The sequence below is a fragment of the Haliotis asinina genome, chromosome 7, assembly GCF_037392515.1.
Source record: "Haliotis asinina isolate JCU_RB_2024 chromosome 7, JCU_Hal_asi_v2, whole genome shotgun sequence".
Taxonomy (NCBI): Eukaryota; Metazoa; Mollusca; class Gastropoda; order Lepetellida; family Haliotidae; genus Haliotis; species Haliotis asinina.
The window spans coordinates 31710490-32269687 of record NC_090286.1 but is presented as its reverse complement, the minus strand read 5'-3'; the positions used below and the strand labels follow the sequence as shown (position 1 = coordinate 32269687).

The 559198-nt window shown below is 39.4% G+C and overlaps 17 protein-coding genes across 27 annotated transcripts; 8 read left to right on the top strand and 9 right to left on the bottom strand.

Annotated features, from left to right (window-relative positions):
• Positions 1 to 22922: 22922 nt before the first annotated feature.
• Positions 22923 to 34394, top strand: LOC137291953 (beta-1,4-galactosyltransferase galt-1-like). The gene is made up of 2 exons (XM_067823507.1): positions 22923 to 23352; positions 33503 to 34394. The coding sequence occupies exons 1-2, from the start codon at positions 22931 to 22933 to the stop codon at positions 34392 to 34394; spliced, it is 1314 nt and encodes a 437-aa protein (XP_067679608.1). The 5' UTR covers positions 22923 to 22930.
• Positions 34395 to 40840: 6446 nt separating this feature from the next.
• On the bottom strand, positions 40841 to 44924 carry LOC137291648 (uncharacterized). Its single transcript, XM_067823064.1, has 4 exons — positions 44592 to 44924; positions 44015 to 44116; positions 42770 to 42826; positions 40841 to 41127 (listed from the first exon to the last, which is right to left on the bottom strand). The coding sequence occupies exons 1-4, from the start codon at positions 44901 to 44903 to the stop codon at positions 41023 to 41025; spliced, it is 576 nt and encodes a 191-aa protein (XP_067679165.1). The 5' UTR covers positions 44904 to 44924; the 3' UTR covers positions 40841 to 41022.
• A 1209-nt stretch (positions 44925 to 46133) lies between these two features.
• LOC137290999 (alpha-ketoglutarate-dependent dioxygenase alkB homolog 7, mitochondrial-like) lies at positions 46134 to 51471 on the bottom strand. Its single transcript, XM_067822234.1, has 5 exons — positions 51435 to 51471; positions 49935 to 50283; positions 49535 to 49708; positions 48967 to 49091; positions 46134 to 46963 (listed from the first exon to the last, which is right to left on the bottom strand). Exons 2-5 carry the CDS (start codon positions 50253 to 50255, stop codon positions 46822 to 46824), a joined length of 762 nt encoding a protein of 253 aa, XP_067678335.1. The 5' UTR covers positions 50256 to 50283; positions 51435 to 51471; the 3' UTR covers positions 46134 to 46821.
• A 247-nt stretch (positions 51472 to 51718) lies between these two features.
• LOC137291608 (cilia- and flagella-associated protein 57-like) lies at positions 51719 to 65401 on the top strand. Of its 2 annotated transcripts, XM_067822997.1 has the most exons (21): positions 51719 to 51811; positions 52096 to 52147; positions 52266 to 52763; positions 53479 to 53726; positions 53948 to 54110; positions 54292 to 54444; positions 55609 to 55748; positions 56088 to 56253; positions 57230 to 57556; positions 57963 to 58136; positions 58629 to 58790; positions 59545 to 59700; positions 60020 to 60113; positions 60258 to 60448; positions 60577 to 60750; positions 60989 to 61147; positions 61305 to 61448; positions 61580 to 61696; positions 62455 to 62586; positions 63318 to 63461; positions 64435 to 65401. In XM_067822997.1, the coding sequence occupies exons 3-21, from the start codon at positions 52293 to 52295 to the stop codon at positions 64747 to 64749; spliced, it is 3630 nt and encodes a 1209-aa protein (XP_067679098.1). In that variant the 5' UTR covers positions 51719 to 51811; positions 52096 to 52147; positions 52266 to 52292; the 3' UTR covers positions 64750 to 65401. The 2 variants fall into 2 exon arrangements, with proteins under 2 accessions (XP_067679098.1, XP_067679097.1); XM_067822996.1 differs by lacking the exon at positions 52096 to 52147.
• A 2154-nt stretch (positions 65402 to 67555) lies between these two features.
• LOC137291647 (very-long-chain enoyl-CoA reductase-like) lies at positions 67556 to 78534 on the bottom strand. Its single transcript, XM_067823063.1, has 12 exons — positions 78459 to 78534; positions 77959 to 78009; positions 76450 to 76501; positions 75663 to 75707; positions 74758 to 74861; positions 73965 to 74077; positions 73506 to 73611; positions 72635 to 72707; positions 71859 to 71902; positions 70272 to 70329; positions 69245 to 69379; positions 67556 to 68068 (listed from the first exon to the last, which is right to left on the bottom strand). Exons 1-12 carry the CDS (start codon positions 78468 to 78470, stop codon positions 67941 to 67943), a joined length of 921 nt encoding a protein of 306 aa, XP_067679164.1. The 5' UTR covers positions 78471 to 78534; the 3' UTR covers positions 67556 to 67940.
• A 10743-nt stretch (positions 78535 to 89277) lies between these two features.
• On the bottom strand, positions 89278 to 89911 carry LOC137291740 (dynein light chain Tctex-type protein 2B-like). Its single transcript, XM_067823237.1, has one exon. The coding sequence runs from the start codon at positions 89887 to 89889 to the stop codon at positions 89278 to 89280; it is 612 nt and encodes a 203-aa protein (XP_067679338.1). The 5' UTR covers positions 89890 to 89911.
• A 6819-nt stretch (positions 89912 to 96730) lies between these two features.
• Positions 96731 to 97354, bottom strand: LOC137291851 (dynein light chain Tctex-type 5-like). Its single transcript, XM_067823397.1, has one exon. The coding sequence runs from the start codon at positions 97352 to 97354 to the stop codon at positions 96731 to 96733; it is 624 nt and encodes a 207-aa protein (XP_067679498.1).
• Positions 97355 to 111541: 14187 nt separating this feature from the next.
• LOC137291952 (dynein light chain Tctex-type 5-like) lies at positions 111542 to 114015 on the bottom strand. Its single transcript, XM_067823506.1, has 2 exons — positions 113671 to 114015; positions 111542 to 111773 (listed from the first exon to the last, which is right to left on the bottom strand). The coding sequence occupies exons 1-2, from the start codon at positions 114013 to 114015 to the stop codon at positions 111558 to 111560; spliced, it is 561 nt and encodes a 186-aa protein (XP_067679607.1). The 3' UTR covers positions 111542 to 111557.
• A 1997-nt stretch (positions 114016 to 116012) lies between these two features.
• LOC137290500 (alpha-N-acetylglucosaminidase-like) lies at positions 116013 to 130750 on the top strand. The gene is made up of 23 exons (XM_067821479.1): positions 116013 to 116146; positions 116739 to 116784; positions 117245 to 117402; positions 117782 to 117960; positions 118328 to 118475; positions 118857 to 118927; positions 119141 to 119302; positions 119670 to 119735; positions 120422 to 120485; positions 121006 to 121076; positions 121672 to 121746; positions 122019 to 122100; positions 122588 to 122737; positions 123247 to 123389; positions 123718 to 123790; positions 125420 to 125491; positions 126415 to 126509; positions 126777 to 126881; positions 127472 to 127655; positions 128079 to 128122; positions 128234 to 128291; positions 128628 to 128727; positions 130532 to 130750. Exons 1-23 carry the CDS (start codon positions 116132 to 116134, stop codon positions 130681 to 130683), a joined length of 2313 nt encoding a protein of 770 aa, XP_067677580.1. The 5' UTR covers positions 116013 to 116131; the 3' UTR covers positions 130684 to 130750.
• Positions 130751 to 132495: 1745 nt separating this feature from the next.
• On the top strand, positions 132496 to 150158 carry LOC137290379 (alpha-N-acetylglucosaminidase-like). Its single transcript, XM_067821274.1, has 23 exons — positions 132496 to 132605; positions 133766 to 133811; positions 134461 to 134618; positions 134769 to 134947; positions 135355 to 135502; positions 136016 to 136086; positions 138265 to 138426; positions 139548 to 139613; positions 140013 to 140076; positions 140698 to 140768; positions 141270 to 141344; positions 141870 to 141951; positions 142213 to 142362; positions 142901 to 143043; positions 143306 to 143378; positions 144071 to 144142; positions 144963 to 145057; positions 145604 to 145708; positions 146188 to 146371; positions 146847 to 146890; positions 147106 to 147163; positions 148900 to 148999; positions 149932 to 150158. Exons 1-23 carry the CDS (start codon positions 132591 to 132593, stop codon positions 150081 to 150083), a joined length of 2313 nt encoding a protein of 770 aa, XP_067677375.1. The 5' UTR covers positions 132496 to 132590; the 3' UTR covers positions 150084 to 150158.
• Positions 150159 to 151184: 1026 nt separating this feature from the next.
• On the top strand, positions 151185 to 183931 carry LOC137290378 (alpha-N-acetylglucosaminidase-like). 5 transcript variants are annotated; one of them, XM_067821270.1, is made up of 24 exons: positions 151185 to 151309; positions 153763 to 153808; positions 154324 to 154481; positions 154995 to 155179; positions 155448 to 155595; positions 156206 to 156276; positions 156581 to 156742; positions 158234 to 158299; positions 159019 to 159082; positions 159665 to 159735; positions 161716 to 161790; positions 162741 to 162822; positions 163513 to 163662; positions 164310 to 164452; positions 166735 to 166807; positions 168411 to 168497; positions 171487 to 171573; positions 172779 to 172870; positions 173764 to 173868; positions 174095 to 174278; positions 176049 to 176092; positions 176406 to 176463; positions 176694 to 176793; positions 182195 to 183931. In XM_067821270.1, exons 1-24 carry the CDS (start codon positions 151295 to 151297, stop codon positions 182344 to 182346), a joined length of 2418 nt encoding a protein of 805 aa, XP_067677371.1. In that variant the 5' UTR covers positions 151185 to 151294; the 3' UTR covers positions 182347 to 183931. The 5 variants fall into 5 exon arrangements, with proteins under 5 accessions (XP_067677371.1, XP_067677372.1, XP_067677373.1 ...); XM_067821269.1 differs by lacking the exon at positions 171487 to 171573 and adding an exon at positions 169922 to 170017 and having other exon boundaries at positions 151200 to 151309; XM_067821271.1 differs by lacking the exons at positions 168411 to 168497; positions 171487 to 171573 and adding an exon at positions 169922 to 170017.
• A 14939-nt stretch (positions 183932 to 198870) lies between these two features.
• LOC137291646 (microtubule-associated serine/threonine-protein kinase 2-like) lies at positions 198871 to 386614 on the bottom strand. Of its 5 annotated transcripts, none has more exons than XM_067823062.1 (29): positions 386579 to 386614; positions 331256 to 331367; positions 295491 to 295689; positions 288622 to 288710; positions 268659 to 268687; positions 257020 to 257096; positions 232388 to 232460; positions 231480 to 231561; positions 227644 to 227831; positions 223939 to 223959; positions 220023 to 220098; positions 218632 to 218841; positions 217968 to 218066; positions 217128 to 217254; positions 216512 to 216582; positions 215972 to 216060; positions 215338 to 215512; positions 214585 to 214676; positions 214098 to 214178; positions 213210 to 213280; positions 212420 to 212536; positions 211987 to 212097; positions 211269 to 211496; positions 210684 to 210835; positions 208994 to 209235; positions 208334 to 208494; positions 207289 to 207450; positions 206490 to 206707; positions 198871 to 205836 (listed from the first exon to the last, which is right to left on the bottom strand). In XM_067823062.1, exons 1-29 carry the CDS (start codon positions 386608 to 386610, stop codon positions 204886 to 204888), a joined length of 4335 nt encoding a protein of 1444 aa, XP_067679163.1. In that variant the 5' UTR covers positions 386611 to 386614; the 3' UTR covers positions 198871 to 204885. The 5 variants fall into 5 exon arrangements, with proteins under 5 accessions (XP_067679163.1, XP_067679159.1, XP_067679161.1 ...); XM_067823058.1 differs by lacking the exon at positions 386579 to 386614 and adding an exon at positions 380457 to 382357; XM_067823060.1 differs by lacking the exon at positions 386579 to 386614 and adding an exon at positions 380457 to 382357 and having other exon boundaries at positions 207304 to 207450.
• A 3570-nt stretch (positions 386615 to 390184) lies between these two features.
• LOC137290233 (uncharacterized) lies at positions 390185 to 394827 on the top strand. The gene is made up of 5 exons (XM_067820987.1): positions 390185 to 390226; positions 391189 to 391439; positions 392789 to 392927; positions 393705 to 393865; positions 394576 to 394827. The coding sequence occupies exons 1-5, from the start codon at positions 390189 to 390191 to the stop codon at positions 394785 to 394787; spliced, it is 801 nt and encodes a 266-aa protein (XP_067677088.1). The 5' UTR covers positions 390185 to 390188; the 3' UTR covers positions 394788 to 394827.
• A 1519-nt stretch (positions 394828 to 396346) lies between these two features.
• Positions 396347 to 420796, bottom strand: LOC137291509 (phospholipid phosphatase 1-like). Its single transcript, XM_067822871.1, has 6 exons — positions 420561 to 420796; positions 406400 to 406551; positions 405069 to 405292; positions 404255 to 404375; positions 401442 to 401618; positions 396347 to 398137 (listed from the first exon to the last, which is right to left on the bottom strand). Exons 1-6 carry the CDS (start codon positions 420664 to 420666, stop codon positions 397958 to 397960), a joined length of 960 nt encoding a protein of 319 aa, XP_067678972.1. The 5' UTR covers positions 420667 to 420796; the 3' UTR covers positions 396347 to 397957.
• Positions 420797 to 438542: 17746 nt separating this feature from the next.
• On the top strand, positions 438543 to 446797 carry LOC137290564 (U2 small nuclear ribonucleoprotein A'-like). Its single transcript, XM_067821599.1, has 8 exons — positions 438543 to 438765; positions 440223 to 440263; positions 441423 to 441529; positions 442394 to 442519; positions 443257 to 443359; positions 443541 to 443711; positions 444742 to 444850; positions 445632 to 446797. The coding sequence occupies exons 1-8, from the start codon at positions 438684 to 438686 to the stop codon at positions 445664 to 445666; spliced, it is 774 nt and encodes a 257-aa protein (XP_067677700.1). The 5' UTR covers positions 438543 to 438683; the 3' UTR covers positions 445667 to 446797.
• A 2538-nt stretch (positions 446798 to 449335) lies between these two features.
• LOC137290770 (ceramide glucosyltransferase-like) lies at positions 449336 to 508877 on the bottom strand. The gene is made up of 9 exons (XM_067821886.1): positions 508761 to 508877; positions 504809 to 504947; positions 469936 to 470038; positions 463234 to 463335; positions 461340 to 461452; positions 460733 to 460911; positions 457815 to 457901; positions 454988 to 455177; positions 449336 to 454735 (listed from the first exon to the last, which is right to left on the bottom strand). Exons 1-9 carry the CDS (start codon positions 508856 to 508858, stop codon positions 454547 to 454549), a joined length of 1200 nt encoding a protein of 399 aa, XP_067677987.1. The 5' UTR covers positions 508859 to 508877; the 3' UTR covers positions 449336 to 454546.
• A 13815-nt stretch (positions 508878 to 522692) lies between these two features.
• Positions 522693 to 553237, top strand: LOC137291044 (kinesin-like protein KIF2A). 2 transcript variants are annotated; one of them, XM_067822313.1, is made up of 23 exons: positions 522713 to 522862; positions 526260 to 526354; positions 526943 to 527023; positions 528060 to 528083; positions 534264 to 534321; positions 535382 to 535498; positions 536437 to 536584; positions 537332 to 537435; positions 539535 to 539697; positions 540359 to 540449; positions 540702 to 540768; positions 541333 to 541421; positions 544271 to 544413; positions 545069 to 545143; positions 545313 to 545359; positions 545607 to 545695; positions 546475 to 546585; positions 546822 to 546889; positions 547404 to 547530; positions 548182 to 548283; positions 548730 to 548802; positions 548998 to 549060; positions 549289 to 549454. In XM_067822313.1, the coding sequence occupies exons 1-23, from the start codon at positions 522808 to 522810 to the stop codon at positions 549369 to 549371; spliced, it is 2073 nt and encodes a 690-aa protein (XP_067678414.1). In that variant the 5' UTR covers positions 522713 to 522807; the 3' UTR covers positions 549372 to 549454. The 2 variants fall into 2 exon arrangements, with proteins under 2 accessions (XP_067678415.1, XP_067678414.1); XM_067822314.1 differs by lacking the exon at positions 528060 to 528083 and having other exon boundaries at positions 522693 to 522862; positions 549289 to 553237.
• The last annotated feature ends 5961 nt before the right edge of the window (positions 553238 to 559198 follow it).

Below are 559198 nucleotides of genomic sequence, written 5' to 3'. Positions count from 1 at the left end.
CATTAACAAAATGTTAACAGAAACTGTCACACTGCCCTCAAAAGTAAAGTGTAAAACTGTCACAAAGCGTTCTTAAACACCTTTCCAGTTTTGTGAAATAAGATCAACAAGGAAGAAAGAAATTATGGAACTATAACCCTCAAGCATCAATGTCGAATCAGATCAGATCGGCGATGTCATATTTTTCAGACACCTCAAATGCACCCTAACATTTTGTTTTAGATTATGGAACTATCACTATTACTTGCAAACACATTTCACATGATAGTATATTCCCCTCATATGAATTAAAGATGTATGTGAAAGATGTATTTGAAGTAATAACTAGAAACACTCGAACAACGGCCTGTAGTATTTCAATGGCAGATCAGAGCGGATCGGCGATATGTCACATTCTTCACACACCTCAAATTCACCCTAACATTCTTTTTCAGATTATGAAACTATTACTATCACTATTACTTGCAAACACATTTCACCTGATAGTATATTCCCCTCATATGAATTAAAGGTGTATGTGAAAGATGTTTTTGAGGAAGTAATTAGGAATACTCAAACAATGGCGGATCAGAACAGATCAGCGAAATGTCACATTTTCCACACACCTCAGTTACACCCTAACAATTTTTTAGGTCATAAAACTGTCACTATTACTTGCAAATACCTTTCAACTAAAAGTATGTTGTCCTTCTAAAAATTAAACGAATGCGTGAAAGAAGTTTTTATCGGCACAATTTAGTCTATCTTCGTGGTGAATCGAATAGAAGCCAGTGAGCTATAACATACCGACTTAAAACGTTACTACAAATCTACTGTCCTGATACGGACACTAATACCAATTGTTTGACTTAAACTGAAGAGACAAAATAGTTAACCTATCTTCTACATGTAGAATTTCAGTTGTTACAACACTCAACGAACTTAATCAGCTGTTGAAAGTAAACATGGCTCAATCTTAAATACTACGCTGCCACCATATTGGCTACACTGGTTACGTAATGACCCGAGCCATACGTTCCGCGGCTTTTCGAGGAGTTTCTTCTCCCCCTCTGTATAGGCACCCTGGTTTCACCGAGTCTACTTAAAATAACACTATATATGACACTGTAAAGTTGTATATACTGCACATGTAGATCAATTAGATGGCATGTGACGTTTGAACAATGTATAGAGAAGATAGCACAGATCCCAAGGAACAAACAGCAACTAACACTGCACGTGATAAAATGTATATCATGTTCAGGTGAGGACATCCTTCAACCTCCGTTCAGCGGAAAATATCCCGTGACTGGATAGTTTACTAGAAAGGAGAGACATAGAATGTTTTTCACTCACGGCCGTATCGAAAAGTTCAGCAAATGAAAGTTGTTCAGTATTTTTTTTTTTTATCATTTTCCTAAAATGAGTGCCTTATCTTGTCAAAGGCGTTAAAGTCCGACATAACAGTAAGATATCGCTTATGACAGTAGTCTCTGCGATATGATGTGGTAATGTTGATGGTATTTTGTCATGTAACTATTGGTCTGTAAATAATATACGTCCTTTTGCTTTTGTATTTCGTTTGAATGTTGGTCTTGTCTTATTTCCTTTTTCGGTGCGCAATTAGCGGGAAGGAAGTGTCCATTTCAACATTCTTAAATTAACGTTGGTATACATGTACGTTTTTCCCCTGTACAAAAATGATTATTAAATGTTTACAATATTGCAACAACAAAAAAAACAACAACAAAAAAAACAAGTACAATTGGGCCAGCTGTGCTCACGTCTTTTTATTGTCATCATTTCCAACATGGTACAATATCAAATTCTCGAACACAAACAACACACTGCGAAAAACAATCGGCTCTTGCTGCATAATATGTATTTTAGAAGTACATTTGAAAATGGTCAAATGTAACTGAAACCCGAAACGTAAAACCAGAGATAAAAATCTCTTTGAGAAAAAACAGCTCTGGAACCGTGTTCCTATAGTGCAACACTACCTATTCTACTAGAGGGTTTACAGTCGTAGACACGTACAATACATTGTCGGAAAATATATGAGCAGTTCAACATACACAAAATGAAGCCAACTGTTTACAGTGGTAGACGCGCAAAATACATTGTCATTAAATATATGAATAGTTGAATGTGCACATAATACAGCCAGCGAACAAACACGTATGTGCGGTATTCCGACTCTCCTACCCATGGATAAGTTATGAACTATGAAAACACTGCATAGTCCAGTTATGTTGCTCATACAAAATACAGCGATCCTTTCCTTTCCGTACATCTGGGACACATAGATCACACACAACAGAGTATCTACATATACATGTATGTACATGGTCGGATATGGATGCAGCTACAACTCCAAGAGCTGGGGAGCGCATACATCTTCATCCTGGATCGAGCCTCTGCCCTCTTTAAAGGGTAACGCGCCTTCTAGCTCCTTTGCAAGAAGAACTCAGTAACCGTTTGGCGAGATGATCACGAAAGAGGGAGGGGCACAGCACGCACATGCAGACGTTCATGTCTGAAAAGTCAAGAATAAGCGTCACGAAGTAAACTGCTCACTAATGAACAGGTGTCACAACTGAAGGTAAATACTATTTCACATCGATTGTCAATACGTTGATTGTAATAAGAAAAGCGAAGCCTCGAGAAAAACAAGATTTAACCTGACACCTAAACAAGTTGTAACATGTACATGACATCATGGAAAACAAAGAATTTTTTATGCTTTCTTCAAAAGATTGTTGCAAAGACATGCCTACCCGGTCCTCTGTTGGCTTCATAGCAGTTGTCCTGTCTTCAGAAGAGTCATTGTTCCACTTCTGTCCATGGAATGTCTTCTTGGCAGTCGTCCTGCCTCTGGGGACTTCAGAGTTCAATTCCGTACCCAGGACGATGGTGTGCACGATCCTAATAGTGAAGGTAAAAATATTTCACATCATTGATACCTACTACACAGTTTATGCCTATAGCTTAAAAACAGTTTAAGTTTTTAAGGTAAAAATATTTCACATAATTGATACTTAATACAGTTTATGAATGCAAAACATATGCCTTCATGTTACAAACATTAGCTGAAAGTCTGAAGAACAAGTTGCCCTTGACGTCAATGATGAACAAGAATGAACAGGGATGCATTTTGTTTCCTTGAGATTATTGGAAAAAAAACACTTGCTGCAAAAACTTACCTGAGTAGGCCACGGTCCTGCTAATACTGGTAACGAATATTTTACATCATTCATACTTACCACACAGATTATGAGTGCATGAGTGTACTTTTACGCCGCTTTTAGCAACAGTCCACCAATACCACGGTGGGGAACACCAAACATAGCATTACTCACCACGTTACCTCCTAGAAGACTCGTCCCAACTCTATGCTTGTTATGTGCGAAAATATGACAAACCAATCTGACCGCAGGGAGGGGGGGGGGGGGGGGGGTCATTAAGTTATTAATATATTTTTAAGCTAATTCAGTTAAGATTCTACCTGGTGTATAACAAGGTGGCAAGGTTACACGAACGTTCAGTTTAAGAAATATTTTAAAACCATTTTGGAATTTTTGCTTTGGGATCTAATGTAGCATTTCTTTTAAATAATTGACACCCTAGATTTTATTTGCATATTCAATAAAACAAATCCTATTTGTAATTATTAAAATCTTTTCAGAAATATAGGGTGAACACTTGGAAATAAGTACGTCAGAATATGTCTTTAACAAAAGTTTTTCCTTGTTTTAAAAGTATCAAGGAGGTTTAATTCTTTGAAATAAATAAAAACAAAACAGCAATACAGTGCGAGTTCTTTGGTGATATTAAGTACCATTGGAATCAAACAGGAATAGTTATCGTTCCTGTTTGAAGCAGTTCCTGTGTTCCTACGCCAAGATGAAATCCTTAGGGAGGACACGAGTCGCTATTCGGCTCGTCCTGGAATAACACGAGTTGGTCACGAATGCCCCTCTGGAAGGAATACATCCTGGCATAAGAACTACCTGGCGTTGACTGTACAGTTGCCATGACGTTTCATGGTGTTGTGACAGCTGTTACGGTGTGAGGTGATTTTCAAACTGAAACACAAATCTTCACTCACAGGTTCATACAAGTCACAGAAGTATATTGGTTGAGGTTTACTCAAACATCAATGAGGAATCTAAATTATTGTTTCGTACACTGGTCAAACACCGTGCTACTAGAATCGTCAACCCTGCGTAAGCTTTCCTCATAGTGAACATGCACTGTCTGAGGTTGAGGTGCCGGGGTCGAGCCCACCTGCGACCCGGTGAACAAGCCTTGGAGTCGACTTTGTGTGCAGACTCGTTCAGTGCTGTCACAATTCCAGGTGTACATTACACAACCATGTGCACTATAGTTTTGCAAACAATGCATGTGTACCTGGGGATTTTTTTTAAATAACTCTCCATTCAATGATCCAAGAGATCTCAAACTTTGCAAGGGGATGTTTTGTCAGACAACCTGAGTTGTTCAACATGAACCACGAAACCCATTAGTGAGAATCATCCTTCAGGTTAACATCTTTAAAGTTGTAATGTTAATGTTATATTTTGTTTATTCAGTGCCTAAGTGGAAATCCATTTAAAGAACACACAAAAGTATATTTACACTAAATCATTAATCGGACCACCTATGGTTAGAACTCAAATTTTAAAGCCCCGTTTAATCTGACAAAAGCACACACAATCATGCACTCATGAAGACAAAGGTGTTGTGTTTTGATGTCGTTCACATTCCAAATTAACCAATGCATTTCTAATAGCCTTAAGCATATAGATACGTAATATTTATATTTTCATGATAATTTTATGTGAAATGAGTGTTTCATGTTACACTGTAAGTCGTTGGAATTAGTGATGTTGTAGCCGGGCTAGTACCACATATGACAGGAGGGCCAGTTTTGGGGCAGAGTTCTTTATTTTTCACAGCTGAATAATTCCCACACAAGGGAGAGATTAATCCTGTAACATTACATTTACATACAATGAAATGTTTATACCTTACATGAAATTAATGCAATTAACCATTTAGAGAACATAGAAAAATAGATGATAACACACGGGGCCAGTGACAACTATTATAATTACTAGAAAATAGCATTACAGATAATTAAAATACACATAATTACCAGCTATTGGGCTGAATTAATTGTCGGATGCTCCTCAGACGCCTACTCAGGACATCTAAACACAATAGTATCAGTATAAACTCTGTGCCACACTGTATTACAAAAAATACATCTCAAAAACAATACAAATTGGTTTACAGAAATACATCATATTGGAAAGTATTTTATCTCAAACATTCCATAGCCTTTAACAATACTTTAAAATACCATCAACCAACTGAAATATTTTTTGTCATGTTTATTCTTAACAAAATACTTTACAACACATAACACTAACCTTACATTTCCTCAAGACCATGCGTCTCCTGACGTGAGTTAGCCAGAATGAAAATATTGAACCACTTGCCTTGTATGAAAAGCATGGGCATACCCTTGCAGCCAATGAGAAGTTCTTCATCAACTTTAAACCAATCAGTGCAGTCTATACAAGGTATGAACTGTGACCTATCCTTACACAGGTGGCGAGGCTACCCATGGATGTTCCTGAGGTTCCTATCATTTTGAAATTAATATTTTAAAACTTATAATTAAAACAAAACACCCAAAACAATGCCAACATAAAAACACCGTATTTTTCACCCTGTTACACTTCCCCTGTTGGAGAAATGACGTCCTCGTCATTTGAACTGACCTATATACAATTAACTGCCTGAAATAACTGCAACAATAGCCTGCTGCACGTGAACTGGAACAGAATCAAACACCTTCACTGGCTAAATTCCTGAGCACCATAACTTTGTCGAATCAATCCTGTCTCGCTAGTCCACGAGATGACAAAATCACCGCTGGTAAACCACTGAGGTGACTTCCGTTCCCGTTTTGATCGTCTCAAGGACTGTTCCTCTGGTGCTGCTTGTTCCATGATAGATTCATCTTGTTCTACCTGTTCAACCCCCTGACCATGATTAACTACAGCACTATTGTCAGTTTTGTGGGATACCAACAGGTTGACCAACATTATCATCTATGGTGATTGCCAAAGGTTCATCCTCAGGAACACGTCCAGGAACACCTTCAGGATTTTCCACTGAAATCAACGAGGCTAATTGCTTTGTGTTTACGTGGTTTGGGAACAGGTAGTTCTTGACTAATTGCTGGTTTAAAGAGTGATCGAATGGGAACCAAATGATTTCTGGGCAATGTTGTCTTCCTCCTAACTCCATCCTCCCTTTTAACTACAAAAACTGATATGTCAGTATTTGGCTGTTCACCACATATACCTGATCCTACCACTTGTCCGAAATCTCTTGTTTTCTCTCAAACGCAAGCATTTTCACCAGACCACGATCACCAACACTGATCAGATAAATGATGTGCCTGTTCCAGACGCTGTCTCAGAGATTCTACATATTTGATGAGTTTTGGATTTCTGTCCTTGATCCAATCCGAAAGAAACATCCACATGAAGTCTCGAATGTTGTCCAAATAGCAGAAAGTGGGGAGAATATCCTGTTGACTCATGTCGTGTACAATTATAAGCATGCACTAAAGCATGCACTAAAGAATGCACATGAGATTTCCAATCTGCTTTCTGACCCGGATCTAAGGTTCCCAACATGTTCAGCAAAGTCCTGTTGAATCTCTCAGAGACCGTTACCCGTTGGGCGATATTCTGTTGTATGAGACTTTTCCATTCCTGTTATCTGGCAGTTCTTTGATTATTTTACTATCACAATTTGCTTCTTGATCACTATATATTCTTTTTGGTACCCCACAGTGAACAATGAAGTGATTAAACACATCTGCAGTTTTTTGCTGCCATATTTCTTGTTGGAACTGCTTGAGCAAATTTGGTAAAATGATCGGTGATAACCAGTATGTGTTGGAATCCACCTTTTGCTAATTCGAGACAAAAAAAATCCATGCACACCAATTCCATGGGTTCAGATGTTTTCACGCTAACTAAAGGAGCTCTACCAGTACATTCTTTGAAAATCCAGGCCAACAGAAGCGACCCTGAATTAAACAAACTGTTCGATCTCTACCGATATGACCCACGCTACCATGTAACTGTTCCAAACTTTGTTCCCTGTAATCGAGTGGAAGAACAAGTTGAAGAATAATCTCATCTCTTTTGCAACGTCTCTACAGAACTTCAAACAAAAATTATCAAATATCTTCATGAAACTTCTGTTCTGACGTTTGATTGCAGTCATTCCAGCCGACTTTGCTTTCCGTCAATCACGACCAGTCATATGCATCGGGCTGGTACTAGCTGCTTCAGGCCACCTAGATTGTATCGCCTATTTCAGCACGGCTCCCTTGTGGGCTGCATTCGCCGCCTTACACGCGCATGCTGCATGTTGTTGGATAGCGTTACCCTGGTGCCTCACGGAAAATTTTCCCGTTTTTGTGGCAAGTTTATACCCGACCATTTAAGGTTTCTATGATTTTAGGCTGTCTGATTTTCTTTCACAGAAATTTCGGTGGAAGACTTTTCTTCCACCCAGCCTCCGGTGGAAGTCGCTTGCGCCATTTTGGAAGCCTTTTACTTTTTGGCATGTCTATGCATGTTATGCATCGTTGGAAACCCAAGGAAACACTCTCCAAAAAATGGAAACGTGGATCTAATGCTGCCCCTGGTAACCAGTCCAGATTGAATCTCCGACATGGTTTGTGTCATTTTATTGAACTTCAATTCTATATCACAGCAATTATCGTGCCACCATCATCCGGTCATGATGTAATGGCAACCACTCTTACGGGTCACCCCTGAAAATGCGTTAGAAAGCCATTTAAAGCGTGTTTCAGACAATGTATAAAACGCACACGTTGCCCATTTAGTGGTGGAGCTATATAAGTATTATATATGTTATATATTATATGGGCATTCGAGTCTCGTCTGAGTCAGGTAATGCGAGTCATTATGTAATTGCACGTGGCGGCTAAAGTAGTCAGGGATCTGGCGAGCGTCTCCCGTCAGCTATTATTTGAACATCCTTAACCAAAATGAAAGATTTAAAATGCATCAGAAAGCCCTTGAAAGTGCGGCTCTGCCCAGGTATAATGTGAACTCAAGTCAAGTCGTATCAGGCGATGCGCGTCATTATGTAATGGCATTTGTGCCCGTGGTGGATGATCTGGTGCGCATCTTTTGTCAGCTGTTATTTCAATATCAGCCATCTGAAATCAAAGGTGTAAAATGCGTCGGTAATACCTTGAAGATGTGGATCTGCCAAGGTATAATGTGCGTTCGAACATACGTATCATTATATAACGACGCGCATCAAATAGACAAGCTGGCGCCCTGCTCTGACAGCTATAACTTATCACAAAGGTCGCCTCTGTCTGGCCACTTAATCACTCTGCTGCATTCGCAACTCCATAAGCTTATCATTATGTTTCTTAACTTCTGTCAGATCTGATTGTATATACATGTACGTCTCTAGCTTCCTGTACACTTAATTATTACTTGATTACTTGATCAGCAAATGTAATTTCGTCACCTGTCTTGCCCTCTTATGGTTATAATCACTTAGCTTGGGTCACCTCCTTTTGACATGTCGCTACTTGGTGATTTTAAATCTCCTCGCCCCACTGACTTCAACCTTGTGCATAAAATGCTTGAATTTCTTTGGCATTGGAATTCACACCTTTTGGCATGCTCATGCCTCTCCAAATGGACATCATGCATGGAATGGAGATGGGCAATTTACAGTTTCCTCCTCCCCCTTAGAAACATCCGGCTTGGCCACGTGGACTTTATCTAAACCATAAGTTAGATTCCTAGCTGCGAAGCTACATTGACCTCAGAGGAAAGAAACAGAAGACAAGCACCAAGAAGGCAAGTCGCTGTCAGCCCTCTCACAGGGACTGTTCCCGACCAGCCATGGAAGGGAACACCTTCTTAGTGACCGCTCAGGTCCATAGTAGACACGAAGGTGAAGCGAAGGAGAGGAAGGGAGCGGCCGTGTCCACTCCCCAAAGAGATAGGAGGAGGGAGAGGAAGCGAGGGAGAGCTCGCTGTTACAAAAAAGGGAATAGCCATGACTATTCCCAACAAAGCAGGGGAAGCAGCCGTGCCTGCTCCCAGAGAGGCGAATGGCCGTAATGGGGAAATGCCGCCCCCTAGCCAGGACTCGATCCCCACGGAGATCGAGCCCGAGAGCCAACCCAGCTCTCGGGGCCAGCATACACGCACAGGGGTAGCCGTGACTACCCCACCAAATGTCGAAATGGACTGAGTCCGATAACGAGGGAATGCCCAGCCCTCAGGGGGGAATGCCCAACCCCATCAGATAGCTCTGATCTGAAAAACGGAGAACTTGCCCAGCTCCGTCCCGGGAAGACAAAGCTACATTTTAGCCCAGAAACCGAAAAACCCAAAAAGAGAAAGTTTGCCACGGCAAACTTCTCATACGCGCAAGCCGCGATGAAACTGCCTGAAGGGGAAATCAGTTTTAGCGGGCTTAGCTTGTCTGAACGGGAGCAGATCAATAGGCTTTGGATCAGGAATTCTAAGAGATCCAAGGAAAATGCTAAGCAAACCAAAGCCCTGGCTAAGGTTAACCCTCCAAAACAGCTGGCGCGGGAGAGGCTAGTCTACTGTAAAGACAAGAACCTCGCCCTCACCCTCACCAGCAGGGTCTCAGCCCAAGCACATAAGGAGCTTAGTACGTCCGTCTCTATCCGCCAAATCAATAAAGCCAACAGGGGATACGTTGTTAGCGGCAACAACGTAAATGAATCTTTAAGCCTCCCCAACAAAATCCTTGGTGAAACTGTAATATGGAAAATGCCAGGGTGGGTCTCACACACTAGATGCGCAGTGCATCTTGATAAAAAGATAGTGACCAGCAGCTAATCGACCCAACCCAGCGCGATCATATTATCAGTGACATGTACAGGATTAAAAGCCAAGGAAAAAACACAAGAGTAGTTATACTCACCGTAATTGGCACACAGGTACCAGAGACGATAAAAGTGGCAGGTAAGGTAGTGGCAACACTACCCTACCTTAAGCGACCCAAGCAGTGTGTGAAGTGCCTGTGCTATGGACATGTCAAAGCAAATTGCCCCAATGAGGCAAAATGCAGGACATGTTCCAAGCCGGAGAGTGTCTGCAAGGGCAACTGCTCACTGTTGCAGGAACTGCAAAGGCACTCAGCCCTCTCGAACTTCTGCAGGAGCAGGCAGACAAAAAGGAAAAGTCTAAACACGGGGACTTTACCAAAACAAAAGCACTCACAAGCTGTCAAGGGGTGCGGTAAGGAGGGAAATGTGGATAAGTCAACCGCCAAGCCACAAAATCGTAACGACACTGCGGCAACCAGTGTCAAGGGTGAGGGTAAAACAAAACCCAAGCGGAGAAGGCCAAGAGTGAAAAGGGGCAAAAAAGGCCAAACAAAAGTGGCTATCCTACGGGCAATCTGCTACCCAATTCAAACTGCAGGTCAACAAGCTTAATTAAATAGCTTGAGAACAATACTGTCATCATGTACTTGAAAATCTTGCAATGGAATGCCAACGGCCTGAGGTCAAACGGCCACGAACTCACAGCAATAGGCACTGTCACCCCATGTTATACTAATTCAAGAAGCGAAACTGGGGAAGAGATCAAAAATTAACATGCCTGGTTTCAAACAATACCGCAAAGATAAAACGGGGCGTACAGGTGGTGGACTGGTTACTTTTGTCGCCAACAATTGTACATCTAGTGCGGTCGTGTCAGAAGTGGGAAGCCTTGAAACCCAAGTCATCTCGGTCACGTTGGCAACCAGCAAAAGATGGCTCCCGTGCCGTCCCATGGTGGAATGAGGAAACAGCCAAAGCTAGACGCATTAAGAAAAAGGCTCTAAATAGGTTAAAAAAGGGACAAACTGCCGTAGGACAAGTTCGAGAAGCCAGGAAAAAAGTTAAAGATCTCATCGATCAGGACAGAACTGACTCGTGGCAAAAGTTCTGTGTGTCACTTAACCACAAAACAAACAGTAAACAAGTCTGGCAAAAGATGCATGCTATCAGAGGGAAAAGCAAGTCCGCTTGCAATTCCAAGATAACAGGGGCTACCATCCATACCGGATAAAGCCAGTATCTTAGCCACCCACTTTGCCTCTGTCAGAAGTAGCAACAACTTCTCTGAAGAGTTTACAAAGAAGCCACCGCCACGGCTCAGCCCCCAGGCGAACAACACGCCTACAATCACTGCTTCAGTGTGGAGGAGTTCAGAACTGCTATACACCACAAAAAGGTACTCGTCCCGGAGAGGACATGGTCAGCTATGAGATGCTAAAAAGGTTGCCGGACGGCGTAGCCAAAGTCGTCGTACAATTGTACAATCGGATATGGGATAAGAGGGAGGTACCTGCAGCATGGAAACATACAGTAGTCATACCTCTACTCAAACCAGGGAAGGAGAAGGCGTCCGCCAACTCGTATCGTCCGGTATCCCTAACATCAAACTTGTGCAAAAGTATGGAGGCAATGATTAACATACGCTTAAAGCACCAACTGGAAACTAACGGACACCTACCTCATGACTATATCTATCTATTGTATAAGCAATTTATTTCTTAATTTGTCCAACAGTGACATCCAGACCCTCTTCTGTAACGCCCAGTTACTCCCCCTAAAGTAAGTGTCCCCGCAACATATAGTATGCCGTCCACAAACGTATCGATCGTTTGTCAAAAGTGTAAAACATATTACAAAGGCGTTGCGCATTTAAACCACTGTTATCCTGATAGCTCCACTCCTGGTCTACACGCCATACACGCCCAAAATCGCCGCCGTAGCGAGTCCTATACTGCTACACAGCTTGTGGCACATACAGAGTAGACAAAAATCAAATCCCTGATTACATCAGGGTACTTAAACACTTTGGGCACACAATTCCAGGAGAGGACGCACCTGCAGCCTCTCCTTCAACGAATAATCCAATGCCGAGTACCAGTGCTGGTTTAACTGGTTTAACTACCAGAAGTGGTACTCGGTATAATTACAAACAAAATACAGCCAGGGCTAATCTAACACTGGCTTATACGATAGGTTCCCTGAAAGTGAGCCCACACTTTCAGGGTTTTATCAATATTTAACCAATGTTCTTTCTATCACATCCAAAAGTATGTTTTCCCAAATAGTAATATGGCTTGCATCAACTTTGATATATTTGAGCCCGTAGATGATATTCATTATTTTAACACGGTCCTTTCACAAAATGGGGTTTCTGCAGATGCTATTAAAATTACATGTCAGCTGTCAAATCCTTGCTCAGTTACTGTCCAACATTTGTTAAAATGTCACCAAGGGTTTTCGGTAGGTTTACAAGTGGTACACATAGTTCATATACAGGTGTCAGTAGCCAGTAAATCTGTTACAGAATTCAGAGATGAAACCAAACAACCGCCACCCATTTCCGTTGTTCAAAAGGGGTACACTGATCCTGCAACCAGACATGAGGTGAGGGACATCCTGGACCGGACCGAGGCAGATCAACTTCCATCTGATGACGATCAGCGCCTGGTGATACGGTACTTGTCTTGTGGGATAATTCAACTTGGACATGCTCAAAGACCGTCAGTGACGTCGTGTATGAAGTTGGCTGATTTCAACAAGGCACGGCGTGTTGCCGGGAGGAACCAATTTCTTTCATGGACCACAAGACGTCTATGAGCTTCCTGGTCACCCTAAGCTTGTGTAAAGAGGACAACGACATGTTCAGGGATTACTGCCAATATGTACGTGGTGACATGCCTGACGATGCTCAACAGGAAAAATCGCCTTTCTTCAGGAGATTGGACGGCACTGAAGTGGAAAACATGTGCCTCCAGTTGGTCCGCTATCAGAGGACAAGAGGTTTCCTTAAAACCAACCTGGAAAACGAACGTAGGACATTTACGGCCACGGATGTTCGGAAAGCTTTGGAGTGGCAAGGCAGCATCCCAATGACTGTAAGTCCATAACCTAATGTCAAGTTCGACCCATTAGGTTTATACAGCAGTAGTAAAGGGGTTCGCTGTTCCAACTTGCTGTTGTGGGAATGGTGCAGGAAAAGCAAAATGGCAATGTTAAAAGAGCAACCTTCACGTGGTGAGTGATAGGTTAATAAAAATTGCTCTTAAAATGTCCGTTCTGCTCTATGTAAGTCTTTTCCGTGCACTTCTAATGATGTGTAACATGCCCATGTGCACGGGCATGTAAAAGTGCAGACGCCTGCGTATCATGCCGCACGTCCTGTGCGCCGCCAACACTATCAGCGCATGTTTCGCTGGCTAATAATTTCTTATGTCTACATGCCTGGTGCGATTTTAAAAATCTTATATTCATTTGAAAGAGCATTTCAATGCGCTTCTGGTGGTGAATGGCATGTGGAACGTTGAGCACAGGTGCTAGGCATGCCCGTATAGTAATGCCGCATGTTATTTTCGTATCAACGGCACTGTAAGCGGAAGTTAAGTTCGTTGATAATTTTTATATCTTTTTTGCGATCCTAAATGCCCATAATGCATATAAATGTTCTTTCAATTCCTCTTCTAACGAAGTATAACATGAACATATTCAATGCTTTCTGGAGACGCCACACAAGTTCGTATATACCGCCGCTTTTTGCGTCGGCGGCCTTTCACTGGCGCATTTGCTCATGTATTGCCTTATTGCGTCTTTTTTTGCTTCTAACTGCAGTATTCTGGTCTGCAGCATACAGTTTTTGCTACCATACAGTTATCATTAGAAAGCTCCTCTGTCGGTGGCAACGATGGTGTAAGATTTCATCTATTCTGAAAATTAAAATGTATATTGCACATTTGTTCGAAAAAGTCGTTTTTGCTGTACTTTAGTGGAAAATACTATATAACTTCTTTTCTAAATGTCAGATGTCAAAATGGTTGGATTGGCAGAAAGCCTTTTCAATGGCGTAGGTACATGCAAAATTTCGTTTCTCTTTTCAAATAAAATGTTTATAAACTTATTAAACTGTGTACTACCCTCAGGTGAAAGTTTAACTATCCAACGTAAGGGCGTAGTTTTTTATATAAGGGGAACCCGAGCCAGCTTGGCCACTGCTCGGAAAATGACTACGTTCCCCGGGCACGGCGATGTGGAAACTGCGACTCTGACCTCTACGTCTGTCCACGGAGGATGGAAATATGGAAGGCCCAAGGTTGAGCATAGGGGGATAATTCCGACTTCCACCATGATCAAGTACTTGGTTGACGTGGTGGTTAGCGTGGGTAACGGCGCGCGATGTTGCTCATACTATTCATCATTCGTTCTATCGAAGACGCTCGATCTACAAGCTGCCATGGTGTAGCAGAACTGAAACATATCGAGTCTTGACAGGGGGCATAATGGCGAGTTTGCTGGAAGCAGAACGAAATGTTGTTGCATAGGAGGTGGGGGGCGACCCCGAGAGGTAAGGCGATGATGGTGAAAGGGTAGCTGGCGCAGGCAAACCGGTTCGAGTCTTGATTCGCCCGTAAACAAGTGCATACGCCGGTGATTTGTGCCTAGTAGCAGGCGATGACTCAGCCACGAAGCAGGCCAAGACGCTGGTGTTGCACAGAGGTTGAGGGGGCGACTTCGAGAGGAGAGGCTAAAAGGCGATTTGGTGGTAATTGTGCATGATTCAAGCCATGACCTGCGCACTTTTTGAAGCTCCTGTTTCAAAGCCAGTCCACTTTACCATTCTGTGGCATAGCTTCGTGCGGCGACTTGTTCAAGTCTGTCCCCCTCCACATGGCATCCTCACTACCGTGCGTGGGATTGGAGGGGGAACCGTCGCTCGGGTGAAAGCAGAGGTGGCTGCCCTTGATGCAGCTTTTCAGGGCATTGTTTTCTTTCACGTGGGAGAGAACGACGTGTCGACCTCAACTGATCCTCGGAACCTGGTGGAGGACTTGCTGGATCTTCTGGACTACCTTCGGTGGAAACGGCCAGGCTCCAGGGCAGTGATAGGGAGTCTGTTTCCGGGGGTAAAACCAAGGAACATGACGGTCTCTGCCTACAAGTGGAAGGCGGAGGAGATGGTGCGACGCCGTCTGGATGCCACCCTATGGAAACACAGCCAGCACATGAGGATGGGACCTGCACTGCTAGTGAAGGATGGTGTCCACTTGACATCAAAAGCTAATGGGCAGTTCCGACTTTCAATTCGTACGTGTATGTAGGTATGTTTAAACCCTCACTCGCTCACTCCTTGTGATATCAGTGAGTGATTTGGGTTTTACTCCGCACTCGGCAATATTCCGGCCATATGGCAGCGGTCTGTAAATAATCGAGTCTGGACCAGACAATCCAGTGATCAACAACACGAGCATCGATCTGTGCAATTGGGAACCGATGACATGTGTCAACCAAGTCAGCAAACCTGACCACCCGATCCCGTTAGTCGCCTCTTACGACAAGCAGAGTGACCTTTTATGGCAAGCATGGGTTGCTGAAGGCCTATTGTACCCCGGGACTTTCACGGGTCCTTGTGATATCAAATCTGAGCTGTTTTGATCCCGCCGCACGCACGGGCCTTGGCTTTGGGTGGTTTTAAGGGTAGGGAAACGTGACGGTAGCCACATGTGTCGCACATGACGCGAAAGTCAAGACACGGCTTCCGACGCATGACAAAGACAAACCCCTGGGGTCGATGTACGAAACATGACAAGTGTCTACAGCGTAAAAAAATGCCGTAAATTGGGATAAATCGGGCTTAAAAGCGCCCGGCGTCGAACACGGTAAAGACTAGTCACTTCTGATGGTACCACCACATAGCCATGGGGGATCAGTTTTACGTCGATGTGCAACATGTGAGAAGGATGTGAACATTCAACGTTCGAGTGACGTTCAAAGGATGCTCGCCGAGTAAGGCTTTTTTTCTTGGTAAAATTACATGTCTATAACATAACAAAATGGGCGTGCACGCCCAACCAGGTGCCTCATGTCGACACCGTGATAACCTCAGGTGCTTCATGCACGCGGCCACATTGTCATGTAAGATATGCGTGCAGTGTGTTTCTTTCTCCCGTGGGGAGACAACTGGTGAACGCAGGATGCATAGATCAAACCCTTGTGATATGAAATCTGAGCTGTTCTGGCTTCCGTCATACGCATGGCGCGTAGCTTTTCGTGACGTTAACGTGACGTGCAAGCCAAGACACAGTGCTTCCGATCCAGAGTATATTCGGTTGGAATTTGTTCCATTTCGTTTATCCTCCAGGGACTCTGGCACCTTTGACACAGCATCGGCATCCATATTTGACTTTCCTGACCTGTATGTAATACTGAAATCGTAAGCCGCCAGTGCAGCCACCCACCTGTGACCAGTGGCGTCCAGTTTAGCGCTGGTCAGAACATAAGTGAGGGGATTGTTGCCTTTAAGTACTTCAAACAAGTAATCACGATGCTTTTCAGTGACTGCCCACTTCAAACACAGAAACTCTACTTTGTGTGCTGGATAGCAAACCATCCACTCTTCCATCAGCCTCTGATGTTGCTGGTGAATTGCATAGACCAAACGGAAGCCGGTTATACTCATAATCCCAATGGACCCACTGTAAATGCTGTGCATTCCTTGTGCTCTTCAGCAATCTCTGCTTGGTAATATCCAGACTTCATATCAAGTTTGCTGAAGCTATTTCATGACAAACAATTGAGGGTATCTTGAATACGAAGCAATGCATAAGAATCTTTGACAGAACGATTGTTCATGTCTCGGCAATCTGTGCACATCCTTAATCTCCCGTCTTTGCGCCTACACAAGACTATATTGGATGACCATGGACTCCTTGACTTTCTGATCACCCCACAAGCTACAACCATTAGATGAGACCTAACTTCCTCAAACATCAGCAAAGTTGTTCATCAGATTTGTACCTGACCTAATCTCTTCAGGGGAAAGTTCTAGTTCCATCTGAATACCCTCGGGAACGGGAGCACTAATAGAATTAACTTGTTCCTGTTGCACAGTGTGGACTTGATCTGAATTTACTTGACTGCTTTCTATCGTAACTGGTTGTATCTCACAAAGGAATGCCTTGGGTGGAATGACAACAGTCCTGGTAGTAACATTGTTAACGCCCACTTAACTGTATCCTTATGATCACAGTCATACATGAAGATGGTTGGTTCAATGTCCAGATCAGAAGAAATGATTGACTTGCGTGTAGCCTGAATCAAAGCACAAGTCTGGGTATAGCTCAAGCGTTTATCTATGTATCCCTCTAACACCACAATACTGTTTGGAGGAATAATAGGTCGTGTAGCTGCATTCTTGATAAGTCTTGATCTGAAGTTGCTTTTGAGCAATTCCTTCTCCCTGATAACAATAGTCCTGAATGTCAAGTACCAAGGCGTATCCATCTTTGCACACTGAAGAATCTATCACCAATTGTGCTATGACATCTGTCAAGCAAAGGCTTCACAATGTCAGTAACAAGCAAAACAGGAACTGACAGATTGTATCTACTGTTGGGCACGACTAGCAGCAAACAAGTCACAGGTTCTTCATCACCGACACCATGCACAACTATGTCCACAGCTACATACCCTAAGTATTGCAAAGTTAAACCATCTGCGTATTCAATATCCAAGAGATCCATTAAAGGCTCCAATGAAAGATGCGAACAATGCTTGTCATAAAGGTCTTCACTCAGACACAGTAGATTCATATCCAACAATGTCATTGTACCAACACCATTAACTGTAATCTTTGACTCCATAGGTTCTCCTAGCAAGCCTGATGAAACACTACTATGGAACTTTTCCTACTGCTAGGATCTACCAGCGGATCCCTTCTTGTTTAAACCTCGTCCTCGCATGTGGTCTGTGATAACTCTACATCCTATTTGAATGTGACCATACTGTCCACAACGATGGCGCTTGATACCTGAAGTATGATCCTCTGCCCTATCAAACCTCTGAGATAAATCTGGGTTAAAGTCATCTCTGCCTCTACCATTATAGCCACCTCTACATAAACCATATCTGTTCGGAGTAGAAAGGTACTCTCAGTGACTTGACCTCTGCCGCTAACTGTTGCACCATTCCTTCCAACTTGGTGGTTGTTTGAGACGCATCAGCACTGACAGCCGACTTAACAGCTTTCAACGTTGGTTCAACTATCCTTTGAGACTCTTCAAAACGGCGAACAGCAGCACGCAAATCATCAAACGACTTGACAGTGTCAAACTTGTGACTGGATGCATCTTTTAAATCCTGTCGTAATCCTTCCCAGCATGCAGTGCACAAAGTACTATTCTGATCACAAGTCAAAGGACTCGAGCAACCTACCAACCTCGCATCTCCAAACTTTATAGATAACTTCACCACGACCGACTATCATGAAAGTAGAAATCTTATGTGGATAAGCTATGTGAACTGAATGAGCAACAGGTACAGAAGGACCTGAAACTAATGAGGACGCTGCTTTAGATCCCCTTTGAGATGCTACATACTCAATGATCCACTGTTTGAATACCTTTGGGTTATCAGCCTTTGCTTGATACCCATTTCCTTTATCGTTTAAGCCAACACCAGGATTTCTTCATCTGAAGAAGCCATGTTCAAGATACCAGCAAAAATATAACGAACTAGAATAGCTATCACAACATTCATCACATATTTATCCTATACACTATACAGATTACATCATCTAACTTAACCTCTAAATATAAATAAGACACCTTTCCTACCGATGCCCTAACCTAACACATGCCTGTCTCTGCCCACAAACTTGCAAAAATTCACAGGACATGACAGTTACATTACTGAAGTAATCACAACATCTGCCCTGAAAATAAGGCATTAATGCTAAAACATTCAAGTGTAGATCTATATGTATCATATGTATGCTTAAAATGTTAAATATGACAAATTCAAATAATATGTAAATATCACAGCATAGCATACATGTGACAGTAGCACGATCGTGGTAACTAGTGGTCGCACTAAAAATGTAGTGTCACAACGATGATGATGGCCGGCAACAACTGTTCAGATCACATATCACATGTATCACAGTTCAAGTTTACATCACAGGTATGAATGAAATCTCCAACCTTACATCTCGGTGTGTCTTGAACTTGGTCTTGATCTGTCCAGGGCGTTCTGATTAAGCACCAAGCGATTCTTACATCAAAGTTCCTCACTGGTTGCTCCATTGTAACCTCGCTAGACCCACATGACAGGAGGGCCAACTTTGGGACAGAGTTCTTTATTTTCACAGCTGAATAATTCCCACACAAGGAAGAGATTAATCCTGTAACATTACATTTAAATACAACTAAATGTTTACACCTTACATGAAATTAATACAATTAACCATTTAAAGAACATTATAGGAAACTACATGATAACGCACGGGGCCAGTGACAGCTATTATAATTACTGGAAAATAGCATTGCAGATATAACAATTAAAATACACATAATTACCAGCTATTGGGCTGAATTAATTGTCGGATGCTCCTCAGGCGCCTACTCAGGACATCTAAACACAATAATATCAGTATAAACGCTGTGCCACACTGTATTACAAAAATATATCTCAAATACAATACAAATTGGTTTACTGAAATACATCATACTGGAAAGTATTTTATCTCAAACATTCCATAGCCTTTAACAATACTTTAAAATACCATCAACCAACTGAAATATTTTTGTCATGTTTATCCTTAATAAAATACTTTACAACACATAACACTAACCTTACATTTCCTCAAGACCACGTGTCTCCTAACGTGAGTTGTCAGCCAGAATGAAAATATTGAACCACTTGCCTTGCATGAAAAGCATGGGCATACCCTTGCAGCCAATGAGAAGTTCTTCATCAACTTTAAGCCAATCAGTGCAGTCTATACAAGGTATGAACTGTGACCTACCCTTACACAGGTGGCGAGGCTATCCATGGGTGCTCCTGAGGTCCCTAACATTTTGAAATTAATATTTTAAAATTTATAATTAAAACAAAATACCCAAAACAATGCCAACATAAAAATACAGTATTTTTCACCCTGTTACAATGTCATTGTTAAACAATTTATATTTCTTTGAGTATATCTGGCTGGATACTATTATTATCTGTAAATATAATTACAGAATTTAACTTTATCAAGTTCACTCCATTCTTCCACAGAGGAGTCATCTGTGTCCAGACGAATGACAACTGGATTAACTGTTTGTTCCTTCAAGCCACCTTTGAGCCAGTACTCTTTCACCACCTTCTTGACATGTTCAACACATGCATGCTAGTGTGCAATGTACGTGTCACATGCAGCAGAGTTGCCAATGTGCTTGACACCATTCAACTTGAATGATTGATTTTTCCGGGCCACTGTACTTTTAAGGTCTCCCCAGATAAGTTCGACTGGGTTGAGATCACATTGGTACGTTGGTCATCTCAAGACCTTATGTAGCATGTTGTCAGTGATATATGTTGGTGGAGGTTTTTTGTTTTAATCAAAGAATACAACTGTGGTTTAGTGGCCTTACTTGTAAATTGTATATTGTTATTTGTTAGCCATTGCTGCATATCTGACTTCTTTGTATTGGAAGTTGGGCACCCATTGTTTGGATCTCGAACACTGTGATAGGGAGCATTGTCCATGACAAGATTTGTCAGGCAGAATTGACAACAACTGTTCCTCAACATACTGTGTGAAAATCTTTGAGTTCATTTCTGTATGATAGTCCCTACCATCCGTGCTCTTAGACCTAAATACCAGATCACACGCAGGTTGGAATCCACGGTGGGAACCAGCATGAAGAAAGATTAAACGTTCACCTTTGCATGTTGGTATTTTCCTACCATCAGTGGGTAGCCACTGTCTGGCAGCAGTATGGTTTACATTGACCCAGGTCTCATCCTGATATATAGGTTCGAACCCATCCTCTCTTGGCTGCGTGATGTCTAGCAAATAGCCGACGAATGACAGCTCTTATGACCCTGAGGCCGAGGGGCAGCTTTGGCGACTGTCACATTTTGTTGCGCGTATACTACATGTTATACAACAACACAGACTTTCTCTTCAAGCACCTCGTTAGGATCTAGATTACATTTCCTTGAGCACAATGAGATTAGGAAAATACGCCGAATTTTCACACTAAGGTCGAGGTCCTGTAACGCTTTTGTTTCACCTGGGTGATTTCAGTCGCGTGGCCATGCTGACGAGCGTTGGGCGTATTTTGTTGTTGTCTCGAGGAGTGTGCATCGATATGCGAACAGTTTTAAACAAATTGAATGTATGTTTCAGTTTCATTCATCACATCACATCACATCACATCACATCACATCAGATCACATCACTCCAAAAGTGTCCATGACGAGAACACTTGCACTAGATTTTGATCATACATACAAATGATTGCAAGTTATATCAGACACCGTCACTGAATACTTAGAATTCCCGAAGAATTATTTTGTCCATTCATGTCCGTAATCAGAAAAAGACCACAAATGGAATATAAGTAATGAAGATTGAGCAGGTATGTTTCCTGTCGTATGTTTCCATTTCACAAACAGATAAAGTGGATTTAAACGTCTCAACGTTCAAGTCATCGAAATGTACACAGACTTGTTAAGGAGTTTGCACACCAAATATCAAAATAACAAGAAATTGCTAAATTTGGTATCATTTTGTAGAAAATGATTCCCAAATCTAATTATATAATAAGAATAGCAAGTCTCCGTGGCATTTGTGGAACAAGTGGCGCCCTTTGTGGCACTGTCTGTAACAAGTAAATGTGTTAATAGAAATCATCTTAAAAGTAAATTATGTACTTATATTATTCAGTGTGTGTTTATTTCATAAAGATATTTCAGTATTGAAATGAAATAAAGCAGAAAGATAATTTTTCAGGGTAGTATGTAGTATCTGACACATTGATTTACTTTTTAAAAAGCCAGGAATTTAAAGAAAATATTGATCCATCGATGGAATGTTTATAATAACGCTATTTTTTATAAAATGAATATTTATATATCAAATTCTTACAAGATAAATATTCAAAGCTACAAAACATGTTACCAGACGGTATCAACATCACAGGGACTTGTATCGCTTAGAAACAGCATTCGAAAGACATATAGGTGTATAGACCTTCCCTAGTACTATATAAAAGGAAAAGGATGTAACGAAGAAACCGCCCCCTCCTCGATCAAAGTTACATGTCCCCACGTAAAATACTTTTTAGGTCCCGTCGAGGCCCACGGATCGAAAAGCCAGATGATTTACTGTTTACAGTTCACAGATTAATCAAATCACTGTCTACACTTCACAGATTCGTCCAAACAGTCTACATTTCATAGATTAATTAGGACACTGTCTACATTTCACAGATTAATTAAGACACCGTCCACATTTCACAGATTAATCAAGACAAAAATACATTTCCCAGATTAATCGAATCACTGTCTACACTTCACAGATTATTCAAAACACTACCTACAGTTCACAGGCTAATGTAATGGAATCACTGTCTACATTTCCCAGATTAATCGAATCACTGTCTACACTTCAAAGATTATTCAAAACACTACCTACAGTTCACAGGCTAATGTAATGGAATCACTGTCTACATTTCACAGATTAATCAAGACACTGTCTACAGTTCACAGATTCATCAGGACACTGTCTACAGTTCACAGATTAATCGAGATACTGTATACATTTCACAGATCTGGAAGAAGCGGAAAGAATCAATCTCCGTGCCCCATGAATCACTATGAAAGTCAAATCCAGAAGATCTCCAATGTATCCAGTCACGATATAAAACACCCCACAGAGTTAGAGCTCCGCCCACTGACCATTATTATATTACTGCGTTCCAAGGTTCAACAGTAGTATTTGACTCAGGCTTAGGTAAAATGGAGTTTAGTTCACCGTTTAAATCAATCTGGGTTCTCTTTGCAATAATTCTTTCTATCAGTATAATCATGAACGTTCTCTATTTCTTCCAAGAAGATATCAAAATTGCGGACATCGTCTCGAATCATCTCCGTTTCTCAAGTCACAACAAAACCACATTTGAACCATGTGCAAATGCAACTTCTCCACGAATACAGTCAGTTACTCAAAGTTGGCAGCCAGTTGGAAATAGGAGTGACGTCTTCGTTTTTTCAGCATATTTCAACAAAGAAAAGAAGGCCGTGCAGATCGTTGGGATAGCCCTTCTTAATATAAAGGTGGACTGTATTTGCACCTTCACAACGTCAGCAACAGCAGCAGATGAAGATAGAAAACCAGTGCGAGGGCTGCTGGAAATAGTACCTGAACACCACTCTAGAAGGTACACAATCATTTGTATTTTGTATCTATGCACACATTCTAGCTCATTTACCCCCAGTTGACAGTCGTCGCTCGGATGCAGAAAAGGAAAAGGCTCAATATGATGGGGACCATTTGATTTGTATAAAGAAAATAAAACTGTTGTGTAATGGGATTGAAAATGTTTGTTTCTGGAAACACTAAATGTTGCACTCCTGTTTCACAAGAAAACTATTGTTCGAAAGATAATATGCGCACCGTTTTACAAATCGACCCCAGTGGTACGTACGACTGTGCTAGCCCATGTTCAAGCAAGGACGCTGCGATCACATCAGCACGAGCATGACTTTGTTATTGTTATTGTCTTTATAGATGATTGTTTTTATCCAGTATTTTCTTGAAAACAATTATGGGACACTAATCCCATCTGAGATGATATGTAGGACTCACGTCATCCTTTCCTTTGCCCATCCGATCACCCGTGACGGTATGCATATCATAGTGGTCCTTAGGTACTGTAACAGGCTGTACTGCACTGTAATGGGGAAGCTGATGCTTCTATCACGGTCTAACCATTTGATGACTGTAGTTAGATGAGAGATTCCAAAAATTCTGTATTTTGGTTTTGGCTTTGTTAAACAGTTAACCACTTAATAGTTAATGCTACACAACAGTTAAAGTGCATCATTTGTAATTTACCCCTCCTGTTGACTGGTGGAAGGAGTGACTTGAACGTTAACATTGCGTGTGGCACTGTTTCAGCAATACAGCGAAGAGGTCAAATTGTAACTGCAAAGTCATAGTAAAGATGAAGGTCTTTTAAATATGTGTTTCAACATTTACATTTGGAACTCAATCACCCTAAGTTTAATAACCAGCAATTAGGTTTATTTATATATATTCACAATATAAGTTGAATAATCAGACGCTCGTGGAATCCTAACAGGGAGATCATCGCGTTATCACCCTCACAAGAAATTAGTCAAAGTCAACTAAAGCGCAATAAGGCGTAGTGCCATTGAATACCTCTAGGTTGTTACACGCTACATACTTCCAACCTCGTACATGCCGTTAGATACTGCATTCATCTAGGTTGCTACATGATACACACTTCCAGCCTCTTACATGTCGATGTTGTATAGCTCTAGCCTGTTAGATACTGCATTCATCTAGGTTGCTACATAATACACACTTCCAGCCTCTTACATGTCGATGTCGTATAGCTCTAGCCTGTTAGATACTGCATTCATCTAGGTTGCTACATGATACACACATCCAGCCTCTTACATGTCGATGTCGTATAGCTCTAGCCTGTTAGATACTGCATTCATCTAGGTTGCTACATGATACACACTTCCAGCCTCATACATGTCGATGTCGTATAGCTCTAGCCTGTTAGATACTGCATTCATCTAGGTTGCTACATGATACACACTTCCAGCCTCATACATGTCGATGTCGTATAGCTCTAGCCTGTTAGATACTGCATTCATCTAGGTTGTTACATGATACACACTTCCAGCCTCTTACATGTCGATGTCGTATAGCTCTAGCCTGTTAGATACTGCATACCTCTAAGGCTGTAACATGCTACATAATTCCAGCCTCGTACATGCCTTAAAGGTCCAGAACGTTAACTGTACAAATTTCATTACCTATGCTGTCAAAAAAGATGATAACAATGTCCCGACACAGACACATTAAGACAGACGCTTAGTGTCTTAAATCGTTCTACGTCGTCACCATCGCGCTAAGCGTCTCCGTTATCTAAAACTATTCACTTGGTTGTATAGACAGTACCTTCTTCCAAACTTGTCTAAAATTCCATGCGAGTTATACATGTTTGAAAATACAACATTTTTGTAAAAAGTATATTTAAAACAGCAATCTTACATGATGTCTACATGCTTTATGTAAAACAGCAATATTGCATGATGTCTATATGCTTTATGTAAAACAGCAATATTGCATGATGTCTACATGCTTTATGTAAATCAGCAATATTGCATGATGTCTATATGCTTTATGTAAAACAGCAATCTTACATGATGTCTACATGCTTTATGTAAAACAGCAATATTGCATGATGTCTATATGCTTTATGTAAAACAGCAATCTTACATGATGTCTACATGCTTTATGTAAATCAGCAATATTGCATGATGTCTACATGCTTTATGTAAAACAGCAATCTTACATGATGTCTACATGCTTTATGTAAATCAGCAATATTGCATGATGTCTATATGCTTTATGTAAAACAGCAATCTTACATGATGTCTACATGCTTTATGTAAAACAGCAATATTGCATGATGTCTATATGCTTTATGTAAAACAGCAATCTTACATGATGTCTACATGCTTTATGTAAAACAGCAATATTACATGATGTCTACATGCTTTATGTAAATCAGCAATATTGCATGATGTCTACATGCTTTATGTAAATCAGCAATATTACATGATGTCTACATGCTTTATGTAAAACAGCAATATTACATGATGTCTACATGCTTTATGTAAATCAGCAATATTGCATGATGTCTACATGCTTTATGTAAATCAGCAATATTACATGATGTCTACATGCTTTATGTAAAACAGCAATATTGCATGATGTCTACATGCTTTATGTAAATCAGCAATATTACATGATGTCTACATGCTTTATGTAAATCAGCAATATTGCATGATGTCTACATGCTTTATGTAAATCAGCAATATTGCATGATGTCTACATGCTTTATGTAAATCAGCAATATTACATGATGTCTACATGCTTTATGTAAATCAGCAATATTACATGATGTCTACATGCTTTATGTAAATCAGCAATATTACATGATGTCTACATGCTTTATGTAAAACAGCAATATTGCATGATGTCTACATGCTTTATGTAAATCAGCAATATTACATGATGTCTACATGCTTTATGTAAATCAGCAATATTGCATGATGTCTACATGCTTTATGTAAAACAGCAATATTGCATGATGTCTACATGCTTTATGTAAATCAGCAATATTACATGATGTCTACATGCTTTATGTAAATCAGCAATATTACATGATGTCTACATGCTTTATGTAAATCAGCAATATTGCATGATGTCTACATGCTTTATGTAAATCAGCAATATTACATGATGTCTACATGCTTTATGTAAATCAGCAATATTGCATGATGTCTACATGCTTTATGTAAATCAGCAATATTACATGATGTCTACATGCTTTATGTAAATCAGCAATATTGCATGATGTCTACATGCTTTATGTAAATCAGCAATATTACATGATGTCTATATGCTTTATGTAAAACAGCAATATTGCATGATGTCTACATGCTTTATGTAAAACAGCAATCTTACATGATGTCTACATGCTTTATGTAAATCAGCAATATTACATGATGTCTACATGCTTTATGTAAATCAGCAATCTTACATGATGTCTACATGCTTTATGTAAATCAGCAATATTACATGATGTCTACATGCTTTATGTAAATCAGCAATATTACATGATGTCTACATGCTTTATGTAAATCAGCAATATTACATGATGTCTACATGCTTTATGTAAATCAGCAATATTACATGATGTCTACATGCTTTATGTAAATCAGCAATATTACATGATGTCTACATGCTTTATGTAAATCAGCAATATTACATGATGTCTACATGCTTTATGTAAATCAGCAATATTACATGATGTCTACATGCTTTATGTAAATCAGCAATATTACATGATGTCTACATGCTTTATGTAAATCAGCAATATTACATAAAGCATACTTTACACAATATCAACGATGCCAAATATGTCGAAGATACACTTGGATTGTCATTATAATTACACCACATAACAGAAACGTACTAAATGTATAATTCTATTCTTCCATATGCCATTCTGTTTTCAATGTGAAATATTACGACTTTGTTTTCCGAGTTATATTTTACACTGGCGATCATTTGTACATTGCAAAAGATACGAAACAGTGATCAGAGATGCGTATTAGCATCTTACACATCCCTCATATCAATATGCCTCTGAAACACAGTATTTCCAATACATTCCTTTTGTAATAGGTGATGTAATTTCCGATTCTTTTTGAAACTTACTTGGGTTCGAAATACTAATATTTCCATAGGTGGGGAAGCTTTCATAATTTTCTAAATTTTCAAATGTCTTCATGGCTTTGAAAACTTATACAAAATTCAGGATATCAAGGGTATGTATTTGAACATTTTTTATATGGTCATGTTTAAACAAATGACGACAGAAAAACTGGGTCCACATTGTGTTATTCACATATGCTGACGCCTTTGAAATCGTGGCTCATGCTGAGGGGCTGGGTAAGCAAACATTGCTATGCAAGCGGACAGACTTCCATTAGGTCACGAACATATCACTTCCCTGTGAGTGGGAGAAAGGGGCTACAGATGTTACAGGCTTACATGTTGTCATTCGCAATGAGGCTGATAGTTTTTTAGGCTATGCAATATGTCATTACTCTCTCTTGGTTTATAGGGTGTTAACTAACAACATTACTGCATTCAGTCGCTAACAAAACATCTGTAAAATACTTATAATCGGAACCTGCATAAAACTGCATTACTCACAGGTACTCCTCACACAGTGTTGTTGTTATTGATTCAGTATATTAAGAAGGCTGTGTGGAGTACTTGACGTATCAACGCATTAAGGCCTTGAACAGATGCCTCCCATCTTTCCTCTATTTCCACTTCCCCGAGGATAATTTGAGCAAATCATCATGCTAATTAAAAGATCGGGCGAGCAGTTGCACGTACAAGGTACTTGCATTAACCTTTCCATATTCCATAAAATCAAGCATATATTCACTGTCATAAATAAAAAGCTGTCACTGGGACACGTCTTACCATCTTACCAACAAGTGAAGAGGCAAAGCAGCCCAGAAACATTGTGTTGTACATAATAATTTAAAGAAATTTTAAATCCATACAATGCAGAAAACACAGAGATAATGGTACAAACTAACACTAGATCACTTAATTCGTTACTTCTGTGTTAGTGAGTAAATAATCAATTTATCCTGCATAGATGGATTTCATCTTGAATAGCCCCAGCCCATACAAATGCAGCAAACACTCGCATATTACAGGATCCTGGCACGATATATCAAGCTTCCTCTGAAAATTAAAAAAAACAACCCAAAACAACCCCCCCCCCCCCCCCCCCAAAAAAAAAAAAGAAAAAAAAAGAAAAAAGAAAAACCTAACATTACAAAAATATATTACTCCGTGTATACTGAATTAGCCCCAGTGAGCTCTGAGATAGAGAACCAGATAGAGTCTAGACAGGCTTCATTTTGGACTATAGCGTTACAGGGAGTTTGGAGTATGAGACGGACAGCTGCCATGTGTAAGTCCCAGCCATACAGAGTAAATGTGGTCCTTACAAGAGGTAAACGCATTAAAAAACAAGAGAATATCTCATAGAAATATTAGTATTTGTATTTCGGAAAATAAATACACTGTATATAGATCTGGGCAAGCAGAAGGTGTCCTTCATTTAAACATGCTCTGCTGATCACAGCCTGTTGCCTCATAATATCGTCTGGAACAGTACACTTGACTACAGCCGACTTGGAAATGTTCATCTAGCGAGGTGTGTCAATATTTTAAAACCGATGATGTATTGTCGACGTTCATCAGCTGATGAAGATAGTGATTCACGTGAGCCATGATGCGCTAACTATTGTCAGTTCATTAGCGTTCTGCTTAGAGGACATATTGATATTAGGAAACGAAAGTTGGTCTTTTAGTATGCACATAGTCGATGTCACCCACTACCGTCAGTATGCATAGGCGATTTCAAGGTCTTCCGTGCAAAATCTATTTTTAAAGCTTCTGCCAACGTTTATGCCAACTTCTGCATTGACTAACTAAATGCAGCTTCACAACGATCCCTCTGAAGTACGATCGACTTATGCACCAGCTGATATTGGCGACATACATTGTGTAGTCAGCAGTAGCATTTGGAATCATCTACAATAGGGTTTGGAAGGGTCCAAATTTTGAACCCGCGTACCTTTCATTACCCTACCCGGATACCCGGTATGTGCATTCCTGACATCAAATATATTCGTCAGCTCAGAGGCTAAAATTTCAAATTTTTCAATATCTTAACCATGTGTCACCATAAGGAAGTGACTGTAAAATACGTGTAAATCTTCAAAGATAATGCACCCTTTTATTCATGGAAAAGTTTTTAACATATTACATTGTTTAATCTATTAGTCACACGAGCACAACGGGTCTGGGTTTTGAGACGGGTACACGGGTATCCAGGTTTCCTATCCCAGCCCGACCACAATCCATATCATGAAACTGACAATGCATATATTCATTAATCGGTCCCACAGGTTCACAGATGTGTCAGGTCAAAACTGATCATCGGCAACTGTTGTGTGGGAACATATAGATGTGGTCAGGTGGTCGTTCTCACCTACCTGTCTGATGTGTGCCATCGTATCCCACTTGCTAAGATCGATGCTCATAGTGTTATGACCGTGTCATGTGCAACCCTCTGTTTATCATTACATATTACTAACACTGAGGCCTTCATATTTTTATGAACGTAAGAGTAAAGAAAGATGTTCATATGAATATAATCTGGGAATATCTTTTCGATGTCCATTAAAGTAGGTACGTAATGTTTTGTATTTAAAGCAATACGTTTCTGTCGTCACAGAACTTCATTAAATATTCTTCTGTGATAATGTTGCAAATACGTTTAGGCTAATTTGTGCTGTGGACACTCTTCAACTTCATATCTGTGCATGAAAAGGGCAATGTACAGGGAGGTGTAGCTGTTAGAGTTTGAACCTTTTGTGTACTTCAACATGTTGCTGTCCCGGTGATCTCTATATTGTTGACTAATATACTATGCCTATTGAAGCACTGAATACGGATTCATACGAGAAAATTTTGCTTGCGTTATGTTGAGAACACTCACTCACCATTCTTTGATGTACAACAAAGGAATAACAGGAATAACAGAATTATACATTTGGGAGCTTTAGACTTTCGTGTAACTGGAATATTTTACATTTCTCCAAACAACAAAGTTTCTCTCTTTTAAGATCTTTTAAGATCGAACGAATCGATTTCTACAGAAATAACATACCTCCGTGTTACAGAATTCCAAACCCTCTTTTGTCGCATTTTAAAAACAAATATATAATTTGAAAGATATCACTTTCCGCTAAACACATACATGTTTCCCGATTTTAGATTCAGAAAAGGTAATCACCAATTACAGTCAGTTTGAGACAAATTGATAGCGATGAATTGCAATCTAACACAAACACTTAGTCTAATAGACAAAAGAATCAAGTCAACGCGGATTGGAATAAGAACAATAAACCAACTCTTGAAAAAAACTTGTTGCAAAAATTTAAAAGTTGGTTAAGAAGTTGTCATCATGTATTTGTGCCTATGCCCGGTTTGTTACAAGGGAACACTGGCAAGTAAAGGAACTTCAAGAAAAGCAGTGGATTAAAACTTAATGTAAACATAATCATGGATGGATGGTCAATCGATCATCACTCTTGACAGATAGATAGCATTAAAATACGGCTTGACCCTGGTGTTCTCACGTAGGAATTATATGTCACATGTTAAGAGCATTATATATAAACTACTACTAAAATAAAAAAAGAAGAAACGCATATGTAGTATTTTTCCATTTAACCTTTCGAATTTGAATCATTGATGTCTGTGTAATCAGCTTATCTGTGGTGAACGCTGTCTGCAAACATTTCCGAGTTTGAATCCATTGTCATTGAAGACAACTCGCCAAAACGCACCAAAATCTGTTTTCCTCAATAAATGCACTAAACTGTGAACGGGAAGAAATTCATGAGTTTCCTCTTGCACGCACATACCATGCACCATTTCCAGTAAAAGTCGGGGTTTTTCAATGCTCTTGCAACAGTTGACAATCTTAAATTTGGTGTTAAAGTTATGCCTAGGCTTACTGAGGCTCAGCGCAACATTGCGATCGGTCATGTGGCGGCTGGGAAGTCTCAGTCTGCGATTGCAAGGCAACTGAATGTGTCACAGAGTACCATTTGCGGAACAGGTTCACCTTCACCACAGCATCACCAACAACATCGGTAGTGTCACGACTCAGAACAATTTCTCATCCATGAGGCTGGTATTCGTTCCAGAAGACATTTGCGAGGACCTGTCCTTACACGTCAACATCAGCAACAACGATGAAAGTGCTGTTGGCGACATCTCATGGCCATTGCAAAGGTGGAGTACTGTTATCTTCAGTGAAGAGTCGCGTTACATGCTGCGACGTTCCAGCAGGTGTATATCGACGTCGTAACGAGCGCTACTTTGCAAAGTGTGTACAGGATGTGGACAGATTTGGAGGTGGAAGTGTCATGGTTTGGGCTGTTATCTCATACAGTGGCAGGACAGATCTCATTCAGGTCCAGGGCAATTTGACAGCTCGACGTTACCGTGATGAAGTCATCAGACCTAATGACCTTCCTTTCATGAACCGCCAGAACGTCATTTCTCATGATAACGCTCGGCCGCATACAGCAAGAATAACCAGGGATTTCCTTACCCAGAACAACGTTCTGGCTCTTGATTGGCCCTCACGATCACCGGATCTTAACCTTATTGAACATTTGTTTGTGGGACAAATTGGATAGTCGTGTGCGACAGCGTGACCCTCAGCCACAGACTTTACCTGCTCTGTTGTGGCCTTCAGGGCAAAACAATATGAGAATAATTATGGACAAGGTAAATCCCTGTGTCGACAGCAGCAGAAATTCAGCATCACCAAACTGTTACAAATGTTATATTTGGGATTGCACTTTTTAGTGAAGTACATATTCTAGTGCTTTTTGAGTTGCTTCCCATCCGGGATTCGAACCCACACCCTCTGAGTCAGGTACCTATTGTGCCAGTTAAACTGAGATCAGTATCTTCCCTCGTAACATTTGCGGTCCAGCTAAAACCTAATGTCTTTCTGGCTCCCTACTAGCGTCTCCTCTTTCTCTGCAAAGCACCACTGAACAGGTCTGGTTGGACATTAGGCGCTGAAACAAATGCAATATTATTGACAGTATTGTCCTGGTAGGTGTATATACATATATGAAGTAGTGTTCTTTAAACAGAGCAGAGAAGCCTGTTGGGTATACACTGCAGAATATCCCATGCAAATAAGTGTTTAATAAAACTGTGTCTAAGTTTGGTATCCATTTGATACTTGTCAGCTTGGAGTCGTACATCTGCAAATCTCAATGTGAATTTCCAAATATGTGAAGTTAATTCCCAGAAAGGAGAACGGTTAGAAATACTCGAACTTAGGAAGCACTGAAATATGAATTGGATCTGCCTTTGCAGACTTAAAATTTGTTTCTTGGGGATAATCATTTTGACCGGTTTGACTTGAGTTCGACGCTACTCCGCTCCGCGAAGCACAGCTACCGTCGGTATTTACTGACAAGTATTTGGTTAATGTAAGCAACTTGACAGATGAGGCTTTCGGTCCAGATCATAATATAGGCAGTAAAACATCACTTAAATTACTATAGGGATCTGAGGTAACGAAAAACATGATAACAAACTTCGTCAATATGTAACATTTAACACGAATTACAACCATATATGCTTATTCACCATTTCAGTTATATTTTTTGTTCTACTAGACTTTGGGTTCCGTCTAGAAAACAGAATGTGTGCCTGTTCTCGCTAACAAGGCCGGGCGCAGTAAACGGCTGTATACATACTTTGGACCAGCCCACCAGTGACTCGGTTTAAAACACATGTGACTCAAAGTATGACTTCACAGAAATTAGTAGCAATGATCGGAACAATCGTATTTGAAACCGTTTTCTTTATAAGAAATAATACACAGTGGTCAAGTGTAACAAGTTATATACTTAACAGCAAAAGAACAGCAACTGTTTTTGTCAAGGTCTTAAATAGAAGTCATGAATACTAACTCTTACTTTTATCAGATTTCATGCTTTCGAAACTTGCACTTCTTTTGCTGTTCAGTATATTTGGATCACTGTTTCTCAGTACAGTACAGATTCTAATACCTTTCTGGTGTGAATACCATCAGAGTAAACATTTTCTGTTTTGATTTTCAGGTATAGCGCTATGGTCATCCGATGTCCGGTCCCTGAGCACATTTGGCCAGTTTCAGTCAATGTAACTGTTGAAAATGCGACAGCGTCTCTGAATATAACTTACGCTTCTTCCGAAAGATACAACTTTACCGTGTGTGTTCCGACTTTATTCGGTCCTTTCAAAAACCCGAAGTCCATTATTGAAATGGTGGAGCTGGATCTGCTACTCGGGGCAGATAGGTTTATATTTTACAATGAATCTATCACCCCTTTGGTAAATACGGTCTTAGAACACTACACGAAAAAGGGAATTGTGAAAGTTATACCGTGGAATTTACCTGTACGTGATATCCACTATCATGGGCAGTTAGCTTCAATACAAGATTGCCTTTATGCCAATAAAAAGAAAAGTAAATTTCTCATTTTGAAGGATTTAGACGAATTTATTGTTCCACACAAACATAAGAACTGGCACGAGCTCTTGCAGAGTGTACATGACAGCAAACACACTAACGCCAGTGCTTACCTTTTTCGGAATGCCTTCTTTAACCTTGACTTTGGTGTAGACGTAAACGGATACGAGAGAAAGTCAGACTCTCAATTGCTGCATCTGGTAAGTATGCTATATGTGTGGCGTGACAAGTCATTTCTTCCCGCCAGACAGAGAAGCAAGATGATCGTTCTTCCTGACAGAGTTGAAATATTAGGGATTCATTTTATCTGGAAATCAGTCAAAGGATTCAAAGAAGTCACCATTGATCCCAACGTTGCGTTTCTACACCATTACCGACAGTGGGGAATCTCTAAAAATACAGTAAAAGACGAATATATGCGTAAATTTGCCGATCCACTTATACAGAACGTCAATAAAACACTCTCATTAATTGGATTGTGTAACACAACCGGCATCTGAACATCCGCTCGCTGCACATTTGTTGACTATGTGAGTGAGTGAGTGAGTGAGTGAATATTGTTTCACGCCGCCTTTAGCAATAGCCCAGCAATATTCCGACGGGACACACCAGCAATGAGCTACACATATTTTGTCCATGTGGTGCATCGAAACCGGACCTTCGGCGTTACAGCGAATGCTTTAACCTCAGACCCACCCGCCCTGCTCACTATCGCGGCATTTTAATGTTAAGGCTGCTGCAGATTTTTATGGATAGCAACCTCTTCCTTCATTGTAACCAGGTCTGTACGTACGTACATGGTTTACTTTGAAATGTTATAGCTTATGTTCATAATATTCTGAACGTCCAAAACATAAATCATGCAAGTTTAACGAAGTTTCCTTTTTCATATGCTACCCTTTTTATTAGAAAATTCATGAAAAGGCGTCACTGCCCTTATGAAATTTGTAACGTCATTTTGTAGAGATTTTATTTGATTCCATTTCAAGTTGCATGTACAGGTGGAAGGATGACATGTGTTGGCATGTACATCATCAAGTACAAATCTGTACACACATGTGAGGGTGTTCATATATAGACTGATAGAGGTTAGGTGAAAATATCATTACTGTAGTGGGCATAGTCAGACTATCGTATCTTAATGTTACCATTTCCTAGTAAAGCGACTACGTTTGTTGTATCATCACCAGCTGACTTCATTTTCAGTAGTTCTTTTTTGTATAAACTTCACTGAAGGCTCCCTATGAAAAGTACCTGTTAAACTGATCCGTGAAGGTCCAGGGTAGAATAGGCCTCAGCAACCCATGCTTGCCATAGAAGGCGACTATGCTTGTCGCAAGAGGCGACTTGCGGGATCGGGTGGTCATCCTCGCTGACTTAGTTGACACATGTCATCGATTCCCAATCGAGGAGCTCGATGTTCATGCTGTTGATCACTGGATTGTCTGGTCCAGACTCGATTATTTAAAGGCTGCTGCCACATAGCTGGAATATTGCTGCGTGTGGCATAACACAAAACTCACTCACTCTTTGTTAAACTACAGATCCTGATTTGGTGTGGTGTGGTGTAACCTATTTAAAAGTGAATGGGTAAGTGAATGAGTCTGACTTTATGTCGCTTTTCGCAGTATTCCAGCAATATCACGACATGGGGAATCAAACCCGTGTCTTCGACCTGACAAATGAACGCTTTAACCATTAGGCTACTCCACCGCTCGCAACATATAATGAATGTTTAAGCTTTACATGTCAAAGGATGCATTAAGGGACTGACAGCAATGTTCTTTCTGTCTCTCAGATACCAGAGAATATTTGAAATATGAGCCGAACCCCAGTCTTAAGGATTTTTCTAGGCTCTGATTGGATTTGTTTTGTACATAAATATACCTTTGAAATATTTTAAGAACGATAACTCTATTTCCGGGACTAAATGTACAAAATTTCAGCCCTGGAAATGTAGAGGATGCCATAGGACATAGTCTTCATCTCGTCAAGAGTGATAGTTTGACAGACTGATTGCTGTTTAAAGTCGCACTCAGAAATATTAGAGATTTGGCAGTGGTCTGTAAATAATCGAGTCAGGGCAAACCAGTGACCAACATCATTAGCATCTATCTACGCAACCGGGATACGTTGAGAAGTTTCAACCAAGATCCCGTTAGTCGCTTCTTATGACTTATGGCTGTTGTAGACCAATTCTAAACTGGCTCTTCACAGGTCTTTGAGTGATAGAAGCGAAAATCAACTACAAATCAAATACAAAATCAACTGCGACTGTGGCGAAGCATGTAGGTGAAACCTCCCGGCCCATAAACATCAGAATTAAAGAACACTTATCATCTACCACCAAATCAGATCGGAAATCTGCTATATCCGACCACATCATCAAATGTCCCAATCACAGGATAATTTGGGACAATGTAGAAATATTATCCAAAAACCATAAGGACTTCACCCAAAGAAAACTGGCAGAAGCAGTTCAAATCAATCAAAAGAGATCAGGGATATCTCATCCCACCTGCATACAATGAACTGATAAAAATAACAGATTAGAGCTCACCAGCTACCATTACTAATTACCCTATCAGCCATGTATACTTAGTTACACCTACAGCCACCATTGGCTTCCTCTTATTGTCACACCATTACTACCATCCATTGTTGTTGTTGTTAATCCCCCTTTGATTCATACCTACATGTTGTTATTGCTTTATCCCTGTCCATGTATATAAGTCTGTTCTGTGATGTATTACTCCACTCTTGCTTGACAACGGTATAAGGATCCATACCGAAAAGTTGCATCATATTTAATAAAGAAGTTGCTATCTTACCCTTTTCTTACTCTCCAGCTCCTAATAATGCCATCCCGGGGTAGAATAGGCCTTCAGCAACCCATGCTTGCCATAAAAGGTGGCTATGCTTGTCGTAAGAGGCCACAAACAGGATCGGGTAGTCAGGCTCGCTGACTTGGTTGACACATGTCATCGGTTCCCAATTGCTCAGATCGATGCTCATGTTGTTGATCACTGGATTGTCTGGTCCAGACTCGATTATTTACAGACCGCCGCCATATAGCTGTAATATTGCTGAGTGCGGCGTAAAACTCAACTCACTCACTCACTCACTCACTCCTAATAATGCCAATCAAACAAATGAGAAGCAAGTGCGACAGGGTATGAAGGTTTGTAAACGTTTCACTAGCAAGACCGACTAATACGTTTTACTTGTTGATCTTAACACCTGACGAGTTAAGATTTTGTTTCTTGTATCACGCCGCACTCATCAATATCCCAATATGCTGTACAACGGCGGTCTGTAAATAGTCGTGTCTGGGTGAGTGAGTGAGTTTAGTTTTACGCCGCTTTTTAGCAATATTCCAGCAATATCACGGCGGGGGACACCAGAAAATGGGCTTCACACATTGTACCCATATGGGGAATCGAACCCGGGTCTTCGGCGTGACGAGCGAACGCTTTAACCATTAGGCTACCCCACCGCCCCAGTCGTGTCTGGGCCAGACAAACTAGTGACTGATGTATTGTTCACAATGCTTAGTTTACTGTTTTACCGCAGCCCTCAGTTGTATTCCAGCTCCATGGTAAAGGTATGTACAAAATCGAGCCTGGACCAGATAATCCAGTGATCAACAGCATGAGCACCAATACGCACAACTGGGATACGATGACAGGCATCAGACATTTCGGATCCGTATCCCGCCTCTTACAAGCATGGGTTGGTGAAGACTCATTCATTCTTAAAGACGAAAACAACTAGTGCAACTGTGTCATGCTTGACGACCCTAATCGAATCTAGATGGGTGGGTGCGTGGGTTTAGTTTTACGCCGCTTTTAGCAATATTCCAGCAATATCACGGTAGGGGACACCAGAAAATAGGCTTCACATATTGTACCGATGTCGGGAATCGAACCCGGGGCTTCGGCGTGACGAGCGAATAATCGAATCTAGAACCTCCTGATGTGTGTAGTCAAGCACAGTATCCATTAGACAACAGAATTCGGACTCGTAGAGGATGCGCGGTTCATTGCTGAGTACCATACTCAACGCGAATATTTCCTAAACATATATTTTACGAACCTTTCACATTTAGTTTTACGCCACACTCAGCAATATTACAGATATAAGGTCAGCAATATCACAGATATATGGTGGTGGTCTGTAAATAATCAACCCTGGACCAGACAATCCAATGAACAACAGCATGAGCATCGACCCACGCAATTGGGATATGATGACGCGTTTCAGCCAAGTCAGCGAGCCTGACCACCTTGTCCCGTTACGACAAATGAGGGTTACTGAAGATTAATTCTATGACTTCTGAAGATCAGTGCTTCATGTATAGCCCAGAGCGAGTTGCGCTACAAAGAGAGAAATGACTTGAGAGTCTGCCTTGTCCTCCCATTAAGCAGACAGGCAGTTCGCAGATACCTTCGTGCAACATTTACGGTTCAATGAACGGATAAGCTATTAGCTGTTACCTACACATTATAATGAAATAGTCACCCTAGGTCACCCTACTCAGATCACAAAACTGTGGATTGTTCCATTATACCAGTAGGTGTTACCCTAAGTAACCTTCCTGTTCAGTGTCTGTCAAATGGGTGTCTGTCAATTGGGGACCCGTGAAGGTCCCGGGGTAGAATAGGCCTTCAGCAACCCATGCTTGCCTTAAAAGGTGACTATGCTTGTCGTAAGAGGCGACTAACGGGATCGGGTGGTCAGACTAGCTGACTTGGTTGACACATGTCATCGGTTCCCCATTGCGCAGATCGATGCTCATGTTGTCGATCACTGGATTGTCTGGTCCAGACTCGATTATTTACAGACCGTCGCCATATAGCTGGAATATTGCTAAGTGCGACGTAAAACTAAACTCACTCACTCACTCACTGTCAATTGGGAGATAACCCGAGTCGTGCTATATGTTGTGCGACTCTGTTTGCGTTGCGCTACAGTTTGTCTGTGACGAAACAAATAGTAATATATACACATTCATGTGTTATGTATCTTTCTATGTATGTACGAAAATGCTACACGTTGTTGTACATGCTTTGGAAATTAAATTACGCGTATTAAAATGTTAAATAACATACAATTTAAAAAACTACAATTTGTACGCAGTCTGAGAAGAATATCAAAAAACAACATCAACCGGAAAGTATGGTCACCATGACAACGCCACCAATCGGGTTATCACAGTTTTTAGCACTGATTGTTTTGACTGTATGGGCCACCACTGACGACCCCTTCAGTACCAAGTGTGGGCCTTGTGTTGGCCCCTTCTCTTACTGGCAATCAAGCGTGGCGCTCTTAGCCATTCGTCACCACTCGAACCCTTCCATAAGCTCACGTGTTGGTCACAAAAGACTACCAGTATCGGAATCAGATGGCAGAGCTGCCATTCCTCATGGCGTGCTTGCATCAATTCCAGCAGATTTTGAACAGGAGTATCTCCATCTCGAACTTTGCATTCAAGATAGTAGCAATGATGCTCGAAGGGGTTCGTATTAGACTAACAACTAGTCTCTGAAATGAACATATTTACTGAAAAAAGTTCATAGTTAAAATAAATAATAATATAAAGAAATGGAGTCCTGAGACTTTCCTCATTTTTAGAAGCTAATAGAATCTAGACTTGCCACATTGTCTAGACTTGCTTTCCTGGATATACTTGCTTCAGGGTCTGTGCGACAGACTTGGGTTCGTATGGGCCTGTGGTTATAATACGATGGCGTGGTTCTGCTCGAGAACGATAAGGTCCAGGGTTGTCATCCTTGAAAACTGGACGACTGGCAGTGGGAAGGTTGTAAGAATGTTGCGGTATCCAATACGTCTTGCTGATAACACTGACCTTTGAGTGTCCCAAGTAAAGTGTTGAGACCCAACTTGCAGCCAAACGTAAACCTACACGGAGTCACTAACAAAGGATTCAGCAGCATTTATCATCTCCAGCCGATAAGCCTCAAAACGACATCTCCATAAACTACGTGTAGAAGATAACGATCCCGCGCCATGTGCTCTATGGTAACGGGGTGTTTTTGCAGCTTTCTACACGTTCCTGTCGTGAAGAAGCATCCTCCTTATGATGGTGGGAAACACGAAGTTCAGCACAGGGGATTCGAGTCCCGAATCTGCATCTTTTGTTCACATTCAGGATTCGAATCATAAGGAGGATGCTTCTTCTACAAGGGCTCTGAAGCCTAATCCAAAGAGCATCAAAGAAATGCATAGTAAGAGTTCATTCGAATTCCGAATGCTGTGCGGAACCTGCAAAAATTCAGATTCAGGATTTGAATCAGTTTCTATCTGCATGTTGTTTCTGATGGCCATGTGCTTACGAATAATAGCCGTGAGGCAAATGTTCAAGTTAGCATCGATTTTGTAGCTGGACGTCATATGTCATGCATGCCAACACTTTCATCTGTAGTTTCTGATGGTCTACATTCAGCCAGGTCCTGGAAAGTGTTAATTTTAGTACTCTCATCAGTTTAAACTGATGTGTGCATGCTGCTATTATGAAATATATACCCCCAGTGTACTTGGAACCCTCAAAGGTTTACTTCGGTTTTGTATATTGTTATTAATGGTTCTTCCCTCATGGGGGTTGTGGGGTAGTCTGATGGTTGAAACGTGCGTGTCATGAAGAAGACCCAGGTTCACTCCCCATCATGGGAACAAGGTGTGAAGCCAATTTCTGGTGTCACCTGCCATGATGTTGCTGGAATACAGCTGATGAAACCAAGTTCACTCATTCATGATGTCAGCTTTATGTGGCGGTTAAGTTGACAGTGGTCATGGCATTTACAGTCTTCAGCATGACAAGCAACCTTAACCAGTAGGCTACCCACTGGCCCCTCTCTCCTTATTAAAGCTACAGACCATCACAGTGTTGTAAGCACAACACGTTGATATCAACAAGCTGATCCACTGTCTGTAGCAAGGTTTATTCCAGGTATATATACAGTCATGTATTGCGAAGTCAGTCTTCATCAGCTCGAAATTCTCCTGCCTCACCAGAAGTTAAATTCAAAAGATTATCTGCTGCTAAACACTGACATTCTTGTTAACACACACACAATAATGTCTACATGAGTCTTTCAAATCTATACTTCATGGAACACGACTTGTCTTTCCATCCAAAAGTACATTCCTGGACTTGAAGCCTCGCTCACAGAAATCACTTGGGGAGTTTTTCTCAGGAGGAGGTGGTTGGTCCTTTAAAAACAATGACATAAAACGAAGTTGACATACCATAGCATGATCATAAAATGCTCAGGGTGAGAGTGAATGGGTTTTATACAGTTGTCCGCAATGCTATGCTAAAAAAGATACTAAATGGAAAAGTCATATCACTGAGAAAGGTTTAAGGCCATTTTCAGTAATATGCACAGGACTCACATCCAGAATGAAACACTACTCTTCATTAGTCCACCAATAACTTTAATTACTTTAAGGACTGGCCTGTCCTATCATGCCACACGACACACAATTGTTGTCTGCTGTTTAAAAAGTTGCACTTAGCAATATATGGCAGCAGCCTGTCAATATTCAACCCAGTGATCAATATCATGATCACGGATCTACGCAACTGGGACATGAAGAATTGTGTAAACCAAGTCGGTGAGTCTGACCACCCTATACTGTTAGGTGCCTCTTACAACAAGCATGGGTAAGAGCAATGCTAACCCAAATCACAGTCAAACTGTACGGCTAATGGGTTGCGCAGCAGAGAGAAAATGACAAGTTTTATTACCTGCGAGCAAAGGTTGGCAACATACATTCCTCGATTTGGTCCAACAAATATTTTTTTATGTCAAAATAAAATATCGCCACCATCAAAGGTACACACCCATTTCTTCATTGGTAGCAACGGAGTGGCTACTGGTTCAACGGAGTGAAGGAACAGGAGGGCATCCTTCCATATGGAATACTTACAGTTACCTCCCCTGCCTCATTCACCAAAAATGCCAGAAGTCTTTCTTTATGTAGAATAAGTGTTACAAAAATCCTAACAACAGCAAATGACAGAAAAGACAAATAAACTCCAACAGGTACATGATAAAAATAGGCATTATGGTATTTCATTTTTATTACTGCTTATTCTTGTTCCGTCACTCCATTAAACCGGAAGCTGGCAGGGTTAATGGAGGCGAAGAACAATCGAAATACCACAAGTGGCACTTCATTATGTTCATATGTTGAATAAAGCATAGTTCATGTGAGTAATTATTAAATAAGAGGTTGGAAATCTGAGAGCAAAACCAAGTGAGGAAATGGGAGTGTACCTTTGATGGTAGCGAAATTTTATTTTGACATGAAAAATATTTTTTGTTCAGAAGTGATGAAAGTACGTTGCGAACCTTTGCTCACTTCGCTCGTATATAAGAAGACTTGTCATATTCTAGATACTTCACAACACCATTTGCACTACAGTTTGCCTGGGCCTGAATCTTCATGGAAACATGTGATCATCACCATGTTTACACTAAATTACCACCACGTCACCATCAAACACAAAAGAGGGTTTTGATGGTGAGTATGATTACTGCACAGTGAGCTGAGCTTATGTTGTTCTGGACTTATGTTGGTTCTACAGCCATGATAAAGGTCCCTGGTTCATGGTTTAAACTTGAACATGATGAATACTCATTTCTGACTCAGAGAAAACCAGACCTTGTCATAATTTAGCACTAGGCCAGGGAACAACATGTAGGACACTTTTTGATATTATGTGGTTTAGGACTCAGCCACCCACCTTCCCCTCTCTAGTAAGGTTCTCCATCTACTAGATATTGCCAATATCAGCAGGGTTGCCGGGCATAACAGCGTGACACTAGACACAGACACATTTACTTACACCAAAGACTGCTGGTTTGTTAGTGTAGATGTGGAAACCTGTCACTCTAGTCCAATCCTGAAAAAATAAGACAGATATAGAAGTTCAAAATTCATAAAAGATGAAACAGATATTGACATTAATTTTCAAGTGTTTTAGAACAAAATTGACGCAAATTAAACAATAAAAGTTCTGACAATAAGCGCTAAAATCAGATTACAAATTACTTGAATGTTCCCTAAACTGAAATAGCTTGATATTGTTTGTTTTTATTTCAGCTGAAGTGCCCTGGCACCAATCAATGCTGCAGGTCCTATTATCATTGCTGTTGTTAATTCTTACAATGTATCAATGATCTTGTTAGTGGTTACCATGTTTACATGGCACTAATTTCTCATGTGCCAAATGTATCTTTGTCACAATAAACAATGGATATGCAAACAAACTTTGCCTTTAAATGACGCCTTAGGTTTGTTGATGATTCATAAATATCAATATGTATTGTATTGTCTTAAACAGTTAAATGTCCAGCTTTATGGCAATGTTACTAGATTATTTTTCTAGGCAGTCTGTAAATAATCGAGTGTGGTCAGTGGATCAAACAATCCAGTGATCAACAGCATGAGCATCAGTCTGCGCAAATGGGAATTGATGACATGTGTCAACCAAATCAGAGAGTCTGACCACCTGATCAAGTTAGTTGCCTCTTACGACAAGCATAGTCGCCTTTTATGGCAAGCATGGGCTGCTAAAGGCCTATTTTACCCCGAGCCTTCACGGGTCAGCATATGAGTGGGTCACGGAGTGAGCTTAGTTGCAAAACGCTTTTAGCAAGATTCCAGCAATATCACTGCAAGGGACACCAAAAATGGGATTCACACATTGTACGCATGAACACTGAAGGGAACTGGAGTGATGAGCAAATGCTTTCACCACTGGGCTATCCCACAGAACCTACAGCTGGCATATGTCTTGGTGGCAGACAGCTATTTCTATCACTTGATTCTCCTAAAGGATGCAGTGGTTGTATAGAAAGCCTGTGTCACCATCACTGCAGGATAGACTGTAAGCTACATGTGATAATAGAAATGCAGAAATAGTATGTTGCAAACTGTGCTGTCATTATTGAAATATAATGAAGATTAGCAGCCACAGCTCTGTCATTGTCAACACTTGACCAAGGGTCAGAACAACTGATGACTAACATGGCCAAAGGATTTGGGTTCCAGGGATGGTTTCCACGGTTACAGAGAGTTTTGGTCTTACATTTGGATGGTACTTCAGTTGATAGTAAGAAACCAATATGATGCTGTAGAAGATCAAGGTCCGTGGAACAACCAGTCTTGCCAATGTTGCAGGAAATTCACCCTGCAAACACAAAATATAACTATGACCCTTAGTATACTTCATGGGAGGACCGCAATGAATAACATGTCAACATCATGTTTTGAAAAAAAGGACCTGGATTACAATATTAAACATGTTCTTGAAAAGAGAGGCATAATCCATCAGTGCGTCACTGACTGGTTGTAGAGATAAAGATAGTTTATTTGCTATTAGCAGCTATAAAATGAATAGCTACTTGGGCAGTGTATACTGACACCAAGAGGGCTAAGAATGAATTAAACCAAACACCTTCTGTCATATAACATTTTTCACTGCTTCAGTCAAATTATTTTACTTTTGAATAAGGATTCTTTTGAGGGGTTTAGTGACTTTATCCAATATGGCAGGTTTACACCAAAGCAGAAAAGTCCTTTACTCACAACTAATCAAAATATGGAGGTCAAATATTATCAAAACACGTTCGTCCCACACGTAGAAATAACCTTAAAGTTCCTACCATTACTGGTTTTAAAGCACCAAATATCGCATTCCATGGTGCGTTATACATCCTCTTGAAAACATTCTTCGGTTTAATTTCCTCGACAATTCTTGGCTCACGGGAAGAAAGCTCTTGGTCTTTCACCCACTGACGCCGAAGCGCTCGATCAGATTCAGACATGCCATCTCCGCTCAATCTTTGACGGTCGTAAGGGAGAGGCTCGATGGAGAAAGGCGGGTACTGACTGCCTCTGTAAAAATTATGCCTTTTCAGGCGTAAATCCCTTTGCCATGCCTTTTCAGGCACTGGGTCGACTGGTTTGTCCGCCATCTCAGCGATGGTGATGACCTTGAAGACAAGGGAGTTAATTTGTAATACAAGACATTATCTGCCCCTTGATCACAAATGTAATAATTTTATGTGCGGTTTATTAGGTTTGTTTATGAAAGTCGTCGATTATTTATGCAAGTAAAATGTATTCACGGCAAATATCATCCGTGATGATCGTGTCATAAACAGACTATGTTTTGGGACTGTTTATAATGAAGAGACCATATATCAATATTTTTTTATAAACGTTTTAACTTTGAAATACCAGTGCTAGATGATTCATGACATGATATGACTGACTGACACCCTTTACAATCTCTAGAGAATCATTTTGGCATGTTTTGTTTAGAATTTGACTATTACGAATATGTATGGTAGGTATAATACTGTATGGCTGCATGAAGTTCCTTAATATTAAGGAATTTGACTTTGAAGTTCAACTTTCTAAAAATAAAAGAAGAGGCAAAACGTCAAATATTACTACTAATACGCATAACACCTGCTGCTTTGTTTGTAAAGTTCAAATGCCATTTTAGAAATTGTTTGTGTTGTTTAACACTTAGCTTTATTCCAACAGATATTGTCGGTCGACATGTTCTATACACTATTTAACTCTGACAACTGCATAGTCAACACATTGTCCATGGAAACTCCTCATAATGGCATCTTGTTCATGGTAGACTGTCTTTGATATTTTTGTCTTACCAATGAGCATCAGAAGGGTGATTTGCACAACAGATACTTCTTTTCTTGTACAATCTAGTGTGACTATCTGCTTGCATTTGTATGCACAATCTAATACCTAACAAATACCTGCACTATCTTTGGATATTTTTAAAAGTACTTTTGGGTTGACATAAATATGTAAATAAGTTTATCTGTAAAGCACATGCTTATAATTGTGGGCAACCCATCCAAACATCACCGAGACAAGCATGGCACCATAAAGATTTACCTCCTTTTTCAGTGCATCCTGTACATGTTACTTTCACTCACTTCAGTGAGTGTGTGAGTGAGTGAGTTTAGCTTTATGCTGCTTCTACCAACTTCAGTGAATGCACAGCACATTTATATGGTGGATAATATAACATATACCGACTCAATAACTATCATTGGTTCAGTTGTGAGAAAACTCACATATCAATATTGAAATATATAACACTATATCAGCCATATTCTTTACATATCATAACAATTTATTGAACAGTAAAATATAAACAGGATAACAAATGATATCAAAACATTTTATTAAAAGCATTTCATTAAATTGAATATCTTGGAAGCCATAATTTCAATAACAATCCTTTTTGTAAGTACTTCCAGTTTATCAAAGTCAAAAACATCCATGATGATTATAGAACGAGAAGACATTAATCCATACATACAGGCATTACACACATTTATGTTACAAACATGTTCTTTGAACAGTCTGTAATAAATTGAAACACAATATTTTCCAACTGGAGAATGGTTTTGTGAAAGGCAGTTGTGCTACTGGCAATATATACCCTGATTACATATGCAGTCACTTTAATCAGTGGACACACATGTTCAGACTTGATTGAAACTGTTCTCAATCACTCCCCCAACCTTGATGAAAGTTTGCTTGTTTGTTGTTTAATGTCGCACTCAGCAACATTCCAGTTATGGTGGCAGTCTGTAAACAATCGAATCTGGACCAAACAATCAAGTGAAAGAAATAGGACAAATTGTATGGATAACAACTTCTTTATTGTGTGATAGCGACGTTTCGGTGCAGATTCTTGTACCGTTGTCATGCTATCACACAATAAAGAAGTTGTTATCCATACAATTTGTCCTATTTGTACACCTCAACTTCTAAAATGCCACTCAAACAAGCAAGTGAAAGAAAGCACTTTGGGTTATCTAGTATGTTGCACATGCAAGATGTGGTTCATCAGCTGTCACTAGTATGTTCTGGCAGAGGTTCATTCCTGCAGATGATGGACATTCTCCTGTCTCTTGGAATCACCTGGCCCCGGAACACGGATTGACATTCCGGGAGAACTTCATGGGTGTAGTCATATCTGGCCGCATCTCTGTCGAGAGATATGACAGTTATTTCCTAGTACATACAAAAGTATTATCGATACAATACACATTAAACTGTTTGAGAGGCATTCTAGAAGTTGCTGAGATAAAGATGACAAGAATTTTTTATGGATGATCAACTTCTTTATTGCAGGGTAGCGACGTTTCGGTATAGATTCTTATACCGTTTTCAAGCGTGTGGGGAATGGCAGGGGGAGTACAATATATATACAGCAGAGATGAGCATGTGATGACAATACAACAATAACAGGATTAACAATAACTATTTGAGGTAACAATACATTAGAGAAGTGTTGAGGTAAGCTGATAAAGGACTGAAGCCAGCGGGTGAGTTGACAGAAGCCAGAGTGAGATGAGTGGATTAATTGGTGGAAGCCAGGGTGAGTTGAGTGGACAAATTGAGACTGGGGGCCAGAGTGGGTTGATTAATTAGTGTTAATGATGCAGTTCCTACCGTTGGCCATACGCATCTCACTACCATACACCGGCAAAACATCACACCACATCAGTCGCCTACTCAAGCAACAAGCAGGCATTGACACCTACTTTACAACAGGAACACCCCTCAAAACAATCATTAAGGCCAACGGTAGGAAACACAGTACACAACAACAACACCCTAAAGGCGTCATCTACAACATCAGCTGCAGCTGCGGCAGCAACTACATTGGGGAAACATCCAGACCACTCAACATACGCATCAAAGAACACAAAACCTCCACAAACAAAGGTGACACAAAATCAGCCATTTCGGAACACATCACCAAATTTCCTGACCACAACATCAACTGGGACACTGTCACAACACTTGCTAGCAACAAACATGACTTCAAACAACGCAAACTTGCTGAAGCAGTACAAATCCGCAGACACAACCCAACAATCAACAGGGATCAAGGCGTCTTTGTCTCTCCGGCATTCAACTGCATCATTAACACTAATTAATCAACCCACTCTGGCCCCCAGTCTCAATTTGTCCACTCAACTCACCCTGGCTTCCACCAATTAATCCACTCATCTCACTCTGGCTTCTGTCAACTCACCCGCTGGCTTCAGTCCTTTATCAGCTTACCTCAACACTTCTCTAATGTATTGTTATCTCAAATAGTTATTGTTAATCCTGTTATTGTTGTATTGTCATCACATGCTCATCTCTGCTGTATATATATTGTACTCCCCCTGCCATTCCCCACACGCTTGAAAACGGTATAAGAATCTATACCGAAACGTCGCTACCCTGCAATAAAGAAGTTGATCATCCATAAAAAATTCTTGTCATCTTCACAATACACATTTCTTTCAAAACAACACTTTGTACAAAGCACCCACATGGTTGCCATGTCCCGCTTAGCTGACACTGACAGTACGTCATATCTGTTGATATTCTGAACTACTCGTTTGCACACTTCTACAAAGTGGACCTGTGAAGATCTGGGTGAGAAATGATCTTCAGTAACCCATGCATATTGAAAGAGGTGGATGGGATGGTCAGGCTTGAATCATACCCCAACTGCATAGGTCGATGCTGTTAATCACTGGATTATCTGGCACAGACTCCATCATTTACAGACTGCTGCCATATAGGTGTAATATTGCTGAGTGTGGCATGAATCTAAACTCACTCACTTTTACAAAGTGACATTTGCACTACAATAATATAACAGCCACACTCACACACTGACCTACACCTGTCATTGTGCAAAGACAGTTTTCTGAACGTCCGGGGTAGAATAGGCCTTTAGCAATCCAGGCTTGCTATAAAAGGCGACTATGCATGTCGCAAGAGGCGACTAATGGAATCTAGTGGTCAGGCTCACTGACTTAGTTGACACGTCATCGGTTCCCTATGGCACAGATTGATGCTCATGTTGTTGATCACTGTATTGTCTAGTCCAGACTTAATTATTTACAGACTGTCGCCGTATAGCTGAAATATTGCTTAGTGTGGGGTAAAACTCTACACACTCACTCACTATTGTACATGACTTACTTCATTATGTAGAGTGATCTCTGTCTGAGGAGGATGTTGGCAAATTTGTCCTTGTCCTTCTCATGTACCAGTTTCATCACAGCCGATGACAGCAGACACAAGCCAGCAATTGTGTTGCCACAAAACTGCAATGGACAATCTGCTGTGTTAGTGTCAATCTTAAAATAAACTGACAATTAACATTCGAACAATACTGTCACTGGCCTAGTTTTATGTTAATCAATTATTTAATCTATTTAATATCCAACAAGTGAGGGATCAATACTACAGATGAACGTAGATACAAACTTCTAGAGAATCAGTATGTAATATATGTTGCCCAATGGAAACATACAAGGAAACATTACAAATCAACAGTGAATTCTTGTTGACATGATGTTTTATGTTTAATGTTAATCTACAGATGACAATAATTCAAGCACACATAAGATGCAAAAGTGAATCACAGTAGTCTGAGGTACTATTTCTGGGGTTAAGTCCCTGAATCACTCCAGAATTTGCTGTTTGTAGGTATCTAATAGAAACTGAAGAAATGGTTCATGATGAAAGTGGTGTTATTTCATCTCACCTTGACAGCATCTACATGTGGTTTTATGTAGCCTTCTTTGGAGATGTCCAGAACATGAATGTAGGCTAGTTGAGGGGTACCAGGTGGGAAGGATAACTCTTTCACTCGCTGTAAGATTGTCATGTTCCTCTCATTCCAGTTTCGCCGTTCCGTCTCACGGTAACCATGGATTGCCTGAAATGTAGTCAAACAAGCATGCCATGAAGCACTTCTCATTTTGTTTCATCTGTTTTCAAGGAACTGCACTTCTATATGACTCCATATTTTGAAGGAAAAAAATACCAGCAAAAGTTGCGTGGTCCACTATTACCGGTAACCAAGAAACCCACTTGGCAACAGTCACCTGGATTGTATCCTCATAATGACCCAAAATATTATTGTGTCATAATCAATTAGTCACATCGTCCCAGTGATCTTGTTCATAACGAAGACGTTTCATATAGGGTTCTACTTCATTAAGCAGACATTTCTCCTCCTCTTCGGACAGGAAGTTTTCATGGATGATCATATCCCTGGACAGGATGTCTTCAGTGGCAGCATCGCTAGCATCCAGGTATCGATGGAAAGGTTTTGTTTCTTCTGCTACTGTGGACCTGTTCCTGATGTTGTAGTGTGATGTCTGTGAGCCATATGCTGCTAGGTGTTGTCTCGACTTACACCATGACCTCAGAACTGACTTGGGTAAAGCACATCTGACAGCAGGTGACACAAAGGCTGACATTTTGACTTGTTCCAGTCAGACACTGATTCTGAAATATAGGTACACATATGAGTGAGTGAGTTTAGTTTTACGCCGCACTCAGCAATATTACAGCTATATGGCGGCGGTCTGTATATAATCGAGTCTGGACCAGACAATCCAGTGACCAACAACATGAGCATCGATCTGCGCAATTGGGAACCGATGACATGCGTCAACCAAGTCAGCGAGCCTAACCACCCGATCCCGTTAGTCGCCTCTTACGACAAGCTGAGTCGCCTTTTATGGCAAGCTTGGGTTGCTGAAGGCCTATTCTACCCCAGGACCTTCACAGGTCTAAACATATTAAATCATATACATTCACAACAGGTTCCTCTCAGATCATATTTCACAGTGATGCACTGATGTGTTCTGTGTGAGAAGAAAGTCTGGGAAAATGTACAGGTAATGCAATAAATGAGAAAAACAGACACACAGTGTATTTGTTACTTGACTCTCTTACTTAAGGATGGGGATATCTACCGTCATGAGAACTTGATCCACTGCCTAGACGACCCCCGGCTCTTTCTTTAAATATTTATGATAAATATAAGAAACTATTTTCATGTGACCAGAGACCACATAATAGATTACTATATTGTATCTGATGTGACATTCAATTGTAGTTTTTGAACAATGAAATCAGTGGCCTTTTGCGGAGATGTCATTATGTCACTTACGCCTGCGCCCAAATTTCTGGCTGTTTATTGATATACTAAACCTGGTTGTTACACTTTAAATGAAATTTATCCAAACAGTCTTGCTAATGATCAAAATATGCGAGGATTGTTTGAATACAGCATTTTGTAACATACCCTTGCTACTTCAGTGTCAGCTTTATGTATGAACATAATTCGCATTTTATTGATTGTGACATTTGTTTGGAGGTGTTTGCTTATTTATTTAGGTATCGTATTAATTACATATCTACGGATGACACGTCTGCCGATTTGACTAAATCTGCATTGTACATAGATCATACTAAATGCTGCAGCACCACTTTCAAGAGCGCTGACCCGTCCGTACCATTAACTAAAACACGTCGACCCATTAATCCGGGATCTTCAACACATGTTGACCCAATTCAATTTTATAAACAAAGCAAATGCAAAAACCACACTGTGCGGTGTAAAAGACCATTTCAGATTGTAAGAACCTTACTTAAATCGTCTGCTGCCTGATCATCGCGCACATGTCACAACCCGGAAGTAAATGATATTTGAGTAATCCTTGAATAACATGTTATTAGGGAAAGGTAGTCACTAATGAACCAGTTAAGACAATCATTTACTATTTATTTCAATGATGTCAATATATAACTACCTTATTGTTAGTGAACAAAGTCTCATCATTGTGCTAAATGAGAATAAAAAGCTTTATAGTTTTATATGTACAATTAATACTCCCTGATATCCATACATTTCCGGTGCGCTATGAAGCACTGCGCAGTTACTCGTGGCAACGGATGTCAACGATTGTTGATGCAGTTCTTCAACTGCAGTTGGTTGTTTTGGGATTTTAACAAGATAACCATAGCGGTAGGTGTTGCGTTTAAGAAAATAACACAAAGAATACCATTTGCTCTCACAGAGAATACTGTCATCGATGAAACAGTTTATATTTCTCATTTGATATGTGTTTCGTTTGTAGCATGTAGTAGTTTGTAGCACCTTAGCCACATATATTTATTGTTGAACCGCGTTTAAACTTGAGACACTAGCCAGTAACTGTTTCCCGGATTTAGGGTTTACATGTTTGAAATTAGATGCATAATGACTGATATTTTCAGACCAATATCACTTATGTACCTTTGCCTATTTAGGTTAAAGGGTAGATTGCAGTAAAAGGATAGCTGTTCACCAACTTGGAACTGGGTATGTAAGCTTGTGCATAACTCTTCATCATGTTGCTGTAATTTGCAAATATTTTTTCAATACAAACTAATTATTCATGAAATGATGAAGTACAGCTTGTGTTTTGGTTTTGTTACAGCTTTGAAAAAACCCATAAACATCCAAAATGTCGATAGCCATCGCACAGGCTAGACACATCTTTGGCTTGAAGCCAGGTGTGACAGGAAACATATGCTACCATGATGAGCAGACTATTGTATATCCCTCTGGATCCAACTGTATCCTGTACAACACGGACCAAAAGGTACAGAAATTCATTCCGGGAACAGACAAGTCCGAGGGAATGACAGCTCTTGCTGTCAGCCCAAACAGAAGGTATGTTGCGATTGCAGAAAAGGGAGAGAAACCAACCATCACAATATATGATCTCCATTCTCTGAGGAAGAAAAAGGTACTGACATCTCCAGATGTTCAGTCTGGGGAGTATGTCAGTTTGGCATTCTCTCCTGATTCCAAGTACCTGGTAGCTCAAGGTGGGAAGCCTGACTGGACTCTGTTGTACTGGACATGGGAGAAGTCTAAAGTGATGGCCACAGCTAAAACATCCAATCCACAAAATACAGCTGATGTGTACCAGGTGAGACTTTTTAATACCTCGTGAATATAAGTGCAGGTTTCTCGTTATTAAATCAATGCATAGATATGTATTACATTGAATACGGTATACTTGTTTGTGCATAACTCTTTTGGAAAACTAACTATCAATATATTGGTATTCTTCATGAATGAAACTGTTACTGAATCCACTTGACATGACAGTCATGTACAGTACAGTACTGTTTTGTGAATTAAGCATGCAGCATTATTTCTCATCCGTTGAAGATATCACTGTTTAATATATATATACAATGTTATTAGACATTGTGAAATAACATCTTGTGATACTGTGGACGTATGACGTGATAATGGTTTACAGTAATGATGTCACAATGCTGATACCTCTGTCACAATGGTACATATATTTGACCTTGCTTGACTCATGGAAAGATGAGAGTCATCACACTGTTCGCAGTTTCTATCAGTTTATGTTGGAGAGTAAGACACAGAATAATATTACGTGCTAAACTCACTTCTGTGATATATTAAAGATTTAATATCATTTGATAAAAAAAATGAATAAATTTAATAAAAATGACATTACACAGAAATTTTTTTAGCATCCTCTATTTATATGTAAAGGGTTTATATGTAAACTTACTAAGTGTGCAAATAGAAGAATTAATTGATGCCAATATGTGATCAAGTATAACACAAGAAGGGTTTATAACCAAGGCAATTTTACTGTTGATCAGGTGAGCTTCAACCCTCAAGACAACACACAGCTGTGTGTCATTGGCAATGGAATCTTCCGTCATTTTCGCTACAGTGAGGGCAACCTCAAGCCCTTCCCCTTCCAGAAGATGGAACCCCAGAACTTCCTGTGTCATGCCTGGGTGTCAGAAGAGAGGGTGGTGGTTGGCACTGACACCGGCCGACTCCTGTTGTTTGAGGCTGGAGAACTGAAGAATGAGTTCAATGCTGGAGCTCTTAAGGAGGAAAAGTAAGTTCAACCCAACATCATTCTACCTGTTTTAGTATCACCTTAAATGTGGAAAGCCTTGATCTTTATCTTGTTTATGGAAAGAGTTTATGCACTTACTCACTCTTGATTTTGCATTAATCCAAGATTTGTTTGTTTGTTGTTTAATGTCTCACTCACAGCAGTATGGTGGTGGCCTGTAAATAATTTTGTCAACCAATGACATCTTTGACTTTTTACAGGAAAGATAGTCTAGATGATGGCAGCCAGCCAAGTGGCCCACCTCAGATCTCTGCCATTGTGGCCTACTCCAAGGGTTATGCTTGTGCTTGTGGACCTGGCCTTGTTCATCTTTTCGAAAAGACTGATGACAAGGATTTCTTCAAGAAGACCAGGGACATCAAGGTATCAATTTCTATCTCTACATTTACTTCAGACAGTTTTGTTGAAGCTTGAGTATTTCCAACAGTAACTTGAAAGATTAATTTATATAAACACATGAGAGGAATCACTGCTTGTTGAACAGATAGAATATTTACTGTGTATATGTTACATTGTTTACATTTATACCATGGGAATTTTTCAGATTCCGGCTGACCCTAACAGCTCCGACCCTACAAAGTCACAGCAACAGATCATCAAATGTCTGACCGTTAGTCCATCTGAGGAGACACTTGTGGCTAGTACAGATCTCAGCCAGCTGTACTACCTCACCCTCTCAAGTGCTGATCTCGGCAAGGTAACTCACTTGTCATTATATTGTACCCTGCCTTCAGCTTTGTGTACACTTTCTGAAATACTGTTTATTCAGATCCTTTAGACTGAAATTAAGCATGTTTGTCGTTTAACACAGCACTCAGCATTATCCCACCTATATGCCAGTGGTCTGTGAATAATTGAGTCTGGACCTAACAATCTTGTGACTGACAGCATAAGCATCAGTCTACCATTTTTTTAGTATGATGACTTTTTATGTATGATTTGTCAACCAAATCAGCAAGTATGACCACCCAGTGCCATTCGCTGACTCTTTTCAAAAGCATGGGTTGCTTGTTGTGATGTATATGAAAAATTGTAGTGCCCTATGATCCACTTTAATTGACTTCATTTTGAGTATTCAAAATATGATTGATGATACATATTTCAGTATGAAATTGAAATTATTCATGTTTACATGTTCTTTATTCTGACAAACTTATATCTTAATTTGTTTTCTGCTGTACTCGTTTGCTAAAATTTATCCTTGTGTCTTTGTAATACTGTATTGTACAATACAATTGTCTAATTCACACTAGGATTGATTTCCATGTTTGAAAGAGTACCTGTAATCAGCATAAAGTACAGTACTCAGCTGTTGATTATGCTTCATTTAGTTGAAAATCGTTCCTTATCCTGACTCATGCTGTATGCTTATCTCCCGCTCCTTTTGAACAATTATGTGTAAACTTGAATCCCTTTGCTCCCTGAAGAAAAATCACTCACCCAGTGGGTTACCTCCCTTCTCCCATCAAGGTGTCCCATATGACCTGAACACTGGCATGTTCTTGTCACTCTCTTCTTCATCGTCCAAGCAGACAGATGGGCAGCTTAGTCTACATTGGTTCCCTTTTACAGTTTCAGATCCTTTTCTATTTAGGACTATATCCAAAGTGATTTGTTCTACATGGCATATGATTCCTACAAATTCTTGGTAATACCAGCGTCTATAGTCTTACAATGGAACTTGCTTGTCTCCAACAACGTAGATCTATGAATGATTTGATCTAAAGGGCTTTGAGACAAAGTTTCCATGTGAAACAAAAGTATCACATAACAAGCTTAATGACATGAAACTCCCAGTACTTTAGTTTGTGCCATCAGATTGTGAGGAAACGTGGTTGACACGCTGATTTTTGTTACCCAGGGAGACCAAGCAACATTTGAGGTGCTGGCCCAGAGCTTCCACTACAGCCAGATCATGGGACTGGATGTCTGTATAAGGAAACCCCTTATTGCCACCGCCTCCCTTGACAGATCCGTCCGAATCTGGAACTACGAGACATGGTCAGTCATACAGAATTGTTAAATGAGCATCTGATCAAGTTTTCTTCATCAGTGCACCACTACTGTGTTGCATTTGAAGAGGGAAAGACATTTGGCTCAGTGGATTTGCTTTTTTATACAAATGGAAGTAACTTTTAAAATCAGTACTATTTAATCTGGACAGGTTTTGAAAATGTACAAAATTGTTGCTTTCATCGTCAGAAAATTGAAACTGTAATTAGGCTGATGAATTCTGCCTTTATCTTTTTAATAATGCTCCAGGTAGATGCATAAAAACCAATTGAGGCGATGATTATATGAATAAATTCTAAATCATCAGTCTGGTCCTCATCTTTACAGTAACCTGGAGCTGTACAAAGAGTTTGCGGAGGAGGCATTCAGCATTGCACTGCACCCATCGGGCCTATACATCCTGGTTGGCTTCAGTGACAAGCTTCGTCTCATGAACCTTCTCATCGATGACATCAGGACGTTCAAGGAGTTCACTGTCAGAGGATGTAGAGAGGTGGGTCTGTCTCATGAGACTATAGACTGATCACATTTGTTGTGACAGTCCAGTCAGCATGAACATCAGTCTACACAAATGGGATTCGATGATGTGTCAACCAAGACAGCAAATCTGACCATCCTATCCCATTGGTTGTCTTTTACGACAAGCATTGGTTGTTGAAGACCAATTCTAACACTTGACTCCCTCTTAAGTCACTTAAATGAACCTGACATTGACAAACATGGATGAGTTAAATGGGTTTTAGTCTTGACCTTGCTATTTGTGTCCTAGTTTGTTAGACTATACCTTCTTAATTTGAAACCCAAAATTCAGAATATGAAGAAGAAATAAGAAGAAACATTCCTTGTCATTACATAGATCTAATTCCCAGGTTGTGTTTCACAGTGTGATTGAATAGTACGGCTGCCCTAAATATTAGTTAAAGCATGAGAATTACCATCATCTTAGTGCTACAGTGACTGGATAATACTTATACTAATGATAATTATCATACCAACATCAATATCCTTTCATAAAATTCCTTCAGTATGCTTCAGGTTAAATGAGGCTTCAAATTTCATTCACTTAAAGCTCATTGACTGTATTAACATCAGACTGTCTCAGTGTTCAAAATAATTGCCAAATTTTGCAAGCCATTCAGAAAGCTATGACTGAAAGTTACTTGCCTGCAGAATACTTCACTGCTCCAACATTGGGATGTAGAGACGGGTTTGGAGAGAATGATATATTAACAAAATGATCCCATGAAACTTCACTAGCCAGTCGGGCAAGTGATTGTGGAGATTTACTGGCCCAACTGGATAGTTACTAACCACAGGCTAGCAGACCAGTAACTATTTTGCACACTGTCTGTACAGATCATAAAAACACTGTATTTCACTTGTTTTCCTCTCTCCAGTAAACTTGCTTTAAACTCTTTTCTTTTAATGCCTATTTTCATTCATCATGGGTGAAACTACTTTTTCTTCAGTGTGCATTCAGCAATGGCGGCCATTTGTTTGCTGCTGTCCATGGCAACGTCATTCAGATTTACTCTACCACAACGTTCGAGAATGTTTCCAACCTGAAGGGTCATAACGGCAAAGTGCGGTCCATTGTGTGGAGTTTCGATGATGCTAAGATCGTCTCCTGTGGCATGGACGGTGCTGTATATGAATGGGATCCCTACAGCGGCAAGCGTCTGGCCGAGAGCGTCCTCAAGTCATGCAGTTACACAGGCGTAGCTGTCAACAATGATGGCAAGACAACATTTGCTGTAGGATCAGACAAAAGCCTCAAAGAGATAGCTGATTCTTCTGTGAGTACATTTTCTTCAGAGACATTCTCACTTTGAACATTTAGTCAGTGCAATAATTACTCAAACCTGTATGTAACTGTTCTCAACAGCTCTATCCCTTAGCAAAGGTTAGAATTCAAGAAACAAAATGATTATTTACTGGTAGAATGATGTGAATTATTGTAAAAGTTGATAACAGGTTTAAAATGATTTAAAACAAATTTGATATTTACCTGAGTCTTGTCTTCCTTTAAAGGTAGCCATTCATCACTCTTTTCAAGTACTGCTTAATCCCAAAAAGTTGCTAACAGCATTTCTTCCAACAAGTCCTCAAGGAGTTTCCCAAATGGTTTTGTATGTTCTACGTTATTTTCAATTTTGTTTGTCATGTTTCTGTAGAGTTTCAAAATGAGATATTTCTGATTAGATTCTCCGTGAAGTCCCATCTGGTGAAATGACCATGACGAATGTTGCCCTGTCTCACTCTGGCCGGATGCTGTTCACCGGTACTCAGCGGGGAACGTTGTGGTCGATGAAGTTCCCACTTACCATTCCAGGGGAGTGGCAAGAACACCAAGGTCACAGTGCCGCTATCACCAAGGTAGGCGTAACCTTAGTTTGGTTGGTTGGCTGGTTGTATAACACCTCACTCAGAATTATTCCCGCTATGTGGTAGTGATGAGACTGCAAATAATAAATAATAATAAAGCTAATGTCTCTTCACATTTGGCTTCGTATGATGTCCTTTTTAGAAACCACAGATTATTGTAAAATATATATGATGATACATTAAAATGTTTACTTACTTGCCTGATTCACTTTTAAATCATTTCAGTACCCTTTTGTGTTACTATAAGGATTACTGCCAGCTGTACAACTTCACTGGAAGAGACTGTATTAAGATTCAGGCTCCAGACTCTTGTTAAGCTTGTAAACTACCCTTGGGTAATGGTTTTGTGAATGTTTGTTGAAATAGTGGACATTGTATTCTGTGCATTCTAGTTTGGGCTCCATACTGACAGGTGGGCATGCATGGAAACTGAGCAGCATATATTGTGGGTGTGATTGTTCACAATCATTGATGCTTTTTCAGATGAAGATCACATTTGATGACCAGTTCCTGATCACAGTGTCAGAGGATGCTACCATCATCCTATGGAAGATCCAGGACAAAGAAGGGCGGGGCCTCAAGAGAGACAAAGAAGTGGGCTGGGCCGAAGAGATTCTCATCACAAAGAGTGACCTTGAGGAGAAGGTGAAGCTTCTATGTCAAAATCATTGCAATGCCTGTGTATCTCCCAGTGTTAAATATCATTGGAGGCATGGCTTGGAATAATAAGTATACCATTTAAAAAAATCAGGGATACTGGATTTGCAAGACTGATAAAATAGTCAAATGATGAAGTCAAGGAGGAAAAGAGATAATGAAGAGAAATTAAGATAAAATGTTACCATTTATTCCATTCCTTTGGAAATGTTTCATCTGTGTGGATATATATTAATTTTTGTCATATGCATGTGAATTGGCTAGTGTCATATGCTCGCATAATGGAATATCCACACTTTTTTTAATGGCATATAAAAAATGCCAGTTATCATGATGGTAAGAAAAAACATATGGAAGAACTTGTAAAGAAGAAGTAATGTTTCTGTAATGCCACAACATGGTATCAATAGACATCAGCTACCCCTGTTCACCCAATATAATGATACTTATCTTACCAACAACATCAACAACAGGGTAGAATGCTTGGGTTGTGTTTGTGTTTAAGATTTGTATCATACTCATGTTTTAAGATTTCTATCATATACTGAACAGCAAAAGAAATGCAATTTTAAAAAAATGAAATTTCATAAAAGTGAACGTTCATGTTTATATCGTCTATTTAAACACATGACAAAAAGCCAGGATTGCGTTTCTTTTGCTGTTCAGTATACTTTTGACTGCATGTACACAATAGCAGTTTCAGGTTGTCTTTGTTTTAGAGCATTGTTGTTATTGTTTCCAGAACTCCAACATGAGTGAGCTGAAGACACGTGTGGAGGAGCTGAAGATGGAGAACGAGTATCAGCTCCGTCTGAAGGACATGAACTATAATGAGAAGATGAAGGAACTGACAGAGAAATTCATCCAGGAGATGGAGTCACTAAAAACCAAGAACCAGGTCAGTGAGTCAAGGGCATCTCCTCCAGCACTTCTGATGAGAAATGAATCTACTTCTCAGACTTCTTACAGATATACTGAGGAAACCCACTCCGTCCATTTCCTCAGTTATGCAACCTTGAACATTTAGAACAGAAGGAATGATGCAACTGACCTTGAAAGTTTTGTCCTTGGGACCAACAGTTTATTTAAAAAAATCAGTTGAGGGGTATAATATAACTTAACCTACAGGACTTAATTAGAATGTTTATTTACAACTAATAAATTGTTTAATAATACTGATCAGAGACTGTTGTTCAACATGGGATTTTGCTGTGCAGGTTTTGAAAACAGACAAGGATAAAGAGGAGGCCAAGCATGAAGAGGAGATGTCCGAGCTGATGGAGAAACATGCAAAGGAGTTGCAGGATCTTGGTGAGTGTAGAATTTCGTCAGTTTCATATCACTGATCAAATAGTTTCAATGGTGTTTCTTGAATGACCTCCATTATCTTCAAAACATCCACGCACAACCGGTTTTGTGGTATTTTTAACATTTAGTCCCTCTCTGTTGCTGCAGAGTCTGCCAACAACCAGAAGCTAATGCTTGAGTATGAGAAGTTCCAGGAACAGCAGGCCAAGATGATGAAGATGCAGGAGGACTATGAGCGGCAGCTACAGGAGATGGAGGAGAGCAAGGAGCATGCTTTGGAGGAGTTGACCGAGTACTATGAGACAAAGCTACAGGAGGCCACCAACAAGCTGGAACAGGTCAGTCACAGAGCACATAGAGAACAGTGTTTTGGGATTTGAGATACTGTTTTGCCTGTTTGGTAATGCTATTAATGTGCTGATTATGAGGTGTTTTTAATGAACAGCATTCATGATTGATTGAATAGGCCAATGATGAGTCTCGCCAGCTGAGTCGTGAGTATGAGGAGACCAAGCGTCAGATTGAGGAGGATGCTGACAGAGAGATTCTTGACATGAAGAACAAGTATGAGAGAAAGCTGCGGGATGAGAAGGAGGCTAACATGAAGCTCAAGGGAGAGTCAGGCATCATGAAGAAGAAGGTAAGCAACCATCGTTTTCTGAATTCAAATTTGTATGCATGCATATCATCAAGTTAGGAGACATCAGAATTTGAAATTTATGAAATGGATGGAGATGGCACATTATGATTTAAATGATTCTAATCACAGCTTTGTGCAATATCTTCCATATAGCAACAGCCTGTAAATACAGAGCTGATAGAGTTCATCTGTAAGGGAAAATTATCCAATGAATGAATAAATGTGTTTATCTGTTTAGTTCACCAGCCTGCAGAAGGAGATTGACGACCACAAGGAAGAGATCAAGAAGTTCCAGGCAGAGACCAACAAGCTGAACAACATCATCCGCAACCTGGAGAAGGACATCCAGGGCCTGAAAAAGGAGATCCAGGAGAGAGACGACACCATTCAGGATAAGGTCAGTCTCTGTGTCTTCTGTGTCTGTGACTCTTCTTGAAAATGGAACACTGTGATCAATAATGACTGCTCGGTCAAACTCAGTGACAGAAACTATTGAAGGAGAAAAGATTTTAAAACTAACTTTAATCTGTTTCCTGTATCTGTGTGTGTTGTAGGAAAAGCGTATATATGATCTAAAGAAGAAGAACCAAGAGTTGGAGAAGTTCAAGTTTGTTCTGGACTACAAGATCAAGGAGCTGAAGAAGCAGATTGAGCCCCGAGAAAATGACATCAAGAACATGAAGGAACAGATCCAGGAGGTGGGTGATGAAGAAAATTTCATCTCTTGGTAGTTCTTCATCTTAACCTGAGACAGAAACTTAAAATGTTATTCATACTTGGGTATTACGCGTCTTGTTACTGGGATAACAGGCTCATATTCTTCTCCCAGATGGAGAGTGAGCTGGAGAGGTTCCACAAGCAGAACACGCAACTGGAACTGAATATCACTGAGCTGAGACAGAAGCTGAAGGCCACAGACAAAGAGATGCACCAGGAGAGACAGAAGGTATGAGGGATGCGGTAGTGCCTTAAGATTGGGGCGAGGGTCAGAAGGATTTGAGGTACATTAAGGGTGGGGTCAGTTTTGGAAGGATTTTTGTGCCTTGAGGGTGGGGTGAGGGTTGGACGGAGTTATGGTGCCTTGATGGGTGGGGTGAGGGTTGGATGGATTTGTGGTGCATTGAGGGTGGGGTGAGAGTTGGATGGATTTGTGGTGCCTTGATTGGTGGGGTGATGGTGGGAAAGATTTGTGGTGCCTTGATGGATGGGGTGAGGTTGGAAGGGTATATGGTGCCCCTAAGGGTGGTGTGAGGGCTGGAAGGATTTCTGTGCCATGAGAGTGGGGTGAGGGCCGCTAGGATTTGTGGTGCCTAATGAGGGGTGAGGTGAGGGATGGTATTCTATGGGGGAACTTAGGGATGAGTTTTGGAAGTATATGGGTAGGCAGAGCATGCCCTGGCTTAAGGCTGTGGGAAGGAATATATGTGGTGCACTGAGTGATGAGGCAAGAAATAGGATGTCGTATCTTGAGTGTTAAGTTGATATGAAGCTGATTAGCTGGGAGATAGTATAGTAAAGTAATGGTATTGGGTAAAACAGACACACTACAATTATTGAAAGGCTTTATTGCTAAAAAGAGACACATTTGATTTGAAGATATTTGTCAACATTCTCATCTGAAGCTTGTAAATGGGATGTCATGGCTGTGGTATTCAAAATGGCACAATAGAAGTATATTTGAAGAAAGCTTGTTTGTTGTACTAGGTGCGTGATGTTGAGGCCATCGTTCGCCGCTTCAAGACCGACCTCCACAACTGTGTGGGCTACATCCAGGACCCCAAGATGCTGAAGGAGAGCATCAAGGCCCTATACCAGAAACACGTCCAGGAAGACATTGTGAGTACATGTACTACATATCATGTGCCAGAGAGGTTACGACTGGGACCCACCAAACTGTACTCCCCTCTGTATATTGGAAATTGTTTTACAGACATTACAAAATGTAGGTAGATACATGCATAAAACAATCTTATCATGCATAAGCTGGCATTAACAATAGTTTTATATTTATTCAAACATATGGAAGTCAAATGGAATAATTGCATCTTCAGAAAGAAATGGAAACTTTAGTAACATGTAGAGGCGCCATAGTCAAAGGGAATATCATTAGACAGTGTGTCATGTGACTAACCCTGGGCCCAGGTATTCCTGTGAGTACCAGGGCCTACATTTTCGAAGCCCTCTAACTGCTAATAGTTGTAAGATATTGTTGGCACTTACGACTATTATATCGCTAAAAGAGCTTGGAAAATCTTGGCCCTTGTCCCTACTCAGTATCCATCCAACACCATGTAGTGCCAATAACTACGTAGTTTGGGGACTTATACAATAGCTGAGCTCCCCAGAGGACTTTAGAGAAAAGCCATTATACTTTTGAATTATACTTCATGTCAGGGTCTAGTTAAAGATACAGGCAATGCATGGATAATAAAGACAGATATTTATCACAGTTGTGCAGTTATTACAGATTGCATCATCTGTGTAATAAAACAACAATGTTTGAGATGGCGTCATGCCAGTGGTAAGAGTAAAGCCCCTATCTAATGTTGTTTGTCCATCCTGTATAGACGGAGTCGGCCAGTGTGGATGCGGACATCCAGAAGGAGTACAGCAGACAGAGAGAGCACCTGGAGAGATCCGTTGCCTCACTCCGCAAGAAGCTGGAGAAGGATTCCGAGATCCACAAAGCAGACAATGTCAGGATCATGCAGGTACGTACAAATATCTTAAATACTTGCACAGAATTTTGCCTTACAACCATCATAGTTTGTTTGGAACTCTTCGAAGATGGCACAGGTTGCAGAGGCAACAAAGGCAACACAACTCATTGGTTGAGTAGGATGCATCTGTTTTCCATTTTTCCCATTTTCAAATTGAAGCCATTTGTGATTGAGTATGCCCTTAAGTATTTAAATCTGCAGAGTTGCTACTTGCCTATTTAGGCTGAAGGATCAAATTCCACTTTGGTTTCTATTATAATCCATGGTCTGTCAGTACCAAACTTGTGCTTGTGACTTCATCCTAAGTGGCAAATGTCTCTACCCTGCAACACCAGGGGATTCCACATTCAGTACAGGACACATATAACTGAAAAATTGTTCAAAGGTGTATAAAACACTATTCACATAAGAGTATGACTCTTACCTGAAGTTCCATGCTATTGGCTGCTGAAACACAGCCATCTTTGTGGCAGATTTCAGGAGTAGGCTCCCAGGTAGTACCCTATGAGCGTAGCACAGACTGACCAAACAAAACAAAGATTCTGTTGGTTGGTTATTGTTTAACACTGCACTGAGCATTATCCAAGCTATATGGCAGCAGTATGAAATAATCAAGTCTGGACCTGATGATCCAGTGATCAACAGCATGAGCATCGACATACATAATTGGGAAATGATGACTTGTGTTAGCCAAGCCGCATCTGACCAGCCAGTCCCATTAGTCACCTCACAGAACAATCATGGGTTGGTGAATACCAATTCTAACTCAGTTCTTTGCGGGTCACAAGGATTCAGTATAGTGTGTGTGGTCTGTGTATTTCTCATATCAGTTGCTGCTCATGGTCTCTCGCATTCCACAGTGATATTTCCACAATGTTGCTGCGTTAAACAACATTCAGTCAATTTCATCAGTCTGCACCTTCCGCAATTTCAATGGATCCTTGCATCTGTGATTTCTTTTCAGGAAAATGTGTCCCTCATCAAAGAAATCAATGACTTGAGGCGAGAGCTGAAGATAGCGCGCACAAGCATCCACGACCTTGAAGCAGCTCTTGGCCTTCACAGCAAAAACAACAAGAAGGCAGATACTGCTACCCTTGCCCAGATCACTGCCAAAAACCCTAGTGCACTCATGGTGACAGATCTGGAAGAAAAAATGAAGATTATCGAAATGCAGAGATTTGAGATCAAGCGATTAAGAAATGAAATGAGTGAAATTGAAATGGGATCACGACCGCCATCAGGCACCAAATTACAACCAATAACAGGGGCTGTGTGATAAAATATTGAAAAGGCTGTGATATTTTAAATGTAACATATCATAACAGTTGTAAATACATGTAGCAACCAAAGTATCTTTATCGTTTCAATGAAAATATTGTTTTGTGACAAATAAAATGTGAATTTCACATCTTTACAGAAACAAATATATACAATGAAGTCAGTTGAATATTTTGGACAGTTTTTAATTGTTTTATTCTGTTTTGTTCTTTTTGATTTATTACCTGTGTCAAGGTCTCCTGTTTGCATTGATAAACTGGTACAAATCCAACATCTGCAACTTTCTTATTGAAAAATATTTCTCCACCATTTTATTGGAGTCTGTAAGGATTTTTACATGAAGGTAAACAATGGCTGTGATATAGTATTTATATTTGTGATTCATTGGTGTCAGTATCCCATTTCCTGCCATGAAATGAATGTATTAAACATATTGAAGTATGTGTTTTGGTCACAAGCTGGTGGTTTATATATTAGCAGTGTTTTTCCCAAAACTTCTGAAACATTTGTTTTATGAAAAGTATTGAAATAGGAATTTACATATATGAAGTTGTCCGTCCATGTACATTCACTTTGAATGATGTATTACTGACAAGTTATACACATTTATGATACACATCAGCATTGTGAAATAAAGCATTGAATAGTCATGTAGTCATTATAGTCTTGTTAACATAAAAAATCCTTGTTTTGTTTTTCAAACAAGAAGATTTTCATCCCATGCAAAGTCCTCAGAGTTGCTACAGAGTTGTGTGTGTGACTTTATTTAAAGCTACATCCAGCAGGATTCCAGCTAAACGAATTTGAGTCGGACAATCCAGTGGTTGATATTGTGAACAACTATCCACACTTTCGAGGTATAATGACATGCAGTGTATCAAGTTGCTGAATCTGACCATCCAACCACCCAATAAACGAGTGAGTGTAATTTTTTGCCACATTCAGCAATATTCCAGCTACATAGTGGCGGTCTGTACATAATCGAGTCTGGACCAGACAATCCCATTACTTGCCCTTTACAACAAACATAGTTACCTTTTGTGGCAAAAATGGGTTGCTGAAGACTTAATCTACCCCAGATCCTCACAGGTCACCCAGTGAACTTATCTGCCTTATGTGGCTGGTGTTGAAGCTGACCATCCAACTACCCAATAAACTAAACTGCCTCTAGAGACTGGTGTAGGTTGCTGGGGGATCTGTCCTTACCAAGGCCCCATTCCACAAAGCTACCATAGCGCTGTGACAGTAACTCCCATACTTTAACATAGAGTTACAACTGCCATAGCACTATGATAGCTTTGAGGAACAATGCCCTGGTCTCCAATGGAGAATAGGGTACATACATCTTGAACAGCACCATTATATCAAGTACATATATATAGTTGGATTACATTTTTAGATAACTGAGCATCATGTGATCCTAATGAGTGAGTGAGTGAGTGAGTTATTTTATTTCTAAGCCACTTCTAGCAATATACTAGCAACATGACAGAGGGGAGCACACCAGAAATGGGCTTGACACAATGTATTTGTGTGAGGAACTGAACCTGGGTCTTTTGCTCACACTTTAACCACTAGGCTACCCTACACCCCCCCGATCCAAATGACAGACAGCATCAAAGTCTTTAACGTCAGTGCAAAAAGTTCCAAAGCTGAGCTTTGAGAGGGTCCTGACCAATAAAAACATGTGAAAGTTCTATGCCACAGTTAAATGGCACAGCTCAAGAAGTACCTACTGGTAAAAATATATTAAGTGTAACACTTAATATTTCAAAGCCACATATTGCCAGACTGGTGCTGACAAGCCCTAATAACATCTATTTTCATAAACTTATATCAAAATGCAGTGAATGTAACAGAGTTAATGGCCCCAATTGTGTTCCGGGTATGGAATTATTACTCTTTTCTAAATGTCACCCACATATGCTACAGTGCTCAGATCCAGTGTTATTGTTCCAGGCTTTGTTTGACAAATATAGTAATCGGCATATCATTTAGTCAGATCATAGGGTTTGGGATGGCCACCTCTGGCTGTCACATAGTTTAAGAAATACAGTTCGCTCTACCACCATGTATAGTGTAATAAAGCACACTTTTGCCCTGAACTAATATATCATTAAAGCACTGGGACGCTTTAGTTAAAGCACGAGGAACCAGTGATCAACAACATGAGCATCGATCTGCGTCAGCAAGTCTGACCACCCGATCACATTAGTTGTCTCTTATGACAAGCATAGTCGCCCTTTTTGGCAAGCATGGGTTGCTGAAGGCCTATTCTACCCCGGGACCTTCACGGGTGCTGTCATATGGTCAGACCATGGAGTTTGGAATGGCCAAAAAGTTGGCTTTTATAAGTAACATGTCACAATTGTTCTTGCAATAACTGAGAAAACAATGGATGTTTTTAGTGAAGGGAGACCAAGTTCTATGGATAGTCAACTTCATTATTGCAATGGGTGCGGTGTTTTGGTGTATGTACTAACACTGTTATCGAGCAAATGCCTTTCAAAGAAGGGATGTCTTTAGCGTCTGAAAACCCATAAAACAAGGATATATCTAAGTAAAATCTTAAAATCCAATTTCAATACATCTAATAGTTGATTAAGGTGTGTTTGTTGTTAAACACGGCAGTATATTGTCAAGTATTCACACAGACATCTGAAAATAATCAAGTCTGGTTCAGACAGACTGGTGACTGGCATGATGAGCTCAGATTGCCAGGGACCTTTTCACCACAGGGTCAAAGGTTATAACAACATTTTACCTACATCACAGTCTTCATAGGGCCCCAAAAGACAAGAGAATTTGTGCCAAAGACAGAGGGATTTTATTTCACAACACAAAATATACAAAGTAAAAATGAAGTCAGGATTATGACACTTCTAAAATGAAACAAACATGGACAAGGCCTGATTTCATCTAGAAATCTCGCCACATCTGTTGATCGACATAAACAAAGATATGCTCTAACATCACACTCTCAAGACATAAAAATTCAACACTACATTCTGTTATTAAGATGTATATCTAACATTAACAAAACATCATAAGAAGTGTTATACAGAGAAATATTATAATTTTGCAGAGAAGTCTGTACAGATATCCAGAAAGGACTGACTCCAGCCCTTGATCCTTGTTAGTGATAACATATGCTTGTGATAAATGTGCAATGAAAGTTGAGCTGTTGATCTACAGAAGGAAGGGGAGAATGGGTTTTCTGCCCCTTGGATAGTCCTTGAACTCCTTACGATAATTTCGATGTTTGCCAAATGCCCACGCTGTCATTTGGCCGAAGCCAGCCAGGGTGAACAGACCCACTGAAATTACAAAACACTCCTGTATTGTCATACATGACTATCACTCAGCAGCATGAATATCGGTGATGTTATCTTCCATAATTATCTATGGTTAGCATTAGTGAACATTTCATTTACACTTCACATTGACTGGTTACATAAATTAAAACAGCAGTTGACATATCAGAAGTACATTGTCCCAAATAATTTGAGTTTGATGGGATGAGTACTTAAGTTGTTTGGGCTTTTGATTCTAAAAATGCAGTCGAGTTAAAAATTCAACTGTTTCAAATTACCGAACTCAGTTTCAAAATTTGAGCTGTAACTAAAGTTTGTTTTGAGGAAATGGCGCCTGCTCATTTTATCCGTTGTTAGAAAGCTACATAAATCATTCCATGATATGAAGGATAAGTGATGTCCTCTATAATTGTAAAGTATGCTGGAGTGATATATTGATTTCAGTTCATGTTGTGAAATGCATTTGCTGCGCTTACTCAAATTTGAGTAAAAACTCTATCTCAAGTTACAACTCAGACTCAAGTTTGTTTAGAGAAATCAGGTCCTGATATCTCTGCCTGTGGACTGGGAAGATGTAACTGTTTGTTTGTGAAATGCCACACTCAGCAATATTCCAGCTATATGGCTGATGTATGTGAATGACAGAGCCTGGACCAGACAATCTAGGCATCAACATCATGAGCATCGTTCCACGCGATTGGGAGACAATAGTAGGTGTCAACCAAGCCTGATCGCTTGATTGTTACACATCTTACTTTACCTTTGGGTAAGGGCATTATATAGATTTAAGTTTTCTAATTATCACACATTATTGAGAGCTGAATGACAAGACACTGAGCACAGACAGGTCATCTCGCTACTTCTTCTAAATAGAAAGTATTGCAGCCAAGAGAGCAGACACTATGTCATGAGGAGAAACACTATGACATGAGGAGAAATATGGCATGGGGAGAAACACTATGCCAAGCGAAGAAATGCTATGTCAAGAGGAGAAACAAGGAGAAACACATCATGAGGAGAAACACTATGTCATGAGGAGAAACACTGTGTCAAGAAGAGAAACACTATGGCATGAGCAGAAACACTGTGTCAAGAGGAGAAACACTATGTCATGAGGAGAAACACTATGTCAAGAGGAGAAACCCTACACAATGGTATGTCAGTGAGTGTATCACCTACCTGGCAAACACTGGGTCATGACAGTAAAGCTGACCCAGGCCAACGCCTCATAAGTGTAATTGGGACATGACACAAGGGTAAACAACCATGTAAATGGATTGGCTGATGGATACGGAATCCTTCTCACTTTGGACCCTGGAATAAGAATGCACATTCAAACTTTTAACAGCGAGACAAGGTCCCATGTCATAAATCGATAACAGCTTTACCAGCTATCATAACTACAGTATTTCCTCAATTAAGCGACAAGTCTCTATTAAGTGCCAGGTCTCCATTAAGTGCCGGGCCACTAATAAGCACCGCGGATAAAGCAGTGCTTTAAGAAATAAGTACCGAGCCTCTATTAAGTGACGGGTACAGAACTTTTTTTGTATTCTCCTTTGGTCTAGAAAAAAACACATTTAGGAATCTTCCTTTAAATCATAACTTCCTGTCATATATCAGTGGTCAATCAGTATCCCTATTTTTAAAAATACAGGGTACCGGTATTTTAATAAGCGCTGGGTATCTAATACACGCCAGGTCTGGAGGTGCATTGAAAAAATAAGCACCTGGGCACTTATTAGAGGAAATATGGCATACACTGCATTATCTTGCCTCACACGTAAATGTTGTTTTCTGACTGGCTGAGCACTCTTCTGTTATTTTCAATGTACCACTCACAAGCGAGTAACATTTTCTATGTACTCCTCTGGGAATGCCGAACTCATTTTGGTACTTAATGGTAGAAATTCTCTATCTTGAATAACATTGAGTCACGTATGATGTACGGAAATTTCCAATGTTTTGTGAAAGCAAATCTATGGAAGGGTGATAACTCTAAATCCGTTTGTCTTGTCATCTGTAAAATCTAGCAATGGCTACAAAAGATATGTACTTGTGCCTCAAACAATTCAAAATTGACATTGAATTTCAGGCTCAGAGGGTCATCGATGGTACATTGAGGGTACATCAACCCACGTCCCCCTTGTGATGAGGGGGATACTGGCACAGCTAAGGGAGTTAAGCTACCGTGACAAACACTAACCTGCAGGACGGAGGTTCCTGAGGGCAAGGTGGATTGACAGGTTGCCCAGCTCAGCAAACTGAAGAATAAAACAAGAAATCTGTACAGACAGGTTCTCCATCATCAGATCATACTCTATTGTCCTCCGTCATCAGATCATACTTTATTGTTCAGCATAACAGAAATGACATTTTTGCCAACTGCAGGGATGAACCTAGAACATGTCTTTGATGGGCCAATGCCCCACCTGCTTAAATTTGGGGGGCCCAAAATGTGTGATAGGAGGGTCCAAGTACACAACCAGGTTAATTTCATGTGGGCCCCTTTAGATTTGAGTGTTTGAAGTTTTCAGCTAAATGTATTTACTTAATTTACAGGTTAATAAACTGTTTTGATAGGAACATAATTGTTTTTTCTGAGACATAATCATTCACGATCACGAAAAAAATCCGAGTGAGTGAGTGAATTGAGTTTTACACCGCACTCAGCAATATTCCAGCTATATGGTCGATAAATAATTGAGTCTGGACCAGTGATCAACGACATGAGCACCGATCTGTGCACTTGGGAACCACTGCCCAATCACAAAAGTCGAATTTTACAACATGCATAGTCGCCTTTTATGGCAAGCATGGGTTGCTGAAGGCCTATTTTACCCCAGGACCTTTACAGGTCATGAAATCTGAAACCAAAAGTTACCAAATAAAAGATATTTAGAAACACAAACTTTCTTTGGTTGAACTTATTACAAGGGCATGTGAAATAAAACTAACTCACATAAGAGTCTTTTGCCCGAATACCGTGAACAATAACAATATTTATTGCATTATATTTACTAAGGTTGCACTTGCATTTCTTCAATGCAGTGTTTTTAAACATTTTGTGTCCACATGAAGCAACACAAATATCCGTCAGTGTCATTTCATATTTTGTTGGTGAAACGCATCATAGATTTATCCTTACAACTGATACGATTATTGTAGAGAGATCGCACTATCCAAACACTTTTAATGACTAACTGTGCTTTAGCCAGGACTTGGATTGCATTTGGTTCAATATTTCTTTGAGTTCTTGCCAAACTGACCTGAAATCAAACAAGTCTTAATGGTGTTACATCCAGAAACATGGCAGTCAACCTAGAATGATGGCCAATAACATTCAGACTCTAAAAGATTAAGATGCAATGAAACAACTGATAAAGTGAAAGTCAGATGCAATGTTTTTCATCATTCTGAAGCCTACCGAAGCGATGTTCTAAAAGCATTTTGTTCAGAATAATATTGTTGTTCTTCAGAGTAATATTGGTGACAACATTTTTGTTTTCAATAACCCATAACAATACTGTCAGACATTTCTACCAATATCATGTTTAGTTCGGAACAAAGGCATAGTCTCAACACTGGGTCCGCCTTTTATTAAAACTTTAAATGAATAAATTTAGTTTTATGCACTTTTAACAATAATCCATCAAAATTCACAGACGAGAACACCAGAAATGAGCTTCGTGCATTGTACATACGTGGGAAATCGAACCTGGGTCTTTGGTGTGATAAGCAAATGCTTTAACCACTAGGCTACCCCATCACTCCTTCAGTATAAAATACTTACGACAAATGCTGCGAGTGATCCATAGATCTGCAGGTTTCCAAATGCTGGGAAATACAGAGAAAAGCAAAAAAATACAACTCAGTGAATTTAAAAAACACCCCTCCTTCATTAGATGTTTCTAAAACCATGACGCATTGACTACAATGAAATGAAGGAACTGGGTTTGCATTTCAATTTTGTGACCATAATGTACTAAAAAACTCTGTATGTCAGTGAGTGAGCTTGAAAAGTTTGCCCAAATGCTGATCAAGCGAATCCTTCTTCCTTATTAATTTAGTATGCACTGCTTGTTACAAGGCATACAATAACATAATAACTTCTCACAGATTGGTTTAGATATTGTTGAAGGAAGGCATAACACAGCCATGGACTTATTAAAATGATTACGGCAATCACTAATTCATCAAAATGTGTATAATCTTATGAGAGAATAAAATAACGAGTGAGTGTGTTTTGTTTTAAGCTACACTCAGCAATATTGCAGGGGTCTATAAATAATCGAGTCTGGACCAGACAATCCACTGATCAACAGCATGAGCATCGATCTGCGCAACTGAGCTGATGACATGAGTCAACAAAGTCAGCGAGCCTGACCAACCAATCCTGTTAGTAGCTTCTTACGACAAGCATAGTCACTTTTTGGGGTAAGCATTGGTCTATCCCAGATCTTAACATGTCACATGAAGCAATGAATATAAGATCCTGATGCAAAATGTTTGATAAATATAGTGACTTTTATTTTAATTTTACCAGTCCCTAGTTATTTATTCACTGACCTGCAGGTGTGTAGAGAGGGTGGTTCACGAAGTAAGCAACAAACACTGCAAAGCCCCAGTAGTACATGGAATTCTGAAAAGCATATCACAAAAGTCACAAATACAAGTTAATAAAAAAAGCTAATACATGAATTTTCCAAATAATTTCTTGTTTTTTGCAAACCACTCTTGCTGATAAGCAAATTTAGCAGAACTAGTTATAAAGCCATAGTTCTCAACTTCAGAAAATAAAAAATACTCTCAAACGTTTTATTTCAAGAATCACCTTTTGCGATTATGATTCTCTGACCTTTACAAATTTTCAATCTTGTAACACTCAGTCATCATAAATGATAAATGATAAATAATATATAGGTAAATGTCATAAAACTCTTCAGTTTAACAAGTTTGTATGTGTCTGTCTAAAGATGGTGAGTCTGGAACACTACAGCTCTGGCCCTGATAAATAATTTCTGTCATTGGGTATTTTGTGCTTGATGTTTAACACCACACTCAGCAATATTTCAGCTAAATGGAGGCAGTGTTTAAATAATCAAGTCTGGACCAGAGAATTCTGTGATCAATAGCATGAACATAGATCTGCATAATATGGATATGATGACATGTGTCAACCAAGTCAGCGAGTCTGACCACCCTATCCCTTTAGTCGCGTCTTGTGACAAAAACGGGTTACTCAAGACCAATTATAATTTGGATCTCTAAGAGTGTTACACATATTGCTGTACCATGTTTATTCACTAAAGTAAACATAATTTTCATTTATGTTCAAGGGGACTGGTATTTTGTGGTTAATTCTCAAACTTGATCCCTAAAACACTTACTTCCCTGTCAAAATTTGCAGTCCATATCTGTACAGAAACACATGACTCACCTTGAAGATGTTAAAGATGGGCATGGTGGCATGTGAGAACCTGTGCACAAAGACTGTCTCAAAGAGCCGCTTGGCATAATGGAATGTCCAACAAGCTGCAGCAATACTGTAAATACATAAACAAGCAGACGTCTCAGACAGGCTGGATCACTAATTTGAAAGCTGAAGCACTCGCTCTCTTTCACACATGCATGGCTGATTGTGATGCAATTCTGTGCACAGCAAATCCCCTATATGATTTTGCAATGTCTAATTTCATGTGAATGAGTGACTTTTTTACACCGCTTTTAGAAATATTACACCAATATCACAATTGGGGACACCAGAAATGGGCTTGACACAGAGTACACATGTGGGGATTTGAAATTGGGTCGTGGAGTGATGAGCGAATACCTTTACTGCCAGCCTACCCCACCACAGATGTAAGCATGATGTGTGCTACTTCATAACTGCACTTACTCCACAACAAATGCCTTTGGTTGTAGTGCAGCCTCAGCTCCATAGATGATAGCAGGTCGTGAGTAGAACCCGAGGTAGATAGCAAGTGGTCCAGCATACTCTGTCAAAAATACCTGGATAAAATACTGACATGAGTGAACATCAAGTTTGGACAACATAAACCAGGAGTTTACAAGAACAAGGGCAGGATCTGCTGACAAAGAATCAGGAAGGTCACACAATGTGTCAAACTGTTTCCAATTTTCATATCCTCATTGTTCAACCAATCATTGCATGGAAACAAGAAGCAACCCTTGAGATCGTAGAATTCCCATTTAAATAAGTTCTTGAGTGAGCGAGTGGGTTTAGTCTTATGCCACTTGGAGCAATATTCCAGCAATATCAGGGCAGGGGACACCAGAAATGGGCATCACACATAGTAGGCATGTTAGGAATCAAACCCATGTATTTGGCATGATGAACTAAAGATTGAAAAACAGTCCCCACTGCCTCTCTCACCTTAAATTTGAGGTACTAGAAACACCTCTACACACCAAAGATCACTAAGACTGTCGTCAAATGGCCTAGTCTTAAAAATAGAATGAACTTCATTGGGCAAAATCTATACAATTTATCCTAGATAGAAAGACCATACAAACTGCCTCATACAGAAGACAATCTGTTCACTCCTAAGGCAAAGGCACATCTATGAAAAGAAAGACAAGACCAGTCCTTCAAAAAAAAGGGTCTCCACTCATATCTGTGAAACAGGCAACCTCACACAATGTGATAAAATGTTTTCTCATTCACTTACGGTAGTCCAGCCTACTTGAGGCCCTAAGTCTTTGAAGAATAGTTCTCCACTGCTTTTCATGCCAAGACTCTCCAGAGTTTGGTCATCTTTTAATGATTTGCCCCCTGGAATGAAAACAGTTCCACTCAAGTTTGTTTGTTGTTTTATGCCGCATTCAGCAATAATCCAGCTATTTGGTGGTGAGCTGTGAATAATCAGGTCAACAGCATGAACATCAATCAACACAACTGGGAAATGATTGCAGGTGTCAACCAAGTCAGCAAGTCTGACAACCCAATCCTGTAAATTGCCTTTTATGACAAGCATGGGTCACTGAAGATAAATTATACCCTGAATCTCCAAGGGTGTTGTTACACTTATAGCTGTATCATGATTGCTCACTAAACTAAACATAACATTCATTTACCATAAAAAATATGGTAACAGGGCTCCAGATAAGGGTGTATAAAAAAATATGCATGATACGGTAGGATAAACATCAGAAATATAGCAGTTACGCACCACAGCAATGGTCTATGGTCTTAGAATCATTTACAGATGTATTTATCAGAAAAAGTATTGCTTTATTGTTTATTGACCTGTTTACACAAGAGTAACAATGTTATGGTGCAAATATGAAACAAAACACAAGATTACTTACACGCCGTTAACTTCCATTCAGTACTCAACTTTTCCTAGTATTCTTATATTGAAAAAATACAGCATACATACTCCTCATGTTGAAAAATTATCTGGAGCCCTTTGGTAGTCATTCATACAAGAAATGAAAGCAATATTTATTCATGTCCAACACTTTCACATCACACAATAGCATATGCAGAAACTGTGAACAAAGATTTTACAACCACATTCTTCAAGAGATCAAGTCTTGATTATTTTATCAACCACAGTAATGCACTACTCACGCGGTTCAGTACGAAATGACTGCCGTTCCGGGTAATACTTTGATCCTGTTAAAGAAAAAACAGTTCTAGTTTTCCGATGATGTACTAAATACTGAAACAGGAAGAGATATGATAATACCTAAGGAATGGAAACAAGGTTAAACGTGCAATGTGCAACTTACAGAGGATAATTAACACTTTTTTCTCATAACATAATGTCCAGGTTATAATTGTTTATCAAAACCTTCATTGCACACAACTATAGTCTGTTTGGGTCAAAATGATACAGATGAATCACAACGAATCCAAAACGGTTCACCATCAAACACAAATTTGTATGCAAAATATAATGAAAACATCAAACCAAATTTGAAAACCAAGTTTCATAACATTTGTCTCCAAAATAGAAAAGTTACTCAACAAACTATAATTATTTAGTTTTGACTTTCTGTGAAGTTTTACAAGGGTAAGGTAGACCATTACAGGACCATCCTCATGGTTGGGAAGCAGTTTAGGATGTCAATTTAGGTGTTGTATCAAAAATCTTCCGGAGTGGAATCTGAGGGGAAATTCCTGATTCATTTTCACTCTTCTCAGATTGTACACTAATGATGACAGGTTGAATGGTGGCATCAACTAAACCACTTTTTATCCAGTACCAATCTCTATTTCTTTTGTAACTTTCTGCATGCAGTTTTGCCAGATTATTTTACTTATGGCGCTACGATTCAGCTATGATACAAAATGGAATAGAATTACATGGGTATCGCAGGAAAACACCATAAAGCATCTGATGACCTGTACTTACTGATTCTCTCAAAGGCTCTCTTCACATCAGCAATAGTGGAAGTCGGAGAGAGCTGGATAATATACAAACAGTTTCATGTTCATAATTACATTACAAAAACATAACCTGAGTGAGTACTGTTTTGAGTCGCTTTTAACAATATTCCTGCTATATCTGCGAGGGACACCAGAAATTGGCTTCACATATTGTGCCCATGTGGGGAATCCAAACTGGGCTTTCGGTGTGACAAGCAAAAAGCTTTAACCACTAGGTTACCCTACTGCCCCAAACACAACCCGCACTAATTTCAAGTAAACTCGTAATTATGAAACAGGCCAAGTCTCTTTAGAAAAATAAACACACAGTATTAAATGTTGCCGTCATTTGCGCCAGCAATTCTTTTCAGCCTGTGTAACAAAGGTAACCATGGACATAACAATGGGGTAAATGTGGCAATATGCATTAATATTATGGCAATATGTGTTACTAATATGGCAATATGCATTAATATTATGGCAATATGTGTTACTAATATGGCAATATGCATTAATATTATGGCAGTATGTCTTACTAATATGGAAGTATGCATTAATATTATTGCAATATGTGTTACTAATATGGCAATATGTGTTACTAATATGGCAATATGGATTAATAATACGGATATATGTGTTACTAATATGGCAAAATGGATTAATAATATCACCCAGTCACAGCTTAATATATATGCAACTTACTTGCAGTATAACATATATATGTACTACTTGTACTAGTATCTTAATGTACTAGTACTTTAACTTAATGTACATACACTACTCACAGTATAACATATCTACCCCACACGCAGGTTAACATAAATACCCCACTTACAGTTTAAGATATATATTTTAATCACAGTTTAACTAACATAACCCACTCATTGTTTACATATGGATATCCTACTCTTAGCATATCATATATAACCATCTGGTTGTTTAACATGCATACCCCACTCACACACAGTATAACATATATATACCCTACTTGCCCACTCTCAGTGTAACACATATACCCTAAGGCAGTAGAACATACATATCCAACTTGGAGTTTGACATAAATGCCCCACTCACAGTTTGACATATATACCACAATTTCAGTTTAAAATATATATCCCACTCATTGTTTAACATAAAACAAGCTTGCAGTTTAAGATTTATACAGGCACCTAAATCACAGTATAACACTTATTCTTATTCCGACACATAATATTAATAAAGACTCCAAACCAGCCATTCCTTGTCTTATCACCCCTTATTCCCAAGCATCTGGTGGTCTAATGTAACAAAAACCTGCAATTTTTAATGCTTTAGGGTATGACATGGAATGGGATAGAACCATGGATGTTCTGTCCTTTGGACAGATGCTCCATCCACTAAGCCAAGAGGGTCGTCCCAGTAACCAATGTTGATAAACCATGGATAAAAACCTGGGAAGAAGTGGGACTGAAACCCAGGACATTCCGGCCTGGCTAACTCTAACATTTCAACTTACCGTAGCAATTGTTGCTAAGACATTTGATGTCTTGGCATCGGTAACCCGGATCTGAAATCACAATTTTAAAATGAATGACTGAGAAAGGTTTTACGCCGCTTTAGCAATATTCCAGCAGGGTCATGTCTTGACTGTATAGCCTACGACTGCATCGCGGCTCTCGGCTAGAATACGGTCAGCGTGGGGATGAGGTAGTAGTTTTCGTTTAAAAGTTGCCGTCATGTCGTTGTCAAACATCTACACTGATCAGCGACTGGAGATTCATAGGAATACATACATTGTCAGTCGTAGGAGCAAATCAATGTATGATTGTGATATTACTGATAATGAACTTTGCACTTTGAGTCAGTAAGATAAAACCCGATATACATTAAAGATACCGTATTTAATTTCATTTCATCCTCTGGAAAATAACATAAACCGTTTCAAAGAAGAGATACAACATTGTTAGGACTAAGCTTCGTCTATTATTGGCACAAAACACATCTAAACATGCCCACCTCGTACACCATGTTGATAGTAACAGCCCACACCGGTCGAATGATCGTGTTTTAGAGTTACCTGCCCCTTAGTACACGGCGCTTCCAGCGTTCAGCACACGTGTGTTAAATTATCAATTATCGGTTCTATATTGATCATTTTATTCACTGTGCAATTTCAATAAAGTTTTAAAAAAAGAAATGCTGAACTCTCTATTACAGAACATACTTCACTTTTATGACAGACTGGATATTAATATTATTATTTTATGAACTTCCGCCTTTATAGCTAATTAAGTTGTTTTATGGTTTTGCCGAATCTCGGATAATTCGTACTATTTACGTACTTTTCTTCAATTTCTACACGAAGGTGTTTTGTTTTGTTTTTTATTTTACTTTTTTTTTCTTTTACCATTTGTTTAGTATGTAAGTTCATGCTATCAAATGCTTGAACAGCTTGAGGGATTTGGTACCGTTCGTAAGGGGCAGATGGGAGGCATCAGTTTTGTTCTATTCTAGTGTTGGGGGTAGTCATAATTTTGTACCTGGCTAAGTCGGGAGGGGGGGGGGGGTATGGGGAGGGGGGCTGTTGTTGAGGTGGGTTTGTCGTCATTCACCTTTGTGCTTCTCTATACATATAAAATGTAATCATTATCCCCTCAATCATTAATGTTGCACACGTTCTCATCGTCCTCATGTCTGTGTTTAATAATTGTGAACTGAAAAAAGCATGGTGCCAGATTTAATTAGCATGTTTCCGGACTGTTTGAATAATCAATCGTGAGTGTGCATACGAGGGCAATGTGCAAACAGACACAATATACGTGGTGGGCTAAATTGACTGCCCCTCGTTAAGGACCTCGTCAGATGATACTGGTGCACTATTTTATTTCAGAATAACCATATTGATAGGCATATGGCATTTTTATTAAACACCTGTGTGGATATAAATTGGTTTACGACGGCCATGACTTCTTGCATTTAAATTGGTTGGTTGTAACCTACATCACGGTGGCGGGAGCTGTCCCTGTTCGCGAGACTTTCGAGTCCGTTCATGCGCGTGTTTAATGGTTTTGGTTAATTTCTAAAATAATATTTTCACTTGACTACATTTAGCAACGAAACTATCATCAAAACAAAAACCACCCGTGTAATTTGGCAGATGTTATAGCAATGTTAGGGACAAGTGTACTCGTTGATGGAGACAAGAAGAAGTCTATGATCAACAGCAGCAACAGCACTGCATACAACGACAGCAACAGTACAAACACATGCCTTTCGAGACTTAACGACAACGTCAAAACTAATCGCACATCTTGAGTAGTGGGTGAGTGCGTTTAAGTTTGCGCCGCACTCAGAATCCTTCCAACCGTATGGTGGTGGTCTGAAAATATTCTGCTTTGGACCAGACTATCCGGTGATGAACATCGCGAGTATCGATCTAGGCAATTGAGAAACGATCACAAGTATTAGTTAGTGTCGTTAGTCACCTCTTATAGCAATCATCTGTTCCTGAAATCCGAGTCTTAACGAGCCACACTCTCGTAAGGCACGAAACACCAAGCCGATCTTCAGCTGATCTGAAATACAGAGAAATGCAGTGAGAAATATGATTATATTTCATAAATTATATCTAATGACGTGATGTGGCAACATCGACGCCAACACTGTTGGTAGGCGGGCTTACAGATATAAATCAACAGAGCTTATCTCACTCACACGCACGCACGCACGCACGCACGCGCGCACACCATCACCCTCTGGGTCCGCCTATGCAGTGTTAGATTTGGGTGAAATTTTGAATGGGTCCAAATTGATGAAAATAATGTTTCTGGACCCCCTCCAATGTTAAATAAATGGGCAGATGTAAAATAGAGGGGGTCCTCACTGAATTTGTTGAGTCAAAACACTCCGAAACCCTCTCCTGAGCCAACACTGAATATGGTATATTTAATATGTACTGCTGTATTACTGTGTGTATAAATATAACGTCTTATGTATTATCACCTTATGTTTGTAATCGAGCATAGTCCTCAGGGAAACATCAGTCATTGTCAACGAATGGTCTTGACTAATACCCATGAAGCGGATAAAGGGAGGTAAGCCTTGACGTCCTGCGTCCCTTCGGTAATTTCGATTGAGGCCTGTGCATTGGGAACATTCACAAATCGTTCTCAATGTAAAAACACTCCTGTCATATGCATATAATGATTTCTAGTGTTAGGTGACTGCAGCATGTTTAACAGCGGTACCAAGTCGTGATATGTAGATAATTCAAAATTATTTGTCGTGTATGGCATTCTAAATGGCATTGCGTATTCACATTTGTCGTAGCCTGTTTTCAAGTAGTTATTAACAAACTATTGCTTTATGTTTGAAAACAAACTTTGCATTCTTATTCTTTCAAAACATGTTTTAAGATAACTAGTCATCATTTTCGATCTCTGTCCACTACACCAGTGATGTGATCAATTTATGGATAAAAGCAAAGAGTATCTCTGTGTTAGCTACTGCTGTGTCCAGGGATACGGTGCGGTAGTATATGTTTAAAGCGTTTGCTTGTCACGCCGAGGACCCGGGGTCGATATGGGTACAATGATGAAGCCCATTTCTGGTGTCCCTCGCTCTGAATTTGCTTGAATATAGCTAAAAGCGACGTAAACTCAAACTCACTCATTCACGTGATATTGCCGGAACTCTGCGTAAGGGACGTAAAGCTAATATTAAAGTCATCACAACAATAAAAAAAATACAATTCAAACACAATATGAAAAATTAAAGATATAATTACACCAAGAAATCAGAACTTTTGACAGTACTGATATATCATGGCTTTAACGTTGTTCAACGATTATATCCTGAGTTAGGGGTGTACTAACACGCTTACGTCATTATGACGACACGTACGCTATACCTATAGAAACTGAGATACACCTATGTCTGCATGACATGTAATGTACTGAGACCATTAATGTGGCTGTAAAACATCACAGTTAAGGTGCAGTGCAGTGCTAATGGGTACAAGATGTTAGGCTAAAGTAGCACCAAATGCATATAATTACAGAGATTCTGTGACATTGTAAAGACACGTGAGAACAGGGATAACAGCATTATGTATATATCAGTGGATAATACCAGCATGATTCTAGAAGACACGCGTAGACGTCTAACGTTTAAGAACACAATTGTCATATGTTGCAGACAGGAGACATACATTGGACATAGGAGGCTAGCAGTATCACAAGTAGTAGAATGTTTATTCTGTTATTTATATTAGGTGCGGGGTTGGACCAGATCGTTTCTTTCCCCGTTGATAAACGAGATTGAATGGTGAAATTCTAAATCCCAGAATGGACATGGGCATGTAATCACATTAGTATGGTAAGGTATTCAAATCACGTCGTGTCGACTGCTGATTCTCCTTATAGTAGGCCCAACCGTCGTCCTAAAACAATATAGAAATAAACAAATATACGTACTTACATTCAAACCATATGTTGATATGAAAATGCCTTGCCAATATGTCAAATGACTGAATTCGCTTAAAACACGAGGGAAGTTGGCCGCAATGTACTGACACACGTTTCAGTGGGTTTTTTAAAGTTAAAGAACGCAAGGCTTTTATATATTTCATTTGTGTCAAAAATACATTTTCAAAGTATGGAATACGTTCTAGTGAAACAAGGAATTTTAAGGAAATCCACCTTTGTGTTATACAATCTTCGCGGAATCTCTGACTGATCAAGTTACATAAATATTATCAAAACCTGGCAACTCTAATACATCGGGATGTGTTCCGTTCATTGGGGTCGATTTAAATCACTTCTCTGGTAGAGAGAAACACGAATTAGTGCCGACACACACACACATATGACGTAGTATGGCGTAAAGCGAAATCAACTAGATTGCTTGTTTTCCGTATTGTATTCCTCACTAGAAACTAAAACAATAGTGTATATGTCATTATGTTCGTTTATTTTAGCACTAATCTGAAAAACATAAGTTATACTCTAAAGGCAACAGTGAACACTGCATTGTGATGTTTGGTCCTCCTTTGGCAAAATATAAAACAAAAACCAAAATACAATTTCATCAACTGAAACTTCCAGGTGCAATCTTTTATGCAACTGAACACGACTGTCTCAATGTGTTGGCAAAATAAGTTAATATAAAGAGAAATAAATTCATGGACAATATCGGGCGTACAGGTGTATATTTGAGTAAACATGGGAGCAGAGGCGGAGGAAACTGCGACCAATATTTGCAGTCCACTGCCGTGCACACCCTCGGATGCCTCGGATGTCTAGCCCTGCGGTTCCGTACATTCTTCCCCATTATCTTATGGTGACGACGATGATGATGATACCACTTACGCGATTCAGTAAAGGTGACTAGGCTCTGTGTTAACCCAAACGTGCTGACGAAACTTCGGCAACACATTCGTAACTACTCGTCTCTTTCCGTGACCCTACAAGACATCCAGCTTGCCGGAATGAGACGAGTGGTTACGAATGGAAGACTTCTACCCCTTTCGTACGTCACTATCGGCAAGAATCGCTAAACTATACAACGTACAATTTAAACATACACTTTGAGCTAAAGGGTGAACTACTTTCAACACTGAAACATGTATGCAAGGGGAATAACCGTATTGCTGTTTTGCCAACGGGATGTAGGATATTCTAGCAATCATGTTTGGAAATTCTGAGTTATGTTTCCTTCATAATAGTACTAGAATATTTTTATCCCCATACAGGTTTGCGCTTGGACAGGAACAGTCGTAAACATGGCCATGAGAGGGGTACGAGACGCCATCCGGCTTGCCGGAATGACACGAGATATTACGAATGTCCTGCAACAATGAGGTGATGTCACAATACCGAATAGTGAATATTTGGTTTTGGGTTAACACGGAAGCGGATTCCAGTTATCATTTTCAATTATGCACTCATGTATTTCTCTGTCGTTGTCCCCATTTTTTCATGATGTCGATATCAGTTGCGCTATTCAGTAAATGTGACTAAAAATAGAACAGCATGTTTCGCATAGTGCGCTGAAGAAACTTCTGTAACAAAAACGTCACCTTACAATACCGAATAGTGATAATTTTGAAACAGGTTTCAGTTTTCACCGTCACTTATGCGCGAATGTATTTCTCGGTCTCTGCATGGCACAAGTAAGGTCAAACCAGTGTGTTTGTTTCTTTTGAAGTAGTTTATTTGTTTCCACATCAGACAGAAGCGAACACCGTTATGTGACTCCATAGGATTATCTTTGACACTTACAGATTATATGGTTCTAAACTGTTCATTGACGTGTGTTGATATATTTTGATACTCACGGTTGTAATGGTTTTAACGTGCGCCAGGTACATCACTCGGAAGGAATCGAAAGCTAAATAGCATTCGGAATCGTTCGGGTACGAAACCTATTCGAGTTCAAAAGGTATGTGCGAATGTCCACTTTCGCGATTTTTTAAGCTGTGTTCTGATTGGTCAATATCAACGGTTACCAGATGCGACCTCTCATAAGGTTTTGTTAGACCAGGGAGACTACATATAGAGGGTGTTGTAGAATACCCCTGTTTAGACTTAGCAGTGGAGTGTAACGAAAAGTACTGAGGCTAAGTTTACTTAGAATAAATTCAAATATAACCTTTGCTTTATGCAATGTTTTTGTTTGTTTGTTTGTTTGTTTGTTTTGTTTTTGTTTGTATTTTGTCGTTTTAAAATTTTTTTTCGAGCCTTTCTTTCAGTGAAATAGCAACACACATATACTCGACAGCATAAGAAACATAAGCTCATAAAAGTATGCTTTCATGTTATTGTCTTTTGTTTTAAAACTTGACAAGAAGCCAGAGTTGCGTTTCTTTTGCCGTTCAGTATGTGTATGCACTATCAACCTGTCTTTGAACTCGCGGCACCGTATAATTACACCCAGTAAACCCGGTACCCCTGTGACACGGGAACACATCTAAAAGTACCCCAGGGACAAATACCAGTCCTCATATGGCACTTCAGTGTCAGCTCAGACAGTTTAGTGACTGATGACACTTTAAAATGGCCTCTCCTTACAAGATACAGTCAACACACACACACACACAGGTCAAACGGTCGTCACTCAGATATGAATTAAGTCCCTTTCAGATTGGTGTTTCTCTGTGAGCTGCTGGTATCCTTGGTGTCGATGTATTCACAGGTACTGTAGACTAGGGTCGGGCTATTGTGATCTATGCATGCTCACACCATACCAGGATTAACCCAGTGCAACTGTTGCCCCGTCAGGTTTCAGTGTTATTTTTCTCTACCGTGTTATATTAGGGCAATGTGGTGTATATATATATATATATACTATATATACTATATATACTATATATACTACGCAGATAATGTCAATTTCCATAACTACCTGAACACATGATATATAAATTTTATCAAAATTTAATATACTGAAACATTTGAGAGAGTGAGTTTTAGAAATATTCCAGAACATCACGGCGCGATACGCTAGAAATGGGCTTCACGCATTGTAACAGCATGAACCCTGCCCCACAATTGTGGGCAAATTAGGAAGAAAAAATTAAGCAAACAGAGCAATGTATGGATTCGAATCTCATATGCTATGTTTAAAGGAAGTTAAACATAAAAGCACATCTTTTCTGATTTTGAGTCAAGTTTAATTATTCTTTTTCAAGACTTTTACTGTATATTATTGCTTTCTAGTTCTAAACAAGTAAATTTCGTAAAACCAATTTCTTTGACTTGAGTTCACATGTGAAATAACATGCATATACTGGCTATGTTCTTTATGTAGTGTTATTATCAGTGAAGATCCAGGCTAGGATGATATATTATACCTAAACTGGCAGTAACCATCTTTTTAAATTTATTTTATTTTGGAGAACGATCAGCTCGTTACCAACAATATGTCATGTAAACAAAATAGCGTCAGCCTCTTGATTGGCTTTTTATATCAATAAAACATTTTCGGACAAGCTTAAATCTGGTATAAAACGGTTTATGTGCAAACAATTCAATTCAACTAAATAACACATGGCACATACAGTGTGTACAAATAAATGCCACTACCTTTAATCTGTATGTGTTATACCAATGGCAATATAGCAATATATTCAACTCTCCGTTTCTACGGAGATGAAAAGCATACATTATACATTACATTTCGCTATCAGAGAACACAAGCAGTTTTTGGGTACCACATGACCTACTGAAGAATGAAGCTTGACTTGAAATCTCGTTCAAGGTTTACGGAAATCCTATTTTCAAATAAAGGGTTAGTACCACACTGATTTTGACAGCTTATGCAAATACACACATGGTCGATTTGTTTGTAGATTCACAATCACCCTGATGTATTGATCTGCTGGCGGCAACAATAGAGGTCTAAAACTGAATTCGACATACAGATACATTCGAGATATCCCAGGAACAACCGGTAAATAATGCCGCAGTATATCAGAGTTCAGAGAAAGACGCAATAAAACTTGGATAATTGTTTATTCAAAGGTAGTAATCAAACCCTTGGTACAATGTATGTATATAGAATCGATTCCACAAGAGAGTGTTGTTGTATATACAATAGACACACCACACAATAGCACTGGACAAAACAAGCAACAGTACGCACATGTATATCACAGAAAAGGCAATTATCGCAGCTCTGTAAACACTCAACACAGGCTACATTAAGCACATTATTAACTCGGAAATCTAGTAACTGATGATTTTTATGTTTAAAGGGGACATGTAGGCAGTTCACAGCCTGGCAAATTTTAGTCAAGCGATTCATACGTCAGTGGTTTGACTGATAACCATGGTGACACAAATTACTTGCGCACGTATGAACCCAGCAAATAAACATTTCCGTCATGAAAACGATAGATATTTCTCTGTTTCATTTTCGTCCCGACAGGCAACGTTGAAGGCCATTATTAAAATAGGCAAAATGTTGTGAAGCGCGGTCCCCCATAACGCATGCGTGGACATACTCCGTGGATTGTTTATGTTTATGTTTATGATTATGAAAACACGCGCTAAGCAAAAAACATACACAGGGATATAGAGCACTCAGGTCACATTAATGGAAATATACGCCAGTAAATATATCGCCTCACTTACTAAAATTAATGACCATGGTGAAATCTACGATCCCGGGAAAGGGAGATGGGTTGATACACCTTATTTACATAGCCTGAAATGATTGGTGGTTAAGATTGATGGGGCTGAATAATGTAGACATGATACATATCAATAACATAACAGTACACGTTCTTTAGTCGCACCGAGTAAGTGAAAGTGAGATACAAGTCGGGTTTGCACTATTTCAGTAGATTTGCTCCAAGGCGGTACTGACTGCTGACCCTATACGTGGTTAGTAATTCTATATTTCAAAAAGCTAAGTCTACATGAGTTGGCAACACAGTCTATTATTTATTATTTTTCAGAAATTATCATTTAAACTATTTTTAATTTTTACCATAGAAACTCTTGCAAGTCTACGTATTCCAGCAATATCATGGGATTCCAACATGGGAGTCGAACTAGAATGTGGGAAGCTTTACATTGCCACTACATCACCCTTAGTCTTGTCTAGCGATAACTTTATATGTTTCACATTGTTTAATTTCTCCTAGGAATGTGCCTTCAGTCACTATCGCTATACATAAGCTTCACTCATTGTACCCATATGGGGAATCGAACTCTAGTCTTCGGCGTGATGAGTGAATGCTTTAACCACTAGGCTACCCCACACCCCCTAATATTCCAGCAAATATCACTATAAATGGGCTTCACAAGGTAGCCATGGAGAGCTGATTTCAAGCACTGCTTAATCCCCAAACATACAATGATGTTGTTTCCAGAAACGGAATGGGACGGCGAAGTAGTTCGATCACGTGATTGTTAGGACTTCCAGTCTTTGGGTACCGATCGTTGACACCCTTTAAAATAGTTGCACGTTAATGAAGACGGGTGTGGACTTAACAGTAATTAAATCAACGAATGCAAGGTGCATAGGTACAGTTACTCGAGAAGCGCGTTCAGTGAGTGACTAAGGTTTACGTCGCACTCCAGCAATATTGCGGCGGTCTGTAAATAATAGAATCTGGACCAAACAATCCAGTGATCAAAAGCATGAGCACCGGTCTACGCAATCCAGATCCGTTAGTCGCCTCTCACGACAAGCATGGGATACTGAAGGCCAATATTCTAGCCCGGATCTCCAATGGTCCTCGCTGGTGTTGGTGTGGTTCTGCTCATGAATACTCACTTCGCTTCTTTAGTCTGCGGATGACACACTGGAGGATAGAGTATATCTATATTCCAGGGGATTCGTGTCCCAATGATACTGGTTCACGAGTCTGACCTGTGGCAAATGTAAACCACAACAGCAATCAAATTAAAGGCAGCGTGAAGAAAAAAACGACACTGAAGGTTTCTGAAAGATCGTGTCTGATAGATTTCTTAGGTCATTTTTTGTCGTCTTATGCAAATAATAGTCACTGCATATCGCTCTTAAACATATACACTGTGAAACAGCCAGACATAATTCATCACGTACTCCAAACACCGCTGGCGTTTAATAAGGGTATATTACTTCATCTGTACTCCACACACTGTTAAAGCAAGGGTAATAAACCCTTTCAGAATGCACTGAATACTCACGACCCATGTTAAAGGGATAAGATTTAATTTGATTTAAGGTATAAATCTAGGCGTCAAATTAAATGCTATTATAGTTGGGGTGAAGCTCCGTCACAACGGCACAAAAAGTGACGGTTTCAAGACTACAGATCCATTTACAGTGAAACAGGTGGAGCTGACAGGCTTCATACTGATCCTTATTCCCCTCCAAATAAATAAATAAATAAATAAATAAATAAATAAATAAATAAATAAACTATACCGGATAAAATCACATTTGATCATAACGTTACAAACGTTTTCAAAGCGTTACAAGGAACACGTCACTGCAATCCAAAACACAGCCATGTTACCCGTATTAAACACATAATCATCGGATAACCATTCCTCAGATCAAGTGGTATGGTTACTGACAATCCCAGTTCGGTATCTAACAAAGTCTAAATTCAAAACAACCGTAGAAAACTACTCAGAATTTGAAGAACTAACTCTGGAGATGCCTGTCGACCACAGTACCTCAAAGTACAGCAAAATATCATGCGGATGTGTATAAATAACAGGGCCCTTATTCTCGAAACATTCGTAGCCCTAAGAATTCTTGTTTTTGATAGTAGCCAAGGTGTTACGAATGGGCTTAAGATGTTCGTACGGCTACGAATGTTTCGATAATAGTTAGCCAGGTCAACCTTAGCAAAGGTTGCTTCGTGAAAGGAGCACCAGATTGATAGTTCCCACCGCCTGGCCTGCATCCAGTGTCTTCAATCATGGAACAGAAAACAAACGTCCTGTGACATCGTTGGCTATCCCTCCTATATCCTTGCTCAAAACCTGAATCAGTCCGCACACAACATCTTGGGTTGTCCTTTTCATACATATCTGCCATGCACAAGTATCCCGACACTTTACGAATATAGCTGTATTAGGGTCACGGAATGTTTGATGTTATGATGTGTCTCGACACTTTCTATCCCAGATGAGAATACATTTTCTTCAATGTCCTATTAAAGCTTTATGTTCTACCAAATAAACAACAGAAAATAAGTGTCACTGTTTCTCTCAAGCAAACAGACGAGCATGGACGGTGTTTAATTAAATGCTCTGTTAAATGATATCCATTGTCTATATTTACGATGTATATAGTTCAATGTCAGAAATACGCACAAGCAAGAACGACGTCGTCACTCGCTGTACACACCAAACACCGTCGCCGTGCAGAAGATGAAGTTGTTCTGAAAGGTGTAGGTTGCGAAGTTATCGAGGTTGTCGTCCCAGACGCACCTGCTACAAGTGACAATACTCTGATCTTTCTTTTCGCCAATATGCACCTGACAGATAATCCTGTAACGGTCAAACCCCAACAGTTTCACTTTGTCCTTTATCTCATCAGATAACACCTTGCTAATATTAGCACAGAACTTGGGATTATACTTAAAACGCTCAAGCTTCTCGTTCAAAACCTCTTCGATAACACTATGTACCTTTTCTGGTGAAAACTTCTTATGTGGTTCCATTCGATAACTTGGTTCTTTCGGAACATGCATTTGGGTTTGAGAAGAAAGTCGCGAACCGTACTTTCCTCTCCTGTCAAAGAACCTTGAGGTCAGTCTCTTGGCCAAGCGTTTAGAAGCCAAGAGACCAACCAAAGAAGGCCCGCTGCTTACACTCTGTTTGGGAACATTGCTTGCCCTTCTTAAAGCTTCGTTGGAACCACCAAATCCTTTCGCCATAGACATCCTCCTGTTTTCGGATGAGGCTCCGAGAGAGGCGACGCTTGAACCTTTCCGATTCATGATTACAAGTTTCGGGGAAAATGTCCTCTGCGTTATTTCATATGCTTGGAGCTAAGCAGTCTGTGAAACTGACCCTCTCGCTTGGCGACCGTAGAAACAACTATCGTCTGCTCCCCGAAGGCCGAGATCACATGACTCACATTGTTGTTTGATCAATACGATGGCTTTTACATGTAATGCAATAATAGAAAACCGGTATCTACGAGCAATGTGCTTTCTTACATACTGACTGGCTCACTGAATAGCGCCAATGAACTGCGACTGAAAGCACCATATATTCATAGACACGTGTGTCGAGGAATAATTCGACTCCATTGAAAATCTGGTGACACTTGTCATTCGGTGGAACACATGCGTAGTACTTCAATATTGCATTTCTACGACAAGCCAGCTTGCTGTCTTATAAACTATGAGATACGACATCCGATGTTTATACGATGCATACAAATCAATAACTATAGCATTTATAACGTGCGCCAAACACGTCTCCTAGTAGTGACAACGCGTTAAAACGGGGATGTGACGGTTGACCAGGGTTGCGTATAGCAATAAATATGGCAGCGGAAATTGACAGGGGAAGGTCAAGATCTCATTTTATTTGTTAAAGTTGCACCCGCGTGGGGCATTAAAGAACATGGATGAAAAGAATCGCTCTTGATTGACTCGAGACGTGTATGCTGGAATTACCTTGGTTTTAGTTTATCTTTGAGTATAACCTTGTTATTGAGCTGAAGCGGTCCTTAGGTCTCCACTCACGCCCATTCCACATACTGCCCATGTCCACTCTTGAAATAACTCTATCTAACATTGAATATATGAATGATATTAAAAGGTTTTTAGAAGACAGAGTATGGTATATATATTGTTAACGATATACAGTCTAGGCATTTGAATCAAACAGAATGTGGATTGATTCCGCTGTATAATTTCTGTTTCTAAGTATTGAAGATATAATAATAACAATAATCATAATAATTCATATATAGTGCCTAGTATCCATCTGGCTAGTTGCTCACTGGACTCTGTAATCGGAATCTGATAATTATCACTCCGGATAACCCAAAGTGCTTGTAAAAGGTTAATAGTCACATGACTTACACCATCGGGTACCCATTTTCTGCCGGGTGAACAGAGGCAATTCACTTGAATAAGTGGTCACCACATTTATCACATGTGCTTCGTAACTTTTCTCGTAGCAAAGAGAAAAGTGACGAGATCTTAGATTTACGAGAGCTTTGTGAAACGGGGCCCAGGGCTGAAATCCCACAATATATCACGAGATAAAAGAACAATAACCCTTGTTGAATTATAACTGCACTCGGGAAACGTAATGTAACAGCAAAATGACTTCCACTGAATTAATGAGTGTTCGAGAAACTATCGCAGCAGAGTTTAATACAATGCATCACAGTAGCATGAGTGAGTTTAGTTTGATGTTGCTTTTAACATTATTTTTGCAGTATCACAGTGCTTCGCACATTGTACCCATTTGGGGAATAGAACCAAGGTCTTCGGCTTGACGCGTGAATGCATGAGAAACTATTTTAAGCCTCTCTCCACCTCATGCCTCTGTGGACAAACGTGTGTGACGAGAGAAAGCAAGTGCCCCATACTTTTACCTCCCCGTAAATACATATCAGAGTCAGGTAGCATCGTTAACGGCATTTCTGTTGATTAACACATCAATTCTAAACAATGCATGAAATTAATTTCGCTTTCTACAACTGCGCTTTTGGGACATGTATTCATTGTACAAGACAATTTAAGTAACTCCGGATATGACGAACATTCGAGGATTTTCCAGATCAAATCATGTCTGTCACTTACTGAATTTATACTACTATTTATTACAAACATAGGGGAACTGTTAATTGTTCCCCGTATCAAATTGTAGGTTAGTCCGGATTCGAAGGCAATTGAATAGCGAGTTTCCATTGCGTATGGTGAAGAAAAGATTCCTTCTTCCAAATACACGAGGTCAATGATCGGCCCCAAAACAGGATACGCTTGATTGTGAGTTTAGCTATATCCCAGCTATATTGCGGTGGTTTGTAAATAATTGTCAGGACCAGAGATTAACAGCATGAGCATCGTTCTACGCAGTTGGGATAATCGTTCTACACAGTTGGGATAATCGTTCTACGCAGCTGGGATTCGATGACATGTGAATCAAGTCATCGCGCCTGACCACCCGATCCCGTTAGTTGCCACTTACGGGAAGCAAGGGTTACTGAAGATCTGTTCTAACCGGGATCTTAATGGTTCGTGTTTGATTAAGGTTATATATGAAAATATACAAAAACGTTATTTCGAAGGTTGTTTATATGACAGAGATGTCTCCAAATTTAGTTTCGTTTTGACCCTAAGGTTTTCAGCGTCTATCGGACAGCTGGTAACGATCAGCTAACGCTTTTGGTAAACTCAATCTTTTAGTATACCCTTCATACATACTTTGGGTTTGCCAAGGGAGATTATGTAGGTATTAAGTTCACATGCAATATATACCATTCAACTAAAGTAGGGGATATTCCATTTTACGAGAATACTACTAGCCAATTCCAGTGGATATGATAAAAACGTCCACAGAGATTAAACATTTTCAAAGGACTGGAGTAAACTGTCACATTTTCCCTTAATCTCTCTTCATCATCTGTTTCCTCCTTGGCTTCATCATTTCCATTTTATCAATCTTGTTAATGCAATATCCCCTACTTTTTAATGGTATGATATTTACATGTGCAAGCTGTATATTGTTCACCTGGAAACAAACGATCAGTATGCAGACTCAATCGGAATGTAATATATTCCATATAGCATTCAATATCTCTAGTCAGTACTTGTTCTTTAATGCACGGCATGAATCTGTACTGATGTATAATGCATTAATATCGTGATTGCCTTCTGAAATATAAACACGATTCAATGCCTCGGGTGTGCCTTGATATCCGATATCATCTGTTAATACCCTGTTTTACACGATCGGCCATGAAATTCAGATGACGTTTTTCGCTGACTGATCACGTCTTCCAACACTATCCCCATAACCTCAATGAAACACAGAAGATTTAGTTTGAAATATTTATTTTCGATTTCTAGTTCAAACAATTTCATGCACTGCAATCAAATCCTGCTAACAATACGTTTATAACCTCTTTTGTTTAGAAGGTCAGTAATGTTTACGTTAAGTGTGACCGCTAGAGGTCGCTGGTTTACATGACTGGAGTCTGTATGTAAACAGTGGTGTTATATTGTTCCTGGTACATATTTGATTGCATAGAGACCCCCGAAGGAGTTTTCCGACAAGTGCTCCGAGGAGTAAAACCACAATAGGTTGGTAATAGTTTGTGTATCGCTTGCGACGTGTTTTAATAGGCTGTCATGAACGATAGTCCTTATTTGAATTTTAGCACAACGGCTTAGAAAACTTTTGTAGGATGGGAAATTCGAAACTTCTGACCCAAATGAAAACAACATACCATGAGAAGGGAGCAGTGGGTATTTATAGTGTGAAATCATGACATTTTGAGACCAACTTGATAACCACACACAATTATTTGCTTTCGCAAAGGGAACTGTTTTTACTTCCCTATTGTGTTCATATGGTATAAGTAGAGGTAATTTAACAGGGATTAAGTTTGGCTGTTCGGAAGGTGTAATTCAATGAAGTGAACACGAAGACTCTCATGTTTGAAAAAGCATGGACACATATCATTTACGAAACAGTTGAGGGGGGGCTGTTTCAATTTTGGAGGTAAGGTGTTGGGTGTGAGTGTGTGTGTGTGAGTGTGTCTGTCTGTCTGCGCGTGTGCGTATCTATCACGGATTCAGTAATCAGACCCACCATTCACTACTTCTGGCACAATTTCTGCTGAAAAGAATCACAACACTAAGCATCATTACAGGACTTATGGCACCGTCATCAGGCGCAAAGGTCAGCATGTGACCCACCCAGATCTGGTCGATAACCTAAATATTGATTGGTTCCAGGTAGTTCTATACTCTCATTGGGTTCGTATAAGATATTGGGAACTGATAAGTTTCACCTTTGCTTTCGCCGTGAGTCAGGAGGAACCTCTCAATGATATTAACTTGTTTCAAACCTAAACAATCTATTTTGAATTTTTAAATTCTACACATGCACCCACTATTTCTGTGATCTGCTACTTTGGATACTCAATGGTTCCTATCATAACGAAAGCTATGCCTGTCATTGACATCATTGGCTTGATTATGTTTGGCAACTAAACGGGTGATAACGCTGTGATGACGACACATTTGCCTTGCAATGGCCCTGCATGACATGCCAGCATTTTCCATGCCTAACACTTGCCATCTCTCAGCGGTAGTTAACTTTCTCCTCACCACGGCTGATTTTCTAACTCTAACGCGAAAGGAGAATCTCACAACAGACCGGCGAAATCAAGTGTGTGAAACTTGATGTTCAAGATTCAGATCGTAGGGAAATGGAGTTGCACGTGCAGAACGTTTTCTTTGTCATATCTTGACAATCTTAGCTTCAAGAATCTATGGAAGGCTAATTCAGTCAAAAACATTTATAGTTTGTATCTCTGATCTTCAGTGGTGAAATCAAGACACTGTGAAAATAGCGGCGCTTAACTTTTGTGCATGTGTATACAAACATAGCATAAATAAAACACTTTTGCGATTTTAACGAGGTACATATCGACTGACATTTAAACAGGTGTTGTGTGATAGTGATATGGTAAAACCTGTGATTTAAGTTCCATTATGAATTCCTGCAGACTGCCGAGATGGTAGGGAGCAGGATAAATAAGTAAACATGGTCCTATACCGCCTGCTCTCTCCTGTTATAGGGAAGCGGTCTGTAAATATATTCCTGCTTCCTCCTGTTTTATGGAAGCGATCTGTAAATAATCGACTCTGGGCCAGACAATCAAATGACAGACAGCTCGAAACCTAAGGCTACCATTCCAGAGCAGCATGTCCATGGAACATCATGTCAACCAACTCTCAACGGTATACTTCTTCCAAATTCGCAACACCAGCAAGGTACGATATCTCCTGGGCACAGACACGACTAAACTCAAGATGCAAACTCTCTGTTCCAACAACTCAACACCACTCAGGTAAAACCTACAGAGAATCAAAAATGCAGCAGCACGACTAATCTCAAGAACGAAACGATCTGACCATATCTCATAAATTTTCAGTTCTTTCTACTGGATCCCACCAAACAACGCATCAGCTCTAAGATTCTCCTATTCACCCTAAGTTCATTTTTGACAATTCATGTTGCTATCTCAAGGATCTTGTCACTCTCCTCACACCCAGACAATGCCTTCGCTCAGTTCCTTCTCTCCAAACAGGAATGGGTGATAAAACATTCTCCATCACAGCTCTACATCTTTGGAACAGTCTTCCACCATGCATCAGGATGCCTATACCACAACCAAGTTTAAATCTGATCTGAAAACTCATCTCTTTGTACAGCGCCACATTGGACCTAGACGGCTTCTCGACTCTGTATACATTTATCATTATTACTGTTATGAGCACTGATCCAGTTGGCAGATGGTGACATACACCAACCAAGTCAGCGGGCCTTACCACCTGATCGTGTTGTCTAACCCAAATCTTCATGGGTCTAAACTTTGACATCCCACACAGCAAGTTACACAACCGAGCCTTCACACATATATCCATGAGAAGCCTACAGTAGAATGCTACATTCAACTGAAACGTGCTGTATTCGCAGTAAGAGGATGTGCAGTGCTGTGGAGTCCATGAACAATGAACTCGCATCTTCACGGGCGTTTGCAGAAGGTAAATACTATACTCTGCCTTTGCTCGTTACTGTTTTAGCTTTGGATGAGCCATCAATGCATTACAGGGATGGGAAATTGTAACCAAAATAATAATTGCCCACATATTCTAGTTAAATGTCTCGAGAGTCAAGTCAAGTCTCCTGACAAGACGTCGATGACTGGTGAAGTGTCGTCCACTTTCCTGCTGTATCTAGGGTTATGGCTGCGTAAGAGGTGACCCCATATATGTCCTGCCAGTAACATATCTTATATTTGGGATTACATCTGGGTAAAGAACAGATTGTAATACTTTTGTTGGGTTGAGTCTCATTCGGCATTTGAACCCACATCCTCAGAATCAGACACCTAATCGCCAGGACACCAACCAGCACTGACGACCAATAGCACAGTTGAGTGAGTGAGTGTAGTTTTACGCCGCATCCAGCAATATTTCAGCTATATGGCGGCGATCTGTAAATAATCGTGTCTGGACCAGACAATCCCATGATCAACAGCATGAGCATTGATCTGCGCAATTGGGAACCGATGACATGTGTCAACCAAATCAGAGAGCCTGCCCACCTGATCCCGTTAGTCGCCTCTGACGACAGGCATAGGCGCCTTTTATGGCAAGCATGGGTTGCTGAAGCCTATTCTACCCGGACCTTCACGGGTCACCAAAAGTACAAGAAGCTGAATACGTTCATGTTATATTCCAAGTAGACAGTACATATTTAATAGAATCAAAACTGTAAAGACTAAGAGTTTGTGACGATATACTCAACAGACTATAGCCAAAGCAAAGAATGCTTCTTTAAATTATTTTTTAAAAGAAAAACAAATATATGGACTATCTATATAGCCTTCAACTCATCGGAAATTAACACAGACTTAAACAATATTCATTTATGTCATCATTTAAGTGTCCAAAGGTGACAGTCTTTAATGTTTGACACTTTGTCACTGACAGACATCATGATCGAAGGATCATTGGCGACTGATTGTGTTCATAATGAACATCCAAGGAAATGTACCTTGAATTGAATTTTGACGTATTAATCCACATACACACCAAAAACACATGCTGTACAAAAGATGTCCTTATTTGCCAGAGTATACGAGGCGTAAGAATCAAATTTGGGCTCCCACGCGCATCTGCTCGTTGTCATGACACCTTGACCCTTTGTTTCTCCCAGAGTGACGCTGCAGATGATCTTGTATCTTTCATATTTCAACAACTTGACACGTGCTTTGATGTCATCCGCTAACGTCCGTGTGAGGTCACGACACGAACGTGGATCGTACTTAATCGTGTCAAGGTGCTCGTGCAGCACGCGCTTCACGATTTTTTCGACCGAACACGAGCTGAATACTCCTTTAGGTTCGAGCTGGTATGTCGGTTCCATCTTGGGCACTAGGGGAGCCGCCGGGGCATGAGACAACCCGTGTACACTGTCGTTCCTTTCGCTCATTCTCCGCATATGTCGTCTGGACATACGTTTTGATAGAAAACCCACAGAGTCCTCGTTGTTTGCACGGTGGCTCTGCTGGCTTTGGATCGTCGCCCTGGACTTGTCACTTGGGTGCTGATCATCTTTACCTACCAGAGAAGAATCCAAAACAATGGTTGGAACCTTTGGCGTCAAGTGGTCTGGTTTCTTTTGTTCTTTGCCTTTCATCATATCAAATAATCCAAACAGATCACTCACCAGAACGTCACGTATTAAATCGTCAGAGGTCTGTCTGAACCGATTTCAATTCACGAATGTCTCTGAATATCAAATTCACGCCTGCCGAGAGACGGCAAAACAAGGTACTTGAAGGATCTTCGTGTTAGTGTCTCCTTGAAAGACCTTTTTCTTTTAGTGAATTATCGGGTTCTTTATCTACACTGAATTTATGCTCCAAAGGTACACACACTGTGGATGTCCAGTTTGAAATGTTCCAGTATAGTAAAATCTCCCTGTGTCAAGGTGTTAGGTGGGATTAACACTCCCATAAGTTCTTGTATCCGTCTGGCTTTCTACTTACGTATATACAACCAAATCAATCAGTGCACAATGGAATTAATGTCTTGCAACATACTAATCCGATATGGAATAATAAATCGGCCATAAATCCTTTTGAGATTATGGATTAAGGTGTTAACATGTCCACTGGGGAATAACATTTGACGCAGGAATCATTCGTCCGCTATTTTGAAGCACTTGTTAATGTGTCGTTGCGTTTCTATAGTAATATGTAACGTTAGGAAACTGATCGATCGATGCTGGTCGATCACTTGATTGTCTGGTGCAAAATCCACTTATATTCGACTACAGCAATATATTTGAAACATTACAGAGCACGGCACAATACAACAAACTAAACAAGAACATATGGTTGAACATCTCGTCACATCTCTTCATACACTTCGCAAGTATTTAACATTAAGTAAAACCAAACAATATGGCAGAGCTAGCAGTTACAGTGACCATGATGAAACGTCGTATAAAGCTTTAGTGTGCTAATGCAATAGGAGAGCTGTCTTATAGATTACACTACAATGGACAGCAATCGTATCTATGTAGAAACATTTATGCTTGCATCGTACACAGGCTTTGAGAACAGCCCTACTATGCTCTCTTATGTTAAGTTAAAGACGCCTGTATTTGAATACCAGTTTTGCCATACTTTTAAATGAATAAAACCACTGTCAATGTAAGGAACATTTTTGTTATTTTTTAAGCTGCAAACCTATGCGATAATGAAGTACAGTTTACCCTAGTCCTCATGATTCCCAATGGATCGATTGTAAACATTACCTGATACCCAACAAAGTATGTTGTAACGTTTTCTATATTCTGTGTCAGACACCAAAACCATAGTACCCTGTGCTTACCGACCAGTGCTTAAGTGAAGACACTACCGACGTTATGATGGCGGGTACACTCCGTGCTTAACAACCACTGCTCAAGTGAAGACACTACTGACGTTATGATGGCGGGTAACCTCCGTGCTTAACAACCAGTGCTTAAGTGAAGACGGCATTGTCTTAACGGTTTCAGGTAAACTCCGTGCCTATCATATCGTCTTTAGGATAAGACAGTATTTACCTAAAAGGTCTCAGGTACACACCGCGTACCATCCGGTGCTTAAGTGAAGAGAGCGTTGGCTTAAAGGTTACAGATAAACCGCATGCTTAGAACTCACGGCTTAACTGATGACGGTACCGACTCACAGACTTCATGTAAATCCGTGCTTTCCAACAAACGCTTTACTGACTTGTGGTTTCCTTCTTGCCCTCTGTTACTATTGAGTCAAAGCTGCCTTCATTGACACTGCAGCTTTAAAAATAGCACCACCCTGGTGCATATACAGTTACCCTTAAACCACTTGCTACGATACATAAACTAATGTTTTTATACCCCTGCCAGTGTGTGGGTTACAAAATATCATTTTCCCGTCAACAATAAGTGAGATAGAGATTAATGTTTATATACACCTGTCAGTGCGTGGGTTACAAAATATCATTTTCCCGTCAACAATAAGTGAGATAGAGATTAATGTTTATATACACCTGTCAGTGCGTGGGTTACAAAATATCATTTTCCCGTCAACAATAAGTGAGATGGAGATTAATGTTTATATACACCTGTCAGTGCGTGGGTTACAAAATATCATTTTCCCGTCAACAATAAGTGAGATAGAGATTAATGTTTATATACACCTGTCAGTGCGTGGGTTACAAAATATCATTTTCCCGTCAACAATAAGTGAGATAGAGATTAATGTTTATATACACCTGTCAGTGCGTGGGTTACAAAATATCATTTTCCCGTCAACAATAAGTGAGATAGAGATTAATGTTTATATACACCTGTCAGTGCGTGGGTTACAAAATATCATTTTCCCGTCAACAATAAGTGAGATGGAGATTAATGTTTATATACACCTGTCAGTGCGTGGGTTACAAAATATCATTTTCCCGTCAACAATAAGTGAGATAGAGATTAATGTTTATATACACCTGTCAGTGCGTGGGTTACAAAGTATCATTTTCCCGTCAACAATAAGTGAGATAGAGATTAATGTTTATATACAACTGTCAGTACGTGGGATGCAGTATACCATCGTATGTTTAGCTTTTACAAGGCTTCAAGCATTACTCCAGCAGTATCACGCCGGGAGACACCAAATAAGGTCTTCTCACACTGTGCTCATGTAGAGAATCAAAGCCGGATCTTCGGCGTTACGTGCGAACGCCTCAACCATTACACTACCCCACGGCCTAAACACGCATCAAGAATAATGAATTACTCTAACCGTGAAGGTGGCGGTGCGCCTGTAAAATCACATACTTGCGCGTTAGCTTGTCCTTTCTGCTTGGGTATTCATTGTGCTAAACAGCTATATTTCATGTACTACTTGCGCTTGTGTCAACTTAAGTAAAAATGTCTACATTGGTCTTGTTTGAATGTTATTGAGGGAGTCGTCTTCGTTTGTCCAGACTTTACCAACAAATAGTCATAGAACTGTCCGCTAAATGTACTTTAGAATAACTATATCTCCCATTAGCGGATTGGGATTGAGTGAGTTTAATTTTATGTTCGGTCTTGATGATATCGACTCATTAACCTATGATTACATTTCAGCACAGAATTGCGATGTAATGTTGCCAATTGCACCTTACATAGATTACATTTTATTATTTGTATGTCACCGCATGATCACTATATATGTATTTTTACAAACTCACTACGCATGTATTCACCCATAATGTAGGGAGTATTTTTTTCTAAGCCACCAGTTGTTGGCAGGGAGTAAACACGTGTAATTATACTTGTCGCTTTATATGTCACTTCACTTTAGTTATTATTTCACAGTTCTAACGGAATGAGATTGGAATTAAATCTGTTTTTCTTGTGCCGCCTGCAAAATCTAGCGATGGCTACGAATTATGTGGCTTCTCATGCCAATATTTTTACAAAGGTTCAAATATAATCCCTGCGAATATTAAAAAAGGAATTATACAACGTCAATACCTGTGAGAAAAAACTGCAAGATGTGAAATTCGAATTATTTGATTCACACGGGTTGGCTGAAGTGTACGATCCTATAGCCATGCTTCAAACGAGTCAAAATTGAGGTGTTCGGTAAGATAAATACGTTATTCACTGGCCCATCGGGGCAAACATCGAGGGTATATCAAAACATGCCCCCTCGTGACCAGTGAACAACTTATAGAAATCTATAGGCCTTGACGTCATAGGCATTGAACACACTCGCTATCATGGAATGTCTTTCATGCAGTTATGAAACATTAGTGGTGAATTTAGAATCTTATTTGATTTCAAAAGTGATCGTGTACGAAAAGTACACAGTCTTTATATACAGTTGTAACGTAAGATAATGTCAGTCTAGCAGTACCCACGCTTGAGTCATCCAAGAGGTGAAATTCTTACCTAGTCTCCTTGATGACGGAGTTTGGTCATATGGACAAGGTGTCCGACCCCAGTACAGAAGACCCATGGTTCGAATGCCACTAGACTATGGCTTGCGTACATTTTATGTTATTCACTGGTCGCGAGGGGGTCATGGGCCCATGGCCCTGCGGGCACCTGGCACATAAACAAACCACGAGGGTACATGAGGCCATGGACCAAGCCCGACCAGTGAACAACGTATTTACCTTGCCGAACACCTGAATTTTATTTTTGAACTGTTTGAAGCATTTATGTTGAATCGCCATTTTGCAGACGACACAGGGTTAACAGATTTAGAGTTATCTCCCTTCCGTCTCTTTTCAATCGCAAAACATCGGTAATTTTCGTGCTTGATGCGTGATTCAATGTTATTCGAGGTTAAAACGTACTACCATGAAGCACCAGAAGAGTTCGGAATTCCCAGCGGTGTACATTGAAAATAATACATCGCCTGTAAGCGGGGTACATTGACAATAATAGAATGGCGCTTATCCAATCGGAAAGCGCCATTCATGTGTGAGGTAAGATAAAGTACATTACGCCACTGACCCTCAGTACAATGGAGGGACGGTGAGGTAGCTTAGTAGTTATAGCGTTCGCTCGTCACGCCGAAGACCCGGGTTCGATTCCGAGCATGTGGACAAAGTGCGAAGCCCGTTTCTCACTACCTCACTCATCTGGTAGAGACAAGAAGCAAACCACAAAATGCACTTTGAATGTTTATTGACATTAATAACATGCCGTCAACTCTCCTGGCCTAGTTGTGACATGATTTCATATTGGAACGTTATTTCAGTGTTCACGTAACACGTTAACTCACAGTCGTCTTGAATATTGATGTTAAGCCTTTTCGTGTATTGGTGCTATCCATGAAGCTTTATATACACTCTTCAAGACAAAAGAAACGTAAAGACGATTTCGAGAATATGAGTTTCATATAGCTGCGGCCAAAACAATACAAATATACCATTTCTTTCTAAAACGTCATCTTTGTGTGATTGGAAATAACCGATTGGATAGTCCAGGAGGAGACCCTCAAAAGGGGCCTAGAAATAGGATTTCGTAGCTTCCCCAGTACTGATTTTGTTTCACACTATTTTCAGTCAGTATGATGTCTTGGGCTCATGAAAAGGCCTGTAATACTCTCAGATTGTGGTATTAGTATTTTTCCCCAGGCCATTTTATGTGGTGGGGGTCTCTGAGAGGTTTCATGGCATTTGGTTTGCTGCCCGACAACATCTCAAAGTTAATTGAGATAGTTTTGCTACTACCAATCTGATCACTTTCATTTTGACTTTTGTGCATTGCTAAAGGATGTATAAAATTTTTTTGACATAGTTTTGCTTTAGAAAATAATCAAAATGATCGCCATTTTGCCCGCCATCTTGAATTGTCGTGTGTTGCCGTCTCGGTAGTTAAATGGACATAAAAATTAACACGGAATGTGTCTATTTACATCCATTGTTGATACTTTTGATGTTTTTTACACTTGTCTCTTCCTTGGTGGTGGCTTGGGCACAAAACAAATAATTCTGTATGGTCATGTCGTGGTAATATAATGTTTTACAGCTTATTCTTTGAGACAGGGGATTTTAGCGATTCTCCGACTTTTCATGGAAATGTGTGGTGGTGATTTACTTATTGAAAGTTTACATTATTCTTGTAACTAGAATCAGTTGTTTTTTGTTTCCTCTTTACTTCAAGAGTGTTATATGGAATTATTTCATGTTACCCAGAATTCAAAATGTCTGCCAAGATGCCCGCAATTGTAGTTTTACTACTTATACGTAAGAGAGGACTGAGTTTGAACTGATATGTAAACAAACAATTCATTTGATGTCAAATGTTTTATGCAGTATCGAAAAAGAACAAAATTTCAATGGTATGGTTTATGAATGCGTTATTTGCCTAAAATAGTTGATGAAATAACATCATCCAAAGTGTTAGAAAACAGTGCTTCACGGCCGATAACTGCATCTAAGCTCTGGCTGTTCAGGGTCGGGGAAGCAGAACGAGTAGAACTTGATGAGAATCCACTGCGCTCTTTCAGAACCGAGTTGAAATGTTCTACAATTTTTTAAAGAGCAATTTATTTGGTTTTGAGAATATTTGCACGGAATACCAAAGTAACTAAGAACATAATGCGGTGTCTGTCTACGAACGGAGTTGACCTGGTGGAAACTATGTACAAACTTTTTGCAACTGATGTCCAACTATATTATGTCTACGCACATCCCCATTAACTTTGAAATACGGCGATTCAGTTCGCCATATGGCAATCTTGTTTAAGGTATGTTATCACTTTGTCCCATTTTAGAACACGTAGAACATTGGACAATGGGAATTGTCTTACTGAAGTCATCTGAAACTCACCAAGTACATTCACACAATTAGTACATTCACACAATCAGGATTTTGTCTGTCATTATATCTTGTGGCTGTTTGAATATAAAACTGTCCCAAATGAGATCTTCATTACACCCGATAGCGTCTTATTAACACACTTTTGAAATAGGTCAAAACACTTCAGTGTAATATCAGAGAATGTTCCAGATTGTATACGCATACAACGCAGCCATCTAATCCCTTAGTCCAGAATAGTTGAGTGAGTGAGTGAATGAGTGAAGCGTTTTGACAATTAGTGTAGGTTCGATCCCCGAAATGTTAGTTTTAAGCCATTCTCAAGGATTCTCACGTTTAGTGAAGTCCTATATTATTATGTCCTCATTTTGTGCAGCTTAACCAGTCTACCGAATATGCCATTCCCTGAAACAAGACACAAGAAGGATCATTAAAATATCGGAATTTCACAAGAATATCTTTAAATTTTAAGGGAATAAATCGAAATTTGATACAATTATATAAAACATGTATTAATTTAAAGGTTCTATTGTCTGCAACCAGATCTTAATACACGCCTGGGCAATGTGCGATTATTCAAAACCAGATTTAATCCATAAATGTACAATCTACGATCATTTAGATCCAAATCTGAATAAACACATGTACGATCTACGATTATATAAAACCAGATCTAAATCCACAAATGTTTAACCTACAATGTACGATGACTGGAAGATGCATCCACACCATGACTTGTATCTACGTGACAGCTGATTCAACAAAAGTACATGTAGCCGAGAGGTATTCCAAACACTGGCTAGTAAATATAACATCTTATCATCTGGAAAAAAAACAACTGACTAAGAGCAAGAATTAGCTCTGACACGTCGTATGAAGAATAAAAAAAGAAGTGGTTCAGAAACGCTGTATAAAGAATACAAAAGAAGTATACTGTACTGTTATCAATAAAACGCGTCATGTGTTTACAGTTATATTGTTGGTTTTTTAGAATATCGCAAAACTGGGAGTATATCATATGTACTTTGTAAATCACCTAGGTGTCAATATTGTGGTTTCAAATGCATATTCCTTTAACGTAAAATTCATCCATATTCAGAGATTTAATTCATTCAAAAGGCATGATCCTACTTTGTCTTTCTAGGATGCATGTCGCATCCTAACACATCTTTAGAACTAATCTGCACTAGGAAAGGATGAACAAAACAACCCACCACTGAACATGATGGGCTAAAACACTTCAGTGTCCACCATAGCACCATATCTTGATGATGACATGTATACAGTAATAGATGTGGTTTGGGTGTTCCAGTGGTGTAGCGGTGCGTGTAGTTGTGTCTTAATTAGTGGTGGCTGTGTTGCATCCCGTGTTGTCGGTGGTTGTGGTGTCTATATGTAGTAGTGCATGGGGTGGTGGTGCCCCATGCATTGGTGGATGTTTTTGTATCTCATGCAATGCCGGTGGTGGTGCGCCATGTATTGGTGAATGTGATGGTAGTGTCTCATGTACATGTATGATGGTGTCCGATGTTGAGATGACTTCTCACTTTAAACAAATAGTAAACCAGACATAGTGAAATTAATATTTCGAATCCACGTAAGTTTATATTGCCAATTGAAAATTTAAGTCTTTGAATTTTATTCAACTTAGGATAAAAGTTGTTTAACTAACGAACAAAATTTCAAATCGTTATTACTAGTTTGTATTGCAAGGGGGTAAGCACAGCAGTTAGAACAGTGAAACAAGAGCACGTGCGGTACGTGATGAGCGTTAACTTGGACCAACCCAACGTCTTCTCGGCGTTTTATTTCATGTGCATACCCCTTGTAATACAGACAAAGAGAGTGATTTGAAATTACGATAATTTGTTAAACAACTTTCATACTAAGTTGAATTAAATGTTCAGTTGACAAGGTAAAATTATAAGAATTTGCAATCTTAATTTCACATTATTCGATTTACTTTTTCGTTTAAAGAGACATTCTTAGGTACGCTTTCGAGGCATAGAGGCTGTAATGGCAGAATAACACGAGTGAGTCACGAGTGCGATAAGCAGTGATAAGCACATCACAATTTACAACATTCCCATCCACGGACGACAGTTTGTTTTAATTCATTTGTATTCAATGACCCATACACCTATCTCACTTTGGATTTAACTTGTAATTTTAAATTTACAAAGCTCCATGCATGCATTGTATTAGCTGTTGATTATGATTTAATTTTATTGTTTTACATAAATAAATCTGTGATTAATGAAAGAAATTTTTGTTTCGTTTTGTTTCAATAAAGAATATTACCAGGTCTTACTTGGCTCACGCTAAATCAGAAAACATATCTCTGTGCAAACACTTGTGATTGAGGTGTTTTCAATAGCTTTAATCCTTTGTTTCGGGTTTGGCGACTGGAATTAGGTCGCGTAAGGTGGATGGTTTCCCCTTTGCCGTTTCCAACTGCACACTTTAAGCGGGCGACTGACTGAACCCCGCTTGGGGTCTGAGCAACGACTCACAATGATGTGAGATGTTCGTCGTGGGGACAGAAAGTCTTGAAATCCTGTAGAGGTAGGACGACTTCAAGGATTATTCGGAAGGGCGACAGAGGACCAGACAGGCAGGTGTTTAATATACAGTGCATACGCATTCTCTCATAGTATATAGCCATTTAGGTATTGATGGGAAAGGTTGATACTGGTTTCTGCATGTAAACGAAGTGGTAGTGTATCCTGCTTTTTCTACTGTTGGCACGCCATGTTCAGTGTCAGTGTTCGAATCAACACTTAAACACTATGCCTCACGATCACTTCTGAGGCCCGTCGTTGGAATACTGTCAAAGCAGCATAAAACCACACTTACTGTTGTTAAACCAGTATACATACGCGTGAAATGTGATTCCTGATGCTTATCCATGACTCATTTCTTTCAGACGCAGGAACCCTGGCACATTCTGGATTTGGCGTTGTGTCCCTCTAAACCCTTCTACCTGGACTTAGTACACTGTCTTTCCGAGGGACCGATGGGATGAGCTTTTGTCTCATGGTGGCTCCATAGTACGCCTGCTCTCCGCGTAGCCAGCCCCCCGCCGACTGTACATGGAGCAGATTCGGTGCTGGGCCTGATTGTACAGTCAGGATGGTTGTTACAGCAACCCAGCTAGTGTAGGGTTGTCACACTCTGTGGCCCCAGTTTTTTCAGCATCCCCAGTAGGCCCAATATTTCGGTTTAATGTTTAGATTAAATTTTGTTTTCACGGCCCGACATAATTGTTTTGCATTTAAATCTATATGGATCGTCGAATAACCGAGTGGTTAAAGCGCTCCTCATGACACTCCAAACCATCCTAATTCAGTTTTCCATATGGGAATGATGCGTGGAGCCATATTTGTTGTTTCTCACCGTGATATTGCTGGAATATTGCTAAAAGCGGTGCAAAAACAACACTCACGCAGTCTTAATATGTGTGGGAAGTATTTAATGTAGAATACTATTTACCTGTATTAGTAGAACCGTCGATCTCCGAAGCAACTGTGTTTTTTTAACGATCTTTTAAAGAAAACATAAAATGCCTCCTTGTTTATCGCGACGTCTACTGCTAAGTCACGACTTGAGTTTTATGTTTGAACTTTGTTCTCGTGGAGAATACACACAATACCAATGATGTAAAATATGTTTACCTTTATTATCAGGAGCGTGGATGCCATCGTCCTGGGGGCGGAAATGGAAACTGAAGTCCTCCCAGAGGCAGGACGCCTGCCAAGAAGACATTCCATGGACAGAAGTGGATCAAGGATTCTTCTGGAGCAGGATGTGGATGTTTTACTGTTCGTACATTTTGTGACAATGTACTATGTGTGTCTACTACTGTAAACCCTCCAGTAGAATAGGTAACGTTGCATACGTTGAGGGAACACGGTTCCAGAGTTTTCTTCTCAAAAGTTTTTTATCTCTGGTTTTATGTGTCGGGCTTCAGTTACCTTGGACCTGGTTCAGATCTCCAATTTGAACAAGGTCAGTTTAGACACACATTCTGCGGCAACAATGTTGGTGTTTATGTTCGAGGATGTGGTACTGTTCCATGTTGGGAATGATAACATTAAAAAACATTTTCCTCACAGCTGGTCCAATTGTACTTGTTTGTTTTGTTGTTTTGTTTTTGAAAGTCATGAACTCGAGAAAAACAGTTTTTTGTCCATGGAAATCGGATGTGCCCGACTTTATCGCCATGTAGGAGTGCTTGTTTTTGACATACACTGTCATACACTACTAAACACTGCCAACACAGAAACACATCAAGACACAAGTCCAACATTAAAGCAAAATATATCAGTACACGGGCGTATTATAATATCTACAGACCAGAACTTACAATACAAAAGCCTATCAACACTACGAGATCATATCGCACTTTTAGTTCAATATATGAGTCAAACAGTCCAGTGATGTCTGTAGATGAGACAAGACATTAAATGAAAAGCTCACATCACTATCCAGCAGTCTAGAATATCACACTGAGCAAGTAAACTACCAAGTGCATGTTTGGAAACAGTAGCTGCAGCCAATCATATTCCTTCACCAGTTGACCATTGTTGGAGCGTTTGTTATGATCAGCTTATCCCTTTCTGGTGTTCTGATGTCGAGAGATTCTGCTCCCCGTGGATTGGTTGAACTGACATAGAGTAAATGCAAAAGGTCAGCATGCCAGCAGAGAGACTATGTCAGTGCAGACAGACTGATTTCTTGTGCACAGAGACATGTCTTATTGTATGGCAGGTGATTGTTGCCCGAACAGTTTTGGCTTGTAGATGACTCCAATTCTGACATGATGTAACGTATGATATCAAAGAAAGTGAAGAGGAGAGATAATTGTAAGCTTCTGAATGTATCAAAAGTGATTACGAGTTATCTGACAGACCATTTGAATAGCAACAAGAGCTTAGACGCAGTTATCGACCGTGAAGCATGGTTTTCTAATACTTTGGATAATGTTATTTCATCAAATATTTTAGGATTGTGAAGCTTTCGTTAACCATAACATTGAAATTTAGTTGGGTTTTTTTCTATACTATGTCAAACATGTGACCCCAAATGAATTGTTTGTTTTATATATCAGTACAAATGTAGCCCTCTGCTATGTATAAGTAGTAAAACTACAATGGCGGCCGCCTTGGCAGCCATTTTGAATTTTGGGTAATATGAAATAATTCCATATAACATGATGTCACTCCAGAAGTAACCAGGAAACAAAAAACAACTGATTCTAGTTACAAGAATAATGTAAACTTTCAATATATAAATCACCACCACACATTTCCATGAAAAGTCGGAGAATCGCTAAAATCCCCTGTCTCAAAGAATAAGCTGTAAAACATTATATTACCACGACATGAACATACAGAATTATTTGTTTTGTGCCCAAGCCACCACCAAGGAAGAGACAAGTGTAAAAAACATCAAAAGTATCAACATTGGATGTAAATAGACACATTCCGTGTTAATTTTTATGTCCATTTAACTACCGAGACGGCAACACACGACAATTCAAGATGGCGGGCAAAATGGCGATCATTTTGATTATTTTCCAAAGCAAAACTATGTAAAAAAATTTATACATCCTTTAGCAATGCACAAAAGTCAAAATGAAAGTGATCAGATTGATAGTAGCAACACTTTCCATGATTAACTTTGAGATGTTGTCGGGCCGTAAACCAAATGTCATGAAAATGCTTACAGACTCTCACCACATCAAATGGCTTGTGAAAAAAACCTAATACCACAATCTGAGAGTATTACAGGCCTTTTCACGAGTCCAAGACATTATACTAACTGAAAATAGTGTGAAACAAAATCAGTACTGGGGAGGCTACGACATCAGGTTTTTCAGCTGTCTCCTCCTGGACTACGAGTCAAAACACGACAAGTTTAACTTGCCCCCTTTTTCAGAAGCGTTTAAAGAAATATTCTCCAAAACGTCACCCAAAATCATGCAAGCAAAATGCACGAGCAAGTAAGCGGTAAAGCATATCATTCGTTTCTGGAAATGGAGAAATCATCCAAGTTGTGCTGTTGCCGACATTTGAACGTTCATGAGAGCACCTCTTCTCGACTGTGTGATCGTTTCTTGCGAATCAATTCCGCCCAAGATCGTCGGAGAAGCGGCGGTCAAAGAGGTACCACCCAAGCCCAGGACCGCTACATGCGGGCTACTCACTTGCGTCATCGTCTTGCCACAGCCTGGACACTACACAAGGCTTTTGAGAAGAAATTCCGACCAAACTGTCAGGAATCGATTGCGAAAGGTGGGGATTCGTCCAAGAAAGCCAGTTGTCGCCCCTGTTCTGAAAGCTTGTGAAAACGTCGTAGAGTCAGGAAGTGGAACCTCAGATATACTGAAGCAGAGACAAGTCTGCCGCACCGTTGAATCACATGTTCTTTTCCGCAGGCAAGATTGAAGACAGTGTGTTTACCGTCGGAGAAATGAACCTTTAGTGCCTATTTTCACTTGACATGCGAAACAGTGTCATGGTGTGGGATGCGATATCCATCACACAGAGATCTGACTTAGTGGTGGTTCAGGAGATTTGACAGCAAATCGGTACATCAAATAAGTCCTTTCACGCCGACAGAGTTCCAGCATGACAACGCTACTTCACATGCAGCACGCGTCACGGTTTGCTACCTTGCCAGTTCTAACGTCAATATGTTTTGCCATCGCCTTCCCGATCACCAGGTCTAAAGTCGATAGAACACCTATGAAATGAACTCGTGTTTGTCAACGTCCAAACATGCCTCAGACACCTCTAAAACTGGCCATCACACTGCAGTAAGAGTGGGGAAATTTCCCCAAAACGACTTCGTCGACTTAGTCTTTGGGGAGACGGTGGCGAGTAATTGCTGCCAATGGTAGCCATACAAAGCACTTACTTTGACGTCATCTTGTGGATTCAAGTACGTAGAAACACAATATCATAGACAGTTAAATGTTTTGTTGGTGAACTCTTTACATGGAGACGTGTGTAGTTTCACCTGCATACCATTGAACTACATGAAATAATTGCTCTTAATTTTGTTGGTGAACTCTTTGCATGGAGAGGTGTGTAGTTTCACCTGCATACCATTGAACTACATGAAATAATTGCTCTTAATTTTGTTGGTGAACTCTTTACATGGAGACGTGTGTAGTTTCACCTGCATACCATTGAACTACATGAAATAATTGCTCTTAATTTTGTTGGTGAACTCTTTGCATGGAGAGGTGTGTAGTTTCACCTCCATACCATTGAACTACATGAAATAATTGCTCTTAATCAAACACAGTTAATTCCTGTAAATATGGTTTATATGCAAACATTTTTTCTATATTGAATAGTGTATCACGTACACAACTGTAAGTTGATTTGTTGTCCCCTGTCATGAGTGGTATGACTGTTGTCACTTGACTTTCAAATTTGCTGAGCAAATCTATACAGCAGAGGTATATCCAGGCAACATGACACTAACAGAGCATATTTTTGATTTGCAGGGAGGGACAGAATAGGATTGGGCATAACCAGACGAGGTAATATATAAAATATACACGATTAGATAATACCAGTTGCTTCCAGGGTATGTAAGTCGAGCCACAGGGAAACTGTTGCGCGAATAGGACGCGAATGGCAAAGCTCGCCTCGCGCGAAAACAAGAAGACTAATCATTTTCTCTCTCTTGCGCAACCCTATTTGCGTCATTGTTTGCCTGTGGTCGAGCATACATTGTCCATCGCCCATTACATGCAACTACAGTTGTCCAAGATTCGACGCAACCGTAAAAGACTAAAGAGGTATACAAAAGAGCCAAGTTTTTACTTCTCGACAACCGGTTGTTGACACAACTGTGTATGTCTGTATCATCAGTGTCGACAGTTTACTGAACATCGTATGGTTGGTTGCTTTCATACACTCTGACATGATGGTAACGTGTCGCTGGTTCTGTCACTGATGTATCATAATATCCCTGGCAGATATTATTGTAGTTCTCAGTTCAACAGTTCAACAGATGACATTAGCAGGTTGTGCGTACTCTATTCCGTGTAGATACCGTACGCTGACGCTGTACAGAACAGGGTCTTGTTGGTGAAGGTGTAGGTGGCGAAGTTGTCCACCTTGGGGTCCCACGCGCACCTGCTGGTAACAATGACATCCTGATCCTTTCTCTCCCCCAACATGACGACCACCACCAGCTTGTACCGGTCCCAGCTCATCTGCTTCATGCGCTCCTTGATCTCGTCAGTGAGTACCTGGGGGTGATACGTATAGTGTACTAAAGATCAGATCACACCTGGAGGTGATCTGTATAGTATATTATAGAGCAGAGAACGCCCCGATGTGATACGCATAGTGTATTGTAGAGCAGATCACAGCTGGAGGCTATACATAATATGCATGTAGTGTATTATATAGCAGATCACACCTGCAGGCCAAACATACAGTATATTATAAAGGATATCACACCTGACGGTGATACATATAGCGTACTGTAGAACATATCACAGCTGGAGGTGATAGATATAGTGTATTATAGAGGATATCGTACCTGAGAGTAATACGTACGGTATATTATATAGCAGATCACACCTGGAGGTGATACATATAGTGTATTATAAAGCGGATCGCACCTGGGGGAGATACATACAGTGTATTATAGAGCAGATCACAACTGGAGGTGATACATTTTAGTGTGTTATAATGCAGACCACACCTGGAGGTGATACGTATTGTGTAGTATATAGCGAATCACACCTGGAGGTGATACGTATGGTGTATTATAAAGCAGATCACACCTGGAGGTGATACATTTAGTGTGTTATACTGCAGACCTCACCTGGAGGTGATACGTATAGTGTACTATAGGGCAAATCACATCTGGAGGTGATACGTATAGTGTACTATAGGCTAAACCACACCTGGAGGTGATACGTATAGTGTACTATAGGCTAAACCACACCTGGAAGTGATACGTATAGTGTACTATAGGGCAAATGACACCTGGATGTGATAGCATAGTGCACTATAGGCTAAACCACACCTGGAGGTGATACGTATAGTGTACTATAGGCTAAACCACACCTGGAAGTGATACATATAGCGTATGGCACTCCTGTCAAAATCGGATCAACAGCACAAATGACAAAAGAATGTAAGAATGTAACCACTGCAATCGACTTTGCTGTGACAATGCCAAATTATCTAGCATTGTGAATCTTTCATGTTCGACAAAAATAAATCTTCTTCTGTCTCACTGATAAACTTGATGTTCATATATGTGTGAAAATAGATAAATATGCTTAACTACGATTATATGCTGGCATCGTTTCTCGGCGCAGATACACATGACTTAACTCAAACAATTGACTGTGATACATAGGAATACATAATACTGTCATTTTCTCACGTATGGGATCTAAAGAAATATCTGATGTAAATCTACTAAACACAATCGCCCACCTACTCACAAATTGTACCTTGCAAATTTTCCATTATAGCGAGTGCAGCGTGTGCTTACATTTTGGTTCAGATGCGGTTTCATTCTGTTTAATACAAGTAATGCATTACATGTACTGTGTTTGTGATGATCATTGGATTTAAAGACTGTGGGAACTAAAGACATTCATTCATTCATTCATTCATTCATTCATTCAAGTAATTAACTAAATTTGAGTTGCGTTGAGTTGGGTTTTACGTCACATCAGCATTATCCCAGGCATATAGTGACGAGATCAAGTTTGCATCAACTACCGTTCAAAGTCCATGGTCCAAAAGAGTTCTGTCCCAAAAACACACTCTTTCATATCATTACTATATAAAAACAGAAAATGTTATAGCACCAAATACGAGAGCAAGCAAATTCTTTATTCTCTTTAGATAACTACAAAATATGATATAGGTCAACTTCCCTCAGGTAATCTATGATCAGATACCCACTCACACGGGTAAACAGATCTTTAATGGGTGTTCCTTGCAGTAGAAAAGTCCACACAGTCAAGCAAAATAGTTAACAAAAAGTTTGTAGGATAATGTAATAAGATTCACCATAGAAACTGGTTGATGTCATGCCAAACATTGACAACTGATTTCTCTACCTAATAATCATATGTTCATAGGTCTGACCACGCAAGATGATACTATCATACTCACCTGAGTCATTGTTACGCAGAATTTGGGGTTGTAACTGAACCCATCCAACCTCTCATCCAGAATCTCTTTCAACATATTGTGAACACTGAACGCGGTGAACTTGACCTTGGGTTCCATTCTGTACGTGGGCTCATAGTTAACTTGCACTTGGTTGGGAGAACCTTCCGTCTTCCCCGCCTTCTTGAACTTCCTAGAGGCCAGAAACCCAGTGACTCCTGCAGCCACGCTGCTGCGTCTGTGATTGGCGAGGATGGGGAACAGGCTCTTCCTCCTCTCATCCCCGGGGTGAGGACTGGGTATCGCTGGCAGTTCATTACGTAAGATGGACTGTCTGCGCGCAGCCATTTTGAACCCGTCTCCTCTCTTTCACTGTCAGGCACAATCGTATAGCGAAGACCAAAATGTCACAGAGTTGTAAGGATCTCGTGTGAAACTACTCTTCCAGGACGTTTTCCTAAAGGTGGTTTATGATCTGTCCTTATAGAGGTCTATCGACAGCTTCCTTATTCTCAAAGGTGTCGTTATACTTGATTAAACGTTACAAAATATCACAATTTAAACCAATCAGTCTTCAATATTCCGTGAAAGATACAGAAAAGACACAGACTGCTTTAAGAGTCATATTTCACCTTGACTACAGATATTTCGCAACGGCCTTTTAAAAAATATGAATCCAATTCACAGAACGCGGTCTTCACCTCCGAGGTCCCTTCTTCAAACTTTAAATTTCCCCAACACACCAACAGCCTCACGCAAATGAATGTACGTCAACAGTTTCTGAACTAGAGTGAACCTGAGACATGCTATTATCATAACTGCAGTTAAGGAACAGGCGACCAGTCCACACTGAAATCTGCCTATTGTTGTCAAACGGTCTAGCTATTGTCTACCAGCAAAATCGGTTTAAAGTCTCTGCTCTGCTTATGGTAGATTTCGACGAAAGGTTTTAGGTTCCATAACACAGTAAGCGGATATACCGACTCACTCATGCACTAAAGGCCTTAGTAACGAACCTATTGTTTGGTGGTTGATCTGTCTAGTCGAACGGACAAAGAGTTACTCACCCTTGTACACAGGGACCTATATTACATAACTGATGGCATAAAGGCACTAGGACTGTAGATGTCTGTAACGTTTCAGAACTTGATTGTTGTATAAATGCGTGTATGTTATTAGTAGGACTCCGTGATAACATCGTTCAATGGTTATCAATACTGTTCTTGCGTGCACTGATTGCGTGCGATACGATGGTTCAGGTTTAATGTACTGATTGGAATATTTGGACTTAGTAACATATGACCTAGCAGAACGTACAACTCATTTGTTCAAATAATATAAATCTTATTCCTGAAATGTCTAGTTTTCACGATTGCAGTTTGCACTTTTGTATCCAACTCAGAGTGTAAAAGAGGACATTCTAACTTAGATTAAGGTCTAGCTTTACATCCACGCAGTACGCATTTCAGTAAAACCTATACCAACCACCAGATCAGTTCCCATTGTTCTGGTACCCTCCTTGAAATTTCCATAACGGTCTATTTCCTGTGAAGTAAGGAAAAAGAAAATGGGTAAGGGAGGTAACTCATATTACCCAAGAAACCAAAGCCACTAAAGTCATAATAGGCATGACGATACAATACCGTTTGAAAAGAACTGAGAGCGTCTTTTTTCTCTTTACCAGTCAGTTGTCAGTATTGATTTTCTCTCAAGCTTTCATAATAGGTTTCAACTCCTCAACTATATCAAGCCCATCAATGAGGATCATTAGTTGACGACCCGTGAAGATCCGGGTTAGAACTTAAAATTGAGCTTCAGTAACCCATGTTTAAGAATATCGCAAGCCGGAGGCGACTGATGGGATCGGGAGATAATGCTCGCTGACTTGGTTGACACGTGTCATCGTTTCCCACGTAAGTAAAAGGACTCTCATGCTGTTGATCACATGATTGTCTGGCACAACTGCAACCAGCCAATCATTACATGACATCTACAACCATTATCTTTCATGCAGTCATCTTAACGTACAGCATGTGGCTGTAGAAAACTTCAAGCATGGATTTACTGACACAGTAAATCAAGCCTGACCACCCTATCCTGATAGCAGCCTCTTACGACAGGAATGGGTAACTGAAGATCAGTTTTAACCTGGATCTTCACAGGTTCAGTTATGATAAACATCTCTAGATAGTTAGCGGTGATAGAAGCATATTGATCTCAAATACAGGTTAAATACAAAACGTGAGGGGATCTTTAACTTTTCGTTTAGGAGATGCTATTGCTGAATTCCACCACATACTACACTCTCAGGTATGGAACCCTGGGTCATTTCCCTGCTGTATAACCCACATTGATAACACACATACATACCAGATCTTGTCACGTGACAAGGCATAACCTGGATTACTATTTGCTTATAAAACAATATTTTGTTTTAATTCTTGAGAGCGAAATAGCCGAAGGTATGGAGACATTGAAGGTACGTACGCAGAGATATATACACCAAAAATTTGTCTTCAGCTTGTTATGTTATACGTTTGGGATATACGTTCACGTTTATTATTTCCATATGGTGAGTCTTATCAAGACAGTGATATGTAGTAAATATTGCATGATGTGTGAAGGCTACGTTGTGTGTACCGCGTCGGTGACAAACACAATCTAGTGCACTCACTGTTCGTGTCGCAACGTGGGAAAACTTGATTGCTTCATAATTAACTACTAATTTAAGATATTGTATCTGCTATTGAAATAACACTCGGATTTAATTCATGAAATGGGTTTGAAAAAAGTGGTAGAGATTCAGTGTGTATCTCAGACTCGAACCCACGATCAATCAGGACACGATTCTGCACAGGTGTCTGCCATTAATGGTCAGCTCGCTCCGAACACACCTCCACCGAACACAGGATGGTCAAACCGGAAGTATCCTTTTCCATCTGCTTCTGCAATAAGGATGTAATACATCATACTACATGTTCTGAAGATAATTTCATTATTGTAAGCAGAGTGAAAGATGTTTTCAGTAATCTAATGATTTGATTCAAATGATATATTCTTTCCTTTTATAGAATTCGGTCCTGGTTCTTTTCATTGTTCAGACAACCTGCGCGGTCGGTATGTTTGAAATAAAGTAATCTCTCATTTTACAAACTATTACTATTAAAGAACCTAATTCAAGTGGCTTCATCTTCTAGAAACTTGATGGGGAAGGGGTGAGTTAAAAGATAAGAAAACGTTGTCTGTCAGCAATTAGTCTTTGGGACTATTTTGTTTGTTTTGTCAACATAATTATTCCTCCATTAATAAGAGGGAGATTAGTAATATTTAAATCGAAAACGTTATATTAAAACCCGTGAGTTACCTTAGCGTTTAGGTCTGATTTCACAACGGCCACCTGTCCCCTTCATCCACCAGATCTTGATATAAATATAAAACAACATCCTCAACTACTTATGTCAGTAGAACATATTCTAAATGAACTAGTAAATTTGAAATACCAAGTATGACAATACATTGTCTTTGTACAATGCCGGCTCCGGCACCGGCTTCTGTGAAGCTGACTGTTCTTCTATAGAATTCTCAAGTCTCGACCATCTTCGGAGTCGAACTCCGCCAGATGTGCAGGCCACGGCAGCAACTGACCTCATCAGGAGGGTCGTTGGGGACAGATACTCGGACTTCGACATCAACGTCGACCCCAGCAGTGGCCCTGCAGAGAGAGACACATTTACAGTGAGTTTGAAGTTTCATGTGTTTGAAGGGAATAAACTCTGTGAACAGTGGTGGAGGAATTAGGAGCTGATTAGTGTCGATTAGTTAGTGTCGATCACCATGTACCTTCAACATATGCTAATATACCGTTTGTTGATGTGTGTTTTAACGGGACCAACCGACGTGCCTGTTCATGTGTTTGTGTCGGATGCTACTAAGAGTCCCAACGCCTTTGTATTAAGTGGTACATCTGTAATCAACCTTTTCCCCTTTAAAAGCAATGACCCCCTCGTGTTCATAAAGACTAATCGTCCCTTTGTTGTAGCTGTAATCAACCTTTTCCCCTTTAAAAGCAATGACCCCCTCGTGTTCATAAAGACTAATCGTCCCTTTGTTGTAGCTGGTGCAGTCGGGGCCAAAGCTGTCCATCACAGGAACAAGTGGTGTAGCGGTTGCCATGGGATTCTACTACTACATCAAGTACTACTGTGGGGGACAGTTCACCTGGGCGGGACAACAGATCACCCTGCCAGCAGAATTACCTAAAGTGTCTAGGGTTACAATAACCTCCAATGACAGGTGCGTGGAAGCCCCATAGACCTACCACTGGCAGGCTTACAGGTCAGACTGTCGTGTGCAGATAAGGCCGTTCAAGCAGAAAATGAAATACAGATATCAAAAACCAAACTGCCAAAGCGAAGCTACTTTGGAAATACGGTTTAGATTTCTAAGACACCCCATGCTTGTCTTAAGACACTCCAACCAAATCCGGTGGTCATGACTTGGGTGGTGTATGCCACCTTATCCCGATTGCACAGATCGATGCCTACGATGTCAGTCACTGGAGTATAACGCAAACCACGCACACCACGCACGCACGCACGTTATACCGACACCTCACCTCACCTCAACTCACCTCAACTCACCTCAACTCATCAATTTGCAGGTTTCGGTACTACCAGAACGTCTGCACGGTCAGTTACTCCTTCGCGTGGTGGGACTGGGACCAGTGGGAACGTCATATAGACTGGATGGCCTTGCAGGGAATCAACCTGCCACTGGCCTTCACAGGACAGGAGGCCATCTTCCAGAGGGTAGGTAGACTGGATGGCGTTGCAGGGAATCAACCTGCCACTGGCCCTCACAGGACAGGAGGCCATATTCCAGAGGGTAGGTAGACTGGATGGCCTTGCAGGGAATCAACCTGCCATTGGCCTTCACAGGAGAGGAGGCCATCTTCGGGGGAGTTAGTACAGTGCATGGCTTTGTAAGTACTAACTTGCCAGTGGCCTTTACATGCCAAAAAGTTATCTTCCTTCACAAAGCAAGTGAACTTAAGGACAGCAATTTACCTTGTATTCTCACCAGCAAAGACAAATTAGATAATATGAACCTCTGAACGCCTGTATTACTTTGTTGCAGAAGGCAGGAAGCACCTTTATCTGCACTTACTTGTTGTACCTTGTGATCTTTAGGTCTATTTGTCAATGGGCTTTACGATACAAGATATGGAAGCTCATTTCGGCGGACCAGCATTCTTAGCTTGGTACGAAAAATATTATTTCATCAATGTTAATGATTTACTGATTTATCATTTCACGAGAAAAATAGTAATAAAAAAACACTAGAACAGTAAAGGCACCATGTTATGTTCAAGGGGTTCGAATCCGATTTTCAGTAAAATCAATTTACTCGCAACAAATATCCTCATCATACCAAAGACATGTCGTATTTTCACTGTCTAATATCTCACCACAAGGGCAAGGATGGGAAACATACGTGGATTTGGCGGCCCTCTGCCTGAATATTGGATGGGCAGACAGTTGGCTCTCCAGCACAAGATACTGGACCGGATGAGGTCACTTGGCATTATTCCAGTACTTCCGGGTTTTGCCGGACATGTGCCAGCCGCCATTACAAGGTACTCCTCGTGGTTTGCGAATAGGTTCATAGACTTTGTGTGAATTCTATTATCCGAGCACGTAAATATAATTGTTTATTGTCTGTGTTTGAGGAGAGAAAAAGCCAAACAATGCCTCTTAAAAAGTTCAATGAAAACAAATATAAACTGAATTTAAGTTTCAGTATACAGTCATGAATTCTGCATCTTTAAGATCGCCATTCATAAGCTGTCCCTGTTTGTTTATGCACAAAGTTATCTTACAGCGTTTTTGTTTATTGTCGCGATTACGATATTATGTATATTGATTTATATATTGCCTTGCAATCTCCATTCCAATGCCGTTATTTTAATCAATTTCAATGTTTCTTAAATACTTTTTTTCCAGAGTGTTCCCCAAAGCCAATGTGACTCGACTAGGGAGTTGGGCTAACTTCAACGCCAATTATTCTGAGTAAGTTCTTCACGTTAATGTAGGTTCTGTACCTACATCTAGGCTTGTTTTTCATGGTCATCATTGGTTTAGATATGACAGAAAAACAATCATTGTAGTATAGACTTGCATATGATTGTAGGCAAATAATGACACTAAATATCTAGGTTTCTGTTTTGGTGGGGGTTTTTTTCTCGTTGTTGTTGGGTTTGACTATTTGTTTTTTTGTGTGTGTTGGGGTTTGGTTTCTTTTTTTTTTTTTGTTTGTTTGTTTTCTTTTTTGTTTATTTTGCTTTATTTGTTCTTGGGGTTCTTTGTTTTGATTTGATTTTATTCTTTGTTTCTATTTTGTTTTTGTTTTTTGGGGGTTTTTTTTGGTTTATATTTTTTTCTTTGTGGGGGTAGGGGATTCAATATTTTGGGGGTGGTAAATGTGTGCACACAGGGTGGCTTGAGGAATATGAAACTTATACGGAGATATTGTTTTACAAAATGAGAATTCTGCGTCACTGCTTCGATGTTAGGCCCCATGATTAGTTTGTTGAAAGACACATGTTCAAGACATTTCCGTGACATGCCGTCCAATGCAGGTCTCCATTTTGATCTTATTTTCACTTTGACCTTTGACGGGCATGTGTTTGTGGCCGGTTACACTAATGGATTAGGAGATGTGATAACAGCTGGTTTCTTTATCTCATTTCTTCCAGAACCTATCTACTGGATTTCAATGACCCCCTGTTCACTACAATCGGTTCCAAGTTCATCAAGGCCGTATGTTTCAAAGATAACATTTTGGGGTCAATCTTGTTCAGTAGCATTTCTCACCATTCGCCCCTTTCCGTAACCTACATGAATAATCGCTTTGACCCGGAATGACACGAGTTGGTTCAGAAGAGACACACCTGTCTTCATGTCGACCATCGATGACCACTGCCCCAGATATATTCATAGGGCGGCTGTTGACTGACCCCCGTAGTTGCGCATGCAATTGTGGGTGTCGTAGTCTGGTGGTCAAAGCGTTCGCTCGTCACGCCGAAGACCCGAGTTCGCTTTTCCACAGCAGTACAATGTGTGACACAAGTGTTAAACGCCCTCTTCACCCTCAGTAAGCAGGCGCAAAGTGTTGAAAGTCTATTGCGCCAGACAGGCTCAGATTCGACCATATCGGTACTTCCGGATATTGGCACTTCCGGGTCACATTTTTATTAGTATCATCTTGTGGCTATGCGGCGCACCATGACTACAAAACACATTTATAGGACGTGGTACCAGTCTTTTTCCTTATTCACAGATGGAGGCCGAATTTGGCATTGATCACATCTACAACGCGGATAGTTTCAACGAGATGACGCCAGCTTCCAGGTGAGTTTGTGTTTATGTGAGTGTCCTTGATATAGGCAGGCTTTGTGATGTTATAGATATACAAGGCCGGGGGATAGGTGGTGTGATTCACTGCGTCATACTAAAACACATTTAAATGTGGTACTGGTTGTTACCAGGGGCCAAGGAAGGAGAAGTCGGCTCAAAGGCGGTGGGTGAGTGACCCATCCATGTTGAAGCGCTGCATGGAGTCTTAACGGACTAGGAACATAAACTCGTGTTACCATAAACAAACACACACACGCACACACGCACACACGCACACACGCACGCACACACGCACGTACGCACACGCGATGGATGTTGATGGAATATTACAAAGACATAGGATGTATCTGGGCGTAGTAAGTGTGCTTATACGGCCAGTTATCATTTACGGTCAGTATCGATACTCAAAACTGATATAAAGGAACAGTCAGTATTGAAACCAACGCTAGTCTTAAAAGAAGTAAAAGAACACATAATATCAAGATTCATATCACAACATTGAATCTGTCATGACTCGAACTGGATCTTAATCGGTGATCCTTAACGTTTTTCGAGTGATTTATCTAGGACAAATGTGTGTTTGTTTCAGCGACCCAGCGTACTTGGCCTCGGCGGCACGAGGGGTGTATAACGCCATGGTTGCTGGAGATTCACAGGCTATTTGGTGAGGGTAGTTTCAGTACGATGACAACTGTCACCCTGTACATCAGTCGTCGTTCTCATGTTTCTTAAGTTTTTAATATGTCCTTGTTTTAATTGTACTATTTTTCCCCATGCCATAATTAATAAATGATGATTAATAATTGATCTAGCACTTTAGGAATCTACAAGTACTGATGCTGTACATACAATGCACACCATCATAGGTTATATAGAGCGCTACGACCGTCTTTATACTCTGCAGTATAGAGTGGCCTCCAACTGTTCTACCTACAGGTTGATGCAGGGATGGCTGTTTGTGTTCGGAACTTTCTGGAAGGATCCTCAAATCAAGGCTCTTCTTACTGCAGTGCCAAAGGTTACTAACTCTATATGTTATATCACGGTACACTCGAGGGGACACATGCGCCATTGTTTCTTGAGAAAGTAATCGCTACGGTAGTTTCGTCGGTGAGTGAGTGAGTTCGGTTTTACGCCGCACACAGCAATATTTCAGCGTTAAGACGGTGTTTGTGAATAATCGAATCTGGCTCAGACAATCATGTGATCAACAGTAGGAACATCGATCAACGTAATTAGGTACCGATGGCATGTGTCAACGAAGTCAACGAGCATGACTATACGTATTTTCGTCAGTAGGGTACAGGATGATATTCCTAATTATCCATGATTATACAACCTTTTGTCACAATGATTCCAAGTATTTGAATGAATATTACGTTTGTAATAAGAAGCAACACAAACGTGGACTGTATGGTGACACTGGACTATGGTTAATGGTTACGTAGGGTTTCCGTCGCTTTACTCTTGAAAATAGAAAAATCAATCAATTAATTAATTGGCAGGGCAAGATGATCATCTTGGACCTGTACTCCGAGCAGACGCCTGTCTTCCCCCGCACCCATTCCTACTACGGGCAACCATTCATCTGGTGTATGATGCATAATTCTGGTGGACATAACGATATGTATGGCCATCTGGACAAGATCAACGAGGTGCCATCTGTTTCTATTCCAGTAGCAACAACAGTTAACCAGGAAACAGTTCGTTAAGAGACCTTTAGAGATTTTACTCACGCTTTCAGTGGGACTGATTTAACACGGTCCAATGACCAATCATTCTGAAGGTGACAACAGGGAATCAGACCGGGGTCTTTAACCACCAGGCTATCCTCCGCCGGGCTAGTCATATACACATTTTACCCCTTAAGGGTTTCCGAAAAGGTCGTCAGTGGTCAAAATGATCTTGCTGGTTATAGGTATCTTGGGGTAATCTAATTGGTAGAGTCCTGTGTTCGACTCCACATATGAGTACAATGCCTGAAAGCCATTTCGTATCTCCTATACCCCCTGCTTTTAAAACTGTAAATTAAACATACACCAAATCTATAACCTAAAGCTTCTTCAAAACGTAACATTTTAACCGAAGTCAATGAATGAAAACGTAGTGTCACTGTTCATCCTCAAGACCCTCAACATCTTTAAGCTCATGTTTAACGTTGCAGGGTCCCTCTGCCGGTCGGTCCTTCCCTAACAGCACCATGGTGGGCACAGGTCTCACCCCAGAAGGCATCAACCAGAACGAGGTCATGTACGAGTTCATGAACGAACAAGGTTGGAGGCCCGGGCCTGTCAACACAACCGAGTGGTGAGGCGTTCAGTTGAATTAGAATTGTGCTGTGATCGGAACAGCTAATGCATACATATTTGCAGAATTTATCTTTTTTTAAGGCTTAACATAATTATTCCTGTAGTCAGTCCTGGAGTCAATTTCATAACAGCCTAGTCTGTCTGACCAAGGATTACCGACCTGACTGAATCATTTCTATTGTTGTCAAAAGATGTAGGTGGAATCCTGTAGACATCAGCGTTGCATAACACACTTGTGACTTGAACAAGGTATTGCTAATTATACCAGAGACCATATACGGATATGGTCTCTGATTATACTACCTCGTGTTTTAACATGTTTGCAGGATAGATCAGTATCAAGCTCAGCGATACGCGGGAGGCAACTCGAAAACCTCCGCCGCGTGGTCTTATCTCAGGGTAGGTGTGTTAGACTACCCCTATGAAGATTCCTTGAAAAAATAAGCTGCCTGTTTATCTGAGGTTTATCTGACGTCGTTACTAATTTAACCTAGTGTTAAAGGACTGGTTAGACAGGCCTTCGAATTCCTGAGTAACCAATGTTACAAATCTTTGCTCAAGCACAGGCGCAAATGGGCTGCGCAGCATAGAGAAAATGACTAGTCTTCTCTACATGCGAGCGAAGCGAGCAAAGGTTGGCCACGTACTTTCCTCAATTCAGTTCGACAAATATTTTTCACGTCAAAACAAAATCTCGCTACACCCTCTCGTATACACCCATTACTTCACTGGGCTGTGCTCTCACATTTCCAACCACATGTCGAACAATTACTCACGTGAAATATTTTTTATTCAACATTTTAAGCGCAACTCGTGGTAGATCAGACCGTTCTTCGCCTCCATTCCCACTTCCAGCTTCCGGGTCAACGGAGTGACAAGTTGGCATATAAGAAGACTTGTCATATTCTCTATGCTGCGCAACCCCATATGCGCTACAGTTTGCCTGTGGTTCAAGAGTACCGGTAATGTGAACTAAGATCTGATATTGGTGAGATTTAAAATCACCGTACGTACTGTATACGAATTATCGTACAACAAACAGAAATATGGTTTTTGATTGGCTGTGCGCGCTTCTGTTATTTCCAATGTACCTCGCTGCCAATGGCAACTCATTCGGTACTTCGTGGTAGTTACTTTTTAACTCAACATTGAATCACGCATGATGCACGGAAATTACCGATATTTTGCGAATACAAATCGTTGGAAGGGAGATAACCCTAAATCTGTTTTTCTTGTGTCTTCCGTAAAATCTAGCCATGGCTACGAAAACATTTGACTGGCATTCCAAAAAATAATACTCGCATTCCAAAACGTCCAAATGTAATCCCTGTGAAAATTAATACGTGGGATAACACCGCAGCAACTTTACTAAGGTAATACCTGCGGGAAAAAAACAACAACAACAACAAACAGCAAGGTGATGGTTAGATTCACACATGTTGGCTGAAGTGTGCGATCCGATGCCCATGTTTCAAACAGTTCAAAACTAACATTGATGTGTTCGGTAAGATAAATACGTTGTTCACTGGTCCCTTGGGGCCCATGGGTTGATGTACCCTCGAGCCAAAGGGCTCAGGGAACATAAACAAGCATCGAGGGAACATCAACCTATGCCCTCCTCTGGACAAGTGAACAACTAATAATGTGCAGTTTCTGGCTGCCAAGCTAATCCAGTTTAAAGTGAGTGGGGTAAGTGTTTAACGCCACTTTAGTCAGTATTCGAGTTTACCACATTGGTTTTGCTTAACACCAACTGGATCTCATTTGCCACCCGCGCCGTCGATGTAGTAGCCGTACGATGAAGTAGGCATCGTGGATGACTGCGGGTTACTTAGTTTGTGTTAGCATTGTCTCCAAGCATCGTGCGATTTTCGTGAGAACAGACCGAGGCAAACTTGCATGGAGACTCCACAGAAATCGTACGGAGATCTTACTGAGGCTACACGGTGCTTGTACACCGCTGACCCATCGCAGATTAACGTCGAACCAGGCTTATCTTATTAAACAATTCTTTCTGTTTTCCAATAGGAAAGCGTTTACACATCGGGGCCTTCAGGCGTCACTATCATCCACCGTCCGTCTATAGGCAGCCACGAAACGGTCAGAACATATATGAATAATTATATGTTTGTTGTTTTAGATGATGATGGTAAACTTAGAACCATTGTTTACCAGATTCTCAGTTGATCAGCTGAATGTCATTGCTGATATTGTGTGATTATGTGATCACAACATGTATGACTCTTGGGATGACTGACACTCTCACAGCGCACACGCCAACACCGAACAAATCTGCACTATCCACGTATCTCCACTATCCATGCATCTCAACTATCTATGTATCTCTACTGTCTACTATTTCTACTAATCACGTATCTTCACCTGCCATACATCTCCACTATCCACGTATTTCCACTATCGACTTATCTTCACTCGCCGTGTATCTGCACTATTCACATATCTTCACTAGCCAGGCATCTCCACGTATCTGAACTATCCAGGCACCTCCCCTGTTCCCGTATGTTCCTTATTCCCTTATCTCTACTATACACGTACCTGCTCTAGCCATGTATCCCCACTATCCTTGGCATGTTCACTAGCCATGTATCTCCACTATCCACATGTCTTCTTTAGCTATGTATCTCTACTATTCCCGTGTTTGCAGTATCCACGTATCTTCCCCATTCCCTTATCTCTACTATCCACTATCTCCACTACTCGCGTATCCTCAGTAGTCATGTGTCTCTTCTACGCCCTGTTGTACCGGGAACACCAAGCTATTGAGCACATAACGAAGCGCAGTGTCTTCAACACAAACGGGACTGGGACCACTTTCTCCCATTATAGTCAATGGTAAACGCTGAGATATATATTCTTCTATGTTTTCACTTATTTGTATATGTCAGTCATTTATAAACAAAAATTCGCATTATGTATCAATTGTATATTTACACACGTGACATATCTGATTATCCCTGTCGAAAGTGAAGTAGTATAATTCCTTCATTGTGGACGCTGTGTAGATGGGCTATGATCCAGAGATGTTGTACAAGGCATGGGACAATATGGTGGCCGCCACAGCTACAACGCCAGCTCTGAGTGGACAACCTCTGTTCAGGTGAGTGTGTAATTCAAAAGCGCGGGAGTTAGAAGGGGATTCCTGCCACGGATGCTGTTGGTAAGACGCGAGTAAATGAATCGGGGCACTTCATAGGCTTGAAGCGTACTATCACATCCTCACGGCGAGTATCGTTGCTGAGGATCACTGAACTGTCTGGTCCAGACTCGATTATCGACAGGCACCGTCACTCTTTAATCATGTCGTTCAACAACAAACAAAACACGATTCAGTACTCAGCTACGATACATGGGTGTTTTTTTCCAGGTACGATCTGGTTGATGTGTCCAGGAACAGCCTGCAGGTGCTCGCCATCAAATACTACTCTGACGTCATCGCAGCCTACAACAAGAGTGACACGGCCAGTTTAAGGTAACGCAAGGCTGCATCTAGATATGTCCATGTTTCGGCGTCAATAGCTGCTTGAAAGAATGTGTTGCGAAAAAACCATGCTACTTCCACTCCTTTCTGTACAGACCGTGCTTCGATTCCCCAAATGTGTGAAGCCAATTTCTTCTGTCTCCATCGTGGAATATTGTTTAAAGCGGCGTATTTAATTAATACTTACTCATTAATTTCTATAGGGCAAGTCTGTGTTCAGATATGTCCAATGATAGTTAGGTATAAACAGTACCAACAAAGAATTTGTCGTGAAGCATTCGTTCATTCTTCTGTGCTAGTGTACCTGTACCAGTACCAGTTTAGTTATGTAACTGATTCACTTTACAAAGTGACTTTCTACCTTCGTCGATTTACACTAATGCCTCTTAGACTTTATAGGGACTCTCCAGACATGTTACGTCATTTGCTGCCGATGTGACATTTTAGTCTCCATGAAAATGGCTGAAGGCTTTACTCTGACTGAAATATGTCTGCGTGTAACCAGTTGTCAGGTATTCATACAGTCAAAAGACACGTAAATCAAGATCCAAGCTACATAAGAACTTATGTAATGTGGACAGATCTGCTGGCGCCAAGATGATCGACCTTCTGAGTGACCTTGACACACTCCTGGCAACTGACGTTCACTTCCTGCTGGGCACGTGGACCGGTGACGCGGCACGACACTTCTCTACAGCCCAAGAGAAGGCCTTGTATGACTACAACTCAAGGAACCAGGTCACTCTGTGGGGGCCAACTGGACAGGTTTGTTGGTTTATTGTATCACCTCCAGGTAATAGGGTACTAGCAAGTACAAGTACTATATCTCCAGTCAAGGGAATCCCTCTCTCCTACAGAAGCTCTGCCAACTACTCATCAGCGACAGTACCGATATCTCACAGCAATTGTCTCCCCGTCCATATTACACCTTTGTGGAAGGGTGACCCAGTGGTTTAAGGAGCCGCGATCCCTTGGAGCCGAAGTTGCGTCCCTTTGTCGTGCCAGAATCTTCTGTTTACTCATTTCCATGTCACATCTCTGCCATTTGCAATCTATTAGTGGCACAAGTATGTGGATTAAAGTGTGAAATATTATATACTGTTTGATAATGTGTCAAAGGCACTTTGATTTTCACTACAAATGTAATAACGCATACATTCAAAGTGATGATATCTTGCTCTTTTTCAGATAATGGATTATGCTTGTAAGATGTGGTCTGGACTAATTAATAGGTGAGACTGAATGTACCTTGTCGGATGTTCAACTTAAACTAGATTTAAAGAATGAAGATGTGGCGGAAAGAATTTGATAATGATTGTTAATGTTTGATCGTGTGGTTTCAGATACTACAAACCAAGGTGGCAGCTGTTTATAAGCACTTTAATCAACTGTACAGAAACGGTAAGAGTGGCACTTCTTCGCTGATCAAAAATATATCTTTTGTCTTGTGCTTTTCACTGTCGATTTAATCAGTGTGTTATGAAGTCATGATATAACGGCACACACACGCACACACACAAACACAAACACGCGCGCGCGCACACACACATACACACACACACACACAAGCGCGCATATATATATATCGTAGTCCATGCAACACCACATATCCTTATGGAAATTTTCAAATCATTTCGCTTGACATTACCTTTGTGCTATTGATATTTGTAAACAAGTGTCTGCATATTTGTAAACATGTATCTGCATTAGCAACCAACGAATAATACTATATTACAGAAAACATCGTTCGACAGTAGCGTGTACGGTCAGAAAGTGTTTGACACGGTGGAATTACCATTTTCCTACGACCAGACCGACTTCCCGAACGAACCCGAAGGTAAGATTACAATCCATCATCTGGAACAACGCAGTGCACCTTATTCAGAAGCGGAATGAGGCGACATAACAGAGTGAGTGAGTGAGTTGTATTTTACGCCGCTTATACCAATATTCCAGCAACATCACGGTCCATTTCTGCGACACCGGAAATGGACTTTACACATTGTGCCCATTTGGGGAATCGAACCCGGTTCTTTTGCGTGACTAGCCAATGCTTGTGAACCACCAGCCCAGCGACACAAGGGGGATTAGATGGCCACGGTACAGCTGACAACAGGACTGGTCACAACCTGCCAATCTTTGTGTTGATGCTACCTACCGCTGGTTTATCTATCTCAGTCAGTTCAAACAAACCACTTATCTTTAGCTGTTGTAGTGTTTTTGTTTCTTATTTGACGCCAAACTGCATGATGTCAGTGTGGAAATTCAGGGGTTTAAGAATGGGTTCCAGATCACTGCACGTGCAGTGAGATACAGCATACTTTCTTCCAGGCGACCCTCGTTTGTTTTTATCCACTTTGGTCGATCGGAAAACAATTTGAGAATAACCCACGAGGTACGACCGATGGCGTGAAATATGTCCCGAGTGAAATTAATGATCACTCCCCCGAGCTTAATTGCGAGCACGGTCAATTCATCAATCAATCCATGAAATATCATGAATGAACGGAGTGGTGTGAAAGTAGTTCCGGCATGCAATGAAAATGTCCAAATATACGAGAGACCAATCAAAGTGGAGAATCACTAAATTGCATTCTGTGCAAATATGAAAAAAATATTACACTACAGAGGATCTCCCCACCGGTAACAAGTAGCAACAAGTATTCTGTCCCACTTGACCACGACGACGGTCTGATCGAATGGAAATAATAATTTCAGTGACCACTAATCCACTTGGAATATTCCAAGTAAACAAACATGACCACTTGATAACATCAGTCGACTACAGCATAGGTCGAGTCTATTGTCTGTCCAGGAATCTCGCCGATACATTACAGTGAGTGCGTTTAGTTTTACGCCGCGATCAGCAATATTCCAACTATATGGCGGCGGTCTACAAACAATCGAGGCTGGACCGGACAATCCGGTGATCAACGGCATTAGCATTCATCTGCGCATCCAATAACACGTGTCAACCAAGACAGCGCGTCTTAGCACCCGATCCCGTTAGTCGCCTTGTCCGACAAGCGTAGTCGCCTTCTGTGGCAAACATGGGTTGCTGAAGACTAGTTCTACCCCTGATCTTCATGGTTCAGTTATACAGTACAGAGTTCGTTGCATGAGACATTTCGGTTTGAGTCCAGTGAAATATATATCTACTATAGTAATCTGTTGATTGCAAACAACCTCGAACTTGGATTGTTTGTGCCTTGCCAACTGGATCAAGTCAACTGTAAATCGAAAAGGCTCTGATTAAGACCAAAACAGCCCAACACAACCGTTGGTATGGAGGCCTGATACAATAAAGAATGAAGCCCGTGTTCTGGCATACTGCTAAAAGCTTTCAGATGTTAAGATAGAAAGATACACTTTGTAGTCAGATAAAGGGCTATGCATCGATTATTCGCCTACAGCACTTACATGCAAGCGAATTTTCCCGGAAGCATGTTTAGGTTGTTAGCCCATATTTTTGTAATGAGGATTCTTTATACTTGATTACTGTGAAAGTTGCGGATCTGTCCAATATACAACGTGTTGATCAAATTATTTAAAAACTGATTTGATTGTTGTGAAGGTTGCGCAGCTATCCAATATACAACGTGTTGATCAATGAAGCTGAAACATGTGTCCTCCTTCTTCAGGTGATGCCATAGCAGCGGCGATCCAGTTCCACTCAAAATACCGCCCAGAAACAAAGTCCAAGTTCTTCTCCCAATTTCCTAACGTACATTTGTCGGATACAGTGGATAAAGTTCACCATGAATATGCTAAACACTTCGGTCAGGTTTTGTAGTAGAGTATGGTACCAATGTGTCGTATGTCATGCCATAGTAAGAATAAAAATTTGCTTACAAATGACACTTGTTGTTTAAGCTAGGTGTGTCACCTATAGCCGCCCATGTTATTCTGTGAAGATCCTGGCTAGAATTGATCTTCACCAATCTATGTTTGTATCCCAGTTGCGCAGATCAATGCTCATGCCGTTGATCACTGTTGACTGGTCCAAGCTCAGTTATTTACAGACTGTGCATATAGCTGGAATACTGCTGAGTGCGGCGTTAATCACCCAACCAACCAACATACAGATGGGAACAAAAAACGCCAAGCTTGCAATCGTTTGTAGTACACTCCCGCTTTTCATTCTCTTCCGACACCGATGTATATCTATGAAACCCTAAAAATTACACTCTTCAAAAATTAAAAGAAACGCTTAGTTGGTTTTGAGAATATCAGACTCATGTAGCTGCACCAAAAACTAGCGTACTATTTTTTTCCAAAACGTCATCTTTGTGTGAAATATCTTCAGCGCCAAAACTCGGCAACATTAATTTCTTTTAGAAGCGTTTGAAGAAATATTCATAAAACGTCTCCAAGAAAACATCCAAAGCATCCTGTAAGCGGAAAAGCTTGCGGTATTGACCAGATGTAAAGACAAACATTGTGCATAATCGCGTCATTCGTTTTTTTCCTGGAAAACCTGACATCTTCATGTCACGAATGAACACTACCAATCGAAACATCGCCATAAGCCGACTTGAAGTTGATGATTCTGCGGTCTGCAGTTATTTCAAAGTTCGTTAGAGCACCACATCTCGCCCTTACGATAGTTTCTTGCAGACCAATTCCGCCCAAGATCGTCCGAGAAGCGGCCATCCAAGAGTTACCACCCAAACCCAGTGTTGCTCACTCACTTCATCGCCATGCCACAGCCATGGAAAATACACAGTTCACCCCTGCCTGGCTTGGGAAGAAATTCCGACCGAACTTCAATGGCCACTAGTCACCACCTGGAACCTACAGCAAACGTTCTGTCAGTTATAAATCAGACATGTTAATTACTAATGTTCTTTTGAAATATACAGCACAGCAACGTACAATGAGTAAAATTAGAGTGCCATGTTCTTCGGCACAGTAAATCTGATGGCCATATAATGGAAATTCATCTTCCATGTCACTTCAACAGTCTACCCGTACCACACCCGTTTGCTACTTGTGATGCACCCTCTGCTCTTTAACCGTGTCAGCCAAACGAGGTCTTACCGGAGCCAATGTTGAAACTTATATCCAAAGCAGTTTCTCTCATTCGTGATGGGTCCCTTGCCTCTCAGCGAATCCATTAAAGGGAGTAGTTTCAGGAAAAAGGATCCGATATTGCTTCAGAGTTGTGGTTAAGTTTGATTGAAGGGTACATGAAATGGAACGTTTTCTCCCCATAGCCCGTCAGTGTAGATCATCGCTTGACATCTACAACCCCTTACTTATTTATATTTGTTTAATATCTGTCATGCTATCTACTGAGCGAGTGAGTTGACTGTACCTCACTTTTAGTAACATTCAGCAATATCACGGTAGGGGACATCAGAAATGGGCTTGAGACATTGTACCCATATACATGGAACTATAACCGGGTCATCGATGTGACGAGCGAACGCTTTAACCACGACCCTACCCCGTGGATTTACTGATATAGAGTAGACCTTATGACAGGTATCGGTAATAGACTAATTGTATGGTTCCTCAAGAACCATAATGTTGAACTATCAGTTATGGAACCCTGGGTCGTTTCCCGCTTGCATAACCCAGATTGATAACACACATAAATACCAGTCCTTGACACGTGACCTTGGCATAACCTTGATTGGTTCGTATTTGCTAAGGAAGCATATTTTAAAATTCGTGAGCTCTTGAACAGCTCGAATTATGGCTTCTTTGAAGGTAGGTTCGAAGTGAGACAAAATTCTGTGCACAGTTCGTTGTGGTGTAAGTTTGGGATTGACATTTTCAATCACTATGTGTTGGAGTATATATACGCACAGCCAACGCTTTTAGCAGTTATTTGTAATTCGTATTCCAGATGTCAAGGACACGTGATGTAGCTCACGAGATAGTGAGGAACCGTGCACCCATTTTGTACTTGTCATACATTGTCTGGCCATGCCATGTTAAGACTGTTTCTCGTACTTCGGAACACTTACAAATTTACGAAGATTCAGGTTCGATTCCCCACTTCAGTACAATGTGTGAAGCCCATTTGTGGTGTCACCCGCCGTGACATTGCTGAAATAGTGCTCACTAAACTCACTCACTCCAGAGCCTGATCTACATTGTATAGGTCGCTGTCGAAATACTAGTAGGATTTCTTGTCACAAAATGGTCATATCAGGGTGTAATTGTTTGTTGGTTTGTTGTTGTTGTTTTTTTTGTTTTGTTTTTTTTTGTTTTCTTTTGTTGGTTTTTTTTGTTGGTTTTTTGGTTTGTTTGTTTGTTTTTTTGTTTTTGTTTTTTGGGGGTTTTTTTTGTTTGTTTGTTTGTTGTTTTTTGTTGTTTTTTTTGGGGGGGTTGTTTTGTTTTGGGGGCTTTTCTTTATTTGGTTGTTGCTTTTTTTTTCCATCTCTACTTCCACAATTTACATAGTTCATGCACAGCATATTCAACCAAATACGGGAATACGTGAGTGTACATATTAAGTACACACTTAATTTACATGGTACATGTATAATATATTCAAATAAGAATGATACATGTATATTCATATCATGTAATGGTTTTGGAGGCAAAAAAAAGCAGAACCGAATCAGTGCATATCTCAGATTCGAACCCTCAACCATACGTTTCCGGAAAACCAAAGGGACACAACTCCGCACAGGGAATTGCCACTAACTAACTCCTAACACCCTTCCAACATACATTGGTCAACCCGAAAGTGAGCTTTTTCAATTTACCTCTGCTGCAGACTACTTTATAAATGTTTTAATACATCTGTCTACATGTGTTGAATCAAATTTCTTTTCTGTACGCCGAGTGAAAGATATTACTTGGGTCTCTTTTGCAAGATACTGCCACGAGTTTAAAGTATGTATTCTTTCCTTTTACAGAATTTGGCCCTGGCTCTCGCTGTAGTTCAGCTAACCTGTGCGGTCGGTATGTTTGAAAGAGTTATGCCGTGGAGGTTAAAGAATCTCTGATTTAACAAACTATTCTTATTAAAGAAGCTAATTCAAGCGGATACATCTTCTGTAAACATGATGGGATAGGGGTGCATTAAACGATAACGTCAACGAAAACTTTGTCATTAAGTATATTTTAGACCAAGACAGTTTTGATTTTGTAGACCTATGAGACGCAGAATGATCGAAAGCCTTTATTATTGTCCGGGAGTTACCTTAGGGCTTACGTGGCTTGTAACAAGGGCTCCCTGCACCCTCACCCATCTGCATTCACGCACAGGCAAACTGTAGCGCAAGTGGGGTTGCGCAGCGTAGAGAATATGATCAGTCTTCATATATGTGAGGGAAGCGTATATGAAGACTGGTCATTTTCGCTACGCTGCGCAACCCCATTTGCGCTACAGTTTGCCTGTGGTTCACGAAATAAACATATAACAACATCCTCAATGCTCACATCTGTGTGGCTAATAATACGAATTACACTTCCTTTTTTCATATGTGATCAGTAGAACATGTTCTAAACGAAACTGACAAATGTAAAATGCCAAGCTTGAAACCTTTTCATGTGTCAGCTCTTTAGCTGTGATCAGAAGGCACACTCCTTACTGACTGTTCTTCTACAGAGTTCTCAACACTTGACCATCTTCGGAGTAGAACTCCGCCAGATGTCCAGGCCACGGCGGCCACTGACCTCATCAGGAGGATCGTTGGGGACAGATCTTCGGATTTCGACATTAACGTCGACCCCAGCAGCGGCCCAGCGGAAAGGGACACCTTCACAGTGAGCTTACATTTCATACCCAACTCACCAATGTGATTTATTGGGACCAGTTGACTTCCTTTATGTCAAAACGACAGTCTTCAAGCAGTAATCCTGGCCTCTTTGACGATCATGTTCAGAGTAAAGAATAGATTTAGTACCTTCTTTCAGCTGGTGCAGTCGGGGCCCAAGCTGTCCATCACAGGAACAAGTGGTGTAGCGGTTGCCATGGGATTCTACTATTATATGAAGTACTACTGTGGGGGACAGTTCACCTGGGCGGGGCAACAGATCACCCTGCCACCAGAATTGCCTAAAGTGCCCTCGGTCACAATAACCTCCAATGACAGGTGCGTGGAAGCCCCATAGCCTTACCATTGACAGCTGGACAACACACATTGTGATGCCATTTCGATCCGGGTTAAAACTGGTATTTAGCAACCCTTGCTTGTTGTGAGATACGACTAACGGGATCAGGAGATCAGCCTTGATGACTTGGTTGACGCATGTCATCGTATCCCGATTGAATCGACTGATGCCCATGTCAGTCTCTGGATTGTCGCTAGAATACTTCTGAGGATGGCGTTAAACAACAAACAAACACAAAGCGAAACACGCACACACGCACACACACGCACACACACGCACACATACGCGCACACACGCACTCATATTTTTTATCTTAGTTGCTGTTATGCTGGACGGCTTAGAGTGAGCACAGTTTACTATACACTGGATACGTCACCTCAATTTGCAGGTTTCGGTACTACCAGAACGTCTGCACGGTCAGTTATTCCTCTGCCTGGTGGGATTGGGACCAGTGGGAACGTCATATAGACTGGATGGCCTTGCAGGGAATCAACCTGCCACTGGCCTTCACAGGACAGGAGGCCATCTTCCAGAGGGTAGGTAGACTGGATGGCCTTGCAGGGAATCAATCTGTCATTAGCCTTCACAGGACAGAAGACCATCTTCCAGAGGGTAGGTAGACGGGATGGCCTAACAAGGAATCACTCTGCCCTTATCACTTACAGCACAGGAGTCCATCTTCCAGATGGCCATGTAGGGAATCCACACGCCATTGGCCTTCACAGGACGGGAGGTCATGTTCCATAGGGTAGGTAGAGGGGATGGCCTTGCAGTTGATCAACCTGCCATTGACCACAGGGCAGGAGGCCATGTTCCATAGGGTAGGTAAAGGGGGTGGCCTTGCAGGGAATCAAGCTGCCATTGGACTTAACAGGACAGGAGGCCGTCTTCCAAAGGTTGTCCCTGTAAGCATAAATTTGCCATTGACCTTTACAACAGATTGACTAACCGTTGTCTGTCATTGCCAGACGAGAGAAGACCATCTTCCATAGATAGGAGAACAGATGGCCTACATCTGACCATTACATATTGTACCTTGTCATCTATAGGTCTATTTGTCAATGGGCTTCACGATACAAGACATGGAGGTTCATTTCGGCGGACCAGCATTCTTAGCTTGGTATGTATTGTCAACCGTTGATCTTTAATTAAGGTTATTGATTTACTTCACGCCCTTTGTTTAGAAAATAGCACGACACATTCAAAAGACAGTCGTAATACGAATCCGACATCCATCATGTCTACCATGGTGGTCATATTCACGAAGCGAAAACTGATGTACGTTTGTTCATAGTACACCTCATCATAAGTAGAGCTTTCTAATTTCGATTATTTACATTTACAGATGATTTGACGTTTGCACTTCGACTAAAACGTCTTCGGATCATTACGGAGTAATTTCTTTCCACAATTAAATAGAAAGTGTCTTAAGACATGGAGCTCAGTACGCACGTTCCATTTTATATAGTATATAATTTTGATGTTATTTGGTCCTTGTACCTATTTCCTCTTGGAATGTATCCATACATGTAAATATACATATGGAAATTAATTAAGCAACACCAAATTCAAAGACACATAAAAACTTAACAAAGTTTAACGAAGTAATTTTGATGATTGATTATTCAATTTTGATGTATTGACATACAGCATGAGCTTTTCATGGGTTGATATGACGCGCGTGAAGCTTGCACAGCGCACGTGCATTGCTTTAACCTCAACTTTCGAAAAATGCACTTTTTCCCTGGGGTGTTTACAAGCGCAGGTTGTCGATTCCATTCGGTTTTTCATTCATTTCAATGTCATGGCACGTAGGAAATTATCAGAGGCCACTCGTTGGCAAATAATCGGCATGAGGAATGCTGGTATGTCTCTAAGACAAATCGGGACTCAAATCGGACGACATCATTCCATAATTTCAAAACTTTTGAAAAAATACCGGGCCACTAATGAAGTTAAAGACCTGCCTAGACCAGGAAGACCCAGGAAGACCACAGTCCGGGAGGACAGAGCTTTACTGAGACTTGTACGGCGCAGGTCCTTCGACTCGAGCTCTCGGTTGAGACAGGAGTGGCTTCCAGGGAGACCCATCTCGAACAGGACTGTTCGGAATCGTCTGAAAGCTGCAGGATACCGGGCAAGGAGGCCAATCAAGCGACCCAGACTGTCTCCAGCCCATAAGGCAGCCCGACTGGCCTGGTGTAATGACCGTTTGCACTGGAACATTGCCTCTTGGAGGAAGGTCCATTTCTCAGATGAGAGCCGGTTCTTGCTGCACATGGTGGACGGTCGTACTCGGGTCTGGAGGCAGAGGAACACAGCAATGGCTCCACGGAACATCCAGGAGACTGTGGCCTTTGGGGGAGGTTCCGTTATGGTATGGGGGTGCATTTCCATGAACTGCAAGTTGGATATCATTACCATCCGTGGCAACCTTAACGGTGTTCGTTACCAACAGGAGGTTCTTGACAGGGCTGTGGTACCTCATTTTGAGAACCATCCTCTGGCAACGAGACCCATATTTATGGACGACAATGCTAGACCTCACAGGGCGCATGCTGTAAATGATTTTTTGCGGCAAAATGCAATTGACAGAATTCCATGGCCTGCCATGAGCCCTGACCTCAACCCCATTGAACATTTGTGGGACTTTATTGGCCGTCGTGTGAGGCAGAGAGACCCACCAGTCCATAATCTCAACGAATTGACGGCTGCCCTGCATGAGGAGTGGAACAGGATCCCCCAGAATCAGATCCGGAGACTCATCCAAGGAATGAGGAGGCGTCTGGAATCGGTGGTGCGTGCGCAGGGAGGACACACTAGATATTGATGAAAGTCGGTGTGCAGACTCTCAGATGACTGTTCTTTCTTTCCATGTGACATTTGTGTTAATACACCTGACAACAACGTCTGTGGATGAATAGTAAATTGTGTCCATTTTTTCATGAATTTAAGACAGTTTTAAGAATTTGGATTTCGTTGCAATAAAGCAAAGTCTTGATACTTTTTCCCTTTAAGTTGTTTGTCAGAGATCGTCTGTTGAATAAAAAAGTGTCAAACTATATCAACCCGGCATATTTTGAATGTCAGAACACTTCAAAGTTGCTCCAATAGAAAAAATTGGGGTGTTGCTTGATTAATTTCCAGGTGTATATATGTGTCAGTATCACAACTGTCATACCAGAAACCACTGGAAAAATTAAGCATAATTTCCACCAGTGACAATAAAGATCAGAAGCTGATTTTCTTTAGAATCAATCACATGCCTTATTTTTACATCACATTTTCTCATGACAAGGGCAAGGATGGGAAACATACGTGGCTGGGGCGGCCCTCTCCCTGAATATTGGATGGCCAGACAGTTGGCTCTCCAGCACAAGATACTGGACCGGATGAGGTCCCTTGGCATTATTCCAGTACTTCCGGGTTTTGCCGGACATGTGCCAGCCGCCATTACAAGGTAAATCTTGGGGTTTGCCCGTGCGATTAAATGTGATTGTTTGTCACAAAATCACTTGTGTTTTACTTCCTTTTCTTAACCAAACACAAGTTTGAACAAGAAAATAGTGTACTCGTTAAGTAAATAATAGATTCTCCACTGCATAATAATGAAAATATCTCGTGATTCCAATATTGCCTTGTTGGAGTAACTTAGTGACAGTGTATGAAGCCTGCTGTTTGTTAGTCAAATGAGGGGCTAACAACTTTATTTTATAGCCAGCCCCGTGGGCCAATACATTTTCCAGGGATATATATTTTACCAGTGACTACGGATGATATTTCGAAAATAGTTCACAATTATGGTAGCGAGAAGGCGTCTGTGTGTATAGTGCAAGATCAATCAAAACGTAACTTCCACAAATCAGCCTACCCTTTTATCTGACACTAAATGTGTTTTGGTCTAGAGAATGCTTTCAGTGACAAAGTCGTATTTGCTAACTTTGCTCCTGCACATGTTTACATTTCACAAGGACATTTTTTTCAAATCCCCTGTGCTGACCATTCTGACTTTGCCTGATTTTCTGATTCAGATGGCAGTGACAATTTGCTTTTGCATGTTTAAGTTTGCCTCACTACAAGTAAATCATTAATTACACTATTTTAACACCTGATCTCGGTTTCTTATTCGTAATACATGGCTGGTTACAAGATAACAGGGCCAGCAACAGTTTCCAGTTCTCTCCCCTGTGGGCTTGCTGGGTACTTTAGGAGTTCCATTCGCTGTTACCGTAGTGGTTAAAGCTTTCGCTATATAGCTAGTCACGTCGAAAACCCGGGTTAGATTCACAAGGCGGTACACTAAATGAAGCCCATTTCTGATGTCCCTCGCCGTGATGTTGCTGTAATAGACGACTCTGACCAGTCCACTCGATTTGTTTGTTTTGGGGCGGGGATTGGTTTTGTCACCACGTCCATATTTCCTTATTTTGCCACCATGTTATATTCTATTTCCTTACAATCGACCTTACGATCCTTTTGTTTCAACTGGCTTTTTTCAAATTTCATGAATGTTTTATTATGATGTCGTTATATTTACTGGCTGCTTCCAAATTTCATGAACACCTGGTTGTATTTTTACAGAGTTTTCCCCAAGGCCAATGTAACTCGACTCGGGAGCTGGGGTAACTTCAATGCTAATTACTCGGAGTAAGTTCTTCAAGTGTATGATCATTTTCTCCCATAGTTTTCACTTTAACAATTGCCTTGCCATTGCATGTGTTTTTTGTGATTGCCTCCTGCATGACGGTGGATACGTAAACATTTTCGCGAACACCTGTTACCATCACAAGCTGATAGTTATTCATAAACACATCTTGAATACATGTAGTTGTATTTTTCTTACTATTTATTATGTACCCGTTTTCTACGACTAGGTCTTGCGCCACTAGTGGGGCAGCAGAATGCAAACCTTTTTCGCAAACCTCTGGTACTATCACTATGCCTTCACGACAACACGGTCGTCAAGCAGTCGAAATGGGCACGGGGCTCTTAGCAAAACTATTTCATGGCTCATGGAAATGATTTTCTTTCTTTGATTCCTTCCAGAACCTATCTACTGGATTTCAATGACCCTCTGTTCACTACAATCGGTTCCAAGTTCATCAAGGCCGTATGTTTCAAAGAAAATATTTTGGGATCAATCTCGTTCAGTAGCATTTGTCACCATTCGCCCCTTTCCGTAACGTACACTTAATACTCACTTTGACCCGGAATGAAACGAGTTGGTTCAGAAGAGTTCACCAAGACTGTATGTTGTTATTGGTTTCTCTCTTGTTCATAAGTGGTACACGTGGCGTATTTCAAGCTGTCTTTTTGTCTGACCATCAATGTACGGCTATCTTAAATACAGATCCAGATACGTTTATTTCTCTAGCTGTCGTGTTTAGGACGATGTTTCAACGTTCGTCAGCACCATACCCGTAGTCGTAGTTTTCACGGCATGGAGCTGATACTGCTGGAATGATATTACAATCGGCATTAAAACGAACACACTCACAACCAGACTGGAGCATGTCGGTATAGCTGATTAGACTATTGATATTACCAGGTTAACTGTATCGGTACTACCTGGTTAGACTATCGGTATTACCTGGTTAAACTATCGGTTCTACCTGATTAGACAATCGATGTTACCAGGTGAGACCATATCGATATTACCAGATTATACCGCGTGATATTTTCCTGCGCACCGCAACAAGGACGTGGTACCAGTTTTTTTGCTTATTCACAGATGGAGGCCGAGTTTGGCATTGATCACATCTTCAACGCGGATAGTTTCAACGAGATGACGCCAGCTTCCAGGTGGGTTTGTGTGTATGTGAGTGTCCTTGATTTGGGCAGGCCGGGAGATCGGTGGTGTGATTCACTGCGTTATAATAAATGAGGTACTGGTTGTTACCAGGGGTCAAGGAGTAGTCACTGACTATACCGTTCAAAATTACCACAAATAAACTATGAACCGGAATATTGAAACTGAACGACATACATGTATATAGGACTAGAGTGTGTTTGTTTCAGTGACGAGCCCGTGAGGGGCCTGGATAAAATAGACCTTCAGCAACCCATGCTTGCCAGAAACGGCGACTATGCTTGTCGTAAGAGGCGACTAACGGGATCGGGTGGTCAGGCTCGCTGACTTGCTTGACACATGTCATCGGTTCCCAAATGCGCAGATCGATGCTCATGTTGTTGATCACTTGATTGTCTGGTCCAGACTCAATTGTTTACAGACCACGGCCATACAGCTGCAATATTGCTGAGTGCGACGTAAAACTCAACTCACTCACTCACTCACTGTTTCAGTGACCCAACGTACTTGGCCTCGGCGGCACGAGGGGTGTATAACGCCATGGTTGCTGGAGATTCACAGGCTATTTGGTGAGGACAAGAGATAAAATATACCAACTACTTGCATATCGCACAACAAATATCGCTTAAATTATTTCGTGTCCATGTTTCAAGTACAATATTTCCACCCATCTCTGTATTCTGAAATCTGTTTATTTGAAATCGGACGTCACACCTTCCAGTCGAACGCCTGACGTATCAAGTTATGACGGGTGATATTGCTGGCTATAGCTCAAGGAATGTGCACTAATTTATAAGCTAGTACTATGCAGTACCCAAGGTTTAAGGTGTCACTTTGTAACTCGTAGCCCTAAGGCTGTTCTGTGCAAATACTCCCTGTGTTTTCCTAATGTGATATTTACACGTATAACGTGCTGACGTACATAATGTTATATGCTGGCATCACACATATAGTTTCTATGGATGATATGTATAAGATTCTACCAGTACTGAATTAGTATTTACAAAGTGCGTCACAATAACTTGGACCGGAGCTCTAAGACCTTCTTAAGGCAACTAGTAGACTGAACTGGCCTTGCAACGATACACCCACAGGTTGATGCAGGGTTGGCTGTTTGTAAATGATGCTTTCTGGAAGGACCCCCAAATCAAGGCCCTTCTTTCTGCAGTGCCAAAGGTAGCTAATATTACTTTATTAAAATTACATATCTTACAGTGTCGTAAGGAAAGACATTCGCCATTTCTTAAATGCATGCTAGGGTAGTTTCGCACAGTACAAGATGGTGTAAACACTTGTCTGTGATCTCCTAAGAACAGCTGAGAAGAATCATTCCAAGTATTTCAACAACATTTACGAAATGTGGATTGTGTGGTCACAATGGACGACGTGCTACGGTTTGGGTTTCCCTTGCCCTCATTCATTCATTCATTCATTCAGGGCAAGATGATCATCCTGGACCTATTCTCCGAGCAGAGTCCGATCTTCTCCCGGACCGAGTCCTACTACGGTCAACCATTCATCTGGTGTATGCTGCATAATTTTGGCGGACTCAACGAAATGTATGGCGAACTGGACAAGGTGAACGAGGTAAAGCTGTGACATCTGCTCTACTCCTGTTGACACGAACATCAAAAGTAAACGGCATTAACATCCCTGGTAATGAAACTTTGGGTATTTTACACCCGCTTTCGGGGCAATCGATTTCGCACTGGGTCCATTAAGCAGTCATCCTGTACTTTATAGCAACCACATGAACCTCAGCTCCCGCGGATAACCACAGGCAAACTGTAGCGCAAATGGGGTTGCGCAGCATAGAGAATATGACAAGTCGTCTTATACGCGAGCGAAGCGAGTAAGGCGACTGGTCATTTTCTCTATGCTGCGCAACCCATTTGCGCTACAGTTTCCCTTTCTGATAAAATTGCTGACTGTTATCCATTATCTACTGACATCGTAATCGGCTGCTTTCTGTAACTTTGCTTCCGTTTACCATTTCTTTATAGAGAACAAACGATTGAACAATCATATCCTCCGTTTTGCTGTAAATAATTCCTTGCTTTGTGGAGTCAGCATTACTCCCCTTGCCACGAGCAGGATCAACAGCAGCAGGTGCTAATTATTTCAGGGTCCTTTCAATGGACGTAACTTCCCTAACAGCACCATGGTGGGCACAGGTCTCACACCAGAGGGCATCAACCAGAACGAGGTCATGTACGAGTTCATGAACGAACAGGCGTGGAGACCCGGATCTGTTAACACATCCGAATGGTGGGTTGAATCAGTTGTACGTTGGTCGTAACAGTTGAAACATAAAACAGAATTTCTCTCGGTTTAAAATTTGTGTGTGTGTGTGTGTCTGTGTAACATAATTCTTCATGAAACGGAAGGTATTTTCCAGGAGAATCCGGTTGGGACTTAGACTGTTTTTGCTTGACCACTACAAAGTGCAGTGTTGATAAATAACAATGTAGCATGTGACACCACCAAGGTAATTCTGTTTTGTTTTGTTTTTTCTCTAACTTGTTTCTAGGATAGATCAGTATCAAGCACAGCGATATGGGGGAGGCAACCCGAAAACCTCCACGGCGTGGGCTTATCTCAGGGTAGGTGTGTTAGAATACCGATCTCACATTCTCTCTGGACATTTCCCCTTCCTCCAAATTTCTTTCTAACCATACCAAACAACCTCTTCATACATTGTACCCATTTGAGGAATCGTTCCCGGTCTTCAGTATGGAGACACACATGAGGAAGGGTAAGGTGGTAACAAAGCTTGAAACAATCATAACAAATCGGTATTGCGGCAGGTCCCGGAATAATGAATGAGTCAATTTAGTTTTACGCCGCACACAGCAATATGCCAGCTATATGGCGGCGGGCTGTAAAGAATCGAGTCTGGACCAGACAGTCCAAAGATCAACAGCATGAGCATCGTTCTATGCAAATTGGGATAGGGTGACGTCAACCAAGCCCGTGAGCCTGACCACCCGATCCCATCCAGTCGCCTCTTACGACAAGCATGGGTTACTGAAGATGAATTCTAAACCGGATGTTCACGGGAGGTGCCTGAATAACACGAGTGGGTCACAAACATAGTCGAGGCAAACACGTATATCAGGTAACACTCTTATCCTGATGGGATAACATAATGAACATGCAGGCGGGTATCTACTTTTTACGTACTTTTGAACGGTGTCTCAGCCTATTTACAAAGGGGCACCAAGAATGAGAAATATTTAACAGCAGAGCATCGTATAATACAGGTTCATGTAATGAACGTCCCGTTTTCCTTTAGCAAAGCGTCTACTCATCAGGATCTACGGGAGTCACCATCATCCACCGCCCGTCTATCGGCAGCCACGAGACTGTGAGAACATACTAAGTAGTGCTACCAGATCCGAACATGTGTTTGTTGTTGTTTTGGTTGTAAGGGCGAGGTTGTGGATGTGTTGAGGGTGGAGATGGTGTTGTACAGTCTCCTTACTGATTTGTCAGGTATTTGCTAGGTTATCAACTGAACAATTACTGATTACTTTTACACCAGAGGAAACGTGTCTTCTCAGTATGACAGAGATTATCAGCGCGCCCATACCAAACTTAACGTAACCCCATCATTCACATATCCCCACTGTTACATATCCCCGTTGTACCACAAACACCAATCTGTTGAACACATAACGAAACATGAGGTCTTAAACATCGTTCCTCTACCCTTTAATCTGGATGGGTGATTGAGTGAGTGAGTTTAGTTTTACGCCCCACTCAGCAATATTCCAATTATATGGCGTCAGTCTGGACCTGATAATTCACTGATCCACTCCATCATCATCGATCTACGCAACTGGACTGGCAACCGATGATATGTGTCAACAAGTCAGCGAACCTGACCACTTGATCTCGTTAGTCGCCTCTAACGACAAGCATGGGTTACTGAGGGCCAATTAGAACCCGGATCGTCACGGATCCTCTAATTTGGCTACGTATCAGTCGCCACGCTATTAGATTTTCGTTTTCGTAATTCAAATCCGGCGTAACGCTGTCTCCCATTAGGGTTCAAATTAGGGTCAATCACATAAAAACAGAAACACTCGAATTATTTATCGATTGTATATTTACACATGTGACATATCTGATTATCCCTGTCGAAAGTGAAGTAGCATAATCCCTTCATTGTGGACGCTGTATAGATGGGCTATGATCCAGAGATGTTGTACAAGGCATGGGACAACATGGTGGCCGCCACAGCTACAACACCGGCTCTCAGTGGACAACCTCTGTTCAGGTGAGTGTGCCATCGGGATGTACACGACATATACTAAAGGTAAAAAAAATAAGGGATAAACATCACATGAAGGGATAAATGTTCCCGTATTCTTTTCCAAGTTTCTTCACAAGCTATGCGATACAAAGCATGTGAAAACAACTTGGGAAAAAATAAGGGAATATGTGTGTTTTCATGTTATCCCTTATTTTTCCCGTCAGTATATGTACTATGCTCCGTCTCTTCCTGTTCAACCTTTATTCAAGTGAGTCTGCCTCTCGAACGTGCATCCCACTGACAACAGGATTCAGTAATATGGGCGCGATTCGGGAAAACAGTCATTTTTGAAAACCGTGCCAGGAATATCCTATACAGGATATGTTTCAGTTCCTAATTATGTATATTTTGATATTTTCAATACCACATACATTAAAATACCCTGGGAGACCTGTTTGAGCGTTGATCACAAGATCTGGTCCAGTCTTGATTATTAATAGGGGCAACAACAAACAAAACATGATTCAACCTTTAACAACAACACATGAACACATGGGTGTTTTTTTCCAGGTATGACCTGGTTGATGTGTCCAGGAACAGCTTGCAGGTGCTCGCCATCAAATACTACTCTGACGTCATCGCAGCCTACAACAAGAGTGACACCACTAGTCTAAGGTAACGCAAGGCTGTATCTAGATATGTCCATGTTTCGGCGCCAATAGCTGCTTGAAAGAATGTGTTGCCAAAATACATGCTACTTCCGATCCTTTCTGGACTATTGTACCATACCAGTACTGTTTCCCTTCGTTGCTGGACTATTGTACCACACCAGTAGTGCTTCCTTTCGTTACTGGACTGTTGTACCGAAACCAATATTGTCATCTCTCTTGTCGAACAGACATATCGATTACCACTAATGCGTCTTTACTCGGGACTCTTTGTCTGCAAGGAGCTTCTTATCTCTATACATTTCACGCCATTTACTTTGGAAGTGACACGTCCAATTTCCTAAATTCGATGAGAATGACTGAAACCTTTTATAAATCCACTTATTCCTTGATTGAAATATGTTATGGGGTGATCACAACTATTCAAGCAGTATGTTCACGTAAATCAGGACCCAGACTACATAAGAAAATATGTAATGTGAACAGATCTGCTGGCGCCAAGATGATCGACCTTCTGAGTGACCTTGACACACTCCTGGCAAGTGACGTTCACTTCCTGCTGGGCACGTGGACCGGTGACGCGGCACGACACTTCTCTACAGCCCAGGAGAAGGCCTTGTATGACTACAACTCGAGGAACCAGGTCACTCTGTGGGGGCCAACTGGACAGGTTTGTTTGTCTGATGTTTACCCCTCTGCGACGCTGCGCCAGACAATCTAGTGAGCATTATGCACCTCGATAGGGTATTAGGCAGGGTAGCAACAAGAACTATCTTTTAACATCCTGACGCTGTGCAGAAATCGAACCACCGACATCCGGTTCTTCGAGAGATGATCTGTACAGACACGCAATCATCCACAGCAAATTTCTCCCCAGACACCTATGTCAAAGGGCGGGCAAGTGGTTTAAGGAGCCACAGTCCGCTGCAAACTTGCGTACCTTAGTGGTGCCAGGATCTGCTGTTTCCTTGTTACCATGTTGCTATCACGACTGTTACACCTCTGCCATTTGCAATCTATTGGTGTCAAAATTATGTAGATGAATGGATGTGTTTTTCACATTTCAAAGACAATAAGCTCTCCATAACAGATAAATAATGACGAATGTATTCCTTCCAAGTGATGATATTTTGCACTTTTTTCAGATCATGGATTATGCCTGTAAGATGTGGTCTGGGCTGATAAATAGGTGAGGTAGACTGCACTTTGTCGAGTGTTCTACTTGAAATAGATTGGTAGCATATGGTGAAAAGCATAAAGATCATAAGTTACTACTTGTGTCATTCCGGCAAGCCGGAAGTCCTCTTGTAGGTCACGGAAAGAGACGAGTAGTTACGAATAGCATAAAGGTATGGTGAAAGGAAACTGATAATGGTTGTTAATGGATTGTGCTTTTGGTTTCAGATATTACAAACCAAGGTGGCAGCTGTTTATAAACACTTTAATCAACTGCACGGAAACAGTAAGTGTGACTGAACCTCGTTGTTAAGATCTATATATGAGGATTCGATATATTTTAGGATCAGAAGACTTTTATCTTTGAAAGATGTTATAGTTTAGTATAAAAAAAATCTTGTGTTACAAGACACCTTGTATTCAAGGAGGCGCGCTCAGTCATCTTTTCTAAAGATGTAATCCACTGTACACATAAGCGTCTCTTTGATCAGGTTCGAATCCCGGTTTGTCCCTATTAGCTAGGCTTCTAGGCTTGTCGGCACCATGCGCGTTCTCTTAGGTTTGATGACCAGTGTGATAAACCTGCTTCTGGGTATATTGCATCCATACATATCGTAATTCTTTTATTCACTATGCCGTTGTCATTACTGACATGTTTATGGTATGCGTAAATATATATAGTATTCCCAGAAATTATTGAGAATCATGTTGCGTCATGTAACTCATTACGTTTATTAACTTCTGGCGTTTTACTTACATAAACATGTTAAAACATCATCCTTATACAGTCTCAGTCTTGTTTTAGTACTTTGTTAGACCTCCTCGCTCAGCAATGCATGCCTGAATACGCCTAGGCACACTACCCATCAAAGTTTGTAGGTAATCGTGTGACAGGGTATCCCAATATTGGACCACCTCGGCCTTCATATCCTCAATATTTCTCAGTCCCTTTTGGTTTATTCTGTCCTTCATGACTCCCCACACATTCTCAATTGGGTTTAGGTCTGGGCTGTAACTGGGCCAGTCTAAAACTTGAACATTTTCGCCCGACAACCACTGTTTTGTGTAGCGCGCAGTGTGTTTTGGGTCATTATCATGCTGGAAAATCCAATCATCTTCATACAATGTTTGTGCTGTCGGAAGAAGGTGACCATTTAGAATGTCAACGTATCTTTCTTTTGTCAAGTTTCCCGTGAAAACACACAATGGCGTCACTCCGCGAGCCGATGTGCCACCCCACATGTGAAACTTCGGGCTATGTTTTGGTCGCTGGTAGATAGGTTTGACAGTATCTTTGGTTCAAATTTTCACACAATTAGGGAAAAGCCAAACAGAACTTTCATCCGAAAAGAAAACATTATCCCAATCTTGATTTTCATGAGCCCGACACCAGTTTAAACGTTTTTCCTTTTGTGCATCTTTCATCAACGGCGAGGGAATTCCACGTTTTTTCACCCAATTAAGTCTCTGTAATTCCTGCCTAACTGTTTCATTGCATACCTGAGGACTTCCTCTGCAAATCATTTCATTTCTGATGTTCTCAACACTTTTCAATTTGCCCCTTCACAATCTGCCCAAGTCTTCGGCGATCCACAACACTGAATTTCCTAGGCCGACCTGCCCCTGCTTTGTGCTCTATCCCGGTTCCTGTTTGAATATTCTTCAAAGTTCTGTATACTGTAGACAGAGGAATACCATGTCTACAAGCTAACACTTTAGCATCAGCCTCACCCCTTTCAAAATCATCTAGAATGAGCTTTCTTTTCTCTCTTGCTGTAAATTCTGCCATGTCAACACAGGAAGCCGTCTGCTCAGACAAGGGAGATAACTCTTGACGTAATGAGCTGCCTTCTAAGCCTTCAAGAGTTGTCTCCCTTATTTAGTATGCTTAGTGCATAGTGAAAGCCCTTTTTCCAATCTTAGCATCATTAGAAAAAAAACCAAAGATTTTCTCAATAATTTCTGGGAACACTGTATGTTTACGTTATGAATTTGTAAACAGCCAGTAATAACATATTACAGAAAACAGCGTTCGACAGTGGCGTGTTCGGTCAGGAAGTGTTGAACACGGTGGAAATACCATTTTCCTACGACCAGACAGACTTCCCTAACGAACCCGAAGGTAGATTTAGAATCCACAATTTCAACAATTGTTAATCTAGCCTCTTTTCTGGCACGCTGAATTATCGTTAACGTCTTATAATGAAAAAAGTAGAAAGCTACCCACACTCTACTCAGAGTATAGCGTTACCTATGGATGAACAGTTTACACGAGGCAGTTTTAGGATGTTAGCCCTAATTAGTCAACCCCTTACTTTTGTAAGTATGTCGCCGAACAGTTTAAGTAAACTTATCCTCAGTACTTTTTGTTACTCTCCACTACTGAGTCTAACAAAACCTCATGGGAGGTCGTGTCAGGTAACCTCTGAGATTGACCGATCAAAACACAGCTTACCAAATCGCGAAAGTGGACATTTGCACTTACCTTTTGAAATTTGTATCTGGAAAAGGTTCTACCCGAACGAATCCGAATAGTGTTTAGCGTACGATCGCTTCCGGGTGATGTACACGGCGCACGTTAAAACCATGACAACTGTGAGTAAACAGTCGCTGAAAATAGTGTTTTGGGGAATATTCAAGGATGTCATCTTGCGGAAATATTAGCTAATGGTAACCATGTCAACAGAAACCCTAAAGTGTATTCAGCATGTCAAATAACTGTGTTAAATGCGGATTTATGTTTGTGGGGAGATCTGAGTCAGTCCCTCCGATCCCTGCATGTGTAGTAGCCATTGTCTGATTGGTTAAATCTACTTAACCGTCTCGCGTTTGATTGGGCAGTCATTTGTCGCTCAAAGGTTATCTGACGCGACCTTCTATTAGGATATGTTAGACTCAGTGTTGGAGTGTAGCGAATAGCACTCAGAGTTTACTTAGACTGGTCGCCAAATGATTTGGTTACATTCTCTATCGACTGACTTTATTATTGTGAAGTTTGAGCACCAGTCCAATATACAGAGTGTTGATCACTGAAGCTCTTCCCTCCTACTTCAGGTGATGCCATTGCAACAGCGATCCAGTTCCATTCCAAATACCGTCCAGAAACCAAGTCCAGGTTTTTCTCTCAGTTCCCCAATGTACATGCATCGGATACTGTCGGCAGATTCCACAATGATCATGCCAAACGCTTCGGGCTGCCTTTGTAGTAGAGGAAATCGTGGTATAAATATATGTCATATTTCTTTGCCATAATGTGAATAAACATTAATTGTTGAAACATTGGCAGGTGGTATTTAGACGGCAAAACTGGTTGTGCAAGTGCGCCACGAAGCGGTGACAGGATCAGCTGGTTATGGGTCGAATCTCATTTCGATCCCATTTACGTTACTCCGATACGCACAACTACTGGTGTAATATAACTAGTACATACCTTGTTGCCATCGACTGCATATTTGTGACTATAGGAATACACGGGTTGACTGGAAATTGGCACTGGTGTGTCGTAAACTTTGCTGCCAGCTAACGGTGGGTGACAGGTGTTGACTGATTTGTTGATTTACACCATACCTTCGAAATTGGGATACGATGACTTTTAAACCAAGTAGGCGAGCCTGCGTACACGATCCCCTTAATCGCCCGTGCGACAAGCATGGATTTCTGAAAACCCGGATCTTTATGGGTGTGGGATGAAACCTCTGGTAACCATTTATATCAGTCCGTGGAGGGTTTGCTGACACCTTCACACAGTAAACACGAATAGCTATAGGAAGCATGGAATTCCGACGAAATTTCAGTTAAAAACCTAGAAGTCCCCAGTGTTGCAAGGCTGTAACGAACTATGCTAGTCTCATTTCAGATGTCATACACATGATGAAGAGAAGTTCCCCTCCACTCTCCGGTATGTCGTCTACAAAATGAATTATATCACGCACGCACGCACGCACGCACACAACCCCTCCACAATTGTTTATTATGTTCATGTACTAAATGGGTGACACACCCACCCACCCCATGTCACTCCTCTAGTTAATTATGAACGTACCCAAACGTATCGCAGGTTCAATTGTTTTACAACCATGTGCCATCATGTATTTACTTAAAACTCACTGTCGATTAAGAATATGTTGCGTTATCCTCGCTTATGGGAAATATGGAGTGGTTAAACGTGTGTAATGGGGCGAGTTTGGGATAGAGACAAATGGACTGAATCATGAGAGAATCCATGGTGTTATGTGTTGTACATGTTAGCAGGTATTTCCCGAAGTCGATCCGGTTTGAACTTTGACCCAACCGTAAATCACATGATTGTGTTCACGTGATCAAGCACCGGTCGGTCGACGACGAACCTAAACAGAGAGAACGTTATCTGAATTGTGCCTTATTTCAGTCTAACGGGCTATGTCACAGATCTAGAAACATGACAGCTTTGAAGGTCAGTTGAATAAGGATAATACCAAAGCAGTAGCAATCATATTTTTTTCTCGGTGCATCCTTACAGCGTCGTCTGAACGATGTTCAGAAGGAAGGCATTGGCTAAAATGTCAGTTGATCTGAACGCTTTGCATTATTGAATGAATAACACGTGATTCGATCGATGCATAAAAACGAAAAAGACGTTTTGTGTTACATCTGCAAATAAAACAATATAAATAGAAGCATGTAAGTATTATACTTTCTCCGGAACTCTTTTCTTCAAATAATTGTGGCACTTCTTATGAGAATGTTCTTGATATTTTATATATCAGAACCAAGTAGCTACAAGTCAGGAACTTCGACCTCGTGTCATCTGCAGTCTGATACACGTAGATTAAGTGGCATCTATCATATATAGTGTGATGGATATGGGCAGTGTGATAATAACTGTATTGCTTTGTATCATAATTCACTTCCAATAGCAATGCCTGATCAGTGCCTGATCCCTTTCAGCAATGAGATTGTGAAAAGATGATAGTAATGATTGGTCGCTTTTAATCATAGTATTTTCCAATGTCAACACAGACTAATACATGTTTATAACACTAATCCGACTATTGCTCATAAACAATGAGACAGTTTCTGTGGTTGTAGTTGTGGAACGAGACCAAGATGATTGTTTCATCTGTATCCTAGATGTTGGCGAGTGAATAATAAAACATATTACCAGTAAGTGAATAATAAAACATATGACATGACGTTATAGACAATAACTTCTTGTCTATCATGTCTATTGCATAGAGTACTGTCAGGGGTGAAACCAGGAGGGGCGTGGGTCTGAAAGTGGAATGTGTGATGTTAAAGGTCACATGCAGTGTAAAACACAACTTTGCAGATACTGATACCTTTTGGTGTGCATTTACTGAAACAAATTATCAAAAATGCCAGTTCAACCTATAAAGTTGAAAAAAAAATGTGATTAAAAAAAAATCTGCGAAATCAGAGTTCAAACGATTCACTAAATTTTCCCCAGAGCTGGGGGAAAAAGCGGTTTCAACAGCTGTGCTGCGCTGTGCCCATAACACATGCACTGTGAACAGGTTCGCGAAGCTTGAAACAATATGCCTGTCCGGAGTATGAGGTCATGAGCAGTAGTCTGATCTTGGTTGTGTACACAAACAAATAAATACACACACAAACAAATAAATAAACACACACACACACACAAATAAATAAATACACACACACACACACACACACACACACACACACACACACACACACACACGAGTGTGATTATATGTGAAACTAAAAACTTTCAAGAAAGTGGTTTTGGAACTAGACAGGGCAGATTGTTTGGTTGGTTGTGACATTTATACATACATATATGCATACATTCACTCTCTCACACACACACACACACACACTCACACTCACACACACACACACAAAGTGTGATTGTATATGTTAAACTAAAAGCTTTCAAGAAAGTGGTCTAGGAACTAGACAGGGCAGATTGTTTGGTTGGTTGTGACATTTATACATACATATATGCATACATTCACTCTCTCACACACACACACACACACTCACACTCACACACACACACAAAGTGTGACTGTATATGTTAAACTAAAAGCTTTCAAGAAAGTGGTCTAGGAACTAGACAGGGCTTCTCTTCAACTTAAAAAACATGTGGCATGGAAACTGGAGCAAAAGTAGTTATACATGAGTCCATGTGTCCTTGATTTCTGGGGTATTTTAATATGCCTTTCAAACTTCAACATGTGTGATTTTGACTCAGGGAAATCAAAGTAAGAACTAGTCCCTAGCAACCAAAGTTGCACTAGGTGATTCAGTGAACTGAATGTGCCGACCTGACAGAGCGGATGTGATCACAACAAGATCAAGTTAGGCTTTTTTCTGAGTATGCTCAGCTCTGGTTTGTCTGGTCTACCTTATGTATAGACCAGTCATTAAGCTACCTTATGTATAGACCGGTCATTAAGCTACCTTATGTATAGACTGGTCATTAAGCTACCTTATGTATAGTCCGGTCATTAAGCTACCTTATGTATAGACCAGTCATTAAGCTACCTTATGTATAGTCCGGTCATTAAGCTACCTTATGTATAGACCAGTCATTAGGCTACCATATGTATAGACCGGTCATGAAGCTTATGTATAGACTGGTCATTAAGCTACCGTATGTATAGACCGGTTATTAAGCATGAATTGCTAACAAACAAATAGAAACCAGGTCTTTCTCCACTGGGCCAGTAATGTCTCTGAACAGATATCTGGGGAAGAATTACTGAGAAAAGTTGTTCAACTGAATAGACGAATTAATGCAGCAATGATTTATGAATATTCAAATATTCCAACAATAATGTCAGAATGCTAATATATGATAGATCAAGCTGTTGTCCATACCTTTAAACATTTGTTAATGTTTGAACACATTCGTTACAGGTGCTGATTTTTGGCATCATCTATGTTCATCTCTCTTGTGGTAGAGGTATTTATCTTACTTTTCTTATTAATGTTATGTCAGCAGATGCTCACAGCGTTGTTGGTAATATGTGAAAGTCTGATGCTGTCCCACCTTTAACTGTTGTAAGCCAGGGCCTATATTTTCTAAGCTCTCTTAGCACTGAGATAGTCATAAGAGCCATACATTAATGTTAACTTATCACTGTCTTAGCTCTAAGAACTCTTTGAAAATATATTATATGCTCATCATATTCATTTCCGTCATGTATGTGTCATGCTGATTTTTTACAAGTATTTTTATACAGTCAGTATTTAAGTGTAATCATTTCTTTCTGTAAATTCAATATGTTTCTTATATCGCAATCATTTTTACCTCCCCTTATAAAATGCATGCTTGCCACCTCAGGTGTGTAAGGTGGATGCTGTGTTAGAACTTAGTATTTGAGTCATGCCAGCGGATGTCCTCTGTAGTTGTACTTTTTTCATCAATATATAAAACCCAAATTGTCTCTATGAAGCAAGTTCTTCAATGTTATTCAGAGTTCTCTACCTTGAATCATATATGGAGCAAAATGCCATCTGATGTCCAGTCAACCGCTGCAAGTGACCTCATCTCGAGGGTCATTGGCAACAGGTCTTCTGACTTTCTCGTCTCAGTAGACCCCAGTATAGGACCAAAGAACAGGGACACATTCAAGGTAGGCAACTCCTGTAATACAGGAAGATCCCATTTGTTTGATGATGTTATTCCAACAAACTTGCATTAATAACAATCAGTAATGGAATCTTGTCTTGAGAGATGCCAACAAATTTGGATAAACTGACAGTACAAGTGTTCCTTTATTCTTTTCCATATTTCTTCACAAGGTGTGTATTGCACTATGGGTGAAGTTCAGAAAGTAAGTTAAGGAAGACTTGTACTTTCATGTGTTTCCTTATTTCTTTCCATGAGTTTGCATCAACAGCATGATAAAAATTCCAACTGGACCACAGAAAAGTTCTTTATTTCAGGCAGAGGCAATCTGGACTTTCCAAATCATCCTGGACTTGAATCTTTTATTTTTTTATTACTTCTCTGGAGTGTAGAGTAATTTAGGTAATAATGTCTGTATTCAGTGTAATTAATCATTATGTTTGAGTGTTGTGATCTGGTGTTGTACACTGTCAGTTATCAAATGGTTTCCTCGTATATTTATCGTGAATTCTTGCAGTTGGTGTCAAGTGGCACCAAGCTGTCCATCACAGGGACAAGTGGTGTAGCAGTTGCCATGGGCTTCTATTATTACCTGAAGTACTACTGTGGGGGACAGTACACCTGGGCGGGGCAACAGGTCGCCCTGCCTGCGGTGCTGCCGGTCATTGCATCTCCTGGAAAAACGGTCACTTCCAATGATCAGTGAGTAACAATGGTCAAATTTTCACCATTAATTAAAGCATTATTTGTTCATTTTCCCTCCAAACTTGTGGTCCTTGTACAAAAGAAATAGGAAGTACTCTTTACAACAATCACTTGGTATTGTTGTTTGGGGTCGCTTGGTAAGGATAAAGGGTTTATTGGATAATGAGTGATTGAGATGTTCAACTATGAACACTCATGGATAATTCTACATATGCTCCAGGTTAGAAAAGACAGCTGCATGTATAACATACTCCATGGATTGCAGGTTTCGGTACTACCAGAATGTTTGTACGGTCAGTTACTCATTTGCCTGGTGGGACTGGACCAGATGGGAGAGAGAGATTGACTGGATGGCCATGCAGGGAATTAACCTGCCATTAGCCTTCACAGGACAGGAAGCCATCTTCCAGAGGGTACGTAGACTGAATGGCCTTACAGGTGTCAATCTACCATTGGCCTTCATAGGACAGGACACCATCTTCCAGGGGGTAGGTAGACTGGATGGCCTTGCAGGGTGTCAATCTACCATTAGCCTTCACAGGACAGGAAGCCATCTTCCAGAGAGTACGTAGACTGAATGGCCTTACAGGTGTCAATCTACCACTGGCCTTCATAGGACAGGACACCATCTTCCAGGGGGTAGGTAGACTGGATGGCCTTGCAGGGAATAAACCTGCCAATGGCCTTCACCGGACAGGCGCTCACCTTCAACTGGTTGGTAGATGTGATGGCTCATCTCCACATACACAAAGTAATGTGATGTTTTTATTGTTGTACTCCTAAGACTGGATTGTGCAAGTAAACCTTGATAAGTATCAAATTTGGCGTTCAATGAACATGAGACCATCTTCTAGAGGGTATGTAGAACTTTCAAATATCAACCTCCCATAGGCATTCACAGGTAGCCATCTTCGTGTGGTAGATAGACTTAATGCCTTATGAGGCATCTACTTCTCATTCTGATTTTTGTTTCAGTGAATGTGCCTCAGTCTGCGTCCATGAACGTGTCTCCTGTTGTTTCAGGTGTACATGGCTATGGGCTTCACCAATGAGGACATGGAGTCACACTTTGGTGGACCGGCTTTCCTGGCATGGTAAGGCAAGATCAGTTCGGCAGATCTTGTTTTCATACACCGTATGGTCAATGGTCATTCATCTAAAGCATGTTTGAAGTAATGTGTAGAATGTGTGCACTGCTCTCTTAGAATTGTAGAAAATGTGTCTTTAATTGCTCTGTATGTCTGACTACTGTTTAGTAATAACTTTTGCTATTTAAATGAAGGAAAATAAGTGCCCCCAAATTACATTTTTTAAGATAGACCTGAATCTAATTAAATGTCATGTTTGCCTTGAAGTCATCATAAAATTTATATTCATGTTATATTCTATATTTGTAAGGGCCAGAATGGGAAACATACATGGTTGGGGAGGCCCATTGCCCCAAACATGGATAGATGGTCAGCTGATACTTCAACACAAGATTTTGAAAAGGATGAGGTCACTTGGTATCACTCCGGTTCTGCCTGGGTTTGCCGGCCATGTTCCTGCTGCCATTACAAGGTGGGTGCAGCTGATGTTTGTGTAGTTGCTGTAGCCGTTCCAAGGTGGATGCTGTTGCTGTCTCTCTTGTATCTCACTCTGCTCATTTTATCAGATTTGCTTGAAGGATTCTTGTTTCAGTCAGTTTGATCACTGGTTGACAAATGTCAGTGCATCCCAGTTGCGAAGATTGATGCTCATAATGTTGATCACTGGATTGTCTGGTCCAGGCATGATTATCTACACACTGCCATCTTATAGCTGGAATATTTGCCAAGTTTAGCATGAAAATAAATTCACTCCCCCAACTCATGATGCTAATCTTCCATTATGACCATTCTGTAGAGCCAGCTGGAGTAGGATTCCTTACAATACTAAGTTGTGTGCATTTAGCTATACCACGATGTTCTGATCTTGCAGGAGTTTGACGTGTGAAACATGATTTGATATTGACCCTTGACTTGTCACAAGTTTCACCTAAGTGATCACTGTAAATATATAACCTTGGCATGACACGATGCCACTGACACGCTAATAGCAGTATTAAGCACTCACTTACTGAAACATAATGACTTAAAACCATTACACAGTTTCCAGCCACAGCAATAATTGTGACCCTTGTCACATGAGTGAGATGGTCACTCACATGATAATGAGGGGGTGGGTCCCCTCAAATAGGTCTATAGTTGTGAAGTAGGTTGGTTTGCTGTTTCTGCAACCACTGTAAAATACCATTGATGGTACTACTGAAGTTGTCATTTTCCTGAAAACAGTGTTCAGGCCTTTTGTGAAAGCTTGTGAAAAACCTTGCAAGACAAAACTGGAAATTGAAAATTTGAATCTGTATATATTTTCATTCTAAGAACAATGCTAATTTAAGGAGACAAATGTTTGAAAGTGTCCCAGCTCCATGTACATCCCCCCCAAACTAGCAGACCCCTTATTTATAGTTTTGTCTTCAAAACGTTTCAATATGATTTACAAGAAGGTTCATGGTTGCTTTTTTTACTGAGTCTGTTACTGTATGTCACATAATGATGAATGATTTTACTTTACTCTCATGTAATTTATGGTGACAGTTGATGGGAATCAACTACTGTAGTACAGATAGTCTGTTGTGACCAACTATTGCATCAGTATGTTTCTGCTTGAATTGTCTCATTTGAAGTTATTTCCTAAATGAATGTATAATTTATCTGAAAAAAAATCAAGCTGAGGTAATTTCAGTCTCTTAACAGCTGAGAAGAATCTTGAAATCCAGATCAAGATTGTTAAAGAGGTGATAACTCTAATTCAAAGTGAACAAACTTGGTACTTACTGTATTTTGTGCTGTGCATTTATCAGCAGAAGTCAATGTACTATCGACAGTCACACACACTGTCGATGCATCAATAGATTTTCATTTCTACCGTAGATTAATTGCTATTAGAGACAATTGCAATCCATCAGTTTTTAATGCATCGTTACAGCCCTAGTGACAATGTGTTCACGTGTTTGTGGTATATTTTCAGGGTGTTCCCTAAGGCTAATGTCACAAGGCTTGGCGGATGGTCCAACTTCCATCAGAACTACTCCGAGTAAGTAATTAAATGTGGCCTCACTCGGTCACACTACTGGCGATAACCCTGGATGTGTCAAAAACCCATGAAGATCCAGATTAGAATTGATCTTCATTAACTCATGCTTATCATAAGAGTCAACTAATAGAATCAGGTGGTCAGGTTTGCTGACTGGGTTGACATATGTCACCATATCCCAATTCATAGATTGGTGTTCATTGGTCCAGATCCAATTATTAGCAGAGCACCTCCACATACTGGAATATTGTTGAATAGACGTAAAACTAAATTCACTCATTTCATGATTTTTGGAAGCAAGGTATATCAGCAAAAGTGGAATTAAAAATTCCTCAGTTTTGTCAGAGGATAGCAACTCAAAACTGACTTAGAGATGACTTTATTGCTGAATAGGTGTAGTGTTACTGATTGGCTGAGTACACGTGACACATGGGCAGAATAGATTTAGAGTTCTTGACAGAATGCTTAGTTTTGGAAAAATAGAGCTCCTCATTAACCAAGGACTTCGGGTTGACCTAAGTACAGAAGAGGTGTAGAGATCTTGATTAACTGAGGACTTAGGGTTGACCTTAGTAAAGAAGAGGTCCAGAGATATCGATTCTCTGAATACTTAGGTCTTAAACAGCTCACCCAGTGCAATGCTGTTCAAACCAAACTGCTTCTATCATTCCTGTATTTCTGAAATATGTACATTTCATAATCCGTCCTGTCATTTCCAGAACCTATTTGCTGGATTTCAATGACCCCTTGTTTGCGAAGATAGGCGGCAGTTTCATCAAGGCGGTATGTTCAGCTTTTTTACATAGCTTAGAATAATGATACAAGTCACACAAGTTAATTCTGTGGATTATCACACCTTGAAGCATGACCAGTGTATTTTATACTTTCATGGATGGCCTGCCCCATATGAAACAGTAACTTTTTTGAGTTCATTGGGGCCGTGTGGTAGCCTAATGGGTAAAGTGTCTGCACATCATGGTGAATACCCGGTGTACAATGTGTGAAGCCCATTTCTGGTGTCCCCTGCCATGATATTGCTGGAATATTGTTAAAAGTGGTATGAAACCATTCTCAGTCACCCTTAATTCATTGCATTTTAGGCTTTTGAATAAGAATCAACCCTGTCAATAAGTAAGGGAAAATTTTCAACAAGAAGTTTATTGATTGATCTGGGGTCCATTCCACTAGGCAATTTGTAGTCGTATGGTGAACTACGCTGCCATACTTTAACATAGACTTGCCACTGTCATGGTGCTACATATTCATAGTAGTTGTTGTTGCAGTTGGTCTCTTCCTAATATGGAATAAAGTTTATCTTAATTTATTTGAAATCATATGAGAAGATCTACTTCCGTTTCATTACAGATGGAATATGAATTTGGTGTTGACCACATATACAATGCTGACACGTTCAATGAAATGACACCAAAGTCAAAGTAAGTTTAGCCAGGATATGAGTCCATTGTTGTCTTTCAAAGGGATGATGAATATGTTAAAGTTAGTAGACTCCTCCTCTGTATTTGCTGGAGGTGTAGAACATTAAGCCTGGGATAGCCAGCGTTCACTCCAGCCAACATGACCGCCTCAGTGGTGTAGTGGTTACAGTGTCTGCCCAGAGAGGGGAAAGTTGGGGGTTCAATCCCTGGGCACGTCGTTTAAAAATGTTTAAATGTAGTACTTGTTGGTCCCTGTCAGGCACTTGGCATTAATGCATAGAACAAGGATAGCAAGGTACATGCCACAGTGAATACTACATATTTTACTGTGGCATGATATCTCAGTGAGCTAGCACTATAAAACCAGCATAAGTCTCGGCTAGTACAAGTAGCAGGCAGGCACGTCATCAAATGAAAGAAATGTTTTCCAGTACAACATTAAATCCCATTTCACCTCACCTTCCAGCCAGCACAAATGAGTGTTTTAATGAACTGATAAACTGTCTGAATGAAAGCAGTACCTGGTAGACAGTTAACTGTGAGTCTGTGTATTAGTGGCAGTATGTTACAAGTTTGTTGATAATGAGCAAGAGAAACCATGCCGACAACTGATGTCAGTGACATGTGAGTTTGAACCTCCATTCGTCGCCTGCCCTGGTGGCCCAGTAGGTATATGGTGGTTGCAGTGCTAACTTACGGATTTGTGATCATGATGCATGGCCTGAATGCTTTACACTTCCGTGAAGTATGGTCATGATGTCGCCGGATCAGTGTTTGCCAGGACACAGAAAACGTGCGTATTTGAAACACCAGTGATCTCAAATATGCAGTGAAGTTTGTGTCATTGTTGACACAATGCTACTGGGCTGACCTTCATGAAGTGATCCTATTCTTCAACATTGGCCTAAGATAGTCATAGTGTACCTGTGAAGGTCCCGGGGTAGAATAGGCCTTCATCAGCCCATGCTTCCCATAAAAGGTGACTATGCTTGTCGTAAGAGGCAACTAACGGGATCGGGTGGTCAGGTTTGATGACTTGGTTGACACATGTCATCGGTTCCCAATTGCGCAGATCGATGCTCATGTTGCTGATCACTGGATTGTCTGGTCCAGACTCGATTATTTACAGACCGCCGCCATATAGCTGTAATATTGCTGAGTGCGGCGTAAAACTAAACTCACTCACTCACTAGTTGTAGTCCTAAGACTGCTTTGCTCAAGTGGACCTGGTCCGTTAGTTCAGATAATCTAAGCTTGTCACTTGCTTAAAGCTACTTAATTTTAATACAGTGAAGCCTCGATAATCCGGACAGATGTGTTTTTCAGCAAATTCGTCCGTATTGCGGATCATCCGGACTACTGAATTTCAGCAAGAATTGCTTCCCTTTACTATATCAAACAAGACACGACACTGAATAAAACAAATAAGCATTTAATGTATATATGTATATTTAATGCAAGTTAATTTGTAATGTATTTGCCAGTTAATTGCTCAGTGATTATCAAATACCTGCCATGCCCTACCTTTTTTTCTTATTAAACAATCACAGCTGATGTGTTGATGAATGTTCCAAACTGAAGTTGACTCCCCAAAACATGTACATGAGTCCCTCTCATGACACCAGGCAGTCATGATGACTCCTAAACTTTAATGCCTTGGGCAAACACTGCCAGATCACTACTATCTCTGATGGATCCCCTGTCCACATTGTAGAGCTGTATACCACTTTAGAAGGTGGTACTTATTGTTACCTTGCCTGCAAAATGCAAAAATACTTTGGATCTCTAACTATTTATGAACATGTGTTTTCATTTTTGTTTGTATTTTCTATTATTCTTTGCACAAGTGCTTTAAAATTTATATATGCTCCAACTGTTGATTTTGTCATCAAATACCACTTGCAAATACCATAGTTCATCTCCTCAATTTCACAAGATTAAAGACCAACAGACTCAAACACACCGTCTTTATCCCATCAGTGACCCAGCATACTTGGCCTCTGCTGCTAAAGGAGTCTACAATGGAATGTTGGCAGGCGACACACAAGCTATCTGGTGAGAGTTATCTCCCTGCACTTCCATTACCTTCAGATGTTTAGTATAAGGGGGCTCAGTTGTGTAAGGTGCTGTGATTCTCTGTGCAGGGTTGTGTCCCTTAGATGTGCCAGAAACCTAAGACTTAGGTCCTAAGTTCAACCTAATTTTGTTACTAATTTGTCAGCATCATAATATGGTAATCGCATGAAACTTGCCTGACTTTGGTCTACGTAACATTTTAAGGTGACACATCAAAATGAACAAGGTGGATAAAGATGATAATGAACAAACTTTGTGGATTACAGCTTCTTATATTTTGTGAGTGCGAAGTTTTGATACAGATTCTTGTACTGATGTCACTTTTGCTTGACAAGGGTACAAGAATCTGTATTGAACATCTCACTCGTGAAATAAATAAGTTGTGATCAGTTTCTTCAGTATTGTCCCATCTTCTAAAATGACTCTCAAAGAAGAGGATAAATATGAGCTAGGAGGATAATTCTGTGGATATACAACTTTTTTATTGCAATGTATGTGAGTGTATAAGGTCAGATCACTTACCACTTGCTTCATAATGTTTTTAACCCATACACCAGAATGCCACATATATTGAAACAAGAAGCTGAATATACACAGAAATATCCTCCAAGGTCATGTTGTGGCACCCGCATTTTGCAAAGGTGTACAATATTTTTGGAGCGATTTAGTCTACTGAACAGCACAATTGACGATATACAATATTTATATATATTTTAATATTACATATTTATATAATGAAAAAATAATTTTTTTTAGCAATATGCACTATATATGAATGGCAGATTGTTCCAGAACATGTTAATTTCATGTTAATGGTATGCTTACATTGTGATTCCATTCCCATCTCTTGACAGGAGCCCAGTAGGACAAGGAACATCCTTGTTCAGTGTGAGAGAGGTTTGTGTGATGCATGTAGCTCTATGTTCCAGGCTTATGCAGGGCTGGTTGTTCATGGAGCAAGGCTTCTGGAAGCCCCCTCAGATTAAAGCCCTACTCACTGGAGTACCACAGGTACAAGGCCCTGAAGGGACCTTTAAATAAACTCTTTCAATAAGTTCTAATTTCTCATAGTGATACCCCCATATTGCGGATCCTTATGTAAGGATTGGCGATATCATAACATCAAAAGCTGACATGAGACAATCAAGGCTTAAATTTACACTTCATGCTTTATTTAATAGACAGTGCACTGCTTCCATATTCTATATTTTGTAGTAACTCTCGTTCAGCTCATTGATCAAATAGGGATGGATAGCATGGCTCATCTAATTAGTGATCACTGAGTCTGTGTTATGAGTTGGTGTAGCAAGTCGGTACAACCTGAGTTCCCCTCATTCAATATGGCAAGCGCCAGTAGGCAGCACCCTTACTTACTAGTATGGGTCACTGGCTGGGTCGGTGTTCAACTTATCCTTGTTTGCCAGTAACTAAGGCAAATACTGATTCTTACCAGTCAGAACATTTTGGAGGATCTGAATTTGGAGCTAATCCAGTGCCAGATAAATTATATTTCTAACTATTAGTGATCATGCCTGAAATTTGGGAGTCATGTATCCAATGATGAAAGTTACATACAGAATTAACATTGTTCAATTGTGGCAATTCCTGACTGTTGTTTCACAACACAACTCCAAAAGCTGCGTTTCTTCTTTAAAGATGTCATGCACAAGGAGTTAACTCCTTGTCTATGTATTTTCCCAGGGCAAGATGATCATCCTGGATCTCATATCAGAGTTATACCCTATCTACTCCCGCACAGAGTCCTACTATGGACAGCCATTTATTTGGTGTATGCTGCACAACTTTGGCGGCACCATGGAGCTGTATGGAGCCCTAGACAAGGTCAACAAGGTCAGTGCAGCACCATCTACTGGACATTGATGGCATTATGTTTGGTTGACATCAGGCACAAGTAAGTCAATTCGGAGGAATGTAGTTAGTTTAGCAAGGCTACTCTCTCTTTATATATGGCCTGTAGTTGTTCTTCAGATCACTGAAAAGAGTCTTACCTGCGATCAGGTGGTTTGGTGTAAAGACCTATATTTATTCTTTGTAAAAAATTTTTCTGTGTGGATGAAACATGTTTATAACAATTAGCAACTCTCAGTTTAATTAGTTATAAATACTTCAGTCTCAGTGTTACATCACTGATTGGTTGAATCGGAATAATCATGGCGATGGTGGGAAGCAGACAGCTCCACATGCTGCCTGATGCCAATAGACTATGGCAGTCCCATTGATATATCCAACTATACTGGACAAAATAAATTAGGGATATTGGAATTTTTATGATTGATATTTTATCAGTGTGTCAGTGAATAAATAAATACATCACTATTCAAAATTTCAAAATTTGCATATATCTCTAACTATTTTTGTCCAGTATATATTTGCTTGAATTGATGACACAGTTGGATGCATAACTTTAAACGAATTTTGTAAAACAGTCCTCATATTCACAGCGAAGATCATGTAAGAGCAAATGTTTCCATTTGCAGGGTCCCTCTGCGGGCCGGACCTTCCCTAATAGCACAATGGTGGGCACAGGTCTCACCCCAGAGGGAATCAACCAGAACGAGGTCATGTATGAGTTTATGAATGAACAAGCGTGGAGGCCCGGGCCTGTTGATCTGGATGAATGGTGAGAATTAAGTTCATTTTAAACATTTCATGTCGACCTCTGGTGTCATGCATAAGCTTCTCCATAATCTGGTGCAGAAGAGGTTTTCAGAAGGATTACAACCTTTGAGAGGTGACAGTTAGCTAGATAGAATATGGCCTTTGACAGTGATGATATTAATTGTATGTTCATGGTATCAACCACTGGTTTGCCTCACCATGACTTGATTATTTACAGGCTGTCAAGATATGGTAGGAATATTTTACAGTTGATTAAATGGTACATTTGTATACTCATGAATGATTATCATCGTTCTTAGTAGACAAAGATAACATATCTTTGTAAATCTGGGTAAAATTGTCTCCCCTTGTCGTAACTTTCATGAACAGTCCTAGACATCTGCATGTCCAGAGACGCCAACCTCTTAGTTGCTGCAAATGTTAGCCTCGACTATGCCAATATGATTGCACTTGAAATTCTACAAAATTTGAAGAAAAATCATTAATATTTGGATATATAGGCAAAAATATACATGAATTTTCAGGCCTTGCTTACCTTCCATTCTTCAAATGTACTGACATACTTGCAGAGCTCCAGATAATTTTTCAAACAATTGGGTATTTACTCCCATGTCTGTTTATGTATGAGTAATTGCCCTTTTGAGGAGAAACTAGTGTTTTGCATACTCCCAATAGTTTAAAGAATTGAGTACTTTTACACAGAATTTCTTATCCTTATTGATTTATTAGCTCTTTTAAGTATATGAATATAAATGGTTCTCAAAAGACCTTAGTATTTAGTAATTCTTATATTGCCAAATATTTGGCAGCCATTTTCAATCACTCAACATTAAAGTCACATGACTACTACCGTAACCTCCAGACAGTGGCTATGACTATAACAGCATATGTGTAATTATATAGGCATTGCATATTATTTGCTTAACGCTGTTGTAGAGTTCGGGTGCCTGGACGAATTCTCTTACACAAGTCAATTTAGTTGATTGAGTAAAGTACGCAACAGGCCCCCCTAAGTAACCGAAGGTATTATGGTAAATTTGAAGGAATTGCATCTCAAATGTAAACAAACGCAGCCCACTCGCAAAACAGTTGCAGCAATATCGGTAGTTTAGCGGTAATAACATAAACACAACTGCCCTATCAGATACAATGTTGGTAATACTTGAAACACGCTCATCCATCTCCGGAGATTTCTCGACTCTGTTCCATGATTTGTCGGTCGCATCCTGAAACTCGCATCAAAACACGGCGTCACTAGGAAGAGCACCCGTCTCGGTGAGCTTTGTTTCTAGTTTCTACTGTTTTTGTTGTTATAATTATCCATCTTTGACCAACCGTGTTGAATGCGTTTAGGTATGAGGTGTTGTCAGAGCTATAGATTATTTTTGTAGGAAAAGATCATCACTGCATCATAAGTCATGCCCTGGGCATGTTTCAAGTATTACCAACATTGTTTCCGATAGGGCAGTTGTGTTTATGTTATTACTGCTAAACTACCAATATCGCTGTTTCGTGAGTGGGCTGTGTTTGTTTACATTTGAGATGCAATTCCTTCAAATTTGCTGTAATTCCTTGAGTTACTTAGGGGGGCCTGACGCAAGGTATGACAGACCCATTGGGTTTTAAGTGATTGTTATGCATTTTTTTGTACTCCCAGATTTGAAATTTATTGAGTGAATGTGATTTTTATTGAGTAAAATACGCAAATACTCGCCTTATCTGGAGCCCTGTATTTGAACTGGAATCAGTGCAGGTAACAATTTTGAAATCTGTTTTGGGAGGTATGTGATATTAAAGCTTTACGTTTGACTAGTGTCTTATTAGCTTTCTGACAATCCATCATGATTTTAGATATTTAGCTGACAAATAATATTATGTTCAATCTACTAATTTTTATCCTTTAAGCTACTATTTGCAACTCTTTGGAGTTGACATCTCTGTTTGTTATGTTGTGGAATACACAACCTAGTTTGACCTGACTTTGGTCAAAGAATCTGTCCGAAATGATTTGTGTCAAGGGATGTAATTTTTGGTTATAAATTGAAACTAGTGACAGCTTTATTCTTTCAAAGAAACATTCAAGTACAGACTATACTACTTCATCAAGCACCTGTTCATAAAGACAATCCTGCTTCACAAAGGCTACATTTTTTAAAAGCTACTTTGACATACCTGAAACTATACTGTGAAGAAGTATCCTTGCAGCACTGTCAGAATATGGATACTAGTTATAAAATATGTCTTGACAGAGCAGGAAACAGCTTTGTTTTATGTGTTCACCAGGATCGACAGCTACCAGAAGCAGAGATACGGTGGAGGAGACAAGTACACCTCTCTGGCCTGGTCTCTTCTCAAGGTAGGATCAGTTCTTTAACAGTTCATTTAATCACTGTCACACAAGATCTTCAAAATTTGCCACACACTCAGTAAAGTTTATAAATGAGGATCAGCAAAGGTTAATTGTAATTCATTGATTATCATTTATTCAATCAGTTTAGCATATTTGAGTGTGATTGTCTTTTGGACCCTAATGATAATTAAAGCTATGATGTTTGTATAGCATCTGCAAACATGCAGAGGCTTGAACATGTTTTGTTTTCTTTATAAGTAGTTTGCAGTGGCCAAAGCCTTCAGTCTTAGTAAACGCTGGCTTGGTGGTATTAGTTACACTGCTGGATTAAGGCTAACAAACCCTAGTGGAAGGTCACATCAGCTAATATTTTCATTGATCAGTCATAAAACGGTTTACCAAATTATGAAAGTTAATATTTGTACCTTTTACTTCAAAAACATTTGTACTCGAGTAATTCGAAATGCTATTTTCCACACAAAAGCTTCCGCATGACACACATGGAGTACACCATTATTCACAACAGAGATTAAACAGAAAATATAGTTTTTGTGAATACTCCATAATGTAATCTTACAGAAATATGAGCTAATTGTAACCATGTCATCAGAAACATGTAAGCATATGTATACTGCGGGTCAAATACCTGTGTTTTATGCGAATTTTCATTTGTTGATAAATCAGTGTCAGTGACCGGGAAAGAGAAAATTAATAAAACACTTCACGCAGAAGTTCAAATTGAATTTTGAACGAACTGAAATGATTAAACTAGCATTGGTGATTTTGAAAGTGAACCATTAATCATTGTTGAACCCCAAATAGTAGTTGTCTGATTGGTTAAATCTCTTCAACCGTCTCATGTTTTATTGGCTTGTTACAGGCTACTCAATGATTAGCTGATGCAACTGTCTACTAGGGCTTGTTAGACTCAGGACATCAGTGTAACAAATAATACTGAGGCTAAGTTTACTTAGACTGTCCAAGACTGCATACATTACGTTGATAGATTATTGTTTCTTGGTTAATAGCTCTTTCAAATATTTAAAACTCTTCATCATTATTGTCCTTCCAAGAAGGTCGGGCAATGAAGAATGTTTAGAAACGAAGTTTAATTCCTTTTTACATGGATAAATTTATACAAAGATGTGCAAAATTATTCTTTAATGTCAAATATATAAGAAACTCATCAACTTGGTAATGGATGAAAGAAGTAATTTGCCAGAGATTTAAAAAAAAAGATTTGTCACTTTTTAACTCAGTTATTGTTACTTATTACAATCATTTTGAGTTTGACTAACAGGCTCACTGACTTGGTTGACACATGTCATCGGTTCCCAATTGCGCATATCGATGCTCATGTTGTTGATCACTGGATTGTCTGGTCCAGACTCAATTATTTACAAACCGCCATCATATAGCTGGAATATTGCTGAGTGCAGCGTAAAACTAAACTCACTCGCTCACTGAGTCATTTGAGAAAATTTTCAAGTTTTAGTACATTTAAAATATGCCCAGTATTTGTCAATTCAAAAATTAATTATGTTTTAGATTACAGTATGTCTGATAACTCATTTGAAATACTTTCAAATTAATTATGATCTTTCCCCAGAAAAGTGTTTATGCTTATAATACTACTGAAAAGTTCCATGGAAAGAATGGCTTTGTTAGAAGACCTGGGTTGAAACTCAACACTCGAGTATGGCTTTGATTAACTCGACTATTATAGTACTTGTTCTGTGAGCATGTGAAGGAAATGATTCACTGTGACTCTTGTAAATTCCCAGTACAAAATCATCCACTGTAGATATCATGATCTCACCACAAACAGCTTTGATATCGCTGATTCAACATAAAAAAAATATCCATTCATGGTTAAAGATGGCATCATATCAATATCAGCAGAGTAGACATACTATACTGAACAGCAAAAGAAATGCAACTGTGACTTTAAACAGGAGACATCAACATGAACACTTACTTTTATGAAATTTCATTTTTTCAGAACTTGTGTTTCTTTTGCTGTTCTGTATATTTCAGCTTGTTTGACACACCATCCATTAAACGGTTTAGAACTTGTTTTGTGTTTTATAGGGGCAAAGAGATATACTTTGTGTCAGTTTTCCCAAAACAAAGTTATTGTTTTTCATTGTGGTTCAAGAAGAATCTTAACACAAGTACACAAGACAAAAAATGAAAAATAGTCTTTGCTCAATTATATATTTGATTCTTATTGGTCAATCAGAGATTTAACATCACAGTGAATACTTCTTTTTAAAAAGCTGTCACTATCTGTGCATAAAAGGAGAAAAAGTGGTGAATTTCTTTCAAATTTTATGAAGCATGCAGATGACAACATTGTCCAGTGAGTTGTGTCCCTTTGTTGGTACAACATATAGTGTGTTGTAGCTTTAATTCTAACTGCTGCTGCCATCCCTATATGTATGGATCTCCCCATGTCCGTGTCCGTAACAATTTGTCTTTTCCTTTGTCTTTAAGTTAAGTGTTATGTGGCATCTACTCTGAACATTGGCCATTCTGACAGACTGGAACTGTGCAGTTTTCCATCTTTGGTGATTATGGAAACGAAGCCTTTGGCCTCTTTCTGGATTTTTAAGTGGGGTGTGAAAAAGACCTTTTTAGAGACTGAGCAGTAGTCAGTTCAGATGTTGATGAAACTTACCGAAATTGTTTGTGGGAAACCCTTGTAAATAGTATGTAATTTACACAATAAAATACTTTCAGTGTTTTCAGTCATCATAGATAGTGCTTATAAATGTTACTTATGTATTGAAACTGGACATAATGTTTATTTAAGCTGGGCAAGTAAAATTGCAAATTCAATAGTTCTCATTATTTTCTGTAACTTAAATAAAAAAATGCAGTTCTCTCATCTTATGGAGGAGCAGGGATGTTCCAAAGAAAAGGCATTAACTGAGCCCTGAATAGCTGACAGCCTACACTTCACGTCTGAAACTGTAAGAGATGGATAATTATTCTTCATGTATTGTTGTGGATGAAAATGACATCTCTTGCCTCTGTTTGGTGAAAGGCTTGCCATTAAAATATAAAACTGTCTTTTCCAACCTAATTTGTCATCATGTTACATATTTCTAACGTCAGTTGAGTGTATACAACTGCTCTGACATCCATCGGGAACACAGTACTAATGTCCCTATAACTACACGGCCGAGACTTGTACCTGAACTTGCTCCTGATGTAAGTAGGCCGGGAGGAGTAATCTCCCTTGCTTGAGCAGATTATTCCCCCTTGTTGACACCCATAGTAGCATGCCTGAGTGTTGATGCTTTATTCAGCTTGTGGTGATCATCTGTATCAAGATTACCTACGCTTGTTCTGTGATGTAGTCGTCTCCCTTTAGTAGATGTGTTGTGCTGTAGTTGTCTCCCTTCGTTGATGTTTCATGGGTTGTTTCCCCTTGTATCTCTGCTGTATTTATGCTGCACTTCCTCTGTACATCGGTTCACTTCACTCCACCAAATTTTCCCGGTATCAATATATACAAACCTGCATATCTGGATGGCAGTAGCCACAATGGATCTGTGCTTCAGAGGATTGCTGACTAACATTTTTGAATGTCCATAATTATAGAAAGCATATGACTTTGGGGTAGATTTTGTCAGAACAAAATCTATATCCACTAAACAACACTGAAGTTGAAAAAAAAAAAGTTTAAAAAAATTTAGTTTACCCATCTTTATTTTATCTCCTGAAAGCATTAATTCAAGATGACCATGTATCATAGCGACCTGCAGTTGACCAGCAGTTGCATCTCTGGGAATTACATGGCCCTTGCAAGGACACTAGTCCTTGTCAGTACACCGATTTATGATAGCAATTTTGTGACTTACACGGGATATATTGGTGGTTCATGAGGTCCATTTATAGGAATATCTATGCCCTAGAGTCTTCTGTCTAAGCAGTTAGAACTCAGCCCTCTGGTTGTACAGGTTCTTAATCACCATTGTACCTTTCATAATCTATGGCTATTGGTTCATTTACTGAGCATGGTTTATGGCAGTCCATACAGAATACACTCTTGTTGATGTTTTACATTGTTTAATAAGGGCTTTTCCTTCATGCAGATGAAAATGGATATATTTCCGCAATATTGTCTTGAAATATCTTGAAACATGAAAAATTGATATATGGTTGAAGCTTTCCCAAAATTGTATTCATCATGTGAAATCAAGTATGGTACTTCTGTATTTCTGCATGTGTGATGGCCACTGTATCCAACCTCCAACTCATTAAAATCAGATCTGTCACTCTGCTACAATACCTCTTTGTGTAAGAATCTGAGGACATGCCTTTGTATAGTTGTGGATATTTTCTATACCACGTCATCTCCACCAAAAGGATGGTTAATATGATGCATATTTTTCTTCTGTGTTGGTTCCAATTTGTAAAAATCAAATTTCCGAGGTTGACAAAGTTAGAAACTTGACGTCTGTTTGAATCAAGAACCAAATATTAGCAGTGGGCCAATTAACAGTGGACTGTCAAATTCATTTGAGGTTCAGTTGAACACACCTCCTGTGAAAATGACCTCACAGGTTCACCCAGAGAGGTATTGTATCAAAGTGAAACGTCTGATTTCAATTAAGCGTCACACCTGTGTATGTGCCTGTTATACTGACCGTCTATGCACATGCATTGAAACACAGACCAGTGTGTACAACTCCACCAGTGGCCACATGGACTTTAATGGTGTCCTGTACACCAGGCGACCTTCAGTGCTGATGAAGGAGTTTGTGAGTAGACAAACATAAATTATTTCACCCATTTTGTTTCACCTATTCATTTCCTTGTCATTTGCTATGGTCAAATGTGATTCATTTTATACAAAATCATCATTTTAGAGTCACCATGTTTAATTTGATGTCAAAATTGACTAAATAATTTTAGAATTACATTGTAATTGGATTACCATGTCTTTTGTTTTGTTGTTTTTGGGGCGTATGTTTTCACTAATTGTACAATATATTCCTGGAATGAAACATCACAGCTATTTTTTTTCTATGTTTGTCAAATATTTTGTTCAGGTGATGTAAACAAGAAGTGCATGGCTTACCTCCCTTTCTCGAGTTTTTTTGCAAGAATATTCTGGTTCCGCATTTATGATAGTTAATACACATGAGGTGTAACAGTTTCAGTGTTACCTGCTCCTAGTAAAAGGCTTACAGATGTTTTTAGTAGTTAATCCACATGTATTGCATATATTGATCTAAGATATCTGATGGTTGTCCATGGTGCTGTGTAGACGTTTTGGTCTGAGAGCCAGTGCTAGCATCCTTAGCACATCTTTCCCACCTGTCTCCCTTATGTCTCTCATTTTTCTACCCCTGTACCCTGTGTCTCTTAGCATTAACTGCATGCACATCATGACTTGGTATGTTTCAAATAACATCAATGTGATTTTTGTGTTTGTTAATGTTTATGCTAAGAAGATTTGTTATAAGAATTAATATTTACTTGTGAATAACCTGAAGTGGGTCACTTGAAACAAATTTTTCACTTATTGCTTAACTGTCTACATTGATTTCTTATAAACTGAAAATATTGATGAATACTGTAGAATTTTAAGAACAGGATGTTATGATTGGTTTTGTACAGAACAGAAAATATTGCAGTACTATTTATTATTTTCATATTTATTGTTCGATGATTATTAGATATTTAAATTACTTATATTTTGATGATTATTATATTTATTAATTATTTTTATTTTGATGATCATTATATGCATTCATTAATTTGATAAGTGTTTTATGTATTCATAACTGTATTTTGATGATTGTATATGTATTCATTACTTTATTGTTTATTTTGTGTTATTCATTATTTTGATAATTGTTATATGTGTGTATTGCTTTATTTTGATGATTGTTATATGTGTTCATTACTTTATTTTGATGATTGTTATATGTGTTCATTACTTTATTTTGATGATTGTTAGATATGGTATGATCCAGAGCAGCTGTACCAGGCATGGGACAACATGGTGATGGCCTCCAGCACACCAGCGCTAGGGAACAACTCCCTGTTCACGTAGGTCCAAACTTCTTTCACAATAGGATGTTCCACAAACATTGAATGCCCATTGAATGTCTAGAATTTATTCATTATTGAGAACTAAAAGTTAGTCATGATAATGTGAAAAAAATATCTTGTTTATTTCCCTGAAATAAATTGAACGTAAATGTCATTTATTTTACTTAGTTCACATTTCTAGATAAATGGTATTTGACTTTGCAGACATTTTTGTATATGTAGTTGTGGTGTAGTTCTCTGTCACGCTAGTCTTGGTCTGTTGGTGCATGGCTGACCCGGTGGTTTAAGTTTGTGCAGAGTTGCACGGTTTAACTCTGGCAGGATGTGCTAACCATCAAACTGATTCCCTGATGTGCCATGATTAAATTCTTGGTCTCCAAATTCCCAGCCCCATGAGTTTTACTTTGACTCTATTATCTTTGAATCTCTCTATGTCTCTCTATCTCATCTTTGACTCTATGTCTCTGTCATTTTTCAGTCTGTCTTCCCATACCTCTCTCATTTTCAATAACTCTTATCTCCTTGTCTTTACATATATGAATATCTCTCTCTGTTTCTCTCCATCTTTGAATTTTCTCTCTGAATACCTATGTCTCTACCTGTCTTTCCAGTTTTGAATATCTCTCATTCAATGTATCTGTATAGATTCTCACAGCCACATAGGTGGGATATTGCTCAGTGCGGCGTAAAACTAAAAACTGCATAGATTCTCAGGCAGACTAAACACTGAGTATTATCTCATATTCAATATGTGTCTCTCCCTTTCTTTCTGTCTTTGAATCTCTTTTGTCTCCTTGTCCTACCAACCCATCAACTCTATTTCCTGCATTTGTATGCATTACATATGTCAGATATTTAACACCAGTTTTCATGGTTACTGCCTACTGCAGGTACGACCTGGTGGATGTGACCCGCAACAGCCTTCAGATCCTCTCCTCCATGTACTACCACGACATCATCACTGCCTACAACACCAACAACACATCACAACTCCAGTAAGCAGTTCGCAGCGACAACCGAATTGAAACTCGATTTTTTTAAATTGAAAACTAGACATCCATTACCAATAACAGTTGCTATAAAACGTTCACATGTAGTTGGCATTGCATGTTCTTGTATGCACAGAAATATACTGTACTTTCTTTTGACAACAGTTCCCTTTGTGTATGTATATTGACAGCAACTGTGTGTCACAAAAACATTATCGCTCTCTGTTCACAGAAAAGCAGGCCAAAAGATGATTGACCTTCTGAGTGATCTTGACACACTTCTTGCTTCTGATGGTCACTTCCTGTTGGGCAAATGGACTGAAGCGGCTTGGAAGTTCGCTCTTGATATAAATGATACAATCTTGTACGATCTCAACTCGCGGAATCAGGTGACATTGTGGGGCCCAACTGGACAGGTGAGAAACAGAGTAGGGAGGAGATGGCAGTCTTCATTTTGGATCATAGTTACAACCTTTTAGCCTCAAGCTATGAGATTATGCTTGTGCGATTAAAATTTGTTATTGTCATTTTTAATTATACAAATATTTCACATGCATAAATCTCACAGAAGCAAATCTTTAATGCACCATACGTGGGCAGATCAAGAAACGGGGTGTGCACTCTCCTTTTGTCCTGAAAATCTTATTGTGACCATTGAAACTCTCTTGAAATCAGGTTAAAATGAACTGTACACTTGCTCACACACTCGCACGCCTTTCTGAAAAGGCTGTATCCATCCCAGCCATATGTGTATAACTCTCAACAGACACCTACCCTTCACCCGATAAAGGAGCAAGCACACACTCCGAAACATTTTATTTACAATAACGAAGTTGATATCCATAAATCCTGCTGTTCTTTTTCATTCCACTTCTAAATGCCCTGTAAAGATTTGATTCTTTACTTTGAGATTAATGGTTATTAATTTGTTAATGTTACAATGCACCCAAGACAGTTATTGACACATAACTTGATGCATTTATTCAGAACTCTAAACACCACATTATCTTTCTAAAAAATGTTAATTAGAGTTACAATGATTTTTTTTTAATGTCTGGAGCTTTGGAATATTTTGAACCTATTCTGAACTTTCATCTGTGCCTCAAATGTCATAGCAAGAACCTCATGGAAGAATTTCAGCGTGAAAGTCATTCTGGAGATGTATTCTTGCTGCAGTCTCAAGTACCGGAAACCCAGGAGCTGACTTCCAAGCACTGTCACACTTACTCTTAGTCTTAAGTGCCACCTTTGCTCTCTGAACTGTGACCTTTGTATTCCACTCATGACCACTGTCGTATTCCCTCCTGTTACTAGGGGCAGCAGTCTTGTAGTTAAAACATTTACTTGTCACGCTGAAAACTCAGTTTTGATTTAGTGTGTGAAGCCCAAGTATGGTGATATTGGTGGAATATTGCTGAAAGCGAAATAAAACTGGACCCACTCACTCACCTATGGTTTTGTAGCGTTGGCAATCAGAAACCAAAACCACTATCGATTATTGGAGGACTTTTGATTATTGATTGTGAAATATATACATTCTTAGTGTAATCACAAATTTTAAGGGGTGTTCCACAGTTGTTTTGTAATTATTGCTTTTTCTAACCAATGCCAGACCAAATATATTTCTTGTTTAATGGATTTTTGTCCTCAGAAAACCTGAAGGCAGGTGGGAAAAACAATAAAAATAAAATCACTAGTGAAAGTAATATTCCTTCTACCTACTAATGGTAATTTACTTTTGAAGTGTATATGGGGCAAAGTGTAATCTAAGATTTTCCTGTAAGTTTACATATTTGGCCAATAAAAACATGAGGATTAATTTTGGAATGGTGAAAATTATTATTATTCTTTTTTTCATCTTATTCTTGAAAAAATACTAACAGTGGAACTGTAAAGCAAGAAACAAAGTTGCTGTGGCCTAATACTACAAAGCACACATGCAACAAAGACACTGGAATTGTAATTAAACAATAACATTAAAAATTCTATAATGTGCTTAGCTTTATGCTTCTGAGCATATTTTGTTCATGAATAGTCATCGAATTTATTGATTAGTTTGTTTCAATCAAGTGTGTTACACTATAACAAATATTTTTTTACAGTCGATAATCATTTTTAATCTTTCTTTTGATCGATTTTCGATAATTTCGATTATTGGAACACTATGGTTTTGTGTTGTGTTGTAGATCAGAGACTATGCAGCCAAACAGTGGTCTGGCCTGATAAACAAGTAAGTCATAGGTCTGTCATGTTCAGATAATTACAGAATGTGGACTTTTCATCTTGATAGTGGTGTCAGTTTGGAAAAGGTATCAAATGATTCCGTGGTGCTAAAATTTCTCATACCAGCATTTATTTCTAATAGAACATCCATGTAGAATACCATCTTTGAGTACATGAGAGGGATGTCAGGATGTCTCATGTGCCACAGTGTAACATGCAGAGTTTTGTCCCTTTGTAGTATAAAGATCTGATGATGACTGGTTTGAAGCTGAGATTGGTGCTGATTGTGCTGCTGGTTCATGATCACGTTCTTGTTGTAGGTACTACAAACCAAGATGGCAGCTGTTTGTTGATAGTTTGGTCAACTGCACTAAAACTGTGAGTAAGATTTAGATGTGTGTTTGTTCAGTATGGGTATGACATCCTAGAGTGATGGAAATTAAGTGACATGTTTGAGGAGGGGTATTTGAAGCAGTACAGCCCAGAGATGGGCTGTTAAGACATGGTACATGACAATCATTTGGCCACCCTTCATTCCAAAGCAATGTGAACTCTGTTGCCTTGAAACCATTTGTTGTAAACCTTATACCTGTCTTCAATGATTTTAGGGCAAACCATTCAACAATGTGGAGTACGACCAGAAAACATTCTCCAAGGTGGAGCTTCCATTCTCCAATGACCACACATCCTTCCCCACCACTGTTACAGGTTTGTATACACTGGTAGCTACCTCACCTGATCTTGTACAGGCACTTCACCTGATCTTGTACAGGCACTTCACCTGATCTTGTACAAGTAGTTCACCTAATCTTGTATAGGTAGCTGACCTGATATTGTACAGGCATCTCACCTGATCTTGGACTGTTAGCTCATTTTATCCTGTACAGTTTGCCTGTGTAAAGACATACACACATCCCCAAATTTGATGTCTCAGACCAAACAGGTCTTACTCCCCATGTGCCTGTCAAGTGCAGACTGGGATCAAGGTTTTACCATGTGTTTCCAGCCCGCCTACCTGAAGCCATAATTCTAGCAGAGATTGTACTCACCATCCAAGATGCAGCCTGCCATATGTTTTCCTGTCAATTGGCTACTATTTATATTTTTAACTTGCCTTACCATAGGTCTTATGCATATTACCTCAAGCTTCCCTAGTAGAGATCAGACAGACTTTGATTCGCCATTCCCTGAATGGCTACCTCGTGTAATCTACGGATGTAGTCACGGAAGTGACATGATCTCCCTACTCGCGGGAAGCGAGCCATCCCAAAATTCACTTTTACTTCTAGCATTCGTCTGTTCAGACGTGTTTGTTTCGCTCGGAGTTTTCCTATTGTGTTGAATAAAGTTGTCGTTCAACAGGTAGGTGTGTGTTGTTTCCCTAGGTGTGTGGTTAGTTAAATTGAATTTAACTTCACTTACCTTGCTACCTCTTGTTGTAAATGTTCCTTTTTTCTCACTTCGATGTGGGTTTTCCTGCGTCGTTTGTGAGGTGTCATGGCGGGCTTGGAGGTTCTTTATTCCGTCAGGGATACTTCCTCCATCTGTTCTGCTATTTTGTATGGTATTTGCTCCCTGTTTTTGCCTTCTTTTCATGTGTTTTTTGTTCCACGTGGCATGTTTCGCAGGTAGCCATGTTGGTTGCTGGCCGTCGCTGTCGCGAGCTTACAGGCGTACCCACTTCAGGTTGGGGGTGCGCTCTTGCTGCATTTTTTCTGTAGGGGTGTTTTTCGTTTCAACCTCTAGCGTTATTGATTTTTTCACGCTTCGGGTATGTTTTTATCTGGTGCAGTTAACTGTGTATGACTCGGCAGTTTTGTACTATCTGCAAGGGGCAGAAGTCAGCCAAGGATCCCCACCCCTCCGGATTGTTCATCACAGACCTGTTCCCTTGACAGCCGCTGTCAGCATTGTACTAGTCTTTCAGTGGCGGATTTCAAGACCTTTTTATCCGTCCGTAGGAAAAGGTTTACTCAGCGAAAGAGGAGAATGTCTTCCCCAGCTTCCTCATTAGGTTCCTTACAGGACGACCCGGAGCTGCCTACCTTTACAGCACCAACGCCGACGTCTGGTTTGGAGCGCTTGTCTGTGACGCCGGTTTGATTGTCTCCGGAGCCACTTCGCTCGGATGCCTTTGTCGACTTATCCCGTCCGGACGCCTTTGCTCACCCAAAAGTTCAGAGACTTTTACGGTCTCTCCTGACGCCCAGCACTTCAACAAGAGAACCAGCGCCGACCACCGCTGCTGTGCCAGCGCCGACGTCAGCGCCTACCTTGATTCCCGAACTTGTTTCAACGTCAACGCCTATGCCTATGCCAGCGCCGACGCCTACGCCAGCGCCTATGCCTATGCCAGCGCCGACGCCTACGCCAGCGCCTATGCCCACATGAGCGTCCACAGCCTTGATGGGGACACCCTCACTGGTTCCAGTACCATTGCCTATACCTACGCCAGCGCTTGTTCAGACGCCGGCTCCTGTGCCTCCGCCAGCGCCTTACCAGATCCCCAGGATTTCTCACACGCTATCTAGAGAAGAGGTGTTACAATGTCAGTTAGACGAGGAGCGCGCTCGGCGCTTGGAAGCGGAGCGCTCAAGATGCAGATCGCGGTCCAGATCTCCGAGAGGTCGACGCTCCCGTTCTCCTCACCGTAGTCAGCGCCGGCGCTCACGCTCACGCTCTACTAGACGTTCCATGGAGGATTCCCATTCTAACAGGAGTAGACGGCGCTTCCGATCGCGATCTAGATCTCCTCGGGGCTCTTCCAGAACCCGGCGTTCACGTTCTCCAGAGGCCCCGCGAGTTTCTCTGAGGGACTCCTCTACTCGGACGCCATCTACCTCTTCCACCCAACGGCGGGAATCGACTTCAGTCTCTTGGGAGGATTTGGAGGAGCAACACTTCTGCCCTGACTATGAGGAAGAGGCAGGTGTAGGCGAGGATGATGGCACCTATCTACCACTATCGGCAGTGTTTGAGTGGATTGCTGATAGGCTACCTGTCCTTCTCCGTCAGTCGACCCTAATAACCCGGCGTCCATCCGTTTGTCCCCGAAACTACTCATTCCACCTCATGCTATGGTGGCGGATGCAGTGTCTCTCCTGGACGAGGATTTTGCCAAGCTGTCACTGAATCCTACGATCAAGGCGTCTAAGTCAAGGAAGTCAGATTACAAGATCCACAGTCTAGACTTCACCGATAATGGTGCGGCTCAGGACGACTCACTCAAGAGCTTGTCAGGTTCTACACTCTCGGCTTATAAAGTGCAGGACTCCAAATTAGGGGGATTATTTCTAACGAAGGACAATCTTGTCAGGGTCCCTCCAGATCGGTGACAGAAGATTCTGGCGTTTGCGGATCGAGGTCTCTCTCAACCCATGACCCTCAGAGAGTGGCAGTCTCTGTTGGGTCTTTTGACATCGGCGCAGGATCTTACTCTCAGAGGGCGCCTTATGCTACGGCCCTTACAGAGGTTTCTGTCACCATTCATCCAGATGAACGATCTCAAGTCACAGGTTCTTCTGCCTCCACATCTACATCAGTATCTTCAGTGGTGGATGGTAGAGTCGAATGTCTGCGCCAGCGTCTGTTTGGAAGGCTCCAGTCACGACCACGAGTTGTTCGTGGACGCGTCCCTGCTAGGGTGGGGCGCCCATCTGGCCGGCCGGACGACATCAGGGCTGTGGTCCGACGCCGAAAGGTTGTGGCACATCAACAACTTGGAATTGCAAGCCGTCATTCTAGCAGTTCGCCACTGGCTACCGATTCTGTCCAACACCAAGCTCCTGGTGGCGTCGGACAACTCCACAGTCGTCTGGGTTATCCGGAATCAGGGCACGACCAGGTCCAAGCAACTCCTAGACCAGATGTTCGTGTTAGCAGATCTTCTAGACAGCAACGGGAATCCCCGGCTGCAAGAATATTCTGGCAGACGCGTTGTCGCGTCCAGGCAGACCTTCGCCAACGGAATGGATGCTTCATCCAGACGTGTTTCGTCAGATTTGCCTTCGCCATGGGAGACCCCTGGTGGACCTCTTCGCCACCAGCTTCAACCATCAGCTACCAACTTACGTGTCTGTCGTGGGAGGGTCTAGACGCCTACGCTTTTCCGCCACCCGTTCTTCTCCCGGAAGTGATTGGCAAGATCAAGCAGACACAGCTTTTGGTCGCGCCCTGGTGGCCAGCCAGACCGTGGTTCCCCGATCTGCGACGCCTCGTCAGCGGAGATCCGGTTCAGCTCCCAGATTGGCCACACCTTCTTCATCATCCTCACAGCCAACAACTCCATCCAGATCCGCTGAGATTCCATCTGCACGGCTGGACCATTTACAGAAGGCATTAAGGGCGAAAGGCTATTCCTCACGTGTGGCGAATGCCATAGCCCGAGCTCATCGGATATCCACCAGATCCCTTTATGATGACAAGTGGCGCTCATTTGAAAACTTTTGTGCTCAGAGATCACAGGATCCCATGACAGCCTCCCCACAGTTCATGGCGAACTTTTTGATGTTTCTACGCAATTCCAAGCATCTGAAAGGGAGTACGTTGGGTACCTACTTGTCAGCGCTGAACTCTGTCTTGGCGGTCAAGACGGATCTTCAGATTTCTAAAGTTCCAGAACTGGTTGCCCTGCTGAAGGCGTTCAAGTTGGAGGACCAGAAGGTCAAGTTCCGCCCTCCTGCTTGGGATCTAAATGTCGTTTTGCAACACTTGAGAGGACCCCCATATGAGCCCCTAGAGGATGCTTCTTTCGAACTGTTGTCCAGGAAGACGGTTTTCTTACTAGCCCTAGCTACGGCAGCTAGAGTTAGTGAGATTCATGCCCTGGATGTCACACAAGTGTGCTTTGAACAAGCTAGGCATGGCCGAGTCCACTTGGGTTTGCTGTGGGACTTCATTGCCAAGAATCAGCTTCCCGGTCAACCGGATAGACAGTTCTCCATCCCGCCTTTATCGGCCATCCTGGGACGACATGATACGGAGGAGGAGTTCCTGTGTCCAGTCAGGGCTCTTAGATGTTACATCCAGAGGTCTGCCTTGAAGAGACATTCCCGGAAAAGACTGTTTATCCCTTTTTCTTCATCTTGCAAGGGGGAACTAAATAGAAACACTATTGCTCTGTGGCTTCGTACGACTATCCTGGCGGCGTACGATGCCAAGAAACTCCCCCATCCGACGGCGAACAACCCCCATGAAATTAGAGCTCTGGCGTTCACTATGGCCCTCCACAGGAACTGTACGGTGCCACAGATTATGGAGGGTTGTTTTTGGAAGTCGACCACTGTTTTTGCCTCACACTACCTGAGGGACTTGGCGGTCGAGGACATGGAGGGGCTTCAGTCTTTTGGCCCGTTGGTGGTTGCACAGCAACTCACCCGGCCTTCCGCCCATTAGGTAATTATGTTGTTCTTACCTTTGGTCTTAAGATTAACCTCACCCCCTGGGTGCGTCGGTTTCTCTTTGGAGTTCCCTTGGGTTATCCTTTGTCCTGTTTCCAGGTTTGCCATGTGACGTTGGCATTGGTCTCCCGGGTCTCCTGTGCATGTGCTTGGTCTGCTGAAGAGTTGAAGGTCCTCCGGAGTCCACACCACCGTCCTCTCTGTCGAAGCCATATGCATAAGACCTATGGTAAGGTAAGTTAAAAATTTGTTAAAATCTAAATATTTTAGATATTTAAATATTTACCTTACCATAGGGCGGTGACTCCCTCCCAACGCTGGATGTTCCTCCCCACTTTGGACTCTTCAGACCTTTCTTTCCTGCTGCCAGTAAAAGTGAATTTTGGGATGGCTCGCGTTCACGCGAGTAGGGAGATCACGTCACTTCCGTGACTACATCCGTAGATTACATGAGGTAGCCATTCAGGGAATGGCGAATCAACGTCTGTCTGATCTCTACTAGCGAAGCTTGAGGTAATATGCATAAGACCTATGGTAAGGTAAGTATTTAAATATCTAAAATATTTAGATTTTAATAAATTCATACTTTCAAGAATGGTTTGTCTGGTCCAAAGTATATTACAAACTTCCTTCCATGATATTGCTGTAATATTGGAGAATGCAACAAAAAATAATCACTCTCTAATTCTTACTTCTGGAATTTATTACAGGAAGTTCTGTGGAGCTAGCTGCCAAATTTCACGAGAAGTATCGGTCAGAAACTAAGTCCAAGTTCTTTTCCCAGTTCCCAAGAAAATCTGACAGAAATTCTGCCTCCTCAAAACTGCAAGCAAGACAATGGGGGCGGGCTCTTGTTCAATGACCATGAGGTTGTGAATACATAACCTCCCAAACTGCTCTAACATCGTCCTGTATGAAAATACAGTTTTATTGGGTGGTGGATATGTGTGATGCATTCTTCAAGGCTCTCATAAAGTCACAAATGTGTGCAAGATTTTCATCACTATAAAGGATATTTTTATACTAAGTTTTACAACACCATTTTTCATGTTGTCATGCTCAAAGATGACATTCTACTTTCACTTCCATGGATAGGCCAAGAGATATATATCATTTCTATGAAAGGGTAACACTTGAAGTAGCTTGTTTCTCTTTGATTATTAATTACACTGAAAACACCTCGGTACATGTGAGTGTCATTTACTATCAAGAAACTTGCCATCACCTGAATAATACTCAAAAAACAAATAATATCTTGAGGTTAAGAAAAACCAAGTTCCTCCAAGTTTTAAAATCTACTCAATCACTTGACAGTTATATTACCATGGTGGAGTGGGAGAAAGATAGATAGCCCATAGGGTACAATTTCATTATTTTTCACTTTTTGCATTAGGGTACAACCAAGAGCAGTAATCAGGTTGCACCATCAGATATTGCAGCCGACAATCTTAACCCTGTCACTGACAGCAAACAACAACTTATCAGCAGACTGAGTAGCCAGATTCACTATCTTTAGTCAGTATTTGACCCTAACCCAGAGAAACTGCAGGACCTACGGAACGAGAACCACAAAAACTTGTGGGTCCTGATCAGAATATGCGGCTATTTTCTTCCAATAATATGGCAGCTGTGGTGGAAATGTTACCTGAGTGAAATCTGACAATGAAAGTTACCTGTACTAACTATATTTTACCTGCGAGACAATTAAAGTTACCAGTACTACCTGTAATTTACCTGCCTGATACAGAATGGATATAGTGAGACCGTGAAAATATCAACATAATGCAAAGGTCAAACTTGCCAAGTCCTCAAATTGTTTTGGGCTCCATTTGGGTTTATGTTTTCATTTTGTAGATACACATTTATGAATATGATTATTTCATTTCTGGCCTGTATGTCTGAGATTCTTTTCTCATGTTAATGATATTACTAGTATCTTGTTCATCATATTGGCAAATGTTTGTACTTACCTGACTTCTCTGCCATATTCCTTCCATTTCTTAATGTGGATACCATAACGCCTCCGACAAGCTGACAAGTGGGATGGTTAAGTGGTGAAGGTGTTAGCTCAGTGTGTGTAAGGTCAGGGTTTGATTCTCCACGTGATGGTCACTCATAATGCCTATGATATGCTGTAGAGGATTTGATTTGTAAGAGCAAAACTCTTCCAGCGTGTAACTCTCAGTATTTGTACTGGATGTGTGGCAATACTCTAATGTATATAAATATGACATGAAGGGCGATGGTCACCCAAGTAGTTCTTGGATTGAGGGTTTGCGACACTACTACTTGCACATGCACTCAGGAATATTTTTGTATGCTTTTGTTTTGGGGCTTCGAATTAGTCATCTATGATCATGTGCATTTTGTACATTTTTAACAGGTGTTGTAGGAGATCAATTTTCAATGTGTGTACATTCCTTGGAATAAACTGTGATACCTCTAAATGTCTGGTGTTGCATCATTACCTCAAATGTGTTGGTTTATTATTACCTCAATCATTTAAGTATATTGTAGAATTCAGAGAGAGTGAGTGAGTTTAGCTTTACACTGCACTCAACAATATTCCAGCTGTATGGCGGCGGTCTTTAAATAATCGAGTGTGGACCAGATATTCCAGTGATCAACAGCATGGGCATCAATCTGCGCAAATGGGAACCAATGACATGTGAGCAAGCCTGACCACCGATCCTGTTGGTCACCTCTTACAACAAGCATGGCATACTGCAGGTCATTATTCTAACCAGGACCTTCACAGTTAAATTTCAGAAGGAAAGAATAGCAAAAACAATAAATATGATTGTACAATGTGGAAAAAGGAATGCGAGTGTGCTTAGTATTACACTGCTTTTTGCAATATTGCAGCAATATAACAGGGGACACCAGTATGGGCTTCACATGTTATAGCCATGTTGGGAATCAAACCAAGGACTTCGCAGTGATGAGCCATTACTTTAACCACTAGGCTACCCCACCATCCCACCATGCTTTTATCAAGGCATGACTCTTCTTTCCTTTGATTCACGGTTAGTATCTCCGCATTATGTACAGACACAATTACAAATACATTGGGGGGATCTTGTAATAAGATGTACAATAGGATAGGATGCATTTACACATGTTTGTGAGACTTTTTATGTAACACACAAATGTGATCATTAGATCTGGTTGTATAGCATGCAGATATGTGACCTTTGTTCTGTTATTTTTATATTTTAAGTTTTTCTTACAGACACTGCATGTTTATACCAAGTCTTGTGGTACCAGACTGAAGCCATTTAAATGGTTGATTTAGGAGGGGAAAATGTATTTGCCCCTTTCATAAAATGATATTAATTACAAGAAACCAAAACAACACATTGTTTTATGTTTTATTAGTATAAAAAGGTGAAAACAAAATAACAAGTAAATTGACAGGAAAAGGATTCCTTTTTGTACTGCAACATGAGCTGGCCTGGGTTGCTATGGCAACTGGAACATTAGCTGTCACATTTGTAATGGATCAATTATTTGATATTGAAGTGATTAGGGCTAGGTAAAAAAATTGCATTGTCCAAGAAAATGTTTCAAAAACATCACTATTGAATCTGGTAGCAAACAGTAAATCATCCAACTTAAAAAATACATGGTTGCACATATTTTTTGTAAAATGATTATATTTTGAAATAAAACAATATGTGGATTTACAAAAGATAAAGATATGTTTTCTCAATACAGAAATCCCAGGACTCCCCCTTGCAACCACTCCCTCCATCTTCCCCCTTCTCAGGCACGCTTGGTATTTACAGTTTTTACCTGATCTTATTGCTTAACACAATAATTAGTGGTATGCTAGTTGCTCATGTTATCAGCCACAGGTATGACTCACATGCAGCCATGATGTAGCTGAATTATTGGTCACTGGCATAAAACAACATTCAGCCACACAGCTGTACAACATAACAGTAAGTACATGGTTTAAGTTCCACAAAAGCCATTTTAAAGCAGGATAATAGTAATGACAGGGTGATGAGAACAGTTCAGAGATAACCTATACTTCCTGTCTAAAGTTTAAACTCTCACAAAACATTCACTGTGTGTTATCTATCTAACATATAGTGTTTTAAGGGAGTTATATGGTTATATCTATGTCTGATGTCTCCACTAGCTTGGGTGAACCAACTGCAAACCTTATGCTGATGACTTTATGAGGATCATGCATCAAATTGCTGAATAGCATGTGCAAATATTGTACATGTGAACAGCTGCACTTTTGGTGTATATTTTTGGTATTCACCAATTTTTACTGAATTTTATCATTTGTTGAACTGACAATCATCTTTTCAATGTTACAGATTTGTTTTACAAAACATCAGTTCATGAGTAGTCAGTACCTTTAAACAGTATGGGATATTTTGCCAAATTTAGTGTAGAACAGTTGCCTGAAGTAATATAGGTGGTTATAATTACACTAGTGAAACTAGACTTAGTGTAAGTTTGTGATCAGCCTTCATGTGCATGAATCTGGTAGTTTCAAAGCAATTATGGGATGCATTTATGGGATTAAGTTCATAAAAAGCATGACTAATCAGCAGGTAAGCAATATATAATATGAAACTATGTCTATATCTTTAATATGCCAATAAGCTGAAAATTCATGTCAAATGTTAGGGAATGTCTTCGTGGTCTGTTAGAGGATGTCTTTCTGGTCATCTAGTTTCCAGTCCATATGTCCCACATGAGTACAGTTGTCACTCCAACCTGAGGCCCACTCACCCACAGACCAACTGACCATGGGGTTGGTAGGTATGCACTGAAAGAAAATAATTGTACATTTATTCTTTCCATTTAAATACCCAATATGCCACTGTAACTTATAAAGTAAATTTATGTTGTTCAGTGCTGCAATATTCTAGCGGTAGGACTGCTGCCTCCAGGTGATCAAAGAGTGAGTTTAGTTTTACGCAGCACTCGGCAGCTATATGGAGGAGGTCTGTAAATAACCGAGTCTGGACCAGACAATCAACACCATGAGCATTGATCTGCACAACTGGGAACCGATGACCTGTGTCACCCAAGCAAGCGAGCCTGACCACCCGAAGCCATTAGTTGCCTCTAACTCATGGGTTGCTGAAGGCCAGTATTCAGGCCTTTATGGGTCTAGAGGGTGATGAGCATTGTTGAGGTGGGTGGGATTTTTTAGGAAATTCTACCACTACACTTGCTGCATAAAATACATGTGTAAATTCGACAGCTACAATCATTACACAAAATACATGTGTAATTTACGTAATGAGTGTTGTGGTAGAATTTCCTACAAAATCCATTTCTTCACCGATTTCGTTCAAATTTGAAACATATAAAAATTATAGCATCTAAAAACGTTATACGATTGCAAAAGTCAAGATTTATAGTTTTGAAAATTATTGTCCAAACAGAGATTCGAACCTGTGTGCCCCACCACGATATTGCCGGATTATTGCTAGAACTAGTAAAAGCAGTGTGAAACCATACTCAGTCAGTGGAAACAGAATTCTGAAAAGGTAAACTGTAACACTGCTTAAAACACTCACCTGTCTCTTGCACTGCAACATGATGAGGACAACCTCGGTCAAAGTTCACGAGGTCAAAGGTCTTGAGAATGAGGAGAACAATTCCAGCAAGCACAACACTGGACAACGTCTCTACAAAGTCAAAGGAGCCGACTATTACCATAACATGTTCTTGTCTCTCTGGCTGTCTTAAGAGGTACAGCGACCCCCAAAGGTCCGGCATTGGATAACTAGCCAGGCAAGATTAAGTGAGACAAAATTAGACATACGTTCTGTTCAGACAACTTGCCAACCAATATGTGCTAAGTCTTTGAAGGGCATTTAGCAGTGAAATACATAAGAATGAAGAAAACTCCGAAACGTTGTGTTCCCTTAATAAAGAAGTTGATATCCATAAATATCCTCATTCCAATACGTGTTGTAAGAAGCCACTAACGGGATCGTGTAGGCACGCCCGCTGATTAGGTTTTTACATGATATCAGATTCAAATACAGCAGTGAAACAGATATGATCAGTGAACCAAACAATGTCGACATTCAACCCAGACCACCAGTAAAACACATATGACCAGAGATGAAAAGAGATTCAAAATTATCAACCCATTCACCTTGGGTAACAGTGCTTGTTATAACCAGGGATAATCAATATATAGTCTCCCTGCTGTAACTGAAGATCTACCTCGTGTCGAATATCTGCTGCTAAATACGTTCATAATTTATTTTCTTTCAATGGGAGTCAAATGCATTTTGAGCATTCAAATGTACACAAATGTACAAAATGTGTTTAAGTTTACTTATATTAGCCTCTCGTGTTTCGATTATTATGAAATACTCGTAGCAGTCTCTGTACAACGAGCTGTTCAACATTCCTCTCCCAACCAGTTGTCGCCCTTTGCACATTTCGTTTTCGTTTTCAAAGTGCTTGCACGGGAAGTAATAATTTTGATACATTGTCGGACTATATACGCTTTATTAACATTACAATGAATGAGTGAGTTTTACGCCGCCAGCTATATGGTGGCGGTCTGTAAATAATAGAGTCTGGACCAGACAATCCAGTGACCAACAGCATGAGCATCGATCTGCGCAATTGGGAACCGATGACATGTGTCAACCAAGTCATCAAGCCTGACCACCCGATCCCGTTAGTCGCCTCATACGACAAGCATAGTCGCCTTTTATGGCAAGCATGGCTTGCTGAAGGCCTATTCTACTCCGGGTACTTTCACGGGTCTATTAACACGACAACGATCAATATGATTATAATATATACAGCTCAATATCGCAATGGATGGTCATTTATCTGTGTAGTCATTGCTTTCGCTCTTCAAATATCGCGATTGTATTCATACTGTACATTTTTATAGGAAATAATTCACTTTAGGATTGTTGTGGTCAAACGGCTGATGAGGACAATGCCTTACAATAGCAACGTCCACGATGCGTTAAGCTAGGCAGAAACAAGAAGAACACATTTTAAAACTCTTTGGTAGTTTAGTTTTAGGAAGTTGTGGTCAGGTGGTCAGGTGGTCAGTTGTCCAAACACTATCAACACTCAACATTTCATATTCACAATCAGTATGTATGAATATAGAAACAAAAGGCACTTACCGTTATCTTTGAACATGGCTATCATGGTGTTTAGCGTTTAGTTCCAGAGTACACGAGTATTTCCTAGTATATTATTCAGTGACGTCAGTTTCGGATCGGATCGGACATTGATATCACACTGATTTTGTTTACAGTGAGAACTATCTTACAGACATCTTTAAATGTAACAGTTGTTTTTTAATTATACGAGGCTGGGTACTGACTCATGTGTGATTATGACTCCTTCCTACCGAAGAACATATTCTAAAGCTGCTTTATTTGCTAGTATTTCGCTGCGTTATTTATTTATTTATTTATTTATTTATTTATTTATTTATTTATTTATTTATTTATTTATTTATTTATTTCATTTTGGCTGACTGTTATTCTACTTTAGTTATACTTGTATAATTACAGTAGATATTTTTTTCTATTGGCACTCATACCTGAGAATATTCTATGATCCGTGATAGTGAAGTAATGAACTCTGTAATTTTATCAACCAAGTTTTTAGTATACCGATGTAGGGTAACATGTCATTAATACGGGCTTTAGAAAAATATTGCATGGTTGCATATCTGACCTGGTAATCCCCCATGAGGCTTCAAACAGGAGTATGTAAAATATTGAAATTTTAAATGGCAATAAAGATGCAGAAAAACAAACTAAAAAAAAAACAAACATTTTTTTATACATTCCAGATAAAGACCTGTTACATTCAGAGGTCCGAGCCATACCATATGACAGATTACAACATTGATCTGGATTTATGAGACCGAGATGCATGTGGTCACACAGTTGGTCAGATGTCCAACGAGTACCCCACTCTTCACATTCGTTATTGATACTCCAAATCTATGAATACAGCGGTGAGAATAAACTCACTTTTATCTTGGAACACGTATATCCTGATGTTTGAACAAGTGAATCCTGTTGAATGAAACTGTCCATGAAATCCTGTCTCACCAGGGTTCACAAGTGCCAAGTCAGTAAGAAAGCCTTGGGAAAAGAATAGTCCTACCAGCAAAAAGATCATTATCAGATTCTCCATGGTGCTTCTTGTCAAAGTTTCTCTTTTGACGGACCACAAGTGATGCGGCGTTACATGCTGTCACTGAGTTTTACGCTAGTCAATACTAGCGACGTGAACCCTCTAATTTTATAATTAGAAACGAGAAAGCGATATCGCGAGACGAGACGAGACATACTGTTCGGCGTTATTTTCGGATCGGATCGGATCGGATTCGAGACACGACTTTTTGACGCGGAACTCGTTCTACATTTCTGTGTAGAACATGTGGTTACGGCGGGTTTTTTTTATCCTGCTAATAATGCGACTGGTCAATATAGCAGCCTTCATTGTCTACAGGAGACATTATTCATGAGGTGACTTAATAGTCAGTTTATGCCCTTGAAGATTAAAACAAGTTTGTTTGTATTATTGAAATTCATCGCTAGTTATACGGTATTATTAGGATACCAACTTTCCCCACTGTGACCAGATATAATAAACATCTTCAGTGTAATGTAAGTCCAAATTTGACATGTTTATGAAAATGCGTCACACAATCACACAACTGTAAGTTCATTTGTTTTTGACATTACCGTTACCTCGCTTATGAATTGCACATTCTTGAGGACAGTTGTCTTAGCCTCATGTTTTGTGACCGATTCTGCATTTTCTCAAACACAAAAGGAAAAACAAAACAAAACACACACATACACACACACATACGCACACGCACACGCACACGCACACGCACACAAATTAACAGGGACTTAGTGGCAGGCTAAGGGTGCTTTGTAACACCCTGGTATCGAGATGCATGTGGTCACTCAGTTGGTCAGATGTCCAACGAGTACCCCACTCTTCACATTCGTTATTGATACTCCAAATCTATGAATACAGCGGTGAGAATAAACTCACCTTTATCTTGGAAAACGTATATCCTGATGTTTGAACAAGTGAATCCTGTTGAATGAAACTGTCCATGAAATCCTGTCTCACCAGGGTTCACAAGTGCCAAGTCAGTAAGAAAGCTTTGGGAAAAGAATAGTCCTACCAGCAAAAAGATCATTATCAGATTCTCCATGGTGCTTCTTGTCAAAGTTTCTCTTTTGACGGACCACAAGTGATGCGGCGTTACATGCTGTCGCTGAGTTTTACGCTAGTCAATACTAGCGACGTGAACCCTCTAATTTTATAATTAGAAACGAGAAAGCGATATCGCGAGACGAGACGAGACATACTGTTCGGCGTTATTTTCGGATCGGATCGGATCGGATTAGAGACACGACTTGTTTATGGCGCGGAACTCGTTCTACTTTTCTGTGTAGACCAAGGCGGGGTTAATTATTCAGAGATTCAACACTGTCAGTTCTGATTCCACACATGGCATATGATGACATGTGTCAACCAAGTCAGCCTGCTTGTCCACCCGATCCCGTAAGTCAGATGTCCAACGAGTACCCCACTCTTCACATTCGTTATTGATACTCCAAATCTATGAATACAGCGGTGAGAATAAACTCACCTTTATCTTGGAAAACGTATATCCTGATGTTTGAACAAGTGAATCCTGTTGAATGAAACTGTCCATGAAATCCTGTCTCACCAGGGTTCACAAGTGCCAAGTCAGTAAGAAAGCTTTGGGAAAAGAATAGTCCTACCAGCAAAAAGATCATTATCAGATTCTCCATGGTGCTTCTTGTCAAAGTTTCTCTTTTGACGGACCACAAGTGATGCGGCGTTACATGCTGTCGCTGAGTTTTACGCTAGTCAATACTAGCGACGTGAACCCTCTAATTTTATAATTAGAAACGAGAAAGCGATATCGCGAGACGAGACGAGACATACTGTTCGGCGTTATTTTCGGATCGGATCGGATCGGATTAGAGACACGACTTGTTTATGGCGCGGAACTCGTTCTACTTTTCTGTGTAGACCAAGGCGGGGTTAATTATTCAGAGATTCAACACTGTCAGTTCTGATTCCACACATGGCATATGATGACATGTGTCAACCAAGTCAGCCTGCTTGTCCACCCGATCCCGTAAGTCGCCTCTTTTTTTCAATCGATGACAGCGCCTTTAAACACTCACGCGCCTTATCAACGTAACTATGATACGCCGTTTTTCTCATATTCCAGCAATATCAGACAGGGACACCAGAAATGGACATCACACTTTGTAACGATATAGGGAATTGAAGCCGGGTCTTTGGTTGAAGAGTGAATGAACACTTTAACCGCGCCAGGCTATCCCAACAAGGAATTTCCAGGGTAAATACATCATCAAAATAATCGAGATATAATTAGCAAGCCTAGCTTGCAATTTTTCATATCAACTCAGCTTTGAGAAAAGGAGAAATTATTGTATTAATAAAAGATTTCATTAGCTCTGTGGGCGTGTGGTTTCGGAGTTTTGTATTTAGATGGTCAATTGTCAAACCACTACCCACACTCGACATTCAGCGATGACATGCGAAATATATGAATCATAAGAACTCACCATTCTCCTGGAAGAAATACACCCTGTTGTTTGACCCCGCAAACCAGTATACAAGGTCACTACCATGGAGTACAATGCTGCTGTTGTTTCTATGGCCGATGTCGGTAAGGAAGTCAAGGAAAAAGAAGAACAAAATGATTTTTGTCAAACCCGTCATAGTCTTTGAATCGATGCTTCTGTGAAGAAATGTGGCGTGTAGTTCCGTGTGGCGTGGGTACCGTAGATCACGCCAGAGATGACTTACACCCTAACAGGTTTCCCTGCTTGAAGCAATCCGTGGCTTGACGTTAAACCACAGGCAAACTGTAGCGCAATTGGGGTTGCGCAACATAGAGAATATGACTAGTCTTCTTATATGCCAGCGAAGCGAGCAAAGGTTGGCAACGCACTTTCCTCGCTTCGGTTCGACAAATATTTTTCATGTCAAAATAAAATATCGCCACCATCAAATGTACACTCTCATTTCCTCACTTGGCTGTGCTCTCACATTTCTTAACCCATGTTTAGTAATTACTCACGTGAAATATGTTATATTCAACATTTTAAGCGCCACTCATGGTATTCAGATCGTTCTTCGCCTCCATCAGGGATACTCTATAACACACTCTCTATATAGGCTCCCTGCCTCCATTACCCCTGCCAGCTTCCAGCTGAATGGAGTGATTGAACATGAATAAGCAGAAATTAAAAAGAAATACCATTTCGCTATTGTCAGAATTTTCGTAACATTTATTCTACATAAAAACACTTCTGGCGTAATGGGTGAATGATGCAGGGGAGGTAACTGTAATTATTACCCACACCGGCGAGGAGATCCTATGTAAAGCTAAAGCTCGGGGCAGTTAACATTACTTTCACTCGGGATATATTTCCCATAATTACTCGTACTTCGTGGGGTTACTCTCTAAATATTCCAAACAGAATAATAAGACCCTCCTGTTCGTTCACTCCGTTGACACGGAAGCTGGAGGGGGGAAATGGAGGCGAAGATCTGATCTACCGCGAGTTGCGCTTAAAATGTTGAATAAAAAAATATTTCACGTGAGTAATTGTTCAACATAAGGTTGTAAATGTGAGACACAGGTAAACTGTAGCGCAAATGGATTGTGCAGTATAGAGAAAATGACCAGTCTTCTTACATGCGAGTGATGCTGCGCAACCCCATTGCGCTACAGTGTGCCTGTGCTTTGATGGTAGCGAGATTTTATTTTGACATGAAAAATATTTGTCGAACTGAAGCGAGGAACGTACGTTGCCAACCTATGCTCGCTTCGCTCGCATGTAAGAAGACTAGTAATTTTCTCTATGCTGCGCACCCCATTTCCGCTACAGTTTGCCTGTGGTAGAACGCGTGGGTGCAACAATAGTTTCGGATCGGATCCGACTTTCGGCTCGCTCCCCGTTCACAATGGAGGCCAGTTTTACGTTTATCTTACCTCGCACATGCGCGTGGTCGTTTTCTGATTGGCTAAGCGTTCTTCAGTTATTTTTTTTCAATGTCCACCACCCGGCTCACCTCCCCACTTACCAGATAAGCTCCGTGGACTACCGTCTTTTGCATTACGTATCTTCTAGTTTTAGAAACATCAACATGACGAGACACATGTCAGCTTTCACACCATCCCCCCCCCCCCCCCCCCCCCCACCGACAAACTGTAGCGCAAATGTGGTTTCGCTCACATATAATACTGGGCATATTCTCTAGGCTGCGCAACCCCACTGGCACTACAGTTTGACTGTGCCCCCACCCTACCCTCCATCAACGTTCCTTGAGCATGTAAATCGACAGTCTTAGAGCAGACGACCGTTCTTAGTCAACCCGATGATCAACCATCCGCTAGCAGACGACAAACGCCCGTGTCATCCCATTCATTTCGCTGGTGTCCTTGCAATGAGACCCGTGAAGGTCCGGGGTAGAATAGGCCTTCAGCAACCCATGCTTGCCATAAAAGACAACTATTTTTGTCGTGCATAGGCAACTAACGGGATCGGGTGGTCAGGCTTGATGACTTGGTTGACACATGTCATCGGTTATCAATTGCGCAGATCGCTGCTCACGTTGTTATCGCTGGATTGTCTGGTCCAGACACGATTATTTACAGACCGCCGCCATATGGCTGGGATATTGTTGATCGTGGCGTAAAACTAAACTCACTCACTCACTCCTTGCAATGTACCCGCTACCAATGACAACTCACTCGGTACATCCTGGTAGGACCCCTCTATCTCAACTAACACTGACATTTATTTCATCGAAGCTGGGAGACCGTCACGTTTCCTGAATGAAGCGATCCATGGCTTGACGTTGAAACTGGTACAACGCGCACGAGCCGCGCGTTTCAACAGTAGTTTCGGATCAGATCCGATTTTCGGCTCGCGCTCTCCCCTGTACACAACGGAGGCAAGCTTCACGTTTACCGTACCTCACACATACATGTTGTTTTCTAATTGGCTACGAACTCTTCTATTATTTTCAGTTCTTCATCAACCTTCCTTGGGCATCTAAATCGACGGTCTTAAAGCAGACGAACGTTTTTCTTAACCAACCCGATGATCATCCATCCGCAAGCAGACGACGAACACCTGTGTCATCCCATTCACTTCGTCAGTATCCTTGCAATGTACCCGCTACCAATGGCAACTCACTCGGCACTTCGTGGAAGTACTTCTTTATCTCAAATAACGCTGAATCAGGTAAGAGGCGACTAACGGGATCGGGTGGTCAGGCGCGCTGACTTGGTTGATACATGTCATCGGTTCCCATTTACGAAGATCGATCGTCATGCTGTTGATCACAGGATTGTCTGGTTCAGACTCGATTATTTACAGACCGCCGTCATATAGCTGGAATATTGCTGAGTGCGGCGTAAAAGCTAAACTCACTAACTCACTGAATCGCGCATGATGCACGGAAATTGCCGATGTTATGCGAATGCAAATCGACAGAAGGGAGGTAACTCTAAATCTGTTTTTTTCTGTGTCGACTGCGAAATCTACCTGTGGCTACGAAAAGATTTGCCGGGCATCCTGATAAATAAAGTTTGACAAAACGTTCAAATCTAGTCCCTGTGAATGCTAAGAAGAGGAATTACATCGCAGCAGTTATACTAAGGCAATGCTGATAAATAAAGTTTGACAAAACGTTCAAATCTAGTCCCTGTGAATGCTAAGAAGAGGAATTACATCGCAGCAGTTATACTAAGGCAATGCCGGTGGGAAAAGCAGCAAGATGCAAGATTCGAATCGTTTGAATCACACAGGTTTGCTGAAGTGTACGATCCGATACCAATTCTCCAAACAGTTTAATGTAAATGAGGTGTTCGGTAAGATAAATACGTTGTTCCCTGGTCCCTCAGGGCCCATGGGTTGATGTTCAAATATCGAGGGCACAAAATTCCACATTAGCGGGAAATACTGTGATTCGAAAACCTTTACTTATTTCACATACATTATTTCACAATTGATCTTCTGGGATAATAGACGTCTAACGGATCGGCTGGTCATGCTCGCTGAATTATGTGACACAAGTCATAGTACCCCATTTGCGTAGATTGATGCTCATGCAGTTGATCACTGGATTGTCTAAGCTAAATTATATACAGACCACCGCCATATAGCTGGAATATTACTGAGGGATGTGTTAAACAACCACGCAATAACATTAGACGAAAGCCACACAATTACTACACTACTGAGTCTCACAAAAACCTTATGGGAGGTCGGGTCAGGTAACCTTTGAGACTGACCAATCAGAAATCGCGAGAGTGGACATTCGCACATACCTTTTGATTTTTTTTATCTCGAAAAGGTTCGTACCCGAACGATTACGAATGTTATTTCGCATACGCTCGCTGCCGGGTGATGCACAAATATAGTGCATCAACCGGAATATATAAATATTCAATATATATTCAATATTAATGAGAGACCCGGGAACCAGGATGAAATATAGTCGTGTATTGCAGGTAAAAGAATAACCTGTTTCAGTTGAGAGGTTGCAGGAATATCTAGTGATTATGGAAGAGTTGTGTTTTTTCGCTGATAAATGCTTTTAAGTGAAATACGTAGTATTTCATCTCCGAGAGGCGATTATTTTCGCAGGCAGGTTTTTGGCGAACAAATGGAAAAGTTGTCTTCTCCCGAGTTCCAAGCAATGCTACTCAGTACATAGTGCACCGATTTTTATAATTTTGGATTTATTTGAAAGAGAATTTATCTGGCTTTATTTCAATAAGAATCCACAGAAAATATTCCACAATATCCCATCCAGAATTCGCCCATAATCGAGAGTAGGATGTTTGACAACTTGATGCGCGTTCCTTCTTTATATGTGTGTGGTTATCAGTGTACGCTTGTTGGAATCAGGACGTATTATTTTCAGCAATACAAACACCCGTGGAGTAAACAGTCACTGAAACTAGTGTTTTTGGCAATACTCAAGGATGTCATCTTGTGGAAATATTGGTAACAATGTCAACAGAAACCCCAAAGCGTATATACTGCGTGTCAAATACCAGTGGTATGTGCGGATTTTTGTTTGTGGAGAATCTGAATATTTTGTAAGTCCCTCCGATCACTAAGTAGTAGCTGTTGTCTGATTGGTTAAATCTTTTCAACCTTCTCGCGTTTCATTGGACGGTCACAGGTCGCTCAAAGGTTACCTGACGCGACCTTCTACTAGGGACTGTTAGACTCAGTGGTGGAGCGTAACGAATAACACTGAGACTCAGTTTCTTAGACCGTGCCGCTTTTAACAATATTCCAGTAATGTCATGGCGGTGGGCACCAGAAATGGACTTCACACATGGTGGGAATCGAACCCTGGAAATGGAACAGCATGGTGATGGAACACTGCAACCATTAGGCTACCCCACCGTCCTATGACAAGAAGAAGTTGGTAACTGGCGCAGTGCTGATCTATGGGAAAATAAATTAGCCGGACCTTTTTCACCCCATACGTTTGTAACAAGGTAAGTTCACAGTGAAGTAGTCCAATTTCCAAACTTGTCCACACACTATTTCGCCAAAAATAATGCTCAAGAAATACTGACTGAAATCATGACTAAAACTGTTATACCAGTATCTAATTGGTGGTGTCAGTTCAAATATACACTTATATGGAAAGGTAGATAAATTATAAGATAACATGCTTTGACTGTTTCTGCGGTCAAAAACCAAACAACAGCTTGTTAAGATATGTGCACAGTCATATGCAAGGACTGCGAGTTAGTTTAGTTTTATGTTGCGCTCTGCAATATTGCGGCTGGCTGTAAATAATCAAGTCTACATAAACAACATGGGCATCGATGGACACAATTTTTATAGGATGTGTCAACCAAGTCAGCGAGCCTGACCACCTGATCCCATTAGACACCTCCAAGGACACGCATGGGTTACTTATTGCTGAGTGCAGCACAAAACTAAACTCAGTCACTCACTCATGGGTTACTGAAGATCAGTTCCAACCCGAATCTGCATGGGTATAGTCGGCGGACTGATAAATTGCAGTCTAGCTTGAAAACTAATAAACATAACATACTCAATGAAATGTAGTTAACATGTGTGCATGAATGGGAATGTTCCCAGTAGAGCTGACTTACAGTGCATTCGTGATGTAAATGTGCTTAAAATATAACAATGAAAGGAGTCAGTGGCGAGTCCATAAAATCTAAGAAATGCCTGCATGAATTTCAATGTGAACCAGACGCTTGAAGCAGGTTGTATGAGAAATGTCCTGTGATGGGTGAGCCTAGTGGTTAAGGCATTCGCTCATCACACTGAGTTCGAGTCCAGACATGGGTACCGTGTCTTTCCCCAGCAGTGATATTGCTGAATATTACTAAACGCTCTCAAACTATACTCGCTCATGAATGAGAAATGTCACTGTTGTGCCCCTATCACAACATCAGATTGCTCATCCATGGATGGTATAGTGTATACAAACCCCTGAAGAACTAAAAACCATGGGTCATCATCAGGCCAGGGCATGGCTACCAAGCTAGCCTGTGAACATCTGAGACGGAATGAGTCTTCAGAATATTTGTCACAATAGGACATTTACAATATTGGGCAGACAAAATCTGAAAAGGTTACTTTATCGGTAGGTATGTCATTGTACACTGCCGTGATGTCAGTCACTAGATGGTATGGTCCAGACTGGATTATTTACAGAATGGATCTGAGAGTTGGTGAAGATCTGGGCTAGAACTGGTCTTCGATAACCCATGTTATAGTTTGGCATGAAATGCATATGGACCCGTTTTTTGTAAATAACTCTTCCAGTGATCCAGTCGATCTCAAACTTTGCAAGTGGATGTTTTGTCAGAGAACCTAACTAACCGATTTTAAGCATTTGTATGAAAGAAACTGTCTATGTAACTGTCAACAAAAACAACAGAATGCTGACAGCTTGCAGAGGGAGGGAGCCAATAACCTGTAACAGCGGCAGATTCTTTCATACAATTGCATAAAAACGGCGATTTACATGTACAATGTGAGTAGGTAGTCCACATGCATTTCATGCCAAACTAGTTGCATGAGACTATATACCATGGTTAATGCATATCATTGTGTCCTTATTGTGTACATTGATGCTCATGATGTCAATCACTTGACTGTCTTGATCAATGGACTTGATTATTTACAGATCACGGTCATATACAAGTAGCTGATACGTTGATGTCTACAGCATTAAACAACACCAATTACCATGATCAAGTGATCCTCATAAGGCAACAGATAACAGACAATGCATGTCAATGATATTAACAACACAGTTTAATGACGGAGCGATGTTCCAGTGGCAGCGAGGAAATCAGTGTCAATGACATGCCAAAGATAGGCAGCAACAATGTTATGTACAACTCGTCAATTTCTATACACATTATGATACAAAATTCATACAAGGCCAGTGATTTGCGACAACACTGGCAATAAGCGTGTTATTTACAATGTACAGTAAGAATAATATACATGGAGGAAATTAAAATTACAAAAGATGAAAAATGAGATTTTGAGTTTATCATCCCCAGAATTTCCTAAATTGGTCACTTATCGCACTAGTTTTTCAGTTGAGACAATAAATTATTAACTCGTATAATGAATTCCAAGCGTTAATACCCAAAACCAAAAAATGCAATGATAATCATAAAATGAGAAAATAAAAAACTTGTATTGTTGTAAATCATAATTAAACTTTCACTTAGAGAAACTGAATTCTTTCATAAAATTGTTACGTTTTATTGTTTTCATTGAGTGACCAAGGTCAGAGTTTTATGCCATTTCTCAGTACAATTAATACTCAACATAGCACATCTTGGGCAGGCCTTGATTTCTCTGCCTTTCCTTCATCATAAGTCAATCTGAGACTAAAACATCCCATAACGTGACACCGAAGATCACTAAAATGTCACAGGTTTACTCAAAAAGAAAGAAATCGTTCTCCCTGCACATCACACCGATACACACCAAACATTCATCCTTAAGGCCAGACCAGTTTATTTATTGTTTTATTGAGTTTTGTCCTCAGAAAACGTACACGCAGGAGAAAAATTTGAAATAAAAAAACTAAAAAAAACCCACCAATCAAAGCAATATTCCTTTTAAATACTTAAAGTACTGTACTTCGGCAATGTATGAAGTGTAGATGGGGGGAAAAAACAAAAAGAAACAGTCAAATATATTTTTTCGTGTTAGTTTACATTTTTGTCCGATAAAACATTAGAATTTAATTTTCTCTACAGGGAAAATTGGTTTCTAATGGTCGTCATATTCTGGGCAGATCCATAAAACAAGAAGTAAAATCGGTGTGGCCTTACTACATATTCAAATTTTCAAAACCCAAATTGACCAAACACAAATAAATATGTTGTAAACACAAGAAAAATAAACAATTCATTGCAGGAAAAAGTGCAAAATTAACTCTACCTCTCACTAATGAAACTGTGTAATGACTGACACTGAAGCACTGATAGACATATAACCACCGACTTAGATTTGTCTACAATATCTACAATGAGTTGACAAATCTCGTCCAGGGAACAAATACCCAAACTACTAACTCTCCTTGACCTGAAATACAATAGAAAAATCCTGTAAAAAATTACTAACACCTGATCCAAAATACACAGCTTGACTGAATACACGGAATTGAAATATATGTATATCTCATTAACGCTGATCAAACCAACTGAAAACCCAATGGCAGCAACATGAACATGTAATGACAGGAATGAAAGAGATGAAACAATGAACTATGAACCTAAAGTGTAAATAACAGTAAACTAGAATGATGGTTACATGGGGTCGTCTCCCCTTCTCAGAGCATCTCACACTGCACAGAAATGAAAGACATAAACATGATGAACTAGAAACCTGGTAATAACAGTGTACAATAAAGATGGTTACACAGGGTTGTCTCCCCTTGCCAGGCCATGTCACACTGCACAAGTCACCGAATGTAGATTAGGAAAGATTCTCTTTGAATATCACAGTCAACCTTTGCTGAAGACCAAACCTTTCACTAAAGGTGACTAGGTTGATCCTTATCAATTTTTGATAAACTTGCAGATGTATCAAGCTAAAACTGAACACACACTTTGAATATTTTGTCACAAAGAACAAGTGTTGATTTGAACTGCAACTGACATTTATTCAGGTTTATGGCCAATACTAAAAACCTTTTTGGGAGAGACCTATTTTGTTAAACATCTAAGATGGAGGGGGTGGTGGGGTACCATAGTGGTTAAAGTGTTTGTTCGTCACATCGAAGACACTCTAAAATGGATTACGTTTTTCTTTATATCTTTTTCCACATTTGTTTTACTTCTGCATTTCAAAATTGACTAGGAAGTTTACATTTTTCCCCAGGTAAGACTTGATAGGCATGAAAGCTTTATGTCCCAAGTTCAAGTATCAAATACAAGAAATGAAACTTTTTTAAATAACAGATGATGACAGTCAAACCCAGAACATACTGATCAGTAGTCAGGCACTGTAACCATTGCATATTCACCAGGCATTTTGTTTAGAAAATATGTCCAAGCTACATATGTTCAACAAGAATTACTCTTAATTATAATAATAATAATATACACAGAATTAAACAAATATTATTAAATCATGTTTTGATAGTTCATAAGTTGGATAAAACACCTCTCCTTTGATCCAGCAAAAGCTCTTGGCAGCCATATTCTGGTATAATTCATGACAACTACTGTTTTCCCACCCTGACCAATACTTCCCTTGGGCATCACTATGTTGACCAAAACTTTGGAACTGTCTTATATTCTTCATATATTAACTAAAATGCCATCACCTATGGTATTTCGTACCAATTCTAAAATCAAACCTGGCCATAAAAACCAAAACCAAAAATTTCAGAACTTTTTTCTCCCCGAGTTGAAACCTTCACCGTGTAAAATGGCCTCACAACAGGAAACCATGGCAGTGACTGATTCGCTTGAAAGACATGTCAAACATCATAAATAAGCAAAGTGAACGTCTGCAATGACCATGGGACGAATTTCTACAACATCAAATACATCGTGTATCCCGCATCAGAACTTGCATTTTCCATTGGTTGAAACCGATAGCCAATGGTAAACAGAAAGCAACAGTTTGCAACCTTACAAAGAACAATTTAGCTGACAAATCTAGTGGTTCTTGCTAAGAGAAGACTCAGAATCCAAACGCTTAATAATAAATATCATCAAAAGCTGTAATCATAAAGAACAAGGAGTAAACTTCTAGATGACTATGTGTAGATCAGAGATGCACAGATCACAGTTCAGACATTCAGTGAATACTGATGGGGTTCCTGATATGGTAAATGTCAATGCATCCATATTCTTTCATTCCACTTGTAAACAGCTGCACATAGCTGGGACACACTGTGTAGCCTACAGCTTGAACCACATGTACAGCTGAACAAAGTAATTAGCCTACAACTGGGACGAACTGTAGCCTACAGCTCGAACCACATACACATTACAGCTGCACACACTAAATAGCTTTCAGCTGCAACACACTGTAGCCTACAGCTGGCCTACATAGACACTACAACTGGGACACACTGTCAAGCCTACAGCCATACACAGCTAGGACCATATACACACTACAGCTGGGTCACACAAAGTAGCCAACAGCTGGGACCACATACACACTACAGCTGGGTCACACAAAGTAGCCAACAGCTAGGACCACATACACACTACAGCTGGGTCGCACAAAGTAGCCAACAGCTGGGACCACATACACACTACAGCTGGGTCACACAAAGTAGCCAACAGCTGGGACCACATACACACTACAGCTGGGTCACACAAAGTAGCCAACAGCTGGGACCACAAACACACTACAGCTGGGTCACACAAAGTAGCCAACAGCTGGGACCACAAACACACACTCCTTTGTTTTAGAAAGTTGTTATCCCTATTCCCAATATGTTCTTTCAAAAATCATACACAGGTATATAAACACTGTCAAAGGCCTAACACATCTTGAATATTAGATAATAAGTACATTCTGCCATCCAGCTGGACGAAAGATGGAGAACTGTACATGTACATGGTATCTGAACTTAAACTTGACGTGTATGTAATACTCCAAAGATTTAAAACAACTGAACTTTTCACACAACTACAGTCAATCTGTAGAGTGAGATACACTGAGGTTGTATGACCATGCTCAGGGTGTCAAACTTAGCTAAGGTGATAGGAGCTCTTAGTGATAGGTGCTCGAATACCCTGACATTGACTCCTGACTGTCACAACATTTAGGTTGCTTTGTACAACGGCACTCTGGTTCTTAACAACTCATTTGTAGTTATCTGGATGTATCTTTCATGTCCCAGCTGCTAATGGGGAACATTCCTGGAGTTGCGCCCCCTCGCCTGCTTGAGGCGCAGCGGTAGTCATGGTCCAACAATTGTGGGTTAAACACTTGAGGGAATATACTGGGATTGCCTGAAATACAGTTACACATAAACGGTTTCATTTTCCGGAATAACAAGAATGAATTACAGAAGCTGGAAGTTGACAGACTTGAACAGTGAGCTGAAACATATCAAAGAAATTTGTCCTCATCTACATTACATACACACTGCATTAATGATCTCATGGTCATTGATAAACAAACATAGGTTTAGTTTATTACTGTGTAAACCATGAGCATCAATGGTGTAAAAACTTGGCGCCACCTTTTGGTAAAGGGGGATAACTGAGGAATGTTCCCCATTCCTCAACAAATCTATACCATACACTCACTCACTCAAACCAGAACCACAAAGTTGATTATGAAAAGTGATTTTAAGTCTCCAAAACATGACTTTTGAACGTGACATAAACAGTCATGAAAAGAGAATGATCAGCACCAAACACATTAAAACATCAAGTCATAAATAAGACTGAAGTTGAAAAAATATTTTGACATGACAATATAGTTCCTTGATAAAAAAAAACTACATATACTTTGAAATCAAAGCCAAGTGGTGTAATGTTTTCTATACAAATGACATACTTACAAGCACTTTACAAAGGATTTACAATATTCACAGTATGTATATAGTTACCAAGAGAGGTCTTGAAACCTTTCATGGCAGCCTTATCATATTACGCATATCGAACAATTATGACATAATTTGTGCATTTCTTCAGCTGCAAGCCCATCAAACGGTACATAGATTATGAATAGCACACTTACAAAGTATACAATTATGGATTAAGTGAGACAGGGAAATTAAAGCAGTGTACACTGAGGAAATAAAGAAAGAAGAATTCCTATCAAACTGAAGAATTCAAATTTTTCATCTATAAACAGCTTTCTGTCTACATGATGTTCATTCTAAAATAGCTGATTCAACATTGACAAAATCACAATTCTCGTCATGATGAACAACAAAAGTTAAAAAGTGAGAACGCAAATATCATTTATATCTTCTACCAGTAACCTTAAATCACATTTTCTTGCAATTGAAACTCAGTTTTAATTACTAAATATGCTTGTTGTTAGCATTTAAATGAGACAACATGATATAGATATATTTGTTGACCAATCACAGACAATGTTACTCCGTATGATGGCAAGCTGACCAATGAAAATATCTGATGCACATATGCCACTGAGATCAAGATAATGTCAACTATATCAGCTTGTTCAGGAAGTCCAAGCAATAAACACATTCAGTTTCTATTCCTGCTTAATCTGTTAAAAAATCCTATCCAGCACTGGACTATCACATTTGATTTGTTATGGTCAACAACTGTTTCTACACAAGAACGTTGATATTCCTTCTAAGTATCTTCACAACAGTCGACCAATTCACATGAGCAAAGACCTGCACGATATAATTCTAAAGACTCTTTTGGAATGTTTGGTCACTGATAATCCTCCGAGAAGAAAATAATTTACATCTCAAGCACTTGTAGAAGCTGAGAGTCCAGCACATCTTTGCATCCCATACCCAGTCCCATCCTGTCAAGGGGGACTCCTCGAGGTCTTTGCCTTCAGATTATATACACCTTATACAAAATATATCTCCACTGTACAACCAGGACCATGCTAACATGGTCGTGTCTCCAATCCTCATAAGAACTCCCAGCACTTCATATGAACAACGGCGGCGACAAGCATGTGGTTTGGTTTCAGACAGTAGAATACACTCCATGTTGAAAATATTGGAATAATACACAGTCTCTCGCGAATGAACAACCACAGTTAACCACAGTTATTAAGCACCTTTGAAACAACATACTAGTTAACAGTAAAATAGATTACAAATCTAGAGTGTTTTTCCTCTCCTGAAGGGAAGCTTTCCTCTGGACGGGCAGTTTTTCAGCAGAACTTGGATGCAGCCTGTCAGGGGACAATGCCCTCCTCAGTAACGGGGAACTAGGCTCACAGCTCTTCGGCCGAGTCAGGGTTTTCTTCGTGGTTGGGGTTGAGGGCTGGCCTCCACTTGTGGGGTTCAGGTAGGAGGGGATGGTCTGCTGAGGCATGTTTGAGCTTCCCACCTGGTGGCCATGAACACATGCTAGAGGGGAGGGGCTGCGCGCTGGGGAGGAGGCAAGGGGAGAAGGGGAGGGGGTGCGAGCAAGGGGCGAGAGGGGTATATTATGAACTGACTTTCTCCTGTGAGGAGATTTGAGGCTTTGTGACTTCTTATGCTTGTTGACAACATGAAGGGAACTGGGGCGACCAAAGTGAGCTGTGTTGGCCGGAGAGTTTGGAGCACTGGAGCCAGGAGAGCTACTATTGGAGCTCATATTGGCTGAAGTGTCTGGAGTCCAGGGTATAGTGAGGGGAGGCGATCGCCCTGACTTGGGAGGAGGGGTGCATTCACTCGATGAGTGAGCTCGGAATGCTCCAAGAGCCCGGGATGGAGTTCCTGGCGAACCAGGATGAGCCATGTGACCTTCTGCTTTCTTAGAGCTGAGTCGTCTCAGGAGTGACCTCCCGGTCTTCTTCTTATCGCCCTTGTCTCGCTGTCTCTTCTTCAAAGATCTTCTCGCCATCTTTCCTGGATGTGACCCCTTCTTTCGAGCACCGGTTCTGATGGATGTATTCTCAATGGGTGTGCTGCGGATGTAGAAGACATTGCCGCTGCTCATGAGCTGCACCACCTGAGTGTGGAACAGGTTCTCCACTAGAGTGTCGTTAATGTGGGTGATCAAGTCACCGGGGCGGAGTCCTGCCTCAAAAGCTGGACTGTTGATAATCACATCCTGTGAAAAAGATACAACTTTCATGAATTTCAGCTGATACATCCGACAAAGAGAGGCTTACAAATTGACATTTGACATGGCTATAGTGAGCATTATTCTCCCAAAATATATACCTCCAAATCAAAACCACGCTTTTACAGCAGAATGATGAATCTCATCTTGACATTTATTGAAGAACAAACTGAGCAGCTTAACACTTTCACCTTCAGATTAACAAGTCTAACTATTCTTGAGTCTATATAACATGTGAACAATACCAGACAAAGGGTGACTCATTATTCTCAAGGTTCACTGAACTATTGCACTCAACCTTTTATAGATATATGATTGTCTTTCCATGATACACATAAATGATTTTCTTATTAGGTAAAAAGGATAAAAAATTCTCTTCAGCAGTGAATGAGTATGATTTTACTCTGCTTTTAGCACTATCCCAGCAATATCAGCTTTACACATTGCACTCATAAGGGGAATGGCACATGTGTCTTTGGCGCAATAAGTGAACGCTTTAACCATTAGGCTACCCCCACACCCACTGCTTTAGGAAATACCTTTTTGTGACTTGCTTAGTGAATAGAGATGAAATTTCAAAATTACACCCCACCCCACATCACCACCCCTCCCCCAACTGACAATCTACCCTTGATACCCACCGTGACGATGTGTTGAATGGTGTAGACATCAGTACTGCCGATGTACACACGGATAGACTGGAAGTTAAATCCAAACCCACGAGCACCCCTCTTGACAACAACAGGAGGCTTGAGGCTGCGGGCTATAGGGGAGGAGTCACGGTTAGGGGAGCCATCACGAGAGCTGGTGCTGGATCCTGAACCCCCAGGGGAGGCAACCGATGTTGGAATGCTGAAGTCTGGGGAGAGAGACAGGTATTATTAGGACGTCAAATACAAGATATAGTCTTAGTTATTACAAAGATTTTACTCTTTATTCAAAGTACTTGCAGACAAAACATAAAAGGTAGATTCAAATACTATTAATTTGGGTGAATAAAATTAGATAGCTGGGAGTGTCCTATAGAATAGCACATCAATCGATTATTCCCTTTCTGTTTTAAACTACCAAAGGTTCAAGGTATAAATTTTGTTGTTGAAATTTTGAATTGTAAAACTGCTCGGCAAATAAACACACAAACAAAGTGGCAAATGCTTAACATTTACCAACACAATCTTTAACTTTAGCTGTATGCTTTATGGAACAAAGAAACGTCTATGTCTACGTACAGAGAGTGTATGTGTGAGCATATGCCTGTGTTAGTGCTGAGTGATGTTAAGCCTCTGTGTATTGTATGAGAGTTATGTATGTGTTTTCATCCCAAAATTAAAACACAAACTTGGACATATTACAGCTAATAAGGTCTACAGTAAAGTCTAGAAAACTACAGGACTGACATTACTGTTACTATAAATAAAGGAAATAATAGGTAACACTCACTTTGCCGACACCTACCTCCTGAGTGTATAAGCAAGGTGAGTGCTGTTGCGGATGCTGACTTCTGCATGCCACACTTCTCCGTTGCCGGTGCTGTCCCTGCTGCTGGCTTCTTCCTCTCAACATCCTCCACCTTTTCCTTTGCCTCATCCACCGGAGACAGCTCTACAAACACATACATGAATATTAACTTTGTTGGAGACAGTCAAATGAGCAGACCAGTATGATGCTGCAATATTGCAGCTGTATCACAGTGGCCAAGAAATAATCATCCACGGCAGGCGGAAAGCCAACATCATTATCAGTACTTCTGTTGAAAAATAGAGGCATTTTGCAAAATTCAGAAGTAATCCAGTGTTTGACATTATGAACATACATCCACCCAAATTGTGATGTGGTGATATGCACTTATCCTAATGCAAGTCAGTAAGCTAACCTGACCAAAAGATACATAGACTTGCCATGCATGACAAATGCAGGCCCACATCTTCACAGATTTGAGCATCTGATGATATGAACCTGATCTGACCAATGGAAAATTATCAGTTATATGAAATAATGAAGTTAGATTATACGAAGATTTTTAATTGTATGTCTATGCAATACATTGTATGTCTATACAGATATAAAAAACCCATAAAAATCTAATAATACTATGGGTCAAAATTCGAACAAACCTGTAGAGGTTGCAGAGTTCTCCTTGGGTTACATAAAAGCATTAAAATGTCCATTTGAAATTCTTATAATCGTTGTAACAATATTTGAATAAAATATTTGCAAAACAAGAAAATACAGATTTTTCTTGTTCAATCACCTGTACAGGGCACCATGGACCCCAACAGCAAAGAGCAGGTAACTCTAAGCTATAACCTTGTTCGTCACTTTCCATGCTGTCGTTATTGTGTTCAGACATGTGTGGTCTCCCTCTTCTACAAGCATTAGCATGAAGCTAACAATAGGATATCACATTTATTCAAAATCATGTCAGTACTTGTCTGTATATATGCATAAGCTTGACCTTTGACATATGAATATTTTCACCACTGACCTTTAGAGCCACATGACCTCTCCTCTTCTGAGGAAATGGCAAGTCGAGGTATGATGTTTTTGATTGAAGGCTTCGACCTTGTGATGAGTGGGGAGCCGCATGAGTCACTGTCTGTCTGGGAGGAATCCGAGATGCTGGTGTTGTCACGGGAACGAGGGGTGCTGAAAATAAACATGGCACAACTGATACCATTCCACACACATGGTTTTACTAACATGATTTTCACCATCAACAACAGCTCCAAAATGGGTCCTTTTTCATTTAAGGTCATGAATTAATTCTTTAAAGGTTGAGCTGACAAACTAATTGCAAAACTGTTGGCTGGACCCAAAATTATAGACTGGGCTGCCAGAGTAATCACTAAAAGGCTGGACAGCCAAAATGTAGGCGGGACAGCCAAACTACAGGCTAGAGAATAAAACTGTATGCAGGACAGCCAAACTAAAAGGCTGGAGAATGAAACATTAACGAGAAACTATTGGCTGGTATGCCCAACTGATTGTTACACTAAAAGCTGAACTGAGCTAGAAACTGGGCTGCCAAGTAGAAAATGAAACACACTGCTTCTCAAGCCTAAGTGAACCTTGGACTACACCAGTGTTTACATCTATGTCAACAACCTGTATACCAGCAAGTCAGTACCATGTGCCCAATTTCTACCTTATGTCAGATGCACTGAACACATCTTCATCCATCTTGATGGTACTAGCATCTGTCCGTGAGTCTGTTGTGTCTGACTGCCGGTCTGTGCTATCCTTCCTGAAGGCGTTCCTGACTTCGATGGATCCCTCAGAGCTCTCCGACTGATTGGAGTCCTTCCTCTCCAGCGCTCTCCTCTCTAACACTCGTGTCCGGAAGTCATCAGCACTAGAGTGGCGGCGCCTGTCTCTCTCACCAGGATCCTAAAGAGAACAAGGTATTATTAATGACAGCTATAAGCGCTGACCTAACATTACATCTGAAATAATGGACACTATATACTGCTTCTCATTCTGTGAAAAACTCATCAGAGAGCAGCTCATTGAAATGCAAAAGTTGGCGGTGAAAGGGACCTACTATTTTTTAACTACTACATTCAAGATATGTGAAAGAGGTTGCAAATAATTAAATTTGGATCAGACAATCCAGTGATTCAACATTTCAATCAATGACTTATTTTGCTGGAGTATATGGCCACACCATCAAATCCAGTAGGCCTGCTCTAAAAACCAGCATGGACTACTGATGGCCTATTACGAGCCTGGAACCCATGAGAGAGAGAAGTCTTAAGTGTGAACTGAGGTTGAATAGTGTTTCGATGATGGAAGGCCCAAGAGTGTCCTCAGATAGGATTTGGGCAAGCTCATACACTCGATAAGAAATCCTGGCACTATTTCACAAAATGTTGCAAACAAAGATAACAATATCAGGAACTTTTCGTCAAAAGAGCCAAGTTAATTCAAATATTGTAATGTGAGTAGCAACAGGGATTGTGGAAGGCACTGTTACGAAATGGGAGAGCCAGTTACTGTTAGTAGCAGGATGAATAACAAACACAGGCATGCACTGGAAGCGGGACAGTTAGTGGAGTTTTGTGTCAGTCCAGTTTTAGCAATGCTGAGCAGGGGACACCAAGAATTCATTCACACATTGCACCCATGTGTTTCAAATGGTTTCATATTTCACATCCGATTTCACATAATGATATTTGACATGATGTTATTTTGCCCTTTACAACTGTTTCTAAATAGAGAATGTCTGCTTATCATCACAAATTTTAAAGGCCATGTCCCGAAAAAAAGCTAGGTAAATCTTCCCATTAAAGTACAAGCTTTATCTTCTTTCTCAGAAATGTGATGCTGTGATTCTGTTTCTTAGACATTTACCAGTTCAATTAACCACAAGCATGGCATGATGCTGACAAACCTAGACAAAGAATAATTGGGATGAATCTAAGAATTCTGAAACACTGTCACAGGTTTTTAATGTGCCTATGGGAAGAAACCCTGCAGGGAGAACTGTGCACCTTAGCCTACAACATCACTTCTGACCTCTCCATACCTTGAACCATCATGTTTATTTTTGTCTGATCCATTTATGAAATTTCAATTATTAGAAACAATGTATTAAAACAAAGCCCATATTCATAGACCATTTCTACCCAAAAAGAGGCCAAACAGGTCTTAAAATATACCTGCACATATTAGGAGAATGGACTCACTAAATTGGAGAAACAAATCTGGTTAAACAAACCACCACTTTAGCCATGGGACTATTCAACCGTCTCATGCATGGGCAGGACATCCGAGGGAGGCATGCCATCCATACGTACTACAGCACAGAGACAGGCTGACCAGATAAAACCCCCCACCTTGACTCTAAGTACCTCATGAAGTTCATCTATCTTGGAGTACACCTTGTTGTAGCGTGGGCTGCAGGAAGAGAAACTGTGGAACAGGGGGTCATCAGCATCGTCCTCAGTGTCCTCGGCTTCTAGTTCGTGATTGTACCGGTCAGTACGAGCTGTGGACCACAAAATTGTTAGTTTAGTACATCTTGAAGGACATTGAGCAGGGCTAGCTGAGTACACGCCTTGAGGGATCATACAGGGCTAGTTTGGTGATGTCTTGAAGGACATTACAGGACGAGTTATGTACAAATCTTGAACCAGGTGTGACATCATGACAAGGTCAGTTGAGTACAAACATTGATAGAAATGACAGGGCCAATAAGTATAAGTCTTGAGGGATATTACAGGGCTAGATCAATAGAAGTCTTGGGGGATATGTAACATCTGTAACATCATTGTTATAACCATACAGTATTGTATCAATAAAGCAATGTAAAGACTTCTAATTCTCATACAGCCAACACATCCTGTTTTCTAAAGGCTCAAACATACAAAACAAATCCAGACATAAATGTTCCTGGATGTTCCTGGATGGACTAAACTCACTGTCGAAGTAACTAGTGTCCTCATCATCATCCAGCTGGGGCACAAACTCCGCCTTCTGTCGCAGCAGGCTCTCCCAGTTGAGCCCCATGAAAAAGACATGCTCCTTCACCTCCTGTGCCCCCGTGGTTCCGAGTCTGGCCACTGGGTTGTTCGTCAACAGATGGGTGATCAGGTCCTTGGCATCATCCCGTCCCTGCCACTCGTCCTCTGATGGCCACTCAATCTCCTCTGTAACATCAACATGCACTGTCAGAAATCAAGTAAACAGCTCCTTAGAACAATATTGTTAAAAACTAAACATTCAAATGATTTATCTGGAAATGCTTTCACATCCTCGCCATCACAGCTATAATAACTCCTAAGATGTCAACTTCTTTAATCAGGACATAATCATTCCAAACACACTAAAAGTCGCATAAAAAAAAATGAGAATCAAAGTGGACAATTAATCATTCTTCTTACTATTTGTTTCTTGGAGTCAAGGGTCCACTGTCATGATAATTCTCGTTGCTCTACAACTATCGAAAGTCAATGTTACAGTTTAGGAGGCACGGATGCAACAGGAAATGTTAAGAGATCTTGTGAGGGCTTTGTGAAACAGGTCCTTGGGATCCTTTCATAAAGCAGCTTTTGCTCAGATTAACCTTATCTCCCATTCTTAAACATTTGTGAAACAGGCTTAGGACTTTAAATGCATTCTGTAACCAAAAACACATACCGTGAATAACTTGGGCAAAAAGTTCCTCCGTAGTGTCTCCGAAAAATGGCACACATCCCACCAGAAACTCATACAGGATAATCCCCATGGACCACCAGTCCACACACTTGCCTGCAACACCAGCAACAGCCTTAAAACCGCTTCACAGATGTTCAATATCTTGTACCAACAGATTGCTTCACTGCATGTAATTGAATTATTTGTCTGTTGATGCAACCTAATGATGGTGGCCTTAATTATTTATAGAGTCTTAACCAGACTGTGCAATATTCTTTGCTGTCACAGGTCTGACCACCTCATCCATTTGGTCAGGACTAGCAAATCTGAACTATAGATTCCATCAGTAAGAGCCTCAACAATTAGAGCAGCAGCAGCATGCTTGGCTCTTGCTCAGTCAGTTAGGAAGCTTAGGCAGTATAGGACAAGCACTCACCATATCCCTGACGGAGGATGACCTCAGGTGCGATGTATTCTGGTGTACCATACACCTGCTTGTCCTTGAACTGCTTGTAGTCCTTGTCCATAGCCCCTTCATATAAGTTGGTGGTCACTGAAACACATAATTTGGGCATTGTCACCTGCACTTAGCTCAGTGATAACTCCCCTTTTCTCAGCCATTTCTCTTCTTCTCTCAGTATCTTCTTGCCATCTCTCAGGGTCACCTCCAGTTAGGGACATTCATTATTTAAGGCAAGGGGTGGTGAATTTTATGGGGAAGCATGTACAATGTAAATGACCCCAATCCCCAATTAACGTACAAATAAGTGACATCCCCCGTTTGTCATACACAAAATCAATAACCCCCCCCTCCCTGCTTCACATAATTTTCAAGCATAATCATAAAATATTTTTATGTACAAAACTGCTGACCCCAGTGCATGTGTACCTAGGACCCCCTAGCTCACCAGAACATAATGGGTGAAACCCCCTTAAAATCATCACCCCACAAGCCATAATTATGAGTGGTCCCTTGCCTCAGTGTTTTCTCTCTCCCCTTCTCTTATTGCTTTCCTTCCAAATCAAGCAAGGCCAAATTGAATCTGCCTTTCTTCTGCACTTGCTTCAGAATTAATGATATGCAGTGCATGCTACAATAAACCGCTACTCATTACTGTTGACTTTCCTACCTTGCAAGGGACTAGGTGAGTATTTAGCAGGGTGGATTCATAGAAATCACATGTCACTCCTAGTAAAGGAAATACTGTTCACAATGATACACTTACAGCTCATGAGACCAATCTTGGAGAGACCAAAGTCTGTCAGTTTGACATGTCCAGTCGCGTTTATAAGTAGACTGAAAGAAAGCAAAGAATCTCAATCATCCTCAACTATGTGATATATTCTGGGACAGAGTGACTTTATGCCTCTCACAGCTATATTCCTATATCTATCATGGGATACTAGAAGAGGACTTCATTTACATATGTGAGGAATCAAACTCAGACCTATGGCATGACAAGTGAGTGAGTCAGTTAATATTTAATGTCACCTCGGCAATATTGCAGCCATATAGTGACTTGAACAGTTAACGATGAAAAGGACTATACGTATATTATAAAAATCTGTCGACGAAGGACAGTAAAACAACTAGATTATGATAATATGAAATATAACTAGCGTGGAATGTTAAAACTAATATCACTATTAAGACAGTACAAAATAAAAACAGGCTATAGATCGCCAACAACAGAAGCTAGATCACCAGACTAGGGACCATGGGGACTTACAGTACCTTTGCTACCAACATGGACCCTAGTTGGATTTACACCATCCCTTCAGCTGCTGGCGATTGTAAGAAATGCTAGGGACAATTAAAATACAGGAATATTATGTCTAAAAATCCTGGTAAGTTTAAATCTACTTCAAATGTTTTGGGACTTATGTATCCTCGGCATGACAAGTGAACAATGTAAGCACCAGGCTACAAATAAACAATATGCCAGCAGTATCACAGAACAGGGCTTCACATTATAATCATGTTGGGATCTGAACCCAGGCTTTCAGTGTGATGAGCAGAAGCACTTAACCATATCTCCAGGTCAACATTCAATAAACACAGGACAAACTAACATGGTAACAGAACAAAACACTGTCACTGTGTAGAGGCTTACTTGTCAGGTTTAAGGTCTCTGTGCACGATGCCGTAGCTGTGAAGGTACTCCAGGGCCAACACTGTCTCCGCGAAATACATCCTAAAACATATTAGATGAGTATTAATGTGGGTTTATGAAGAGGAAGATGAAGATGATGATGGAGGAGAAGACAGAAGGAGAGGATAGGAGGGAGAAGAGAGGGAGAAGAGAGGGCAAGACAGGAAGAGGGGAGGAGGAGAGAAGAGAGGGAGTAGAGAGAAGACAGGAAGAGGATAGGAGGGGAGAAGAGAGGGAGGAGAAAGAAGACAGGAGGAGAAGAGAAAAGAGAGGGAGGAGAGAGAAAACAGGAGAGGAAGACAGAAGAGAGGGAGGAGGAGAGGAGGAGGAGGAGATTTCAGTATCACACTTGAACATGTTTATGATTATATTCATATAAATTAAATATCCCAGCTGAACAACTTTGTTCGTATTCAATATCTGCAACTGACAGTGACATCTTCCTCACCTGGCCAGGTCGAGTGGCAAAGGACCAACGTTCTTGAGCAGTGTAGCACAGTCCCCTCCTTCAACATACTCCATCACCATACACAGATGTTTCTGTAACAAACATCACAGGTGAGGTAGACATAATCAAGCAAGTTCAGGATGTACAACATACTCCAAATGCTGGTTTGTTCATCATCATAAGTATTCTACCTTTCATGATGGTGTCCTAGCCTGGTATGGGTATCACAATCTGGATTTCAATACACAATCAGAGGTTTCTGGCATGTCAAAGGGAGGCAACTCAGTGGCACCTCAGATAACTTGGCTGCCCAGTAAGGTTGCAAGGATTAACCCAGACCGTGATTCGATATGATTTTCAATATCGGATCCTTGATTTGATAATTTTCGATTTGATTCATTATAAAAGTAGAACCATCAGATTTCATTTAACTCCCAGCTCTTTTAGTATGAAATCCATCAACTTGCCAATGTCTACTAACAAGAATTCTCAATGAATAATTAGCCAGGCGTCAACAAATCATGTTTTGCCTTATTTCAGTACTTGTAACTGCTTGAGCCAGGAGTCAAATTTATGTTCTGGTATTGTGGGAATAATTAAAATGGGCATTTAAATGTTGAATCTAAATAGTGATAATGGTTACTAAAAATAGAAAGTAAGGTCGCAAATTCGATTTTTGATGAATTGAACCAGATCATTGAAGACGTAGCAACAGCCTCTTCAGATACCATGAGAGAGACCTTAGTAACTGACCTTTGTTTCAAAGCTGCAGTACATGCTCACAACGAATGGATTGTCTGTGAAGGACAAGATGTCTCTCTCCAGGAACACCTGTTCAATCTGGTTCCTCAGCATCAGATTGTGTTTGCAGATCTTCTTCATGGCAAACCTCTGTCTGCTCTCTCGGTGACGCACCAAGAACACAGCCCTGGGACACAACAGAACAAGAATCAGAAAAAACAGCTCAAAAAAAGATTTTATTTTACCCAGACTTTCACTCTTAAAAGAACATTCTTGTTATACAGATCCCCTGATTGTATTTTTTCAATAATAATAATAATGATCATAAAAAAATATTTTCCCTACTCAAAAAGTAAAATCCTAATGTTTTTAATGGCTAAAAATGTAAACTTACTAGAAAATTGTTTTCAGATTGTTTTTCACCCATATACACTTAGTAAATTGCTAAAGGTGAAATAATTTTAGAATTTAGAAGGAATATTGCTTTGACTGGTGATTTTAGTTTGTTTGTCTTTTTCCCCACTGCTGTCTTTAGGTTTTCTGAGGAAAAAAAGTCCCTAAAACAAGAAACTGGTCATTACTTCCATGCGAAGGACATCTTCCAGTTTGTACACAATTACAGCCAAGCAGCATCTCATGTACTTACGCATAAGCACCATTACTGATGAGTTTGATTGTCTCAAAGTCTTCTTCACATGGAGGCTTTTGCTTCATCAACTTCTGAATCTCTTTGCTCTGGTGAACAATCAATAACATATCACTGCCAAATGTGGTACATTTGCTAACATCTAAAGAAGTCAGTTATAAACACTGGTGCTATTGGGTACCAAATTACACAATGGAATGAAATATGATTAAACTGAATCTTAGTCTAAAGATTAAAAGGTTTCTAGGTACTAAATTGAAAATATTACAGAGATACTCTTCAGGTGCGGCAACAGCTTTTTGAGAAAGGGTGTGTGCAGTGTGTGTGCACACTAGCCAGTTAAGCAGGGGTGCAAACTTCACATGAGTTAATAGTCATTGACAAAAATTTCCAGACAAAAGGAGTATGCACAGACACCCCTCTGGATCCGCCTATGCTCACATATTTCTCCCATACAGGTCAAACTGCTCGTGTATCACTAGAAATGGCCAAAAACCAAGTATTTAAAAAAAACAACATTTTCAATAAGATGTAACAAACCTCAGGGTCCTCATCTTCTTCTTGGAGTTTGCCGTCAAAGTGGTCATCCACAATTGGAACGTCACTAATACCTGCAACAGTGCCACAGTACCATCAAGTCTCGTTCTGCTCATCCTCTCCTTCAATTGTTAATGTAGACGTGGAGAGGGGTAATATACATTTCAATATAGCCATTCATGATGTGTCAATAATAATCCTCCAATCTTCCAGGGGGGTTCTGATGAGCCCAAGCTTGGTCAAGTGAGGTGAGATGTGGTTTAATGTCGAACTTAAGGATATTTCACTCATAAGACGACGTGCATGCCTGTGTGCGTGTGGTTGTTTGTACTAGCCTAGGCTTAAACTGGTTTCATAGTATGAACTCACTGAGATACCATGCTGTAGTTAAGCACGGAAACGCCACTAATACACATTATTCTGAGTCTGAGACAGACCAGTCCTTATTGTGCCCATTAATGCCAAGCGCCTGGCATGGATCAACAAGGAACATCTTTTTAATGATGTGGCCGGGGATTGAATTTGCAAATTTGTACCCTAATCACTACACCACAGAGGCAGTCCAAAGTTTAGTTATGTCTTATTACTGAACCTAGTCATGTTCTATAGTTTTCCATACCTTCAAGAGGGTCTCTGTTGAGCCCAAGTTTTGTGATGATGTACTGCGGGATGTCTGCCTTGATGGTCTGTTTAGCCTCTCCTTCAGCAGCTTCAAGCAGCATGTAGAACTCCTCCGGATCAAACTCCTGTCCAGAGACAGACCATAATAGACACTCATACAAACCTACACTTTCTTAACAACTTGTGGATACATATCACATATCTGTATACAGACGAACCATAATAAGCTCTTACAAACCTACCCTGTCTTAACAACTTGTGGTTGACACACCTCAGTAATACATATCCATTCTCCAGGACCATTCAGATTGCAATTTAACTGGGGTAACTGAAGGAATAATTCACCACATGGGCATCTGCTGGGTCATGTTTTGAAAAAATCTGATGGAACAATTTGTTGGTGTTTCACTATTTCTTTTTTTTTATGTGTAAGTGAGTGACCTTGATTTAACATTGCTTTGAACAGAATTACAGTTTCATCGCTGCACATCAGTTTAATGTGCAAAATATATATATCAAATTGGACCATAATCACTTTACATTACTAATTTGAATTTTAAACCAAAGAATGTAATACTGTTGCCTTCTACTACAGATTTAACTGTCAGTATATAATCATGACATCCTAGAATACCAATTTGTGAGGAAACTGTACACACGTCAAATCTCCCCATTCATTATTAAATGTTATAAATAGCTACCACAAAATAACCACTGTTTGATCATGATTACTGTACTCAGCTGCCTTTCCAATTAAAGGAACTTCCCAAAATAGCGCTAACACAATGATGAAATACAACCAAACTTGGCCTGCACACAACGGCGCTGACGTACTCACCAGGCACTCCAAGAGCCTTGCGGGTCTTGAGATGATAATGAGAAGCTGTTTAATGAGGGGGTAAACATGTGTGTAGGCTTCAACCGACTTGTCCTTTGCCTGTGGGCAGAAAAACCTCATTAACAGTCTCTGGACTTGGTTATCTCCCTTGTATAAGTTTACTGTGTCATTTTGGGAGTTACCTCCCCTTGACTTCTATGGAATCATTAATGATACTTGATGTATCTGTCACAACAGCAGTGGGAATGATTTCTGCTTGCATTCCATATCAGTTAAACAGTCACTCACTGGGAGCATGTGTCATTAGAAGGTATTTATGTCACTACAGCTGTTTGAGTTACCTCCCCTTGTCTTCCATAGCTCTCTTGAAACAGCATATCTACCACCTTAACAGTAGGTTTTACATCATTTTGACAACTATCACATCCATGACTTTATCCACTATTATTGACAAAATCAGAGAAAAAGTTTCAGGACACTTTGGAGCCATGAATCTCCTGAATTTAAACCAGAATTCCCACTCTGATTTCTGGGAGATAACATTTACCCGAAGTACTATTTGCCTGAACGAAGTAATCTGACTCCCAAAAGTCAGTAGCATTCAGCGGGGAGTAAAACCAATGGCCAACCTCCTTTTATGTACAAATAAAAATCTGTTACTCACATCGTTGGCCAGTTTCTCGAGACTGTCGGAGAGCTCATAGAAGTAGTTGGTGGTGATCAGCTTCTGCTGCGACTTCTCCAGACAGTCCCGAGCTAGCTCCAGCACCTGATGGTGGATGAAGCACAGCACAGCATCCTTCTCCTTGTCCTCACTCAGCTTACTACTGTCTCGAACAAACGTCTGAAGCCGATCCTCCATCTGAGCTGTCGCCTACACAAAAATTTAAACACACATTAATTTTTTTACTAATCTTTCCTGGCATGTTTCAACTAATCACTGTTTCTGTTTTTAACAACTTGGAATATCAGCAAGGAGTGGCCCTTGATGTATAATACTACAACATTCATGATCATCATTTAAAATTCAGGTATGCAAATCGACTGCATCTGAAAGTATTGAAACCTCTAACTGAGCAAACAAAAAACTGTGAATAGACAACAAAGGATAATATTTTCACTGAAGTGTTAACCTGTGAGTGTACATCTTCATGGAAACTGACAGATATATGCGTAGTAACAAAGTCAGAATGAAAGGGTTGCTGCACCAATACATGTGTATGATGGGCGAACATGTAACTCACTTCTGTGGAAAGGAGGAGTGAGTCTGTCCATTTGTGCCCAAATTTCACAAAGTGACCACAGCGCTATAGTGAGCGCAACCCTTAAACTTGAAACACAACACCTTACAACAGTAGGAGCATGAAGAGATTTTTGTTGAAATGGTTCCAAGAACTCAAATTAATTTAGCACTTCGGTTTAACACTGTTTTGAACTGTATTTCAATTATGTCAAAAGGTGTGCACACCAGGAAATCTTGAAGCAATGACAGGTCAGAATTGTTTCCAAATCTGAAGCCCTTCAAAGAGTGCTGATAAACCCAGAAACATCAGAATGAATGTGGGATAAAGACTCCTCCTTCATAGGTTGCAGGCAGGTGTCTGCTAGGGATGCCACCAAACATAAATTTCTGACTCCATATGTATCGCAATACCCATGTCACGATTCGATATGTATCACAATACTTATTCTTGCAGCATTATTGTGTTAATTTAGTTATATTTTGAACATTGCTATTTCAATAATGTCCATGGAAACATTTTTTATTCTCATATTTAAAAGTTCTAACTTCTCATCTCTGAGCAGGAAAAATAGTCATTTATAACTCTCATAACATAAAAAATACTACTGCAAAATGTAAAACAACATATAAATATATTTAAACCTGATACTTTCAAAATTATACAGTCATACAGTTTTGAATGTGTCGATAATTGTATTGTTTCAGGTATTGATGCATCAATGCATCGTGGCATCACAAGTTTTAGCACTGTAAACTGAAAAGTTTCGGCTCTTTAAACCATGGATACTGTTTATGAAATAGGTACTACTTACCTTAGGAAATCGTTCCTTGTACACGCTGTTCATGATTATGATCTCCGAGTCACCACCGGGGGACCGAGCTGGACTACTGCAGAGGGAATCATACGGTTAACAATGTCAACATCAATGTCAACATCGTTGAAAAAAAACAACAAACAAGTAGCAACTAACTAAACAGTTAACGGCTGTCTGAGCAATTTCAACTACTTATGGAAAATTTAGTTTTATTCAACTCTGCAGTATTCAATGATGACATGCAATCAATCGCATAAAGTTTGACCATCTAATCTCACTGGCCGCCTCATAAACAAGCAAGGGTTGCTGAAAACCGATTCTATCCCAGACCCTCCCTAGTCTCCCAAAGGCAAAATACAAGCACAAATTTATGACTTTCTGATGTATAAGTTTTGTTGCCAGTCATTAAGGATTTTAACACTCTGAGAGTTAAAACATTCTCATCTATATACCACCACATTACATATGAAATATTAATAAGCATCGCCCTTTCCAATATCAGGATTATTATAAGGTCTTAATTATTGTTTGCAAGTTTGGCCCATTTTTAGTGAATGAATATAAATTTAGCATGTTCTTCTCCCTAAGCAATATTTCAGCTGTATGATGGCAATCTGGACATAATCTAGACTAGACAATCCAGTGATAAACATCATGGGGATTGGTCTTTGCCAACAGGATATCATACAACAAGTCAGCCTTCCGACCACCTGCCGAAAGATGTGTTGCCAAAACCATGGGTTGGTGAAGGCCAATTCTTAGTCACATGTTCACGGAGTTAAGGCAATACAGGGAGTGAGTGAGTATAATATTATGCCGCTTTCACCAATATTACATCAGTATCACCACAGAGGATAAGAAAACTGAGCTACCAACATTGCACCAATGTGGGGAATTGAACTTGGGTCTTTGATGTGACTAGTCTATGCTTAACCACAAGGCTACTATTACCCACTGCTCACTGATATAGAGGTAACATTCAAATCAAAACATAATAAGCATGAAAATCTGAAGCAGTGTTGATACAAACACATACACAATCTAAGGTTGATCAGCACCATCAAATCAGACTACTCATTTCAAGTACAGTCAATTTGATTTCATCTGAGACTGATGAACTGCTCAGTAACACAAAATCTGATAAATGCAACAGAACCAGATTTTGCACAGACCAACTCTGATGATTTGTCTCATTTTGGTAGAACAGCCAGGTGTGTGTGTTGCATGTGTGAAATTGAAATATCATACACAAGCTTGTTGACTGCCTGCCTGTTCTAAAAAGAAGTGCCCCCCCACCCCACCCCCCACCCCATACAAAATAGCAAAAACTGACAACAAAATAATGAGACAAAGTTGGTCTGTCAATTTCATGTGACTGGTCAAAATTTGGTTTTGTTACAGTTACTAGCTTTTGTGATAGTGAGGAATTCATCAGTTTCAGGTGAAGGCAAATGGACAGTAAATCATCCTACAATCATGCAGAAACTCGAGCGGCTGACAAAATGGCCATAATGCACAAGTAATCAGGCCACACATCCACACTAACTGAGGTAATATGCCACAGCAGATAGGTACAGCATGAGGAAACACAAGATGCTCCACTGCATGTCATTACTGATGTTTATGAAAAATACATGTTTGTTGAAATGCGACCATGATGCATGTTACTTGTAAGGTTTCAGCATGCCATTATTGAACTTCTGTTTTCAGGTAATTTGTAAAATGTTGAAGCCTGATGTTTAAAGTTACTGAATTGATTAAATTTCCAGATATGTGGTTCAGCCATAACAGAGCCAGTTGCAAGCAGGTTCATTTTCATATAAACTTTAACCTCTCTTGCCCTATTTTCAAAATAGCCATACAACTGTGCCTCTAAGTATTGAAGAAATATGGCTGACATTAGCCATGCAGGATGCACAAGGATCCAGAAGAATATTCATCAAGGCCATGAATAGTCATGTTCAGTTAAAAGAGTGACCCTTAGGAAATGTTGATACAATAGGTGCTTACATATATTGGTCTGTGATGCTGTGTCTTCTATAAGTTCTTACATCAAGTAGGTATTTTGTTATGCATCAAACATACCCAACTATGGACATGTTTTACTGGAGAAAAAATTTCAATTATCAATATGGGACTTGATCTAAAACCATTTTCTTCAATTTCTTCATTAATAATAGCTAAAATATTTGGGATAATTCATCTATTTCCGTAAAGACAGAATATCAAGACAATAATCTACACATTCATGGGAAAAATGGTAAATTTAAGTTCTTGTTGAATTGTGCAAAGGATCCAAGTGCTGGGTTTTCTGAGAACATTGATAAACATGCAGTTGTCAACAAAGGTTATGCCGACATACACTTAGAAATGTGAAACTAATCCAAATATTACTAAAACAGATCAATCAATCTGATATGACATCTCTCTTCATGAAGATGGCCCTGAACAAACATACAAAGCTCAACTGAAGTGAGGGACAAGAGGGTCATAGGCCAATAGGTTAGAGTTTGAGATGGCTTTTACGTCATAGGCCAGTGGGATGTCAGCTATGTATAACTGTTAAGCTTATTTCTTTACCAATTTGAATAGTTCTTTTGTTAACCAACCTACTCTTAGTGAGTGAATTAGTTAGGTTTTCTATATTTGTACATATACAAAATGACAGCAGTATCATGCCAGTGGACACCAAAACTGGCTTCACACATTGTACCTATGTGGGGAATCTAACCCTGGTCTGTCGGCTTAACAAGCAAACGCTTTAACCAGTAGGCTACCCCAACTCCTGACTCCACCCACAGAAAAACCACACATCAAAATTGCACACTCATTAGTAAACCATTTATAATGCAGATACCATGGCACTCTGAAACCAAACAATGTGAAAAATCCACAAAACAGACATATGGTCTTTTCATTCTGCATTTAAAAATTCCCATTATTTATGTTTCAGAGACAAGAAACAAGGTATGCATGTTTGAACATTTCACTGTCTCACACAAAACTCAGAAGCCAGAATGGCCATTTGTATTATTCCAATGAGAAGATCCAAATGATTTGTTTTTAATGAGACCTCATCATGCTATCATCCTTGTCTGCTAATGGCAAGCCCTGATTACATACTGCTGTCAGCATCACCTACTTTGAAACATTTATGAATATTCCAGTTTTGATCTGAGGTACCAAGGGTTGACTTGGTACTACTAACCCGACAGCTACTAACTGCTAGTAACCAGACGATCAATATTCTTGAATTATCATGTTCCTTTTTCAAAGCACCTTTTCCCAAATTAAGGCAAGAAACTAAATGGCCTGATGCAGTGAAAACATTTTCAGCACAAAGAAGTTAAAGTCTTCCAGTAAGAACTGACCATTTTCATGACTTTGGCACTAATTAGCCAGATGAAAAAAAACCACTCCAAGTACCATATATTACTACAATCACAGTCATTATAATTGGTCATAAAAGCACTCAAACAAATAATAAATGAATGGATCTGGTCATATGACAACTTATCACTTGATAACTTTTTAACTGGTTGATATTTGCCCTGCTGTATACAAAGTTAATATCTCATAGGGCAAATCTCAGGGCCACAACTTTCATGACAAGGAACCACCAAGCATACCAGTGCAATAACATTTCAACATTATTCACACCATATAAATGGTGTTACATGAATAAGTGAGTGAGTTTGGTTTCATGCTTTTAGCAACAGTCCAGCAATATCACTGTCGGGTACACCAGAAATGGGCTTCACACATTGTACCCATGGGAATCGAACATGGGTCTTCGGCATGATGAGCTAACACTTTAACCACTAGACTACCCCACCACCCATGATGTTGTATGAAATCTACACACTACTTGCTACTGTGAGCACTAAAAAACAAATAACAAAAAAAGTCTTACTCTAGAGCAAGCCAGGAGAGGCTGTTGAGCACAAGCGGGAGATAAAAAGAAGATATACATCATCAAATATAGCACTAGAATCATACACAAGTTACTCAAAATTACAGTATTTACCAACAAAACGTCAACAAGAAACATCTAAGTCATTCGTGTTTTATTCTTCGCATAGTTTTTATTCAGTTATGATTTTGCAGTTACAGTATTTATTTAAACAAGAATGAGCATTTGTTAGAGTAAAGAACAAGATAATGTGCCCATGCAGATTGAGAGAGAATTTAAGTGTTAAATGTTTAACAAGTGCATGATATATGAAATATCCTTTATTGAAGAGCACATGCACTTATTGTTTCGGCATCAATTACAATTAAAAAAAACTTGTGTACACGTACATGAGTGTTATTCATAATAGTTTTGTACAGGCGTTAATTTCTATAAAAACATTGAATGATGACGGTTTATGGTACAAACAGAGTTAAGAAACAACATTGATGTCAATTGTTTAACACATAGCTGTGGAGAAAAGACAACATTGAGTCCCTCTTTTGCGCTGCAATTGTTACAACATTTAGCAATGTCCATTGAATACTTTAGTTTCAGACAGAAGACTCAGAATTTTGATTTACAAACACTTTAAGGGAATTTCCGACTTTTTGAACTGGAGATTTTGTGCAGGAATTGAGAACAGTATTGTGGTTATGAGGTGGATCAAGACAACAAATTCCACTGATTAGGTTTGATCGATCAGTTTAAAAGCAAATGATCAGGAAGAAGATTGACTGATTCATGAATGCCACTTGGCATCATTCCATCTGTATGATGCTGTCTATAAATAACTATGTGTGGGCCAAGCGATCAAGTGACTGAAATCATGGGCACCCAATTGGTATACAATGATATACATCAACCAAATTCTGAAGTCAACTCAATCCCGTTAGTTGCTCTTTACATCCGAGTTTTTGGAACTGTAACACCAATTACAGATAAACAGCTTAAGTTGGTTAGATTGGAAATGTTTCATTCCTGCAAAGATTATCAAGTCCATTTAACTTTCAACTGACAACCACGAGATCAATCAAAATGGTATGGATTGTTGTTTGTCACCAGAAGTAGTAAAATCTTGCACAGACCCATGACTTTGCTACTGGCCCTACATCTGAGGTAAGAAGCATTACTCTGGACAGCTAATGGTATTGCTTTAAGAAACTACGCACATGAATTGACTTAAAATGTGAAAACATCAGCATCCCACTTCAATGGAAGAGCTTGTTCCATTCATCATGGCATGGCGCCAGGCCGTCATAGAAAAATGAACTTCCTCGTAACTTTGGTCTGTGACATGTTTGAAATTGTAACAGGGAATTCAACGAAAATTCTGAGTCTTCCTCGTTATACTGTTGACACTGATTAGTGATATCAAGCATAAAAATATACGAGTACAGAGATTGAAGTGGTCCTGCATGCTTGTGCTTATACACATACCTCTCACATAGACATTTTATACTCAAGTGAAGTGAAAACAAAATCTGATTTCAAAGTCTTAAAGTTCTGTCTACAATTAACATGGATTTATTCCATGAGATGGATTTATGCATGCAAGTTATTCTTGCCATAAAATAACAATTTTGTGTTCATAACCAAGGATGCAAAATTAGAGCTGAACAGAATTGTGCCGTTAACATATTAAAAATTGTGTAGAGAGCAATAAAACATGCTTCTGTGAATATGACGATGAGAAAGAAGACAGCGTTACTCATCCTATTTTGATTTCTCTAAAATTTAGGTTTTCCTGTACATGTTCAGACATTTTTTCCTGCTATATAAACAGTCTGAATACCCACGAGGAGAATCAAACCAGGGTCTTCAGCGTGACAAGTGAAAGCTTCAACCACTGGGCTAAACCACCACCCCTTACTTGACCAGTGTTCAAAGCAGAAACATGCATTTTTCACTCAAAAAAATAACAAACCCATGATATTTTGCGTCCGTGTTTTGGACGCAAAGATTCTGATCTACGTAATTTAAAAACATACCTTAAACTGCAACATACAGACAAACAATAAATTTTAACACGATTCAGGATTGTAATGAAAATTCAAGCGCAAAAGATTTGGACCACATATTTGTAATTTTATTTCTGCACGTACTCGTACAAAACCTACCGCGAACACTGTTGACCCAAAAGTACGCGCAACTGCCCAACTTCTGATCAAACTACTCTAGGAATGAGTGATTGGTTTGTTGGTTAACATCACACTCCGCAATATCCCAGCAATATGGTGGTCTGTAAATGATCGAGTCTGGACCAGGCAATGGAGTAATCAACATTACGAGCATCGACCTACACAACTATGATACCATCATGTGTCTCAAGCAAGTCAGCGATCCTGACCATCCAATCTCATACACGTCTCCTTTCGACAATTCTAACTGAAGACCAATTCCAACCCGGATCTTCATAGGTGAAATAATGTCACGTGATCATGAACCAGAAAAACCTCTAAAACTACTGGACTACTAGTATTTGTACCGCGGTCGTTCGATTGCACACAGACAAGTCTGCCTCAAAGGGAATCTGTAACATGACTTTCAACTGATGGAGGCATTTCCCAAGCTTGAAATAAACACGAGATCATCATGTCAGCATTATCAGGAGTCATTAATCCTCTCCATCAAGCACAAATACACCCCAAGAAATTCAAATTGAACATCATGATCAGCAAGTTTGATCACCAGTAAGAGATTAAGCAAATGAGATACAATGATGGTAGACTGACCTACAGTCTTTGATAGCAGAGGGATCTAGTCTGGAATACCTCACAGAAGAAGGACCTCGTAAAAGTGTATACATCCTTGTTTGGTCTGACTGTGAGAATCATTAAGACGGAGGTAGTGCTCTCTAGCAAATTACAGCTGATTAACACAACTTGAGGATGATACAGTTATACACTCTTCCACAAAACTAGTCTAGCATTAAACTCCCACAGTCATGATTACAACACAATAATTTACATATTCATGTTCATTTCAGAAAACAAATAATTATGTCAATTAAGAAAATTACACCAGTGAAAACATATGACATAATTTGCTGAAATATAAAGACTGAATTTGACTGTTGAGTAAAAACAATAATGTATCCTAAATGGAAAACATTCCAATGGGCAAAAGATTAAATGACTTATGAATAGTTGATGATATATTTACAGATTAACAGAGTATTTTTTGGATTCAAACATTATGGATATCAAAATAAATTTTTCATATTCTCATCGCTTAGTCAGGTATTAAACCTTATTATAATAACTATTATCAGACCCCACTATTTAAACACTCACTCTTATTATAATAACTATTAACAGACCCCACTATTTAAACACTCACTCTTATTATAATAACTATTAACAGACCCCACTATTTAAACACTCACTCTTATTATAATAACTATTGTCAGACCCCATGATTTAAACAATCACTCTTAAGTTAACAATCACACGCAAGAATCAGTGTATACCCATTTTATTTTAACACTGACACACAACACAAACAATACACTCTAATCACCAATGAAGTACATACAAAACTGTGTTAGTAAAACTGAATGAAAATCCTTTCCCAAGCAAGTTTTCTAATCTTACACAATGAACATGCAGATACAGAGGCTCCAAGGTGCTACAGAACCGAAGCATGCGCATGCAACCTACATACCTCAAGCTCCTTGACCTTGGCCGCATCAGGGGAGAGCACCTTCCGTCATCCTCTACTGTTGCTGATGCGATGCTGGCGGCAGCAGCATTGTTTTCCGAACTGCCAAAGTGTCGTGAGAGAAGGCGCAACTCCTCCGCCGTCGGCTGTGACGGCAGCTGGTGCAGCTTCTCCTGAGAGGAGTACCGAGACTGGAAGTGAAACATTGGGTGAAAATTTGTCAAACAGGATTGCCCTAGTTATGAAACGGTAAACATACAACATTCAATAAAACCGTTTAAGGAAAAGGACTTGGATAAGTCTTGGAAGGGTATGTACATCAACTACCTATATTGTCTGTTTGCTTTGGAAACAAACTGCTGAATTTGAGATAAACAAAAAAATACATGAAAAAAAGTGAAATTAATTAAGATTGCAAATCCTCACAATTTTACCTTGCTGGTTGGAAATTTTAAGTCTCAGAAGTTTATTCAACATAGGATAAAATTTGCTTAACAAACGATCATAGATTCAAAATGTTATTATTGGTATGCATTACAAGGGTTTGAGCGGAGTAGTTGGAACAGTGAAACAAATACACACTCAGTATGTGATAAGGCTCAAATTAGACAAACCCAACTTGTTATCAGTGTTTCATTTAATGTGCATTGCCCGTTGTAATACAAACAGATACAGTTTTTTTAAACTAAGATCGTTTGTTGAACAACGTTTATCCTAAATTGAATAAAATGCTGAGATTAAAATGTTTAAATGGCAAGGTAAATTTATGAGAATAATTTTACTTTATTGGATTTACCTTTTTGTTTAACATGAAATTCATTGGCACATTATCTCTGCAGATGGAAAACAGAAATATCAGTCCAAACACTACATTCAGATCTGGTGATCTGGTCAACTTGAAGGACATATTTCCATTGTTAATAACAGTCCTGAAATTTGGCAGGTTTACCATTTAATCTACGTCAGTGTATCTTGTGGTATGAATCCCTACATGTGCCCACTGTAAGATTTTGACCTGCCTGTTGCTTAATGCTGCAAACTGCAAGATTCTACTTATATGACAGTGGTTTGTAACTGATAAGAGTCTGAACCAGTGATTGACATCATGACCATCTATCTACACAATTCGGATACAATGAACATGTGTTAACCAAGTGTTTGCTCATCATGACAAACACCTGGATACTATCTCTGATGTCCTCCTGACATGATATTGCTGGAATATTGCTAAGAGAGGCATAAAACCAAACTCACTCCTTGTATCAAGTACAATTGCATTCAAATAACTCTTTTTGGTCTGTGACCTGGAATGAGATATATTCTACTAGCGGTAAGGGCCACGAAGACCACATTTATTTAAAACAGGTATATTTTGTTTCATTTTAATCAAAACGAGGTAAACATCATACAGGTATGAAAATATTTCCTCCAGGTACAGGAAAGTTTGAGTCCCTCACATAAAGTTGCTGCTTAACACTTCCTAGATAAATCCATTTTTCCCTTATTAACATTTATTTGAAATCAAGTGAACATTAATGCCGATGTGGGTTTAAGCAACAGAATCAACAGAGTCATAACCACTATCAACAGAGGCAGTATACCAAGTTTCTGTTTACTAGTGATGTCGTTTCATCCAACCTAACCAAGACGACAGCATAAAATTAAATATTGAGACAATATCGATATCACTTTGATAACCTCTTGTCAAGCCCAGTACATTCTGACCTTTACCATTCGGCTAATGGCTCTCACACCAACACAGTCATTCTATTGATCAGGGTTTGCTATCGAACACAACAGTCGCCTCAAATGATGGTCTTAAGGAAATCATGAGGTATTTCAGAAGACATAACGTGTATCTTCCAAAATGAAATTTGATAATTGCCTTGATCAAGATATATTTTGTCATGGAAATGTGCTAATGTCTTTGGTTTCTGGCTTATCTGGATTTATTAATATATTTTCGAATATTCATTTTCATGGACCTAGCAATCTTTCACCGACCCATACAGTGGAAGCTGTCAAAACAGGCATCTGTCCAATCCGGCAAGTTGTCAACACCAACATAAAATCTCAGTCCCATCTGTGGCTTGTACATTTCTCAGTGGCTCTATAATCGGGCACATTGTCTAAACCAGATTATTTCTTTGGTCCCACTGTACAGCTTCCACTGTATTTTTGTCTTAACTGTGAAACACATGTTTTTTAAAAGTAGGGGTTACCCAATGTATATTCACACAAACTTGCATCAAATGTGATAAATCTGAATTTCATCATGTAATCATGGTCCCATCTAGGGCCAGTTATTACATGTTTTTTTCCACTTTGTGGGTACAGAAAAAAAGGGGAGTTGTGAATGGAATTCAGGGTTGATGATCTAATAATCGGTCTAATAACCTTTTCTACCCTCCCTGTGCCATATGACTGCTGTCAGAAGCAGTCGGATGCCTTGAACCAATCTGTAATACCACTGATCACAAGTCATGCCATAATACATAAAGATGAGTGGAGAAGTAATTGCTGCTTGGAGCTGAGTCAGCAGTATATTACCACTCAATAACAGCATTCTGTAAATAGCTGTATTGATGGTATATGTAATGTTTCATTATGCGCTAGGTAATGATGATGTCATCGACTGTAACCAGCTCACTGTGATGGCAACAGGCCTGTATTAATACCTCAACATCGAAATATCATTCATAAAAGTAGTGAGTGAGTGAGTTTAGTTTTACGATGCACTCAGCAATATTCCAATTGTATGGCAACAGTTTGTAAATAATCAGTCTAGTGATCAACAGCATGAGCACTGATCTGCACAAATGGCAACCGATGGCGTGTCAACCAAGCCAGCGGTCTGACCACCCAATCCTGTTAGTCACCTCTTATGACAAGCATGGGTTACTGGGGAGCAACTCTAACCTGTATTTTCACAGATACCTCATAGGTGCATTTCCTTCTACATGTATTTGTGTCTGAGCAAAGTGAGATACAGGTTTATACACAAAACCACGAATAGATTGCCACGGAATCATTCATATTTCTTCAATTATGCACCTCTGGTTCAAAAAAGATCCCCTACCACTGTAACTAAAGATATTGATATGTCAGATGCTGTAGGATACTGTATCACATACATTACCAACTGAACCAATATATCAAGAGTGCAGCAGAATGTAAGCATAACTTTGAGTTCAAATGGAAAAATGTTTTTTGAGCCTACATATGGAGATTTAAACCCAAGATGGTATGGGAGATTTATTTCTAAGGAAAATGTAGCACTTCTTTAAAGACATTTCTTAACTGTCAAAGAAATTACAAGAGTAAAAATAATCTGGTTGTGTTTCTGAGCTGGCGAAGCAGTTTGATTGTTGCAACATTTAGCAGATTTCAGCCACATCTCTCTGGTCATAATTCTCTCTTAGACTTCAAATCATACCAAAAATAATTTTTCTGAGAAAAGAAATACTTTCCGCGCAGGTTAGTGGAAGCACATTAGGAAACCCAGCAAATCTAATCAGATCTCAAATCTAATAATCAGATGGCATGCCAGCTAATTCTGCCCTCCAAGCAGGTGCAAAACCCATCCAACAATCATCTCCCATACTGAAACATGTCAAGTCTTGACAACATTTGGTGTTGATCTCAACACATCACTAATGAGACCAATCAGTAAAGCTGGCACTGACGTACACGTTCATACAAGCCCAATCATTATTGATCCTTGCCAAAATACAGCTTATGATCCTGTTGACAGTGACCAGTCTTGTTACGCTGTTTGATGCCACAAAGGGGAATTTTGCCTAATTTGGACGACAGCACCCTCTAGTGGTCATACTTACTGAGTAATTGGAGCTGCCCGGGGTGTTGGTGCCGTAGCCAGAAGATGGCAGAGATGCAAATGACCACCGTCGGCCATCACACCTGAAAGACATGATAGCATTTCTTACAGAGTTGTAGACACCCAGTAGGACAAATTAATAATGGATTACAAAGGGATGAAAATGGGAAATGCAGTATTTAAAAAAAACCAATGGTCAGTAAACCTATTACATAATCTATTATCTGTTTTGGAATAAGCTGTAAATCAACTCATCTTCAAGACTGACTTTCAGTGGTCATTCATTCATTCATTCATTCAATCAAGCCATGCTAAATAATGAACAGGCTGGATTCCCAGGAGGTAACTTGCATTGGCCTGCCCAAGGGGTAAAGAGCTATTTTGAGACAGCATATTATTGTAGTTATTGATACGAGGAATGTAATGAGAGAGACTTGTTCATCTGATTTGTTACAACATTTAGCACATTTCAGTCAGAAGGTAAAATGTCCAAATGGTGAGATATTAAGGGTTATTAAGCTAACGATACTACACAGCCATTACATTTGAAATGACAGTGTGTGGAACTTGAGGGTATATAATAGTTGATATGTCCCACTTTGGGGGAACTAATGTGTATGTTTGTCTACATGTAGCACTTTGGGGGAAACTAGTTAGGTTTGTTGACATGTCCCACTTTGGGAAACTAGTGTGTATGTTTGTTGACATGTCCCACTTTGAAGAAACTTGTGTGTATGTTTGAGGAAACTAATGTGTACGCTTGTTCACATGTCCCACATTGAGGAACCTATTTTATGTTTGTTTACATGTCCCACTTTGGGGAAACTAGTTATGTTTGTCGACATGTCCCACTTTGGGGAAACTAGTGTGTATGTTTGTACCCAACCAATCTGCAAGACTGACACTTACTTTTTGATGGCTTGAAATGCGAAATTTGCGTGCTGATTCGGTGACAGGTTTCGTGGGCTTTCGTGGGGGCTTCCTGCAATAGAAAAGGAAATAATGTACTGATGTTTGAATTTACACCTTAAATCAAATTCTTCACTTTCATCTGATGACAAAATTCATCAAACAGCAAAGTTTGTTTGATTCACCACTTTTGTGGAAGCAGAGGTTCCTGAAGGGGGTATATCGCTGACTCTGATGCCTCAGTCTGAGTGTGCAGGTTTGAAACCTGGATTGAACTCAACCCAGAAATGTACTGGAATGTGCATGTCATTGAAAAAGTATATCCCACATATAGCATACACTACGAGTGATGCGCTACAGTTTGAGACTGCAACACATACTTCACACGTATAGATAAACAGTTTCACACAAAATTGTCTTGTGTAGCAGGCCGGATATAGTGTCATCCATAAATCAGATGTCCTATTTGCCAAACTTAATATCTTAATATGAGTTCAAACTTTTTTATCTGAGACAAAAAGTTTTCACATAAAGTTGATTATTTGAGCATCACACGCTGACGCTGAATGAACCACTCAATATTGCTATAACTTACAGATGTAAGTGTAGGTCCAGAAAGTAATCAGATATCTGTATATCTGTTATATAGACAGCTTAACCCTGTTTGCTAATCCACAACTGAATTACAGAACTTCATGAAAAGCGAGAATAGTTTTACATTGCTTTTAGCAACAGTCCAACAATATCATAGGGAGAATTGGGCCTCACACATTGTACCCTTAGGGGGAATCGAACCCAGGTCTTTGTTATGGCGAGTGAACCATGAGGCTACCCCAACACCCTGATTCTGAAAACAAAACACTCAGCATAAACATTGTTTCAATCATACACTTGTATGCTTTCTCAAAGATCAAGCTGAAGACACACTGCTATTAATAGCCATTACAAGTATTGTCAATCGATTACTTCAGTATAGGAACAATGCCCACATAATCTATATCTACATAATAGATTGTCAGGTAACATCCATCAAATCAGAATCCACTGATCACTTCACTCACAACAGCGTTATGTTTCTGATCAATACAAGAGAAATCTCATGGGATTGAGGGATTTCAGCAACACACATGTACATCATTTTATGTGAAACCATTTTCAGACACGCTATATATCTTTGACAAGCACATGAACAATACCCTGGAACACCATCAGTGTATTCTGGTGTTTGATGCCACTCTCATAAATATTCCTGCTTTGAGTGAGTGAGTAAGTTTAGTTTTAGTGTTACGCCAACCTCAACAAGATTCTAGCCATATGGCTGTGGTCTATAAATAGTTGAGTGTGGACAAGACAATCCAATGATCAACAGCATGAGTATTGATCTGCGCAACTGGGAACTGATGACAAGCAATAATCAACAGCATGAGTATTGATCTGCGCAACTGGGAACTGATGACAAGCATCTCCAAGGTCAGTAAGTCTGACCACCCAATCCTGTTAGTCAACTCTTGCAACAAGCATGGTTACTCATCAAATCAAAATTTTAATCACCCCAGGCAAACCAGTGACTGACATTATGAGCAACTGATTGGCCAATGAAATGTGAGTGAGTTTAGTTTTATGCCGCTTTTGCCAATATTTCAGCAATCTCATGGCAGGGGACATGGGTTTCAAACAGTGTAACCATCTGGGGAATTCAAACCTGGGTCAATGAGCAAACACTTTAAAGGGGCACTGATGCGGAGCGAATAATGTTTCTCGCCAACGGTCTAATTACGAAATCAAACCGCAAATTGGTCAGCGCCTGCTCCTTCGACCGTGACGGACGAAGGAACTGGGCTCCTGTCCATATTAGCAGAATTTCTTCACCTAAACAGTCGGGAGGCCGGATGCCCATCATATGCCATTTGTTTAAAAATATCCATGGTATTCCTTGTCTGATCGTAACCATATATCCCAGCAGTGTAGTTCTTTTCGGATGCTTGGATGGTATACTTACTGATAAATTTGATCCTATTTCAGTGTTTTTAACCTGATATTTAATCATGTTACATGAAAATATGATGTCTACAGGCACGTAGCCATTTGTTTCAGTACGGAAGATTGCAAAGCTTTATATTTAGGTAATTCTGAGTGTTGGTTCAGCTGTGATAGCAAATATCTTACGAAAATTTTGGTAGCTATGGTAGCTACAATGGTTTATTATTTATGATAATATAAACACACAGTTGATTTATTTGAATTCGTAAACAAAAAACGATGACTTTGCCTTTGGTAGAGAAATCTGAAAATTTTCTTACGTAAAAAACCCTTATTTCACGTATTTACCCAAGTACACAGCAAATGCCCCTGTGTATTCCTTATGTAACGAAATTCCGTTGGTATCCTCAAAACAGTTTCGGCCCAATAGTGTTTTCAGGCTGCATGCGACGCAGAGATTACATCTTCCTTGCTGTAACTCGCATTTGATGGTGTAAACCTACACGTGTTATTTGTCATCATTCTCTGGATGGTCAATTAATGAATTTATAACAGGTATAATTAGTAGTAACACAACTTCGGTTACTCAACAAAGGTTCCCATTTGGCATTTCTCCTGTCTGGAGTAAATACTCAACATTATAAATTAAGGTCTGTAATGGCAAATGTATTGTATGTTATGTAATATGTGCATGTAAGTGATGCAAGAGGGTTTATCAACTAAGTTACAAAAACAAACATCGATCAAAGGATTAACCGATAACTCACTGATTGATTAATTACTTTTATCTTCTAGCGGATTTGTCAAAAGGCAGTGTGTGTAAATGACTACACCCTGTCGTAAAGTGTAAGTGCAAAAACAACATCCTCCCTTCAAAGAATTAACCACCCTTGCGTTGATTGATTGATTGCTCATTATTGGTTAACTAAATTACTTAGAATAGTGGACATCATACAATTAGTTGCCAGGTGTGCTATCTTGGGAGACCAATGAGAGGTTTATCTGGTTTTCACCAACGAAAGACGTGAAACGATGTGTTACTTTTTCGCAAATGAGACAGTTGTAAGACACGCGACACAGAGCAGGATTACTTACCATCTGCAGATGAATGGAATACGATTTCTTTTACGTGGATATTGATGGATACATTCCTGAACAAGGTAGTAGCCTGACATCGTTGCTATAAAATTTGTCTGTTTTACATTCATGTTTTGCATTTTGTTTTAATTTATTTGTTGTAGCATTCAGCAGAATCTGTATGACAGAAAAAACACACTAGATCGCGTATGTGTGGTGAAATAAGATCCACACTGGCATTCTATACAATGTATAAATGTTGCTGTTATGTTAGAAATTTACTATGAGTATAAGCAGATTGTGTGTTCTTTTATTAATTTTCAGAATCATACAAGTATGACAATAAACTAACTAGGGTTATGAGACAAAATATAGAGACGTTTTCCGTCCTAATAGTTTTTTACCATTTCTGCCACGGGCAGATGATTAACCTTCAAAGTGTTTCATTTGTTTTCATAATACATTTGGAATGAAGTAAAAATGACTTCACCTCAGTTGATCTGTCTATAATTAAACTATCAATTGCGCTTACGGACTGCACAGCAGAGGTCACGAACCAGTCACGAATTCTGGGATATCATCCGGGTACTCACGGGAGAAAAACAATAACAAAAGTTTACACCAGTCCACGGAAATTGCTCCGCATCAGTGCCACTTTAAGCACTAGGCTTCCCCACTGAGGTATGAAGGAATGCAATGAGCCATATTACTGAGACTGAGAGTACCATTACGTATCCTCTTATTACAGCAGAAGATGGGAAACCATTCTCAGCCACACTTAGAGGTTTTTACCTCACGTGAGACAGAGTGAGATGAAACTTATCTAATAAGACCTGCTCATAAAACCCTCATTACGTTCAACAAGAAGATAGTTGAAGCCCACTGAATGAAATTCCACATCAATCTGACTGGATTAAGTACAAGGAAATGACCAATTAAATCAGGAAATGGTGTGAATGAAAAAAAATAGAATAATGATCAAGATCATTTTGTTCCATAAGGAGAAGACATGATGGATGTGAAATCGCAAAATGATTGGTTTTAAGATTCACCCCAAATAGAAAATTTGATACAAAGCTTGCAAGGGTTGTCATTTGGAAGCAAATACCTGAAATGATGAGATCTGACAGGCAGACAGGGAAATGCATAATAGAATAGCTTTTTATGACCTGGAAAGACAGTCAGTTTGTTGTTTATTAAATCTTACTGTAGACATTGGCTGGTATCACTGAAAGTGTCGTCTGCCTCCTGTCATCTACAGCAAGTGATACTGCTAATATATGGTTGCCGTGACAACCAGGTTACTGGCACACGGAATACAATGGCACTGTTTTTGCAAACCCAAACCTGCCAATTGTGAAACACTAATTTACTAGTGGAGACTGCGGAAATTTGCAGCCAAGATCTAAGGGTGGTACTCACAGGGGATATTCACTGTTGTCATGGTGATCATGGGGATAGCCAAAGGCACCAATGATAGACAATTGACTAGGACTCTGGGATATATGGCAGCAGAGAAACATATTACAAAGCTGATGCTCTATGGCTGTAAGATTTAGACACAATTAACATTTCAACATCTATTGTCCAATTTGATAACATTTATCTTCCGTGTTTGTATTTATTAGACCCCAGAGAAACTTTCATCAACAGCTTCATGAAAACAAAAAAACATTCAAACAGGCAATATTACATTTTATAATACATTTTTATGATTTCATGCCTGTAAAATATCTCTTGCACTGGCTTTACAGCTTTAATGGAGATATAACAATAGTTATTTACATAAACTGACCAACTTGAAAGTCAAATATTAGGATTGGATTCTCAGCTACAGCAAAGAAAGTAATCATCCAAACCAATATTGACAAATGTCGAGAGAATGTATTAAAGGCTGATGATTTATTCATAAATACTGAATATAAATTAGCATGTTTGAAAATATTTTAAATGTTTCCTTGAATGCTAACATTCAGTTGTCACATTTCATTGACATCACATGACTCTGACACATGACAAAGATCAATGTAAATCTTGAATTTCAACCTAAAATCATGGAATGGAAACCAAAGGGAAGCAACTCTTCCGCAAATTTGGAGGACGAAAGAGGTGAGTGAGTTACTGTGGTTTTATGCTGCTTCTAGCAATATTCAAGCAATATGGCAGCAGGGGACACTAGAAATGGACTTCACACATTGTACCCATACGGGGAATAGGACCCAGGTTTTCATCAGCGTGACAAGCAAATGCTTTAACCTCTAGGCTACTCTACTGCCCAGGACCAGAGGAGGCAACCCCTCAAAAACCACTGACTGAAACATGTTGTAGATTACAGTCAGCCACAAACCCCAGTTTGAACCAGACTGTTTGGTTGTTCATTGATATGAGCAGCGATTCACTCATTCCTATCACTCCAAAGCTGTTTTCTTTGACTATTGGCCATGTGATATTTGTTCACAGTTGTTCTACTTAGACACAATTCAGAAGAGTATGATTCTTAGAAATAAAGAATGAAAACTGCAATGAATCTGTAACTAAATAATAATGATCTGATCCTCCCCCACAAAGGGGAGGCAACTCTATGTAACTGCAGATGATCAAAATCCCTTTTATCCAGACATTTTAGAGGTATACCAGTAATACATGAAAGACGCCAAAAAACCCCAAAACCTAGAACCTCATTCTGAATCCCAATGCACAATCATCCAGATCCTCTAGACAAGTAAAGCAGAGTGGAGATGACTGAACTGTTTTCTGTTACTGAGACAGACAGAACACTGACCTTTTCTTCAGGCATAATTGCCCAATGATTAAGAAGAAACTGACAACATCAGTGTGTCTACTGGGAAATTGAGGGGATAATCCTGTCAGCTGAAGAAGGCGATGGTCGTCATAAGATGTATGAAAATCTACTAAGGTCAATAGTCCACCACCATTCAGTCCCATCCGGCAGCAGGAACTCAAGGACATTCCTTCATCCACATCACTGAAGACTTCAGAAGGGATCTGATTTCCCATGTCACTCACTAGCGTTTAGAAAAATTCTAAATATTCAAGTTAAACTCTTAACAACTTACATACGCTCAACACTTCTCTCTAGTCTGTAATAGAACATTGTTTTTAAAATATGAAACATTCTGAATAATTTTTTTCTGTATATTTCAATTTCTCATTAGTTCGTATGCTGGAGACTGAAAGCGAGCAGACGTGTGTTATGACTCTGTACAATATATCTTCATCAGTGACAATGCCAACAGATCATTTTTCATCAGTATTCATGTGGGACATTTGATTTATTGGAGTACAATCCCACACAGTGGGGAACCTGAAATGACATTAATGATGATCACGAATAAATAAAGGTCATTCTGCCATGGCTCCATGAAGGACACTATCCCTGAACTAACATGAATTGAACATCTGTACATTTTTCTTTTAAGTGACCTAAAATATAAACTGTTGTCTTATGTTTAAGTAAAGGCTTGCTCCACCTCAGAACTAACTAAGTACAGAACTAACCATCACTAAGAAATCCTGATGGTGCTAATGTAAAGAGTCAGTGTGATATGATTGCACTGGGCATGTGAATCCAGATCAGGAGATGTTGTTTAGGAGTATGACTAATGTGACCTTCCTGTGCAGGGGCATGGAACTACTGCATGGTAATTGGCCCATGACTATAAAAAATGAAACTGATATGGCTATCTTCTGATCAACGGACCATCCATATAGCATATTTTTCAGGAGCCTGAATCAAACTACAGCAGATGATTCTGCTGAGGTCCTGACTGAGATGGATTGATAATAGGCTCAAGCTACTCATCCACATGGTCTTTACATAACTGTCTAGACTGTACAATACTTTTAATGTGAAACCTGTCAAGACCAATCAATCAACACATACACCAGCATTGTCACATGATATCAGCTACAGCCCCGGACATGGGGAAATACTGTTGCCAGGAATTAATTAAAAACTCTTCCTTGTCAATAATGGTTCCGTATGAAATTGGAACACTATAATAGACCCCTGTGGAGATTAATGACTTAAGATGTAATCAAATGTTAAGAAGGGCCTAAATGCAACTACTCCATGCATACTTGTGACATAATGATCCTCTTAGACACTTAAATTAAGCAAGATTGAGCAGAAGACAATTTCTGGATACATATACAAAAATCACCCATCTCATTTATCACACTAAAACAGTGATCACTGACAATGAAGACTACTCAGGATTTCTTCATACTGACAGAAATGTCACCATTAAATTCCAGGTGAGAGAGAGGGCTCATGAGTGAGTATAGTTTTACACCACATTCAGCTCTATCCCAGCTGTATGGTGGTGGTCTGTAAATAAGCTAGTCAAGACAAGACAATCCAGTGATCAGCATGAGCATTGATATGTTCAATTGGGAGACAATGACATGTGTTAACCAAGTCAGAGAACCTAACCATCCCATTAGTTGCCTCTTACGATAAGCATTGGGTCTTCACAGGCAGGGAGTGAGTGAGTGAGACCATATTTCAAATGAATTTGTCATGTTTTCTTCCTTACCAGAAAGGGTGAATGAATGAATGAGTTTTATGCTGTTTTTGCAATATTCAAGCATTTCTAGTTATGTTAATGCTTGTTTGATCTTTTAAAATATGTCAATGGAAGCAGTTTGAAAATCTCTCCATTTTCAGAAGTCCACAAAGATAAACCTGTCGAAGTACAGAAAAAACAACATGTATTTGTAGGGACATATTTGTCTACATGAGCATTGCATGAGATTAAATCAGCCTTATCACTGAAAGCAAAGTGTCAGGGAACATCAAAACAACCTATTTTTTCCTTTCAGAATTTAGCAACAGCACATAAACATGTACTAAACAGCGTAGTTGTCCTATTCTGAACATTAACAGCATGCACATGCGAGAATGTTCTGTCCAAGCCACAAAGACCAAACATAAAAAATACTGGACCTTTCAAGGCTCTAGTCAGCTGAATTATACTACAAATGTCTAAAAATATCAAAGAGATACTGTGACCTTTTACTAATCCTTAAAGTGAGACAAAAGATCAGCTTCTCTGTGCTGTGCCTCTGAAACTAGTCAGTAAACAGAGGCCATAGGGTAATAAATTTGATGGCTAAGGAACTTGCTGAAATGTGATCACAACTTTCATCCAAGGTTCTTGGTCATGTTGACGACATTTCGATGGCAGAAAATCAATATATTGTGGCTTTAGGTCAGACTTAAACTACCTGATGATGACGATACCACTCAGAGCAATGAACAGCATCGTGCTTCATGAAGCAGTTTCCATGACAATAGTTTACTGCTCTCAGCATAATGTTTCGGTCATTAATGCGACCATTACCATTTTATTGAACCATAGAGTAAATAACACAGCACTGTTAGAAAATCCTGATATAAGTTGACATTCTCAATGTACATTGCCTCTAATCTCTCTTTTTTTTTAAATAGAGATTAGAGGAAATTTTATTTCCTGTTTCCAATGTTACAGTATGAGGCAATAGAGCCAGGTGAGTCTAAGGTCGTTTGCAAGATAAATTTGCTAGACACCAGAAAAACAGGATTCTTTGCCTAGCAAAGAACAAAACAGCAACACAAGACACTACTCACCAATCACAGTAATTACAGAAAGGTTAAGTTCAGGTTTATTCAGCCTATATATATTTTCTTCATTAGGGAACAAGAGGAGAGAATTCAGAAAATCATTATTTGCCAAATCATGACATCCACATTTTTTACTTTTCTTGTTCACTTTTTATGAAAGGTATCCTGTAATCTCTTATCAAGCTGAACGAATAGCGTTCTGTAGCAGCATCAAAAAAAGGAAGACATTTCTGAAAAAACAACAACCCAAAAAAAGGGGACTTATGTTACAGACTGAGTGAGCAAGTCAGGATCTTTGCTGCTCTTTCAAACAGTTCTGTTTTCAGACACCAAAGACCTGTGAAGTAGTTAAACCTAGACCTTTGCCATGATGAGACATTCCTCACACCATTGTTCTTTATCATCTAAAAATGCGTTCTACAGGAGATATCGCCTGTGTGAGGTCTTAGGAGATATCGTTTGGACAGTAGATTTTGCACAATGCCCTAACAATGCTATGATGTCGTGAACTTGATGATGTCACAATGCTATGACATTGCTGCACTGTAAATCTAATGGCAGTGCTGTATTCAGATATGTACATTTTTCATTGAAAACAAATAAGGAATGATTTTAGGATGATAAACAGAACCTCACCCTCGTGTCTACCGATATCAAATATATCAACACATGTTGATAAAGGTAAAGCCTCGAATGTTCGTTACTTTATCAACTTGTGATGACATTTGATATCAGTAGACACTGCGATGAGATTCTCCATATATCATACCACCAAGACTCAGAGCTTGTCATAATTACAGAACAAATTTGATCTGTGTCCCTTTCTTGAATGATAGAGCCTTTGTATTTGATATGGACCAAGCCTAATAAAGATTCTTGAAACAAAAGAAGAAATATTCTTGAACCATCAATCTAGAATATAAGACACCATTTTAATCACCTAACAAATCATTTGGTCTTGGGTGGATCAATGTATCCATTATCAATGTCCTGGCAGACAATCCAATCGATGTTTCCTCTATTTGTTTACCACCACAGGAACACACACAAACAAAACATCCTCAAAAATCAATGCCTTGTCTGTATACATGGTTATATACCATGGCTGCAGTTCTTTAGCTTCTGAAAAGAAACATCGATCAGAAAAGCTTACAAGCAGATAACCATGCAGTTTAGGTGAGTGCAAGGTGTTGAAGAGAAGTCTGTCTGTGATTGGGGTGGAACTGATGGAATTCTGGCCTATGTCAGTCTGTGACTACTGTCTTAGCTACCTTACTTAATGCTAGTAAAAGAACCTCTTGAACATGGGTGTTTAGAAGTCAAAAACACATATCTGATTAAAGACATTCCAGTTGCAATCTACTTGCCTAAAAAATCAGAGCTGGTGTTGTTGATCAAACTAGAACTGTATCATTATTCTAATTACAAGGACACAATTATTAATTTTCCAAGAGGTGCTATTTGCTACATCTTTATTTAGAATCAAATGAACCCTTCGGTAAGACTACAATCCTGCACAAGGAATAAATGACAGTTGCATAAACCTGGGCCCATATCCATAAAGCATATCTGTGCTACAAACTATCTGAAAATCAGGACCCAAGGGGACATATTGGTAGACTCACTTACAAAAGCAATAAAAAGCACCACAAGATCACATTGTCTTACAGGCATTGTGTGGGTGGAGTACCCTTTGTTTCAGCTCTTTGATGAAGTTATGACATGGTTTCTGTATGGTGCAATTAACAGTGCAAGGATCTTTCAGCCACGGACTCATGACATGAGAGCAACAGTGTTCAATAAATAAGATATTGCTAAGTGTGGCATTACAAGACAACAGATCAATCAGTGGGGATACAATAGAGGCTGACATACTCCATAATGGAACTATTTTTTTTAACGTCTAAATTATTTTTTTTAATCTCAGTTGTTTGTAGTTTATCAATAAATAATCAAACCTAGACCAGTCAATCTAATGATTTACATCCAAAGCATCGACAACAGGGATAAGATGACATGGGTCAGACAAGTAACTGAACCTAATCCCCCTCCCCTTCTCTCTCTCTCCCTTCCCTTTAACTTACATCTGCATGCATGGGTACCAAGAAGGAATAGAAGACTCAATCCCACAACAAGTTTTGAGGAAAATTATGATGCCAACTATGATATTTATGTAGTGACATGTTGATCTTCCATCAAAAACTTTTCTTTTTGCTTTTTAAACATGCTCAGGTCCAAAAAAACATAACTTTTTTTTTCACAGAAAAAAAAGAACACAAAAAACAAACAGGAAGGATGAAGAATCAAACTATGGAAAAAATTATTCTGACAAGCAAAACTTTCTGCAGTTGTCAATGTCCTTCAAATACAAAACCACCTCAGGCAAAATGCTAGCATAGCACTTCACAACGAGAGCTCTAAAACAATTCCATCCTTATTGCGTCATTTTCTAAAGGCACGTCCCAATATCAATTTTCCTCTTGATTCTCACAACAAGGTAAGCTTCACAGGAGATTTATAATGACTGACAACAGCTGGCACTTAAGTTTCTAAACAAGAAGATGTGATTTATAACAACGGAAAACAACTGAAACTATTGTTTCATGTTAAATTGCCTTGATGACGACAGCCCATTGTTTTCTCCCAGTAAATTATTTACTCCATTTTCACCTACTTTGTTGAAAAAAAATTTGTTCCCAGTTTTATTTTTTTTTAAATTAAGGCATCATGGAAATGAAACAAGTGTTTGCCACAAATATAGCAATGTCCCTTTTACCAAAGAACAATGAAATATTGATAACAATGAGCTTGTTAAAAAGGGTCAGGGTCACCTAAACTGACTGGTGTCACCAAAATTTGAAGATATTGGGTCCAATAGTTCACGAAATATTGTGTTAACAAGAATTTGGACATGTACGTACGTACGTACGTACATCTGTACGTACGTACGTACAGACGGACGTGCAAACAGACGTTGCGCAATACATAGTCCCCTTGCTCCGCGTTGTGGCAGGGGACAACAAGGGAATACAGGAAAGAACAAGTGTTCCCTTATTCTTTTCCAGGTTTCTTAACAAGGTATGTACTGAATGGATGGTAGAAATTTTAGAAATAAGAAAAAGAACACTTGTATTGTGTTCCGTCATTCATTTAGAATGAACATATCAAGAAGATAAAACCTAAAGATTTAATGTAAATGAAAATAAGTTTTGAAACCAGAATTTAGTGTTAGCAGATAACTATTACTTTATAACACAATCATGATTTGACCACCAAAAACAAAGTTGTTTGACAGATGTTTGTCCATCATTTCTTCCTGCTGGTGCAATTCACTAAGCTTTTCATCAAACTCTTGCATCTTCTTCTCAACCCCGGAACATCCGAGTGAGAATTAAGTCTTCAGCAACACATGCTTTTCGTAAGAGGTGACTAACAGGATCGGGTGGTCAGGCTCACTGGCATGGTACATATGGTTGTGAATCAAGCACTATATTCATCATCATTATTCATCTTATTCAGCCACAAAGAGATAAGGCTCCTCTATAAAGACTAAGTTTCTCCCAAATGACTAAGTCATGAACTGAGAACACAAAGTATTGAATGCATAAGGCATATTTCTATCATGTAAATAAACAAAAGAGTGCAATTTTCACTCCTGGATTTGCAGGTACTTGGGAGCAATCAAATTTCTTGAGTGGGTGTTTTTGTTGCAAGACAAACATACAAAAAAAATCTATTAATGATGGCCTTGCAAAATGTCATAGAAGCTTCAACAAATATTGGCATGTCAGCAACAGAAAATGTTCAGCCTCGATTTACAAAGGATCAACATATACATATATGGGGTGTTTCTGGCAAATTCCAGAAACATGGAACTACAACAGCAACAGGAAAGTCATGGTCTATACACTTAATACATTTTTCTTCTTAAATTAGCATTAATTATTAAAGGCTTCACACCAAACCATAGCGAGGTGACACAGAGTTCAAGATTCTTGCTTGTACCGGTCCAGACTGTTGTAGGTTTACACGGCTAGCCCGCTGCTTGTAAGATTCTGGACTAATGCCAGTTTTACATGTAGCATGGATACCATTCTCACATGGTTTCACTTTTTTTTAATGTCCAAACACCAGGCAGGGAAACAGACAAGTATCAACAGTTAATATCTGTTGGACTGACTGACTGAATCTCTTCTACTGTATCCATTAGTACCAGTCACCATGGCAACTACCTTGAAATCCCTTCAAGGCTTACATGATGGAATTGTAAACTCCATAACAATACTGTAAACTAAAGCAAATTAGTGATCCTAGCAAAGCAAACCAAACTCTGAGTCAGCAATGACTGAAACCTGTGATGTGCATATATACTCAGATGGTTACTAATTACTAAATTTACATGATGTCACATATTTCTCACAAGACCCCTCATTCACAGTCAAGACCAGGGCGACATCAGCAACTGCCGTCATGAAGTTTCACTATAAGGATCAAAAAGGCAACTCAACAGTACAGTCAAATCTCTCCCAGTATTTCAAATAGATTATTACATATTACAATAAATTTTTGAACTGTTCTTTTTTCATCTTACTTACAGTTGATAAGAATTAGTAATAAATGCTTATTTTCATTAAATATTTGAATCATATGCTATAGCTTGCCGTCTGCACAAGTGTAAAACAGGCAATCCTGCAGGAGATTACAGTCCGTAGTTGTTTGTGAATATTCAGAGATTCAGAGTGGTGGACTTCAGATATCTGTATTTTCAATACCTGTGATGCACATTAGAAACGGAAACCAAGATGTACACCTCAACACTTTAAACAGGTAAGAAAAAGGGTATCTGAATGAATCTGTAGTGGACTTGGTCATGCATTGATTTCCTATTCCTACTACAGAGAAGTTGCAAGTTCGGAGTTCTGTGCAGCCATCTGAACACTGCATGTAAAACATACATTTCTCTTCTCAATCCTCTCAAACAGATAAAGCTACTGGTTGCCATGCTTACAGAGCTGTTATTTCAGACAAAGTTCAGTGGAAATCAAAGCAATCACAGCTATATCATGGAATTACCTTTGATAGTGATAGCATTCATGCCATGAAACTTAAGATAAGCAGATCAATATTTGATAACCTCAAAGGTTTAATACATAGTATTATATCATAATTGAACACGATGTTAAAATGAAGCCACATCTTGATGCTAACATTCAGTACCAGTTGATTAATTATGAATCAGAGCCCCAGATATAGCCTTAGAATAGAGGAAATATGTTTAAAAAATCAACCATATTTCAATGTTAAGTAGTAGATACATTTCATAATAAACTAATTCACTTTAAACAATTCTTCATTGGTTAAATGAAAGAAGGAAAATTGAATGTAACAAAATCAACAATTCGCTGTCACTTTATAGTGTCCATACATTCAACTGTAAGTATATTTCACCATTTCAGAAAACAATAATCAGAAACACCTCGGTGGTTACAGCTATAAATTGTATATGAATGACATCTCATTAAGATAAATAGTTTCACCAAAGCTTCTATATAGCCCCTAACAAAACCAAAGAAACTATCCAAGAAATGAATTATAAAAATTACTTCTCCTGAATCTTGTCCTGCTCCTGCGAGCATCCTCCACAGTTGGCGGATGGAGACTCTCAATGGATGTAGAAAACCACATATGCTCAGGTGAGCGGCGAAGAATGACAGTATCCTCCTCCATGTCCCCTGTGGAAGTGATCTGATACAATGAAACCTGCTCTGTCAACTAGCGGAACTGCAGGTAGACGTTCTATTGATTCCGATTACCCTACACACCCAACCAGAGCGCACAACAAAGAGATTTGTAGAAAATCACAACTCAAAAGGAACACGTTCATGGTGTCGCCATGCTACAGAGTAGTGTGTGTCACACGACTTGAGCTGATGTTCAAATCTGCAGAAAATTTAATTGCAGGAATGATATTAGCTGGGTAAACTTGATCTTGATGTGACATGAGACAGACAATCTCTGTTGTTTTTCCCTTTCAATAGATTACGTCTATCTCCCATCACACATCACATCATGAAAAAAGCCCTGGGATACTCCCAATTCTTCCCCGACCCCCAGATAATCAATACGCAGCCTTGAAGATGCAGTTGTGACAGCAGCAGCAGCAGCCTCTCGATCCATCCATCTATTTTCATGTGGTTGAGGCTCATCAATGAAAATCAATCCTGTGATCAGACCAGCACACACTAGGAGTATCTACTGCAAGCTATAAGCAATACTAGCTTGCTGTCTGTTCATACGTGGACTTGGCAGAAGCACGGTAAATCGTAAGGCCACATTGGTAACGAGACTGATGCAGTGGCATTGGTCACTCGTCTCTGGAAGGCCGGTCGAGCATGCTCTTCAGTCTCCTTCTGCAATGTTCATGTGGAAAACGTGGTTCCTCATGTTAATCAGTAATTATCTTTTACTCTGCGCTTTCAACGAGACCTCACAAGCAGGACATACAATGTTGTCTGCTCGTGCAGACAGTGCGAATGCCAATCAAATACAATTTCTCAGAGAGCTTTACAAATATGTTCTAATCCATCCATCAGTTGTGTTGCCAGGGCTCAAAAGCTAAACTCCTCGGTCATCACTGTGTCTCCTGATAATATTAGCTGCTGACCACCATTTTGAGACTGGTCTTCTTTGACATAACATCCATTCAATTATTCTGCTTATAGTTAGCAACCACCTGCGTGGAAAGAATTCCAACAAATACTGAATGGAAAAGATCTTGTTAAAAATACCCATAATCTACATGATTCAGACCTTTGATCGATACACAGGAGAGATGAAAAAAGACAGGGAGTGCTTTCAGAATTAGCAGCCAGCAAACAAGTGCGTGCCCTACACTGATATCTTCTCCATTCTGATCATGGCCAGGGAGAGATAACAGCACTGCAATGATCAGTGTATGTGGACTTCTCAATATTCAGAACCCCAAGTCATCGAACTGTAGTTACAATTAACACCAAACCAAACTAAGCTTCTTATGTTCCTAGTTCAGCTGTACCATACATCCTTGCCAGTGTTAGTGGGAGACAAGGCCAGCATGCTGATCTGCATACTGCAAATCACCTTGCAACAAATCATTTCGAGTCACCAAACAGCCTTGACAATTAGATCGTACAAATGAAACCAGGCAATGATAACTGTGTCTTCTGAGACAATACAAGTGAGGTACATACTGACAATAGATCATACTCTACTAAAGAGACAACTGCACAAGTAAAGAAACCAGTTCCCCGTTCCATTAAACTGTATAACTTTTCATTACCTGACAAGACCCTGCGTGGCCAACCTGTTGACATTGACAAATCTGTTTTGGAGGGATAATCACTTTCTGAAAGCAATTACACAGTCATTCCTTCGGGAGGTTCTTCCATCTTTTCTTATCACTGCCACCAACTAATTTGCACAATACACATTTGCTAGTTAAATTGGAAATTGATGAATAGCGTTATGTTGACAGAAAATAGCATTCTTCTATTGCTTCTTGTGAGAAATGATATAGTTTGAGCCAATAGCAGTAATGATATGTTAATTTATAAAACATAAGTTAATATAGATCAACATAACTTATATGAATGTGAACATGAACACAATGAAATAACATTAACAGAAAGGTCAATTCAATAACATGGGTTCAATGGCTGGCAAGATGGAACCTGGTCACTGGTCATATACACACAGGTTGGGGCATTCCTGTTTTGCATTCATCCACAAGGTTTCAATTTCTCTACAAGGCGGGATGGTCCTATGGTGCATTTACTGGTCATCCACAAGGTTTCAAATCCTCTTCAAGGTGGGGAGGTCCTGTGGTGCATTCACCACTCATCCACAAGATTTCAAATTCTCTTCAAGGTGGGGTGGTCCTGTGGTGCATTCACCACTCATCCACAAGATTTAAATTTCTCTTCAAGGTGGGATAGTCCTGTGGTGCATCCACAGGTCATCCACAAGGTTTCACATCCTCTACAAGGTAGGGTGGTCTTGTAGTGCATTCACTGGTCATCCACAAGGTTTCAAATCCTCTTAAAGATGGGGTGGTCCTGTGGTGCATTCACTGGTCATCAACAAGGTTTAAAATTCTCTTCAAGGTGGGGTGGTCCTGTGGTGCATTCACTGGTCATCAACAAGATTTAAAATTCTCTTCAAGGTGGGGTGGTCCTGTGGTGCATTCACTGGTCATCAACAAGGTTTAAAATTCTCTGCAAGGTGGGGTGGTCCTGTGGTGCATTCACCATTCATCCACAAGATTTCAAATTCTCTTGAAGGTGGGATGCTCCTGTGGTGCATTCACTGGTCATCCACAAGGTTTCACATCCTCTACAAGGTAGGGTGGTCTTGTAGTGCATTCACTGGTCATCCACAAGGTTTCAAATCCTCTGCAAGGTGGGGTATGCCTGTGGTGCATTCACCACTCATCCACAAGGCTTCAAATTCTCTTCAAGGTGGGGTGGTCCTGTGGTGCATTCACTGGTCATCAACAAGGTTTCAAATCCTCTTAAAGATGGGGTGGTCCAGTGGTGCATTCACCGGTCATCAACAAGGTTTCAAATTCTCTTAAAGATGGGATGGTCCTGTGTTACATTCACAGGTAGAAAATCCATATCAGCTCTTGGGCTGAAAATCCATATCAGCCATATTGCCCATATACTCTACTCCAATTCATATTCCTGCAATCAGGAGTTGTTCTTTAGTGAGTGAGTAAGACAATATCACAGCAGGGGACACCAGACATGGGCTTCACACACTGTGCCCATGTAGGGATTTGAACCCAGGACTGGCGAGACAAGCAATCACCATGGGCTAATCTGACTGCCGAAAGGAAAATTGTAATGTAGTAACCTCTTAAGACAATATGAAACAAGACAATGCACTTGTCAAAACATACTAATTGCTTTTCTTTCAATAATCCCCCAAAACATATTATTCAGTCAAATTCTGAAAAATGTGTTGATTTTTTTTCATTCCATTACCAAGAATAGAATCTAAGAACAGGCTTTTACAGTTAGCATTTCCTTTTGAACCTGAAATATTTATGGTCAAGAAGTTTCTACCCGACTTGATGGAAATATGTGGACTGCTATATGTATCATCTGACCTATATTGTTTCACCCTTTACAACAACACGCATCTCACAATGACTATTAACATAAACGCAATTCCAGCATAGACAGGCTAGGTGAAATCAATTTGATGACAGGGCACTAAAACAGTTGAGAGTAACAGTCACAATCCAGACTAGCAAAGAAATATAATATTAATAGGAGAGACACAACATATCTATTTTCAACAATCTGTGATGAAGTTTCTTGCCATGTCAGGATGAACATCAATAAACCAGACAGGGAGCTGCCTTCAGTTGTTGACATTTACCAACGTGGAGTCAATGTCAATAGTGGAAACATACATATAGGTGGAACCTGCTGGAAGCTTTGCTCTTCTCTTGCCATGTATGGAATCTGAAGATGTTTATTTGCATGAAGGTACATTGATCTGGGGAATGACAGGCACCTGACACCTACAATGTGATATCCAATGTCATCACGACATACATCCAAAATGTGATACTGCAGATAGAAAGAGCAATAACTGCAAAAGTATTTGATTTCATGTATTTCTGGTGTATGCAAAGGCGTTAAATCTTAAGCATAAATCATGTCACCTTTTCTGACACAAGTGCTAAATGCTTTTTTCTTCATCTTTCACCATTGTAAACACTGAGACCGTTGTACTATTGCTACCCCATCTACTATGTTTCAAAAGCAGCTATGCAGCTCAAGGGTGGCCTTGCAGTTAAAGTGTTTGCTCGTCTCGCTAAAGACCTGGGTTCAAATCCATACATGAGTACAATGTGTGAAGCCCATGTCTGGTGTCCCCTGCCGTGATACAGCTGACAGCATTGTCTTACTCATTCACTATGAGCAGTTCCTGAATGCAGCAATTAAGATTGAGGTGCGACACATTTAATGTTGTGTTCCAGATCATTTCACGTACATCAGAATGTGCTCACACATGTGTATGGCAGCTTGTTCTAGTACAGAGCTATGCCATATACACAGTGCTATCCTTTAACGATAGCATGCTGCACTGTGTCCAAATCTTGTGCAGCTGTTTAAAAAAGCTATTGTTCCATGATTCAAGTTACGTTTTATATATATGCGCAATTTACTGCGACAATGCCACAGTAAATCTACAGATGAACAAATGTTGCTAATTTGGTAATTATCCAACCATCTTCAACCAAGAAGATATTCAACAAGTGGAAAAAAGTCAAAACACAGACACCAAGCAGAGACCACAGATGAAAGGCTGAAATAAAACATACAATATAAAAGAGAGAAAATTAGCCCAGTGGGAAGACGGTGGGGAAAAAATGTGTCTACAGCCTATCATTTCGTTGAGAAGAAGAACACTGGATAATCGTTCACCTTTAACATATAGCTTGGGGATACATTGGCTCAACCTCATAAAGATCTCATCAGTTGGCTGTTTTGACCTAAGTAGGTAATTTCATCACCTTGGAACACACTCTGTCCTCCATTGTGGCTTCACACGCAGTAAGTTAACTACAGTTCTGTGATGTCAACCCTTCTTACGATGATCACACCATCTTCCAGTTCCGTCACCTGTATTGATCTACGAACTCTCCCACTAGGGAATCCACTAGCATCATGACTCCTGACAGGGGGGACTAGTTGGGCTTGCCAACAGACAATCTGCCAACATCATATATCAGGTCCAATCTATCGTAGTGTTTTCCCTCTGGATCTGAAAAGGGCAGGTTGACAGAATTTCGAAAGGGGCACTCCTACTCCAAAAGGGGCACGCATTGTCAGACTTCCAAGTGTCAAGTTATCTATGCCCACGATTCATAAAAGTTTAAAGAGCACAGTTATCTCAGTCGACTTCAACATAAGATAAAAACTAAATACAACCAAGTGTTGACATCAATTTTTTCGTTCTTTGTTCAGTAATCTTTCAAAGAACATACTGAAAGTGTCACATATTCTCCTGTGGGAGAATTGTGCAAGAACTCTGGAGGGCAGAGTGCCTTAGAAAACGGGCAGGGTGCTGCGCCCTGCTAAATATGCCTAGGAGAATCATTAAATCAATGCAGTCATGGGGACGGCCATGATCCAAGTGAGTGAGTGAGGTTTTACTTTGCTTTTAGCAATATTCCAGCAATATCAGGGGACACAAAAAATTGTCTTCACACATTGTATCTATGTGGGGATTCAAACCTTGGTCTTCCCAAGTTAAGTGAATGTTTTAACCACTAGTCTACCTCAATGCCCTCATTACATAAGAACAAGTGGACTGAAACTTGTTGGTACCATTTTCAATCAACTGCAAATCATGATTGAGTCTTCCATCAAATACCAGCCATATATCATCAACGCGGTCAGCATCCCGCTCAAGTTCGGACCTTTGGCCACACCATGAATATTTGATGTAAATGTCACCTATCTAATGCTCTGAGATCCTACTGGCGCCATCCTGATCTGCGGGTTGTGCCTGCTCAATCCAGGCTAAGTATACAATGCCTATATATTCCCCACAAAATGGAGCCATCACAGCATTCACTATCGATTCAGACAAATTTCATTGATTCACAATTGGACAGAAACCTCATGTCTAGGTTTATGTTGAAATTATTTCGACATAATTTCTTGCCAAAGAGACAGGAAATATTCCTGTTTGTATTTCCGAATAAACATTTTCTGCTATACATCACAACCCTTATTTAATGCTTGCTGTTGATCCCTCAGTGTCCTTACCTTGATATCAGGTGAGAGAGTGAGAGAGAGAGTAAGTAAGCTGACGCTTTTAGCAATATTCCCACAATATCACAACCATGGCAACAAAAATGAGCATCATATATTCTACCCATGTGAGACAGCAGTATTCCAGTATAGGGTGATGGTCTGTAAATAATAGAGTCTGGACCAGACAATCCAGTGATCAACATCATGGGCATCAATCTGCACAATCGGGATACGATGACATGTGTAAACCAAGTCAGCAAGCCTGACCACCCGATCCTGCTAGTCGCCTCGTACGACCAGCATGTGTTACCGAAGATCAATTCTAGTCTTCTATCCATGTGGGCAATCAAAACCAGATCTTCAGAATCACATGTAAACATTTTAACCACTAGACTACCCCACCAAGCCCTGTGGGGAGTTTTAGTGATCTAAGTCTAACCACATCATGGAAGTCAAAGAAGCTTGATAACATAATTACAAATCCTTAAAACTAATCAATAAATCTGTATGTCCTAATGTCACTGACTTTTTCAAGTTCCCCTTAAAAATCCTTTGCGACACTTTCTACTCAAATCATATTAAAAGAGAAATCTGGCCTTAAAAAATGGCAGTTAAGGCAAGATTCCATTTGTTGAGTTCAGTCAGTGAAAAGGTCAAAGATATATCAGAGACTCCAAACTTGTCGTGTCCTTGCCTGGCAGTTTTGGGTGGGGGTGGGGGGATCTCCATTTCACCACATTTGGTCAGTGAAATACATGTCATTTCCACAAAGCCATAAAATATATTATTATTCCATGACAAGAACTGAGGAATTTGTAATTCCAGTGTGGGGATTTTGCTTATATATCTTGCATCCAAATATCACTGATTGAGTGAATGAGCTTATTTTCACACCACACTCAACAACATTCCAGCTTTATGGCTACTGTCTGTAAATTATTGAGTCTGCACAGTCAAACTAGTGGTCAATTGTATAAGCATCAATCTTCACAACTGTGATATGATGACATGCATCAAAAAGCCAGTGAGTAAAATTATCAGTTTCTCCATAGGTGCAGATAAACGGCTGGTTTAATAATGTCCCAGCAAATGGCTGCCTTAATTACGTGGATACACTTCCAGCTTCAACTAACAGTCCTGAATGTGCGATCTGGGACTACTGACTACAGCCAGTTTGATACTTGTCAGTAAACAGTCTGCTGCTTGCCCACTTACTCAGTGTACGAGTGTACAAGTATTTACAAATATTTCGCTCATACATGAATGTGGGTGTATGTGGTGCTGTTTGTATTTGCAAAGACTTGCTAGTTTCATAGCACTAACTCACTGAGATACCAAGCCACATTTCAGCATGAATACCCCTCTCAGATACATACCGACTCTGAACCGACCAGTCTTTGTTGCACCCATTGATGACCAGCACCAAACAGGTAACAACAAGTACCACATTCTGCTTTCCAGGCGGTTGCTTCTACCACTACACAATGGATGCAGTGTATTTCTGAAAGAACTCCATGTGATCAATCGTAGCAGCTCCATAAGCAGATGCCAAACAAATAAAATCTTTTACGTGAGTAACCAAATCATGTTCCATATTCCAAGAATATCAGATTGTCAAAGGGAGGTTTCCATGAGAATGTTGTTCGGCCTTTGCATCAGCTAGAGGGATATCTTTCAATAGTTTTACCTTCATAATTCCAAGAAGCAATGAAAGTGGACATGAAAAGAAAACATATCAATAAGTACTTCAACAAAATTTAGTCACTGTAAACCTGACACCAAACCACATCAAATAAGTCACAGAATGAAGCACCATAAGGCTGAGGAACATTAAATAAATGTCTGTCCTTGTTCAAAATCAGTTGGATTCTTATCAAAAGAAACATATTTTCCAGTCTGATACTTCACGCTTTTAGAATCTATCCATCATTCATAAAACCCAAGGTGCCATGCAATCAATAAAACAACAAGATAGTAAATACCGGAAATAACTGTGCATTAAGATGTGGACATGATAAGAGTTTCACCAAGTCTGGTCACCAGTCTGGCACCTGCTAACTCTCATCATAATTTACTTTTTCCACACGGATTATATGCGTCCCTTCATTAGTTCGAGTAAACCAGAGGGCACGATAACAAGATGACACACACATACCATTTCCTGTCAGAGTTCCTTGTAATTTTCCCATCATGGACAAATCAATAACATGTGCTACTAAAGACTATTCAAGGCCATTGGCACCAGTTGCCAATTTCTTTCTGTTCAAGGATTCATCACTTTGAAAAAACTACTTGTGTACAACAGAAAGAGAAAGAAAGAATATGAACAATGAAACGTCTTGAACGTCAGTCATGACAAATTATCTCCTGGTTATACATATGGTAACAAGTATAAGCTGCCAGAGATAGCGACATTTACAAATTCTAATATCTTTTTAAATGTTAATGGTGTATTGGCATAAATTACAAGGAATGACAAAATTAAATTAGGAGGATTTCCTTTTTTGGGTAAAATCATGCATTTTCACCCTATGAACAGTAGAAAACGGAAATGTCACTGAAGACGTCAAATTTGCAATTTAAAACATCACCTGACAAGATTATTTACCCTGTGTTTGTGTTTGCTAACCATTGTTTGATATGTATGAACTAAGATTACTGTGTGTATTTGTCCCCTATATTGCCATTGGACATTTGGAAGCAGGGGAGTCCCAGTCTGCTGTTGTGAGACACTTCTAGGTCCACCGCAGCACCGTATCTCAAATATGACATTGATATACCCACTTCTGTTTGACCAAGAAAAAGCTATCAGCTGTGCACACATTTCCCAGCAATCTATAACATACATGATAATCTGAAGAGGTAAATTCTGATGCAGTGAACATGATTGTGACTGTTGTGAAGAATGCAGAGCACAATTATGATTATCAGTAGCTTCACAGTTGTCTTGTGGTCTGAGGTTAGGCCACGGCCATGATTAGGACACCATTGCAGGAAGTTGGATTATGTCACCATTTGGATACAGATTTTAAGGGTCAAGTTAGGGGGTTGGTTTATCTATGAGATCAGCTTATCTAAAGTAAATCTTATTTGTTTTGCTGGCAAAGGTTTACTTAATACTTATTTTAGCCTCATTTCTGGACACAAATACAGCTGGTACAGATCAGTTATGGCAGGGTGAGTTACCTCCCTTGAAATAACAAGCTCAATTCTTCTGTGCCAATAGTTCTATCGTAATCGGTGACCCCGAGCAATCCTGTTGAAAACATATTAACCTGAACCAATCTCACTACATCAAAAGATCATCTAGGACCTGCAACTAATTTTGATTCAAGGCATCAAACTTCAGAAAATGTTTTCATGCACAAGCAACATGTATTCCAATGGGTTTGGATAAACACACTTTATAGTGTTTCCTTTAGATCACAGCATGTAAGGAGGGAGAAAAAAATCCCAGGTGATGTGCATTATAGATAGGAACCAGCTTCGTAACATGTTGTATTTGAGACTACACTTTCTTAGTACTTTTTTGGTAAGTCCCAACAAGGATTTAACCCCTCACACTCATGATCGCCAAAACTCAAAGGCAATGATCTAAGCCTCTCAGGCACCATGTCTTCCACAAAAAATGGAAATTTGACTATAGGCAATCTGGACAACATACTTTGAGGGTACATATCATAAGTGAAGATTAGCATAGCTCCCAAAGCCAATATCCACAAAGCATTTTAGAAAATGGTCAGAAATAACATATTATATTTGAGATAACACTTTAAGAAGTAGAAATCCTGGTGTAGCCAACTAACGACAAATTTTATTACAAAATTTGTGATTGCTGTGAATTAACAATTAAACCAGACACAAAACGTTCTTTGTTTGTTGTTTAACATTGCACTCAGCAATGAATATTGTTATATGGCAACGGTCTGTAAATAATCGAGCTTGGACCAAACAATCCAGTGATCAACAGCATGAGCATCGATCTACACAACTGGGGTACATCAACCTAGTCAGCAAGCCTGACCAACAAATCCTGACAGTCACCTTTAACGACAAGCATGGGTTACAAGCATGAGCTTACTGAAGATCAATTCTAAGCCAGATCTTTATAGGAGATACAAAATGGAACTTACCAAGTATCTGTGGGGAGGGACATCTCTGAGGTAAGGTGGGCGAGGTAGTGGATCCATGGACCGTCGTCTTCTTACGACTGGAAGACAAACATTTCATGTTGTATTACATACAATTTATTGAGATCACAACAAACAGCATGCATCGAGAGACAAGGATTCTTTAGCTAGACCTGAGTCAGTTTCATAAGTCACCTCATGGAATTGTTGCGAAATGCTTTAGCTTATACAACAGGGCCTACATTTTCGAAGCTCTCTTAGCGGTAAGAGAGTCTCGAAAATCTAGGCCCAGAGCTATATGCCCCTTGATCAAGTGGCATCATATCACTGCACATGTTACCATGTGAAGATAAGGGAAAGAGATGAAACTTATAAGCAAGTTGTTGCCCTTCTACTCCGGGTTGGCAGCCTGGTGGCTTATCTTAGCCTCTGGAGCCTGCTAAGAATGGATCTTTTGGAACCCATGAGATGACTACCAGGATCGGGTGTTTTCTCTTGTTCAGTTGGTCGAGTCATGTCATCATATCCGTGTCATCGTAAGCATGGCTTTTAACATCAAACAAACATGCAAACAAATAAAAGCTCTGACACATTATCCAATTACGGAAGGAATTTTCAATGTTTTTACAGAAGAAAGTGAACCACTGATACATTTTAATGTGTTTGGAACCATGACAAAACCATGTGCTCCAACAGTCGTAAATAGTTCTGATTAGTTAAGTCCACAGTACATCTGTAATTGTAGAAGTACATGGTATTACTGGTACACCTAAATACACTTTTCAAATGACATGTATTACAATATGTTTTCTGAGAACCGGTATATTGGGTAAAGAGTGAGTAAGTGAGTTCAGTTTCACACTGCAATATTCCAGCTATGTGGTGGCGGTGTGCAAATAATGGAGTCTGGAGCAGACAATAAAGTGATCAACAGCATTAGCATCAATCTGCACAATCGGGTACCGATAACATGTGTCAACCAAGTCGGTGAGCCTGACCACTCAGTAACCTCTTACGACAAGCATAGTCACCTTTCATGGAAAGAATGGTATGCTGAAGGCCTATTGTACCCCGGACCTTCATGGATTCATTGGGTAAAGACTAGTAAAGTTTCTAGGATTATCTTTATGGTTTCAATTATAATCTACACACTTTCATTTGCAACTTATCTTTATGGCTTAGAAATCGACATACTTTCATTTGCAACAAATGTTTTACTTCATTAGCCAATGATAAAATAGTGTACTGTAATACTATAAACTGGATAAAAAAATACATAGAATCCCTGACTATGCAATAAGTCTGAGATTACTATTTTCAGTCTGTAATGTTTAGGGACATAGAAAATAGGATCAACATGTAGAACTAGTGTCACTCACTGTCAAACACAGTTCCCAAGATATCGCAATACATATCATAATTTTATTACCACAGATATATTTGCTTGAGAGGCATATTTTAGAAGTTGGAAGTAAATAGAATCGAAACTTCTTGTATCGAAACGTTGTATTCCAGTATTAAAGAAGTTGTCATCCATATACACTTATTCCACAGATATATTGTTTGCATCTGTTCTGTTTGTGCCTGTAGATGCCCCCGAGATATATATATATTTAAATGTAGATGTTTAGTATATCATATTCCAGCAAGCTATGTTTTCACACACAGAATTTAAGAGCAGACATTTAAATCTATTACCATCAATAAATAGTTGAACCACATGTCCAACAATCCAAGTTCTCACTCATTAAAGTCTGCCATGCTCTAACAAAGACTGATGATGGTGCTAGCTTTAAAATCTACACATACTGTATCCAATTACTGATCCACATAAGTAGAAGGTTATTTGAAAATTGGCTCTACTTCCTGTTCTTATTAACACACAGCCAGTGATCACTGCTGAATTCCTACTGCAAAAACAACTTCATGAAGCACCATAAAATATGAGATCTTGATTCCCAAACCAATCTAAGGGAGGCAACTCTGACTACCATATCAGCCATATTCCATAACCTTGCAACAACCAAGAATAAACAGTCCCAATATGGAGGTGGATAATTTGACAGCCAAGATTCAATGTGTGGATGAACGAATATCAGTCATAACCACTGATATCTCTCTCTCTTGTCAGTAACACTTCAAGTAATGCTATGTTCGTTTGAAAAGCTGCCTGCCTCCTGAGTAATTTCTCCTTGGACTTTGACATGTGTTTCAGAAGATATGCCTTCATAATAGCCCAGGCAATCACTTTCACATCATTTGACCATCTGATGAGGAAGCAACAGCCTGCAACATAAACTAAATCAAAAGAAAAATGATAACGATGTATTTTTTCTCTCCCAGGTTGTTTACATTCACTAAAAGGGCTGGTAACAACTTAAATGCTTGTAAACATGTCCGTTTCTTGCTTCATAATTGATGGTGTATGTGACTGACATATTTACCCTTCATCGCAAAGACACGAAGAATGTCCTTGGTAAGAACACAGGGCCTTGGACCACTGCCCACGTACTACTGCAGATGGCCGCATGAGGTGGGAACGCAAACATTTGAGTGTTTTCATTATGCATGTGTCGCTGTGAATACCAAGTATCTGTATAATCATACACTGCTACAATCACTATCCCTTGCCAAGTGATGCATTAGTGAAAGTTTGTTAAGTACAGAAAGACCAAGCGAGTGTGTTGAGATCAATGACACCTTGAACAATATTACAGATTCCTAAAAAGGTGTAAGTTTAGTGAAGAACTGGTAAGCCCATATTGACAATAGCTATTTGTTATTCTAGAGAATGTGAATGAGTATTGTTTTATGTCGCCTTTAGCAATGCTCTAGCACTATCACAGAGGGGACACTTGATATGGGCTTCACACTTCGTACCCATAAGGGGACCTTGTGATACAGAAATGGCAGCTTGATACACATGAAGAAATGCTAAAACCTTAAAATATTTCACTCCTGGGTCTTCAGCACAATGAGTAATACAAAAATGGTGGCTTGATTGAATGATACATAGAATCTAATCCCTACATTTATACACTGGAGATAAAAATAAATTGTAAAACCTTACAATATATCACTCCAGTATCATTCTTCACTATCACAATCACACCACAGTGAATTACAGTACATAAGTAGAGATCCAACCAATTTAATTCTTTTAGATATTTTGCAAATGAGCCTATCTTTTACAAACCAAATGTGGAGAAGATGAAAACACATTCTAATATGTTTAAATATTACTTGTTAATTTCAGTTTTCTACACTTTCCTTGTTATGTCATATAAATGGCAGAGAAAATCCATTAAACTAAAGAATAAATTCCATTGAAACGTCTAGGGATGTCAATGACTTCCACACTTCACTACTCTGCAACTACAGTCGTATCTAGCAAAAGACCCACTGCCAAATACAGTTAGCAGCCAAACTGTAAAAAGAAGCCTAATTTCAGAATCCCTCAAAACGAAAGAAAGTTGAACCCAAAAGTGAGAGGGGAGAATGAGGAGAGAGAGAATTCTCCTTTCAATGAAATGTTTTTCCAAAAGCTTGGCCGCGCTGTCTGCCGGAGGAGGTGTTTGACACGGTGTACTGTCAACAACCTCTAGCTTCATGAAATCAATAAGAGAGGGATGGAAAATAGTGCTCACACAAGTTGTGTCATTAGATTTGACGAAAACACATCAATTACTTTTACGTGTCTATCACTGACCACAACACATCAAGCTGTTGAGTTGAAAATCATGGCTTCTTAGTTGTAGGTGGGACAAATTACATGTTTCATTTCGATTTCAAGCAATGAGATTCTGTAAATGGGGTAGGGTGGGAGAAAGAGAACGAAGAGGAAAAAGAGAAGAGAATTATGGATACTTAAGCATACATGAGCTTCAAACTTCACTTCAACCTGCTGTCTGCTGATTTTTATTGGAAGAGGCATTCATTTGCTAAAGATGACTATATTCCACTAATTCCATGGTCACCTTGCTCCTATGAATATGCAATGCCATGGTGTCTCTTCAGGTTGGATCAATGATTAGAAACAAGGTGGCTCTCTCTGACAATGTGGGTTTGAATCCTGGATGGGACCGAAACAAGTGCCAGTACTTATCTAGAAAAGCGTCATCCCAAATTTAACATGTACTACTTAGAAATCACTGCGTGAATTACTGGTGGTGTTGTCCTAAATGCCATAGTAAGTGTAATGGACAAGGGTGACAACTATGAACTTACTGAATCATTATAACATTAAATCATTCATCATATAGGGGTGGTGGGGTAGCCGTGTGGTTAAAGCATTCGCTCGTTATGCTGAAGGTCCGTGTTCGATTCCCCACATGGATACTATGTGTGATGCCCGTTTTCTGGTGTCCCCCATCATGTTATTGCTGGAATATTGCTTAAAAAGTGGCATAAAACTACTCACTCACTCACTCAACCCATTCATCATGCTGTAGACCCTTGGGTACAATGTGTGAAGTTCAATCTTCAAACTGCTGGATGAATGTCAACTCGACTGACCACCCTGATATCAATATATATTCAACCTGAATTGCATTCATCTACCTTGTGGCTAGCCCTTCAGCAATGGCCACTGTAACTAATTCCAAACAACTTCACTTTCACAATTAAGTGACACAAGAACAAAAGTCCTTGAAAACAGACTGGAAATGTGAAGAGGAAAAGATTTTCGACTCAAGCAAATGTCACAGGCTATCTTCCACACATATCATTTGATCAAGGATATTTGTTGATACATTCATCGATACAATAAGTATGACCAAGGATGTAATTACCGAGAAGCGAAACATTTTTCCTATGGAAATACCATCTTTAAACATCTAAATAACATTACATGACTATCTAAAATACAAATGTGTCTTCAGATATTAGTGAAAATGTGTAAGTAATTTCTTGAATGATTACTGTGGAAAAAAAAAGGAGGTATGTCTTCAAAGGAGCAGAGAACTCATTGGATCCCTCCATGATTTTAACTGATCCAAATCATGAGACGCCATATGTATCACTGCAAGGGACTCATGAAATCAGAATCAAACCTGGGTCTTTAGCATGATGAACAAACACTTTCACCACTGGGCTACCCCACCGCCTAGCCTGTAACTAGAAATGTCTCATACATGTAGGGATGCCAATCCATACCATCAGACCATAAGGACCATCAAACATTCACAAATGATCTCATCACATGCCTCATCCATCATGCATACTCAGGGGTCCAGTTGGAATGATTTGACAGAAAAACAGTGAAGAAGAACAAGACAAGTGATTTTATTAAGAGGGTCTGATAATCAACTAAAACTCTTAAAAATATGCATCCTGTTTTCTTCATTCCTAACTAGTGGATTCTAATACTTTACATGGCCAAAGAAAAGCAGTATTTCCTCATCAAATTTCTCAATCCACATATATCCCAAGTAAGTTAAATATCTAATAAACAAGGCGTAAATTAAGCAGCTTATTAAATTTTCTGTTAATCTAATTGATCCAATCTTTGCATGCCACCTACAGACAGAAAGCATTTTAATGTCACAAACTGTGTTGAGTTTGTCTTGTGCAGACTAAGCCATCAGATTTCAGGTCGGACACATTAAGCAAAGTGACACCATAGTTAACACAAGCTTCCTGTCTGTCATTCGATAACCTCCACTGAAACACTGGCTAATCACTCTGTTCATGCTAACTTTGCTTCCTGCTTTGGTAGAAACAAAGGAAACTTTTGATGAACATCTGATTTTGTTGCAAGCTAGAAATTTGCCTATTTTACTGTGAACATCAGTGAGTGAGTGAGTTCAGTTTTACGCCTCATTCAGCAATATTCCACATATATGGCGGCGGTCTGTAAATAATCAATCTCAAGCAAAATAGGTCCTTTTGTTGGACCAATAAATTTTTTGTCATTGCAGTGGGTAATAGCTGAAAAGGCTTGTAATGACCTTACGGAAATTAGCACACATGCAGCTATCCTCATTGATTGATATTTCTTGCTAATATGGCAAGGTTGGCAAACAGCCAAAAAGAACAAATTTCAGTGTGTCATCTAAAGATTAAACACAACAAACTGATCCAATTCCCATTAAGGGTAATTCTCTTTAAAGGTTACAAAGAAATAACTGAGTGAGTGAGAATTGTTTTACGCCATGATCATCATGAAGAGTGACACCTAGGCCTTTGTGCCATGAGGGAACAGAATAATCACTTTTCTGTCACCCAAAACAGTAGTCCCCATTTTAAAATTTGAGATGGTACTGGAGATTATTGATATGGGAAATGTCTAAATGATCTCAACAATGTTTCTAACAAATTCAGTGACAAATTACATTCTTTTGATAAACGCAACCAATATGGAAAAAAACCCACCAGAGCCATAAAGTTTATCTTCAGGACAATAATCACGTTAATCGTGACTTAAACAATGCTTCCACAATCTATGCTGAAAATGTCAAATGATGTTAGACCACACATTCAATAACACGTGAGATCAATGACTCATAATCTTATCTGCTACATCCTCCTTTGCCTACTTCAATTTTTAAACATTTCATAAGCATTTACATAATCCACATTCAAATACTTCTGGGCCGCATTTGAAAAATCAATAATAGGAAAATATCAAGTGGAAGCAATATTAACGAACATAAGAAAAGATGAGTTTTACGGAGTCAACTTCTTTGCACTGATGAGCACAACATTACAAAACGAAATAAAGAATTTGACATCCGTAAAAACTCTCTTCCCCATATGAAAAATGTGTTATCGATAACATCATACAAAAACTATTATCTAGCCTCATGTAAGAATGTCAAGTTTTCATTGGTCCCCGTGACCATGTACATCCAACACGATTCGGGAGCGGGAGTATAAAAGTCATGTACTCCCGCTACGAAAGTCTATCACCACGCTACGCCTCTGTGACGGCGCGAAGTGAGAAAAGCGTGGATCGACAAGCCTTTAGTAACTTGCGGTGCATTGAGGTCAAACGATCAACTGGTGTTAACATGGCAGCAATGAAACGTGTTGTGTTGTTTTGTTTTGATCTAGTGAAAACATTCAGCTAGATAAATGCGTTATCACATCGTGTCCAGGGAAATACGGGGTTTTATCAGTCCCGTGTAAGGTTGTATTCCCCGAGCCAGAGGCTATAAAGCTTTCTCTCTCACACACATGCACACGCACACACGCATGCACGAACACTTTAAAACAAATGTTCACTTTCATTCATGGGCTGTTCCCAAATTATTTTCAGAATGCTGACTTTGTCAATAATCCATGCACCTGAGCTGACCAGGGTCAAGAAAAATGTGGATTTTGTTTCGTATATTTTTGTTCTTTTTTACTCGAAGTAGTAATTCAATACTCTTTAGAATCGATCAATATTTTGAAGATAACGATTATCAATCCCTACTCTTAATTGATAGACAGCCCTGCTGTTGAGCTTACATTCTTTAACGCGAGTCAAGGTCAAATGAAAGTGTTCCATATTTTTTGGATCCCAAATAATCACTGAATCTTCCTTCTTCCTCAGAGTGTCAGGCAGCCCCGGAAAGGAGACAAAAAAACATACAGGTTGGTTGAAATCAATACCACTGGAGAGAATTTGCCCTTCCAAAAATCAATGTTGGATTTGGAATGTCGCAAGCCATGGCTGGTCTGGAACAGGCAGAACGAGCTGACTCCACAAATCAAATTACTATCACAACAACACACCCCCTGATCAAATTTACATCCTTTTTCCAATCATTTTGAAAATGTACAACTGTTCTCCATGGGTTCGTGATCATCCCCGAGAACCTGCAGCTGGGGTGAAGGCTGGTGCAAAATCCATTTGGTGCTGGCGTGTTATTTACTCGATTTCAGAAATATTACCCCAAAAGAAATCAATGAAATGAAATTTACTGCAAATCAAAATAAAAAAAACCAGACAATCCCTTTTCTCATTCCACTCATTGAATAATAGTTTTTTTCAATTTCACCACATTCGTTTACCTGAAGCTTGCCACTGGAGTAGCTTCGAGTATAATATGATTAAAACAGATTTATATATCAATATTTCATAAATTTAATGTACACTTTTTGAAACTGTCTGGCAATGAAAAATCAGGTGATATTCTGCTGGTTCCAATATCCAGCACTACTGATGCTAAGCATCATACTCAGTACCTTACAGTTTTAATACAATACATGGGACATTAAAGTTCAGGGCCTGGATTCTCGAAGCTCTCTTAGTGCTAAGATACTATTATGACTACTTTAGCACTACTGCTAGACACATATTAGATGATCTAAACGCATTTGTGACAAGAGAGGCGGTACAACGAATTGGGCGAGTACACTTGGCTGCTACAGGTAGCTTGACGATTATGCACGTGCAATACATGCTAACCGTGACATGAAATCAACACCGCTACTGATTAACACCTGTCTCACTACTGTTTTACACCTGTCTCAAGACTGTTAAACAGATTTCAGTTGTAGTAAAAAATGTCCAAGTTAAGAAAACATGGGCAAATAGTTCATTCTCAGGCAAGGGAGATAGCATACAATGTTATCATGTATATGAACAAAAATTAAGCAACCAAAGCAGATTCTCTTTTACAAAGTAGCCTTGCTACTGGACTCTCAACGGCAACTTTAAAGCGCATTAAGGCAGAAGGTGGTAGGAGTGCGAGTGGACCTACATTTATCAGTCCCACCAAGTTGCGCAAACCCAAAAGTTGCAGTTACAAACTTGATGATTTCGACCGGTGTGCAGTCCGTCAATTTGTACAAAGTTTATATGGCGTAAAAAAACAACTACCCACTCTGGATACGATGTATGATATGGCAAAGGGCCAGTTGAACTACAAGGGTTCTAAGGAAAGTTTTTGAAAAAATCTCAAAGACATGGGGTTTAGGTGGCGTAAAACGCAGTCAAACCGTAAACTTTTAATGGAACGTAAAGACATTGTTTCCAAGCGTTTGCAATACTTGCGTGCAATAAAGAAATACAGAGAAGAAAATCTAACACTCATCTTTATGGATGAAACATGGTTGCATGCACACCACATTGTCCCACAGTGTTGGCAACTTGAGGGTGAAGTCGTAATAAATGGGGTTCAACCTCCGTCTGGCACCCAACCTCGGCTTATTGTGGTTCATGCAGGGGGTAAAAACTATTTTGTTCGAAATGCTTTGCTTGTTTTTGATTCCAAACTCAAATCAGCAGACTATCATGATGAGATGATAATTTTTCCAAATGGCTCCAGCAAAAGTTGATCCGTACCGTCCACTGCACTCTGTCATCGTTATGGATAATGCACCATGTCATAGCAAGCAAGTGGACAAATGTCCGACAACCACCAACAGAAAAGATGACATAAAAGCATGGCTACAAAGGCACAATATCTCATTTGATGAGAAAATGCTTAAAGCCGAACTATTGTTTCTTGCAAAATACAACAAATCGGGCCCTGTCTATAGAGTAAACACGATGTTGAAGCAACATGGTCATGATGTACTATGTCTCCCTCCATACCACGCACAACTAAACCTGATTGAGTTTATTTGGGCAAATGTGAAAAATTATGTCGCTTCACAAAACTTGCAGTTCACAAAAAGTTCTTTAAGAGTTCATAAATGAAAGGATGTATGTAATCGGTGCAAAAGAATGGTCGGAATGTTGTAAACATGTTAAAACAATTGAAGATGGTTACTGGCAACGCGAAATCGCAGTAGAAAGGGAAATTGACAGACTAGTGATTGACATAGGACTTGCAAGTGATTCAGACACCGAGACTGATTCAGAGAGTGATAATTAAAGCATAAATGAGTAAGTCCGCCTAATTTTCCAGCATTGTTGTGTCTTGTATAATAGTTGACACATACTATATCAGGTTTTTACTGTTCCCATACTTTGTCATAAAAAAAGGAGTAATCTTTGGTGAGTTGTCTGTATTTTATATTTTTTTAGTCACTGATAAATCTACTGAGTCTGGTACTGAGTAATCCCCAAACCGACAAATTTGTGTACAAAGATATTTCTCACTGACTAATCAATGTCAAAAGGTATTATCAGTTTTCTGTACATAATTTTGGTGACCATAATAAAAATATGACAGAAATTTGGACATATTGTTTGAATACTAACCATTTCTCTGGAACCGGTTATATAAATTTCAAAGACATGTATTCGATCACCAGCAGAATTATGGACGAAAGTCAGCCCGAACAGAGATATAGGTACAAAATTATGGGATAAAAATATTTCCCCCTTGCTACTGTGATTCAGCCACCACCATTCAGTAACAGATAACTTTTAACATATTAAAAAGTTAAATGAAACACAATTAACTATATGTAGTTATTATCTATTTAATATTTAGCAGACGAAAAGTCAACTTTTCCCATTAAAACAACACCGCATATTCCTTTGAATGATAAGACTGCAATTTCAGGCAGAAGATGCTGATATTCCATGATAACCTTTAGTTAAGACGAAGACAAATAGATGATTTTGGCATTGACAAGCAACTTAGATATTCAACAATTTTGTTAAAAAAACCCAGGAAAATGTCATTTGCTTCGTGAAATGGATCGGTGGTCCTAAACATATTTGCTCAGTATATTGTGTTGATTCAATTCCTTGGGGGGGGGGGGGGGGGGGGGGGGGGAGGAAGGAGGAGAAGAGAACCTGTCTCCCTCTTGTTTCAAGTGGATCGTTCTGTGGGGTGTTCCCAAGTATGCAAATTGGGGTCATTTGTCAGGTCATGGATCATCTTACATGTGTTTACCAGTAAGAGAGCTTTGAAAATCTAGGTCCTGAAATTTTCTAGACTTTCAGGGCCTAGAACTGACCTTAAAATTCAAGGCATGGTAAATTCCAGTATGAACATAACAAATTTTCCAGCAATATTTTTTTTTCTTCTACAAGCTGTAAATATCACAAGTATAAGTGATCCTCTATATAATCCCTCAAAGTCAATACATATTGATATAAGTGGCCACAGACTGGGAGAGGCAGGGGCCATGGGGCATTTTGCACATTAGAATAAAAAAAGGCCCATTAAAATTTTCAAGTTTACTATTGATACAAGGGTAGTGGCCCTTTGTAAATTCCGAAAATGGCCAATAATCATGAAAATGGCCCATTGTCAAATGCCCGGTGGCCTTCCTAAACCAAGCACCCCATCACTGCCAACATGATTCTGATATTTGCGATAAAAATGTGTCCTCCCTTGTTGTTTTTTTTCATATGGATGCAATATGGTGCTAATGAAATAGCATCAAGGCAAACTGTGATTTGAACCAATATCACATTTGTTGGAGGGACCCAACTCTGCGCACCAAATTGTGGCACCAAACTCAGCTTCCCTCTTTCCAAACCACAGAACTGCAACCACCCAACCCTCACATAAGTTTTCTCATGGAAGTGGTAGGGTAGGTAGCCTAGTGGTTAAAATGCTTGTGAAACTGAAGGTCGGGTTTCAATTCCCCACACAGGCACAATGTGTGAAGCGCTTTACTGGTTTTCCTGCCATGACAATGCTGTAATATTGCTAAAAAGTGGCGTAAAACCATACTCAGTCAGTCAATTAGCTCACGACATGCTACACAGCCAGGTTCGGAAAGCAGATGACAAAGTGTTTCCTTACCTTCCTCTTCTTGTCACACTCAGCTCCTTCTGAAAGAACACAAGAATAACAGTTCAAGAAACTTGTTCCTTAACAAATCAAAACATTAATTCCCATAACAAATGGTTGTCAATCCTCATATTTGTGCCATTATCGTTTGAGTCTCCCAGCTTGTCCTTTATCCATTGGAATCATTTTGGACATATGGGGATTTACATGGACATATATTAGACAAGTATTCAAGACTGAAACAAAATTTTACAACAGTTAGGACTAGGTGTTCATGGTACAGAGAATTCCCATATTGAAAAAAAAAAAGGATCACAGCATTCTCTTGATAACATCAAAGCTTCAATCGATAGAGGATTTTTTATCAAAGGACAAACTTGAAGCAAAACATTCAAAATTTTCAAATAACAGTAAAGACAATGAACACAACTGGATGAACATCAAAGTTATATTTCGCTCCTTCAAATGAACTGATTTGATCTCTTCCAGGTACAAATAACAGTACAGGAAAACTGCAGGGTGCATTGTACAAAAAGATCTCAGCAATGATCAATACATCCATACATTCACATAGGCTTATGACAGTCTCAACAGTGGGGTTCTTTCATACGACACCCTGGACAGTAGGGGTGTATTGCACTTTTTGCGACAGTTTCAAATAAAATCATGAACACTTGCCCATTTCTTGAGTTTCACCTTCCAGTTCATGACCAGTGTGATCCCATAGTGTTCTCCTAACAACTAGTTCCCAAGCATAAACAACTATGAGAGGACATAATGCTAGTGGCAAGAGATCCTACTATCAGCACATCATCACAAGCCAAAGAGTGCTTGTTAGCGTATCAATGAGGTCCTGCTCATAACTCCAGGCAGTATGTGTAGGAAGTTGAGTTCAGGTGATTGAGTAATCTGCATGGCTGAACTGACAAAACAGCTGAGGTCAATGTTGACAGCTTGCCTACCCAAGCTCACTGACTAGTCAGCTTGTGTCTGTCATCTTGCCAAGCAGGTGCTATTCTACATGGAACTAATTTCATGGTCACAGATGTGTACAATCAGTTGAGCAAGAAACTTTAGACTAAAACTTAATCTCTGAATATATACAATTTTTATAGTAACATTCCCATTCAAATTGAAAAGGAGCCCCAGGGAAACCAGAGATTCAGGAAGTCTGAACTTCAGGAAATCTAGACTTGCTTCATTTAGGGCTTTAGCACTGAAGACATGATAAGGCAGTAGGGAAAATAATGTGGTTCAGGGACTGTGAGACAGACTCTCAAAACTCAGGCAGTCCTTGTTATAACGCTAAAAGGGAAAGTTAAACATTTAATGTCCTCAGACCACAAAAAACCTGTAATAACAACACTATTGAAATAGAGTTTTCAGCTAATCAAAGTCAGTGAAAACCCACGTCTACATTCTATGACAAAACCTTGACATCCAAAAAGAGTTTGGGCAAATTTATTTTCATGTTTTTCTTCTTGATGTGAGGCTCAATTACTGAACCATATTTATCAAAAAATGGAAAATAAATTGTTCTGTAAAGTGCAACCTGTTCTTCTATTTGTTTCGGTCAGTATATGGAAGAGAATGTATCTGTTCACACCTGAGTAGATCCCAAGATCCTATCTATTGACTAATCCTATCTCCGAGGCAGTTGTCCTTTGCCTTGACCCTGGTCACCAGCACTAATTTCAGACTGGTCATGGAATCAGAACACAAGATCAGCAAACTAGTGACAATGAAGCAAGAATAAGTTAAAAGGAAAATATTAGCTGCCCAATCTTCAGAAAGTTTTCTTCTTGTTGGTTCCAGTAAATTCTTGAATCATTAACCCATAGAATACGAAGATGTCGTATATATGATACTTTAGGTTGCGGAACAAATTTATCAGATCACATCAGATATTAACAGGAAAGTGTTCAGCTTGATCCTGATACTTTCTAAAATGATATGGAAAAATGTAACAAGCATGTTACACTGTTGTACTTCAGCAAGGCTGAACAAACTTATCACATCACAATTGTCCGAACATATCAACAGGCTGCCTATTTTCTGACTTTTTAATTTGATATGGAAAAAAAACAGCATATCACAATCTTGTATGTGATATTTTAGCTAGACTGAACAAATTTACCAGACAGCAACCATACTGAATGTGCTTATAGTTTTCAGTGATGTCAAACAAATGGGGAACAAACTGGACAATATCTCAAAACATCATTAAAGCTCCTCCTACGTTCAGAAGGTTATATTTGCAGCAAGAAGGTCAGGTTCAATATGTAGACACATAAACCAATGTTCTATTTGTAGACTTGGAACCTGACAGTGTTTACCTTCAAGTTCAGCAACGTGCCTCCTGGTGATATAAACTCTTCATTAATCACATTAATATGTCCCGTATCCTGCAAATATGAGCCATGTTTATTGGCCTGCAGTCTATTCCCACAGCCACCGTCATTATGGAATAATACAATCTACTTAATCAAGCCTAACAGAGTGTGGTTTGCTCTAACTAATCATCTCATGAGTTATTGCAACACTTACATATTCTCCATGATAAAAAGCCATGTCCTGTTAAAAATCTCAGCACTATGATTATGGACTCGTAAGTTTATGCTGAAGTGCAGGAATTACAATCATCTTAGGGTTGTTATCACTTTGTGAAACGAGGCCTACAGGAAAAGAGACAAAGTCAAATGTTGTTCAAACTTATAGTTGTCTTGAAACAATAGATCAGTCTCTGCTCATTTCTTATTTAGTTGTGAGCAAAACTAGATAATAACTGTTTACCTTGGTACCTATACAAACTTCAAGACAGCCCGATCTGACAGTACAAACTTCAACACAACTCCATCTGACAGTACAAACTTCACCCCACCCCAGCTGACAGTACAAACTTTACCCCACCCCAGCTGACAGTACAAACTTCAACACAACCCCATCTGGCAGTACAAACTTCACACCACCCCAGCTGACAGTACAAACTTTACCCCACCCCAGCTGACAGTACAAACTTCAACACAACCAAATCTGGCAGTACAAACTTCACACCACCCCACCTGACAGTACAAACTTTACCCCACCCCAGCTGACAGTACAAACTTCAACACAACCCCATTTGGCAGTGCAAACTTCAACACAACCCCATCTGGCAGTACAAACTTCACCCCACCCCAGCTGACAGTATAAACTTTACCCCACCCCAGCTGACAGTACAAACTTCAACACAACCCCATCTGGCAGTGCAAACTTCAACACAACCCCATCTGGCAGTACAAACTTCACCCCACCCCAGCTGACAGTACAAACTTTACCCCACCCCAGCTGACAGTACAAACTTCACCCCACCCCACCTGACAGTTCAAACTTCAACACAACCCCACCTGACAGTACAAACTTTACCACACCCCAGCTGACAGTACAAACTTCACCCCACCCCAGCTGACAGTACAAACTTCACCCCACCCCAGCTGACAGTACAAACTTCAACACAACCCCACCTGACAGTACAAACTTTACCCCACCCCAGCTGACAGTACAAACTTCACCCCACCCCAGCTGACAGTACAAACTTCACCCCACCCCAGCTGACAGTACAAACTTCAACACAACTCCACCTGACAGTACAAACTTCACCCCACTCCACCTGACAGTACAAACTTCACCCCACCCCAGCTGACAGTACAAACTTCAACACAACCCCATCTGGCAGTACAAACTTCACACCACCCCAGCTGACAGTACAAACTTTACCCCACCCCAGCTGACAGTACAAACTTCAACACAACCCCATCTGGCAGTACAAACTTCATACCACCCCAGCTGACAGTACAAACTTTACCCCACCCCAGCTGACAGTACAAACTTCAACACAACCCCATCTGGCAGTACAAACTTCACACCACCCCACCTGACAGTACAAACTTTACCCCACCCAAGTTGACAGTATAAACTTTACCCCACCCAAGTTGACAGTACAAACTTTACCCCACCCCAGCTGACAGTACAAACTTCAACACAACTTCACCTGACAGTACAAACTTTACCCCACCCCAGCTGACAGTACAAACTTCAACACAACCCCATCTGGCAGTACAAACTTTACCCCACCCCACCTGACAGTACAAACTTCAACACAACCCCATCTGGCAGTACAAACTTCACACCACCCCACCTGACAGTACAAACTTTACCCCACCCCAGCTGACAGTACAAACTTTACCCCACCCAAGTTGACAGTACAAACTTTACCCCACCCCAGCTGACAGTACAAACTTCACACCACCCCACCTGACAGTACAAACTTTACCCAACCCCAGCTGACAGTACAAACTTTACACCACCCCAGCTGACAGTACAAACTTTACCCCACCCCAGCTGACAGTACAAACTTTACCCAACCCCAGCTGACAGTACAAACTTCACACCACCCCACCTGACAGTACAAACTTTACCCAACCCCAGCTGACAGTACAAACTTTACCCCACCCCAGCTGACAGTACAAACTTCACCCCACCCCAGCTGACAGTACAAACTTTACCCCACCCCAGCTGACAGTACAAACTTCAACACAACCCCATCTGGCAGTACAAACTTCACACCACCCCAGCTGACAGTACAAACTTTACCCCACCCCAGCTGACAGTACAAACTTCAACACAACCCCATCTGGCAGTACAAACTTCACACCACCCCACCTGACAGTACAAACTTTACCCCACCCCAGCTGACAGTACAAACTTTACCCCACCCAAGTTGACAGTACAAACTTTACCCCACCCCAGCTGACAGTACAAACTTCACACCACCCCACCTGACAGTACAAACTTTACCCAACCCCAGCTGACAGTACAAACTTTACACCACCCAAGTTGACAGTACAAACTTTACCCCACCCCAGCTGACAGTACAAACTTCACACCACCCCACCTGACAGTACAAACTTTACCCAACCCCAGCTGACAGTACAAACTTTACACCACCCCAGCTGACAGTACAAACTTTACCCAACCCCAGCTGACAGTACAAACTTTACCCCACCCCAGCTGACAGTACAAACTTTACCCAACCCCACCTGACAGTACAAACTTCAACACAACCCCATCTGGCAGTGTAAACTTCAATTTCAACCACACTTGACAGTGTTTAACAGACAGAACACTGTGAGGTCACCAGCTATGAAACATTAAATTCGGTTGCCAACTTTAAACTCAACACTTTATTAAGCAATGCCACGGTAGGTGATGTTAATAATGTAGGAATGCATGAGTATCTGTCCAAACGAGGTGTCAATAAAATCTGTCCATTTTCTCAAAATCCAACAATCAACACAACTTGACATGTCATTTGCAGGATTAAGACTGGTTCTTCTATTTCCACAAACACCAGACTCTACTGCTGTTGACTGTGAAAATATTTTGTACATTGCAAGATCTAAACAGAAAGGTGAAGGACATTCAAGAAATCGTACAACCTTGAAAGCAATCAATTTAGATAAGAGAGCTAATGAGAGGCCTAACAAGGAAATAAAGCTGAGTGTCTGTCAAGCACACATAATACATGTACATTGCTGTTGGCTTGTCTGCTGTTGCTCCCGAGTGTTGAGTGGTGTTTTTGAGGTTTGTTCTGTTGATACAGGACACTGAGTGCACAATGGGTATCATTTATTACGTATTTAGAACTAATTAACAATTAAAATGCATCTAAAAAGAATTACCTCATTACTACACCCCATCCAGTGGACACATTAGAGTCTTTTTCGTTCATAATCAAATGTGCTAAGTAAGTTCTGCATATTGGCACATATAAGACACCGTCAAACCAAACCCCCAAAAGCCTTAAAAAACAGCATGCAAAGCTTCATCCATATGACTCTGGTAATTTCTGAGATAATGTGTCCCCATTGCAACACCGTTTTAACACAGATCTATACTTTGACATAACCTTAAAGGTCACATGCAACCAAAAAATCAAAGAAAGTTAAATCACAGTTATCACTTATTCATGATATATAAAATGCTTTACTGATCAAGAAAAATCAAATAAACCAAATCATAAGCATATAATCGCAAATCAAAAGTGCAATATTTTGTACTTGGGTTTACGTCCCTTGAAACGAAGCAGCTTCGATACCGAACCAAATCAGAGGCAATGGGTGTGTACTCAAGCATAACAAAGCTTTTTCATAGGCTACTGCTCCATTTGCCATACACTTAGCCAGCTCTTTGTTTATGGCTTAAAAACATGATAAGTGTTAATTACATGTGGTAAGTGTTTGAAGTTGTAGATGCATACTGTCATCAGTAGACAGACAGGCAGACATATAAGTGTCAATAGACAAGATTTCTCTATGACAGAGTCTGCTTATCACAATCAGTATGTTTTTTGTTTGCTTTTTTATGTAACGAGTAGATTATTTACCTGTTTGTGTACACAAACAAGATTAGACTACTGCACATGACCTCATACTCTGGGCAAGCATACTGTTGAAACCACTTTTTCTCCCAGCACTGGGAAAAAATTAGTGAATCGTTTGAACTCTGATTTCACTACCTTATTTTCATCGTACAGTGTTTGCTTCAACTTTAGAGGTTGAATTGTCATTTTTGATGATTTGTTGTGGCAAGCGCAAACCGTATCAGAATCTGCAATGTGTTTTACGTTGCATGTGACCTATAACATCAAAAGGCAAAAGTTCACCAATGGTTTGAAACAAAGGATGAGTTCCACAAAAAGATATTACTGTTTTCAAGTTATGTTCTTGAAACAAACATGACCAACTGAAGGATGAACAGACAGCACACCTCATAACCTCCTTTAACGTCATGGCAGGGCAGAATAATGATTTGCTCTACTTGGTCTACCATAAATGTTTCATGATGGATCATTGTAATCAGAAATGAAGACCCAGTCCAACTAACAAGTCTGAAATGAAACTATTTGAATTTAAGCGTGTTTTGTGCATATATGTGTGCACGAGTATTTGCAGCAATGTGCGACACGACACTACTTTTGATTATCCCCTGGTTTCTGACTGCATAATTTTGACTGACACAAGTATTGCATTTACATTGAGATGGGAGATCCAGAACTCAAGGAAATCGCTAAACTTTATTTCGGGCTGTAGCAATGCACAGAAGTTTGAACATAATGTGGTTCAGGAAGTGTTAGACAGACTACCATTACTTAAGTTTTTGTTGTCCTTGCATTTTTTTAATTTATTTTTTTTTACTATAAAAGACTTTGAATACTGGCTGTTCACATTTGCATCATAAACACATCTGCAGGCATCTGTCCTATTTGAACTGTTGTACATATTTCATGGAGAATGCTGTAATGAATACAACAGTAGCATTTCCTATTTCAAATTTAATCAACAAATATATAAAGATCAAAAACCTTTTTCAGCCAAATGCCCCCATCCCTTTTTTGGCGTCTTCTAATGTTTTTGTCCAGCATTACAAACGTTCATAAGCAAGGACTGTTCCCCATGCTCAGCCCCATACGCATGTGACATAATATTATGTTATATCTGGAATTATACTTTCATAGTCAAGTACAGATTCTAGTACTTTGTTGGGCCAATCTTGTGATCTTGTGATCACTATAAAAAATACTTGACATGAACATTTTTTTGTCCACACAAATAATGTTTCATCTGGTGGCATCTCACAGGACAAGAATAACTGATCTATAAATTCCCCAAGCAAAATAACAGATAATTATTTTTCAGAACATACTGATATTTTGCCAACAAAGTGTTCACAGGAATCTTTTCTCTATGAATCTATTAGATATGCTAACTAAAAAGCCAATTTCCTTTGGAACAGGGGCGGTGGGGTTGCCTGTGGTTAAAGCATTTGCTTGTGATACCAAACACCCTTGTTCATTGCCCCGCATTCGTACAATGTGCGAAGCCCATTTCCTGAGTCCCACACCATGATAATGCTTGAATATTGCTGAAAACACTTAAAAATAAACTAATCTGCTCCTTTTGAATAGAATCATTTATGAATGATCTGATGGTTGCCAGTTGCCTAATTGATGTAAATTACTGCACTTAAGCACAACAGAGTCAAACTCTTCTATTTGAAAGCATGCCTTAAAAAGTCAAGAGGAAGGTCGAAGCAATGATAAGAATTACTTCCCTTGAATCAGAGCTAACATGGAGATCATCACAACAAAAATATTTATTTCACACCACATTCAAAGAATGAAGCTTTAATCCTAAACCTTAAATCCAACAAGCTTGTCCATGTGACACAGAAACATCACAATTTGAGTAGCTTTTCATAATCATGCAACAATATATAGTATTCCCAGAAATTATTGAGAATCATGTTGCGTCATGTAACTCATTACGTTTATTAACTTCTGGCGTTTTACTTACATAAACATGTTAAAACATCATCCTTCTACAGTCTCAGTCTTGTTTTAGTACTTTGTTAGACCTCCTCGCTCAGCAATGCATGCCTGAATACGCCTAGGCACACTACCCATCAAAGTTTGTAGGTAATCGTGTGACAGGGTATCCCAATATTGGACCACCTCGGCCTTCATATCTTCAATATTTCTCAGTCCCTTTTGGTTTATTCTGTCCTTCATGACTCCCCACACATTCTCAATTGGGTTTAGGTCTGGGCTGTAATTGGCCCAGTCTAAAACTTGAACATTTTCGCCCGACAACCACTGTTTTGTGTAGCGCGCAGTGTGTTTTGGGTCATTATCATGCTGGAAAATCCAATCATCTTCATATAATGTTTGTGCTGTCGGAAGAAGGTGACCATTTAGAATGTCAACGTATCTTTCTTTTGTCAAGTTTCCCGTGAAAACACACAATGGCGCCACTCCGCGAGCCGATATGCCACCCCACATGTGAAACTTCGGGCTATGTTTTGGTCGCTGGTAGATAGGTTTGACAGTATCTTTGGTCCAAATTTTCACACAATTAGGGAAAAGTCAAACAGAACTTTCATCCGAAAAGAAAACATTATCCCAATCTTGATTTTCATGAGCCCGACACCAGTTTAAACGTTTTTCCTTTTGTGCATCTTTCATCAATGGCGAGGGAATTCCACGTTTTTTCACCCAATTAAGTCTCTGTAATTCCTGCCTAACTGTTTCATTGCATACCTGAGGACTTCCTCTGCTAATCATTTCATTTCTGATGTTCTCAACACGTTTCAATTTGCCCCTACTCACAATCTGCCCAAATCTTCGGCGATCCACAACACTGAATTTCCTAGGCCGACCTGCCCCTGCTTTGTGCTCTATCCCGGTTCCTGTTTGAATATTCTTCAAAGTTCTCTATACTGTAGACAGAGGAATACCATGTCTACAAACTAACACTTTAGCATCAGCCTCACTCCTTTCAAAATCATCTAGAATGAGCTTTCTTTTCTCTCTTGCTGTAAATTCTGCCATGTCAACACAGGAAGCCGTCTGCTCAGACAAGGGAGATAACTCTTGACGTAATGAGCCGCCTTCTAAGCCTTCAAGAGTTGTCTCCCTTATTTAGTATGCTTAGTGCATAGTGACAGCCCTTTTTCCAATCTTAGCATCATTAGATAAAAAACAAAGATTTTCTCAATAATTTCTGGGAACACTGTATAGGTATGAAACCCTATCAAGCAGACATTTCCATCCATTAAAAAGTAGCTAGGTGACTGACATATGTATTTACACAACAATGTTGTGTCATCTCTGTCTCCTCATCAGGATGGCTTTAGAATGGAATCAGCCTAACTGAGATAAAGCTGTTCAGACAACTCGGTGTCATGAAGTCTGTCTCACATGAATCACATTATTTTCCTTCATGCCTTGTGCTCTCTGCAATGTCAAAGCCCTAAATAAATGTCCTCAGGTTCTGAACCTCTGGTCTCCTTGGGACCAACTTTCAATTTAAATATATTTGTTTGCTAGTATCAAAATTATATATATTCTGACTAGGCGTTAGTCAAGGTGTCATGGTGAGAAGGGGATCTCAAAAGTATTTAGCAGCTTACTTCACGGAATGACTATGTTTATTCAAACCACTTCACCACATGAATCTTATATCAACAACTCCCCAGGAGGAGAAATGGCCTGTCATAGAATCGAATTAGACAAATTCATCAATATTCCCCAACAATGGCAAAATATATCTACGAGTTATGGTTACATCAAATGTTTTGGTGTGTATATAGCAATGTGGAAGGAAAGTACAGAAAGTTTTTTAAGTTTTGTTCCAGAAAGGAGCACTACAACCAACTTCAGTTGAAGCCAACTTGTTCCCATGGAAATGCCACAAATATTTTAATCAGAAATCCAAAAGGCACCAGTTCACCACTAGACCTATCAATGTGCCAAGTTTGGTGAAGAAACAGTGAATGGTTTAAATGTTCTGCTCAAGAAAAAAGCACTACCACCAATTTCAGGCAAACTTGTTGTCATGGAAACACCAAAATATTTTATTCAGAAATCAAATAGTACCAATAAGCACCAATTCACCACCACTACCTTTCTTTGGTGAAGAAATAGTGAATGGTTTTAAAGATTTTCTCCGGAAAAGACAAATGTGCACAGATGCATGCATGCAGAGAGTTCATTTTAATACTTCCCACAAAAATGGGTTGTGGGGGATAGGATGGGGACATAACCCACACAATATTGGAATCTATAAGTTTTGAGGAGAATTAAGATGATCCAATTTTGTGTATATCCACAGGTTGAAGGTCAGTGTTTAGAGTGAGGACCAGCACTGCATAGAAATCTGCAGATAAAGTGCGACACTCAATCTAGCTGAGTAACATTAGCCTGAATTTCATATATTCCTCACTTTTCTAAACACCAGATGAAATCAACAACAAGCATAAACAATCTCACTAACACCAAAACTCAATTGTATTTTATGCTGGTGTTGCAGAGAAAAGTGGGCATGTAGATGCTCCAGCCAGTAAACATGGACGAGTGTGGGAGACCAGACCCGATTCAGAGTTCATACAGCCCAGTGGCAACTGAGCTGCAAGTGGTCCAGCTGGCCTGACAATGTCTTGATTAGGAGGTGCAGCTCTACACCTGCTTTCATCTCTCACTGTACTGCTACAGCTCTTCCCACTCAGTATGTAAGTACCCTGATGCCTCTGCCATACATTCAGGTCAGACTGCATCCAGTTACTGCTGATCTACAGTGTTGTCAAGACGAGAAGGTCAAGTACCAATTGTGTTACTCATACCACAACATTATGATCTATTTCTTAGAGAGTTCAGCACGTGTGAGCCAAAATGGAATGCTTGAGTTCTTGTGATCAGCCCACAGAATTAAATTTCTTTTGAAGGTATTTGATTTATACCCTATAAGGCAGTTTTTATAAATGATTTTATGTATATAAACACCCACTTAGTTCTAGGTGCAAAAATGCTATGACATTCCAACAGTAGAAAACACATATACATTAGGTACAAGAAGATAGCTTCAACCCTGTCAGCTAATGTCTGGCAGTGATAAAGGATGATAATGTCATCAACAGATATAGCATAGTTATTCAACCTCTTCATGGATCATGCACTAGCAAGTATTTGAAATTTACTGAATTTGTGTTGAATGAGTGAGTTTATTTTCACGCCCCTTCCAGCAATATATTCCAGCTATATCATGGCAAGTGATAGCAAAAGTGCATGCACTATACCCACGTGGGGAGTCGAATCTGGGTCTTTGATGTGACGAGCGAACGCTTCATCCACGAGGCTACAATACCACACATAACCTAGTTTGTCTTGAACTCTGTCTGAAGGCAGCCTGTGTGTGAATCAAGCCTCTACTGGTTTCACCAACACACAGCAAGGATGCAAATTGGCCAGCTAGCCTTTGTCTGTCTAGCATTTATTAAGTATATTAAGTTGTCCTGAGGGATTTCAGGTTCTGGGTTGTCGGTGTTTGTTATCACGATGCAAGTTAATAACATGTTTTGGGATGCATCCCTTAATAAAGTTATAATAAGATTTAGTTCTGATAGATTAGATTTCATCAACCATGAAAAGTAATCTCTGTTCATTTAAAAAAAATTGAAGAAATCATTACGTGCCAAATTATTACAGATTTATTAGGATATTTTTTACATATCTGTTTCATTATCTGCATGAGAGAATTTTGACTCTTCAAGAAGCCTCACTGAACTGAAGTTCCCCTAACACAACCACCACTGTGTGATAAATATTCCACACGAATTTCACGTGTAATAGTGGATATGACCAATGTTTTTCTTTGCCCATAATGTATCTCAGTTTGTTGCAACTTAACACATTGAAATGTTCCAGCCATATACAGTCAGGCCGCGTTAGTCCGGACCCCGACAATCCGATTCCCGCGATATCCGAACGATAGCTAACTGTAACCAATCTTGTTTACTATGTAAACTCATTACCTGTTGATTCAGTAATCCAGTGCTTCACTCTCCGTATCCGAACGTTAATCAGCGGTAACAGATTAGCTAATTACACATAGTTTTGCTTCATTAATCCGGCGGTACATCAAAAAGGTTGGGATAATCCCTTCACACCATGAACCCCATTCAGTGGTAATTGTTAAGTGACACTTGCGAGTTGAAGATGTCGTTAGTTTGTGATTTTGATCAATTAGTAGGTCTCACTTTTGGTTAGTTGGAGTAATACCTGTCATGCTTACTTCCTGTATAAAACACTGATCGTGTCAAAATGAGATCACCTGACGCTTGTCAGTCACAATGGAAAAGTCCCGCCCCTAGGCGTAAAAGATGTGAAATTACTGCCGCACAAAGAAAAAAGAGAAAACCCTAAAGCCAACTTTGATCTTATGTGTAAACATTTTGGTCAAGAATTCGGACAGTCTATCGGCAAGAGCACAATTTCAGACATCGGATATGTTTTGTGATTGGTATGATCGTTTGACAGACAGATGCAATCACGTGGTTGACACGTGATCTCACTTCGTAACAATGCTGCTAGTCACAAGTTCGTTTCAGTAGTCCGTACGTTTCACTATCCGAACGTTTTTGATGAAAAACGGACGTGTTCGGATTAACGCGGCCTGACTGTAGCTGTCGTTGAAAGCTGGACCAAACAATCCAGCGACTGTCATCATGAGCATAATCCAAAAAAAGTTGGGAGACATACATGACATGATATGACTGAGTCACCAAGCCTGACCACCCCATCATCATTCTCAAAGTTGGGTTATCCCCCTACTTCAAAGACAGTAATGACCTGTGAAGATCCGGGTTATAATTAGTATTCAATAGCCCATGCTTGTCGTGAGAGACGACTGACAGCATCAGGTGGTCAGACTCGCTGACTTGGCTGACACATCATCACATCCAAATTGCATAGATCAATGCTCATGCTGTTGATCACTGTCTGGTCCAGACTTGATTATTTACAGACCATTGCCAAACAGGTGCTGTGTGTGATGTAAAACTAAAATCACTCATGCATTCTTTTCATGACAGTACTGACAAACTGCTCAAAAATTCTACTCAGCAAGCTGAAGATGTACAGCTACCAGGTATACTCTACTCTCCAAGAGGTAATAAACCCAGTTATCTCCCAGCATCTGTTTCTGACAACCATGGCACCTCTGTTTACAGAACCAACAACAGCAGGTCAGTGTTTCAGTAGATTCGCAGTAGGAAGCACGGCTGACCGACTGACTCCATTACACCAAACCAAAACATTTATCTCACCTTCAATTACCACTGGCACATAACCAAACCAAGAAACCCATTAAGCTACGATGAAAGGGTGCTGTGCTCTTCACAGAATGAGAATTATGAGCCATGTAAACACTTATCAATCAACAAGCATTGTAGAAACTAAAGCACAATATTTTACTAATGGTTCAGAATGAAGGCCCCTGCGTCCTCTGGATGGGATGGTATCTCTCAACCAACTCCATCTCATAGTCTCTAAACCACATTATTGTCCCTTCCAGCCAGCCCTTACTGCTAGATCAGGCAAATCCAATTATTTTCTGGGTGTGAATCTCCCTTCTCTCTCCTTTTCAATTTAAATGTGAGTGAGTGAGCTTAGATTTACGCTGCATTCAGCAATATTCCAGTTACATGGCTGCGGTCTGAAACCTGGACCAGACAATCCAGCGATCAACAGCATGAGCATCAATCCAGCAACTAGGAACAAGGAACAAGACAACGAAGTGAGCCTGACCACCTAATCCTGTATGTCAGCTCTTACAAAAGTATCGATTGCTAAAGATCAATTCCAACCAAAATCTTCACAGGTTTCAAATTTAAATGAATTATTTGTTTCAATCTGATCCAGAGACATAGCATTTTTTAACCTTTCCCCAAACCTGACCTATAATGCTATATATCCTCATGAATGCTAGATGTCTGAATTGCCATCAGCTTGAAGATTATTTCCAGCATATATATATGTCTTGTTTGTTCCATCAAAATAAACAGTGTCTAAACTATACAGAGCCTGCTCCATGCCAATGCAAGAGAGCATATTTGTCCATTTGCCTTACAGGAAAAGCTGTATGGAGATAATCAGACTGTCTGTTAATGTACACACTGAAGACCACTATCAGTTTCTATCCCACTTCTACAGTGTAATCAAGCCACAGAGGTTATCTTGGTCAACAGAGATACCATTCTGTTACAAGACCCTCTCTGTATTGGTTTATTTGCCACAGAAAGACACAGACTACACACTGAGCCCATAATCCTGCTCAGGAAAATGATACTTCAGAGTTTACAGCTCTCAACAATCAATTACAGACCAACCAAGATGAAAGAGTCTCAAAGCCACAATAATTTCAAGTCTACAGATTGAATTAAGCTTCTAGGAAGGTTTTCGACAAGTATTAGGTCAAGACGTGGATTTATTAAGGTTTAAGTAGCAGATAAAAAGAATGTCATCAGTTTCTGAGCTCTTCAAATCTATTCATTGCAGTGGAGAACATCAGTGAATCAGTTTACAGAGATCATCAACAATGTTGAATTACAATGGCCTCTTGCATTACACTTAAAGATCATTTTGCTGCTTTCAAGAACTCGTGGATCATTTGATCAATTGCAACAATAACAGTAATAGTATCATTTCAGGAACCATCAAAGAATAACAAAGGCAGGGATAAACCTGGGAATTATATTTGGAAGGCCTGATTAAATTTGGGTGTGGCCCAATACTTGAAAGGAGGGTGAAAGTGCCCCACCAAGTTAATATTACTTGGGCCCCTTATAGATTTGGGTGTTCAAAGGTGTCAGCTACATGTATTTCCTTAATTTGTATGTTGTAATAAGCTCGTGATTATTTTCTGAGACATGATCATTATTATGATCACGAATGAAAACCGAAACCAAAAGTTACCAAATGAAAGATTTTTAGGAACACATGCTTTCAGTGGCTGATCTTATAACCAGGAAGCAACCCAAAGTTCTGTCTCAGAAACGCATATTTGGTTTATCCCTATGAACAAAACAACTCACTCCTGCATCCAATACCTTCAATACCATGTTCAATGAACTTCATATGACAGGGAACTTCATTGACATGTGAAAGGGAAAAAGAAAATGTCAAATAGCAGAGTACTTCTGTGAGATTACTTCCATCTGAGCAGGGTTTCACATAGTTCTTGTTTCAGCCATAGCGGTTTCTTCTTGAGATCAGAATATTTCTCGGAAGCATGACCTTAAGTATGATCTAAAGTGAGATGTTCAGTACTTCATTCAGCAATATTTCAGTCTAACATAAGAAATGAAGCCTGGACTAGACATTCCAATGATTAATATCATGAACAACAAACCATGTCTGATCTGCAACACAATATAACTGCCTCCAATGACAATCATAGGTTGCTGGGGACTACTGTAAATCCTGAAGTCCTAATGGGTGAGTGACTGAGGTGGGTGAGGTGAGTGAGGTGACTGAGTGAGTGAGAGAGAGAGAGAGAGTGATGTCAGTCAGTCAGTCATCCGGCATCCTGGACTGAAACCAATAAAATCATTATGGTAACTTCTCCAATGAGTTATGACCTTCACAATGTCAACAACATTACTGCTGATGGCAGTCTGTAAATAACCTTGTCAGGAACAAACACTGCAGTAACTGACATCATCAATCAATCTATCGCTGCAGCTGGAATAACATACATCAATGAAGGAAGGAAGTCTGCCCACCTTATCCTTTTCGTTCGATCTTTGAACTGGAACTAAAGTCATAGGCTATCCTTTTTGTTGGATCTTCGGACAGCAACTATTATTTTAGGATATGCATATAATGCACATATCCATGCTACTAGTGCTTGCTCAAGGCAATGGTACTTCTTTCCCTCAATCACTGGATGTCAATCTCATGTCACTGGATGTCACATCGTATTGTCAGTCTCAATGTCGCATTGTCAGCACCCTGGATGGCATACAACTCTTGCTGCCACTAGGTGCACCAAGCTTTATTGTGGCTTTCTCAACCTAACAAGGTACCCATTTCACAGCTAGGTGGACTGGGACACACAGTTACAATACTTTGTAAAGGTTCACTGCATGTTGCTGTACCCTCCACTAGTGTCTGTACATATTTCTGTGACCACCATCTGGACATACACCAACAGATTTGTGGGATTTTTTCAGTGCAAACGCTCCAAGGCACTCCAAGGTTTTTAATGCCCAGTCACAGGTGGGATCAATCCCAACACCTCTATCTTACTGGATTACTCACCTGAGGCTTTAGCCAGCTCACGCCTCCATTATTCATCTTTAAGTGAAAGTGACATAACAGTTTAACGATCATAATCAAGTCTCGTCTGGGATTCAAACTCATAACCAGATCCTGGTATAATCAAGGGAAGCAACTGCTAAAACACAGCAAAAAGCCACCTGTTATGTACTGAAGGAAAGTACAAAGGCAACATTACAACTTGTTCATAAACCATCTCACATATGTTTGCCTGTTCTTTCAGCTCACCTACTCTGACCAGCCTATTGTGGCAGAAACTTTGTTTTGGGGGAGAAGATCTGCATCAGGAGTGGAAAGCGATGAGGCCTGAGTTGGTGGATAGGAGATGAAAAGTAGATCCAAACTCACCTACAACAGTAGACCCAAACTCACCTACAACAGTAGACCCAAACTCACCAACAGCAGTTGACCCAAACTCACCTACAACAATAGACCCAAACTCACCAACAGCAGTTGACCCAAACTCTCCTACAACAGTAGACCCAAACTCTCCTACAACAGTAGACCCAAACTCTCCTACAACAGTAGACCCAAACTCTCCTACAACAGTAGACCCAAACTCACCTACAACAGTAGACCCAAACTCACCTACAACAGTAGACCCAAAAGCACCTACAACAGTAGACCCAAAAGCACCTACAACAGTTACTCTTGTGTTTGTAGGACAAACAAACAGATTCACCTTGCTGACATTTTCCCTCTATAATCCAACGCACAAACAATAATATTTTTCACAAGTGAACACTTTAACCACCTGACTACCACACCATCCCATTTCATAATGAAAACCAGTTGCATAAATGAGGATGAACTAAACAATAGGGCTCTGTAAGTATGAATCCTGAAACATGATAACTAGATATTCAGGCTCTTGTTTCATGTCCTTTAATGAGCTTGAGATCTCCCCAAACCAGGGAACCTGACTTGTCACATGGCCTGATATCAATCAGTGAAAATCAATCTAGTAAATCACCAGCTTTTCCTGAGGTGATTCAAAATGGCTGCCCCCAGTCATGGCATGTTTTTGACCAAACTTGCTAGCTTTCACATCAACAATGGAAAATAAGTGGTTCCAATTTATGGTCCACATACCTTCGGTAATTTGAGACTTCTACTCCAAGATTTAAGATATGTAAATCAATATCACATGGATTAAAAACTAAAAGGATCCCTTTGAAAAGGTCTGTTGCAAAAGTGTTAGTCACCGTTTGGCAACATTCACACACTGCTGGTGACACCGTCTCAAAGGAGAATGTAGATAAAAGCTGCCTACGCTGACCAGCTTTTTATTTCATGGAACCAAAAGAATTACGACTGTAAATTCAGTTTAATTGGTAACATAGTTATCTGAAATGATCTTTCAGGATAAATCTACTTCATAATAAACATCTTCAACAAAATCAAGAACATTTCTTCATTTCCATTGCTGTGACACATACTTGGAACTTGATCACATCCTTTAATATGTTGGATCATAGTTTCAGCTGACCCTATTTCTTTAACAGTGAAAAGAAGAATGAAACTCCATACTTTTTAATTTTTGAACATACATGTCAACTGATTTTGTGATTTGTCAGTGTTGACAAGTCATGGTGAAATTATGTGCAATGCTTATAGACAGACTTATCGGTCTTGACCATTTAGTAAATATTGTCACAATTCAGTATCAAGGTGATGGAAAAGGCTTACAGCATATATAATCACCATGAATACAAATCATCATAAATAAATAATAAAACATTAAAGACCCAGGAACCCAACTTCTTCCAATGATAAAAAGACATAATTGAACTGTTCCAAAACCATTGACCCACGTCTCCAAACATCACTCACTCTCTTCATATAAGAAACCAACTAACTGCACTAGAACCTCTGATACAAACATGGGCATGTCTGTGTGTATTACGATCACATACTGTTTCCAATTTCCTTCACCAATTGCAGGCTTTAAGCAATCAGTCATTCCTCGTAAGTACCAGGTGGGATATGGAAATAAGTACTCCCAAAGCATCTTCCCCAAGCCTGTTTAAGTAAGTACTGCCATAGTAGGATAATAGGATCAGTATTCTCATGTATTTTATAGTAGTTCATAGTGTATGCTCCAGCCAGCCTATATACTCCAGAGTCGGCATGAATGCCAAGCAGCATTTTGCAGTGTCAATGGAACCTGATCAAAGACAACAATTCCTGTTTGTAATAGGATGTGAAAGACATATGAATCCTGCAGCAGGACTTGGAACCATGTCTTGTTTACCATGATAGGATTTTGTTTCAGCTTCATCATCTTCTATTGATTGTTGGCTTAGTTTTGATAAGGAAATGTTCTTATTTCTAAGGTGCAGTGATTGAGTGATTGAGTGATTGAGTGATTGAGTGATTGAGTGAACGAGTGAGTGAGTTCTAAGGTGCACTCAGCAATATTCCAGTTATATGGTAGCGATCTGTAAATAATTGAATCTGGACCAGACAATCCAGTGATCAACAACATAAGCATCGACCTTCGCAATTGGGAACCAATGTCACGTCAACCAAGTCAGCAAGCCTGACCACCCGATCCTGTTAGTCACCTCCTACGACAAGCATCGTCGCAAGCATGGGTTGCTGAAGGCCTATTCTATCCCCGGACCTTCACGTGGTGTGGTGTGGTGTGGTGTGGTGTGGTGTGGTGTGGTGTGGTGTGGTGTGGTGTGGTGTGTGGTGTGTGGTGTGGTGTGGTGTGGTGTGGTGTGGTGTGGTGTGGTGTGGTGTGGTGTGGTGTGTGGTGTGGTGTGGTGTGGTGTGGTGTGGTGTGGTGTGGTGTGGTGTGGTGTGGTGTGGTGTGGTGTGGTGTGGTGTGGTGTGGTGTGGTGTGGGTGTATGTGTGTCTACCTCATTGCCTAAGCAGGTTTTTCTTGGCAAACCTATGACATCATAGTTGTGTTCAAGAGTGAGTAAGAGAGGTTTAAATGGCTTTTACCAATATTCCATCAATATCACGGTGGGGGTGGCCAGAAATGGGCTTCACACATAAACATACGGAGAATCGAATCAAAGTGTTTGGGCGACAACAGAATGCTTTATCGACTTGGCTACCATGAACTTCTGACATGCCCAAAGGGATACAACTCTTCACAGTGAAATGGGTCACCTGTCTCCGTGTGTTCAGTCAATGAAAGACCAGCGTGTAATGCTGTTTGGGAAGGATATACAGAAGCTGAAATAAGACACTGAAACACACAAGACACCCACAGAATTCACTGAAACATAGAAAATGAATGTACTTACCACACTTGCACAGAGGGAAGGAGCAGACTGTCCTAGGATAGTATTCCTCATCCGCAATAGGTTGGTTGGTTCAATCAAGGCTCCCACACCTGTGCAATACAATGCATGAGTAAGTAACTTTAGTTACACATAACTTTTGCAATATTCCAGCAATATCATGGCAGGGGACACCAGAAATGATCTCCATACATTGTACCCATGTGGGGAATCGAACTCCCGTTTTTGGCTTGATATGCCAACCACTAGGCTACCAGACCAGCCCACAACACAATGAAAAATAGAGTACAAGGATATACTATTTACAGGTGTTTCACACTGAAACACAAGTGGATGTTCCTATGTCTATGTATCCGTGAAGGTCCAAAGTAGACTTTGCCTTCAGCAACCTATGCTTCCCATAAATGGTGACTATGCTTGTCGTAATAAGAGACTAACAGGATTGAGTAGTCAGGCTCACCGACTTGGTGGTCACATGTCATCAGATCACAACTGTGCAGATCAATGCTCATGCTTTTGATCACTGGATTGTCTGGTCCACAATCGATTATCTACAGACCGCCACCATACAGCTAGAATATTGGTAAACTCACACACTTTCCTATGTCTATGGACGCCATGTTAGTGGGTGAATGAGTGAGTTTAGTTTTACTCCACACTCAGCATGTTAGATACTAAAAAAGAATGAATGTAGCAGTTAGCAATATACTGCAGGTTCACAGCAGGCGACAACCATGGCTTTAAGTGATGTACCCCCACAGGGAGTTTAATCATGACCTTTGGATTGAAAAGCATGTTTCTTTAGTTGTTGTTTCACGCTCACACAGATCAACATTCCAGTAATATGGAAAATGACTGAAAATAATAATCTTGACCAGACAATCCATGGGTGTGCTGACAACAATTCACACTGTCGAGGGACCAAGTTACCAATCCCTACACCGAACATAGTCACACTGAGACAAAAATGAGTTGTTTTGATCCTATTCTAAGCCAGGAAACTTCAGGGTGTGATCTACAATAACTACAAACAAGCCCATTTGCAAAGCAAAGTTCCATTTAAACTCAGCAAAAATAAACTGACAAATAAAAAATACCAAAATGCAAACTGAAACCAAAAAGAAAGAAAAAGGACAACACACTGTATTTAAGATGCATCACTTCAATTCTGTCAAAAAATACAAAAGATCACGTAACACACATCTAACGAAATCAGCAATAAACACTGCTTGAAAAGGATAAATGTGAAAAATTCTAACAGTATTGTCTGACAAGGAGGTGATACTGGCATTTCATCCTGTAGCAGTGAAGATTTAATGAAGGGAGGTCAAATCACTATGCTTTCCATGTGGGGTATAATTACTCCACATATCTCTCATTTCTGATAGGCAAACACCTTACAACCTCAGGACAGTGAAATCTGTCTGAATGTTTTCACATGATACTGCTACATCTAACATTTTATCAACCACCCAGGGAACACAGGTCAAGATGTGCAGATGCTCATCTTCCGCACACTAAATGTATTTGATAACAATATACATGTTGACAAGTTAAAAAATTATATAAAAAAAGAAAGATGAAAGATCACAAATGGGTTCTAAAAATGACACAGAGAAGCCACAAAAGCAATTTAAAGGGCAACTGAATTATGACTTGTGATGAAATATTTCTTAGAAATGTCTGAAACCATTATATTTTATGCAATGCAATTTGCATGCATTTGACTTTGTAATTAAAAACAAATGCTTTATCAGATGACAAACACAAGATACGTTTTCAGATATGGATATTCAGATAGAACAACATGGTATGCACTGTTTATATATCTAGCTGGAGTGTATTACCCCTGTTGGTTATTGATGTCTACAGGAAAACAGTATATGGACATCATGGATAACTATTAACAGGAATTTACATTCATACAGATGGAAATATTAATCATAGAGAAAAACCAATTCGTAAGAAAATTGGATCTACATCCGAAATATTTGGATACTAATGTGACACTTTCATTCAGCTAACTTCTACTTGCCTCCTAAGCTGTACGGAATCATTTTCACAAAAAGGATGGAATTTTCAATTCTCATGCAACTTGATGTGGTGTCAGGTTTACTGTATTGGCAACTTGTGAAATTTAATCGCTTGGACTCATTTTTTAGTCCATGGTCTTGCATGTCTCATGAACACATCATCAAAACTGTCTTACAGTCCCTGAACCAACCACATTATTTCAAATAGTCTAGACTTCCTCAGGTTCTGAATCTCTGGTCTCCCTGGGGCTCCTTTTCAATGGGTATATTTGTTCCTATCAAAATTATATATATTCAGGGACTAAGCGTAAGTCTACACCAAAACAGTTGCATGATGTGAACACTCTACTAGTCATGTGATATTTCATCCCTACACAGAGAGATATAAAACTAGTTGCTTCATCACTCAATCCTTGTATGGTACAACGATGTCAAGATTGAAAAGTGACATTAAACCACTGGACACTGTGAACCTGGTCAGTGAAACCAGCTGCTACAAACATGTTTCAACAAAACAACAGCAATGCGTGTGATAGCACCCTGCTTGCCAACAGCTTGACAAACAATCAGAATTGACAATCAACCAATCAGTGGTGACACTGTAGGTGCCAAATTGTATTAACAACCTTGTGTGGTCATCCAGCCCACTGTCCATTTCTGACAACTGGTCATCAGCAGAACCTAACATATTGGGCCACACCTCATCATAACCAGCACCATGAACAGTTTACATTTGATATACCCTTATATCAAAGCCATTTCTGTATTTCAGTTGTGAGGGGAACGTTTTATGATGATATTGGCACCTATGGTGTGCATCAATGACTTCAGTCAGTATATGATATGATACGGTGGACACATTGTCACAGAATGTCAGAGAAAAGAATGACATTCCCCATGCATCACAGAGTCTTTACTTCTCAGCACTCAGTCCTTATCTGAACCCAATCAACCACTTAGGAGATAAATCCAATGAATCATGTTCACCCACTGCTGATACATGAAGGAGAACCTTCAGAGCTTCAGAGCTTTAATTCAGATTTGTTTGCCAAGTCCCGTCGTCTTCATCAACTGATTCATTTCATGTATCCAAGCTACTGCAGTAGCTGTAGTAGGAAGCCACACGGTACTGACTCATCTTTATTTATTGCAAAGTTTGATCACAGTTTGCTGTTAATTGTTCAAAAAGTCTTGAAATTGTTTAATTGTGTATGCAATGTTTGTTGCTTGTCATTGAAACTCATCATTTCTGTGCGTCATCCCTTGTAAAATTCAAACTGGTGAAGTCCATATATATACATTCAAACATTTGCGTAGCTCCGATATCCAGTACAACTGCTCACAGGTGCTTTGTTTTCCTTTAAGGTCACATGCAATGTAAAACACAACTTTGAAGATTCTGATACCTTTTGGTATGCACTTACCGAAACAAGTCATTAAAAATGCCAATTCAGCAAATATTGCACTTTTGATTTGTGATAATACAGATATAATTTGGTTTATCTGTTTTTTTCTTAATCAGCAATGCATTTTATACATCATGAATAAGTGATAACTGTGTTTTATTTGTTTGATTTTTTTGGCTGCATGTGACCTTTATCACTGGATGTCCATTACAACGGCTACTACATTTTCAATCTCAACTCCCTGGGGAAATTATAACCTTGCTGCCCACTAGGCACAATGAGCTAATGTGGCTTTTCTGTCTTTACAAGGTACCCATTCACAGCTGGGTGGACTGGGACACATAGTCACAGTAGTTTGTCCAAGCTTGCTGGAAACGAGCCAGGCGCTTTAGACAGTTCGACCATCGCATTCCCCAGGCGTGTGGTTAAAGTGTTCCAACGTCACTTGACCCAGATTTGATTCCACAAATGGGAATAATGTATGAAACCTTTGTGTGGTGTTGCCCACAAAGCTACTGAAATTGGTGGAATATTGCTAAAAGCAGTGTGAAAATAAACTCACTCAACTGAAACTTCACATTTTTTTCTTGTTTTGCATTTCTTTTGCAGTTGAATACATTTTGTAATTTATGTTGCCGACCTGATGTATATGAGAAACATGTTTACTCTAAAGTCTGCTAAACCATTCCCTGAGCATCACAAATCTCAAGACATTTCTATCTAATCTGACTATCAAGGTAATTGATATGGTTCCCATACTAACACAGCAATTACACCTACTGAGAGATTCTGGAGCCTCATAAAAACTTGATCATACCAGCTGATCTCATTGTGGGTATCACATGCTGAGTACAGTGAGTAAAGAGCAAATAGTTGGAGGTACAAACATCAGCTTGTGCTACAACAGGTATCGCTTGTAATCCTGCATTACCTGGACAATTTCCAGACCTACCAGTTCTTGTACCCATCCTCCCACCTTGTGTGGAATCACTTGGGTAGAGAAACAATGGGGAATGGTAGGATGTGTTCTGCAGACATTGTTTACAAGTTAGAAAGAAGGGAATTGTACAGCACAGTGGGGTTGTGTTCTTATGTTTTCTGTCTGCAGGCATCATGGTAGCACAAAGGAAGTAGGGAACAATAACATTTGGGTAGGGTAGTGTTCTCTCTCTCTCTCTCTCAAACACACTCACTCACACACACACACACACACAAAAAAAAAAAAAACACACAGAGAGAGAGAGAGAGAGAGAGGGAGGAGTATAATATGGTTCAAGGACTGTGACACATGCTACCATGGAGGTGAAGGGGTACTACAGGGATACCTATCACACGTTCATGAAACCTGTCCCATGTTGATGAAACCTATCACATGTTCATGCAGCCTGCCTATGTTCATGAAACCTATCACACGTTCATGAAGCCTGTCCCATGTTGATGAAACTTGTCACACGTTCATGAAGCCTGTCCCATGTTGATGAAACTTGTCACACATTAATGAAGCCTGCTCATGTTGATGAAACCTATCACACATTCATGAAGCTTGTCCCATGTTGATGAAACCTATCACACATTTATGAAGCCTGTCCCATGTTGATGAAACTTGTCACACATTAATGAAGCCTGTCCCATGCTGATGAAACCTATCACACGTTCATGAAGCCTGCCCATGTTGATGAAACCTATCACACATTTATGAAGCCTGTCCCATGTTGATGAAACTTGTCACACATTAATGAAGCCTGTCCCATGCTGATGAAACCTATCACACGTTCATGAAGCCTGCCCATGTTGATGAAACCTATCACACATTTATGAAGCCTGTCCCATGTTGATGAAACCTGTCACACGTTCATGAAGCCTGTCCCATGTTGATGAAACCTGTCACACATTTATGAAGCCTGTCCCATGTTGATGAAACCTGTCACACGTTCATGAAGCCTGCCCATGTTGATGAAACCTATCACATGTTCATGAAGCCTGTCCCATGTTGATGAAACCTATCACACGTTCATGAAGCCTGTCCCATGTTGATGAAACCTGTCACACATTTATGAAGCCTGTCCCATGTTGATGAAACCTATCACACATTTATGAAGCCTGTCCCATGTTGATGAAACCTGTCACACGTTCATGAAGCCTGCCCATGTTGATGAAACCTATCACACATTTATGAAGCCTGTCCCATGTTGATGAAACTTGTCACACATTAATGAAGCCTGTCCCATGCTGATGAAACCTATCACACGTTCATGAAGCCTGCCCATGTTGATGAAACCTATCACACATTTATGAAGCCTGTCCCATGTTGATGAAACCTGTCACACGTTCATGAAGCCTGTCCCATGTTGATGAAACCTGTCACACGTTCATGAAGCCTGTCCCATGTTGATGAAACTTGTCGCATGTTAATGAATAATAAAAAATAATCTGAAAATACATCTCCACTCCTCAATTCTTATGAAATATTCACACGTTAATACATTTCTTCCAAAACACCCTTTTGATCCCAACAAATTAATCCCTGGGTGGACGTACAGACTTGAAACTAATCTGCTCACACATTATCCATTAATCATCTTCAACAACTCATTTGGCCCCTTCCCACATATTCACACAAACCTGCACATGACGTAACAACAAGAAAGAAAACTTACGAACTCTACTTGTAAGAACCCAAAGGGCAAAATAAGATCCCAATATTGTACACAAAATTACCCTATAACATCATGCATGCGTTGTATCTACTATTCTACCATCAGTATTCTTCTGGTTAAAAAATCCAATCTGACTCACAGTGATGTATATCTATTATCCATGTGTTTCACTGTAAGATAGAGTACTTTCAAAACATGTTAATAATATGGCCATCCTGGCTGGCTCCCACATAATGCCATCAAGCAGGGATTCTAATTGCACTGGATCTGACTCAGGTGCACCAAATAAGTGCCTTGGTGAAGGTGAGAATGCATGCAAGCAGGCTAATCTATCTGTTTATGAGTTAACGCTATGCTCACATTGATGTGGTGAGAACACACACACGGGGCACTGACTACGACAATGTCCTGTCTGTGACACAATCACGTGATATCAGAACCTTCAGTTAGTTCAATCAGGACACCTGATTCATCTGATATAAAATTTGAAACTAGTAATTATTTCTCCTCCAAGTTGCTTATACCCAAATGATATTGACAGATGCATATGTAAGTTTTCAAGTGAAGTTACACATGGATGATACATCAAATGTCTATTCTCAAAGGTCCTTTTAATTAAAATTTTTTTGAATCAACTCTGTTTTTTAAATCCAAGTTATGCATGGATAATATGCACATCACATGTCTATTCTTTAAGGTTCTTTCAATATTTTGAATTTACAAAACCCTCATCTTTTGTTTTTCTGTTCTCCTACTGAATAAGAAAGAACACGTACTATGGCCCATGTGGGATATAGGCTGGGTTCCAGTTGGTGTTGAGGGCATGCTCTCTCGTCGGCGTTGTTTGGCATCTTCGGACAAAGTGCGCTGCAGTCGCCGGAGGCTGCCAGGGATGCTGAATGGCAGGTCATCGCGACACTTCTTCAGTAACGGCGATGGCAGCGGGGATGGCGAGGCAAGGGGGCCGAAATCTGACTGCAAGAAATATCAATGAATTTATAATAAACACAAGACCACCCTTATCGTAATTTACAGTTTCACTGTCACAAAATCCATTTGGTATTCTACAAAATCAACAACCAACCGATCAATGGCCTCAGCTGTGTATTTGAGACAGTCATGAGGAAAACATTTTTGTCATCACTTCCTTTAACATGAAAGACTACTTTGGGGAAAGAAATAACAAAGTAGAAATAACATTTTCCTAGAAACATACCAGAAGAATTAAACACTGTTGGTCCAAAATACGCTTGATGTAAAATGGGTCTAAAAGAACACAGTTTTTCTTCAAATATCAGGGTTCACAAACTTAAACACATACACAATCACTGACAAACCTAAAGCTGACAGATGATATAGACACAGGAAATCATCCACGATCTATGGATTCAGAGAGCAATAAAGGTAAATAAACTCTGTACAGGGGAGGGATTCGGATAGGCATCACAACCGACAATACACAGATCATGCTACAATGCATGTTCTGAGACAAAGGCTTAGACATTCCATGTGATCTGAGTACCTCTGATGTGTGGCGTCTTGTAATGTTTCAGTGAGTGTGTGAATGGTTGAGAGTGAGTATGGTTTTATGTTGCTTTTACCAATACTCCAGCAATATCACAGCGAGGCAAACCAGGAATGGGCTTCACATAATGTACCCATGTGGGGAATCTAACCCAGGTCCTCAGCATGACAAGCTGAAATCACTAGTCTTTGTTTCAATGAAGATTATGACAATTACTAGGATCATTATCATAACCTCAATGTATACAGCTTCCGCTGAGTATAAATGTCAAGGGATCATAAACACTCAATTGCAATATATTGTACTAATTCTACAGATCAATGCAAACTGATGCAACGTGTTCAAGACCACAACAAAGCTACGTCAGGAAGTGATCACCAGCCATGCAATGTGTTCATGGTGAATCTAAACCTTTCCAATAAGAGAAAAAGGTGAAGTCAAGATGAGTACAAATGCATTATGACAAACTGGCACCATGCATGCCAAGGAGGATCCACATGTTGCTGTTTTTTGGTCCACCTACGAGCATCTATTATCCACCACAATGCCCAATGTCTTTCTGTGTGTACCATTCATGGCGCCGACAAATTTCAATCTTCCAATCATGCATGGACATTTTTTTTTCTGACACTGTAATCCTACAGAAAATCATTACAAGTGACATTTTATATCTGGCATTATGCTGGTATCAGTTTGATCCACGTGACAAGTGATGCATGATCTACTGTGATGTGTTGTGGTGCTTGTTCTCTCTCTCTTTCTTTCTGTGAGTGAATGAGTGAGGAAGACTGAGACACACAGACACACACACACAGACACGCACAGACACACAAAGGGACAGAGAGAACGATGTAGTATTCTGTGTGCATAACTGTAAGAAAGACTGTGTGCATGTGTTTTGTGTATGTGCATGTGTAGTGGTGTCAGACAGTATGGTGTGTCATTCTGTGTGTTTAAGTGTGGGCAAGACTAAGTATGTGGACTGGGTTGGTGTGGAGTCGAGTGTGAGAAACTGAAACCTAATATCATTATCACCGATCTAGTCATCTTTCAGGCATATTAACTGAATAGTCTCAACTGAAGTAGCAAGACAAAAGCTTTGATAACAAGATTTTACCCTCATTTCATGATCACAGTCAGTGGAAAGGAGACCCCAATTTTCCAAACTTGTATTAATTTGTTTACGAACAATTTTATCACTTCAGGCCAATGGATTCAATTATTCTAAGTGCTCAAGTCGGAGAAACATCTAAGTGCACCGGAACTCAACAGGAGTGCTGAGGCTTTAGTTTTGCAGCACGAGAAACTCTCAGACGATGACATCCTAGCTGATGCATCTACCTGAAGACTCTTTTGCACATCGCAACATGTCAGGTCCATCATCTAATTCAAGATGCAAGGCAGGAGACCTAATCTTAAAGCACGGTTCTTATGGTAATGGACTGTAAGAAACACAATGACAGTTATCCCCAATTTCAACCGGACGCCTAGAGGTTGGCACAATAATCAGGGATATACCACCATATCTTTCATTTCCATCTAAACCAGATGGATTATACCAGTCTGATTTCATCCTGCTCATGGTCTGTCAGATTGCTTTCCCCTCTGCACAACTCTCATCCATTGAGGACATGGCAGATTGAAAACAAATCTTCACCCTACCATTTCAATATTGGCAATGAGTCTATGCCACCAGTTCCAAGGAATCACCTCCTTGGCACTTGGCCCAAGAAAGTCACCACACATTAACTGATTTATCATGAGCAATATCTTCGACACATCCAGTGAAAAATATAGCTCTTATTGGGAGCATTACAAGGCATCCTATTTACTCGTAAATCAATCCACATCCCAGTTCTCTCGATGGGCAAACTATCAAATGCACTTTGACTGAATCACATGAAACATTTTCACATTGAAATAATTCTTTTCTTAAAAAAGAAAGGACTCAAGTCCTAGCAAGTTTTGCCATTTACAACTGTCTCAGTAGTAATGACTGTATTTAATAGTGAGCTTAGATTTACGCCACACTCAGCAATATTCCAGCTATATGGTGGCGCTCTGTAAATAATTGAGTCTGGACCAGACAATCCAGTGATCAGCAACATGAGCATCGATCTACGCAATTGGAAACCGATGACGTGTCAACCAAGTCAGTGAGCCTGACCACCCGATCCCATTAGTCGCCTCTTACAAACAAGCATAATCACTTTTTATGGCAAGCATGGGTTGCTGAAGGCCTATTCTGCCCCGAACCTTCACGGGTTGACTGTATTTAACAGTTAAATCAAGCAGTGAAGGAATAATGAGAGTCAGTACTAATTAAATTGAAATGAAAGTTGAGTGGGATGAATGTTTAATTACATATTTGCTCTGGCGAGCGAGAGGGTGAGTGAGTTGCGTTTCAGCTACATGATGGCCAATACTGACGCAGGTGTTTGATTCACTGCCACTTTTGTGAAACCATTAACAAGATCTATAATTTCCACACAATATAGCTTAGCAGACTTTCATCTTTCAGACAGATTCTGAACAAAACGAATCGACTAACAACCATCAAGCCAAATCCTGAAAGCAGCAGTTCTTTACATCATATCGATGTTGCACTGCTTTAACAACATCAACACCTTCATCAAGACAGTATATTCACTTGGAGACATCAATACTTCCCTCATCAGGGACTTGTTCATCTTATCAGACAGTTGGTCTCCAGAGGCGAAGATGTCACTCTGGTTTTTCCTCACCTGCCAGCTCGCTGCTGACTGTGAAACCAATGGCGGAAGACAACGAGCCACAGACGGCCACCACCCGTGGCTGCGTCTTATCAATGCATTCCACGACAAACAGATCAATGAGAGTGACTGGCATGCAATGACAAGGATTACAGGTCACACAGGCACTCGCGCCAAGACTGCAAATCGCAGGGACAGTGCATCTATGTCTTAGAATTGTCCAATTATTCCAAGACCTGTGAGTAGAATGTTCTACAAAGGATCTGAAGGGTGTCCGTTTCTTGGGAAAAAACATAATTGGACATCATTTCTAGCTGATCCCTATGTTTGGCCAGGACGACTGGTGTGGAGCGTTTAAACCACACAACTCCAGTCAAACCAGACATTTATATATTCAAAGTTCTTTAGATTCCCTGGATTCACAATTTGGAGTCAAAATTAAATTTCACCACAATAATGTGGACCCTGAAAGCAATTATCGTAAATTGAAAAAGCAGATGAAATAGAGAAATTCACTTTCCATTTTAATATCTGGGTACTATTACGCAGAACTTACCAATGTGAGTGATTGAGTCATAGTGAGTGAGTAAGGTTTAGTGACTGTTTAACAATATTCCAGTTATATCATGGCATGTGACCTGAATTAGACATTTACAGTGCGAGTGAGTTAATATCTAACATCACATCGGCAATATCTCAGCCACATCGTGACGAGTAGACATTTATAACTTCAGTGAACCTACGTCAAAGGTATGCTACTGAATGCCCAGAATCAAACAGGGTGAGTGGATGGGCGAACCAGAATTCAAACTGACCATCACAGCCAGGGACATAACTCTGCACAGCAACTATTGACTTAACTACTGACTTAAGACTTAAGGGGTAGCAGTGTTCCTGTGAGATATGAGAGAATAAGCGAGGTTCTGAGATATGAGAGGGGTAAGAATCAACACCATCTGACAAACCTACACTTGCAGAACAAGCCATAAGCACAAAGTCTGCACATTATAACTACTTTGTAGACCCTGACACACACAACCAAATGTCTAGGTAGCGTGTACAGTGACATCAGACGTAATTTGGATGCAAAACAGATTGTTTATTCAGATGGTTCCCTTTAAGATCCTTACTAGTAAACAATTTCCTCTGCACTGGTCCAGACACTTGGCATACAGAAGTAAACATCCACCAAGTTAGTTTGTTCAGTACTTTGGCAATAAGTAAGTAATATCAAGACAATGTTGTGCCTGGTGGAGCAGACAATCTCTCACACTCTGAAATATTGTGTTACACCAGAGTAAATATTCCAGCTAAATCATGGCAGCCGGTCAATAAGTCCAAGTCAAGTGTTTGAGGTAGGATACAGGGCAGCTTTGAACTAAATTATAGTAAGCTTGAAGGAAGACTGTCCAATTGCCTTTCCAGACACTTACTGCCATGCTTACTGATGGGATTATTTCCATTATATTTCAGGATTATTTTTTATGAACATTTTTTCTCTGTAAAATATGTTCATTTCAATGACTAGATATCAGCCTATTCTGCCCTAAAGGCAGAGTGATGCAGAATGGAAAATGATTAACATCATCAGCAGATTTGTCTGATCATTTAAACAATTGTTGAATTGTTGCATCACTAAATAAACCCATCCCATAGAAACACAGCATGGCTGGAAGTCCAGCCATTCAGAACCATGTTAGTAACATGTAGAAGCTGCTTGCAGACTTTGGCAATCAATCAGTTGGAAACAAAATGTATCACCATTCCATAACAAATGTACCAGACTTGAATCCAACACATCACAGGTCTCTGACAAATGTACTTCTCATTTCTTTAGGCTGTCTGGTTGCCAAGGGTGAAGCAGCAACTCAATTCTGACAGATACAGGGTGAAATTAATGGAAGTCTGGGATCAAAGATATATTGGAGTCAACAACACGGCTAAGAAATTGTTCATGGATCAGACTGCTTGGCATCTGGTCAATGGTGTTTGGAAAGAACACAAGTGGACAGACACTGGGCGGGCATGACTTAAAGCAGGACAGGCTACTGACTCTTAAGGTGGCAAGAGTAAAGACTTAGATGAACGTTTAGAAAACTGAAATCAATTGTTTCATTGTCCAAAATGACAAAAAGAGTTTTACTAAAAGATCCATCTCTTTAATACTCATCTTGCATCATCATCATCATCATCATCATCAGTCTTCCTTAGTTTTTGGTTGACTTACAAAACACCTTAATAATTGCATAGCTAAGAGAGCAAAAACACTTATTTGATAAATCTGAAAATTTGATAAATCAAATCAGCTGAACATTCTGTCAACCACAAACTCTCAAGAATCACAGTGGTCTCATATCAGTCTGCATCAACAACGTTTCAGGTAATAGCTTGCAGCATCACACAAATGCCAATTTCAAAGGTATTATCATGGACTAATATTTCTAAGCTAAACAGACCTAACATATAACAACATCACAAAGACTAAAGTCAAATGATATCAACACTCGCCCTTCTTGATAACATTTTTTCAGTAGTCCTTTGGTGTATACATGGTGTATCTCTTGCTAGAGTGAATGAGTGAGTGAGTTTAGTTTCACATAGCACTCAGCAATATTCCAGCTATATGATGGTAGTCTTTAAATAAGCAAAGCTGGACCAGACAATCCAGACAACAGATAAGCATCGATCTGTGCAATTGGGAAACAGTGACGTGTCAACCAAGTCAGCAAGCATGACCACCAAATCCTGTTAGTTGCCTCGTACGACAAGCACGGGTTACTGAAGATCAATTCTACTCTAGATCTTCATGGATTTTTCATGCTTGAAAACGGCCACTACTTCGGGCACCCAAAGAAAGAAGTTGGCACTGAGTTGTCTATGAAGCAAACCTCCTGCAGAAAGAACACTAGAAACCCATGTTTCAAAAGATCAAATCTAATCATAGCATTAACTGATGAGATACTAAAAACACACAAACCAAAGTCATTCCACTGCAAATTTTCTCACCAAACATGATCATAACATCACACTTTAATCACCATCGATTCAGTTCAAGGACCTACTCCCCTTTGTTCCCTGCCTGATGATGACATTTTGATGACAACACAACCATGGCATGAGGGGCCACATCTGATGACCTTAGCGTCACTAATTTCCTTAACTTCTTATTGGTAATGTGTACCAAACACACAGCCTCACCCTGGTCTGTAAACGACCCTCAGGAGAGGAAGATGGTGGAACATTCGACACCAACACCGCCCCAAGGGCGTCACAATTTTCGGACTTCATGAATTTCAAGGTAGTCATAATAACATGGTTGGGATGAAGTGATTATGGGGAATTAGTTCTGACTCCGGTGCCTCTAGGCTCTGTGAGGACTCTATGGTATTGGTGCATTCTGGGTTCATGGTAGGAGATAGTTTCACAAAATACTTCCATAATTTCAATACATTTTGGAAATGTTTTTCACCATGTTGCCACCAAATATCAGATCTGCAATAGGGAAGAAAATGGACTTAATACTAGTCATCACTTATTCAGGTGTGATCATGTATCACCAACACATTTCTACTCAAAATTCTGCACAGACATATTTATTGATAGAAAGGCAGTTCTTACAGAAGTTGTAGTGACAAAGCAGTTTTGAAATTAGACATGATATCAAGGTTCCCTGACAAATGACATTATCTATACTGAACAGCAAAAGAAACACAAGTTTTAAAAAATGAAAACTAATAAAAGTAAGCGTTCGTGTTGATATCTTCTATTTATAAACTAGACCAAAAACGCCCACATTTGCGTTTCTTTTGCTGGTCAGTATACAAACCCTAACGCTACTGTTTAAGCTAAATGCAGTAGGAAGGTCCCTTGATTCAATTACCACCCAAGATTTCCAGCCTATACGGCCCCGTTTAATTCCAAACCAACAAGACAACAGGCATTGTAATAGAAAACTTTGACAATGGGCCATTTTCATGATTATTTACCATTTTCTGTATTTAGAATGGGACAATGCCCTTACATCAAAAGTCAAGTTCAAAATTTTAAAGAGACATTTTTTTATTCTGAGCAAAACGGCCCATGGTCCCTGCCTTTCCAGATCCATGTGACAACTAACAAAAATGAAAGCTGAAATGAAAGCAAAAAATGAAATGAAGATCAAGGTCACCAAACTTGTCTGGGAGCCTTCTTTTACTGAGATGAACCTTGGTTCCAAGTGTGAAAAGAATCTACTCCATTTTCCTTAAGATATTCCAGTTCGTACATATGGACAGACAGAACCTAATACTATATGCCCTGCTTCACGATAATCATGCAGTGGAGGCTAAAAATAGACTTGAATAATGCAAAACATGTGAAATCATTCAAATAGCATTGGAACTGAACAGTGTTGATAGACAAGTTTTATAGTCATATATAGATATATATAACTCGGACGTTCCCTAAGAGCCATCACCCAGGGAGCAAGTTAACCAGCGTCTGTATTCACATCAGGCACTCCCTGTGCTTATTACATACCCAGTTCATCATCCGACAGCTACACAGCTGTGTAATACGGAAAGACAGCAAATCCCGTATAGCACTCGATTTCCGCATCGCACAGTTGATAGATTTATGTTTGAATGACAGTGTGATCTCCAAAGAACGACCTAAATGTAATTTTTTAATCCTGGCAATTATTAAATGGAGGTTGTTTTGTGAGACATATTACGGTTTTCTTTCTTTTCACTTCTGAACCTGGCACTTTACTGAGGATGTCAGATGGAGGAATATGATTTCAGGTATACATGTGAGATACGTGCAGAGCGATACTCAGGTCAAGGTTGGGTGTTTTAAAAGTTAAATTTGGTTTGGTTTGAGGTTTTTACACGTCACTCAGCAATATTCCAGATATATTGGTTTTGCTAAATTTATTACATGTGTGAGAGGGTTTAGCTTTACATCTCACTCAGCAATATTACGTGTGTGAGATGGTTTAACTTTACACCTCACTCAGCAATATTCCAGCTAGATTGGCTGTGCTAAATTTATTACGTGTGTGAGAGGGCTTAATTTTATGCAGCACTCAGCAATATTCCAGCTATATATATAATCAAGTCTGGACCAGACAATCCAGTATCAACAGCATGAGCATCAATTTACTCAATTTACGATACAAGTCAACCAAGTCAGGGAACCTGACGACCTGATCCTCTAAGTTGCCTCTCATGATAAGCATGGGTTATTGAAGACTAATTCTTTATTAGAAGGTATATCGTGAAAAGGGTATGTCCTGAGTGTGTATGGTTTTGCACTCCTCTTAGCAATATTCCAGCAACATCATGGCAGTGGACACCAGAAATGGGCTTTACACATTGTGCCCATGTGCATGTAAAGGGTATTTAACATATAAAGGACATCACACTGGCACATTTGGACCTCATGATTTGAAGAGAAGATGGGTAGGTTTCAAAGAAATTGATGAATTTGAACAAGAAGTTCTCTCCTTCGATCGAGATCAAACTGCACTTAAATAACATTCTATATAAATACTGGCCAATTATCTGCCCATTACTTCACATTGCCCACTCTATACACAGCTATCTTCCTGATGCTACTGAACAAACACATTTTGACATAATGTAGTTAACACAATTGGCTGATAGCAAAGCCACATGTCCAACAATAAACTAAGAATAACATCATCTGATGGTGACATCTCAGGCCTAAGTGGATCATTCAATCAGCAGCAAAGGTTCTTCCTGCATGAAGGCTGATATGATTGGTGGTAACAGTTTAGTACAAGTAAGGTTCTCTGTTCTCAGAGGAAAGATACCATTTTTATATAACTTGTTTGATTATGTTGTTCAAACAATTCCAAAAACTATTGTTGAAATTTATCAGATAAAACATTTCATGGTTGACCAGAGTTTAAAGTCAATACCTTTAAGGTCTCTCATTATTAATATAACAATGACAAAGAAACAAAGCTATATGCTGTGACAAAAAATGAAAATGGTCCCTGAAAGTGAATGGGAAAGTGAGTTTAGTTTTATGTCGCAAGCAGCAATAATCAAGCTTTATGGAAGAGGTCTGTAAATAATCGAGTCTGGACCAGACAATCCAGGTATCAAATGCATGAGCATAGATTTACACAACTGTGATACAATGACACGTGACAACCAAGTAAGTGAGCCTGAGCACCCGATCTCATTAGTCGCCTCTTTTGAAAAGCATGGGTTATATAATTACTGGAGATCATTCTAACCGGGATCATCAAGGGTTCCTTGAAAAGTTTTCAGTGAAATACTTTCACAATAGTTTCAGTATTTAGAAGAGAAAAAATATTCCCAATGTCCAACACTGACAACATTTTCAAATAATGTTGAAGTTAGGCCCTTCAAAAATTCACTTTGCATTTTGCTTGAAATATGCTATTGTTCCTGGCATTAAAATATATGAGGACAAATATAAATTGAACCTTTAGATGACCAAATCTATCAAAACCTTTTAATGGAAACAGCACATGTTCTAGCCAACTGCTCAAAGGCAGAACATGTGTCATTATCACCTTTGTATGTCCAGCATTCCTGGAAGTTGGTGCTGATCCAGTGTCTTCCAGACACTTTGGTAATTTGGTCCTGACAATTTCCTGCTTTTGCAGGGACAGAGGAAACTCAGTAAGTAATTTGTTTTTGTTGAGCTCCACAGTGAAAGTTAGTGACCAGCCAACACATCTGTATCAAGTGCATCAAACCAACTGCTACAAAGAGAAGCAGATACATGAAATGTTTTACAGACTCATATAACTGGTTTAATCATAAGAGTACCTTCAAGTTTAATGTGATAAAGTATTAACCACCCAAATTTAACACTTACACCACTGTATAATAGAATGGTTCTATTTATCATGTGATACAGTATTATCATCCCAGAACTCTCTCTGTTGCTTGGGAGATATCATTTTGACAGAATATTCAGTTCCCTGACAATACTATGACACAATGCCATGACACCCCTGCAATGCTGTCTACTGGCAGTACCATGCTCAGAGATGGACATTTTTGACTGAAAACTGATGAAGAGTGATTTTTTTATGATAAGTAGAATCTAACCTTCATGTTTGGTACCAAATATATCAACACTCATTGATTTATAAAGGTTAAAATATCCTCAACAAGCCTCGATACTTGTAACTTTATCAACTCATGGTGATATGATAGACACTCGGGTGAGATTCTCTATTAAACCAACAAATACAAAACTAGATAATGGTATTCAGTTCTCCCATTCTAAAAATTTCACCATATGGAACTAGCAAGTGTTTCTTGAATCAAGAGGGAAATCTGTGTAATGGCAGACAGCACTACATAAACACTATCATACTGCATTGGACACATAGATTCAATAATGCTGACACAACAACTTTAATCTGATCAACCTATCACATTGTGTGTATTTATAGTCAGATTCATGTTCAATAATGACAGTGGATACTTCACAGATTGACAGCATGGCGGAAAATAGCCTGTGTTGGAACAACAGGTAGTTTGACGCACACAGACAGACATTCACAAGAAATGTCTAACTTTACGATAATGTGACACAAACATGGACATGAGTTGGTTGTGTAAAGATTTAAAGCCATTAAACAAACATACATTATATTATGGATCCTTTTCAGAACAACAAACATGAACAACATGAGATTATTATTTCATTATCTATCAATTTTCATTATGAACATGTTTATTTCAGGAAGGGAAAGACTGAGTTTAAATTTACGCCGCTTTTAGCACTTTGAGGAACACCAGGAATCGAACCCAGGCCTTCGACACGACAAAGAATGTGATCCACAGTAGTTCTTGTCACACTGACTTTGGGTGCTGGAGATGAGTCACCTTACTCTGAAAGTGTGGGTTAGAATCCTTGAATGGGACATCACCAAACAGAAAACATATCAACATTTGTATGTCTACTGAGAAAGTGTAATCCCAAATTTGTCCTTTATCCTGAATTGGACACAGCAAGCGGTGTTGTATAAACATAAACATTAACAGTGAGAGGGTGAGTTTGGTTATGTGCCGCTCTTAGCAATATTCCAGCAATATCATGGTGGGGACACCAGAAATGGGCTTCACACATTGCACATCAAAGTGAATCAAACCCACGACTTCAGTGTAACCAGCAAACGCTTTAACCACGAGGCTATCACACAGCCCCTGTAAACATAAGCAAAACAAAGCATCTGTTTCAATCCAGATGCAGGCACTGCATATTTATTATAACTACACTCTTCCTGAAGATCAACTTCCTGACTCTTCAATGACATGTCAACTGTTACATGTCTTTCACGCACAACACAATTACACCATGTAAAGAGATAGTTTCCAGAGCAGATGATGGAGTTGAAAACAAGGTCATTACCAAGATATTGCATCCTGTCTATCATATCCATGTAACTCATCTCATTTCACTCATCACTTCCACTATGATACTGTCTTCAGGGAACTGATAATTGATTTAATTAATTGTCAAATATTCTCTGCACAGCCACAGGAGCTTTCTGGCTGAAGAAAAAGATCAAATAATCTTGCAATGCTCGGCATGATACCAGGGGCTAGTCAGAATGATGGCATCACTTCTGGAACATAATATCAACAGGTAGTTAAATTACCACATTGCCAGACAAGCCATACATTTCACACTGGGTAAGCAACAAAATAAATGGTATTTTGTGACAATTCATGAGAAATTGTCAGGAAAAAGACAAACTTTTTCCTTCCTATGTTACATGTTGAAGGAAAATTGATGAGAGGTAAATTAAAAATAAAATAAAATTCATGTCGCCAAGAAACTTGAACTGTATAATTTCTTACCACAACATTGCATTTGGGTAGCCAAGCAGTTTACTCATCACGCCAAAGATAAGGATTTGATTCCCTACATCATTACAGCGTGTGAAGCCCACTTCTAGTTTCCCCTGCCAATACATTGCTGGAATATTGCTAAAACCAGCGTTAAACCAAAGTCAGTCACTGACTCACCACTACAGCATTCTAACTTTTAAAGACGAATCACTGTTACCATCTGGTTTTTTGTCTGTTTTCATTGGAAAAAACTGTGCAGGAACTTGACCTGGAAAACATTGCACAGGAACTCAACCGGCCAAACACTGCACAGAAACTCAACCGGCTGTGCTAAGGAGTCGTGCATGATCAGGGACTTATGAACTTGCGTAAGGGGGAGATACCCAGCAAATGTCATGGTGCAAGCTTCAGACATGTATTGCAGTGGTGTTAGTCTGTACATGTATTCCAATTTGAGTATTATTTCTTTGGAAGTGTATGAATTAATTGAATACTGAATGTTCTGCATTGCACTTCGAATGACATTTTGTGAAAATTTGAGTTTAATATTAGATTATTTGGATAATTGTACGGGTATCAGAATTGTATGAAGAGGTAAAAATAATAGTGTTTTTGTTAGTCATATAATGGGCAACTGAACAGGTCATGTTGAAATGGCATTAATTTATGACCCCAGTACATATGAGTAAATCCATCCAGGACATGGAATTACTGAGAGCCTATCATGAAAACATATGGTGCGTCAGTGGACTGTTGAACTCGGTATTCTCCAAGAGGGTGATGTGCTGTGACCAGAGTGCAAACGTGAAGATCACCAAGAGAAATTGCCATAGTTGGAGTCGTGGCTATTGTAGGCTGACGAGTCAGACAGTGGAACTACAGAGGACAGACAACAACACCAGTGACCAAGGATTCATGCCAAACACAGACAGTTATTCTATTGCCATATTAACCACCAACTACTTGCTACCTTGTTGCCATAGTAACCTACTATTGCATCTCTATAGATACTACACAATATTTATGTATTTGTGAAAATGTATATCATTATTTCTTGGATTGTCCCTCATTATAAACTTTGTTGGCTAATGTAAGTGATGTTTTACAAAACAGATGTCATATTTTACATGGCAATGTAAACCTACGAGATAGAAAATCTGAATATCTTCAAACATGTCCATCATTACATCAATCAAACTAAACAAATGTGCCCAATCCTTTTCTTCGATGAATAAAATATGTTTAAATCAATAATACACAGTATCAATTATAATTGTAAAGCTGTGCCGATGTGAAAGTGTTGTGATTAGTGATAGAGGGACTGTATGCAGGTTACTAAGCATGCAATGGAACATAGTATATGGGGATAAGGAAGGCAAAGCTAGAGTAGGTGTGTTTTGAGTTACATGCGAGACACACGTGGTACTGCATGTGGTCAGTGTTTGTGCGGAATGAATGTGTGTATGATAAGTGTGTTTTGTCATGTATAGTTGAGGTTTGGGTTAATAAACTGTTTTGTTCTTCTTGTGACAATCACCCTTTGGTTGTTCTTGGTCAAGAGTAATCAAACCTATTTCAAGACTTCCTGAAAATGTGATTCAAGAAAAATATTTCAAAATTAAAATAAAAAACAAATTAGAATCGCTAAGGCAAATATTCGCGAAAAGTTAAAGAAATTAAGAGTGGATAATCAAAGAAGGCACATCTTCATGTGTTGCAGTACTCATCCACGATAAAACATTCTACAGCTTCACCGTAACAGATAGATTAATGTTCTATGGAAAACTAGATAATCCGTTAAAACTGGTCAGCATTGACGTCAATGGCAAGACAGATCAATTTTCACTTGTACTGATTTCCATGAGACTGCGGCAAAACAAAAATGAATCATAGCTGAAATAGACTTATTTATAGTATAACACTCAAATAATCAAAAAATTAATGTTAAAATGATACCCTGTTCGAAGTTGTGATGACTATGGTGAGGTGAAGCATATACAGTCTGTGCATTAAATTCGTGACATCTCTTGTTCTAAATGGCTGAATTTTCCCCGAAGTCAAAAGATGATATCGGCAGGATTCCAGTCTATTTTCCCAGCATCATCATGTTTGGCAAGAAACATATATAAGCTAAAATGACACACAATACAAAAGGAACAAAAACATGTTGGTAAGTTTTCAAAACTTCAAACAGAAAATATAAATCGTTTAATTAAACTAATGACTACAATAAAAACGAGCCCAGAGATTTTCTTCATTTTCAGAAGTTGTGTAAATCTTGACTTATTACATTTTCTGGACTTGCATTGGCTTTGATGAATGTATTGTTTTTTCACTGCTTTTTTTTTTATTTGATTTTTTATGTATATAATCCTTTATTTCTTTTGATGTGGGTACAACATTCTTGGATATATTTGATTCAGGGTCTGTATGACATGCTACTCTGTATACACTTGCGTCTGTTGTGATTCTGTTGAAGTAATATGTGATTAACTCGGTCAGCAGTAACATTGAGTATTTCTTGGCAAATAATGTTGCTTCAAGCAGCATCACATGATTATAATCTGTTTGAATCTGATGTCATATTAAGAAGATCCTGACACTCATAAGAGAGGCAATTCTTCACAACCAACTGCTGTGCACAAAAATGTCATTTGTTCTTGAAAAGAATATTCTTTTTTCTTCTGGCAGATGAAGACATATATCAACTCTGAAGTGTCTCAGACAATGGAAGGATATTTATTACAAATGATGACTATTAAGTCACTGCAAGAAACTATAAATCCATAACATACCTAATAAAATATTACTAAACCATTAAAATGATCCTATTTCTACTTATTCCTTGTCTTTTCAAGAGTGTGCCCAGATTAGTTAACTCAAAAACAATAATTAATGCTGCGTTATTGTATGGACAATTTTAAACAGCTTATTAGACCAAACCACAGAATGATTTCGGGCTGAAAACTAAGTGACTGTTTCAAGCATGTGGATGAACATGGTTTTGTCAAAAATTTTATTGGTTCTTATTTTCTAACCTTCAGGTCTTTTAAGACTGCATACTAACATTAAATTTCAGGCTAAAATGTAAAAGATCACAGTCATCGTAATCGTCATCATCATCATCATGATCACATTTGAATAGCTCTGATATCTAGCTCAGCTGCCCAAAGGCGCTTTGTTTTTCCCTTGATCAATGGATGTCAATCCCAACGGTTGTCTTATTATCAGTCTCCACTTCCTGGGGATCATACAACTCTTGCTGCCAGTAAAAACACTAAGTTAATGTGGCTTTTCCATCCTTACAAGGTGCCCATTCACTGCTGGGTAGACTGGGACACACAGTCAGTCACAGTACTTTGTCCAAGTTTACTGCACGTTATGTCATACAACTTTACAAAGCCACTACATCAGGTACATCTACACAGAATATGTCCTAACACTGTATATCATTCTTTGAGAACATCTAGATCAATTAGTGTGACACAACGCTTGGGCTCCAGAGATGAAGGGTTACAACCCAAGACATACAAATGAAATTAATAATGACCAACTACAATTGCAAGATAAATCTCTTCTCCTGACAGATGTTGAGAACCGCCATTTATCAAGGTAACCATAAGCCATACACTCCAATGTTGTTGCTCCTTCAGAATGGAACTCTCATACCCAAGTTTCATGTTATCTGTTCACATGTCAAAACACTCCTAAGAAACTGTTTCACTTACCTAGACATCTCCTCCCAGTTTAGTACCCAATCTTTGCCACCTAACTGTCTTAGTAATGCTTACTACAGGTCACTGACACTTTGACCCAAAAAGGATGTTTAAGACACCAATCGTTTAACCCTGAACAAATATTACATGTTTGTCTTCCAGTAATTTGGCTTGTGGAAAATGGCACATTTTTCCTGATCCTTTCTGTGATGGATAGGACATTGTTCTATGCCCTTACCAAAGTTAATGTAACTTTGGACATCAGCTTTAGTCTCATAAAAAGAACTCATCTTTACCCTACTTACATAATACACCTTTTCTGTTTTCAGAATCAACAAAAGAGATTATCTCCCTCATAAAAGTCCCATTCCTATGACATATGAATATCCATGCTTGGAATACCATTCTATACTGAAGACTCAATGTGATACAAAATATGAGTGTGCAACTTTGCTTTCGACCATAGGGCAAACTGTAAAATGTAACGCATGCACCCCACCCTTCCGAAAGATGTAGTGGTTTTGACTATGCAGCAACAGTACTGTGATAGCATGTGTTCAACAACAGCAACAATACTGTGATAGCATGTGTTCAACAACAGCAACAATACTGTGATACCATGTGTACAACAACAATACTATGACACCATGTGTACAACAACAGCAGCAATACCATAAATGTTCTCTAAATGAACACCTTCAGGTTTCTTCAAGCAAATTAGATCACAATAAACGAAGAAATAAATGACATGATAGTATCTTATTTTACTGCTCATATCAGTGCTGATGACAGTTTATACTGATTACAGGACAAGCATCCCGCACAGACACTGATGTAGAGCCAACAGGCCAGGGGCTAAGTAAGGACCTCAGTCTAAGCCTGGTTGGCTAAAGTACCTATCAAACTGCTTTTTTACACAAGACATTAGCCTCAAACATTCCTGCTCCACTTGCATCCATCAACTGACTACATACAGTGACCTAACCACATGGGAATCTAAAGAGAATGTTTACAACAGGCACCAAGGCAAAAGGTGCCCACATTACATATCTCTGTTGGTGTCTTATAAGACTTATTTAAATTTTTCGCTGAATTTAACTGAATTTAAAAAAATAAATTAAAATACCCATATCAGGTACTCTTTTCATTGTGCAAAATGTTGTAAAACAGTGATGTTGGTATACAGATTTCGTAAATTATGTAGACTAACAACTTGTAATAGAAATGAACATATTTCACTGATAAAAGTTCATAGTAAAAAAAAATGAATAACATAATGAAAAGGAAACCTGAGACTTTCTTCATTTTCTAAGGAAACCAACCTTGACACATTTTCTAGACTTGTGTGGGCTATCTTGGATATATTTGCTTCAGGGTCTGTTTGACAAACTAAAAATTATGTAACCACATACTAGGAGCCTGTCCTCGTTGTGTGTCATGAATGGTGTCATGGGAACTAATGTGAACCTGAATCCTCTAGATCTTTGAAATTCAAGAATTGGTCAAACCAAAACAGATCTTTTTGAAAAGTTAACAACAGTCCAAATATTCTCAAAAATCTTAACATCTATGCAAGGTCATTCAGCCTCAGACAACTTCTATGCAAGGTCATACAGCCTCCGACAACTTCTATGCAAGGTCATTCAGCCTCAGACAACTTCTATGCAAGGTCATTCAGCCTCAGACAACTTCTATGCAAGGTCATTCTGCCTCAGACAACTTCTATGCAAGGTCATACAGCCTCAGACAACTTCTATGCAAGGTCATTCAGCATCACACATTTCACAAAACACAGGATCTTCGTCAAGGTCATTCTTCCATGTAATTTTAAACATTATCAAACAAAGCACTGCAGAGATCATTAGCGTTGAAGCCTACTCCAGACACACCCTGCACCTTGCAAGCCTACCGGTATGTAAGACAACACATGAATCATTATTCCACACCTCTGGGTTCACTTCAATGAGTAGGTCAGATCCTTACCAATGTTGTGAGTGTGTCAAGTGCCCTGGTCCTGGAGCAATGGTGTCAGCAAGGCTGTTGCCAAATGTCACCTTAGATTACTGGGTCCATTGTTACTGCCTACCTGACTTTTGTAGCCAGAGGGCTAGATACTCTAGAACTCTTCCTACAGAGCCATCATCTGGCATCTCTATCTTCAAGAGGCAATATTGGTAGGTCATGTGGAACATAGGCTATATTGTGAAAATACAGAAAATACCTAACACTTGTCATGTGTCATCCTTGCAGAAACCCTTTTTTCTGATAGGTCAAGCATCAGACAAGGACACTGGTGATGGGCTGCAAAAGGTCCAAAGCTAATACGCAAAATCCTGATGGGAACAGAAATTGCCAAGCAATATCTACCACCTGATAACAAAATACATAACATCTGCATGTTTCTTTTGCTTCCTCCAGTTCTGGCAGGTATGATATTTTGTAGATTGAAAAGAATCACAGGTAGCAAGATGGTAACCATCTTGAAAACTGGTATGATGTTCTGTAGATTGAAGAGAACTACAGCTGGCTGGGTGTCTGCAGCACCACAGGCCATACCTATTGGTGATGCATCATAGATACCAAAATATGATGCTTTTGTTCAGAAATCCAATTTAGTTATCACTGGACAGTTTCAACCATACTCAATCTGTTGGCTGGTAAACATTAACTACCTTGACCTCTGTGGGCCACCCATGCTGACATGTCGTGACATATCTGACTATTGTTTCAAGAGGTAAAAACTTGCTATTTCATACAATTTGGAAATGTCTATATTTTTCAAGCAGAGTTTCCAAATAGTACATAAATGAAATACATGAAAAACAGTATCTGAATTTAGTTTATATTTTCTTCACATATTTTTACACATTATCATCACTGCTAAACAAAAACTGCTGAAGAATCCCTGAGTGTAATCAATAATATATCAAAGCTCATACCATGTTTGCCTTTCAACAAACTGCACTTCACTTCAAATTTTAGTCCTGTTGAAGTTTTCTTGTAATTCATATGTCTAGGACTACTGACACTAAAATTAATTATCTTTTCTCTAAAAACAACTTATAAGATTTCAACCCAGAACAACCATACAGGAAGATCAAAGGAATTCTCCATGATGTCTCTGTGATCATTGGAGATGTGGATCCATCCCTTAATGCCAATACGTTTTTCTGAGCATTATTGACACCTCTTTCACATGTAAAAGCAGTATCTGAAGAAGATCAAGCTTTCATCTCAAAGCCTATAAAAAACACAACATAGAACTACACTGGATAACAGCATCTAATTATTTTTCAACAACCCCTGCAAATTCATGACATCCACAGAGTGAGACTTGGTCACCTAAGCTCATCTAAAACAGTCCTTGAAACGAGTGTTGGTAAATTGTGAAATGTTCCTGGAGCGCAATCACAGAAGAGAACTCGAATAATGGCTGTTTTTGTCTACAATCGATCCAGGGACAATTGAATCTGGTTGTCTGACACTGAAGTCATGCTCCCTTGAGACGGGACAGAGGATAAATACATAACTCTTCCCAATGTGACATCCTTGCAGAAACCCAGGTTCTGGAACAGGTCAAGCACCTGACAAGGACATTGGTGATGGGCTGCAATGTTAAACAAGGCACAAAACTAATACGCAGAATCCGAATAGTAAAAGAACTGCCAACACTGTCTCTACCATCTGATACAAAATACATAACATCTGCATGTCCTATCTTTTTTTCCCCTCCAGTTCTGGCAGCATTTGCATAATGTAAGACGTACTTGAATATGCACAACAGAATTATTACTGAACCTTCTCTCATCCCAAAACAACAATCAACCTCCAACCTATGACGTGTATGTTTATCAACAAGGATACCTACTGCCCTTAAACAGCATCAGGAACAATACCCAGACTCCTGCAGAGTGGGTGAGTGAAATTTGGATTTTACGCCGCTTTCAACAATATTCCAGCAATATCACAGCAGGATAACACCAGAAATAGGCTTCACACTTAGTACTCAGGTTGGTAATCAAACACGGGTCCTTGGCATGACAAGTGAACACTTTAACTACTGCCCGACCTGCAGTGTGATTGGATAGGGTCCTATTCCACAAGCAAGTTACCACATAGGCAATCATAATTCCTATTCTTTTACTGTTTGAGAGAGACTCACAACAGTCACAGTGCTAAGATGGCTTTGTGGACTGGTCCCAAGCCATTTGTATGTCACTGTGCCCTGGTCTTACAGTAGGACCATCTGATCCTCATATTAACCAGCTCATGAAAGGATGGGATGCTGAAGACCGTTCCCGTTTTGGAATCCTAGTGGGTAATGACAACAGGATGGAAACACCTGTATCTGCACTGTGGATTTCATATATCATTGTTTTTGTACTAAACAGAACCCATCACTGGCCAACGTAAGTCAGTAGTAACTCAAACGCGAACTGATGTGATACAAATCAAAGCCACCCACCAACCAAGGAACTCTCTGGATAATTGAAAAGGTATCATCTCTGAATCTATATTCCAGACGAGTGTTTGCTGGAGTGATCTGCATGTCTGCTTCCAGGCCTGCCCAGGCTGTGGGAATCAGTGTAATGTAGGTGCCATTAGCATAGCTGTAATTGTGCAGAAAGAAGATAACAGAGGATTCCAACAACATAAGTATAATTGTGGGGAAATAACATAATACAAACCAGATGGATATACAGGGGGAGGAAGCTGCCTTGAGGTACAGGGTTGAATGTGGAGCACACATGTGATGCATATGATAGTCTTATGTTATGCAAATGTGCATCTTCAGTTAGGGCTTATGATTGTAAAGCCAGGTCCTTTTAGAGGATAGATATGAAAATAGTCTTGCAACTAGTCACAAAGAAATTCTTAACCGAAAGCATTGGTTGGTTTGTGGTTTAATACTAAACTCAGCAATATTACAAGTATACAGTGGCAGTTGGTGAATAATCCAGTATGGACCAGACAATCTAGTGATCAACATCATGAGCACGGACATAAGACATTGTAATACAATGAAACAAAGGAAGCTTACCAAGAATTTATACCTTTAACAGCAAGATTTAAAAACTAATTATCTTTGAAACTGAAGACCATCTTAAAACACAAGCCCATTCCTAAACATCCAAGGTTTGGTTTCATGTTGACATATGACACCCATCAGAGTACAAATCTGAACAGTTTAGGAATCATAGGTTAAGTGGGCTAGCATAATGTGTGAGTGAGATAGGCATACAACACCAGTGTCTGGGTCCATATCAGGTGTTGGACATTTCATGGGACACTTGATAGCAACAGGTCATGGGCCAAGAGTCAATGACATAGATACTGAGTCGCGAAGTGGGTCACCACCAAAAGGCCTGTGATGAAGGCAATGACTTTGGCGTGACAGTCTACTAACACGTGTTACAAATAGTATTTCACTCACATCGCAGCATAGCAACTGTAAGTGTTTGAAAAGCTGGAGTGATGATGACAATCACACTGAATCTTCATGCGAACACCTGGGGTAGATTGGGGCCTTATGACTATCTTAGCACTGAGAGAGCTTCGAAATCTAGGCCCATATCAAAAGATACTGGCATGACTAAGGGATGTGGACCCATGAAGATTTAGGTTGGAATTGGGGTTCAGTAACCCATGCTTGTCATAACTGCATAGATCAACACTCATGCTGTTGATCATTGGATTGCCTGGTCCAGACTCACATATTCACAGTCACTGCTGTATAGTTGGAAAACTGCGGAGTGCGGCATTAAACAATAACCAACCAAACGAAAGGATGCAACTCTTCAAAATAAACACCTTATTCCAATATGCCAGTCATACACATAAAGCAGAAAAGCACTTTATTTCCATCTGGATAAGATCCCTGCACCAGGTTTTACCATTTATTTTTCAATGATACACTGCAATTACAGCAATTAATGAAAAGAAAACAAATTATCCAGAAGAAGATTCATTACTATACAGCAGGATCAGTAATCACTTGAGAGAGTACTTACTGCTGTACATACTGCAACAGATGGGCCTAAAAACCATCATCAAAATGGTGGACCTGTCCCTACCCAACCCACCCTGAAAACTCCTATGGCTAATTGCTTCGCAATCCTGAATTTCAAGTACACCATCTGCTCTTCTAATATTATTGACTGAATGATTGAATTCAGATTTAGATTTTGCGCATTTCTATACTGAGAAGCAGTAGAAGGAAACTATGACATTAACCTACTGCAAGGGTATTAAAGCCTGCAGATGTTGGTGGAGAATTGGTCATTAAACTAGAGGTATCATTAACCTTCATATTTTTTAACAAGTAATGATGCATTTCCAAAGATATGTCTGTTAGCCACTGTAAGCGACATGTGTGAGGTGTTTTGCCAATCATTAATTCTGTCAGTACTTCTACATTCATTAAGTTTTTCTTCCTTTATCTTTCACTCTTCCTAGGAATTTTTCATTCTCGAAATTGGTGTAAATGATATATATATATAAAAAAAGAAGAAAAAAAAATCCCATTAAAATACCCATTTCCTTGAGTGTTGATCAGAACTGCTAGTGCTTTGATAAAAATCGGACATGTTTGAAATAAAAATGGTGACTTTGGTCTTGGCTACTTTCATTTGGTCAATCATCTTCTTCAAAAGACAAAATCATTAGGCCCAAAATCTGGCACCCCTCTGTACAAGCACTGCTTAGGGTATGGTGGAACTGCATCAGACAGGTCATTATTTGGTGCCAGTCTTTCCAACAGCTACAAAACCAGTTCTGTCAATACTCAAGCACAATTGTTGGCCACTAACCCAATCTTAGTCGCCTTTTAAAATGATTGTGAGATAATTGGGACCTTTTCTACTCTACAATTCCCACTGGGATACTGTAGGGTGTGATTAGCCATGGAACAAGAAGACCGTTCATTTGCATGTGTTTACTCTGTGATCACTGGGGGAGGATGATTATTGGTTGCCTTAGCTATAGGATTTATCACACAAGTAATGGTCCCATCAATGTCTGACAGGACAAATGCTAACATTGAAACTTGCTTTATATCTCTGCTTGAGAACTCAAATGTCTTTTGTGAAGCATTTTTGTTGGCAGATAGTGAAAAAATATTAAAAATTTATCTCTTAACAAAAGATACATTTTTTTCAATTTCCTTCAAATCATTGTGAAGTAACTTATTCATCCTCAACACTTATTGGAACCGGATTGTTGTATCTGCAAGTGTGAACATCACCCAGATGTGTTAACATGGCCTGGATGATTGTCAGTTCTGACTGCCAAGTGTGAACACTACCTGGATGGTTGACAGCTCTGACTGCCAAGTGTGAACACTACCTGGATGGTTGACAGCTCGACTGCCATTTTAATGTGAACATGACATGGACAGGTGACAGCCAAATGTGAACATGACCCAGATGAGGGACTGCCATTGCCACATACGTGAACATCGCCTGGATAGCTGTCAGCCATTGCAGATAGGTGTGAACATTCCGTGGATGGTTGTCTTTTATACCTGACTCACATTATGTAACATATTCAACTGTGAAAGCACACTTTCATACATAATTAGGTTGTATGTCATGGTTGTCGCAACCCAGTTTCCAAGACTTAGATGTATAATACTACTGCCACTCAGCATACACTGTCTTGCAACCTGCGATAATATCTGTTACCTGAGAAATTATAACCCAGGGACATCAGGCATATTACAGTGAGATAGTTAGATAGCATCTGAAATTTGATCTAGCCTTTACATGGCACATTCATGTTCCATGAAAAAATGCATTAAAATTCCACAGATAAGAGACTGACATTACTTTAAACACTGTTCTTAGGGAATGGCATATTTTGAGATACAATCACAAGTCAGCTGTTGTCATCAGCTGTCTTCTTCCACAACTGTAACCATACACTTGTGACGTAAAGTACACCCAAGGACACATAGGTGAGAGTTCCAGTTTGTGAAACAGCCACTGGCCCTCTTGCCTATGTCAACTAAAAATTCAGTTGTGACTTGCTAGTGAAGTTTCATGGGATCATTTTGTAAATATATCACTCTAGCCAACTTTATAAGTCATAACACACTTTTAAATCACGCAAGATTATGGCCTGATGGAAATGTTCATCATGCTACCAGCATAATGAAACCAATGACCACATTCAATTTTCGGGCTAGTGAAATATTTTGTGGGCTAGGAACTTTCAGACATGATTAAACACCAAATTTGGAAACTATTTTGGACACTGGACAGTTCATAAGTCACAAAAAAGTCTTGAGTACGAGTGAAAATAATCAGTGAGGATTTAATATCTGTAATTCACTTTACAAACACTAATAAAATTTACAAATTATCCATTCAGGCAGATTCTATTTCTTGAATTCCATTCTACTGAGAAGAACTTTCAATATTATTTGAACACAAAACATAATTAAAAACTGTGTTAGGCTATTTTTCATATTGACAACAGTTTAAGTTAACTGTCTGCAAAACGTGGAATTCGAAAGTTTGGATGGATATCAACTTGAACAGTTCATGAAGGAACTATGACACAAACACATCAACATCTTCGCCATGACGTCAAATCATGGAGTTGCAGGCTGCTTTGCAATAAATCAATCAAAACAAAGGAACAATTGGTTGGAACTAACCACTCTGTATAAGGAGAAATTATAACAGTAAATGAGGATTGCTGAAAAAGTCACCTGCATTCTGAACCTGCAAGGAATATTAATGAAATAAGTAGAAAAGCTGTTAATGTTAGTTCTAACTTATATCAAAATAACAAGTAAATTCATTCCTTAAAAGAAAGACCTTTAACCATTCCGTTCAAATTTGTACATTCTTATAATTAGATATTATCAGATATCAGATTTATGCATATGCCACTGACATCATATAATGATAATATATAATTTTACATATAATTTTCAACAACCAACGTGGAAACATGGAAAATACCATTAATTTCAAAAAAAATATCTATCAATCAAGAACATATCCTTTATTCGACCAAACATACAATCTTCTGGAATAAAATCTGTCCCCCTCAGTTCAGTATTGACAACCAATCGGGCCCAATAAAAATGTCAAACTGCATATTTTCAAGACCACCATTCCCTGAGCACGCCTGCAGTAAGCGACTCAAGTCGCCCACGTAGTCATTATCGCTTTTTCCCAATCACTGTCCATTGATTGTAATGTTGGCAGAACTGAAAGCCTCGGCATCAAGATTGACAATAAACCAAGAGTGTTTTTAGGCGATTAGTTGACACTTGACCTTGAGCATAAAACTGTGCATTCTGAACACTTGGAAACTTAACGACCACAAACTGCACTCTAAGACATTTTTAAACAATAAGTTGTAAGTAGATGGTGTGTTAATGAGATTATGCCATGAGTTGCGTGCCAATATATGAACGCATGTAATATTGCGAGGTAAATACTGGCTGTATGTAGTGCTAGGTTAATGCGGGCAATATTGTCACAGCAGGAATACAGAATATAACATGGGAGGTCAATATATATTAACTGGTGGAATGCTATATACTAGTATATAGACATATACCATACTTACATATCTCCGGTGTCCTACATACTTAAGACCCTAAAATAATCATCAAGAAAACGGAATAAACCTCATGATCTCAGTAAGGATGAGTAATTTATTACACAAAACACCTGCACAGACACTAATTTAAGCTAATACCTTTAAAACTATTTCTCAATAAGGAAGAGAGTATTTATGGATGTCAACTTCCTTATAATGAGAAACACAACATTTCGGAGTATATCCTTACTACTTTATCCTTCTCATCCATAAAAAAAAACTCTTTTCCTTAAGTGTATCATTTCTAAATGCAATACAAAGACCCATTTCTCAATAGTTCTTCTCAGTACAACTCAAAAACGGTCAAGAAAACTTTATATGTTGAGTATCAATTACAATGAACAATCTAGGTATTTTGTCATACCTGAAAAAAATGCATAAAAATGCATGTATACACAGAACAAGAACTCTATCATTGCCAGGTTTCAATAAGAAATCACACTAATTGTTTAGCCCTATTGTTTCCCTATATCAATAACAGTAATCAACACTAATTGGCTCTTGTATACAACAACACTTACACTCAAAACGTGACCTAACCAATGACAAACTTGATATAAAAGCTTTAATTACAAATTCCTCTTCATGGAAGAATACATTGAAAGGAATATGGAACTAAATTAACGTCATTCTATAATTAAAGCACTAATTGATTATTTGAAATAGACATGCCAGACAATATATATCACTGAAATTGATTGAAAATAAAAGAAAATCACATAAATTAATCACGCTTGTTGCACTGGAATATAGAAACATACTTCAGGGATAAAAATGTTGAAAAATAATACAAAAATGATTCACAGAAGGAATGACACCAATGGTAAATAAAAATGATGAATGACATGGACCTAATGATTCCAGTGAAATATGAAAATGTAAGACAACCTACAGTGGTGGGTGCATCTCCCTCGGATTCTGTGTCCGTGAAGGAAGTTATCCGGACACGAAGCATACATCCTCTTCTCCGTACAATTACTGGAACCTCCTCTTCATATACTGTTGACTCGTTAAGTTTCAGTTCGTTTGGTACACATTGATATCCAGTAATGTCTTCCGATCTTCCATTCTGAGACATGATCCCGTTGATATCACTCAAGACAGTATGAACAAAATATGACAATTTTCTTGCTGGTGTTTCTCCATATTATGATTACAGTTCATCAGCCCATCTTTAAGTCAACACTGTAAACAAAATGCTGGAGAGCAGACAAGTTGTAGTCCTTCCACCCTGGTCACCATTGTGGTCTGTTACAGTTGTCTCTGGACACAAGGTAATGACCAGTGTCCAACTGATAAGGTCCGTGTCTTCTGCCAGCTTCCTGGCACAACTTCCTAGTCAGGACTGGAAAGAGTCTTCCTCACATTGCACCTCGCATGGAAATGTTTTTAAGCTGCACAGTATTCAGTGGATTGTGATCCACATCTCAGAAGCTGTTAATCAATACCTACGCCAATGATATGTGTGTGGGAGAGGAGAGGAACTGCCTGAACCACGAGCAGACGCACAAAGTCAAAAGGGGGAGGACTGACCCTCAGGAAGGCAGTATTCCACCTGTCACACTCCACCCACAGACTATCACACTGACTCCATTTCCGATCTCAGGTGCTCACTTCCACCATTTACGCAGACTAGGCTTTGTTTCCTTAGTACTACTCTGTTTAACAACACTTCGAAAAGGTTGCTTCCACCGAGGCAATTGTTTCTTTTACGTCAGTGAAGGAAACGTGCGGACAGCAAGTGCTCAAGAATGTAGGCCTTAGATCGGAGTGAATACAAACCAGTCGATATATGAACGTCTTTGAGTGTGGTGGGTGCTCCCCTACTGCTTGGAACACCATGCTGTGAGTGAGTATGTAGAGTTACACTCCGCAGTGGTCACAGGGCTTGAACCTCTATCTAATCCTACTTACTGTCAATTACACACAACACCGTCAACCGAGAACCACTAAGTAGTGGAAATCCCCAGAGCCAAGGGATTCTCTCTCACACTTGACCAAACAAACTAAATCTACATCAACACATAAACAGACGCTTTCCAGGTACACAATGAAAACATAATGACCTGCTGCAATAAAGCATTAATTATTGGTTATATAGCAGCCCACAGCCTCCTGGCCCAGCTCACACATTTCAGGTCAGGATAAACCGAGAATACAACACAGAAACACTATATCAAATTCCTCCAGCTATGCACATGTAAAAATGCCTGATGTCTTAGTTTTTGAGATTCTTTGTTGTGTGAGTGGATGTCTGCAAGGTAAACTAACTGGTAACTGGGGAAAGAAGAATTTCTACCAGCTGGCTACACAACCCAGTCTTCTCCTCAGCACCGAATACCTGACAACAGTGGCAACAAGATTCCCATAGAATTATCAAGCATGTGTAAAGGCTTTGCTCTCAGACCAGTCCAACTGAATCACTTGCTATGAAGGGCTTGCTGTATATTCCCACCTATAGCCATAGTATTGATTAGTTCACACAGCTTGTTCACATATACAATATCCTTTTCAGCACAAAAACAACAGACTCATCTGTCCAACGTTTCACCACACAACTGTTAGTTATGTACATCTAGGGAGATAAACGAGTCACTGTTGGATGATAATGGACTCCAGTCAATGAACCTGTCCCAGATCTTCCCAGCATTCAGTCGAGATCAGGATGACATTTAGACAATAAATATCACAGTCTTTGGTACAGCTTGAAAACTATCTTGTTATTTATAACACTTTTAAATCTAAGAATCTGTCCACCTGTTGCCTAACAACACACAGGTTTTCATGAAATGGTGGAAAGGACAGTGATGACACATGTAAGTAACTTATCTCAGCTCTCCATGATATAGTCACATTCACTATCAGTGAAATACACGTCACAGACACCGCTTGTGAGGTCACTGCAGTTCATTCCTTTCATGAAATTAGCATGCCACCATGTTTAAAGTCAACACAGATCCACCTCAGCATTTCCACATATTTACTCAATTTCATCCTTCACAACTAGAAAAAGAAATTCCCATTTCAAATGAGCTTCCGTGCATGCAGTGTCATCCTTCTCCATAACTTCAATGAATTATATACAGATGTTCCGTACAGCTAACTAAAGTCCAACAGGTAGGGATATATATCCCAGAAACTGAGCCTCCAGCTCAGATTGTCACAACAGTGTAATAGGAACAGCAAACGACTGTTTAATCACAGGCCTTTTGAGTAAGTTAATAATTAATGTCACATCAACAATATTTCAGCCATATTGTGACAATTATTATTATTATTATTATTTCTATTACAGGATATCTATATAGTGCACATATCCATGCACCTAGTGCTTGCTCAAGGTGCTGGTATATGATTCCCTCATTCACTGGATGTCAGTCTCAACATTTCATCATATTATCAATCTCAACTCCATGGGAGTATAGAACTCTTGCTGCCATTAGGCGCACTGAGTTTTGTTGTGGCATTCTTATCCTAACAAGGTACACAATTCACAGTTGGACACTGGGACACATAGTCACAGTACTTTGTCCAAGTTTACTGCATGTTTCTGTACCCGCAACTAGGTGTTTGCATGTATTCGTGTGGCCACCATCTGGTCATATACCAACGGATTAGTGGGTTCTTTTAAGTGCTCAGGGTTGTGTTCTGTACACTAGGGGTTGTGACAACACTGAAAGAGTCTGCACACAATGTCGACTCCATGGTTTTTACACCCGGTTACAGGTGGGCTCATTCCCCTCACCTCAATCTTGCTGGATCACTAGCCTGGGGCTTTAACAAGCCCGCCCCCCACTTCCCCCCATTAATATGTCAAACATGAATAAGTTTAGAACAGAAAAACATGTTGTCAAAGGGCAACTTAAGTACCACAGATATGGACTTAAAAAAAGGGTGTTATCAAAAAATGATATCACTCTTTATAAAAAACAATACACAATGTGAAAACAGGAGGTACATCACCAAAAACTGAAGGTAGACACAAGGGACCATGCTGATAGTAACAGGTGTTTTGTACATATCAAGATGTATTATGATGACACACCTAGTTGAACGGGGCCTTGTTCTCAGCCGTTTCAAGCCCCATGTTTTACTATAAGCTTCCAATAGTTGTAGTAGCAGCTTGTGGGGTTAGCTACCATTTTTGGTCACCCTGTGGCAATATGGACTTGCTAAATCAGCCTACACTTGCTTTGGGACTCCATTTTCAATTATTCTAAAGGGTCTGGGGGTGAGCAAGAGTATGGTTCTACCCGGCAATATTCCAGCAGTATCAGTGGGGACACCAGAAATGGATTTCACACATAGTCCATTGTGGGAAATTGAACCCTGTTGTTCAGTGTGATGAGTGAAGACTTTACGCCACCACCTATCAAAGGTTTGGGACACGGGAATTTAGTTAAACACCACTTTTAGCTATATTCCATCTACATTGTTACATGGGACACCAGAAATGGGCTTCACACAATGTATCCATGTGGGTATTTAAACCCCAACCATCAGTGATGCACAAACTACTTGGCTACCTCAATGGTCTAGGTCTGGGATCCAGGTTGGCACATGTCTATGTTGTACAATTTGGCAGATGTTACACTGCTGTCCCACTGGGACACAATAGAAGTGAACATTGATACAATATTTACAGTAATGAGTAAGTGACTTTAGTTTACACCTCACTCAGCAATATTCCAGCTATATGGTAGCTGTCTGCAAACAAATGAGCCAGGACAAGATAGTGATCAAAAGCATGAGCATCAATCTGAGCAATTGGGAACCAGTGGCATGTGTCAAACTGAGCACCTAATCCTATTATTAACTGACCTGTGTGAATAAGGATTAGGACTGACTAATAACCAGAGAAACAAGTAGCATAGATAGATAGATAGATAGATAGATAGATAGATAGATAGATAGATAGATAGATAGATAGATAGATAGATAGATAGATAGATAGATAGATAGATGTAAACCCATGTCATATATAGAATTTGAATTTGTGCCATGTATTGTTTTAGTGAATTGTTTTGAATCAGATGTTACTTATACTAGTTAAACAAGTAAATACTTACATTAAACCTTACTCATGTTTTGCAACCTATCAACAATTGACTATCAGATTAAAAGATGTTTAGTGCTTTCACTGAAATGCTGCTAGAAAGCCATGACACATAAAATAAATCCCACAGGACACACAAGACCGAATGATCCATTTGCAGTGGCTTTGATAAGTTGTGGTTCATGTGTGCCGCAAGTCATGTGACACAATCAACATGGCAATATTTGTAACCAGGCCTTGTGGCATAATACGCTTATCAATAGTACACCACAGCTTAAAATCCACTGACACATCTAACATATCCCTATATGTCTACCCTTTTGAGTGAGCGAGTGAGTGTTTACACTGCTTATAGCAATATTACAGTAATGTCACAGGGACACCAGATATGGGCATCACAAATTGTACCCATGTGGGAAAATCAAACCTGGGTATTCAGTATGACAAGTGGATGCTGTAACCAATTGTTTAAAGGAGGGAAGGCGGGCAGGACGGTGTCTGTTGTGTTTTACTCACATAAAACATCCCTGATATTAAAAAAAAAAAGAGCAATGTCTTGGATTATTTACAGAAAATTATTAAATGATTGCTGTTGTCCACAATGTGCATTTAGGCAATATTCCAGCAATATCACAGCTGGGTACACCAGGAATGGTTTCACACAATGTATACCTTTGAAGAATTTAACCCAGTCTGCTATATGGTGAGTGAATTCCTTAACCACTTGGCTACCTATCTGCCCTTGCAAATTTCCCCCATATCTGTATCCCAGTACCTGTGCCCTGAAATACTCCCTAACTCACTTCATCCACTATTAAAATTAAAGACTAGACCTGAAACTGAACTTAACACTTTCATGAAAATCAGTATAATTCAAGCAACTGAAATCTGTAAATAATTCAAGTGTAAAAAAATCAATAGAATGCACCTAGCATACATTACTGATTTTATCACCTTTACACCAGAGTTAAAACAGTACCAGCTGTCCTCAGCTTATATAACCCTTCATGACAAATGACAAGATAGTTTTGATGGCTACTTCTGAAGTCCAACAGGCGAAATGACAAAATTGAAATCCCATGGTCTGTCAGTCCAGACAGTATTCAGTTTGACCAGCTGATAACTAAGTGATAGCCATGTAATAGCTATCTTGCATCTGGAAATATTTGCTCAAGCTGGATTTTACCGCAAACAATTTGTTTTTCATGGTTTTCATGGTTTCCATGGTAACCATTGCAATCAATATCTGCAATAGTCTGTGAATTGACAAGCTCAATGTGTTTGGAATGAGGCTTATAGGAAAAGCAAAGTCCAAACACTGATGTGTTATACATGTCAAATCCAGACAAAAATAATGCAATATTAAGAGGTCTGTTACTGCAAAGAGACATTAGGGTATTTTAATCAGACGTTGTTGCCATCATGTACAATTTGTTGGCTAAATGTACTGCTGTGAAAACACGCAAGCAAGTGGGAAAAAGCATTTTTTCCACCAAGCACAAAATACTGTATCACATGATTAATACACAGGCAAATCATCACTGATTGCATAATTCCGTAATTTACACTGTGGTTAACGATTTATTACAAGTTGCCAAATAATTATTTCTGTTGCATAACAGCAGTGAATTAAGCGTGGTATTCCTGTCTCATGTACACTGTATCCATGACTATCTGGGTAAGGACTGGTCTTCAGTATCCAATGTTTGTTGTAACAACTAACAGAAGGGTAGGCACATCGACTTGCTTGCTGCATGTTATTGTTTCCCAACCCATGAAGATTTGGTTTAGAACTAGTCTCTGCCAACCCTTGCTTGTCGTGAAAGGTGAGATTTCGACCATTTGGCGGTCAGGCTCACTGACTTGACTGACATATGTCATTGTTTCCCAGTTGCATGAATCAATGCTCATGCTGCTGACCACTCGATTATTTATAGACCGCAACAATATCGCTGGAATATTGCTGAATGTGGCATAAGACTAAACTCACTCATTGTTTCCATCACCATGACGTCAATAACAACTCAAAATGTCTTATTTTCAGTCACAATTTCACTGATAAATGAATCCCACTGGGTGTTTACTTTTTCTATACAATGGCTGTAAGGTTTAAGTAGCACATATTAAAGACTTAAGGATTACCATCAACATGGTCTACAGATACATCATCAAACTATTTACTGTTGCCATTGCAGCAGAATATCTTAATAATTATGAAAAATAATTGCATTGAAACATTTACTGAAACTTCTCAGATAGTAAAGCATTTGTTCACAATTATGAATATTTAGTCTGGTGCCTTAGTACAAGTGATCTTAGCAGTTAGGTGATCGCAATTCCCAGGGCTTAAGACAGACTTATGACAACCATAGGCTGCTTTATGCAGTAGAAACCTGGTCATGTGATATGCAAATTAGCTGGTCACAATAATGTAAGTCATCGCTGCACCAGCATGAGCACTGAAATGTCCAACAGGTTTGGGAGAAGGGAGGTAACTCCAACTAACACCACATCTCAACTGAGCTCTCTGGAACATCTTGCAAAATTCTGTATAGTATGAACTTGTAAGCATTTAAAACACAGAAACATATATGTCACAATTCACACAAATGTTAAAGTATCAGATTTGTGACTTACAACCTTAGAGAATTTTGAACATGAGCCTGTATTGTTAAAGCTGAAACTACTGTTTTCACCACAAAAATTAGCAAGTCAGCATTACCACTTGGATTTATAAAATTAATACTGTCATACTCCTCAATGTCCTCCTTGTAGGAAATATCTAAAAAATGAAGTCAAACAAAATGAAATGCACGAAAAAGCATGAGTTTCCGTACAAACAAGAAAGATGCCAAAATACATGATATGCAAATTAACAAAATTTTTAACTTCTTTTTACATTGAATACACTAAAACATTATTATTCGGTCGCTCGAGGGACCAAATCGTGTAGCATTGCAAGCCATTGAGAAGTATAAAAATTGGTTTGAAGCTTAATACAATAGGGGGTTGATGTGCTACATTCCAATATCATATTTTCAAGATTAGACTCACTGTGACAAAACAATTAATGACCAAAACCTGTTCGTCTCCCATTGCCACCATCAGTGGCAACAGTTATGCCGTGTTTTTTTAATGCTATGACTGCCGCTTTGTATGCTCTGCGACCATTCTCATGTGCTTTTGTAGCTGATTTTGTTTCCATTTCAAACAAATATTTTCCATCATAGAGCGTTTGTTTTTGTTTTACAAGATATTGCTGCAGTTTTGGAAGTTTATTTTCCTACTTTGGTGATTTTTGTTCTGTTCTTATGTATATGAGTTCAGTTTTGATGATATGTTCACCATTTGTATGGTAGACTCTATAATGATGCATCAGACTACATGCCCTACAACCTCAGCCACTATGAGTACATGTGCAGTCCATGTGGTTAGAGATTCAAGAGAGGTACCTCACCAATACAGCTGCATTGACCCCCACCCACAAAATAAATAGAGTTTGGAGCCCCACCCACAGAATATGTAGAGTCTAAACCACCCCACACACTCAGACAAGACCGAGTCAAACACAGCTGTACATGATGGTGCCTCCAGTCAGCATTCCTTGCTTCTGGATTAATAAGCAATGTAAATGTCAGCTATTACCGCAGATGTGGCAGGGATGTACAAGTTGTTTCCTGCTTCCCTCATACACGAATTTCTGCTTCTTCAGTTGCAACTTCAACCATACCCTGTCCCCTAAAGCTTACCATGTGCCTTCAACCCTCCTGAGATCTTTAACGGAGTAAATTGAAACACCTGTAAAATCACAAATTCTGACATTTTCATGCATACAGAGTTGCTCCCCTTTGATCATACACCACCAATATCCCATCAAGCCTAAAGAGATATTTCCAACTGAATTCAAGGAATAATATTTTATTGAGAAAGACAGAAAGAAGAGGAGGGGGAGGTAGTATCAACAGACTGTCAAAGAGTTTATCCACAAAAAACATTGCTAGTCCAAAGTATTTTCTTCCTTAACACTGCACTCATCAATTTCCCAGCTATTTAGTGGCAGCAGTGTGCAACTAATCAAATTTGGTCCAGACACTCCATTGAGTGACAACATAAACATCAATCTAGGCAATTGGGGTATGATGACATTGCAGATCAACCAAATCAGGGAGTCTGATCAACTGATCTGACTAGATCAGATTTAGTATGAGTAGCTGGAGAGTCATTCTAACCTGGTCTTCACAGGCAAAAGAAGTCAAAATGAACTTCAACCTTGTAAGAGACTTCTGTCAAAACTATCCCCCATCACCTATATTTCATCTCAAGATGATAAGAGTCATGTATGACGACAATACCTGCACTTGATGTCAGAGCATAGTGGATACATATTTCCAGTTTCACTCACAAACCAATGAAGTTGTAGATAAGATCACAGACCCTCATACTTCAAACATGCACAGGTTCTTTAACTGGACAATGATCAACAGCAAGATCGGGAATGTCAATCCTCAAAATGTCCGTGTTTGAGTCAAACTTTGTGGGGATACACATCCTGCCTGAACAAATAAGCACTGTTCCAGAAGGTCCACAACGCAAAGTTTCCATTTCATGACTATTTAAATCCAGGTCTCACAATTAATATAGACAGATGTTGTAGAGATGCAACTTTGTGGTAATGACATGATGCATTTTAAAATAATCATGAGATGACAAAAATGATGGAAATAAAAGCACAATATCCAACTGCTGTCCGGTACAATATCCTGTGTGACAATATTCTGCACAGTGTGATACAGGACACAAAGGATGAATGATACCTGTTATACTTTCATCTGAATCAGCATACTTTGAGTTCAAAACACTCAAATGATGAAATGAAATTGTTCATTCACTTTTGTTTGTTACATCCTGGACACTGCCACAATTCTACCTAAAAAACACAACCATGCATGAAGTCCTGAAATGAACTGAATGAACACTGAACTGAAAGTCAACAATGAGTTTGTAGGGTTTCACAACAGCCTAAAATCTCCAGTTATCTACCTTACCTCATCACTTTCTTCCTCCTCTCTCGCCCTCTCCACAGCTCTCATTAGCAGCTTGCGACACTGCACATCATCAATGTTGTAGTACTCCTGAAGATCGTCAGCAGACAGCAGTCTGGAAACCAATTAAAACACTTTATTGCAACAATAAGTATTTTTTTCTACAATTACGTGCAAACATCAACCCACACCCAGTTGAATCCAAACATCCTTTTGGATTATCCTGCCAAGCGGCATTTGAATTAACTGGAGTCTGCAACCATAAACTTTAGGAAGGACTTCCTTGTGCACTATTATTTTCACCACTGAAAAAAGAGAAAGCTAGGAAAAAATATCCATTGCAAATCCTGCACGAAACTCTTGCAACCATGAAAACACCAACTGTTGGGTGGCATGAAGTGTCTACATACTATTATGACTCTCTGAGGAACTGAGTATAATAATATACATACATAGTCTGTCACACACCTAATCTCTACAAGACAGACACTTAAAACGCTGCAGGCACCATGAATATGATCCTCAATGACAGGAAATCTTTCAGGAAGTATACGTAAACAATGGTATGTGGTCAGATTTTCAAGATCATCATACGACTGTGGCTCACTTTAGCTACTTGTCTGACAGAGGCTATGTAATATATTTTTCAGTCTTGCTGTTAAAAGCAACTTCAACCATTTATCAGTACTGTTGCTATCAGTTCTGTCAATGATAGTCAACCTTCTTATCATATTCACCAGTGAGTTACATAGCAATATGCATTATTCAATAAACTTTGAGGCCATTTCTAACAGCAGCAGGCACTTTGTGTTTGGCACAAGTGAAGGCAACTTTTTAATTACAGCTTGTGAAAAATGTACAGGTTTGACAAAAAATGGACCAGGCATAATTGGAACATCCTTCACCCATTAAAATAACCTGTCAAGACTTTTCAAAATCAACTCGGTGACAAATAACCCATGGTCACACAGATGACATTATAACAGGGATTGAACACATTGTCTTCCATCTGTGGTTGTGGCACCTGCCCCTTGGCTCCTTGGAAACGAATGTTGTCTACAGCACCATTTCCTACCAAAGGTAAGGAGACGATAACAAGTTTTATGTCCATTTTATGTCCTTTCACGCAGCAACCTTTACTAAGGTTAAACTCCCATTCTTTAACATTACACAAAGTTTACCTTAATGACTTACAATCAGCTTAGCGTTTTGTGGAAGGAGGCCCTGCTCAATATTATTGCACTTATGCTGCTGCTGCTCGTGATGATGAAGATGATGTTGAAGATGATGATGATGATGATGATGATGATGATGATGACAGTGAAGTAAACAATGATTGTGAAGAAGAGGATGTAAATGATGATGATGATGATGATGATGATGATGATGATGATGGTGATGATGATGCTGGTGGTGGTGGTGGTATCCCCTTAATACGCAACAGAAAACAACCACCAACATCTTTTAACATCTTTTGGTATGACGAGGCCAGGACTCAATCCATCAACCATCTGCTCACCAGGTAGACCCTGTTCGGTCCAGAACACCATAGAGGGGCTCCCATCTCCCTCAAGAAGCAGCAACACAGGAAAGCATGAAAGCATTTGCTGTTGACAGCTTCAGCTCAAATCAATACGAATCTCTGTGCAGACAGAGGGCCAAATGAGAACATTTACAGGCCAGACTATCAACCATGGGGACTTGAAATTGATGGCGTTATCCAAAACAATTTCAGAGGAAGGTCACTCAAGGACAAATAGCATTCCTCAACCTCGGAGAAACATTACTGTGAATACTTCAGGCAGGGAAAAGAACGTGAGAACACTCAGTTCTCCATAATGTCAGTGAACCTAAATTCAACACCTTGAAAGTGCATATTTCAGGCATACGAATAAGTCATGTGATTATTGACCTTATCCAGGTAATAATAATAACAACAATGATCAGATCTGAGCATTCCCCTCCATGGTGTAGAATTCAGAACATTACAAATGCCCTTCTTGCTACTGCTATTATTAAGGAACCACATCGTCTCCAAGCCATTCTCTCAAATAAGCACTAGTAGTCTATAGGAAAAAAAACATTATGATTGATACTCTTATTTCAATCAAGGTAACATCACTTTCAACTTGACAGCCTTACGTCACATCTCATTCATTTATCAGTTCCCACCTCTGACCTTAGAGCACTGAGTCATTCATTAACATGTGAATAAGTAAGTGCACTTCTATTATACTCCCCCTGCTGAGAGCACCGAGACGAATGTCTGGTTGACCAGGTGTTTCACACAGTACAGGTAACCTTGCCTTTCAGCCAGTCAGTCCCTCCCATATAAAACAAAACAACATTCCATAATACCCCTAAACACAACTGGGCAGGAATCTTAGGTGAAGTATGATGGACACTGATGGACTTTCTTCAGGAATAAAAGGAAATCAAACGTATCTGCCCTGTTAGGCAATAACCTTGTACTAGACAAAAACAGGCTGCAGTGCTCAACATAAACCTATCAACTGGTATAAGTTCATTTAATCAGACTTTGTAAAATTACAAGGCACAAACAGTTTTCTGAATCACTGCTCTATGCCAGTTCCTCCTCAGTCTGTTTTCCAGCTGAAGTCTGGGTTTTGGTTGAACAGCAAAGTATTCCCACACACTGGCAAGTTGGTATAAATATGAAGTTGAAGTTTGCAGTTTCAGACTGCCCCAGAGCAAGTTCTCTGTGCTAAAATCAAGCCCTTTTCATTTGTTATTTCCAAGATTTATTTCTTTCCAATTAAAATATGTCACAACAAAATTCTTCTTAAATTTATATCATGTGTTAAAAAAAATGCCTGACTTCAGGCCACATGTTTTACAATACACTGACTCCATAACGCCATAAAACACTTGACTGTATTCCCGCAAATGACAACAAAACAAGGCCACCTCGCCATTTCCAGAAGTCATATGACAGGTTGTAATATATTGCTTGCCTGTTGAGAGGCACATGAAGACAACAGACTCACACTAAACTGACTCACAGTGATCAGTCTTGCAGTACATTAACAATAAAACAGTGACCTTATCTACTGTTTGAAGCCTGAATCTAGGTAATGTATACTTTATGCAGTGTATGAAACTCAAAAAAAATGCCAGGAAGCTCACAGGACTGATAACTCAAAATGTTGCCAGCCCTAACATTGAACGAGAATTAAATTAAAAATAGAAATTGAGATATGGTGTTAAAATAGAGTAATTATTGAATTACTTGTAGTTAGGTAAACTTCAACATATGCAAAAGCAAATTTAATGAAACTATAACGTGGTGGACACTGTTGATTTAGTATCACTGCCATCTGAATCAAACAGCAGAAAACAACTGCATTCTTCATTGGCTGAAAGCATTTTCTAGACCAATCATATTTAGTGTTAGATAAATGGGTAGGTTTATCTGTGGAAGTTACAGTTTGATTGATCATGAACTAAACGGACATCATCTAACTACCACTATTGTAAATTATTTTCAGAATAATTCCCGTAGGAAAAGAAATGGTCAAATACATACCCTTGAAAAATGTATTTGCACACAGGGCCGATTATAACATAAAGTTGTAAGCCCGCCATGTAACTAGCAAGCAGTGGGCAGCCGGGATGCTATTTCATACAATGCTTCATGTAGTATGTGGCAAGTCTAGATTACCATAGTTTCTACACATGAGGAAAGTCTTCTGTCTCCTTGTTATTATATTCTAAGACATTACTTTAGAAACACTTTCTCTGTAACATATGTTCACTTAAGTGATAGATGTTAGTCTACAGAAGCAAGCGTTTGAAAGATTAATGAAACATGCAAAAGGATACAGTTGACACAATGTCATTTCAACTCACAATGCTTTGATTCACTACAACATGTTGGTTTGGTTTTGGGTGTTTTCCAGTAGTTAGCAAGGGTTGTCATTATGTGGCTATCAATCAAGGCTCAACTTAAACCAGTGTTGAACATTCTTACACTGTACAACTGACAAGTTGCAGAATAGTTCTGTTGCTGGGGCAAGCTAGAAGGAGCTGTTAGCCTGCTCCCTGTTTACCAGTTTCCAGTCAGACATCCCTGTTGCAATGAATTTCAGGTATAAAAATAATGTAAGATAGAGCATCGTAAATTTGTAAATAGGGTAAATATAAACTGAAAGGTTCAATCAAAAAAGGACAATTTGGGTGAGAAGACAAACCAGCCGTTGAGGTCTGGTGAAACAGGAATCCACTGCATGAGTGAGTGAACGAGATAAACAGAGACAGCTAATGGGAGAGACAGAGAGAGAGACACACACAAAGAGAGACAGAGAGAGAGAGCCAATGAGAGAGAGAAAGAGAAAGAGACAGCCACTGAGAGAGACACACAGAGAGAAACACAGGAAGAGAAACAGCCAATGAGGGAAAGAGAAAGAGAGAGAGCGAGACCAAACACATTTCAGTGACTGTGCAGGACAGGCATTTTTGTTATTAGATCAAGTATGAAGTTCAGATGTTCAGGTGCCTATTGGTATGACAAACCTGGGGCTCATACAATCGATCTCCCACAAACACTAAAGCATGGAGACAGTTAAGCAAAAATGTAGAGGCTTGGGGAGAATCCGCACCATTACTTTTCCAGACAAACACCGTTTCCTCAAAGACCATACCATCTATTTGTAGTACATGAATTAGAGGAGGTGATGATGATCATATATGACATTTTCCCCACTGAATAGCAGCATGAAACATACAAACTCAAACAACAAAGAAAATCTGAAAATAATAGATTTCTTGGACACCACAGGGATGCAGCAATACAACTAAGTTGGGATGCCACAATACATCGACACATCAATCTTTTTGAAGTTGATACAATTATCGAGATACATTGAAAAGAGTATCGATTTTTAGTTTTGAAAGTATCAGTTTAAATATGTTTATGTATCATTTACATTTTGCAAGTGCATAATGTTTTTTTGATGTCACAAGAGTTATTAATGATTATTTTTCATGCACAAAGATTACAACTTTTTAATCTCTGAGAACAAAACTGTTGACCTTTTCAATGACAATTCTAAAATATGAAATGTTAATGATCAAACTGTAACTACTAATGCCACGAAAATAGGTATTGTGATATGTATTGAGCCATGACATGGGTATCGTGATACATATCGATTCATCAAAATTATGCACCGTGACATCCCCCTGACAGGACCAATATGTTGAAGATCTGACTCTGGGATTATGAGTAAACAGGAACCTAATAATAAACAGACATCCATAATGTGTACCAGAAAGTCTAATTCAAACAAACCTGTGTGAACGTGCATCAGTGTTTTCAGGCACAGGGGGTGAGATAATCCATAGCAGAGGAAATGCTATACAAAAGGTTGATTCTTCCGTCGCATGTCCTTACCAATCAACATGACAACAAAAGGCTCGAAAAACAACATCGTTACTGCTGCAATCAATATTTCAGTGTGAGCGATTACTAAACATGCCAAATCAGCAAGATTTCACAAGGACATAAATACTGCTGATGCAATGAGGGATATCATGTATAGGAGACATGCGGGAACAATTCATTTCTACACTGGACTTTAAAATGCACAGCATAGCATTTTTCTCAACACTTGTCAGTCTTGAAATATTATTTCCTTCAGTATCCTATTCAAGATGCTTAACATTAGTGACCCTGACTTACTTCTTGCATTGGGTGAGTTGCTTTGGTTCATCCCTGCCATCTGGACATGAGAAAACACTTACTGAAGACATGAGCATCAAATGTAAGGGAACTAAGCCTCAGGAGTTCAACTTCCAAGTTAGCGAGAGGCAACAGTTTTAACAATATCATTGAGGCTAATGATCAGTTGACCTTACTAGACAAGTGTATCTTTTCCAGAGGACAAATCATTTCATTGATATTGGACAACAGTAAAGGGGACGTCTATGACATTCTGAAAATTCAACAGTAATGACAGACAAAATACAGCATTAGTGGCACTGATGTTATGTTTTCATTACTAGCAGGAAATAGTATTCTGCAAAATATTACAAAAAATCAACTTTACCTACACATATATCATTTTGTACTAATCAGTGTCTCAATGACATCCATCCCCACCATTGCACCAAGTGCCTTTATACAGTGTTCTAACTGTGAGAAGTCTTCTGATTTGGAACCATTACATACAGATCTCTCTATCATGAACTTTCTAAATCAGGGTTAATTTCCACAGCCCACAGCCCACAGCCCACAGCCCACAGCCCACAGCCCACATCCCACAGCCCCAGTGTCAGAATCTGCAGTGCATATGCCTTTGGCTAACATTACTCCACCAAAGGATTCCACAGGCTACAGCCACAAAAATACAAACCAGATCCATTATTATGAAATATTTATGCAAGCACAGACAAAGCTGACAGAGTCTGACAGACGGGTGAATCATTTGATATTGCTTCAATATTGATGGAGAACACCTAAGGATAATGTAGCATAATGCATACATATGGACAACAGAGCCCATCAGTTCAGAGAGGCCATGGTGCAATGAAGGAGAATAATCCAGTATGCCTCAGGCAGTTGCAGAGGCGTACCACACTTCTCATGCATCTCACAGTGTGCCTCTGCCACACTGATAGATTGTAATGGCCAGGAAAAGGTGGAAATATTGGTCTGTTTTGAGCAGATTTGTGATGACTTTGCTCAGTGGTGTTTGTTCTGAATACATATGGAGAATGAGGTTGATCATCAGGTCATGCAGGGTGAGCTGCTCCGCACTATAGAGAGAATAGCACGGCATGTAACATGATGTATGACATGGGTAACAGAGTGTATGTCATGGGGTGTTACATGGTGTGTAGCGAGTATAATGTGTTTAGCATGTTCTACAAAATGGTGTGCAACACACCAACATGGGTTAGGACAAGTTATATGGTATGATGTGAGTGAGTGAGTGAGTGAGCGTGTCTAGTTTTATGTCACTTTCAGCAATATTCCAGCATTATCACGACACGAGACACCAAATATGGGCTTAACACTTTGTGCCCAATATAGCATGATGTGATGGGATAACATGGTGTATAGTACTGTATAACGTGTATGACATGTTTAGCACGTTATACAGAATGGTAACATAATATGAATTATATCATGCTATACAGTCAGTTCAGCTTGACGCACTACTAAGCAACATTCCAGCTAAATGGTGGGGGTCTGTAAATCATGTCTGGATGAGACAATCCAGTAATCAAACGTGTTATATAGAATGATATGACATGATAACCTGTAGTATAACATGGTATCATGGTGAATATTATTGTTGATAACTCGGCCAGCATTATCAAAATGCATGAAATATGGTCATGTAACAGACTGCTGTCTGGTCACTGCATCTTGGCCACATTCCCCAGAGCAATCCCACCACTACGACTGTCTTCCATCTATGCATAAATATAGGAATTTTTTATCATCATGCCAAGATTGCTTCAAGGAAAGAGGCCAGGTCACCAGAATATGCTGGTCATTGGGTGCTGATCTCTTTGAGATCTAGCCACATTTCCTATTATTGTTCTCTTTATTCAAAGACTGTTCACTAGTCCTTGACAAGAAGCTGTTGTTGAGAGTTTTAAAGTACTACTGGAACTAATAAGCTTGGGTATTTCAAATGAATGTCTCACCACCAATACTGTTCATCTAATACTGGGTCACAGAGCATGCCTCTTTATCAATAAAAAGTAAGATTTACAGAAGCATCTGAATTTTTTAAGCATATAACATCACCCACATCTCATCCAACATCATAACTGGATATGACAGAAAAGCCGAATTCTTTATTGTAATTAGATCAGATCACAAGCACAAGAGGGAACTAGCTAAACAACACCATTTGGCACTTAGTTTGGTAGGCTCTCTAAAGAGTGTCACAAAACAAGTCCAAAACCTTCAACAAAAACATCTGAAGATGAGGAGATTCTGGACTTTTTATCAGCTGTTGAAACACACAGAAATAAATAATCACCAAAAAACTATTTTCGTTTCATATACTAAATAGAGTCTGTGCTTGGACATATTTCAATGTAGGCAGCTGGTCTACGCTTAAAGCTCTCAATCTTCTTTCCTTGCATCTTAAGAGACAGGATTGTTTTCCACCAACAATAAATCTAGAACTGTGCAGCCAAGTTATATGTAAGAGCCTCATGTGTGTATTTATTGAAGCAATATATTAGTCTGCTACCTGACTCAGCACAAGTTTCAACCACTCAATCAACACAAAATGGGTTCCTTGTAGATTTCACTTGAGATACCTGAACAGCATACCAGTCCAACCAGGTAGCAATTAGTACCTCAAGCGAGGAAATGTAATCTGTCTCCTTCAATAATATAGGACGCCTTAAACGTCAATACTTGCCCTTGGACATTGACCCTGTGACCCCTTGAGCCATGTTATGCATTTAAGGCGTGTTGGTTATGTCATGAATAGTCAGATATTGAAAAGGCTTTTCCACATGTTTATTGAGGGTCAAGGCTCAAAAGGACAATGGCCATGCCCACTTTGTTTTTGTCTACATCTGCACTGGACAGTAGGGTCAAGGTAGAGTCACTCAGCGGTCAATCAGCTGTTATGGTCAATAATTCCCTAGTGATTCTACATAGGTTGACCATGTTTTTGTCTCTGCCACAGCTGTTATAATGATATAATGGCCACTATCAAATCCGAGGATGTAGGTTAATGTTATCACTGTTTCATGAGAACAGAGGAGTGAGTGAGTGTGATTTTATGATGGTTTCAGCACTGTTGGCATAATGGCAAAGGACACCTGGAAAGGGTATCTACACGTTTTCCCTGTAGTGAATTGAACTCTTCCATGTGACGAGTGAACGTTGTAATGAGTTCCCAAAACCTGACTACATAGATGAATGAAGAATGACTGAGTGGGTTTAGTTTTATGTCAATATTACAGCAATATCACGGTGGGGGACACCAGAAATTGGCTTCACAAAATATACCCATGTGGGAAATGTAACCCAGGACGAACACTTTACCCACATGTCTACCCCATCACCCAAGTGATATGAACAATTACTAGCATAAGCTATATGAATACACTGGTCAAAGAACCACTACACAGCAATGCAATACTTGCATAACTGTTATCAGTGAAAAAAAGTGGTAAATGTCCATTTTGGTTTACTTTTCCTTCACTGTTTTTTTAATTCTCGTCCACACTTGAATATTTAAATGTTGTCATTACAGCTAAAAATCACTAAATGCATCAGTGCACTAAAGGAAAACAAAGAGGCCCAATATACTGATATATACTGAAAGAAGGTAAACACTTACTTTTAAAACACTGTAGGGAATCTGTCATTTCAATCACAAATCTTCCTTAACTTCTTTTGAGCAGGTTTCCCTATTTTGTAAGTCCACCTTACGTCTTTTTTCAACATTCCTCATATCTAAGAGCCCATTTAATTAATAATGAAAACAGTTTGTTTTATTGCTTCTGCACACAGACATTCAAAAACAGAAAACATTAAAAATATACATAACATAAAAATGGCGCCATCACTCAGATAATGAAACTAAAATAAGAAATAGATTAGTCAATAGCATGAGACAAAATGCAATGCCTTCAGATTAATAAGGAGACTCATGACCCTTGTAGACCAAGATCACCATTATGTCATATACGAATATTGAAATATTGAGTTTCAATGCAGGGACCGTGTGAATATAACACCAAAGTGCTGACTGAAGATCATACAAATGATCACACTGTCTGCCACAGTGATTAAAGAGGTCAATATCCTCATATCAATCCCACAGTGATTTTCCATTTTCATACACACCACACTCCATGACAGGGACTAATGTGACTCAATGTCACGGTTTATATGAGATGAACTCAGGAATTCTAAGACCGATTCCTCTCAAAAGACCACTGAAAGCACTGAGTGTTGGCAACCACAAATACCTGTCTAGGCTAACACCATACACAAAACTAATGGCTGTTTTTGATCCTGCCAAACAGCAAATTAGCAATCACTTCCAAACACCTTTCTGGAAGCGTGTGCCAAGATACCACCAACAGGAGCAAGGTGACTTGGCAGAAAAGTGTGGGACTCATGGTAGACTATCGCTTAGTCTCTAAATATATATACTTTTCATTGTAACCAACAAATCCATTTACATGGAAAAGAAGCCCTGGGAGACCACAGATTCACAATGTGAGGAAATCTACATATGCTTTATTTGGAGCTTAACCATTGCAGAGAGTCTAGGCAGTAGGGGAAATAATGTGGTTCAGGGACTGTGAGACAGACCAGGCTTTAACATTGCAGAGAGTCTTGGCAGTAGGGAAAATAATATGGTTCAGGGACTGTGAGACAGACTAGGCTTTAACATTGCAGAGAGTCTAGGCAGTAGGGAAAATAATATGGTTCAGGGACTGAGGGACAGACCAGGCTTTAACATTGCAGAGAGTCTAGGCAGTAGGGAAAATAATATGGTTCAGGGACTGTGAGACAGACTAGGCTCAGGGTAATTCAACTTCATGTTCCAGTAAGAATTAGACAAAATAGAAAAAAATGTTTTGGTTCCAATTACACCTCTTAACATAGGGCAGAATTAGTTAAACTAATAACACATTTATCAATGCATAATTATTTATTCAATCACGCTAAATCAAGCTTGCAGCCATCATGTAAACTTTCTCTATGAGAATGACCAATGTCCATCGGAGCAGAGTGGGGAGGAAAACAATGGTCTCTGAAAGCTTATTTTATTCATACCAATTCAAAACATGTAAGGTCAGCCCCAGAATTCAGGGGTCAATGGGGAAATCAGAACCGTAACATTTTTTTTAAGACCTTAGTAGATTCTGTCAAAAAGCCAAATACAGCAGTCCCACTTGATAGAGAACCTGTTATAAACACTGATGCCTTCTCATTTCTCAAGAATGCTGTCTACATCAAGCAGAGTCTTCACCTCTCAGTAGACAGGTCCGACTGGCTACACTTGCAGTAGTCCTTTCAATTAAATGCACTTGGCAAACTTTTCCATTCGATTTATACACTTGGCAAACTTTATTATTTCCACTAAACATTATCCCTTGAGAACAATCCTTGGTCTGGAGACTTGATTGTAAGGATGGGTAAATTAATGCATAAACAAACATGAGCTTATATACTGTATTTCCTCTACTATTTTGTTTATAGATTTGGTAAACGTTTCGAGTGTTGTTTCAACTACACATTAAACCCTGACAACAATCATTATTCTGAAAACATGACAGAAGGGATGGGTAAATTAATGAATCACAAAACATGAGCTTTCTACCATATTTCCTCTAGTGAACTTCCGGTTGTTCGTATATTTCCTGCCATTGAATCCAATGTTTTTTTGTTTTTTGGGTTTTTTGGGTTTTTTTTTTGTTTTTTGGGTTTTTTTGGGGGGGGTTGTTCTTTCTCTGTAATATTCAAACACTTTGGCCATCCTTTATTGACTTCATCCCAAAACTGTAAATGTCTGTATGTATACAAGTATAACAGCTTACAGAAACTATATCAACTATTCCACTGACATTTGTGATTAATGCAACCAAAAAGTTCCTGTATTATGGGCCTACAGCCAGTTAACAGAATAAATCAGTCTGTCTTAGTATTAAAACTGTATTAGCACATTGGAGTCTAATAGAGGATAGGTTCCTATGTTTTGTACAAAGCATGTGTACCAACAGAATTAGAGGCCCACAAGTAGTAAAGGATGGTGTCTAACAGAAGAAATGCGGTACTCAAAATATGCATGTGGGATGCACATATGCATGGACAAATTTAAATGTATGCATTCGGGTGCATTCAATTCATTGCATACACCAAGACCAAATGTGACTGGGAGGTTTTTTAACTCACACATATTTTCCTGGTTATGTCAAGTTCTGATGAATGAAAAAACAGCAACCTACAATGGAGGGAGTGTGACAGATTGGAATTATCATGAACGTAGTGACTGAGTAACCCGTGAAAGTACGGGCTAGAATAGGCCTTCAGCAAACTCATGCTTGCTGTAAAAGGTGACTATAATTGATGTAAGAGGCGACTAACGGGATCGGGCGTTCAGACTCATTGATTTGGTTGTTGTTCATGCTGTAGATCGGTCTTGGCTTAGATCGCCATCATATAGCTGGAATATTGCTGAGTGCAGCAATAAACTAAATTGACTCACTCACTGTAATGACTGAGTGTAATTATTTCCATCTGCATTATAGCTATATTCAAAATTCACACTCACTTATCTCATTTAACAGTTGTTCAACCCCACAAAGGCCACAGGCAGTCAACAACCTTGAGCGACTATAATCCAAATTATGTCAAAAGATTTTTTAAACCAATTTATGTAAGAAGATAATTTTACATATTTTTATTATTTGACATTTACCAATATTGATCAACACAATGCCCATTTTCATGCCATCTCAGAAAAAAACAAGTATCTTCTCAAAGAACACAGACCTTCTGGCCAGACATTTTTCCGACTTTACTTGACGACACAACGACTGAAAATCCATTTCCTCTCGCAGGTTCCCAAGGCTTGGAATTCTCTACCCAGTCAGTTCTAATGAACCAAAAATCAATCTGAGCTCAAGACAAAAGTCCTCTCACGTTTCTCAAAAATTCACTTCAATTACACGATATTGTAGCTTTGGGGATCCAAATGGTATTAAGAAACAAGGCAGAATACTGCATAAACATGAATATCTCAGTAAGATCACCGCAAAAGTGCTTGCATATGAAAGGATTGGTAGTGAAGTGGGTGTATGATTCTTTCAGCAACAGTCATCAGTATCACAGCTTTAACCTGTATATAATGGGACTGGTACAGTGTCAAACTAGAGGTAAAACATGAGTATTCATCCAAAATGTGAGGTCATCTTGACACACATTCATTCATGCCATAAACTTGACAATTTAGACTTTATCAACTGACTCATAGGGAAAGCATGAGATGCGCCTCAGTGTTAGAGTAAATTTCAGGAAGGAGTGATAACATTTCCTTATAGACTACCACATTTACAATGGGCAGATGGCAACTAATTTTATGGTCATTTAGGCAGAAAAATAATATCAGTCAAGTAAGACGTCTTTGCAATAGAAGCCCATTCATTATACTAACAGTATCACACTGCTTATAAGCAGTATGATCCATTGTCTGTGGTGGTTTTCCAACACCCAGGATGTACCCGCCATAACACTGTAGTAGAACAAATTCATGCATTTAGCGCTCATTGAGACATGACCTGCATTACATCTCATGTTGACCTCCAACACTCATTTTTTCAGTGTTGACAAAGAAATGTCAAGTCAGCAACACGCTACCAACCCTGTCATTAAATCCTGTCATTAAACACTGTCATTAAACATGATCTTTACTCAGCAACAAGAAGCAAACCCCAGGATGATTCAGCTTCACTGCATCCTATTGATGTTGACATGGAGGCTGTTATCCATTTCATTTAACATGGAGCTTGCTAAGCTCTTCTCTATAGCAGATAACTACAAACCATTAACAAACCTGTGTAGCAAGTTTTTATTCCCTCAACAACAGTAACACAACAGAAAACCCTTAACCCTTTCTCCGCTAAAAACACAAGCAATTAAAATAACATTATTAGGTTTGAAATACATAGTCAAGCTTTTACCATGGTCGCTATTGTGTGATATTTACAAGGGTTAAATATTCACATCCATAAGATTAACTTCTCCCATCAAAGGTAACCCTGTCTTTTCATCTTGCTTTGGTGATCAGTCATTTTGGCTCCAATTCTAAAGGATTATCAACATACTCACTGCCCATAAGATTTCTGCCTACTCTAACAGCAGATTAATTTTTTATTCATTTGCAAGTTTGTGATAATGTTTGGCCTAACTCAGCATTTCAATGCAAAACATTTTTCTCCAGTAGTCTGACTAAAGGTTATGGATTATAACACATCACTTGTCTGTGGTCTGCATTCTGATGGCCTAGAATCAAGCATGCTCATACTATCAGTCACTGATTTGCCAGAGTGTGAGTGAATGTTTTTAGTTTTATGCCACACTCAGCAATATTCCAGCTATATGGCAGAAGTTTGTAAATAATCACATTTGGACCAGACAACCCAGTGATCAACAGCAAGAGCATTAATCTGCACGATTGGGAACTGATGATATGTGTCAACCAAGTTGACGAGCCTGATTACCCAATTCCTATGTCGCCTCTTACGACAAGCATAATCGCCTTACATGGCAAGAATGGGTCACTGAAGACCTATTGTACCCCTATTCTTCAAGGGTCTTGCCAGGCTGAAATCCACAATATACAATACAGAATTGTTATGATCCATCTGATCCTTTCATGATACAAAACTTTATCTATCACGCTATAATATAAGAAGGAAAGTCATATCATAGAATCACACATGAGATTCACTATAAACATAAAGAAAGGATTACAGCATGAGTGATTAGCTGTAGTAATATGAAGGAGCAAGGGTAGCCATGCGGTCTGATCATGCCAAAGATCCAGATCTGATCCCACACATGGGTACTAAGTGTGAAGCCCATTTCTGGTGTCCCCTGACATAGCTAGAATATTATTCGTACATTTTGGAATATTCCAAAACCTCGCCACAACATGATGTGGTCTCATGGTCTCATGACATGATTTCTCTAAAATTCAAACATATCACAAGTACTCGTAACAATGCAAGGGTTAAGCTCTACTTCGATGAACCATCATTCACAACGTTTAAAAGAGCCAACCATGCATTTGACTAAGTGCTTACGAAGGAGGCACAAAACCATGAAATGGATTTGAGCTGCCTTCATAGTACAGAAGGAACAGAAAGTGCACTGTGGCTGAAAGTTCAACTTCCCAAGGGAGAGAGGGAGGGAGGTGAACAAACTATCCTGACTATGTCCTTGACCCCTTCAAGTAGATCCGGACTGATGAGTGCTGTCTGTTTGTAGGAAAACATTACCATAAACCTCTCCCCACACTGAGGAACAGGTTGTTGAGAGGACTGGGACTCCCAGAATCTCAAGGCATAGAATCTCCTGCCTCAGTATTTGTAGAGTCACATTACGAATTAGAAAGGTGCACATTCAATACTGACCTGTGTTCATCAGTGGCCGATAAATGTCAAACAGCATCCTTGAGAATACTACTGCTCTAATGTGTAATAAAACTGAATTATTTAATAACTTTGCCAGAATATAATTCAACTGGTAGTAAAAACAGCCAGTTTTACACAAAATGATTCAAGTGTTGACCTTATTGCTCATAAATTTAATATTAAATAAGCAAATCTGGAGCATGAGGTCAGCAAATCATACATTATGTTCATCTCTGTATATGACAATACATCAATCAATAACACATTTAATATCACATATTACTAACTATGCAGCTACATTTATGTGGATGAACATACTGAATAATTAAAATATGTGTGTTTATATCATGTTGGATTCAATACAAAAGTATGCTCAAAGCAATACATAAAGGTGATGGGAGTGCTACAACACATGAAACATTTGTACGTACAAAGGTTCAAATTATTTAATAATATTGTACAGTATATCACTGCCATATATGACTGCCCATAAGGTGAGTTTTTCAAACCTGGAGATGTAATAATGAAGGACTCGTGACCGCCTCCATAACATAATATCAGTGTTAAGATGAAGAACCCTTTACCCTACAGTGGAATTTGTCAAATCATGACTGTGCAAAACAGTTTTCTCCACAATCTTCTCTCTAAGTCCCAGCAAAATTATTCCCAATTTATCATTCAAGCTTGCTTTATAATCCAGATGCTCTCAAGTTTGGATTACCGACTAAAATAACAGTCCCAACAATCGATTAGCTATGAGAAAAACGTCTTACAATCCGGACATAGCAGACTAGAATATGTCTGTTGAATAAACATCACTTCTGTTTTGGTCCTCTTGGATGTGAAAGGGAAGTATGGCCTAATAAACATTTTACTGACCTCTTATGACGGAACCTGTGTTGGTATTCTTTTTTATATCATAAACATATACTGTTTATGATCTCTGCATATAAGACAATATCCAGCAAAAACAAATTAGAACTGACAAGGTAAATAATCCGTCGAGAGCTCAATTGCAAATTTGACATCTTTACCGACGTCATCTTCCACTGTTTGTTCACAAGAAGCAATGCAATGTTGTTTCCTTACCCTGAAGGCAAGTTTGACAAAAGTGTAACCAATAGACATGCCAACTAATTCTATGGTAGCAGACAAAAGTTGTCTATTCCGGACTGCTTTACAACCTCGACAATTGAGTCCGTCCCAGACAAGTCCGTAACACACTGATTCCACTGTAGTTTCAAACAAGGCATGCAGACTAGAATAGCCATGTCTTCTTTTTCCAAACTAAACATACTTGGGACTTCGATTTCTGGCATGCTTCATTTTATTTTGTTTGTTTGTTGTTTAACACGGCAGTAAGCAATATTCCAGCAATTTGGCAGCAATCTGTAAATAATCAAGTCTAGATGAGACAATCTAGTGACCATCAGCAAGAGCATCAATCAGTTGGGATACGATAACATGTGTCAACCAAGTCAGCAAGTCTGACCACCCAATCCTGTTAGTCACCTCTTTTGACTAGCATGGGCTGCTGAAAACCAGTTAACCCGGATCTTCACATGACTTACCTCAATTTCAACTACACCATCTTTTTATAAGGTATGCTATGATACTTACAAATGTATCTAAGAGATTCATATGACACAACATGTTACACTTAAATTATTAGATTTCCCATATCAAACATTATTCTACTTTTTTTGACTGAGAACTTTTTTTTCTCGTGAAATGTGTTCATTTCAGACACCAGTTGTTAGCCTAGTATCATGGCCAGACTGGGCTTGGAAGTTCTCAGTGTGATGGTACGAACCTGTGACACAGATCTTGATGAAGCATATATCAATGTCTACCCATCGACACTAATAAGATTGAGTGGGAGATGCTAGCCCTGATTTGGATAACAGGGTGGGGGGGGTGTGTGTGCTGTGTGCTCCCGTTAGCTGACACACTACTTCGAGTTCATGGTTACTTATTCACTTTGATGCTCTTAATTACAACCTGCACAGTGGGTTGACAGACTCCTCCCTATCTGGTAGGGCAACCATCTGGTTTATTGAACCACAGTTATACCAAGACTGTTCTCTGGCAAAAACTTTTCAATCTGAATTTGAACCTAACTCCATTTTGCTATTTTTCTGAAATATTTCATCTAGAAAACCAGTTAGTATTCATTTTAATACCAAAGTCAAAATCATTTCATATATATTTTCAAAAACCTTTTTTAACTGTCAGGCAATGCCTACTTGATGATGAAAAAAGGCAAATTTCCAAATTTGAGAATGCTGGTTTTGGGTCTGACAACATATCATTATTTAATAAGAAGCTAAATATCAGTTTGCCTCTTTCGTCATTAGTCTGTGTTAGGTAAATTTATGTTAGGTCAGGTAAACTAGTTCATGAAAGTTTATTCGGAAAGATTAAAATGTACTTGAAATTTTGCCAAGAGGCAAACTCTTGCTAAGAGACTCAAGCGATTTTCCCCTTTTGTTGATTTTTTCTGCCGTCTGCTCCCCAGACATTTTAATTATCACGGAAGCATTAGTAACATCCTATCCCACAGGCTATTACACAACCGTAGATTGGTCTCAACCCAAGTGGCAGGACTTTGAATAATGAGTCACCCCCACCCTAACACCTGGCTCAACTGTGCCTCTCCTTCCTCATCCCCCTCCCATCTCCTCTTCCTGAACGACCCATGAAGGTCCCTGGGTAGAATAGGCCTTCAGCAACCCATGCTTGCCATAAAAGGCGACTATGCTTGCCGCAAGAGGCGACTAACAGGATCAGGTGGTCAGGCTCGCTGACTTGGTTGACACATGTCATCAGTTCCCAAATGTGCGGATATATGCTCATGTTGTTGATCACTGGATTGTGTGGTCAAGACTCGATTATTTACAGACCACCACCATATAGCTGGAATATTGCTGAGTGTGCCATAAAACTAAACTCACTCTCTCTCACTCACTCACTCTTCCTGAACATTTCAGTGCACTGTAGCATTGAGTGTAAGGCAATACAAGAACTACTAATCTTTCACATATTTATGAGGAATATTTCTTCAATTTTATAACCAGTGCAAGTTCACAAAGTTATCCAACTGAACCTAAAGGGAGACATCTAATTTAACAATAATGTCAGCCAGGTCTCAATAGTGAGTGAGTATTGTTTTACACCACTTTTAACAATATTCCAGCAGTATCATGATGTGGAGACAAGAAATGGGCTTCACACGTTGTACCCATGTGGGGAATTGAACCCAGGTCCTCAGCTGGAGGAGAGAACTATTTAAACCCTATCAGGACGACCCTGAGAAACTGGACAAAATAAGCATCAAATGCCACATACCAGGAGCAGTAGACTCATTTCCACAATCCACCTCTTCAGCACCTTTCTGGTTTTGTCCTGACTAACTGACAGCCATCTCATGGCTAATTATTTCATTCGAACAGTTTCAAATTATCCCACAGTTTCAAATTATCCCACATTCCTCGGTGATGGTAGTTTACTGATGATTCATATGACTGATGTCAAGTTGTCAACATACTACTCAATTCAGGAGTCAAGGCCATCAGAGGCCCCAGCCAAAGCAGAATTTAAACTGGTATTTCAATTTGATTGCTCTATTCTTGGATTGTCACATTATCTTGAACCTGTCTTAAATGCATACTTAATTTTTCTTTACATAACATAAACATTTTATTACAGTGTTTGACATGAAATGTTATAATGTATCCTTGTGTTATGGGTTTTGAGACATGTACACATCCATTGTTTGCCGTATTTTCGCATGAACAGCTGTAAAACACATCAATAACTTACTAAAGACACCTTGATCTTAAACACAAGCCATCATCCTAGGGTGCGATGCAAACAACCAATCACTTGCAAGCGATGTACAGCGTTTCACCTGACAAAGGCGCTACCTTTCAGCCGCTTGCAATCGCTGGATGAGGTTGTTTCATTTTCAAACAAACATGGAAGCATAGGGAAATTTGAATTTGGCTGATGAACAAGAAATGTTCAACTGGCTAATTGGCAAAGACAGCTTACAGCCCATCATCCTCAGTTTCGGCCAGTTTCAGTGTAGTCATCAACAGTCATAAATTCATAACTCGTCATAAAGATTCTTGTAATATGTTCTTTATTAGGGCCAGGCAAGCAAACGGTAATCGCTCCACCATTTTTGGAAGAGTGAGAAATGCATCGACCTGTTGCAAGCCTGAAAAAAGCGATTCATTCGCTTACTATAAGCCATTTCCAGCTTGCAATGCACCCCAAGTACTTACAATGGCTGCGTCATGCAACCTGCCATGTTACAGTGAGAGTAAAGACATACAACATTTCATCCTGAGACACTGAATCTGGGGCTTGCTAAGGGATTTTGTTTCGCTTGTGTCAAATTTGTTGAGTGATTGAGTTAAAGTTTAAGCTGCACTCAGCAATAAACAAGTGATCAACAGCATGAGTCAACCAAGTCAGCAAGTCTGACCACCCAATCCTGTTATTGTTAGTCGCTTCTTATGATAAGCCCAGGTTACTGAAGATCAATGTTAAACCATAGCTAAGTTTGTTAAGGGATAAGGTTTATTCGAATGGACAGGTGTCCCTGAATATACAAGTCTGGATGATACAATCCTGTGCTTGGACATCACTGACTGAACAATGTATGGAAAACCATGAGGTGTAACAACACACTCAACAACCCTGATCTCCCAACACCCATCTGGTAACCTCACACTTGGTAATCTACCCACACCATCATGAACTGACAATGTTTACAAAGACTGTACACCAGTACAAGCTAACTATATTCATAGACCAGACAATAAATTAGAACAGATTAACACTGAATAAACATTATGAACATAAACACTTTGGTTCTCAAGACCCTAGATTGAACTCATCACTTATCACGCTGGACTAGACTTGACCTCCAGACCACTGGCCATAAGCAACCACCGAGTCTCGTCCTGTGATGCAGTTTCCATAGCACATGTAGATTTGCTGAGGTCTCTTTGGCATTAATTAAAGGTTTAGATTTAGGCATGAATCATATTTAGAAAAATTTCTGTACTTGCCTGTTATAAGGCCAAAATTACTACATATCCAAGGACTTGCATGTAAGCCATCCGTGCAGACTTAGTGCAAAACTAAAGAAACGTGAACCACATATGCCCGCCCCACAAAGGATAAAAAATTGATGGAATATGTATCCAACAACGTGTAAACTTTATATAATCTAATCTGTTGCAATTGCAATTCGATATTCCGAATCATAAGAAGATGACATATTCACACGATGACACATCATGCAAAATGGAAATCTTAAGCTAGTCATACTCAACTTTTGGTTCTGTCACCGGTTCTCTATTGTGCAGATTGATGCTCAAGCTGTTGATCACTGGAATGTCTGGTCCAGACTCAATTATTTACAGACCGCCACCATATAGCTGGAATGTTGCTGAGTGGGGCGTAAAACTAAACTCACCCACTTTTGGTTCAGTGCTACTGAATAACTTCAATGGCAATGAAATCTGATAATCCAGACAATTTCACAGTGAACAAACCTATCCACATTTACACAGCTTCACTGTTGATAAATATCAGAAACATGACCATATCACATCCCATATGTGACGAAATGACTCAGTAAGTACACAGTCACAGGCTTATTGTATACACCGTTCTTTTCAAAACAGTTCAGCTTGTATTTCCATATGAACAATACATGCATAGTCCAATGTGAGTCAGATCTACACAGACTTGTGATAAGAACAACAAAACATGTTTCAAATTCAACTGTCTGTCTTGTCCCTCAGTCCCTGAACCACATTATTTTCCCTACTGCCTAGTCCTCCCTGCAATGTTAAAGCCTGGTCTGTCCCTCAGTCCCTGAACCACATTATTTTCCCTACTGCCTAGTCCTCCCTGCAATGCTAAAGCCTGGTCTGTCCCTCAGTCCCTGAACCACATTATTTTCCCTACTGCCTAGTCCTCCCTGCAATGTTAAAGCCTGGTCTGTCCCTCAGTCCCTGAACCACATTATTTTCCCTACTGCCTAGTCCTCCCTGCAATGCTAAAACCTGGTCTGTCTCACAGTCCCTGAACCACATTATTTTCCCTACTGCCTAGTCCTCCCTGCAATGTTAAAGCCTGGTCTGTCCCTCAGTCCCTGAACCACATTATTTTCCCTACTGCCTAGTCCTCCCTGCAATGCTAAAGCCTGGTCTGTCCCTCAGTCCCTGAACCACATTATTTTCCCTACTGCCTAGTCCTCCCTGCAATGCTAAAGCCTGGTCTGTCCCTCAGTCCCTGAACCACATTATTTCCCCTACTGCCTAGTCCTCCCTGCAATGTTAAAGCCTGGTCTGTCCCTCAGTCCCTGAACCACATTATTTTCCCTACTGCCTAGTCCTCCCTGCAATGCTAAAGCCTGGTCTGTCCCTCAGTCCCTGAACCACATTATTTTCCCTACTGCCTAGTCCTCCCTGCAATGCTAAAGCCTGGTCTGTCCCTCAGTCCCTGAACCACATTATTTTCCCTACTGCCTAGTCCTCCCTGCAATGCTAAAGCCTGGTCTGTCCCTCAGTCCCTGAACCACATTATTTTCCCTACTGCCTAGTCCTCCCTGCAATGCTAAAGCCTGGTCTGTCCCTCAGTCCCTGAACCACATTATTTTCCCTACTGCCTAGTCCTCCCTGCAATGTTAAAGCCTGGTCTGTCCCTCAGTCCCTGAACCACATTATTTTCCCTACTATTGAGCCTTCCCTGCAATGCTAAAGCCTGGTCTGTCTCACAGTCCCTGAACCACATTATTTTCCATACTGCCTAGTCCTCACTGCAATGTTAAAGCCTGGTCTGTCTCCCAGTCCCTGAACCACATTATTTCCCCTACTGCCTAGTCCTCCCTGCAATGCTGAAGCCTGGTCTGTCTCACAGTCCCTGAACCACTTTATTTTCCCTACTGGCTAGTCCTCCCTGCAATGCTAAAACCTGGTCTGTCTCACAGTCCCTGAACCACATTATTTCCCCTACTGCCTAGTCCTCCCTGCAATGCTAAAGCCTGGTCTGTCTCACAGTCCCTGAACCACATTATTTCCCCTACTGCCTAGTCCTCCCTGCAATGCTGAAGCCTGGTCTGTCTCACAGTCCCTGAACCACTTTATTTTCCCTACTGCCTAGTCCTCCCTGCAATGCTTAAGCCCTAAATGAAGCAAGTCTAGATTTCCTCAGGTTCTGTATCTCCAATCTCCAAGGGTTTATTTGTAACTATCAAATTGATATATATTCTGGGACTAAGCATTAGTTTAAGATGGCAGAACATAATATACCACCCACACAATGGACAAATTGTTCGAAGTAAAGTTTTGAATAAGATTCTTAAAGACCCAACAGAGGTGTTGTGACAACCAATAGTGATATTATGCCAAGTCACAGCGCCGAGTGACGTACAGCACTGTAATCACAAGCTACCTGTCTACAACCTGTCTTATCAACAATCCCATTGACTGACCACAGGGATCGTGTCAAACATTCAGCTGTAAATAAACACAATAGTTGAACAAACACACCCTCCTTTCTCTCAAGAGTGTTGTAAGGCAATCACATATGCTCATGAACAAAAAAAATGCAGTCACTGACATAGTTTCAAGTATCAGATGTCTCAAATGCAAATGTTTTATTTGCCAGGCATACCAGCAGAATCAAGCTTAAAAATCAAGTCATGAAATTTGATACATTCCCTGTATGTTGATCCATGTCACGACCAGAGGTGGAGGCCCACTGCATTGACATAGAGTCTCATGTAGATGAGGCATGTAATTCTGTACTGCATGCTGACAGACATAGGACATACATGTTTCTCTGACACATACTGACAAAATATCACCACATCTTTCTTCTAATAAGCACTTGATGATGGACATTGCATGATAAAGCCAAATGTAGAAGTTCTAACAATTGCCAGGTCTCAGAGTCAGACTATGGGCTTATGAAAATATGCAGTTTTCTCAATAACAAAACTCTTACAACAAGAAAATGGTGAAAATGGACGAATGGATCACTGAAAAACTTTTGGTTGGTTTGTTGTTTAACTCTGCACTCAGCAAATACTTCATGTATGTCTGTAAATGATTGAGTATGGATAAGACAATCCAGTGTTCAATACCATGAGTATCAACCAACACATTTGTGAAAATCTGTAGTGCCATTGTCCAAAGCAGTCTTCTAGCTATGGGAAGATCTTAACTCCCATATCTTAACACTGACTTCCTGCACTTGTAGCTCTAAGGATGCTTTGTACAACCACACCCAGGTCTTTTTAAAATACGTAACATTGTCCTGCTTTAATTTATTAACTATGTCTACATTTGAAACCCTGTCCCCTAAGGTGTTCATATACAATAAAAACTATTCTATTTCTTCTTCTGAATCACCAAAAGCATCCTCCAACATAATTCACTAAAAAAGGTGTTTGTGGCCTGTCACAATGTTTGCAGTGCTTTTAAATATACTACATCCTTCAAGACCCATTTTCAATTTCCTACAGAATCAGGGTTTCTGAAATTGTTCAGACAAAATCCCCCAATTAACACAAGATTTACTTTGTTAACAGACAGCTAAACATGAGAAATAAATATACACCAACTTGTAAGCTTGCCAAACCTGAGAAGTTCCAACGTGTTTTAAGGAAAAAATTGTAACTATAATTTGGCAACTGTTTGAAGGTCGCTGGTTAGGAAAGATAATGTACAAAAAGAAGACCAGAGGGCTAATTGCAGAAAAACATAGTGTCTCTGGTAATAACAGAGGTCAAGGCCACTTGATTCATTCCCATCTGAAGCATTGTAGCTAATCTGTTAACCCCCTTCACTTCCCAGATCTTCGACTTTCCTTCCAGTCTTTTATTTGATCGTCAGTCTGTCATACAGCCCCTGAAACCCTGAATTATATCCAGTATATGTCAAGCAAGTCTGCAACAGTTGGCAAACCTTCAGAACTACAGTTTTAATTCCAGTTCTAAATAATGAAAGCCTTCTGGATCCTTGTTACTACATTTTATTCAGATGATTTAACAACTGTTTCCAAATAATACCTTGTCATTTCAGAGACCAGACAGCAGTCTGACTCAAATTATTGAAGATGTTACTGCTCCCTTGGTCAAGTTGACCATTCATATGAAGAGTGATGACATCTTTATATTGATATACAACTTCTTTTATTCTGTGAAAGGCCAAAGAAGTTGTATATCCACAAAATGTCATCATTCTTCATCAACTCAACTTATAAAATGCCCACGAAGAAATAAGTATTCAAGTGATTTCCATACACTGACCCATTTCATTAGATTTATTTCCCATGAACATCTCTATGTTCTCCATTAACCTATGAAAGGAAAGCAAGCAACAAAGTATATTGACCTGAAGGCATGCCAACCTCGGACCCAGCCCTTCCTGTTTTGTACTTCCTAGTCCACTAACTAGGGCTGGAGGCAGTTGCCTATCTTGACTTGTGTACAAAATACACCCCCCAAGTTTTAAACAAACTAGCTTGCAACAGGGATAACATATGCCATGAAAAACTAACTTTTTCATCCCACAAATCTAAATAGCTCATCACAAGGAATAACCAGTGTATCTGTCAGTATCTTATCACCAACAGTCTGTGGCCTAACGTTGTGGCCTAACGTGCTTGGTCTATAAACGTGTGTAATTATTATGGAAACACATCTAGCAAGAATGGATTCCGAACCTGAGGAATGTAGACTTGCTTCATTAAGAGCTTTACCATTGGAGAAAGGGTTGGGAAAGACAGTTGTGAGAAAAGGAAATTATTCAGTTCAGGGACTGTGAAAGACCAGCACAGGTGATCTGGGCCCCAAAACATCTCTTGGCATCAGTAAAAGCTTAAATGAGTATTAATACATGGATTTACCTGGCATACCAAATGAAAAGCAATTATATAAGACACTACACTAATGACTGATGGCGCAGGATGTGTTTAAGTATTTGATGTTTAGAGAACCAAAACCTTACAAAGACAGGGGCTGTAATAAACCATCACATTAATCATTCTGCCCAGACACATTAGCTCCAGGTCTGATTCCATAAAGTTACTCCTATACTATAACATTGGCTGTGAAACATGTAACCCTTTAGACATCATTCCCATCAGTCAGAGGCAAACTTTCTTTCATCAAACATTTTTCAAAGGAACTTAGGTCAGTATGTCTTATTAAGGACCTTTGCTTCTGAAATAAATTCCTCCACTGTTACCACCATTTGCATGGGTCTGTTACATACAAAACACACTTGACAAGCCTCAGTTCATTACACTGATGATACATTTCCAAGTCAGCAACTCATTCTACCTATTCAGCACTATTGACGCATAAAATTTTAATTTTAAGGAGTTATGGAGGCTGGGTTACTTGAAAAGAAACTTGGCACAGATACTGATTGCTGAGCTCATACAATAGTCACAATACCACTGTTTAAAACTGAAACTTTTCACATATTCAACAGGAACACTTTAGCCTATTTCAACAATAGTTAAGCTCAATATTGTAATTAAATTGCCCAACACAGAGTGTACAATTCAGTCCAGAGTAATTAGTGTTTGTTGTAGAAAACACCAGAGACCGATAAACATGAAATATTCACACCAGAGAGGGATATGTAATCATTCCTGCACTGACAGAACTTGACATGGATGTCAAAAACTTAATGTCATTTCCTATCAGCGGTGGTCTCCTGTGGATCATATTGCTCTTACACTATACCTATTCTGAAAGTCAGAATTCTAAATGAACAGTCAGCAGTGCAAACACCTGAAAGAAGAAATGGATGTAGCGGTGTTGTGAGAATCGGTTTTTGATTAAAGTGTCTGGAATGAGGTTATGCAAAACAGGGTTGAACGTAGTGTTCAATATTACTGCACTTCTGTAGAGTGCCAGCCTACTGTCATACCATACCACAGTCAAACAGGTATACACCATTCAGACACTGTACGTTGACTCGGAGATGACCAGTCATTCTTATATCCTCTTGCAGGGTAACAAAAACACCATCTGTTAAGGTCTTCTGGTGTGAGTGAATATAATTTTATGATACTTTTAGTACCATTTCAGTAATATCATGTCTTGACACCAGAAATGAGCTTCACACATTGTACCCATGTCAGAAATCAAACCTGTATCCATAGTGAGACAAGCAAACAACTTTACTAGCCCACCACCTCCATTTTTGGTATGACAACTGAAATCAGACCCGTTTGTAGCCTTGCAATTTCCATGACAATGATCTATACAATAGGCAGTCTTTGGGAATTAGTAACATTAGCAGTTGGACAGTCTAGTGGTTAAAGCGTCCGCTTATCACATAGAAGATCCATGTTCGATTCCCTACATGGGTACATTGTGTGTGGTCCATTTTTCTGGTGTCCCCAGGTGTGACATTGCAGGAATATTGCTAAAAATGCCATAAAACTCCCTCACTTAAACAGAAAATCTGCATGTGATTTTCCAAACCCAGATTGGCAAAACAACTTAACTCTTAAACGAACACAGCACAAAATGCTTCATACATACTTAATGCCCCAAGACACCTATTACTCAGAATTACCTATACTGCTGGAGTGCAAGCTGTCGATTGATTCCTTGTCCTTGACTCATTGTAACCGTGCTGCCTCATTCTGTAACATACTGTGGAGAAACACCACACATAGCCGTCCAGACAATATCTGTTCACATCAACAGCACAATACTTATCACATTCCTATTTACTGGGTATAGATTCCACACAAGTGTAAAATAATGCATCAAAACACATTGGCCGTTGCTTGGCAACCTATTGCGTAAAAACTGGAAAGGAATACAAGATTACCACAAATGTACAAACAAAAAGTAGCCAAAGAACATATTCTAGATCAGAAAGTGAGCATGGTTTTATGCCATTTTATGCCGCTTTAATACCAGCAATATCAAGATGGAAGAAAACAGAAATGGCCTTCATACACTTCACCCATGTATAAATCGAACCCAGTCTTTGGTGTGACGAGCTAGTAAGTAGACTGAGGAGTAACACTAAGGCCATGATACATAAACAGCGTGCGGTATTACGAGCTAACGCAACTGTTTAGCTTATTATGGCTTAAGAATACAGCAATACTACAAAGGTTTTGTGGATTAAGCTCCTGGACAGCAGACACACGGGTCACTTATTCAACCACACATTTCATTCTTGTTGATTCATACTGCTTTCATGGCATACAGGCAACATATTACACAATTAAAACTTCCACAATTTGAAATCTGGGAACCAGAGCGAACTGTTGCATGTAAAGCAGCAAAGAAATACCAAGCCAATTGTCCCACAACGGAAGCACATCTTCAGCAGCCATTCCTCTGAAAGGCTTGTCAAATGCAACTGATGTCTGCAGCCTACAAAATAAGACTGTTTTCACTAAACAGGAAGGCCCTCAAGGACATAGCATTTAGGACTGACAGCCTAAGCTAGATCTATGCATGACAGTGAGCAGAAACAAGATACACAATTTAACTGTGCTGCGGAAATCTATAGCTTTCCATAGAAACAGGTTACTGCAGAGACAACAAAGACCCCACTATGAAAAAATTTGTCCCTTTTGTGCATGAGTGAAAAATGAGGTTCATTTCTTTTTATTTCAGCAGACTACTATTTTTCTGAACACAAACTGACAAATATAGCAAACACTCCTAACCTATATAAGATTATGATTAGAGCTAATTAAAAATTGTGATATCTTTGAAATCTTTACAACTTCCTTTTACCATGGTCTGATGAAATTTTGAAGTCGACAGACTTTACCTCCTTTAGTGACAATGTTAAATGTTAAAGTGGAAGAGCTTACATTTAATCTGGGGACGGTGGGATAGTCTGGTTTTATAAGCAATTGCATTAGTCATGCCGAAGACCTGGGTTTGATTCCCCACATGGGTAAATGTGTGCATTCCATGTCCAGTGTCCCCTTCCCCTATCATGACAATCCTGAAATATTGCTAAAAGCCACGAAAAACTTAACTCACTCATTCACTCACTCAATGTATTTCATCAGCTTGGTCACATGCTAATGACTTGCTTAAGGAAGCTAAATCTGTCATAGTGTACAAATATGACGTGTATTTCTTTATACTCATCTTAGGTAACTGATGTATAATCAAATGATACTGTTTCAGCATTCTGTATATACACTTGAAGAAAGGTGTTTTCATGTATGTAAATATTGTAAACCTTACATGAGACTCCAATGAAATGTTGATCTCTATTCTACAGACAATCTTTCCCTCCTGAATTCCCCTCTGCTTGTCTTTTAGTATCAGTCTAGACATTGTAATTGGGCCCTTGCGTGGCTCTGAGACCTGTTTTTATGTGACTAGGGTTATCAATAACTTGTGGATTGATTAATCTTACAGACGAGTCAAACTAGTGCTGAAAACTTGAAAAGTGGTGCTTCACACTTGAAAGTGGTGCTGAAGACTAAAAAGTGGTGCTAAAAACTTAAGGGTAAAAACCATTGTTTTCTCACCATTTTGTACCCATCTTATAGAAGTGTCAAAGCAGTGCTTGAAACTTGAAATCAGTTTATCAGGTTGTGACAGTACAAACGGAATATCAAAATAATGATTATGAATATCAAAGCAGGTTAACGAATACAAGTTTGAACACAATCAGAAAAATCCTAATCAAACTGTAACACTTATCAGAGCAGTCAATATTGGCTTAGCAGATTGAACTATTCTAACCAATGACACATATCTGTCAAAAAAGTTCAATCTCTCATATTTCCTGTTAATGATCAGTCCCCAACATAGGCCAGATTCCTTAATGAACCTTGTAATCTTCAATTATCTGAATATTTGCTTCATGACTTCCTAGTGAACCATTCATCACAAAGGAACTATTTCAGATGTGGGAGCTCAGTGCACCGTGAGCCGTACATCCCACCACACTGACCAATTATCAAGCACGAGTGAACAATGGTCAAACTGTAGATACTTCATGCAACCAGCCCCCTCACAACTAATTGCAGGATTTGAAGTCTGTACTGACGTCAATACATCACAAGCTTCATCAATACAGGAAACAAAATGTTGTCAATTACTTACCATGATAGAGTGGTTGCCCACAGTAAATAATCATGAGATTTTTATCACTGGATTACCTGTTTAAACCTTGTCCCTTGCTTGATTCCATTAATGACAGCAAATCAGAGCTACTTGATATGAATTATACCCAAGTCACCCTGTTTTTATTCGATGACGTGAGTTGGGAACACAAGCAGCAAGATGAAATTATCCATTATCCTTAGTGTCTGATCATATACAATTTGGATACAAGCAATTTTTTTCTTAATTACAAATTACAAAGGAGCCTCGGTTAGATGGGAGATTTTGCTTCATTTTGGGCTTAAGCATAGCAGAAAGGGTCAGACAAAAGGGAATGATGTAGTTCAAGAAGACTGAAGCTAGTGATTAGTTCATTTTTGTTTGATCCAGTATGATAGTGGACAAGAAAACTTAAACATTCTGCGTAATGATTCATTTTTATGGCTGATTAACAAACAACTGAAAAGACATTTGGACACATGTTGCTGAAGTTAATCCTTTCCTCTTAATGATCATAAGGACATCAATACTGCCATTTTAAATTACTAGTTATACTGGACCTGTCAAGGTCCCGGGGTAGAATAGGCCTTCAGCAACCCATGCTTGCCACAAAAGGCGACTATGCTTGTCGTAAGAGGCCACAAACAGGATCGGGTAGTCAGGCTCGCTGACTTGGTTGACACATGTCATCGGTTCCCAATTGTGCAGATCAATGCTCATGTTGTTGGTCATTGGACTGTCTTGTCCGAACTTGATTATTTACAGACCGCCGCCATATAGCTGGAATATTGCTGAGTGCGGCGTAAAACTAAACTCACTCACTTACTCACTACTAGTTATATTGGGTCATTAACTCCGAGAAAAAAACAAACCACTGACAGTCCTTTTAGGACAACATGACACCCTTGACTCTAAAGGCTTGGGCCCACTTGCACAAACCACTCTTTGCTCTCCAACTATCTTAAGTCTGTGTTAAAGAATGGGAGTTACAATCATCGTAGCACTAAGATCGTTTTGTGAAAGTCAGGCCTGAATTATTATTTATCATTACTACAGGTGGGCCAGTGATTACAAGCTGCTTACAGCAATGTGAAAACACCACACTTCAAACATGTCGGCAATCAAATGCTGGACTCCACCTCAGAACATTTTTACTGTATGTTATTATGCTGGTTCTAGCAACATCCATGGCGGGGAACACAGAAATGGGCTTCAAACATTGTGTCCTTGTGTTCAACGCTCTAACCACTAGACTACCCCTCAGCCCCAAAGCATGTTAGAGCAACATGTGAGCTGCAGCATGAGTCGCACTGAGAATGGCAAAGATGAGTCATCAGTCAACAGGCTGCATGGTTGTGAAAACTATGGCCACACTTCCATTTCCTGCTTGTGGTTTTGAAAATCAAGTCATATTTCTGACCTGGACACTATATTATCGATTGTGCAGGAGTTTTCTGTAAAGAGGACAACCATCCTGGAAATAAATTTGGAATAATGGCAACTCATCAAAATAGTTTTTCCAGGATAAAGAAAATGTAACGATTTCCAAGTCATTTTTTTAAACCAAGCTGAGAATACTTGAAGACATGAATAAATGATCTTGTATGCCTTTGGTGCTGTTGTACAAAGCAATCTAGGCGATTACAACTCTCATACCTTGGCACAGACTTACGACAGTCTTAGGGCTGAGGTTGTTTTCAATAAAAGCACCATGACGAATTCAATCCAGTTCAATCCAGACAACTTCCATCTTCTTGAGTCACAGTGTATGAGAATGAGTAAGTTGGATTTAACACTCATTTAACACAGAGAACCAGTTTTTTTGCCAAACAAACTTTACAATGGCAATGAGTTGTGTTCACAAGGTACAGATGGTCCTTGTATGCGAGGCAGCATTCATCTTGCCATGTGATAGCTGTTACAAATAAGACTGTCTTAAGTGGACAGTAAATGTGATAATGGCCCCATCTGACAAACAAACAAAAAGTCTGGGTAATTAGCACCGCAATTATTTGACCTGCATTTAATCCCACTGCCTGTTCTTTCACAAGGACAACCAATGTGACTTTCACAATGACAGAAATCGATTGCCTTGATAACATGTAAACACAGGTTGTGTCCCTGTAATCTCCTAACATCGATGCTATGTTGTCAATTTCCGATACTAAAGCTAGAACAGTTTGCTTCCAAGAGGAAGATTCCGGTAAATCATGGTGTCATGGCAACCTCACAGCATCAGCCCAGTCTGGGATGTCTCAGAAGTCGTTATCTCAAATCAATATCTTTTATAGATGCCCATCTTACCACAAAAAAAGCCAACTTTATCAACAAGAAGCCATTTGGGAAGCGAATAACCATAGATAATTTCATAAGAGCCAAGATCACAGTAGCTGGGGGTCATCCCTGATAAATAAATGATGTCTGGATTAGCTATGGGAAAACCACTTAATGGTACCAACCAAATAGCCCAATAAAATTCAGATAGTCTGGAGGTGAAAAGGTTTTTATCTGTGAGATAAATGAAGTAGGACCCTGTAAGGAACCCATGTACAGATTTAATCACACTGTGGCACAAGCACCAGCTCTCAGATGTCTTCTAGGGCAAAAGTTTCTTTATATCATCAAACATTTTCCAAAACCCTAATCAAAGAGATAGCAATATATCTTGATACTTTCATTTAAATCCTACTTTTCTACTTTCTAGTTTTTCTACTTTTCCTACAATTCAAGAATCAGTATTTGGTTACCATGGATACTATGATTGGAATTTCATGATTTATTCATAAATTTACTTGAACAGCCATGCACTAGCCAGCAACAACAGATGAAGTAGAAAATGCAATGGAACAGTTATTTGCTTTCAGAGTCTTCACCTCTTCCAACATCAGAATAGTTTTGATGCATCTACCTTAAATAAATGTTAAAAGAACATGCTCTTTTCTCAAAAAGCAAATGTATAACAACACATACTCATAATAAATTCCCACGTTGACACTGATACAAAAGCTTTTTGATCTCTTAACTGCTCAAAGTTAATTAATCCAAGACCCAAGAAAAGAAATCAGTATTTTTAAATTTCTTTAGGCTTGTAAATATCTCCTTTGTTGCAACCTTGGGTGGTTATGTTTTCTTCCCACTCAGGCAAATTACCTTGCTCACAATACATGATGAGAGCATGTCATGTCCAGACAGATTGCATCAGAATCCTGGCCTTAATCACTTCCCCATACTAGTCAGCTCAGACTGTTATCGTGCAGTAATTAAAGCAAATACAGACTAAATTACACACAGTTCCACACAAAATCGATAGCCAAGCTTATTGCCAGATTTTGAAATCAATACGGAAATGCAGACCTTCACACTTTGCTCCTTGTTCTTTGTTGCGTCACAAAAGTTGTTATCACAAAACCATTAGTTACAGGAACAGTTTTTTAAAAAAGGCCTGTGACTATTTAATACACTTTGGCTGCTGGCTTGTGAAAGACAAACTCTTGTATGAAATGACAGTTATACCAAGTTTTTACAGACTGTCTGTTTTACAGTCATATTTCAAAGCATTTGAATAAAATTTCAGTCAAATCTACTTGCCAGTTGTATCATATGAGGGCATGAGTTAAGTTTTATGATGCTCTGAGCAATATTTCAACAACATCATGGCAGGGTGTAGCAGAAGTCAGCATCCATACACAGAATGCAGCAAAACACAAGCATTGTCTTGATACTGATAAAATACACACGCACTCTCTTAAAGAACAAAACTCCCTTAGTCAACAGACGAACCATCATAGGCAAACAGGATATAATCTATCTGCATCCCTGTGAACAAAACTGAGAACAATTTATCTCCTGCCTTTTTATCATAAACCTTCTGAACAAAAGCCCCATGAAAAAGTGTTACATTTTTTATGAATGATCAAAACAGTTGCAAGTACAAGATGTCAAACTTTATGTACAATTCAAAACAAGACTCAAGGAACACCTGATTGTTTCACTCCACTCTATCCAGTCTCCAAGGCTTCACAGGATAACAACAGAAAATAAACAGGCAGTTCCTGTACTACTTTTGAGCAGCATACATTACAACTTCACTGAAACTTCATCCAGCAGAGTTTTTAATCTTTTTTTACAGATAAACATTGCAAACACAAATGTCAGTGATAAAATATAGTCTTACTAGTTTACAGTGGTATCACAGCGAGGTGTTGAATGTATAGGTGTTTGTACATCACAACACTGAAGATGTCATAGACTAACACCTAGTCTTTGAATATCCATCATTTTGAAAGAAACAAAGTTTCCATCAAAATGGACGGAAGCTAGAGTGAAATAGGAGAGGCACTTAATGAAATCTAGTCTTGCTTCATTTCTTTTGCAGAAAGTCCAGAGAAAAAATGTGCTTCATAGTTATTGTGCTTTCAGAGCTCACTTGCCTACATAAATATATTGGACTCAGGCTACAGGCTAGCTGCTAAGTTGCAGATTGGGCATTTTTGGCACAGAGATATTCTTGCACGGTTTAAGTCAGTGTTGGAAAACATTTCAGACAAGATTCACCAAGATCCTACATTTGCATGATACTCATACTAAGAGGATATTCCTATTAAAATTCAAACTTTGTTTATGGGAAATCATGTTCTTCAGTATCCATTTTTTTTCGGTTTGTTTGTTGTTTAACACTGCACTTAACAACTTTCCAGCTACATGGAAGTCAGCAGCCATAGTCAAGAGTGTACATTCCATAAATCAGTTTACAGTTTACGAATGTCTAACCATAGATAAGTGAGTTCCAAACACAGTAAATATTTGATGGGTTTCCAAAATGAAAACTTCAACTTTATCATTTTATGTCATGACATATATCCCCTGAACAGCAATCTCTTCAGCATGAGGCAATAATTCAAAGCATTGGGCCCAACATTTACATGTGTCTGTAACAAGATGTACCTTGTACATGATCACAAGTTTACCCACAAAACTGTTGAATGGCTACTGGAAGGATCTTAAACAAACAGGGGAGAGGTCGTTCCATAATGTCTTAATAATCCAAGACACTTGAGCATGAAATACAAAAGGAAACCAACTTGAGTCTACAATGACGGTGCATGTCTTGAAAGCTTTAGCCCGATGAAATTTAGCAATGCTGCTGTGTTTGTTTTGGTGAGTGAGTGAGTGAGGTAGGTTTAAGGCAGCTTTCAGCAATATTACAGAAATATAACGGGGAGGGACACCAGATATGGACTTCACATATTCCACATGTGGGGATCGAACCCAGATCCTCAGTGTGACAAGCAAATTCCTTAACACTACCGCCCCTAGCTGGTTGGTTGGTTGATCAATCTTATATTTCAAATATGACGACTAAATTTCTGAAACAAAAGTCAATCAAGTTCCATAACTGAAACCAGTTTTCCATAATGAGACATGACAGGGCATGAAAACCTCTCAAGGTCATTCCAAAACTGTGCTCAAACCAGGTTTCCATAATGACACATGATAGGGTATGAAAACTTATTGTCTTCCAAGGTTATTCCAAAACTGTGTTCAAATCAGGTTTCAGTGAATTCAGCAGAAGATACAAGCATACACAATATGGAATCTGAAAATGACATATCCAGGTCAGAGGATGATTGAGTGCAGCATAAAAAATAACGTGTGCGTCATAAATTAACTGGTGAAAATTGGTCTCTCTCCATAATTTGTTTTTCAGAATACTTCTCGATGAGTGAGTTTGTTTTAACATTGCAATTAACACACTCATATCACAGCTTGTCATCTTGCCATACTCCCAAGCTGCATCAAATTATAGGTCTATTTATGTGTAGTAATTCTATGATTAAGACAGTCAACACTTGTGGACAGACCTCTAATGACACCAGTATTTTATCACAATCGTAAGGACTGGTTCTTATTTCTAATATAATCTTCAGCTTAAATCAATGACTTGAAAAACTGACCATAAAATAGGCTTGTGCAAGACAATGTTTCACCTACAAGGAGGAGGAATGATCTGAATGAAAGTGATGTCAGTCAACATACCCAATTTTTTACTTTTCAGTACTCAAGGACCAGAGACCTACCATAGCTATGCCAGGGCGGCACTTACACAATTCTCTTAAGTAATAATTAATACCTGGTAGTTTACATGACAATAAAAAGAACACATTTTCCCTGTAACAGACTGACATCCAGTCTGCTTATCTTGACTGGACTCTTTCAGTCAGTGAGTGAGTGAGTGAGTGAGTGAGTGAGTGAGTGAGTGAGTGAGTGAGTGAGTGAGTGAGTGAGTGAGTGAGTGAGTGAGTGAGTGAGTGAGTGAGTGAGTGAGTGAGTGAGTGAGTGAGTGAGTGGGGTTTTACACCGTTTTATCAATATTCCATCAGTATCATAGCAGCAGACACCAGAAGACTCTTGAAGGACAGAAGTACTAAATATCCATGGATTATGGGCCCAGCATTCAGTACAGCCTTGGAGCAAGGATACGTCAAACCCTGAGTTTGAGTTATCCCAACATTCTGACCAGCTAGAGAGGCACACAGCTACTAGGGATCCTACTAACAGCTTGCCCACACCATAGTAAAATTTATCAGTTTTTTGACTATATGATCCCGCTGTAAGACTCAAAACCTGGTTGCATGAGTCACTTAAAAACTGTAGCTGTGCCTACTAGAGACGTGCACATCCAATACTGTACATAAACATGTGACATAACTCACATATAAAATATGCCCTTATTGTGTGTAATAAATGCAGCACACACTGTCTACACCTGTACATCTACATATCTTAAGAATATAAATGTTCCTGAAATGCTTACAGCATAATAAATGGCATACTTTTTTGAGTCTGGACTCTACTCAACTGAAGTATACAACGTGTGTGACGAGTGAGAACAATGCTTTTTATCGTGGTAGAGAAAAAAATGGTTTATGTACAGCAGATATTCTTGGGTTGGTGCTATGTTTTTAAGTAGGCGAAAATTATTTGTAAGTTTGCTGTTCAATGCTGTGCTGCCCTGTCACATCTATGTGACTGCTGTCTGTAGTGTTTGAATATGGTTTTACACCACTTTTAGCAGTATTCCAGCAATATCAAAACATGCGATACCAGAGATAGGCTTCTCCTATTATACCCATGTGGGGAATCGAACCCAGTCTTCAGCATGACGAGAGAGCTCTTTAACCATTAGGCAACCCAACCACTCTGACAGCAGTTTGTAAATAATTAAGTATGGGTCTGACAATCCTGGACATTACAAGGACTTATCTATTCCACTGGGATATAATCAACTGCATCAGCAATTGGCTTCACACATTGTACACACATGGAAAATTGAATCCAGGTCTTTTGAGTGATGAGCGAATGCTTTAACCACTTGGCTACCACACCTCCCCAAATATCCCATATATTCTCTTTAAATATTGTCAGTCAGAAATGTTCTTCTAGAAAGTAAGCAAAACGCAAAATTTACATATCTATCAATAACATAACAGGCTGCAAAAATATGAGCTTACAGTTGGACTAAACAGCTAATTTTTTTTTTTCAAAACAATACTTTTTCAAGATTTTTTATGTCCTTTGGACACTAATGTTAAAATACCAGCAGTTTGTGCAACTCTGAATTCTCATGTAGCCATGAAATCTAGAATTACCTGTTAAGCAGTGTCTGTATGCAATAAACAAGTCGACCTTGAGAACCGAAAACTTCGGAAATGAAAGTCACAAGGTTAATCTGTTAATGACTGCATCGCTGAAACATTACCCATTCACACATTCAAAAACAAACACACACTTTATGGATAATAGACAGAAACCTAATAATCTCAAAATTTTCAGGAGAAAAAAAATTGAAACCTGTGCCAAAATCAACTGCTCTGACTTGAACAGCAAACAGGTTATTTCCTAAACATTAGTTATTTCCTAACCTGTTTCTTCACAAAAACATCCTTCAAGGAAACGACATTAAAAAAACCATCCAATCTTTCCCCAGCAGCAAATTGCCAAGTGAACTGGGTACAAGCTCTGTTAAATGCAACAACCTCTGAAATCCCAAACCCAAGTTGAGATTTTATCTTCAGCAAGCATTTCTCTGCATATGGTCAACAGCAATTTGAACCTCTCATCCTAACAAATTGGTGATAAATGGGTGCGTTTCATGTCGCCAAACTTGCATCAGAAGAAATTGAAAGTTACATCAAAGTAGTCCGTGCTTAGTTACCGCCAAGAAGCCATAATGAGAAGTTCAATGCACACCACACAGAGGCTCTTCAAGAAACATGTCAGCACAATTGTATGGTACTATGCAAAAAAGTCCTTTTGTCAAGAAGATCTGTCTGCTTCCAAATGAAATAGGTTTCCACATGAAAAAAGTCCTCAAACACTAAGGCTTTCCTAGTTTGTCTCATGATCTCATGATCTGCTTGCAGATGTTTCCAGTGAGATTGAGGGATTCATTTCGCTGGAGAGGGTTCTCAGACCACTAACTCAGCCAAAGAAACAAAACTGATCTTTCATATTTGAGGCCCTTTAATTTTCTTCCTCAGCAAAGGATGCCTGTACAAATGTGAAGACCATGACTGATGTTATCCACAGGCACTAATGTTTCACTGAAGATAAATTAAGAAACACATGTTTGAGAACAACAATGTGTTCTCTTTGAGTAAGGCTTTTCAAATTTTCAAGTTCAACAAGTGAAAATAAAACCAGCAAAGATATCTTATACTATTTTCAAATGCATTTAGCATGTGACCACATGATTTATAAGACTTTATATCAAGACTATCAATATGGCTACATATCAACGTCTCATGGAACATAAAATGACAATCTTTACTTTCCACACACTTACCACAGATGTTACAATGAACATGAAACAGATGTGGCATTATGAATCAGGTCATGATGACCTTAAATTGGAATTAGTTGTCATTTTTCATTATTAATATCACAGAGATGAAATCAAGTGAAAAGACATAAGAGACAGTTCTAAATGCTGTAACAAGTCTCAGATGACATGTCAAATAGACCATCTATAACCATAGCATAAGCACACAACAATCTCAGTCAATGACCCAACAGTGTCCTTATTCAAACCTGTCTTCATTGACATTCACCTCTGGTACACCTATTTGTGTACTGGTACACATATTTTTTGTATTTGTCAACAATTACAGCAGCATAATTACAAGAAATCTACAAAACAGCATAATGGGCGCTAGTTTACTATTCCTGAAAACAGCACTGATTCGTCAGTAGTGGCACATAAACATCACAAGTAAATCATTCATGCAAAAAAATTCCCACATAATGGTGATGATTCCTACAGAATCATTGAATAGTGACTAAACTTCAAGATGGATGCGTCTATAGTATATTACCTCCCTTTGCTGGCTCTGCATTCTCACAGTAGCCAATCAGCTAAGCCGACGTTATAACTGAGCTTGCTCGTGTCAACAAAAATAGTGGTCACAACTGCTGAGGTTTGTTCACAGTGCGATTCAAATTTTGGGGAAATCATACAGACAAAATGTCAGGTACAAAACTTTAGAAAAATATATGGAAGAACTCCATCCACCTTTTTCAGAATACCTCTGCATGATTTGTGTTTGAAAACTTAATCAGTTAGATAATATAAAGAACGAAAGTGGGTTGTGATTGGTATGCTCAACTTCCCAGTGTACACCTGACTGGATAAAAAGCCTGCTAAGGGAGGTAATAAAATTATCGGGCATGGAGACGTAGATGCATCCTGGGTATAGCAAAGATTTATCGGAACGTATACCCTGGAGATAGAGGATGGTTAGGAATGAATCCTCGAATCACATAATGGTGATGGTTCCTATGCTTATCTGTAAAGGAACTATTTGAAATTCAACAGAATCACTGAATCATGATAAAACTTCAAATAAAATTAAATATGTCAGCAATGACAATGAGAATGTACATGCACCAAAGCCACTATGAAAGGTTCTTATCATTTGTCTTCCTGGTGTAATGGTTATGAAGACCTTTCAGTTGCCACCCACTGGAAGCTTTAAGATACTTGGTAGCCTAGTTGTTCAAGCACTCTCTCATCACGCCTAAAGACAAGGTTTGGCTTCCCACATGGGCGAATATGTGGACCCTTCTTAATGTCCTCTGCAATGATACTGCTGATGTCGGTTGATTATACAATTATTCTCTATTTGTTTACAGTGTATGTCTTGGTTTAGTCACAATTTGGCTGAAATACACTGAAATACATAGATTCATGACACACCATGTGGAAACAACCTCACTTCAGAAGGATATTTGCCCGTGAAAGGTAGGTGCCTAGAATTGAATGGGTAATTTTATATTTTGGGGGTGATGAAATTACATCGAGATAACCCGAGATAACCGAAATATTGAGTCAAAAGAACTTGAATAATTATAAATTATAAAGGATTTCACCAGTACCATGAAGTTATATCGAGAGAACTGAGATATCAAGTTATCAGAGTTAGACACAACAGTGCTCAACTGTATTGCTCATAAGACTATAAATTTCAACTCTGATACTGCTGGAAAGTTTGTAAGAACAGTGTCAAACCACAGTCACTCACTAAACAATAGAACACAGTTAACAAAATGTTTGACCTTGGACACTTACATAGGAACTGTTTGACCAAGTGTTGTGGCACGATAAATGTTCCCGATACTTAATTGCACTTAATTGCAGTTAAGGTGACCTGGTTTATCATACCCCTTTTGTAACTTGTCATTTTTCTAAAGCAGCTCAAAACATAGTTGTAATACAAAATGGGCGACCCAAAGAAATGGTTAGAGTTAAATCAATCATCAGAGCTCAAACATTCCTGCCAACTTGCTACTGACACTGTAGAGTGGACCCAAAGGACCTCACTAGGGTGCGAGACAAACCATCAGCTAATGGTATTGATTTGACCAACATTCTCTGCTGGGTTAAATATTTCATGAATTATTCATGATTCATTCAGAAAGTTTTTTATGTTTATTCTGACTTTCTTAGATTTTCTCTCACAATATTCAATTACACAATTTTATCATCACAGTTGAAATGAGGAATTATTTTATAAAACTACATCCATGGCTTAAGGTAATGAACAGGCAATCTCACTGACAATTTTATTCAGTTTGTTTGAAAGTATCTTTACACCATTCTATCGCCACTGCACAGTCGCTAACATAAATTGTATGGCTCACACTGTGAACTTCAGATCAAATCATCAACCTTATGAGTCGATGTATGAAATCTTGCCGTAAGTAAAGACAATGTTTATCTCAGTCAGACTTCTCTCTTACTTTTAAATAAATGATTATAAATAATTTGGATGAATTTATGTCCTTTCAAATTTCCCGTCAATAAATTCCTTCATCAAGTTTATCACTTTTCCTGAAAAAATACATAAAAATCTGCAAAATTTGATGAAATAAAAAAGATCATGTCAGACTGACATTTAAATACATCATCTTCTTCACTGCAAATTTAGATAAAGTATTTTTGATATTTTCAACACAAAATCAATTGCTCTGCAGTGCTTGACATGTTTTTTTTTCTTCCTGGCTGCCAAGAGACGAACACTGAATCTAGAATCAATGGCAATTCTGCAAAGTGTATCAAAAGCATAGAATGTAAGGATACACTTGATGTAATACATATAATCAGAAATTTCAATATGGCTGACAGAAGATACTGTCTGATCATGCTCTCTTAACAATGTCAGCCACAACTTCATGGCTTCCACTTCAGTAATGAGGACATCTGCTTGCCTACATTGTCACGTTTCCCATAAACTCTAGGCATACCAAAGAAGCCAGTCCAGACATTGATTTAATATTGCAAACCTACAGAGTTGACTTTTTTTAATTCATTGGTGATAAGAATCTCTTACAAAGCACATAGTTCTCAAGATTCTTGGAAACGCATCACCCATTCGCAGTTTAGGTTCATATTTATACTGACTGAAAACTCATACTAAATTTGTTACACTAACAACTAGTCTTTGGAATGAACATGTTCTACAGAAAAAAAAAGTTCATAATAAGAAAAAGAACATAATGAAAGTGCCACTTGCCACATAATCTAGACTTGCATGGACGTTCTTGTATGACAAGCTTCAAGTGAACCTGAACCCAAACTATTGATAAATGTTTAATTGAACTTCAGTTTAGAAAAATTTCATAATTCTAAATTGCCTTAGCTCTGAACACTTTTTAATATCACAACTAATTCTATCACAGACTTCTTTGATTTGATGGCAGTTACCACCATAAGCATGAGATATCATCATGGAATTGTATGAGTCAATGAAGTTCACTCTGATTAATCAAACTGATCAAAGCATTTCAAATGCACAGCTTGTCAAGTTGCCCTGGTGATCCACAACAAAATATAACAGAATGTTTGCTTCTCTAATTAGCAAGTCCTGAGTTAACAAGTTTTCATAAAAACTTATCAAGCCAAAACAATCCATGCTTATACTACAAGCTGGATCCACAACACGCAAAAGCAATTATCCTCTTTGATGACACAATATCTCTCTGCACATGTTCCCCACAACAGGAAGCAAGACCACCAGACCAACAAGCTGCAGCAGCATGGCAGTGCAGAGAATCCTTTGTCTTCCTCACACTGCATCCTCAACCACCAAGGAATGCCTTCCAATTGGGTGCTGGTGTCAATAAATGTATCTAGGCCATACCACAACACTCTCCTTGGTGGCATGTTGTATTTTTTCCCCTCCCCATTGGATTCTGTTGCCAAATTGATATTTTCACAGGCCCTACTGTTTCACGTTGATAAGATTAAATCACTACTTCAAACAAGTACAATATGGCTTCCTGTGGAATTAAATGAGATGGTTCTACCTCATTTGGTGTGTGGATATTATTGCAATGATCTTAGGCTCATGTTGCTTGTAATGTAAGACAACATTGTCAACTCACTGGGAATTTGTCATAAAAAGAAATATTGTTGTACAAGAATCTGTGCCAACAGATTGTAAGATCATACACAAACTTCACCTCTGACAGCTACATGATTGAGTAATGTTTTGTATACCATTCCAAGGAAATTAAGGAAAACACAATGCTAAATATATTACTTCAGTTAATCTGCACTGGCACGGAAAGTTACTACTGAACTATGACAAAATAAGTGAGTTCATGCATGCGTGTGTGTGTGTGTACATGCATGCATGTGTGCATGCTTGAGTTGAGTGAAATGAGAGTAAAAAAAGGTGTTTTTTCAATACTTTTAGCAATATTCCATCAATATCATAGCAGAAGACACCATGAAAGATTAAGGTGTTCCTTAAATTATTCAGAGTAGTGTATACAAATTATAACTCATATTGAACCACTTTGCAAAACTAACAATAAAAGGAGTAGAAGAACTTGTACAGCATTCAGGTATTCAAATCTTGACCTTGACAAAGTATTTGTCCTACCACCATGAGGAAAAACCCTCATAATGACTTCAAGGCATTAGCAGACGGATAAGCCACGATAGTCAACCATTACACAAATCACACATAACACAACCATTGACATGGAATGTCAGAAATTGGTTCATCTGTTCTCAAACCTCCATCTCACACTCGGCTAACAACCATTTCCACATCAGTTCAACACTGGCACTTCTTATACCAAGCATATTATCTCTCAACATGATGTCCAAGAACCAGCATAATAAAGCAAAAACCATTTTTTAAAGAAAATCTGAATGCCACGTTTCCTTCTTGGCTCATGAAGTAATAGGATTACAGTGGCGTCAAGAAGATAAATCTGGCCTCAGGACTTGAGCAAAGGCAATGGCATAGTTGCAACTGTGCAAGTGAATTATTAACAGACCATTAACTAGGATTACACAGGGGTCTTGCGATCTGACCAGACACAAATCCTCATTCCTTCACACGCATGCATCATGTATAGAGTCTGCTGCCTGTTTCGGAAGTACTCTGAGATAGCCAAGGCCATCATCATCGATCATTTGTTGCACACAGGGGTTTCTGCCATAAAATAAATCCAACTGGTCCATGGCTCATTTCCATCCTATGGTCTGTGTAATAATATAACAAGACTTGGGGTGAATGGACAAAGTATCCTTCTAGAACTTTCACTGGACTTCAAGCTGGTGTCAACCTAAGTCTAACTCAACTTGGTGTTAAAGTGAGGGAGTGAGTGAGTTTGGTTTAACATCGCTTCTCCCAGCAAAATGATCATGGCAAGGCATAGCAGAGATGGGCTTCACACATTGTCCCCATGTGGGGAATGACAGATCTTCCTTGTGATTTGCTACTGCTTTAACCATAAGGCTGCCACACTGTTCCCTTGTTTTTACAAAGAATGGTTTCAATGTATGGCATGGTAAAAGATTTCTGAAGATTAGCGGTTAAGTTGACATGTTCTTCACGTTTTCTAACATATCGTTTGAAATATTCAAATTGCAGTAACTTTACAAATATAAATTTCAATTAATTCACCTTTTTTTCTAAGACTGATTTTGGTACCTTTGTGGTTGAACCAGTCATTCATGATTAAATTCCAAGTCCACGTTTAATTCCTGACCTAGGTACAATGTGTGAATCCCATTCCTAGTGTCCCCTGCATTGATATTGCTAAACACTTGTTAAAAGCGGCATAAAACTATATGCAACATGGGTCCCTTTGCCCTTTATTTTTTGGTCTCAGTTTACATGTTTACTGGCAATGAGTTACTTGATCTCAGTTCAGTTCAATCCTAAGCTCTCTATGTCAGTCACGAGAGACATCTATTGATTCTCATGCCAAGTGTTTCATAACTCTCATTTTGAAGGCTCTTAACCTCTTTCCTTGTCATAAAAACAACTTTCACTTCACAGGTTTCAGTAACAATTTAAAAAGCAGACGCAGTCCTGAGCTCATGCCATGCAGATCTTCTGTTTCAAGCAAATGATACAATATATGACTCAAACAAAGTAGTAAGGACTGTTTTGTTTGTTTCTTTGTTGTTCAACATCAAACTCGGCAAAGTTCCAGCTGTAAGGAATACGTGTAAACATTTGACTCTGTACTAAAAAATCCAATGATCAACATCATGAGCATTAATCTACACAGTCTACATCGAGAAATCTCATCCGACCTAAGAACATTATCAGAAGAGGTCAAGTGATTGGACGTCAGGTTCAGGACTGGAGGATTACTTCATGATGCCGGGCTGTGGGATAGTCTAATGGCTAAAGCGTCTGTTCATCATACCGAAGACCAGAGTCTGACTCCCCACATGGGGATGTGAAGCCCATTTGTTGTGTACCCAGTGTGACATTGCTGCAACAGTGCTAAAAACAGCACTAAACCCTACTCACTCACTCATTCGCAATTTCATGATGCAAAATCTTAACTCATGAAATGATGTTAATGTTACATTATCCTTAGTCTGAGCACCGGTCACTCCTTTCTTGAACTGGCCCTGTGAATACAAGCTCAGTCAGTGAGCAGCATGGTTTTACACCACTTTCCATGATGTTGCTGGGATAGTGCTAAAAGTGTTGGCACAAGTCCAGCAGTATCACTGTAGGGACACCTGAAATGGGCTTCACACTTTGTACCTATGTGGGGAATTGAAACCAGGACTTCAGTATGACATGCCGACACCATAACCACTTAGCTACATATGCTGAGAGGCATAATACTGTTGCTGTCATGCACTGACTTATCACTGTTCAGCAGTGTCTCACAGAGATTGAAAATCAACATTTGCACAAACTTCATTTCTCAAGAATAGGCGGTCAAAGGCTGTAGTAATTGAAATGGGCATCACATATTTTACCCTCGTGGGAATATCAAACCCAAGACTTTGCTGTGACAAGCGAACACTTGAACCACAAGGCTACCTCCTCCTGTGAAGAATCAGAACCAGGGTCTCATTCCAATAACTGATCTCAGCCCCACGCCAATCATAAACCACTAAAATCCTAATCTTTGTGTGACGCTTTGATCAGAGTACTGTTATACAAATCTTACCCAAATCAATCATAAAGTTAAGATCCAAATTCTAAGTTGCTCATGACCAGTGATATTTATACCCAAGACAATCATAAAGTTAATATCCAAGATCGCTAAAATCAATCATGGAGAAACAAAAATGGCAACTTTCCTTACTGTATGTGAAGAAAAAGAACCAGTATATACTACACTAAATGTGTCAAGTTTCCTATGTAAACATCATTCAAACAATCAAAAACTTTCAAAGAAAGAAAACACATGCCCTATATCCATGTATGATACGATATTGAACAAGGCAAAATGCAGATACTGACATTAGTTTCATGAAAAATATCTGAGGGATATACAAAATATACATCTTAATAGTGAAATAATAGTGAAAGTCTAATCGGAAGGATAGGGCGATTGTGTTTACTATTGTTCTACCGACCTTCACCTAAAAAAAATTGCCTAATATGAACAAAAATGTTGATGTATGACATCACTACCGATGACCGATTTCTTACAATGTGTAAATGGCTGCAGATTTTGTGAGGACTCTCCCCTTGAATCAAGGTTTGTTTGTTCGTTTGTACGAGATGTAAGTAATCAGAATGAATCTGACAATCTGTGTATTGTCACATCTTCTTGTCATTTTCATTGTAAGAGAAGTAGCCACAAATGATGATAATTTTCCTCGATCTTAGCCAGGATCAGATCGTAAGATCAGGACCCCATACGATCAGCCTAAGATGGGTTAGTGGAATGGGTGTAACTTTTAGCTAAGACGATTGTAAAACAGGCGTAAATAGCTAAGATTGTTCTTAGCTAAGATCAGTTAGTGGAATGGGACCCTGGTCTTCAAGACTTTAGAAGCTACCTTCCCATCCTTCAGTTGTTACAAAGATAACACAATGTATTTGTGGTTTTGCCCCCAATCATACGCCAAAAGCCATAACCTGGAGCTAAGAGCCTTAACTGACTCATATCAGAAACCACTAAAAATCACTTTTTTAAAGGACATAGACAGGTTTCAAAAGTGTTCTTTCAAACATGATCTAAAACGTCCAAGAGGAAAATGAAGATTCAACAAGTTTCAGGAGAGCCTGTTACGAGCAGCACGTTTCCCATGGACACCGCCATAACTACATGAACATCATTAATGACATGATAATTTCCTTTCATAAAATGCAAATAGCACAACTGCCGCTACAGAACACTTCACGCTGGTGCATCTGTGCATCAGTGCAAATCAGACGCAGTGTTTGTATAGCCATCATTAACATGATGTCAGACAGTGCAGGGGAAATAACAGACTTCAACCCACGCCTTTCTGATAGTTCATCTTGACATAAGTCATCATTTCTAACTCATACTCGCAGTAACATAAATTCTGTCTTGTTAAGATCTATTAACTATTTTGTTTTGGGTCACTGAAATCAGTTCAACTCATGATACCCGGCAAGAAAGAAAACAATTATTCCTGAAGTGTGGATTTCCTAGAAAGTACTATTTGTTCAAGTTTGGTCGACCCAACTGCACCGAAATACATGGCGTGTGGACTTTTGTACATCTGTTCAAGTCTGGTTCAACTTAACTGCACAGAAATAGATGTCAATGAAGAATGATTTAACATGTTTAATAGTTCAAACAACTGACAATGCATAAACATGAACACTGAGATATTTTCATTAGAGTGAAAGGATGCACTTTAACTCTGACACACCTTAATATCCTAATTTCAGCTGAAGCAGGGGATAAAAAATAAAACTGCCCACCCCCACAGTCAAGTGGAATTCTCTGGTCAGTTAAATAAATATCCACATTAAACTTAACCATGGTACAGTAGCGTCTAACTACTGAAAATTAAATGTTTCAAAAAATGTATGATGATGATGATGATGATGATGATGATGATGATGATGATGATGATGATGATGATGATGATGATGAAATACAAATGCTATTGCTACCAACCCAAATTGTTACTTGCAGTCAAGTGAAATTAATATTTGGTCAAGTAGATTTTGAAATTTTTTTGGATCTGTATCCTGTTTAGTTTTGAAAGCATTTTCACCCCCTTATGGAGCAGTCTTCATGTACGCATACAGTGGAATAACATCACGAAAGAAGATACATGTCTCATTACATTTGAAACCTATTCCAGACTGACAAGAGAGTAGATGGATAACAGTTCAGTACAAAGATTTTCAAATTCCTAAGTTTAATTCCATATAGGTGAGACAGTAGATGGTAAGTCCCTCAGACAGGCGGAATTGATATCAACAGAGAGTTTGATCAATAGCTCTACCATTAACCTGAAGTAGACTTGCAGAGTTCAGTCGATCCCAAATACTTTGAGTAAAATATTCGCCCAATGTTCCCTGAAAACAAAGACTGCAGAACCTTCTCTTTGATGAGGAACATAAGGGCTGCATCAAATGAACTCCATATGCAGAATCCAAATTACAGTAATGATAAAGTAGAGATGGAGCATGCACCTTGATAATTCAATTTCTTTGCTAATAGCAAGCATGTGTAGCTGCTGTTTAATACACAGCTACAGGTGTGCGAGAGCCATTGTGAATCCATGCTCCAGTGCACAGCTTGATGGGCTTCATGGAGATAGGAGACTCTCTAATGAAGGGGGAGCCGAGTGTCTCAAATACTGATAGGAAATAACTTTGCAACAATGCTGGCTCATACTCCAAAGCTTCAGTATCTTGGAGACCATTAGGGAAGGTACAAAAATACCACACTGGCTGAGGAGAAATTCCATATAGCTCATGTAACAAAATCACAGTTTTTGTGCATACTGGGTTTCATACTCTTGTGATCTTTTGAAAAATATGAAGAAGAACTGAAAAAATACAATAAATCTTCCATGTTTTTAAAAAGCAGCACATAGTAGCAATAACACACACGTTTATTTTTGTACTTACTTCCTACACTCTCTATGCATCGTGTGCAGGTAATTAATGTAAATATGCTTCAACAAGAAAAAAATCAGAAACACCATAAACATTCTTCAGGTAAACACCACCACTAAGTAAGTAAACAGACATATACTGCAACAACCTGTACACATGATATCAAACACTTCAAGTTCCCTTGATCAAATTGAGAAGCAGATTTGACTTATGCCATGTGGGAAATATCTGCCACCTTACAGGTAAATAATCATGTACCAATACCAATGCTGTTCTAATGAAGATGAGTTATTTCTGTTAAAAGGTCTGACACTAAGTCATGATTTATCAATGTTACAAACTGGAATGGCAAACAGAAAGTAAACATCAGCACAAAACATGAATCAAGAGGTATTGTCTGGTACTTCTTTGCAAGTAGTAATTTAATATTTTCATGCATTATGAGTTTATCTGTCGGAAAGTTCTATAAATGGAAAGAGTTCCAAACATACCCCCATCATTTTACTCAGTAAATTTGCTCCAGAGGAGTCCTTGCCTGGTGCAATATTCCAACACACAAGTTCATTGTTGTGAATTAATAACAACAACCATAAAACTCCTAATATTCAGATAACACTCATTCAAAATGTATGAAAAGTCTTCCACCCATATCCCCCTTAATCCCCTTAAGTTTTAACATTAAGGATAACATTCATAGAGTGTCATTTTCATAAGCTGCATATGTGTTTCAGTAGGTAAACAAAAAATTAAAGAAACATGTGAAAAACTCATTACTATCTGATGAGAAATATTTTTAGGTGATATAATTTGACTAGTATGAAATCTAAGGGAGGATAGGGGCGGAAGTCTTACCAAATGTATTTCCCTTCTAAATCTTTTTAATAATAGCCTGAGGCATAAGAAAACATCAAAATATGAGAAACAAATTGCACACTTTAAAAACAGACCTTTTAAGATACTCCATAATCATGTAAAATGGCAATATTCCTAAAGAGACATGATATATTTTTCTTACCTGAACTCAGTCAGTGTCATTGTTGCTGGAAAATACTGTGCAAAGGATGACAGCTGTACTTTCTTCATAAATTCTAAGAAAGCAACATGGTCAAAGTTTTCAGATGAAGATCTTCCCACAGTTTTAGCTGATGATGCTGAACTTCGACGCCTTGGATGTAAAGCTCTGTCAACTGATGTAACAATGCGTAACTGTTTATTGAAAGGAAAATGTGTCTCTGGTAGATGCAGTTCTTGCGTGTCATCACTGAATTCAGCACTTTCACGTAAACGGCTGTCGCTTATGCTTCCTTCATCACTGAAATCTTCTCCACGATACCTCTCAAAACTTGTTGAGGTACTACATGGAGAAAAATCAGATGATGAAATGGACATATCCTCAACATCATCAAATGCATTTTCTCGAGACAAACTATGCCTGGGGGTGACAGTCTTCAAAATACCTTCTTTCCTTACAGGGGTTGAGGTCAAATCTCTAGCTGTGCCCTCAGGTCTCTTAAACTCATCTCCATCTGTGTTGAGGAAAAATCTGACATCAGCCTGAGACGTTATGGTTGGTGTTCGTGGACTTGCCACAGACTTGGATGGAGTTGGATTATACAGTTTATCTTCCCTCAAACTGAAGCTCAGTTCTTCTTCTTTAGAAGTAGTGATCGGTTCTGTAGGAGGCTTACTTTTATCTTTTAGAGGTGTTAATGAGTCTTCAAATTTGGACTCATCACATATCTCAGTGATATCCACTGTTGACATGGTAGAATCTCCTGTACCTTCCTCCATAGAACATTCTGTTTTGCTATCTTCTGTAATTGTTTGAAGGACTGAACTTCCCACACTTTCATCTTTCACTGGACTAATATTAACAGTTGACAATATTGTTATTTCAGTATTCCCAACAATGAGCTTATCTGGAACCTCTTCAGTTTTGCTTCTTGATTTTGTTTTGGGTGGTTCTTTCAGTTTCATGTCATTTTCAACAGATTCTTTTGGTTCTGCTTGTTTATTTCCCCTAACATCTTCTGGATTATAAGCCCCAACTCTCGGACGTTTCACAGTACCTGTTTTCCTCGCTGCTTGCTGAAACTGCGGAGTAAGAGATTTCCTTGGCGTTGACATGATTCTTAATTTATGCAGATCTTACACTTTAAAAAGGACGCATTACAGTCAATCTTCATTTTGCTTTCTAACACACAGTGTGAGATTCACTACACCTCCTCCATCACACATATTTTCATACAAGTAGACTGTCACTGTTTACACTCCAATCTCTTCACCGGCCCGAGAGCCAACTGGCTGTCTAACTTGCAGCCCGCCTTTTGCAGAATAATGATCTCGACCACGGGTACTTTTCTCATGGTTAGATCCTAAATTACTTCTAAAATGTAAGTCCAAATTCCTTGTGAAATGTACCTAAGTGATACACACATCGATGCTTTATTGCTTCGTGGTGTTGGTAACTCGCATAAACAAACTGTTTACTTCACAATTCCGAACTTTTCTCAGTGTAGGGAAACATTGTGAAATCAAAATCACCAGGCTTCATTAGTGAGATTATCCTTGTATACCGAACCGCCTATTCCAGGAATACTACACTCATGATTGAGAAACAATACACGAGTCAGTGTCTATACAAGCTCGCTATCCCATGTGCGAGGGACCGCTCTCGGTTTGTTGTGACGGCCATTTTCCATACATGGGCCACTGTTGTCCCTCTCGGATTGGCAAATCCACGGACAGGTCACTGTCTCCGACGCAGTCGACCCTTCACCAGAAGACCATAACGATAATCCTTCGACTCACCAAGCCATTACGAACATAACCACATCCAGAACGTTTACTACAACTTCGCGTGGATTCCCACTGTGGAAACCTCAGAGGCTCCATTCAGAAGTTTACGTACGCAAGCATTGTGGGAGTGACGTTAGCGGAAAATCTATCCGGGTTAGAGGTCGCTGGGTCACTGAAATGACCTTGACCTGCAAGGTCCCAACTTAAGAATTTACACATTGCGTCACCAGGAGTGAGCTTGTGCCTTAAGCAATGTCATTTTGTCACTACCTTAGTGAATAATGAATCAATATCGGATGGAGGAGTAATAAATATAATTAAAACACTGAAGCAAAATCCTGAAAGGAATATTTCAATTACGAAACCTGAAAACCTCAGACGAATGTAAAATATACAAATAAGTTTCAAGAATAAAGACAGAACGAAATGTAACAAAGTACTCGTTACCTATTCCTGGACAGGCATGCTATTTCCATTCATATTATAGTTTTGTTTAATAGCTTGGCTATTTGTTTAGGGTTGGTTTTTTTTAAAAAAAAAAGAAAAAAAAAGTCTGTTAAGAGACCTCTTGTACAAATATTATAGGGTCTCTTGTCTATTCGGTTGGAGAATGCGAGAATTCCGTGTTCTCTAAGCAACAATTGTGTGTGACGACAAAAGGTGGATTAGATCGAGCACAAGCGTTTCGTGATGTCTGATAATACTGGCCGTGTACAAGCAGGCACTCATTTCACCTTTTGTTGTGGTCTGGTTGACATCTTGAAACACTTTCTGCAAGTAAAACCTTGGGCTGGAAGACAGGGCTGACTGCACGAGCAGAAGTTAGGTGCATGCAATTTAGCGAGCATCATTATTCAAATGTTCAGTCATGTAAAACAGCAGGGTTGAAGTGAATGAATAAAGTTACGAGGCAAACGACAATATTCCCCCTATTTTGACTTGGAACAGAAAAGAAAAAGTTCCGCCCGTACCCTCACCAAAAACCAAAATTACTAGCATGCATACATCACCCTAAAATATGCATTCAGTATACAAGAAAAGGTTGCGGAAGATGAGGTTGCTCTTTCCTTCAGTCCCCGAGGTACCCACCGCCCGACAATTTAATGTACAGGTCTGTGAAGATTCGGGAATTGATCTTCAGTAATCCAAGCTCATCGTAACTGGATCGGGCGGTCAGAGTCGACTGCCGTCATGTCATGGTATCTCAATGGCATAGATCGATGCTCATGCTGTTGATCACTGGGTTGTCTGGTGCGGGAATGATTATTTGCAGCCATATAGCAGTAATATTGCTGAGTGTGCGACGTAAAACTCAACCCACTCACAATCTAAATAATGGAAAACAAAACCCAAGGAAATATATTTACTAGCGTTAAGCGTAAATCACCTGTAATGACTTGGCACTTGGTCGGTACAGCCTCTCCCTCTCCCTCCTTTTCTCTCTCTCTCTCTCTCTCTCTCTCTCTCTCTCTCTCTCTCACACACACACACACACACACACATATACACATACACATCCTATCTAAATTATTTCAGTCATCGTCACCCAGAATTTGGACTTAGAATTCCCCCTGCCTTCCTTCATTTCAGTTTACATGTAACTTTGCAAGCATGGCTCTGCATTAAATGCAGATATACCCAGAGGTGCTGGTCACACACTTGACACTACTGAAGGACTGACACTGTAAGTCATACCCTATGCAACAGACACACAACCGGAGTGGCAAGCACAATCCCAACAAAAACGTATTATTGAAAAGACAAGCCCACCCGGAACGTAATTATCTACCATGCGTCAATCCTGTGTCTGGCGTAGCATTAGATGCGGTGTCTCGAAGTCATACACTCATATGTGAAAGTATAGGTGAAAACAACATCTACAACAACTCATCTCACTTGACTTTTATAACCAATGAAAATGTCTTCTACACACAGTATATTTCCTTCTCCTTAAATCTGTCCATATCTTCAATTCACATTAAGACGTTTTTTCATGCATGAGAGCAAAAGAGACTATGTACATGCTCACGCATGCGCAAGCACGCACACTTAGAGAGACGCTTCATATATCAGAACATACTGTTAATTTTCACAAAGTTTAACCTAAATAATTAAAAACTAATTGTTATTTCGTCTTAATTTTGAGTCTTTTTTTCCCTTCAGCACTGTTATTATATACTGATTATAGACTATGTACATGCTCACGCATGCGCACGAACGCACACTTAGAGAAACGCTTCATATATCAGAACATACTGTTAATTTTCACAAAGTTTAACCTAAATAATTAAAAACTAATTGTTATTTCGTCTTAATTTTGAGTCTTTTTTTTCCTTCAGCACTGTTATAATATACTGATTATAATGTTTGAAATAGTAGATGTCTGCTCCCATACGAGTACGTTGTTTTCTCAGCCATAATCATCTGATAGATTCCATTCATACATATTACCATGACACTCGCCGTACATAACTTGCACTATCTCTCCTGTACATACTTTCAATGACAATGAATGCATGTTTTATGAAATACATTTCGTGATAACAGCACAGAGATTGTACTTAAATAGAATGTAAGGAGATAGGTTTCTCCTGAAGATATTAAAAGTCACGTTTTATTTCTATTTTATCAGCGACCGATATTTTCAGTTAATTAATAATAAACTCGAGCACAAAAATTCTTCACAACATTAACCCAGCGAATCGCTTTGATGAAAGTCTTTGCAAAATGTCACGTTATGAACTAGCTGCACAAAAAAAATCGTGAACTCGGGTGAGTGAGTGAGTGAGTTTGGTCAACTCTACGTTTGACACCGTTACAGATGTATAGCGACATTTCAGCTCAAAAGATGGGAAACAATTGCATTTATTAAATTTTAACCTCTTGATTCTTCCCACGAGTATCGAAATGATGATAGCAATCCAAAGAGAGGGCGAATCTTGAGGATAAATATTCACCATAGGTTTCTGGTGTAGCAAAGGGAAGCAACCCTGTAATATATCTTGAAACGCCTTGTCAACTAACCTGGTTGTCTGGGTAAGCGATGCTTCCTCACAATGAGCCACGGTTCTCTCGAAAACCCGGACACCACTGATCTAATATCGAGATATCACTTGTGCGACACAAACACCATCGACACAAGCTAGAGGAATGCACTCATGCGGACTATGATGGACCATACGTGCCCGACTGCGGCATGGTATCTGATTGGGAAACTATTTACGCATATACACAACAGTATGTGACAGCAATCGTCCTGGACGTGATATATAACAAAATATATAACAAAATGACACCTCCGATATATAAAAATCTTGTTGCAGCAAACATGACTACACCTTCCATTTCCACAACAAGAGTGAGTACGATCTTACACAGCTTTTAGCAATGTTTCAGGAATATCAGGACAGTGGACACCAGAAATGGGCTCCACAGGTTGAACCTATGTGGGGAATCGAACCCGGGTCTTCGGTGTGACGGGCGAACGCTTTTACCACTGGGTTACCCCAACGCGCCACATGTGTGACTTCTGAAGAAGCAACACGGGCACTTCTGCCTCAGGGGGTGACAGCCAGAGGACGTCATGGGTAAAGAATGTACACATCCTTGACACACATTGCAATGGTGCAATCCTCAGTCGGGTCAGAATATATGACACAGTTGCCCCGACTCTGAATATCCATGTTCTCATTCGCAAGATGTCACGCTATTGCGAAGCAAGAGTTATGCATATTTTCGACATTTACTGAGTACTCCATAATAACAACTGCACATATATTTTAAAGATAACATAACGCAGAAGTTGCATTTAAGTTTCACAAGTGCCACCTGTACGCTAATAATGGAAGTCTCCATTGCCGCGCTTGAGTATCCAATGCACACAAGCGGACAAAAGGTCTTTTGAAGGGCTCGTAAAATATATAATGTGCCGTTATAAACGTCTGATGGTCAAAATATAGTACAAGAAGTTTCATATTCGGTACAGCTGTTAAAAGATCAGAAACGCCAACCGTTAACATGTACTGCATACTATTAAAAGGGACTGAAAAATTAACCATACCAAACAGTCAATACTGGATTAACACAGGAAGAGTGATCTCCCTTGGATGTGGATCGTCAACACTTTGAGGCCCATTTACTCTTACTCTTGAAATATATCTCTGAGTTGCGTTATATGTTGGTAAAATATTATTACCATAGAAAAATAATAATATATAATACATAAATAATAGAGAGGTTATATAAAACTAGTTTGATGTATACCACTGCAGCTACAGTGGCGATGAATGGATCATGTTTTTAAAAAAACGTTGATATTAAAACATGGTTTCAACTTACCTTGATGAAAATCTTATCTCCGTTGGTGACATAACAATCATTGCATGACGTCCACTCCAAATGTTGTAAAAACAAATATTCTCAGTTATTTTGACCCTTACGTCTTCACATATATACACCACACTATAATTATGGACACGACATTTTAGTAATTTATTCAACACATTACAAACAACAGGTGTCAGTTTCCATCGTTGAAATTACTTGCCGGGTCACGTGCGAATGACGTCAGACCCCACACGGATGTCAGAACAGTGAAGGGCGGCAGTCTGAACGAGCGCTCGCGACAGGTCAAGACAGAAAACAAAAGAAACGCTTACAAGTTCAGCTACACTGGGCGGGATGAATTGCCTTTGGAACTGAATAGAATGGGCGTATAAAAGTTTCACATAAGAAGAAATATTAAGCTGATTGAAAATTGGTTTCAGTATTCTAATAACATTTTGAGGTTTTTGAAATAGGATTCGATTTGTTCGCGGATGTCCGTCATTCTCCAAACTACTTTCCACTGAGAATATTTCGCAAGACAATTAACAAATATCCGCCCACGTGATCAAAACGTGTTGAAGTGTCTCTTTGCCTGTCGTTTCAGCTATAAATAGTCTGAACCATTCACTTTATATCTAGACCATACACACATTCTCTATAACGGACACATGTACGTTCCTTGGATCACATATGCACATGTTCCATTTCAGTGCCAAATATGTTCACGTCACGATATGACTGAAATATTGCCGATGTGTCGTTCACTATTAACTCACTCACTCACTCGACCACACACACTGGTCTCTCAAGAATGCAGGAAAATACTACTATAATTATTATACTTGTTGACATATAGCCTACACGATAGAGGAGTATTTTGATTAACTGGAGTTGTCCGACTATATTTTTGGGAAAATATTAGAATGGCCATCATTAGAAATGTTCAAAAGACTGACAACCATCCCTGATTCGTATACCAGTTAATTGCTTCCTTTTTATGTTTCAAATAAAAAGATGTGGCTTTAAAGAGGCAACTTGACTTTCGTACCTTCAAATTTATTCTAAATATGAGCAGGTTCGTGCCCAAAGATTATTTATTTTAACGTTTGAAACGTAGTTCCTCTTGGACATCAGAGACTTGCCTATTTAAAAAAAAATAATGAAAACTCAATATAGAAACAACCCCTAAAATAAGTGTTCTTGACACATTTCGTTCTCATCATTGAATGTAGTGTTGTTGTAAGACCCAAACGAACAGCTGATGACCATGTCGCAATTTGATGACTAGCTATATGGCGGGGTTCTGTAAATAATGGAGACTGGACCTGACAATCCAGTGATCAACAGCATGAGCAACGATCTACGCAATCGTAGTGAGTTAACCAAGTGAGCGCTTGACTACCCGACCCCCTCAGTCGCCTCTTATAGGAAGCATGGGTTGCTGAAAAACAATTCTGACCCAGATCTTCACGGGTGGATCAGGAAATGATCAGGTACAAGAATTAAGAACGAGTTTCCTGGGGGATAAAGGTGAACAATAAATACTTTTCCAGTTAGAAAGTATTTGAAATCAATATCATATCTGTGTGGTTCTTTTTTTGCTGCATTTCGATAACTGTTTTCACCCTAATAACGTTTTGATATTGTTTGTTGATCAGAGCTCATTTTGAAAACAGTAGTTTCTTTAGTCAGACAGTGATTGTAATATTGTGACCATCCGATCTTCGTAATCTAGAGGTAAAGCATTCGATTCTCCAGATGGGTGCAATGTGTGAAGCCCATTTCTGGTATTCCCTGCGTGCTATTGCTGGATTCTACCTAAAAGCGGCGTAAATGTATACTCATTTGTTTCCCTTTTTTTACTATTACCACCCGCACATCGCACAGGGAAGCCTGGGCCTAGATTTTCGAAGCTATCTTAGCGCTAAGTCGTAAGTGTCATACAACAACGTTAACTTACGAATATCTTAGCATTAAGAGAGCTTCGAAAATATAGGCTCAACTTCCCCAAAACAAACTACTCACGGTGTACGTACAGCGAAACAATCGTTACATCAGTTGTCTTTACTTCGGGTGATACCGAGTCCCATTTTGACGACATGTAGCTTACAATGTGTTGTTTTCCTCAGAGAAATACCGCCAAATACACTGGACAACACAGGAATTCACACAGTCCTTATTTCGATTAAACCGTGACTTCTCTTCTTATCTGATTTCGATCACATAACCATGAGATAAATCTGTGAGTCATTTCCTGTGGTTCATTCAAGGAAGATTAAGTGGGAAAATACCCCTTGCAGAATTTGAAAAAAAAATAAAACGAAACTAAATTTAACTAAATAAAGTGTTAAACGTTTAACTGATTTTTACGGGTATTACTTTTGAAAATGAACATACCAAAGCGAAACCCGAAAAAGTGTTAAAGATTAAGTCATGGGTCTGTTGTGACGTAATAGCTATCTTGGCAAAATATCAGACTGTCTGAAATGTCAATGATGATTCATTTTGCGATTTCTAAGTAACCATTCTCCTTGTCATGTATGTAATGTCTCAAATGGCAGTTGCGAGATATCAGAGGTCCAACTGAGGGTTAGGTGGACAGATTTTAGTTGCGCTTCTTTCTCAATGACCATTGGTCATTGTTTCGCCCCTCAGTATAAGCGTGTGAGTGAGTATGGTTTTCCGCCGCTTTTTGCAACATTTGCAATATCATGGCGGGAAACCCCAGAAATGGGTTTCATCCCGGAGGCCATGATATTAACACTGTCAACATAATCACCAAGCCTGTTACATGTAATCAGGCTCAGAACTAGTCCTCGTATAGTAAACAAACCCATGATTAAACAAACAAACAAAACGATTTCAGAGTTAATGTTGTAATAATGGTCAAGCAGACATAGCTTTATATGACTATTTTGGATACGTGGCTCAATATTGACTGAACTGTGCATCAGCAAATGTATAGAGCACTGAAGTTGACGTTATTCAACCAGTGGCAAGCCTAATCTAATATATTGCATCGTTAGCATGAAACTAAAACAGTGCGAATGTAAAGTCCGCAATAGCAATATTCCAGTAATATCACTGCAAGGGATACGAGAAATGGGATTCACACACTGTACTCATGTGAGGATTCGAAACCTGGTCATCGGTGTGACGATCGAGCACGTAAACCTCTGGGCTACCCCAACGCCCATGTACAAATAAAGTATAAACCATTATTTAACGCCGTCCATTATGCCACTCGGTAATGTTGATCGTGAAGACATGTACAGAATAGACGAATCCGTCTTATAACGGAACAAGAATGTTATGTAAGGAGACACGAGGAGAGTAACCTTTCTCGATTATCTGACCAAACAAGTTCATTCTGGGTTAATGGCAAACACGCGGCGAGAAAAAAATAGTCTGTGCTTGAAAATTATACTTTTCAAAGCTGCCCGAGGGCGAAATCATTTACTTTGTCACCCTAATAAGATGTTTTGTGTTTAATGTCAGACATATCCATTCCCCTCCAAAGCGCAATTTACACAATCCTCGCAGTGTGTGCAGAAAGTAGAAACACCGATTTATATATATTTACCTCTTTGATACGCCCCCTCCGTGGTATTTGTTCAGCAAAATGGCGGACATGAGATCTGTGTATATATTCTCTCTGAGGTAGGTGGACTATAAATGGAAGTACTTGAAACTTACTGGTGTTTGTCAATGTATCCCTTTGAAAAGACTACGTATGTACCCCAAACCATATGTATTTAGTGCATGTACGAGTACATTTATCTTAGCGAAATAAGATTAAAATCGGAATAGGTATATAATAGACTTGACTGACTCATGCAGATAAGGAATCGACCGTGTTCTGGTTAATTCGTCAAAGTACTATGGCCCACCAGTACTACAGCTACCTATAATACAGCTTCATTCGGTGTGAAACTGTATTATTTTGGATTTTTTCGCTCAAATCAGCAATATTCCGACTATACAATAGCGGTCTGGGACTAACGGAGCCCGGACTAGGAACCGATGTTGCGAACAACAATCCACTAAGCTGGGGGCGATGTCAATCAAGTCTATCTGCCGGGAAAAATACTATCATTAGTTCGCCTCTTACTATCAGTATAGGTAGCGGGGACCTACCTAGACTTTAATACATATAATTTTCACAGAAACAAACATTTCCTTTTAAACTGAAAAGTAAGATGTGAGATTCACAACATGTGGAAACCTATGGACTTGTTTCGGTTAGGGCTTAAGTATATTGGAAGGAAAATAACCTGCAGCCGGTCCAGTGACTGTGAGACACACTATGGATCTACCGTAAACCAGCAGTATGACGAAGTCACCACGACGACAACGACGACGTCAGCTTCTGCTGCTACTAGCACCACTGCTGCGGCAGCTGCTTATGATAATTCCCTCAAATACTATTGGTGTTTATAGGACGTCTATCTTGAGTCTGGTGATAACTGGAGTGAGATGGTTTCTTCTGTTCCTTACGCTGGTTCGTTGTGTGAGGCTCTAATCGGTATTACGTATAAATTCAGGAATGCTACCACAATGCCAGTCTTTGACGATATTTACAGAAAACGAGATATTTCGTATTTGCTGCGCCCTTTCCACAGCTATATGACAGTCTTCACCAGCGTGGTACCTCCGGAAGACATCTTCGACGATTTTGTCCACGGAGCACCTCTTCGATACATTATCAACTTGACGAACTGTATACCATCCCCTCCTTTTGGTCCCAAGATGGAAGATACTTTCATTAGTGACGTCATTTCCGGTGGAACGCTTTCTTCGTCTTCCGATGCCACATGGAATATGCTCCTTGGAAATGAGAAATACATCAACGGGAGCAGATACAACTTAACCGGTGTGTTCATGGGAAAAGCAGCAAATCTGTTGCACAAGTTGTACTCCTTTTCACTCTGAATACGACGCGAAGCGTGTGTTTTGAAGACATAGTTTTACATTTGATTAAAGATGTTAAGTCACTTGGGCGTGTGGTTTAGGACCAAACGAACGACTGGCGTGTACGACTAAGGACCAAATGAATGAATGGCAGGTATCTTTGGATTGCTAACCCAGGAAGTATCGATCTAAATAATGATGTATATCCAGTAAGTAAACTTAGTCTCATTGTATTTCGTTACACTCCACCACTGAGTCTAACAAAACCTAGTACAAGGTCGCTTCAGGTAACCTTTGAGCGACCAATGACCGTCCAATCAAATGCGAGACGGTTAAATAGATTTAACCAATCAGACAACGGCTACTATTTAGGGAGCCGGAGGGACTTTCAAAATACTCAGGTCTCTAACACAGATCTCTCCACAAACAAAAATCCACATATAACACAATTATTTGACCTGCAGTATATAGGGTTTGGAGTTTCTGTTGACATGGTTACCATTAGCTAATGTCCCTGCTAGATGACATCCTCGAATATTCCCCCAAACACCATTTTCAGCGACTGTTTACTCACCGTTGTCATGATTGTACGTACGCCGTGTGCATCACCCGGAAGCCAGTGTACGCTAAATAGCATTTGGATCGTTCGAGTATGAACCTTTTCGAGATAAAAAGTTCAAAAGGTATGTGCGAATGTCCACTTTCGCGATTTGGTAAGCTGATTGGTCAATCTCAAAGGTTACCTGACGCGACCTCCCATAAGGTTTTGTTAGACTCAGTAGTGGAGTGTAACGAAAAGTGCTGAGGACAGGTTTACTTAGACTGGATGTATATCAGGTAAAGCTTTCCCTGGTTGAGACCAGTCTCAGGTACATACAAATTGGCCATGACAGTGTTTACAACTAGAATGTTTTGAGCCCAAAACTGGAACCGATCAACTTGAAAATTGCAAGTGACTAAAAACATTACAGGTCTTATGGAAGCATTACTTGGCAGAAAACACTGCAAGCACTGAAAACACTCCATCAAATATCCATTGCTTCTTCTGATTATTTTTCATAAGCAAACCTACGTTCTTTACTTTTTTTTCACCAGTAGCCATTTTCATGCCTAAGTCTAAACAGATATTAAGTGTAGTGTTGTTACAGTAAAACGTATTTTCCGTTCTCAGTTTCGTTTTTTATGACTCATACTCGTGGAACTTATCAAATGGGCTTATCAAACGTTTCTGAAAGTAAAATATTGTTACAATATTTGTATTTTTCAATGTCTCACCTTTTTCGTACACATGTTTCATCGCTTATCTTTCAGCTATATCACCACTGAGAATAACCAGCATCCCAATGTCAGATCAAGGACAAGCCACCGTTTACGTCTACGACCTTGACCCAAGGTCATGGAAGAGGCTGGCTGTACAAGACATCACGTGCTTTACTGGTCAGCGAAAGAGGTAATTATACAACCGAAACGATCCCTATTGCCATAAGTGCGTGCATGGGTGTGGCCTAGTGGTTAAAGTCCAAGACCCGGGTTAGATTCCCAACATGGATAGGTCACAAGCCCATTTCTGGTGTCCCCCGTAGCGGTATTGATGGAAACGAAAGGAGACTTATTGCAATACGTGCGTGGGTGTGGCCTAGTGGTTAAAGCGTTTGCTCGTCAAGCCGAAGACCCGGGTTCGATTCCCAACGTGGATAGACTACAAGTCCATTCCTGGTGTCCCCTGTCGCAGTATTCCTAAAACTGGAGTAAAGTGTATTCTTCAAGGGAGGAACTGGACTCCAACATTTTGGACAGGTGGGCCAGGCTCAGTGACCTGTTTGTTTGCACGCCATCCTGCCCCGATGTTTGGAATGCTATTCATAACATCAAACGCTGTGCCCCGTTTCATAAAGCTCTCGTATGCCTGCGATCTCGTAACCTTTCTCGTAGCAGTCGTACCTCATGTAGCATACACTTAGACGGTCGTAGCGCTACCATAGCTTTGTAAAACGGGGGCACCTGGCTAGCTATCCTCGAAACGTTCGTAGCCCTACGAACATCTTAACCCCATCCTTAATACAATGGCTACGGTCAAAGTTAAGAATTCTTAGGGCTACGAACGTTTCGAGAATAACGGAGCTTGAATACTTACAGGCCATGGCGACGTAACCTGGAGATCAGCGAAGTTATACCATCTATTATTCTCTAGGTCTGCACTAATCAGGTGTTCTTAAATATCATTTAGTGAGATCTCCTTCGTGACTACCAGCCAAACGAAGACGCCGCTCTACACATATGACGACGTCAGCGCCACCTTGTTGTCGGGAAGGGAGGCGACTTTCTCTTTCAACATAGACGGAAAATCCCCGGATGACCAATTCTATTATGTGGTCGGCAAAATTGAAGGTTTGAGATGAACAATAAATGAACAATATAATTTGACATAATTATATGATTTGTTTGCGATCAGTGCTTCGGGATTTGACGTGTGTCAACAACTGGGTTTTGAATAACATGAATGAATGAATGAATCTAGTTTTACGCAGTCTGCAATATTCCAGCAATAAGTCGACGGTCTGTAAATAATCGACCAAACAATCCAGTGATTAACATCATGAGCTCTGATTTGCACAATTAGGAACCGATGACGTGCCAACCAAGTCAGCGAGCCTGACCATCCCGTTAGTCCATACCAGCGACAAGTATGGGCTACTGAAGGCCAATATTCTAACCCGGATCTTCACGGGTCGAATGAATGAATGAATGAATGAATTCAATACAGGTAGCCAACAAAACTAGATAATACAACGAAGTTCACGTGACAGATGTGGTTTCACCTTAGGCAAGTTTGTTCAAAATTGTTCACCCAGCAGAAAATGGATGCCCGGTGGGATAACTAATGTGACTAATAACGCTGTAGCTCATGCTTGGGTTATCCGGGGTAATAACGTACATCATATTGTATGCACTTAAAGAATGCCCGTGTGGAGTGGAGTTTAGCGCTATATATATGGCCTTATTATTATTTTATCTGCATTTTCATGAGTTTATTCGGGAGATTAATCAGCTTTATAAAATTAAGTATTTTAACACGTTTTAAAATTTTTTACTTTCAGATTTCAGTTTTATTGACGGCGACATCGAGTTCAGTATCGACATACCAAACGAACTTGTAATTTCGGTGTATCGTGCTCGACTGTCACGTGACAACCATGTGACTGTAACGTCGTATCAGGTGAACCGGAAGACTGCTTCACGTGACGAAATGGGGATGTACAGAGGATCGATCGAAAAGGAAGGATGGTATCGAATATACAGCCTAAACTGACAAAACGTGATACAATGTCTGAATACAAATTAAGGAGTCAGAATTACTACACCTTCTTTTTTCTGTTGATTCACTTTCTGCTGATTTACGTCACTGATGAGTGAGTCAGTTTAGTTTTACACCGCTTTTAGGAATATTCTAGTAGTATTACGGTGTGTGAAACCATAAATGGGCTTCACTTATTGTACTCATGTGGAGAATCGAACGGGGGTCTTCGAGGTGACGAGCGAATGCTTTAACCACTAGGCTACCTTGCCGCTCCGAATGTCAATGGCTGGAGTTGTCGACAATTACGTCTATGTATGTAGGAATCGGGGGTACCAGTTGGTATAAAAAGATCGAATTTTAAGTACAATTGGAAAATATCTAAAGTAAAGAATTGTTGCTCCAGAAAACGGAGGAAATAATTGTTTTTGATGTTAAAGATCACTTTTCAGTAGTAGGGAGGGATAGCTTACCAGTTTCGTGAACACCCGGGATCATTACCGATGTTTACTGATCCATTGGTATAATGTTCTGACCTAGTTTGACTTTGACCTCCAAAGTCAGATCGAAACACTTTATTTTTGCAATTTCATACGTCGATAGTCTTCAACGCGATCGGGTCGTGTTTATCCGATGAAATTCTAAATAGATTTAAACAGAGACGAGAATATACAGAAAAATACTGACCACATTGTAAAACATTGATCCCGCCCATGGCGGTAACATGAAACGCCTGGCATGGGTCCTCTAAAAATAGCAATACATCTCAGTCGGAGCGATAGGTGTGCAGTCATTCGAGTTGAATAAAAAAAAATAATTTGCACTTAAATGTATAAAAGTACCTGGGCGAGTTGAAAACATTTACGCTTCGAGGATGTTTGCTTTCCCTTTAGTTTAGGAATAATTTCGGAACAAAAACCCGGGCGCACATTTTGTGAAACGTTCTGATTTCACTATCGGTATGTGCGAGGGTTCTCTTTTAGAAGCTAAAAGGAGGCTTGAACTGGCAAAGGTAGAAATTGTGTTGAGTAGATACCTACTAAGGAGGTGTCAATGACGCAGAGAGACATTGCAACTGTGTGAATAAAGGCATATCAAGGACCTGGAATATGACCCCAGTATCGTGTCCATAGTCCAACATTGTCCTGGCAATCAGACTCGAGGACTTGATTGCCTGCGTGTATTTTAAAATGACTGAGGTATGTTGCTCACGCTTCAGACGGAACTAGGACGGTTTGGTAGCCTAATGGTTAAAGCGTCCACTCGTCAGGGCGATGGCCCGGGTTTGAGTCCCCGCATGGATACTATATGTGAAACCATTCTAAGCTTCCCAGCCGTGATGTTGCTTGCATATTGCTAAAGTGGCTTAAAACCCAGCCCACTCACTCACTTGACGGAAGAAAGCGGAGAGTCAGTGGTTCGTTCAACTGACATCAAGCCAAAAGAGGTAATGTTGTTATCGAACCTGGCGGTCGTATTCTGTACTTAAAGCAAATACAGATCCCAGTCAGCAATGCACGTGTGAAAAATGAACACGTGCATCATCCCGTTTTAATGACAAGTAACTCTACACATTTTTGATTTTTAAGAACATTTTATTGCACATTGTACGTGCTGTCAGAACCACTTGCCAAGCAGAGGCACGGGAACATAAACTTTACAAAAATATCACTCAGTGTTAAAAATAAAGAAACGAACTGTTTCACAATTAATTCATTTGCCAGAAATATGTAAAACAGTTGTTGATATGTACAGTGGATTCACCTCAAGTGAAACATTTACTACCAATGTTAAGTACATGTTGGCAGTACCTATCCTCGAATATCTATAAAACCAAATCTTAATTCGAATTTTCATTTTCTTGGGAGAGGCTAGGACTTCACATTAACGCTCCATCAATTTTTCGTGAAAGAGGCTGCCTCATGTGTATTTTCAAATTATTACATGTTTTGTGACCTAGCAAAAAACTTGATACAACTTTTGTCCTTTCATACAAACAGTGAAATAAAATATATTTTGAAATCCTAGGCCTATAAGATATGAAAGAGTCGTTCCACAAAAGTCATATTTACTGGCGATAGAATGACCAGGTTATTCAGCTATGAGGAGTCTAAATCTTCACATTTTCACCAATACTTCCTGGGTCGTTTGAGTGACTTACTGACAGAGCCCCTAGCTACTAAAAAGTTCCTACGTTTGAGTATATAAAAATACAAAACAAATTCAACATATACACATTGTAACTGTACATGTCCAAAATAAGTTATTCAAAAAGAAATGAAAAAGGTCTTCATATAACGTATGGTCACGTAGTGCTGCATTAGGAATACATGTTTTGTGTCCCCGTGTTTTGTTCATTGGCCCTGAAGAAGCATAGTTGTTGCATAAGTTGTAGACGTGCAAGTGCTGCAGTGATGGAATGGTATTTAGAGACCGTTCATAATGTATGGCTAGAGGTGGTGATGATGATTTTTTATGGACAAGAATGTACATTATCTTTGGCAAAGGTATTCTGTACATACGGAAAACGAAGCCCTATTCTAAGCATCATAATAAATAGTACCGCATTCATTTTTACGTAACCATGGATACAAAATGCTGCCTATTCCAGAGTTGGGATTAAAGTGTCTGGAAGACGAACACACTATGGTGTAAATATAACTGATAACGTTGATTTCATGATGCCTTCAACAATGAAAATGGACATTCGCACAATTTATCATGACTTACTCGAAATTCTCACCCATCCCGAATACCTGGAAGTACCTCGTTTACCTGTATCCCTTTAACAATTCGATATTCTCGAATGTTCATAAAGCTTTCAGATAAATGCGTCCGACTTCAGTTTGTCTAGAAAGCACATAGTGATGCAGGTTACAACCTTACTCGCAAACCAACAATAACAATCTGTGGTTCGATTCAAAGAACAGCAGATCCAGGAATTCAAGGGAGACAACTCCTTAAACATTTCCTTTAATATTTGCTGAGTATCCTAATACTGTAAGGCAGAGATAAATCTATCCACAGTGAGGTATACACGAGGCAGCTGGTCGTAATCTCTACTCAAAAGAAGTTAAAGAAACTTCTTTTGAGCAGTATATCTCGATACAAATGTAGGCCATAAAGTTAAAATTCTGTTCGAGAAATCTCCTGAGTATTTTCTTCTTGCTGTGTGGTATTTGCTTCTAATTAACAGCCCTGTCTTTCTCGTGGATGGGATTATTCAAGTAGACAGTGCAGTGATCCTTAGAGTTCCTCAGTAAGGGAGCTGGGGTGGCTGGCTCTGTTTCCGAGTTGACTGAGTACGCCCTCTCCACCTCTCCTCTCTGCTTTGTCTGCAGCACATCTAACGCCACCTTGTAGAACTGCAACGTTAAATACAATGACTGAGTGAATATGGTTTATGGCAGTGTTCAGCAATATCCACCAATATCATATCTCAATACTGTGGGTATTGTGTGGTAAGTTCCACTACTGAAACAAAAGTCACGGAAGTGAGCGTTGAGATTTACCTGCCCCTAGCTTTACTGCCTACCGGACAAGAACCTTTTTCATGAAACATTACGCAGATGAGTGGAAGAATGAGTTTAGTCTTATGCTACCTTTAGCGATAGTCCAACAATACCACGGCAGGGAACACCCATAGTATCCATGTTGGGAATCGAACCGGCGTGACATTTGAACGATTCAACCACTAGGCCAAACCCACCGTCCCTGGCACACACTGTACAGCTAGGACGGCTATAATTGTTCATGGAGACCATCGTAATGTTTCTCTTCATGTACATGCAGTTACATGTCGTTACAGAAGTCGTTGCAGTAAATGGTTAACTGGTCAAATAATGAAGAAAGTGTCTGACAAAACTTCAGAATCGTCCATTATTTCTATGAAGAACGAAACTGATTCAGGAAGCGGATGGATGCGTCAAGAATGAAAGAACAGACAACGGAACAGAAAATACATTTCTCGCTAATATTTCCCTCAAGTTCGGAACACAACCCGACATTAACGTGTGAGCGAACAAACCCGCCTCCTGGACAATCCCCCTTGGCTCATACAGAGCGTCCTGGTTTACAAGGAACTACGACGAAATCAATTTACTTATTCTTCAAATTAGACTTATTCATTCGACTTATTATACAGACTGTCCCCTGAAATGTAAAATTACTCATCTGGCTTTCTAAGCAAATAACAGGTGCCCCTGACTCCCCCTTTAGCCAATATGTGTAATTGAGATGATATGACTGTTTCAGATCATAGCGCCCATCTATAAAAGTATCATATAAGCATTTAATGGTGTAGGATAAAGCTGGGCATTATTCCCTGGATAAAAGTCCCATATTAACACTGTCTGCACAGACAACATCTGTATGTTTTAGGGTAAGTATGTCAGCAATGCTATACAATCTCATTTATGCTTTCAGTGAAGCGGGACGCCGGTCAGTGTTACGCCGAGTTCCCAGGATTGCATTGCCCTCCTTGTATTCTGAAAACAGCAGAGGGATTTTATTTTGACTCTAGTCTGTCTCCTGAACCGCATTTCCCGTCTGTCAATGTTGGAAAAAATCGTTCCATTTGTGATATGAGCAACAAAAGTTGAATACGTGTTCACTTTGGTACACATGCTAAAACAATAACCTGGCACCTCAAAATTCCAAGATGGCCGCCGTTTATGTTAGACTATTTTGCTCTGAGCTACTTAAAACAGATTTTCTCTCTGATCTGTATATATAAGACGCATTTGTACCTCAATGTTTACTTAGGATATAGTTTGTACTTCGTAGAAAATATGATTACTCCAAAATCTAAGATGGCTTCCAATTTTCCAATACTGAATCCCCAAATGAAGTCTAGATTCCCTCAGGTTCATTTCATCTCATTTGTTCTCCTTTTCAATTTAGGACGAATAAGCATCGGACCAGGAACCCTTAGTAATATGTTTAATAATTAATGAACTACAAACAGTAGGGAAATCCAGTGGATAGGGTGTTTTGTAATGTCAGTTTAATTTCCTGTCGAACATACGATAGTTTCTCCTTGATATTATATTTTGAAAGTTATTAATAAAGAATTCTTTACAACAAACATGAACATCCACGGAATATGATCTTAAGGTCTAGATAATGTGACACATTCATTGCAGACCCTACCTTATAAAACCGCCCCCAAAAAGGGTTATGTCTGCACCGCCTAAACCACCTGAAAAACCCGCTTCCACCCCCTACCTTGCTGTACGGCCCACAGCCCAGCGTGCGTGGTCAACGACATCTGTGACCATTCCGTGTCAAACGCGACTGTGTTGACGACTGACATCTCAATTGGAGTTAACGCGTTCAGAGCTACTCAAATCAACGTAATCATTGACCCTAGCTGTGAACATGAACAGCAGAAACACGACGTCGCCACCGGCACTGTCACCACCTAAACCATGTTCACACTGTGTCCATAGCGTTGGCTCAGTTGATAAAGGTGCCTCCTGCCTCGACCACAGCAGTCCTCAGACCTTCGCTGGTGACCTTCCTGAACCTGACCAGCAAGTGCAGTTGGTTGGCGTCGCGTACGAAAACACTTTGAGCGGTTTTTTTCACGTAGCGTGTCAAAATCCGGTGACACTAGAGAAAGTGAGTATGATCTTACGCCGCTTTTAGCGCTATTCCAGCAATATCACGACAAGGGCTTCATACATTGTATCCATGTGAGGAATCGAACTCGGGTCTTGGGCATGGCGAGCGAACGCTTTAACCACTTGGCTACGCCACCGCCCCTGGGGACAGTAAGAAGTGACTTCTCGCGTAGTTTCCATTTTGGAAATAAAATTGGGATTACTACAGGGTTCCCGAAGTGATGAGCTGATGGATGTCTACCACTTTAGTGAAATATTATACCGTCACAATGACCATTTAAGAAACACAGTGTAATAAAGGGAACACGCTGAAATGATGGATCAGCGGATCCTGAAATGACAAAGGGACGCAACTATTCCAAGCGTATTGCCGAGTCTTGAACTGTATATTTACGCTGACGTCACCATATAAACAAGACTATGCAGGCATGTAAATCTGTGGGTGACAGTGTGAACATCGATTCCTGCCTTGGGCTTTCAACGAATCTTCAGGTTTTGTTTGTTTTAATATTGTTTAACGCCACATTCAGCAATGTGGCGGCGGTCTGTAAATAATCTAATTTTGACAAGACAATCCAGTGATCAACACCATGTGCATCGATGTACGTAACAGGGATACGATGACGTATGTCAACCAAGTCAGCGAGTCTGACCACCCAGTTCGCCTCTTACGAGGAACATGGCTTGTGGAAGCTAATTCTAACCTTCATTCTTAACTTCACAGGGTTAATATTTCAGGACCAGATTTTAGATGCATAGAATTTTCAAAAAGAGCGAATTTTATCAATTATATTTCGATGTAACATACAACTGTTTAATCCACTGATTCGACACGGACTTGTAAACAAACAAACACAGCCAAAACTGATAGAAAGCGAACCAAGGCCTACCAACGCTGTACCCACTATATTTATATCTATTTTACACATTTTCGTAACATTAGCCTTTTCTCCAGCTTCGCCACACGACAACCAACGTCCCCGTGACTGCTCCCCAACCCCAAGCTGAGACCTTGTCGCAAAGACCTCAAGGGGCGACAACTCACCGTGAGCCACGCTGTTACGATGCCCAACACGCACCCCGCGATGACGTCAGAGGGAAAATGTTTGTGATCAGTTACTCTGGTGAGACAGCACCAAGCTGCGAGTAACGACAGGGCTGATTGGAAGGTGGGCTTTAGGAGGTAGGATGATGTCACTTGTAATCGCACTTGCACGTAGAGCTGAAACATATACCATTTAATTACTAATCAATAAATACATTTCTGGTAGGAATTTTAGTAAACGCTGGTGTTCGTCATGGAAAGGTCACACAAAACTCTGATACAAATCCGTCTGGTTGCAGTTCTAACAAAGGGTCAAAATGGTTAAAATTACAAATAAAGTAAAATGAAAGAATTTAAACCTGTGATTTCGGTAGTATTTGAGGCATTGTTAAATTGATGTTAACATACGTTTGCTTTAAATATATTTTAACCTGTGAAATATATATTTTAAATACAGTGCACCAATGGCACTGCTTTAATGTCAACATGTATGTACCTGAACCAAAGTTGGAATAGGAGGATTTTTGTGTCAGGTTTGTGAGGCGTTGATATTTTTCTATTTAGTATTACTCTGATGTTTGACGTCTTGTAAGGTATTCAACCCCGTGATGTTTTCGTCAAAAGGAGATAACTTTTACCACCACCACTCCTGACTGACTACACCATCCCTGCCTTCCAGCTGACTTGTTCTGTCGGTCGTGATATTTGGCACAAACCATTAATTAAAAGGAGAAACTTTATCAAAAAAAGGAAACACGTGGCTCTTCACTATGGACACCCGTGGATACCCCGGTTAGAACTGATCTTCAGTAACCCATGTTTGCACTAATACTTGACTAACCGGGGTCGAGTTTGCAGGCTCGCTGTCTTCCTAAACCTGGCTGTCGTCGATACCCATGCTGTTGATCACTGGATTGTTTGGTCCAGACTCGATTATTTACATACCGTTGCCATATAGATGCTCATTGTTACATGGATGGAATATTGCTGAGTGCGCGCTTAGACAAAGAAACAATAAATACCGTTGACGCTCATTCGTAACTACTCGGGTCATTCCGGCAAGCAGGTTACGGAAAGAGGCGAGTAGTTATGAATGGGGTACGAGCCTTCTTGCAGGTTACGGAAAGAGGCGAGTAGTTGCGAATACGTTGACGCTGTTACTCTGATGACTAAAAGAAGTGGTACTATCTTGCTTTGTTGTTTTAGAGGAGCCAAATATTACATTTTGTGAGGAACCCATTTGCAACAGCGTTCCAAACCCTGGATTAGCAAGTGGCTGATCGCTCACAGGACAAGAGGCATAGGATTGTTACGAATGTATTTTACCTGATATTTCTTTTTCACTACAAGACACCGCCCAGTCAAAACTCATGCTTGACACATTGTTCCCAGTTTGACAGAATACGTTACGTCACGAGTCATTTGTTGAACCGGAAACGGAAGTGTAGAACTAATTGTGTAACAACGACCCTGTCCTTCCTACAACGGAGGGAAAGGAGGGGGTTGCGGTTAGCAGAACATGGGGGTTGAGGAAACAGGTCCTATGCGCGACTCCCTCAACGTGCTTGTGCTTGTTTTCACTTCTTTTTTACTCCCAATAATTATTTGACCCACTGAACTTTAAATATAATCAGTATGATAATATATACCTATGGAGTGTTGATTTTTAAACTGTTGTTTTTTCTATGCGATTTCCTGATATAGTTCTAATATCTTGATTCTTGAGCGAGTTAATGACGCCACTTTCAGCAATATCCCAGCAAATACCACGGCGGGAAACACTAGACGTGTGGTTCACACACTGCATCCACGTGGGGAATCGAAAATGACGAGCGAACGCTTTCTTATAGGCTTCCCCGCTGCCCCTCTTGAATCATGGATTTAAAAGACAGAAACAGGTTTGTGAAATTTGTGTCTTGTGTATGAACTACCATGTGTCTTTTCCACCTGCCATTAGGGGCGTAATCTATCTTTCACAAGACGAGAGCTCATTTCTAGTTTTTCACCTGTCAAATACGTTTGTGTTTATTAATGAAATTCTGTTACAGCCACAGAAGGAACTTCATCAACGATGTTTTCATCATGTAGGTTTTGTTTGTTTGTTGCCTAATTTCAGCCATACGCACTGTAAATCCACTCCAGAACAGACAATCAAGTGATTGTCATTGTACGCAATTGGGAGGCAAAGTCAAGCATCATCCAGTTAGGTCAGCGAGCCTGACCACCCGATCCCGTAGACTAACAACTAGTCTCTGAACATATGTTACTGAAAAAAGTCCATAGTAGAAAAAAATTATAATGAAATAGAGCCATAAGACTTTCTTCATTTACAGGAAGCTAAGGGAATCTAGACTTGCCACGTTTTCTATACTTGCATGGGCTTTCTTGCATACATTTGCTTCAGGGTCTGTATGACAGTCTACCGATCCCGTTACGATAAGCAAGGCTGCATAAAAATGGTTGCCGTAAAAGCCTTAACAACTTACGCTTGGCAGAGTACACAAAGATCGTGATCTAGACTACCATTTCTGCTGAAGCCGCGATTGCTGACTTTGCATAGGTTTATTATGGCCTATAACTGGTCTAGTTTGCCAGTCCCAAATCCGTACCCTATTACCAAGCCTGGCGTCATACTACGCTATAAACCCGAAAGATCCTGAGAATCGGCATAAAGGAAATCTCCCCCAATCGTGAATGCAATCACGTCTCCAAGAATGATCTGGGTTATTTTCCTCGCCACGGTAGTTCCTGCGTATAGCAGACAAGCAATAAGTGTCAACCATGTTGGCTGTAGTCATTATTTATGTACTTACAACTGCATAGACGGCGCAGAAGACACCAAACGACGCATGTCCGGAAGGAAATGACAGCCTGCTGTCTCGGATTTCAAAAGCGTCGTGTTCTGTTGTCGTGCAAGTGTATTCTGTGATGTAGCTGCAAGGTAAAGTGGAAGTTTTGACATTACGAGTGAGTGATGTAGTTTTACGCCGCCTTTTGCAATATTCCAGCAACATCACCGAGGGCCAACATAACAGGGTTTCAAACATTGTACACCAAAGAGTTTGCGATTAGGCATATCTTGTGTGCCGGAATTAAAAAATCCCCAAAATAAACTCTTTTGTTTCAGTGACTTTAGCTGAATTTCGGTTTAACGTCACATTGAGCATTACTTCAGTCATGTGGCCAAATGTCGGACCCGTGAAGATCCGGGTTAGAACTGATCTGCCGCAACTTAAGACGGGTGATAAGATTCGCTGACTTGGTTGATACATGTCATCGTATCCCAGTATAAACACAAATCATGTTAATGGGACTTTGTATCCAACTCACTTTCCTCATTCACTAATTATTAACACAATAATCTCTTATTCTGAACGTGTGGACGAAGAGTATAGGCCAACGCCTAAGATGAAGTTGGTTTTACTGGTCCAGGGCCCCGGTCCACAAAGTGCCCGTAAACCTATGATAAACTATACAGTTACGACAGGTCGTAAGTTTACGAACTTTTGTGAATCGGGACTCGATTCGAATGTTTACAGATCGCCGTGATATAACTGAAATAATGCTTGTTGCGGCATTAAACAACAACTGTACATTCTGTGACAAACACGTGATCCACTCACTTACCCTTGACTGCAGTTGATGCTGGTGAAGTCCGGTCTGCAGACGTCGATGAAGTTGGGCCTGAGTCTCCCGATGGAGTACTTCGTGATCTCCGTAAACACTTTGTTGACCATGGTGCCGAACAAGAACATTCCAAACCCTTTGACCGCCATCATCAGTTCGATATTCTGAGACTTAAAGGTGTCGTCACCGCCTACACTAACCCTGAGGATTTCCGTCACAAACAGCTGAAGATGATGGAAATGGTATTAGAAGATTTCCTGACCGTATGGTTATAAGGAGCTATATGCATGAAACAAAGTTCATCCGAAGTGCGAGAACTGCCCATGATTACTCTAGATCATGCAACTGCTCCCCTTACCCCATTTGCACGTTTGAAAAATTGGTTTAGGTATTTCAGTTTGCCGTGAAGAGGAAGGTCTCTTTGCCGCATCACGGATCGTTGGTTCGGATCCCAAACTCGCCTTATTATGAAATCACGAAGATCCGGGCTAGACATGACCTTCAACAACCCATGCTCGTCGCAAGAGGTGACTAACGGGATCGGGTGGTCAGACTCTCTGATTTGGTTGACACACGTCATCGTATCCCATTTGCGTAGATCGATGCTCATGCTGTTGTTCACTGGATTGTCCGGTCCATTATTTACAGACCACCGCCATATAGCTGGAACATTGCTGAGTGCGGCGCTTAACAACAAACCAGCCCATCCAATTATGATCCTTGATATGATTCTCCTTATCATGATGGTGGATATCACTGAAGCGGTAAACGCTTTACAGTCGTGAAGATGTTTCTGGAAGGTCATTTCAGAAAAGGGCAATATAGGTTTTAGTCTGTGTTCATAATATATCCTACATATTCTCAATATTTTATATGATTTAGTGTCGTGAAAGATTTAACTAGTACAATGAAGGAATCGGTGGTACACGTTTCAGTATTAATATATTCCTGCTGAAACTGCTGAAATATATGATTGATTGCAGCATGTGATCGACTGAAATATATGATCCATTGCAGCATGTGATCGATTGAAATACATGATTCACTGCAACATGTGGTCGACTGAAATATATGGTCCACTGAATCATGTGATCGATTGAAATATATGATCCACTGAAACTTGTGATCGATTGATATATATGATCCACTGAAACGTGATCGATTGATATATATGATCCACTGAAACATGTGGTCGACTGAAATGTATGATCCACTGAAACATGTGGTAGATTGAAACATATGATCCACTGAAATATATGATCCATTGAAATATAAGATCCAGTGAAACATCAGCAACCTGCTTCAGCGGGGATGTCCCGTTAAATACGTACCGTGACTAAAGGCAGACCCAACCCTGCAGCGAGTAGTACCGGGGTGGAGATGGTGTTGCTCTTGTACGGGAGTCTGATCGAGATGTCGTCACAGTAGAAGCCCTGGGTGTACGGCGTCCCCCAAATGAAGTACACCAACACCGGGGTGCACACTGAAAGACAAATTATTTTATAATATTCTGCCATAATATATAGACTGTGAAGTGAGTATGATTATATACCAGACCATATCACACCAGACACCGACTTCACACATTGTACCCATGTGGGGAGCAGAACAGAGGTCTGTCATAATGTGCAAACTAGTTTGAGTAAGTCAGTATAATTTTATGACGCGGTTATTCAATACTACAGACATGCCACATCAGAAATCGGCTTCACATATTGTATCCATTTGGGGAATCGAACTGGGGTTAAGAGTGAAAAGCGGCCGCTGTAATCGCTGCACTAGGAACAGGCCCTCAGGCTCAGGTACGCCAAACAATGATGTTTGTGACTCGTCCCTTTATTGATGGTGGGTTCCCACTCAATCACGCGCGCACGCACGCACTCACTCACTCTCTCGCTCCACGAGTACAATGGTGGAATACAAACACAAAGTCGAGGCTCAGGTCATGTAGGTTATCAAAGTCTATATCTCGGCACACACTTCCGGTACTTCTGATCCAGAGCATGGCTCATCGTCTGACCTTTGGTCACATGCATATAATTATGTGAATTTGTTTAGCACTTGTGATATGTGTCCTATTTCAACGTGTCGACATCATTCACTGAACTGGATCACTGAAATGGATTTAATTGGGGGTGATGGAGCGGTTATGTTTTGCGATTGAACGCCATTGGTGCGTGAGTTTAGTTTTACGCCGCAGTTTGACGAGCGAAAACTTCAACCACTGGGCTACCTCACCGCCCCAACCCAAATAAAGGACTAGTTCTGATTCAGCCTAGAGGACAAGCTAGCATCATCAAGATGTATTGATCTATCTGACCCATGTGACCAGTGTCACATGTAATGCGCGACGATGATCGTGTTATGATGTCCGAGTGTAATAATTCACACCGATTTGAAGGGGAAGTTAGGTAACCCAGTGGTTAAAGAGTTCGCTCGTCATGCCGCAGACACAGCTTCGATCCCCATATGGGTACAATGTGTGAAGCCCATTTCTGGTGTCCCCTGACATGATATTGCTGGAATATTGCTAAAACATTGTAAAACCAAACTCACTCACTCACACCGATTATTTGTTACTACACCCGGTGATCGATAACGGTAACGGTATCCATATTTTGATCTCATGACTACTTCGCAATTTACTTCTAACATAAACAATTAGTCGATGTATCTATGGCTTGTTTTGAAGACAATGCCACACTGTGTTACGTCTCTCACCAGCAAGGACGAATATTGTTCAGGAACTAATCACATGACATCGCGTCATTAATCTATCTCAGAGGCGAATAACAGCTCACTACGGAAATAATAATTCGCCCATGACTGTAACAGCACAACACGGATGTCGAGACACCAAGGCATCACCATCACAGATCCTAAACGTGCGTCCTAAGCTTCAGGATCAGGATGTGCCGTTGTAAACACTGTCTATTTCGACCCGCTGGGTCTTCAGTCGGTAGACTTAAGGGGGTGTACCGTTCCTCAGCGGAACCAGGTTGCCTGTTAGGCCCATAATTCTGTATAGGTGCGGTGGGATAGCTTAGTGGTGAAAGGGTTCGCTCGTCACGCCGAAGACCCGGGTTCGATTCCCCACATGGGTACAATGTGTAAAGGCCATTTTCTGGTGTCCCCCGCCGTGATATTGCTGTAATGTTGTTAAAAACGCGTAAAACTAAACTAACTCACTCACTGAGTTGCGTTCCTTATACATGCCAGAATCCTTTGACTGTACATACATGTATATGCGCACACCCTCAGTGTCACTGATAAAAGTAGTTTAGTACATGTTCGCAGCATTCTACAATAGCCTGAGTTTTAAGTGATTGTGTACCAAACCTTGGCCCACTGGCACAAACTGGAGTTAGCCCAACGACAGTCGTAAGTGGAAAGCTTAAGGTTTAACTTTGCTGCTGCAAGAGCGCTTTGTTCATGTAGGCCCAGTCAGGAAGTGCAGGAAGAGTTCGCAGCACTAGGACTATCTTCTATACTTACGACAGGCAGATCGGGTGTTGAACTTCTCTCTTAGTCTTAGGGCTCTGAGGTGTCCTTTGAAATGTGTAACATACATATGTCTACGCCCATGTCAAACCTGATCACTCCAGTCATTAAGAACGTTTAAACCGTTTAAACACTTAGATATATTTTCACAAGAAAAGTTATACTCACATGGATTAGTTTATAATGGCAACAGGATACGATATGGTTAAATCATACGATATTGAGCGTAAATAGCATCTATTTTGAAAGAGTCAGATTGTAACTTGATAATGGCGTTTAGGCGTTAATCGTAGTTCAATAATATGGATTGGAACGAACGTGATAAGTGACGGGTGTGCCGTCTGTGGAATCTAATTTTTAAATCTTAACAGTTTTCCTTGCCCAAATTAAAATTGGGTGTGGTTGACAAATATTCAACCAAAGTTTCATTAAAGAATGTTGATTACCAAACATAGTAGCTACAGAATAACATGCGTCAGTCTGATCGGAACACCTCGAGAGCTAGACCGCACTGGTTTTGGCACGTCGACAGTCGCTACATGGTCCCGTTGAGACTTGTACTTCAGCGCAAAGTTTGAACACAAAGGTATTGAGAATGTTTCAGCATCCACGAGCTTTGAAATACAATATGTTTTTAAATGTTGCTGAATGTCAAGGGACTAGGCATCCTATACATGATATGATAGTAGAATTTTATTATAACTGATACCTAGTGTCTGGTTATCAGAAATAAACTGGTGAAGGTCGCAATATCGATGCTCATGCTGTTGATCACTGGATTGTCTTGTTTAGTTTAAAACTCAACTCACTCACTCTTGTAAGAAATGAACCCTCCAATGAAACTGATCACATGAACGAAAGAGATTTTGTGCTAGGTTAGGGATAGGTGCAACGAGGTGATGACGTCATTACCAAATTGAAATGACGGTACTGAATTGGCCCGAGCTATTTAAAAAATAAATAGACTGGGAACGTAAAACGTACAAATGCCAAAGATGTGGCAGATTTTGATGTTTTTGACCAAGCTGACTCCAATCTGAATTTGGGATACCACTTTTGTCCTTCACAAGCTGAAACTACCATCTCTGTGACATTTGTTGTTTGTTGTTTCAGTTACATTGTGACTTCCCGTAAATAACGTCTGGTATCGAAGCACGAGTGGATGACATTATGAGCACGGAATGCTAATACTAAACGGTGAAAATGATGATGATGAGGGAATGAGTGAGTTAATTATACGCCGCTTTTAGCAATATTCCAGGAATACCACGACGAGGTATGATGGTGGTGGTGGTGGTGGTAGTGATGATGGTAATGATGGGGGTGATGATGATGGTGTGGTGGTGATGATGATGATGATGGTGTGGTGATGATGATGATGATGGTGGTGGTGGTGGTGATGATGATGATGATGGTGTGGTGGTGATGATGATGATGATGGTGTGGTGATGATGATGATGATGATGGTGGTGGTGGTGGTGGTGATGATGATGATGATGGTGTGGTGATGATGATGTTGGTAGTGGTGGTGATGATGATGGCGTGGTGGTGGTGATGATAGTGATGGTAGTGGTGGTGGTGGTGGTGGTGATGCTGATGGTAGTGGTGATGATGATGATGATGATCATGGTGGTGGTGGTGATGATGGTAGTGGTGATGATGATGATGGTAGTGGTAGTGGTGATGATGATGATGGTGTGGTGGTTGTGGTGGTGAGATTATTTTCTGTGGTTGCTGTTGTGAAGAATGCTGAGTAGGGTATCGGTGTCTAACTGTCCGTGCGTATAGGGCTGCTGGTCATCGTAGCAAGGAGTGTTCCACTTAGAGGACTTGCCGTCGTTCACTAGGCCGATCATACACACTTGACCTTTCGTGTATTAATACATATAACAGCGCTGTTTTTACTGCCACTCCAAGATTTCAGTTCTACAGCCTCATTAATTAACACACACTCTGTGTGAAACTAGTGAGCTATGTTTTCAACTCTTAATCTTTCTGTTTGAATGTATGACTAGGCATTGGTTGCCATGGCATTGAATTCGGTTCAGAATCTAATTAACGCCGTATGGATATAGTATATTTGATTTATTTTTGTTGTAATAGTTACTCTATTCTTGCGTGATTATATTTTTCAGCTGTGCTGTGTAGTAACAACAAGAAGTAAATATATCTCGGTTTGCATTTGTTTGATATTTTGTTCCTGATTGTGCAGGAAGTGTTCAATGTTTTTGACGACATGGATGAATAGAAATCGCCGAATCTAAATTTGATATGCCTACTGGGCGCCTGCTTCATAAAATGGGGACGATATAATGTTTATTACTCGACTGTTTGTTTGACGGGCGCAGAAAGAGAATTACAATGTGACGTTTTAGGCCTTTTGGCATGGCTCGTTGAACGTCTTTAAGTTTTGGGGAAAAACATTAAAACTCCTGTTTACTGAAATCAAAATGTATTGCCAGTTAAGAAGGAATGTTGGTTTTCAAAGATATCTGTTTACAAAGAATGTTGGTTTCCAGAAGTCGTATCAGATAAAATGTCGAGGTTCTGTAATGAAGTATGCGTCAGTTTAGACATCCAGGTAGTTCCACTTTTAACAGAATGAATCCAGTGATCAACATCATGAATATCGATCGACGCAACTGGGACATGATGACATGTATCCCAAGTCAGTGGGCCTGGCAATCCGATCCTGTTAGTCAGTCGGTAACCTACGCTAACTTGCCCGAAGTTGATATACGTCTTTGGATTCAAAATGTCATGTTTAAATTATCCACACGGACTCAAACCTAGTTCTCCATGTGGCGTTTATACACGCATAATGCTTTGCGTGTTAAATACAAACAACTGCAAATAATAAATAAACATGACTGAGTCGCCACACTTTGTATCTGAAAATGTTTCCCCATTTTCCCAATTCATCTATTATTATGTCAACAGTAAAACACTCAAACGTGTGTGTACATTCTGCGTCGATTTTGGTAAAAGTCACGGCCGGAGAAATCAACCCTGTTGTACACCTGTAAGTCATATGTGTGTGGGGCGCCGGGCGGGGTGAGAACTTTGTGGGGCGACTGCCGCAGTGGTCGCAGAGGTCATGTAACAAGATCATTACCGGTGATAGAGGGCTAGAGACGGAAGTTATACTTTCCCCTTTTTTATAAATAACAGGCACATATGTTCGACATGCGTTTCATTTCTTGGTTAATGACCCTAAACCTTCATGAAGGTGGAATAAATATATTTTTATGCCAAAGATACAATATGGCAGCTGTGGTCACGTGTCCATGACAGCTGATTGTCTTATAATGTTATTATCCAATTACACGTTGTTCATCTATTCATATTAACTTTGTATATTTTTTTATTGTATATTGTATATTTATGCAACTTGGTAATCCATAAATTGATAATCTCATTTATATCCTAATGGCTTGTGTTTTAACATATATTTGGTATGCGTAATATCGTTTAATTGTTTGTTGTGTAACACCATACCAATAATCCAGCTATATAGCGGCGTTCTGTTTATAGTATAGTCAGGATCAAGTAATCCAGTGATCAACATCATGAGTAGCGATACATGAAATGGGTATAACATGGTAGCAGTATTCGTCATAAACAACCTCTCTCTGTCTCTGTCTGTCTGCCTGTCTCTCTGTCTGTCTGTCTGTCTGTCTGCCTCTCACTCTGGCTCTCTCAGATGGTTTGTTCAAATAGTGTAAGTGGTAGGTGCTTGACAGACCTGGTGTCATCGTGTGCACCTAGCATCATCTCTGATCTGCATTGATTTAATTTTTACTTCGAAAGGCTATTTAATTAAAGCTGGCTCTGTTTTCGAATAAAACCCATGCAGAATATTAGGAGGCGTTAACATTTTATATTAACTTTCGTAGGTATTCCTATAATAACATACGGGGCACCATTCTGACATTATCATCGCGTGTAAGGTCTGTGACGTGTCCTAGACAAAATACGCTCTAACACGTGAGATAACAACAATCTCAAATACTCTGGAACAATTTCATTGCATCTGTCATATTTTACACAACTTAGAACTAGAATGCCCCCAACCTGTACAGCAGATCTTTTTCCCCGCAAACAAATCTTGCCCATACATTGTATTTCGGAACAGGTGATGCCGCACTGCACGTGCCTGGAGGGAGTGGCGATTATTTGGATGACTAACTGTTGTACGATAGCGGGGGTGATGACCAGCGACACAGGATAGAAAAACAATACCACTAAACCAATATCACTGACACTCATAGTGGAAATATGTCCCCCAGAAGATGAAATATATCGTGACTATTTACAGGGCTGACTTCTGAAGACATCTCAGAAATCCCCTTCTTACTCTGGGGATGGGTTTGTATGTTTGTCTTTTATAGGATATCTCATACAGGTAAGGAGGCCGTGCTGTGATGGGTGAACATAAAGACCCTTTCAAAACAATCACCGTTTTGTACGGACCATGTGTATTTTCCTCACTGATAATTTTACTCATTTCTGAATGGCGTAATAACAGAAACAGTCGTGGACATGAATATCAGTGTTACAGTGCTAGACTTCAATTCGTTTTGATCTTCTACGCACACAATGTTAAATAATGTAATGCCGTTTTACGCCGCTGTTAGAAATATTCACGGCGGCAGGACACCGGAAATAGGCCTAACTCATTTCATCTATGGAGGGAATCGAACCCAGCCTTGCAAAGCGAACGTCTTCACCCCTAGGTTATGCAACCGCAGTTCAATATTATAAGAACGCAAATATATAATGCGTAATAATGGGGAAAGTACGTATAGTTTATGTAGAAATATGAATACTAATGACTCTACCGCCCCTATATAACTCGAGCATAGTTAACTTTGAAGTTCAAAGGAACAATACCAACTCGCCTCCGCAATGGATAGTAACTGATTGTTGTAGCTTAAGCCCATAGTTTGTAAATAACGGATAAACGCCGGATATCATCAACACAATTTACGATCACAACTTGGAAGAACTTCGACAGACTTTGAACGCCATGTTGATTCATATTGACCATTTTGGTTTCAGTGAGCCTTGGGGTTGTTGTTGTCCAGTTCAGCCAGGGGTGACCCCGATGTTCCTGTATTGCCCGCTGACACTTAGCACAATGAATGAAAGGAAATGATGAGTCTTCACAAGCTGACATATTTCCTCTACACGGCCCAGAGTCATCAGGGCTTCCGGACCCCACAGATGCAGAAAAACTAAAATTGATTTAGTCTTCATTAAGTTGAAATTCCACTTGGTAAATCTTTTAATGAAAATAAATACTGAAGCCTCGGTTTTGAATTGCTTGTCCTACTGAAAACGTGTTTCAATCAAATGTTTGATGCCCTATCAAAGTCGGCGTACAGCCACACCCCGTTAACTTTATACTTACGATGAGCTGTGGTACACTAGTTGCTATACCATACGTGCTTTCTACCGCGGGGAGCAATAGAGCTTAGTGATACTGAATCACTGCTCTTTTTACCGTTCGATACCGCCGCATGTAGTTCGTCTAAAATGACGGAATACCTCTATAGATACACGATAATGAACATTTGAATCCTGATTAAATTAAAAGATGTACGTGTACATTTGTCGCTGTTGTCGAAGTATCTACTCGCCTCACCTTGACCCCAAAGGTCATGAGGTAACGGAATGTCACGGGGTGGATCCAAATGCATCCTTTCTACTGTTCTTCGACGTTTCATATCACACTTTTATTTCTGTTTAGATTCACAATTCACATGATACGTTTTTAGATGGGACTAGGTTGAATACAATGGTATAGTATTCCCAGAAATTATTGAGAATCATGTTGCGTCATGTAACTCATTACGTTTATTAACTTCTGGCGTTTTACTTACATAAACATGTTAAAACATCATCCTTTTACAGTCTCAGTCTTGTTTTAGTACTTTGTTAGACCTCCTCGCTCAGCAATGCATGCCTGCATACGCCTAGGCACACTACCCATCAAAGTTTGTAGGTAGTCGTGTGACAGGGTATCCCAATATTGGACCACCTCGGCCTTCATATCTTCAATATTTCTCAGTCCCTTTTGGTTTATTCTGTCCTTCATGACTCCCCACACATTCTCAATTGGGTTTAGGTCTGGGCTGTAACGGGGCCAGTCTAAAACATGAACATTTTCGCCCGACAACCACTGTTTTGTGTAGCGCAGTGTGTTTTGGGTCATTATCATGCTGGAAAATCCAATCATCTTCATACAATGAAGAATGTCATTTAGAATGTCAACGTATCTTTCTTTTGTCAAGTTTCCCGTGAAAACACACAATGGCGTCACTCCGCGAGCCGATACGCCACCCCACATGTGAGACTTCGGGCTATGTTTTGGTCGCTGGTAGATAGGTTTGACAGTATCTTTGGTCCAAATTTTCACCCAATTAGGGAAAAGCCAAACAGAACTTTCATCCGAAAAGAAAACATTATCCCAATCTTGATTTTCATGAGCCCGACACCAGTTTAAACGTTTTTCCTTTTGTGCATCTTTCATCAACGGCGAGGGAATTCCACGTTTTTTCACCCAATTAAGTCTCTGTAATTCCTGCCTAACTGTTTCATTGCATACCTGAGGACTTCCTCTGCTAATCATTTCATTTCTGATGTTCTCAACACTTTTCAATTTGCCCCTACTCACAATCTGCCCAAGTCTTCGGCGATCCACAACACTGAATTTCCTAGGCCGACCTGCCCCTGCTTTGTGCTCTATCCCGGTTCCTGTTTGAATATTCTTCAAAGTTCTGTATACTGTAGACAGAGGAATACCATGTCTACAAGCTAACACTTTAGCATCAGCCTCACCCCTTTCAAAATCATCTAGAATGAGCTTTCTTTTCTCTCTTGCTGTAAATTCTGCCATGTCAACACAGGAAGCCGTCTGCTCAGACAAGGGAGATAACTCTTGACGTAATGAGCTGCCTTCTAAGCCTTCAAGAGTTGTCTCCCTTATTTAGTATGCTTAGTGCATAGTGAAAGCCCTTTTTCCAATCTTAGCATCATTAGAAACAAAACAAAGATTTTCTCAATAATTTCTGGGAACACTGTATTATAACTTTTAAACGAGGTTTTCAATTTGGAATTTTTCAGAAACATCTCCCTCAGAGATCTAATGATAATTACTTGCATTTCTCGTCATTGAATTTTACGTTGCAAAGAGATAAAGTGTATCTACAGACGTAATTTAAAATGATCTTTACACATGTTTTGCTTTATTGAATCGATAACAAAATGTGTTGCAAAGTAGATCTTATTTATTCATCCGAATGACTACTGGCAGTGACAGATCGATGTATCGAGATATCTACCAGTAATTCTTACGTTGATTCTTCTACCGTTTTCAAGCATAAGAGAGAGACTGATTTGTAAGGAAATCGTATTTTCTTAATACAGAACCATAGGATGTTAGGTGGGGTTCTGTCTGTACTTACATATCATAACTTGACCTGGGACCAACATGTATATCTGTTCCTCCCAATCGTGATCTGAGTGTCAGCTGATCAGGCTAGGTGATTTGGCTCTTATTGGATTGAATTGTTTGTTAATTTAGCGCCACACTCCAGCTATATGGTAGCAGTGTGTAAATAATCAGTTCAATAACCAGACAATCTAGTGATCACCAGCATGAACATTAATCTATTCATTTGGTGACAAGCAAATTTACATTTAGCTCACCTGACACTATGTACATTCGAATATAGTGCTGAACCCGAAAAACCTTTCCATGTAACTACTCAGGTTAAGGGCGGTGGATCGTTACATGGCTGAAATAACGCTGATTCGACGTAAAAGTTTAAGACTAACGGCGACGTCGGAAGCGGGCGTTTTAACTCATGAAGGTCGTGGACCGTGGAAATCCTTAACAATTCAAATGGTTTCCTTCAACGTTCATTTTTGACTTGGACTATTTCTTTGATCAAAGAATCACAAATAGTTGAAGTGTTATATTAATCGTTATTTTGGTATAGCGCATGCGTCACACAGGAAACACCGAAGCCAGCACAATCGATAGGTGTGCGGGAAACTGGGCTCCGACTGTCGCCGCAGTCGCTTTGAATGTGACACGAGGCTAAAAAAAACATTCTGTTATTTGAAACTGTGGTCGGAAGGCATTTGGGACCCAGTAACAACGTGTTGCGAAAATGTCTTTTTTTCGCTGTTGTTTCAGTTCCAGCGTTAAACAATGCTAGGAGTCAACACAACAAAGATGGGAGGCGTTAATCTTTGCAATCTTCGAGATTCCGGTCGTACGAGAATGCTGAAGGTCCCGTCATGATTTAACAGTTACTTCTGGGTGCTGGAGCCCGATAGCCACTGGACGACAGCTGAAACTTTTCGCGCTATAACGAGGGTTAAGTGGACACCGTCTGTTGACGCATTACATATAGTATACAATTACTTCTTCAGGTGGATTTTTTTGTCCTTCATTGGGATCATTTTTTCTTGAGTGAACATGCATGCGAAAACACGTACGGAAAAGTCGAATAAATATTCAAAATGTATTCTAAACAGATTTAAGGGAATTCTTTAGGGAATTTTAGGTTAATTTTGCACATTTGCATTAAACGGTATTAGGGGAGAAACTATCAAGAATACAGTTGGGGAATTTTAGTATGATTGTATACATTTGTTTTGAACTCTATCGATGGAGTTGAAACTATCAACAAAACCAAGGTTGAACTTATTCACCACTGGACTGTGAATTTCATCGAAATATGGACTGTGATAATCATGTCAAGTCTAATTTTAATTCCGATCAAGTAATGGTGTTGTCTTTCCAGCTCTCCTCCAAAATACGATTGTGGAAAGTACATGTATATCTGGAATTTTAAGTTTCATCGTATTTTGACATAAATCCGCCTTCATGGCGGCTACGGACAACGAAATATACTTCAACCAAACAAGGATATGATCGAATACCGGATATGACGAATACACTCGAAATTCCCAACATTTCTGATTTCTATCGCCTGGATGAAATCGCTACAAAATAAAACCACAAAAGAGGCAATGTCGTTCCCAAATACGCTGGGATACTGACAGGCTTTTAGGGGATGAGACTGGTGATTTATCAAAAGGAAGACTTAATTCCAGAGTACATACGAAATAAAAGAATCAGTGGGGCCCCCGGCAGACCGTGCCCGAAAGTATTATTGATACCCCATTCGGATTTCAAAGCGAATCCAGACTCTGAGGCGCAAGACCGTGTCCTCTAAGCTGATCCGACATGTGTCCGTCTATGAAGAATCACAAGGAGAACTGCGTCATGCATATGTGTCATATTGCATACAATCCATCCATTCACTACAATACAAGGAAGTATAATAAAACAGAAAAGTAATAACGGAAATAAGGACACTGAGACATATCATGCAATGATAAGTTCAATTCGCGGAAACATTCAGATTGTAAAAACTCATTGACACACACAAACAAATCCAATTTTACCTTTTCCGTAAGAGTACATCTTCATATGTCATATATACTCAACGGCAGCTGCTATCATCGTATCAATTCATCGATATTTGCAAATATATACTGACCATGAGTAAATTGCCATATATGGCTTTACCAGTCGAGCAATCTAATGGGTACAACAAACCAATGGTTAAGAAAGGCGAAGCGTCGTCCGAAACATGCTTCATTTTGTGGACAGTATACATATTTGTTTAACTACAATCCCATTCTTTAATGTGTTTTACTCATAAGGACTTTCAAATGAACCACGGGTGTCATTAACCAATTCAGACAATGACCTAGTTTTCAGCCAATCTCGAGTGAAATGTAAAGAAAAACACTGCAAACAAGTATGGTTGTCACAGACCGCCACTGTTTAAGGATTCACGATTGAACTGGCTCACTGGTTACACTTTTAATTGTTCTTTGCGCTTATTAAGTGTATTTTTGTAACGTACAATGTGACTGATATAATATCAAGTCCGTACCAGATCGCCATACTGTTCTGGCGGCCGAGCCTCGTTTCGAGATTTCCACTATTTCCAGATTCTCGTTTGTCAGAGCACGTTGTACAATGGAGCACGCTGCGCGGCGTCTTTGCAAGGATTAGAATGAGTGTAGAGTTGCATTATGCAAGTACTTAGATATATCTAATACTACATATTAATATAACATAATATTATAATATCTATATATCCAGCTGAATGAGTTGGTCTCGAAATTCTGGACTGATTATTGAACTACGTTGCGCAATATGACGGAACCCAGTCAGGAGGAAACGAGACTATTGAGCATCAATGTTATTTGAACATACGTGTCAGTTAATATGGTGAACAAAAACATGAAACGTCATCAATATTTTCGGGATATCTTTATGAATTGTAGGTAAATCTAGCACTATAGAAAAGTGTCCAAGTGTCCCCAACTTTATAATGAACCCAAACCCGTTGTATATGATAAAGCGATGTTCATTGTAAGCAAAGTTTTGTTATATCTTTATGCCATTACAAATGTAACACACACGTGTACTTTATGACATGATACAATGCTCCTTCCGGTTTACGAGCGTATTTTGATCAGGCACCTTCCCTACCAACCTCCTTACATTGTTTCTGTCACGACAACGAGTGACGATGAAATCAGTAGTTGACATAGATACTTTGCCAACTCCACACACTGCAATGTAGTAAAACTGACATTGCATTTTCCATATACAAAAATTGTTCACATGGTCCTGTCTTATTTACGGCATGTCGTAACACCATATTCACGCAAGCGCACGGTCGAAACGTCAGTAAAGAATGACTAATGATGGATTTGAGACCAACAGTATTTAGTTAACACTTGTGTTTGAGATTTAAATTTCTTTGCTGAATTTATGTGGACCAGATGTGTAGTACTGACTCGAAATGAATACAGTATTGACGTTTTCTGTAGGTCACAGCACTGCCCGTTCATTATGATCAGTTAATATTGTGATGCATTTACCATTACGAAAACGGCTGTTGCACTTGAGATGTTGGGAAAGAAAGCTGGTAGTTATCGTCCGAATGGCTTAAATACATGCACAGGTGCTTGAAGTAAAAAGCATTTCTTACATAATTCGCAGATCTTATGTCAATGACTAATCATACCTTTTGAGTCAGTATTGAGTAAAACTGTCAATGAAATATTCTTTAGAAAACTGATATTACCATATAGACTCTGTCACACTTCTATTATATATTATTATATTCTATTATGTTGAGTCTAGCCGGACCGAGTCGTAAGTTAATTCGAGGTACACGATATTCGAGATAACGTGGTGTAGACATTCTGACATATATGAAGTAATAGAACTATAGATTGACACACTCGATACTGACAACATCACATTACCACAGGCCTCTTGACAAGGTTTAACTGATGGGTTGTCACATTTGGCGTCAGTCTCCCCTCGATTAACCATCTTAAATAACAGGGTTGATATAGTGAGTGAGTGAATATGGTTTTACGCCAATATTCTAGCAACATCATGGCTGGGGACACCAGAAATGGGCTTCACACATAATGCCCATGTGTGGAATCGAACCCGGGACTTCAACTTGAAGAGCGAACCTTTTAAACACTAGGCTACCCCACCACCCAATTAATTCACTGCGTCGATATAGTGTCACCTTTCACATTCTCTCAAATTTGTAGATGAATAAACATTCAAAACTTTCTTAAATACACAACCACACACTCGACAAGTTTTAATACAGTTTAACACATGTACAGGTGACACTGTAGCACTTTAACGCTGACTGTTCTTCATGCTAAATAATATTTACCCTAAACATTTACAAAAGGCAAAAGACACAATCGACCCACATCCTAGTCACATTCATTGCATCAACAAAGAAGTGCCACTGACACACTTTGTAAAAATACCATGTTGTACATAAATAACGTTACAATCATGAACGCAAGTTGGAAAATGTGTTGAGTATGTATAAAACATATCACTTTACGTACCTAAACACCATATGGTAACATCCGTGAACAACTGTCTGTTGAGATATCGGTTTTTCACTGTGCATTGTAAATTTCTCTTCGTTCCCTTCTCGCAGTCTGTTGACATTTTTTCACAATTTGTAAGTTTGTGTCCTCACACAGATGTGTCCCTAGCGCTACAGAATACTCGGGCTGGCCTCCGTAATACCAGCACTCTAGCCAACCTCTTGTTTTTATATTGCCGCGGAGCGAGTAACCTTTGACCTCCACAGTTGTCACGGAAACATGTCAATAGCTTGCGTTTCTTCCTGACGTTCTGGAGTAATCACTTCCTACGGGAATGGCAAAAGTGCTCGAGCGCGGTGTTGGTGTCTCTTCACTGTCTATACCGCGTGATTTTTAAAAGACGGTAAAATACACTTGTTCGATCTGATTTTATCTGTTAATGGGCCTGGAGAGAGGAGAAGAGAGAGAGAGGAGGAGGAGAGAGAGAGAGACTAGGAGGAAGAGAGAGGAGGAAGAGAGAGATGAGAGAGAGGGGGGGAAGAGAGAGAGAGAGAGAGAGAGAGAGGGGGGGGGGGGGGGTGTCGAGCAAACAAAGCCAGTGGTAGAGTACACTGACAAACATTCCAAATCACTCGCTATGAAAGAACCAGATGAATCTGATTAAAACTGGAGTAATAAAAGGGTGGAGTGCTGGATACGTTTTCTAACTCGTATCCTCACAATATTCCTATATCGTGGTAGTCGAGTTTGAAGGAACGTTAGCAAATACTTCGAGTTAACCGAATTTCGACACAAATAATGACTAGTTAAGGAATACTCCGGGACCGTATGTTCGACACATCAGAGTTAATAAGGAATAAGCAGGAGCCAAGCTTTCACTTCGATACGGACGTAATTTCGATATATCAGAGTTCAGTACAAACACAAAAGAGTGTGCACTAAATAAGTAAAACGCAGGGGCCATGTCATAATATTAATTCGAGACAACATCGGAATTCGCCACAACCACAAAATGATGACTAAGTAAGGACCACGCTATTACTTGGAGACAGCCGTAGGTTCGACATATAGGAGTTCGACACAACAATGTTTGACTGTATATATGGGTAAGGGCTCGTACACAGGCCGTCACTCTTACTACACACACAATACACCTACACTGGTCTAAATGCACTGTGTACAAACATTCGCCTTCATCATCTGCCATCACCGCTGCTGACTGGTGTGACAGGTCGTGGAGTGCTTATACATATGATCAAAGTGATTTAGATGTTTCCGCTACAGACCTGATTCATCCATACCTTTCACTATCCTTTCAGGGAGTTTCTAACACGGAGAGCGTGAAATACCTTACCTAACCCATATGTATGATCTTGTACCTGCCATAGCTTTGACGGTTTTCATGAATATACGCCATATTATTCAGAAGTGTCATTAGTTGGCGGAAGGTGAGAGTATGTCATTGGTGTAGGATTGCCCTTCCAAGTTTTAGTGCTGCGGGGTTTTGTACCGGGTGAGTTTCCCGAGCCCCGCTAGTTTCTGACCCTCAGGATGAATTCAGGGTATATTATTCATATTTTAATTTATTACACCTCATCGAAGACTGTTTTTAACTCTACAATTGTTACCGTTTCGTTAACTTTGTGCTTATATTTTAGTTGTAGACACATTATAGTATAGTATGCTTACACATTCTTAGTCTCTGTGACACTTGTATCGTTTTGGGCGGCGGGGTAGTGGTCAAAGTCTTCATCACGAAGACCCGATATGGGCACAATATGCAAAGCTCATTTCTGGTGTCTCCCACCCTGATATTGTTGGACAATTGCTAAAAACTCATTCATTCATTAACTTTCGTCATGCTTCATGAACAAACGCGAGATATGAAGGCTAAGGGCAGATAACTCTCAGCATTCACTCCCGTTCGTAATAGAACTTGCCAGACAAATCCACAGTATTGAGCAGCCTTTCCGACGAAACAAAGACAACCATTTAAATATCCATTATACCAGACTAGGAATGTTTCTCTTTGCAATTTTCATCTCCACAAGAGAAAGGATGACTCAGGGGGCTATTATTGTTTTTTTTTTGTGATAAAAATTCCCCAAACCCATTATGACTTTGAAACATAAAATGGATCCTTCTTACAAGACTGTACATGCCTCCTGTCCAGTCTCACGCTTTGAGTATTTGTTTCGTGTGTGTCTTTCATAATAAGCACTAACATGTGGTGACCAAGAGATTAAATATCTATCAGATTAAATAAATGTGTGACTTAATGTTAAAACAGTGGCATATATTCCATGTTGTGAGCAACATATGGAAAAAGAGACTTAATTCAGTCTTGCCACTTGACAACATGTCGCTGTGATCCACTTTGTGTGGGTTGAAACAGGAGCGAGTCGTGAGTCACATCTTGATCATCAAACTTTAATATTGTTCTGTTACAACGGTCGTCCTAACATTTGAGACTGTGTTGTATTATTTTACCATTTATGCCCAAATCTAGAGACATTACTCAGCCTGGGGAGTGAGTCAAATCTTTGAAAAACATATAGCGTATTATTGTCATGTAATTCAGCTGGTTCGGCGTATATCGACATAACAGCGTGAAGCTTGAGTTTGGTGCAAAGAGTGACTGAGTATGGTTTTAGTAATGTTGCAGCAATATCACTTTGGGAGACACCAGAAATGCGATTCCCACATAGTACTCAAGTGAGGTCTTTGACTTGACGAGCGAACATTTTAACCATCACGCTACCCTATCGCACCAAACATCAAAGGAAGTATTGTTGCAGACCAGGGAACAGAAGGAGAAGATTCTGTAGTAGTAGTAGTAGTAGTAGTAGTAGTAGTAGTAGTAGTAGCGGTAGTAGCGGTAGTAGTAGTAGTAGTAGTAGTAGTAGCGGTAGTAGCGGTAGTAGTAGTAGTAGTAGTAGCAGTAGCAGCAGCAGCAGCAGCAGCAGCAGCAGCAGTAGTAGTAGTAGTAGTAGTAGTAGTAGTAGTAGTAGTAGTAGTAGTAGTAGCAGTAGCAGTAGTAGTAGCAGTTTTTGAAGTAGTAGTGGGGGTGGTGGTGGTGGTGGTGGTGGTAGTAGTAGTAGTAGCAGCAGCAGCGGCAGTAGTAGTAGTAGTAGCAGCAGCAGCAGCAGCAGCAGCAGCAGCAGCAGTAGTAGTAGCAGTAGCAGTAGTAGTAGCAGTTTGTGAAGTAGTAGTGGGGGTGGTGGTGGTGGCCTGTACTTTGTTAACGTGCAACCCCTGTTTCTATACAGGTTATTCTATCCTCAGTGGAATTTAGGTACATTCTTTGATCTGAAGACAATGACGGAAGCAATTTTAAGTTATAGTGGATTTACAACCTTCTCTTGGCTGCTTTGTGTCACATGATAGTCACGTGAATGAAACTAGTTCCAAAGTGGTTTCCTCTCAATGCAGGATCGAAGTGCTATTTGTCTCAATTTACCGTGGGATCCGAAATGCCTGCCGGGGCTCTGATTTGAGATGAAGGTGTGGCATAATATAACCCTGCATTAGTTTTTATCGTCCTGCTCAGTTTACACAAGAAGAACAAAGACAAACACCCCACCCCTACCCCAATCCCCGAAAACTATAAACGAAACTATTATGTTACGTGCTGAAGATACAGAACGCCACAGGTGTTCATGCATAAATGCATTTTGGGAAGGGTCGAACGACAGTCAGGGAAGATGACAGGTTCAATAATGTCAACTGTAATGTGAGATCTTTCTGTTCACTGAACCTTAGGTGTTTTTGGCTGTATGTTAGATCAATAATTACCATAACAATATTGATGTCTAACTTTTGTGTTGTGATACATGCCATTCAAAAACGTGGGGATGTTCCACTTCAGTCAAAGCCAGTTCATATGAGAAATGTAATATATATACATATAGGTGAAACATATCCAAAGGAATGAATAAATTGTCACGTTTCCCCCTAATTCTCGACTATCGTCCTTGACTTCATCATTTGCATTTATCGATCTTGTGATTCCAATATCCCCTACTTTTAATGGTATACAACGTTTCCCAGAATGCCTCGATGGTGCAGGACATATTTCATGTTTTCACATGTAATTTCAATGTTAGTGTAGGTCAGCAGTCGAAATACACATCCGATTAATTATGCTTCCACCAAAACGATTAACATGGAAGTGAAACGTCAGTATTAATCAATGCACTGATTCACGAATAAGGCCTACGAGTTAATGTCTTTGGAATCCACGGAACAGCTCTTAATATTACAGTCTGTAGTAGCCAGCTGTCCATTGTTAAGTCTTTTTTAAGTTATGCCGAGCTCGAGCATTGCATATTGTAATACAAGATCGAACACTATGGGGCTACTTTTATCCGCAATTAGTATCTTTTAGTTAGTTCTTTTACTGAAGCATTGTTTCTCCTTGTTGGAGAGTCATTTTCGCTTCTGTTACCGATTACTTCAGACCAACAGAAATGACTTTGTGATTCTTCATAAGATTTGTCCTGTATTAGCAATGACTTTGCGGAACTTATGCTCACTGGTCACGCGTCGTTGAGAGAGTGAGTGGGTCAGCTATATGCCGGCGGTCTGGACCAGACAATCCAGTGATCAAAATCAGTGATGAGCATCGATTTACAAAACTGGGCGTTGAAAGAGTGATTGACCTTACCCCTTGGGAGAAACGGCCACGAGTCCCGATATTCACAAACACATTTTCATGGCAAATTGGGATTCAAACTCAGAGTTATGTTTCTGATGTGCGCAAGGGACACAACTCTGTGCAGCGAAATGTGTCTCCTTAAACAACTGGGGCGGTATTCTAAAAAAGGTCTAAGATCTTTCTTAAGTTTTGTCTTAAGTTTTTAAAAATTGACTTAGCTAAGTCAGAAACTTAAGTTCGTATTCATAAAGTGACTTAGTCACTCATCTGTGCAGGTGTACTACGTATATCACACTGAAAGTGTTCAGCGTCTATACCTCCCTTACTGGATGAATCACCTAACGTTACAATGACCGCTAGTAACGACATCCTGATGCGCTGTGGTGTGCTGGTATATGTTCCTGTTATCACCAAGAAACCGGTGTAATTACTGGGAACACACTCCTGCGCAGTGATGACCCAGCATAACGTCACTGACACTGGTTAATTTGCATATCACGTGATTTTCTCTTTTTTTTTGTAAACAAACGCATATATTCGTAAATCACAAGAGACTGGTCAAATGCAAGCTTTTCGGTGCGATCTTCGTGGTGTTTTACATCGTTATGTAACTGCACCTGCGACAGTAAGGTTTATAACAATGCATATTTATACATCAAAGTGACAACATCGCTTTCACTCTGCCGGGTTTCAATGACAGCACTAGGAACCGCACAACCTATTTGTAAACTCGTTTAACACGTTTTATGATATTTAGCACTTTTCTCAGTGAAAGTAAGCCATTCTATCAAAGATGTTTAATAAAATATGTATATCTTACAAAATAAGAGTCAAGAAATGTATATATAATACTGCATGGTATGTGCAACATGCAACGAATCGTCACATCACTCTGGCCTATGGAATCCGAGAAGGGACATTGTCGCGTTGTCGCATTGTCGCGTTGTCGCCCTCTCAAAAACAAGCAAAATGAGGTGAAAATTAACCAAAGCGCGACAATGCGACAATGCGACAACGCGACATTTCGCCTGTTTGTCGCATTGTCGCGATGTCGCGTGTCGCGTTTCGAATAACATTTACTCTGTTCCTCCAAAGTGCGACACGCGACATAGCGACACTTTTCAAGGTCAAAATATGTCGCGTTGTCGCATTGTCGCCCTATCTAAGATATGTAAGAATTCACTAAAACGCGACACGCGACAATGCGACAACGCGACATTTCATCAAAATGTCGCGATGTCGCACTGTCGCGTGTCCCGTTTTATTAGTTACGGCGGAATCCAAACACTATCACAAGCATGAATATTTTTATATGCTTTTTAAGAGCTGAGATACCCGTGATTCGAACTCAGAACAATGATAAATGAACATCCATGTTGTGTTAGTGTGTGGGTTAAGGGTGCGTGGTTAATGGAATGCCGTATTCAAACTGTCCATTTTGCTGAAGAATATTATGATTCAGTAGGTGCATGTTTGAAACGATACAAGTATATAAGTATCGCTTGATCAAGTATCCATAAGAGAAAAGTATGAGATATATTGTGAATTATCTCATATCAGGGTTAATAAGACAGGATTCAAATAGAACTAAAAACAGACATGACAACACATTATTGTATTGAAATACCTTGCCAATTTGCGAAGCTTCCCAAACCTTGAGAGAGTGCAGCGGCGGAGGAGTGAGGAGTGGTGTGGAGCGAAGCGGAGAGGAGTGGGCTAGGGTGGAGTGGAGTAGAACGGAGCGCCGGAGGAGTGAAGGAGGAGGAGGGTAGAGGAGAGGTGTGGTGTGGAATGGATTGGAGCGTCGCAGAGTAGGGGGAGGGAGGGAGGGAGACTTGGTTTCTGGCACTTCAAGGGTACGCAACACTACCAAGCTATTTCATCGTTTCTAATAAACCATCCCTCCAAAAGAAACGCATAGGTGATTTGTATTTTTACAACTCTTCTGTTGCCAGGCGTCTGAATGTTAGTCGGAGCAAGACATAATGACTTGCAGCTCGTTGCAGCCAAACAGATGTAAGAAATCACCGCCCCTTTTCAGGCAGACCTAGAGTTACCACTGCAGCTCAAATAGGTACATGCGGGTACTACAGTTGCGTGATGGTACTCCCACGGGTGAGAGCACAACAGCCAGGGCACCTGGGCTTCAGAGGATGTCAGGTCAAACTGTACGGAACAGGCTGAAAGTGATTCGTTTGAGAACCAGAAAACAAGACGTCGGGGTCGTGCTACGTCGTCATCAACGTCTTCGCTGTCTCGAAGTATATTATATGCTTTATAGACATTACCTTCTTCTAAAGCACATGCACTCATTACTGATGTAAAATTCATGCACAAAAGTCTGTTTATGGACGAGTTATAAACTTTTCTCAACAGATTTCTCGTCTATGCGTTTACTTCTTGGGATAGTATATCACAATGATAACAGTCCATTTGTATGGCGTTTTCCCATTATCACGTTCAAACCGACCTAAACTGTCTTTGACGTGTCGGGTAGTTACGTGATATCTCATTCTACTCGGTATCCATCCACTGCTGGCTGAACAGAGGCAGATCTTGAACAAATTCATCAGCGTCGGACAGGACTGTACCATGAAACTGTGACAGGAGCCACATTATGGAACATAGTGACTCATTCGAGGACATGACCTGATGTTTCTGCCGATGTGGCTTGAATTTTAACAATATTTCAGTTTCTCACAACCTGTCATCTGGATATCGGCGAAATGTTCAAAGTGATTAATGCGTATGGTGCTGGGATTCGAACTTATGATAATAGTTGTCTGGTGTGATTAAAAGACTAACTCTACACAGCAAATGCCCCGCAACCGTGTGCCGTGATTACAATGACAAGTTGCGCAAATAATTGTCTTGCTGCTAAAACACACTTCATTGGGTAAATACATTTATATATGAAATAATTTTCAAACCAACAATGAAGATTTGCATTAAGTTCAAGAAAAGCAGCCCAACTGCCATTTCGAACACTACTTCATTTTAAAAATCATTGGATGTAGCAAAAAGACCATTGAAGTATGAAATAGAGTTTAACTTTTCCTGCGCATGCGTACTATAATTGACTTTCTACGCATGCGCACCGGTAATCGAAAAGGGCGACAACGCGACAATGCGACAATGCGACATTTCAATATGTCGCATTGTCGCGTGTCGCGTTTTAGTAAATGTTTAGTTTTTTCTTTACACATCTTAGATAGGGCGACAATGCGACAACGCGACATATTTTGACCTTGAAAAGTGTCGCATTGTCGCGTGTCGCACTTTGGAGGAACAGAGAAAATGTTACTCAAAACGCGACACGCGACATCGCGACAATGCGACAAATGGGCGAAATGTCGCGTTGTCGCATTGTCGCATTGTCGCGCTTTGGTTAATTTTCACCTCATTTTGCTTGTTTTTGAGAGGGCGACAACGCGACAATGCGACAACGCGACAATGTCCCTTCTCGGATTCCATACAACGCGACAATGCGACAACGCGACAATGTCCCTTCTCGGATTCCATACTGGCGCGACAATGCGACAACGCGACAATGTCCCTTCTCGGATTCCATACTGGCCTGTGGCAGGTACTATGGAACTCTGGCTAAGACAGTGTAGATGGAAATGGTGGCACTTCCGGTGTAACACTGTGAACCAGCTGCTACCATGTTGGACTCTCGGGTAAGCTGCTCGTTTCTGAGCTAAAAATGAAGATAAAGAGCATTCGCCTCTGCAAAAACATGATAACCATGTTCTGATGTTTATGTGAATCTTCATGACACGATTATAACAGTTTATGTGTCACACTTTCCACTGGTATCACTTTTCTACATCACATGAAATTTCGGGAATGGGCCTATATAGTCTGATGGAACCGAACCCTGTTGATTTGCTTGAAAGCGATCACACCCACAGTCTGGTGCAGTGGTGACTTGGCATTACACCACAACAAAAAACACAACACAACAAAGTACACGTGTAATTTGCATATCATGTGGTTGGCCTTATAAACAATACGGGGTGCGGGGTAAAACTATATTTACCCACTCACAGCCTATAGAATAATGTTGGGCAGGACGTGTATATTCTTGGGAGTAATACGCAGGCACCAATCCGCCACGTCATCACCGCCAGCGTTGCTTAAATTTCACCCGATGTGATCTACGCTCTGTGCAAAAGACAGATACCGAAACAAACACATCATTCTTTCCGCTTGGAGTAATTTTTGTATTCGCCTCGTCTGGGGACAAAATATCGTGTATTTATCAACGAGTAGAAAGACACATTTGGGAAAGGTGAGCTGTAGGGACTTGTGCAATATTTTCTTCTGTTGTTAAGGTCAAATGTAACAATGCCTTGGCATATTTTCTCACACTGAGTGTGAACAAACCCTAACCACAAATCAGATTCAATATTTTTTATCTGAAGACAAAATATGAGAAAATTAACAGAAGGGGCACCTCTCCATTATGGAAGGGTATTAAATGTTAAGTGGGTTGTTACCATGATATTAATCGGTTGTTTGTGAATACTGACAAACGAGGTACATTCAAGGCGTGTATTCGCTTATAATGTTAAAGACAAACATTCCACCAGCACAGTGTGCGTCATAAGTGTTAAAACTGATGTTATGACACCATATCGATGTACAGAGAATAGGAACTTCGGGCAGGGGATGTTGTTTTATAGCAGGGACATATGTTTGTTACATACGCGTCACATGCTGTGTTTTGGGTGTAGGACCTTTTAACGATACAGTGAGGAAGATTTGAGACACTTCCCCCCGGCTATATATCATTCTTTTAAAGTTGGTGTCAGAAGAATTTATCCAAGTATGTTTACGTGATGACCGTCACAAAAAAACTTAGAAAATATTTCTGCGTCCAACAATTCACATTCCTTGGAAAGCGTGAATTCGCTATGTCTACTCGTGACAGACAAATGCTCCGAATAAACACATTATTTCCATTTACTGATTAAGGAAAGTAAACGTCTCGTACCAGGAATAAAAACGATGTCATTTACGATAGGGAAACACAAAAGAATGTCTTTCTGTAAATAATATTGACTCTTGGAAAGCGTAAATACATTAATCAGACCGTTACAGCCTAAACATCAGTAAAACACTACTTTGGCATAATCTAAACATGTTTAAAGACGTATAATTTAGGATCCGTATTAAGATAAGTATACACGGATAAACCAAGATTTGTTAGTGGTAAAGAGGAAAGTGTACCCTTCGTGAACAGACACAACACTACCCTTTGCACATGTGACACTGTTGTAGACAACAGTGAAGAGATTTCAGGTTCGAATCTCGTCGATGGTTTCCCTATGTCTTGGTACTGTGTAATCGATGCAGTGCAGAAAGTCCATTGCTGACATTTTACCGCCATGACATTGCTTGAATATTTCTAAAAGAGATGAAAAACATAGAATGATGTATTTATAGTCAGTGAAATGTTACATAATATATTCCTTCGCCCTAAAAAAATGTCTTTAGTCTGATGCAGTTATAATGACTTCTAAAGAAATGTATTTGGCCAAGTCCAGAATCTCAAGCTCCATGCAGTTACGTTTTAGCTTCAGTACCCCTTGGAGAACGGGGTAGCATGCGCGGTAGTTGAGTATAAAGAAATCTATAAACTGGTAAATATGGATATCAGCCAACCCATCTCCATTTGAGTTCATATTCATTTCCGGTTAAAATAAACTCTTTGTGTGGCTGTTAAGCTGGCCAGCTATCAAGGTTTCTGAATTACGTGCAACTATATAGCTTGACCTGACCCATCTCTTTGAAAACCTTTTTTAAACACCTCTGGTACCAAACTCTCAAAGGACACCATTGCAGTAGATCCTACGATCGGCTACCTGCTATAAACTGAATTGAGGTTAAGGAAAATTGCGAGGTTTGCCGAATTAAGCAGTTCACTTATTTAAACTGGTTCAGTGGCTACCGTAACACATCGACCCCAGTCGTTCCTTTCCGTAACGTTTAACGGAATGACACGAGTGGTGACTATATGCCTTTGACCTCTACATCACGTTGAACCTGCGGACACTCAACTATTTTTTTACCCCCATGTCATCGTGACCTTAACTGACGATCGACGTACGTGACAACACTATATTATAGTTTGTTTACAGATCTATATCTACAGATATTATCTCAACCATTTCCGAATCTACTCCCATTAAACATACAATAATCAACATTGTCAAGTAGTTGTTCCACTTCATTCGGTGACTACATAGCGTGTAAGTGAACCTCGTAGTACGGAGTAGTGACGCCATACTGTGGTCAATGGGGAGGGAACGACGACTTTGGCACGAGTACAGAACAACACGGTCTCAGACGTGTCGCCATCGTGGGGACATTATTATTTATATGTCCCTGAAATTGCATTTTTCCGTTTGGGATAGGTTATTTCATGTTCAGTTTTATATTTAACAAAGGAATTCCGAAAATAGACGGAACAGTGAGGATGTGAGAGTCATTTCCTGTGGCGCTGAAGTCGGAAGACGTGCCAGACTTAATACCGTAGTGTACGTTCGCCTTTTGTGAGGTTTTCGTTTTCATAAGACACGGTGAATGAGTTTGGCTTATGCCGCTTCTAGCGATATCCTAACAGTACAATGGCGGAGAGCACCAGAGAGTTGCAAGATTACACTCTAGGGTCGTCGGTGTGACGAACGGATGTTATGACCGATACCCCATCCCATCGTAACTGAAAACAGTAATTGAGTTTTGGGTCTAACGCCACAGAATTCCGTACGTAACACGGAGTGTCGGCTTATTGTAAGAGATACAGCTGGGGTTGAAGACATTTTTTACTTTGATGAAACCCACGAACCCATGCCCACAAACCTGGACCCCGTTTCACAAAGCTCTTGTAGCGCTACGGCTATCTTAAGTCAGTGTTACAGTAGGAAGTAGGAATGATACGAGGAAAGATAGGCTTTCTTAGGTTTAGGAGAGCTTTGTGAAACGGGCTCCTGTACACATTATCCTGGTGATCCCGGAATCAAACCAAGAATCACCCAAGGGACACAAATATGAGCACTGTGAGCCGGACACATTTGTGGGACATCCATGCTAAGTATACCTCACTAATCGCTATCAGCGTCTGTGCTACCCTTAAATGTTTATTTTTGTACGTTTTTTTTAATTTGAAATTGCAGGTCCTGTTATGAGAAAACAATTTAGTATAAGACATAATGTTCAAGACATTACACCAGGTAGTGTTTCTGTCAGGTTGACGTTGATACACATTCTATCTGATTTCCATCAAGTTATACTATTTTCTTTCGCGGTCTGTGAATTAATGAAATATCGCCGGAATGTAAATAATCAAGTCTGGACCAGGCAACCCAATGATCAACAGCATGAGGATCTCCGTCAGACACAGCTGAAGATGATGGAAATGGTATAAGAAGATTTCATTACCGTATGGTTATGGTGTTGGTTGGTTGTTTTTTTGTGGTGGGTTGGTTTGTTGCTTAACATCGCACACAGCAGTATATTCCAGCTATATATCAGTCTGTAAATGATCGAGTCTGGAGCAGTCAATCCAGTGATCAACATCATGAGCACCGATCTTCGCAACTGGCATACGATGACATGTGTTAACCAATTCGGCGAGCCTGACCACCCGATCTCGTTTGTCGCCTTGTACAAACAGGGGTTGAAGAAGACAGATTTTCAAACGGATCTTCACGGCTGTTTTACATCTCAAAGTTTGCGATGTACAGACGGTTACAACAACAAATGCCCTTCAAACAACCTGCCAAAGAAGAAACATCGCAGGATTACCAACAATGCATATAGCTGTGTAAAACGAAACACTGGAGATGTGACAGACATTTATGCATTTTATCACAGAGCCCAGGCATTGTTCCAAACTAAAACTGGACGCAGACCGAAATGTGCTTCCTTGATAAAACGTCGGCCCGCTGTCGCGTTTCAAGTGACCTCTCCTGAAAGAACTCCTACATCAAGGTGGCTGTAAGGAGTTTGCGGTTTGACCTGCAAGTTCTGTAGGTCGCGCAGAGGATGTGTTGAGTTCAACCCAAAATGATTATATCAAACAACTTTTGTAACTAAAGACAAGAGTCTTTGCGGATAAAATCTGAAGAAAACAAATACATGTATATAATCTGAAATTCAGATAATATTTAATGCGCGATGAACTATGACGAACTGTTTTACCAAATCAGTTTACCGCATCAGTGTATACTGTATGTATATTTATTTGCTCTATTATCGTGATTAATGTTTTTTGTTTATAACAAAAATATTTCGTGAATGTAATGTGGAGATATCCAAGTATACCAAAATATATAAAATATACAATATACTAGTAGTTCACTTCGATGGCATCCCCATGACTGTTGGGTAGCCTTGTGGTTAAGGCGTTCGCTCGTCTCGCAGAAGATCCGTGTTCGATTTAAACTTTCTTACAATGTCTGAAGTCCGTTTCTGGTGTCCTAACAAATTCCTGAAAACGGCGTAAAATACACTCACTCGCCCCGCTTTGTGGAAATGGTACGTCTGCAACGTCTCGATCAGCATGTGTAACAAAATATCTGTGGCGTTTATTCTCGGTAAATCTAACACAGAATTCAAAATCTTTTAAAAATACAGGACCTGTATGACCCTGTAACGTGATCAGTTAAATAATTAGTGGGTAAGTGTTTCTCTGTTTAGAAGTAGTGATCCCTAAGTGTACTTGATGCACCCTTCGAGAGACGGCAAAACGGCTAGGTGTGACGTATCGGTGTGAGATCAGTGTGACACTCACGTGCCCGTGAATTCAGATATCAACTGTGAAATGCTGATCTTGACTGAACCTACGTGCCATTTAACGGTGGGTACATTCCTGCTATGTGAGCGACACACCTTAAAGACGGATGGCCACGGGCAGTCTGGTTTCCGGGGTATGCTGAGCTGAGTGTGACGCCAGCCGCAGCATACCCAGGGAACCAGGTTGGAGAGTGGGAGGAAGTAAGTGTATGTATTTTTGTTGCTTTTAGCAATATTCCTACAATGTTGCGGCGGGAGATAACAGCAATGGGCTCCACACGTTGTACCCATGTGGAGAATCGAACCAGGGGCGAGACGACTGAACGAACGCTTTAGGTAATCACAAGGAGATGCGGATACAGCCATTTAAAGGGGCACTGACGCGGAGCGAATAATGTTTCTCGCCAACGGTCTAATTACGAAACCAAACTGCAAATTGGTCAGCGCCCACCCCTTCGACGGACAAAGGAACTGGGCTCCTGTCCATATTAGCAGAATTTCTTCAAATAAAAAAAACCACAGGAGGCCGGATGCCCATCAATTTCATCCTATTTCTGTGTTTTTAACCTCGATATTTAATCGTGTTACATGAAAATATGATGTCTACAGGCACGTAGCAAGCCATTTGTTTCACTCCGGGCGATTGTAAAGCTTTATATTTAGGTAATTTTGAGTGTTGGTTCAGCTGTGATAGCAAATATCATACGTAAATTTTGGTAGCTATGGTAGCTACAATGGTACACAGCAAATGCCTGTATGTATTCCTTATGTAACGAAATTCCGTTGGTATCCTCAAAACAGTTTCGGCCCATAAGTGTTTACAGGCTGCATGCGACACAGAGATTACATCTTCCTTGCTGTAACCCGCGTTTGATGGTGTAAACCTACACATGTTATTTGTCATCATTCTCTGGATGGTCAATTAATGAATTTATAACAGGTATAGTTAGTAGTAACACCACTTCGGTTACTCAACAAAGGTTCCCATTTGGCATTTCTCCTGTCTGGAGTAAATACTCAACATTATAAATTAAGGTCTGTAGTGGCAAATGTATTGTATGTTATGTAATATGTGCATGTAAGTGATGTAAGAGGGTTTATCAGCTGAGTTACAAAAACAAACATCGATCAAACGATTAACTGATAACTCACTGATTGATTAATTACTTTTGTCAAAAGGCGGTGTGTGTAGATGACTACAATCTGTTATAAAGTGCGAGTGTAAAAACAACATCCTCCCTTCAAAAAAATTAACCATCCTTGCGTTGATTGATTGATTGCTCATTATTGGTTAACTAAATTACTTAGAATGGTGGACGTCATACAATTAGTTGTCAGGTGTGATATCTTGGGTGACCAATGAGAGGTTTATCAGGTTTTCACCAACGAAAGACGTGAAACGATGTGTCATTTTTTCGCAAATTAGACAGTTGTAAGACACGCGACATAGAGCAGGATTATTTACCACCTGCAGATGAAAGGAATACGATTTCTTTTGCGTGGATATTGATGGATACATTCCTGAACAAGATAGTAGCCTGACATTGTTGCTATAAAATTAGTCTGTTTTACATCCATTAATTGCATTTTGTTTTAATTCATTTGTTGTAGCATTCAGCAGAATCTATATGGCAGAAAACACACACTCGATCGCGTATGTGTGTGAAATAGGCAATCTATACAATATATAAAGGTTGCTTTTATGTTAGAAATTTACTATGAGTATAAGCAGACCGTGTGTTCTTTTATTTATTTACAAAATCATACAAATGTGACAATAAACTAATTAGGGTTATGAGACAAAATATAGAGACGTACATTGGCTTCGTTATTTTTCCGTCCTAATAGTTTTTTACCATTTCTACCACTGGCAGATGATTAACCTTCAAAGTGTTTCAGTTGTTTTCATAATACATTTGTAATGAAGTAAAAACTTCACCTCAGTTGATCTGTCTATAATTAAACTATTAGTTGTGCATACGGACTGCGCAGCAGAGGTCACGAACCAGTCACGAATTCTGGGATATCATCCGGGTACTCACGGGAGAAAAACAATTACAAAAGTTTACACCAGTCCACGGAAATTGCTCCGCATCAGTGCCCCTTTAAGAAAGTGCAAAAGTGTGAGTGTGTGTGTGTGTGTGTGTGCGTGCGTGCATATTTCTCACATTCTTGAGAAAGGAGGAGTGCACGCTTCATTTACACTCATCGTCATTTCGCAGAAAAACTATAAAGGTAACATCCAAAACACCCATCGAACAACGTTTCCAATGTCTGTTTTTCTCTCAAAACAACCATTAATCAGCGGGGCACATCAACTTTTGACTGGCATTTCAAAACGAATTCGTGCTTGCGTTCTCTCTCTCTCTCACGTACACACGCACGCGCGCGCAAGCACGTACGCACACGCTCACGTACTACACGTGCACATTCATTGCAGAATGGAATAGAACAGCATAAACTGAGTCAGTAGAGTAATGACCGTTCAAGTCAGATAAGTAATCGTTTGTGTGGTCAACACTTGCAAGCTTACAAATGATTTCATTGTGAAACCATTCATCACGTCTGGCGTTGCTGATCTGATCATGACACATTTGACAGACATGGGGGGCATAACGTTCCACTGAATAAGTGTATTGTGTAACTGAAGATGGAGTTTTGAGGGTGGTGTTCGCTGGCAAATAATATTTATTAGATGGCCTTTTGTTTCATGGAGACTTATCAGCGTAGTGTGAAATTTTCCCGTGGCTTGCCTGGATGTGATTTGGTGCGACTGACTTTGGTTGCGACTGACTTTGAAGCTCTCATAAAATATACGTTAAGCCCCCAGTTGCCACAATAAATACTCGGTGGATGTTTAACAGTAAAATTGTAGTTGCTAGGGCAACGGGAAACACCTTGGTAAGAAAATGTAACATTGTGAAAAATCATTTGTTTAGTTGTGATCAGTGTGTGTACTGCCATCTTGTCAAATCGGGCCTTGCGTTTCGTTAAGGATAACCACACCAACGTCTGATTTTAATCAGATTTATTGTGAAATGTATGCGAAAAAAGCGCCGAAAAATATACAAATTTACTGAAGCACAAAGTAAAATAGTTAAATAGGGTTTGGTTTTCCTGACTCTTCTGGACTCAGTGTCATGAATAATCCGTATGGGATGATTGTGTTTGCTGTTGTAAATTATTAATCCAAACATGGGATATGTGTGTTTTTGTTGTTGTTGTTGCTGCTGTTGTTGCTGAAAGGTTTCAATCCAAATCTAATAAAACATAACCACAGCTACAGAGCAAATGCAGGCACACTTGTTTCAGTCCAAGCAAGAGCTCAGGTACGTCCAAATGATTGATTCCTAATAAGAGGTTGCTAAATTGGTAAACGGATTTCCTTAATTGTTATTTGGAGATTGTTACGATTCGAAGTGATTCTTGATTAGTTCAGTCATCCTTGTTGGTGAAGAAGAATGCACCACAAGACCTGTTCAAGTCTGCCAGGTCAGGAAGAGAGGTGCGTGGGTGTGACATTCAAAATGTCAAAGTCCTCCGGGAGATGCTTCATGTTCTACCCTGTCCACCCCAAGGACGATGCATCATGAACGAATGAACTGGTGTAAATTATGATCGAATAAACTTGTGTAAATTATGAACGAACGAACTTCTGTGAATTATGAACGAATGAACAGTGTCTAAATCGTGAATTTGTGAACGAGTGTAAATTATGATAGATTCTATGTTATTTAAGTTAACGACGAACTAAATGTGAAGCAATTACATGAAAAGTTAGCTACATGCTTAGCGTTTTATTAACGTTATGATATTTTGTTTCAATGCTATATGTGTCAATAAATAATGTAAAACCTTTCTAAAATGTTCTTCTGTTCGGCCCATATGACCATAAGCCCTTTTGACTTTTTGTCACGGCCCACCTGACTTACACCTCCACCCCTTTGACTTTTTCCATTGGCCCTTTGGATTTGACACTTCTCGGCTCTTTTTTCCTTCGGCCCATTTGACCAATTCCCTGACAAAACAACACATGCTGACGAGACTAAAATCCGTCGATCTGGGTGAAAGATTTGTGTTGAATTACCAGGGATAATCTGCACAATACAGCCTCCCCTGAATAATAAAATAGTAAATCAGTGTCAGAGTATGTAATGGGTCCAGCAAAGATTTGTTTTCACGTATTTGGACATCTAAAACTCTTGGTCTTGGGATCACTCATAGTAATATTTTCCCTTAATGATAACATCAGCTCTTTCTCCTCATGCAACCAGGGAGCCTATATTATAGAGTATCCCTGATGCAACGAAGGAACCACATTATTTTACCTTCCATCCAGCCATTCCTGCATTGCTAAAGTCCTAAAGGAATCGAGTCTAGGTTTCACCAGGTCTAGAATCTCCCAACTCTCTAGTTTTGGCTCAATTTAAATGAATTCATTTGTCGCTATCAACACGCCTATGCTGTCAGGAAAAGTCTAACTGGTCTGCGACTTGTAAGCGCTACAACCTGTCATGAGCGCAACGTGCTCACGAGTTATCTACCTTGATAGTTTGCGCATGCGTGACCGGATGTTTCAACCATGCGGACGCGGTGAAACGTTTCGAAAATATACTTTGCTGGCTTTGGGCATTTAGTTATAAAAACGATATATTATAGAAGAACTGTGAACATACAGAATGGTTCGTCTAACGGCAGAGTTAATAGAGCAGTCTGCCCAGTACACCAACCCGGTGAGAGATCGCGAGTTGGACATGAGAGGTGAATTCAAGATTTTGTTTTATTTGTCAACAATTTCGATCCCAAATTTCTTTGAGGCTATCGCCAAGTATAGAGATGGATTGCTGAATTTCACATGTATTTTCACATTTATAAAAGTATCTTTCTTTTGCAATATTGTTTTCAAACTTTTGATACTTCCTTCAAAAACCGTTCAGAAGTGTAGAGAGGACCTTAACAAAAGGGGCTGCTACTAGTGCTAGGTTTTGGTGACAGTAAGACTTTCTAAAAATTACACCCGCCCCAATCAAAATTACAAACTAACATGCATACCCCACCCTATATATACATTCAATACACTAGAACAAGTGTAAAAACAATCAATGAACTTGTTTCAGTGTTGGACTGTTACACTGATAGTGGATATGGGCGGGACTCTTTCCGCTTGCATAAATCTTGATCTTTTGAGGACATGAGCATGATGAGTAACTTGACATCGCCATTGATAAGTAGTTACTTATCAGATGATTATTGCATAAGACTTGGTTAAGTCTTCTTCGTGAAACCTATGAAGATTGGGGGTAGAATAGGTCTTTAGAAACCCATGCTTGGTACAAAAAGCTACTGTGCTTGTTGTAAGTGGAGACTAACAGGATTGGGCGGTCAGGCTGGCTTACATGGTTAACATGTCATCGGTTCCCAATTGCACAGATTGATGCTATTGCGATTGATCACTGGATTGTCTGGTTCAACCTCAGTTATTTACAGACTGCTACCATATAGCTGGAATATTGCTGAGTGCAGCGAAAAATGAATTCACTCACTTCATCATGAAATCAACTGAGTCAACATACTCACTACTCAGAAGCTGATGAGAAGAGTTAGTATAGCATGTCTGAAACTTTTATCTTAGCAGAGTTGCACTTATATTACAGTTTCAGTACAAGCTGGCAATTGATTGGCATTATAGCCACTATTTGACGAATGCTTTGGGCACTTATTTGGATGGATTGGGATGCTATTTAAACAGCAGACACTTTGTACTGTTAGCATTAAGATTCCATGTTGATAGCATAAAATGCAGCCTCATTTAGTGTTGTGATAAAGAGATCTATCCATCAGCCACAAAGCGTTATAGATTTTTCCGCCATTTGAACAATAGAAATGTATAGACAATTTATACCCTAGTAAAGTGTGATGTAGCTATGCAGCAGAAACACTGACACAAGAAGCAAGATTTCAATGCAGATACATGTATATATGAAATGTCATTTATGTTGCTTTGTGAAGACACAATATTTTTTCAGGGCTCTCATGAAAACAGAAGAGTTTGGAAATAGATGACAAAGTGTCATTGTATGATGATACAAATTCCATGGACTGTATTTAACTGATAGTGATACCATGGACTGTATTAAAACTGATAAAATTTGTGTGTATTCAGGTCTTTCATTTTAATATCATGTAACTAATTCAGTTACTTTTGTATTTAATTATAGGCTACAGAATACCTGTCATTGAAAATCTTGGTGCAACACTGGTGAGTATTTGGAAACTAGGTGGGGCCTTTGGTAAGAGAAGATAAACATATTAATACCTTACAACTCTGTTGCTTGTTGAAATTGAAATTTCATGAAAAGCTACGATGTGCATTTTATGGAAAATATAACACATTATCGGTGGCTATGTGAGTGAAAGTGCTCATGTGGAGATCTTTCGACTTACGACTAAGTGATGACAGTAAGCGGTTTCACTAAAAAATTTCATGTACTGATGATGTAGCTAGTTGTTGCTGTTGTGTGTTTTTTAAGGCTGCAAGCAAGGATTTTGAATAGCAACATTGCTGCCCAAAAGCATTAATTTCTAACCCTGCGGAGTATTATCATTAGTTGTGGTCAGAATCATCCAGCCTTTGATATGATGTTGTTACCAATAGCAGAACAGGAATTACTGTAAATCCGAAATCATCATGTCTGGTGAAGGTATATCTAAGATTTCACATTTAAATTTTGACAAAATAATTGTATTTTCATACACATTTTATCTTTGTTATTATCCCCCGTAACACGTTTTGTAGGGGTATTAAAATGCACCCCATCCGTCCCTGCACATTTATCTTTTCCGGAACAGAACTTTAAAACCATTCTATATTTCTTCACCAAACTGACCCGTGAAGGTCCAAGGGTAGAATAGGCATTCAGCACCCCGTACTTGCCATTAAAGGTGACTATGCTTGTCACAAGAGGCGACTAACGGAATCAGGTCGTCAGACTTACTGACTTGATTGACACTCCATTGGTTCCCAATTGCACAGATCGATGCTCCTGTTGTTGATCACTGGATTGTCTGGTCCAGACTCGATTATTTACGGGACTGCCGCCACATTGGTGGAATGTTGCTTAGTGCGGCGTAAAACTAAACTCACTCACTCACTCTTCACCAAATTTGGCACATAGATAGATCTAGTGGTGTATTAGTGCCTTTTGGTAGTTTGAGATTTCTTAATAAAATATTTTTCGCATTTCCATGGCAACAAGTGTGACTTAGACTGAAATTGGAGGTTATGCAGGGGAAATTTATGACTGTCTCTTCTTGTTTATCTATTGTATTACATCTCAATGTTGTTTGGTCATTATAGTCAGAAGACACCCTATGTTTTTTTCATCTTGACAATAAATAATGCTTGACCTTTTTTCCAGGACCAGTTTGACACAATCGACTTCTCTGACAATGACATTAGAAAGCTGGATGGATTCCCGCTGCTCCGACGACTCAAGTCATTACTCTTCAACAACAACAGAATAGTGTGAGTTCATGTTTAATGTTTGTGTGGTTTACTTGTTCTCTTTTCATTAGGGCTGGCAGTGTTAGTTTTTACACTCTTACTCATAGGTTTGGACAACTAGGTCAGGAGGTCTCTTTATTCATTAAGTGAATTAATAAGAGTCATTATTTTATCTGGGCACATACCAGTATTGTGTAGAGTACAGATTAAGCATGATGCAACCAACCAAAAAATATGTTATTGTAAGCAAACTGGTTTTTTAAAGGTCTGTCTTACGGGAAGATACCTGAGTATTCTGCTACTGGAATGTAGTGTCTTTCAAGTTCAGTTCGTAGTAAAGTTGTAAATTTTTTCAGGGTATTTTGTCATGGTAGAGTTCTAATATATTGGATGATCAAAGATTGCCCACATCAATCCAGTACTCAGCAGTTTACACTGGCTCCCTGTCAAGCAGCGTATACACTACAACATCCTCCCCTTGACATAAAAAGCATTGCACAGTGACACTCCATCATTGTATTTAATGTCCCTACTTCACAAGTATTGACCAAGCTGCTCCCTACATTCAGCAGAAAATGACTTTCTCACAATACCACACACAAACAGCAAGATGGGTGATAGATCAGTCTCTGTGAAAGCTCCCACTTTGTGGAATCACCTGCCACAACAGATCAAAAGTACAGAGACCTACACATCTCTTTGTAACCCTTTGAAAACTTTTCCCTTCAGTGATGCCTACAACTCCAATTCTTAAAGCTGATATACTGATCAGAAACTTTTAAGTGCCACTGAGCAGCAAAAGTAGGAAGGAAGGCAGATCAATTATGATTATTATTTATTTAACAAAGGATGTGGTGATAAATATCTTCCATGTACTTGTTGAAGTCGTATTGGTGAGAAACTGGAGGAGAGCCTGCCCAACATTGAGACATTGATCCTCACAAACAATGGCCTACAAGAGCTGGGGGATCTGGATAACCTGGGCTCTCTAAAGACATTACTGCATCTGAGGTATGTTTGTAGTCATGGTCCTTGTCATGTGTTGCTCTGTAGTAGTTGACATTACTCTAGCTTCAGTTGTCAATCCAGGTTAATCCCCGTATCATTCATCTCTCATGTCACCAGTATGTCAAGCTTGGGGGTGATATGGCAAACCATGGTTGAAGTATAACTACAGTATTTTGCATTCAGTTTGGTATACTGTAATGCAGTAAGAATTCTGTATATTTTCGGTTGTCATACACTCATTTCTAACTGGTTTTAAAATGACAGTTTTCTTCCGTCAAAATAAAGATTATGGTGTTTTCTTACCGTTATTGAGCAATGTAAAGTTTGGGTCTCGTGAATTTTTGCATTGTGGTCATGTCTCATATATCAGAGCAAATGGAAGACCTTGTACTGCAATACGTACTGTACCGTTTCACACCTAGTCAGTCAAGCTTGTTGAAAGAACCTCTGTGAGGAGTCAGTTGGATTGGTTGATAGGTTCTAACTTTGTTCATGCTATCAACCTTCAGTTTATCTGACTGTGAGGCAATTACTTACATGACACAAAACACCGTTTTTCATTATCTCCATGATCAGATACATCCCATTGCAAAGAGATTCATTTTAATAGGAGAAAACTGTTTTTGTTCAAGTTGTGATACATGTTTGAAGTGAATAAAATATGTAATCCTGTATGTTTATCATATATACTGACTTGTGTGACTATTAAATGAGTTGCCTGACTGTTCAACTGTTTTTAGCTTGCTACGGAATCCAGTGACCGCCAAGAAATTGTACAGACTGTATGTGATACACAAATGTCCCCAGCTTCGAGTTCTAGACTTCCAAAGAATCAAGTTGAAGGTGGGTCATTGTTTATGTGGTAAGTGCATTCAGTAGAGGATTGGTCAATATGTTAAACATGTGTTTGATGATGATGGTGAATTTGTTGTATTTTTCTTTAAATAAAGTTCTCTTTAAAAGTAGAAGTTGTATAAGTGTTTACAGGAATGTGATTATAGATAAATTTCATGTGTGTTCACAGGAGAGAGAACTGGCGGCCAAGACATTCAAAGGCAAAAAGGGACAACAGCTTGTGTCTGATATTGGTAAACGCAGCAAGACGTTTGTTCCTGGGGAGAAGTTACCTGAAAAGAGACCTGCAGCTGCCAGTGTGCCCACAGGCCCATCCAGGGAGGAGATTGAATCTATCAAGGTTGGTCTTCATGTTTTGATTGAACTATACTATAAGTTATCACATCATGTTGAGGAAAATACAGGTTTTTTGTCAGTCCTGAGGCTCGGGGAATACAACCTTACGAGGGACTGATAAAACCCTGTATTTCCCAAGACACGATGTGATAACGCATTTATCTAGCTGAATGTTTTCACTAAATCAAAACAAAACAACACGCATCAAATCGACTTGCTGCCATGTTGACACCAGCTGATCATTTGACCTCAATGCACCACATGTTACTCTTACAAGAGGCTAGATAATGTCCTTTGTACTGTCATCATAAGACCTGTGATTGTTTTATTTATTTCTCACCTGATTGTTAACTCTTCAATCCATGTCACTTACATAATTTATCCACTCATTGAGCTAACTTGCAGTTGCTTTGTTGTATATAGTTCTTGTGTTCAAAAGAAAGTAATTTTGGGAGCTACAATTAACTGGTCAGAGTCACATCCCTTTGGCATGCCAAGAACCCGTGATCGTGGGTTCTAATCCAGTTGACTGTAGTTTTGTTTCTAGGTTTGCCAGCTCCATACCTGTTTTCATAGTTTTCCCCAAATGTGGAAAATGTCTCTCTTAGAATTCTCCCCATGATACAATGTGTCGCTGTATACAACTGGAGTATGTACTGGTCATTCATACCTATATGCTCAAGGCAGTATGGTGTTTGAGTCACTGACACATGGATTATGTGTCTTATATGAAGATGAGTAAACTAGATTCTTTTGTCAGGCTTATTTGACAAACTTTGTGGATGAACAACTTCTTTGTTCAGGTGATGTCGCATTTCAATACAGATGCTTGTATTGTTGTCAAGCACGGACATACTATAATGTTTGTCCTTATCTGACTCTCCAAGTTCTGAATATGCCACTCAAAGAAGTTACCAATTTAACTTGACTGTACAGCTCAACTTTTGAAAGGGAATACCAAGTCAGTATAGTTATATTTTTCACTTTCATATGCTAAAACCAAAAATTGAATGCAATACCATGACTGATTCCAGAGAGCAATTGCTAGTGCAAAGACACTGGAGGAAGTGGAGAGGTTGAACCAGATGCTGAAAACAGGTCAAGTTCCAGGGAAAGAAAATGTCCCAGCAAAGAAGAGTAGAGGTAAAGCAGAAGTCCTTCATGCTAAAGTTATGTTTATCGTAAGGAAATGATGATGTTGAAAATTTTAGATCTCTATCCAGGGAGAATTTCAGGAATTGATAAGCTCATGCCATTGTATGATATTTTGTGTTGGTGTCTAAGCCATATATGTGGCCTGTAGATAATAGCAACACTTGTAATGAAACAAGCTGTTGGTATCATGATCATTTATCTGCACCACGTGTATGATAATGATTGTTCCTCCAAGACATCAAGTCTCATCTCATCTAAATGGCCTCTTACTTCAAGGAACCCATGAAGATCATCAGTAACCTATGCTTGTCACAATAGGTGACTAACAGGATTGGGTGGTCACGCTCGCTGACTTGGTTGACACGTCATCGGTTCCCATTTGCATTGATCGATGCTCATGGTGTCAATCACTGGATTGTCTGGTCTAGACTCCATTATTTACATATCAACTACATATATATAACAAGAATGTTGCTGAGGGTGGCGTTAAGTAACAGTGAAACCAAACCAAGGTCTTGGTTATCATCTAAATACAGTGTCGTATGAAGCTGGAGTGAGAGGCACTGCAAATCTCATGAGATTTGAAGAACAACTTGGTTGAATTTCTTCCAACATTTTAACACATTCTTTCTCCGGTTCGAGACCAAATCGCAATCACTTCTTCAATGTTGATCATTTTGGATAAGTCCAAAACTTACATGTTTCATTCTGAGGGGATTGTGTTTGAGGTTGCTGGAAGGTATAAACAGGGCTGTGTTGTGTGTTGCAGGGGATGTAGAGGAGGAAGAAGAAATGGATACCTGACACTGATGCTCACAAGCATGTTGAACTCTCATCACCATCATCATCATTTAGTTAAACATTGTTTACAATCATGGTTGCAGACTGGTAATAATGTACAGTGGGATGATTGTGAGAAAGGAAATTCCATTTGGTTCATGTTCCTGTGCTCCTTCAAGGTGACAAGGAGTTTCTTGAAAGCATCTGAATTACAAGGGACCTTACTCTTCCATGACTAGCTAAAGAAAGTATATATTTGTCTCTTTAAGACCTTCCTCATGAATTGATGTAATTTCATTATGTTACTTTTAGGATGCTTGCAAGTCAGATTTTTTGGGACAGATTTGTGTATTTTCTTTTTAAGTGGAAGGATAGAGACTTTTGTTGACCACATTCAATAGTGCAGATTAGGTACATTAACATTTTATCCTTGCAGTATGAGAATTTATCTAAGATGATGTTCTAATTCTTTCAGCAGATGTGACTGGGTTCCAATGGAGGCACTGCAAACCAGAAATACAAAAATATTTGTCAATGAAAGAGGATATTATTTTGTAAATTTTCTAAGAAAGTAACTTTTGATATATCCTTAATTTTTAATGGCAACCTCTTTCAGTGCAAATATACTTACACAAGCTGATAAGGGCAGATTGCACTGTGTGCTATGAGAACAGATACACACTAGCATCTTGTGTCAGATAAGAACAGATAGACACAATCACTACAGCTTACTGTCATGATTAGCAGCTTACTGCTGCTTGTCATGACAGGTTTGCTGATAGCTTGGCCATGTTTCAGTGAGTGATCTAAACGTCATAATTACAAATCCCCAGCTTACAATATCTTTTGACGTTAGTAAAGCTGGTTACATTTTGGCATTGTAATTGAATTTTCTGAAACCGTTCACCTCCGTGTGTTGGTTATTTTTCCTTAATGAAAAAGCTATGTTTTGATTTACTAAATTTGTGTCTATTAATTGTGCAACAAAAATGTATTTTGAAAGAATCATGAATTAATTAAGTACCTTTGTGTATCAGAATATTAAGCTGAGAAGAATGACTTTTGTAAATCCATTTTACTAGTTGAATTAATGTATTTCAGATGTCATTTGCATATGCTGCACTGAGGATCTTTAATAAAATGTTGAGAAGCCAAGTTTTAGTTTGTTTTTTGGGGGGAGTTATGAGGGATACAGACATAAATTGAGAAGATGGGATTAATTAATTCCAGTCTAAAGTAGCAGGAACTTTTCACCCCATTGAAAGGTTATGAATTTCAGTAATAATAATGATAATGTGTTCTGCAATTGAGTCCATGCATTACTATATAAATGCTTAAACTGCTTACACAATTACCAATTAGGATAAATGGTCGGTGATCCAGTTGCTTTTGAAATATATTCTCAGCTCCTTAGGTTCTTTGCATACAAAGCTGTGAGGTTAAGTCATGTTACCATTCATGGATGAGTGAAACAGCATCTTTCTAAGTCATTTGCCAAGAAAGATGTGATCCTACACAACCACAACACCAGATAAGAGAGCAACTGTGGCTCTATTTATTTGATTGCTGGTGAGCTACCTAAAGAAGCTCCAGCTGCAACATCTTTAAATGAGGGCAGTACGAAAGCCCTTGAAAAGGAGTCAAGGTGCCAAGCATGATCACCTCTCTGGAAAGTCACTTCCCCGAAGAGAGACCACAACTTTAGTTTGCAGGAATGACTAAGACCTCAAACTAGGGAGTCAATGTGCCAAGCATGGTCTCTCTTTATTCTACGCTTTGCTAACATTGTCTACCTTCACGTTACTGGTAATGAGCTCTATATGCAGGTCAAAGATCACATAGCTCAGGTGGCACTTTTCAGTGAGTGCTCATAAAATCCACACTTTTACGCCTATAGACTTCTCTGCAAGCAAATTGGACAAACTTGGCATTTGTGGATGTGTCCGGTGAACAAAACAAAATATCGTCATTGAGTCTTGTACTTTATCCATATGAGCAAGCAAAGCTTTCTCATTGTTATGGTTTACCTGTCGGAGCATTGCAGATTAACTTTCCTTTTGAATAACAGACTTAAAAAAACATTGACAGCATTAAATACAGATACTGATAGCTCAGTTTTGTTCATGGGGAGTGGCTCCCAGTTTAAATTCAACAAGCATTTTTCTAACTGATCATGTACCATTTCTTGTGTAACATAACTTGAGCACAAGGTGACGTGATAAGCTGTGCGTTCAGTTTTCCCCCTTGTTAGGTGACTGGTGTATGACGAAAATTTCAGGTTTATAATCTTCAGTCAATAGTGTGGGATTTGACCCTGAAAACACTGACCATCCACAGATGCTAGAAAATTGTCGGGAAAAATAGTCTACAGTGATTTATCAACCTTCTTGATAAACATCAAGATATATCAACTGACACCCCATGCATGATTAGGAGGCTCTCACATAGTATATGTGCTTCCCATGCATTGTGTTTGCGTGTGGTGATAACGTGAAATGATGCTGTTACTCTTTTTGAAGAGTATATTATAAAACGACAAAGTGATTTCAGGCACATGCTTGTCAGACTGAATGTTTATAAATGGAATATTTATTTTAGATGTTACTTCTCTCTCTCTTGTTTCACTTTCTCTGTCATTGTATATCAAGATATCAGTCATGGGATGGTTTACATACTTGTAAGTTGTTCGGTGGTCACAAGGGGGACATGGATTGATTTAACCTCTGTTTATGTTACCGGAGCCTGACGTCAATACCCAGGGATGAGAATGGGTATGGGTGAAATATAGGAAAATAGGCTAGGCTCTTTGGAGTCATGTTAATTGAAACAATATATGATGCACGACACCAGTGCCAACAAATAGACGGAATTCATGGAAAATTCTCATCCCTGAATACCCCATCTTCCATGTCCCCTCCCAAGAATATTATTGCCTGGTCATTCACGACAACTTTGAAAACACGTCCTAATATTGATTAGTTAGTATTTGTGCATCTGAAGGGGCTGATTAGTGGGGGAAATGTCCACAACATGTGTCTGTGTTTTGTTGTTTGGTAAGTAGTGTCTGATGATTACTGATCATTGGTTGAGAAATTACATCTGAATGAACTTCTACTCATTTTATGCTACTTTTCGTTCATTCATTCTTATATTTAAGTGACATAACATCCGGAATGGACGAAAGTACAAGTGCTCCTTAGGTTTTGAAGGTTTCTTCACAAGGTATGTATTGATTGCAGTGTGAATGAAATTCTGGAAATAAATATAGGAACACTTGTTCTTTTATGTGTTATTCATTTTCATGAGTGTATATTGGGTGAGGTATTGCACAGATGGAGAAATGACTGGATCCTCTTACACTCAATATACACGTACATTGTCCCATGGCTCTGCCAACACCAAGCAGTCAGTGTCTCCCCACCCCCTATCTGTCACTGTCTCTGGAAAATGTCAAGAGCAACATCAGAAAAGGAATGAAACATTTTCCTTCCTGACATAAAGTTAACATGCAGTGTTTGTATGTCACTAAACATAACACACAGCCATCTTCAGGCAGACAATAATGATAAAAATAAATGAACCCAGTTACTTCTGCCATTATGTTCTTATAGAAATAATACATCGAAAATGAAATGCTTATGAAACAAAACACTGGTGTATATAGTTACGAAAGCCACAACAAACCAAAGTTAATAAAGCCAAAAATGTTTACTGATCATGTGGTTGCCAGTACACTGCAACACAAAAAACATACACTGTATATAACAGACTTGGAGGCATGCATGTATCGATGAGTTTATCAGGCAGCACTTCATAGAACATCGGTTGGGAACTGATACCTAGGAGGACAGAACTTAACTGGACTCTTAACATGGCTACAGTGTTCAAAACTGAACAATTCTGCATTTGAAAAATGAGAAACCGCTGTCAATATTTCTTGAAAAAAATGAGTCAAAATATTCAAATAACACTGTCCTTAAAATTACGTTTCATGAGCTGGTCATTTTCTCCTAACCAGTAGCCCCATTTTGTCAAGACGTTCTGATTTTAAAAGCAACAATTACAAAATTGCGACGTTTCAAGACCACAATTAATGTGGAAACAGGGAAATGCATTTGTAAGGACGGTAATTTCAAGCATCAAATGAGAATTATCACTGAAGCATGGTGAGAGACACAGGCAAGACAGCAAAAGCTGCCTATCTGACACCTGTCTGTCGGTCTCAAAGAGACGTCATTCAACAGGGCAGGGGAGGTAAGTCTGCCCACCACATCCATGCTGCCCACTAAGAACTCACGAACACAAACCATCTGTCACACTGTCAATTCGCTCACAAAATCCTGACTCTTTAACGTGTAATATTTAAATCATCTTTACTTCAAAACCATCATAAATTACTCAAAACATAATGTTATAAAAAGATTGTGTCTAAACCGCAATTTCAGTGATTAATGAACTCGCAAACAATGTGACAGTGGTGTCATACATATCTAAATAATAAAGTGTAAAACATACATAAACGCTATGTCAGACCAACAAGCAATATTGGTAAAACCTTGACGACAAATAAAACAACGTAACAAATAATCCTCATAACTTGCCTACCTGGCAACATAGAGTGATGCTCTACTTCAATATTGCAGAAGAGCAAAACAATGTCAGTAATGTTCCTTTATGTTGTCCATCAGACTAGTGGAGATATCAAAATACTGGGTTAACATGCATTACAAATAAATATCTGTGATTATTGCATATGGACAAACCAGTGAATCTCAGCTGTTAGAAATGACTAGCAAAAACTAAAACACTTTTCCAGTGTGACTATCAATCATCAAAATGTGTATAATGACTAAAAGGAATGAACATGCAAAAGTATTAATACTTAATTACTAGTTTAGTAGTTTCCATTTGTGTTAATTAGTTCAGTAACATTTCATAAATGGTTTGGCCAAGAGAAGCCTATTCATGCCTTTTTACACTTTTCCAGCAATATATTTCAAATGATGCTGTTTTTAATATATATGGCTATCTGAACTGGATTAAAAAAAAGTATGCATACATTCAAGATGTTAATTGAGCAAAATGGAAGATGTTCTCAAAACAGGCAACTAAAACTGTGAAAGGCAGTTTGAAAGCTCTTTATCCTTACCCATTTTAATTCCTATTTCATGAATTAAAACTGTAATAAAGAATCTGTTCGAATTCTCTGCTTTGATCACATCATCAAACTCCTAACACCCGAGGCACAAAAATACTTTCCAAGGCATAAAATGCCTGCTTTCATATGAAAATGCATCGATTTTGACTTGAACAATACAATTTCACCACAAAGCATACACTTTGATTTCTCTGAACAAAACTATCTAAAAATACTTTAAAATTCATGCACTATTTGAAAAAAATATACAATCATTCAGAAAATCTCATTTTAATTTTTCAATACTGTAGTACATTTTTGATTGAAGACAAAACCTGGGACAACATTACTAATACAAGCATCAGCCACGTTCCATGACTTACATCAAAATCTCCATTTTCAAAAATAGTATCACTTACAAAAACATAAATATTCAAAATGGACAAATATAAAATGAAAATGGTTCTCAAATCGCATGCTGTAAAATTCTCATTTAACAACTACCTTGCACAAAAAATGCAGAATTTGCAGAACGATGCCAGGGAAAGAGTCCCGGTACCATTCTCAAACAAAATTATGGTTCAATGATACACCAAAATTGATACACAGAGAACAAGTCTTTGATTTGTGCTACATCTGTCTTATGATGGTCATGGTACTCTTCAATACTGTCAGAACTATCACCCTGTGAGAAAAACTTGGAACAGTCATTTGACATAGAAATTGTGATTCAGGTGTGAGATTCAAGGCTCAACGGAAGACGTGTAAAACATACATGTTCAATAAGTTTTGAATTTGTCAACACAGTATATAAAAACTTTGGTTTATCTGTCATATTTGAGAATGGAGTAGCCTGATGAACTATGACATGAACTTTGTACATTAAATGTCATGTTCAGCCATCAGTGGAACAAATCTTTTTTTTCAATCCAGATCTCAAATTTCATAATGCTTGTTTTTGTTTTGTTTTTATGAGCTGTCATAATTATATACCTTTTTACAGTTGAATCTATGATCCCTATCACCAAAATGATGATGGTGATAACAGCTAATGTTTCATGAAAAGTAATGTAATATTTATGTCTCTTTGTCATATCATAATTTTAACACCTAATATGTTTATTCCTTTCATTAACAATGTCAGGATTTGTGACTTGTAACTGATTTTGATTTAACAATTTTTGATTGCTATGTAATTAGTGACAGAATTTGTATTATTGGATAGTGAAGTAAATGTGATTTTTCTGAACATTTATTTTGATCACTGAATTCATGAAGCTAGTACTGTAGGTAAGAAAGTGTATTTGGCAATAGCCCACTTTGGAAATAGAAGGGACATCTAAGACCACACTATTTTTTATTACTTGGTTTACAAATTTTTCACAGCAGTATTACTCTCAGTAAGTCGCAAAATATTCTAAAATATAAAAAATTTCAGACTTTGATGGCAGTCAACAGTAACCTCACTTTACCCATTGTTTTGATTCAGTATTTTCACTTGTTAATGTTAATGGTTTCGTGACTGTCTTGTAACAATGCTAAATTCATAACAGAAAGTTGACTTCAAGGAATTAAATCTTTAAAATATTTAGCTGGATCTTATTTATCAGTAGTATTTAAAACAAGAGTCATCAGAAGATGACATAACCCCCCGGCCCCCACATGTTTGAAAGCACAAATAATCTGAGAGTTACCCACTGCTTTTTAAGACTAAGTTTGAATTGTTTCCATGGAATATCTGTAACCAGCAAAGTCACAATTTCAAGATCTGTCTCATATATCTGCCAAAATCTGTTGAAAGGTATGAAACAGTTTTCGAGTTGTGCTCTGGGAAAGAAGCCCACCCCTCCATTTTGAGAAATAGTCCAAAACGTTTCCATGGAAACCAAGAAAATAATACATCACAAAAACCTTTCAAAACCCAAAGGCACCACTAACAGATATTAAGAAGTTTTTGAGTGCTGCTCTGGAAATGAAACACACCTCTCACTTTTCAGACTATGTCGAAACGTTTCCATGGAAACAGAAAATAATAAATCACAAAAACCTGTACATAGCAAAAGGCACCACTTTGGGTTCTGATTGATATATCTACCAAGTTTTGCAGAAAAATACTGAATGGTTTTTGAGTTCTGCTCTGGAAACGAAGCCCATCCCACCATAAGACTAACACCAAAATGTTCCATGGAAAAAGAAAAAAATAATATAAATGCCAAAAATCTGTAAATACCAAAAGGCACAACCATATGCTGAGATTACTATATCTTTCAAGTTTGGTCTAAAAATATTGAACGGTTTCCGAGTTATGCTCCAGAAACAAAATGATTACGGACGGACAGACAGACGAGGCGTCGACTATATCCCCCTGCATTTCATGCCGGGGGATAAAAAAAATCATGAATTTGAAATACTCCCCTAGTGAAAATAATGTTGGGCAGATCTGTAAACCTAATAATAAAATAAGTGCGGCATGAAAGTGGATCACCACTGTTACAATTAGGCAGATGGCAACTCTGTTACTGATTGTTTTTGAGGACTACTAAAAATAAACAATATTCCTCTTTCTGGAACATTCTTAGGTCTTGCAAATAATGTGTGCACATCTTGTACTTTTAAGTGCATTTGACTGTTCATGTCAGTATGAATAAGTAAACTGAGTATATATATATATATGCTGCAGAGGATTGACAGTTATTCCTACACTTCTGTGTTGTTCATCATTGCACTACATCAAAATTAAAGGTAGCCAAATGTGAAGAAAACATTTTATCTCCCTTGAGAAAAGACTTTGACAAGGATTTGAAACCTGATTGTGACATGAAACAAAAATATGATTTATTGTCCCAACCGGATATACCCTGCTATCCGATATGCTGTCTGATATGTTCGAGCATTATCTTTATTGCTAAAGATATCTAGAATTTCTTATTAGGATAAGGATTGTTTCAGGAACTGTCATGTAGTTTATACTGCATGTCTCACGTCAACCCTAACTGTCATATCAAACCTTACAGATTGGAGATGAATTCATAAAGTGAACAAAAACACTTCCTCATGCAGACACCCATCCCAACACGTTGTCAAGGTGATATCACATGAAGCTTGAAACCATGGTAACGACAATATAAACAAACAATACTGACTTAGCTGGACACATTACACAGTTACAATGAGGTGGTGAAACCACCAGCAATCTCAGCGGTAAAAAAATATGCTGGAATAGTCCTTCACTCAGGGGAGAGAACCATTGCTGCATGATCTGGTATCATGGGATGGAATGAAGGTTGGTCATAGTCATTCAACACATGCAAGTCAGAGATAGACTGGTGTTGGCAAAACACCACATTGTCCTGGCACCACAAACCATGGCATCAGGATGCCATTGTAGTCTTGATGGTTGGAGGATGCAATAGTTGTCTTGGCAGTTGGTCAAAACCACAGTATGGTCCATCTCACAGAAACACATGCATTGCAACAATACGATATAAATTAGATATCTCAATTCCTGGGAGAGCTCCACGTATCTAGAACCAGACATCCAGGAATATCGATCCCAGACAATGATTTTGGCGACGCATTTTGATTTTGCTTTGAGCAATAACACACACAGATCCAGAAATGCTTCCAGCATCCATCTTGAGGAGCCACACTAAATGTAATGACAAGAAGAACAGAGAGGTCTCTCAAGGTTCTCCATTAATACACACTGTTGTTACACTGTGAGACTCGGTGGACATCAGGCCCTGTAATGCTGCAGATGTGGGAAGTCAATCTTCCGGTTTGGGTGGGGGAGGCTTGATTTCCTCGGTGATGCCGCCCCAACGGATTCTGTACTTCTGTGAACGCCAGGTGACAGCCGGGTTCCAGTGAGCTTGGAAGATCAGATATGGTGAAACCAGTTCATTCATTAACCAACCTACCACAAACTCAAACTTGGAGAATGGTAGCGGACCCCTCTGAAACAGGAATAAATATATCAGAAAACTGTCTTTTGATAATATATCTAAAATATTTATTTCCCAAGTGTTTTCTGAAATACTTTGTCAAAGATATTCTTAATTTCATAAAGAAACATATTCCATAATACACAGCAAGTGAACAGTCTGCAAAAAATGACAGTTTGTTACAGGCAGGAAATAGAAACAAAGCATTCATCACAAACTATATATTGAAATATGTCCTAACTACGTCAGCTTCTGCAGCCTTACCTGTATGACTTTGATGAGAATGTAGTCCCCGAGGAACCACACCAGAATGTGGATGAGAAAGAAGACCAGGGCTGTCCAGTCAAACAGGTACGACACTGCCCATGATGCCATTCCACCAAGGAACATGCACTGGAAGATAGGCTCCATCACAATTGTGGAGGGCACTGTGGAGATGCGAAGCTTCGTCCATCTGCAAGGAAAACAGTTGTCTACACTGAAGCAAATACTTTCAGTTTGGAATTTGGTTTTATTTTGCTTCTCCGAGCCAGATTCCAGCATCTAATCAACTGCATCAAAACACACACACAAAAACCCCCCAAAACAAAAAAAACCCAAAAAAACCTCCCCAAACCAAAACCCGAACAACAAAAACATAATATAAAACAAGGAAAAAAAAGAACTTGCTAAAGAATACTTGGAATCATTCATTAATGAGCCTGACTGAACATCATCCAGTTCAATTATTTACTGACTGGGCAAAATGCATTCAATCGCTCAACGAATAAAAGCTCTGTGTACCCTACTTGACAGTCTCAGCAAACTTAGTCTCGGCATTATTCGATACACTCCTGCAGTATTTGCAGTTGGGGTTTTTGGTGACATGTTACCATTAGCTAGTATTTCCGCAAGATGACATCCTTTAACACTGCCAAAAACACTGTTTACTAAACCTTGTCATGGTTGTAAAGTGGGCCACATGCATCACCTGGAAGTGATCGAATGCCAAATAGTATTTGGAATTGTTCGGGCACGAACCTTTTTGAGATACAAAGTTCAAATGGTATGTGTGAATGTCCACTTTCACAATTTGGTAAGTTGTGTTCTGATTGATCAATCTCAAAAGTTACCTGACGCCACCTCCCATAAGGTTTTGTTAGACTCAGTAGTGGATTGAAGCAAAAGGTACTGAGGCTAAGTTTACTTAGACTGCCCACTTGATGTCTTTCATGTCATAATTTCTTGAGATCATGTGCACACAGACAGGATCTTACCAACCACAGACTAATATATCCTGGTTTATTCTGCCACAACATAAGATGAAACACAGAGACAACGCTCAATGAAGAACAGACATGGCAATCCCTTAGACTGTAGGAACACATCCTTATACAGATGTCTGAGGAACAATCACTCATTGATCCAATAACATCCACAAAGCTGATTACAGCATAAGGCATCGTGACCAGACAGGTAAACAGCCTGACTGATTACTGTATTCTCCCCTTGGAGCAGAGAATAACATAAATTGACAGAGGTGATAATACGTGGATATCAACCTAAACTGATTAAATAGGTGACATACTGTTAAGACCAAAGTCAAGAATTTCCTAACGTCAAAACCTCACAGGTTTGTTTTCATTTTGTTACTCTCAGTCATCAATACATTTAGCAGCTGGTGGGTGTAGTTGCAATATATTGATATAACAGCGGATAAGGTAACTATTACAGACAGTGACAAAAGACAAATGATGTCAATGTATGAAGTGTTAGAGAGAGGGACACCATGTTTTTTCATGACAGTGCCACTTAAATTTACTATCTTCAATCTCAACAGGGTAAGCATATTAAAGAATTCTCACAATCGTAGAAGAAGAACAATTAACACATTAAAAAACTAATAGAATAATCCATATACAACTGGTGAGTGAGTGAGTGAGTGAGTGAGTGAGTGAGTGAGTGCAGTTTAAGCCACATTCAACAATATTCCAGCAATATGGTGGTGGTCTGTAAATAATCGAGTCTGGACCAAACAATTAAGTGATCGACAGCATGAGCAACTGTGAACTGATGACGTGTGTCAACCAAGATAAGCACAGTTGCCTTTTGTGGCAAGCATGGGTTAATGAAGACCTATTCCACCCTGAACGTACACAGGTCTCATCCAAATGAGACCGCCACAGCACACTACAGTATAATCAGGGAAACGAGTAGCAGCCTGGTGTGACTGCTATAATCAAAGAGCTCTCAGATTACATCTGTAATATTTCCTACATCGCATGTGCAGTTATAGCCTTTCCACCATCGAACTCAATGGTTTGTGTCAGGCAATGGCTTTGTTAGCACAATGTCCACACACTGACCTTGCTAAGTTTGGCTTATCTGGCTTCACAGTTCATATACAAATCACGTTTTAATGGCTGGATAATAGCCACACCTAAGAGTACAATTTCATGTGAGATGGAAGACCTGAGGTATAAATACACAGTGATTTGGTTCAGTTGTTGTATCATGCCACTAAGTAATATTCCAGCTATATGGCGGCAGTCTGTCAATAATCATGTCTGGACCAGACAATCCAGTGAGTAGCATCATTAGCATCGATCTATGCAATTGGATACAATATGTCAAGCCAGTGACAGTGACCACCCGATCCCGTTAGTTGCTTCTTATGACAAGCATGGGTTACTGAAGGTTAATTCTAACCTGCATTGTCACAGGTAACACACACAGTGATTTACTGACAATAAATATTCACAGGCAGTTGTGGGGGTGGTGGGGTAGCCTACTGGTTAAACCATTCGCTCATGATGCTAAAGATCCAGGTTTGGATCCCCACATTGGTACAATGTGGGCAGCCCATTCCTTCTGTCCCCTAACATGATATTGCTGGAATATTGCTAACAGTTGGGTAAGATTCATGTAAGGTACTGGAGGATTCAATGGACCAGTTCCCACAAGGCAACAAACTTAAACCTGCTGGAGAAGTATTTGTAGTCGCCTAGTCAAGATCTTTTGGAGAAATTGAATAACATCTAAACAGTCAAATATCTTCGAGTTCTGCAGCCATAAGTATAATCATCATTGTAATGATGATCAGTATCATTACCTAATGAGTCTGGCGTGAAAGTGAGGGATGGAGTACATTCCAGAGTTCTGCTGGGCCGCCTGGGAGCTGATGCGAACCTTCCATCCCCTGAAACACAGAACACATACGCTAATTAAAACCCACAGAAAACATAACACAAATCACATAACACAGAATACATAGGCTGATCTCTCAACACACACACACAGAGATCAAGTAACAGAATACATACACGATCACATAACAAAGAACACATACACTGATTACTTAACACAAACAGGTGACACAACACACACACACACACACACACACACACACACACACACACACACACACACACACACACAGAAAGAGAGATCGAGAGATCATATACAGAAAGATCACCTAACACATGGTCACATAACACACAACACATACACTGACACAATACTCCACCATTATCATACACAGACAAGAAACTGCGGCTAACTATACCTCGTTAGGGAGGGTTCATACAAATCTTGGCCGAGAAAATTCAAGTAGTTCTCAAGTACTTTTCAAGGGTTACATTCCTCAGGCACAAATCTTTACTCTCATTTAATCTTTCTATTTTCTAAAGTAAGAACAATAGCAAAGGGAAAAGTCAGTAATTATTTATGTCATACACTAAATGGATTTCAAGATATTTTCAAGAATTACCTGCCAAAATTAAGTACAGAACAATACTTTTTGGATACATTCCTATCAAGCAGGAGTCCTGCTGGAGACATACAATACAGAACAATATTTTATGGATAACAACATCTTTATTGCATAAAGTGTGACGTTTCAATACAGATTCTTGTACCGTTGTCAAACAGGAGTTCTGCTTGACAACGGTACAAGAATCTGTATTGAAACATTGCACTCACACAATAAAGATGTTGTTATCCATAAAATATTGTTCTATATTGTACATCTCAACTTCTAAAATGCCAATCTAACAAAAATTGAATGTACATTTATGTTTGCATGCACACACCCAGTTCCCACATCTACGCATGACTCTACACTGTTTTGGCAATTTTAGAGATCCTGGGTTCCTTCAGCCATTTGGGCATAACAAGAAGGAAATATTTTGAGGTTGAGAGATTTGAGCAGCTACGTCTTGAAGACACAATAAAACAAAACAGAAAAACAAAACAAAACAAAACTTCTTTTTCAATTGTTCATCCCATTTTCTTATGAACTAGTGCTAAAGGACACACATACAACATACAAATTAAAAGCACCTGTTATCTTTGTGACAATATACCAAGTGCTTTACATACAGTCCCTTCCTACTGTAAACACCTAATGAAGAGAACCAAACCTTGAAGGGTTTACATGGTAAACACATGTAGGGATTTATTAGGGATTCAAACTAAATGCCCTTGGCAAGCTCAGTTGTTAAAAGAATTGTTGTAAAGTTCCTATTTTGTTTTCATTTAACATTGTGCATCAACATTACATTCTATACTGTGAAAATACACACTGAAACCTTTTCTTTATTAGTCGTGCTGTCACTGACTTACAATTCAACCAGATCAAGCTGTCACATTAGATATAATGATATCAAATTGAACTGGGAACACTGAACTTCAATTGAGGGAATATTTACTGATATTTGTTGCAGACTTGGAGCCGCATGTGGGCCTCAGACCAAGTCTGGTTAGATCCGTGACAGCTTCAAGCCAAAAACCCCAAAACACTTGGTGAAATAAATGCAGTTATATTTTTGACACAAATAGAACAGCTTGATACGATTGCCAAAGCATAAAAAGGAAAAGTCATGTGACATATGGACCCACATGAAGTGAAATCATCATAAAATTTTAGTATTTGAAAATGACAAAGATGTCTTCTCTTTCATCCTTAAGTTCAACCAAACCAAACTGTATATGTAATTCCACATTACTAATTTCCCTTCATTCTCTGACATAATCAAAACAAATTTGGACTATTTCTGTCTAATCAACCACATTGTTGCTTATTACACCTTGATACCAGCAACAAAGACATGTGTTTACATAGGGGAGATGACTGACAGGTTAAAACCAAGCACCTGTCACATCTCATGACTTATACCAGAATGAAATACACACCATTAATTGAGTCCAATGGCACGGTCACTATGGTTACTGCTATCACCAGCATTAATACCGATGACAGCTGCAAAACCTTAATGCACTGTGTACATCAATAAAGCATTGTTGTTGTGTGTGTGTTTTTGGTTGGTTGGTCTTTTTTTAAACCCACCCCCACCAAAACAAAACAACACTTTTATGTGCATGCTGTAGCTACATAGTATTAACATCTGTCTATATATTTTCTTAAAATAAAATCAGAGAGGTTGATGTAACACTAAATCATACAAACACTAAAAAATATCTCCACAACCTCAACTGTTTTTTTTTGTGCTAAAGAATTACACTGAGCACAACCCAATTTTGCATACATGATTAAGTTACTTTTAATGACTCAGCCTGAGTTTTGGTTTTATGCTACTTTTAGCAATATTCTAGCAGAATCACGGCGGGAAACCAGGAATTGGCTTCACACATTTTACCCATTAGGGGAATTGAACCCAGTCTTGAGCATGACAAGCAAACAGTGTTAACATGAGGCTATCCAACTACCCCTTTAATTAGTAAATATTGAAATCCTACCCAAATAGATTTCACCATCGATTTGTCACAGAAAGTTTCTCCCAGACAGATCCTAACCAGAAAATGTGCCATCCTGTGGTTTCACTTATCAATGACCATTTGTGCCCTCATTCGGTCTGTCCTTACCTGACAACAAAAACCTGTGCAATTACGTAGCCTTACCTATCAAAAAACACCTGTACCATTAATAAATGGCCTTACCTATCAACTAACACCTGACTCATCATGTGGTCATGCCTATCGACAAATGCCTATCTCATCATGAGGCCATACCTATCAACAAAAGCCTGTGCCATCATGTAGTCTTCAGCCAGATATTGTCCCAGCTGGGTCATGCCCCCAGCCTCTTCAAGAACCTCCTTCCTGAACAAACATGACATGCCTGTTGTGCAGTTGATTCCAAGGCCATTAGCACACAGGTACATTTTGGCATGTTGGGTGCCAAAGAATACCTACAACAAAAATAAACAATACATGATGTTATGCTGAATCCAAATGAGGAAAGGATTGTAAGGGCTGCTTTTGGCACTGCTTGTGAAGTCTGGATCAGACAAATCAATGGTTGATATCACGAACAACTGTCAGTGATTTCTGGGAAGTGTGGAAGTCAGGGAATGAGTAAGTTTGGTTTTATGCCGCTTTTAGCAATATTCCTGCAATATCACAGCAGAGACACCAGCAATGAGCTTCACACATTGTACCCATGTAGGGAATCAAACCCATGCCTTTAGCGTGAAGAACAAACACTTTAACCTCTAGGCTACCCCACCACCCCTACAAAAAGTCAGAGAAAAATCTTTATCTTAGAACTGAGACAAGAACATAATAAAAAGATGTTTTCTGTCCTCAAACCTCAGCTACAACCTCAAAGTCTACCTACTTTTTCTATATGTGATGAGAATCCCTTCCTGTCACAGATGTAGGGCAACTGGTGGACCAGCCCTGTCTTCTCCGTCATCAGCAACACCATGTCCAGCAGGGTGTCCTCTCCCACTGCAACACACAATACTTGTCAACACATAGGCTTAACATCTGCCTTTCACAAAGGGAGACTACTGGCACAATTAGTCATTGTGAACTTCTGAACTTGTTCAGTTCCAAGAATCTAAAAGACTTCAGTCACTTTTCAACCACTTCTATATATTACATAACAGGTGTCCTCTGAAACTGAGACCAAAATTAAAGCACTGCTTAAAGGTCACATTTGCTTGCAACCCACAGACATAAAAACATGTCATGTGTATCACACGTGCCTAATTACATAATGTGGCAGAGACGGGGCTCGGGTGCACGAGTCATAAATCAACTCATTTTCTTTATGTCGTATAGTCTGATAGGTGTTAAGTTCAAATTGCACGTGGTCAATGATTGAAGCTGTGTACTGCATGTTGTCTTTAGCAGACAGGCAGGCAGACATATAGGTGTGAATAAACCAGACACTGAGCTTTCTCTGTGACAGAGACTGCTTACTACAATCAACAAGTTTTTTTACGTAACGAGTAGATTATTTACTTGTTTGTGTACACAACCGAGATTAGACTACTGCTCACGACCTCAGATGCTGGGCATGCATACTGTTTCAAGCTCCGCGAACCTATTCACTGCGCATGCGTTATGGACGCAGCGCAGCACAGCTGTTGAAACCAGTTTTCCCCCCAGCGCTGGGGGGAATTTAGTGAAACGTTTGAACTCCGATTTCGCGGGCTTTTTTTTCATCGTGTTTTTTTAAAATTTATAGGTTGAATTGGCATTTTTTATGATTTGTTTCGGTAAGTGCATACTGAAAGGTACCAGAATCTGCAAAGTTGTATTTTACGTTGCATGTGACCTTTAAGTCTGCTAACAAATATCTATCATCAAAGTTACATCTTGTCTGTCATACAGACCCTGAAGCAAATATATCCAAGAGAGCCCATTCAAGTCTAGAAAATGTGTGAAGATTTCCTTAGCTTCTGAAAATGAAGAAAGTCTCAGGGCTCCATTTCATTATATTATTATTTTTTTACTATGAACTTTTTCAGTAAAATATGTTCATTTCAGAGACTAGTTAGTCTAAGTTTTATCAAGATTTGAACAAGTTTCATCATGCTTGTTCTGTTTTTGATTACACGAGATGCAATTTTGGTGCACCAATGAACCAACTGTCAATGAATAGCATATTATCATTGCTACAATCAGTGCACTAAGAACTGCCTTTGATGCTCAATTGTCAAAATGACTGATGTCTGAATGACTGATAACAGCTAAAAATGAAATAACTTTCCCTGCAAAGACATTGCACTTAACCTGCGAGTTGTCTCCAAAAAGAAGCTGTGGAACTACAAACAAGACAGTGACACTGACTGTTGTCAAGAAAATGCCATCCACCGAAATCAGGTAAGTGGATTTACATATGCATAATGGCTGTTATGATTCATTTACAAAGTGCATCCCTTCATGACTTCAATTTGTTTATCCTGATCAACAGAAATGAATAGTCATGATTTTATAAAAAAGGCTCCTTGAAAAGATTATCTGCTTCCTGGTAAGCAGGATGTAAAAGTTCACATTTGACATCTCTTTCACTGAGTTCCATCTGACACAACTGTAGTCTTATCATAAAAGAAGAAAGAGAGGAAATATGTTCTCTCTCTCACACACAGACACACAGACACAGACACAGACACACAGACACAGACACACACACACACACACACACACACACAAAATGCCACATGTATCTAAACAAACATACATTAAAACTGATTTCCACAGTGAAAAGACACAATACTTACTTTTCAAACCACTATCTGATATGAGAATTAGATCATGTTTAGCTGCATCATAACCTAAGATCATGTTGTTTATTTTGGGGTTTATTCCAATTTTTCTTCCACCTGAAAAATAGAAACAAACAAAATATAAGTAACTACATGACAGCATTTTCCAGAGAATTAACAGGTACTGTGTCCTTTATGTCACTTTTACTTAGGCATTACCAAAGACAGAAAACAGAATAACTGTAATGAGAACATGAATAAAAGCCATTTCCTTCAAAACATGGCAAAATCCATCCTGACAACAAACGGAAACTAAATTATGGATATCTAATGTCTATCAGGTAATATAAAGCCACATCAGTGAATATATAGTGTTACAAAGCATCCTTGAGTTTATAAAACTGTCTATACCACTATATTTATTACCACTCATATTATATGGTATTTATATAGCACTATAGTCCATCCCACATGCATGCTCAAAGCACTTCTTTGCTTTCCCTAGATCACTGGATGTCAATCTCAATGGCATATCATATTATCAATCTCAACTCCCTTGGGACCATACAACTCTAGCAGCCACTAGGCACACTGAGTTAATGTGACTTTCCCATCCATACCATTTCAGTTTCCACAGGGGATCTAGCAGAAACATAATCCAGTAATATTATACATATTTTTCACAACTTGAAACTCAGCTTCATAAACTGGTATCATCTTGATGAACTTCCTGCATGTTGGTTCTAGCCTTGCTCAAAGGCTGTATCTATGGCTAAGTTAATGGATGTAAGGGAACACTAACGATCATTTAGTTCATGCAAGGAAACACGTCTTTATCAGGAGTGAGTATGGTTTTATGCCCATTTCAGAAATATTCCAGGAATATTCCTACAATATCACAGCGGGGTACACCAGACTTCAAACACTGTACCCATACAGGGAATCAACCCTGGGTCTTCGGCATGACAAGCGAACACTTTAACCACTCGTCCACCCCACCTGCCCTCTTCATCAGGACCTATGAAGACTATCATTTCTGTCATAATGTAGGCTATACAATTGAAACTATAATCATTTCCTATGAGACTAAAGCCAGTTGTTTCCGAGAAGCAGTTATGTTTTCAAAGCAATATATAAGCATAAACTGATACAGAGAATCAAATGTTCCCTCTCCACTAAACTCATACACAAAATAAACTAAACCAATGTAGCCTTAAGTTTGTTTAAAATTTCAGCTCATCCTGAACTTAAAAATTTAAATGACAACAGGAAACAACATGTGGAAGGTAATATGTAAATACAAAACTAAATCTTGGCCTAAGTGACTGAGAACACTGGTGATGACAATGTTATTTTTAGGTGTGAAAAATACCACTTTCCCTTTGAATGAACTGATGGAAAGAAAAAATCAAACTTTAAAAAAGATGTAACAGAACCAACATATTATAGCATGTAGCAGAATTTGAAGTTTTATGTTAATATCAATCTTTCTGTTTGATAACAAGTAGGATGTACAAAAGAACTGAAGCATACTGAGGTTCAATTTTATCGATAAACACTCCTAGTTTATTACATATATAGCAAGGTTTTGATGTAGACACTTAGAGCATTAGCAAGCTGGCGCCACTGCAACCAACCGAAAAATCAACATAGTTTCACATATATGTATACCTGGAGAGTACTTTTCCAACTGTCACTACATGGAAGAATCTAACAATACTACATGCGACTTCATGATTCTGCATGAAAAATCATAAAATAAAAAATGCATAAATATACATTCAACAAAAATAAAAAAGCAAGTTTGCAAAAATTTGCGCAATCTTCTGTTTCATGTCCATTTCAACATTTCACAATCCCAGTCTAGTCATGAGGTGAGACACACACATGATGGAATCCTCAAATACAACAGAAATTATAATGCCTTGAGGTGAGCAAGTGAATATAGTTTTACGCCACATTTAGAAACATTCCAGCAATATCCCAGCAATATTCCAGCAATATCGTGGAGGGGGACATCAGGAATGGGCTTCACACACGGTGCCCAAGTGGGGAGACGAACCCTGGTCTTCGGCGTGATGAGTGGATACTTTAACGACTTGTCTACCCCACCACCCCTGACGGACTAGGGAGATATAATAATGCTATCTTGATATGGATGTAATCAGCTGAGAAGCTGAAGGCCACATGGCCACTATATGGCACAGGAATGTTCAACCATGAAGAAGGAAGCTGGGGAGAATGCAGAAAGGTTTAACTGGCAGAGTAATGCCTTCCAAGGTGCCTGAGTAATTGAATAAGATATGACACAATGCAGGAGTAGAGCTATTTGGGAGAGGGAAATAATCACTGACTCCAAAACAGCTTACAACTTGAATGAGATATGCGACAACGGCAATAGGCGATAACAGTATGGGGATAAAGACCAGCCAATAGAGATAATCACTCAAGGCCCAATAGTTAATTCATGCACTATATAGGCATGGAAGGTAAATTTATTGAAAATAGGTCTATTTCCTCAAAATACTTGATTTTCATATAATCATCCTGAATTATGGAACATGTTAATGTTTGAAGGAACATATGAAAGCCACAATATGTGATTTACAATGTGTTAAAATGTGCTGATTAAATAACTCTCTCTCCATATTAGACAATCTACATTTTGGACCAACCAGAATGGTGCCATCCATCAGAGAAAATTAACTAGCTACTTCCCTTTCTCCTTGGCAGGAACACTACGTCCTCCCCAAGTCACAGAAAGCAGATTTGCTTCTCCTGACTTTGGAAACTGTAGATTACCAATGTGTAAACATCTTGAATGCCAAACCTGGTTTAATTAAACATATTCTGTATCAGTAGTCGGATTACAGTTAATGACTAATAGAAAACTTGATAGAAGGCCTTGTGACCTTTAAAACTTCATGTTCAACCTCTTCTGCAATTCTCTTTTACATGAACACAAACCATCTGCAATTCTCTTTTACATGAACACAAACTATCTAATTAAAACAACTCTCTGATGTATGAACAGTCATTACTTTCCTTTGATAATGGAACTTGGAGGTTAAAAAAAAACCAAACATGCATCTCTTCAGAAAAAAATGAATTAAATAAAATAAAGCTCCGGAAATGCAGTTCACCTATGTAGTCACGGTAATGTCATCATCAATAATTTTAAAAATGAAATCTGCATTTATTTTCAAAGATCTGACACATTAATACCAGAGACTAAAAACATGTTATATGTGGAATTACACTTTTTCAGCAAAAAACAGATTCTAGTACTTTTATTGGGTAAATTCTGGATTCGAACAAACACTCTTAGAATCAGGCACTGTAAGCTTTTTGTTGCAATCTGAACAAAACAAGATATGTTTCCATATGGAGAAACACTTCTGAAGTTCAGTTCCTGGAACCAAACATGTTCACTGGCAGTATTTTAGGCCATAGTCAAACAAGGTAATGACTTCAAATATTCTTTTAAAAACAGACCTTGAACAGTTGAGAACAAGGAGGTCTGAGTAACAGCTATAAACAGATTTTCAGTTTGGTTACTGTTACCGATCAGGTTGGAACTTTTTGAACAGACAGACTGACTGACTGACTGCTTTATATACATAAAGGCCATAAGACCAATTTCCAAAACGCAACAAAAAAACAGAATGCATGTCAGCACCCCTTACAACAACAAATGTAAACAAGTGTTTGCCACAAATATGGCAATGTCCCCCGCCCCTAAAAACTATTGATAACATTGACCTTGAAAATAAGGTCAAGGTCACCATGTAGGCTGTCACCAAATTTGAAGATACTGGGTACAATAGTTCATGAGACACCGTGTTAACTAGAAGCTGAAAAATGGCCAAAGTATCGTGATGACCTTGAAAATAAGGTCAAGGCCACCATAACTGACTGGTGTCTGCATAATCCCCCAGTGTCGTGTCACCAAATTTGAAGATATTGGGTACAGTAGTTCATGAGATATCGCGTCAACAAGAATCGGGACGCATGTACAGACGCCGCTGAATACAAAAATTGGAATCAAGCAAAAACCCAAACAAACTGTAATGTTCATAGAAGGCTTCAAATGGCAGTATGGTCAAGGTAGAAACAGAAAATCAAGGTCAAAAGCTAAAAATCACCCAAAAACAAATAAACCCTAAAACCGAAAGAAACCCATGTCCTTAAAGCAAAATGCAATGGCACCCAAGTTGAAAATTAGAATCAGAACCTCTTGGATGATCTGGAGCATCATCAAAGCAAGACGTGAAGATAGTTCAACTGGTCCAAATATGACTGATGATGAATGAAGCCTGAAAAACAGGCTACAACATATACTCACAGTAACATACACATGTCCAGCCACTAATTCAAATCACATGAGCATATGAGCTTTGAATGGTAGATCATCCCAACTATCCTAGCTCCCAAACACCTGGTCATAAATATATACTCATGGAAACAAATAAGGGAATACATGAAAGCACAAATATGCTTTTTCTCTTTTCCAGGTTTCTTCACAAGGTATATATTGCACTGTGGGTGAAATTCTGGAATTAATAAAGGAACACTTGTACTTTCAGGGGTTCCCTTATTTGTTTCTATGAGTATATTTTCTTTTAAGCAGTGGGAGACTTAAAGCTTAGTTATCACTGATAAGCACTAAAAATGTCACAATCTTTATAAACAAGTCTCTGGAAATAATGTGTTTTGACCCATGACCTTGACCCTGTACATAGTACACAAGCACCCTAGTTGCTATAGTATAAAAGCGTCAACAGTTCTTTGCCTATAAATCACCTAGTTAATCAATAACCAAGAACAAAAAAGAGTCAGTAAGCTGATTTTGGATAAGCAGAGATTACATCTATGGTGACCATACACACAACACAGCACCTCAATAGCAACATCACAACAGAGTTAGTGACATCAGCAGTAATTACAGGAATCTGATAGAGTCAACAATATAATTATATTATTATATATTATTAACATGCATAGCAATGATACACCTATCCATGTAAATGCCATAAATGGTCCATAATGTTTTGAATCATAGGTTTTCATAAAAACTCCTGTTAGGAAATGCATGTTTGTGAAGAGGGTCTACATTTTCAAAGCTCCCTTTGACGTAAGTGCCAAATATTAACGTATGACGATCTTCACACTAAGAGAGCTTAAAAAATCTAGGCCCAAGGTATTATATGCTGTGTTTTAAGTATCGTGTTGACTGCAATAATATTTCTGCAAAATATAGATTAACAGAGAATATTGTACGATTTTTTTCAGAAGTATTGATTCAGTAACCTTTACAAAGAGCATCACTTTCTGGAAGAATCTTTCAAACGCTGAAGTCTGTTGACATTTTACTCATGGTTCCTTCTACTATAACATGAAAGAAAAATTTAGCATTTCACTCATAAAACACAGCTTCAGTTTTCAGTTAAAAATGGGGAGATGAGAAACCTAAGAGGAAGACATGTACTAACAGGCTTCCAAACTAACACAAGTTTGTCTGTGTTCATAATGACATAGGAAAGGCACAGGGTCTGTGTCTGAATTTTAATGTTAAAATTTACAGGTTGAGGGGTCCATAGTAGGGAACCAGGATTTACATGGAGACAAGCGTGACACTTGGATGTACAAGGAAGACTTCTGACATTTCCTTGTTTGATCTCACTTTCATCAGAAGATAAACTATCAACGTTTTCTGACCAGTGAAATCCTACACTGACAACCGTGATGGAACATAAGATCATGGTATGGTGGTGACAGACCGAGCATCTAAGAGATACATTTTCATGTGAACAACAGAGTAGAATCAAAGCAACAGTCAATTCATTCATATCAATATCATTGACATGCCAAGCCAGCCCAGACTGATGTTATAACATGAATTTGGGTGGGCTTTAACATTTTTCATGTGGTTTAATGGCAATGAGGTTTCAGTGAAATGACGAAACAGTCACAGTCTCTATTCAGCTGCTGTTCACCACTAGCTAACAAAAGCAGGACACACCCTCATTTCACAACTCTTGCTAATGGACTTTCACACACTGCATCGAGATCTGGTTGCTGGTTTAGCCTCAGGCTTTTCATACACTTTCAACCCTGCTGCACATTTCTCTTGTAATGTGACCATATTAATACTGAAATAACAAAGAAAAAGGTCCTATGCTTTTCATATTGCTTTTTCTGTATTGCTTAGCTTTAAATAGTCATTTGGAATGTGATCAGAAAAACTCATGTTGGAAAAGTGATTTCAAAACTTCTCAAGTTTATAACTGAAATGGAATGACATCTATTCTGGTAGATATTTTGAATTGATTTTTGGGGATGAATTTTGTCCATGTCTGCAAGTGCATTCAAATGTCTAGCACAGTTTTGCAGGGAAGTTTACCTGAAAGCATCTGGGAAATGAAGCGTTTTAGCCGACATAACAGGAAAGTTAAAAAATGAATTGGTAACATCCTTCATGAATTATTTAGTCAAGCTTAAACCAATGAAAATCGATGCTGAGTGCATCTTGTGTATTTTCAGGACACATGTACTAGCTTAAGCTTGTACTTTGTGGAGATATAGGTTCATCTTAAGCAAACATAGGTCATACTTGGTTTGTTACAACCAATCAATAAACATTGCTAATCAGCTCAAACATTCCTTCAACAGCCTTGTTTTCATAACGTAAAAATCTAAAAAGAGATGGTGACTTACCTATAAATAATTTAGCATCTACTTTAGGGTATTTCTGTATTAGACTCTGTACAATCATTAAAGCTGCATCCATCTCGTCTTGAACACAGAACAGCAGCTCATACTGCAACAAAGAACAGGGATGTTATGTAGGTATATATTATCATATCCACAACAAACACAATCCGTTACTCAGTTCCTTTCTGCCAACACTGGAAAAGTAATGTGTTACGGGTTGAGTCCTATATGGGATTTGAACTCAGAGACTGCCAGCCAAGTTAGACACTTAATCCATTCAGCTACCTCGATTTCCATGGCTAACCAGCTGACTTTGTGTGCTGCTGATTAGGTGCCCAACTATGAGGGTGTGGGTTTGAATGCCAGATAGGTCTCAACTCAACAAAAGTACTAGAATCTGTACTTTACTCCAGAAGTGTAATCCTAAATATAACTGGAAATATTTGATCTCCTTCTAATTGTCACTGTGTGTTCAACACTGGAAATATTTTCATCACTGCAACACAGTATAAAACACAGACATTGATAGTTTCCCTTCATTTTTCTGCATGATCATAAAATCATGGACAAAATATAATTTCCTCTGAGAAATGATACTCCAGATCATCATCGTCATTAGCCATCAAGCATCCTTCAGATATACCCAACCCCCAAATGCTAATATCATAATTGACAAAAATACTTCCAGCATCAACTAAATTTGTGACATGAACATGTTTCTGTGTACAAATCACTTTCCTACATTGATCGAAATATGAAGCAAATATGTCATCCTTATTACATCTTGGTAGCCAATGGTGCAGTCCGATCAATAAATGAAAGATTTTGTCAGTGGATGGTCCTTCTTGTATGCATCTCAAACACTGTCTCTCCCATTTCCAAGGCCAAACATCAAGTGTCCCATGTACCAATTCAATTTCGGGACAAAACCAATGGAACACACTCCTAAAAAAACAAGGCCTCCTGATGGTTCCACCAATGAAAACAATACATTCAATTCATTTATCAGTCTGTGGATGTCCACTACAAAGGCAGATGGGTAGATTAAACAGAAATTACTGTTGCAGTCACCGAAATCGATGAGTGGCGGTTGCCACGGAGGCGTATTTTCTGATGAGGTCTGGACCCTCCATCATGAGGCTCTAAATAAATATTGACGTAAAGAGAGTCACTCTTATAAAGTCATTTCATTACTTTCAATTTAGCCAGCAGTTCAAGACATTCACTGTTATTCATGGACGTCTCTGGAATACATAATTTACACAAACTGTTTCAACACCACACACTGTGTCTACTCACAAAATTAGGATGTGCAGCAGTAAAAATATTCACTTTCAAATATGATATTAGACTAACAACTCGTTTCTGAAATTAACATATTTTACAGAAAAAATGTCCATGGCCCCCTCAAAATAAAACATAATTAAAAGGAGCTCTGAAACTTTCATCTTCAGAGGCTTTGGATACCTAGGCTTTCCACGTTTTCTAGACTTGTGTGGATTTTCTTGGATATGTTTGCTTCAGGATCTTTATGACAGACCAATATGACATGACTGTTATTAAATATATATTATTTCATATAATTTTTGTCTTGAGAGTAATGTTGTTGCTTAACAGAAAAAGTTTGTTGTTAATTATCTGACATGAAACACAACATAATAGTGGCAAAATGCTTCAGCTTTTGTAAAAACAGTACTGTCAAAGCTTGGGCAGGGATTGAAGAATTTCTTTGATGAAACCTTACTTTCTTTCCTACAAGCCCAAACTGTCCTTGGGATCACTTTCAGTGGACCTATGGACCTTCTTGGTAGATGAGACAAGAGCAAACAAAATTTGGCAAGATACACTGTAACAACTGTTTATGAGTTGGAAAACTGACAGTTTTACCAAACACTGGTGTTCATTGCTCTTAGGAAGGACGGATTACATATATGAATGAACAACATCTTGATTTAGGCTGTTACGATTCACTCGCATATTCAGTGAATCATACTGTAGCACTTCATGAGTCCAATTCGTTATTCTTGGTCACCAGAACCAAATAATGAACATTTACAATTTTTTTAAGGGAGTGTGTTTTACTTGAACCCTTATGTCCTCTTTGTCAAAGTGAGATATGCAAGAATGGGATATGTACTACCCTTGCACAAGTCATATTAGTTTGCCAAGGTTGAATATAGTACAGCAGACTATCACTATTACATATTGAGTGTCATGAGATCATTGGTTATAGCTGTGACAAATTAACCCTGTTAACAAGGGCGTTCCAACTTCCATATTGTGCATCAATCACTTAACTTTAATATTGATTGGTGAGTAATTATTTATTTTCATTACTAGTATTCATTACTAATTATTATATTAGCGACCTGGAGTATTCATTGCAGCCCTTGTCTTTACTACAATTAAGATGCTTTTGTGTAGATTCTAACATCATTATCCAGCAAGTATATGCCACAGAGAATGACTGAAAGGAATATATGCAAGAATGATGAATGCCAAAATTTCTAAGATTTTATCTCTGTGGTAGTACATCTGATATTGTCTTCTCAAAAATGTTGACACATTTTCTAATACATTCCATTAAAATTCAGAGAGTGGTTGATGAGTGAATGTTACGCAGCTTTATTTGACACCAGACATGGGCTTCACACATTGTACCTATGTGGGGAATCAAACCTGGGTCTTCGTCAGTACGAGTGAACGCTTTAACCACTAGGCTACCCCTCCGCTCCATTAAAATACAGGCCATACCATACACAGCTACTAAAAATATTTATACAAATTCATCAAATATTCATACATAAAAGACAAAGAAAAGGAAAATGAATTGAGACATTTTTTAAATCACAGATATTGATGATTTACTGTCAGATTGAAATTGTGAATATGAAAACACAGGTTATTGATTGAAGGGGATATTATCAGAGAAAATATACTGGAATATGCTACCTTCATTTAACTACTTATATAAGAGCTCATATTGTGGACATGGACATACATATAGCACAAAGGGTCATCCAAGACTTTGTTTACATAAAGCTGCACATATTGAATGCAAAACATTTTACTTGTCAAATCTCTGTGAAATGAAGGATTAGTATCAGCCATGTTCTCTTATTGAAGACACAAATGACAAGTGCCAGGCTTTCTCTCTGAAATTCATACCAGACCTTCATAGATTTTGAAATACAAATCAGACGTGTTTGAAGTTGAGATAAATTTGCTGTAAAGAATTTATGACTCTGTGAATTTTTGGTATCACAGGCAATAATTCTGACTTGGAATGTCAGTTTACAGATTCACTGAATGGCTTTTCGAATCAAAATTTCAATTATGCAGCTGCATCTTCAAGCTTTTAACAGATGGGTCACATCTGCCTTTTCCTGACATTAAATCATAAACAATTCATTATAAGCAGCTTTAGATACTGTGTGGATAAGTGGACTAGGGTTTTCTAGACAAACCAAAGGTTTTCACCAAACAACTGTGGAGATCAACAAAATATAAGACTTTAACATGAGATCATGATGGGAACAAATTCATTCACATTCCTATGTTCATACTCTTTCACTCAGTATTCTGAGCGTATACCTCCACTTTAAAATTCTGAGCATACTTTTGTACTTCAATATTCTGAGCATACTTTTGTACTTCAATATTCTGAGCATACTCTTCCACTCCAATATTCTAAGCATACTCTTCCACTTCAGTATTCTGATCATACTCTTCCACTTTAATACTGCAGGCCTACTCTCACATTTGAGACCTCTATGTACCACTAATGAAAGAACATGTCCCAGTTGAATGTATTTCTCTGCACAGACATCACTGGAAGATATTCAACCCTTCTGGTTTGAATTGATCCGGACAACACTCAACTGACACCACCAATTGCCTAATGACTAGAACACAAATATAGAAACGTTACATGCATCCATGTTCTAGACATGCTAACTGTATATTCTACGTTTACCAGACTCCCATAAGTCTGGCAAAAATAATTCCTCCATCAATCAAAACACTAGCCTGTACATTTGGAAGAACTATATTTGTATATCATGATCAACTCCTCTCAAACTCTCGTTCATGGCACCATCATAATCAAATGAAAACATGTATTTCTATCGCAAACTCCATTTTTCTTTCTCAACATGACTGGTGATAATACAATTTTGTTAGGAGCTCCTAGCATGGCTCCTTTTCCCCAAATGTCACACACAAAATGTCCTGTTAATAAAGAGCACTGGTTTATTAGAATATACAGAAAGCTTGCTGGTGAAGGAAGTGATGTCGCTGATGCGATGAAATCAATGGTGACTGAAGCCGATGAGAATTGTTTGTGAGTGGAAGTAAAATGTCAGCTGCCATTAAATCAAAGGGAGATGTGAATGGCTACAGGAGACAACACTATTGGGGATTAGTCCATGGGTAGCTGTAGTCCGGGATTATTGTATGGTGACTGTCTGAAAGTCTATAGTATTAACACTAATGCCAAAAAGGTTCCAGCTCTCCTTGATTCCACAACTGCAAAATAATTCGCTGAAATTACCTTTTGATGCAGAGAAAATTCTGATTTGTGGAAAATACATTTTCATGCCTAATACCTGCAGAATTTACCATTTTTCTGCCAATGAATTTACTTATTTTGAAGGTTGATGCAAGACTACAAAACAAAATAATATTTAGTCAAATTTGTAATGTCATTCCTCATCACACCAGTAAGAGTAATATTTCCGATCATGTCTCTAAACCAAAAAACATCTTACATGAAAAAAAATCTGAACTGCCAGTGGTACCTTGAATGTCATGAATCGATAAAACAGTTACAGCTTTGTGTTTAAGAATTCAAGTTTGAAATTCATTATAAATTTGTATTGTATCTTTTTAACAGGTATTTAACTGCAGATTTTTTTGCAGAATTTTGAAAAATTGGATATATAATACACTTAAATTTGCCAGAGAAATATTAAAAAAGTGCCACTGAATCCAGAAGGACTGATGTTCTTATCTTGCAGACTAACTTTAATCACATGACTCCATTCTTCCTGCATAGCTATGTTGCCATGGTATCGGTTTCAAGTCATTAATGATTACGCCAGCCTCAACAGTTTTCTCAATAGCTCAGCAAATTTGGTTTGTGACACCCCTCTGGCAGGTGATATGAAAATAATATGTTGCTGAAAAAATATTGATATATCTTTACAGTATTTACTTCAACAATATTTCTTTACATTTGAACTTGACCTTCACTGTGTTCTGGTTATTTTGAGAAAGGCCACTTTGCTGGCAAATGTTTACTGGAAAATTGAATCTCTGATTCATCATTATGTATCTAATAATCCATGGAAAGAAGGACCACTGAAAACAATCTCCCATAATGTTTCCTGTTTCCTGTCATAGAACCATAAAAGATTGAAAAAGGTCAAAATATGCCCCAAATCAATACATAAATAATGTCAATTTAAACTGGCAGCTGAGATTACGAAAAATGTCAATAACTGACCAATCCTGCAGTATGCCATGCTTGGTCAATTTATGAAACAACGTCCTCTATTTCCCTAAATGACTTCCAATGAAGCAGACAGAAACGTCTGATTCTGACATTTGTGACTGAGCACCCTCACTTGATATGTTAATCGTCATTGATCCACTAGCTGGTCAGTCTAAACAAACAAACCCAATACAGCAGGTTCTCTGGCCACTGGACACTTCACCACCACTCGATTTTGATCAGTGATGGAGTAAGCTTTAGTTACACTTTTGAGTAAGCAAAGGTCCAGGTTGCATATATTTCTGAAACTGCTCGACCTTCTCTGTGTTTGGAATAAAACTGATCTGTTTGAAGCTGAGAGATAGCTACACTCACAGGGTTATATCACTTTCTGTGCTAATGGAATCAGAAACAACATTTGTCTTGAAATTTTAGCTTAAGGATCATTGTGCCTTTGGGAAGGAAAATGAAAACTGATGGTTCGGTACCAAGTGTTTTTCCTTGATTAAATGGAGAGAAATGGAGAAATAATTTTCATCGGATTAGAAACATGACGATAATCTTTGGTTTTCGGGTTCCAATCTAAGGAACCTACTTCATAGTGCCAGTCTGTCTACATTATTTCCTGAAGTTATTCAAAATATAAAAATAAGATGAAATTTTCTTTTTGTGTTTAATGAGGACATTTCAGAGCAATCTATGACTATTTCTTCCGGTTCAGGTGATCCATTCAGTTATTCACCTAGATAGTGAGGACAACTCACATCTAACAGCTGCTGTCTCGCAACAATCATTCTCCAATAGTTTTTCCAACATATTAATCCTTCATAATGTTAGGATCCATCTCCGATTTAAATGTCCCAATGGCAGCCAAATAGGTGAAAATTAATATATTCTTCATATTTATTTTTGGTGTGTTTGTTGCCGTTTTGCCCGATGATTAGCTGAACTGGTCACGAGTTACAGAATTAATTTCCCCTTGTAAATTTAAGCACTCCCATGATGGGAACAGAATGAAGGGTAATCTTAATTAGTTGAGGGAATTCTCTTTTTGCTCATGTGCCTTGAATCCTTTTTGTGCTATTTTCAGGTACATACTTATAAACAATTAAAAATATCACCACTTTTTGGTCAAAATCACTGCACAAACACAAGCACTACACAATTTTGTTAAAAAACAGAACAAAAAACCCCCAAACATCTTACACAGTGCATTGATCTGTAGTTTATATAATATTGATCTGTTTCTCAATGGATGTTTTGCAATGAACATCTACTCGTGATCACAAGGAGATACCATACACACAACCAGGCAGGAACCTTTTGTGGATATGTGGCTCAACATGACAAGCATCAGACACACAAATACAGCAAACACCATGACACTGCCCTTGGGGAATATTGTATCATCACGTATCAATACATCTAGCAGATTAGGGACAGAGTCCACAAAAATCTGAGGTTGTTTAAGCCGTTTCTGGGCATGAAATTTTACAAAGCTATTTTGCACTGTGTGCACATATCATTTACATCAGGAATGCTGCACATATATTGCCATACTCAGTCATCTGGTAGCTGACAGAAATTGGGGAGTAACATGCATGCCTTCATGGAATATTCTTTCAAAGCTCCTTAATGAGAGTGTTTATGTCTAGTAGTTTACAAGCAAATTACACACAACGATATAACTTTAAAATATGTGAGTTTTTCACAAATTGATTATTTTATCATTATTTTGCAATTCTTAATTTTATGATGAAATCATTATTATATGCATTTCTGCATGATATAACTGTACTGTGATCAAAGGGTGTTTCACCCAATATCACAAACCATGACATGCGTATACACATAAATACTAAATTAAGTACCCCAATTTCTGGCAGCCAGCCTGCAGTTAACCCTCACCGCAAAAAGCTTAACAAATATAACAATTAACCTTCACCTAACTAGGGAGAACTACATATATCTTTGCGTGAATGGTTGACAGGTGTTTAAAATGTTTCAAACATACAATTTTGGAAACTGAAACAGATGGCGAACTGCTACATGTAACGATAGTAACACCAGGGATGCATACTCCCTCCAAGCGATTTGACTTTGCATAAATAAAACTCATTTTGTTTTCACTAATGTAATTCAAGCAAATTTCCTGGAAATATTTAGTTACACTAAGCAGTACTGAGGAGTGATAAACATACCACAATAAAATTTGCTCTCTTTACATATTTCTATGGTTAATCTATCATGGAGTGATATGTTCTTAACTTCTTTTGAATAGTATGTATGCCACATGCTACAGAACATGTGTCTCAGGGGTTCAGTATCAGCAGCAGCAGGCTTGGATATTTGGGGATTTATATACTGCAGGCTTTCAAATGTATTAAATGACAGACAGAACAGGATTAGATCTAAAACTGAGAACAAGATTCTAATCCAGTGTCATTCTGACCTGAGTTTCTGTTTACCCGATTAATCCTGTTTGAGATAAAACAAAATGAGTTTCAAAATTATTGGAACGATGTTACAGCAAAATCATGATAGGTACACTAGAAATGAGCTTCTCACATTGTGTCCATATAAAGAACTGAACCCAGGACGAACCCAAGACAAGTGAACACTTCAACCCTATGGATGCCCCAGCATGTTATTTTCATTCTGAGAGGAAATATACTACACAGTATATAAGTTTAATTTTATGCCGCTTTTAGCAATATTCCAGCAATATCACAAAAGGGGACACAGAAATGGGCCTCACTCATGGTACCCATGTGAGGAATCGAACCAGGGTGTTCTGCGTGATGAGTGAACGCTTTAACCACTAGGCTAGTCTGATAGCATACAGAGCAGCTGATACCAGATGACAAGGAAGAGGAAGCTGGCAGTAGAAGGATGTACTCTTAGGGTGATATCCTCTCATAAACTATAATGCCGTACCAACCCAAGAGGAAGTGGGTTATAGTCAAATACACTTGATCAAAGCTGTTGACAAGGATATCATGGTGGGAGACCGAAGAAATAAGCTTCACATTTTATATCCATGCGGGGAATTGAACCTGGGTCTACAGCACACTGAGTAAATGCTTAATCCACTGAACTGATCACAAATATCACACTTAAACGGCATCATGTTACATGTTCAGAGACATTGTGTGGTCTTTTAAAAATTAATCACTCTTAAGAATGCCTGCCAACCAGTAAATGAATCTGGGCTTGATATACCATATTACCATGAAGAAGAGACTTTTATAAATGTTAACTTCTTCATTAAGAAGAACAGAACGTTTCCGTGCATATCATTACCCCTTCATCCTTTAAAAGAACAGAACGTTTCGGAGTATATCCTTAATCCTACATCATATCACAGTGGTCGATATTATGAGCAAGTACCCAGGGGCACAGTGACACACAAGGAGCCAGGTTGTAAATTTTCTACATTTTATTAGTGTAATTAGTATACAGTGTTGGCTCAAGAGAAGGTTTTGGAGTGTTTTGACTCATCAAATTCAGTGAGGACCCAATCTATTTTACATCTGCCCATCTATTTAACATTGGAGGGGGTCCAGAAACATGATTTTCATCAATTTGGACCCACTCAAAATTTCACCCAAATCTAACACTGAGTATAATATCTGCTCTGGATGGTATATAGTTGCTTCATTACGCCAACAGCGAGCTGAAGGAGATCTACATAATAAATCCAACAGGAAGCATGTATAGGAACATGATACCTTGAATGGAAGAGTCTTCCTGAAACACCCTTGACTGAATGTCAACACTTCCTGATCAAGCCATTTTTGTTCACTAGTGTCACAAGTGACTCATCCACAGACAAGCCCATTGTAAAATACGTGTCTCCCATCATGTCCAAAGTGTAACATACATATTCCAACAAGACATGACAGTTGACTTAACTAACATGACATATCAAACCATACAAAAGCTCCCGTCAAACACGTATATGCCACAAATCTACCCCGTGTATAATGCGACCCCCCGTCCTGACCCCCTCATTCCAGGTACGAAAAACTTGCATTATACGCGGGTATATATGGTATACATTAGCAGTGGGTGTTAAATGACACGTGTACTGTTACATCTTTAGTTTACAAGGAACATTATGATGGATGTTTCTTGTCTGTATCAATAGAAAATGACACACTTGCTGAAACAAATTACTTGCTGCTCATTCAATAACCCCTTGCAAAAGTTGAAAAATGTGCTATAATCACTGTTTTGAGTTCCTTACTACGATAGTTAATAAGAACACGCTAGCTTCTGTTTTGAAACAGCTGACATATTTATAATCAAGAAGTTTCAACATGACTTGATGTAAATATGCATATTGTGGTATGCATGTTATCGTGAAATATGTATCATATATCATCTGTATCATTTCACGATTAGTCAGCAGACACATATCACAGTCTGTCTCAACACAAGCAAACATCACAATAGATACTGAGCACCATCAAGGAAGTAAAGAGCTGCGGATTAACATCACACTCTCTCCTTATCCCTACGTAGTATGTAGTAAGCCTCTTAGGCTGTGTAGGTCAGTAAGACTGATGATTGACCGGTGGAGGCTTGGGACATCTCTAACGTCTCAATATAATATCCTCTCAACAATGAATAGTCCTGTTTACTGGTCAAAAATATAATGAATTTGGGAGAATTTTGCCAAATCAGTTAAAGCTGATGTATACTGAGGGAAACAAATAAGGGAACATCACTTCATAGCACTGTTCCTTTATTTATCCTGAGATTTCCTAACACCGTGCTATTCAAACCTGATGATGAAATATGGAAAATCTTATGAATTCTCCTATGTTTCTTTACTTTTTTCTCTCAGTATATTTTGACAATCCATAGATCCCACTCCTGAACATGTGAAGCTGGTAGGTGTTCTCCCCGCTCTGCAGCAGAGAGACACACCGATGGACTGACACTCAATCTGATGATGATACCAAACAGTTCAGAAAAACAATGAATCTGATGATGTTCACTGCAGTCTGGTCTAGGAAAAATTCCTAGACACTATTGTAACACCAGTCATAACTGTAAGTGTAACGTCCATATTTACAATACATTCATGACAGCCAAAGTGGTAAGATCCAAAGTTGAAACAGGGCATAGGTCTAAGAAAATTAGTGGTTAATGGTATGAACACCTAGTACATGCACACTACTCCATTGAATCTGACTGCACAACAGTTAGCTGTTGGGTGACGCAAGGGGTTTCAGGAGGATCTGTAGTCTTTTCCTTTCCTGAATCTTCAAGCTAAGATCTGCAGTATTGTAGAATTTATAAACATCCTGAAATCGTATCTTCATCTAAAATAATGACAAAAAGCTACATACTTCCTTACCAAAGACATTATCACGATTCTAATCGACAAGACAAGTATCACAATCATGCTTTACAAGGAGCTCATGCCAATCAACCTTGACCTTGAGACCTCTTTTCCTCAGACAATACTTTACGAGTGCATGTCTCTTCCCTCATAGAGGAAACTCCATTTAGAATTTCCATTCAGACTTATAAATAAATTCATGGATGTAGAACATTTAGCTTCCAACTTGCAGGATATTTTAGTCAAAAGGCGAGCACCGAACTTTGGTTATAACTGAAATTGCTGCAATCATAGTTCACTGTACATACTCATGAATAGGTTTTCATAAGTCTAACAATACTGCTGGAACTTAGTTGAGCGGGCACTGTAAGAACCATATTTGTTACGTTATCAAGACTAGGAAACTCATCTCCCACACCCCCTCATTATTCTTATTATTGACCAGCGCCAGAGCTCTGTGGTTCCAAATCAGACATTCTACAGAGCTACACAGCTCCGATCTCTGCCACTAAGCACTAAGCATCCAGCATGGGTAAAAGTTTATACCAGTGATCAGGCTGCCATTGTAAACCAGTGCCTGATCATCTTCCATGGTCTTTAATTATTGCCAGACTGGACTGAAGCCAGCAGTCCAAAGGTATTTCTATGTTGCAGCATCAACGATTGAGATATTACAATCCCACTGATGCAGTGGAGTACTTATCAGACTGGTGCCCATCTGCTACCAACAAACTCTGTGATCAACGTTCACTTGTCTCTTGGGATCCACATCTCACTTCGCACACGCCTCCGCATGCAAAATACCAATATGTTTTATTATGAAGCACTCAAATAAGGTCTCAAACTTAATGTATCAGAATTACACATAAACACGCTCACACATTAGTCGATAACTCAGTGGAGAAGAACTTGAATGCGAAAATATTTGAATTTTTTTCCCCCCGCAAACATCCGCTAGAATTCAGTGTCTTCCCTATAGACTAAATTGTTTGTGTATGTGCAACCAGTGGCAACCAAATATTCCCCTTTCAGTCCTTAGTTGAGGCTACAATACTCAAATGTAGTACACCATGCATTTCCTTGTCATTCAAACCAATAATAATTAATATTTTTACAGTATGGCTCACTATGTTCCTTTCAGCACAGATGGACCAAAAATATTCTTCTAAACAAACAATGAATGTTATAAAAAAGTCATTCAGGAATGTCAAACAAAATGTGAGAGAGCACAGCTGCCACTTCGATAACTGCCACATTGTCTAGAATCTTGAGCAATCATCACATAAACAATTCCTGACAAGCGTTCCTTGTTCATAGAGGAAGAATGTTATCATGATTAGAACAAAATTCGTAGAAACATTATGAGTGAAGTTTAAAATTTAGTCACAAGCTTAAAAAATTTCACTGTAATTGTTTCACATATCGTTCGAATTAGAACATGAATCCGCCTTTCAGCTGTGTGAGTTGGTAAAATCCTCCCCTGAACATGTTGAAGATTAAGCACGTTGCATAAATACAACAACAAACTTGCTGTGTTGATATTTTATGCCCTTTGGGTGTGGAACTGTGGACTGAGGGCACCACAACATTCCTTATAAGAAGGTCAGCTTCTAAATACATCATATTCCAAACACATACTGGCATCTTTCAATCACACTCTTGCATTTATCTTAAATTGTTTATTTGCTAATGGGTTTTTCAAGTTTAAAAAAAGTTGTTTTAAGTGACAAATGTCATTGTGTAAATATGCACCACTTGAAAGTTTAGGAAAAGCTGTTTTATTTCTAGGACAAAGGTTTCTTCACAAAATCAGAGCTTAAGTTTGTTTGACTGGAATGCTGCAGCCTGGTTTGGTTTGTTTGTTGTGTAAGTCCAAACAAGAAGCAGTACTCCAGACAGGCAGTCAGTTATTGTATCTGGCCTAGACAAGCCAGTGATTGACATTATTAGCTCTATTACAAGTAGTCAACAGTGAGTCTGGCCCCACCAATCCCATAAACAACCAGCACAGGTTGCTGAAGACATGTACATACTTGTAGATGGTCTTCCTGAGACAATCCAACTAAATATTTGTCACTCACTACAAAATCTTTTATGTTTCCATGTGCATGGACATGCAAAGCTTGTCAAAGACAGGTTGTAGAAAGTTTGCTTTATTTCACAGAACACAAACCCTGAATCATGGTTAAATCCAACAGGAAAACAAACTAAACCCCATTAAACGAATAACTGTGACAAAATCAGAAAAAGAAAATATGTACAGTTCCTTCAATTTTCTGACAATAATGTACTCTTGTTTCTATTTTCATTAAACATTTGGTTGATTTATTTCACCATTAACATGAAACTAAGATTTCAAAATTTCAAAAGTGTATAACACAAATGAACAGATTTAAATACTAGAGGAAAAAAAAAGAAAAAAGATTTCCAAAACTGAACAAAATGAAGGAAACATTTTTTTCTCCATATTCATTCACCATGGAATTTTTCCCATTCCGATCTTGTCTGTTCCAAGGTCAAGGCTTTGTATCATCAGTTGGCTGATATTTCGCAGTGCTGATGAATCTGCAAGACCATGCACTGTTCTGCATGAAATAATAGCATAAAAACCATATTTTTTGTTCACCTATCTTCAGAACTAAAACTTGAACACTTCCATCCAGCACTAAAAAGATCACTGCCAAACAGCACTCGGCCTGAGGAGGTTGAAAATGCAGCAGGCTAAACCATTGCTGCAGAGCTTCAAAGGATGTTGAAACAACAGAGCATACTAGCTCTATACAATGTTCCTGTACATTATTTATTGTGAATCAATGTAGGAGGGGCTGTCTGGGAGAGGTATTTTCCCCTCTCGTGTACTGCAGTGTGTGACCCCAGGCATGTGGGCATCACATTACTGGTGGAATGCCAGTCAAGAGACTTCCCCAGTCTCACCAACTCTCCAGCCTTCACCCCACTCCAGGAATGCCTTTCTTACATGACTCAGGATGTAACCAGGCCATGTGACTTGGTACTACAGCCAGTATGTTCTGGACTCGAGTGTGAGTGGTGTGTGTATGGTGTGGGATGTGGTCAGCCCATGATGCGAGCTCTGTATGATCTGAGCAGTGTGTGATGTGACCTATGTACGATGCAAGCAATGCATGTGAGCCCTGCATAATGTGATCAGCACATGATGTGAGCTCTGTATGATGTCAGCAGTGTGATGTGAACCCTGTAAGATGTGAGCAGCGATGATGTGAGCCCAGTATGTGAGCAGTGCATGATGTGAGCTCTGCATGATGTGAGCAGTGCATGATGTGACCTCTGCATGTGAGCTCTGCATGATGTGAGCTCTGCATGATGTGAGCAGTGCATGATGTGAACTCTGTATGATGTGAGCAGTGTGATGTGAACCCTGTTAGATCTCATCAGCACATGATGTGAGCTCTGTATGATGTGAGCAGTGCATGATGTGAACTCTGTATGATGTGAGCAGTGTGATGTGAACCCTGTTAGATCTCATCAGCACATGATGTGAGCTCTGCATGATGTGAGCAGTGCATGATGTGAACTCTGTATGATGTGAGCAGTGTGATGTGAACCCTGTTAGATCTCATCAGCACATGATGTGAGCTCTGTATGATGTGAGCAGTGCATGATGTAAGCAGTGAATAATGTGAACCCTATGCAATGTGATCAGCACATGATGTGACCCCTGTATAATGTGACCAGCACATGATGTGAGCCCGGTATTATGTGATCAGCACATGATGTCAGCCCTGTATAGTGTGTGATTTGTATTCTGTCGCCATGACTCTATGCTCTTCAATTGTAACTGGAAACACCTGCGACTTCAAATCTGGTGGGCACAATTTGTGAAGCCCATTTTCTGGTGTCCCCCGGTGTGATATTGCTGGAATATTGCTAAAAACTCACTCACTCAAACCTGGAATCATCCCCCCAGATTGCCACTGACAAGGTTAGAGTGACTCCCACAGCCTGTAGTAAATTCAATTCAGTTGGCTGTAGTAATACTGGAGATTATTTTGCTTTGGGAAGAAATGCAAAGAGACAAAGGATCAGATTACAGGCATGGAATATTTCATATTTCTAAGGTGGAAAATTGAAAACACCGACTCCAAAATAAAAATTCCCGATGTATTCTGATGAATGCAGTGCAATCCATGCCAAACACCTTACTCATTACATACAGACTAACTAAGTTCAGAAGTATGAAGACCGAGACTTCAAGCCAGTATTGAACATGTTTGGAAAAAAAAAAATCATTTACATATGCTCTCTAGGTTTACCACTAATACAGATCAACCTCATTGTAAAAGGGCATTTCACAAGAAAATGACACTGAATTATTAAAGTTTCATTCCATCTGACTTACATCAATTTAAACCTATGTCCCTCTGACATTCATTATTAGCCTTTTAGCTTTTTACAAGTGATCAAATCTGAAATGACCATGATCTGAAGAGCCACAGTGCTTCATTGAAGATTCTAATAAATGTAAGTACTGTACATGCACACAGTGTTCATGAACCCAAGTTCAACCAGATCATGGTGATAGTGAGCCCTTATCAGGGGCAGTAGACCATTCATGCATCTATATTTCAGAAACCTGAGGCTATTCTTTGTGACAGAGTAAACCCTAATTGTGGCCCAATGATCCCCACAGAGAAATGACCTTTGAGGCATCCACTGGAGTCTGTCCTGACATCATCATCAGAAGGAGCCTGCAGTGATCCATACATTTCACACCGATTCACTTGATTCACAATGACAGGTGGAATTCCACTGTGCTCAACGTCCAACACCTACTGCACTGTTAAAGAAAGGGTGCCCTAAGGTCCATGGAGTTTGCAGGTTTTTAAAATCCAGGGCTCAGCTTAAACATTAACATATCTAAAATTTTGTAAAAATTTGTTGATTTTCATGTGCTATTTTAAAAAATGTTCAGGATGGCTTTCAGGTTCAACCTCAACGGTGACTGCTCCCAATTTAACAGACAGGGGGAACGAACTAACAACAGACTGGTATTTCAAAATCTGCCAAGAAGACACTGACCTTGAAACTCACTGAACTAATGTCATGGCAACAGAATGTTACCATTTCCTCATTCTACGGGAAACATTCACTTCTATATGACAAACTGACAATTACATTGGCACAGTTTGTTACATGCCATATATGTAATTTGTATGGGAAGTCTCTGTAAGGAACAGAATGCTTACTGAATATGTTACGCTCTTCAGGTTCATTTCAACACAACCAGTTTTTGTTATATTCAAATTTTGTCCATATTCAGGTTGAGATGATTAAAACCTGAGTTTGGATCTAAATTGACATTCAATGAAATTAACCACAAAAACTGGTTTCATAATCCTCAGCTCAAAATCAATCAATATTTGGTCAAGAAGATTTCAAGACTAATGCCTATCCATGCCTATGCCTTGGATACTAATGACAATCGCATCAAATACATAATTCCATAACAACCCATCACATCTTGTTAAAACTCCCTGACCTTTCAGTGGCAGGGTGGTACAACAACCAAGTGTTGTTGTAAAAGGACAAAAAGGTAACAGTATTCCTGAATACACCACACCTACAAAACACATTAAGACCTTTCTGGGATTTTTGTGTCTCGCCTTAGTAAAAGTCACACGTTTGATAAAAACCTTTCACAAATCACGTACCAACATTTACAAATGCAAGAAAATCCAATGCAAAATTATTAGAAAGGACCTGTGAACTCAAACGATACAAAGCATCACCTTTTAGTGAGAGGACAAACCCATTAAGCTGACGAAATAATTTTTTTCTAACAGTTTTACTCCATTTGAATGCATTTGCATCAAACAACATATCAAAGGCAAGCTTGCCAACTATTTCTCTGGCTGTTTAACACAACATTGTAACAAATTTACTTCACTGTTGATTCACAGTTTTTTCCTGTCACAACTCTCTAAACCAATTTTAGGAGCACTACTTCCTACAGGAATGAGTGAGCTTATTTATGCATCACTTTGTCCACCTAACAGCATCGTCAACTGGAAGATCTATGCTTCAAGTAAAGATACAAAAATGCTCAACTCAACGGAAAAACAAGGGATGCAAATCACGTTCATCTAACAGTGTATAATGCTAATTAGGGTGTTTTATCTTGAATGTGATGACAGTTTGATAAATGCAGCTACAACAAACCACACCTTGTTGTGAACTGATGAAATCACAATATTCAGGCTAAAAGACTATTTCTGTAAAAACAGAATCTGGACCAGGTACTGAGGTAGCCAAGGGACTGACAACATGATCATCGAATTGTGCAACATGAAACAATGACATTCATCGGAAATAAATGAGTCTCATCATAAGTCCTTTCAGTCGCGTCTTACGAGAACTATGGGCTGCTGGAGATTAATTCTCACCTTGAGTGAGTGAGTGAGTGAGTGAGGTTTTCTGCTATTACCAATAGTCCAGCAATACCATAGCTTGGACACAAGAAATGGGCTTTACACATTGTACCCATGTTGGCAAAAAAAACCAAGGTGCTAGGCGAGTCCAGAGAATGCGTAAACCACTAAGCTACCTGAGTGTCCCTATATGAGTGCGTGAGTGACATAAACCATTTGTAAAACTTCAAATCATCCCCAAATCATGTCAACAAAGAAGACACTACTCCATTGCCAGCTTGAAACATAAAAAGCATCCAAAATCATATCTAAACACACCACTGAAAACATTTTGTAACATATATACACACTTTATACAAACAACAAATAATTTCTTTGAAAATACTATTTCAGGAAGTCCTATCTCAAAGCTGATGTAAGTTATTCACATCATAAATGTTTACAGACTGCACTGTTATCAGAATTTTCCTCAAACAGGGACAAAAAGAGCTTGCATTTCCAGGCAGTACATTATTGTCTCCATATCCAGTTACACAACAGCATGATGACTACCTGTCACTGGTTTCATGGCAATACATACAGGGACCTCTCAAGTCCTAGATCTGTTGTGCAGCTGTAGCTATAGAACAATCATTGCAGTAGACAAACACCTTGTAGAACACCACTAAAAATATCAGTGACACTTAGTTCAAGACTCTTCAAGCCACAATGGATACTAATATTTAGGCTCAACATTTATGCCTTTTCCATGATAAATTTTACTGGAATAAACCGTATGAAATGCATCCTTGCAGGGGACGTTCAAAATCCCAACCAAATTTCGACAGGACAAGATTTCTTTTAACAAAATCCCATAACCAAAATGAAAACACAGAACAAAATCCCATCCTTGCGCAGAAGAAATTGTTGCAGACTCCATAGACTAACACTCTATACAAGTTTGACAGAAACCAACAATCCCTTCCAAATTGTTAAGGAGTCCCAGAGAGACGAGATTCAGAACCTGAGGAAATCTAGACTTGTTTCATTTACATATATATCTTTGCAGACAGGGCAAGACAGTAGCAAAATTAATGAGGTTCAGGGACTGTGAGACGGACAACTGACTCCAAAAGGTGGCACAGTTGGTGAAATGAAACTTGTCCTCAACTCAGCTGACTACTAGTGCTAAATGTAAAATGGACAGATCTTAATAATAAAAACATAACCTGTCCCTCTGGATTTTGCTTGTTTTGGATAATGATCACTTGCATTTTGCTTAAAATGGGTACATTGCTATGACACTGAGGAATGAGGGAATCATAGTAGATTCTCAGATGAACGACACTTGTCCTACACACAATACAATTAAATCTTACAAACTGATGACTATAAACATCCTTCTTTATTCTTCTTTTCATATGAAAATCCATGTGAGATGATCCAAGTACTTTTACAGTAAGATATGATTTACACAGTCAGGTATCAGGTTACCTTATCAACCAAATTCAACGAGTCTGCCACTCAATACAGTATCCTGGGTAAAATAAATTAATTTTGTGATTATCTCTATGGTTTTAGATAAAATTTGCATATTTTCATTCACAACTGATGTTTCCCTACCTAATGATTAACTAAATGGCGTACTGAACACATTGCAAATTGTATAATAGAAAAGACAAAAATAATTCCTAACAATCAAATGTTTAAGATTTCTGCTATTAGCGCCATAACACCTTTTTGGGCCATCAATATATAGCAAAATGGGATCTGTTTGTATGACCTATGTGACTCTCTGACAAATATTTACCATCCAGTATATCACAATATCAGTACCTGAATTGCTATATTGCAATGTAATATATTGCCAATACTTAACCCCAAAAACAAATATAAAAAAAATCACATAAAGGGTGCCAGAACAATACATTCATCAACAAGACTGAATCAACAAGGTGGCACATGGCAGTGACATCTTGTTACAACAACAACAAAAAAAAGAAAATCAATTGGACTGCGTGGATCAGTGACGACCCAACATACGATGACCTCAGTTACCTGATTGTATGAGTCATGTGTCTTGTAACAACAAAGTGATCATAAAAACATTCACCTTGAGTTGAATATATTTTTCACATTTTACTTCACTTACTCATACTAACACACAAATATATTCATCATTAACGCACAAATATACTCATCATTAACATCATCAGATGAGACATCATCAGATGAGACATCATCACTTAGAGATGAAAACAGTCAAATGTTGAATCCAGAAAAAATGGCTGGGGATGTAGATTATGGAAAATGCACAAACATCAGACGTCAATTATAATAAATCAGTTTAAAATCAAAATGATCAATGTGGAAGTTTTCCATAATATCAACTGCAAGCAATGATTTGCACAAATGTTCACAAAGTTAATCTGAGCTGAAAGTTTTATTACTGGGGCATTTGTCAAACCTGAGCACCACTCTTAATTTCCTCAGTGACAACAGAACAAGTTTAAGTTTGGCTTCATGACTCGAGGGAGGCAAGAAACTTCATGAGTCAAGGACAACTGCTAAGCTAGCGGATAATTAACAACTGCATGAGGATCAATAACTGGTTGGGTTGGCAATTTCATGGTCGACAAATGTAATAAGCATTAGATAAGAGTGCACATGGTGTTCAATACATTATCAGCAAATCAATAGTACAAAACCTGAGCATCAGATGCTACAGGTGTGTACTGTGAAATGCTGAGGGTGTGAAGGACACGACACATTAAACATTTCCACGCCTGATAGTGTTCACTGCCAAGCTATCCATCTGGAAAACATCATGAAAATGATATGGCAGCTAATAAACAGGCCATTATAAACAAAAATGTACTTCTGCTGCATCAGAAGCTGATATCTGTCTCCAGGCCTGCTGGAAATAATAGAAAACATTCCCATTTTGAACCTTAAATTTATGATTCCTCAGAATGTATAAAAATAAAAGTCTTTTTCAATTTGCCTGTTAAAGTCACTGTGACATGAATCCTTAATACATCCCTATCTCATGACATAATTTTGATTTCCTTCCTCCCTGTGTTGCATGAACAGTTGGGCGGGCAGGAGTGAAAAATCAGGGTTTCAGTGAGTGAGTGAGTGAGTGAGTGAGTGAGTGAGTGAGTGAGTGAGTGAGTGAGTGAGTGAGTGAGTGAGTGAGTGAGTGAGTGAGTGAGTGAGTTCAGTTTTACATGCAGCAATATGCCAGTTATATGGCGGTTATCTGTAAATTATCGAGTCTGGATGTGACAAAACGTGAGGTTTGAAGTTACACTAAGGATCATGACAAGTAACACAAATTTGGGTTGCACACATTGTAACCATGTGGGTAATTTAACCCAGGGGAGTCTGTGACCTTTGTCTGAAATGGACAAACCCTCAAATTGAAAACAAAAAACCGTTGCTAGATTCGAATTTGAAAAAACAGTTTGACCAGACAGTAGATTTCCTTACCCTTGAAATCCACAAAAGCACAGGATCAAATAAAAACATATTTGGACAATGTTAAATGTGGTTGTAATCATCTTTTATGTTGTAACCACCTTCAAGAATGAATGACTTCCATTCAGAAGCTTATGGCAACTTATTGCTGTTTTATTGAAAAACGGAAGAGACCAAATGGTTGTCAGCAAAATGCAAACCAAATGTTTCTACACCAGTTAACTCAAATTCTAAGGAGGTCAAATTCAAAAATCTGTGTTTTGCACTTCCATTTTCTGTTTCAGTTTCATATTTCATGGAAAAGACATTATCATTTTAATGTTACTCTATTATTTTTTTCTCATTCTCATGTTGAAATAACTCTTCTGCTTTAACAAGGGTTAAATGAGATGTAGAGATAAATATCTTGATATATAAGATGTTGTGTCAACTTGCATACATCAAGTCAAAATCACTCAAATGTTACCCTCGAACACTGAATAGTCCCATGGGAATAACATCAATATCAAACTGACATTGTGAACTAAGAAAATGACATGCTGACTTCAGTGAATCTTGAGATCCTAGAAAGCTTGTTTGAATGAAGAAACTGACCTACTTTTAACTATCAGTGAAAGTGATTACGACATTGACTCCATAATTAGCAGAATTTTGAATCTTAAAATACTAGACTAAAGACACATTTCATTTTGAGCCACATACTTTTGTTTCCACATTTCCAAACTCAGCTTTAAAACATATTGCCAGTTTTGTCCAATCAGAGTACCCACTGCTGTGATATTGCTGAAATATTGCTGAAAGTGGCATCAAACAAAACACACTCACTCAGTGTCAGGCGACAAATCTTGAATACATCACCTGTGTCAACAAGGCTCTGACAAAAGGCAAATTGTTCACTAAAATACTCAATTCAGTATAACAGGTTAATAAATCCCCTTATGCAAAAGAATATCACTGTAAGTTAAAATGTATGTGCCAAAACCATTTATATGATGCCACTCTAAGCATAATGTTTGGCGGATTTTGGCGACATTGCATGGACAAATATTATTTGACATTATTAAACCTCAGAAAATATTGTTAAGCTCTGGGTTCAGGTTTGTGGCAAGCATACTGAACGAGGTAAACTGCATTAAAGACAGTGCCCACACATGTATGACAAGAAATGAAGTTTACTGTTACACTCCCCTCATGTGACTTGACCTTTTCAGGTACAAGCTATCCATTTACATGGGGGAGATGCTCTTATCATGAACAACACATGTATTAGTGTGTAGAATTTGACACAAGTTTGGAGTTATCCAATGCATCATGTAAGGAGATAGCTCAGGGCTAGTTTAGGCTGAATGAAGAATGACTTAACAGAATAAATCATTTGTAAAACAGCCATCTTCCATCACTGAGGCAAATGTGTGGGTGGTGACAAGCTATTTATGTCTCATGGCAATTATGTCATACCACATGCCGTGATGTCATCACTGCCCTGGGGTCAGACTGGCCACATGTTGGTCCATCCAATTATCAACACTTGTCATAGAAATTGACAATGATTTACAGATTCATTAATCACTTATTAACCATGACTAAACTCAATGAACACACACAAATAAGTCATATCAATTAACATTTCATTAAGCTCCTCGTATACATCACACCGCATAAATTACTTTTACCTGGGCATTTCTAAAACTTAGAGAACACTGCTCCTAAAGTGACATTCCTGACACCTACTTGCAGATAGAACTAAGCCATGGGTATAGATCCAAACCAAAAATTTATTAGATTTACGTTCCTTCTTATTCATGTGGTAATGAGAGTAATTCCTTAATTGAAATAATGTAAACTACAGAAACAATGAATTCAAAAGGGAACCAGTTTGAGTTCGTGATATCCATAATTTGTTAAATACATTCGAAAAAACTTATGCAGCAGGTTTAACAGGACAAAAAATGCCAGCAGTTGTTGTAACAGTCTGGTTATTAGAAGCATGTTCATGTTCAATGTAGTTCACCGATATAGCAAGCTTTTGTGATTTGTTCCTGAATGCAACAGTCTGGCAATAAACCCAGCTCTACTGTCTAAGTCTACACCAGGCAATCAAGTGATTGACATGGACAACCGTCTGTGTTGTTGGGGACCCAAAATATTCAATCAACAGACAGACCTGAATCACTGAGCCTTGCCTCAAGACCAGTAGGGTGTGGCTGACTGATTTCATTCCGAAATCCAAACAGAGTTTTCACAATTTCTAAACTAAACAAGGTCCTAGGATCCTTGGATCCTTGTAATATGTCTGAAATGCATTTATGCCTGAAAACCCTTAAATCTTTCACTTTTGACATTTGTTATGACAAAGACCATTTCAAGCAACTCCAAGCTTCGCAGGTGGCATGGCTGAGGTATTTCCATCACTTTAAACCATTAGCCAAAAATCCATTACTTTCACCATCAGGTCTGTGCCAAGACCATCTTAATCACTGAGAGTAAACTCCAACAGTATAAATCTTCCAGGTGGTTTGGTTCCTGGACCAATAGAGTCGAGACAAGGTTGAGCATTCTACTGCTTCATATAAAGTATTGATAACACACTGAGAGATGAGCTGACCTTGGAGACAATCAGAATTCTGAACAGTGTCTGAACAGATAGTAATGGTTTCCGGTAATGTTGGCCATGTGTAGGAAAGTAACGTCTGCTGAGAGTGGAAGTGGTTCCCCGTCTGCATTCTGACCTGGCTTTTGTCTTGGACTAAAGGAAGCAGATACTGTCTACAAGATTAGTTTCATAAATTTTATCAGCCTTGTAACAGGTTTTTATCTCGGATAAAATGAAACTTATAAATGTCTGTTGGATTTTATCACTAGTGATGATTTGAATGCACAAATGGTGAGATGAAATATTTCTTGGTCTGATCGTCATGCATATAAATTTATTATTGATTTTGAACAAAACAAACCCTTAGATCTCCTATCACCAACAAATGAAATGAACAAAGGTTCAGTAAGTGGAAAGATTTTTGTTTTCGAGGCTATATCCCAAACCCCAAGATCAATATGTCAAACTTATTATTTTGAGCATTACAATATATTACGAAGACAAGACAGTAAAGTCTGAAGCTTAAAAAATCAATCTGAAAAAAAAGAAGAAAAAAAAAGGGCAGCAGCTCAATCCAATTTTTGCACAACCTTGGGATCTAGTGAATAATTCCTCACTGCAAATGTGACCCTAAAAAACACTGTGTCTCTAGAACAGCTCCCGGGCCATTTTCTGTCACATTCCAGTTACATCTTCTATCAAGTCACAACCTCTGAATAATTCACATCACTCAACTGTCAGCTCTCAGCAAGCACCTTTGTGAGTTAAGACTTGGGGACTGAACACAGCTCCTAACATTATTATCATAGACCAGTGTGATAGCAGATGTGTGAAGAAAACCCTAGTGGCCAGGTTGTGGATACTTACCCCTTTTGTGAAATCCACAAACATGTAGGATGCTGACAAACACCGACTAATCAATGATCTCAACCAGAGATTAGACCATGAATAGCAAATCTGGGCAGCTGGGCCCCATTTCACAAAGCTATCGTAGGGCTATGAGTGTTGTAGGAGGTACGACAGGCACAATGCTACTACAGCTTTGAGAAAAGTGGCCTTGGGTGACAACTCTGCACAGAAGGTGTTAAAATTAAATTATACTACAATTTTACAAAGCCCTGAGATTTTCTTCGTTTTTATAAATGTGGTAATCTAGACTTGCCAATCAATCTGGACTTGCATGGGCCACACTGGGAATAATTGTTTCAGGGTCTGTATGACAGACTGTCATCCTTACTGCAGGTTATCATCAGTACGGAATGACTATACATCCATGGCCTATAGACTGTTCACAAGGATTATTCACTACAGAGTTTTAAAAAGCCTATCCCAGTATCTTTCACCCTGACTAATATCTTAATCTTACCATACTCATTCTTGACAATTTTGTATCACACTACTGATCTTAGATCACTTGAAATATCAAAGAAAACATATCTTAATCTCTTTCTGTGAAACAATGATGAAACAAGAGAACTGAAAATCCTTCTCTTCAAAAGAATGATGTGATCCTGCATTCCGCTTAGACCACACAGTAAAAATGTTATGGAGCTGTGAAGCCAGCTGAGGAAGAGGGAGCGGTCACATACCTGTAACATTATCTACATCACCTCCATCATCTGGGCAGCTCCTACAAGCACACACCAGGAGATGAGATAAATACAGGCCATGTGAATCACTTATGTACACTGACATCACACTGCCACTTGTAACCTGTTACAAGGCAGTACATACTTAGACATGACAGTAGACACAAAAACCAACAAAAGGGACTCCTACAAATCCTCATAACGCTGTTAATATCGGAAAGCTGTTGTAAGTTCTGGCTTGAGCCTGTTAAACAGGTTAAATGAAACTCAACCAATCATTCAAAGAAAAAATCACCAAAATCAATAAATCAATACAAAGATCAAAACAGGTTACTAACTGTTTCCTTTAACTTGAGTCTGAACAAGAAATTGGAGTCATTGATTTATTATTTGTTCTTCAACATGAAAACACATGATGAATATTTGATGACAATAGCACTTAATTTGTTTTAGAAAAGCATAAAATATGACAGCTAAGATACAGACAAAAAGGAGAATCCATCATAATTTCTGTTTGAACATACTGGTTATATTCAACTTATTCTGAGTAACTAAAGTAAAAAGTAAATTAACATATTAAGATCGGAAAACCTTCATTCTTGTAAAATAGAATTTAACATGACCAATTTGTCAGCAATGCATCATGGTTGCCTAAAAGCCAGTACTTTCCAAATAACTGTGCAAAAATGAAACAAACAACCCATGATTTCCAGGACATGACTGTCAAATGATGTTGACTTTAAATGTCACACTGTAAATGAGGTCAAAGGTGAAGGACAGAGCCAGAGGGGAAGAGATGAGACTGACATGCTTGAGTAAGCAGGGATTACCCTGGATCTATAACATGAGGGTCAGTGCTGTAGTGCATTGTAATGTTATGTGAGTGTAGGAGATGCAACATGTTGTATACACATAGTTTCTGTGAGTGAAGTGAGCCTGAGGACTGAGCACTAGCTGAGCCTGAGGACTTGTTTCCTTACCAGAACTAACAGATAACATCTCTATTTTTCTCAAAAGATATTTGTTGCTTGTAAACATGGACCAAATCTGGATCTGGTCAGAAGTCAAACTTACAAACAACAGTGCTGCACCCTGCCTTTGAAGTTCAGGATGAATCTGTATAGAGAAAATACAAGTTCACAAATTCTATTCAGAAAAGTGTGGTGAGGTAGTGTAGTCGTTGAGGTGCTGGCTTGTCATGCTTAAGACCCAGGGCCTCATTTCACAAAACTCTCGTAAGGCTAAGGTCTCGTAACCTTTCTCGTAGCATTTGTACCTGGCATACTGTAACATAGGAGGTGCAAAGGCTACGAGAAAAGTTACGAGACCTTAGCCTTACGAGAGTTTTGTGAAACGGGACCCAGGTTCTATTCCTCACATGGGCACAAAGCACGAAATCCATTTCTGGTGTCCCCCTGCAGTGATATCGCTGAATATTGCTAAAAGGGGTGTAAAATTCATTTTAAAAAAGCAGAATTAGGCAATAAAGCCAAACCAAAAAATGTTCAGCATTCAAGTAATCAGGGGCAGAAACTGTTTTCCCCGATCACAACCTAAATCAAGGTGAGATGACTTAAGGACACACGTCACCTGTTGATTGATTGCTACATCCCTGACCCAATGAGTCATCCCCCTCTATCTCCTGTTAGTGACCACTCAGGTTGTTTACAATACATGTCAATGGGGAATTTCACCCATCAAGGACCGGCCAGCCAGTCTGCCATACAGGACCATATTATCATGTTCCATGCCATTCCATCCTAATAGGTTAGCCACAACACAATGGCCACATGCCCTTGCATATCTCCCTTTACAATCCTATTGTTTTATCACCCTGACGAGCACCATACCATTTCATCTGACATGATGACCTTTCACTTTGTTTCTCTGCCTTTGGTAATGGACGTTTGGATATTTGAATGATATATTCATACTTTGAATAACAAGTACCTTTCAACAGTAATGGCTATCTCTTGAGTCTTCCCATGAGGCCGGACATCAATAAGCTTATGGTTGCAAAGTGATGAACCCAATTTTACATAGAATTTCATTTTAATTTCAAACTAAAACATGGAGTGGGAATCACATCCTTTATTGGTAAATGAAATTCTAAAATCACTGTCTGAGAATAAGTGTGATCAATCAGTATGGTTATTGAACATGGATTCACAACACTTTCAACAATATTCCGGTTATATTCCTGCAATATCCCCCAGTCAGATGTGAAATTCAGAACCTGAGGGAATCTAGACTTGCTTCATTTAGGGTTTAAGCATTGCAAGGAGGGCTAGGCAGTAGGGGAAATAATTTGGCTCAGGGACTGTGTGATGAGTAGGCAACATACGCTTAAAATGACAGGAATGAAAAGAGAATGAAAAGCGAATGCTGTAACTGAAATGCAAGTTAACTTCCCCAATGATTTATGATTTTTTATGAAAAACGTATATATTTCACATAATGAATAATATGCATCTATCACACAGTAATAACTCTTACAAAAACTTGTAATTAATTATTACTACTACAAGCCATATATTAGGATTCACATGTTAGAAAAATAGCTTTTGTCTTACTGAAAGGTGTGTAAAAGGGTTGAATCCTTGTCTGAGTGCAAAACAGCCAATGGCCTGCTAGGCAGTGGCTTGTAAAAATCCAATCAGGCCAGTAAATCAACATCGTAACTGGCCCGACTGGCTAGTGAATTTAAATGGGGTCATATTGTAAATAATACTAAATATATCACTCTCTTTTACACTGTTAAATCATGCAAGATTATGGCTGGACACTACTCTTCATTGTATTTTCCGCTTAATGATGAAATCTGTATCATGCTGCAAATATCATGCTCTAATCTGCATTTGTTATTTTTTTCTTAGTTGGCGAATTATTTTGTGGGCTAGCATTTCAGGCATAGCTAGAAAGACCGGCTAGCAAAATTTGGAAACTATTTTGCACACTGGTCCTAATAACCTCAGGCTAGAATTTATATAAAAATGAATTTTTGTATGAATTATTAATTACCCCATGATTATCATACATCATCAAATCTGTCACTGCATCATTTGGACAGTTCAGGTGATGAATATATATTCAAAAGCTTTTAAACCATATCACGTTAAATTGACAAATACATCATGCTAAAGCCTAGTGCTCCATATGGAAGACAAGCGAGTCCGACAGATGACAAGCATAATATTTCCTGAAACATAACAAAGCTGTTTCTAGGACACGCTGGCATAACACAAGCGAAATGTGACACCCAGCAGAAGAAATTAGTTGCTGTCACAGCAGAGGAAGCGCTGAACCTCATTACTGCTGCAACACAGACTCGTTTCCATGGCAACTACAACAACATTTTCTTCTTATGATAAAATACAGGATGGCAAATACTGCACTCACAGACCTTGAGAAAACAAACCACATGCACTGCTCATTTGTTAATTATGAAATTGACAATCATTATCATTGCAGGGGGACAAGTTCATCATATAAACATTAAATGATGATATTGACAGCATACATAGGCTCTTTGCAACATGAATTTCAAAACACACAACCCTTTCCACTCATTCTGTTTCATAAACGTGAGGCAAAATGTGATTCAGGATAAACGCCATTTCAAACATCGTGCTTACTATTCACTGTAAACCAAAAGTCACTGTGTTCTGTAATCAGATTGGTTGAAAAACATGATCAAATGGTATTAGATTCCCGTATCTACGTATTAGATTCACGTAGAAACCTCGCAAACAATTGTTTTGTTTAGTCATCAACTGTGGTGACGTCATTCAAATCATATAGTGACGTAAAGTCAGAATGGCGTCACAAATGAGCAACTTCAGATGCTACCATGGGAACCAGCTGAAAGGGCCTGCTGACGACACTTCACTGCTGTACCCATACTCGATGTAAACGAGTGCAGACAGTAAAACCCTTTGGTTTACTTTTGTGTTTACAATATCGATAAACATCATGTGTTGGCCAATTTCCAGGTGTTATTGAGTATTTGAAGCACAGGAATATTTCATTTGAAACCTCCGGCTGATGCCGTGAGTTCCAAATGCATTCCCCTGCTTCAAATACTCACTAACACCCGGATATTGGCAAACACATGATGTTTATCTCCTAAATGAAGAATATACCTCTTGATTCCGTCACAATATCTTATGAACATTTGTAAATTTCTGTGAACATTCAGTAAGTTTATATCTTACCACAGAAAACACAATTTTTTACACAAGACATATTTGAAAATGCATGTCGTCTCTTCACATCAATATATACACCTTAAAAAAATGCTAGGAATGCCAAAATAGGTCACACCGACATCTAAAGAATGGTCATCCCACAGAGGAAATCTTCAATTTCAAATGGCTTCTTCCAATATGTCTGGATTAATTCTGAGCATGTGCAATGATAACGCCTGTCAGGATCCATAAAAGAATAGATGATTGCAACATTTGAAACCAGTCTCATCTCAAGAAGAATCATCTAGGTGTTAACGTGACAAACATCAAAGAGACTTGCACTGTTGAGACTGTTATCTAGCCCAGGAAAACCAGAAACAGTGTGCTATGCTCTTGGTTGTGTGGGAAATTTATTTCTATTAATTTAAAAGTTACCATGTAGGTCCGTGGGCAATATACTAAATGCTTCAACTAGAACAGATTTCTGAGACAGCATTGTACATGTATATTCTTCTTCGCTGAGAATTATGAATATTTTTCCTTCTAGTTAAATATATTGTCCACAATTTTCACAACATTTTATTTTATTACTATTGATTGGCTACTCAACAATGACAAGCGTGTTTGGGTAAAGTAGAACTTTCATTTATGATAATTTGTGAGATATTTTTGTTGTTTATGCTAGTCCCAAAATGGATTCTGCAATGGAGTTTCTTCCACCTGCCAGTGGCAAAATTGGTAGTTGACAAGTAACAAGACTTTGAAGTTCTGCCTGTCCTTTTACTAGCCTTGGGCAAGCAGGCTTATGTTAATTTCAGAGCCTCAATCAAAACAGTCCAATGAACATCATCAACTCTCACATGCTGCAAAAACAGAATTACTTCAGTCTTAATAACTGCTGATTAAGATAATGACTGCAGTTCGAGATGCACAACAGCCAGCAAATAGCTGTGATTATATATGCATGCACAGACGGCATCAGGAGCTTCTGTGATGAGCATGCACCAGCTGGCTTATCTTAATGTCTATGATATTGCCTCAATTGTCCAGATGGAATTCTGAGTTAGAACTGATCCCCATGAACCAACTGTGGTAATCATATCAGGCAGAGTAATGGAGTGATTGTCAGACTGACATTATAGTTAACATGTCAACATGACCTTAGGGAGTGCATCATTGTTCATAATATCATTCACATGTTTTGTCTAGATTTAATGAAGCTGACATCACATATCTAGAATATTACCATGGTGACATTTAACAAACAAGCCAACAAGTGGTCATTGAAGAGGTGGGAAAGAAATGTTTCAATATTAGAATCAATAAGTTCCAGAATCATGCAGAACGAGAAGCAGATTCTAGCACACCGCCAATCCGAAACCCAGTTTCATACCAAGACACTGGTACCTTTAAAACACATTCTAAGAATTTCTGTTGAATGTTTTACCATGCTGACAGGAATTCCAGCTGTGTGAGCAATATCATGAAGCTTTGTTCACCGAGACATTCCTTGTGCCCAATACAACACTGGCATTGAAAACATCCATTACAAGAAGGTCATGTTAGAAGAATCTGAATGTCAGGTGGTCTGTGAGATAAAGATAATGCTGGATCTGATTATAGTTCTATGCTGGCAATGGGAACTTGTTTCTAAACATCAGGCAAGTGGATAGCCTTGGAAGAGGTGGACATTCCTGTAAGAGGTGGACATTCCTGTAAGCAGGCCCACAGCATATAGACTTGCACCAAGGCTGTACCAATGCTGAGCTGATGGATGGATAGTAAGTCAGTATTCCAGAGTATCAGGCCAGTCTGTTGGAGGAATATTTACATACTTTAGAGATTATCATTTAAATTATAAATTATTAACGTAGAGACATGGGCAAGTCTTGCCAACAGTACTTCTGCTTCATTTGTGTCCCACTTTGAAACATTTGATGTCGGATTTGTCTTAACGGATAAAATAACTCACTATTTTCATGTACACTCTACATAAATATGTGTCGTGTGAGTATACCTGTTGACATGCCAATATTGAATATACTGGCAACACTTCAATAGTCTCAAGATGACCATGATCAGAAAACAGCATTATGAACTTTCATTTTGCAGAGCTGCAGACATTGTGTTCTTTGGTTTCTCGGAGATAAAAATTTGTATACAGTTAAGTCAAGCAGATATCTTCATTCAAAGACCACAGCAAATCAACTCTCTTCTCATTTGTATTCGAATGTCAAGCAACCTTTTCATAAAAGGACAAACTGTATGGATGAACATCTTTATTCAGGTGATATGTTTCAATACAGATTCTTTTATCATTGTCAACCAGGTATCAACAATGCTAGAAATGAATCTGTATTGAAATGTCGCATCACGTGATTAAAGAAGTTGTTTCGCCATAACATTTGTCACTATCTGACTCTCAGACTAGGTTCCACCCACAGAAGTTAACGATTTCATGTTGACAGTTGAAAGTCATGAACAGATTGATCAATGAGCATTCCAATATTACCATACCCTCTTCACATACTTTATTTACACACTTTCTTAAAACTGCATGAGGAGGCATATTAAATTTACATAATGCATAATGTAAAGTTACAAGTGTGAAATTACTTGCATGAGTAAATGTTGCACATGTGAAATTGTTGTTTTTGTAATTGGTCTGTGATTATTTCCCCGTCAAATGAAATTATATTGTTGTTTTTATGTTCAAATGCATAATAATGAATATCTGCTAGGTCTTGAAGACATTACATGGACATGAAACCTACTTGCATCAAGTACAACCTTAGGTAATACCATGTTGCACCAGACAAAAACTGGCTGTACATGCAGCTCAATATGCAATGATGTACACACCAAAAACTGTGAACAGGTCTAAGTTATACCCCTGGTCAAATGGATGACGCTCCTTAGTATAGCTGAGACCTGCTCACAGTTCTTGGCGTGTATATCATTGCATATTGAGCTGCATGAAACATTCAACCAATCATTGCCAATACATGTGTAGTTATCAGAGTCACCCCTCCATCACTTATCATAAAATCCTGTTTTCCAGCTAATGTCAGTAGACTTTAAACAGTAAAATAGTGACATGCATTAGGTGCAAGATAGCAAAATTTGAGACGGCATTCTGTGGTTTAAAGTTGCACCAGTGCAATAGCAGGGACAGGTAAAGGCAGGGGCCACGAGCCATGCTCATGCTGGCTTCCAGTTTCCAAAGCTGAATGATACATGATTTTCTGTAGTTGTCCTACGTGAACCCTCACATGTGGGACTGGGAGGCAGACACTGCATCACATAGGAATGCAGCATCATTACAGGAAGGATGACATCGTCATGGACACATGTTTCTGTGACAACAAGCCCTGTTTCAGTTGATCCGCATACTTGTAAGACTAAGTGACTTACAGTGACTTAATAATAGTTAATGGATGTCATTGCATCTGTTTTGATGAATGACACATGATTTCAAGGACTGGATTGTCTGGTCTAGGTATCCATAAAACTGTCATCATGGTATATCATGGAGTGCAGCATAAATTGTGATAAATGATAGAAGTTGAAACACAAAACTGTGCAGTCTCCTTGCAATTTAGTTACAATTTGGAGCTGCAAGAAAAATAAAATACCAATGTAATGTGTGGAAGATTCAACGCAATATCCAGTTGGACATTTTTACAGCACAAATTCAAGTTCCATCTACAATATGAAATAGATAGCATGTTGTCACCATAAACCTTCATAACACTATCACAGAATTTGCAAGTGATAAATGAGGAAACAGATTGTATGTCCATCATCATTCATATCTAAGACACATGGCTCATTATGATCCATAGAAAGAATAACAACTGAATCTAAACTAATAAGCTGAATCTGTTATTACATGCAAAACCTATGAATATACAACAATGAAAGACATAACCATCCACTTGTTTCAATTTCAATGCATCTTACAGTCTAAGTCATGTCGGATGGCAATGACAGGCGTATATATACGACATCTGTCGAAATCTACATGATTCTGCTTGCAGCATGACGGTTAATTTCACAGAGGGATTTCATTACACAAAGTGCACATAATTGATGAGGCTGTGGCTTTTATCGAGATAATAGCTAAAAGGATAAATTGATTTCTCTGTGATTCAATCCATGAAATATGAAACCACTGACTCAGTCAACACAGGAAACATGGATCAATGATACAGACATCATCAGATGTGTAGCCAGTACAAGTACATCACAAAAACTGTGATAAGAAAATCTAACTTAGTTGCTTTGTAACTCAAAACAAAATGCCAGAGGACACAACGTCAACCTTTTTAATATCTGTTTCAAACTAATCTGAAGAGTATTTCAGGCAATATTTGGTAAGAAAGTTACTAGTCCCTCTAAATTTCACTCAGCAAACAGACTCACACTAGTCATGGCCATATTCATTCATGACTAGTACCCAACATTATAGTTTAAGTCACTTTCACAGTGATTTCTGGGCTTCATATATTAATTCAAATATCATCAGTTTGTAATGAATATTTATTGTTGTGATGGCTGTAAGACAGGTATATTTCATGATGTTCTCTGATTGATATTTGATTCAAGGTCTATAGCAAAATGATGGTTATAATTTCACCTGACATCAGCACATTAAGTTTACCTTTATGACATAATGATGCTAACCTTTCCAAAGTGACATGTTTCTCAATTGGGGATTAGACCCGTGAAGATTCGAGGTAGAACAGGCCTTCAGCAACCTATGCTTGCCACAAAAGGCAACTCTGCATGTCTTAAGAAGCGACTAAAGGGATCAAGTGATCAGGCTCATTGACTTGGTTGATATGTCATCAGTTCCCACTGCGTAGATTGATACTCATGCTGCTTATCACAGGATTGTCTGGTCCACACTCGATTATTTACATACTGCCACCATATAGCTGTAATATTGCTCAGTGCAGCGTAAAACTAAACTTACTTTTATTATAAATTTAAGTGGGAAAGCAATGGAAATGTTTAATTTAAGTATTAAAGAAATGACGATTTTGCTTAAAGTAAACATTTTTCAATATCTATCTGGTCAGAAGCTGAGCTAAAAATCTGAATGCCTGACACAACTTTGCCAACCTGAATAAGGCAATAATCCTACCATCTGATGCTTTCTCCATACAGTATCACACCAGTGTCACTGATTGCTATATAATAACAATAATAACTAGGATTGCCTCAAAGGCAATACTGATGGTCTTCAGACTTCCCCCATATACCCACCGTGGTTATCTTCACTTGAACAGTTTCTTTGGACCGTCCATTGCAGTGTTTTCTACATTAATTTGGCACCACTAGTCAACACTAGTCAACACTACTGACACACACACAAAATTCACAAACTCCAGAAAAACAAACAGGATGCCACAGTCAAATATACAAAATACTGGAAATATTAGAGCCTGGCATTTTCTGAACACTAACTGTTTTGATTGTAGATCTAAGAACAGCAGAGGTACGGCCTCTCAGGTTCCCAATTGCACATATCGATGCTCATGCTGTTGATCACTGGATCGTCTAGTCCAGACGCGATCATTTACACTGATTGCTATGTAATAACAACAAAAATGATTATTTATACAGTGCTGTATCCATCCACAAGGTGCATGCTCAAAATTCATATAAACACACACGATTCTGCAATATGAACAAGTACCATTGATCTGATCCTGAAACGCCTAAAACTAACAAAGCATAAACATTTTATTTTTTATACAGGAACTATTCCTGCGAACAAATCACTTACCTGGGGATATTTCATCTTGAAAAATGTTTCTAGATTTTCATATAAATGTGGATCTACTCCAACTAAAGGTTTTAAAATTGATACTGCAGGGAGCTCTTCTGCTACATAAGGAGGAAGCTTGTGAGATAACCTCCATTTTCTGAAAAATGAAAGAAACAGGGTCAGTCATACTCTTCATAAACAGACAATCTCCAAATCTAACTTTGCAATCACTGATTATCATAGGCTGCAGGGGATAATTTTCATTGATGAAACAAGACGAAAACAACCTGACAACTACAATGTTTGTATGCAATAACCTGATGTAACATTACGGTATATAGATATTAGATGGATTACGTTATGCCCTCAAGGTCTGAAGCAGTCTCCACAAACCTCTCACAAAAGTATTGACTGATCAGAACTTGATTGCACACAAATGGCACTGAACTATATAATCCATTTGAAGTGAAACATGGGTGCAATACTCACCCATAATCTTCAATGCTTTGACTTTCCTTAGAAGTAATTAAATTTTACCTTTACCATTATCCATGGAGCTTTCTGTATGTTTCAATAGTCTTACAGGTTAAAAAGTGTTTTCCTTACATTATTAATACATAGGATGCAGTTAAGTATGATTGTGATGTATCATTGCCAAACTGATTTGTTGGACACAACTGTTGGGGCTTTTTTATGTTAATGCCTGACCATGTTTATTTTTAGTTTGACAGATTTTTATCAGAGGAAAATCTAGAGGGAGGAAAGACAAATCTCTTGTTAACATTTTTTACTTGTTTATATCAACAAAAATATGATGATTTGACTTTCAGTGTCACACTGATTTCACTCATATAGCATATTAACATTAGGATTTTATTTTTTGAGTAGGGAAAGTTAGATTTAATTTCTTTTCTTTTTCTTGAAAAAATATGACCGGTGGATCTGTAGTACAAGATACAAAAATGGCCTGACCAGTTTATTATTTATCTTTAGTTGGAATATTACTTTGTTAAGTATTAAGAATTTCATAGTGCCATATTGATTCAAATATTGTGATGCACTGGAGTTTTGTTCCATCATCTTTTTTATACTTTATTGTATCAAGAAACATGTTCACAACAAACATCCTCAAAAATAAACACACTGTGACAATTTGAAGGTTGTCAATGTTGTCGGAAATACCTACTTTAAAATTAACAGAAGCATGATTCAGAGTCTGAACAAAAACATGTTAATTGTGGACTTTTTTAAACAGTGTATTCTGCAATACAATAATGCAAAGCCATGAAACAAACATTGGATGTGTCACACCTCTCTGCTGTCCAATGTTTACTATATGACGTAACACATTTGACTGTCAGCTAAGCTGTATCTAGATATATCATTGTAAGGCATAGCTAACATTCTGTTTAACATACCTCAGGTCAATTATAGTTGATAGAGGGAATTGCAAGGTACAATGAGAGTCTGCCCTCAGTGATCAATCATCTTATATGCTACCAGATAGCCATAGATCTTTACCATATGGTACATGCCTCAAGCAGAATTATTCAGCATGTTCAGTGCTCAAACTGAGTCAGCATCAAGGCCAGTCAAACTTTATACACCCAATGTGTTCCACTTGCTTGTTTGAGTTCATCATACGAGCAGGAAAATGTTAAACTAATCTAATCATTATTTACGCACTTAGTACGCTCTAATATTAAGGACCACAAACTTTCCATTTCGTAACTTTTTTTCAGAACACCTGTAACATATCACTCCTATCTGTATGGGACAATTAAAATAGTCATATGAAACTGATGATCTTTAGCTTCTTTAGAAGGCACAAAGATATCCCTACATATTTGAATATGAAAATAATGCTGGATTAACACAGCTCAAACAAGAAAACTTCAGCTGCTGTAGCTAGTTTGATCATACCAATTACTTATGATGAAACAATTTTCACCCAGTGTTCCAGAGTAGCTACCTTGATAATGATATGGTCTTTATGTATCTGTCAAGATGACGAAAGAAATTGTCAGTATTTATCATTGGCAATGTTTCCCCATTTTGCTGATGCGAAACGTAAACTCTATAAATTCCATTGCTTAATGAGTTTCCGTCAGGAGATGTGCTCTATAATCAAGAGAGAGACAAGTAATGACAGTGCTAACTGCACTCTAATAATACAGCACCAGTCATTATGGGCTATTCAACACACACAGACCATCAACACAGACAATGAAATTAAGCACCATCACCCACTATCAGCATGGCTTGAACAATTCACTGAGCACTGGTGCATCACGATACTATGGGCAACGGTACAGTGATCAAAATCAAAGTGAATATAGGGACCATTGAGTTTTGCTCCTATTTAAATCAATGGGTTCATAATATTTGTCTTTTCACAATGACCCCTATAGTTTCATGCTCGTCAAGTAAACTTATTGTAAGAATATTATCATCTACATATCTCCGCTGAAACAGCTAACGGAATAAAATGACAGTGACTATTTTTGAGTAATACAAACTGACATAAAATCCTGAAATGAATAGCTGGCAAATTGATTATTTTCCAAAATATAAGTATTTACTGCAATGCTGTTTTGCAGTTAATGTGGTTACAGAATATGGACGCTCATTCAAAGCGAATTTTGTATCTTTAAACTTTCTGACTTTTAGATTTCAATTTTAAAAAGATACTGATCAGTTACCTAATGCAAAACATCATCAGTTAATGATGTCTAAAATGACAACATATCATAGTGAAATATCACATTTCACTGAAAGTTACCACAATCAGCAATGGAAAGTATTGCTTTACATAAACTCAGAAATAATCATGATAGTATCTAACTTATCCTGTGCCATCCTAAACAGCTGGGTAGTGTCAGTTAAGTTGATTAAAGTATCCATGATGATAAAATAGCTGAAGTTCCCGGGGTTATGTCAATCTAACCAGTTATCTGTGTTCCTTTCCAGCACACTCCACGCTGGGATAACCACATGTGACACTGTTGGGGTTCAAACAACAAATACAAGTGTATCTCTGTGACAAACAGCTCATAAAAAGTAATGTAAATACTCAACACAAAGATTGTACATAGAGTGGACCTTTAAAGTGTTTTGTCGTTTACTATGCTTACATATTGATTTCTCATTCAAGCTCAGCTATATTTTTCAATATTAGTTTCTGCACTTGTGTCAATCTATATCCATTTTACCTTGATGCTACATAAGATACTTTAGGTTCAACTTAAAACACTGGAGTTCAAAAAATAAAATCATACCTAATAACTTAATTAGTAAAACAAATAACATCAGATGTTACACTTTTAGTCATAAACTGAAATACTCGAAGTCTTTGCTAAAACATGAACACCATAAAGTTCCATTTAAACCACACAACACACAAATGTAGATCATATTTTTTTATCAAATTTCGGGATAAATCAAATGCAAGTTCCTTCAAACGTCTGTAATATTGAAAACAAAGTTCATCCACTATATGTCACTATAGCAATAGTATGATAGTATACATTGCACTGTAGTCAAGAACGACAAGGTAAACTCTTAATGCGATTTTGGAATTTTGAGGCGCTTAGCGTAAATCCACCGTGATCAACCGGTGAAACCAAGCCGTAGTAACTCCGTTCGACCGGCGTGCCAACCCTGCCCTGCCCACTTTCTGTGTCAACATAATCAGCATGATGATTTAAAGGGGAAAACACCCAAACGCTGTTCCACAAATTCTAAACGACAAAAATTGAATGAAAATTTACTATAAAACATAACCATATCACTGTAGTCCGATGAAATTCCATAGAAAAGACCAGATCGTTCGGCAAACATACGAACTCGTCAGCAATGCGAGTGGAAGGCGTGAGAGAAGTTCCCTTCAACTGTCAAACGTATTCGGTTTGTTAAATCGTTAAATATAGGCGATCACAAAAGGGAAATAAGATGAATGTTGAAAACTTACCCATATACGATAGCAAATATATGTAGAAGCCAATTTATGCACCAACTAGCGAAAATAACTACAGCTAATCCACATATCGTGTAGTCTACCGGTGCCATTTTACTCCAAATGGAGCAGCCGCGCTTTCCCACAATGCTTTCGCTGAGGAGGATGAGATAACTTCCGCCTGACCCCTGACCTATTTCAGCCCAATGTCTCAGGTTGTTTATAGCAACGGTCAAGGAATTCGAATTAACGCTAGGAGGAACGAGACTCAGCATGTTTGTTAAATAACATCACTTTGTGTAATTAATGTGAAAAAATCTTCATCCGTCGTGAAATATGTTGCTGATGCGGAACATAAAAACAAATCTGGCAATTTGTGAAACCGTATTTATCTAATCTCTGGGTGTCTTCAAACTTTGATGTTTTGTTTTCCTGTTTGTGAGGAATATAACAATTTTTTAAAACGTTGAAACAATTTCAAGAATGCAGTATTCAAGTATGACATTTTGAGACAACGTTAAACCTTTTCTTATGCTTTGTTAAGTCCTTGCTGTTGACAGTTCTCCTTATTCAAACACTTTCGGATGCAGTGCTTTTGAAACGTACATAGTAGTGATTAAATTGCTTCTTTTCCAAGACTAAAAGTGATCAGGCATCAGTTTCCGTAACGAAAATGCATCAGTCACAAAGCCGTACAAGCATTTATTTTTACATTTTCATCTCCACGTTATTTTAGTTATTTTTCAATTTTTAGAGAGATATATGACCTCATTTCGTAACATGATTTGCACGAACCTACCAAGACATGCTAACTGTGAGAGTCACTACTAAGTCCCCCCCCCCCCCCCCTCCCTTCCATATTTTGCCAGGCAGGATGAGATCTCAAATAGTTTGGAAAGCTGCACCGGCGAACTTAACAGTAATACTGAAACTTCTCGCACTCACGCACGTTGTACCCACGTGTTTGTCTAAATCTGGCGATGTGTAATCGTCACGGGTTTCCTGGGTCAGAGGTCACAGCGCAATACCTATGACGCAGACACAGACGATGTGGAAAAGACGCACCGACAAACCAAACAGGTCGCATGCTTCCACTTTATAAGTACAGTGATGATTCACCAGCGGTCCATCTCCATGAACAATTGGTAAAGTCGTTAAAATGACACACCGTCCATCAGCGAGACGCGCCTCTGGTTGGAGGTGTTTGCGTGGTTCATGAGGATGATCTCACTGTGTATCGCTACGACTTTTCCCCAGTTTGAACGAGAAACGAAAACGCCTTTCAACTAAACACATGATTTACTGTAACATAATACTTTCTAACCGACAACGTAACTGGGAAATCATTTTATAGATACCTGAAATCTGGTGCCAGGTGAAAAAAGAGACCGTTCATAATCATAATTTATGGCAAGATGTGTGTGTGTGTGTGTGTGTGTGTGTGTGTGTGTGTGTGTGTGTGTGTGTGTGTGTGTGTGTGTGTGTGTGTGTGTGTGTGTGTGTGTGTGTGTGTGTGTGTGTGTGTTACATGCAATGAATTTAAAAACTGTACGTAATCAAAAACGGTAGGAGGAGTGTCATTGATTTTATACATGGCATGCAGGGGGGTCACTTACTCAGTACATATATTTTACGTGTCGGGGTGAGATGGATCACTCACACTGTACATGCTTCTCCATAAAAACCATCATCATTCACTGTCATAAATTATGAACGGTTCCTAATCACTGAATGTGGTAAGGTGAGGTGATGATGGCGATATACTTAGTAATATGTAGGCCTATGTCAACAAGCACAGCTGCACATGTCCATGAACACCTCAATATGTAAAGCTCTACGATAATGGTGTTTTTGTAAATCGATATGCTCCCATTTATTCCTTGTTGACCAAACTTTTACCTGCAGAAACGGTGATAATTGACCCGTATCGAACGTGTGAAACACATCGGGTGTGGTACCCGTACTGTTACAGCGTACTAAACGCTAAGATTACTGAACAGTGTTTTACGAAGGACTGAGAAAATAAGAGGCAAAGTCAAACCTGGGTTCTAAGTGTCTGTTTTTATTGAGTTTTTAAAACTATTGTCATCATCATCATCATCATCATCATCATCTGTCAAACAATGTCTTTATGATGCTGGTATTATCGATATTTCAAGACAAGATATACCGATACGTGGCTGTCAGTATGTCACGTTGGTTTGTCACCTACTCTGTCATGCAGACCCAGAAACAAATATATCCAAGAAAACCTATGCAAATCTAGAATATGTATGAAATAAATGTTGAAAACGTACGATTTTCGTTCATGTCAGAGACAAGCAGTTTGTCTAGTTTCTGGCTGTCAATTCTTGCGGTGAATCTCAACGTGAGAGCCTTTTGGTATCCAGACGACCTAGGTCAAAGGTCACGTTGAGAATAGTGAAAAATATTTAGGTTATATCCGTGCATTATCCTATATAACCCCATGTGGGGTATAGTTATTGTTATTCATTACCTACGAGAGCGAATATATCGGGTTCATATTTTTCATATGATGTCCTAGGTCAAAATATCACTTTGTCATGGTGACGTTACGTCATGAACAATGCTATGATGTCACGTTTCTTCTGTGACGTTGCGTCGTTCTACATGCGGTGATGGCGGGTAGCCAGTCTATGACAGTAGATTCGGGTTTATTTTCTTAAATGTGACGACGTCGGTAACAAACAGAATATTTTATTCGTGCTCACATCATACGATGTTTGCAACACTCGTGGCTAAATATTAGTAGATCACTCGCTCTGTCTCGTGGAAATACCAACATTTAAGTGGAAGTCGCGGTGGCTGAGCGGGCTTGGCGGCTGACCTTGTGTGCTGGCGATTAGTTGACTGAGGGCGCGGGTTCGAATCCCGAATGGGACTCAACCAAAAAAGTACTAGAATTTGTACTAAGAAAGTGAAATCCCAAAGATGACATATGTTGCATTTAGGCACAAGTGTATTAAACGTAGTATGACACGGACAATCATATAATATCCTCTATATATCTTTACAGATCATCCAATTTTTTGTTTGTTTATTTGTTTATAGGGTCATTGATAAACGGCGACATTTGGGTACAAGGTCGCGTCACTTGTGCTCTCTAGAAACCTAAAATTGTTGCGAATTCCAGATCGCCCCGAATATGTCTGGAGTTGTCGGCGCCACAACGTTGTTTGTGGGTTTTACCCAAGAGTGAGTCAGTATTTTACGCCACTTTTAGCAATATTCAAGCAGTGCCACGAACGTGAACGCCAGTGGGAGCATTGGCACTCCTTCTCTTCTTCGAAGATTGGCTGAAGCTCCGTGATTATCTTCCGTGACCAACTCGTGCTTTTACGGGGACAAACCGAATAGCGAGGTTCCGGAAAGGGACAAGTGGTGACGAATGTATGTAATACATATATGCAACGCTGCTAGTGACATTAAACCACTGTTCACTTGCTCACACTTGGTTCTTGGTTTCATAATAAACAGAAAAATATACACGAAAAACAATGCGAACTAGGGACTAAAAAAGGAACAACCCACTCCCCCCCCCCCCCCCCACACACACACCAAAAAAAAACAAAACAAAGAAAACAAAAAACACACACCCTCATCCCCCACCCCCACCCCACCCCCGCCAACACACACACACAAATATGATACCCGCACTCAGTTATAACCATCTTTTCCTTCACATTCAATCAGACATGTGTATACTGCTTTGAACGCGAGTTCAGATACGACGTCAGCAATGCTGGAAGCGCTCGTAAAATCTCCAAGCCTAGTCTCTCTTTTCGTATTGACAAATATAATAAATTAATGTTTTGCTGATGGAACTACGGAATAATCAAACTTTACGATGTTCTGTGCATCTAACAAATCTCAAGAAAAACTGAATCATCTGTATCCCATGTGTTTCGTGAGGCAGAACCCGTGAGATTCTACTGACCAACACATTCTGGCTACAGGTTGGCATCTCACTCTTATGGTAATCGTGAGTGAGGGAAAGTGTTTTTGTTAATGAAATTCCAGCAATACATGGCGGGGGACCAACAAAAAATATCTTCGCACATCGAACCCGGGCTTCGGCTTGACGAGAGAACGTTTTAACAACAATGCTACTCTACCGATCCCGATGGCAAATGTGGTTGGTCAATATTTACAGGCCCTCACACTTTATCAGTTAGCTGACTGACGTAAGACAGTATTACTCCGCTTGCATTTCTGACTGATGAAGATTCAACGGACGCTTCCAGCTAATGTCTACCACTAATCCAGAGGGATTTTCAAGCCGGCGGTACGTTGTTGCCGTGGGTTATTGCAGAGGGCGGCATTAACAAACAAACGCTAATTTCCAGCGTCCGAATAATTCATCCATTGTTTCTGTAAACCTTGTAGATACACTTCACACTTGGCCATTGTCTATCAACATGTGTCATAAATCGTGACCGTACATTCCAATTGTTCAATTACCTCAATTAACATCTCGTGTTACTATACAACAACTATGTATTAATTACGGGTTAAATCTCATAATAGGCTTACCTTGTTTAATGCCACTTAGTAGACAGTGACATAAGGTTTAGTCCTCCTGCACCTGGAAATATAATCAATGGCTGTGATGAGAAAAAACCCCGACGAGTCGGTCTTTTATTTGCAGAAAAATCACATTGAGCCATAATCTTTTGTGTAAACAAATTAGCATCTTCACGTGATCGTTGCATCAAATGTTCAAGACTGATGTCGATATTCCAGAGGATGGAATGGTAAATATAATGTGATATTATAGATGACAGCAAACTACTCGTATTTAACGAGCCGGTGTACATGAAAAGATGCTTGTAGGAAACTAATAACAACATAATCGATGTTACGGCTGTGCTTTGCAACCCGACGTCTTAAAACGATCGATATGCGCGGGGCTCTATCAGACATAAAATGTAACGGTTAATGATCAGAACATGACAATTATACAAACATGTTAAACTGATTGACATATTCTGCATCGAAATGAACAGAGGGTTTACACTGCATCTGCACATGTGGTTTTAATGGTAAGTTATTTTATGCCGCTTTTGGTCAAATCCCGTTTCGTTATATATGGCGGTAAGCCCGTATTTATGCATGTATCGGACGTCCACCATTCTGATGAAACCAAAACCATGGTTTGCGATTATTTACAGACCGCTTTAAAGTTGGAACATTGCTGAGTGTGGCGTTGTATAACACTCAAACCAAATCAAATCCAATGAATATACAATGCCATTTAGAAAATGATCCAATGTAACACATGTTATGGTTAAGATTACATTTGCTCTGTAATCTACAGATTCTAGTACCTTTGTAACATATGTTACATATGACCCCTTTCTAAAAACATTGTGTATTAATGGCTTTCGGCTATTGGAGCCGTGCCAATTTACAGTGGAAGCTGCCTAAACTGGCAATCATCAGGACTGAAGAAATAATCCACTTAAGACAGCACGCCGGATTGTAGAGCTGAAGATACATGTACAAGCCACGGACGGGACTGAACTGAGATTATACGCCGATGTTGACAACTTGCCGGTTGGACAGATGCCGGTTTTGGCAGCTTCCACTGTACACTCACGTCAGAAGGGTATCAGTTTTAAAATTCATACTGCATATGGAAGTCACAGTGGCTACGTGGGTTAGATGCCTGACATTGCTGGTGATTAGGTGCCTGGCTGTGGGTTCGAATCCTGGCTGGAACTCAACCCCACCAAACTAGAATCTTTAATTTACTGAGAGAGTATGAATGGAAAGATACCATTTGTTAAAACTGGCTCAGATCAGGACATGCACAAACGGTTTTGGGTATCGGTTATGTCTATCGCTTGTATTACCAATGCATTTCCCACAACGTCTGTTACATGTTCATGCATAGAGCCATTCAAACCCCTCGTGACAACCAACGTATTCACTTCAGCGTCAGTTTATTACGCCTCCCAACAGGTGTGGATGACTGAGTGAGTTAAGGTTTACGCCACACTCAGCAATATTCCAGCTATATGGCGGTGGTCTGTAAATAATCGATTCTGGACCAGACAATCCAGTGATCAGCAACATGAGCATCGATCTGCGCAACTGGGATCCGATGATATATGTCAGTCAAGTCAGCGAGCCTGACCACCTGATCCAGTTGGTCGCCTCTTACGACAAGCGTAGTCGCTTTTTATGGCAAGCATGGGTTGCTGAAGGCCTATTCCACCCCGGGACCATCACAGGTCACCATTTGTTAGAAAACAGTATTTGCCCACACTTCCCCACTGACCGACAACCGCCACGCCTAACTTCACTTGGAGACATGTGTTTGTGAATGAACAGTTGAGCTAAAATTGAGCCCTATCCCATTAGTTGCCTCTTACAAGCATTGGGTACTGAAGTCCAATATTCTAAACCGGACGTTCACGAGCCTGTGGATGACATTTCTACGTATAATTCTAATGTGTCAAGGAAAGTATCACCAAACATACAAAGGAACGTAGACATTGTAGACATTTACAAATATTTAATCATGTATCAATATTTTAAGCAGTGAAACATTGTCCAGAAGAAAGAGGAACCCTGCAATGTTGGTTGCTGTACGATTTTCCGACACTTCTAACTGCACTTTTGTTCAAAACGAAACAATATCTGAGTTTAGTTTTACATCGCTTTTAGCAATATTCCAGCAATATCACGGCGGAAGACACCAAAATGGGTGGGGAATCGAACCCAGGACTTCGGCATGACGAGCGGACGCATTAACCACTTGGCGACACCATCGTTAATTTGAATTATTCCAGATAGCATTTGTACATTATTGTGCATATGCCTGATGTGAGAAGGAAACACTGTATATTAAGACACCAACGATTGTGTCGACAAAACCAGCATTGTAACCCCGGCGAATTGGATTTGAATTAGTGACTGTTGAATCTGAGATGATAGAATCACAGCGACTTCGAATCATTGGTTCCGATGGCACTTGGACACCCACACTCGTAGGAGTATATGGTTTTAGGCCGCTTTCAGTAAGATTCCAGGGTTCCGTTTCACAAAGCTCTCGTAAGCCTAAGATCTCGTCACGTTTCTCGTAGCATTCGTACCTCCATTTGTACCTGGTATACTGTAACAGGATGTGCAAATGCTATGAGAAAAGTTACGAGATCTTAGGCTTAAGAGAGTGTTGTGAAACGGACCCCAGGAACGCAGAAAGTAAGAATGCTACGAGAAGAGTTACGAGAGCTTAAGCTTAAGAGAGTGTTGTGAAACGGGCCCTTGCAATATCGCAGAGGACACCAGAGATGGGCTTCACACATAGTACCCATGTGGGAATCGAACCCAGACGTTTAAACCAATAGGCTACTCCACCACCTCATAAAAACCCGTGAAACAAATCAGTGCACTATGAAAGAAAGTATGAAGTATTTCCATAGGAACCTTCTACTTACAAAATTGGTACCGAAACGCCGTACATGCACCAATGATCCAGAGCATAACTATGATAATCTTATACATCAACATATAAAAACCTTGTTTCGTTTCCAGCCACCACCAGCCTTGCATTAAGAATACAGTTCATGTGAACGATGGTCTATATAACATTCCAGACAATGACCGACCCAGTATGTTAAAGAGATGCTGCTCATCTCACGCTCTTATGACAAAACTGATATATACCACGCCAAACTGTTGTGTTAAAAATCACACAATCGTTTTCAGTGACTTTTCTGAGATTAGTTATTATGCGTTGACTTCATATGGGTTTCAGGACTCGGTCGTGGAGGGCGTTCCGTGGACCCCGGGATTCAAGATTCTTTTCATTGTCTTCCTTCAAAACAATGTTTAAGACTGATATATGTAACTAGTAATTCGACCCTAACTAAAAGTGCTTTATGGTTCAACTTCTTTATTATACAAGGTCACAACGTTTCGAGACAGATTCTAGTCTCTTCTTCAGGTGAGGTGAGGAAAAAACTGAAGGGTTGTAGCATATATACACATAACAGTAGACCGATAACAATGGGTAACAAGATATACAGGTTTGTATTGATTGATGTACAGGCTTCGATTGATTGATGTACAGGCTTCGATTGATGTACAGGCTTCGATTGATTGATGTACAGGCTTCAACTTATGTACAGGCTTCAACTTATGTACAGGCTTCAACTTATGTACAGGCTTCAACTGATGTTAACGAGTACAGGTAAAGATGTTTGGATAAAGATTAGTTACTGAGGATAAGGTGGTTCCATGCATTGGGTAAGTAAACACCTCCGTCTCTGTTGATTGAGGGCTTGTTCCGCTTGATTGCAATGGCTTCTAGGAGCTTGCGTTTTTTGAAGTCACTGGCGTTCCTAACTAATGTCCTGGTGTTGTCCCAAACAATCTTGTGATTGGGGTTGTGCATGATGTGTTCACATACGGCAGACTTCTGATCCAAATTTTGAACTGATGTTTTGTGCTCTTTTAACCTGATAGTCAGTGGTCGACCTGTTTCACCAATATATGTCTCTTTACAACTACATTGGATCTGGTAGATGCATCCTGCTGGATTGTTGCATTTAGGTGGTGTTGGCCCGCGTCCATTAGCTGATAGTAGCGTTTTCAGGTTGGTGTCGCTACGGAAGGTGACGTCTATTCATGTTGTTGATGAGACGGCTGATGCGATGACTTATCTGGCCATGGTATGGTATGTTAATTCTGATGGGGGAAGGTTCTGGTTTAGCTGACTTGGTAGTTTCTTTCAGGGTGTTGGTGATGGTGTTGCTGACTAGATTGGGTGGGTACTCGTTAAGGTCTTGGAAGGTTGATTTCAGGTGTTTTAATTGGCTGTGGAGGCTGTCTGGACTGCAGACTGCTTTTGCTCTTCGTGCCAGGGTAGCTACTATGCCTTTCTTTCTTTCTTACTATGCCAAGATCCAGAAGCCCTGCTGCAACACATGAATTCCCAACACCCAAGAATTCAGTTTACAATGGAAGAAGAGACACAGCAACAGCTTCCCTTCCTGGACATTCTTCTCCACCGATGCCAACAATCCATAGCCACCTGTGTTTACCGTAAACCAACACATATGAATCAGTACATTCATCACCAGTCCAACCATCATCCCCAGATCAAGAAAGGCATAGTAGCTACCCTGGCACGAAGAACAAAAGCGGTCTGCAGCCCAGACAGCCTTCACAGCGAATTAAAACACCTGAAATCAACCTTCCAAGACCTTAACGAGTACCCACCCAATCTAGTCAGCAACACCATCACCAAGACCCTGAAAGAAACTCCCAAGTCAACTAAGCCAGAACCTTCCCCCATCAGAATTAATATACCATACCATGGCCAGATAAGTCATCGCATCAGCCGTCTCATCAAGAAAACAACAGGAATAGACGTCACCTTCCGTAGCGACACCAACCTGAAAACGCTACTATCAGCTAATGGACGCGGGCCAACACCACCTAAATGCAACAATCCAGCAGGATGCATCTACCAGATCCAATGTAGTTGTAAAGAGACATATATTGGTGAAACAGGTCGACCACTGACTATCAGGTTAAAAGAGCACAAAACATCAGTTCAAAATTTGGATCAGAAGTCTGCCGTATGTGAACACATCATGCACAACCCCAATCACAAGATTGTTTGGGACAACACCAGGACATTAGTTAGGAACGCCAGTGACTTCAAAAAACGCAAGCTCCTAGAAGTCATTGCAATCAAGCGGAACAAGCCCTCAATCAACAGAGACGGAGGTGTTTACTTACCCAATGCATGGAACCACCTTATCCTCAGTAACTAATCTTTATCCAAACATCTTTACCTGTACTCGTTAACATCAGTTGAAGCCTGTACATAAGTTGAAGCCTGTACATAAGTTGAAGTCTGTACATCAATCAATCGAAGCCTGTACATCAATCGAAGCCTGTACATCAATCGAAGCCTGTACATCAATCAATACAAACCTGTATATCTTGTTACCCATTGTTATCGGTCTACTGTTATGTGTATATATACTACAACCCTTCAGTTTTTTCCTCACCTCACCTGAAGAAGAGACTAGAATCTGTCTCGAAACGTTGTGACCTTGTATAATAAAGAAGTTGAACCATAAAGCACTTTTAGTTTGATTCCTCCAACTTCTAAAATGCCTTTGAAACAACTAATTCGACCCTGTGCGCATATTCGACGATCGTGGGTATTCGTTCCCAACTCTATAACAACACATGTTCATATCCTTTAGGGGTTGGTGGAATAGTCTAGTGGTAAAAGCGCCCGTCCGATGACGCGTCATTGGTTCCCAATTGATCGATGCTCATGCTGTTGATCACTGGATTGCATGTTCCAGACTCGATTATTTACAGACCACCGCCATATAGCTGGAATATTGCTGAGTGTGGCGTAAAACTAAACTCACTCACTCACTCTAACAAATGGTCCTACGACTATATAGACACTGCTGTTGCTGTCACCGCATTTACGTCACTCAAATATCCCGGCAAATAAAGAACTTACAGAATTATTCAGTTTCAAAAGCCTCCTTAGAATGTTTCTTCTTTTCTCCTTTTGTTTATTTTTCTGGATTTATAACATAAATCATTCTCTTTCGTACATACTAAAGAGTGAGTGAGTTCAGGTTTGGAGTCAGCACGTATTTCTACGCAGTAATGATGATTATACGTTCGCTTCTTACACTCCCAGAACACCTCGCTTTCAAGCGTGATGTTTCTGTTTCAATCCAGTCTGTCTCACAGTCCCTTGACCGCAGTATTTCCCATTCTGAACAGCCCTTACTGCAATGCTAAAGAACTAAAGGAAACAAGGCTAGATTTCCTCAGGTTCTGAATCTCCCATGTCACTAGGGATCCTGTTCAGGATAAATGGAACTATCAAACTTACATGTATTCAGGGACTAAACGTCAGTCCGGTAGTATTCCGGTGTTATGAAATCCCGTGAGGCCAAGGGTGACTTTGCACTGTGTACTCTTGTGATGAATTTGAATTCGATTCGTTGATGTGGATTCTTTGGTGCGAAAACTCTACCACTCGTCTCCCCGTCTTGAGTGTGTTGGACTAGTGATTGATTGAGTGAGTGAGTGACTTTGGATTAACGCCGCTTTTAGCAGCAATATCGCGAAGGGGGACACCAGAAATGGGCTTCTAAAATATGTCAGTATTTCGTTCCGTACTTAAGACGCCCCATGCCTTTCATACAAATACAATGAAAAACTGAACAGTTAGTAGAATTTTTGAGAATTTATTATTTTCCATTTGTAGTAGCGTTATAGATATACATAGATATTTTTTCAAAATATTCTTTACTACAATTGGTTAAAAGGGATATGATGTTGTAGATGTCAGGATGTATATAGTAGTGACTCTTAATATACGTATTTCTCAACATATGATAGGCTGGGCATACACAAAGAAAGTGGTACTCGTCTTCAATTACATTCAGATTACACATTTCACATATCATCTGTTCTATTATTAATCGTAAATATTATCCAGATTCTGTCAGCAAATCATAAGATGAACAGCGGAATTGCGCAAAACCTATTCTGAATTTTCTTACGTTAAACGCAGACAGGTACTGTTCTTTGAGAATAGATTGTTTAATCATTTTATAATAATGTGGGAAATCGAACCTAGATCTTCGTCGTGACGAGCAAACGCTTTAACCACTAGGCTAAATCCACCGCTCCACTAACACTTGACACTGTGCACAGATATTTAAAGATCTATTCCTGTGATTGGACCCACGGACGTGCGGACGTTGTAAATATATCAACGATACCTTAAAACCGAAACTAATTTCGTTTTCAACTTGAAGTTGACTGTGCCATTGAAAAAAAACCCCACTGAAGTGCATACATGTGTTATCGTTTTCCGTTCCACAGTGTAGTTTGGTTGGTTTCTTGTTTAACGCCGCACACAGCAATAGTCCAGCTATATGTGTTATCGTTTTCCGTTCCACAGTGTAGTTTGGTTGGTTTCTTGTTTAACGCCGCACACAGCAATAGTCCAGCTATATGGTGGCAGTCTGTTGATAATCGAGTCTGGAGCAGACAATCCAGTGATCAACATCATAAGCATCGATCTACCAAATGTAACATGCCATAAGTGGTGAAAACCGGATATCATAGACTCATAGTGGTTGGTCAATTTAAACTCACCTTTATTAAATGGGTTAAAGAGATCATTGTACACTGAACGCATTATGTCAGTGCCAATGGCTATCAATCTTCTTTTATCTCAACCTTTACTGGAGCTCCACGGGGCTGTGTTCTTTCACCCTTACTCCTCACTTTGCATACCAATGATGGTTACTTGTCATTAAATGACGTGTTTACCGTGAAAATCGCAGATGACGTCACTGGTACAGTCCTAATTTCTGATTCTGAACATAAATATTGCCAAAGCGTTGAAAAAAGTCTATCATGGTGTAAAGACAATTTCGTTTTTCTGAATGTAAAGAAAAGTAAGGAAATGGCTCTTGATTTTCGGAGAAATGGGGAACCTGTGCATCCTCTTATAATTGATAATTCAGAAATTGAAAGGGTGGACCATTACAAATATCTCGACGTTATTGTAGATTCAAAACTTTCGTTTTCAAAACACATCGATCATATCTACAATAAAGGCCAACAGCGACTTTATTTTTCTTTGCCGCCTAAAAACGTCTATATTGACAAAACCATAATGACCTTTTTTTATCAAACCTTTATACACATTTTTTATGTTGGTATTGGGGTCCGTCTGCTCGCAATAAAAAAACAAACTTTTCAAAATTGTTAATTCTGCCAGCAAACTTATTGGAGTGTCTTTCAAGTTTATTCCCTTTATTTGTCAGCGCCATGTCGTCAAAGGGGCAACTAAAATTAGAACTGACAGTGCCCATAATTTATCTCACCATTTGAACTACTTCCATATTGACGCGATTACCTCCTTTCGATTACCTCCCCATAAAACAAACAGAAATCGACGGTCCTTCATACCATCTATAGTATTCGTATCTTTAATACCCCCTTAATGCTGTCGGAATTAAAATAGCTGGAGATAGTTTTTTTTTCTGGCTGATTCTCCTTGATTCTTGTCAATTCGAAAATACGTGTGAAGGAGATATAATTCATCAAATGTATTCATGCATTCGACAACGATTTGTACTTATAAGTATTGTGTATATGTTTTGTTAATTCTGTATATATTCATTATGATGCCGTTTTGGATGCAAAAAGAATTTCTTCCAGGATAATAGAGTTATATATCATCTTATCCTATCTTATCTTATCTTACGATTTAGTGAAGATGGCTGTGTAACACTCAGCGAGGCATTGTATCCGACTTTAAGGTCTAACCATAAGTTGATAAGATTTTGTTTCATACCTGTTTGGAATTCAGATTTTACGAAGAGAAGTGTGTCGCATACATCAAAATCAGTAGCTGTTCATACAAACGGTATTGTATATATATTCGATTCTATAATTTTCTTATCATTAGGAGGTATAATTTTTCGTTGACTTTCCTTCAAACCTTAACAATAAATTCTTCTCCAAATTAAAGACAGTCACTATAGAAAAGTAAGTACACGCTGCTGATGTAAGTACATACAGTGTGTCGTTGTGACGTTGTGTTTCTATTGGGAGAAGGGTGAGTCTGAAATAGCAATAAACTACCATATGTCACCAGCTTGAACGTAATCATGGTGCCCTTTTCGCAGGGTCATCTTACTTAATGTCCACTCAGTGTCATATTAACAGAACGTTCTGATTTTAATATGCGATTTGTGGTGTGAGGAACATTGTTCCAATTTCGGAAGGACAACAAACATGTCCACTAACTAATCAACTTATTGTAAAGGCGACCCTCAGACGAACAGAGAGTCGTCTATCGACGAATACCAAATTGAAATATGTCTTACGCATGCGCAGTGGCTTGATTTGAAAATCCCAACGGATGAACACACGGGATGGACAAAATATCAACTGAAAAATAATCCTATATCTGTCTTAATCATTGTGTTAGTTAACTGGTTTACCCTGTCTTCAAAACATGGATCTTGGAGGTCTAAAAGTTGGTGTTAATGTGGATATTCAACGCACTGACGGTGAGAATCAGTCGCGGGAAGTCGCATTTCTATGTCAATACAATCGTATGATACCGGGTTGCTAACATAAATATGATGATTATTAACCCAAAATTTAGACGAATAAACGTGATAGTATGCAATGTTATCACAATACGGGACATGTCACGGTAAATTATCTTTATGTATTGCCCATGAAGTGGATACATGTGTAAATTGTCAGCAGTGTGTGGGTAAAGTGAATGACCCAGTCATGACATAAACATTTAGCCTCATTGCCAGTGCTGATTCATACATGGACCTTGAATTGAATTCAAATGAGTTCTAACGCATGGCCTTATTATATCGGCTTGTTTGTGTTTCACATTGAAAATGGAAACTAACGTGCACTAACGCTGTTGAACAAAATTGTACCTTCATATTTTTTATGTCATTGTGTGAGACCGTTGCCACAAAGCTTATTAAAAATGTTTTGAAGAACCCGAAAAAAATATTCTTGGTGATAATAAAATAGTCCACCAAAGTCAACATGAACTGAAAAATTGTCCTTTTTCCATGTCAGACGCAAAACAGTTTCTTTTCAGCATGTACATTTCTTGTACACCTTTGGTATGTATAGGATACTAGACTCACAGAAGTAATGATAACATGATAGAGGATTTTTAACATGGGACATAAAAGTCAAATTATAATGCGTTTGAAACATTTGTGAAAAACATCCATAGAAGACAAAATGAAACTTAAACGAACAATACCATGTAATGCTATAAGCAGGTTTCATTTTCTTTCTATTGGAACCTGTTGCTTTTGACATCTTTAGAGTTTGCATCCTTCCTTTTTGATTCTGTTGGTGACCTAGTCTCTCATGCAGTGGTATGCAGAGTAGAGTCCCAAAGGTATGCCCAGATCCTATTGATCATGCAATTTTGTCTGAGCCTAGCCCTTTGATTCATCAGGAGAGAGGATAACTAATTAATTTTCCTTCTTGTATTGAAAGATATAGCGTTTGTTGAGAGTATAAATTCTGGATAATTTTGTTATGCGTTTATGGAGCAAAACCAACCACAAGCATTATTGCTCTGAACTTGAACAGCATGCCATGAATTTCCTGGACCTGCTCAAAGGCTGATAATCAAGTCTGAGTCTGCAGCAAGTATCAGTAAAAATTTCCAATTCATGTTAATACAGTTAGAATTAATGTGATGACTCGATCGATATGAGTTGTATTTCAATGATAACAAGACCAATAATGACCATGACAAGTAATAGGCTTCTTTTCATTCCCTTTACAAAATTGAGATGAGTGCAATGTTATTATGGTCATAATGTTTTGCCACTGAAATTCTAAAAATGTTCCAGATTTCAACTAGATACAAGTTTTTCTTAAAACTGGTCAAGTGTACTCATTTGAACTGGCAGATTTTGATTCATGTGCTGATCAGTCCCATTTTACAGACTTATAGAGGATGCTTCTCTCAGCTTTCGCTTGAAAGTTATGCAATGGACAAATGACCAGGGCCCAGATTTTCGAAGCTCTCTTGGCACTTAGATGGTCATAAGTGCCATACATTGGCACTCTTACAACTATTTTAGCGCTGAGACCGCTTTGGAAATCTAGGCCCATGTCTTCTCAGTGGTAGTGGGGCAGTAGGATAGCCTAATGGAGAGACAAGTGCCAAAGACCAGGGATCAATTCCTCATTTGAGTACCATGTGTGAAGCCCATTTCTGGTGTACCCTAGTGTAATTTCGTGGAATATTGCCAAAAGTGACATGAAACTAAACACAATATCCCATAGTTTGAACTGATCTAAATAATCTGCAACATAGTCTGTCTCACAGTCCCTGAACCATATTATTTTCCCTTCTGATTAGCCGTCTCTGCAACCCTAAAGCCGAGAATGAAGCAAGTGTAGATTTTCCCAGGTTTTGAATGTCTGGTGTCCCTTGGGCTCCTTTTGAATTCATATAGTTAAATTTGTTACCATCAAAATTATATATATGCAGGGACTAAGCATTGGTCTATCTGATACACTGCAGGAAGATGTGTTTACTTTCTAACAGCTGTTTGGCCCATGTCCCGCAGTACTGCAAAGGATCGGCTTCCAGTGAATAGCCTATTCTCCAACACATATGGGGTACTGATATATGTGCATGTACTGTGTAGGACTCTATTGATATGATAATCAGAGGTGACATTTGAAGGTATTTACATGTTTACACGCAGTACCGTGATCGTTCAGAGAAGTATTTTGGGTGGTTAGTTTTGTTGACAAGGAACCTAACATCAGTGGTTTTGGAAGATATGTATATAACACTCATAATTGAGGATGAGTGTGCTGCTAATACTACAGTTACCCCTTGTTATATGATTAATCAAGTATTCATGTAAATTGGATAATTTATTCACTGAATCATGACTGAATCATTGACACTTTTACAAAACAGAATACTTCGGACAGACAATCCAAAATTCTGTGGTTTTCTGAAAGTCAGTATTTTTAAAAATCCACTCCTTATCAGGATATGTATGGTTTATGATATTCAGCAACAATTTACATGATTTCTGATTTGAGTTGTATACAATGATTTGCTGGACTGACCAACAGAAATTCTATTTATATCAGTGAATTATACTTCAAGTCTTTTTGGAACAACTGCTGTTTTTCAAATGAAGGTTTATGTTTGCTGTTCTTCGTGTACAAGAATAGTCATTGCATCTTCTCAAATGTCTGTTCATTAACTTACAATTTATCATCTGTGGTATATATAAGTCATTCATCTCCCTGTAAGAATGCAACAGCTGGGAGTATGTGACCTGAATTCCATTGCATTACAATACCCGAACAAGGGATAAATCGACTGACATAGAGGATCAAGCTGGACAATACCCTTATGTTAATAACAAAGCAAACACTGTCTAGGAGATGTCTAGTAGCTGGATACCTAGAGAGATTGTACAAAGTAGGTGTAAACTTAACTTAAGTCTCCAATCCCTGTGGCCCAAGTGTTGTTTACACTTTGATCAATAGTAAACTGTGTATCACTGATCATGCTGATATTGTTATAGACTATTTCATACAGGTGTTAGATTGATCTGAATCTATTCTGATACATGTTATGCATTTGAGCTGCGTATAAGTAAACATTGAGTGAACACCAAGCTTCTCCCGTAGGAGTGGGTGCCTGGGTTTGATTCCGAACACTGGTGGTGTTAGAATCATATTTCTCGTGTCCCTAACATGGTAACGGTGAATAATGCTAAACTATGCTCACAAACACTGCGGTTGATATCTTGTACATTGTCTAAATTATTCAAGTTTTGGTTGTCATTTAGAATTTATTTTACAGTGTTGCCATGTGCTGTTTTATTTAACCAACCTTTACACTTCCTGATGTAATGCTGTTGTTCTCTGCAGGGCGTATTCACTCAGCAGTGATAAGCGGGGTGAATCTCGAGTCCCGTAGTGTTACTGTTGAATGGTTTGAGAAAGGAGAGACAAAGGGAAAAGAGGTATGGGATATATGTATCTTGTTTGCCTTCTTAACGTATATTATGGTGCTCACTTACCAACATTGCATTTGACAAATATTTCATTTCATAATAATGTTAAGGCTTAAGCATGTTTTCCAAAAATAATACCTTTGTACTAGTTTGAGTAACATACATGTGACTTGTGTTGTATATGTTCCCACCAGACTTCTTTTGGATCTTGATTGTCTTGAATTGCATTTCATTCTGAAAAATCTCTGAATTACACAAGTAATTTTAGCACAAACACTGTTGTATGGCTAAATTGGACATGTGGATAGAGGTCTTTATTAACTGTTTTTAGGAGCTTTTTCTACAAAGTGATCCTAGCTCTGAACTGATAGTTTAAGTGACTTATGGCTGCCATTGCTGTGATTTCTTTGTGAAATAGCGACCAGGTGTTCATTACACTAATTCATACTGTGCAATCCAGTCATCTTTGTGAAAACTTTACTCTTAAAAATGTTACGTTATAACTGATAAAGGCTAGAAGGGCCCCCACATTTTCTAGTTCTTATTAACATTGATACTGATAACACTGAAACTGATAAATTTATCGTGTGATTTCAGATTGAAGTTGAAGCAATCTTTGCCTTAAATCCGCATGTTGTCACCAGTGCGCCAAAGCCAAGGGAATCTCAGTCCGTGAAAGTAAGTTTGAATCACATCAAGATATGCATCATCCTCAATCATCTCTAGGATATACGTTCCAATAAATCTTCATTAGTTCCCTGAATGCATTTTCCGCTCAGCCTGATAGTGTTATTATTGCTAGCTTTGTATCCAGCCAGGTGTCTACGGTAAGAAGTTGTTTCAATCACTTTCATTATGACTCATTTTGGCTTCTTTTATTAGTGATTAAACTTATCAACACAATTGTTGCAGAGGTACTCTGAAAGGTATAGGAGTTCTTATATTTTTCAAATGTTCCAGACCTGTCAATGTGTATATTTTTTTTCCTTAATTCTGAGTCACACAGTGAGCAAACCTTTGTGGCTTGCAGCTGCTATCTTTGTACACACTAGCAAGTTTGGTTGTAGTGGCTTATCAGATTGGCTTCTTTACTAGTACAAGGTACTAACTAGTCAAGATCTATTGGAATGTATACCTAGAGATCATCAAGGATGTAGTAACTGATGTTCCTCCACTTCATGTCGAGCATTTTTAATAAGAACATTGAAATACTCAATTTTCATGTTTACATTGCAATGATTTTTGCCAGAATGAGGACATTTATGGCTTAAAACATATGGCCATGTTCATAAATATTCAATGTTGATAAAGATGTAACCATGGTAACCATGGCATAGCATGTCATTTTCCAAAGGGGATATTTGTTTGTTTGTTTAAGTTATGTTATAAGAGCTGATTGTGATATTTGTTTCTAATGTTTTTGAGGTAACAAAAGCAAAATACTTTGTAGTTTAGCAAATACATGTACTTCATGTTATTTTGTAGCTACATTCATGTAATGAGTTTCTTTCCCCCATAGTAGTGGTAGTGATTTTTCTGTATAATTATGAGGTTAAGTACTGTCATTACTATTGCACCAAATCTATGTGTAGGTCTTCATTTAAGAAAGACAGAAAATTAGGAATGTCCAAATATGGCTTGTTAGATAGCATTTATTTAAAACATGACTAAATCAATCCTCCCACATCTGAGCATTTTTTTTGTTTTGAAACAGAAAAACCTAAATTGTGGCACCTGGGTAAGACCATTTTTCATTTTCCTTTGAAAAAGAAAAACCTACCCATTCGCACCGTTTTCTCAAAAGTCTTTGCCTGAGTTTGGATAAGAGCTATTTATTCTCTACTCCATCTTGACCCTTCTAGTTGTTATTTTTGCAACATTTACCTTAACAACTATCCTTTGTGGTTAGTAATGCGCTGATAATCAATAATAGTTAATGAACGACACAAACCAATAATGACCTGTTATTGAGCATATTTCTCAAGAGGACTGGTCATACATATATCATAAAGTTGAAATTTCATGCTGTCTTTCCCAATGAAGGCATTCTGTTTTTTTGGTATGCACTGTCAATCTTTTGTTTCCTGTGGCACATCATGACTCATGATTTACAGTTTCACTTGATAAATTGTGTGTCATTCTATCCTGATGTTGGTGTGGATCTCTGCACACAATATAAATCACTGGTTTGCTTGATCCAGCTGTTGCTATGTTATGAACAAGGGCTTAATTACTTTGTTATGCAGACCTGTGAGAATCTGGATTAGTCTTTAGCAACCCATGTAACTGTATGTCATGAGAGGTGAACAACAGGATTGGGTTACTGGTAAGGCTCTCTGACTTGGTTGACATGTCATTGTATCCCAGTTGTGTAGATTGATGCTCATGCTGTTGTTCACTGGATTATTTATAGACCCCCACTGTATGACTGGAATATTGCTGAGTTTGGTGTTAAAACAAACAATCCAACCAACTCTGATAGATGGGGAAAATACTGTGATGTTGAAATGTTGCAATACTGTGATGTGGACATGTTGAAAATAGTGTGATAGATGTGGAAAATATTGTAAATGTGTATAAGAACATGCCTATCAAGTACAATTGCCAATAGCTACAAGGATTAATTTGACAGTAGTCCAGAGTTTGTTTCAGAAAGAAAGGGTTCACTTGGACTGGCCTCTCTGTTCTAGGTTCTGAAATGAACCCTGTTAGTGCTACAGTTAACATTAAAAGCATTGCTCTGCTTTGTAGTTTTATCCAAGTACATGGTGCTTTAACAAGTTGCGTCCCTGTCAAAAGCAAATTAGGTGCTGTCGTTAGTAGAGAAATTAACGATATGAGTTAGAAAATAAGGGGCTGGTCATGCTAATTAACATTTAGAAGTGTGAAATAAGTGGCTGATTATTAAAGAGAGTATTTGATAAAAAGCTGATTTTCAGTTAGAATCAAGGTCTGGGTCCACTTGCTCAAAGGGTTTTTCGCTGTTTGATGATCATAGCTTCCAACCTCTAACAAATGTTTAAGAAACTCATAATGAAGAAATGATGTGGAGCAAGTGGGCCCTGTAGAGGAATACTGGACCAAGTTACAAGGACAATAAAGACTTCGTGAACTATCAAAAATAATAGTGTTATTATATCTGGTAATGGTACAGTGTTTTCTACTTTGTTTGCTTTTTGACAGTCATACTTGTTTTACTAACTGAGTATGTATGATAAATGGAACAAGTGCAAAATAAGTGATGATAGACATAGTAAGTATTGAATGTATATGGCTGACCCTTGAGACAGAGAATTGCTGTATTTAATGTATTGTTCCCTTACTTATGACTGCATTTAGATAGAGGAGTAAAATAATGTCTTGGTCAAAGTAGACTAAGGGTCAGTCAGTTTCTGGTACGTATTGCATTGTCACAGATGTAGACATATGTAAATGAACAAGGAATCTGCTGGGAGTCCTGGTATCCCCATTCTCTTCACACAGAGGTTACTCCTGTCATATCTTCCTATGTAACATCTGTTCTAATACGGCCATATTTCCCAGTCACCGAGAAATCCCCTTGCGGCAAAAAATCACAATATGAATGATCGCCCTTGTTATTGTCCTATCAGAATGCACGATAAATAGACTTAGCTCCAATATGGCGCCCTCCCTGGAGTTGGTTCATCAACGTGCGAAGGAAAGATTCAGTATTTCCTGTTTAACTGAAAATCAGAAACTGGCAATGGAGAGTGCAGGGATCAACAATCGCCAGGATGTGTTTCAAGAAACAAAAACAGGTAGTGGCAAGTTTTCCCCGATGCATTCGGAAATTACAGAGATCTTACGAATGATCCCTCTTGAAACAATGTCTCTGATTGCACAACTAAATCTGAATGCCTTCAATCGCGAGTCTTGAACATTCGCATCATGAAAGGGCCATATTAGAACAGAGGTTACGTAGGAAGAGTCTCAGAGTTTGATAGGCCGTATTATGTCTAGTCACAGGCTCCAGTGAAATCTGCATTCAATATTATCTGCATTAAATGTGTGGATACTGCAAGTTCTCTTGATAAACAAGTTCTGATGTTTTGATTGAGGTTGGTACATGGTAGAAGATAATGTCTCCCAGTTGACGAGTTCAGATATATTATCAAACCTGTCATCATTCCCTGAGTGGTGACAATGGAGTGGTCTTTCTATCCAAATTCAAGGGTAAATTTTCAATCAGTATTATCAAGTAGAAAAGTTTAATGAACATTGTTGATAGACTAAGTTTAATGGTAACTGTGAAGTAAAAAGGTTTCATAACATACTTCAAGAAGAAAGGTTTAATGTAAATTGTAACTCCCAGGAAGACCCCGAAGAGGAACCTGACCAGGATCCAGATGATGAGGACGAGGATGAAGATGAACCTAGTACTAGTGAAAACAATAATGCTGAGCAGGATCCCCAGGCCCAGCAGGGGCTGCCCCCCACTGCTAGCTCCCGCCTTGCTCAGCCCAGTAAGATCTCGCGGCTGGGAGCCAAGGTAGCGTTGCCCTGCATCACGCCATCACACCTTGGTTGGCAGGTTCCACTTGTCTTTCACTGGCTCATGTCTGGGTAGTGCATGCCTCCGTGGATGTAGATACAGGACAGATGTGATAAACTCAAGCAGTAAATGAAATCAAGTCATATGCAACATCAGCATTACCTTTTCTTGGATGTTTCTGGTATAAATGTAATTGTGTTTTTAATTTACAGAATGGGGAAATAGATGAATATACTAGCTGCATTTGCCATATTAACTGTTCTAGTTCCTTCCATAAGGTGCGAAGACAAATGTCACACTCTGCGTTTCTGAATGAATGAAGAATTGGTTTTCTCATTTTTGAAAATGTGTGCATGAATTCTAAAAATATAAATTTAAAGGAAAACTTAATGAGTTTTGTTTGTTTCGTTGTTACATTTTTGAGCAGCAGAAAAACTGGCTGTGTGAGTATTTCTAGCTGTCTCTCAGTTCAACATTAAGGTTGAAGAAATTGTGGCCCAACACATATTCACTTTTAATACAAGTAAAGATTTTGAGTTGTTGGTTCAGCCAGAAGTATATTAAGTAGGAAATGTGGAATAATTGCGAGAAACGCTGTCATTGCGGCAATGCTGAATGTTGACTTGCTTGCCCCACAAAATAGGCCTGGAACAATTCACTTTGTGACAATAAAACTCTTGTGTTACGTATTATGTCTTTTATAATCATGTGTCTTTCCAAATGTTCTGGGCCTTAATTTTCGAAGCTGTCTTAGCACTAAGATAGTTGTAAGTTAATGTTAATGTTTGGCACTTATGACCATATTAAGACTGAGGGAGCTTGGAAAGTCTGGGCCCAGCATGATAAGAATGGCGTTTTATTTGGAATGGTGGTAAAATCTATCTCAGGTTTCTTGTGATACTCATGCCCTGTATCACGACTTTTATGCAAAGATATATATCATAATGAATTGTCACAGCCCTATTACCAAGTAAATCAATAAAATAATACTAATATCCCTTTGACATCCAAGACTGTTTTCCTAAAGACTGTGTTCCTGTTATCTACATCCAAGATGAATCTAGTCCAGTAGAAAGTGAATGAGGAATGGAGCTTTGCTGTTGGTGTCGGGGGAGTTTGTTCGTAGCAGCGGCCCATCACCCATTGCCCATCCTCCTGCTTGCCGAGACACTCCCCATCTCCAGTTCATCCCCTTTTGTTTAGTTGAGTTCATTTGTGGATGTGGTCTTGCATGGACTGTCTTCATCACATGTTCCAGCATCCTATTCATGTTCACTTGGCTGGATTGATTCATGACAAAACACTGGCATCGATAGGATTGATTTGTTTTGTCAGAAGGAATATTCCCTGATGCCTTTTATGATGGTTTTACTTACTTATATTGCAAGAAAAGGTATATACATTATGTTGCTATGATTTTTATTGATGGTTTTGAATTTCCTTTTTCTGACCTTAAAACAGGTTAGAACACGTACAGATTGATTATGATACCTTTCTTTTAGGCTGTACCAATAGTTAGTCTTCTTTTATTGATTTTTGTGGTAAGTATTCCAGTAGGAAAGCGTTAAATTGAAAGAATGATAATTAAGCTTGTTGAAAATCTTGTTAAGGCAACACAAGGTAAATATCTACAAATGTGATTATAGTCCTCTTACACTGGTTTTCTTTCATGCTGTACTAAATATTTTACATGCTTCTTTTGAAAAAAAATATTAATTTATACATGCATATTAGGTCTGGCTTTACAGGCTGGTTTGTAAGAAACAGTGCTTGTTAGTAAATTTTATAATTTGTTAGGTTTTTATTTGTAACTTCTTTTCATTTTATTGTTGTTTTTGTGATATATATTTGAGTAGAAGTTATACTGACAGTTTTTAATTTGTTAAGACATACTCATTGGTGAGCAGAACCCTGTATGAAGCGATCTTAGGTCCATGCCAATCATATATCAGTGTTAAGGTACTGGTGTCATGGTCCAGACTTCTAAGATCTCTTTGTGGATAGGGACCCTGATCTTTAAGTTATGATTTTCCATACTTTTATTGACTTACTTTGGCATCAAGATCACAGACACCACAAACACATGTTTCTATGTACATGGTTAGAGAAATAGTAACCCAAGCAACACAATCCATAAGCAACTTTGTTTTTGTGGTGTCTCATATATAACGACAAGGCTGCATGCGATGTTTATCATAAGGGCAACACCCGTCCCAAGACATAATGGAGTCAATAATTAATGTCTTTGGACAAGTTGTTTCAGTGAAACAATAACAAAGGTTGTGCTTGCATGAGCGTATTGATTGTTTCACCACCTTTTTGTTGTGTCGCCTTGAACCACAATACTATCATGAGTGACTTTAGGTGCAGCTTTAGGAACAGGGGTATGATGGATTTAAACATGTATAGTGGGATTAGATTGCACGGAATGATGGGGTCCAAACCGCAGTATGGGCAATGTGGTAAAGTCATATGTAGTTTGTGTAAAAGTTTATTTTGAAGCAGCATGCGTAGTTCCGTTGTGGTGCGTATTTTAAAATCCGTTTCCTTTTGATTTCACTTTCAGTGAGTGTATTGTTCATGAGTTTAAATCCATCCAGTTCTTTCATGTTGCTAAAGTTAATCTGTTGTGCAAGTATTATGAAAGAATTGGGTGTTCTTTAACTCTTGGGAATTATGATATAAATTTTATGTTGGTGTGTTGCTAGGCTTTGATTACAATCCTTATGTAATCGCATTTTGAAAAGTTTTCAAAGCCTTTTCATTGACTACTATATTTCAAATGCATATGCTGTTATTCAAAATTGTTGTGAAAATCCAAGTGATGGTTCTGATGTTAATGACTTTAATTGTCGTTTGGCCTGTTTGTGACAATTTGATAAATTTGAATGAAAAGGTAAATTTTTGCTAATGGAAATAGTTTTCAATTATTAGGATATGTGGAAAAGTATTCAGTGGCCGTGCTTGAACCACCACATTTTAATGTGTATGTGTTAAAGTGATATCAGAATGGACAAGTAAGATACACCTGCTCAGTTTGTGACTGAATTGTATGCCTTTTGTGTTCAACTCCAGCTATGCAGTGCAAACTGCACAGTTATTCTGTAGTCTGTCTCCATTCTGTCATCATAAATACATGTGACCCATCTGCCACCATAAACTTCTTCAACTGACATGACGCTGCAAATCAAGTGTGGATCAATACGTACTTAAGTTGTCTTCTAATGTACTATTGTAGCAGTAACATGGAACAGTTAGCATGCGTCCCAGTTGGCAAATTTTGGATTGTCTGTTCTAGACAGGGTGTATATCAAAATGGAATCAAGATATTTTATACAGAATAACTGAGGTTTTGCACACTTGAATTAGAATGATTTGTAATGTTTTATGTTCATGATTTTCCAGAGTAACAAATCCTTGGGTGGTACTGGCGACCGTGACAATGCAAGATCATCTAATAAAGGTGACATGTTAACATTGGCCTGACAAGGTTTTTTCTGAATGTGCTTTATGATAGGACATTACAAAAGTGTTTTTTAGATTCTGTGTTTATTCAGTTGGGGTGCTGAGGTAACCTTGTGGTTACAGTGTTGGCTTGTGACGCCGAAGACACGGGTTCGATTCCCCACATGGGTACAATGTGTGAAGCCCATATCTGGTGTCCCCCGCCATGATAGTGATGGACTATTGTTAAAAGTGGTGTAAAACCATACTCACTCACTTTATAGTCAGGCTTAAAACATAATGCTCACTCATGTGTGATATTGTGTGACAATGACTTTTGATTTATTGAGATTTCATGGCAGTGGTAAAATCTGATTTAATACTCTCAGTAGTCTGCTTGTTTTTATTAAAAGAAAACCTTTTTTTGTAGCAACAGACATTTTACTTTCATTATTAAACAATAGACTGTGTAAAAGGCGTACTTCAGACAAGTATCATAATTTTCAACATTTGTTTGTCTACTGAGTATTTTGTATTTTGTGGTTTCTTTATCAACAAAAAAAAGAAAATTCTTAGTGGACAACACTTAAATGAGGAATTGAAAATTGTATCAAAGGGAGAGAAGACGGTATTTGTCTTGTTAGGAGGATTAGGAGATAAATATCATGTGTTGGCCAATTTCCGAGTGTTATTGAGTATTTGAAGCACAGCACATGATGTTTATCGACATTGTAAACACAAAAGTAAACTAAAGGGTTTACTGTCTGCACTGGTTTACATCGAGTACGGGTACAGCAGTGAAGTGTCATCAGCTGGCCATTTCATCTGGTTCAGATGGTAGCATCTGGAGTTGCTCAAGTGTGATGTCACTTTGACTTTACGTCACAATGTGATTTGAAAGACATCACCACTATGGATGACTCAACAAAACAATTGTTTGCGATGTTTCTACGTGTCAATATGCAGTGAATAGTCTTGCAGTTTCTGGGAATCTAATACCATTTGATCATGTTGTTAAACCAATCAGATTACAGAACACAGTGACTTTTGGTTTACAATTTTTGTTGATGGCATTCCAGTGTCGTCTGCACGGTCTCGTCCCAGCTATGCAGCACGACCTGCAGCTGCCCAGAACGGGAAGGTTGACCACTCCATACCAGTGCAGGAGGGCAAGGATGACGGAAAGAAGCTTGGTGGTCAGTTACATGTGTTGTAGCCATCAGTGAACACTATACCTGCTGTCTGACTGGTCAGCTAACTTTGACAAACCTTCTGCATCAGTCACAACTTGCTTTGCTGATATTTTGTCAGAGCACTTTTGTTGCCTTTTGCAGTAGGGTTTCTAGGGCATTGGTGGACTACTTTTGGGAGACATGGCACCCTTACGTGTACCACAGTCGACTTGTTGTGGTTCATATCTGAAGACTGACCTGATTATGATCTTTGGTCTGTCTGTGCCATATCCCATTCAGTTGGTTCACCAGAGTGGTAAATGCTCATCTCCTGTATCACTTTCAAACCTTTTCTGTAGGATTTCCTTTGTTATGATTACAATTTTTTTAGATATTTTTATGATTCTATTTTTGAATTTATTTGGAGATCTTAACTGGAATCGTTGTTGACCCAATTACCTGACCCAACCCTACCCAGTATTGGTGACTTGTAGTGTAGCCATTGAGTTTGATCATTATTGTCACAAACTGATGTATCATGAGACTAGCAGTATGTCCAGTGCAGGGCTGGCAGTGGCAGGACTGGAGTATGTTTGTTAGTGTGGATCAATACGTACGTACTTAAGTTGTCTTCTACTGTACTATTGTAGCTGTAACATGGAACAGTTAGCATGCGTCCCAGTTGTTTACGTCAGTGGTCATGATGTCAAATTTTGGATTGTCTGTTCTAGACAGGGTGTATACCAAAATGGAATCAAGATATTTTATAGAGCCTATGACCAAGTATTGCTTGTAGTTGTAGTAAGTATTGTGTGTAAAATAATGGTTCTGTCTGTGACTACCATCTTTAGGATACTGGTAATTGGAAACACTGAACACTAAGGACAGTCATCAGCTTTTAGTCGTCAACAATCTTGCAAGTTCTACTCTGAACTTGTTTCAATCTGTGATGTTTTGTACAGGACGGCGAAAGTCAAACTGTGTGAAAGAGGTGGAAATGATACAGAAGCGGAGAGAAGACAGACGAGCAGCACAGCAGGCAATCAAGGAGGTCAACGAGAAGAACTATGACACTTCAGACCCAAACTGGGCTTTTAATGCAATGATCAAGTATGTACTAATCTGGGCCCCGTTTCACAAAACTCTCGTAAGCCTAAGATCTCGTAACTTCTCTCGCAGCATTCCCACTTCCTATGTTACAGTATAGGAGGCTACGAATGCTACGAGAAAAGTTACAAGATCTTAGGCTTACGAGAGTTTTGTGAAACGGGACCGAGTAAGGTGACATGAAGAGGTCCTCAGTATTCAGTGCCTTAATTTCACGTTTGTTACAGGATGCAAGTTGTTTCATATTTTCAATGTAGTCGACTCACACTGAAAAAATCCCAAACAAATGCCCATCATTTTGATGTTACATCCATATCCAGGGCCTTCCTAAATGAGTATTAAATTTTTCGTTTGCTTCAGGTTTTAGAATCTGTTTCATTCGAACTCTTGTTATCAGTTTGTTGAACAGTCTAAGTAATTGCAGGTAATTATGCATTATGCCCACATTTGTGACTTGATGGGAACAATTGTTGATGGTATGGATAATCACTTTCTATCACCTAACATAAGACTTAAAATATGATGTGAATTTGATTACCTGATCAGCCCAAATGTTATCTGTGGCCAATGGTACTCACTGTCGTGAAAAGACACAGAACACCCATATATACAAATTTAGAGGCCATTCCATTCACATGACATTCTTGTGGCACAACTGTGTGCTTCTGAGGTCTCAAACACTGAAGTTGATTTTTTGACAGAAATCATCAAGTTAGTAATTAATTTCCTTCTAATATCTTGCTCTTCCAGCAACTACAGAGGTAACCTTGAGTATCGACCAATCACATCTTCTGACCCCATTGAGAGCCACCAAATCAGTGTATGTGTCAGGAAGCGACCGCTAACGAAGAAAGGTATGTTAGATGTGAACAGATTTTGATTGGTTTCAACCAATTACACTAATTTACAGGTGTCTTTCTGATGTAGTGATCTTATTTGCAAACTGCACACAGTGTTAGCCATATTTGTGTGATGCTTCTAATATTGCTGCACACAACACCGTATCTAGTGGAACAGACATAAGAAGTGGGATGAATAAGCAGAAACATGTATCTTAATTCTTGCATATGAATAGTATCAACAAGGATTGCCTCAAGGGCAATACTGACGGTCTTCAGACTTCCTGCATACACCTACCGTGGCTGTCTTCACTTGAACAGTTTCTTTGTACGCCATCTGGACCATTACAGTGTTCTTTTTTAAAATTAACTTGGCCCTGATTCAACGCTGCTGACACACACACAATATTCCCAAATGCAGGAAAACAAAGAGGAAGGCACAGTCATATATACCAACTACTGGAAAGATTAGTTACTTATCCTGACATTTCAATCATCGATGCTCATGTTGATCACTGGATTGTCTGGTCCAGACTCGATCATTTACAGACCGCAGCCTTATATCTGGAATACTGCTGAGTGTGGCATAAAACAATATGCAAACTGCTGGAAAGATTAGAGCCTGACATTTCTAGAATGCTAATTGTCTTGATTGTAGACCTAAGAATAGCGGAGGTACGGCCTGTCAAAGGTTCCCAGTTGCGCAGATTGATGCTCATGCCGTTGATCACTGAATTTTCTGGTCCAGACTCGATCGTATACAGACTGCAGCCATATAGTTGGAATATTGCTGAGTGCTGTAAAACTCAGCTCACTCACTGTTACAGAATCGACTATTTCCTTAACGCTCATGTATTTCTATGAACGTTTAGTGCTAAGCCAGTGTAAAGCAGGTGAAGAGAAACTCGAGTTCTAATTAGACTGTGCCATAGCGGTGTTAAAAATAGCGGTGCAGGAACGTTTTCTTAAAACAAGCAATGTTCCTTATTTAATTATCTACAGTTTGGTACCTTAAACAATGAAATCATTGTGTTTTCGCAGAGTTATGACATTTTTATGAACCCAATGAAAATGCATCTTGGAAAAATTGACCAACGTTCAAAGGCGATAACTCCGAAACTATTGAAGATACTGACATGCCTTGAACAAGCTTAAGCTTTCCAGGGCATAAACTTTCTAATGGTGTATCAAACTCGATTGTGCTATTTGCCGTTCTGGAGAAGAAAATTTTCAAAGACAGGCACTGTCGGCGAAAGTGAGCAGAAATTTCTTTTTTTTCAAAATAGCAAAAAATCTGTCATGGCGGCCGATTACACTGTGTCTACATTGTGTGAAGATTTGGTCCATTTATCTCTTATAGTTTTTGAGGTATTCAGGGTGAAAGATTTTCACATTTTAGGTTATCTGCCCTTACCGGAAGCCGGAAGTCAGGGTTTTTTTCATTGTATCAATTTCAGCGTACAGGCTATCATCCCTGAAAGTTTCAATGAAATCGCCCCAGTGGTTAGGTCAGGAGAGTTGGTACAGAAAATCATACAAATTAAATGAAAAATAAGAATCAGATAATAACAATAGGTCTTCTAGACTTTCGTCTGAAAACCTAATAATTAAACGTCAAAGTTGAGATCAGAGTAATTCATAAAATCATTCCATGAGAGGGGTGTTAATAAGGAAGACAGCTGAAATCTGAAATTAACTGCTGAACAACTGATAGTGAGTGAGTTTAGTTTTATGCCGCACTCAGCAATATTCGAGCTATATGGCAGCCATCTGTAAATAATTGAGTCTGGACCATATAATCCAGTGATCACCAACATGAGCATCGATCTGTGCAGTAGGGAACCAATGACATATGTCAAGTAAGTCAGTGAGCCTTACCACCGGATCCTGTTAGTCACCTCTTATGACAAGCATCGTTGCCTTTTATGGCAAGCTGAAGGCCTGTTCTGCCCTGGGACCTTCATGGGTCTGATGCAAAACAAGGTACCAGACACATGTGCCCTACCAAAATAATGGAAGGTATCCACCTAACTGCATTCTTGCCACCAGTTGTGACAGTCCAGGTGTACTATGGGGTTTTGACCTCTAAAACTGTATTCCTTCATTCTCTGCAGAGACGGCGAGGAAGGAGGTTGATGTCGTCACCATTCCAAACAAGGAGAACACCATCGTCCATGAACCAAAGCTCAAGGTGGACCTCACCAAGTACCTGGAAAACCAGTCATTCCGATTTGACTACGCCTTCGATGATTCAGTCACCAACGAAATGGTCTACAGGTCTGTGAGAGATGAAAAGATCTACATAACACATGAGTCATAATGATAATGTCTGATAAAGCTGAGAAGTAATTGGATTGTGGCATAATGCATGATCTCTTTAATGTCTTGTTTTACAAACATTTATGGTCAGAATGCTAGGAAGAGAAAAGAAAAGTACTTGTGAAATCACCTTATACTCATCTATTGACAGTGGTGACACATTTCTGCATGGGTTACTAACAAAACTGAACATAATTAAAAAAAACATAGACTGATCATGTACCTTTGTGTATTGTGTATTTATATTAACACTTTTTATCACCATGGGAATGGAATTGTCATTGTAAATAGCGTCATTTTGCTTATGTGATAAAGAGATATATATTAAGAAATGTTGTTTAATGTTTACTGATTTCAAAATCTGTCAAAACATGATTAATTTTGCTTCTCCCTAGAGCATATGTGTAGGGAATTGGTCATATCAAGTTTCAGATTGTGAGAAATATTGGCTTAACAGTGAAATACGAAAGATGAATGTTTGTGAAAACATCCAAATTGACATTCTTATGGTGATTGCTGTCTTTTAACAATATTAGTAACCTGAGACCCCTGACCCTGGAATTTCCTCATGGAACTGACATGCCTGTTGTGAAGGCTGATGGAGTGGTTTTGTCTACAGGTACACAGCCAAGCCCCTGGTGGAGTGTATATTTGAAGGAGGGATGGCTACTTGTTTTGCATATGGGCAGACGGGCAGTGGAAAAACACATGTAGGTTATGGTCTACAAGCTGTTTAGAGAAGGTGTTGAAAATGTAATTTTGTTTTCCACAAAGCTGAAGAAGAGTTGTGATAACTGCATTAACTGGATGTCGAAAAAAGAAATATGTCATTGTGATTTTCTGTGTATTGGAAAGATAGAAATTATGTATCATCAGTATGAATATGCTCGTGTAATGTCAACTCAACATTTAAGCTTTTTTGTACACCATACTAAAGGGTTGATCTCATGGCTTGTTTACAGACAATGGGAGGAGATTTTTCTGCAAAAGGACAACAGGACTGCTCAAAAGGAATATATCTCTTAGCAGGTATGACCTGTATGACTAGAGTAAAGTTTATATAGTTGGAAAATAACTTTATGAATACTATAGAGGACTGATGCCATGTTGATTTGTTTGAAGATATCTTGTCAATTTTCTTGAATTAAATGCTATGCAGTTTTACACCTTTTAGAATACTTAGAGCTCTGGGAGATTCATGCCTGTGTACAAATTTGAAGCAAGGAAAATAATCATGCTGTGATCTAATTGGAAGCATCCTGGCATAGTTTGTCTGCTGCATTTCACTGGGCATATCTGTGGCTCTTTCTCATACCAAAACATATGATTTAGGGGTTTCTCTGCTACGTACCTGTGCCCTTGGCTTTCACCAACTTGGTGCATTTTCTGGGACAAGCAACACTTCAGTGTTTAATTGTTTATAGTCTCATTAAGCTTATGCACCATTGTATATAACTGCCGTACTTCAAAACAGTCTTAATCCCAACTCACATAAAGTTCACTTGAAATATGTGGCCACATGTATGGTGTGATACAAAGATGTCCTGCAGTTTATGTATTTGGTTGCATTTATGTCTTGTTACTTTATTTCAGCCAAAGACGTTTTCAAACTTATTCACTCCAAATTCAAGAAACTTGATCTGACTGTTGGAGCCAGCTTCTTTGAAATATACAGTGGGAAGGTAAGGGTTACCTGACTTGTGCTCAACATAATTGTATATGTATAAATGTATGTATTACTGAGATGTTGTATAAATCCAGGTGACATCTGTTTACCCCTGTCAAATATTTAGAGTCCATTCCACAAAGTTATTCCAGTGTTGTACCCGTTATCTGTTAGATTATGATAGATATGAATGTCCCAGCTCCAAGTGCTTTTGTTTGAACAAGGTGCTGACCATGTTTGCATACTAGGGTTCCATTTATCTAAGTAACTTTAGTGTTACTACAGTGGCAAGTTTATTAAACATGTATCCGTATGTTTGTCATTGCCTGCTTCACTGTACAGGTTTATAAATACCCTGCTTGGGAAGGAAGGTGATGGTGATAGATTACCTCCCGGACGAAGATTCCTTCAACTCATTCTTCATCTCAAAGATTGATACCATTCGAAAAGGACTTTTAGTCAAGGACGTTGATAGGTGTTTCAGTGAACCTCACTTCACAGGCGATCCAATAATGCAGTTTGCACCTTTCAGTCCAAAGGACATTGAATCAATTATCCGCTCTTCAAAGCCAACCACCTGCGACTCTGACGCCATACCAACGAAACTTCTGTTTCAGTATCTTGACCTGCTTCTGCCAAGCATTACCAAAATTGTCACCTCAGGTTTGGTGAGCAATGTATTTCCTAACAGATTTAAACATGCTGTAATAAAACCTTTGCTGAAAAAAACAGATCTTGACCCTCAGAATCTTCAGAACTTTTGACCTGTCTCAAATTTATCCTTTGTTTCCAAGATAATTCAGAAGGCTGTACATGTAAGGCTTAAAGACCATCTCTTCAAACATTATCTGTTGGATGAATTCCAATCGGCGTATTGGCAATACTATAGTACAGAGACTGCATTACTGCAAGTGACAAATGAGCTCCGTTGTGCTGTCGATGACGGTAGGATTGCTGCTCTAGTGTTGTTGGACCTGTCTGCGGCCTTTGACACAATTGACCACCATAGACTCCTGTCTAGGCTTAAAATACAGTACGGACTTGAAGGCCAAGCCCTTCAATGGGCATCATCTTATCTGTCCGACCGACAGCAATCTGTTGTCATTGTAGCGCGAGATCTAAAGGCGCTGAAATCACATGTGGTGTGCCACAGGGGTCAGTCCTTGGTCCGGTCCTGTTTGTATTGTGTACTGGATATGTCGGAATGATTACTAAAAGCCACACAGTTTCTCACCACACCTATGCTGATGACACTCAGCTCCTGAAAGCCTTCCATCTGTCAGATCTCTCCACATCTCATCACTGCTTAGCTAAATGTACACAGGACATCAAGTGCTGGATGACTACAAATATGCTTAAACTCAATGACACTAAAACAGAAGTAGTTCTCGTTGGTACAAAGCAACAACTCAACAAAGTCAAAACCGATTTCCTTAAAGTTGCAGATGCAGACATCAAGTTCTCTGATGTTGTTAAGGACTTGGGTGTCCACATTGACCCTTCCTTGACTCTGGATTCTCATGTTCATCATTTGAGCAGGATCTGCTACTTTCACCTGAAATCCATTGGTAACATCCGGCAATACCTAACAAATGCTGCAGCTGAAGCCCTTGTTCAAGCTCTTGTTACATCAAGGCTTGATTACTGCAACAGCATCCTTTCAGGCCTCAGTTCTACACTCCTCGAGAAACTTCAAAAGATACAAAACACTTCTGTCCCGCCATGTACTCACTCTTGTCCATGCTCAGTTTGACCTTTGTAAGGAAGTCACTGTTCACTGTGCTGAAAGATTTGCATTGACTACCAGTTAAGGCCAGAATTGAGTTCAAGATCCTCTGTTTGACATACAAGTGCTTCCATGGATTGGCTCCCTCCTACCTGTCTGAACTGCTACATCCGTATGTTCCCGCACGCAACTTGTGCTCAAACACTCAAGATCTACTGGTCATCCCACCCTACAAACTGAAATCCTTTGGCTACCAGTCATTCTCGTACTCTGCAGCTGTGCTTTGGAACTCTCTCCTTTGGGCCATTAAAAGCTCGAACACAATTGACATTTTTAAGTCCAGACTTAAAACTCATTTTTCACAGCATACTACTAATTATTTCAGCTGTAAATATTCCATTGTATATATTTTGTAGCGCTTTGAGCATGCCTTAGGGTGTAGAAGAGGCGCATTATAAGTATGCATTTATTATTATTGTTATTATTAATTGTGTGTTTGCTTTGTGGAATCAGAACCTTGACCGCGTCCCTCAATATAGTTTTAAAGCTGGTACTGTCATAAGTTTCGATGGAAGTACAGGTGTTGCGATTGTCTGTTTTCCAAGATCAGTTTTTAAGTCTGTTTCATTGGCATTCTAGGAGTGTTCCTAGTGTGTTGTAAGGTAAACATTAATGCAATTCTGTTCAGAATAGTGTCAATCCCAACTATTACCTTTACAGGGCCCGATTTAGTGTTATCTTACTTGCACTGGTGCAACCTAGTCATTTGTCTAAGTTGCAGCAGGTGCAAGTCAATTTTTGAGTAGGTCAACCACTGAATACAACATCTACATAATTCAATAGCATATTTCTTTCATTACATATCAAAATAAAAGCAGTGCAACTGGAATTTGGTAGGTGCAACTAGGTTTTCATTGGAGGTTGCACCTGGAGTAAGTAGGTAGATTTCTCTTAAGTTAAGTCCTGTAAATACCTTTGTGTCTTGCGCTAACTGTGTAGCAGATGTGACACAGTAACAGTACTTTTGTCTCGTGCAACTAACAGTACTTGTGTCTCAAGCTACTAACAGTACTTTTGTCTCATGCTACTAACAGTACATACATGGATTTGCTTCCTTATGTACATCCTGGTTGTTACAGGTGTTTGACCTTCTAAACAAGAAGTTAAAATTGCGAGTTCTAGAAGACCACAAACAGCAGGTGCAGGTGGTGGGCCTGAAAGAGGAGGTGGTCCAGAGTACAGAGGAGGTGCTTCAGCTCATCCAGCATGGGAACAATGTCAGGTGGGCCAGCCTTGGGATTGTACTTGAGGATCGGTACAGATGTCTGTGGGTGTAGGTGTCAAGGGTATTTGGCCAGTGATAGGGATGTTGGTGACAGGTATGTAGGGGTGGTTATGTAAGGACAGAGAGCGAAATAGTTTACAAGTTTTGCTAGCCAGTCGGGGTAGCTATGCCTGAAGGTTATAAGCCCAGAAACTAATTCACTAGTCCAAAATTTGTATGTAGACATGGGTTTTATCATTAAGTGGTCAATGTTGTGAACATTTTTATCAGGCCATAATCTTGCATTATTAAAAATGTGTTATAACTTAACAAGTCGGTGAGTGTGATGTATTTATAAAATGACCCATGAATTTCACTGATAGGTAATCAGGCAGTGACGTGAGATTTACTGGCCTGATTGGATTTTTACTAGCCACAGGCTTGTGGGCCAGTGGCTGTTTCACCCATTGTGTAAGGATAATGTTGACGTGGCCCTGAGAGGAGAGAGGGGTGTTGGTAGAAGAGACAGGGTGGGAGGGACTGATACTGGCAGAGAGGTTAGGGTGACTGATGATTGACATGGGCATACAGGAGAGTGGGGATGATTTTGTGAATTTGACATTTTGGACATTCACATCATCTTTTGCTCTGAACGTATTTCCTGATTTTACAGAACATCGGGTCAGACGTCTGCAAACCAGCACTCTTCTCGATCACATGCAGTTTTTCAGATTATTCTCAGGAAAAGGTAAGGCAACAATATTGATTTCTCTTTCTGAATGATGCAGTATTACTTCATAAGAAGGTTAAATAAATCCACTTGTATTGACTTACAACATGAAAAGGAGTCTTTTAGAAAGATACTTGTGTTAAATACTTGTGTGTAATTTGTGCTATATGCATTCTTCCTTTTTCAGGAATAACAACAAGTTATTCGGGAAGTTCTCATTGATAGATTTGGCAGGTGAGTAAAATATAGTAAAAATGTCAATGATAAGTAGACCCATAAGTCACCATGTTCACCACTCAACTGTATTAGACTCTAAGTGCTGCACCAACATTGACTCTCAATGTCTTTCATTGATTGTGTCACACACATACTCTCACTTGATCATACAGTTTGTATTTGTGAACACTGAGAATGGTTTTCAGGCTAAAAAAGATAAATCAGTAATCAGGAACTCATACTTATGTATTTCTGATGTGTTTAGGAAATGAACGAGGTGCTGACACGTCAAGTTCGGACAGGCAGACAAGAATGGAAGGCGCTGAAATTAACAAGAGTCTACTGGCACTAAAGGTAAGAGAGGGAAAAAATGTGTATGTCATTTACAATAATTTTACTCCGGAATACTATTCATTTGGTCATATTGAAACTGAATATATTATGCATGTTCTGGTATTATACAATCAGGTTTGAGCTTGAACAGATTCTCTAGTGTGATTAGTTTTGGGTGCCAGGGTTTAGAGTACAAAATGACTGAAAAATTACCGTTTGAAAGTCTCTTCTGTCTTTCAGCATGGGTTTATAGATATCAACTGATGCCATGTACTGCACTGGCCTGTAATTCTCATTGTATCCGTATCAGTGAATCATGACATCCATGTAGCTATACAAGCAGTTTACACCTATTGTCACCTTTTGGAGGGTAGGTGGACTTAACAGAAACAGTGCCAAAATCTGTTTCACACAGAATTATGTCAGTACGATGCCTTGATTTAGGATTTCACCAAACTGGAAAGTACCTGTAATTTTTAGCATTGCTCATTTTGATACTTGTTTTACTGTTGAATTCAGCATTTGAAATTAACTTTGGTCCTCAGGCTCCAAGCCAGCTGAAAACCACTTGGATGCACAGCTTTTGTTTTCTGCAGGTTTTTCATCCATTTTAACTAAGAGTACTATTTCCATATTAAAATATCAGGCCTTCACATTCTGATCAGGATCCATTATGGTTCTGGGTCCTGAGGGCCTGCAGCTTTTTAAGGTTAAGAGCCAACACTTGGATCATTGAACCCTACTAACTGCCACTGTCACATTTCATCATTAACATAACTGCATCTATGTTTGCGTTATAGGAATGCATCCGAGCACTGGGGAAGAAGGGGACTCACTTACCTTTCCGTGCAAGCAAGCTGACCCAAGTATTGCGAGATTCTTTTATAGGGGAGAAGTCAAGGACCTGCATGGTAGGTAACCTACAGGGTCTTGAATTGTCTAAAACTTCTAGCATGTATATGTTTCTCCCATATATCTTAATATAGACTTCCGACAGTACATGTGCACTGGGGGTTCTATCTCTTCAGACTGAAGGGAGAGTATTATAGCTGAAATCCTGTTCATACGAAGTTTCCACATGAATGTTTTTTTTTGTGATTACCTTTGAATGTAATGATTCATGGACTGAGTGTTAACTATATTTCAGATTGCTATGATCTCTCCAGGAATGTCATGTTGTGAACACACACTTAACACGCTTCGATATGCAGACAGGTAGGTTGTCATAGTTACGAACATTTACAGTAAATTCCAGTTAGTTCTGAGGCAAACACTTCTTGAAATTATTTGTGTTTTGAGAAGTAAAAAGTCATAAGAAATTTTCTTTTGAGTTATCTAGTTAGCTTGAGGACCCTGATCGTGGACTAATTGAATAGAATGTTGTTGTTCGCAGTGACCTCCCTTGAGTCATTTGCTAGTAGCATGTATGTTAATTCCACCTTTTGTCAGTTGTATGCTTAGAGATAAATATGTCCTCTGTTGTTAACTATGATGCATGTAAGTTCCTTTTGATTGTTATATACTAGACAACATACTGATGATAACTACAGCAGGAGCTCTGGCTTCTGGCTTCTGGCTGGTTATGCAAAGTGAATCAGCTGGTCGGGTTTGGCAATGCTTGACATCATATGGTGGTAGATTAGGTAACTGCTCACAATATCAACCACTAGGTCGTCTGGTCCAGTGCATAGTGCCTTCTTGTTGCTTTAATATTGCCCCTGTGTTTCAGAGTGAAGGAACTGGGCCCAGGGGGTCCAGTGGAGGGGAAACCTGCCGAGGTGGCGCAGTCTGACAACATGGCCATCGGCTCCATGTCGCCACAGAACAGTGACCTGGCTCTACTCAAGACTTCCAATGTAGGTTACATGTAATGTTTCATAGATACACTATTTTCACAAGACATGAACTAAAGACATTTGCAGGGTTTGCTAATACCTAACTCTGGTTATTACCTATATCTGTTGTCTTTTCATATCACAATGTCTTCTTCGTGAATTTCTGTGTTTAATACCTACATCGACAGTGATTCACCTCGGTTTGATTCGATTTTCGATACTGGATCCTTGATTCAATCATTTCTTAGTTGAATTCTTCCTGCAAGTAAAAACATCAGATTTCATTTAACTCTCAGAGAGGGCGTTTTTAACATGAAATCCATTGTCAACTTAGAGATGTCTAGTAACAACAATAAATATTATATAATTAGGCTGGTGTCAACCAATGCCTTATTTCAGGGCATGAAACTGCTTGCATTGGAGTCAAAATTACTTTCTGGTTTTGTGGAAATAATTTTAAATAGGTATTCAATTATTGAATCGAAATAGTGATAATGGTTCTTGAAAATTGAATCTAAGTTGTCAAATTCGAATTTGGATGTATGGAACCAAATCGTTGAAGCCGTAGTAATATCAGTGGTTTGATGTGATGATGCAGGAGTTATGTAAATATAAGAAAACAAGAGTTTCCTGAATGTCTTCCTGCACTGACTGTTTCTGTTCTGTCTACAGCAAGAGGAGGTGTCAGAAGAGCTGCTTAACTTCCACCAGGTTGTCAACAAGATGCAGGAACAGGAAGAAGAGGTGATAGATGAGCATCGCAATGTTGTAGAGGTAAGTAGAGTGTGAAAATGCTTAGACTGTCAAACCCCTGCCTCACTTTTGTTAAAATGAGCACAGAAGTATGAAGTTCATATATTTCAAGGCTAAGTACTTACAGTTTAAATGCATGTGTTTCGATATCAAGCCTGCGCTAGTGTGTTAAATTTTAAGTAGATGTGCTGTTGGCCTTTGGTTAACCTTGTGTTTTTCTAAATCTACAGGAATTGGGAGTGTAAAGACGTTTGTGACACAAAGTCATTGGGAACCTTGATGTTGGATGTGTAAAGTTTTACATTTATAATCACATGGATTATCTGAGTGTGGTGTCATTTGTCATGTTTTTGAAAGATATATTTACAATATTAAGGTGATTGTAAATTTAGTACACTGTCTCACCTGATATTTCTCAAATTTATCTTACAAGCACACCTTATAACCTCCTCAATGTCTTTTGACAGATGTCTATAAAGTGGCTGACTGAGGACAAGAAGCTGGTGAAGCTGACTGATGAAGTAGACTATGATGTGGAAGGTAGGACAGTAATGTCATCATCATCATCATCATCACTACCTTCATCTTCACCGGTGCTGTCATGCAACTTTCCTTGTGATCCTATGACATAATGGCCCCTTGTCAACTGTATCAACTGTAACTCACAAACATTGTTTCTGGAAGTGCCGTTTGATCCTGCTGTCATACAGTTAATAGTTCTTTTCTTCATTTCAGCATATGCCAAGCAACTTGACATGCTGTTAGCAAAGAAGATTCAAGCTCTCACTGACCTTAGAGGTTAGTTACACTTCATCGGTCTTCTTGTTTCCTTACTATCTCAGTACTAGACAGATGTAGTGATTATGCCTTCTATTCTAACAATGTTTTTATACAAGACGAACTGTAAGCTAAATACAGTACATATTTTATGGAAGTTTCGGGGCATCATGTGCAGTGCGGATTTGCCTCTGTGTTAAAGAGCCTTGACTTCTTTCATGTCACGATACAAATCCATCCTTTTTGCAGAAAAAGTGTCAACTTTCCGCCGAGAGATGCAAGAAGAGGAGAGTCTCAGTAAAAACATCAAGACCAAGAACAAGCGCAAGTAACCATCCATGCTGCTCCTCCACACCACTTCTTATGCATATGTTGGCATCAGCGGACCATGACAGTGATGTGTCTATATGTTGAAACCTATTTGGTGCAGACTGGAAGTACTTCCTCTCAGAGGCTGTCCAACCACAGGCGGCCTTTCTAATGTGAGACACTCACTGTGATAAAGGAAAAGCCACTATTGGTGACTATCTTGATGCAAGTGTTTATTGAGCCTGCTGAAGAAGATATGATCAACTTATTGTATGCTGTGATAATTTATTATTATTTCGTCCGTGTTTCTGCTGCTGGATGTAGGTTGGCACAGCTGTAGTTTGAAGTCTTGTTATGTATGTGTCGCCACGGTGTTGCATCTGGTGGGTGGGACTTTTGTGCATTTCATGCCATTTATGTACATTTCATACAGCTTGTGTATGTTTCACATGTCAGGTGTACATTTCACAAAGCATGCATTTGTTTCACATGTCATGTGTACATTTCATACAGCTTGTGTATGTTTCATATGTTAGGTGTACATTTCACAAAGCATGTGTTTGTTTCACATGTCATGTGTACATTTTGTACACCTTGTGTATGTTTCACATGCCAGGTGTACAATTTGCATGGATTGCGTATGATTCAGAGACCATTTGTACATTTCACATGACCTCACTTGTAACGTGAGTTATGGGTCTTGACTGTCTGACTTTTACTTTTAGGCCACCTCCATGACATGGTTGAAGAATATGTCAAAGCATTGTTTACCGTTCCTAGTCAGTGAGTTCTGGATGTTTAAATAATAGGCAATAAGCAGTTTGATCTTAATGGACATCAAATGAGACTGTGCTGTGAAGTTTGAAATATTTTGTGGTTTGTTTTAAATTTTATCCTTGCACCATGCATAATGTAAGGATTCATTGATGTAATTTGGGACTTGTTTTAACAATCTTATAGTTGGAAAATTAAAAAAATCTTGACAACACAAAGGACATTCCAAATTCACCCTTATATTGAATGAGATCTTCAATTCCACATGATGAACTTCTTAAGGTATCATGGAAAGTTTGGATACATGCATGAAGTGAGAGAAATCTGTTTTATATGCATAAACATGGGGGAAACGTTGTTTGTGGGATTATTTTAAGAGAATCATGTTTATGAAGAGGGTCCCACATTCAGGACCAAAGTCATCCAGATGCAACACTGTGAACATTCTGTTTAGCAGCAGTTACTGCCTCACAGATCCATACCCAGCTCAGTGAAAACATTGCCACTTGCCTTAATGCTTTAAGCCACTCGTTTACATGTGAGCTAGACAGTCCATACTTGTCACTCTCATAACAAACAGGTAGTGCTGATGTAAATGGGCATAGCTATTTTATTCATTGCCAGGAGATCACACAGTTTCATTTCTCTGGTGATGAACATTACGATTGTCTGAAAAGTTTTAAAATGAAATCTGAAGTTTTATTCAGATATATTTGCCTGTTTTAATGTGGAGAATTTGCGATGGACAACTTCCACCAGTCAAGCCTGTGGATTGCTGTGTCAAATAGATGTGCTTTGTAGAGAAGTCTGTACAGAACAATGTGTATTTATAGAATCTCCTATTAATCAAAGATAATCTATATTCTGTCTCCAACTGTCTATCCTTGGTTACTGTTGTCCAATCAGTCATAAAGCTTCTCTGTAACATACAAGTCCGGGTTTCCTTTCGTGACGCAACCTTATCTGTGGTTATTTTTTACTCCCATTCTTTAACATTGCACTAAGGTTACCTTTGTGACTTAAAATTCTAGTGCTTTGTGAAAAGAAGCACCGGACTTGGCTTTTATTGCTGTGTTCACTCATCATATGGGAAGGATTTTGTCATCCCTTCTTCATAAGAATTAGATTTCATTCTTTCATTCCAAAAGCTTGGCATTGTCATTCATTGACGTAAGGGCATTCTAAACCATGCCATACTTTGATTGCAAGAGATTGGCCTTGCCCTCATTTGATTGCAAGAGCTGGACCTTGTTCTTTGATTGCAAGAGCTGGGCCATGTTCTCCTTTGATTGCAAGAGATTGGCCTTGCCCTCATTTGATTGCAAGAGCTGGGCCATGTTCTCCTTTGATTGCAAGAGATTGGCCATGTTCTCCCCGAATTGTAAGATTGTCATAGATTGTCATTGGTGTATTCTCGTCAGAGATTGATTGGACATTTCAGTTCCTTGATTACATTTGGTAAACCTTGTTTCACTGTTGGACAAACCTTGTCACGCTTCATTATGTGTTCATTACATTAGATTGACACTGACACAGAGCTAATCTTTAATTTGTGTCCTGTGAACATTGCAAACACATCTCTCTGCTGGGGAGACCATGATAAGCACCACCTCAGTGTCTGGAATAGGACCTTTTTGAGACTTACTTTTCAGGAGAAAAATTCACCTGTTTTACCTGTTCCTTGATAATAGGTGGTCATACTCTTTCTTACGAAATCTGGCAACCTTCTGACGACTGTGCCTGTAAATTATATACGTTTCAATTTACGATTATTTGTATATGATTTTGCTACTCGTTATGTAACTACTGTACTCTGTAATATTAAAGAACATTTTCTTTATAAGAAAGATTACAGCAATACATTTAAATTGTCTAGATTGGAAATGTATGAAGTTGATCATATTGTATATTGTAGCTTGAGCATCTACCCATAATGGATGTTTCAGTTGGTTGTGCAGATGGTCTGAGTTTGAATCCCTATTGTGGAAACTTAGCTGAAGGATCGTTTCTGTATCTATGTGTCTGTAACCTCAGGATTGTGTATGATATACAAACGAAGACAGACCTATATAATTTCTTTATTGACATATGTGGGGCATCTGGGTAGCCGTCTTGTTAAAATGTTTGCTCCTCACACTCCGGACCCGGGTGTGAAGCCCATTTCTGGTGATGTTGCAAAATATTGCTAAAAGTATCATAAAACCTTACTCGTTATTCATCATAATGCTTAATATTTTTCTGTCTAAAGTGGCATGCAAGAGACAAAAATAACAATCACAAAAACCTCTGTGGATAGGTGTTGAAATATGAGCATTGTAATACTGTTTTAGTGCTTGGCAAATTCTTAAGAGGTGTAGATGAAACAAGAAATTATATTGGTATGGCTCAACTATTGCATGAACTGGATTCTCCTTTTCCTGTTTACCTTCCTGGGGCTCCTTTCACAAAGCAGCCTGTACAAAGGTTAACCTTACCTCCCATTCTTTAACTTTACAGTAAGGTTATCTTAGTGACTTACCTTAGCGCTTCATGAATGGGGCCCCTGATTGTTTGAACCTTTTATCACACGTGTGGAACTCTGTCAATACTTCCGTTCCTTTCTCTGAACATACCTGTATAGTCGAATACACACCTGTAAAATTGTACATACTGTATACCCATGAAGTAACTGCTCACGATTTGTGATGTTTGTTTTGACTGACCTCCAGGTCGATATATCTGCTTGGCTAGCTTCATTGTATAGGCACTGTGTACATGTGTAATTATGTATGAATGTAAGATATATATACATCCCTCCTGAAATAGATGACTACTTAACATGCCGTCGGATTGACATTACCCATGTTGACGGTTTGTAGCCATGTGTCTATGGGCAGATTTGCTGCATTGCTCTGTGAATAATGATTTTTCTATTGGTTTTGTGTTCTGTTACATTTATGTTTTGGCATTTTGTAATGTTGAACTTCTTGAAAGCTTTTGTCTGTGATGCCATCTCTAGCATTAAGGCTTCTGGTCATCTTAATCGAAAACAGCTTTATTAGTATTTAGCAGAGATCTATATATTGACATTTGAACTGATAGAAATTGACACAAATAAAATCATGGAGCTTCTTCATCACAGTCTGGCTTAGTATTTCATTTACCATGACGACGAAAGATACCAGTTTTCAATTCGAAATTCATTTCCTTAAAGGCTCTCTTTTGCAAGAACACATTTAATTGTCGAGCAAATAATTTCCGAGCTGTTAGAATAAGTTCACAGTTGTTTATGGCCAAAGATGATAAATTTATATCCTCTTAGTTCTGTTAGTCTTCATCAGTTTGCTAGACAATTCTAAATCCCTGTACAATGTTTTATAGTTTGCTCAACATGAATAGCTGCAACATTTATCTATTGTGAAGTATGGTGATACTTAGCTTGCAATAGAAATATTTATCTCAAATCACCAGTGTGTGAGTGTTTTAATAGGAGTGTTTATCCTAACTTACCAACCTTATTTTAGACCCAGATTTGCAGTGTGTCTTGGTGTTGGTACTTACCTCATGGTTTGTTGGGTTGGGAGAGAGAGACTGGTTGCACCACTTCGTACTTACGTAAGGGAGACTCATTTCAGACTTATTACCCTGTCAGCTGATTAAACTAAGATTATCAGAGACAACTTTAGTCAACACGAGCTGGGTGCCATTATACAAAGTGATCGTAGGGTGAAAATGATTGCTACTCCCATACCATACCATAGACTTACAACTGTCATGGGCGATGGGGTAGCCTAGTGGTTAAAGTGTTTGCTAGTCATGCCAAAGGTTGGATTCCCCACATGGATACAATATCAAGCCCATTTTCGGTGTCCACAGACATTGCAGGAATATTGCTAAAAACGGTGTTAAACTAAACTCAACACACTACAACTGTCCTGGTACTAAGGTTACTTTGTATGAATAGTCCCCTGTTGGTCAGATCCAAAGATAGTCAGAGTAATAAAATTGTCGTCGGCCTATGTTAAAATTTCTAGGGCTACGGATCATCTTAGAGCTGAGATACCATTGTACAATGTGGTCCTTAACTCCATGGCGTATACATTAGATTTGTGATGATTGTTTTAGAGATTTTCTGACAACACAAATTCAACCCACATTTTATTTTGATTTCCTGCCCAGGAACAAGTAATCTCCCTGTTGAGAAAGAAATAGTACTTGAGCATATGTTGATCTTATTTCTGATAGATATCATGTCCCAGAGATGTTTTATGCAAAATGATAACAGAACAGATAGTGCAAATCCTAAGACTCTCTAACACCATGACTAGTATTTGTCTAAAAAAATAATTTCTACTGGCAGAAAGAATGCTTCTTGAATACGTCGCCCCAAGTATGGAACATTGAAAGGTATGACTGCAAGACCCCAGAAATAAAGTAAAGCCCTTCTGTTTTGGATTGATCAAATGCTTCTTGGCTCAGAAGTTAATACCAGGCGCCATTGCTGATAATAACTGCCACCAATTGGCTTAAGTTATTTCGTGTCTCATTGTAGAGTTATCTCCCTTTATCCATACCCAGGTGCCATTCTTGAGTTCGTCCATCTATACCAAATCTTTACTGTAACAAAGCCTATTATGTTTGTTTTTTTGATGGAAGGGGATCTGTTTTTCCTCCTAGTCCCTGAAAAGCATTGCATGTATGTATACACAGATGTATCTCCACTACCTGTATGCTGATTTGAATGGCAGATGTTGTGTGTGTACTGAAATGTACATCTGTTTATTTGAGATTTGTTAAATGATGTTCATTTCAATTCAAGCGTTGTATTGTTCTTATTGTACGCTGATTTCATTAATTAACATTTTGTTGCTTGTGATGTCCATATGCGTGTATTCACATACTTGCCTACAGATTTTTTTCTGATTTTGTGAATGTGAAGAGTCGATATCTCAACACAAGTTATCAAACATTGGAAATATTTTGAAATCTGTGTTTACTTACACTGTCATAATTTCCACATAACAAACAGCTTTGTCTTTTGATATTTAACATCTTTTGTGTTTGTTCAGCCTGTCACAGAATCTTGAAAAAAAAGCATAAATTAGGACATTTTGTTGTTTTAAATTAACCTCTAAACACAAATCAGACAAGTTTGGTGCTTGATTTTGCCTCAGTGTCAAATTTGTCATGTATCATGTCATGTTCATATTATTACTTCTTTGAAAATTTAGCTTTGTATTGGGATCTCATAGGTAATCATTTATGGCTAATATCCTACAAGAAATGAATGTCTTACGGTGGGATTCATTGGGACATAATCCTGTTTAAGTTACCAGGTTTTTTTATGCATTTCACTCAACGTGACTGCATTCTTGCTTCTTAGGAATGCTAGATTTAGGCAGTGGATATATGTGTTCCATGTCAGAGGCTTGGTCACAAGGCTTGTTTACCTTTTTTTCACAGTCACATGGACCCATCAAGATCTGTGTAACAATTGATCTTCAGCAACCCATGCTTGTTTTGAAAGGCGACTAACAGGATCGGTTGGTCAGGCTCACTGACTTGATTGACACGTGTCATCATATCCCATTTGTGTAGATAGATGTTCATGCTGTTGATCACGTGGTTGGTCCAGACTCGATTACTCAGAGACTGCTGCCATATTGCTGGGTGCAGTGTAAAACTAAACTCACTCACAGTATAATGACCAACAAATCACTCCTCCAACATGACATTCAGAGAAACCCTGTTCAGCCAAAATAAGTCATATTTCCATAAGTGTTCTCAAGAATTATATATTTTTTGTCACACGTTTACATGGTGTAAGCAATTTTTTACAACTAGATTATGAGATGATGTTTTCAGTCAGGATGCAGTGGCAGTGTTGCTTGATGCAGAGATGGATCAACAGGCAACCAAGAAATGTGAAAAACTATAACATTATCCTTTGAAAAAATTGTTTACTCCCTAAGTTATTAGTAAATAATTTGCACTTGGAATTAGATGACCTTAGCTTGAAAGTCAAGACAATTTGAAAAAAAATGGTTAAATGGAAGGTATCTTGTCTGGTAGTCTTGGTAACCAGACGATTGTTTAAATGCATGATGTACATGCTGTGATATGTAGTGATTGTAGTTAGGGTTGTTTAAAACAAATTATTGAATTTGAAGTGTTCATGGAGATCCTTCTTGGAATACCTCTTTTCATGCACTTTGACATGTGTTACCTGAACCATAATGAATTATGCAGTGATAATGTGACCATCAGATACACAAGCGTTAGTTACTGGGTTTATCCAATAAGAGCTTGTTTGTAGGGTATCAGTTGAGTGAACATCAGCTGAGTGATGCATCTTTTCATTATGCGAGAATGTATTTTTCTAAACTTGTCCATGTATCTTCAGCCAGGTGACATAATAGAACATAAACTGATCATACCAAATTATTTTATTTTCGCCTGGATTTTTTTTAGTTTTGACATATTTTCACTAATTTAAATAAATTTGTTCTTATTTCTATTTTCCACTTGTATAGAACAAAGTTTAATTTCTGTGTGATGGTGTTTTCCTGAATCTGATAACTTACACTATGTTTCATGGAAGCAATGTGGAGATAATGAGCCTTCATCACTTTGTGACATGGGCCACATGGAATGCTGTTTCTGTCAACAAGGCCCTCCATTCTTAACAATGTAGTTTCTCCCACCTGTAAATGTTCACAGGGCTGAATGTCAAGAGAGCTCGTGTTTGGTTCAGTGTCACTTGTCTTGTCATGAACCTTCATATTTTGGATATCTGAAACCAGTCCTCGCATCCAGTTTTTGGCCAATTCTCTAACCATTCTGCTCGAAGTATTATGAATTTTATATGTCGTATGTTGAATGGAATATTTTTTTTTGAGTATGGTTAAATTTTGCACCTTGCTATTGCTATCTCCATCTACCCGTACTTGATCTTATATTCCAGAAACTTTCAAGTGAGCTACAGATCCTTGTGGCTCTATTTTTCTGATGCCTATATGTGGGTGCGAAGTAAAGTGAATTACTGTGTTATTGCAATGGACAAAATGTCCTTGTATGTCATATGCTCTATATTTTCATATGTGCATTTATTTGCCTGGCTCAATGCTAGGAATGTCACTAGATGTTTTACAGTGAGCACCGGTGTGATTTTTTAAACAGTCTCTCTCAGCATGCAATGCTAACTAATGGCACATTGTTGGTCATCCTTCTTGTCAACGTGGTTGTGAGGAGCTTGTAATTATACAATAAGGTCAGGCCCACTGGATTTGTTTTGTTCTATGGTTTTTGAGAATATGAGGCATAGATACTCCATGTAGAAAGCTCATTGTTTGAGCTCATATTTCTGGATGAATTTTGGAAGTTAAAATGATGAAGATATATGAAACATGATTTCTATAAAAAACAACAGCATGTTAATTTATTTTTGAAGGTTACTTAACAGTTGTCACATTTTAGGTAGATGCCTCAAGACAGGGAAATACATTGGGCCTTGCCATGATAAGTCAATGAACAGTTATTGTAACAGGGCTCATCTGCTATTCTTTTCAAGTCCAGACATGTACATTAGTACTTAACAGATCTGTGTTTGCTAAGTAAAAAATACTGTAATCCTTGGACTAAAAGAGAAAATGAAACCACTGTTTAAGAGCAGTTCTTGCTTCATAAGAAATGTAATCCTTTGCATGTGATCACTGTTTTTGTCCAAATGAATGAACATGTACGTTTTATGTATGTTTGAAGTTTGCACATTGTCTTGTTACAGAGAAGCAAAATTGTGAGTCATTATTGACAAGAATTTCTGGACCATTTCCTTGTGGTATATTGCTGGTTGAAGACTAGTGTCGAGGGCTTGTATGTACAGGCAAGGGTTGTCTACTTCTCACAATGGACAGCCCTTTGTGACAGAACCTTGGTCAGCATTAGCCATTCACTATCAGTAGTGCTATCACAGGCTCTTTCTCAACTGATTAAACAATAAGAGAAATGTGGTGTTCTGTTCTTCTGGGTGTAGTAGATCTACAAACACCATCGCAGCCAGACAAGATCATCACAGTACAATATTGCATTGCTCAGTATATTCATTTCTGATCTGTTGTCCTTACAGAATTTTGTGATGGAAATCCAGCATCTACTGTCAGCAATTAGGGAACATGCCTGAAAAGTAGGCATCTTGTGAAGGGTGTGAGGATCAGAAGCGTTGGGGATGTAGGTACTCCTGGGCAACAATTCTTGTCAATAGACACAGATATAACATTGTATGTCAAGAAGAAATTTTGAAGATCAAATAGCTTGTACATTATGTAACTGACAGAAATGTTTCCTTCACAACTGACAGCAGATTTGATTTTATATTCTTTCACACTGTTCAGTTGGGGTTGGTCACCGATATTCCAGATTGGTCAAAATCCAACATGGCGCCACTTGGTGACTACCATCCTTTTTTTCCAGGGAGGTTAATGAGGTGCTGTTTTTAATGCCAACATCATTCATTGGAATACTTCTCTATCATAAAATTCATTCTATGTACTCAAGCTATTGTGTGCATTGTCATACATGACATTGTCAGGTTGTTTTTGGTGTTGAATTTCAGATTCACACAAAAATGAGTGTATCATTGGCAGGGGGCACATAGGGTTACTCTCCATGTTCATCAATCCACTTCTCCACTAAAAAAATGCTTTGTGGAATTCAATGAACCTATACATCGACTTTTTGGGGACTCTAATAGTGTGCATCTACTTTTGTTTTTTATTTTATTATTTTTGTTGTTTTTATTGCAAGTTAGAAGACACTAGAACTAAGGTACATTTTACTGAATTTCTCTCTGATGGTAGTGTAATGGGGATGAAGGTGTACATTATCCGCTTCTCATTTAAAATACATAAGTGCATGTCAGATTTTGATGTATTTTAGATTTACTTTTCTTGTTTTAATGCTGTTTGAATTTATAGAAATATTGTTGAACTGCTCTCTTGATAATAATATCATCGATTAAGTAAGGTTATCATTGCATGTTCTACAAAGCTTTGACATATTTTTGGGCCCATGCTCATGGAAAGATTCATCCACTGCCTCC

What these genes read in the sequence shown, in the direction of transcription:
- LOC137291953 (XM_067823507.1), top strand. Translation starts at nt 22,931, where the DNA reads ATGGAGTTTAGTTCACCGTTTAAATCAATCTGGGTTCTCTTTGCAATA. An exon ending in CCTGAACACCACTCTAGAAG is followed by an intron (nt 23,353 to 33,502) that starts GTACACAATCAT and finishes TTTGATTTTCAG; the next exon opens with GTATAGCGCTATGGTCATCC.
- LOC137291648 (XM_067823064.1), bottom strand. Translation starts at nt 44,903, where the DNA reads ATGGCGGACAAACCAGTCGACCCAGTGCCTGAAAAGGCATGGCAAAGG. An exon ending in AACTGAAGTACCATCCAAAT is followed by an intron (nt 42,827 to 44,014) that starts GTAAGACCAAAA and finishes TTATTTTTTCAG; the next exon opens with GATTGGACTAGAGTGACAGG. An exon ending in ACAAACCAGCAGTCTTTGGT is followed by an intron (nt 41,128 to 42,769) that starts GTAAGTAAATGT and finishes TTGTTTTTAAAG; the next exon opens with GACCAACCACCTCCTCCTGA.
- LOC137290999 (XM_067822234.1), bottom strand. Translation starts at nt 50,255, where the DNA reads ATGTCAGCCTTTGTGTCACCTGCTGTCAGATGTGCTTTACCCAAGTCA. An exon ending in CACATGTAGATGCTGTCAAG is followed by an intron (nt 49,092 to 49,534) that starts GTGAGATGAAAT and finishes TGTCCATTGCAG; the next exon opens with TTTTGTGGCAACACAATTGC. An exon ending in AGATCACTCTACATAATGAA is followed by an intron (nt 46,964 to 48,966) that starts GTAAGTCATGTA and finishes ATCTCTCGACAG; the next exon opens with AGATGCGGCCAGATATGACT.
- LOC137291608 (XM_067822996.1), top strand. Translation starts at nt 52,293, where the DNA reads ATGTCGATAGCCATCGCACAGGCTAGACACATCTTTGGCTTGAAGCCA. An exon ending in CAAGTGCTGATCTCGGCAAG is followed by an intron (nt 54,445 to 55,608) that starts GTAACTCACTTG and finishes TTTGTTACCCAG; the next exon opens with GGAGACCAAGCAACATTTGA. An exon ending in CACTAAAAACCAAGAACCAG is followed by an intron (nt 59,701 to 60,019) that starts GTCAGTGAGTCA and finishes TTTGCTGTGCAG; the next exon opens with GTTTTGAAAACAGACAAGGA.
- LOC137291647 (XM_067823063.1), bottom strand. An exon ending in TCTTAGCAACAATTGCTACG is followed by an intron (nt 76,502 to 77,958) that starts GTAAGTTGAAAT and finishes TATATTATCCAG; the next exon opens with CTCTCTCCGACTTCCACTAT. An exon ending in CTCAAGTAGGCTGGACTACC is followed by an intron (nt 74,078 to 74,757) that starts GTAAGTGAATGA and finishes TATTTTATCCAG; the next exon opens with GTATTTTTGACAGAGTATGC.
- LOC137291740 (XM_067823237.1), bottom strand. Translation starts at nt 89,889, where the DNA reads ATGAATCGGAAAGGTTCAAGCGTCGCCTCTCTCGGAGCCTCATCCGAA.
- LOC137291851 (XM_067823397.1), bottom strand. Translation starts at nt 97,354, where the DNA reads ATGAAAGGCAAAGAACAAAAGAAACCAGACCACTTGACGCCAAAGGTT.
- LOC137291952 (XM_067823506.1), bottom strand. Translation starts at nt 114,015, where the DNA reads ATGGCTGCGCGCAGACAGTCCATCTTACGTAATGAACTGCCAGCGATA. An exon ending in TCTGCGTAACAATGACTCAG is followed by an intron (nt 111,774 to 113,670) that starts GTGAGTATGATA and finishes TATCACCCCCAG; the next exon opens with GTACTCACTGACGAGATCAA.
- LOC137290500 (XM_067821479.1), top strand. An exon ending in GTTCCAAGTTCATCAAGGCC is followed by an intron (nt 120,486 to 121,005) that starts GTATGTTTCAAA and finishes CCTTATTCACAG; the next exon opens with ATGGAGGCCGAATTTGGCAT. An exon ending in CTATAGGCAGCCACGAAACG is followed by an intron (nt 125,492 to 126,414) that starts GTCAGAACATAT and finishes GACGCTGTGTAG; the next exon opens with ATGGGCTATGATCCAGAGAT.
- LOC137290379 (XM_067821274.1), top strand. An exon ending in ACAATAACCTCCAATGACAG is followed by an intron (nt 134,948 to 135,354) that starts GTGCGTGGAAGC and finishes CTCAATTTGCAG; the next exon opens with GTTTCGGTACTACCAGAACG. An exon ending in AGGAGGCCATCTTCCAGAGG is followed by an intron (nt 135,503 to 136,015) that starts GTAGGTAGACTG and finishes TGTCATCTATAG; the next exon opens with GTCTATTTGTCAATGGGCTT.
- LOC137290378 (XM_067821269.1), top strand. An exon ending in TACCTGAACTTGCTCCTGAT is followed by an intron (nt 170,018 to 172,778) that starts GTAAGTAGGCCG and finishes GATGATTGTTAG; the next exon opens with ATATGGTATGATCCAGAGCA. An exon ending in GGGAACAACTCCCTGTTCAC is followed by an intron (nt 172,871 to 173,763) that starts GTAGGTCCAAAC and finishes TGCCTACTGCAG; the next exon opens with GTACGACCTGGTGGATGTGA.
- LOC137291646 (XM_067823058.1), bottom strand. Translation starts at nt 381,568, where the DNA reads ATGTCAACGCCAAGGAAATCTCTTACTCCGCAGTTTCAGCAAGCAGCG. An exon ending in ACAAGGAACGATTTCCTAAG is followed by an intron (nt 218,842 to 220,022) that starts GTAAGTAGTACC and finishes ATTTTTGTGTAG; the next exon opens with GCGACAGCTCAGATGGAGGA. An exon ending in AGAGACCTTAAACCTGACAA is followed by an intron (nt 213,281 to 214,097) that starts GTAAGCCTCTAC and finishes GCTTTCTTTCAG; the next exon opens with TCTACTTATAAACGCGACTG.
- LOC137290233 (XM_067820987.1), top strand. Translation starts at nt 390,189, where the DNA reads ATGGCGGACATGAGATCTGTGTATATATTCTCTCTGAG. An exon ending in GTGTATATATTCTCTCTGAG is followed by an intron (nt 390,227 to 391,188) that starts GTAGGTGGACTA and finishes CCCTTTCCACAG; the next exon opens with CTATATGACAGTCTTCACCA. An exon ending in TGTGGTCGGCAAAATTGAAG is followed by an intron (nt 393,866 to 394,575) that starts GTTTGAGATGAA and finishes TTTTACTTTCAG; the next exon opens with ATTTCAGTTTTATTGACGGC.
- LOC137291509 (XM_067822871.1), bottom strand. Translation starts at nt 420,666, where the DNA reads ATGTCAACAGACTGCGAGAAGGGAACGAAGAGAAATTTACAATGCACA. An exon ending in TGTTACCATATGGTGTTTAG is followed by an intron (nt 406,552 to 420,560) that starts GTACGTAAAGTG and finishes TTTGTCTTTCAG; the next exon opens with TGTGCACCCCGGTGTTGGTG. An exon ending in TCGTAACAGCGTGGCTCACG is followed by an intron (nt 398,138 to 401,441) that starts GTGAGTTGTCGC and finishes TTAACGTTGCAG; the next exon opens with TTCTACAAGGTGGCGTTAGA.
- LOC137290564 (XM_067821599.1), top strand. Translation starts at nt 438,684, where the DNA reads ATGGTTCGTCTAACGGCAGAGTTAATAGAGCAGTCTGCCCAGTACACC. An exon ending in AAAATCTTGGTGCAACACTG is followed by an intron (nt 440,264 to 441,422) that starts GTGAGTATTTGG and finishes CCTTTTTTCCAG; the next exon opens with GACCAGTTTGACACAATCGA. An exon ending in TCCAAAGAATCAAGTTGAAG is followed by an intron (nt 443,360 to 443,540) that starts GTGGGTCATTGT and finishes GTGTGTTCACAG; the next exon opens with GAGAGAGAACTGGCGGCCAA.
- LOC137290770 (XM_067821886.1), bottom strand. Translation starts at nt 508,858, where the DNA reads ATGGCACCGGTAGACTACACGATATGTGGATTAGCTGTAGTTATTTTC. An exon ending in TCTCATCACATATAGAAAAA is followed by an intron (nt 460,912 to 461,339) that starts GTAGGTAGACTT and finishes TTTTTGTTGTAG; the next exon opens with GTATTCTTTGGCACCCAACA. An exon ending in TTCTCATCAAAGTCATACAG is followed by an intron (nt 454,736 to 454,987) that starts GTAAGGCTGCAG and finishes TTCCTGTTTCAG; the next exon opens with AGGGGTCCGCTACCATTCTC.
- LOC137291044 (XM_067822313.1), top strand. Translation starts at nt 522,808, where the DNA reads ATGGATCTTGGAGGTCTAAAAGTTGGTGTTAATGTGGATATTCAACGC. An exon ending in GAGAGACAAAGGGAAAAGAG is followed by an intron (nt 526,355 to 526,942) that starts GTATGGGATATA and finishes GTGTGATTTCAG; the next exon opens with ATTGAAGTTGAAGCAATCTT. An exon ending in AGAAGTCAAGGACCTGCATG is followed by an intron (nt 546,586 to 546,821) that starts GTAGGTAACCTA and finishes ACTATATTTCAG; the next exon opens with ATTGCTATGATCTCTCCAGG.